The 491,542-nt window shown below is 46.7% G+C and overlaps 1 protein-coding gene, 1 long non-coding RNA gene and 1 other non-coding gene across 5 annotated transcripts in view; all 3 read left to right on the plus strand.

Annotated features, from left to right (window-relative positions):
• LOC142872253 (small nucleolar RNA U13) overlaps nucleotides 1-42 on the plus strand; it is a 104-nt gene extending 62 nt beyond the window's left edge. The window contains exon 1 of the small nucleolar RNA XR_012920466.1: nucleotides 1-42. This exon is cut by the window's left edge and continues 62 nt beyond it. This is a non-coding gene — a small nucleolar RNA (small nucleolar RNA U13).
• A 15,580-nt stretch (nucleotides 43-15,622) lies between these two features.
• On the plus strand, nucleotides 15,623-299,274 carry SLCO3A1 (solute carrier organic anion transporter family member 3A1). 3 transcript variants are annotated; one of them, XM_076004789.1, is made up of 11 exons: nucleotides 15,623-16,002; nucleotides 73,920-74,385; nucleotides 231,327-231,425; nucleotides 239,974-240,237; nucleotides 257,096-257,260; nucleotides 262,349-262,547; nucleotides 264,522-264,660; nucleotides 276,835-277,010; nucleotides 281,502-281,566; nucleotides 289,728-289,970; nucleotides 290,263-299,274. In XM_076004789.1, the coding sequence occupies exons 1-11, from the start codon at nucleotides 15,823-15,825 to the stop codon at nucleotides 290,307-290,309; spliced, it is 2,043 nt and encodes a 680-aa protein (XP_075860904.1). In that variant the 5' UTR covers nucleotides 15,623-15,822; the 3' UTR covers nucleotides 290,310-299,274. The 3 variants fall into 3 exon arrangements, with proteins under 3 accessions (XP_075860904.1, XP_012612505.1, XP_012612504.1); XM_012757051.2 differs by having other exon boundaries at nucleotides 298,612-299,274; XM_012757050.2 differs by having other exon boundaries at nucleotides 289,728-299,274.
• Nucleotides 299,275-445,137: 145,863 nt separating this feature from the next.
• LOC142871844 (uncharacterized) lies at nucleotides 445,138-451,356 on the plus strand. Its single transcript, XR_012920006.1, has 4 exons — nucleotides 445,138-445,225; nucleotides 447,398-447,490; nucleotides 449,425-449,556; nucleotides 450,886-451,356. It is a non-coding gene; the product is annotated as an uncharacterized LOC142871844 (long non-coding RNA).
• Nucleotides 451,357-491,542: the final 40,186 nt, after the last annotated feature.

The raw sequence follows: 491,542 nt of genomic DNA on the forward strand, positions 1-491,542 counted from the left end.
CCTCAAACCTTGTTCCAGCGTCAGCGTGTTACCTGTCTGATGCGAAAATAAAATTATTGATTTCGATTATTTCAGTTTTGGCACCCCCCACTCCCGCCTTGCACTTTGCCCCAAAGCAATTGCCTCACTCGCCTCCCCCTAGCCCTGGCCTCAACTTACGACCATTTGGCTTCTGATCCCAAAACAGCATTGGAAACCAACCTTAAAAGACTTGTTAAAAAACCCTCTGTCATTTGTTTGAAAGGACAATTTTTCAGTCTCTGTTTGCCATGACGTTCCTTTCAACACTTCAAACAACAAACAAAACATATACAAATATGACAATGACAAACCATGTTGTTATGCTTACACCTATACCTACAGCTAAAATGTCAACATCTTGGTTTCTTCCCCATTTCTTTATTATTTTAATACTATTCCTATACATCCTAAGTTTATAGTAGTACCTCATTAAAAAGCTTCTCAAGGTTATAGTATTCTTACTCAGACCAAAAAGAGAAGGAATTGCAACTCAGACAGCCAAGGTTATAGAATCTGGGTGACCCAGGGATTCTTAGTTAGGACAAGAGCCCAGAATTACTTCTCCGAAGATTTTCCAAATCCAAACCAGGGACATCAATCTGAAACTTTCTCTTTAAGATAATGCTGACTTTTTTTTACATCAATTAAAATTAAGTCCATGCTTTCCCCCTGGGTTTTAGTTTTCAGTAGCCTGGGATTTCCCCATCGAATGTTGAAGTCTTTCTCGGCCAGCGCACTGTCCACTGTCCTGACGATTGCGATAACTTGGCCCGGTTGGTCGGCGTTATTTAAAATGTATGATTTATTAGCGTCTCATTATAATTAGCGGGGCCATTTAGAGGTTTCATCTCCAAGGACAGGTAGAACCGAGGTGGCGCAATGGGCGCTTCTCTTTAGACATTTGTTGAATCCATCACTTTGGAACCCAGTTCGGAACCTCCTTCCTAGTTGCTGTGTGACCACTGCTGCTCATACTGCCCTCCTGTTCTCGGTGGAGTTTCTGTGTATTTTCCCAGGGCCATTTGCTTAACTCTCTCTTCCTTGTGTTCCTTCTCTAGTTATGCAGATAGACATTAGCTTCATGTCTGTATTTTAAAATCAAACAGAGCTAATAGAAGAAATAAAATACCAATTTACATTAAACTTTCTCTCATTAAAACTTATAAAAAATTAAACATATCGCTTTATAGCCAAATTTCCATGTTCGTCCTAATTACCTTCAGCAGACTTTATATTATCTTTTTTCTATTATTATGAAATTATGGTCTTTCACAAACTCATCATATTTCAGTTAACTGCAATTATAACTTTTTTTTTTTTGATGCTCAAATTATAACTTGGCCAGCTGGCTCCTTTGTCCTTTTAGCACTGTCCCTGGCATTTTTGACCGTATCTCTGCCTTCTGGCAATAATAGGGTATTCCAGGGCTGTTCTGTGGTGTGTGTGAGTGAGAACCAGGAGTGCTAGTTTCTTCTGGCAAAGGTGAGTGACAGAGCTCCACATCTGGGCATTCAGGAATTCATGTGAGTACAGGCAATGAACAAGATGCTACTGTTTTTCCCAACCCTTTGCTGGAAAAAAATACTGCCTTTTAACCGTGTTGCTTCACGGTGGGTTTTTTTTCTAATACTAATGTAATTAAATTGCTGTACCTGACTCTTCTCACACCATGAGGTTTTAGCAAACTCTAGGATTCCTCATATATTGATACAATGAATGACTTCAGCTGGAACCTTATCTATTTCATAGTTCTAGCCCTGATGTTAATTTGCTTTTGTTCCTCTCTGCACATCACACATTCGCAGACTCTCCACACTTGGTCTTTGTTCTACCATCTCATTGTGGCTCTTAGCACACCAATTTCCAAGTTCAACTGTCATCCCAGATGTCTTCTTGGCCCTGGGAAAGGTAAGTAAGGAATTGTTTCTTGCCCCTGAGGAGTAAGTGTTCGGATATAGTGGTATGTAGATCATCTTCTAGTCCAGGAAGGGCTTGGCTACTCTCATTGCAAAGACTCTTCTCTGAGACTCAGCTTTGGAGATTCCTGGTATTTCCCTTTGTCTGTATTTCTTCTACCTCTAGTTCTATACCTGTCTCTACAATTTTCAGTCATTGACTTTCAACACATTTAAAGATAAGAATACAAAGGAAGGAAGATGTGGCCTCTGGACGTTCTCTTTGATGAGAACATTGGCAGGACAGGAGCCCCTTTTTCCTCTCTCAACTTTGTTAGTGTATTTCCTTCTGGAAATCCTGGTTTTCTTACATTTGTTAAGAATACTTCTTTGGTAACTCCAGACTTGCTGATCCCTTTGTTCAAAAGATCTGGAACTCCACAGGTTTGTACTGGCTACATCTCGTTTGGCGTCCATCCATAGGTTGGGGGCTGCCTCCACTTTGGAGGTTGTGCCAAAGATACCCTTGACACCTTTGTACTTAGGAAGAGGGCTCTGGACAAGGAAATGGGAGACATCTGCTAAGAGAAATAAGAGTTAGAAAGTGGAGAGCAAAGGGGGATACGTATCTGATCTCTTATTCACAGTAATCTTAGCAGGGTGGATTTTGGTTTTGACAACAGCCTGGGTCAAACATATAGAAATACGACATTTTATACCTTTGTGCTGGGGCAGAGTGCATGAGAAATATCAATTTGTCAGAGGCTAACCATTAGCCTAGACAAGGGAGTTGAGAAATGATAGAGTGTGTATATATTTTTCAGTATTAATAGAATTTTTAAAATAAATTGTAATCCTAATGCATATTCATTTAAAAAAAAACCAGTAACTCAGAAATGCATGTGAATGTAAAATCTACCATTTATGAACCAGGCTCTACTCTAAGCACTTGACGTTGAGTAACTCTTCAGTCCTAGCATGCTGAGGTATTATGCTCATTTTAAAGATTGGCAAACTGAGGCGTAGAGAGCCTCAGTTTAAGCAAATTATTCATGTTCATAAACTAGCAGGTGGTAAGCTGTGATTCAAATGCAGGGACTCTGACTCCAGAACCCATTGTCCTAAATATGCATGTGTGTATGGATAACAAAAATTGGATCATACTGTACATACAATTTGGAATACTTTTTATAACTTATTAAGAGCATTTTCCCCACCTTATAATGTTTTAGAAAAGATTTTTTAAATGGCTGAACACTGTCTTTTCTTGAAAATGTAATTTTTCCAGTCCCCTACTAATAAAAATATACTTTCTAATTTTTCAGTATTATAAATAATAAACATTAATAAACAAAACATACTTATATTTTTATTCACGTCTCTGATTGTTTTCTTAGGTTAGATTCGTTGCAGGGGGATTACTGAGCCAAAGGAAGTGAACATTTGAGTAGTGCCAAATAAATTTCCACAGAATTTGCATAAATTCATACTTGAGATAGTAATATATTTTAGGGAGCCTTTTTAGAAAATTTTCTTTAAAAAGTGTTTTTCCATTTTACTGAGTGAATAAAATGGATCTTGTATCTGTTTTAATCAGTGTTTGATTAGTTGTGAGTGTGAATTTTTTCGCATGTTTATTGGATTTTGTATTTCTTTAAATTTTCTGTATGGATCCTCTGCCCATGAATTTTGGAGTATTAGTTTTACTCACTGATTTTTAAGAGCACTTCATGTGTGCTTTTAATATCATCTTTCTGTCTTATTGCTACAGCTACTTTTTCCAATTTGTAATTTGCTTGTTGTAAACGATGTTTCTTGATGTAGAGGCCTTTCAATTGCATAAAATCTAACTTTTCCTTTATAATTACTTACATTGCTTTTATGCTTAGAATGTCTTTCCCTCTCTAGAGATTTAATTATTATATTTTTGTCTATGTGTAGTTCTTTAATCCATCTCTTTTTATTGTTGGTTTTATTTTGGGCTGCTGCATGGTGGTGCTATAATTTGAGTTAATCAATTTTCCCAACCAACCATTTGATGAATAACCTCTCCTTTTCCCATTTTTTGTTGTGCTTACTTACTTTTTTTTAAATTTTTATTTTTTTTTTCTTTTTTAAATTCAGAATATTATAGGATACAAACATTTTGGTTACATGTAATGCCTTTGCCTCATCCAAGCCAGGGCTACAAGCATGTTCTTCCCCCATACAATGTGTTCTGCTTTCATTAGCTGTGGGTTTACACCCCTATGACCGCCACCTGACCGGCAACCAGTGAATATTACTACCATGTGAAGAGTCTACTTCAGGGCCTTATCACTCTATTCTATCAATCTGCCTGCCAGTTCTTAAGCTAGTACCATACTGCTTTGTTTGCTATTGCTTGTAGTATATTTTAATGCCTAGTAGGATGTATCTACTGACTCTAAATGTTCTGATTCTACTTTTTCAATATACTCTTAATATTCCTTGTTGTTCATTAATACAAAATTAAGAATCATGTTATATAAGAAAGATAATATGTTGGCATAAAATTATTTTTCATGTCATTGCAAAATCATAACAGTATTTTCTTGTGCTATTTTTGGCAGTTTTAGATCAGTGTTATGCTGACTTCATAAAATTTTTATTTTCAGCTTTTGTGTCCATATCTAGAAAAATCATAACATGGTCTTATCTGTCTCAAACTCTGAAAGTTATCACTGGTGAAATTTTCACCTTTATTTGAGTACCTTTAGAGGTAGTTATAAATATCCAGAATTTTTTCTAAGTTTATCATCCCTTTTTCAAGGTTAGATAAAATTTGCCATGATAATGTCCATTTAATTCAGTTTTTCAAAATCATTGATACTGTTTTAAGTAATATTTTCATATTTGTTAAAATTCTCCTCTGTTTATATTTCTTCTCTACTTGCAAATTTTATTTTCTCTTTACCTTTATATATTCTCTACAGTTGTATTAAAAAGTTGTTTTGAATTTATATATCAACTTTACTATTCCTATTTTTAATAATTTGTTCATTTTTCTATGCTTATCTTTGGAAATTTTTTTCTATTTTTCTTGGTTTTGTTTTAAACACATTTTTATTATATATAATAAGTACAAATTCTTTAAAATTTATCTATTTTGTCTACTTCTTTTGTCAAAGGCCAATAATTCCATAAAGGCTCACATGAAACAATTATTTCTGTCCATTTCTTATACATCTTTGTTTTATATATTTCATGCATGAAACTACATGCATTAGTTTCATGAAACTACATGCATTGACATGTAAAAACTACATGTCAATGACTACTACTAACATTGAAGACTACACATTTTTATGTACATTTTGATCCACTTAATATTTTTTGGCTTTGTACCCTGTCTTGAAAAAATTTAATATTAATACATTAATTTTTTGTTTATATTTAGTAACTATTCTTTGATTTTTAATCTGTGTTGGATAAGCTTCTTGTGAGCATAGTTGGATTTTCTTAGCCCAAACGTGAAGTCTTAGTATTTTAATAAAGGATGATAAATCATTCAAATTTATTGTTATAACTGTCCATACTGTCATTCTGGGTAATTATTTGGGGTATCTGGGGTTTTACTCAGACAGGGATCAGGGAAACTGAGTCTGAATACTTACATGGGAATTAACTGCAGGCATGAAAACAAGGAAAAACTCACATTTAATCATGGGTAAAGAAATGAACATTCTAAGAATCAAGTCTGTAGAATTTATTAGAAATCTAGAATAGGATCCAAATCAAAGAATTTTAAAACATAGGATACAATTGAGGAACAGGTTCATGAAACAGAGCCAGGACAGTATGTGTTCTTTAGATAATTCATCCCCACAACTACCCTACAAAGTACATGCTATTCCAGTGTTACAGATAGGAATACTGAGGTTCTAAGCTGATAGGCAAATTTTTCAGACCAAAACTAGTGAGCGACGAAACGACTTTCAAAATCACATTTCTCTGACTCAAAAGTCCATGATGTTGCCCTCAGTGTTAACACTGTTTTTGTCCCAGTATAGGCCGAGCATCCCTAGTCCAGAAATCGGAAATACTCCAAAATGCAAAACTTTCTGAGTACTAACATGACCCTCAAAGGGAATGCTCACTGGAGGATTTCAGATTAAAGATGCTTACCTGGTATGTATTCTGCAAATATTCTCAAGTTGGAAAAAAATCCAAAATCCAAAACACTTCTGGTCCCAAATATTTCAGATAAGGGATATTCAACCCACAGTAACATTTTTCTTGGTTTTTATTTTCCACATTTTACATTTTCCCCATTCTTCTCTGAATTCTTCAAATTAAGTTTTTCAAGATCACACTTGAATGTATAGATTCTCTAGTTATCAACTTCATGAATAATATAACTTTGACTCTTATGAGATGAAGAATTTAGTAGACTTCTTCTTTCTCACACACCTTCCTTTTCCCCCATTCTTTGCAATGTCATTTAGAATTATGGACCTGTTACTTTTATTCTACTTCAAGAAAAATTCCCATATGTACTGACACTTAATTTACAAGTTTTTAAAACCTAATTGGATACGTTTAGCTGGGATTGTTAACAATTCTTTTGAACCAATTTTTGCTATTGAGTTTTTGTCTTTAACATGTTTCACTGGAATGCATCTAAGTTTTTCAAGAAAAGTACAAGGGTGGTATCTTTTTTGAGCTCTTGATTAGAATATCTAAGAATGTTTTGTTGTTTTCTTTGCAAATTAGCAACACTTCAGCCTGAGTCATAGCATTTTCTAGTACTATTTAGGTTTCACTCCTTTATCATCTGGCATCTAATCTTGCGATGTACCCTCAATTCAGCCTATTCTCATTTTTATCACAAGTAACATATTTTGTCTGGATGTTTGTAGAATTTTAAAAAATCCTTCATACTCAAACAAATTTGCTAGATTATGCCTATGTGCATCTTTAATTTTGCCTGGAACATGATGCAGTATTTTAAATTGTACATTCATTTTCCAGCTCAATTTTTTCTTCCAGTATTTTTCATTTGTTCTGCTTATGTCTTTTTTTGGGAGTCTTTCTTATCTATGTAGTAAGTCTTTATTTTTGATCTACCAAATTACCCATCATATCTCTCATCATTTTTATTTTTGTTTCTTTTCTCTGCATTGATAGAAAATTTCTCTAGTTTGTTTCTACATTATTTATTTGGCTTTCTGCCATTTTGATTGCATCAAAATTGAATTTTAATTACACAATTTTATTTTTAGGTTACATGAATTCAGTTCCAGCATGTCAGCTTCCTTCTCAATCTCAGAATCTCAAGCATCACCTTTTTTATCTAATGCTTGCTTTCTTATTTCAGAAAGTACACACTCTTTAGTATTAAGAACACAAAGGAGGATTAAAATTTTTTCTTGTTTTTTGTAGTCAGTTTTTTCTAAAACAGGCATGCCTTTTCTCTGTCTTATTGGTCTAGTCCATTGTTGTGTTATATATTTTTAATATATATATTTATTATAGCGTATTTTTCGTGGACTCGATGTATCCTTATCCCACCTGCTGAACACATATGCATTCACCTCTTCTTAAGGAGATAGCTATCAAAGTTGGTTGGACTCTGGATCTGCCAGAATCCTCCTCTTTTTTTTTTTTGTTTGAGACAGAGTCTCGCTTTGTTGCCCAGGCTAGAGTGAGCGCCATGGCGTCAGCCTAGCTCACAGCAACCTCAAACTCCTGGGCTCAAGCAATCCTACTGCCTCAGTCTCCTGAGTAGCTGGGACTACAGGCATGCGCCACCATGCCCAGCTAATTTTTTCTAGATATATTAGTTGGCCAATTAATTTCTTTCTATTTATAGTAGAGATAGGGTCTCGCTCTTGCTCAGGCTAGTTTCGAACTCCTGACCTCGAGCAATCTGCCCGCCTCGGCCTCCCAGAGTGCTAGGATTACAGGTGTGGGCCACTGTGCCCGGCCCTGCCTCTTAAATATTACGCTGGAGAGCAAGCAATGGTGCCTAGTCTCCTGCCCAATTTCTGGTGCTTAGCTAGTAACGTGTACTGTTAGGCTATGGCATGAATTTCTCCCACTTCTATTACTATTTGTTTGTAAATGGGAGGAAAATTTATGACTAAATAACTTGAAGACATCCATAGTTTTTTGGTGATGAGAAACTCTAATTCCAAGAACATAATACTACCAATGTATCTGACAGATTGTATTTTCCAAGAGTGGCCACAGCTATATATATATATCCCATTCCATATGCTCTTCCAACAGATGACATTGAACCTCCTTCACCAAGAGGTGAGGTCTATGTTCTCTCGCCTTGAGTCCAGATGGAGTTTTGTAACTTCATCCATCAACAGGATGAAGCAGAAATAACAGAGTGACTTCTGAGGCTAGGTCATAAAAGTCATGTGGCTTCCTCTCTGAGGCATGTGCACCAGAAGCCATGAGCACACATGTATCAAGTCCAGATGCCCTGAGGCCACCATGCTGGAGAGATCACAAGGGGAGCCCATAAACAGACTCCCAAGGAGCCCCAGCTATTCTGGCACCCAGATGTTTGTCTTCCTAGCTCCGGGGCCAATATCATCAGATAATAAAAAAAAAATTCTCATCCCTATTCCCACATATATTCTTTTCCACCCCAGGACATACTCTGCAACCACCCACCCCTTTTCACCTAGGCCCATTGTGCTTTCCTGGGAGTTATAATTGCATAGTCAGCAAGGTGAGACTGCTGGGGTGAGCATCCTCAGGCAAGCAAGCAGGAGGTGACTGCCAGGCTTTTTGGTTGGGGAACCAGGCCAGGTTCCCTGTGCAGAGCCTTCTTCTCTTCTCCCTATGGAGGGAGCCTGCACTCTGCCTTGGTCATCCCATGTGCCCTGTGAAACCAACCATCCATACTCAGGATCCTGGGTTTTCAGCCCTTTTATGTCCCGACAGCCTTTTTGGGTTTTCATGGGAGTTGGGAGAGGAAAATCCAGGCAACCATCAGAAATGCAGCATCCCAGCTTTCATTCTGAGACTCAGATGAGCCACCCAAAACAATCAGATGCAAATCAGCGGGTGCCCTCCCCCCAGGTCCCCAGCCTTGTCACCAGTCAGTCGTCACCCCTACCCCTTCCCCGCGGTGCTCCACAGTGCGGTGATTCCAGGAGAATGAAAACAGCCAGCGACTTCCTTGGAGCCAATTGATCATCTTAGTCCTTTCTTCTAAAGCTGCAAATACAATAAACAGGGTAATGAATAGAAATACTAAAGTACTACTTAAAATTGTCTAACTCCAGGCTTCTTTTGATATCATTCTAGACCAATTTTTCTCAAATCTTGATGTATGTATTACTTACCTGGGGAGCTTGTTGAAGTTTAAATTCTGATTCAGCATATCTGGGCTGAAGTCCGAGAGTCTGTATTTCTCACCAGCTCGCAGGTGACGCCAGTGCTGCCGGCCCAGGTGCCACACTCTGAGTAGCGGCCCCTCTTGCTCTCACTTCCTGGAGGCAGTCTGGGAAGACTCTTACTTCCTGCCTGCCTAGGTGTGGTCTTACAGCTGCTGTCACTACCCTGTCCCTTTTCTCCTTTCTGCTTGATGCTTATGGGCTCTTCTAGCCCCACTGAGGAAAGGTCCTCGCTCATTTGATCTCTCCCCCAAAGTTCCTAAGCACTCTGCACCTGGCCCTTCTAGGAGGCAGAAATGCAGAAATGCAAGACACTAACCAGAGGCTGGTCAGGGCGAAGCACAGTGCGTGCACTCAACAATGGGATAAATACAAGGGCAGAGGCTGGCTCAGGTGATGAGGGGAAGCAGGGGGCAGTGCAGTTACACAGTTGTCTTTAAAGGCTTCCTGGAGGAGGTGACACTTTAGCTGGATCTTAAGATACTAGTATATGTGAACCAGTTGAAGAAAGTGCAGGGACAGGCATTCCAAGCAAAGGGAACAGGCTGTGCGGAAGTTCGGAGGAGACAGCATGGCTCAAGGAACTGCAATGAAGCATAGAAGGAGTGTAGGGTGTGTGCGAAGGGCTGGGGAGAGGGTTAAGGTAGCGTATTCGTTTGTTTGGGCTGCCATAACCAAATACCACAGACTGAGTGGCTGTAGTATTCTATGGCAGCAATGTATTTTCTTACAATTCTCAAGACTAGAAGTTCAAGATCAAGGCGTCAGCAGGTTTGGTTTCTTCTGGGGCCTTCTCCTTGGCTTGTAGATAGCTGCCTTCTCACTGTGACCTGACACGGTCACCTCTCTGTGTGTGTCTGTGTTCTGATCCCTCTTCTTGTAAGGACACAGTCCTGGTGGATTAGAGCCCACCCATACGACCTCTTTTTACCTTAGTTACCTCTTTAAAGGTCCTTTCTCCAAATATATATAGTCACATTCCAAGGTGGTGCTGGGGGTTGGGATTTGAACATATGAATTTTCTGGGGGAGGACATAATTCAGCCCATAACAGGCCACCAGGGGTTGGACAGATTTCTTGCTCTGTTTGTCACTCCTAAGCCCCCCTACTTGCTACAGCAAGGGGTAGGAGCATGCCTGGGGGAGCTGGAAAGGAGATGGTGTAAGAAAGCTAGGGGTGGGGGGGGTGGAGGAGGCAGCTACCCCAAGCAGAGGTTTGTCACCCTTCTCTCATTTGTATATGGTTCCTCTATTACCCATGCTCTTGATGTAGGTTTTGATTCCCTTTAGTGGCATTCTATGCCTTGTAGATTTTCTTTCATGGCTTTCTGGAATGCTCTCTGGGAGCCTTTCATTCTCTTGGATCCGCCCAAGGGTTAATGTCCTGATTATCCCAGGCTTGCTATCCCCCAGGAGGGCAGGAGGCTGTGGCCACTTTCTGCTGAGCTTAGAACCCATGAAACTCTTGACATTTTATTATCTCTGTGCCTTATACTTTCTTTGTTGGAAATGCTGTTGGGCCTTGAACACATTTTAGGGCTGGCCACCGTATTTTACCCACCTTTAAAATGCAAAAGTTTTTGTGTGCATTTTTCAGAGACCGTGAGCAGAGCTGGGAAGGCCCTCCTCTGAGAGGACAAAAGGCATTATGTCAGGGAAAGGGCTCATGGGGACAGTTTCTGCTGCAAGAAGGGGGTGTGCATCACACAGAGGTTGGAGGAGAGGGTCCCAGGAGAGAATGCCTGGAGGAAGTTTTCTATAAACCTAGCCACCTTCTGGGTCCCCTGTCTTAATCAGAACTATTTAGCTTCTTGGCAGGAGGCCTGGTAGGCACTGAGAAGAACAAATGATCCTTTATTTTTAAAGTAAAACACTCTCTCTATCCTTAAGAAGCCAACAGTCTATTTTGGATAAATAAATTCTATTTATATGCATATCAATAGAAGCAGCAAATGATGTTCTCTCCAAATGTACTAATATTGGTAAATGTTTATTATCTTTATTCTTTCTCCTTTACCTCAAAACTCATTTTTCGTAAATATAACACATTCCTAAAACCCTAGCTTTCTCATATCAATTCTTCAATTTACATTAATGTTCTTCCTTCTCTCTGTCTTCTGTTTCTCCATTTGGATTCACCATTTTTTAAAATTGCATCTACATTAATGTTTATCCTTTTTACTTCTTTGCTGAGCTTTAGGGCATATTCAAATTACGAAATATAATTTAAAATATGAGACTGTGAATATAGTAAGTAGCAAACAGCGGCTCTATGGTAGAAAGGCATATGGATCAGGCTAATTGGAAAATGGGGGCAGGGAAAGAAAAACTCTGAGAAAAAGAAAATAAGCTTCAACTCAGCCCAAATATTAGTTTCAAGCCAAAGAAGTTGGCCTAGCCCCAATTCTATCCTTGGCTGCACACAATATATGATTGGTGCATTTTCAGAAAAAAGAAAAAAACCATCAGCAGGGTGAGAATCTAAACATCTATTTTCCATCCCAGTGACAATCAGAAGTCATTCTTTGCATTTATTTTTCAACTTTGTATTTGCCTGTGAACAAAATTGAAGCTGGCAAAAAATGGTTCATGTGAATTACTTGGACAACAGTTTCTCATTGTGTTGAATTACATCGAGGCTGCTTACTGTGCAGTCTGGCCACAGCCCAGTAACAGAGGAAGATATTGTCATTTTTCTTTTCCATGACCATGAAGTTAACCCACTTCTCTCCCACAGAAATGAACCGACGGTCCTCTTGAAAGTGGGGGAGAAAAGCTCTCCAAATCCTAATCACTGAGCATTTACCCACTGCTTATTAATATTTTAGGGAGCAAAAGCCAGTGTATCCTCTTGTGTCACTCCATTTCTTTTTGCTTTGCTAGATTCGATTTCAAGATTACATGGCTTCCCAATGTTTGGAGTACCTCTAGTAGCCAACAAAGAAAGGAATCATGGAACCACAGCCTTAGCTAGCAGTATTTTCTTTCTTTTTTTATTTCAGGATAAAACAAACATTTTGGTTACATGATGACTTTGTCTCACCCAAGCCAGGATTTGAGGCGTGCCCTTTCCCCCATACAATCCTCGCCGCATCCATTAGTTGTGAATTTACCCACCCCCCGTCCTCCCAACCCCCAAGTATTTTCATCTAACTCTGAAAAGCCACCTAGCCCAGAAATGTAGTTGAGAGGCCAACATTATCACATGGATTCTAGAGTTATTCATAACACTGACCTGTTCCTAAATTCGCTGTCTACCACTAGGGGGAGAGATGAGTGAAAAAGGCCCCAGCCTGGAAGTGGTGGTTAGAGCAATTCTCCACGACAACATTTAAGGAAACCCATTTGCAAGTGTTGGGGTTTAAGCTGTTGGCCTTTCTGTTCGCCATTGTCCACCATCTATTCCCAACACTGATTAGGGGGCACACTGCAGATCATGGGAGGGCTAAGCCTCATACTCCCCACAATTTGGGGTGGAAAATGCAGGTTCAATTCCTGCCACTTGCTAGCTGTGAGCTCCCAAAACCTACTTGCTGCTGTTTCTTGTGAGTAAAATAGGGCTAATCAGCCTGGTTCTCCCCGTTGGTATTCAACTGAGAAGCAGGATATAAAGTACTTCACAAGCATGAACGTGCTGTACACATACAAGGACGGTTACCGTTTGCTGCTCTGTCTGCATATGGGTCAAGGGCACCTCCAAGCAGAAGCATCAGACACTCATAAACCCACCTCGTCATCCCTGGAGCCTTGATCTACAAGTAAATGAAGGATGAGCAAAGAGGGAAGGGAACTGACCATGTTAAATTCCTTCTTTCTGCCTGTTGTAAAGTTGCAGCCCGATTTCTTTCAGGCCGACTTTGATGGTGCTTAAGGCTTCAGGAGCAGGATTACTTTCCTGGTTACTTATCATTAATTATAGGAAGAATCTACAACCCGAATCCAGAATCCTTACTCTAGCACCAAAAGTGTGTCATTTCTCTAAAGATAGTTCATTTTTTAAATCTAAACTAAATGGTTAAGCTGAAAAAAGCCTGAGTCTCTCTCAACCAGTACACGAGGCAATGAGGTATAGAGCAGAGGGCTGGAACTGGATGCAAGTTCTGTCCCGTTCTAGCTGCGTGACACTGGGCTAGTCACTATACCTCTCTGAGTCTCCATTTATAAAAGAGGAACAATACACATCCAGCCTTCCGCATGAGATGGACCGCTGAGTGATCAATGAGATAATATAGGCAGTTATTAAGAACCTGGGTTGTGAGAGCAGACGTCCTGGTTTCAAAGGCTGGCCCTGTCATTTACTAGGTGAGTGACACTGGTCAGGTCAGCTAAACTTTCCAGTCCTCAGTTTTCTCATCTGTAAAACAGGGCTAATAACAGTGTCTGAGGTTTAGAGGATCGTTGTTAGGATTAAATTGTAAATGTAGGTGAAGCACTTAGAACGATGCACACAACAAACGTTAGCTCTTGTTACTACAAAGAGCATTCTGCACATTTCAGTAGCAATGGGATCACTGGTACTTGTCAGCTGAGACAAGCAAAAAGTCTCAGCTCAGCTTTGCAGCTCACAGTGAGAGGCGAAGAAGAGAACTAACTCATTAAGGGTCTTCTCCGAGGAAGTGGGGAGGTGCCGCCAAGATGAAGAGCGATGGGGAGGGGCAGGGTGGAATTAAAGATTCTGTAGGAGAGCTGGCTATGAGAGATGGCAGGGTGTGGGGGGCCCTGGAAGGGCCTGCGGTAAGGATTCCAGTGATGGGGCTGGTGGGGAATGGGGTAGAAAGTGATGACAGGAAGTGGAAAAACAAGGGCAAGATTTTTGTGCCAGATGCCACTTCAGACAGGAGGTGGCCTGGACAAGGAAGGAGTATTCCAACGTGACACCAAGCCTGGGCGAGATCTAGTCTGGAACCACAGGAGGATGAAGCAGTTTATATTTAAATGGTATGGCAGCACAACACCCCCAGCCTCACACCGCCTATTCTCATTCAAGTTCTACGGGAGAAAGTAAAAATTACCATAGCGTTAATTACCATTCCGTTTCGAATTTGAGCCTGCATTGGGACATAGGAGCCCAGGAGAGTGGATCATTTTCTTTGACACAATTGTCAAAAGGAAAGGCTTTTCAAATGAGTGGCTGGGCCCCCAGTTGCCCAGGTGGAAGTTGCTGAATGCTTCCAGGTACCTGTCTGGTCCTGTCCACTTTCCTCTGAGCTTTCGAAGCTGAGCCGAGAACTAGCAGATCCCATTGGTGGTCTCGGTGGCCCGCACTCCTTGGTAATGCTGGGGATGGGCACTGATCATAAGGAGCGGCTGCCACGGGCCAGGGCACTCAGGCCAAGGCCAAGTGTGGTGGCCCCCGCCAAAGTCAGGGGCGGGCGGGAGCTCGGCAGGCCTGCCGGGCACCGCTCCCTGCCTGCTCCGGCGCGGGCTCCAGGCAGTCGGGGCGGACAAGGCCCTCTCTCTGGCCGCTGTGCCCCTGCACTCGCCTGGACACGGGGCCAGGGCGGCCGATCGCCTGTGCGCCTCCCAACGGGTTACTCGAACTTCCCCTTCTCTCCTTTCGGGTTACAAGGCCTTGTAAACACGCCCAGTAGCCCGGCGGAGCAGGAGCCGAGGCCCGCAGGCGGCAGAAGCCTCAAGCCGCTCTGACCTCTGGCACCTCCCCAAGCCCCAGAGCGCAACATCTGTGCCCAGAACTCCCGAGCGCAGGAAGAGCGCGCGCCAAGCCCTGCCCGCGTCCTCAGTGCTCCCTCTCTTCCCGGGAACAGCGCCTCCTCTCCGGCCTAGCGCCCGGGTGCCGCGCACCAGGTGCCGGAGGGCCCGGGGGGCGCCCCGGCACCCCCATATCCGCGCCCGCACCCGGGTCTCCGCGCCAGCGCCCCCATCGCCGCGCGGGGCGCAGCGCCCGGGTCTCCGCCGCCGGCCCCGGGTCGCGCAGCGCCACCTGGCGGCCGGGCCCCGCCTGGCGCTCCGGGCCGGGTCTCCGACTCCGCGAGGGCTCCCCCGCCCCAGTGCTCCCGGCGGGCGGACCTCCACCGCGGCCGCGCGGCCGCCCCCAGCGCCCGAGCCCGCTCCCCCGCGCCTCCCCGGGGGCGCACGGGCGGGCGGGCGGCGCGGCGGGGGCGCGCGGCGGCGATCAGGCCCCAACCCCCGGCGCCGGGGCCTGGGGCGAGGGCAGGCGCCGCCGGCGGGCGAGGGAAGCGGGCGATGGCAGCGGCGGGCGTCCGCGGGAGGCGAGGCGGCGGCGGCGGCGGGCGGCGCGAGCAGCCCCTGTGATTGGCACAGCCCGAGCCGGAGGCGGCGGCGAGGGGAGGGCGGGGGCGGAGGCGGAGGCGGAGGCAGGGGGCGAGCGCGGCGGCGGCGGCGGCGAGGAGCTGTGCCTTCCACCTCTCCAGCCCCGGCAGGACGGGGGCGACCGCGGCGGGCCCGGGGCGGGGACAGCACGCAGCCTCGCGGCGCTCTCCCCCGCCCGGCAGCGGCCCCGACACCCGGGGCGAGCGGGAAAGCGGCGGCGGCGGCGGCGGGGGAAGGATGCAGGGCAAGAAGCCGGGCGGCTCATCGGGCGGCGGCCGGAGCGGCGAGCTGCAGGGGGACGAGGCGCAGAGGAACAAGAAGAAGAAAAAGAAGGTGTCCTGCTTCTCCAACATCAAGATCTTCCTGGTGTCCGAGTGCGCCCTGATGCTGGCCCAGGGCACGGTGGGCGCCTACCTGGTGAGTGCCCGTGTCAACTCCGCCGCGGGCCCCTTCCCTTCCCCAGCGCGGCCCGGGTCGCGGGCCGGCGCGGGAGGGGGCCGCGGGGCGCCGGGCAGGCGGGCGTGACCTCGGCGGCTGGAGGGTGGCGAGTGGTGCAGAGGCGGCCGCCGGGGGAGCTGCGGCCGGGCTGCCCAGCTCGCGGGGAGCGGCCGGGACGCGGATGCCGGCGGCGGCTCTCGCGCCCGGCGGGGGCGGGGGGCGCCCGGGGAGGAGAGGCGGCGGGCAGGTTGGCGTGAAACGATTCCTTTCCTCCCTTGAAAGTGGAGCCAGATGGTGACTTCGGGAGCCGCCTCGGAGCGGAAGGCACCGGGTTTTCAGGTGACCTGCACATGGGAAGAAAAGCCAGTTAGCACCCCGCGTCCTCTATACTCTGTAGTCCATCCTCCTCGAGAACAAATCCATTATGCATCATTTTCTCCGGGCGCTTTTTCCATCCGCCAATTACGAGGGGATTTAACAGCTTAGAGTAAAACGCGCCCTAGTGCGGCGGCCCTGATCTGAGCCGGGGCTGCAGGAGGAATATTCCCATCCCGTACCCCAATAGCCGTCTTTCAGCGCCTGGGATAAAGTTACAGTACCTGGAGAGCAGCGGCGAGTTTGTGGAGTTCCTTGCTACCCACTCTTAGAGCTAGCTATGTTACTACCGTGGTCTCTCGCCCACAGAAGGTTGCATCATTTTGCACAGTGTGCATGTATTTTATTTGCCTCCAGAAAGTGGATATTAATGCTCAAAGGGCCCATGGGTGCATAACATATCAGAGGAAACAGCTTGTAATGACTCAGCACTGTCAAGCACCTACTTTGTGGCTTTCGCCTGCCCTGCTCAGGTGGTCCCAACTTGACTTCCAGAGAGTGCGCTTCCAGACTACAGGCCTGTCTAAACACAATAGGATTTTTGAGAGTTTATAGTATTAAATCATTACTTGGCTATTGACCTGAAATTGGAATCAAATGTCATAGACTTTGAGTGTTCCCGAGCAAGTTTGATGGAGATAGAATTTGACAAGATTTTGGCTGTTGGATAACCACATCCAGAGATAGATCCGCATGCATCCTGATATACTGATGTTACTATTAATCCCTCATTCCTGGCCTTGGGTTAAAGTTAATGATGGCCGGACGCACGGGATCCTGTACCATTCATAAATAGTCTCTCAAGGCCCGAGGCTTGCTGTTAAAGGCAAGTAGGAGCAGTGCTTAGTCTCTGGTGTTCCGTAAGTTGTATGGCTGGTTAGGTCAGAGGTTTTCAAACTCAGCTCTGTTCTTGGCGAGACAGAATTCCAGGGCTTTTGAAAATAAAATGCATTTCTGTTGCTTTATCTGAGATGAAAGGTGTTTACATTCTTGTCTCTGTTGTATGCACCCATAACTTTTATGTTGCAAATGAGCCCTGTGGCCACATGCACATTTTGTTTTGTTTTGTAAAATGCATTCATTTTGTCTATAGTTATACACAGTTTTGGGGACAGGGGATAACTTGTTTTTGGAGTCAGTTTATATCGGAGCTTCCTTAGGGAGAATTTGACTGTTAAAATATTTAAATAGGTGCACACACCAGATGCAAATACACATTAATAAAATATATGTGGGTTTGTACTCTAGCATATGCAAAGTACATGATACCTAACTGGGTTTATGTTTAAAATGAGGTAATTAGTATATCAACAGCTGCCTCCAGTTTAACAGTTTGTCTCAAACCAATGTTGTTCAGTAGAGAGCATTATTCATGTGTGGCAAATGCTAACAGAAATTTTCACCCCAGGAATGACAAAGGTGTAGGCTTATTACTTTTCACTTGCAATGATCTAAGGATTTGCCAACGTAATAAGCTGGGCCTCAACTAGATGAATGGCCTAGCTGTGTTAGAAAGTTAAGAAGCAGAGTGCTCCAGGAGGCAGGGCTAGCCCAAGGAGATAGAAGGTTGACTTTAATCCCAGGACAGGTGGATGGCAGGCAGGAGAGGAATTAGTCCACCTGCTGGTGGCATCCTGGCATTTCTAGCTTTAGCTGATGGGAAGCCTGGTTCAGTGGGGTAGGGTAACAGGAGTCAACAGGTGACTTCCAGAAAGCAGATGGAGGCCCGAGAGAGGACAGGCCTAGGAAATTGAATTCATTTTGATTACTAGGAACAGAGGCATAAGGTTCTCAGGGCTCTGCTTTGCCTGGCTGCCCCTGACTTTGTGTGGCCATCTGAACCTCTTGAAAATAAATAGCTGGCTTGTCAGGCTTGACTGATTCAGCTTATATGGGCTTTGCTCTTCTGGGCCATTTCAGAGTTTTCTCTTCATCTGTTATTTGGGAAGTAGAAAAAAAAGTTTATTGTTTTTCAGCCACGAGAGACTTATCTGGATAATTGGAGCATGTTGGCTGTTTGCAGGAAAGGCAGTTTCTTCTTTTTAATTCATCATCATGGCTTTCTTAGGAAACCTGAGACCCTGTGTCTATAGGTGATCACACAGGCAGGGTCCACGTGCAAGGTGTGTGTTATCTGTGATCTTTACGTTGGCAATCAGCCTGCCTCTCTAAGGAAGCGTTTTCAGATACCTGATGGAAGAGCTTGCTTTGAGACACTGCCAACATTGCTGCTTGTCATAGGGATGAGGATGTTACCATTCTATGCCAATGACATTGTTTCCTATTGGATTCCAAAAGTCCATGCAGCTGCCTTCTTATTTTGTCTCCCCAGGTGCCTTAAAATATATATCTGCAGGTTTCACTTCATTTCCCTCTTTTCTTTCTGAAAACACAGATTTCCCAGTGTCCTCAATGACACTAGTATCAGGCTTCCCAACTGCAGAACCGAAGCAGGAAGTTGCCTGTGGTTTGAGTAGCAACTTTGAACAGCAGGACTTGTGTGTGTGTGTGTGTGTGTGTGTGTGTGTGTGTGTGTGTGTGTGTGTGTGTGAGAGAGAGAGATAGAGAGAGAGACAGAGAGACCACTTTCCATCAAGAACCTGCCTGGAGAAGAAACTCAAGGGGGAGAACTGCACTGCGTGTGAGAAGGCCCCCAGTTGTTAGGCTAGGCTGGGGACCTGCAACTTTGTCTTGGTGTCCAGGCCTTCCAGGGAAGGACAGAAGGACATGGATCCTGACAGCCAGATTCAGGTAGAGCCTGGGCCAGCTGTGCATTCTGAAATCTCTTACGGTTGCAAATGTTTTAACTGGAAATCATGCTTCCGAGAGGCCAACAGTCACAGGGCTGTCTGTCAAAGTCACTGAAACTTTTTTACTGAAATAATTTTTTCAGCATAAGAGAAGAGACCCGCTCAGTGTGCTAGCCGTTGTGTGCAGAGCAGAGAAGGCGAGTTAATTTTCCTCTACTCGGGTCTTTGCTCTGGGTGGCTCCAGTCTGAACTGACCTATTTGCAAGGATGTAACATCTGCTTCAGTCTTGGGCTGTTTGGAGAAGGCTCAGGCGAATGGGAAATGCGTGGACAGAAAGTCATTTCGTGTGCACCGTCTCTGTGCTTGGTAGAGACCCGCTGAGATGTTTTAAGCCGGTCGGTGAGGGCAGCCCTGCACATAGAGGTTGCTGTATGTTATCACATTACTGAGGACTGGAGTAGATAAGGATGTGTACAGGAAATTAAAACCTCTGGCACCTCTGGGTAGTTACGGCTGAGGCTCACATACAAATGCATTTGAATGTCCTCAGGACGAAAACTGGAAAAAGCCCAGTCTGTCCCCTGCGTGGAGCACACAGGCAGTTCCTGTGAACTGGGGGTAGGTATGTTCCTGTGTAGAGTTATGCTAAAGTCAGTCTGAGGCTGTGGTGACAAAACAGTGACATAGATGACTGCGTATGGTTAAGGAGGCCCTACCTCACTGCTTGAGAGTCACTTTCTGTTTTTTTAGGCCCAAGAACATTCGGGGCTGGCAATTAATGTGTGAGGTGGAACTGCTCTATTTGTTACTTTTTTTCCTAAAGAAGCATCATTTTGAAGATGGGTTTTTGCCTATCCAACCCAGAAACAGACAGCTGAGAGACATTTTTAAAGCCCTTGTCAAATTAGTATGATGACTAAGGTAACTGTATTTTACTTAATCAAATTATTTTATACACTTATGGTTACTCAAAGTGACAAATTCCCTGCCATTTGCATAATTACTGTGTAGCCTCAGGTAGTGGGAAATAAGATTACCCTGTTTTTTTCTTCTCTCTCTTACAGCTTGGTTTAAAATGTTTAGCTAATAATTATTGAGAGGAAAAAAAAATGTCTTTCTGAAAATTCCTTTCAAGTAACTTTGTCAACATACCTTTATTTCTGAGGGGGTTTTCACTTGTCTGTTTGATAAGGGAAGAAACTGAATTGGTTGTAAAGGGAGCAAGAGCTCTTTCCTGAATCTTGTTAACTCTCCCCCACACCTTATTATAGCAAGGGTGACCAGGAGGCCTCTCTGCAGTGGCATCGCCTTGCTAATCAATTGCTCAGCGCGTACAGCTCATCTCAGCGCTGCTGGCACGGCGTTGCTCCGTGTTACGCTGGATGGCTTTCCCCTTGTGCAGAGTCCCGGTGAACAGCTGGGTAAAGGCAGCGGGAGCAAGAGGATCTCTGTGAATGTATCTTGCCTATCTAAAAGCAAGCTTTGAGGTGCCGCCTTGATGGCCTAGCAGACTGGCCTGGGAATCAGTAAGTGCGGCCTTGCAAAGACCATGAGGATACAGCCGCGTTTCATGTAGAAGTGGTGGAGAATAAAAACGCCCTATTGGCAGCGTTTCTCTGGCCTTCCAACTTGCCCAGATTTCACTACGGATGTCATTGAATAAGCTTGTTTCTACAGAGTAGAGTCAAAGGAAAGCTCTCCACTTCTGTTTTGCATATGTACTCTGCTGTGTTCTGTACACTCCTGTGTGCATTATGTATTTACGCAGTGGTCATTTTGATTGTGTGGCTCACCCGTGGGTTTGGAGCCCAAGTCTCCCCTAAAGGCAAGTCAGCTATGTTTTCTTGCCTCCCAGAAATGCCTTTGGTAATCTGTAGATCAGAAAGATTGCATCCTTGCTTTTCAAATTTATTTTTGTTTTCAGTTTCTATTTCTGTATCTACAAAATAGATAATAAACAGGAACAAAAGTGGAGTCATTGACCTTGATTCATAGGATAAGTGAGTGGATGTGGTTTGAAGACGCTTGTGTTTTATGTAATCTGAGTGTTGATGTGTTAGTGTGAGGAGCTAACTAAACTGTTAAACTTACTGCTTTACCCCTATAATATGCTGAGATATATATATATATATATATATATATATATATATATATATATATATATAAACTTACTGTTTAACAAAACTCCAAGTTAAGTGGTTAAACCTCCAAGGTGGAGGATGGCAAGTGTCTGGGGCAACTGTGGCTCATAGGATGAGTGTTCTGGGATTCATTCCTACGTCCCCTCCTTACCAGCTCTGTGACTTTGGGCTGGTTACTTAAGCTCTCTGTGCCTCAGTTTTTCATTGTAAAACTGGGGCCATAATAGTACCTACCCTCAGCTTTGCTGTGAAGATTAACTGAGTCAGTACTCGTAAAGCACTGTGAACACTATCTGGCACATAGTGAGTGCCCAATACGAACTAGCTATTATTATCAATAATATGGTTATGTGTATTTACCGCCCCATGTTAACTCCGTAGCTCCAACCGATGAGAAATATTAATAAAATGATTGTAATCAAGCTTTGGTTTTGCTTTAGTGAATTGCACACTCAAGTAGTTTTTTTTATTTAGCACGGACATTTTTGTCTGGGAGGTTAATAGTTTTTAAAAGCAAGAAATAGGTTGAGTACCTGTTGCTAATTCTGTTTAATGTAAAGACAGCAAATGAAAATCCATTTCATCTTAAAGATGCTGTAACACTTAGTCCTGTGGGAGAGGAACCCACTACCGGAGTGGGATTTATGTCCATCATTTACAGCTGTGGGTGATACTGGTCGAGTTGAACGGGGCAGGCAGGGGTGACCGGGTGGGGTGGGTACCCCGATGCCTCACTCCGTGGGGTCCTCAGTGTCTGTTGCTCTGGTCTGTGGCCACGGAGCATAGAGTCTTGAGGGTGGGTGGTGGACAGCTGAGAGTCAGTGGAGAGAGCCTTGGACGCGGAGTCAGAAGGCCTGGATTTGAACTTTGACCTGCTGTTTAGCAACTCCCGGTGACCTGATTTATCTGAGGCTCAATAGCCTCATCTGGAAAATGGGGATAATGGTAGAGCCTCTCTTGTGGATGGAAAGAGGGTTTAATGAATAGCCACGTGACAGAGTACTTCTCCTAGTGTGCAGCGTTCAATAGTTACTTGAGCAGTCATGACATCACCCTGCTCATTGACGTTGGCAACGGCAGAAGTCCCTCCCAGGGACGTGAGGATGCGGGCTATTGCGTGAGGCTGGGCTTCTGTTTCCTGAACTGGCGGTCTGGGCCCTGTAGCTGGCTTTGCTTCACTGGACGAAGGGCTGAGCGGCCACGTCAAGGGAGCCTGAGGTGTCAGGAGCGGGAGGACCAAGGGACATATGTTGTGGACATATGCTGCCCTCCAGGCGGCCTTGTTTAAGAGCCCTGGTTGCCTGGAAGGGCTCAGGTCTCGCGCCTTCACCTTGAGTCCTCTTGCAGTGTTTATTGGGGGCCCCAGCACAAGGACATTTCCCCAATTTCGGTCTTTTTGTGGGTTCTCAGAAGCAAAACAAAGGCGAGGTTGATATAGTCTTGTTTCCCATCCTGTGGATGGATCTGTTCATCTTGGCTTATGGCTTATGGCAACTGTTTAGGAGGATGCCTTCTGCACAACGCTGCTCTTGCCCCATCGGTAGTTTTAGAAGCAGCTTTCCTGCCCCCAGTTTGGTCAGTCTTGTCCTTAGGATAGAGAATGAACTGGGCTCTTAGTGAATCCAGTGGCAGGGGGTATTTTAGGTGACTTTCTAGATTTACATTCAGATGCCATGGGCTTCACAAGAGAGAGTGTACTGAGAGACCACTGAGCCCCCAAACCCTGGTGACTCTGGGGTGACTTCACTAAGGAGGGAACCGTGTCTAAAACACAGAATCACACAGCTACAGTTGTGGAGCGAGCATGCCTAGGCAGCCTTCATCTGAGCAGTCCAGCGACAACCCAGCCTGGGGACATTGGTCCAGCGACAACCCGGCCTGGGGACGTTGCCTTGGATGTGCACAGGATCCGGCAGTGGACAACTCCCCACTTCTCCATTTCAGTTCTTCTTTGTGGCTTCGAGTCAAGCCCCTGGGAAAAGGGAAGCCCGCCCTCACTGACCGAGAACTGAGCAGCTCTGTTCCTTTATAGAAACGATGATAACCAACCCAGCTACTGCTTCTAAAGTAACTGGGTATTCCTCTTCAAACGCAAAATAGTTATTTCACTAAGATATGATAGTCAGTCATTAGTATTTTCCTGGACTTAAACAGGAATCACATTTTATCTTTTCCCGTCAAGACTCATTGAAAATATTTAGAAGCAAAAGGCAACATGAGCTGCTAGAAGTCCTACATTTTAATGGGGGGAGAAAGAGGTGTGAGCCCGTCTCCCCCATTGCTTTGATGATTTCCTTCATAAATACCCCAGCATACATCTTGAGTACTCTCCTTTTCAGGGTGTATATCCCAGGAGGCATATTAAGTTACCTGGTCATGGATTCAAAGAGAGCTCTGACTGTAATGAGGAAATCTTACTTCCTGAGCATTGGTTTTTGTTAAAATCTTGGCCGTGAACCCTCTGAAAATTCTGGGAGCTGGCCCAGCAGGCAGTGGCGTGACTGCCTCATTGCTAGGGTGTGGCAGGAGGCCCAAGTCCCAGGACCTTGTTACCACGCAGTCTCGAGAGTCCATTCAAAGCCTTGGGCTCTGCCATTTGTTTTCCCATCTGTCCATCTGTCCATCCATCCACATTCCCTTACTTCTATACTGTGTGGTGGCAGATTCTAATTTGTCTGATAAGTCGTCCTGCAGGGCACCTTTTGGGCCTCTGGATGATGAGTCTGTCCAGGTAGCCCTTGACACTTTTTCTGGGTAGCTCTAAAGCCTGTCGTGGCTCTCCCTTCATAGATACCCAAGTTCCCCATTGTGCAGAGTTAGAAGAAATCGGCAGCGGCTGAGCAGGCTTTCAACAAATAGTGCTGGAGAAAATAACAGAATAGAATAGTGGGCAGACTCCTCCCTAAATCAGTGCCCAAATAACTGCTGGAACTTGAAGAAGGTAGTAGAGATTATTATTTTTACCTCCATTTCTGCACTTGCAAGGTTGGTGTAGGGAGAGCTGGGCCACAGTGGTGCTTTTCAGTTGAAGACTACTGTAAAATATTAATGGGAATGGCTGTGTCTCTCCCCACCCTTTGCAAAGGCTTATGTAAAATAGGCACACTCCTCTAATTGTTGGGTGTGCTCTCCCATTCTCACGCTGCTCTCCCATCCCCAGCTGATTAGAATGAGAAATTGCCACCTTGAACAGAAGCAAGTTGAGATTGGATTGCTGCCCTCGACTGATTACATAAGCTTTAAAATACTGTACCTGAAATCTTGTGTTTACTCTGCTAAGAATTCCCTTAATGAAGATGAAAATGTCTAAAGCAGCATGGACTCGTATGTTTTTATTATGTAAGATTCAATCATTGTGCTCCAACCTGTAAAATAAAGAATAGTGTTGATTAGTTAATCTCTCTGTTGGCTTTTTGGGTCTGGGAATTGTTGGAAGTAGATCCACAGAGCCACCTAGACCTGTCCCCCTTGAACTCGGCTGGCTGTGGCGTCAACACCTACTTTGTTTCTCTCCAGGGGTGCACATGGCTCTTCCTGGGCCTGCTGTCACTGCAGCTCTCTAGGCTGTGGAGGGCAGGCCTCGCTTAAGGTCACCTTTAGGGATTGCTCATGCAGTTCCATGGGATGTCCGTGACTGTAACTGCTGTGGATTGTGACGGACACCGTCCTATGGCCATTTCATTTCCCAAAGTGCTGCTGTGATGCCACTTGGAATTTGCTGTGTCTTGTGGGATAATTTGCATAACCCGCATGTATTCCAATGTGGCACATCACACCATCCTCTTCTTGAAGCTATACATGCGTGGGGTGCACACTACACTCCACGACTGAGTTCAGATTTCCAGTCTCTTCTGAAATCTAGGCAAGCAGCTTATTTTTTGGCCAAAGTGAGGACTGAGGAGAAGAGACTTAAAGGGAGCGAGACCCATTGAAATAGATATAAGGGAGCTTCAGACAGGCCTCTCTTGTCCTTATGCAAGAAAATGGAGGGCAAGAATCCTGATTTATGTGGCATGTTGTGCTGCTTCCCCGGTGCTGGTAAATACTTATGTGGGTTGGGAAGCTTGACATGCCAACAACAGTTTCTCAGACAGCCAAAGGGAGGATATCTTTTAGAAACAAAAAACATACATTAGCACCTTCCCTTTACCAGGCCACGTAATGCATCAAAGAGATGCATATAAATAGGTGAAAAAGTCAGTGAGCAGTTTTGCAGCGTTGCAGCTTGCAACTGATGGATCGATGGGAGCAGACGAGGGGGGTCCTCCCTGAACCAGGCTCCGAGTGGCACGTGGAGTCAGCAGCGCTTGGGCTAAATCCAGAAGTAGCCCTGTTCACTTGCTGGAGCTGCACAGGTAGAACTGATTGTCCAGTGGGCTTATATTCTCTATGTCCCAAGGTCAGTCTTGGCCATTTATTGGAAGACCTGTTCTTGGGTCTTCTTAAATATAACATTTTGAAATCTCTGCATGTGTTGGTTTCATCTTAGGCAAAATTAGGGCACAGCATTAAGTGACTTACCCAAATGTGCAGCCCTATCCTCCAGAGCCAGCCCACATTAGCTGGCAGGTGTGAGCAGGTGAGCAGTCAGGAAGCAGAGACATTAGATAGTTTTATTTTAGAAAATAATGATTATAAACATATATAAATAAAAATATTGTTTTGGTGAATGCTGGGGGAGAAAGAATTATCGCTCTCATTCCCTTTTAAAATGTTCCTCTTTTTAAATAAGCTCAGTGTTTTCCAAGAGGCACAATACCCATCCTTAATCTAGTGAACAGATAGAAATATGTACATTTATATCTATTTGCCTTCTGATACTTTGGATTTCATTGGGGAATATTTTGGGTTTAAAAATTATAGTAACAGAGCAGCAATTAAAAATAACTCAAGGGCATGTGGCACCCAAGGCTATCAGAGAGACTATTTAGCGTGACAAGTGAAATATTTTAGATCCCACAAGAGGAAGCTGCATGCTCTCCTGTTCAGGTTCGTTGCCTTGGTGGCTGCTTTTCCCTTTGTGCCCAATGAGCCGAGCTGTGGTGGTCACAGGTGGTCAGTTCAGCTCTGTCACTTCTTGGTTGTTCATTTTCTTCTCACCTCCCTCTGCTGGCCCCTGACCCCATCAGTGTCACGCGTCACCAACCCTGACGGGATGTCACAGTCAGATGGGCAAGACTTCTGGGACTCAACGTCCAGGTCCCACCTGAGTGACACTGTCATGCCAGGCTTTTGCCACGGGCAGTGTTAATATCCATCCTTCCAGCCCCTTCCTTGGTGGGCTTCCCGCCACTGCACCCAGTAGACCGTGCAGCTGAGCGTGGCCTCTCACAGGCCTTGAAGATCCAATTCCACCTTCCACCACGGGCCGTGCGTTAATGCTTGCCTTCCTGCGCCAGTTCTGTGCTTTATTTGGGAGCGGGGGGTGGGGGTGGAAAGGCCTTCCTATTTTATGTAACCGTTTCCTGTCGTAGACTTCATAGGGTGATAGGGTTATTCTCCAACATTCTCAGTATCTCAGATGTTAGACCGAAGTTGAGTTACATTATAAACGAGAAAGTGACTTTCACGGTTTATCCTCTGATGGCGAGGTGGCCCTGGCCCCAGAGGTGAGAGGGTGGATGAGGTGAGTGTTTCTCTCTGGGCATTTCTGAAGGAAGAAGCCAGCTATGTGAGTTTCCTAGGGCTGCCGTAACGAACCACTACAAACGGGGTGGCTTAAAACAAAAGCGCTATGGGCTGGCAGTCCTGGAGGCTGGAAGTCCGAAATCAAGGTGTCAGCCGGGCCATGCCTCCTCAGAGACGCCGGGCTTCCTCTGCGTCCTGCCTTGCCTCTTCTGGCTTCTACGGGGTGGCCGCTGGCCCTTGGCACCCCTTGGCTTGTAGCTGCATCACTCTGGTCTCCGCCTCTGTCGTCATATGGTAGCCCCCCCCCCCAGTCTCTCTCTTCTCTTCTTAGAAGGACACCAGCCATGTTGGATTAAGGTTCATCCTAATGACCTCATTTTACTTGCTTACGTCTGCTAAATCCTTTGTTCCAAATAAGGTGACATTCACAGCTACAGGGAGTTGGGACTTGACACTATTCAACTCATAACACCAGGGAAGAAAAAGAGCAAAGGACCCTGAAACAGTCTGCGGGTACAAAGAAAACAAAGGCAAACTCTGTCCTCTTAAGGGTTAGGGGTGGGTGGGAGGACTCTGGGATATTGGTGGGACAGTCATTTATACTGGGAAGCCCCCTGTTTTTGAAGAAGTGCTGACAATCCTTGTTCCCTTCCGGGAGAAGGTAACTGTGTTTCTCTCTGGGGTGGTGGTGGTTGGATTTGTGGGAGTGAACCTGATTGGATGATTGAGTAGCTTTGAACAAGTCCTTTCCTCTTTCTGGGCCTAGCTTTGAATGCAGGGATTGGACTGGATGATCACGTCATCTGATTAAGGGGAATGCATGTAGAAAACCCTAGACAGACATGTGGGTGAGAACTGTGCCTATATGCACACGTGTACTCATACGTGTCTCCCACTCCTCATGCCCAGGGCTCCTTACCAGGAACTAGGCCTGGTAAAGTTTCCAGCTGGCTCTGTCTGCTCCTCGAAACCCTATCAGATTCGGTGATACCAAAAGAGACTTTATCACTGTGCACTGTGCCAGCCGGCCTCAGATTTGGCCAGGTATGTGTTAAGTTAGGACTAGACATCTGCATTCTAATCTCATCTCTCTCCGTGGTTTTTTTGGTGGGGGTGGGAGTGGTATGATTCTCAGAATTTCTCATCACAGGCTCCCTTTTAAAAAAAATGTGAGCTCGGTCTCTGCCAAACTAATTAACTTCGACAACTTCCTTAAGTGCTGCAAGCAGTATAGAGTTGAATAAGGCACGTTCTTGGCCCTCGTGGAGCTGGTTTATCCTGGTGGGGGAGATGGCGTGTTTATAATTTTTTTCATTAATGACTCATTCATTAGAATGTTTTAGGTCCTGGGCCAGGCGGCGGGTGAGCCCTCTTCGAGGTTTGCGTGTAGTCTGGTTGTGTCACACAGGACAGCGTGGTGTCTGGAAAAAGCAGCAGAGTGTTGGGCCAGGGTGGGAGGTGGTGTTGGAGATGGGCCCGTGTGGATAGGGAGACTGCTTATGGTTAGGGATGTGACTTAATTTTCTCAGCCTTGGTCAGGGGAAGTTCTAAGGGTAGCAAGATGCCAGGGGTGGCGTTGGTGAGAGGTTGGCTGAGGGAAAAGTCCTTGGGAAGACTAGGATGGGGCAGGGCCGGGCTGGGAACCCAGGGCTGCAGCCACGCAGGGGCATGCCAGGGCTGGCACGGTGGCTCTCCACTCCAGTTTGCAGTGCGGGGGCTGTCGGCACCTCTCTTGGCAAAGCTTCTATCCCTCCACCCCTCCTCCGTCACTTTGAAGTGGCGTGGTGAAACGCTGATAGAAGTCAGCCTGCCAGCCTGGAGGGAACTGCGTGCAGGGCATGCTCGGACTTGGCTGGAAGCAAGCACGGCTTCATGGCATGGTGTGGCCAAGGGCTGAAGGACGCCGGTTGTCCTGGCTGGGATGGGGGCAGCTCAGGAGGAGAGGGAGCTATAGGGTCCTGGCCCTGAGGACACAGTGACACCTCTGTCTTGAACCTCTCTTTTGCATTATCTGCAAATTGGATTTCTACAAGATGAGCCAACAGCATTAGGAAAGGTCCTATTATATTTGACTTTTTTTTTTGTTAACACATTTGCTTGGCCTCGGATATATCAGTTCTGGATAACTTTAAAGCTGGTAACAGAACAAACTGTGTTCACACACAGGAAATGTCTCCAAACAAAAAGTGGGCGTGCAGTTTACAGTTTAAAAATTGGATGGAGGCCCTTCAAACTTCCCCTCCTGTTCTCCTTGGGAAGAACTTGGCAAGCTGCGGAGAGCGGCCACTCCTCCTCGGAAGAGATAGTCATTAGGGCCTGAGAGGGAAGCCAGCCCGCGTGCAGACCGTACCGGCTATCCGGATGAGGACCCCCGGGGACCTGGGGGCTGGGAGGCTGGTGGGGCAAGTACTGAAGTGGGTTCCCTCCAGCTTCGAGGCCAGTGTGGAAGGGCGTGTGGAGTCAGGCCAGACTGTCGCCCCCGCCCGGGGCCACTGATCTATGCACGGCTGAGCCGGCTGGAGAGCCCGGTGAGCACCACGTGTATATTATCTTTATATGCTCATTCCCTCGCTCTACCACTAACTCCAAGTTCAAGTTCATGCTGTGGCTTTTTTTTTTTTTTTTTTTTTTGTATTATAAAGACATTACTGTTTTACTTATCACAAAAGGAATGTTATATGTCCTTGACAACTCGGAACATAGAGATAAACATAGATACATTTAAAAACAAGAACAACAATCATTCAAAATCCCTAGAACCTGGAGATAAACTGTTGACATTTTGGTGTGTGTCCTTTAAGTGTCTGTCTACCCGCACTGATGCATGGTTTCAGGACCACAAGGCGGTAAAGGGTGTGGCCTTTGGGGCCTTGGAAGACCTCGTCTGCTACTGGCTAGTAGTCTTGTCTGGCTTTGGGCAAATTGCTTTCCCTCTCTAATTCCCAATTTCCTCATCTCTAAGATTGGGATGATATTTATACCTACTTCAGATGAGCTTGTGAATTCTGAATGAGATAATTCATCCAAGGGGCTTAGCCCAGGCCTCTCCGCAGTGTGTGTTACTATTGTGATCTTTTAAAAATAATAATTAAATTGGATCTCACCCTACTTTCTATTTAGGAACCTGCTCTTTCTCCTAAACCATTATGATTTGCTTTTCTGTAACATCAGATGTTCTTCTCTAGTGTTTTGGTATTAAAGAAAAATAACTTTATTGTTCTTATAAAGACAATATATATTCATTAAGAAAAGTTGAGATAATAAATTTGAAAGCCTCCATTCAGAAATAATCATGATCTTGGGGTTTAAGAAGAGATAATGAAATCACACTTTCTTCTCTGCCTTCACTCTAATCCCTTCCTGATTAAGGATCAATGGAGACGTGGACATACCAGCCAGCCACAGGGGTGTTAAAATATCATCTTGAGGTTGGTATGGAAAATTTGGGGGTGTGGATTGGAACATTTAGCTTGTGGCCGGATTCAGGCTTCTCACTACTCTGTCCCCAGAATGAAATCCACCCAGTCAGAACTGCAGGCTTTGTCCCTGCAGGTGCTCACCTGTCCAGGTGAGTTTACTTCCTGGAGGAGCAGAGAGTGTGTGCCTCCTGAGGGCTGTTCACAGAAGAAGGGGAAAGGAAGAGGTCGGGGTCAAGCTTTCTAGATTCCTACTCGAAGTTTCCCCATTGGATAAGTTGCCAATCCTCCCTTTGAGGAGGATGTCAGGAGAGCAGATGCTTTTTTCTGTTACTTCTGGAAGGTGGAAGTTCCTCTAGTATGTATCAAGGTATGAATTTTAAGAGGGGGGAAGAATAATTCCCCCTTATAATAATTATTATCTGGAATGTATCAGTTCAGAGTTCTTTCTATTTTTTTTTTTTTTTTGAGACAGAGTCTCTCTTTGTTGTCCAGGCTAGAGTGAGTGCCGTGGCGTCAGCCTAGCTCACAGCAACCTCAAACTCCTGGGCTCGAGTGATCCTCCTGCCTCAGCCTCCCGAGTAGCTGGGACTACAGGCATGCGCCACCGTGCCCAGCTAATTTTTTCTATATATATCAGTTGGCCAATTAATTTCTTTCTATTTATAGTAGAGATGGGGTTTCGCTCTTGCTCAGGCTAGTTTTGAACTCCTGACCTCGAGCAATCCGCCCGCCTCAGCCTCCCAAGAGCTAGGATTACAGGCGTGAGCCACAGCGCCCGGCCTCTTTCTATTCTTATAGTTGGAAAAATGGCTGGCTGACTAGATATACTTTACAAAATACTTGTTAAAATACAAAGTAGTAAATTTAATTTCACTGAAATTTAATGGAAGGTTTACTTCAATAAAACTTGAAAGAAGTCACTGTCTTCTGCCATTGAATGTTGTTGGAGAAGCCTCCAACGCCAGCCTTATTTTTCCTACCTTGTAGATTATTTACCTATAGGTTAGAGGGATGAGGAATTACTTCTTAATATTTGACATGTAACTTAATCCTAATATATGTTACTGCTGCATTGTGTGTGTCATACTTTTTGGAACTTGCTGTGTCTTTTCAATCAACAGATTTAATTTTTTATTTGTTTCAGGAGAATTTTCTTAATATTATCTCTTCAAATGTTGGTTCTGAGTGGTGAGTGCCCTGCTGTGAGGGCGCCAGTTGTCCGTGTGTTGGATGGTTGCACTCCGTAGTGTTTGCTTTGCTTGGACTGCTTGAGTCCCTTGTTTTTCTTTATGTTCCTTGTATTTATTTTTAGCTTTCCTCTTAGTCAATACATTTATTTTAAGCCATCTTTTCTTTCATTCTGTATAGATTCTATTGCATGTATTTATTTTCTACTGTTGATTTTATTCCCCCATTTATTACTTTAGGTTTATAATCTTATTTTTTCTTAAAAATTTGTTAATATGTTTTCTTTGAGTTCTTGATGCATTAGACTCATATGCTTATTAAATTCTGTGGCTCAGCGGTCTTTTGGGGAGAATCCTCCTCTTGGTTGGTTATGGTTATGTTTTCTTTTTAGGCTGAGTTCTTTGTCTCCGATGCATTGTTGCTTTCTTGTCTTTTCCCCCAGGAGTCTGTGTTTATAGATGCGATGCCGCCTCATTTGCTTGCTTTTTCATTTTATTTTTGCCTGGCTCAGCCCAGATCTTTGATTCCTTCACTTGAAGCTTCTCATTTTTTTCTCCTTTGCCACCAAGCTGAAGTTTGAAGCAGATCTTCGGTCTCTGTTCATGCTTTCTATAACCTGAAGACAAGCGAGGCAGCCGGAGCCAGCTAAGCTACAGCAAGTGGTGTGCTGGGTGCTGAGTAGTCTTGGCCAGATGTGAGCTTGGCAGCTTTTGCTCCTGGGATCTCTTGCAGGTCCTGTTAAGTGGGTTCAGTCTGGCTGTGTAGAGGGTACCCGCTGCATGCCCTGCGGCAGTATTCTCTGGCCTCAGATCAGCCGTGGATCTCACTGTGGAGTCTGCCAGAGCCTTCCCTGCCTTGTAGCAGAGATAATCAGCACCATGGTTCAGGGCATCATTTCATCCTTTTCTCCCCAGTGGATGTTTTTACTCTTCCTTCGTCAGAGGAGGGGAATATATGGATAACTATGCAGGTTGTTTTTCTCCAGATTTTGTGATGTTAACGAAAACTCTGAGGACTTTAATTTATTCACTGTGTCATCTCCCTGAGGGTGCTGCATGCCAGGGCTATGAGCCTGGCCACCCTGGGCCATTATTCCTTTGCCTTCCTTGGCAGCCACTTTTTGAGTTTATGACGCTGGCGTGTGCTCACTCTCTTGTGTATGCGTGTGTGTCTGTGTTTTGGTTGATGAATATTTTATTTCTGCTTTAAACTTGTTTGGGTTAAGATTTGGGAAGAGGGAGCTTTTTGTATGGAAGTTGAATTCTGCATTTTAACTGGGAAGTGTCTAGCACCATTTGAGAAGCTCGAATAATATTCTATTATATTCCATCCCCAATTTGTGTATGGCAGGTTGCTTATAGCTTTGTTTTGCTGATATAAATTCTAATTTCTCATTGCTTTTCAGAATTAGAAAATGGGATGATGAAATTTAAGGGGGGGCGGTCACAAAAGAAGGGGGAATCAGACCCTCTTTGGAAAGGGAATGGACATTTTTGAGGGTGTGGTGTGTGCCAGAAGTATGTAAATGGTCTGATTTAACTCTCACACAAGTCCCATGAGGTAAATTCCATTATTTCTGTTTTACAGATAAGGAAACTAGGGCTCAGAGAAGTTAAAGAACTTTCTCAAGCTGACAGTGTTTGATCCTCCGGGTCCTAGCTTGCTCTAACATCCCTTCTCTTACCTCAGACCACACCTCCTCCAAAAAAATCCCCCCTGAATTGAATGCTTAAGCAAGTTGAGTGTTTTGATGTTGTTTTAATAAGTTACCACTTGTGAGAGAACACTGTGCTCTCTCTCTTTTAACACATTGACTGCCGCACTAGAAAAATACATTTTTCCTTGGGGCCATGGTGTTCTATTACAAAAATAAAATTAAAACTTCAAAAGCAAAATGATCCTTTCTAATTTAATTAAATTTTTTTTTATTGATTTCTGTACGTGAGTTATATGCAATTTGAAAAATAGTTCATGCAGCTCCCAAGGTAAAGAGACTTGTGAGTTACATGTGCTTCATGAGGCCCCAGGCTCAAAACTAGCGTGAGTTAAATACAACTCACGTGGCCGTTAATGTGTTAAACTGTGGTAAAAGGTAATGAACGTTGAACATGACTTTACTGAGGCTAGAGAATCTGTAATCTGTTCCCGTCCTTCCCTTTAGCCCTGGTGGCATCTGCAAGTGATGGGAGTGCTCTGAAAAAGACCTTTCGTACATTCCAGAACTGGTCACAGGGCCCCTGCTCCCTGCATGTTGTTACCTGTGTTCTCCATCTGAACAGCCAGCCACTCAAAAACACGGGCCATTATGTAATATTTCTGCCACAACAACTCCCACAAAATTACAGAGTTCCCTGTGCCAGTATGAGCAGACACTCTAATTAGTATTTACTTCTTCAACAAATGGTCATTTTTCAAAATCTTAGCACAGAATTACATTTACCATATTGAAAAAGCATTCTGCAGGGCCGAGTAACATTTTGACATTTGTTAAACGACCGCTGGTGGGGGAGTCATCTATTTACTGCGGGTCTCAGTTTTCTCCTCAAAAACAAAACGATGGGTACAATGCCATTTTACACGTGTGGAATGTTTGATGGGTTTCAACATTTCCACATGGGTTGTCCTGGATTATGTAATTTCAGATTTATAGCAACCCTGGGATATATGTGGGGCAGTTTTGCTCACTTTTGTTTTTAATTCTGTATTGTAACTTCTCAAAACAAAAGAGTGGAAATGATAGTACAGTGAATGCTCATGTACTCAACACCTAGGATTCAATAATTGTTAAGATTTGTCACATTTTTGTCATGTATGTATACCTACATCCATCCATACATAAATATACACATATACTTTTTTCCCAGAACCATTCTAAAGTATATTATGGAAATAATGACACTTTATACCTCAATACTGTGGTAATTTCCCTCTAAAACCATACCCTATTATCACTCCTAACAAAATTAACTACTCCCTGATTTCAATTAATACCCCCTACATATTCAGATTTCTCCAAACATTCTCAGTATATTGCTATTGCTGTTGCCATTTCTAGCTCTATACCTAGCTCTTTGTCTAGAACTATTTATCTGCTTTTAAACAGCCACAAACCAATAAAAGATCATACATTTCACTTGTTATATGACTTTCAGTCTCTTTTTATTTAATTTTTTTATATGGCAAAATACAAATAAATAAAATTTACCATCTTAATCATTTTTAGGTGTACACTGACCTCAGTGGTACAATAGTACTCTACCTAGAGGGAATATGTTCAAGGTCCCCAAGGGATGTCTGAAACCTCGGATAGTACCAAACCCTATATATGCTGTGTTTTTCCTATATGTACATACCTGTGATAAAATTTAATTTATAAATTAGAGACAGTAAGAGATTAACAACAAAAACTAATAATAAAGTAGAGCAATTATAACAATATATAAGAAAAGTAAGAAAGTAAGAAAAGTTATGTGGGCTGGGTGTGGTGGCTCACACCTGTAATCCAAGCGATTTAGGAGGCTGAGGTTGGAGGATCTCTTGAGGCCGGGAGTTCGAGACCAGCTTAAGCAACATAGGGAGACCCCATCTCTATAAAAAAATGAGAAAAATTAGCTGGGCATGGTAGAGATGTCGGATAAGGGGGATGACAGTATTAAGTATAATGTATTTGCAGTGTTGTACAACAGCCACCATGCCACCTTCCATCTCCAGAACTCTTTGTCATCCCAAACTGAAACTGCATACCCATTAATCAGTAACTCCCCATTTCCCCTTCCCCACCCTGGCAACCCCCATTCTACTTTCTTTCTGTCTCTATGGTGTTGACTACTGTAGGTACTTCCTGTAAGTGGAATCATGCACTATTTGTCCTTTTGTGGCAGGCTCAGTTCACTTGGCATACTGTCCTCGAAGGGTCATCCAGTGTCAGAATTTCCTTTCTTTTTAAAGGCTGAATAATATTCCATTGTATATGTACACCACACTTTGCTTATGCATCAGTCTTCTGTCGATGGACACTTTGGTTGTGTCCACATGTTAGCCGTACTTTCAGCCTCTTTTAATCTAGAATAACTTCCCCACTTTTAGCCACTATGCTAACCTGTGGAAGAGGTGAGGCCAGTTGTCATTCCACGGAACATTTCACAGAGTGTTCCATAGTCTGAATTTATCCGATTGTTTTCCCTGTGGTTTGATCTAACTCGCCCTCTCTTCTCTGTGCTTCGTGTACATCGGAAGTTAGTTTTTCCTTGAGGAGATTTAAGTTTTGCGGGATTACACGAGATAACCGGTAAGCAATTCTTTTAAGTACTTTGGATTGAAATGTCTGGTGGACGCCCCAGCCCATGATGCCGAGGCTGACCACTGGGTTAAGATGGGTGGTCACATCCAGACCGCTCCATGTGAGGGGGACACTCAGTCCCTTGATGTTGGCAGTCGGTGTGGGCACCCTGTAACAGGTGAGGCCGTCGCGGAAGTCCCGAGGAGGCACTGACTGGGTGTCCGGTGGTAATAGTCTCTAGTGTTTACTGAGCATCTGCTCTGTGCCCGGCACCGGGCGAAACACTTGATGCACATGATCGCATGGAGTCCTTCGACAGTGGCCATGGCGTCCCGCTTTGCAGCTCGGTGTTGGGGGCCGAAGCCGCATTTCTATTACAAACCCACTTCTCAGGCAACTCTTCCTGCTTCCCTCTCCCCTGCCCACTGTGGTCTTCTCCCAGGCTCGATGGCATGATGTCAGCATTGACTTTCTAGTTGATTCTACCCATGGCGTAAAAACTTCACTCTGGAGAGAGACTGGCCGGATGCCAATCCCAGCTCTTCCCGTTGCGTGTGACTCTGGGTTGGTTCCTCACCCTTTGGACTCCCATTTCATCATCTGTCACTTGTGGGGGGGGTAAGAGTACCTGCCACAGAGGGTTCTCCTGAGCGTGAAATGAGTTGCCACCTGGGAAGCGCTTAGCACGGTGCCTGGCAGGTGTGGTGAGTACTGGCCTCATTGTCCGTCATCCCTCCCGTGGGTCCCTGGGGATAGATTCTCAGGCCCTGTTTGCTGTGAAGGTTTTTCTGTAACTCACAGTGGGGAAACCCTGGGGATAGCTGAAAATCAGTCACAAACATGGAGCAGTGACAATGATTCTAGAGCAGGGGTTGGCAAATTGCAGCCCACGGGCCAGATCCAGCCTGCTGTCTATTTTTGTAAGTCAAGTTTTATTGGAACATAGCCATGCTGATTCATGTATATATTATTATCATATGACAGAAACCATACGGCCTGCAGTAATATGGCATGCAAAGCCTCAAATACCTACTGTCTGGCCTTTCCCAAAAAAGTTTGCTGACCCCCGCCGTAGATTCTTAAAGAATTCTTAGAGTTGTAGCCCCGGATCCCTGGGTTCTAGCTCCCCAGATGATAAGATGCTACCTCCTGTTAAATTCCTGCCTTCGGCTTTCATTCCCAAGGGTGGCATTTCCCAACCTTCCCAGTCTTTGTCCCCTAGAGCAGAAGGGCGGAAGGCTGATTCCTTCCTCTGGGCAAACCCCTCCTGCAGGTCTTAGGCTGGTGGGGAAACAAAAGGCTGGCATGACTCACAGGGGTTCTTTTCAGCTGGGTAACAGGTGGTTCTTAAGGTCCTCAAACTGAAGCTGTTCCCCATACTTGTGGCCTTTTCTCCCAGCCAGCGTGTTGAATAGGCCTGCTTGTGTTTTGCACAGCACCTTCCAGATGCCCCTGCAGGGAGTGCGTCCCTCTGCTCCCCGCGAGGATGTGGTCCGGGGTGGTGGGGCGTGCCGTGCGATCGCTGGCCTACCCCGCATTCACATCGCCTGCCCACAAACAATAGCTCTCACGGCTAATTATGGACATTTTACTTCTGCCAGTACGTCCGGGGTCCTGCTGTTTGACCCAAATGGATCCGATTCAATCCACTGAATGAGAAACCTCATTTCCATAAGTCCCTTCTGCATTTGGGCGGAAACACACCACTTTCCCAAAGTCATTCTCTGTTACGTGCAGCTGAGGTTACTTGGTTCATTTCCTGATCCTTAAGATAGTCTTTATTGATCCGAGGCGTTAAATTTAATTCTGATGTGGAGGGATCTTTTCCCTTATGTTTTGTGTTGTCTTCCAACCACTTAAATAGCTATTTAATCTTTTAATTAATTGGGTGTGAAGCCTCTAAAAATGACGATGGCAGCTCTCCTTTTATGTATTTTTAAATGTTGATGTCACACCCTACTCTCTTCTCTCCCTTGCCCTTAAAAATTTTAGATGTTTGTATTCTCTGAAGCTACCTTATACATTCAAGACCCATTTATCCAGCGTCTGTGATTTGCCAGGCACTGTTCTAGATACTGGGGACGCAGCATATCAAAACACACAGAGATCTGTGACGTAAAGGAGCTCACGTTGTGGTACTTCTTGCTCACGATGTCAGAGCAATGGCTCATTTTCTTGAAAAAGTGAGTATAGGTGGCTGAATGTAAAAGTCCCTTTCTGGAGATAGGAAAGGCCCTTGAAGTCACAGAGGAGAAGATTGAAGTGGATCTTGCAGAACCAGAGGCTCAGCAGCAGAGGGGAGGGGTGCTGTCTGGAGTTGGGGGGTGGCATCTCAGGAAAGGCCTTTGGGAAGGGGAAAGAGGAGGCCCTCGTAGGATGGAAGTTCCAGTCGGGCAAAGAAGGCCTTGAAGTCAAGGCTTGATCTAGTAGGCAAAAAGGAATCACTATAGGTTTTTGCAAAAAGTGGCGTGATGTGTGGAAAGAGGTATTGCAGGAAGATAGTAGCTCGGTGAGCCTCCCAGCAATTTGAGATTCGTGGTCTCATCTGAGCCTGCAGCCAGGAGTTAGGTAGGGAGGGGTTGGATGGAGGCACCTCTCCCTACTCTTCCGTTCTCCAGGTAGGTAGGTGACGGGGCCACGCAGAGATTGTCCCGCAAGACACTAGAATCTCAGAGTTTTCCAGAAGGTGAGGCCCAGCAGGGACATAGAGGACTGTGCTGACAAAATAAGGCAATGCCTGGCATCCCGGAAATGAAGCCGCCATCATCTGACATCTTCAGTGGGGAGTGGATCGAGACACTTTCATTGGGCTCCAGGTGTTCACTGTCCTTGGTGGCAGCCAAACGCCATCAGAAGAAATGAGCTGATTGTTTGCAGGACATGGTGTCATCTCAGGGTCTTCTAAATATCAGCCCCTATAGCACAGGGACCAGATGAGGGGACACTTGGAGCTGCTTCTGCTCAGTGTGCAGACATTGCGAAGAATAGCACCGTGACGGGGACAGACCAACATTCCCACCACACTCTGTCATGTTTTAGAGCCAGATTCTAGTTTTGTGTCAAACCATCCAGAGCTGTCACTTCCTAGCTGCCTTCCTCACAACTCAGAGCGTGGATTTTCGTGCCCAGAGAAATCTTCCTTCACAGGCATCTAAATGATGAAACGCTTCCAGTAACTGAAAGAGTACCCGCGTTTCATCAGAGGGGCCTCGTGCTTCATGAGAGCAATGTTGCATTTCACAGAGATTTTATAATGTTTTTCTTACATCTAGGAAACAGGATTGGGGCTTTTTTCCTCTCCCAGTTCCATCCATTTTGCTCTTGTGAGCAGTTGCAGTGGTTCTTCCTGGCACGCGAGTATTTCTGAAATAGCTATTCTCAATTAGGCATAATTACAACATATCTATAAAGTACGTGACTCTACTTTGAAAATCAGCCCGTGATCTGCACACACGCTTTCGCTCGCATGTAAACTCGGAGGGGTTAGCACACTGAATTGGGCAGCTGCTTTCCCAAAGGCAGTTGTGGAATTTGATAGGCCGCTGCTATATAGAATATCTGTTAGCATAAGGGTTCTGCTAAAATATTTATTGCTTGTCCCTGAGTTGGCACCCCTAACGCAGGTACATTTGGCATGCCACTAACACTGTGATATCCTTGGTTTCTACCACTTATTTTGTCTGCCTTTTTTTTTTTTTTTTAAAGCCACCATCTGCATTTTCTACTTTGAAGTACATTAGTTACTATGGAAACAGTGATGTCATTGGTGGGGGTGAGGGTTAGTAACATCCACAAGGACATTATAACATCATTTTTATTTAATGTTTGAAATTTATACGACACTTGGGGGGAATTATGAGTGTATTTGAGAGAATGGTGTGCTTACACGGTTGTCGCTAGCATGATGCGTGTGCATGTACCGAAAGTCAGCATTTGTGTGTTTTTTAGGTTGCAAACAAAAATGTAGCTGAAAAATTAAGAAAGAAATACAAAGGAGAGGAATAAAGGAGGTCAGGGGATTCATATACTTGTTCCAACTGCACAGCACATCATGTTTTGGAGGTGGGCTTCCGACGACTACAGCTGTCTGGATGTCCCCATACAGGTGTAGCCCGTATCAGCTAACAGTCCACTTCCTCCTGCAGAGATACGGTGACAGGGTAGGTCTGTGGTTTTCTGCATGAAACTTTTGTTTTAGACAGTGGTGGTTCAGTTCTGATGTGCCACAAAAGTTTTAGTAAGATCCCTGAAGAGGTGCTGATGGTCTCAGAGGCTCCGGACGAGATTTTGTGTAACTACAGCTGCGTGTGGCAGCAAGGGTGGCACGGTGAGTCCCAGGGAGGGGCCTGGATCTCTATAATAAGACACCTGGGGCTCATGCAGAGTGTCTGAGTGAAGCTGGCCTGCATTCCCCTTCTGTTGAGTCTCTTTGGGGGGGAAAAGTGCTCTTTATAGATGGATATGTTCCTCAACCTGTATGTGTTTATGTGTGTGTGTGTGTGTATGGGTGTATGTGTGTATTTGACAAGGAGATATTGACCAACATCATAGAGTGGACTGGGAAGGAAAGTGAACAGCCGGGCTATGAGCTATTCCCTCCTACTTGGTGATTCTAGAGGCAGTAATTGAACTAGATCAGACCTCTTTATAAATAAGCTAATAGCATTTGCTATTGGAAATATATATATATGTGTGCATATGTATATGCCTGTATATGTACACATACACATATACTCATGCACACATTTCTTTAACTGTTCATTTTGAGATAATTGTAGATCCCCATGCAATAAGAAATAATACAGAATAAGAAATAATACAAAATGATGCTATATACTCTTTTACCTTCCACTTCCCACCCCCCACCATGCATGACCTCTCAGTCCCACTCTGATTTTACTGAATATGTGCAGTAGCTATAACCTCATCAAGTTTTCTTTACAATTAGGCATCACCTGGTATCCCAAGGAGATGTAATCTGAGCTTGCTCTTTGAGAAGCTGGTTGGGCTGCTCTATCAGTGCCGGGAGAGCGAGGGAATAGCAGATGGGACACCAGCCACGCTGCAGGCCAGGCAGGCGCCGTCCTCTGTAAACAGAGAGATAAATGGCGAGGGCTTGGGATGGAGCCACGCGCTCCAGCCACTCAGCTCCCAGTCCTGTCTGTTCGCTCCTCTTAGCCCTCTGGTTGCCCAGGTGCTTTGAGCCTGCTTGATAATAAAACACCCCTCTCCCGCTGCCCACACCACTCCCCCCAGCTTTATTTGTAACAGCTGGCAGCGGATGGCCTGGGTTTCACTTCCACCAGGTGCCCAGCGTTCTTCCTTTCTGAAACCCTCTTGCTTTGCGAGTGAAGAGAGAGACTTGGCACCGAGACCCTAGGGTCCTCTCTTTCTGGGTTGCCTTTTCACTGCATCAGCCGAGGCACCGGAGGGAATGCCAGCGATGCAAGGCTTCTTGGTGGAACCAGCGCCAGTGCGGGACGAGAACACCCGATGCCTGCCCGGTTCTCCTGCTGCGGTGCTGGCACTCCCCCATGGGACCCGCCTCTCTGTGGCTCAGTGGGACGTTTACAAACCTCCTTGTCTTCAACACCCTGTCCCCTTGCATTTCCTCACATGTAGCAGCTGTTCCCGTAGGGACTTCCCTCTCTCGGTTGTTTGTAATTATCTTATGCCATTATATACCCTTTAAGTGGCTGCGGGTTGTGAGTTCCAAGTTGTGATTTATAACCCTTAATAACTACCAAGGCGATGCACTTACACATTATTCACCCTCTCATGATTATTTCATGTGTTTTACTGGGTCGTGCATGGACAGTTTGGCTATAACTATTTTTTGGAGCAGAGCCGTGTTTGTAATGTCCTGATTGCAAATAGCAGCGCAGCGTCCTAATGGTGTAGCACAGTTGCTGCCGTCGCTTCTCCCTCTGTGATTCCACACCCTGTGCCAGGCACCGTGTTAGGCGCCGTTGGTCTGTTGTGAGTTTGATCCTCACGCTGAAATGCTCACAGAAACGTGTCGTAGAGCAGGCAGCTGAGGGGCCCGCTTCACACAAAGGTCTGGCCCGACTGCAAAGCTTTCCCAGGATAGCATCCGCTGTATGTATGGTCTCATAATTAATGATCACAGTAGCGATAATAAAGAGTGGCAAGGATAGGGGTGCCATCTAACACTGTTGTGAGGTTTTTCTAGGATTAACCTGTTGAATCCTTCCAAAACCCTGCGAAATAGGTATGGCTATTATCTTCATTTTATAAAAGAGGATTCTGGGGTCCTCAGGGGGCAAGAGACTTTGTCCTTGTCACACAGCTTGAAAGTGGCAGCACTGGAATTAAAAGTGGGCATTCTGACTCCAGAACTCTTTTTAAAAAAAAATAATAAAAAAATTGTTTTTAAAAGGAAGAAACCATCATTGATTTATTCAACAGAGATTATCTGAATCCCCCAAAACAGAAATTATTATGAAATGTCTATTTTCTAGTATTAAATGAGGTTTCAGTGATAGTCACAATTTGCATCTCCCTAGAAAAAACTTTGATAATTAGATTTTGGTTTTAATGTTGACAATTTTTTTTTTATCTCACCGAAATTATTTGTTCGAATTAAGCATTTTTTTGCATTCTTACTTTATGCCAGGCTGCATGCTGAGAATTTTTCACAAACCTTATTTAACTCTTTTTTTAAAAAGCCTGTTCTCTTTGACCTGAGCTCACAGAGGTTAACCAGCGTCCGTCCCAAACCCCGGGGCTGCGGCCGGAGCCCTTCTGGCGAGCGCCCGTGTCCCCGGGCGTGGGGCTCGTGCTCGTCTCTGGTGCTCCAGGAAAGCTGCTGGGAAAAGGGCGAGTTGTGTGGGTTCTCCGGTTCTTGCTCCTTCCGTAAGAAAACACCTGTCCATCCCATGTGGGGGCACAGAAAGGAGGTTGGGTGGGGGTGCTGCGCCTGCCTCTCTGCTCTGGGTCCCCTGGCAGGAAGGTCCAGAAGGCTCAGGGCTTTGTCCTCCTCTCTGCTCCCGGCTCATCACTCTCCAGCCCCAGGAACTGAGCCCCACACCCGACGGGGCCTTCGCTCACCCTCTCCCTTCTCCAGGCCCGTCTCCCGAGGGCTCGCTCCTAACGCAGGAGGCCTGCGGTGGCGTGAGCTCAGCGGTCAGCGGCTTCCCAGTCACCTGCTCCAAGAGACACAGGACATCCGGGACCAGAGTGCCGCCCTGGCTCCTACATCTCAGGCAGAAGCCAGGCAGATGCCTTTTTCCAGCGGCCCAAACTGCAGTGTTGGCAATCGTACATTACAGAACAGGAGCCCCTTGCTGCTGGGCAGCTGCCCCAGGGTCCCCACCGTCCTCCAGTGAGGCTTAGCCTGGGCCCTTGGCTGGTTCTAGCGTTTGTGAGATACCAACCCTTAAACTGCTTTGATGGCCCCTGAACGAGGGCATCCTCTGTCCTTGATTCCATTCACGACAGGCAGTTTTGGGCAGATCCCTGCTGTGAGCAGCCATATATATGCTCTCTGCACCGATTCCTGCACGCCTCCCCTCACCCCATTTTTTGGCTGCTCACAAATGGGATGGACCTTTCTCTAAAGGCCTCTTTAGGCAGGTGACATTCAAATGGATTTGAAGGAGGGGTGGGATCAAATTTTGCAGCTGTCTGGAGCAAGAGCATTTCAGGCACAGGGAACAGGCAGTGCAGAGGCCCTGGGGTTGAAGCATGCTTGCTGTGGTTGGGACAGGAAGGCCACATGTCTCTAGCAGAGGGAGCGAGGGGGAAGTGATAGGAGACGAGAGCTGAGAGGTGGCTGGGAGACCAGATCCTGCAGGGCCCTGTGAGCCGCAGGAAGGCTAAACTGATCTCTTTTCAGCATTGGGCAAGCATGTCTGATCAGTCTATTGCCCCGGTATCCCTCCTGGCCTCTGCGTCTTTGCCTTTGATCGTGCCCTTCCTTCCCTGTACCATGCACGTCCCCTTGGTCTCCCTTAATTGTGCAATGGAACATTTTTCCCTTCAGCAGTAGGAGAACACATTGGAAGCTTAGGAGTGTATCTTTATCCCATGCGCTAATTCTTCTTATTAACTGGAAAATGATGTCCGGGCTCTCTCCCGTGCTCCCCTTTTAATTGACATTCCCCACCCCCTGCCCGCTGAGTCCTTCTGTTAGGCAAGATCTGCCTCCTATAGCCCTGGCCCTCCGCACCTGCCTTGGGTCGGGGCAGCTCCCGACTGGTCCCCCCACCGGCGTGAGGTTCTCAGCAGTGCCCGCGCCCCGGGTCCCTGCGTGAGCCTTCACTCGCACTTGGTGATTTCTGTCTTCATGCTCTGCCCTTCCAAAGAGAGATGTGACATCTGGTCTCAGCCTCGGTGCTGTTTCTACAGTGTGACCGTATTTATGTGCTTAATACTAAACCACTCACCGGCACAGGGATGCATTAACCGTCCTTAGCTTTGTGGCTTTGCTGTTAGGACCTGGCACTATGTTGTGGCAGTGCGTACAGCTAAGCGTTACAGCTCTTATTCATTTGACCGGGGAAAGAACCCAGCGGCACACGAAGAGTCGGAGAACAGCCTTTATCCAGGCTCAGCACACATAGTGTTACAGCTCTCTTTACGTCTTCCAATGTTCTCCCTTTCCTACTCTTCTGCCCCTGCTTTTATACCCTTGGTAGGGCTCAAGAAGCATCCAATCAGCAACAGGATTTAACATCCAATCAGCAACAGGCTTTAACATCCAATCAACAACAAGCCTTATCATCCAATCAAAAACAGTGGGATTCAAAAATTACCCAATCAGGATCATGCAAGCATCGTGACCTGAAACAGGCCGGGCACGTGGCCCTGGGGTCCCAGCAGCACTCAGGGTCCTGGCTGACACGTGTCCCAGCGGCAGGCGGGTGTACAGGGCAGCCGTGAGCCGCAGGCGTCTGGGGTGGCTGTGTGCCGTGGGGCCCGGCCCCAGCAGCGTCCCTCTAACCGGCCACGCACAGCACTGGCCCCTGGAGATGCGGAACTATGGGGAGGCGGCAATCGGCCTCATCCCTGGCGTCGACATTTTCCGCATCAACTACACCAATCTGGACGGTGGAGCTTAACTCCAGACGAGAATCAAGGCGTGCGATGTGATGGCACTCTGCTGATTCTCTTTAAAAGTTGTGAATATGGGTAATCACGGGTATCTCATGAGCCCAGTCGATGGCAGGCTGATGATGGCAAGTGCCTCACACATTGCGGTTTCTATCTAAGTCTTGCAATTTACATTATCGTCCAGAACCCTGGGCTCAGGAGGTTGAAGAATCCGCCCGCAGCCAAAGTTGCAGGTGGCTGGGAGAGGGAGCGGGACTTCATTGCCCCCCCTTTCTGCGTGTGTCTGTGTAGTGGCCACGCCTTGGGTGCCAGCGGAGTCCTTGGCGGCTCTCATGGCCTTTCGCGGGAAGGCACAGGTGACTGGTGTGCATGAAGGCCGGGTGCCACTATCACTGTCAAGTGCCCGCTTCACTGCTGGGTCAGGGACAGGTTTAGAAAAACCCCTTGGAATTCACTTAGCATGGAATGGGCACGTAGGTTGTTGGCATTTCACTTTATTCTTTAATAATTTCCTTTCGTTATTTAAATGCGGTCATCTCTTTCTGCCCTTTCCCCCTCCCTCTACTGTTTTCCCAGGAATGCAGGGTGGCTTGAGCTGTTTGCTGCCTGGGTTTTGCTGTCCACTACCCCTCCCTGCCCAACTCTGGTCACGGTAACCCTAAGGCACGAATGCTAGGCTCCCGCGTGGCCTGCCTGCCTGAGACCCTGCAGCCACTAACCCCGCACCCCTCTGGGCACCCTCCCGCCCAGGGACATGGTACCGCCTACGTGCACGGGAGCCTGGCAGCAGTTGGTGCCACACAGTGCCCGTTCTCATCGTGGCATCTTGGCATGGCCTGGCAGCTTTGGCTTTTGAGAACCCAGCGTGATGCCAGGGTTGCTGGGCCGCCCTGCAGAGGGGATGTGCCACTTCATACTAATAAACAGATGTCAATCCTACAGACTTCCAAGGCCTGCTGCTTTCGCCCCGTTTTCTGTCTCTGTGATGAAAGATGTTCAAGATAGGCACATGGTTTAATAAAACCAGGCTAAATGCAACTGACTACGTTTAAAATATCATTCTGCTGGGCTAGCTGTGTGCCCTTGGACAAGTTGCTTAACCCCTCTGAATCTCTCCTGTTGCATCTTGACATTGAAGTTAGTGATACCTAGGCCACACAGGTTGTGCCAGGATTTAATAAGATAATGCTTGTGGAAAGCACCTTGCCCAGGTCTTGGCACATTGTATGTGCTCAGTAGATAATTCGCTTTCTCACATAGAGTCCCAAGCAGGAGAAAAAAAAAAAAAACGAATAAACTCTATGATGTGCTGCCTTGCTCTGTGTAGTGATCTGTGCTTGGCAGATTTCAGATGCTTTTAAACTGAAGTAAAAGAGCTTTAATTATGTCCTCGTTTGTGGTCTGGTCTGGTTGCGCTATTAACCAATTGGAGAATGCTGCCTGCCCTCTTGCCGCTGCCGAGTGAAGGGCTGGCCGGGAGTCAGGAGCTGGAAGTCAATACTTTCCTTGCCAGGCTCCCAGCTGCCCTGTCCCGGAGATGGGGTTGTCAGTGTCATCTGCTGGGTTCAGAGACTGGCCCGGTGCATCAGTGTGGGCAGCTCCCCGCTCTTGTCACGTCCTGAGCACGTGTGTCTGTGGCTCTTGTAGGTAGACTTGCTGTTGCTCTTCACTCTTCGTTCACTTAATTCAAGTCGTGCAGTTCCAGTTACACAAATGACAGATGCATAGCTGTTTGATTTGTCACAGGCAGGTAGCTAGATTGTTCAGTGTGACTCTGGACTCCGACTGCTCGGATTGCAATCCCTGTTCTAATAACCGGGTGGCCTTAGGGGTACGAAGCCTCAGTTTCTTTCTCTGCAAAATGGAGTAGTGATTGATGGCACTTATAGGGTTGTATGATGGTTAGGAGGATTAATCTGTAAAAGTGCCTAGCATAGTACCTGCTATGTAATAAGTGCTCAATAAAAATTACTTGTATTACTATTAGTGATAGCTAACAGTTGAGTACTTGTTATTACAGAATATATTTTAGCTAAATGGGCATTGTTGGTTCTCTGCACAGAGAACCCTGTCCTTCCTTGACTGAGGTTATAACACTGGAGATGCATGCTCCTTAGATGAACGTAAGTTCTGACTTGTCACCAGAAGACTGTGGGTGGCCTGTGTACCTCTGCTGTCTTCCTTCAGGCTGTTACCCAGCTCGCTCCTTATCCCAGCCCCTGAATTCCCCTGGGTCTCTGATCCTGAACTCACACTGCCTCTCCTTACATCCCAGGGTCATCTTGGTCATTGGTGCTGGGTGGCAAGACGTGTGGTTGGCTCCTTTCAAATGTGATCGCTATTCACTTAATGTCATAGATAGAGTAATTATCACACCTGGAATCTGCCCTTTCCTATCTGTGTAACAAAAGGGTAGGTCCCTTGCTCTCACATAAGAAAAGGGGCAGGCCTTGCTTTCTATGCGTTCATTTAGGTTGTTTGTGCAGGAAAATCAGCCAGGCCCTTATGTGGAAGCACAACAGTTGAATCTTGTTGTTTTTCCATGTGTTGTTTGAATGATTTCATTTTGCATCATTCAGAATTGTCATTCTATGACATCTAGTTCATAAATGCCATTTGCCCTGAGCAATTTTCTGTTACATTTAAGAATAACATACATTAAAGTAAAGATAGTCTGCAGTTTTCTGAATTATGCAGTCTGGGAAGCATTGTGGCATTAATTTCCTGCTAGAATTGAAGTAAAAATTCACATAGAGTGTCTCTCCCTTTGTTTACATGCCCAACACTCTACCTATATTTGTGTGTTTTATTCATTTATGACTGTAATTTTTATATATAGGCATAGCAATATATATATATATATTGTAAGGCTTACACATTTAACATGTGGAATGTGGAAGGACTGAAGTTATGTTTTGCCCTGTTTGCACTATCAGTAGTCATTTTTTCCCAATATTTTATGATGGAAAAATTTAAACATAAGAAGGTGGAATTATACAGTTAATGCCCATATACCCACTGTCATGATTGTCCAATTAACATTTTGCTATATTTGCTTTATGATGTAATTATATCCCTCTCTCCATCACCATACCCATCCATTTCCATCTTCTTGTTGTTGTATTTTTTAGCAAGTTGCCTGCTTTCCCTTACCATAGCCATGTGCTCAGTTTGCAGGAAGTATATATTGCACCTTGAGTCTTCGCTGAACCTTCCCTACACCTCTCTCTTGCAGAGACCTTGAAACAGATTCATGACTTCCAGACCCCTCCCAGTGGCCTCACCTAGACCTCTGTCTCTATGCCCGGCCCTGACGATTCTGATTCTCACCGTGCATTTGAAAGAAGGTGTTCAAAACGCTATATCTATCATTTTACTTCCTCAAAGAGACTTAAGTAGAATCCAGAGAAAATGCTCTCTGGTCCCCATGCTTTTGCACAAACCAAATAAAGGATCTGTGTCTTTGGCTCTGACAAGCACAACGCCATGGGCAGATTGATGTAGGCTCTGGTTTCCCCTGTGGTTATTTTTCCCAGAATTCTCTGGTATGAGCAGCCTCCCTCACCCTCCAGCTAGCCAGCCATGCTGACCTTTGAGGCGAAGTAACTCTCTGCTGGCCTCAGTCCCTGGCCTCAGGACTGTCCTGGCTGGACTGCAAGGCTCAGAAGACGTGAGGGCCTGGCCGGGTGGGGACTGCCCATTTGCTCTCTCCCCTGTGACAATATTGCAGTAATTGCCGTGTCACATGCGCATTCTGTCAAAAAATAATTGTGAAAAAGTTAAAAACATGTCCTTCCTATAATGAGAGTGAACCCAAGTCAAATACTATTTTATTTAACTCATTAATGAGGGAACCAGTACGTTGGTAAAGCCAGATCAAAGTAGCCTTTGAGGAACTGGGTATTTGCAGGCATTTTGAAATAAAAAAAGAAGGATAGAAGAGAACCATTAGGTAACTGTGGGAGAAATTGTGATGTACCATTCAGGTCAGCCTCAGGTAGCCTGGCTTCTGGGAGTACTGCCAGCAGAAAGCTCTCAGCTGTCAGCTCCCTTCAGGATCGCCTGGGCTGAAGAGAGGCTCCGTGCCTGAAGCCAGGCGCCCTGCACCCACTGCTGGCCCCGGAGCTGGTCCACAGGCCAGTCCTCTCACCCCTGCTTGGATCTTGGGAGCCATCCACCTGTCTTCAGCACTGCCCATAGGGCCAGCTAAGCTTTCTGTTGAAACTGCATCCCAGCCCAAACCCCCAGGCTACCCAGACCTGCGTCCTTCCCTCCATCTTCTGTAGGAGTTGACTTCTGGAACATTCCTTCATAAGCTTGCAGCCCGCTAATATCCATCACAGGGTCAGCTTCCTTGGAAACCCAAATCTCTGATGGATATGCAATTAGCGAATGTCCTACAGGGAAATATTTTTATAACTTTGGAGGTTATCTTTTCTACTGCCTAGAAATCTACACGTTTAACATGTAGCTTCACGGTGTCCAAGCCCTTCCTGTATAGTAAATATTAAAATCAAACCCAGGTATATCCCCTGCACATCAGGGTTTGGCAAACTTGCTGTGCAGTGAGCCAGACAGGAAATACGGTAGGTTCCGCAGGCCACACGGTCTTTGTCACTCTCCCACAACTCCTGCACTCTGCAGTTGGACAGGATGTGGCCTGGGGACTGCACAAATGGGTGTGGCTCTGTTCCAAGGACGCTGTACTTCCCAAAAGACGTGGCAGGTGGGATTTGGCTGAGAGCCATAGTATGGGGACCCCTGTCCTAGATAAATAAATAATAAATAGTGTCCCAGTGTGACATTGGAAGGACAAGCTGCCCTCCCCACCTTTGCGATATCTAACCTCATAACCACCTACGAGGTGCTAAAATTACTGTTTCGTAAATGAAGAAGCGGGCTCAATGAGGTCTTCGTGGTATTACTCCCTATGCAGGTGAGGGTACTTGACTTGAACTTGGTAGATCTAACTAACCCTGAGGCTCTCTCTGACCTTGCTCTTACCAGCCTACTTCCCTGAGTCATAGGATGCACTGGGACAGTCTGTAGTCACTATTTGGAGAAAAGCACTCAAAGAACAGAGCTGACTGCAGATTCTTAGAACATAGAGGTATCTCAGGAGTCCCCCTGGCGCCACACTCTCCCTGCCATGTCCTCTGGAACTGTCCCAGAATAGGCAGGTTTACCTGTGAGCAGGGCAGTTGGAACGTAGGAGGCTTATCCTCTATGGCTTGAGACGAATTCCCCAGCCCGGAGGGTGGTCCCTGTTCTGTGTTCCTGATGTGAGCAGGAGGCGAGAGCAGCTTATTCCACAGGGGCCTCGTGGCAAGGGGTGGAGCCCTTACCTTGGCAGTGCCACTCATGGCTGTGCCACATACTCGCTGTGCCACCGAGCAAGCCCTTTGGTCAGCCAGAGACTCTGTAATCGCAGCGGAGAAACGCGGAGGTCTCTGCAGTCCTTTCCAGCTCTCCCTACATATAGATGTGCATTTGACACACGGCCTGGGTTCCAGCTCTGACACCTCTCACCAGCTGTGCGGCTACCCCCAAACAAGTTTTTTTAAATCTCTCTGTGCTAAATTTCCTCATATGTAAAATGGGGTGATGATAGTATCTCTTTGACATAGCTGATACAAAAATGAAATGAGTTAATATACGTTAAGCTCAGAATGATAACCTGGTATATGGTGCTATGAAAGTATGTTGTTATTTTTGTTACTGTTATTTTTAGCAATTAGTATGGTGCTTGGCTAGGAATAGGTGGTAAGTATTCTTTAATGCATAAGTGGGCCACACAATAAATTAGACTCAGAATAAGTTCTAGAACAGTGCTCTCTGATCTTTCTGCAGTGATGGAAATGCACCTTATCTGCCATTTGACAGTGTAGGCAAATGACCACAAGTGGCCCGTGAGCACTGACATGGGTGGTGTGACTGAGGAAGTGCATTTTCCATTTCATTTGAATTTAATTGCTCTAATCTTGTATAGCCACATGTGGCTAGTGGCTACCCTGTTGGACAGTGCAGTTCTAGAGTGTTCAGAGGTTACGATTCACTCGGTCTGTGTCGTAGTTGGTTCGGGCTGCTGTAATAAAATGCCATGAACTGGGTGTCTTATAAAGAACAAGCATTTATTTGTCATAGTTCTGAAGGCTGGGGGCTCTGAGATCAAGGTACTGGCAGGTCTGGTGAGGGCCAGCTTTCTAGTTTATAGATGGTACCTTCTCACCATGTGCTCAGATGGCAGAAGGGGGGGCAGCTTGATGGGGCCTCTGTTATGGGGGCACTAATCCCACCTAATCACCTCCCAAAGGCCCCACCACTCCCAATACCATCACACTGGTCATTAGGTTTCAGCATATGAACATTTTATAGGGACCCAGACATTCAGACCTGCAGCAGTCTAGCATCAGCAGTGTTCAAACATCTGTAGGTGATTAACATGCAGCCATAATTGAAAACCACAAGGCTAGAACTTCTAGGTCAATATTTTTTCATCCATCCATCCATTCAATACATATTTATTAAGTTCTTGCTGTACACTAGTTACTTTTCTGGGCATTAGTAATCAGCCAATGTAAGTTTAGGCTTTCAAAGAACTTGCAGGCTAGTGGGGATTAGTTGATATAAAAGCACACAGCAGACAGACACTTCTGTACTTGAATGCGAGGACAGAAGAGGGTGTTGCCATAGAGACTGGCTCGGAAGGCGAGGCGGTGCTGGTTGCAGGCAAGCCTCTCTTGGGAGGGGAAGTTTCACCTAAGACCTGTTTGGTGAGAAGAAACCTTGTCATGACCTGGAATCAGAGCGTCATCATCTGGGATAAGAGTGTTCCAGGCAGATGCAACAACACACTATCTCAAGGTGGGGATGGGTTTGGCCTGTGTGCAGAACAGGAAGGCGGCCGGTGTGGCTTGAATGGTGAGCACAGAGGATGGTGGTAGGAGATGAGAATGGGCAGGACAACAGGGCTGGGACTTCATAGCCACTTGCAGGCCAGGGTCTGGAGTTAGGATTTTATTCCAGGTGCTATGAGGAACCATTGGAAACTATGAAGCAAAGTGCTATGATGTGACTTTTGCACCCCAAATCTCCCTAATTGTCAGGCAGTGCATGGATGACAGGGAGAGGCGGGGCAAGTGTGATAGCTCAGGTGAGGGGGTGATAGTGACCGGTTCACAGGTGGTGGTAGTGGGGACACAGGCATGGACAGGTGGGGCTCTACCAAGGTAGATGGACAGAACCAGGAACATAGAGGCGTTGGGGGAAGGTCCCTAGCACTGACTGCCTTGGAGTGGAGGGTGGGGCTTGAGAGCCCTGTAGCTGGAGGCAGCATTTCCGATTTTGAGATTCCTCCTACCACCTGGGGGATCTGGTTAACATGTAAGTTCTGATTCTTTGGGTCTGGGGCAGGGTTTGGGATTTTGCATTTCTAAAAGGGTGACATCAGAGCTGCCCCTGCTTGAGCCCCCCTTGAACCTAGCAAGGGCTCACTCACCCTGCATGTGCTTCTGCCGCACAGAGGCGCAAAGCAGTGGCCCCTCCAGAAGGTCAGGGAGGTCTTCAGAGCAGGTTGCAGCTAGCCTGGAGGAACTCTCTAGACTCGAGTTTGAGTGCTGTTGTTCCAGATCCACAGGGGCGTCTTGGATCGGTGGCTCTGAGCCTCCAGAGACTGAAGGAATTTGCTTTGTGAAGACACAGAAGTCCCTGCTCCTTTGTGTGTCCTTTGGGAACAGAGTTCCTGGGCAATTATTTCACAGCCTGTAGCAGTGTAGGCGCAGCTCTTCAAGTCCCATCTTTAGAACTACATTGGAGGGGATGTATTTTACATGAAAAAGATGCCTTTAAAGCAAAACGACCCGTGGGCATGAAGGCAGTGTGGCTCCCAGTATGTAACTAACTCTGTGTTATTACAACAACGCATTTACTTGGTGTCTGGCTGGGAGGAATGAGACTTGATCACTTGACACATTAACAATAGGATGATCAGTTTCAGCAGAAAGGAAGTTCGACTCCAAAGTGATTCCTCTAGCTGAGGATCCATTTCTTAAGGAAACAAAGAAACGGGAAAGGAAGTGTCAAGAAGTTTAATATGATGTGTTTTGCTGCAGGGGATTACGATAAGTGAAACCTATTACCAGATCCTAGAAATTAGGGCTGTTTTGAACCTGCATGTATTCCCTTGTAGAGAAGGGGCTAGCTCAACCGTATTGATCGCCCAGGGCTAGCACAGAGTGTTTTATTGAGGCAGGATTCCATAAGGAAGCTTTTTGTAAATGAAACTAACATTTGATTACTGGGAGAAAATTACTGCGACTTGCCATCTGGTTTCCCAGCCAATACCTTTGATTCATGGTGCTTCTAGTAGTTCTTAATAATCTGTCTCATTTCATATGATATGAGATATTGAAGCTATTTTCTTGACTTCCTCCAGCCCAAACACTTAGGGTTATTGCAGCAAGCACACACTCTAGCTTTCTTCTCTCTAATCTTTTTGAGTTCTCAAGTGCTGTGGCATCTATCATTACAGGCTATTAAATTATCATGTGGTGTTTTCCATTTTTATTATATTCTTCACTTCTAATGAATGCACATCTTCTTTTCGGTGCCCACACAGATTTTTTTTAACTAGGCAACGTAGGGGACAATGAACTGTTTAGACCCAGCCGTAGTCAAAATGACCAATGTCCTCTCTTGTTTTTGAGTAGGAAGTGATTCAGTAAAACCACTCAACCTGTTTGTGGTTTTACTCCTGTAAAGAAGCCTGAATCCTCCAATTCCCAATGTTTGTTTCTCTTATTTGTTTCCCTTCCATTTCTGGAATTATAGCTAACTCCAGAGATAGCTGATTAAAAGAAAAAAAAATAAGGCATGATGTAAGAAAGCCCTTAATATCTTTGGTTAATAATATGGTCATAGAATTAAGGCTGGGACTTTTCCTGTGTCTATAGAAATGCTTCCAACATAAGCACACACACACGCACCTCTCTGCCCTGTACTCTAGAAATCAGCTCACTAGTTCTTGGATGGGAACTCAGAGTGATGACTCCTGTCACAAAGCTTTAAAAACTTTTATTTATCTGTGACAAAATAAACGTCAGATCCATGGTGCAGTCACAGTTGCTTCTCGGGTGGGACTCCAGGCAGAAGTGACACTTGGAGGTGCTCTCTCAGGAGAGAGACTGTACCCAGTGTGAATAGAGGTGAGCCTTACACAAGGTGTTCATCATCGGCATGTGCTACATCTTGTAAGAACTCAGTTGGAATTGTACTTAGAAAATCTCTCTATGATACTAGGCATGGTTCTGCTGAGAGGTGTCATAGGCTTTTAGGGGCCGGACAGTCCTAAGTTGAAATCCTGTCTTTGCCACTTTCTAGCTGTGTGATCTTAGGAAAGATAGGTAACTCTTCCGATCTTCAGTTTCCTCTGGAAAATGGAGGTAATAGAGCCTTCTTGGCAGCTAGAAAGTTGTGAGAATCCACAATAATGTAACATAAGTTCCTACCATGCTATTTGCCATTGTCTCTACAAATTGTTGCTTTTAAAACAAAAACATGAAGAAGCTGGATGTTCCAGTTAATGTCTTATGCTGGTTTTTAACATTCTTTGGATCAAAATTAAAAAAAAAAATCAACAGCCTTCCCCTGGTTTCTGATTTCTTCACCCTGGCTCTTCGGACTACATGAGAACACTGCTGTAGGTTTTTTCCCAGCTGATGCAAATGCGGGGACTGTCATCTTGCTCAGGTCAGTCTTCCTGGATGCTGGTGGCTGAGTGGTTTGTTCTCATGTGCTAGGCTGGATCTATCCTGCAAGCGCAGCTCTAGCAGCAGTGTGGACGGGGCGTTTGCTCTATTTTCCGACCTGTCCAGGGAGGCATCCTGCAGTGGTGACATGGCAGCGTGAGGTCGGGTATGGGAGAGGAAAGGGACCTATGGTTGAAGGGCAGAGGCTGGTGCAGGTGAGCGTGAGAAGGAATCTTGGCTCTAGACACACAGCATTTTTTAATTAGCAGTTTCATGAGATGCGGAAAGCACGTGCTCATGTTTTGTTTCTGGTGTTCTTGGCTTGCATGAGGTGTCTCTTTTGACACATCTTATTTCTAAGTGTGAAGTCAGAGGGAAGCGAGTGTGACCCAGTTAACATCGTTAGGACTCCAGCATTCCCCGGGGATACATCTGGTGACCATCCATCACACACCAGGCTCCCTGCTCAAGAACAGAGCCACGATCCCACGTCAGCAGCGCACACAGCAGCCTGCTCTCAGCCCATTGGCCCCAACTTGGGCAGTAGCCACTGTCTTACTGAGGTTAAGAATGCCTTGTCCTGTTTATCCAACTGCAGGGACAGTGCCTCCGTTGTAGCACCTGGAGATCACAGTCTTTCTAGAGAGCGCTTTTTCTCTTACATTTGCTAATGTTTCTAATACCATCTTAGACTTGCTTGTCTATGTGATTTCCCCAAACCATGTCTTTCTCTTGGCTTTCAGCTTTTATTAGACACAAACATCTCATTTCTATAATCGTTCTCCGTGTTGGGCCTGGCTCCCTTACTCTCTGGCCTCCAGAACCATTTGAGTCTCTTCTGGAGGGCCGAGAAGGCTGCATTCACTTCCTCATTTCCAGTGGATCTGGAGAAACTCAGTTAAAGGAATTTAACATTTAGATCCGTAGGATACTAATAACATCGTGCTCAGTGGGTTGAGGACTTCTTCCCTGAACTCTGAGATCCCAGAGCATCTATTCTCAATGCAGGGGATGTGGGATATCATCTCTAGTGGAGGGGAGGGAGGCAAAAAAAAAAATGCTCTTTTTTGCATACAGCATAAATATATATACAGATGTACATTTTATCTGTGGTGTTAAAATGTCATGGGGGCAATTAGAAAGAAATGTCTAAAAATGTTCTTATGGGGTAATAATGAAAAAAGGTTAAAAAACATGGCTCTAGAATTTTATTCTCCATGGCTCATATCACCCATTCACACACACAAAAAAAAATAATGCCTAAAAGGAAACTCTTAGTTTTTTCCTGGGTAGGTGGCCAGGTGCTGTCTGGGAGGAGGGAAGGCCTGACGTGTTCCCACCTGAAGAGCCACTGAGAACTCTTTGGGGAAAGTCCTCCATGAGGTTAAACAGCATTGGAATCTCCCAGAGAAGTATCAAAATGCCAACTCCTGGGCCCTACAAGTGTATTCCAGAATCTTCTGGAACTCTGTGCATTGCATGGGTGATTCCTAAATAGCCAAACCAACACCAAGTCCATCACCTTGATCTAGAACAAGGAGAGAGAGAGTGGCTTACATGGGAAGTTGGCCCCATGCCAGAGCAGGACCATGTTGCAGGTTGTTACCTACCTGTCCCCCCTCACTTCTCTGCTTTGGTTAAGTGGACCTTGCATGGTTAGCTCACCAGCTGTACTCCTGCCTGCCTTTCCCACCTCATTGCATTTGCTTATTGGGTGTTCTCTGCTTGGAGTCCCCTGTCTTTATCTTAACTTATCAACATTCTTCAAGATCTAGTTCCTACCATTCCTCTTGCAGGAAGCTTTTCATGAACCTCTCCTCATATTCTCTTATTTTCTCAATGCATTTACCACATTCCACCTTACATTTTGGTCCTTTCTGTATGTGGTCTTTTTTTTTTTTTCTTTTGCACTGAGGTATAATTTATATGCCATAAAATCCATTCATGCTAAGTATACAAGTCAATCATTTTTTTGTTTGTTTTGAGACAGAGTCTTGCTCTGTTGCCCTGCCTAGAGTGCAGTGGTGTAATCATAGCTCACTGCGACCTCCAACTCCTGGGCTCAAGCCATCCTCCTGCCTCAGCCTCCAGAGTAGCTGGGACTACAGGCGCATACCAAACCCAGCTAATTTTTTCTACTTTTAGTCGAGACAGGGTCTCACTCTTACTCAGGCTGGTCTCAAATTCCTCACCTCAAGTGATCCTCCTGCCCTGGCCTCCCAGAGTGCTAAGATTACAGGTGTGAGCTACTGTACCCTGCTGATATTTAACAAATTCATAAAGTTATACAACCATCACCACACTCAGTTTTAAATAATTTCTATTGCTCCAAAAAGTTTGCTCATTCATGCCCATTTATGGTCAGTCCCTTCCTCAGGCAACTTGCTTTTTTTAATAGATTTCCTTTTGCTGGATGTTTTATATAAATGGAACCATACAAGATACAGTCTTTCACATCTGGCTTCTTTCAATTAACATAATCTTTTTGACGTGTACTGACAGTTTGATCCATTGCATTGCTATTATTCCTTAGTGTTGGAATATAGTGGATACTGGGTTTGTTGGATTTTGTTACTATTAGATTTGTGGGTGTATTACATTTTGTTTCTCCATTGACCGTTGATGGACATTTGGGTTGTTTCCAGTTTGAGGTCATTATGAATATTGCTGCTATTTGCAGTCTTGATGTAGACAGATGCTTTCATTTCTCTTGGGCAGATACCTGTATAGGAATTGTGGGGTCATGTGGTAATTTTACATTTAGCTTTTTAAGAAACTGTTCAACTATTTTCCAAAGTGGCTGTAACCGTTTTACCTTTTACACTCCCGCCCACAATATCTGAGTGTTCCAGTTTCTCCATATTCACCTGAATACTTGGTATTGTCTATATTTTTTTTTATTATACACATTCTACTGGGTGGGAAGTGGTATCTCATTGTGATTTTTATTTGCATTTCCCTAAAGAGTAATGATGCTAACTAAGCATCTTTTCAAATGCTAATTAGACATTTGTCATCTTTGGTGAAATGTCTGTTCACATTACTTGTCTATTTTAAATTGTTATTTTATTGTTGAGTTCTAAGATTGGTAGAAAGTGTTGTTCAAATCATCTTTATCTTTACTGATTTTCTGTCTAGTGTTTTAGTCAATTATTGAGAGGGATATTAACTTCTCCAGCTATTACAGTTGAATTATTTATTTTTCTTTTCATTCTGTCAATTTTTACTTTGTGTATTTTGGGATTCTGTTATTGGGTTGATATAATTAGATTTACACCTGCCATTTTGTGATCTGTTTTATGCCTCAACTCTTTTATGTTCCTTTATTCCTTCTTTATTGCCATCTTTTGTGTTAATATGTTCTCATGTTTCATTTAAATTCCTTTTTCCCATGTTTGCATTGTTTTCTTAGTATATCTACAATATGCATCTTAAGTTATCACAGTCTACTTCAGGTCAGTACAAACTTAATTCCTGTAGAATGTGGAAACTTTGCTCTAATATAGCTTCATTTCCTCCCCCTCCTTTGTGCTATTATTCTCATATATTAAATCTATATCTTATGGATGCCATGTTACTGTTTTATGCAGTCTTATTCCTGTTAAAGAAGTTAAGATAAGAGGAAAATACATTTAGACAGCCTTTTATATTTAACTTTTCTGGAGCTCTTTATTTCTTAATATATATTTGAGCATATATTTGAGTTACTGTGTGTATGGTGTCATTTCCTTTCCACCTGAAGGAATTCCTTTAGTATTCTTTGCAGGGAAGATTTCCTAGCAGTGAGTTCTCTCAGTCTTTGTTTATGTAGGAATACATTTTTTTTCTGCCTTCATTTAAAATGATAGTTTTGCTGGATATAGAATTCTTGGTTGACAGTCCCCTCCCCACCCTCCCTCCCTCCACCCCCTGCCCCTTTCAGTACTTTAAATATATCATTCCACTGTTTCCTGGCCTGGCCTACATTGTTTCTGATGAAAAGTCAGCTGTTAATCTTATTGAGGATCCCTAGTACATGATAGGTCATTTCTTTTTTCTTACTGCTTTCAAGATTTTCTATTTGTCATTACCTTTTAACAGACTGTAATGTGTCTAGGTGTGACTCTTGGTGTTTGTCCTATGTTGGGGTTTGTTGAGATTCTTGGACCTTTAGATATATGTTTTTCTACATTTTGGATGTTTGGGCCATTATTTCTTCAAATATTTTTTATACCCCTTTTTCTCTCTTCTTTTCTTATAGGACTCCTTTTGCTATGCTTGATGGTGTCCCAAATGTCTCTGAGGTTCTGTTCATTTTTAAATTAAATTAATTTTTTTTTCAGCAGTGGGGTCTCACTCTGTCACTCAGGCTAGAGTGCAGTGGTATGATCACAGCTCGCTGCATCTTTGAGTTCCTGGGCTCAAGCAAATTGATACTTCTCCCTCAGCCTCTTGTGTGGCTAGGACTATAGGCACATACCACCCTGCTTGGCTAATTTTTACATTTTTTGTGTAGAAGGGGTCTTGCTATGTGGCCCAGGCTGGTTTCAAACTCCTGGCCTCAAGCAGTCCTCCTGCCTCAGCCTCACTGGGATTACAGGCATGAGCCACCATTCCTGGCCCAGTTTTATTCTCTATCCTTTGGATTGGATAATCCTGATTTATCTTCAAGTTCACTGATGTTTTCTTCTGACATATCTTATATTGAGTTCCTCTAGTGGAGTTGTCATTTCATTTATTATACTATTCAACTCTAGAATTTCCATTTGGTTCTTTTTTTTTGATAATATCTATGTCTTTATCGAGAATCTCTGTGTGTTGAGTTATTCTCATTATACTGTTCTTTAATTCTTTAAACATAGACTTCTTTAGTGGTCTGAACATATTTATTGTCAGTGCTTTTAGTCTTTTACTCCTTTGCCCAACATCAAGACCTACTCTGAGACAACTTCCGTTGACTGCCTTTTTCCCCCTGAGTAACAAAGGGATGTGTTTTCCTTTTTGTTTGTTTTTTGCATGTATGTTAATTTTCAGAAAACTGGACTTTTAAGAGAATATACTCTAGCAACTGTGGATTCAGTTTTCTGTGCCCCCTTCCCCGAAGGTTTGTTTTTGTTTCTCTTTATTTAATTACTTGCCTTCACTATGGAATGTGTCTCCCTTGTGGTATGTGGCCACTCATGTCTTGGCTCAGTTTTTGTTTTTGTCTATGTTTCTAATTCTTGTTTTTATTTATGTGTTAAATTTTTGTTTTTATTTTGAAGCATGACTTCTTAGGGGTTTCCTCTGTGTCTGTGTAGTCAATGATTGCTTGGAGCAGGCATCCTCAAACTACCACTTAGCACATTTATCCTGCCCTCTGGGTGTTTTTGCCGCTGCTGCCTGTCCTGCTTAGCAACTGACTCATCCCAGGCCCACAGTGCGCATTCTCCAACAGTGTGAGGGACGGTGAACTGGCCCCCTGTTTCAAAAGTTTGAGGACCCCTGGCTTAGAGTTTGCATTCAAGTACCTCAAGCACTATGATTGCATTCAAAGGTTGGGCAGGTTTTAGGTCTTCTAGCTTTTACTTTCTCTGGGCCTTTTTGCATCTCCTCTGCCTGGACACATAGGCTCACAGTCAGTCAGGAATGCATAGAGAGAGTGGACCCTCCCTGCTCTACCTGGTATGTGCACGTGGCCTCTGGTCACCCAGGCCTATGTGGAGAGCTTATTAAAGATCCTTATGGCTGTTCTTTCTGTTAAATTTCTATCTAGCCTGTCAGTCTGTTGCTTTCCCTCACCAGGACTACACGCCAGGTAGCTGAGTTGGATTTCCTGGTTCATTTGCATTCAAGATTGTTATCCTTACTGACAACGTCACTGAGTGTGGACATTTTCACTTTCCACACTAAACAAAGTGAGCTCCCTCCACCAGCGGGGCTGCTGGCTTTCTTGGCCAGCCCTGCTGGGAGCTCCACTGTGCCCACCTGCATGCGGGTGGGAGGGAGGGCAGGAACCACATTCCCGCTGTACTTAACTCCAAATGGAGACGTTTTTAATGAATAAATGCTCCTCAATTTGTGGTATGCTCTTAGTCTACGTGCAGAATCTCGAAATGGTTGTTATTGACGGTTTTGTGCAGTTTTATCATTGTTCTTTGAGGAGAAGATTTGCCAAAGCTTCTCACATTGCCATGCCAGCCCCATCAGCTTTTTCCTCCTTATGGAGAGGGAAACGCGTGGGGCGGTTACCAGTGTGGACTCTGGCACCAGACTGCCTAAGGCTCGGATCCTGACTCTGCCATCCACTTGGACAAATGACTTCCCCTTTGTGCCTCTATTTCAGGGGTCCTCAAACTTTTTAAACAGGGGGCCAGTTCGCTGTCCCTCAGACCGTTGGAGGGCCGTTGGAGAGTGCGGTGCACATTCCACACATGCGCACTGTGGGCCCGGGATGAGTCGGCTACTAAGCAGGACAGGCAGCGGCGGCTAAATGTCCTCGGTGGGCTGCATGTGGCCTGCGGGCCATAGTTTGAGGACGCCTGCTCTATTTGTTCAACTTTAAATGGGAAATAATGATAGTACTTAGCTACTAGGGTTGTTTTAAGAAGGAAATTGATTGATCTGCCTAGTGGGGTGGGAGCAGTGCTTGCCACTGTAAAAGCTGTTATTGTCAGGTCTTTTTATTGGCTCAGCAGGGGCAGGGACTGCACTTTAAGCCTTGCCTTCCTATCCTTGGCCTGGTGCCTTGCACATAGTCAGCTCATTGGACCCTCCGATCATCATTGCTAAGTGATGCTTGACATTCAGAGGAAATGAGGGCAGCTCTCAGAGTAGCTGCAGGTGCGAGGAGGAAACGCTGCAGGAGGCCCGAGGAACAGATGGCTGGTGCCTTGTTGAGGCCAAAGGTTGGTCAGTGTGTTTTCCTTCCCAGTTCTAGGAACTGCCCCAAATGCCCAGTGCTGCTCGCATGCCATATTGAGTTTGAGACCAGGTCTGCACACTTGAGTGTCCAATCCAAGCAGTTCATTAGCGCAATTGCCACCATTTCAGAAGCCCTCTTGCATCAAGCACCTCCAGGGGTGGACAGAACAGTTTGGCCAGGATGCTGATTTTTAGGTGCTTTTGCAAAGAGAAGGGCCACTGTGCAGCTGTGGGAGGGCAGGGAGACTTGTGGTGTGTCTTCACCAACCCAGGCTGCTTCTGACCTGTACAGGGCCATCATGCAACTGAGATATTGGTGTCTCGTCCGCCAGTGGACACACCTGGGATGAGGGGCATATAGACCGGGTTCAGTCCCCACTCACCACTCGGCGGGATGCTTTTGTGCAGGGAGGGCGAAGTCCTGCACAGCTGTATGCAGCGACTCTGGCTTAGCCACGTGTGCCCAGCTCTGCAACTCAGGAGCAGGGCTGCAGACAGACAAGACAACCCTTTTCCTCAAGGAGCTCTCAGCCTTCATGAGGGACGAGAGATGTGTCACAATAAGGACCGCAGCACAGAGATCTGATCAGGTACTCTGGTTGCACAGGAGAAGATGAAGGCAGGGAAGGATTCCTGGAGGACGGGGAGGAGGAGTTTGAGCTGCCTGCTGCTGGATAACTAGGGATTTGCAACTTGCGAGGGAGTGGGCTGGGCAGTATTTCGGCCCATTTGGAGGCTGGGGGCTGAGAAAGATCCAGGCCAGTGTAGGAAAGTGCAAAGAGAGATTGGCGCAGGAGGGAGGCCGGAGGTGCAGAATGCAGCCAGATCACAGCAGCAGATCTCTGTCCACGCGAGACAGAGAGCTTGGAAGGGATGGAGTGATGAGCAACAGATCTGACAGTCAGGGTCAGGATGGGGGAGCAAAGCAGAGAGTGCTAGAGGAGGAGGCGAAGCGTCAGAGCCAGGGGACCAGATGCATGTGGGAGCCTCTAGTGACTGTGAGGGCTTGGGGGCCTGGGACCGTGCAGGTGTTGGTGAACTGTTGGTGTTCATGGGGAAAGATCGGAAGAGCAGGGTGTGTGGCGCAGGTGTGGGAGAGATCTCTGTGCAGGGACCCAGGAAGTGTGGGTGCTCTAGCCATCGTGGGCTGCAGGGGTCCGGAGCACAGAGGTGCGTGTGGCCAGAGGGAGATTGGGTGTTTGCAGCGTGTAGGAGACAGGAGGATGCGAGGTTTCCCACCGGGGAGAATAGGACCGTGACTTAAGAACAGTCAGATGTGACCATGGAGAATTTTGGCCATAGAGAACAAGAGAGGAGCAGGCAGAGAGGGTGCAGATGGGGAGATAGGAGAACTGAGGATAGCCGGGTTGTGCCTGTCACAAGAGAAAGCGATCAGCTGTGTCACAGATCACAGAGAAGCCTGGTATGATGAGGGCAGGAACATAACAGTCACGTCAGAGAAGCTGGACGTCACTGGGAACCTTTATCAAGAGCACCTTCTGTGGCCACGTCATAGTGGCAACAGGAGTGAAGCTTGCTTGCACGGGGTTGACAGAGCCTTGACAACAGGGAGGCGTGCCCAGCTAGTGGGGACTTTCTTTATGACGCTTAACAGAAGGAAAGGAGGATGGCAGTGACGGGAAAGGTGATTGTCGATTTTTAAGTTGTCATTTGATTTTAAGTTGTCATTTTTATATGGATGAGAATTGGGCACGTGACTGTAGACAGGTGGGGATAGAGCCAACGGAGAGGGTGGGAGGGAAGAGGAAGAAACAGGGCACAGTGATGGAGACAGGTCTTCAGGAGACAGGAGGGGGTGGGTGGGGTAGAGGGACCCGTGCTGAGTGGGAAGGAGGGAGGGCAGCGCTTTCCCTGGGGAGAGGCAAGGTGCCCCCCGCAGATGCCCTCCCTGACCCCTTTCCCTGAAGAGGGTCCCACCTCTGGGTCCGGCAGGAAGAGGCACCGTTGTCACGTCATGCACCAATGTTAACTTCTTCACTTCCATGTGCGATTACAGGTACACCTTCTGGTACTTGTTTTGCTAATTAAATAGTACAGCATTTTTAGCACCTTGAACAGTTACCATGCATCCAGTAAGTAGTAAAACTGTTTTACTTATAAGGGAAGGAGACCAAGCAGGGATATGTCTACTTTTATTCGAGCATGGGGGAATAGGACTGGATCGGATGTCAGGAGTGTCATTTACAGGTGTGTGATCTGGTGCAAGCCACGTCACTCCTCTGGGCTACAGGTTCCTCCCAGTGGACTTTGGGGAATGGGCTAAATCATCTCAGCATCCACCTTAGCCGTAACGGCTGTTGGTCCCGGTATGGATCATTGTGCATCTCAGATGCACCTGAGGGTGTTTTGTGCCCAAGATTTGCTGAAATAAGAGTGGAAGGTCAGACAGTCAGATTTGAGCACGGAGCTGGATGGGCAGGTTGAGGCAGATGAGCTTTTCACGTACGTGGCTGTTTTCTTCGCTGCTCTATGCTAAAATTAGACTTTCTTACTATTCTGGAAGCTTTTTAATGCTGCTCATAGGTGGGCGCTGTTTTGTTCTGACTTGCGTTTAACTTACACCTGGATGTGTTAAATATAAGCTTTGGTAACTGTATTATTTTCTTATCAGCTTGTTTGTGAGGTTCATTTTCAAGACAGGATATAATTAGGTGGAAATTGATTATCTTGATATTTAGGATTTAGCCCTAGTTGTCTGGCAGTTTGCTCTTGAGGAATTTATAAGTAATGATTTTGTACCCTGGCCTGGTAGAAGAGGTTTGTAAGCAGTATACTCCTGTGGAATTACAGGTAGAATTTGAAGGCTAAGAAGAAAAAGAAAGGAGACCCTTATGCTAAGCTCTGACATTCCACAACATCACTCTAGCATGGCTGCAGATGTGGCTCTGAGATTCCTAGGAAGCAAAGCAAAAAGGGAAATGCAGCTATAATCACATTGTTTCATAGACTTTGGTTGGGGGTACCTAGGATGAGAGAAATAATAGAATTAGTTTCTAGGAGAAGCAGAGGTTTTTCTAGCACTTAATTATAAAAATTTCTCACATCACCTTAAACCAATGTCTCTGACAGTATATATAGTTGTCCCTTGGTATACATGGGGTATTGGTTCTGGGAGTTTTCAAAATTACATATGACCTCAGAGTTATTTTTCTCTCTACATAGCTTTTAACAACAGCTACACTTGTAGCAAATTTGGTTATCAGTTGCTCCGGGCTGCCTCTGCCTAACTGGTAGGTCCTGTTAGCCTTCACCCCTGGGTCAAGGCCCCTCACTGAGTCACAGGGCACAGTGCTTGGTCACTTGGTTACTGTGGGATCAGTGGCCCGAGGCTTCAGTTCTGGCTGTCCTGCTCACCGGCTGCGTGGCCATCAGCGGGACAGTTGTCTTCTCTGGACTCAGGTTTCTCATCTGTTAAACTGGGATACTAATAACACCTACCTCGTGGAATCATAGTGTAGAATAAGTGTCAGGGCTGGGCGCTGTGGCTCACGCCTGCAGTCCCAGCACTTTGGGAGGTCAAGGCGGGAGGATCATTTGAGGCCAGGAGTTTTGAGACCAAACTGAGCAACATAGGGGAGACCCCATCTCTACAAACAATAAAATAATTAGCTAGCATGGTGGGGCACTTGTGTAGTCCCAGCTACTCGGGAGGCAGAGGCAGGAGGATCGCCTGAGCCCAGGAGTTTGAGGCTGCAGTGAGCTATGATCGCACCACTGCACTCCAGCCTGGGTGGCACAGCGAAACTCTGTCTTAAAAAAAAAAAAAAGTATGTCAGTATATGTAAAGCAATCAGTACTGTACTTAGCATATAAGTAATTAACAAATGTTCAGTATGATTATAATTAATGCTACCCCCATTCTGGAGCTTGCCTTGATGACACTTTCTTCCTCAGTTGCTGGGTACTAACTAATTAGGCTATTTCTCTGGTAACTGTGTGCTTTTCTCTATTCTGGTGAAGAGAATCTTTACCCGTCTTTCATGACAATTGTCTGTTTTCATAGTCATCTCCGTTACACCCTGAGCCGGTTCAGGGCAGAGATCAAGTCTGTCACATTTTGCGTATCCAGCCCCTGGCCTGGCAGCGGGACTCGATAAAGGATTTGCAGTGCACGTGGCAGGAAGCCGGGGCTCTAGGCACGTAAAGGACCCGTGAAGGCGCCTCTGCCCAGGGCGTGTGCATGCACAGACATTGTCACCCCGGGGGGACTGAGACCTCTGCCTTAAGACTGTGTGTGTTCCTCTGTACGGCTTTGTCGAACGCCGAGAAAATCATTTAACTCCTATTGTTCCTGAAGTTTATCTAATAACAGAGACCTGGCACCACAGAAATTGAGAGTTCAAAGAATGTCTCCAGTTGTTTTGGGAAAGGTGCTAAGCACGGACTATTAATAATGGCCACCCTGATCCAGAAATGTCTGGTCATGCCTTAGAGCCGTGATGCCGAGCGGGAGAAAATTCTATTAGGTGACTGTACTCAGCGGAGAAGGAGAGTCTTTATTTTTCTATGATGGACCAAAGAGCTACAGAGAAAAATCAATGATGAGATTTATAAGTAGGAAGCAATTAAGTTTAAGTTGTTTTTTTTTTTTCTTAAAAGAAGAGAATCATAAAATGTCACACGTTCTCTTAGGATGAACTGATGCACATAAAAATCCACTAAATATGGGGAATAATAAAAATTTGCCTCTGTTGTACTTGAGAGCCATTTAGGGAAGGCAGCGGCAGGAGAAGGGCGAGTTCAGGGAAACTGAGACATGAAGTGCAGAGGGGAAAACAGCTCGAGGAAGATGCACGTCATGAAGTAGAGAAAAATGCAGGAGAAACAGAGACTGTCTCAGAGAGAGACCAAGGAGGCCTCTCTGGGCAAAGCCCGGCTGAGATTGTCCCGTGCAGACAGGGTGATCAGAGAAGACAGCAGTGCTCCTATTAAAGACCAGGTACCCAGAGAGAAACACAGCGGCCCAGAGAGAGCTGTAGTTTTTAGGATCCTTTTGCAGGGAAGGCTGCAGCCCGGTTGTCTGTTGACAACCCCAGGCATAGCTGCGGTAGGCAAAGGTTCCCCCCTCTTCGAGCCGCGTGACAAGCTGCGAGGTGGAGTGGTCACCTCCGCGGCACAGACGGGAAGGGGAGTCGCAGGCGTGCCCAGTGCCTTGCCCAGGCTTTCCCAGTTGGCGTGAGGCTCTGACAGCCTCATGCGTTTGCCGCTGTGCTGTTCCCCCTCGCGCACGGATGTGACGGTGCTTTCGGCGTGGGCTGGAGGCCAGAGTCGGTGCCTAAGAGGTTCTCCACGTAATTCTGCTTTTTAAAGAAAAATGGTTTTAAAATGACACCCATTTGTCATATGAGCATGCTACAGCTGGGCAACTCATTCCAGCAGAAATGAAGCAGCATGGACCAAATGTCTGTTTCACCTGGCGGCACGTGGGGTGGGCGAGTGCCCTGTTTGCCACCACAGCAGTGACAGGACGCTTGCTCCCGTGTCGTCTTCCGTTACCTGGTTCTGCAGACCTCGGATCCTGGAATTCACAAGTGTGCCGTTTTGTGTGCCGTTTCCCCAGTGCCCTAAATGACTCACTCCAAGGAGCCGCTGTTTAGAAGAAAAACAAAACCGCGCAACGTTGCTGCTGCTTCATTGTGGGGAAATGATTTCTGGGCTTGGGTGGTTAAGCGCCTCCTCCCCATCCCCCCCCACCCGCTTTGCTACAAGAAGACATGTCCTTGGCACATTAGACAAGAAATTGAAGTTATCTTAAAAATTACATCATGGGAGTAATTTTAAAAAAAAAAAAAAACCTTCATTAAAGTTGTGCCTAGAATGACTCTGTGTCAGCAACAGAAGTGCTTCATACACTTGTTAGCAATGGCTAGTGTTGTTATTGAGTCCCCAAACTGGATTGACAGAGAGCTGGTGGAGCAGGGGTTTGGCATTCTATGTATGGCCTGTGGGCCAAATTCGGCCCACTGCTTGGTTTTGTAAATAAAGTTTTATTGGGACACAGCCATATCTATTTGTTTATATATTGTCTTTGTATGTATGTATACTGCTATTGCTACGGTGGGGACCATGTGGCCTGGTCACCAGTCTAGAATTTTTACTCTCTGGCCCTTTATAGAAAAAGTGTTCAGGAACCCGTGTGGGAACCACAGGTCTTTGCAGGACTGCAGTGAGGTTGGTGTGTCCTGGGCTGCGGTTAGCATCTGCTCCCTGACCTGGGTGCTGCTGCTGGGCATGCAGTTTGGGGATGTGGCTTCCCCCAAGTTCCCTGGGGACAGCCTGCTTGGCTCTGTCGGCCTGACGCCCCTAGCAGAAGGGCTTCGAGATGCAGGCTCCCCATGGGGTGTCTCTCAGCCTTCACAGGGCTCCAGATTGAGCCAGCTAAGACTCCCCTAAGGTCCTTGTGGCTCCACCTTCTTTGTCACCTGCTTCCAGTCAGCTGCGGGCTCTGCTGAGTTTGACTCCTGGGGCATCTTTCCCACAGGAGCCCTTTCTGGATGTCATGCCAGCACTGGCCTGCAGAGGGTCCTTTCTCACCAGGACTCTGGAAATAGCTGCCTTGGCAGTCCCTGCACGACCCCATACTACTGTGTTTCCCCAGAAATAAGACCTACCCACAAAATCAGCCCTAGCAGGATTTCTAAGCATTTGCGCAATAGAAGCCCTACCCCAAAAATAAGACCTAGCGATGGGCGTGGCCACGCAGCGCATCTGCACAACCCGTGCATTTCGTCGCGGAGCGGTGAAGAAGATGAGCAGCCCTTCTCATCTGCCCCATGAGAGCTCTGTTGCTCAACATGAGAGATTGGGGCCAATGGTTCTAAAGGAAATAGAGTCGCAAGAAATTCAGGATGGAATTCAGGGTTTGGAGAGTTATGATGATGTTCCAGAAGACGACGACTTAACTATATTTGAATAAATGTAAATTGTTGTACCATACTTAAAAAAAATAACACATGCCCTGAAAATAAGCCCTAGGGTGTCTTTTTGAGGAAAATAAACATAAGACCCTGTCTTATTTTCGGGGAAACACGGTACTTATGCAGCGCTGCCAGGTTAATGGTACTGCAGGGCGGCTCCGGCCCGAGAACCTCCCTTGGTTCCCCCTTGACGTCACAATCAAGGGTGGACCCTCAGTCTGGCCCTCAAGGCTGCTTTTATGTCAGACAACTGCTCACAGTGCTCTAAAGCCACATGGTGTTCCTCCGTTTCCACAGGGCTCGTCTGAACACTCTCTTTGCCAGCCTCCCCACGCCACTGATATTTGCTCTTGAAATGCACATCTCTTAAAATCTAGTTCCTCCATGCGACATGCAGGCATATTTTCCTGCACAAACGTATGTTCTCATTCCCTGGAGCTGTTGGCCACTGTGTTCTGTCTCCCTGTTGCAGCTGTGCTGTTGTAGGTGGTTTCTTTCTGCCCTCCCCAGACTGTAAACTGCTGCAGGGCAGGGATTGTCTCTTCATCATGGTCACATTTCCTGCACCTTCCACAGAGCAGGCACTTGGGTGTGTGGAACTGAATTTGAAGTGGAAGTCACGCAGCATGCACACCAGTGATGTGGCTCGCTTTTTAATGTGCACCTGCTGCGGGCCAGCCGCCCTGCGGCGTGACCTTGTTAGTGCCCACAGAAGGAAGTGTCATTGTCCCCACTGCACAGGTGTACAAATGGGCTCAGGCAGATCCTCCTGACCAAGTGCTGTCAAAGCCAGATTGGAACTCGAGGTGCCCCTGCTCCCGAACCGCGCCGATGTGACCAGGCTGCGCTGGTGGAAACACGCATGCATACACAGCGCCTCTGCCACGTGACATGCGTGTGCCTGTGCTTGCACACAGCTCTACCTGCCTGCATGTTAGAATCACTAGGGAGCTCTGAAAATATAGATGCCCAGGCCCACCTCTCACAAATTACATCCGAGTCCAGGGTTGGTAAGGGGACAGGCACTGGCGTTTTTCAAAGCTCCCCAGCTCATTCCAGGCTCCGCCACTCAGGGCAGCGTGAGAAGGTGGGTGCACCTCTGGGAGGGCTCCTGAGGGCAGCCCTGAGCTTCCGCTGCTGCCCTAAGGAATTGCCCTCTTGTTCCGTGAGTGCCTGGTAACCTTGCCCCTGGCTGGCACCTTTTGAAAGTGAGGAAGGGCTCGTATGTCCTTGGCCACGGCCTCTGAGTGCTTCCTGTCTTACTGCGTTTATGACAGCATGGGCTCAAGTTCTTTCTTTTGGGCTGGGTGTGACTCGGGGACCCTGAGAGGTGAGCCTCCCCAAAATGCAGCTCACATTCCCCAGGTGAGGAGAGGGTGTTTCTGTGAACTGGAAATGAGGAGTTACTTTGAATTTGAATATAACCTAAGAAACAAACTCTCCAATCTTTTGAATGGGGTTAGGCTTGTTGAGGACAGGAAGTCCAGTAGAGCTGAGGTTCTCAAAGTGGGGCTCCCCGATAAGCAGCGCCAGCTTCACTTGGGAAATGCTTATTAGACATGCAGATCCTCAGACCTGCTGAATCAGAACTCTGGGCTTGGAGCCCTGGAGTCTGATACCCTCCAGGGCTGACTTTGCTGCCAGTACAGGTCGAGAACCTGGGTTCTAGATTGACGGTGAGTGTGAGCCTGGACGCCTGGGGGGTCGGTGGTACTTCTCCCCAGCTGGGCGTCAGAGGCAGTGGGGGCTTCATAAGACCTCGGACTCCAGGTCTTGTCCCAGGCTTTGGGAATCTCTCTGTTTAACAAGTGTTCCAGGAGATTCTGAAATGCACATCATTTTTTTTTTTTTTTGAATTGTGGAAGTAGAAACCTAATAAATACTGCATTCTTGTCATGATAAACTTCGTATCCACTGGCCCGGGATAAGGGCACTTCCTCCTTCCTTTTCCTGCGGGAGCCGCTACTCCTTTCTCTCTAATCATCAAGACATTTTTCACCAGCCCTGCTACCCATTAAGTAAAGACGGCCATTCCCTTTAACATGCATCTTCCTCATTGCCGGGTCGTTCCCTGCCACATAAGAGCCACAAGTGGGCTTTATGGCCTCATGCATACTTAATTAGTCCATCTTCTCAAAATTGTGTTTTAAGTGAGTAAAAACATTAGCCTCTGATCTAATTGATCCACTAAGCATCATTTCAGAATCTTTATGTGACTTAACTGTTGACCCGGACTAGCGTCGCTGGGGCCTGGGAGAGGGCACAGGTCAGCGATGGAGAGACCCTGCTACTTCCTGTCCCCGCTGTTAGTTGCTCCGCGGAGAGCAGATGTGAGCCAGGACAAGCGCTGCAGGCGTGGGTGTTAACTGTCTCTGGGAGAACTAATTATTTTTTGTTTTGCCCACAGCTGTCTGTGTCCCCACCACCCTTATCTGTCATAACTGTGCACACCTGCATGATATTTTATGACAGGGCACACCTGCTGAAACGGAGCAGTTGTCATGTTTCAGATTGTCGTCTGGTGTGTATGTCATTAAGCCTCATGGCAGAAATGAGACATGGCTGGCTTCTGTTCCAAACCTTCCTCTTATTTTGTGACCCTCCCCCGCCATGGTGGAGGTTGCAAAGATGCAGACCCCCCATGCTGCTCGAGGTGACTCTCCAGGGGACTCTGCTAAGACGTGTCCTTCTCCACTTCTGCATCCAGCCTCTTTTGGGCCTCACACAGAGGCCTCCGTGCAGCTCCCCAAAGTCCCCCAGCTCCCAGGCCGCCTTCCTTTGTGTTCCCACACTATATCGCTATTGTAAACCCCTGTTCGAGCAATTATTCCATGAGTTTGTTTGTATTACCAGGGGAAAAGGTGAATATGTTTTTACTTGCCCAGACCTTTCAGAGAGAACTTCTTTGGGAGTATTTGAAAGCCATTTGAATGAAGTCAGGACTAGCTAAACTTCTTTTCTTGACAATTGCAAATACTCAGCAGTTGAAAAATAATAATCTAATCACATAACTAGGGCAGAGTGAGTCCTGAGCTGGCTTTGACTTGGTTACAAAGCACAATGGAAGCAGGAGTCAGGGTTGGGATGCTGGCAATAGAGGGCGTACTCGGATGTTATAGCGCTGCTTTGGGGAGAGAGACCCCAGCAATGCGCGTCATTTTGTTAGCCGTGTGCTGCTCACCCCCGTTAGAATCGCCTGGGGAGCTCTAAAGACATCCCGGGGCCCTGGCTGTTCCCTAGGACAATTGAGTCAGAAACTCCAGGTTGGGACCAGGTGCCTCTAATCTGCAGGTAAGGTCAAGAACCACTTGGCTAACGGAGTCTGTTTAAATGTGTGGGTTTGAAAATGAGGCTAAGAGGAATCACCCGGCTACACTGTTATTTTTACAGTAAAAGGAAATAGAGGCATGGTAACAGCACGAGTGTACACTTGTGTGCACAGAGACGTGCATGGGCACTGCAGAGAGGCTGTGGATGCACAGGCGTTTACAACAGTGTCCACATTTACACATTTAGAGGAAGGCTAGGTCCACATGACTCTCCTTACTGCCCTTTCCCTTTTGGACACTCCCAGTCGGTCAGCAGACCCAGCCCAGCCTCCCAGAGATAGAATTCTGCCCTAAAATGCTTCCCACATCTTTTCTTGTTCATGTCCATTGCCATCGTATTGACTCGACCCTTTCTTGTTCTCTCAATAATAGCCTAGCTGTTTTCTCTGCCGGCCCATTCATTTATTTACATTTCCCCATCCATTCACCACACCTGGTGTGACTCATGCTTTTAAAACCTTTGATGTTCGTGGTGCCCACAGAAATAAGATGATGATAATAACAGAGCTAACCTTTATTAGCTTGCGTTCACACATGTGTTGTTTACTCCTGCTGCCAGCTCTGCAAGGCAGCACTAGCCCTGTTTTACACATGGGGAAGCCGAGGCACAGAGTAACTGGGCCCTGGTCACCCAGTGTCAGGGTGGACCCAGGTGGCCTGGCCCTAGAGCCTCTGCTTCCCTGCCCCTCCCCAAGTGCTCCTGCCATGTAGGGGAAGGCTGCCCTGTGCTAGCAGACTTTTCATACATCATTTCCAATCTTCACATCCATTTTGCCAGCTAGATATGATGATACCTATTTTGCAGAATCAAGGTTGGGAGAGGTTAAATAACTTGACTGAGACCCCAGACCTGATTAAGGAAATAATAGCAGAGATTCAAACCAGGTTTTCAGCACTCCACGATCTGTATTCCTTCTGCCTCACTGCTTGGGATTGTCTAAATTCACCACAGTGACATTTGTGGCTCTTTATAATCTGTACTAACCGCAACTTTCCAACTGTGTTCTATTCCATAGCTAAATCATGCCACCCGACTTTTGCTCATGCTGTTCCCTTTGCCTGAAATGCTCTTCCCTGCCCAGCAAGGGCCTCATTCAGCTGTCAGATCTCCCACGACAGGGACTCTTGTCCTGCTTACAATACCCTGTATGGAACTTGCATACAGTAGGAGAGAAACCAGCTCAGCTTCTTGCCACCCCAAGAAGCCCTATATATAAGAATGCACCTCTTCCTGGTGCCCTCCTAGTGTGATCTTTGCATCACAGACATAACCTCCTGTCCCTTTGTGTTATACCTGGGCACATGTCTACTTTCCTGTTAGGTGGCATCTTCAGACCAGGTGTCCTCCCTTCCTCATTTTTCTATCTTTTGTGTCTAAAGCACTGCCAGGCCCATAGCAGATGTTCAGTAAATATTTGTTAAACAAATGTGGGGCAGATAAGAATACAAAAAGCGGGGAAAATCATAAAAATATTCACTGGGAGGGCCTTTGGCAGGGCTATAGTGCCTAAAGCAGTCAGGGCTGTATTTACCCGGGGGCCTCTAGGGACATCTACGTTGTTTGGAAATTTCCAGAAGGAAGCAAAGAGCTAATGATTATCCTACTGGGCTTAATCTAGCTTGTCCATTTTGCCACCTAGGTTTTTCAGTTTGTTTTCGTTTGTTTTATTTAGGTTGGCTTTGCTAACCTGGTAATAAAAAGCACCTGCCTCCTATGTCCTCCCAGCATGGACTTTGTACGTGGCATATTTTGGGGAGCGTGTGCAAACTGTGGGCTTCAGGGCTTTCATAGGACTTCTAGGGCCCTCTATAGTGGTGGCGTGTGGGGAATAATGCTTGGATAGAACCTTTCAGGCTGGAAACAGGTGGCAAGAAAAAACGTCTTTGTGCTTGGGAAAGTGAATTCTTTTAACCGTTGATTTAGGGTTATGATACCGAGTAAACGTTTTTTCTTTTTCTTTTTTTTTCCTGATTCTTAGGATTTAATTCAGTTTGCACAGCTGCCTTTACACCTGTGTCACTAACGCCAGGTGGTGAGGTCTGGGAAGTGCCCAGGGTGCTGGGGCTGGGGGGTGGGGGGGGGAGACTCCCAGGGGTGCTCTTTGATCGGCCTTGACCTGTCCTCCTGTCCTCCCCCCCCCCCAGGTGAGCGTCCTGACCACGCTGGAGCGCAGGTTCAACCTGCAGAGCGCCGACGTGGGCGTGATCGCCAGCAGCTTCGAGATCGGGAACCTGGCGCTCATCCTCTTCGTGAGCTACTTCGGGGCGCGCGGGCACCGGCCGCGCCTCATCGGCTGCGGCGGCATCGTGATGGCGCTGGGCGCGCTGCTGTCGGCGCTGCCCGAGTTCCTGACGCACCAGTACAAGTACGAGGCGGGCGAGATCCGCTGGGGCGCCGAGGGCCGCGACGTCTGCGCCGCCAACGGCTCGGGCGGCGGCGAGGGGCCCGACCCCGACCTCATCTGCCGCAACCGGACGGCCACCAACATGATGTACTTGCTGCTCATTGGGGCCCAGGTGCTGCTGGGCATCGGTGCTACCCCCGTGCAGCCCCTGGGGGTCTCCTACATCGACGACCACGTGCGGAGGAAGGACTCCTCGCTCTACATAGGTAGGCGCTGCCCGGGCTCGGGTGTGTGTGTGTGTTGGCAACCGTGTGTGGTGACCGTGGACAGAAAGGTGGCCCTGGACTCTGATTGTGCCAGGGCACTGGTCCTGGTTCTCAGACTGGACGGCACACCTTGGGGTTTGTGGAAAACGCTGATTCCTGGGTCGCACCCCCAGAAATTCTGGTTGTAGTTGGTCTGGGCAGCAGCAGCCTGGGGGTAGAGCATTTTTGTCTTAAAGCTCCCCAGGTGATGCTAATGGGCAGGTGGATTTGAACTTCGCTGTCCTGGAGCACGTACAAACTTTGGGAAGATGCGGTCAGGAGGAATGCTGTGTTTATCTGCTCTGTGTGTGTGGATTTGGGGCTATCTGGTATTAGCCAAGGTATATGTGGGGTGTACACATTTGAAACCTCAGCTTTTAAGAATCAGAGTGATCTCCTGGTCATTGTCCTATTGCAGCTCAAAAGGAGAGGCGATTTCATTGCCAGCGTTTGGTATAATTCCAAGTTGGTGACTTCTGATAATTTTTTCAATAATGGGGTTATATACATGGGCACAGGATATTTAGAAAGAAATAAGGTATTTCTGTTTTTTGTTTTTAAATTTATTGTGCATGGTTGCTGATATTTTATACCAGATTGGGAGAAGCCACGTGCAGGTCTAGGGTTAAAAGACTCCTAAGTGGCAGGTTGTTCATGTGGCAAACGGCATTCTCAGGAACTTCTTGTGGGCACTGTTGGAGGGCCATTTGTAGGGTGAGGGCTGGCCTGCCCAGCATCTCTGTTACACAAGGTATATTCTGTCTCCCACAAGCTATTGGATTATTCTGACACATCCCAGTTACTGAGTGCTGAGCTTTGAGAAAATTACCTCCACCTGGGAAAGCTGTGTGCCTCCCAAAAGCAGTGTGCCTTGAGGTATAAAGTTAATTATATCATGGAGGTTTAAGTTAAAATAGAATTTGAACTGGATTTGACATAAAGCTTCCTGCCTGTCAAACTGCCGTGTTACGCTGCCCAAGCTTTCTAAGATAGGATGGTTTGGAACTAGTACACGCTGGAATAAAGGCTTTTATTGAACAATTGCGTTGCAGATGTTTCAGCTTTCTGTGATCGGGCTCAGGGCAGAACAGATGGAGAGTATGTGCGGCCCCGACGCCAGTGAGCCTGGGCAGGGCCTGCCTACGGAACGCAAGACAGCTCAGGCCACGGAGGGTTAGGGTTTCCATTGTTGTGTCTAAGTGGGTATGGGCTGGGAAGGGGACTAGGGGACTCATTTACCTTTCGTTGCCTTTAAAGCTTGAGTGACAGCCACTCCATGTGAGTGTTTTCTAGACCAGGATGTGGGCTACAGCATGTAGCCAAAAAGGTCTCGCGAGATCCAACCAGCTAATTGGTCTCTGACTTGACTGATGCCACTCTAGGGGCCGGGGAGAGTTGTTTTCTGGTAGCAATAGCAGGAAGTAGATAAATCAGAGCACAGGGAATGAAATGGGCAGTGAAACGCTGAGTTCTTGTCTCTGATGATAGAATCAAGCAGAAAAATTTCTCTCCAGAATCTCCCCGAAGTCATACCAGTGCTAAATCACCCCTCAATCGTGGTTTCCTGCAGGAGTCTCTGAACACACTTCTGAAAGTATTCCCTGATGAGTTATGCTGTGTTATTCCCCACCTCTGACGGACTTGTTTTGTTTGTGCCAAGCTTTAGGATGAGGAGGCAGTTTGGTTTGGGGCTGTGGGAGTTGGAGGCATGGACAGTAGGGCTGGCCATTCCCAGCAAGGGGCCTTCTCGGATTCTGTGGGCTTGTCTGTAGGATTTGTGTTGAGCCTTTGGTAGGAACAGCTGTTCAGTCAAATTTCTATTTGGACACCCTAATTCCTTCCTCTGATGGTTAAGTTGTCAGAAAGTTGGGAGAGTGTCTATTTGCATGGTGCATGGACATCTTGGTGGCTCTGGTACATGTGACCAAATTCCACAACATGGTAGCACATGGCTGTGAAGATGGCCTCTCTGAGTCTCTCTGAACTGATTTCATGGGTCTGTGTGTATAGGGAGCAGCAGAGAATAAATAAGCCTTCTGCACAGATTGGCCTCAGTAGGTGGCCTTTTTCTTCTGTGCACGGTTTGAATTCTCCAGGAACAATTTAAGAAGACCGTGGCATATGCAGAACATAACCAGTTCATTCATTTATTATACAAGCCATGAAAAAGTGTTTGTGATCACAAGAATATTGCAGCACTTACCTCCTGTAATAGGGAGCTAGCTCCTGAAGCCATTTAACTTTGCTTCAGGAACTATTTGGGGGAGCCCGCTGAACAGAATTGATATGAATTTATGGCCTCTTAACTCCCTGCAGAGAGGAGGAAAGTCTCAGATGCTGGGACTGTAAGTGTAAATGTGCACCCATTGGGGCGGAATAGCACTTGCACCCCTGGTTCCAGCTCCTGCAAAGCTGGTCTAGACCAGCCGCCTGGTCATATGCCTGAAATGTGACACTGGATTGGAGATTGAAAGGCTTGTGAGTATTGCACGCGTAAAACACAGGCTTGTTTATGAGCTGATCCTTTTCTGTGGATGTCAGGAGGGAAGGGAATGACCAAAATGCACTGCTCAGGCTGCAGGTCATTGGTGATGAGACTTGTGGCCATGGCATCCCTGGCCATGTCATGCATCCCACCACAGCCAGGGGAAATGTGAAACATTCCATCTTGAATCAAGCTGATATTCTCAACTGAAATGACTTATTTCCTCTGGTGGCTGAGCTGCTGCCAAACTCCTGTATCCCTGGATGGGCCTTTCACAAGGGGCTCCTCGGGCTGCACCATTCTGCAGCCAGTCCTTTCCAGGGTGTGTGTGCAGGCTGGGGTGGGCGGGTGCAGAGCTGAGGGAGCTCATTACTAGGGGACAAACTGGATGAATGGGAACTTTGCTGGCAGGCTTCTCACTATGGCAGCACATGGCACCCAGCCTCACAGTGCAGCCAGACGATGACCCGTGGGTGGCATGTGGCAGGGTTTGTTCCTAGAGGGACTACACGTGCAGGGTGGCAGTGAAAACCCTAAGGCCCCTACTGGGATCCAGGAATCGAGTCTTTGGGAGTCTACGCAGGCTTCTAGCTCCAGGCTGTGACCTTCTATTAGACCAGTTTTCTTAGCTGTCCTTCTGTTTCTCCAAGTTCAAAACACAAGTTTTATGTGCTTTTTTCTGACAGTATGAGTAAGTAGGGTGATGTAATAGACTCTCGTTGTGTCCTTTTATTAGGTTGCTGCATTAGTTGGTTGTTACCTCCTTTTTTTCTTCCCAAGGAGGAAAAAAGGTAAAATGAGAGTGGTAAAGATTTTTTAAATACTTTTTAAACTAGGAATAAAGTTATTACATGTTGACTATTTACAATTTTAGAAATATTAAAAAAGCATAATTAGAGAATAGTTACTCTTAGCTTTATGATGTATATAATTCTAATCTTTTCTCTGCATTGGTATGCTTTTCTGCAAAAAATGTTTGTATGATAAGCCATGTTTTATAATTTCATTTCTCTTAATATTTCATGAGCATTTCTGTTACTAAATATTCTATGACAATACTATATACATAATATTCCCTTGTGAATATATAGCATAATATTTAATGCTCTCTGGTATTGGACATGGGTTTTTAAAATTTTTGCTGTCATAAACAAAGCTGAGAGGTAAACTGATTTGGAGAGGTTAAGTAACTTACAATCATTCAGCTGGATGGAGTAGGGCTCTGGATCTGAGAGTGATACTTATTCCAGGTACATGTGGGATCTGCTCACAAGGCTGGGATGGGAGGTCGAGGGTGGTGGATGGTCCGGGGGGTCAAGTGCAAGGCAAGGCATTCCGCAAGACAGCTTGAAGCCTTTAGGGAATAAAGCTTGCAGGAGCCAGGAAGGCGGGAAGACAGCCACATGCGTCAAATCTAGGGAGAGAGGAGCTACTGGAATGGAGAATGGGTGTCAGAGCCAGAATAGAGAGTTAGGGGTGGAGTGTAGAGAGAGAGGAGGTGGTGCTAGCTAGCAGTTCAGGTCTGGGTTCTGGAAAGAGGTTGTACCACTGTCTCATAGTGCTTTGAGTAGAGATGGGTACATGTCAGAGCTTAGACTCCTGGGGCAGCCGATTTGTTCCATCCCCTGCTCACCTGCCCCCAGCGATGTGGACGCCATACCTTCACGTGGCCGTTCCTTCCATTCTTGCCCTGCAGTAGCCATTAGGACGTTTTCCTTATGTTGTGTTAGAACTAGGCCTCCTTACAACTTCACATACACTGGTTCTGGTTCTGCCCTCTGGGCCCACCATAAAAACTTCTGGTTCCTCTTCTGTATTCTTATGACTCTGCAAACAGTTGAGCACTAAGCTTTCATGGGTAGGGAGGGGGCACCTAGAGCTTAGCTCTTCTGTGTTAAGACCTTCATTCCTTTCTTGATGGGGTTTCCTGCCACCCTTCTGCTGTTGTTTTCCTCCTAAAGAGGGATGCCAAGAGCTGGGAGCTCATTACTGAGGGGACAAATCCAGACAAATGGGGGATATGGGCGCCATATTGGTTTGCTGGTGCTGCTGTGGTTTAAACAACAGAAATGTATTTTCTCATAGTTCGAGAGGCTGAAAGTATAAGATTAAGGTGCCAGTGGGGTTGGTTTCCTTTGAGGCCTCCTTCTTTGGCTTGCAGAGGGCCCCCCTCTCGCTGCCTTGTCATGTGGTTGTCTCTGTGTGTGAATGCCCCTGGTGTCCTTGAGTGTCCAAATGTCCTCCTCTTACAAGGACACTAGCCAGATTGGGTTATGGCCCATCTGTATGAACTCATTTAACCTTAATTGCCTCTTTGAAGGCTCTATCTGCTAATATTGTCACATGCCTTGGTAGTGGCTTCAGTATAGGAATTTGAGGGAGGGTTGCAATTGGGCCCATAACATCCACCAAAGAGACCAGTACCAATCCAGCCCTAGACTCCTGCCTCTTTTGCCTTAACTTTTTTTTTTTTTTAATGAGGAGCTGCATTGTCGTTTTTTCCCCCAAAGTACCTAAGGAATTATTTGAGGATATAGGTTTCTTTCTTTTTTTTTTTTTAACTTTTTAATGTGAAATAATGGTAGAATGACAAGAATGACATTTGAAATAATGGTAGAATGACAAGATACAGGGATGTCCCCTGTACCCTTCATCCAGTTTCCCCCAGTGGTAAAGTCATGCATAACTATAGAGTAATATCAAAACCAGGAAATTAACATTAGTACAATGCATAGAGTTTATTCAGATTTCACCAGTGTTACATGCACTCGTTTGCATGTCTTTGTGTGTATAGTTCTGTGCAGTTTTATCAAATGTGCATGATGTTTTAAAAATGCCTATTGGGATCAAGATGAAACCAGATAATTTTTGAGTTATATATGTTAGGCAGACACACAGGCAACATCAAAACACACACAGAAGGCTGGCAGATTATCCTGAGAGTGGCTGCTTTGGAGAGACTGGGAGCTAGCTGGTGGAAAGGGGTTCTTGGAGAAGGGTTTCCTGAGGGTCCTTCTGCATCCCTGCGAGAATGGAGCCCTTGCCGGATGCCTGAATACACAGAACAACTGCTCCAAGCTGGGCGGCAAGTGTATTAGGCACAAATGTGTCGTGTTTTCTTTGTTTATCACTTATATTGAAACCCAGTGCAGCCCTCTGTGTTCTAGTTAATGATGCAAAGAAAATTATTCTCAGATCTCATCTGCCAAGTGTTTGTTTAATACAAAGGTCACACGGATACCAGCAGCCAGCAACCAAAGAGAACCGAATTTCTTTTCGGAGCTCTGGGATCCAAGAGTTATTTTGCCTCTGATGAGTTTTTATTTTAACTTGACATTGGGTAAAATGTATTTTAACTCTCCAAAGAGTATGGGTCGGATATGGATCAAATACACTGTGACTGCAGTTCTTTCTGAAAAAATAATTAAAAAGGCATCCCTTATGGGAGCAAGCATACCTCATTATGTTCTTGCAACTTCATTGATATTGAAGTTTCCTTCGTTCGATTTTATTTTTCTAAAATAAATGACACTGTAAAAGTGGACAGTTTGTTTTGGCCATATTCGATTTCCTCGCCCCAGCTGCTGGTCACATGCCATTTTCGGAGTGTTTTTAGCAACGTGCTAGGAAACGTGCCTGTGGCTGTTATCTGGATGTTCCATATTGCCTGGGCTCGTAGGTGTTTCTCATTCATTTGCAGCCACTCGTAATTCATGTGCTGTGGTTCACAGAATCGCTGCCGCCTGGGTGACCTTGGACAAGACTCGGAGTGTGGGCTCTGGGGTGCAGCGGTCCTGATATTCAAATCCTGGCCCCGCAGTGGACCTGCCTCTCCCGGGTTTCAGATGAGTTTCCAGCTGCCGTTATTCCTGTTGCCTTATCCGTAAAAGGAGGCTCAAGTCTCCCTCACCAGGTTTTCCCTAAACATTGGGAAACCTGTACACGGTGAGGATCAGTAAATGCTGCCCTGTCCATCTTTATGGACATGGCATCTCCATTTCCAGATGTAGAAATTGAGGCATGGCGAAGTGATTAACTTGTCTACTAAACATGGGGACAGATCTTTTTTTTTTTTTTTTTTTTTTTTTTCTTTTCTACCTGTAATGCTTTCTTGAGGGGACAGATCTTTTGACCAGAGTCCTTGGAACCTGATTTTTGGCCTGGGATGTAATCCATCTTGCAGAGCTGAGAATAGCAACCTCTTCGGTCCCAAATTAAACCAGCAGGGCCCTTCTTTTCCTGCAGACCCCTCCTGTGGCTCATCTCAAAGTATGAGAAGGGCCAGCACTGCCCCAGGCAGCGAGAAAGCCACTTTGTGTTAATTTGGAGGTGCCCCGGAGTATGGCCATTGTCCCTGCATGACGTATTGATTGGCTTTCCGGGTAACATGTTGCTTCTTAACTTGGAAGCATATTTGTTCAATTTTTCAAAAAAGAATATATTCTTATTTGGGAAAAGCAAAAAATACAATAAGAAAACATAAATAATTTGTAATCCAGGTACCTGTAGAAAATTATTATCAATATTTCGGTATATTTCATTCCATTTTTTTTTATTTTGGTACATATTTTTACTTAGTTAAGACCATACAATAAGTAAACCTGTTTTTAAAAATCAATTGGCATATTATAAACATTTTTCTATGTCATAAAAAGTATACATCATTTTAGATAATTGCATGCTATTTTGTCAACCTAGAAATGCTGGAATTTGCTCGTTGGCCATTTAGGCGATGAACATCTTTGTGACTTTAGCCTCATCCACATTTGCTGAACACTTTAAAAGCTCAGGTTAGTTCAGATAGATTCGGTGTGACCTGAAAGCCAGCCTTTTGGCCTTGCTGTGACTTTTTTTCCAGAAGATAAATGAGTTAAGACCCTGGAGTGTCAATGCAGACAAGCTTTGGGCCGGCCATCAGTGCTGGCCCCTTGGTTTGCACCCCCCGTCCACATGTACTCGAGGGCTCAGTCTTACGTGCTGCAGGGACTCAGCTAACAAATGAGAAAGGCAGTATGGCTCCTGAGGGACTGGTCCTTGCCTTGTCCTCCTCGGTTTGTTGCCCTGTGGGAATGCAAAGCAAGTGTTCGCAGATCTTCTGGTGGTTAAGAGAGACTGGAGATGCCCACTGTCCAAGTGGGCTGGTTGGCCATCGCGTGCAGATCCTCCCCACACCCTTGCTGGGTCAGCGTCGGGCAGGCCAGCTCCAGCACATCCGTGCGTGCCACTGGGGCCTCTCTGCTCGGGACCGTCAATGTCAGATAGCACTTGCCTTTTGAATAGCAAATGAAGCAAATACGAAAGGAGGAAAGGGAAGCTCTTGCACGCTGTGCGTGCTGCAGCCAGAATGAAGAGTGTTCTCCTCTGTGGTTCTGAAGGAGGGGGCGTTGGGTTTAGGGAAGGGGACGGGGGTCTTGCACAAACACGGGACGCTGTTTGTGGCAGCAGTGAGGGAACACCTACGCCTGAGTGGGCCCCTCAGCTCTGCTCTGGCTGGCGCTTTCCCTCCTGCTCATAAGAATGGGAATCTCAGAGTGGAAAAGAAACAAAGCTCTTTTTTTTTCCAAGCTAAACGTGGCCAGAGGAAGAAAAATTCTGCTCGTAGGTCCCTGGAGGGAGCATTTGGCTGCAGAGACCGATACCATTTGGGGCTGGTCGGGCCTGCAGATATCTACTGTGTGTTTGAGAGCATCTTTGCAAAGAAACTTCAGATCGCGTAGCACCTGGAGACGACCTAGAGAAAGGTGAAGATGCACGTGAGGGAATTTTCCTTCCAGAAGAATGTTACAGACCCTAGCTCATTACTGCTTTCTTACTGCACCTGACTAGTGAATGTAGATCCCTTTTATTTGCTTTTCAACTGCGGCATAGGTATTGTTCTTAAATAAAAAAGACTGTGGTATTTTTCTAATAATATGCATATTTTTTTTTGTCTTTAGTTTCTAGACTGTTTACTTTTCTCATACAGAATAATCTTGGCTTTGTTTTCTTTTTGTCCTTTTCACCTACAAGAAGCATTCTGTGAGAGGAGATGGGTTTGGTTTCTATAGAGCATCGTGATTTGCTGCTGTTGACAGGAATTTGAGGTTAACATCCTTCCTCTTCCGTGAGAAGTGAGCGCTTCATTGCTAGAGAAATTTTTACTGTTAAAATGCCCCATGTAAGAGTCTTTGTCATGGAGATTTGCTTTTGTCTGTCCAGCACCTTGTTTTCTCACTGGGGAACAGCCGTGGGGTCCAGGCGTGGCCAGTCACGACACAGAAAAGGGCTCTGGTCTACCGTGCCAGTCCACCATGAGGTTAGAAAAATGGACTCAGAGAGACAGGCTACCTTTTCTTCTAGGTCTGCCAGTTGACGGAACTCTGAATCCCCAGAGGTTTCAGTGTCTAGCGTTGCTGCCATGTGAGGAGAACTTGCGTAGGAATGAAGACAACACGAAGGGGAGTAGACCAGGGGAAAGGGAGGGCAGGAGGGCTCCCTGGATCCAGCTATGCCTGAAGCTAGAACCTAGCCCTTAGAATCCTAGTTACTTGAACACATAAATTATTCTTTCCAACATTTGCAGCTGAATGCCTTATCAGGGTTGAATGCCCTATCATGTCAGAGTTAGATTGAGTTGCTTTCCTCTTGAGGTCTGGTCAAGCAACTTTGAATAGGGATAGAATCCAGGGAAACCCGTGTGAGTTGTCTTCTGGTAAAAGTGCTAGCTCTTTCACAGTGCCAAGATATCCACTCACAGTACTCTGAAGAACACTGACCTTGTGGACAAAATAAAAACGGTCAGCTTGAAAGTTCTGGCTGATTTCATTATTTCAGAGGTGTTGAGGTTGCAGGACAGGGACTCAGAGGCCAAAAGTAATGCCCCTCCCCATCTTTCTTCCTACCTACCATAAACAAACAAAATATTTAAAAATAACCTGTTGGCAAGCTTTGAGCAGGAACAGTAAGTATTTAATAGCAAATTGTTTATGTGGGCAGGAGGGTTTTGAGCATGCTCAGCTTATTCAATGGCTCTGTTTATTGAATGGACGAATTGTAACCAACCCTGGCTCCTTTACATGACTGCCATTGCCAAAGCTACCTTCACTCCCTTTAGCGACTTCGGGAATGAATAAACTAAATGACTATGTTCCATTCTCAACTCGGTGCTGCCATTGCATTCCTGCCAAGCCTAACGTGTGTACCTGCGTGCTTATTTTAGCCCACGTACAGACGAAATCTGAATATACCAAAGCCTTAGGCAGCCTAATGGACACTTATAAAAATTTAGATGTATTTCTTTAGAGCTAGAATTCAGAAATTTGGCCTGAGTCATTGATGGCTACTTACCTGGACTACTTGAAGCTAAGGGTCCTTGGATGTGCTTTGGCAGAGGTGGGGGCAGTTCAGAACCTTGTTAAATTGTGTGAAGATTTGTGTGTGTGGGTGTGTGTGCTCTTGCGGAGAAAGCTTTCATTAGATTCTCATTGAGGTTCATGACCCCCCAAAAGGTTAAAATGACATAGAGTCCTAATGTTAGACCTTGATGACAGGCAACTTGGGGTGAGATGAGCCAAGATAGTTGAGGTAAAGTAGGCTGCAGAGAGTGACAGATGGCATTTGGGGACTGGAATGCTGTTCACTGTTCAGCTCTTAACTTGATTTGCTCCCTGGAGAACTGCTGTACTTACAACAAGAAGCATTTAAACAACACTTAGGCGATGGTGGGTGCAAAGTCAGACTGCATCCTCAGCCGCACTGGAGATACCCCTCAGCCCTCCTCTTCCTCTGCTGCCTCCTCTACTCCCTCCCCCCCCCCCGAAAATTCCTTTGGGACTGAAATTTTCCATCCCTTCTTTCAGCCTAGCTGTGGGCGTTTTGGGTAATATTCAGCAAATTTTCTGTGCTGGTTTAGACTGATGCACAGATAGGAAAATCAAAACTATTTTTTTTTTTCGGTTCTAAAAGCAAAAACATCTTAAAAATGCACTTGGATCATTAATAGAATTTGAACTCTCAAAGTCAAAACTTTCCATGTGTTCTAACTAAGAAAAAGTCTCTTGGGGTCATTAAAAACAAGCAAAAAAGTATAAAGTTGTGAGGGACCCAAATAATAATCTGAGGACACCGATGAACTGGGCAAACTTTCCATCAGCAAAATATTTTTGGAGACAGTTGCTGCTGCCTTTGCTCTTGTTTATACTATTGCCTGCTATTTCGGGCATGGGGGGATCGAGGAGGTTTGGGGTTGGGTTCGTCCTGATCTCTCTCTCCTTCCTTTCTCTCTGCATTGTTCTAGGCCTGCGGTGCCAATGGGTGTGATTTGTCACTGGTTCTCTTTCTGGGCAAGACATTATTACCATAAGGACATGTGGGTTGTTAATGGAGTTTACAAAAGGAGTTTGGAGTCCCAGCAAGCGGTCTCATTAACACAGCAAGGATCTAATAGATTCTAAAATTGGGTATGGACACTGGGAACCTTTTGAAACCCAGCGGTGCCTATTATCAGATCTAAATCATTGCACCGACCCTGGCCTTCATCTGTATGTTCGTATCGTGGGACAAAAAGCCTTGTCTTCATCCAGGGAGATCGAGTGTATGGATTTAAGGCCACGTTAATACCTGTGATTTTGATGCTAAAGACGAGATTCAAAGGCCATCAGGCAGTACAGACAACAAATGTCCTCCATGTAGGTACTTCTATTTTTTAATATTGGCCTTGTTACTTGTTATGAGCAAGTGTTTAATTTTAGAATTCGTTATCATCACAAAGAAAAGTTAACAGCTGTCCACTTAGCCAAGTGTATGAAGCGCATGTGAGTTTGAATAATGACCATAATAGCACAGAATACACCAGCTCCCCTGTACGGGGTCCCAGCTCTGTGACAGGTACAGAGGATGGGTGGTTTGCATGTACTCTTGCGCACCCCCCCCCCAACTCCCAGGGAGAGAGGGGTTAGCTGGGCAGGTTAAGCAACTTGTTCAGAGTCGTATGGTTAGTGCCTAGCACGGCCTGGGTTATAGTCCTGGTCTCCATTGTCCCAAGAGCAGTATCCTTCCCACCATAGGTGACCCCTCCCCCAGCCCCAGACAATATTATGTCCCCACCAAGGTAATACAGGACTCCAGGCATGTTACACTAAGTATGAAAAGTGACTTAACCCGGACTACCCAGTTATTGATACAGCCCTTTTTGGGTACCTGCACCCCTGGGGCTCTTTGTTATTCTAGCAGTAAAGTATGGAAATGGGGAGGCATTGCCAGGCTGGGAGGAGTCTGGTCTGGGGGGTTCAGGGCCTGGCTCTGTGGGAATTTTTTAAACTCTCATCAGATAAAGCTTTGCTCCTACAAAGTTTCACACGAGTTGTTTTCAAAATCTCCCTGTAGTAAAGGGAGAGAAACTCAACTCACCAGACGGTTTTGTTTACATTGCAGGCCTGGCGGCATTTAATCGGTATCCATTCATTGCAGTTGTGCAACTTGGACTTGAGCTTTTCACTCCCAGGCTTGCCTGAGCTGACTTGCTTTTTCCGTTTTGAGTCAGAAGTGACTTTGTAACCTGCTGCACCACAGCTGGGGCAAACATGGTCAGAAGGCAGGGTAAGAAAAATTCATGGATCACGGCCAGGCTCTCAGCACCTCTCGCTGTGACTGTCTACTGCTGACAGGTCTCACTGTGTTCAGTCTGGCCCGTTTCCAAGTTGTCCTCTGCATTGCCCCTGCTCCGAAGCAGGTTGTGGACGCTTAGGAAGCTGGAGCAATGTGCACTGTTCTGGGATCTTTGTTACAAAAATTCCAAGGGATCTGCATTGGATTTATTTTATTGCATGCCCAGTGAATATGGTTAACAGTATGGTTATTTGTGTTTAGTATAATGCACATGTTGAGATTATACTATTGTATTTTTGAGACACTTAAAATAAGTCAACCTTTTTAATGCAGACACATTCAGTCGACATTTCATTCATTCATCTGTTCATTCAGACATTAAATGAGAAACTCACTGTATGTCTCAGTGTCTGTGCAAGGTGCTAGGGATATATAGATGAATCAGAACTAGCATCTGCCTGTAGGAGTAATAACAACATCAGCCAGTGTTTATTAAAGACTTACGTGCCAGAGACTAGGCTGAGTTCTTTATATATGTTTTCTGGTCTATTCCTCAAAACAACCCTTGAATTAGGTTTTATTGGCTGCATTTGACAGAAGGAAATCGGGGTGCAGAGAGATTGAATAAAGGGACAGCATGGAGATTTGAGCCCAGGGCTTGCTTTCTCCAAGGGGTGTATTCCTGTGTAGGGCTTCCTAGCAAACTCTATCAGCAACTGTCATCAACAAGAGTTTGAAACATAGGGAGGGCAAAACGAAACACCAGGCCAATACATACATATGCATCTGTAGATGTGGAGTTGGAAAATGTTGACCAGATGTGCTCAGGAATATTTCATAACTGTGAATAATGACTCAGTCCCCTGCAAAGACACTCACTGTCTTCTGAACCATAGCTGTTGTTAGAGAAAAGGAACAGCGTTCTGCATGCTGCTAGAGCGAAAGCTCCCGTAAATGCTGTTTTCTTAGGTGTCCAATGCTGCTCCCCGTTGTGGCGCATTATGCAGGCAAAGAAATAACGTGGCACAGCCTCTCGCACAGCTTTGGAAAGGAAGGTGAAGTCTCGGAGCTGGCTGTCCACATATAGCTGGAAGAAGCGTTTTCAGAAGTTGCCAGTGTTCACAGCTGGGGAACGGGTGTGCCGGCTCCCCGAGAGCCACACGGGGCCAGCCTGAGAGGGGCCTGGAGCATCTTCTGCTGTCAGGTGACCTCCTCGTTGTCCTTTGTGATCGGGCGAGCACTGCTTGTCCCACTGGCTTGTGTCTTCAGTGGGGACACAGTGCAGAGAGGAAGGGGGAAAACAGAGATCGCTTTTCATCACACACAAGCCAAACATGTTCTTTTCAGAATGCGGTTCACTGCTGTTGGAGACTGTCAGGCAAGTAATCTGCTCGCATTAAACAGCCCTTTCCTTTGAGATCTAGGAGGAAGGTTGGGTCCCGTAGCTTGCCGCCTGCAGCGGTGATTGTTTTGAAAAGCCTGGGCTGATGCGAAGCCCTCCGCTGGGCGAGTGCAGGCTGTGTGCCAGGCTCTGCATTCAGTGCTGCCCTCAGGTTTTTCCACTTCGCCTCGACAGTGACCATTTTACAGAACAGGAAACTGAGGCTCAGCAGAATTAAGTAACCTGTGCAAAGTCACATCTCTTTGTAAGTCACTGGTAAGATTTGAACACAGTGTTTGCTGAGCATGTCTGGCCCAAAATTGAGATTTCATATAGTAATCGATTTTTTTCCATTATGGAACATTTAAAACATATTTAAAATTAAAAAGGATAGTCAAGTGAATCCCAGTGTGCCCACTGCCAAGTAATTATAAACATACCGCCTGCCTTGTTCCTTCTCCTTCATTATTATGAAGCAAATTTCTGACATATTTTATTTGTAATTATTATTTTAGGATATTAAAATAATGATTCTTAAAACATAATCACAATACCATTCTCATCCCTTGAGAATTAATAATAATTTCTTAATACCAACAAATATCTGGTCAGTGTTCAAATCAGTTGTCTCAGAGAAAAAAAGTTTGTTTAAATCGGATCCAAACACCCTACACTTGACAGTTGCTAGACTTGTCTCTTAAGTCTATTTTACTCTCTGGATTTCTTCCTTTCTCTCTTCCTACCAGATTAAAGAAATGGGACTGTTTGTCCTGTCAAGTTTTGTACAGTCTGGCGGTGCTTTTTGCCATGTTCTTCTGTTCCCTGCCTGCGTGCATTTCCTGACAGTTGTGGTTGTTAGATTTAGAGACTTGATCAGATCCAGGTTTGATTTTTGTTGTTGTTTTGTGACAAGAGATACTTCATAGATGATGATATGTACTTCCAATGTGGGACATATAATATGTGGCTTTCTCTTCCTGTGATGTCAGCGGCCACTGGTCAAGGCCTTGACAGTGGTGATATTTAAAGTCTACCATTCCTTTTTTTTTTTTTTTTTTTTTTTTTTTTTGCGATGAGGTCTCGCTGGACCAGTTTGGAGTACAGTGGCTCAGTCATAGCTCTCTGCAGCCTCTAACCCCTGGGCTTTAAGGGATCCTCCCACTGTTTTTTGTGTACTTTTGTGTAGAGAGCCAGGTAGGGGGCTGGAGGAGTGGTCTCCCTGTGTTGCCTGGCTGGTCTTGAACTCCTGGCCTCAAGCAATCCACCTGGCTAAAGTGCCGAGATTACAGATGTGAGGCCCCCCTCCTTCCTACCTGTCATTCCTTCCTTAATTGTTTCTATTAAGAGAAAAACTTCCCCATTTCAACTATTTTGTTATCCTGAGGTAGAATGAGAAAAGTAGGAAAAATGCTACATGACTAGCAAAAACAACTTAAGATTTACAGTTTTTTTCCCTCCAGTTCTTTCTGTCCGTAAGGTGTATCCTATTCACGATATACAGTGAAATTGCTGTGTTTTTAAATAACTGAAAGTGGCTTCTCTCTGTGTGGTTATGGCTCTAATTCAATGAACAATTAAGTTTGCTTCATTTTGCCTTGATTTTTATAGATTGCTTTTCAAAATATATAATTACATAAACTATTTACAGGGTTTCAAAGTCAAATCTACAACATAGGGACATTCTGAGAATACTAGCTTCTAAACCTGTCACTTTTTTCTCTTCCTTCCCTTACCTTAGAGGTTATTCATTTTTCTTTAAGTTTTTGGTTTTTATCTTTCTGTTATTAAAATATAACCAAATATACTTATGGATTAGTAGCTCCCTTTTCTTTAATAAAATGCAGATTATTACGTACAATTTCTCTACTGGACGTTCTCACCCAACAATGTATCCTAAAACTCAGGGAATATTGCAGCATATAGACCATGAGGATAATTGGCAGTATGTGGAGACATAGAACATTGAATTTTTCAAGCTGGTAATAATAATAGCAGACAGTTGGTGGCACTTGCTCTGTGCCTCACTCTGTTCTAAGCACTTTGTATCAATTAGCACATTTAATCCTTGTAACAGCGGTAATCTCCTGGGATGTGTACTATTGTTATCCCTATTCTATAGGTGAGGGAAACTGAGGCACAGAGAGGTTAGGCAACTAGCCAGAGATCTCAGAGCTAGAGAGTAGCAGAACTGGGATCTGAATACAGGTGTCTGCTCTTATGTACCACTTCGTACTGCTTTAAAATTGCCAGAGTTTGATTTTGTCATTTTTGTGAGTTGGATAATTACAACCCTGGGTTTGTGCTAAAGGTCTGAGCACTCACGTGCCCTGTCCCTAGGCTTATTACTTTTCCTAATGGTCACTGGCTCATCTTATAGCTACTTGTGAAGTCTGGGCTTTGATATTCCCTCACTACGAACTAAAATCTCAGCCTGTTGCTGTTTTGTGGATGCTCCGAGGAGGTGAGACTCCTGGGTCAGAGACAGAGGGTTTTGTTACTCAAGAGACAACGATCGGCATGTTTATTCTCTTTCCCTGTAAGTACCGTGGGGTGATGCTGAGGACCAGGGGGATGTCTGTACCCACAGTGAGACACAGGAAAGGAACAGTGAGTTTGGGGGGATCTACTGCTTTTATAGCAAGCAGTGAGCAAGCCTGCTCTTCGTTCCAGAGTCATGCCTTACCTCATTCCGCAAGGCTGCCCACTGAGAGATGGCGGGGGTCGTCCTGCATTCTTGGCTCACCCAGCACGATGTGTAGGAGCGTAGAGACCCATGGGGGACTGTCTGCCCCAACGCTTCTTTGCTCCTATCTTATTGGCTTGAGAATAAAGAGTCAAGTGGGTGACCCATACCATTGCTTTGCCAAACAGCAGCTTTTAAATACATTTGCCAATATTCCCTGACATATTTACTCCAGGTTACGCCGTTCTCTGATTCTAGCTATAGCAAAAAGAGTCAGCTCTTTTTTGAAAGCCACCCTTAACAAATTCTAAACACTCACCACTACACTGCGGACCTGTGTTTTTTCTCTTTTATTTGTTGTGGGGAAACGTTTTGGAACCACCCGGATAGATGAGGTTGACAAGCATCGATCAGTTTTGTTTCTACATAATGGAGGTTTCTTTTTATTCCCTCTTCTGTTCCCCTGGTTGAACTTCTTTTCAACGTTAAGGCCAGTTTTTCTTGCCAATGATTTTTATAATTCTGTAAATTACTGCCCCTTCTGAAGGCCCTGACTATGACTTTGCCTTTTCATGATAACATATTGAGCTTTGAATGGTGACACTTTGGAGGCATCCTCAATGAATTTCCTGATCAGGTTTCCTATGCAAAATAACAAATATTAAGGGGCCCAGCCCCCTGCTTATGATGGTGAGAAGTGGCCTTTTAAGTTATGAGAGGAAAAAGCAACACACAAGGGGTGTTTGTAAACGTGTAATTCTGGTCCATTGAGGAACCCAGGGTCAGAGGACAGGCATGAAGAGAGAACATATAAAACAGGTCCTGGATTAGGGGAGGAAGGTCAGGGCAAGGAGTGCCAAGGCCATTCTTGCCACCTACTACCCCTTGCCGTATAATCTAGCCTGCTCTTATTAGCTACTAGGATGGGAACAATTTAATTCAACCAGCCGGGTAATGGAAAGTGTAATATACTCGATATGGGGGTTAGCCTCTGCTTTTTTTTTCGTTTGGATTTTAATGCCAGGTGGTGGACTCTGGAGTGGCTAGTGGATGGGGAAGGAAAGGCTTGTCACTTCCTTCCTGGGGGATACTCAGGGTATGTTGCTGAACAGATATCTGTGCATATACATGACTGCTTTTAGGAGCTTTTATTACTTATAATTGGGCCTCTTCTTGGAGGGTCTTTTGTGGTTGTTGTTTAACTAGGCTCAAGGAGGTATTTCAGGACCTTAAAGCTGTTTCAGGAGGCACCGCAATTATCTTTGGAAACATAAGAGGCCTAGTTATTAAAGTTTCAGAGCTCCTGATGGAGAGAGTGCAGTTTAAGCCCTGTTATGCGTGCAAACCACTGAACAAGGAGTCCCAGGCGGATTGGTGATGGGGGTCGGAGGTGGGTGTGGGGATCCAGAGCTAGCTAGGGTTTGCCCCTTGCTCCCTGGCCGCCAACTGGCTGTCTGGCTCAGTTTCTTCCTAGGTACAATGGGAATGATAATAGAATTTCTATTATTAGAGATATCGTGACTATTAGAGGAAGTGTCATGAAAATGTGCCACAATTGGCACATAGTGCTCAATGCATTACTGTTGAGGACAGAATGTCAGCACAAGCCCAACCTACTAGCTTACGTGGTTTCTAGATTTAAGCTATAGTAATTGGTTTTTTCTAAATATGGTCTGGAGCTGCACTGTCTGCTCCCACTAGCCACAGGTGGCTGTTTAAGTTAATTAAAACCAAATAAAAATTAAATCTCAGTTCCTCACTTGCACTAGCTAGATTTCAAGACTCAGTAGCTACAGGTGGTGGTTGGTTAGCGTTTTGGACAACGTAGATTATAGAACAGTTCTTTCGCTGCAGAAATTTCTCTTGGACAGCTCTGATCTGGAGGATTTAAACCCTGAGGGATTTGGTGGCTTTATGACTGCGTGTTGAATTTTGGAACTATTTCTAATACCAGTTTCTTTTCTACAAATAGAAAAGAATGCGCGTAGTGCTGCTTATAGGTGAGAATAGACATACGTGACTATAGGATTAACAGAGACGACGCCCCTGCAGATAAAGTTGAGGAGTAGGGAGTTTCTCCAAGGTGAAGGCCAAGACTGTCCTGAGAGGTGGTCATGGGTCCCCAAGTGCCTTACAGTGGCATAGTGCCTGTGTAGCCCTCTGAGTGATGGGTTGCGTTTCCTGAATTGCTGTAGTGCCCCAGACATGCCTGTTTCCCTCGTAAGCACCATATGTTTCAATTGGGTTCCAAAAATAGGGTCACTGTGATTTTGGGTCATATAAAGCCTTTCATGCAGTTGCTGAGTGTGGGTCATTCATGCTATCTAGACTCTGCTCCCTGAATCCGCAAAGAAGAAAAAAATAATTGTAAAAGGGGCTGGAGAGCCAGGGCGCCCTGGCCTCCCTTTGCTTTGGGTTTTGCTTCTGGGAGAAGCGGGTGAAGGGCATCAGCTGTGCGTTTGTGGCTAAATAACCGGCTGTCTCCCCAGCTGCCCATGGAAAAGGAAACCGCCCACTTGCATTAAAGCGTGTTTCCGCTTAGCAGCTCCTGAGGGCTCATTAGAGATGGCGTTAATAGGGACTCGTGTGCTCAGCTGTCAGCTCTGGCCTTACCTGCTGGGCAGGTAGCAGGAACAAAGCACTGTCTAGGTGCCAGGCCCTGTGGAGAGCAAGTGCGGGGAGTTAGAAGCTGCGACTGTCCCTGCCCCCAGAGCACGCGGGGCCCCTGGGAGGCAGCCTGCTGGTGGGGTTTCTGGGTGAGGCTGCGAAGTGTGTGCAGAGGGAGGAATGGACGGGGGCATTCCAGGAAGAGCAGGTGGTGCAGAGTTTTAATTTGACACAACGAGAACAGCGTATCAGAACAGCTTTACTGCTTCCGACTTACTCAGTCTTGGAAAATTTACATAACCTTGGTTTTCTCATCTGTGAAATGTGGGAGTATTCCCTGCCTCATAGGGCTGTTCTGAGGATTAATCAGTTCATTCCATAGGAAGCGTGTAATTCAGAATATCACCTGGCTCAGGATGCACGCAGTGAAAATAAGCCGTCTTCATTATTGTCTTTCTTCTTCCTCTTAATGTTATTATTAGTGAAAGAGGACCAGGCTTTGGGGTTGAATTCAAATGCCAGCTCTGTCGGTGACCCTGTGCAAGGCGCTCGGAGCTTTCTGAACCTCAGTGTGCTCATCATTAACAAGAGGATAATACGATCCGTGTTACGAGGCTTCTTGTGAAATTTAAATGAGGTGTTGTCTATAAAATCCTAGTACGGGGCCGGATATAAAGAAGGTGCTCAGTCAGTGTTTCCTCCTCTCCTCTTTTTTCTAACCAGGTATTTCCTGGTAGTAACCTGTTTAGTCAAAAACTGATGGGATGAAGTGGCATTTGAGGAAGATTAGCCCAGCTGCTGTGTGTAGGATGGATTAGCTCATGTGCAACATCGCAACTTAGAAAACTCAAAACATTATTTTTTTGGGTATCTAGGTACTTGTGTCTTAGTTACCAGCTGATTTCTTGTACCATTACAACAGCTGTTCCCACGTGTCAAGCTCCTCTTACACGTACTTGCTGATTAAACCCTCGAGACAACTCTAGGAGGTAGGATTGTTGCGCCCATTTTACAGATGATGAAATTGAGGCCCAGAGAGATTAACTTGCCCATGATCACTCAGCTAGTGTGTGGTGGTGTCGGGATTTGAACCCAGGCACGCAGGCCCCCAAATCGATGCTCTTCACGAACCAGTGGTTGACAGAACGTGGTACAGCTGGGAGCCACAGAGGTGCAGACCAGAGGCTCAATCAGGGAAGAAAGCACAGTTAGGCCTCCAGTGCATTTAGGGCCTAACCCACCTTCTCTGGATTAGGCTAGAGGCAGGCCCTGAGGCCTCTAAATTTAGGCCGTGATGTGATGTTGTGCGCTCCTCTGGCTAACCCTGGCCTGCTTTGCTCCCGGAAGCTGCGCTAGGCATTGTGGGGGGCCAGCGGGGCTCTGCAGCAGGGCCCCCACCTCCCAGCTTTGCAGGGCTGGCGTTTCCCCGGCTCTGCAGAGCGAAAGATGTCCCCCCACGGTTCACGGCTACCTTCAGGCAAAGGCAGGTGGGTGCTTGGCCACGGGCGGGTGCCCCTGCTGGCGGCTCTGGCACCTGTTGCTGACTCTCTTTGTGGGGCCTGTGTGCGGTGAGTGCCAGAGGGGGTGCGGGGCCAGTGTTCCTTCATTCCCCGCAGCAGTTCTGGCCTCGAGCTCGCACTCCTTTCCCCCTTCCTGCCTGCTTCCTCCACACCCTTGTCTAGAACCTGTCTCTTGCTATAAAACCATCAGCAGCCCCCAGTGAGTGCCAGGGTGCAGCCCTGAGCCACACCAGCTTGCTACTGGTGTGACATAGCGAATACTGAGCCCACCCATGGGCCAGGCACTGGTCTAAGCACTGAGCACAGAGAGGCCAAGTCAGTTGCCCAGGGTCACACAGCTAGATGGTAGCAGCTCAGGCCTTGAGCCCCGGCAGTCTGGCTCTGGGCCTGTGTAACTAGTCCCTGCCCCACTCCCCACTTTGCAGCAGGGGCTCTCGCCACATGTCCCCATCGTGTCCTTGCTTAAGCCTTTTTGTGGCCTGTGTTCCCCTTCCCTGTTCCCTGCCCCAGCCCTTCTAAGTTGTTTCCCCTCCTCCCCTGGCCGTCCTCAGTGACAGCTGGCGGCAGAGCCTTTCAGGTCTCTGCACTTCTCTGGGCCCAGGCTTGGGCAGCTTCGTCTCTGTGTCTAGTGCCTTCCGCTGGCCGACACCTGCCTGCTCCCAGTGAAAACACAGTGGCAGGAGATGATGCTATTTACCAAGCCACACCTGAGCTGGCACCACGCTGAGCTCTCCAGTCCCTGAGCCTCCCCCAGGAGGCTGCTTTGCAGAATATGGGAGTGAGGCTCGGGGAGATTGGCGCAGTGGGGCTGGAGCCCCGGTCTCCAGACCCAGGTGCTTATGCAGTGCCAGGGGCCTCTCCATGTTGACAGTAGTGAGTCGGCTGGCATAGTGAGTTTCACATCAGCGTTTCTACTGACGCCCCTTTTCATGGTTCAGGGAATTTGTAGCAGAGTGACCCGAGAGCATTGCTCACCTGGCCACTCCCGTTGCCCTCCAAAAACAGCCCAGTGCACACTCGAGTGCTCATGTGTGCCGACTGTCCTCTGCCGGCTGTGTTTGCACCAGCGCCTGTGCCTGTCGGTCAGGCTCCCTGGACAACCCCCGGCGGCCTCCCGGCCCACGGGTCCCGGGCCGTCTGCCCCATGTGTGTCTTTCCTGCGGGAAATGCCAGCAAACATTCCACATCCCTGAGCCAGGTGTGATCGCCACCTTCTGACCACCCTGGCTTCTCTGGAAGCCTCTGGGAAGGTCCTGGGCAGGAGCAGCTAAATGTTATAGAGTAGGATCCAGCCCGGGAGCCCCGTGGCCTTTGGCCTTGGCTTTGCCACCTCTCCACTTCAGGAGAGTGATTTATTGGAGAGGAGGGGAGAGGCTGGAAAGGAAATCAGCCTTGGAAATTTATGGCCATTTTCTCCAGCATTAATGTGCAAGGCTCTGGCCTTGCGATTAGAGGTCGTTAGGCAGCTACCAGGGGAAATTAATTCTGCGGGCTCCTGGCCTGACTGCAGGTGAGACTGCCCCGGGGCAGGAGAAAGCAGGCTTGCTCCACCGGCCTGGGGAGAGGGTCGTGCAGTTCCCCTGGGAAGGGACTGAGCACTTGCTCAGGTGTGCGTGGGGGGGGGGGGCATTGAATCAGTGAGTAAGTGACTGGCTAGGACCGAGCCCAAAGACCTGGGAGTCCCTGGGGGGCTGCGGGGGCTGCGGGCCAGTGGATGCGTGCCAGAGGAGTGGCACTGTCGCCCAGCGAAGGATGCCTGGTTCTTCTGGCCCTAGAGAAGGTCAGGTCTTAACTCTGAGACTTAAGGCCGAGTGAACTTGGCCCAGTGACTTAGCTTCTCTGAGCCTCCCTTTCTCCCACTGTTAAAGGAGTTGATAGAATTGAGATGAGCTAGAGCTTTAACTCAGTGAGTAATCTTTTCTCTTTCTTCATCCTACAGCGTTTGGTGCTTCTAATCTCCCGTGGGTTTTGTACCTTTTCCAGCTTGGGATGTTTGGTTTTTTGCCTCTTTCTCTTAAAAAAAAATTGTTCCCCCTTTTAATTTTTAAGTTTAAAATATCTTCTGTTCATTAACCTTTATTAGTCCCTATGCGTGTGACCCCATCTCAGGGTGCTCGGGCTTCCCTCCTTCCTCTCTGCCTGGTGCAGTGCCTTGTACCCTGTAGGCGCTCCATAAATGCCGCTGGTTTCCAGGCAGCTGCAGTTCTAAGGGAGAGGGTTGGGCTGGTCTTGGAGAGGCGGCTCTGGGGCTGCAGCCAGGGGGTCTGTGCCCACGTACACAAATGCTTATTGGCCAGGCACTGCCTACCTTTGATCTAGGTCTTACCCATCCATGACAAAAATGGGAAAAGAGTTCAAGGTGGGGAAATGTGTCATAAGCTTAATTTATTCAGTTTAGAGTCTTGTTTATTCTGAAATCAGGCCCCCACCTATTGTTTTGCTGTTTGAATGAACCTAATTTTAGGAAATGATAATTTTGGATTACGGTAGCTTTCCTTTTTAAAATTATACTTGTAGAAAGAAAAAGGTGGTACCTCTGTCATTTACCCCTTAATATTTTATATTTGACTCTTCTGTATATCCAAAAATATAGCAACTGCTGAACCCCACAGTACCTTGTCCATAGCGGGTACTCGTGAGCCTCCAGGACTGGGTTATTAATAGGTATGATCCCACAGCTCTGATGTGGAGACGCACCTGCCCATTGTCGAGACTTTGTTTTGTGTTTCTTCCTATAGCTGTGCAGGTAAACATGCTTCTGAGCAGTGCTGCCACTGCACAACTGCAGGGGGCGCCATACACAGACTGCAGTTTGGGTGATGTGGCCTGGAGTTGTGTGTCGATGGCCCTCCCTCTTATATTTAAAAGGTCCAGGCTCACTGGTTTTCAGACTTTGTTTTTGCAACAGAACTCTTTGCCTCCTGGAAATCTTAAGGGAAACTCCCCCATATGAGAGAGAGGGTGGCGCACCTCTGCCTCCCTCTTCTCTCCCCCGAAAGCATCTCTGTGGACCTTCTGTCCTTGCAATTCAAGGACTCTACAGAACACTGTGAAAACCTTGGATCTACTCTAACCACCTGTGTGTGTGTTCTTTATTCATTGTAGTAAAATGCACATAACATAACATTCATCATCTTATCCATTTGTAAGTGTACAGTTTAGTAGTATTAAATACATTCACAGTGTTGTACAGTCTCCAGAAATTTTCATCTTGCAAAACTGAAACTCCGCATCCACTAAACAACAACTCCCCATTCCCGTCCGCCCCTGGGAGCGACCTCGCTACATTCTACCTCTGTGAATTTGACTACTCTAGTCATGGTATTTGTCCTTTTGTGATGGGCTTATTTCACTTAGCATAAAGTCCTCAAGGTTCACCCATGTTGTGCCATGTGTCAGCATTTCCTTCCTTTCTCAGGCAGAATGATATGCCTTTGCATGTGTACGGCACATTTTGTTCATCCCTGGATGGACAGTTGGGTTGCTCCCACCTCGTGGCTGCTGTGAGTGGCGCTGCTGTGAACAGCGCCAGTGGGTGCACAAACGTCTCTGAGTCCCTGCCTTCAGTTCTCCTGGGTGTATATCCAGAAGTGGAGACGCTGCACCGTATGGTAATTCTGTTTACGTTCTTGAGGAACTGCCATCCTGGTTTTCATACCATTGCATAATTTCCCTGAGTTATTGATGATAAAATAGAGGCAACTAGGGGCTCCGGGAAGAAATCTGAGCCCTAGATGAGAAAGAGAGCGAGCTGGGAATGTATTCCCTCCTGTGCTGGCCACGATTTTGGCCTAGCTGCTTTCCTGTTCCCAGACCAGCTCTTACAGGGCTCCGGTGACATGGCTCGCTCTTCGTGCCTCTTCAGAGCTGCGGTTTGGTGACTCCCTCCCACTGTTGCTAGTCCTGGGCCCTTCAGCTCTGCCCTCCCCTCTGTAAAAGGTCCTCCGCTAGGTGCTCGTCACTGGAAACCTTTGTGCCCTGTGCTACCTGCACGTCTCCACTGATGTAACTGCTGACTAGCAGGGTGACCGTGGGCATGTCGCACGACTCCACTGTACCTCAGTTTCCCCATCTGCAAGTTGTCTCCTTAGGGTTGTTGATGTATGTTGATACATGTAAAGGGCTTAAAAGTGCCACTGGCACACAGAAGCTCTTGCATAAGTGTTGCTACCGTGTTTCCCCCAAAATAAGACAGGGTCTTATATTTATTTTTCCTCAAGAAGACACCCTAGGGCTTGTTTTCAGGGCATGTGTTATTTTCCCCTCAAAGCCTCAGCTTGCAGCACGCACAGGATGGCCGGGACCTGACAGGGGGAGCTGACCTTGTTGGTGGGGCTGCCCACACATTTCCGGTGACCTCTGGGCCAGTAGCTGTCACGATGAGGCAGATGAGAAGGGCTGCTCATCGTCTTTACCACTCCACGACAAAATGCACGGGTTGTGCAGACATGCTGCGCAGCCACGCCCATCGCTAGGTCTTATTTTCGGGGTAGGGCTTTATATTGCGCAAATGCTTAGAAATCCTGCTAGGGCTTATTTTATGGGTAGGTCTTATTTTTGGGGAAACACGGTATTACTCGTCTGATTACTGTGCCCCCCTGCAAGGTCTGCCTTATAACTGTAAACTGGTTTAGGCCCCCAGGATTCTCCTGTTAACCGTGAGCTCCTCGGACATTCAGCGGTCCCCAGTTCCCGGGCTGCGAGGCAAGGGAGACTGGGCCGAGGCGAGGGAGCCGTGTTGTAAGGATGCTCTCAGGCCTGCCCCCCATGGCGGGGGGAGCGAGCACCCAGTGCTGGCCGCCCAGCCTGTGGCCGTGACCTCTCAGTACCAGCCGAGCAGAGTGGCAGGCGGCAGTGAGGCCGGGCTCAGCGTGGCTGCGGCGCCTGCGCTCGCTGGCATGGCAGATGGTGAGTCACAGGTCCTGCCGGTCACCTCTGCAGCTCTGTTACCCTGCCCGGCCCTTGGCTCGCAGACGGCAGGGGTGTTAGGGCACAGTGAGCCCCAGAGGGTTTGCATCTCTGATACGGAGGAGTGGGAGTGATCCTTCCCCTTTTCCCTGCAAGGCGCCTTTCTGGGAGGGAGCCTGCCTTGAGGTCTGAGCACCTGTGTCACTGTGAGGGCGTGCGGTCCGGGTAGAGCAGGCTGTCCCACCGTGCAGAACCGGCGGTGGCCATCCTGGGGAGGAGAGGGAGCAGGCACACACGCGGGCGCACACACACTCTCACTCTCTTTGGGTGCAGCAGAAACATCACACCTCCCCCAACCTCTCTGTAGTACACATTCCCTCTGCCACACCCAGACGTCAGTTTCTCTCCAGTAACAACCTTGACTTACAGTGAGCCCTCTGGCCCTAAGTGAATTGACAGTTTTTGTTTAGAGCTGTGAACTGTGTTATACTCCCTTTATTCACTCAGCAAGTATTTATCAAATATTTTCTATGTGGCCGGCACTGGGAGTGTCATGCTGAACAAAGGAGACGGGCCCCTGGGACCCCTGGCTTACATCGTAGTAGGGAAGGCAGCCAAAAGTGAATGACTAAGTAAAGAAATAAACACAGCAGTTGCAAGTTGTAATGAGTGCTGCGAAGGGGGAGCATTGAAGGCAGTTAGGGACAGCATGTGCAAAGGCCCTGTGGCAGAGAGAGAAGGCGAGAAGTTGCTGTATAGGAAGGACCAAAAGATAGCAGGAGGGAGCTGGAGCTGAGGTTGAGAGGTGGCCGGGGCAGCCGCAGGGCAGCAGAGCGCTTTTCTGAGCATAGTGAGGATCCATTTTTCAGAGGTTACGTAGGAACGATGTGATCTGATGATGTTTTGCTGCTGCGTGAAAGTGGCTGCCAGTGGCCCATTAGGAGGCGATGGCAGCATTTGGCGGGAAAGGTCATATCGCCCGGGCTACAGAGGGGGAGTGAAGGTAGACTGGACTCGGGTGGAGTTGGGAGAGGTTCCTCGTGCACTGCGGGGGTGGGGAGGAGGACTTCGAGGAAGGGAAGGATCCTGGATAACTCCTAGAGTTTCTGCCTCTCTCAAATGCCCATCTCTTTTCCCCTCTTATTTTGGTTAAAAATTATATAACATATTCTTTGAATGTCTGCCTATCACTAGGTGATAGCAAAGTAAAAGCCTCCCGCAGGACCGAGTGTGAGCTGGTGAGCACGGGTTCAGTGCGGACTTAGCGCAGGGGCGAGTCCCCAGCTCACCTTGGGTCCTTGGCTCGTGAGAGGGAGTCTTGCAGTGCAAGAGCCGAGAAGCCGTACTTGTTCAGCTCGGTCTCTACAGAGAGGTTGAGCGATTGACTCAGCTGGAGTCACCCGGGTGGTCAGTGGCAGGGAGCCAGGCTACACGCCTTTGAGCTTAACCACCACGCTTACCTGATGGGATCAGCCCTGGGCAACCTGTTGGGCCCTGGCTGCGTCACTGCCCGTCGATCCCAGGTACCCTGGGTTCCAGGCGGTACCACAGGAGCACGGAGGAATGCTCGAGGCCGTGGGCAACAGAAACACCTGTTAGAGTCTGTGGCAAGATGCGAGAGATTTGAAAGTGGCTGGTACCTTTCAAGCCACTCCTCTCTACCAAGGTCGGAGGGAAAGGAGTCTGCGAATGTGTTCACACGTGGGAACTTAAGGGCACGATTTGCCATCTCGGGAGGCAGAAACAAGGCTTTATATCAGAGTCTGTACTTTCCCCTCTGCCATGTCCCTCTAAGGAGAATGCTTCTCTCAAAAGCATTAGAATAATAACATGGGAAGTAAATGTGTCTTGGAGACCTGTAAGCCTATGAAAGACAGAAATCATATAAGGTCCCTTAAAGAAAAGAATGAGAAGGCAGCCCGTGGCCAGCATTCACATGGGCAGAGAAAGGGGCACATCGTGGGGTGCCCAAGCCCCTTTGCTACCGAGGACCCTTTCAGACGGGCCTGAGATGAAATCGCAGAGGTGTGTGTTCACCGGTAGAATCAAGAACGGCACTGTAATCAGAAGACCCCCACGTAGGGAAGTGGTTCGGTCAGTTATGGTTTATGAAAATTATGGAATATTTTGCAAATACTAGATAATGGTCAGAAGAATGTTCTGTAACTTTGGAGTGCCTATGGCAGGGGACCAAGTGAAAAAGCAGATTCTGAAACTGTAGCATGAAACTGTAGTGTGCAGTCCACTAAGGAGAAGGATTCGAATGAATGAAACTGTGTTTTTCCTAAACGTGCCTCTGGTACAGTCCTTACATTAAAAAGGAAGCAGGCGATCGGGACCTGTTCTCCCAGTCGAGTTACAATGCTGGAAGGCCGAGGAGCGAGAGCAAGTGACCTGAGTTACCAAAAGTCCCTTCCAAGGAAGGGCAGGTGCGCATCCTTCATGCAACACTCAGCCTGTGGAACCTGCCTCGGTAGAATGGCAGAGGGGGGTGACTGAAGTGTATCCTGCTGGACAAAGTTTATAATCAAATGTGTCCGTGAGTCAGAGGCAGGATCAGCCAGCAGGTGTTCGTGGGGTGCTCTTCCAACCCAGCCACGCCTCTTCAAGCAGCACAAAGCAAGCTCGCTGTCACGGGCCCCCAGAGTGACCACAGGATGCGATGTTGGCCTTTGGTGCCATGCATGTCTTTCCCTGGCCTTGGGAGGGCCGTGGGGGACAGAAGGACAATGCACAGGGTACGTGGCTCTTTGAAATAGCCATGCTGGTCCCTTCTGGGCCCTCCTGGGCACGTCCTTGCCAAGGGTGGTCTTTTCAGAGGCCCTGTGGCATACAGTGATAATGACATAAGAAGAGCAGCTGATCTATTACCCAGAAATTCAACTTGTCAAGTCCAGTCCTGTGAAATTTTGGGAATTCTCGAGTCTTTCCCAAGGAAGCTCACATGCCGCTGGTCTAGTTGTCGCTGGCGTCGTTCTGCTTCTCGCTCAGGTGGTGCCTGTTGCCTGGATACTCTGTGCTGCTTGTCCCCTTTCTTCTCCAGGGCTTGCCTTTTTTTTTTTTTTTTTCTTTTCAGCTCTCAAACCCTTCTGGGTCTTGAGACAGTGACACTAGGAGCCTGGTCACTGTGGGCAGGAAAAGCATTGCAGATAGCACCCCTTTTCCTTTGCACCACAGGCTGTAGCCTTCAGCAGTCTTGCCGTTTGTTTGACCCACTTTGGTGCATATTAAAACTGTGAGCAAGTCCCAGTGTCAGCTCTGGACTTGGGCTTCTGGCACAAAAATGGCTAGGGGTGACTGCAGCGGCTGGACAGGGCAGGCTTTCTCTGCCCAGACTGCTTTCGTCGTTTGTACCCCTTGCTTGGCCCTGGTAGGCAGGTGGCTTTGGGACCCTTGGTTGGTCTGCACGCTGCAGAGCCCTGTGCTGGCGCCGGGTCTCTGCTCCACACACAGCCGCTGGCAACTCCCCTTTGCTCCCCGTGTGGGTGGCAGAAAGCGACCGCAGCCCGGTTGGCAGGGCTCTCTCCAGTTCCACATGAGAGTTCTTTGTCCTCGCAACTAGGTGTTCCAGTTAGGGCCGTGGGAGACGCCGAATTCGGGTAGCAGAGATACAGCCGAGTGGAGGTGAAATAGAGATTGCCTTCTGCATTCCTTGCTCAACTTGCCTAATAAGAGCCCGAGCCAGCAGGCGGGCGGAGGCCCTGGCCTCCCACCATCACCTGCCCTTAGTTTCTGTGCTGCCTGCTAATCAGCGCCATCCTCTGGGAAGCCTGTTTTGCTTCCGTGTGGTGTGAGAGTCGTAACTGGCTGGTCCCCCTGCAGTGAGCCCAATCGTGAACCCTGTGCAGTGCTCCCAGGAGGAGTTTCCGACGTGCCCGGCTTTGAGAGCTTGAGCTATAGCCAGGGTTGGAAGTGGCCACAAGCGTGGTGCCCACCGTAGCGTTCCGTCCCTGCAGATAAGCGTGCAGGCTCGGTAGGAGTGCCGGCGCGCACACCGCTCAGCCTGGGTGCAAAGCAGCTGTCGTTGGTTAGGGACAGGGGACGGGGGACGGGGGGATGGGGTTTCCTAGTTCGACCTGCAGTGCTCTCCCCAGAAAGTACACGTCGCGAAAGGGCCGAACGTGCACGGGACTCCGCAGGAAACACGTGCATCCTTGTGCTTTGGCTCCTTGCTGATACACAGGCAGTTTGTCCCCAAGATTGGAAAGCTTTCAGAACAGTGCGGGGATTATGTCAGGGATGCCCGTATGGGCCGTTCGCTGGTGCCCTGTGTGTACGGCCACGAGGGCTGGGTTTCCCTTTCCTGACAAGAGAAGGGACTTTAAGGAGGAGGAGCAGGGAGGCACAGGAAATGGAAAGCCAGCCCAGGATGTGGGGTTGAAGGTCAGGGTTGCACTCATGAGTCCATATCCTGACTGATGACCCCAGAGATACTCCGGGGGCATGTGCCAGCCTCCTTGCCAAGGGTCTCAGTACTTGGGAAATGTTATTTTTTTGCTTCCTGCTACATCATCCTTTGTGGGAATAATTCCCTCCATTTTCATCCCTGGTGTAAACTTCTCTGCCGCCTGGCAGATGTCATTATCACCCCTAAATCTTTACACAGTTCTCCTCTTGGCTTGCTGAGTGCCTCCCCTCTGCTCACACGTGTGTAGACGTGGGTGCGGTGGGCCCCGAGAAGGGGCTGTTGCCAATATCAAAATGCTGGGGAGGCAGGTGCTTCTGTGCACAGATGACTAATACCCCAGACACACAGAGGGAGGACGGTGGCGTGGGGAAGGACGTGGCCACCGGTCCACACTGCCTGCCTGGGTTCAAATCCTGGCTCTACCCTTCCCTGGCTGCGTGATTGGGTTCCTCGTCTGCAAGCAGGATCACAGTAGTGCCCACTGCAGAGGGTTGTGAGGAATGAATGAGGAACTGCAGGGGAGGTGCCGAAGCGGCTGGGAAGCCCCGTGGAAGTGTCAACAGTTTTCCTTACTGTAGAAGGCAGACCGTGTAAGAGGGAGGGGGGAGAGAAGCAGCTGGAACAAGGCCCGGAGGCCCGGTGGTGAGGGGAACGCAGGCGCTGGGGAGCAGAGGTCGGTCTGAGCTGGCGGAGGGCGGAGAGCCAGCTTTGTTGCACGTGGTGCGGGAGACCCAGCCCTGCCACAAGGCCTTGAGCACCAGGGCCGTCTAGTCCCGACTGCCTGGCGGGAGGTAGGGAACGTTGTGCAGAGAGGATGTGTGTGGTCCCTGCTTTTTCCCTGTGGGCTCCATAACCTAACCCAGACTTTCTAGCCACCTGAGCTTCCTGGTGTTTAACCAGTTTCTCTGCAACTTCCCATGCACTGTGTCTTCTCGCTGTTTCTCCCTTTGGGACAAATGTACATTTCGCCCCATTTCACAGCTGGTCAGATCACTCGCCCCTGCCTCTGTGTTCTGGGGCGCAGGCTGGCGAACGTGTTGTCGAACGCCCTTGGCAGTGCTGAGTTTTATGGCGTGTGCAGCAGGATTCTGCCTCTAGTAACTTGATGACAGAGGCTGCTCGGGAAATACACCCAGGGAGCCACCCTCTGGGACTCCACCAACAGGTAGCAAATCGCCAATCTGAGAAAGAAAAGAAAAATATTTCTCTGGTTTTCACTTCATTTGACAGGGGAGCTCAAGCTGTTGTGTGTATTCTCGTGCTAAAGTCAGTTCCCACAGTTTTATGGGGGTGCTGTGGCTTTGAGGTTTGCATGCGGTCACATCCTTAAGTGTACATTATTTTATTGAGATATAATTCAAATTCCATAAAACTCACCCGTTTAAAGTGTAGAACCCTGTGATTTTTAGTATTAAGTACATTTACAGGTTGGTGCAACCATCGGTTACCTAATTCCAGAACATTTTTACCACTCCCCAGAGAAACCCCACTAGCCATCACCTTCCATCCCCTGTTGCCCTAGCCCCTGGCAGCCACTCCTCTACTTTCTGTCTGTCTCCTTTTCTAGGACGTTTCATAAAACCTGAATCAGTGCAATCTGTGCTCTTTTGAGTCTGGCTTTTTTCACTTAGCATAACTGTTTTCAAGGTTCATTCTGATATGTATCAGTACTTCATTTTATGGCTGAATAATATTTCACTGTATCAGGTATGAGAGATTTTGTTTATTCATTCTCCAGTCAGTGAACATTTGGATTATTTCCTCTTTGGGGGTCTTCTCTTGGGTGAATACCCAGAAGTTGAACCTCTGGATCATGCAGTAACTCTCTGTTTAACATTTTAAGGGACTGCCAAGCTGTCTTCCAAAACAATTGCTCCATTTTACATTTCCACCTGTAATATATGAGGATTCTAATTTCTTCACAACCTCACCAACACTTGTTGTTGTCTGTCTGTTTGATTGTGGACATGCTAATGAGTGTGGAGTGGTTTTGATTTGCATTTTTCTAGTGACTAATGATGTTCAGCATCATTTCATGTGCTCATTGGCAATTTGTACCTCTTCTCTGGATAAATGTCTATTCAAATCTTTTGCCTCTTTTTAAATTGAATTATTAATCTTTTAATTGAGTTGTAAGGGCTCTTCATATTTTCTGGATACTAGACCCATATCAGATATAATTTGCAAGTATTTTCTCCTATTCATTGGGTTTGCCTTAAGTACATGTTTGAGTCTACAGCCATGTAACCCCAAAAGCACCCAATCTCATCTCATCTTGGAAGCTAAGCAGGGTCGGGTCTGGTTACTACTTGGGTTGGGGTATCCATTTGAACTAGTCCAGTGCCTTTTACCAGAATATCGAGTTCTTGGTAGGCCACACAGGGTAATGCCCAGAAACTCCACTGAAGAACAGTTGCATCTCTGCATGACCAGCACTTAGGCGCATGCCTGGCATAAAGTAGGCACCTGTGATCTGAGTAAATAAATGAGTGGTTCCTTTTTGCCGTCTTCTGAGAGTAAAAATGGATCTGGGTAAGGTAGGCAGAAGTGGATAATGAATTGCTGAGCAAAACCACAGAGGCAGAGATGCAAGATTGCACGCCGAAGCATCTTGTATCTGCACATTACTTTCAAGATCAATGAAGGGAAAGACGAGCGCAGCTCAGGACTTGCACCTGCGTTTCTGATGCAGTAAATACACTTTTCCGAAATCAATAGGGTGACTGCAGAGCCCTGTAAACGTGGTGTAATTACCCTGCTGAGAATTACAGTTGTCACATATCGATTCCGTCTTCTCAGCAGGTGTTTGTATGTTTCCTCCTGTCCCAAAGCCACTCTGCCCCATGTAATTCACACTGACCTTGCCACACTTCGGGGTCCAGGAGGGAAGAGGGGGTGGAATTCTTCAGTAAGGGGACTCCAGCTGTCCCCTTGGTCAGGGAAGAGGCAGCTGGCTGAGTCTCAGGTTTAGGGACAAGGTGGGACAAATGTCACTCTGAAAATCAGATCAAAGAATCCCAAGAAAGGGTTAGGAAATAACCTTCGTGGAGAAGGATTTCTCACTGAGCAGATGAGACTAGGAAGGAGGCTTCCTTAGTCCTAGAAAGAGGTCCCGGGTCATCTTCGTAGGGGGAAGACATCTATGTAGAAAGTGGCTAATGAGATACCTGTTCTCTTAGAGTCATTCGCTGACTGTCTTGCTCTCATTCCTTTACTTGCTGGTCATTTGTCCTTCCTTCACTGAGCGTGTACCTGCTGAGCCCCTGCACGTTGAGGGAGGGGTGGAGCCAGGGCTGCAGAGGGCAGTAAGTGCAATTTCCGCCCTGGAGGGGTGAGACCCAGGCAGGGAGGCAGAGCACAGAGAACCAGAGGAGGGGAAGGTAGTGGGCAGTGGGCTGGGGTCAGGCCTTGGGGGGAAGGGAGGGCTTAGTTGGGCCTCCAGCGGGGGAGGAGGCTGCCGGGAGCAGTAGGTGTTTATCGGGTAGACTGGGGCGCGGCAGGCGGGGACTGCTCATGTTGGGGCCTGTACCCCAGAACCGCAGGGCGTGGACGGCAACCGCAGGGAGTCTGGTATGATGGTGGCAGACAGACGTTGTCGCCCAGGAATGAGGAAAGTGCAGTTGGCAGTGGGAATTTCCCGCCCAGTGATTGCCTCTGCTCCGGGGTGGGGCCGGCAGCAGGTTTGGTTGGGAACATCCCGAGCTCTGCAGGCCGGTCTCGGGGTGGGTGGCGTCAACACGCCCACGCTGCGCCGAGTCTGTCTGCGCTACTGTCCTGTCCTCCTCAACCCTCTCTGCTACTGTTCGTCTTTGGGACTGCGTCTTCCTTGGGGGGGCGGAAGTCTAGACTCTCGATTACTGTGCTGGACTGCTGCCCCTCGCATGTCACTTCCTTTCCAGCCCTGGACCATGTGTTTGTATCCAAGGGGCCAAGCACACAACAGGAGCTCTTTTGAAGTTGGACGTATGAATTGATCATCATATTTCCTCTCCCTGGGCATCGTGCCTTGTGCATATGCCCTTAATGAAGAAACGAGTAATTGCACTGATGGGCAAACGGCAGAGCGGATGACTGCCACGTGTTGATGTTTGGAGCTGTAATTACCAGCATTTTTTAGGGCAGAGGTTTGAGTTCATAATTACTAAGACAGGTTCTAAAGCCATCCTAGCCACTGGTGAATACACTCCTGAAATGACTCTATACACTGTGAAGTCCCTTGTCAACAGGAGGTATTGTTTTTACTATTATTATAAGCAAAAGCCTCCTGGGATGTGCACTTTCCAAGCCCCGGGCTGGGGCTGTTCACGCCCAGAAAGGACACACTGAGGAGGGAGTGACTGTCAAGGCAGTGGTCAGTGGGCCCGTGCAGGGGGCGTGCACTGGGGCCCCAGATAAGCTTTTGGGGGAGGAACGTGGGCTAAGCCTGGCTGTTGTCATTCCCGCATCTCTGGCTTCCTGCCGGGGCCTGGGCAATGTCTGAGCTCTGGGTCCCGGGTGGCGCCCCAGGCACAGGCCTGCGACCCAGAGCCTGCGTTCATGTTTGTGAGCAGATGATTGAGGAGGACTTGATGCCACGTGGTCTCTGAGCATCGGGGGTGAACATCAAACATCAGTTTTGACACTTTTTGCCCCTCCTGGGCATCCCTCGTCGCCCGCTCTGTGGGTTCCCACCTCAGCTTCATAGATCTGCTGGCGTATTTATTTGGAAGGAGAGTGAGCAGTATTTTTCTAAGGGAAGCAGTCTGCATAAGATGAAAAGAAAACAACAGGGGATACACGGTGCATCTGGCAGCGGGGGGTGCCTCTGGCGCCGAGAGACCCTTAACCTTGTCTGAACAAGCAGGGGCCAGTTTGGCTTCTGTGTCCTCGTAGGGAAAGAACCTCTCTGACGCCCGCTGAGGCTGGAACCTGGGGAGAAAGAGCCCGAAACCCAGCCTAGCACCGTTTGAGAAGTGGACAGGTAGATGTTTGTTTTCCCTGTCCGGGCCCCTCCTTGTCCAGGCTCCCCCAATTTCTGTCCCCTGGCCTATTGCCGTAGCCTCCTTGGCTTTTGTCCCAACACCCTCTCTGCTCCTCTGTAGACTGCAGCCGCCCGCGTGGTCTCCTGAAAATACAGGGCGACTCCAATCAGGGGATACCTGTGAGAAGGATGCTGGCACCCTCTGCCTCACCCCACTGAAGGCTCTCACTATCGTCTGCAGGGCCCTGTGTCTTCAGGTCACTCTGCTTTGCTGACCCCCGTCCTTGCTGGTTCCTTCCTTGCTGTCCCAGCTGTAGCCACACTGGCCTCTGCTGTTCCTCACACTCATCCCGAGCTTATTCCCACCCCAGGGCCTTTGCATTTGCTGTTCCCTCCCCCTGGGTCACTCTTTCCCCAGATATTCTCATGGCATGCCCTTGCTTGGTTCACGGCTCTGCTCAGATATTCCCTTATCAGAAAGGCCCTCCCTGTCTGCCTTATATAGAGTAGCCTCCCTGCTCCTACCGTCTCCGGTACTCTGCTTCATTTTTCTCCATAGAACTTAGCCCCGCCGGACATCGTAGTACATGCTTAGTTAATGATGATGTGTGTGGTTCTGCCCCACTGCACCAAAGTGTCGGCACCACAAAGACAAGGACTTTGGACATAGTTCACTGCTGTGTTTCCAGCGTGTGAAGCATGGCCTGGCACGGGCCGGGTGCTCACCTGGTCTTTGTCACATAAATGAAAGGGAACATACACAGCTGACCTGTGGCCGACTCACTTTTGGACTGCGTGGGTCCACTTATATGCAGATTGTTCTCAATACATATTTTGGAAAACTTTTTTGGAGATTTGCGATGGTTAGAAAAAACTCGAAGATGGACAGCGTAGCCTAGGAATATCAAAATTAAGAAAATGGGTATGTATAAAATAGATGTAAATACCAGTCTTTTTAATATGTGTTAATCGACTGTTTATGTTGTTGTCAAGGCTTACAGTCAAAGTAGGCTGGCTATTAGTAAAGTTTTGGGGGAGTCAAAATTTACATAGATTTGTGACTTCATGGGGGCACTGGGGTTCCGAACCCCACCCTCACCATGTTGCCCAGGGTCCGCTGTGCTCCATTTCGCAGTCATCCACCTGCGTCCGGATGACATCCCGAACTCACTCATCATTCCCCTTTTTAATGTTGTGGAGCAAAGACGACCTTTGGATTTAAGTCTCCCTGGGTCTCCATTTCCTAGTTGGGCATTGCTGGGTAGGTTAACGTCCTGTCTGATCCTTCCTTTCTTCACTTGCGAGGTGGAGAGCACCTGGCTTGCCTTGCGGGCTGCTGGAGGAATGGAGTTTTGGGTGCCCAGTATTTGTTAGCTCTTACCTGCATTCATTCAGTGTCAGATAAACAGAGGAAAGGAAGCCTTTTTTTTTTTTTTTAAAAAAAAACAGCTTTATTGAGATATAATTCATATACTGTAAAATTCACCCATTTAAAGTATACAATCAGTGGTTTAGTACATTCATGGAGTTGTGCAGCCATTAGCACAATCCAATTTAAGACATTCCCATCACCCCCAAAAAGGAACCCCATACTTGATAGCTGTCATTCCTCATTATTCACTACCCCTCCTCAGGCCCTGGTAAAAACGAATTATTCTGTCTCTATTAGATTTACCTGTTTTTGACCTTTCCTATAAATGGAATCACGCAAGATGTGGCTTTTTGTGATTTCCTTCTTTCGCTTTGGTGTTTTTAAGGTTCATCCATGTTGTAACAATGTAACACCGGAATTCGTTTTTATGGAATGATATGGTACGTATGGTAAATATGGTACGGGTTATACCACGTTTTCTTTACCCTTTCATCCATTGATAGGCATTTGAGTTGTTTATATCTTTCCATTATTAAGACTAATGCTGCCCTGAAGATTTGTGTACAGATTTAGTGTGAGCAAGGACACCTTTTATCCAAGCTAGCTCAGGATGCCTTCTCTGAGTGATAGTCACACGTGGGCCAGGTCCCAAATTCTCCTTGAGTTCTTGAACTTGTTCCTTTCAAATTAAGAACATATTTTACTCATCCCAGCAGACATTCTTTTCATATAGGATTGATTTGTCATTATTTTTCACTTTTTCATGTGAATAACTGATTAGTTATTCACTTGATTTTTGCCACTGTAACATCCCTTCTTGGCTCGTACTGCAGGTTGAGTGGCCCTTATCCAAAATGCTTGGGACCAGAAGTCAGATTTCTTTGGATTTTGGAATACTAGCATTGTTTAGATTTACCCATTGAGATGAAATGCTCCAGTGAGCGTTTCCTTTGAATGTCGTGTCAGTGTTCCAAGAGTTTTGTATTTTGGAGCATTTTGGATTTTGGATTTTTGGATTAGGGGCGCTCAGCGGTAGTCTCATCTTCTTGATGTCTCTCTTAGACCCCACTCTGCTGAGCCACGTGGCTTTATTTTGCTCCACTCTCAGGACTGCGGGCATTACCCCTCCCCTGGGCATCATCTGAATGAAATTTGCCACTCTGCTCCGAGAAACCTTGACTTTAAGCAGACTTGTCTGTAGTGTGATCTTTCAAGTTTTTAGTTCCTCTCATTTCAGTCAATTTCTTTATCTCCCAGTTGGCATCATCTAGGACCCCAGGAGAATTACACAAAGCATTTCTAGAAGATTCATCGAGCCTTGGCTGCCTGCTGGCCAGGACGTGTTAACAAAGGCAGTATTGCCCTGTTTTGCCAAATTACTTGTGTTCGAACTTCTCAGACTTGCTCTTCTCATTTTCCTGGTTCTGCCTGAAGGGCACATGCCACAGGGGCACACCTTCCGGAAGTGGAGGGAGCGTGGTGGCGCTCGAGACCAGCTCTCTGGTTCCACTCTGAGGAAAGGAAAATGGGGCCAGTTTGCATCAGGCATGGAGGTCAACTGAAAACACCTTAGCGCAAGGTGTGTGGGATCCCCAAGGTTTGAATCATGTCTCTACCAGCACTTCTCAGTGCATTTCCCTATACATTGATCACAGATCCTACCTCAGGGCCTTTGCACCTGCCCTCACCCTTCACTCAGGCATCATCCCGTCAGGGAGGACTTACTCTCGGTCCCCATACTTGGCTTTGTTTTTCTTCACAGCACCTGTCTCCACTGTGCGTACGAGATTTGGTTACTGTCATTGCTCCTCGCTGGTATCTCTTTAAAGCTTAACATGTTCCAGGTTCTCAGAACGTGGAAGGGACTCAGTAAATGTGTGTCGGATGAATGGATGCATTTAGTTTTATGAAAACCCTGGGGCAGAAGAGTTATTATTCCTGTCATGTGGGGAAGAAGCCCGGACTCAGATGACTCAAGATAATGACTCGAGGTCAGGAGTTGAGCTCTCTCGGGTCCCAGTGTGGTCGGGTCCCCGACCGACAGGGCCCAGGAGCGCACTCTGGAGGTCATTTGGAAATTCTCAGAAAATGCCACGGGCTACGGCCGAGGTAGCACATGAGGCGGTGACCCGGAGTGGAAATTTTAAAGAGTTATGGGGCAAGGATTTCCTGTGGCCTGAGAGGGAAAACAGGAAGCAACGGGAAGCTGGGAAAACAGCCGTGGAAGAGGCTTGGTGCTGAGGGCAGGGCGAGCGGGAAGGGGATGGGGAGTGACAGGTGGAGGTGGCCGTGGAGGTCGAGAGTCCAGGGGAGGGACTGGCAGTGACGTATGAGGAGCCTCGTGGCTCGTCTGAGGCTGTCCGGGGCACCCCGCCCCCGACGGCAGACCCAGACGTCCCTCTAGTGAGGGTTTAACCCTGAGGGACGGCAGCCCAGCCGCTGTGCTGATGAGACCGGGGCGGGGACAGTGAGAACCGACACCCCAAGCCACGCCGCGTCCGGCCGTGGGACGCACCGTGAGATTTTACTGCAGTGGATGTTGACAGTGCAGACGGGGAACCTACTTGTTTGCAGTTTGTGACAGTCAGTTTGCAGGAAAAGGGAACCTGTGGTGGCACCAAAAACCTCACTGGAGATTATAAATTCACCTGGATTGTTCCATTAATTACGTAACTTCTGTGTGAGTGATCATGTCTGAGCTCTGAAGGTACATACAAAGGCCCTGTCGTTTGTAATGGTGATTTCTTTTCTTTTCTTTTTTTTTTTTTTTTTTGGTCATTTTTAGGTGAAACGTTTAATAGTGCCTTATACTCTCTACCCTTTTTAGGGCATGGTAAATGTACTTGTTGCGGTGGCTGCGGTAACGAGCAAAACCCTCTTAGTTGCTTAAATTGATGATAATTGTATTTATTTTGTGCTCAGGGGAAGTCCAGAGTAGGTGTTACTGATAGGTGGGCAGCTCTCTTCTATGTGGTGGCTCTTGCCAGTTTGGAGTTTTCCATACATCCTTTCCAAGGCTGCTGTGCTTGTCCACGTGGGGCTGGTGGGGGAAAGCCCGTAGCGGAAGGGGCGTGGGAACGCCCGTGGGCTGGGCCAGAAGTGGCACGTGTCACTTGTGCTCACGTGCTGTGGCCAGAGCTCGGTCCTGTGGCCGCATCCACATGTCTGGGGAAGGGAGCTGAGCAGTGTGCCCAGGAAGGGGCAGATCATTTGGCAATCATTTTTTTTTTTTTTTTGAGACAGGGTCTCACTCTGTTGCCCAGGCTAGAGTGAGTGCCGTGGCGTCAGCCTAGCTCACAGCAACCTCAATCTCCTGGGCTCAAGCGATCCTCCTGCCTCAGCCTCCCGAGTAACTGGAACTACAGGCATGCGCCACCATGCCCGGCTGATTTTTTCTATATATATCAGTTGGCCAATTAATTTATTTCTATTTATGGTAGAGACGGGGGTCTCACTCTTGCTCAGGGTGGTTTCGAACTCCTGATCTTGAGCAATCTGCCCGCCTCGGCATCCCAGAGTGCTAGGATCACAGGCGTGAGCCACCACGCCCGGCCCAGACAACCATTTCTTTTGATCCCCGTTTTGCAGATACAGTCTCAGAGCAAGACTTCAATGCCATGCTCATGGGCACAGAGCACGGAGTGCCGTGTCAGGACCGGCATCCAGGCACGCTCAGGCCTTAGCCCGCACCTCCTCCCCCTGTACTTTCTTTCCATGAGTTTCTCAGTGTGGCCGCAAGTCCTACCTGTAGACCCTTCTGCGTGCGCCGTGCCAGCTCTCAGAGGGTCACAGTCACGACTGCTGTGTGAAGAGGCGCTAATTGTCCTGATTCCTCAGTGGCAGCAAATGGACCAGGGAAGAGGGGGTCGGTGGGGTGCTGAGTGGGTGGTGAGGGTTTTCAGACTCCTTCGGGAAGTGGAAGAGGTGTACGTTCAACTCCAGGGCCCCCAGAGAGCAGGAGAATCGGGAGATTAAATGGGAACGAGTACAGGGAATAGCGCCCGAGCTCCCAGCCCCAGCCCTGAGCCTGGGAACCCCAGAGCCACGCCTCGCCCCCTGAGGGCCCCTGAACGGTGATGATTTATCCTCCTGGGGGCCCGGATGTCCCATAATGAGCTAGAAGCCTGAGCTCCTGCTCAAATCCCTGGGTTCTGCGTGGTACTGAAGAAGGACTTTTAAAACCAGACCTGACAGGTCAAAATAAATATGCTCCATTGTGAGGAACAATCTCATTTGGGCCTCTGAGGCGCTCTCAGCTCCAGGCTCTCTAAAAATATCCTTCATTGACTGCTCACTTTATAACCCATGATCCAGGCTCCCTCCTGGACTTCGCTTTACTTGTCCCTTGCTGGGCTGCCAGCCTCCCCTTCCTCCTCTCCCCAGCCCGGCCTCGCCTCTGGGAGGACCTCGTTGGGAGGCCCGGATGGGTGGGGAAGGGATGCTTCGCCTGCAGGTGCGCTGGGCCTGCGGGGCGTCGGCAGGGTGTGCGTGCAGGTGTGTCAGTGCACGCGTCCACGGCGATTCTTAGGAGTGAGCATGGGCACGGCTGCTGTAATTGCTTCTACTCCCAGCATTTACTCCTGGAGGTATCAGGAAGGAGTGTGCCATAGTCATTTGAGCCAGTCCAGCCCTGAGGACATTGATTACAGCTCCTCGCTTTTATTGAAGGGGGGAAGGAAGCTCAGCTACGGGCCCTGAAGGGGATCGTGTGAAGCTTGCTGCATTCAGTGTCCTTTTCACGCAGTTCTGCTAGGAATCTGTGCATTCCACCCCGCCTGGTTCATTCAGTGAGTTACCCAGAAGGCATCAGAGCCTTGGCATTTTGGCAGCCGTAGGGCATTTGTGCCCAGCTAATTATGGGCAGCTCTGATCCGCAGTAGCAAGGTTGAGTCAAGATAGGTTGAGAAATGACCCAGACAGCCCGAGCTGCACTGTGACTGTACCCGTGGCTCAGATGAGGTCAGGGCATTTTTGCTTTGTGACAGATTTGGGGCACAGAGAAAAGAGGAGTTCAGGCTTGGTACTGACCGAGGCCAACACAAATGCCAGTGCAGTCGAAGAGGTTCGTGGCCAGGGTTCGTGGAGAGCCTGCCAGCCCAGAGTTCCAGCTGAGGACAACTCTCATGGCCTGCACACAAGCGCCCACTGGTGTAGCCTGAGCATCAGCATCTTGGGGAGATGTTTTCCCCACTGCACACGGTGCAGCATCACTGTGTCCCCTGGGTATGTGAGACAGAGAAACCTCTGTTAGAACTGAGCACAGAATTGCAGTTCCAGGAAGCTGGGATATGACCCTTTCAGGGCACTGTGTCCAGCACCCAAATTTTGTGGGCTCAGGTTTGCATTATAGTGCTAGGCTATGATGTGCTTTTCAAATGCAAATTGCAGAAACATTTAATTGAATGGGCCCCTTAGGAGCAGTAACCATTCTCAGATCCCAATTAACCTGGTGTATTGGAATGTCTCAGCAGTGGAAGGAATCCATGCCTGGGCTCTGGTGACACTTGTCAAACTCAGCATCTGGCACTGTTCATGTAAAGAGTTGATTTCAACCCCAGGCATATTGATAAGGTGGAACTTTGCAGAACAAAAAAGTCAAATCTTTGCTTTTGCAAAGAGCTTGGCTGCTGCACCGCAAATCAGGTTTCCTATGGCGTTTTACTTCCAAAGGGCAGCTTTGGTCATGGAGAAGACAAAAGCTTTGTGCAGTTTTTCGGGTTATTTATTTATTTATTTATTTTTTATGGCAAGAGAAGTGAGACATAATTAGTATTTTATCAACTCTGCTTTCAAATAACTTTATCAAGGGCTTTAAAACTGTGTTTGTAAAGGATCCAGGAGAGTTAGGCTCTAAAGGAGTTTTGAAATACCTTAATCTAGTTGTGTTGCTTTATGTTTTCCTTTCTAAAAAAAAAAAAGTGATTGGATGGTAGGAACTTATGTCCAAATAAACCCAATGAGCTCTTGCATTTATATTTATTTTAAATATAAAATAAAGATGCCAGGCAATGCGAGGTTTTTAATCATCAGAGCATGTTGCAGAGGTATAGAGAAGCAGAGGGCACAGTTTTCTAGTTTAATTGCTCTACTCAGAAGTGCACTGTGGCATGGATTAATCAGAAGGGTACAAATATCTCTCCACTGGAAGGCTTATGTGATGACTTGAAGTGGAATATCCACCCTCTAGTCAGGCTTTTCTTTGGATAACTGTGTCACTTTTATCCCCACCTCCCTCCCCAGTCCAGAGCGGATGTGGGGACAGGCCCGGAGGCATTGCCACGTGACGAAGGCAGACAGCACCTGGCACATGGTGATAATTGGTATGGAATATAGACACCTGCATGATGAAATAAACCCATTTTACAGATGGACTAACTCTGTGGTCCTGATTCTGTTGACTTCCAGATCTCGTTCTCTCTCCTATTTTTCTGAATCCTGTTATCTGTCTGATATCAAGGACTTAGTTTTTGGCTGTGTTGCCTTCAACCCACCTATTGTTTGGGGGCCACCAGGACATAGTGGCAGGAATAAAGGTCAAGGTCACACCTTCAGCAGTCCCCCGAATGCTACTGGCAGGAAGCCCTCTTCCTGTCTGCGTTGTCTGCAGGGTCCGGCACCAGGAGCTCTCAGGAGCAGATCCGCAGGCAGTTAAATAAATCAAGAGGAAGGCTCTGCTTCCTCCTCTTCTCTCTGCTCTTGCTGCAGAGATGCACGGTGGCTTTGAAATGCTCGTATCTTCTTTTCCTTCCAACTGCCTTATTTGTGCAGATGTTTTCATCCTGAGCATTTTCTCAAGTCCTCTGGCCCTCATCGTGCCCAGGCGAGCACCGGGCAGGCAGCTCGCGGCCCACGCGTCAGAGTACCACGCACATCTCCGTTCCCAGGCACAGGAAATAGTCACGAGACCGTGTGGCCTGAGTTTCAGTGTAGGGTCAGAAATGGGAAAGGTCCATGTGCCCCCTCCCACCTTGTAGTCTTTCGCTTCTCCACCTGGGGAAGACAGCGGACAGAGGAGAGGAGTTTAGCTGGCATCATTAAAACGATGCTTTCTAGCCCCCTGTTAGCTTTGCTCAAGTAAACTCTGCTGAGTTCTATGGGGTTATTAGACACAGCAGGAGGCATAGGCTGGCCCTCTAGAATTCTCTGGTCTGTGTTTATTATGCAGCACTAGGGTGTCCTGGCTAGAATGGCGCCTCTAATTTACCATGTCTGCTCCATAGGTGAGATGAATAGGGCTCCAGACCACCGTGGGCACCGACTGCACCAAATTCGGGTGCTAACACAGGAGGTTTAGTCACAAGCACGGAGTGGGAAGACGCTGGGGTAGAGAGGAGTGACTCCCACTCATGTGAGAAGTTTCCCGGCCCACGCCCCACACGGACAGATCGTGCACGTGCGGACACACGAGCACGGCCTTGGCACATGTGCGCACACAGGCACAGTGTTTACGGCAGGCACTCAAGACGTGCGCTGCATCTCTGTGCCCTGACGGCCGTCATCGCACTGCCTGTGGTGACCCGTAGGGTGGCCCCGTTGTGCCTTTGTGCTTGGCCCATTCTGGTTCCTCACATGGAACCTCCTTCCTCTGCCTTCCACGCGGCAGATCTGGCAGGCTCCTGCTGTTCCATGCAGAGTCGGTTCGAGGGTCCTTTCCTCTGCCCCCACCCCCCACACACTCGGGAGCTCGCTTCCAGAGCCACACTGTGTGTAGCACCGTCACCTCATTGTTTGGTGACATTGCACCTGTTGCCCATGCACCTGTCTCGCCACTGCACCTTGAGCGGGGGTAGACCTCATCTTTTAGTTGTATGTAGCAGACATTACATATAGAAATGTGTCCGGCACATACAGGCAGTTAGTAGGTATTTATTGAATGCATGAATCATTTTGGGGCGTGGAAGTGTATGTGGATACTAAGAACTGATTGCTCTTGCAGAGTAAAATTTCTTGTGTTTGTCACTTTTTGTTATTATATTATTGTCTTTCTATCAAGAACAGGACCAAAATCTACTTTTACTTGCTACCACTCAACCTGTGTAATTCCTTTTCTGGTAGAGGTGTTGCAATGGGGCCTGGCATCTTACACATGCACTCTGCTTCTCCCAAGAGAAGTCTCCATTCTCCCATGGAAGGGATTTAGCCCTTCTGCGGATCTCCTGGAGGTGGAGGCTGGTCACAGATCTAGATTGCGTTGGGGGTGTTGGGCAGGGTGAACCATTTGAATTGCTGACTATAAGAAAATTTGACCTGGTTGCAATGGTCAGTTTGTACTATAATTTCATAGCTAGTTCTTTGTCAGAATTCTCTGGCAAGACATTTGCCATGGTGACCAAGGAAGGGTAGCATTTTTTTTTTCCCCTTAGCTAAATGTCAAAAGGCAAAAAGTCTTTTCTTATCCAGAAAAACATTTAGCTCCAACAGGAAAAAAAAAAAAGTCTTATGGCCATTAAAAAAAAAAAAGGCATTGAAGTATAGCACCTTTTCCCCAAGCTGTCCAGAACACTTTGTGAGCAAGGCGCTTGTCACACATGTAGGAGCAAGGTAGAGCATGTTCTGAACTAACATTTTAGTGCATTATCCAAAATCTGGCCACAGCGCAGCATATTTGCATGCCTGTCTTTGGTCTCTGTTTCTAAAACAAGGAGAGTTGTGATGAAATCCGCAGCTGGTGAGCTGGCCCCCCGCCTGGGCAGTTTGGGCTCTGTCACACCCTGGAGCAGCCAGCAAAGCTGCGGGAGCCGCTGATGTGAGGTGCCTTCGGGTTGGCAGAGGCCAGGGGTCCTCTGCCTTCTCTGCAGCCAGCACACCAGGGTCGACATGGAATTTGGGGTCTGTGAGCATTTGCTGAGCCTGGGACCAGGAGGTACTCCTGGGGGATAAAAGCAGGTAGGTAGGAGACAGGTGGCATCTCGCTTCCAGGGACGCACGGGAGCCCCAGTGAAACAAAAAGGTTCCTTTGCTGAAAGTGGACCCGTTTCTCTCATTAAGCCTTCAAATCTCCGGGCTCCACCTGACCGAGAACAGGCATCAGAGGTGCATCCTGCTGCTGTACAGCGGCCTGCTTTGGCTGGACGGTGCCCATGTGGACATGACCTTCCCTTCTCACAGCCAGTAGCCTGCCCAGGCCAGAAGAGTGGACAGAGCTGTCGCCCATATGCCTGACCCAGGATGCTGAGCTGGAGGGCGGGAGAGTCTGTCCCAAGGGGCTTATGCCCAGCCAGGAGAAGGGGTGTGTGTGTGTGTGTGTGTGTGTGTGTGTGTGTGTGTGTGTGTGTGTGTGTAAGAATCCTTAAATAGGCATAGGCGTGGATAGTCAATCTTCATTATTTGTGATTTCCGTATTTGTGAATTTGCCTCCTTGCTGAAATGTATGTGTAATCCCTAAATCAATACTCAGACGTGTGCAGAGTGGCAAAAAATTTGAGTCGCCTATTGCTACCGTTCCCAGCTTAGGTTAAATACAGTGATAAGCTGCCTTCTTGTTCAGCTCTCATGTTGTAAACAAGTATTCTTTCTGTGGTCTATTTAATGCCACGTTTCGCCACATTTTCGTGCTTTTTATTGGTGGCAATGCTGTTTAAGATGGCCCCAAGCGCAGTGCTGAAGTGCTATCTAGTGCTCATAAGTGCAGGATGGCTGTAGGTACTTCACGGAGAAAACACGTGTTCAATAAGCTTCACTAAGGCGCGATTTACAGGCTGTTGATGAATCAACACTATACATTAAATAAGATGTTTTTAAATAGAAACAAACAAAAATGAGGTTATGTATTGATCAGTTGAGGAAACTCTTATAGAGGCTTGAAGGAACCTAAATCTGTATTTCCCTTAGGAGCAATGGTTCTGTAATGACCAATTCATTGTTCATGGAGACTTCATAGAACATAACTATAGTTTGAGTACCCCTTATCCAAAATACTTGGGACTAGAAGTGTTTTGGATTTCAGATTTTTTTTTTTTTTTTTTTTTTTTTTTGGATTTTGGACTATTTGCATTTGATACTTACTGGTTGAGCATCCTTAGTCCGAAAATCCAAGATTCAAAATGCTCGAATGAGCATTTCTTTGAGTGTCTTGTTGATACTCAGAAAGTTTCAGATTTGGGAGCATTTGGGATTTTGGCTTTTTGGATTAGGGTTGCTCAACTCGTATCTTGAATAATGAGAATTGACTATACAAAGTGCTAAGGAAGAGAGTTTTATGTAGATTTATGTATCTGTGATACCGTATCTGCAAACATTTGGCTGAGTCCTATGGAAAATCTCTAGTGCACAGAATGTGCCTTCACACAGGTTGCCGTGCTGGGCTGGGAGGTGGGTATGGGAGATGAGGTTGCTGCCATGAACCAAAGTGCTGTGGTCTGAATGTTTGTGTCCCCTCAAAATTCATTTGCTGGAAGCCTAATCCCCAAGGTGATGGTATCAGGAGCTGATTAGATCCTGGGGGTGGAGCCCCCATGAGGGGCTTAGTGCCCTTGTAAAAGGAACCCCAGAGAGCTGCCTTCTGCCTTCCACCCTCTGAGGACACAGCTGAGACGTGCCATTTATCAACGAGAAAGTGGCCTTAACCAGATACAAAATCTGGCAGCGGGACCTTGGTCTTGGATTTCCAGCCTCCAGAACTGTGAGAAATGAACTTCTGTTTATTGCTGTCCTAAGCCACCCAGTCTATAGAATTGTTACAGCAGCACAAACAGACGAAGACACAAGGCACCAGGGGAATGCCGCTGGTGGATGTTGCGGTACAGTGCTCTCGTGAAAAGGGGGTGCACTTGTGATCCTGTGTGTCTGGATCTGAACAGAGGCCGAGGGAATGTCCTTTTATGGCCACCTGGTTCTGGTTCCGGGTGCTGCCTGGGTTCCCCGGGTTTGGCTGTGGCTGAACCATGCCTCCATCCATGTATATACAGGAAATGACAGTGGGCCATGCGCTGGGGCAAGGAAACTGAGGCAGAAGGGTGGGGATTTCATTCCCTCCACTTTCTCATTCCCAGCAAGGAAATGGTAACAGATATGCGAGGAATGAACAAATTCCGCAATGCCAGCGCTGCACATTTGATCTCATTTGAACTTGACAACAGCCCTGTGAGTTACTTTCGTCTCTGTTCTGATGACGAGCAGGCACAGAGAGGTTACTGAGTTGTCAGAGGACACAGAAGAAGGGATAGAATTTAGATTCAAGCCTATGGCAACGAAAGATACAATTATGTTTAGGTGGTGGCTGGCTGGAAAAGCTGATGCAACTGCATAAAGAATAGGGGCTGAAACTGGGGTTTTGTCTGGGTGTCTAAAACAAGGGTGCTTTTAGGGAAATGAAGAAGTTGGGTGAGTGAGTGCAAGGGTGGAATTAAGAATGCACTTCTCAACCCGGGGTGATTTTGCACCTCCGGACATTTGGCAATGTCTGGGTTCATGTTTGGTTGTTGGTTGTCATGACAACGGGGTTGCGGGGGTACCGCTGCTGGCATCTGGTGGGGGGAGGCCAGGGTGCTGCTTAGCATCCGTCAGCGTGCACACAGCACAGGTACCCACGACAAGGTCCCATCCAACTCATGTCCATAATGCCAAGGCTGGAATACTCGATGAAGATGAAAGGAAGTCGTAGAAGGCGTGGTGTGTGTTGGCTGTCCTGGGTGAGAGCCCCGAGACCACAGAGTGCCCGTGGACAGCCCAGAGGGACCATGCGGCGTTGTGACTGCAATGACTAATGTTTTCCCTTCGGGTTTGCAGTTACATTTCCTCTGCTAAAAAATTACGAACTATATCCAGAAACTTCAGTACAGGTATTTCCTTCCCACTTGTCATCTTGCTATGAGGAAGCCAATTAATTGTCCCCATTTTGCATCAAAATGGGGACTAGAATTCCTTCTTCACAACCTTGCTGTCGCTAGACATCCTTTACCGAGGGCCCTGGGAGCCTGGCTGCCTGGGTTTCCGTCCCAGCCTCTCTCGGCTTCCTGGCTGTGCCTTCTTGGGCCATTAAGTTAATTTTCTGTAGCGCAGTTCTGCAGTTCCCTGTCTGTAAGATGAGTGGCATAACTGTTCCTGCATCGTAGGTGTTTTATGAGATTACATGATGGAGTGCAAATAAAGTGCCTGGAAGGGTGCCTGGGATATAGTAAATTCTCAGCCTTAGCTAGTGTTATTCTCTCCCTAGCATTTAGGGGAGGCAGTGGAAAAGAACGATAAGAGAGTGCTGTGTTCTGGGGCTGAGCGTGCGAACTGGCAGCCGGCTATGCTGCGATTGGCTGGCAGGTGTGTATTTTTCAGAAACTGAATTTGAATGCCTTTGCATGGGGCTGGCATGATCCATAGTCCATCCTCCACCATATCCCCTTGTCCCAAGCCTGTCCTACTTCACACATCCAGTGTCCCCTGCTCTTGGCTGGACGCAAGGGTAGGGAACACTGGAAGTTATGTTAAGCAGAGAGGAGAAGATACGGGAGAAACTGTTTGCAGGTTTAGCCACCAACTGAGCTAGCTGTCATCCCACATACTTGGGTTGCAAGCTCCGTTTGTAGAGCAGTTGTGTATTTCAAATCTGGATTAAGCATGGGAACTCACTGATGATCAGTTCGTGTGGCAGCAGGTTCTAGGGCTAGGAGAGCCCCCTGCAGGCTTCTGTGTCCAGGTGGTGGCTGCCGGCTTGCTCCTGCATCCTGCCCTGCTCTCGGCCTTGCAGACCAGCCATTGCGGTGCCAGCACAGCCGCCACCTCCCTTCCCCTCCCGCTGACCGGGTCCCTCACAGCCATCTAGCGGTGGGTGCTCCAAGCAGAAGAAGCAGCCTGTCTTCCCCGGCACGTGCCGGCCTGAGGAGCCAGACTCCTAGTGCAACAAGGAAAGACCCGGGCCCTAGAGGCTGGAGACCTGGCTGAGTTGGGACCTTGAGCCTTGCAGCCCTCTCTCTTCCTCGTCTGTAACCCCTGGGGTCCTGTGTGGCTTGCAGCTCCTCACGTGATTATGGGTTGCAGAGAGAGGCAATGTGTGTAGAGGTGCCTTATAATTTTTTACTGTTAAATACTCTGCAAATGATGGGCATTCAAAATAATTAAATTAGCGATGCTGCATCGTTTTTTGAAGTGTAGCCCAGCGCCCGCAGCCTGGGCCAGAAGGCAGGACTGGGGCTGTCGATTGTGGTGAGTGTCCCAGACTGCACTGGGAAGAGGGCAGATGGAAATGAAAGAAGGATCTCCATCCACAGAGTATTATTTAGGGGCATTGGTGCCAAAAAAAAGACTGAAAAATAACTTTTTTATTGACTACGTGTTGAAATGACATTTCAGATATTTTGGATTAAGTAAACTATATTATTAAAATTAATTTCACTTGTTTCTATTTTGATGTGGCTACTTTTTTTATAATGTAGTAGAAAATTTACAGCACATTTTAATGTGGACCGGCTGCATGTCAAGTCCTCGGTGGTCACGTATGGCTAAGGGCTACCATAGTGGACAGCCCAGCTGTAGCCATGTATACCAGTTGCTTCTAGAATGTGCCATGGGCCCTCGAGACTTTTTGCTCATTCTGTTCTTCCTTCTCCTTGAGTAGACTTAGCTTCAACTTCTTTGTCTAGATAATTCCTGTTCATCCAGAATTTCTGATGAAAGAAACAAATTCCACATGAATTTTGTTTTGCCTTTTATTGTGTAGTGGAAAAATGAAAATGAGATGGGAGACATAAGAAATACTATTTTTTTCCATGTCATAGTATAGTGGCAGACTTACAAGACTGGAATTGGCCATTGTCACCTTTACAACCCCCAACAGGGGTTTGAGTTCCATTGGCTGTAAGGCCTTCACCAAATTGCTCAAGTTTTGTGTCTCAGTTTCCTTATCTGCCTACTGGGCATAATGACCATCTGATAGGGTTATGGTAAACAGGTAAAAAGAGATGACACATCTAGTAGTTAGAATCTGTTAATATCCAATTGATCAAGTTTGTGGTATTGTTTACTTTTTAGTTATTTATAGTTTTGCTAAGTAGTGATTCTGCTTTTTTTTTTTTAATCTAGTTTTAATCAGCCAAGGACTGATAAGGAGTGTTAAACTCACCCATATGATGTCCTCGTCAATGTCTCTTTGTTCTAAATTTTAGATGGTGCTTGTTTTATAAAACATTCATTATTTACAGTGTATCTTAAATATATAAATGACCTTGTTTACTCCCATTACCTTTTTTCTTTTTAAAAGTTCGATTTATTGAGGTATTACATGCAATAAAATTTACCTTTTTAAAAGTGTATGATTTGACGAGCTTCAACAAACATGTATAGTTGTATAAACACCAAAATGGGGAGTTGTTGATTAACTGCTAATAAAGTTAAGGTTTTGCAAGATGAATGAATTCCACTACATCATAGTGTCTATGGTCAGCAATACCATATTATGCACTTAAAAATTTAAGAGGGTAGATTTCATGTTGCGTTTTTACCACAATAAAACAAACAAAATAACAAAAAATGTAGGAATACGAGGAAAGTTTTGGAGACAATGAGTACACCTGTTACCTCGATCATGGTGATGGTTTCATAGGTGTATGCATGTTCCTAAATTCATCAAATTGGCTGTATTAAATATGTGCAGGGTTTCCCTTAAAGTTCCCTTGCACCTCTTCTCAGTCAGTCCTGTACTGTCCCCTCCCAGGCCCTGGCAGTCACTGCTCTGATTTCCGTGCCTACAGACCTGCCTTTTCCAGAATGTGACGGAAATGAAATCACACAGGATGTGGCGTTTTGTGTCTGGCTGCTCCATGTCTCCTAGGGCTGTTGAGATTCAGTCGTGTGGGAATGTTCATCAGTAGTTTGTTCCTTTACTGAACTGCATTTATATTGTATGACGTACCACAGTTTCTTTATCCATTTACCAGTTGACGGAGGTTGGGTTATTTCCAGTTTTTGACTGTTGTGAGCAGTGCTATTAGGAACCTTTGGGCACCACTCTGTGTTTTCATTTCTTCTTGGGTAAATACCTAGGAGTGGGATTGCTGGCTCGAATTGTGTCAGTTAAGTGCTTTTTAATTTGATTATAATTTGATTTGATTTTAATTTGATTTTTAATTTGCTTCATTTTAATATTGTTTTCATTTCTTTTATTTCTGTTGCCTGATATTTCTCTGTCCATTCTTTTGTTTTTATACTTCCTATACTGTATAGCTTTTTTTAAAAATGTGTTTTGTCAAGCAGCATGTAATTGGTCTGTGGTTTACTTGTTTTTGATCCATTCTGGATTTTTAGTAAAATTTCCAATGGTTTGGTCTTCATTTTTCTTTATATTTGAAATTTAATATTTCATGTTTCCTTGCTGTTTATGTATTTTACTCCTGATATTAATTATCTTATGATTTGGAAGACAACTTTTAATTCTAGTATTGCTTTTCATGCAATTGCAAACCTGTATTTCTCTAATCATTAAAGACAAGAATAAAAAAAGATAGGAGTAAACTCTTACTCTCCTTTGACAAAATAAGTTCATTATACTTTTCTTCCTTTTTTTCTATTCTGCCTCCTGCCAATTTCTAAATTGTTTAAGATTATAGAGTCTATAACTCTGTATAGACTAAGGCTATTAGTGCATAATTATTTCTTCCATAAATATTTTTTTAAGCATAGGTTTTTGCTTTTAAGTTCAACTTTTAAACTATATTTTTAACAGCTAATTGTGTTTAATTCTTTAGATTTAGATGGCGTCATTATTACTCTCTTGCCCCCCCTTGTTTATCGGGACTTGCCCATTCTCGAATTCTTGACTTTAGTTATCAGGTAGCTGGCGTATGTCTTTCAGAGTTTGCTCAGTAAAGGCATGTGGGTGGTATATTAATATTTTCTGGGTTCTAAAGTATTTGAGAATGTTTTTGTGTTTTTTCACACCTCGAAGGTAAATTGCCCAGTAGAAAACAATCATCCCCCCCATGACTGTGCATGGCCTCCTGGTGGGGTGGGCCAGCCCCCTCGGATCAGCCTGACCTCTGCTCAGATGTCCTGCTTTCCTCGCTGGCTCGCTCAGGACGATGGTCGCTTTGGCTCTGAGTATATCTAGGTGAAAGTGCTCATTCATTCGTTTTCCTAGGAAACTGATGATTCACTCGCACGAGATCTCCTGTGCTCAGGGAGGAGACGCGCAAGGTGAATCTCCCAACCTCCTTTCTCCTGTCTTCCCAGGCACAGGTCAGCCCAGGACTCCCCTCTGCCCGTCTGCAATCTGCTCTTTGCCTTTACAGCGCAGCCCTTGAACAGCACCTGCTTGCTCTGTCTCTGCCCCTCTGCCCATTGACACCTGAGTCGCCTGCAGTGTGAAAATGCTTCACTGTGTCACTGGTGTCCTGGACCCCAAATCAGCGGGCCCTTTGCTGTCCTCCTGTGGCTTGGCCACAGCAGATGGGGTTTCTGATGCTCGCTTTTTGAAATTCTCCCCCCCACCTCCTTTGGCATTTCTGATAGAATTTCTCCTCTTTTTCTCTCTAGCTCTCCTTAAGCTGTTTCTTCTAAGTCTTCCTCCAGGGCTCTTCCTCCTGGCACGATCCCTCAGATTACTTCTGCTCTCGCCCACCCCTGGGTTTCATCTTTAGCCACCTGCCCCCCTCACTGCCCACTCTCCCTCTTGGGTGATCTCCTCTGCTCCCTTAGCCTCAGCCATCACCCCTTCACCTCTCTGCTTCAGCATGCTCTCTTCGAGGGACCTTCCGTGGCCACCCCAACACTTGTCAGGGTCCTCTTCCATGTGCTTCCTAGCACTCTGCTCACGGGCTGCCTGTCACTTCTTCCTCCTAAGATTAGGATATTAATAGTACCTGCCTCATAGTGGTGTTGTGCGGATTAAATGAGGGACTACACACAAAGTGTTTAAAACAGTGCCTGGCGCATAGTCAGCAGTCAGTGAAACCTGGTTGTTAGTAATTTTATTGTTACTTGTGTTATTACTAATATGTTTCTGCTTTTCTAGACTTTAATTATTGGGGGTATAAACCACATCTTATTACTTTTTAAAAGTGCCCTCCTACTACCTGATCACAGTGAGTCTGAAGTATAGCAGAAGCTCAAAAATGCTTGTTAAAAATTAATGAATGGGTATATTTCCCAAAGTATTGAAGACAGGCATTCAAGCAAAAACTGTACAAGAATGTTCATAGTGGTGCTCTTCGTAATTGTCCAAAGGGCGAAAGAACCATAATACCTGTCAACGGATGAATGGATCAACAAAATGGTTTATCTGTGCAGTGATGTATCAGTCAGCTACAAAAAGGAATGAAGTACTGATACATACAACAACATGGCTGAACCTTGAAAACATTAGATTCCATGAAAGAAGGCAGTTACAAAAGGGCACACGCCATGTGACGCCATTTATGTGAAATGTCCAGAATAGGCAAATGCATAGTCAGGAAGCAGATTAGCGGTTTCCGGTCTGGGGAGAGAGGGTGGGGAGTGACTGCTTAATGGATATGGGGCTTTCTTACAGTGATGAAAATGTTCTGTAATTAGGTAGTGGTGATGGTTGTGCCACATTGCGAATGTACTGAAATGTCACTGATGGTAAATTTTTGTGACATGTACTTTACCACAATTTTGAAAATGAATGAATACTTGAATGGTTGGGTGGATAAATGGATTCATGCAAAGAGGGGGTACTGCCTCAGTTTTTTGTCAGTGAAATGGGACCAGCGATTGATTTCCTGGTTGCCACCCTGGGTGGGTGGCCACTGCCTCCCTGAATTATGATGACCCAAGCATTTCAGCCACAAGTTGCTGCCCGTCTTAGTGTATGCCCAAGTTTTACTGAGAGAAATGAAGGCGTTTCCAAGGATGTTGTGACATGTTCCACGTTGTCAGCAACACCTATGGAGGCGACATCTCTGGGCAGCCTCAGAAAAAGCCAGTTAGCATGGCTAAGTTTTGAGTCATTAAGGAAGAAGGAAAAAAATGCTGAATGTATCCCGGGAAAATGGAGTCCTGAGCCATCTCAAGAAAGAAGGACCCGAGGAAGATCTTTTGCAAGCAAACCTTATTCAAAATACTTTGTAATGGTTGAGGCTAAAAACGTATCTTCTGAGTGATCCTCCCCTGTAAACTCTGAAGTCCTTGGGGACAAAGGCTTTGGCTGTCTCGTTCATTGTTGCCTCCCTGAACCTTGCACGGGGCCAGCGCAGAGTGGGCGCTCAGTAAACATTGAGTATTAATGCTTCGTATCAACGTATTGATTATTGAAGCAGATACGGAGACAGATAATTTCCCAAACAATCGAATGTCACCTTGCGCTGCTTGCTTATTTTCTCCTGTCACCCACTGCTGGGGAGTTTTTCAGATTTTTGAGGTGCACCAGGACTAGAAACCATGCCTGGTGGGTGGAGGTCATTGGTCAGCAATAAAACATAAAGCACTTACTTTTGAGGGATTTTCTCGTCTGCAAGTTTAGGAAGCGGGATTATTTCAGATTCAGATAGTCCCAGTCTTTTCATTCTTTCTTTCCTCAGTGAACTAAGCTCTCTTATTCTTCAGTGAAAACGGCACTGTGCATAAGTGTCTGGCATCCACACAAGGAGAAAGCTTTCTGCAAGCATGTGGCCTTTTAGAATGAAGGCAGTGATCTTTAGAGTTCTTAATTACCCAAACCACCAGCTCGTCTAAGCCCTGGCCCGTCCTCCAAAGAGGAGCGGAGGATTTGCATGTCAGCGTGAGCCTTAGCATCTGTTCCACAGTCAGGGCTCAGAGTTACGGGAGTGCGTTACTTCTCTCCCCCTCAGTGGAAAGGGATTTCTTTTTTCTGTTCCCACTATAAAAGTTGCATGTGCTTTAGAGTTTTTCCGCTGGAGCCTATTTAATAATTACTCAGGTTTGCCTTTTGATGGTTAATATAGTCTAATGATGCTAGCTTCATAGACCAAAATAAACTCTCAAATTATGAATTTGATTCATAATTTGAAAGCTATTCTTAGGAGCAGGAGTCTCACAAAGATTCAAACACCCCGCAGAGCAGCATCATCTAGTTCAGGGGTCGGCAAGCTGTGGCCCATAGGCCAAAGCCCACTGACTCTCAACCTCTGGGCTAGTTCAACACTTAGAATAAGCCACTGCCCCCAGCGACCCCATCTTGGCCTGTGCTCTGTGATTGGTTAACAAAATTGGTTTGCCGTTCTCAAGTCTCTTCACCTGGACTCATTATCATTTGTGACTTTGGACCTGCTGGTTAACCTCTGTGACCTGTAGGTTCCTCATCTGCAAAAGGTGGACACTCTACAGTTTCCAGCATTAAGGGTTTCACAAATGAATTTACATGTACAGGTTGAGTATCCCTCGTCTGAAATGTTTGGGACCAGAAATGTTTTCTGATTTCGTATTTTTTCTGATTTTGGAATATTTGCACATATGCATAATGAGATATCTTAATGTTTTATATGCACCTTGTACGTATGGCCTGGAGGCAATCATATGCATTTTTTAAATCATTTTGTGCGTGAAACAAAGTTTTGACGGCAATTTGACTGAAACCTGTTCCATGAGGGCAGGCTTAGAGTTTTCCATTTGTGATGTCATCTGAGCCCTCAAAGTTTTAGATTTCGGAGCATTTTGGATTAGAGATGCTAAACCTGTGTATGTCAGGTAGGATAATGTCTATCAGCTAGTTGGCCTGCAATCTGTATTTCCCTCTCTTCCACCACGCCTCCAAAGATACGACCATTTGTCCATGAAAAAATATTAAATGGCACTACCGTGCAGTGGTAAATTTTCTCTCAGTCATCCTGGATTTTAAATCACTGTTCTGCCACTTACTAGCTGTGTGACCTTAAGCAAGATGCTGAATCCCATCAAACCACCTCTAAAACAGGGATAATAGTATCTACGTCCTAGTACTCTTCTGACTCTTCAGTGAGTGATGCGTGTCAAACACTTAACATATAGCCTTGCACCCAGTTATATACTCATTAAATGGTAGCATCTATTACTTTCATCATTAGTGTTACTAGCATCTCAGGGTACAAACTACTGGTAAGGATCATGACATTCGTCAGCCCTAGCCACATTTGCCAACATCAGCCCTCCCAGTTAGCCAAACCTCTCCCACTGAGCTCCACTTAAGCAAGCAGAGGAAACGTGTCTTTGTGGGGAAAACACATTCAGAGTTTCACTTTCTACATGTGGTGTCCTAAAAACATTCCAAAGGGAAAAGCATCCGGGAGCATGGATTTGCACATTTCTTTTAGACCTGCTGCAGGATTTTCCTCAGACCCCCTGGCTGCACCTGCGTGGCTGCAGCTCCATTCCCAGTTGTTAGGGGCTGGTGTGAGGAAGGGAACACAGTGCTCAGGTGGAACTGCCCAAAAGACATTCATTGGTTTGTTTGTTCCTTCGTTCACTGAACATTCATTTTACCGTGTTTCCTCGAAAATAAGACAGGGTCTTATATTTATTTTTTCCTCAAGAAGACACCCTAGGGCTTATTTTCAGGGCATGTGTTATTTTTTTTAAGTATGGTACAACAATCTACATTTATTCAAATATAGTTAAGTCGTCTTCTTCTGGAACATCATCGTAACTCTTCAAACCCCGAATTCCATCCTGAATTTCTTGTGTCTCTATTTCTTTTAGAACCATTGGCCCCAATCTCTCATGTCGAGCAACAGAGCTCTCGTAGGGCAGATGAGAAGGGCTGCTCATCTTCTTTATCGCTCCATGATGAAATGCACGGGTTGTGCAGATGCGCTGTGTAGCCACGCCCGCCAGTAGGTCTTATTTTTGGGGTAGGGCTTCTATTGTGCAAATGCTTAGAAATCCTGCTAGGGCTTATTTTATGGGTAGGTCTTATTTTCAGGGAAACACGGTACTAGGCACAGAGATGGCATGGAAGATCTAGCCCTGCCGTGAAGGGGCTTTTACCAAAGTCTTGGGTCCCAATTTTGAGGACATACTGGAGAAGCAAGAGGTTGGGAACTGGAAACCCTGAGAGTTTTAAAGTAATCTGAGCAAAAGGCGGTGAGTGGACTCCTAGGGTGATGCAGGGGAGGAGGGAGTGCTAGGCCAGGCAGGGGTGAAGCCTTAGTCGGTATGAAGTTTCTAAGCTCATTCCTGTTCTGAATGGGGCCTTTCAAAACATAACTCCTTGACTATAAATCCCTGTTACTCGAGGGATCATTCCACAAGAGGTCCAGCCCTGGCTGGCTTTGCAGTTTTTCTCCTCACACGCTGCAGCTCCTGCCAGGCACGGAGCATGCCGGGGGCGCCGGATTGAGTGTGTGCCCCAGTGCTCCGTGGACAAACACCGCTCCGGGATCAGCTGCTTTTCTGTTTGCACACGGGCTGAGCAAAGGCAGCTGGCTCACTTTTCCCAGGCCTGCGAAAGATGACGGCGCAGGGCGATTCTAAACAAGGAGGCACCTCCCTTGGCCTCGGGTCCAGGTGACTGCTCCTTGCGCAGAAATTGACATGACCCTTCACGGAACAGTGGGTCCCCACTGGGGTGGGAGTGCCGGGCAGCTGTGCCTTCCCTGTCAAACACTGGCTTGGGAGGGCCAAAAATAGATCCGAATGGGTGCAGGAAGTGGTGTGAGCCGTTGCCTCCCCCTTAGGGAGAGTGAGCCACATTCCCTAGAGTGACAGGCGGCCTGGGAGGATAGAGACCAGGGCAGGGGCTATGGATGATTCAGATGCTTGACCTCCCTCTCCCACCAGCCAGCCCTCCTTCCCCTCCCAGCTGGGCCTCCCTTTCCTCCCCACTCCTCTGTGCACACAACGCTTCCGGCTCAGAAAGCTCCATGGGACGCCATCGCCAGGCAAGGGACAGCATGGACTCAGGCTGGGACGTGCCTTGGAGTCCTCCTGGGTCTTTTCTCTCCTTGGACTCCACCTCATGCCCTTTATGCTCCTGCCAAGCCGGACTCCAACTTGACCTTCCCCCAAACTGCCCATGCTTTCCTGCCTCCCGTCTCTTTCCTCTGGCTCCCCCATCTCGTGGGGCGCTTCCTACCCATGGCCGTTTTGGAGGTCCTTCGGGGGCCAGCTCACCATGTAAGACAGTTGTCATGGAATCTATTACCCAACCTAGGACTCTCTTGGAACAGATTTCACAGACCAGAGCTGCCTTTGGGCCATGAGGTCATGGGGGGGGGGGGCTTGTGCACAAAGCCTTTTACAGAGCGGCTTAGATCCCTTTTCTGCTCCCTCAGTTCTTTCTTGGTGGAACCGCTGTAAGGGGTCCCCCTCTGCCACGGAGTGTGGACATCAGTGTAGACATTTAGTTCCTGCCTCCGATTCTAAGCTCCCGGAAGACAGATACAGCGCCCGATGACCCTTGTCCCCTCTCCAGCAGCCTGCGGAACCCCCTGCCTAAAGAGGGTGCCAGTGACATTGGAAGCAGCTGCGTTTTGGCGAGCGTGCTTCCATGCTGCGCGCCGAGCCCTGCGCTGCACGCCGTGCCGCCTCCCTCTGCCGCCAGCACCACTCGTTGAAGTCGCGCGCGCCGGCACAACGGAGGGGCGTGCACGCAGCCGCAAAGCCTTGGCACCAAAGTGGGGGCTGTGCTTCGGCCAGCGTGCCCCACTCTCTGGTCCTTAGGCAGCAATAGGTGACGGTTGCACACTGGGACCACCTGTGGGTCATGCAGACCACATTTGCCTTTAGGCAGGACACCTGGAGTGTGGCTTCTTGTTTTGCATCAAGTTGGGTCACTCGGCAGTCACAGCGGGGCCCTAGCTCTAAGATCGATTAGCCCACACAGGAGTGCTTGAGTGACTAACTGCTTGTGCATGGTCTGGCCGTGGCTTTGAGGAGGGCTCCTAGAAGAAACAGTGGTAGGAAAGACAGTTCTGCATTTTCTTTAAGAGCCTGTTGAACATTTTTTTAAGGCTATGTAAGATTGCCACCCACCCCCTCCCCAGCAGTAATTTTCAAACTCTTTTTTTTTCCCCCTTCTTTAGCTAAAGAATCTTTCTTCTAACAAAATCTTAGAGGTCCAAAATGTGAAACAACCGAGGAGAGCTGTTCTGCGTGAAGGCAGCTGCAGAGCTTACAGTTCTGTCCCCTTGCCACTGGCTCCCTCTGCAGAGTTTCTGAGAAAACAGCTTAAAAACTGCTGCACTGGCATTTAGTAAGGAAGACAGGTGTCCTGGGATCACAAGTGACTTGTGTTGCTGGTGTGTGAGGCGCAGGGTAAGACTGGCAGAATGACAGGTGCTGCCCACTGACTCTGCAGGGGGTGTCTCATGGATGCTGGTGGGCAGGGGGCTGCCTGGAACTGCCCAAGGCCACACAGCTAGACCACGGGGCCCTGCAAAGCCCAGGCCCTCCACACTAACCTGGCAAGGGGACCCGGACTCCCTCCAGGGGTGGCTTACCTGCATCAGCCCCACTCGAGACTCCCGGGAATTAAGGGGTCTGCCCCCTCCCAGAATGGCAGTCCCCACTTGGGACTGTGGGAGCAGCGGCAGGAGACTGGCCTCATCCCACGTGCATTGTCCTCCCTGTGTATCCCTGGTCCTGTTTCCATTTAGCTGGTGGGGGTAGTCAGAAGTAGCAGGCACGTTTTAACAAGCTGTTTTACAAGATGCACTTGACTTTTTGCTGTAGTGATCAATAGCTGAGCATGTACCGTAGCCTGCCAGGCGTGGTCCCATGCGCTATGCACGCACGCATTATTTTATTTTACAACGTTCCCACTTTGTAAAGACTGTCCTGGATAAGAATTTTAATAACACAAGGGCTGGTGCATTTCTTCCACATTTTTCTTAATGTATAGCTCTGAGAGTTACAGGGGTGGGAGGCTATTTATTTGTAGAGACGTTCTCTGTGGCTTCCCCTGAGAGGTGAGCCGGGCCTGTACCAGTCATGTCCCCATTCTTTGTTGGGCCTAATGGGAGAGTGGCCCCACCTGACCCAGCCTGGAAGCTTTCCCTCCAATTCCAACTTAATCTTTAATTGACTCTCCTGGACGCACCGAGAGCTCAAACCCATCAGAAGGAAGCATGAGGCTGAATTTCCCCCGAGTGCTCAGCTCACTTTTAAAAGTAAATTACTTATTTCCTTCTCGAGGCAAGAGAAAGCACATTTGTTTGGTTATGGCATAGGGAGGCCACGGGGACTGCAACTTTGCAAAAACTGGGTTTAAAATGTATGACAAAAAGCAATAAAATTGTGTCGATGGACATAAAAGTGAGATCAACATGGAATTTGCCCTGGTAGCAGATGGGGGGGGGGTGTCGGAATTCACAGATGTGTACGGGTCTCTGATTCTCTTAGTACAGTTAGAAGAATACTCAACCCTTGTGCATTACTGGACCACAGCATCGCTCTAATTGTGGTCTAGAAGTTGCCGTCTGTTGCACAGAAGAATCTGTCTGTAGCAACCAGGCTAATTCATCACGGAGGAAAACCCAGACGGGCTGCTTGTGGGAGTGGGGGGTGCTGTCAGTCTCTAGGCTCCCAGACCAGCAACCACACCCCTGGCCCTCTCCAGCCAAATAAGGGTTCTGTTTGTCCAGACAGGGGCCACCAGGTCAGATTTGCACTCAGTTATTGCCACTGAACACGGGGGTTTGCACTTTCCTTTTCAATGGCTTGTTTGGCTGAGCCGTGAGCCGTAGGGTCCACTTTTGTTGGCCTTTTTCAAGAGGCAGTGGTGGGAACGCAGTGCTGCGACTCAAATCCTCCTTCCAGACTGTTTCCAAAGCTTCAAAGGGAGATAAATTTAACCTCGCTCTTCAGCTGTGTTTTCACAAGTAAAGGAAAATGAAAGTTTAAAGCAGATTTCCCAGATGATTCAACCATCTTCCTTATCGGAGATTTGCAAATAATCCTAAAGGTTGAGAATTTCCACAAAGTCTGGGTATGTTTGAGCCTTTTTCCTGAGAACATGGTGTATTTATGCACATGCGTCTAGAAAAGGATTTCCAAATGTTTTTGCTTAGAACTCCATCAGTGGAAGTGTTGATAAGTACCAATAATACTTTATTTACAAATGTTATGCTTGTATTCTTTGTTAATGTAGAAGGCATATGATAAAACAAGCAAACGTGTACATAAAAAGAGGAGATAAAGATGAAATAAACCAGTACTGTAAACTGTCTAGCTAGCCCTGATGGTTTTATGCTACCATCAGCTGATATCTCAAGAACATAAAAGTATACACTTAAAGTGACATTTATTGTTGATGGTTTTGAGTATAAATCCATATTTCGAGCTATTTTCTCCATAATTTCACATTTGTTTGCTGAATTGTCATCATTTTTTAACTTTATAGTATGGCTGATGAAAGCTTTTGCTAGTGGAATGAAGAGTCTTGCCATTTTTTGGTATTGTGTTTATATTATCTTCAACTCACGCTTTTTTGCGAGAATCTTTTTTTTTTTTTAAGTGAACTTTTTTTTCCTTAATGGAAGTATATCCTACATAAAGAAAAGCACACCTTGATGAATTTGCACAAAATGTGCACACCCACGTGACTACGACCCAGATCAGGAAATAGAACATTCCTGAAGCCCCCACCACAGTTCCCCATCACCTCCCACCCTCTTTTTCCCTCACAGTAACCACCACCTGACGTCTGTTACCTTATATTACTTTTACCTGTTTTTGAACTTCATGTAAATGAAATATTCTGTCCTGTCTGGCTTCTTTTGCTGTACATATTTTGCTTGTTGGATTTATCCATGTTGTCACGTGTGGTTGTAGTTTGTTCATTCTGTTAGTAGCACGCTCCACTGTATGACTGTAGCACCACTTCACTAGCTACTATTGGTGGAAGTTGTGTAGTGAACAGTTTGGAGCGTCATGAATAGAGTGTCTGTGAGCCTCACTGTCCCTGGGTTTTGGTGAACATATGTGCATGTTCTGTGGGATGTGTACCTAGGAGTGGAATAGCTAAGTCATGAGGTATGTTCATCTTCAGCAGATGCTGCTCGAAGGTTTTGCAAATGGTTGTACCAGTGTATGTTTCCAGATGAGCAGGGATTGAAGATAGTTCCACCCTCACCAACACTTGGAGTTAGTATCTCTCTTTTAAACTTCGGCTTGTGTTCTAGTGGGTGCCATTTGCAAAGTTTTTAGGTCAGACCAGAAAGTCCCCCAGGCCCTTCGAGGGCTCTGCTCTAGTGTTAGAACTCTAGTCCCTGGAGTTCTATTTACTAGGACTCTAGAGTTCCCTTGAAAAGGGCCACAGGACCACTTCCAGGGCTGGCTTGTCCTGCAGAGGGTGGCTTGAAGGGTGGCCTAGAGTTGGTTCCCAGCACAGATGGGATGGAAGGAGGCGTGAGTGCGTGGAGCTTGTACCTGTGGGTTCCTGGGTCCACACACAAGCGCGGGAAGCCTCTGAGGAGCAGGATGGAGCCCAGGGTGGGAGGAGGAGGGGCGCTGGGACAGGGGCCAGCTCTGCCTCTCACGACCATCTTCCAGTGCCCAGGAGGCTGGGAATTCCACATTTGGACTTGGCCTTCTGCGTTCAGGCTCCTTTGAAAGGGCAAAGCCAGTGGAGGTGGGCTCTGGAGCTCCTGGTGGACAGAGGCAGCGTGGTGGCGTGGCTTTTGGGGAGGTGAGGGGAGACCTTGGGACCGCCATGCTCGACCATCACTAGGTGTCTCGTGGGGGTCTGGGAGTGGGGTGGTGGTGGGCGAGCAGCTGAACCTTGCTGGGTCAGGGGATGAAGAGCCTCCTGGCATCCCATGCGAGGAGGACAAGAAGCTGGGTGTCCCCTGTGGGTGTCTGGAGCGACTGGAACAGGAAGCTGAGGGAGCAGCCATGGCACGGGCAGCCAGACCCTTCCACTCCTCCCACCCGCCAGGGCCACCTGGAGCACAGAGAATGTGAGCCACGGGTGTCGTTTTAATTCTCTGTTGTAGCCATGTTTGTTTTCTTTTTTGAAGTATACATGGAAGGCAACTGAAGGTGTTTTGGGGGGGGTGAGTATACAGGAAGAGGTAAAATTAATTTTTACCTTATTAGGTATTTTACCTTATTAGGTATTTTGGCTCTATTGAGCCAAAATGTTATAATTTTAATAAGTGATCAGTATGAACATTATGAGTGAAATGTTTACATTATTTTTTGTGCTAAGTTTCAAAATCAGGTGTTTATGCTTCAGTCACATCTCGGTTCAGACCAGCCGCGTTGGTTACTCTCCGGGACGGGCCAGCCCAGGAGGGGACCGTGGCCTTCAGTGCGGAATAAAATTAATTTTGAACTTAAACTCTCCGTACTTACTTGGTAGGAGCTGTTTGTTGTTTTCATGTCGTTTTGGTTTTGTGGCTGTGAAAGCATGTTTGTAAAAGTAGCAAGATCACATTTTATTTACGTTCGTTAGGCTGATTTTGACCTTTGAACATGTAGGCATGTGGGAAGGTGTCTCGCTTGTACTTCGGCCCACAGATGCCGGCAGCTGTCGTCAGTTAATGTGAAGAGTGAGCTGGTCGGAGGTGGCTGTGGTCAGCCGGAAGCTCAGGCACTGTCCATCTCGGTGTGTCCCTGCCAGGACACGGGCAAGGACAATTTCGGATTCATCTTTGGGGCCCCCAGCATCCAGTTCCTTGCTTTTTGCATGTAGGTAGGAAGGGACTAGATCTGCCTTGTTTGCCCCATATTCCTAGAGCCAAGTGCATGGGAGGTGCTCGTGTATTGATTTATTCATGCCACATGTATTTATTGAGCACTTATGATGTGTCAAGTGCTGTTGTAGGCTCTGGGGATGCAATGAATGAGACAGAGTTCTTGCTCTTTTGGAATTTGTTATTGATGGGAAGCCTGTTTTGTTAATAATAATAATAAATCACTTGTGGATACAACTCTGATAACAACCTGACATTGGATTCTCAAATTGCTCAGAGAAAAAAAAAAGTATTTATCCTGAGTCTTAGAAAATATGACTAGCAGGCACAATGGATACTCTAAAACCTAGCAAGAGGGGTCCCCTCTGGCTATGCTTGGATGATATGGAACTTGGTGGTAAGGGATTAAGAGAATCCAATCAAGAATCCTTGTCTCACATTTATTTTGACTCACGAACCCATTTCTGTACTGCTCTCTGTTACCTGACTACTAACTGCTTTTTTAAAATCACTATTCCAGATTTCTGGAAGCTGATGGGAAGGACGATGGACATTAAAAAGATAGCATAGATCTTAGCACAGGTCTGGCATCATTAGTCAAATAACAAGTGAACAAGAGATTAACGTTTAAAATAAAGTTAAAATTTTAAAAATTAAAAATTGAGTTAAAGAAAGACTTTGTTACATTGAGTAGCTCAGTGTCAGAGAATGAAAAGGAAACTTGCAGATCAGTTAGAAAAATAATCAAAAAGCCTTTGGGAATATTTCCGTGGTTTTCCAACTTGAGGGAAACAAGAACCACCTGGTGGGCTTGTCACACTGCAGATGACTTGTCCCCTTGCCCTGAGTTTGTCATGACAGGTCTGGGGTAGAGCCTGAAAATCTGTGTTTTTAACAAGTTCCCAGGTGATGCTGCTGGCTGCTGGTCCAAGAACCACTCTCTAAGAATCACTGGTTTATTGCCTTGCATTGCCCTTGTTATACATGCACAATAGCTTTATGCTTCCATTTTATACAGTTAATACAGGGATGGACTATGCATCCTATAAATGCAGAAAGAGGTAGGATCTAGTCTTATCACGGGGAAACCTTATCAAGAATGAGGGGAAAAAAACACATCAACTATGTCTATGGTTTTCATCTCTCCCTCAGGCTTACCTTTGTGTCTTTACTGGTTCAGCCAACCTCTTGTGTCTCCCTGTGAGGATGTCAAAACCAGGCTGTCCCAACCTGCCTCTTCTCAGTTGGTTCATCTCCTGGCACTGCCTTTCTCCTGCAGAAGCTGCAGGGACCATCACTCCCAGTTTCCCAGACAGTCCCTTTGCTGGTCATTCCACTGTGCCCTTGCATTAAATGCTTCCTCTTTTGCCTTTGCAATGGGTTACACTGTAAGTTGAAGGAGCTCAGGAAATTTAACCCCAAATATGACTTGTTGGTATAAAGAGTATTTTAAATTAAAGTCCCTTCTGAGAGCCACAGGCATTGGTAGGGATGTTCCCTCTATCTACATAAAACAGACTGACCCATCAAAAAGAACAATCTACCCCCCTCCCCCTGCCCTCCCCTCTCCTCCCCCTCCCCCATCCCTCCTACTCCCTCTCCCCCTCTCCTCCCTATTACCTCACTATATTGTAGGAAAGAAAAATCAAGAATGCAACCAGACCTGGCCCAAATCATTTTAAATATGATACCTGTCTCTCAAGGTCAATTTAATTTGCAGAGAGAGTCATTTACAAGTCAATCAGTTTCCCCATCCACTCATCCTCCCCAGGAAGCATTTATTGCCCCTAAACAGAATTGCCTATATTCCTCATCTCCCTGTCGTCTCTAAAAGTCAGGTGTAAAAACAGCTGCATCTCATTGGGATATCCGGTCATGACTCCGTGACTCTCCCTGTGCACACAGTATGTAAACAAACCTCTTCTTCTTTTTAATCTGCCTTAATTGTGAGTGATCTCTCAGTGAACTTTCCAGGAAAGGGGAAGTTTCCCCCAGGAAGTTCTCCTTCTTCCTGGGGATCCCGCTCGGCTGCTTGCCTCCCCCATAGGCTCTTCGTGGCTTCTCCGCCTTCCTCCCTCTCTGCTCTTGCTGTGCTTATGTGGACTCACTGCAGCACTCATCAAACTGTATTATAATTTGTTACATGTACAGTCCCTTCGCCGTTGTGTGAGCCATTCTGAGGTGTCACTGTCACCTTTTCCAGTTCTGTGACCCCCGTGCCCAGCCCACGCGGGCAGAGGCACGGTAAGCGTTTATGAACAGCATGATTGATGGATTTAGTGAAAACATCCCAGATTCCTCAGTCTGTAAAACTGAATAGGATGAAATCACAAACAATAAAAGAATTGCAGAGAGCTCAAATAACTGATATTTGGAAAAGAGCTGCAGAGTCCTGGTACAAATAAGACGGTAATGAGAAGTCCTGAGATTCCCATTACGCCGTTTCCCTGCATCACAGCGAAGTCTGAATCTAGCTCCACTTACATTAATGGTATCATGGAAGCACTGAAGTAGTATTTATGTACTAATGAAAAGCAGTTTGCTGGTACCAACCCAGGGGCGTGAATGAATATCGCAAAATAGTTATCCATAAGCATCTGTAATCTCATTGTATTGTAGTCACAGCGCTGGGTTATCAAATGAATCAGAGGACCAGAATGAGTCTGAATCCTCAACTGTAACATAGTCACTTGGGAAAATGTTTGCCAAGAGAATAGAAAAAGATGATGAGAATGATAATTTCTCTCATTTACCTAGAAAGGAGTAGCTGCAGAATCCTAATCATTTAGAATATTTCACAATCTACTGTCAGATGGCCATGATCTCAGTCCTTATGTGGAGTTGCAATTGCTATGCTCACTACACTCACACCAACACATCATAAAGCTCAAAAATGATGGGGGTGGGGGGTGGGGCAGGGGGTGCTTTAAGATGAAGGAAATGGGCAGTGTCTTTCTTTGGAGACAATCATCGGGTAGTGGGACGTGGGAAGGCATAGTTTGTTTTGGAGAAATTGCAGAGTACTAGAGTTTAGTGAAATTTCTTTAGTAAGTTTTTGCCCTTTTCCCAATCCAACTCTGCAGGAAATAAAGCAATAGCTCTTAAGATAAGAGAAAGGGAAAAAAAAAAAGATAAGAGAAGGAGACCTGGAGCTACTGTGGGGTCTGTCAAAGGACCGGTGTGACTTAGTGGCCGCTGTTGGCTGCCTACCCAGGATGCTTGGATTCGTGCATTCCTCTCTCAGTGCACCTCCCTCTAGACTGTCAGACCATCCTTCCCAGGCTGTGGAGCTGGTTTCATTTCATCTTTCTTCCTCTTGCCTCAGGGTGTCCCTAAGGCACTGTTCTTAACCTCTGGTGCTTTCCTATATATATTCAGCCATGTATTACTGCATGCTCCTGAAACATCTCCTACCTCCATGTTCAGCCTCAAAAAATGTCCCCATGCTGAACACATCTACCTGAAACCCCATCTCTCTGTCCAGATGATTTCTCTAATTTGCATATGGCATGACCACACCTGCTCCCTTGCTGCTTTTGGTCATGCCTAGAATACCTCTCCCCATTCCCTGATGAGAAATAGGGCTCTTGAATGCAAATGCCTACAGCAGCAAAGAGGAGGGGAATTTGAATGTGCAGCCCTGGCTGGGGATGGAGTACACAACAGCAGCTCACGTTGGCGTGAGTGTGGGGAGCAGTAGGGCCTGGTGGGGACAGGGGAGAACTGGAGAGCCATTGCCCTGTCAAAGTGGGCAGTTCCTACATGGTGCCGGGCCACCCTTGCCATGTGGGGTGTGCAGGCCCGGTGTTACCAGATATCTTTACCTTTAAAGAGAAGGGGGAATCTGTTTCTTTTTAATCGCCTGACTTTATAAATGTTAGCAATTGTTTGAAATTGAAATAACCTTTTGGGCTAATCCTGTGTGGACCTCAGCTGCCTGTGTGCCATCTCTGATTCCGAGTATATCCAGCCCAGTGATGTCCAGTAGACACATGGGAGCCATACGTGGGGTCCACAATTTTCTAGTAGCCACCTTTTCAAAAGCAAAAGACAGCAGGTGACATTGACTTTAATCTTTGAAATTGAACTCAGTATTTCCAAAGTGTTATCATTTCAACCTGTAATCAATAGAAAAAAAATTACTGATGAGACATTTTACATTCTGTTTTCCACATGAGTCTTTGAAATTTCACGTGTGCGTTGCACTCAAGGCATGTCTCAGTTTGGACTGGCCCCATGTGAGTGGCGGCTGCTGGACCCATGTGACTTGGCCGTACTGGACTGCCCTACCCCACGTGGCGAAGAACAAGGATTGATTACATGCAAAAAATAATAAGATGGGATTTTATTCATTGTGCTTGTATATAACTAGATAATTTGAATTGAGGATAATCCAAACTACAAGATAACAAATCTGAGAATGAGTGCCAAAATGACAGGAAGGAACTGTATAGAAAAATTTCTTGGGATGGTTCGAGAGCAATAGTCCCCAGACTTTCATGAGCCCTCCTGCCTGGCTTCCAGGAATTTTTAAAAGAACTTTTCCCTCTGGAGCCTCTACCCTGCCACACAGGAGTTTGCAGTTTAAGTTCTAATCCACTCTTCAAAATCGGGTTACGTTTTGGATTTACCATGCTCTTGCCCTTCTAAAAGGCAAATGTTAAAGTGAGCATTTTGTCCTTAAGCATTTAAAACAAAATGAGCCTGAACAGAAGCCAGTGCAACACGGGGAAGAATGTTCTGAGTTCAGCGATGGCTACGGCTTCGTGATTCGATCAAGATCGAGCAAATACACTCAGTGCTACTGAGGAGCGTTTCCATCCCGTATGTACCCGCTCTTCCGCTGCACGTTCGTGCATGGGAGCAGGGCCCTGGAGATATCGTCAGCTTCGTCCTTGTGAAGGGTATGACCTGCTGTGTCCTTGGCATGCTCGGGGACCTGTCGAGGGTGAAAATGCAAAGCCAACGAAATACCATGGAAACCATGTGAGTGTCTTCCCAGTCTCAGCTGTCTGGCCTGCAGCGGTGCACACGTGGGTACGCAGTGCCCTCGTGAGGCTCGCTGTGTCCAGTGAAGGGCAAGGTGTGGGCACTTACGCTGCTTTGCTAGCAGAGGGGACCAGGGAAAGTGTCCCAGCTTCTCAGCACTGCCAGTCACATATCTGTCCTCAGTGACAACTTTAGCATTGTGGCAGATGCCATCGGTGCTATCCGGGGGCTAATGGTTGTGCCTCTGCTGAGTTAAGGCAGTGGTGCGGTTAAAAGCGTCCTGGGCTGAACTGCCAGCACTGTGGGAAAGCTCATTCTAGTGCTGAGTGGGGCCACTACTGCTGGGACACATCCCCGTGTCTGAACTCTCTGGCATGGATCTGATGGGGGAAACCACCACGTGTGCTATTCTTGAGAAGTAGGAGTCTAAGGCACCTTGAAGGGGGATGCCCAGGCCCCTCGGGGAGGTGGCTGTTTCCCAAGTCAGTAGGCAGTCCCTTCCTGGCCTGCGGCTGTCCTCTCTGGCCTCAGCAAGCAGCCTCCACTAGCTTTCAGCCAGTCTTCACCGCTGAGTGCAGCTTCGATTGGAAGAGGAGGAACTTTCCCACGGTTGTCCTGGGACACCCGCTAGTCCTAGTACACGAATTGCATTGGTGCGAACATTTCCACCAAGGCATATAAGATTTCAGCCTTCGCTGTTTTCAGCCTTCTCTGAAACACTTGCAGAGGAAGTATTTCATACCGATATATTTGGATGAAAGAGAAAGTTACATAAGCACTTTGGCTTGAGGTCACCACTCCAAACACTTGTATGTGAAGATGAAATTTGAGGACTAATTTATACAGATACAATGGCTTAGAGCAGAAATTGAGATCAAATACTTTCTTCTTGGAAATGGCTGAGAAAGTACAAAGTAAAACTAGAGAGAGCTAAAGAAAACTTGGCGGGATGATATGACATTTCATCTTTTCCTACACTCATCCATTCTCTGATAAATGTTTATTGATTATCTCGTGGTACTGAGAAATGCAAACATAGTTAAGATCGATTTCCTTTCTTTAATGAACAAACTTGGTCTGTGGTTGCCTGCAGTGTTAGTCTCCAGTGATCCTCAATTCCTGATGTGTGTACCCCTGTCCAGTCTCCTCCCACAGGGCATAGGGCTGGCCTGCAGAACCAATAAGATAATGCAGACTTGATGACATGTGACTTCAGGGTTAGGTCCAGGCTTAAAAGACATTGCTGCTTCCACCTTGCTTTCTTGGGTCACTTGCTCAGGAGGGAAGCTGGTAGCCATGTTGTGAGGATACTCAAGCAAGCTGTGGAGGGGCCCACATGGGGAACTGAGGCTTCCTGCCAAGAGGGAGCCCCAACTTGCCAGCCATGTTGAAGGAACCCTAGCTTCCAGCCGCAGTCAAGCCTTCAAAGGACTGCAGCCCTGGGCGATATCTTCATTGCAATCTTACCAGAGACCACAAGCCAGAAACACTCAAATTCCTGACCTGTAAAACTTGTGTGGTGTCATAAATGTTTATTGTTATACACCTCTAGGTTTTAAGATAATTTGTTTTGCGGCAATGGGTAACTGATACGTAGACCTTACTATGTGCCAGGGTTTGTTTTACAGCCTTTGCAAATATTGACTCAAATAATCCTCATAACAACTCTTTAAAGTAGGTGTTATTTGTTCTCATTTTATACATGTGTAGCTGTTTAAATGACTAGCCCAAAGTCACAGAATTTGTAAAAATATGACCCGGGATCTGAATTAAGCAGTCTGGCTGGAGTCCCACGTTCGCAACCACTACATTGTGTTGTCCTTAAGGAGGAGCGTGTTTCAGGAAACCAGTTATAAAATCAGGAAACTGGTGAAGTTCAGGGTTAAGGATCTGAGAGAGGAATGGACTGAATTCTGAATCCAGCTCTGCTACCATTCAGGATTGGAGGAGCGGAGGTGGTCTTGGAGCTTCTGTCCGCTCATCTATAAAACTGGGATAATATCATCTCCCATTTGGGGAGGTTGCAAGGATTAAATGAGATCATACACGACAGCTGTCTAGCGTGACAGTCAGGACACCTGAGCTCCCTCCCCTCGCTTGGCACAGTCTGTTCCCCACAGCTAAATGGGAGGTCTGCCCGGTGTGAGGCTCTCTGCGGAGGCCGCTCCAGCCCAGGGCCGAGCCCAGGAGGGCAGTGCCTGGCAGCCCAGCCCAGGTGGTCCCTGCTCTCAGGAGACTTCCGTCCTGATTCCTCCATGGGAAAACTCCACTTCCTGAGCATCCCCCGACCTTCATTATTGTTAGATTGTAGACTAACAACAATGAACTGTTTCCTGTGCTTAATTACATTATTCAGAGCGCTCTGCAGAGTGGGCAGTTTGGAACCCCAACCAGTAATTTGCAGAGTAGTTGGAACAATAAAAATCAAACCAGAGAGAGGAGAGTGGCTCTGCTGGCTCTGGGAAGCCAGAGGTGACTCTGTCACGTAGGGGTGGCAGCACCATAAGCAGAGGAAAGCACAGCATGGAAGTCACACGGACTTGGGTTCAGATCCCAGTGCCAGCTCTTTCTGGTGTCAGTCTTTGGACGAGCTATTAACCTCCCCGAGGCTTAGGTTCCTTGAGTGGAGCTAAGGAGAATGACACTGCCCTCCTGTGTCCCTTGCGAGGAGCCCGGTGATAATGTGGGTACCCGCATCAGTGGCGCTTCCTTTAACCTCCATATGAGCCTGTTGGATAGCTAGCGTCACAGGCAGCTAATGGTTAGGAGTTTAGACTCGTACAGGAATAGATTTTTTTTTCCTAAGGAAATTTGGGGCTTTGAACCCAGACAGTGCAGAGGCATTCTGACAGTCATAGAGGAGTTAGGTTTTTATGAAGTCCACCCCTTGTGGGAGGGCAGATGCAAGCCTGGGATGATTACACCTTGCTTGGCTGTGAACCTGGAGATTGGGTCTTTTCAAGAGTACCATGTTTCCCTGAAAATAAGACGTAGTCTTATATCTATTTTTCCTCAAGAAGACACCCTAGGGCTTATTTTCAGGGATGTGTTATTTTTTTTTAAATACGGTACAACAGTCTACATTTATTCAAATATAGTTAAGCCGTCTTCTTCTGGAGCATCATCATAACTCTCCAAATCCCAAATTCCATCCTGAATTTCTTGCGACTCTATTTCCTTTATAACCATTGGCCCCAATCTCTCATGTCAAACAGTAGAGCTCTCATGGGGCAGATGAGAGGGCTGCTTGTCTTCTTTACCGCTCTGCAACAGAATGCACGGGTTGTGCAGATGCGCTGCGTAGCCACGCCCATCACTAGGTCTTATTTTCGGGGGTAGGGCTGATATTGTGCAAATGCTTAGAAATCCTGCTAGGGCTTATTTTATGGGTAGGTCTTATTTTCAGGGAAACACAGTATGTTTCTGACCCTGAAAGAAAAAAGTTAATATACACCCTGAAAATTTTCTTGAAAAAGTTTGTATATCTCAACATACGTAAGAAAAGAGAAAAAGCTGTCCATAGAGTAAGTATATAATATGTGTCATGACTAAACATACAAAGCAAGTAAAAGCAAAGCAAATAATTATAACAATTTAGAAATAGAAGGTGCTAAGGGAAAGAAAACTCCCAAACTCTGAGAAAAAACTTAAGCTTATTCAGAGCCAAATATGAGGGAACAATAGCCCGAGAAGCCATCATGAAGAAGCCTTGAGCTCGTGGTCCCAGGGCAGTCAGGTTGCAATTTGGTTTTATGCATTTTAGGGAATAGGAATTGCAGGTCGACTCACAAATCCCTGCATGGAAGGTATACATTGGTTTGGTTGGGACGTCTCCAAGCAGGAGCTTACAGGTTATAGGTAGGTTCAAAGATTCTTTAATTTATAATCAGTTAAAGAAATAAGGCCTTGTCTAAAGAGTTGAAATCAGGAGAAAGGAATATTTTAAGATAAGGAAATCTATTAATCATAGAGCAAACCGCAATAAACTGACTCAAAGTATTCTTTTAAGCAAATTGATGGCCTCCAGGAGCAATTTAACCTTTGTCTTACATAGCCTTAAGTGCTGTTAATATTTACTAATTTAGTGTCGTATTGCCACAAAAAGTCTGTTTGCCAGTCTTACAGTCTGTGTTTTAATGTGAATGCTGGTCAGTTGTACCTGAACTCCAAAAGGAGGGCTGTGACAACCTCCCTTCCCTTCATAGCCAGGAACTCAGTTTTAAGGTTTTCCTGGAGTCCCTTTGGCCAAGAGAGGTTGCATTCAGCGTGTGAGGGGTTTAGGATTTCATTTTAGTTTATGAAGATAACTGCCTTTTTCTGATAATGTGTACAAAAAACAAAAACAAAATCAAACCCATGGTTAACATCATACTTAACTGTGAATCTGTATCATAAGAATGATTTAAGGATTTTCTCCTTTCCTTCTGTCATTCACTGTCACACTCGATGTTCTAGCTACTGAAGACCAGGGAAAAAGAGAGGACTAAGATCAGAAAAGACCAATCAAAAATTGCCCATATTTGCAGATGATAAGATTGTCAACGTAAAAGAAAAAGTCTAAACATTATTGGTAAGAATTCAAGTGTAATAACTATAAGATCAATATACAAAAATAAACAGTATTTCTATAGAGAAGCAAAAACAAGTAGCAAATGAATATATTTTTTAAAAAATGAACATTAACACTAGCAACAAAAATGTAAGGTACCTAAGGAAGAAAGTCTGACAAAGATAAACAAGATCTTTGAGAATATTATACAACTCGATTGAAGAGCATTAACATAACACTATTAAACAAAGGGTAAAATATAGCATCTTCATAAATGAGCTGACTCAGTATCATATTATTGTCCAAATTTAATCTGTAATTTCAATTCCACCACAATAAAAACAAACCGGGCTTTTTTGCAGGTGTGGGTGGGAGGCTCTATAACATAATCCTAAAATTTATAGGGCAAAGTTTAAGTGACCAAGAAAAATTAGCGTAGTTTTGTGTGAGGGGATTGATTATATAGGAGGGAAATTGTCCTAATAGTTATCATTATTAAAACTTACAGTAATTAATGCCTGTGGTATTGGCATAGAGATATGTAATAGAAATAGACACCATTTAAACTTCCTATTATGCCCAGAAACCAGTCTGTACATGTATGGGCAGATAAGTGAAAGCAATCAGTAAGAGAAAATGATTTTTTCAGTGAACGGTGCTTAGCTATCAGCACACCAATAGGAACAAAAAGAAAATCAGATCCTTACTTAATACCATACTAAAAAATTCTAGATGACTAAAGTCCTGAATATGAAAAGCCAAATTAGGGGAAAAAGCACAAACTCTCAATGAAAACTATTACCTAATTTGATTATGTTAAAATTAATACCTTAATAATAGAATACTATAAACTAATGTATATATTGGCAGAAGATTTCTGCCATGCATAACCAGTCAAGGATTAGCATTAATAAAAAAGCATTCCTAAAAGTCAGGATAAAGAGTATTCCATAGAAATGTTGGTATAAGAAGGGCACAGGGAGAAATTGGAGGTGAGGAAACTGGGCAGCAGGTATAAAAAAGATGCCCAACCTCACTAGTATTCAGGGAAACACAAATTAAAATAATACAGCAAGATATTATCCCACGCTTCTCGGATGGGAAAGAATTATAATCTGACAACACCAAGGCTTGGCAAAAGTATGGGGAGGTGGGGATTTTCATACAGTGCTGCTGGGAATGAAAATTTGTAAGATCACCTTGGAAAATAAGCGGTGTTTTCTGAAAGTGAGCAAATCTACATCTGCAGATATACTTTGGAGAAAACTCTTGTATGTGTGCATGAGGAGAGAACATGTCCATGGAAGGATGTTCATTGTGGCACTGTTGATACGAGTTAAAAACTGAAACCGGGCCGGGCGCGGTGGCTCACGCCTGTAATCCTAGCTCTCTGGGAGGCCGAGGCGGGTGGATTGCTCAAGGTCAGGAGTTCAAAACCAGCCTGAGCAAGAGCGAGACCCCGTCTCTACTATAAATAGAAATAAATTAATTGGCCAACTGATATGTATATAAAAAATTAGCCGGGCATGGTGGCACATGCCTGTAGTCCCATCTACTCGGGAGGCTGAGGCAGCAGGATTGCTCGAGCCCAGGAGTCTGAGGTTGCTGTGAGCTAGGCTGATGCCACGGCACTCACTCTAGCCTGGACAACGAAGCGAGACTCTGTCTCAAAAAAAAAAAAAAAAAAAAAAAAAAACTGAAACCAGTCTAAATGTTCATCAGGAAGGGAATGGATAAAGTATTTGATGTGTATAAGATATGTATATGTACTATATAGCAATTGAATGAATGGATTAAATTAATGTTGAGTCATAGAAGAAGTTGCAGTTAAGTAGTATTCCATTCATGTAACGTTTTAAAGACACAGAATGGCACTTTACATGGTTTATGGTAATTTGTATGTACCACAGTTATGAAATCATGCCTGGGCAAGACATTTAGAAGTTCCAGAAGAACAGTGTCGTCTGGGCACGGAAGGAGGGAAAGTTGGGTTGAACTGGAGCCAAAAGGAAAGCTTTAACTCTGTAATGTTTTATTTCTTTAATTAAAAAGAAGAATCGAGGAGTGGCTGCTTAATGGGCATAGGTTTTCTTTTGGGGTGATGTGAATATTTTAGACCTAGATATACGTACATGGTGGTTGCATAACGGTGAATGTATTAAATGACATTGAATGTAAAAAGAAAATCAAAATAATAAGGAGAGACCTCAAGTCAATGTCAGAAAATGTTAGCGTTTGTTAAAGTTGAGGGCTGATTATGGTGATTAAATTATTTTCTGTATTTGTGTGTTTAAAAGCCTTCATTGAAGCAACGGCCACCAGTGCCATTCAGATGTGCCCAAAGAGGCTGTTGGAAGTCTGTCCCTTAGTGGGGAACGTTCTCTTAGGTATGTCCCTGTGTACAGGGAGGTGTTGGGGCACAGGCGACAGTACCCAGGCCCCTGTGTGCACACGCTTGTATTCATCTCGTGATCAGCCGTGTTACCGTGGCAACTTCGGATGCTCTGTCGCCTGCTGAATCTGGGCAGCTGGAGGGCTTTGCACATTGGCTGTTCCTTTCCCTTTTTCCCTTTGAGAACTGTCACAGAGAGCAAGGCTGATCAGTCTGTCTGTCTTTGTCTCTGCCTCCTAAATGTGCAGTTTACCTTGTCACAGCATCTTCTAGCTACTCTCCTTAGCTCACGTACCTCATTTTCAGTGATTCATTCCTAAGACATAACTGAATGCCTAATCAAAAAAAAAAAAAAAAAACACATAAAAAAGGAAAATGTATAATCTTAAACCATTAAACCATTTTCTGTAAATAAGCAGTTAAGGACCAGGAAAAAAAAAATGGTACTGTGTTTGCATTGTCTATATAGACCCTCTTTTCCAACCCCTGGGAGCACCACAGCGGGAAGGCCATCTAGCTACAGGGACTTGGCACTATTGCATGTTATGGGATGCTGTTTACTTAGTGCTTGTGAAATAAATGCCGGCCTTCTGGTCACTGTGGTCCATTAGGAACCGTCTGGCTTGAATTGCTCCTGGACTGCGGGGTCGGGCACGCCAGAGCCTCCCGCTGCAGCCTCTCGGGCCCACTGGCCTGCCGTGCCCATCTTCCAGGCTGCCACTTGGAACGACTGAGCCCCGTGTCAGAGGCTGAGGGACAGAAACTGATGTGATAAGGACACTTAAATGCCGGTTAGTCTCTGGGTCTCAGATACATACCCAGGGACATTTTTTAGTGAGATGAAGCCTGCATAAAATGACACAAAACAAACATGCCTTTTATCAAAACAGAAGGATTTCCATTCTTAGAACGTTAAAGCTGGTCATATGTTAAGTATCTCCGACACAACCAGCCAGCTCGCCAGTGCTTCGTGAGTTCTTACACCTTGCCAGGCATTTAGAAAATGCGAAGACCAAGGAGGTTGCAGGCTTTGGTTTTGTTATCTACTCAATGCAGGTCCCTCCATCCTGTTTTGAAAGGTCATTGGAGCCGCCTCTTTTCTTAACACACTCCTAAGACCAATAGTGGGGCTCTTGGGTAAGGAATTGTCGAATCAGTATTGAGCCCTTAGCCGCTGGAACTCGAGATCTTAGTCTAGCGAGGATGTGAAAATTCTTAACCCGTGGGGTGGATGCATGATTGTCCTTTCAATCTCAGTCCAGATGTACCTTCCACCGCCTGCTACTGCTGCAGGTGTAATGTTCCCTGGTAAGTGGTCAGGGCCCTGTTCCAAGGCTGGCAACGTCTAGACATAGTCCTGGGCCCAAGATAAGAGGAGGGACCATCCAGTGGGACTCACTCTTGAAATGCTTTTGAATGACATACTTGTTCAGTCCCTGTCTGGACAAAGTGATGGGTTTTTATTGGTCTAGCAACAATTCTAACATTTGCATAAAGCCCAGGTGATGAAAACAGAGTAGTAGTGTGAACATATTTAGTGCTTTTTCTCTTTTCCCATTAAGAAAAATGTTACTAGCATGTAATGCAAGTCTGTCAGTTCCTACTCGTCTTTGAGAATTTTTCTTCTTACTGATTCCAGCTTTTCCAGACAATTACTTTTATTTGCCTGATGTACACATAGTAGATTAAGAGTTTTGTGGTATAGCTATTCTCAGAGATTGGTAATAGCAATCATGTCTCTGGAAGGGGCTGGGGTGGGTAGGAGACTCAATTTTTGTTGAATATCCTATAATACTTGAATTAAATTTTCCCCAATGCATATCTTTTTCAATTAAACTTAGTTAATTAAAAAAAAATTCTTTTCTTAGAACACAAGGGATATCTATGCTGATAATATTGCATGCACTGTGTTAACTCTACACAGAATCATTCGAATTACCACGTCCCCAGTTCTTACAGCTACTAGCTCTATAATGCCACCAATTACTTAAATGTCCCAAGCCTCAATTCTCAAGTCTGTACAATGGAAGTGGGGACACGTGCTTATCTCACACTGTCAAAGAGGTGGAATAAGGCAGATACATCACTCATCCCTGCATCACAGTCTTATGCCTCACTCCCTCCTAGACTGCGTGCACCTCGGTAGTAGGAAATTCATCTTACTGTCTTTATATGTCCCAGTGCCCCAGCTCTGCTCCGTCACATCCTGGTGGGAAGGGACATTCTGTCATGCTATATTTACTGTTATGTCCCCAGCGCCTGGAACAGTGCGTAGGGGAGTAAAAGTGATGTGCAAATGCTTGTTGAATTGCATGCATGTGCCATAGGGGTTCAAATAAGGCTACTTGATGGTGGACACTGACCTGCTGAAATGACTTACGTCCTGTCTCTTCCCTAGTGGTTAGTGGTCATAGGTGTGTTGGCTTCTGAGAGGTTACGCTATGAAGGATGCAGCCTTTCTGCTTTCTAGTACCTGCCCTCAGCGTCTACCAACAGACCTTGTCTTTCTGCCTCCCTTCACCGCACCTTTCTGTCGCTCCCCATGCTTCAAGGCAAGCATGAGAGAGGAAAACGTGGAGGAAAACGTGTTAGACTCAAGCAGCTCTCTTGTGCTCCGATGCTACTTATTTAAAGGAGTGCTTGGCAATGCCAGCCGGCCAGCATCTGGGGAGGAGAGGAGGGGGGCTGCTGACGGTGGGAAGCTGGGTTTGAGTGCAGCCCTGCCCACTGAGGGACGTGGAGCTCATCCGTGCTGGCTTATTCCAGGCAACCAGAGAGAGGTCCCAGTCTCGTTCCCTGGGTAGGTCTCTTGTGGCCCAGTCGCTTCGTCTCCTAAGGGTGGCCTGCCTGTGTGGTGGAAAGAACTCAAGCCGTGGAATAGGGTGGATCGGAATTCTACTCCTGAACCTCCTACACACTGACCTTGGGACTCGGTGACAGCCTTTCTTAGCCCCAGTTCTTTTAAGTGTCACATGAGGAATAAAATAGCTAATTGCATCTAATGAAGATTAAAGAAGATTTCTTATATGTGAGAGTAGGTAATGCCACACCCGGTGTGCTTAGTCTATGTTGGTTGGCCACTGAGTTGCTCTGTTATCTCATGTTTGGGCAATGCTGTTGGGTAATTTGCTAATATGCTTTTTATATATCCTAGAAAGCAATAATCAGAAAATATGAAATTCAGAAGTTAATTAGGTCCCTCACTTATTCCAGGTTGTGCTGGATTTGCCTAAGAATTTTGCCATTCTTGGCCGGGCGCAGTGGCTCACTCCTGTAATCCTAGCACTCTGGGAGGCCGAGGCGGGCGGATTGCTCAAGGTCAGGAGTTCGAAACCAGCCTGAGCGAGACCCCGTCTCTACTATAAATAGAAGCAAATTAATTGGCCAACTAATATATATAGAAAAAAAATTAGCCGGGCATGGTGGTGCATGCCTGTAGTCCCAGCTACTTGGAAGGCTGAGGCAGGAGGATTGCTTGAGCCCAGGAGTGTGAGGTTGCTGTGAGCTAGGCTGATGCCACGGCACTCACTCTAGTCTGGGAAACAAGCAAGACTCTGTCTCAAAAAGAATAATAATAATAATAGTAATCTTAGTTCTATGAGCACATCTTCCTGCCTTACCAAGCCCTGTATTAGATCCATGACATGAGTTAAAATTTCCACATGTACAAAATACCCCTTTGCTAGATAGGAATGGGTCATACTGGACTTTAATGTAGCTGCTGGGTTAGTTCCTGAGCAAAGATGCTTTTTGGTTATAGGTTATTAGATCATGAACCTGCTAGAAGTTAATTTTTTTCCACACACACAAAAAATGGTCGGTGACTCTTGTGCTTAGATCTGGCATGCCTCTGTCCAATCCTGCCTTTTCTGTGCCCAACACTCCGTGTCAGACACTTTAAGGTGTGCTGAGTAAAAAAAAAACTCAAGCAGAAAAAGGAAAACCCAAACAATTTTCCTGTTCATTTAAATAACCGTCATTATTGCTGAAGACTCAACTCTGTTGCAGAGCTAGATTCCCAGTGCCCCAAAGACAAGACATAGTGAGCTTAATAAACAGGGTAGATGTGTCCAGCGCAGTCATCAGAGCTACTGACTAACTCTACTTCATTAAGCTACTAATCCAGAAAGGAGTGCCCCTCCAGGAAAAGTGCTAGTCAAGGCACCAGTTTCTTAGCAACATCTCCTTTTACCTTGACAAAGTAATTTCCAAAGGCAGTAGTAGAAAAGCTCATTAATTGATAGTTTGGGAATCGTGCTGCATTGAGTTATATAACTTAACATCATATATGATTAAGCACTCACATGCATCATGCAAGAGTTTACATATGAACTAAGTATCATTCCAGCGGACACAGGGGAGAACTAGACTACGTCCATGGCGAAATGTTTAGGGCCATGTCTTTACACATACGTTATCATTTAGGTAAAGTCCCAGTTGGTGTTAAATGCGGCTAAGTAAGAGAGAGAGAATGTTTGTTCTCCTAAAACCTGCCCAGTTAATGCTAAAATTGGTTGGAGAACCTATGAACACAAATTAGGCAGGCATTGTTCTGCAGTGAAAAGAGATAGCATTGTATTAATGTCATGGCAGACTCCAACATGGACATTGGATGGATGCATGGCTGGACTGTTGAGGCAGGGGAGGCCCCTCTTATACTGAATCAGTGAAGACCTCAAGGAAAAAGTGTGTGAGAGAAGAGGGTAAGGTGTCAGCTGTAGTTTGGGGCTAGAAAAGAAGAAGGAGGGTCTTTGTGAATAGGGAGAATACGGGGCAGGCTTGCCTCATGCTCTGTGATCGTGTGCACAGAAGGGCCTTGGGTAGGAAGGGGGGAGCAAGGAAAGGGGATTATTTCAGTGGATGCTTAAGAACCTCGCACAGGGTTTCTGAGGCCTTAGAATTAGTAGGCTCTTCTGAAAATTAAAAGAACTGGGTCAGGCATGGAGCAGGGAGAATGCTACATTTCTTTTACCTATTCTGTAATTATTGTGGCATCACACATTAATTTATTAAGATAATCCCCAAAGCATAAAGCAAGAGTATCCTGAGGTGAACACGAGTATTTACCCAAGAAACAGAGAGCCAAGCTCTCCTAGTTTGTGAGGTAGTATCTCAAGGAATGCAAGTTTATTTTCTAAATCTTTGAAAGAATCTCTTTAAGAATCAAGTTGGTGTCTTCAGAAGGAGCCGAATGGACAGCCTTGGGGACTTGCAAGTTTTGGACCAGTGGCTCCATGTCCAGTCTCTGACGATGGGGCCAGAGAGGTTCCCTTTTCCGAAGAAGTCAGCTCCGCACACCGGAGCAGGAATCCCGTCACAGGCGCTGCTGCTTGAGTGAGCTGAGAGCAGCCCCTTAGTTGGTCCCCAAAGGGCCCACGAGCAAAAAATCTCCCTCCTCCCCTCTCTGTCTCTGTCTCTCTCTCTCTCTTTGTCTCTCTGTCTCTGTCTGTCTCTCTGTCTGTCTCTCTCTGTGTGTGTGCGCACATGCAAATCAGAGAGCTGTATGCCTTTTTCACCTTAGATTTCTTGGCCCTTGCCCTTCTTTCTAAGGTAGCGTTTTAAGACAATCTAGATTTGTTTTCACAGGTTTTAGAGAATCAACATTGACACCAAAATATTAATAATAAATGAGGTTTAAAATACTGTGTGCAAATTGGTAGAAGATACAGGTTCTCACACACACACACACTCAGATACAGGTATAGTTGGTTTTCTCAATGACCTTTACTAGTGACGTTGGCAATTATTATTATGCATAGAAAATAATAATTAGGACCATAACCATTTATATGATATGTTCGAATATAAAACTGAAACTAAAAGCAGATTTTTTCATAAAGCTTATCTGCTTTGGGTAGATTCTGTTGTGGTCAGGAAGGCAGATGAATTCCCTGTCTACCAGGAAGAGCAACATTTTAGCTATGGAGACTCTATTTGAAGAGATTTTATGGGTTTCTGATGTGTAAAATGATTTCGTGCCATATCATAGATGGAGTCACTTGTAGGGACGGTGAAAAATATATTACTTCTGACATTTCTTTTTTTTTTTTTTAATTGAAATGGCATTTGTACACTCTGACATTTCTCTGCAGCAACCTGCAGAGAAATTTCCTTCTCAGTTACCCCAGCAATCATCCGAGTCAAGGTCAAGGGCTGCGTGTTGCCCCAAATTTTGTGCTCTGCTGCACCATCCCTGAGTGACAGTTGGGAAGTCTGCAAGCCTCTGTCTGGCTATCAGAATGCCTTCTAGAAGATCAGCTCTGGAATTGAAATAAGCACGAGCCAGTTCACCTGGGGCCATAGTCCAGGGCAGGCAGCCCAGCCATGGGGAACAAACACAGAGTATCCAGGGAGGCACCGAGAGTCCACCTTCTTACCACTCAGTGGCTGGTTAGGGCTCTTGGGCTCTGAATTAAGTTAATACAGTACCCTGGCTTAACTTCTTCCAGCCTACTCAATCTGTGCTAGCCAATTTGAGAAGATCTCTGGTGTGGTGCACTGCAGGTAGTACAGCCTGTGCAGTAAGTAAACCAGGGATTGGTGTGTTAGGAAGAGAGCAGGCTTAGACGCCAGACTGACGCTGGATTTGGCTCCACCACTATGATCTGTGTCATCTTTTGCAGGTCACCAAATTTCTACAAGTCTCCCATTCCTTTGTTCTGAATAACAATGCCTAGTTCCTTCACAGGGCCTATGAAATGGTGCACAGGGCTTATCACCTACAGTCAGCCACTATTGGTGTGTAGTTGTAATGAGGGGCAAAGGGAAGTGATACAACATGATATAAAGCTTGTCCTACAAGTGTGACTTTCTTGCAGTCCTTTCTGATGAGTTCAGGTGGGCAGGTGATGTGAAATGAGGATGGGCTTTCACAGGGTGTGCATTCCTAGAGGCCTTTTCCAGGTCCCTGTGCTCCTGGAGGGGGACTCTGGGACAGAGGAATCCTAGGAGGAAAAGGAAGGACCATGAGAGCTGGACTCCACCTGCACTCAGCATAGGACCCTGGAGAATTTTTTTGAGTTTTAGGCTGCTAGCCTGCAGAGCGGATGCTCCAGTGTTTCAAATAGCATTACTCTTGGAAAGGGCTCCATTAAAAAAACAACAAAATATGTAGCCTTGATAAAGACCCCTTTTGGAGAATGGGGATGCACATTAACATAGTAAAGATTCTAAGGAGTCCCTACAAAGAAACCAGTTTAACTGCATTCAACTCAGCGTTTCTCCGCCTCATTTGGTGTGAGAAGCCTTTTTTACTTCTTCCCAGGATACTCATTAATAGCCCTTGCACACTGGGAGCCATTAATCAGTGGCATATTTATTGGCATTAGTCTGTAATCATATGTCCTTGTGCATTTCCCTATAATTATCAGACGTCTATGTTGGCATGTACTTCCTGTTAACGTGCCATTGTCCTTACCTGGCTGCAGACTAACTTCACTTTTTTCCCCCATTACTCTGTTATTGTCAGCGGAGATCAGATATTCAGCTAGACTTACCTTCTACTTTACAAGCCCTGTTGATCTCTGCACGATGGCACCTCTGCCGCGGTAAGCCCCAAGTCCAGTTGTAAAGGACGGGGTGAGCCTCCCTAGGCAGTCCCATGGGGCTTTGACTGTTTTAGCAGATGTCCCTATAATCGATTCAACTTTGCTCTGAAAGCATATTTGGGACCTCACTCCTCACCACTTCCATCTCCAGCTGGTCACTCCAGGCCAAAACTTCATTCTGTGAGTTTTGTTCCTGTGGCCCGACATGGCCCAGGAGCCAGCAGCAGGGCTAAAGGGAGCCCTTCAGCAGTGAGGTGTGCCCTCCCCACCACCTGAGTTGGACTAAACTTGTCAGCTGAGGACAAACTATTAAGAATATTCAAAAGGTCGTTTTTCAGCGATATAGAAAATGCCACTCATAATCAGGCTGCCTTTCTTGGTTTTAAATCCAGCTGAGATACAGACCTGTCATAAACTCTCGGCATCCAAAAGGACCTTCAGAGGTCTCGCTGGCAGGAGGGTGTTGGGGAAGGGCTTAGCCTCGCACTCAGGCACACTGGGTTTCCTTCCCGGGCCTGGGCCATACAGCTGTGTGACTGTGGGCAAGACGCTGAACCTCTCTGAGCCTCAGTTTCTCGCCTTTCCAAATGGCTTAGAGTAAGGTTCACCTAATGGGTGACCGAGGCCTTGCAGGAATTGAGCAAGGTTCTGTCTGTAAAAGGCTAAGCATGCCATAGGCGTTTTCCCAAAGCAGGTAACCCTCCCTCACTTGTTCACCCCCAAACCCCATCTTTTCTGCACCCAGAGGGTACCACCCTGCCTCCAGATGATGGAGATTAAGGACCTCATCATCTCCCCTAACCCAGGCTGAAGCTTAAACACAAGCTCATTTCCCTTTGTCTGGACCTTGGCAGTGAGAAATGCGTGGAGGAAGATCAGTACCTTTGTTGTCCCCCAAAAGGAGAAAGGAAAACCAGAAGCCTGGTGGGCATCTCGCCTAGGTCCCCACAGTTCCCTGGGCTATGTGGGCAACAGCCACCTGCCGGCTCTTTTAAATGGAACTCTAGTTTGAGCCAAATACCTGGGCACGCATGTGGAGCATGGGTGGCAGAGAGGCAAAGAAAGAGCTGGAAGGAAAACTGGTGCTCTTTGGAGGTTTGCAGGGGCGAGAATGCCCTCTGATTAGGGTTTCCTTCCAGGCCCGTATTTCAAATTACAGTCATAATTCATTGCTATTATGAGCACTGAACTATACTTGCCCTAAGCTCTGCAAACACAGGAAACCAGCCGGTGTTTAAACAGCACTAAGAAGAATGGGCCTCATGGTTAAAGAACAGTGGGGGAAGGAGAACTGCCCTCTCCTCCCTCCTGGCCACAAAAACCCACCTCTTCCTCCTCCACTTTGCCCCCTAAGACATTTCCCTTCAAAGATTAAATTAACAATAATTATTGAGTGCCTAGACTACCAGGCTGTGTGGTGGAGGCGGTGACGGAAATGGGCAATTTGGGGACGTTATTCTTCTCCGTGGAGGGAGAGCAGGTGGGGTTTCCCGATCCCAGGCATTCTGGGAATTCAGCAACATGGCTTGGTGAGGAGGAGGAGGGCAGGAAGGATCAGGCCTGGACCTGACATGGAGGAAGCCGAGCTGGCTGGGAAGGGTAGGTCCTTCCAAAGGAGAAAACCCCCACTGTCTGGTTTGCAGTCCCCGAAGGGGCTGTTGCATTCTCATGTGGCTCCACAGCCAAGCAGGTGTGGTAGACAGAAGCCTCGGGCAGTGGGGGGACTCGAGCAGGCTGGTGAGCAGCAGTTTCTAGTTCCAGGTGGGGTGGGGGGCGCGGCAGGCAAGAGCTAGGCCGGGGGGCGGGGGGCATCTTGGCATAGTAGTGCCAGGGACTTTGCATACGTCATCTCAGCAGGCCCGAGCGCAGGACAGCTGCCATTCCCAAGGGGGAGGTGGAGCCCCGTGTGAGCGGGAAGTTGGGGCAGGAGCCGGTTACACTTGGCAGTGAGGGCTGAGTGTAAACTGTGCCGTGTGCTGAGGATTCCTGTGGGGGCTGCCCAAGTCACTGACCGTAGGGTCGAGTCCAGTCCCTGATCCCTGGCAGGGCCTGAGCCCCTGACTGCATCTGCTCGATGAGGAAGACCTGAGCTTATAGGGAAATGTCTTCAGAAACTGTGTCCAAGAAGACCTGGTGAAGACAGGAGCTGACGGTGCAGTTGGAGAAATACAACATAAGAAAAAGCAATGAAATGGAAATTTAAAATGAGGTGCAAATGGCTACTAGAAGAGCTATCATAAGCTGGCACACGAGTGATCTCCAAATGAATTGCAGAGACACTACGTGTTAGAGGAGGAAAGAGTGGGCAGAAAGGATTTCAGAATGGGGCACTCCAAGGAGGTGACATTTCTGGTAGGCTTTTATAGGAGTTTGTCAGACGCCAAGGAGAGGGTTGGACATTCTGGGCTGGGGGAGAGGGTGTGGCAGAGGCCCGAGGCTGTAAGGCTGGGGGGCGGCGGGGCAGGTCCTGATGCGGCAGGTTGTCGGGTGGGACGGGGAAGGGCCCCGAAGGCCACAGGCAGGAATCTGGTCCTGATCCCACGGATCGAGGCAGTGGGGCTCTCTGTGGCCCTCGTAAGCTGACGTGGCCGTCGTGTGTGACACAGGACAGAGAGGTGGGAAGCAGACCGGTGTGCAGGACTGTTGACGGCACGGCGTACAGGCGTGAGGCAGAACGGTGACTGTGGCCATGGGGGGGAGAGAACGGACTGCTGAGATTTACCAAAGCAAGAGTGGACGGGACGTGAGGAAAAGGACCACAACGTTTGAGAGAGGGAGTGAGTGACAAGTAATCACAGTCTTTTTTTTTTTTTTTTTTTTTTTTTGAGACAGAGTCTCACTTTGTTGCCCAGGCTAGAGTGAGTGCCATGGCATCAGCCTAGCTCACAGCAACCTCAAACTCCTGGGCTCGAGTGATCCTTCTGCCTCAGCCTCCCGGGTAGCTGGGACTACAGGCATGCGCCACCATGCCCGGCTAATTTTTTTATATATATATCAGTTGGCCAATTAATTCCTTTCTATTTATAGTAGAGACGGGGTCTCGCTCTTGCTCAGGCTGGCTTCGAACTCCTGACCTTAAGCAATCCGCCCGCCTCGGCCTCCCAAGAGCTAGGATTACAGGCGTGAGCCACAGCGCCCGGCCAATCACAGTCTTTTAAGGAGGAGGAGGATAGAGGAAAGGAGTGGGGTGGAATGGAAGATAAGCTTTGGGCAGGTGGCAATTGGCATCGGACTGTTCATATTTCAAAGCGAATTATGTGGGCTTAAGATAAAGGAACGGCGAGGGCCGGAGCGCACGTGCGAGGGTTTGCTCTGCAGCGCGGATCTCTGCCGTCGTGGGGAGGCCGCTCCCTTCAAAGAGGGGATAAGGGCAGAAGGCAGAGGACCCGCCACTCAGCACCCCGACTGATGGGCAGAAGAGGGAAAGCGAGCAGATAAAGGAGGACCCAAGGTTAAGAGGAGCCATGAAAAGCAATTAGGTGTCATTTGCAAAGGGGGGAGAAGACAGCCCGAAGAGGAAGACATCAAACACGGGCGGCTGCAGCTGCTGCAGGGGGATTAGGGAGCATGAGGGGTGAGATCTGGTTATTGGAACTGATGCCTCAAAGGTCCGGAGGATTTTCGAGAATGTGGTCTTGATAGAGTTGGAGGAGCTGGGATTAGGGGTAGGGAAGGGCGGGTGGTATTGGACATTTCTGCTGGGCTTTATGGAGTCTAAGTGGAGGAAGGAAGCAGGGACATCGTGGAAACTTAAAGAGCCGTGAGACCACGTTGTGTTCCCTGTCGGGGAAGGAGCTAGCGTTGAACAGGCGGAAGGAAGGGTTGTGCGTGAAGCATGCTCTGCAGGAGGCGGGAAAGGCTGGTCACAAACGGAGGGTTTATCCCTAGGAGGGCGGTGGCACTACCCTCCTCAAATCCAGGGGTGGCAGAGGAAAACAGGTGCAGGGGCTGGGAGAAGGGTGGCTTGTGGCAAGTAGCCACTGCTTCTTAGGGACGCACAGTGAGAGGGCGATGGCCGTGGGTGGCAGGGGAGGGTGGGAGAAGGGACGAGTGGGCACTTGGGGAGGAGGAATCTGGGTGACCCCAGGGGAAAGGGAGGAGAGGCTCAGGAGGTCACCGGGGTGAGCGAAAGGGGAAGATGAGGCAGCAGGGGTGCCTGGCTCTCCGTGATGCTCAGACACTCGGCCGAGGGACAGCAGGATGTGCGGGATCTCCTGGGGGCTTGGGGACGGGATGGTCGTAGCAGACCAGGCTGGAGGCACAGAGGCCGCGGCAGAAGCGAGTGAGACGGGAGCACATGCGCACTTGCTCTAGCTGAAATCCGGGGCGTGCCTATAGGAGGTTTGGGGGTTTAGAGGTGTCAGGAGGGACCTTCTTGGTGGAAGGAGGAAGCAGCTAAGCGGGTGATGAGTGGAGGAGGGACAGTGGGAGGTGCAGGGGCCGGAGGCTCTGAACTGAGACCACGGGGTTGGAGTACAGGGGTGTGACACAGGTCAGAGCTGGACCGTGGCGCTGGGAGGGACAGGCCAAAGAACACAGGTGTGAGGTCAGGGCGCAGGGCAGGTGTCACTGAGAGGGAAGTGGACGGGAGTCTCGGCCTTGGGTTTTGACAGCTTTGCTGCCGAGTGTCTTCGTGGCCTTGGCCAAGTCACTTGCGTCGTCTCCCTGATGAGGGATTCCCTTCAGCACCATCTCTGCGTTCTTGTGCAAAGTGGTCTCTGTGGGACATCAGGGGCCCTGTGCTGAGTCAGGGCAGTGGCCTTGGGGACTTCAGCCTCAGGTCATCACAGCAGGCCTGGGAATGCAATACCTCCTTCCTGCCAGCCTACTGTGTGCACGTGCCCCACCGCCCGGCTTACAGCCTCCGGAGTAGCAACAGAGAGCCTTCGCCTTGTGACGTCACCTCTCCCCTCCTGCAGGCATTAGAAGCTCGGAATTTCACAGCCGGGTTTAATCAGACCCCTCACCAGCCTCCTGGCTGCCTGACCTCAGGCTCAGCAGATAGGTTGGGGCTGCCATGGTGAGCCTGGAAAAGTGGGGCAGGAGGGAGGACCTGCATGGGTCAGCCACAGGGGAGGGGCAGCCCTGGTGCCACCTGTGGGCTGCACCTGAACAGGTAAGCACGAGAGTTTCCTCGGGTGGGTGGGAGCTCAGGGATGCCCCTCCCCCAGTGTCTTCTCCGACCCCTCCAGGTCTACAAACCTAAATGCCTGGACACTGGGGCTGCCAGGTGCAAGCTGGGCGCCCCTCCGTTACAGGAATGTGACTCATGCACCTGGTGCCATTGCCATCACTCCCTGGTGCTGGGCCTGGGACAAGGCACACTGCGTGGGGACATTTGTCCCCCCAGGAGACTATTTTTAGAGTGCCCCAGCTGAACCCCTGCTGTGAACTCTGTCTTAACTAGGAGTGTGTGCGTCATTAACGAAGCAGGTGTGTGCCTCCCGGGAGGGGCTGACGCTGTTCCCAAGGGCGGTGTGGGGGGGCTGGCCAGGCGGCTTTGAACTCTGCTGGCGTGGCTTTGCTCACTGCGTCTCGTCTCGCTCCTGCGGGCTGAAGCCTCTGTGAGTGTGAGCTGTAGGTAGGGTGCTCTGGAGTCAGGCTGCCTGCCTCACTCTTGGCTCTGCCACTTCCCAGCGCTCTGTCCTTGGGCAAAGGATGTACCTGGCCTCTTTCTCCAAGCCTCAGTTTGCTCATCTGTAACTTGGGGTAATGAGAGCACTGCTTTCATGTATTTCGTGGGCAAGTCAAATCGAGTAAAGACAAGGCATGTAGCTCTGGTAGTTAAGTGTTCAGTAAATGCGACTCACGTCTCCCCCTCCCCCAGAGGCTTCATTATATTTATAAGCTGCATCGATCACGGCTGTGGCCAAGCCCTGCCCTGGGCCGAGCTGAGCAGGCGTGTTTAGGTCTGATTCACATGCTTGAAGCATTCATGGTGCAGCAGGAACCTTGTTGGGTTGTTTTTGTTTTTTTTTTGTTTTGTTTTTTTTTTTTTTTTTGAGACAGAGTCTCATTCTGTTGCCTGGGCTAGAGTGCCATGTCATCAGCCTAGCTCACAGCAACCTCAAACTCCTGGGCTCAAGCGATCCTTCTGCCTCAGCTTCCCGAGTAGCTGGGACTATAGGCATGCGCCACCATGCCCGGCTGATTTTTTCTATATATTTTAGTTGGCCAATTAATTTATTTCTATTTTTAGTAGAGACAGGGTCTCGCTCTTGCTCAGGCTGGTTTCGAACTCCTGACCTTGAGCAATCCACCCGCCTTGGCCTCCCAGAGTGCTAGGATTACAGGCGCGAGCCACTGCGCCTGGCCAGGAACCTTGAGCTGAGCCTTGAAGCGTGATCAAGACTTTGCTGGGCCCGGGGTTGGAGATGGGGGTGACTGTCCTATGATAGAGACTGCTCTTGAGGCCTGTGTGACGATTTCTAGATTTTACGTGACAGTGGAGTTTCCTGGGCAGGCAGGAAAGGGAGGCCCTTGTCCCTTTTCGTGAGGATGAACTACACACAGAGCCCACCAGCGGAGGACCTGCCCGGGACTTACGGGAGGACCTAGCTAGCCCTGCTGCTTGTAGGGTGGCCCCATTCTGCCTGGTTGCCTTATTGTCTACAGGGTTCCCCATAGGACAGACCTACGGGTTTTGGTGGCGACCTGCTCAGATGTGGAAGAGGAGAATGGGGTCATAGTGGCCTTCATGTCAGGGCAGGGGCAGTGGGCACTGTGTCAAAGCCCAGATCACATGGAACCATGTGGGGGAAGAGACATGGACATAGGGCCTCCGCCTCGAGGGGGTGTGCTTGCAAAGAGCTGCGGCCTGGTGACCATTGCTCACAAGGTGGGGACAGATTTTCCCAGTTGTGAAATGTTCGGCATACGAGCTTCTGTCTGGGTACATCAAGTATTTCACCAGCCAGGTAGATTTATATGAAGACAGTGCGTGCGTGTACATATGTGTGTCTGTCTCTATATGTGTGCATATATATATATATATTTTTTTTTCTCCATAGCACCCATCTTTGTTATGTCCCAGAGCCTGTGGTTTGAAGCAACGTTGAAAGCTGTCAGCCCAATGAATTAATAGTCCGATCTCAGCAGATTTATTTGGCAGAAACGCCAAATTCCTGAAACCATGTGGGCTGGCCTGCATAACCCCTGTTCTGGGAAAGTAAAAAAAAAAAACACTCACTGGTTTTTGGACTACCTACATTGAAAAGCAGTCAATTTTATTTTATTTTCACTTCCTTGTGTTTTCCCAGTGACCGCTATCGACTGCCATTTGTATTCTGTGTGGGAGGCATTGATGGAAGAAGGGAGGGGCTGGGACGGATAGTGGGAGCAGGGACGGCCCAGCACAGGCACCGAGAGGAAGCCGGGCCACCGGGGAGGCCATGGCGTGGGCCTGGCCAGCTGCTCTCTGACATAGTGCTCAGAAGAGACCCGGATCCACGTCTCGTCAACGTGGGCAACGGTGGAGAATTTAGCCCATCCAGAAGGCAGGATAGTTCAAAGTGCAGCATTTTCCAAAAATGTATATTCTTCCAAGTTGCCTTACAAATATTTTTAATCATTTCATTATTTCTGTGGCATGGATAAATAAGTGGATTTAACGATAGTTTAAAAAAAGCCCTGGCTGTATCGTGTGATCTAGTGTAAATTGCATCTTCTCTCCAAACCACAGTTCTTGCCTGTTAAAGAGATGTTAATAACAGTACCCATCTCAGAGGACTGTATGAGGATTAAATTGAGATAACACATGGATTCTCCCAGACATAGAGCAACTGCCCAGTGAATGGCAGCCACTGTCCCTGTCGTAGGCAGTATGGTTGTCACCCAAGCTTAGTGTGTCCTGGGTAATGCAGCAGGAGGCCCGCAATACAGACTCAGTCTTCATTCATCCATCCATCCATTCACAAGAGATTCGTTTAGCTCTTATGTGCTCAGCGTTAAGGTTGCAAAAACGAATGAGACACAGCCCTGCCTTCAGGAAGCTTCCACTGTGGAGGAGACAGGTTCACCTACGTGGTCACAGTTAATGATGACTCCACCGGAAGTAGGCTCCAGGAGTACTGAGAACTTGGGGCGAGGCTGGTGGGGGAGGGTCAGAGAACCCTTCCATGCCAATCCACCCAGCCCAGTACAGTGTTGACCATGTGTTTCAGAAAGCAAAGGCCAGAGCTGACAATTGTGATCAGAACCTCACACCTGCCAGAGTGGCAGGAAGGCAGAAGTCAGTGCATGTCACTACTCTGGCACCAGATTCAGCCAAAACGTGTAGAGATGAGGCAGGAAATCCTTTCTGAAGCCGAAGTTCCCACCTGTTGGCATAAAATCCTGATGAGCCCTTTGGGAGGGGAAAAACAATGGTAATATTCAAGGGGTAGTGAGAGATTCCTGGCTTTAAAAGGACAAGATGTTAGCAAAGGAAGTTTGATATTTAGAGTTGCCTTTTTATCCTTCTAAAATTATTTTTAGCCTCCAGCTATATATCTTTTCTTGCTGACTTAGGTGCAGCATGTGGAGTAGATTGATTGTATTTGGGAACAAAAACAAGCCATGTCCTCCTGTTGGGATCCAGATGTTTTGAGGCCTATGCGTGGGGTTAGTCTCTGTTCTCGGTAGGACCTGCTGGGCAACACTTTGAGGGAACCAAGGTAATAGTAAGGTAACAGGCATCCCAAGTAGTCACTAATAAATCCACTAAGGAACTCTGCAGCTTATTAGCCCACTCACTGTAAGTGTAGGAAGTTTAAGAATGGAGGGAAAAGCTCTTGCCCCGTAGGAGTGGTAGTTTTCTCAAAATGCATCGTTTCTGTTTTACTGCTAAGTGCCTGTGAGAGCAGACATAAAGCTAAATAAATCTGTTCTTTTGTTTTTGAATTCATCCATCAAATATTTACGCATCTTACCTCTCTCTGAACCAATTCTCTTGCCTTCGTGGGGCGCAGCAGGCCTGCAAACATACAGTTAAAAGATACTTTGATTAATGGTATAAGAGATAAACATGGAAAGTGTTTACAGGACGGGATAACTAGGCTAACTCTGCATAGTCAGTTAATGCTTTTTCAAAGCAGTAGGTGATATCTGCACAAGGGCTTCAAGAATTGACACGAGGCTCCCCAGGAAGAAGGAAGGAAGGAAAGACACGAGTAGTGGGAAGCAGGAAGTGCCTGCGGTCGGGGAGGGCGCGGGGTTCTGGATACGGGGGGAGAGGGTCTGCCTCTGTAGCTGATAGTCATGGAATCAGTGGAGTGGATGGTTATTCCAGCAAACCCCATGTTCCAGGAGAGGAAACTCAGAGAAATTGAGTGGCTTGTCCAAGGTCCCACGGCTCCAGGGGAGAGTTACAACCAGAACTTGGGTCTTGGCTGTTTCGAGTGTGGCAGACGGTGCCGGGCGCTGAGTGTGCTCAAGCACCTCGAAGACTCCTTGACGCTTCTCTGCAGCCTTTCAAGGGTAAAACTCAGCTAAAACCGAATCTCCCTTTCTTTACAGAGCATCCAGGAAAAAGTCTAATTGCTGTTTGTATCCTAAGTGCCTACATGTGTGCCAAACAGCTGGTAGCCTGGTCATATTTTCAGGACTATGGGATTGAAATTCATTTCATTTGGAAAAAAAATCCTTTTTCTTTTCTATTATTTGGTATTCTAGATGAAAAGAAAGCTGACGCTTTCAGAAGTATTGCTGTGGAGTGAGATTGATTTTTCACAGGCAAGCTTAGGCCCTAAAAGTTGATATAGATCTTGCCCTCCTCCTGGGGAAGGTCATTCTGGAGAGCTGGAGGGATCCTTACCCCATGGATCCCTGCCCTAGATGGCTTTTGAGCTCTGTCTTAAGGGACTGGAACCCTCCTGTCTTTTTTTTTTTTTTTTAGCTCAGAGTGGCAGCAGGTGGCAGGGAGGGCTCCTGTATAGCTGGGTACCGTATCCGGAGCCAGCCCAGCAAATCGACGGGACAATCTTGTCCTCGATTCCTCTGCCTTCTAGGCTCCCAGAGCATCTACCATGCCTGGCTAGCTCTTAGTGTTTCAATTGTCCCCTCCCTGTTGAGGGTCCATGAGGCTGCAAGACCCTGGACAGAGCACAGGCCTATTCCCCGAAGTGGAATAAATGAATAAAAAAATACAAATGAACTGATATGACCCCACTGCCGTACATATCATGGGCAGAGGTAATCGCTATAATTTTTTTTTTTTTTTATTAGCAGAATCTCTCTTTTCTATTCCTATCTAGATTACAGTTTGGTAACTAGAAATGACTGGGGAATAACAAGGGATAGGGCTGCCCCCTCCCCCAGTGCCAGGCCTTACTTAGTCTTTGGAGGAAATCGAGCCTCAGGTCCAGTGGGAAGTTTATGGAAATATTATGTTATCCAAGTTACTCTTACAGTGAGTTCAGACTTGTTTTGGAATCCATGATAATCTGTATCTAAGTGGAATTTATGCTACCATATATTGACACATGTTTGTGTGTAGTGATGTTTATGCGTGTGCATTCCTTTACCTGCCCGTCTGTCTAACAAATGCTTATTGTGCCTACTGTGTGCCAGGTACCTCCCTCCATCCTGGGGATGCAGCCATGAAAACACACAGTCAGTATCCTCTTGGTGTTTACACCCTGCTATAAGAGAGACAAAAAAAAAATTAGCACATATAATATGATAACAGGTGATTATAACTGGTCTATTTAAAGCAAAACATGGTTGAGGCTAAGGAATAGAGTAGAATGAAGTCCTGATTTACGAAAGTAGGCCAGGGAAAAGTCCTCTCTAAGAAGGTGACGTTTGAACAGAGTGAAAGAATGGCCCCAGAAACTATTGGGAAACCCACAAGTACAAAAGCTACCCATCCGTCCACCCGCCATTCGTCCTCTTAACGGTGTGTCTCCACGGAGCCCGGTGTGCTCGGTGCCCTACCGCTGTCGAGAGAGAATGATCAATATCCCTTAATAGCATGTTGGTAGGAGTTAGTTATGTTTTGAGGTTTTTTTTTTTCAATTCTGCTTATAAGAAATTTTTCTTTTGTGTTGTTGTTTGGTGTTATAAGAGTAACTTTTCACTTGCAAGAGATTTTTAAATTCAGGAAGCACTTAGGGATACGGGCTCAAAGGTGAGCCGAGCCAGTCCCTCCTAAATCTTAAGTTCTTATTCTAAGGCCGTGGGTGAGACTTCGATGGGGTCCTGTAAGAAATATGAAGGGGATGCTGTAGGCGCTCAAGGAATGCTGATCACAAACAACAACAACAACAACAACACTGCTGCTGCCAGCAGGCTCATCCGTGGTAGCCAGCAGTGGTTTTGGAGCAGCGGTGGGCACTGAGCCAGGCAGTGCCTTTGTGTAACTGATAGTCATGGAAGCAATGGAGCGGATGGTTATTCCAGCAGACCCCATGTTCCAGGAGAGGAAACTCAAGAGAAATTGAGTGGCTTGTCCAAGGTCCCAGAGCTCCAGGGGAGAGTCACAACCGGAACTTGGGTCTTGGCTATTTCGAGTGTGGCAGATGGGGCCAGGCGCTTTACATGCTTGCTTTCTGAGTTGTGACAATTCTGCAAGGCAGGTTTGTCCCATTCCGTGTGTGAGAAGACCAGAGCTGGAGATGAGGCTACCACCAGTTCTCTTCCTTCTGTAAGATACTGGGCTGTAAGGACAGTGGACACCTTCCAGCTTCTGTTTACTGCTTGTTTGCTAACCGCAAGGCATTATGAGTGCATTTGGGATGCAGAGGAAAAAGACAAAGAACGGGGAAAGCGGAGTCTCTCAGCTAGGACCCGGAACAGGTTGGAGCCTATCAGGGGCAGGATGAAGTAAGAATCACTGCGGGGGCGGATGCATGACCAGTGTGTAAACAACTTTGCTATAAAAGGGTCACTAGCACACAAAGGGGGGGTCCCTGCCAGAGGAAGAGGCCACTGCGCTGGCACTCTGGGGGCTCGGACCCTAGCTCGGGCTAGACAGTAAAACTCCCTTAGATAATTACAGCCTCGGTGACTCTGTCTCTCTATCCTGCGGCCTTGTGAATCTCGAATATAACACTTCCCTGGCCAACCCTGTCGCTGGCTCCTACCGTAGTCGAATGTTAAACTGGGATAACTTGAGACTCTTTTCTTAATCAGCAGAGGCAGAAGGAAGTTGTTTCAATTCCTCGTCTGTGAGTGGTTGCCGTCTACCTTGCTGATGATTCATCACAGCGAGAGCTAATATTTCCCAAGGGTCCTTTAGCGGTGGAGAACATTCAAGGAGTGCTACAGAGGCTTCCAAGTTACTTACTAGATTTTATGAACTGCTAATTGCCTCATAAAGGCACTTTATTGCACTAGAGTGATCTGTTACTGGCACTGACTGTTTACATATCTCAGTCCTTTTGCCTGTTTCTTCTGCCGCGGGTCAGTGCACCCCTGAAAGCTCTGCGTTCTGTGCAGCAAGGAAGCTCTGGAGCAGTTCTCTACTGTGCACGTGTCCAACCCAGTGGCCACCGCTGGTCACCAGGTGTGGGGACAGGACTCTGCGTCTACACCCAGTAACTCCTCGAGTTTCTGCCACTCCAAGAGTTAAGTAGGAGAACTACAGCCTGGACTGTGACCTCTTAGTTTGATTAGGTTAATGGGTTTGGCAACGGACAAGAGCCATGGGTTTTCTACCTGCAAAATGGGGGGATAGAAGAGAGAAGGCAGGGGTGTGTGTTGAATGGGCTGTTCCACTTCTGAGTCTGTATGACAGAAATGGCCGGAGCAGCTGGTGGGAATGTCAACAGATGACCAAGAGAAAGTAGAACTAATTAGCGCCTATTTCATTTTTATTTTACCCACTAACTAGCAGGCCTTAAAATGAAAAGGCTGGGGCAAACAGGTTTCCAAAGTAACTGGAGTCCATAGTAATTTAAAAAATACAAAACATAGTGCAGGGCCTAAAGGGCTTTCTGAGTTTTGCTTTCCATTTTCTTAAGAGAATATGGAGATGTGAATTCATAGGCCTGCTACCTGGTTCTTCGTAAAAAACGTTGTGACTGATAGGGAAGCAGAGATATACAAAGGAGGTGGGCCACGCTGTCATAGTTTTTATTAAGCAGGAGAAGATGGATTTTGAAAACAATAGACAGTTCATGAAGGAGAGTGACAACATTCCCCACCAAATGCATAGAGTGGATTATTAAACAGCTACTGAGTTTTGATAAAAAGCTGGGAGTTGTCACGAGCCCTCTAAACACAAGCACAGCCAAATAGATGCATTACGTTTTTGATAAGGTTGCTATTATGTCGAGTAAGTGCCGAGGATGCGATTTCCCGGAGATGTATTTTCTTCTAATATGCTTGTGAACTTGTCAAACAACAGCACATTGCTTCTATTTGTTAAGAGATAACTTTGTGTTAGACACAGACCAAGTCCTAAACACACCTTGTCCCCCATAATCCCCAGATCAACCATGTGAAAGAAGATGCTGTCATTATCTTTCCTATATCTTGGATGAGCAGATTGAGGATCAGAGAGATTAAGCAACTTGCCCAAGGCCACACAGCAGGGTGGGGGCCTCACCCTGGTTTCTGTGTCTCCACCACCCATGCTCTTGACCACAGTACCCACTGCCTCCTAAGGGCTGCTGTAGCTGCACAGTTTGCCCCTGATGCGTTCATTAAAGAATTGACTTTTATCGGGAGAGACCTCTGGCATGGAGTGCCACGAGAGTCTTCCCTTTGCTTTTGTGAAGGTCAGCATTTTTATCCGTGGCCTGAATGAAAACACAAAGACACACTTGCCACATAAGCTAAACCAAGGGTGGGGAGCCTGTGGTTTTAAGGCCACATGGGGCCTTCTAGATGCTTCAGTGTGACTTTTCGACTGGCTTTTCGACTTTTCCAAAGTTTACAGAACACAACCTTTTATTAATGCATTTTTGTTCATCTTTTATATTTTTATTTTTAAAATGAAAGTATTTAAAATACCAAAGAATAAAATAAGTTTCAACAAAATAATCCTTCCAGATTGGCACAATTAGAACATTAGTAAGCCGTAAGGGCTAAATTGACGGCTGCTAAGCTCATGAATTAGTTCTAACTCCCCCGCCTGGCTGGCGCCACTACTGCATGAGCCTGGCTGGCGAGAGTTTATGGGGGTCGAGTACGCCCGTCCGTCGGCACCTTTTGACAAGGTGCACTGTGTTTCTATTTGAAGTGGAATTTGTGAGTAGTTGCACAGCTCAACAGTATTTTTTTTTGTTTGTTTTGAATTGTTTTTTTTTGGCATATTATGGGGGTACAGATTTTAAGGTTTCAATAAATGCCCATTCCCCCCCTCCCCCCAAAAGTCTGAGTCTCCATCATGACCATCCCCCAGATGGTGCACATCTCACTCACTATGTATGTATATACCCGCCCCCCTCCCCCCTCCCACCTGCCCAATACCCTATTACTGTAGCACCTATGTGTCTACTTAGGTGCTACTCAGTTAATACCAGTTTGCTGGAGAATATATCTGGTGCTTGTTTTTCCATTCTTGGGATACTTCACTTAGTAGTATGGGTTCCAGCTCTAACCAGGAAAATATAAGGTGTGCTATATCACCATTGTTTCTTAGAGCTGAATAGTACTCCATGGTGTACATATACCACATTTTATTAATCCATTCTTTGATTGATGGGCACTTGGGCTGTTTCCACAGCCTTGCAATTATGAATTGTGCTGCTATAAACATTCGAGTGCAGATGTCTTTTTTGTAGAGTGTCACTGGATCATTTGGGTAGATGCCCAGCAATGGGATTGCTGGATCAAATGGTAGATTCACTTGGATCGCTTTAAGGTATCTCCATATTGCTTTCCACAGAGGGCAAAGGACTTGAACAGAAATTTTTCTAAAGAAGACAGAAGAATGGCCAACAAACATATGAAGAAATGCTCAACATCTCTAATCATCAGGGAAATGCAAATCAAAACCACAATGAGATATCACTTAACCCCAGTGAGAATGGCCTTTATCAAAAAATCTCCAAACAATAAATGCTGGCGTGGTTGCGGAGAGAGAGGAACACTCCTACACTGCTGGTGGGACTGCAAACTAGTTCAACAGTATTTTTTAATTCTGTCTGCTTCACAGCCCATCTTGTCAAAGGAGAGCAGGAGAGCACTGAAGGAAGAAAACAGATTTTTAAATGAGGATTGGGAATTGCAGTGTTATCTTGTTTCTGCCTAAGATATAAGATGATTTGCTTGCTTTGTGATACCGCAGTATCAACATTAAAGAAATTCAGTGATCATCTGCATTATAACAAAAGGACCATAAATATTTTATTAGAGGGAGAGGCAGGAAAGGTTGTATTGCAAAAATTAAAATATGAAAAGTAAAAGCAGAGACAATTCTTTCAAGCAGCAATAAGACCTGGAAATAATGCCAGTGAAGCAACTTATAAAGTAGCTTATCTACTCAGGAAAAAAAAAGGAAAGCCATTCAGTGATGTAGAAATTGTGAAAGAATGCATTGTTGAAGTTGTAGGATGCTTAGACCCTGATAACGTTTCAAAGTAACAACTGCCTCTTTCAAGAAGAACCATAACTGATCAGCAGCATGAATTAGGCTTCAACTTAACAGAACAACTTCCTGCAATACTTCAAAAGGAAACTGTGTATTACTCAATTGCTTTGGATGAATCAACTGAAAATACTGACTTGAGGCAGTTTTTATACTTCACTCGGGTCATAACAGAAGATTTTCTTTATATGAAGAGTTATTCACTTTGGGCACTCTTGGGAACATAGCATGGGGAGTAGATATCTTCAACAACCTTCAAGATGAATTTAGTGAAGTTGGACTGAATTTGGTAAATTTAGTGAGTGAATATATAGCTGGTGTACCTTCCATGACAGGAAAACATGAATAGTTTATTGCACAGATAAAAAAAAAAGTATTAACAGATCCAGATGCTCTCATTTCTTTTTATTGTATTAGTATCTTACAGCAGCAAAATCTCTGCTAAAGCTACTATTTTAAGTGACAGTGCAACAAGTTACAAGCATTAACTATATTCTTGCAAATGCAACACAGCAGGGTCAGTTTCTTAACATGCTGAAGTTGAGGTATTCAGTGTGGATTTGCCTTATCATTCCAGTATGTGTTGGCTATCGCAGGGATAGGTGTTAGCCAAAATTTTATCTCTGTGAGAAGAGATCGTTAAATTTTATGCATAGCAGAACGAGCAATGTGAATTATTAAAACACTTCTATAGAAATGCAGCATTTCTGGGTGATATCTTGTCGAATCAAAATGACTTGAATCTTTCTTTGCAAGGTAGAGCTAAGTGTGCACATAATATGTGGCAAAAAATCCAAGCATTTCAAAAACTATCTTTTTTGAAAACACTTCTTCTTCCATAGGAAATTCCAGATGAACATTCCTCTGGTTAACAAAGGTCATTGATGAGCAGGATGATATGTGTGAATCATATGAAGAATATGCAGCTGTTCTCTATTAATTGGAGAAGACAGTGAACGGTTCACTGACTTTGAGAGTCATGACATCACTCAAATTAGCATTTCAGCCTCACTTAGTTGATATCACCAGGGCACCTAAAGAAACTACAGGTGGAATTGATTGAGCTCTCAGTAGATGACATTTTAAAGTCATTGTTTGATGCTAAGAAAGATCCAGTTGAAATAAGGAAAAATGCAATAGAATACCCACACCTTCAGCAACATGCCCAAAAAATGCTTTCTTGTTTTTCAACCACTTAAAAATTTGCATTCTCCTGCCTAACCCAAAGCAAGATGCCCGTAAGGTCACAAATGACTTGACACCCATCTAGAGGATCAGCTGGAACCGCAGACCTCCATGCTGCAACCAAATATTATAATGCTTTCCAACAAAAAGCAGACAAAGCAAAGTCGTTAAAAAGTTAGTTAACTTTAAAATTAAGTAGTCTTCATTTTTTAAAATTATTAAGTACACAGTTGTTAGATTTTTACAAAATAATGTACATTTTCAAGTATATCTACTTGAAGTGTCTTGAAGAGGGCCTTACTTGATTAGAGCTAAATGAATGCAGCTTTCCAACGAGAAAAGTTTCCCCACTTCTGCGTTAAACAGCTGGCACATGCTGGAGGCACGGATCATACACAGGATGGCACACAAAATAACCTAATTTGTTGCCTCGATGGACAGAAAGCACAGGTACCATTGCAAAGTGGACATTTCTGCAGCTTGGTTTTAGTCTATTATGGTTTTCTAGCAAGGCAGACGCGTGCAAGAGGCAGGCTCGGGAGCAGAGTTCGTGCCGTTGTGAGCCCGCGCGGACTCCCCTGATGGCCGCGTTCTTCTCGGCACTCACAAACCACCTGTTTGAGAATCTTCCCTAGAAAGTCTGCTGGGGATTAGCATTGCTGTTGTTACAGGTGCCTCCGAGCCCCAAGAGGAGGAAGACCAGAGTCCCTGGGTCATATGCCAGGTGGTGACGGTGCCAGAGTGGCTGGAGGCCCCCTGGGAATTTCGGTGATCGCCTTCAAGTCCCCAGCCAGCGGGTGGTCGAGTGCAGGCTAGAGCCCAGGTCTGTTAGCACCCTCAGGATGTCCCAGGCCTGCAGTCTGTCCCTCCAACCTGGCCTCAGTCTTCTGGCCCCAGAGAGAGGACAAGGCACTTGCTCCTTGGCGTTCACAGGACCCGGACCCTCCACTCCATTTGGCAAATGAGTTTATTCTGTAAATATTTATTGAAGGCTGACAGCACTAGACAGTATTCTAGTGGGGACCATTTTTTAATAAAGTAAGCAAGAGAAACAAGAAGAGGGAATAAAGAAAGACACAAATACCAGCTCTCAAAGCTGGGAAACATTCAAGCCCAGAAAGAAGACTGTGAGGGTACAGGACCTCATGCAATATTATAACAGCTCAAATACACAATATTTGTGTTGTAGGCTAGAATGATCAGAACTTGGGTTTTTGTTTTTTGGGTTTTTTTTTTTAATTCCACAGTGAAATTACTGCTTCTGATTTTTGTGGAGAAGAAACTACAGTTAGGGGTTTTTCCACCCCATCCAGAGCCAAGTGGAGAATGCCAGAAGCTTGGCATTCCCCAGAATTTTTGTAGGATCTGGAAATGAGAGCATTTTGCTTTTTTGCTGGCTTATAAATTAGGAGAGCTTGACGTCCTTATTTCAGAAGTGTGTGTGTTGGGGGGGGGGGTGCGCACACGTGTAAGCATCAAAAAGCCTAAACCGTCAAATAACCTCCCAAACTGCCAGTAGATTAGAAAAATATCCCGTTTCCTTCAGGCCCAGAGGTCATACATTTAAGTAAATACTTTAATTAAATTACATCCTGTTGCCAAGTAATTTCTTAAAGAAGAGGGGGGTAAACGGAATCTCTTCTGGGAAAGTTCTGCTATAATCACTGGTTGGCTTTCTTCGGAGGGAGGAAAATGTTTATTTGAAAACCCACAGCCTATTGTGTCTACGTGCCAGATCTCTGATTTCTCAGGGGGAAAGGAAACTTGTTCGCTTCCAGAGGATGCCAAATTTAGGATTTGTCCCCAGTGATGTGGGAACAGCTATCTGGAATTGTTTTGCCTTCCCAGCCGGGCCCTGCCCTGGGGTGTGGGCGGGCAGCGGGGTCATTTTGCTCTGGTGATTAAAGCTGTTTGCCTTGGACCAAAGCAGAGAGCATTGCCAGAATCCATATATAAACGCTCCATTTTGCATCTTCTACCTACTTAAACATAGTCAGTGCCTGGGCAAAGACCCATGTGAACATTTGTTTGTGAAAAATGTTTATATTTTCTCATAAAGGAATACATACTCCCTGTAGAAAATTTGGAAACACAATAAAGACTAGGAAGGACAATAAGAATAATCCATTTTCCCATAATCCAGAGATAAAGTACATTTTTGTCTGGTTTTTCCCCCCCTTCCTCTGTTTTTTCCCCCTCAAAATACATTCAAGTAGTTGGGCTGACACTGAATGCATGAATTATTTCATAGGATTTTGTTAAAAGGAAGTGTGAACGGCCTCTGGTCTGAGGGCCCGAGTTCCTATTGCCGCTGAAGCCTCCTCACTTGCCTTCATGCATTTTTAATAGAGCTCTTCCGTCTCGTGTTATGAAAGGTAAAAGATCTATGATTCAATCGGGCACCTTCTTGGCTCAGGTAAAGAGTCCGTGAGCCGAAAGGCCACAGGTCACTTGCCTCGGAGCAGCTGGGAATTGCAGCCTGCCTGCCCACTCTTGCTTCCTGAGTTGCATTATTGCTCTAATAAAATGTCCTCTGCTACAGCTTTGTAACAGTTGGTCGTAGGAGCCCCAGGGGAATTGGGCGTTTATCTTGAACACAGGCTCTGCCCAGGCCCCCACCAGCGCAGCGAAGTTTGCTTTAATGACGTTCCTTTGAATAACTGAATGCCATCTTCCTGTTGATTCTTTGTGTATTTTATTCCACAAGATGCCCCAAAGGGTTAGTTGATTTTCAAAAGCTGCATGTTAGACACCGTTGGATCTTTTTCTTTTTTTCTTCTAAGGCGTTGAGATTTATGCATTGATGCTTTCCTTAGACAAGTACCAGGGGGAAAGACCTTTGCAAAATACAAAATCAAAATTTCATCCCAAGAATCCACAGCGGACAGTCCCTCGCCTTTGGGAGAGCTGTTGCCAGAAGCTCGGCAGGGCAGAGGGAGGGCGGTAGGGCTGGCACAGGCCTGTCTGGTGACACTTCATGCCAGAGCCACAGTCGGGACACCGTCACTGCCGTCCCACTCAGGACTTAAAAACCTGGTATCGTTACTGCTGGCTGAACCAAGGAAACTGGATGCGAACTTTGAAGAACTCTGCCCTAAGTCCAGCTCACCAAAGGGATGAAACACTTGGGGAACTTTAGATTTAAAAAAAGTCTTTGAGGTCATCGTTTGTCAGACCTTGGATTTATAGAGGGGGAAACTGAGGCACAGCATGCACTAGGTCCCATTCACCAGGGTAGAGGGGCAGTGGGAACCCGCATCTCCCGAAGCCCAAACCGTGCTTGTCCTGTGCTCGATTGCAAGGACACTAGCCATGTGTCCAAATGGGTACAGTAGAAATGAGACGCCCGCCATTGGCTCAGCGGTTGGGTTGCTTGTGAAGCAGGTACGGACCTGCGTAGCTCCCACTGTGGTGGTAACTGCAACCAGTGTGTTGTAGAATCATGTGACTGCACCTGTGGCTGCCACAGCTTACCATCCGGCATCTCATCTGAGCCCAGGGCACACCCTGTGAGGCGGGGGGACAGGAGAGTTTTGTCAGGGTTGTGAATGTCTGCCACGCTTTTGAAGAAATGTCCTGAGCGCCTTCCTGGTGTCCGCTTGGGCTTTATTTGGTGGCGCCAGGGCCCCCAAGGGAAAGCCAGGGGCAAGGAAGTAAAAAGACAAAGGACATCAATGGAGCCCTGAATGAGAAAAAAAAAAAATTAAAGGAGCTAAACGCTAGGCGTTCTTTGAAAGAGATGACTCAGTGGAGAAATAATAACAGTATAAAAAGAATTTGAAAAGTGTAAGCAGAAAGAGAGAATGTTAATTATTTTAACCTTTTAGAACTTGTTGGCGCACAGCAGAAATGGGAGCCTGTTTTGTTTGGCTGAAACCTTCCATCTGACAATAAGTACTTCCTAAAACCCCAATTAAGGGGGCTGAGTCTGCCGCTCAGTTGTTCTGCTCGAAAACCCTCCTCTTTGAGGCTGCAGAGGGTTTTGCTTTCATCATTTCCTGGATCCATGATCATGCTTCTCTTCCTGTCTCGGGACTGTCACTGTGCAATCTGTGGGAGCGTGGTACGTCTGAGGTCAGTACCTAGGTCTGCCTTAGCCGCCTTGGCTCCTGAGGGTGGCGTAGGGCTGGGGCGAGAGTGCACAGTCTTCGGAGCAAGACCGAGCTGGCTCGTGGTGGGCTCTGCCACTCTCTAGCTGGCCAAATGCTTAGGAGTGTTCCGAACCCCAATAGGTCATCTGTAAATGGACGTCAGCTCTGCCCACTCAGCGGGTTGGCGTGAGGACTGATGCCAAGTTAGTCAGTCAGTGGTCATCAGGCTTGGCGGTGGTGATATTCAGTCTACCCTTGCTTTGGGGCTGTTGCACATATTGCACATACGGTTTTCATTTCATATTGGGCACTACTGTCTTTGGCCAAGACAGGGGGAAGGGAGGACAAGAACAAAGAATTCTGTAAGAGAAGGCTGCCCTTCAATGAGACCAGGGTGGTCTCAAGCCAAGGGCCACACACCATATGCAGGCATGTGGGAGGAGAGATGGGAGGAAGAGTAGGGGCCAAGTGTGATGAGGGGGACCGAGCTGTCCCTGGGAGCATCTGGGAAGGCCCCCTAGAGGAAGCAGAACCCCAGAGGCCCTAAAGGAGAAGGAGGGCTTCAGCAAGTTGTTCTAGATGGAAGGAGCAGATGGAGGAAAGGCTGAGAGTCTGAGTGTGCGGAGTAATTTCCAGCCTAGGGCTGTGTTGTGTTTTACCTACCCCAGAACAAGTGCAGGGGTGGTAAGGGCAGGTATAGTCGGAGATGAAGCTGGAAGGGAGGGATTTGGGATAAGGCTGTGTGTGGATTTGCAGATTTTACTCTGCATGTAACAGGCGAACCATTGGAAGCGTTTGGGTAGCGGAGGTGCTCTGGGCTTTGGCAGAAGCTCTGGCTGCCGTGAGCAGGTGGGTTGGCGTGGGAAGCAGCTGCAGGGGGGAAGGCCCCTTGGAAGGCAGTCGCAATACTCCTAGCAAGCTGTCGGGAGGGAGTGGACCAACTCAGAGATGCGGTAAGGAGACAGCTTTGGGGAACATCACAGAAACAGTATTAAAAAGATTTAGAGTCTGGTTGGATTGAGCTTAGGAGGGACAGGGAAGAGATGACAATTACTCTGGAATTTCAAGTCTGTGCATCTGGCAGCTGTGATAGGAAGTCAGCACAGACCAGGAGGGAGAAATGAGAGAAAATAAGTCGTGTTTGGGCATCTTGATTTTGAGGCATCAGGGGAAGTCCATGTCCGTGTATTCAGCTGGTCCTGTGGGTTTGGAACATAGAAAACAGATCAGAAAAAGATACGTACAAGAAATTTCATAATGCTACCTTATGTTTGTATAACATTCTACAACTTACCAAAGAATCTCATATGTAAATAAACAAAAAACCTCCGTGGATGGGGCATTATTACCATTCCATTTTGTGGATGAGGAAACTGAGGCCATGCGTGCATAGATGCGAGGATTAGAGCGGGGAGTCAGGTTGGAGGAGATGAGCCAAGCACGTGGTCCCGGCTCCTGGAACACTGAGGTTTACACTGGTCTCCCCGTCCCCAGCAGCACCGGACCTTCCTCCTCCCGCCTTCTCCCTCCTCCTCCTGTCCCACGAGTGGAGAGGCCACCTGGTTCATGCTTGGGCAGCTCCCTAGACATTCCACTCACTTTATCTCTCGAAGGGAGGTAAACGGGGAGACAGTGATCAGAGCAGAACAGGGGAGGAACAGAGGGTGACTTCCAGCTGGGGCAAGGGTGTCCCAGCCTGAGTCTCTACCACGTACCACCTGCTATTCTGAGAGCCGCGGATGCAGCAGTGAACAAAATAGACAAAAATCCCTTCCCACTCAGCTCTCTCACTCTGTTGAGGGGAGAGACAGTAGCAGCGTGAGCAGAGTAGGTGGTTGTAGCTGGTGATGGGGCAGGTGGAGGCTGCTCGGGAGGGGGACAGTTTTAGTGTAGATGGGGTGGGTCTCGCTGAGCCGGTGGCCTGTCAGTGGAGGCACCAAGGGAGTGAGCCGCAGGTTAGCCGAGGGAAGAGCATTCCAGCGAGGCCAGCAGGGCTGGGGCTTGCTGGAGCAGGCCTGCCAGGGCAGGGAAGCAGGCTGGCTGGCCTGGCTGGGGCACAGTGGGGGAGGGCCGCAGCAAATCACGTAGAGTCTCAGTGACCTTTGGGTTAATCCTGGCTTTTAGCAGAAGGACTTGGAGAGCCATTGCAGGGTGCAGAACAGAGAAGGGGCGTGATCTGACGACTCCTGGGTGCTCTGTCAAGAGTGGATCATGATGGGTGGGGAGGAAAGTGGGACTCCATGCAGGGATCCTGGGGAGGGCTCCTGGGGATTTGGGGCAGGGGACAGCATGGATACATCCTAAAGCGAACACTGACTGAATGTTCTGACAGATTCCATGTGGAGAATGGGAAGAGTCCAGGATGGCCTGAGTAATTGGACGGATAGGGCGGGCTGCAGAGAGAACAGTGTGGGGGCAGTGGGCAGAGACAAGCTTGCGCTTGGACGTGCGAAGTTGGAGGTACCTCTGGGACACCCGAGTGGAAGCGCTGGGTGGGCACCTGGGCGTGGAGGTCGGGGGAAATGTCATCAGTGTAGAGAGGGAACTTAATACTGCAGGGTCGGGTGCGATGGTCCAGGGAGCAGGTGTAGATAAAACAGGGAGCCTGCCGCACTCCTGGCTGAGTGGTCACAAGAGGAGGACCTGGCCCAGAGGAAGCAGCCAGGGAGACGGGGGCATGTGGAAGCCCTGCAAGGCACGGGAAGAAAGTATCTCCAGGAGGAAGAGGGGTCAACTGGGTTCAAAGTAGAGGGCAGGTCAAGGCAGATGACAGCGACCATTGGATTCATCCACTCTCACGCCCGAGGAGGCCTTTCATTGCCATGTCCCCTCCCGGTGGTGACACAAGAAGAGGGCCAGTGAGTCCATGCATCAATTCTGTCCCTGCTTTAATGCCATCAGCTCCATCCCTTCCTGATTTCCTGTGTATCCCGCCCCCACCCCCACCAACAGCGCTATAAAGTTACTACGTTTTGCAGCTGTGGGAACTGGGGTTTGGAGAGGTTTCGTGGCTTGTCCAAGGTCAGAGTTAAAGGGGCTGAGCAGGATGGGGAATCCAGGACGCAAGGCTCCTGGGCATGTGGTTCTTCGAGCTGCTGTGGGCAGATCCTCCAGTGGCCCAGAACAGCAACAGGGAGACCATTCACTGGGCTCCACACCCTGAGCCGGCCACGCAGGGGGACTGCCTGCCATTTCTCCAGGTGGCCTCTCGAGTCACTTGGACACCCTTAGATGAAGTTGTATAAAGATATGGGATCAGACTGGCAGTGACTCCAAATCATAATCGCTGTGCCGTATGTGTTATGTTGATAGCGGCAAGCAGAAACATCACAGCTTGCTTTTGCTATTTCCTTTGTCCAAAGTATATTTGCTAAAAAATCCCTGTTGTAGGGCCCAAAGGGATATAGAAACCCAGATCTGTTTAAATATAGAATATACAAACTCAAGCAGATATGCACACTGTTAATTCTAAGAGGACTCTCAGGCTGGCAGAGTGTTCTGAGAGAGGACCAGGGACCAGGCTGCAGACTGCCTGGTTTCACTTCCCCTTGCTGAGGACTCGGGGTGGGTCCTGCCAGCCCGAGGAAGCTCACTCCAGGACGCTTCGGAGAGGGAGGACAAAGCTAACCTAATGACATCGGTGGAGTGGGTTCTAACACCCGTAGTGCTCCAGACCCCTGGGACCTACCTGTCACTCGCAGGGCCGTTCATGAAAAGTTGAAGAGAGTGTGAACACCACCTCCCCCAATCCAGTGCTCTTCCCTGACCCAGAAAAGGCACCAGGCTGTTTCCTTTCTCCCTGGGGGTGGCGGTGCAGCTCAGTGCTGTTGGCAGAGCCTGTGGCGTATAGGGGCTGGTGGCAGGGAGAGGACAGAAGTTTTGGGTGGCACCACGCTTTGGAGCCCTGGGGGCTGGTCCCCATCCTGAACTTGGCAGCAAGGCAGGGTCCTCTTGCAGTGCTTGGTGTAGACTACGGCACTGGCCAGGTGCACCCACCGCCTTTCTGTCTGCCAAAACACTGTCTCATCCAGTGTAACTGGGACATGGCCACCGCCCCGGGCTTGGACCGGCACCATCGAGCCACGGCTCCAACTGCAGAATGTCTGCCCCCAGGCCATGCTGCAATGAGAGGAAGATACCCCATCTGTTTCCTGCATTTCTCCTGCTTGTCTGACAGTCCTTCCAGCCAACTGGGCTTCATGGAACCCCAAATGCATCTTGCCTGGAGCACATTCTCCTCTAATTTTTAAAGCCGGTCTGAGAGTTTGCGCTGGGAAATCTAATCTGTGTGCTTTCTTTGCCAGCCTATTGTTGAAGAGCTGTTTATTATCTGAAACACTCTGGGACTTTTTTTTTTTTTTATGACTCTCTTCAAGTTTTTCATCTCTCACTGAAAATTCCACTTTGCCAAGAATTAAGGGGCTTCGGCTCCCGGGGATTTGGAAACTGGCAGCCCTGGCCCTCCCCACCTGGGCAGAGGCCTCGGTGAGCCCAGCCTCTTCCCTCATCGTGCTAACGAGCCATGGCCTCCTTCAAAGTCAAAGTCTATATTTTTTTTTATTAAAGAAAGCAACAATTCTTCAGTTACCACCCCCTGGGTCTAAGTTCTAGCTTTGTTGCTAACCAGTTACCAGTTACTAGGAGCTCATCTCCCTGGGCCTCAGCTTCATCCTCTTCAAAAGGGCCAAGTCACAGCTGGCCTCTGAGACTTACTGCCTCCAGCCCTGAAGTCGTGTGGCTCTGTAGGTTCTTAACTTCCCACTCGGTGCCATGCTGGGCAGCACCCAAATCTCATGGTGATCACAGTGTTCCCTCGACGGCTCCGTAGGATGTGACCTCTAAGGGGACACCAGGGATGGGGGAGGCAGGTCCTGGTGGTCTTCTGAGGGGTTTTGCTCAACTTTGATAGGAAGTCCTGGTACCAGATTCCCCTGTTTCCTGGGACCACCTGATATTCATTATATCAACAAACAACAACTGAATGTCCTAGGGGCCAGGCACTGTTTTATTTGATCCAGAGCTAATAAAACAGAATAACCCATACTCTCGGAGCTTACGTGGTAGCAGCATGCCCTGGGATGCTCAGGTGGAGTCCAGAGCCCTCACGAGCCTGGGTCCTCCTCCATGGTCTGCTACCATTGCTTACACTGTCACTTGTAAGGGCCACAGCCACTTTCACCCAGATACTATTTTGGTAATCATGTTAATGCCAAATGGTGTGTTTTATTGCCAGACAAGACTGTCTTTTCTTCCCAGCCTGTCATGGAGGATTCATGCGTTCTTCATTAAACCTTCCAGACAACTCTCTTGTGGGTAGTTGGGAGCCTGAGGCTCAGGGGCTGATGCATGGTGACATTTCTAAGAAATGGTCAGGCTAGCTGTTGCAACTCAGATTTCTCATTCTAAATCTAGGCTTCTTTCAATGAAAACTTCAATGCAAAAATGAAGTCATGTGCCCATATATAGGGGTTTAGCTTCTGCAAAGCTAAACCTTGTTTCATGGATCCCATTTATCAGCCTCAATCCTGCCCCCGGCATGAGTCAGAGTCCTAACAGATTTCTAAAGTGGTCTTTACATTGCAATAGCGCCAGTTTTGAGTTAACGAAAAGGATGCTGTCACTTCGTTCTCATTCATTCTTATTCTCAATGTCCAACCAACTGTGCAGTGACATAGCCTAAGACTCGAAGTTCTCTGCAGCTCGCGCTGCCTTACATCAGCGGTTTGTTTGGAGGCTAGAACGTTAGCAGGCTTCCCAGACATACAATGCACAAGACTTCCTTCCCTTCAGCTGGTTTCTAACTTTCCCCCCAGCTGACCATAGCAGCCTAGTGGTGAGCATTCTAACAGGGTCCTGGCTTTAACACCATTACCTGGGTCTCTGTTTAATGACAAGGTGGCCCCTTCTAAACCATGGCCATTGGACCTAGTGTCCCTGGTAATGAGAATAGCAGTTAACCTCACAGTGTCGGGACCTGAAGACCTCCTGTGCTCCACCCCTACCAAGTTATTTGAAGGTGAGCAAGAACTCCCACAGGGGTCTCAGAAGAGCCGAGTGCGCTGGAGCTGGAGGACATGTGTTCATGTCCTAACGTCTCTAAGGTGCCATGAAGCTGGGTGTATGGATGTGCTACCTGGTCTCTTTAATCCTGTGTCTTCATCACTAAAGTGGAGATAATGATCCCAATCTGACCAGCCTCACTCATTGGCTGGGAGAAAATATATGAGCTAATATGTGCAAAAGTACTGGGTACATCGTAAAGTTCTGTGCCAGGAGGAGATCATTATTTGTCTCCTGTAAACCAGAGAAGTGACCTTTGGAAAAGGAAAATGCACGGGAATATAGAAAGTGGGCTGTTTTCAAGGACACATGCAATTTTGACACCAAACTTCGTTAACATTAATGTTGCATCTCTGTTCACCCTAATCTTTTCAAGAAAGCCAAATAGTATAAAAAAATTTGTAATGTCTCCTCAAAAGCAGACATTTTCTCATGCTGGCAGTCAAATCTGTTCTTTGAATATTTCAGATTCTGTCCAGTTGATTACCATGCCAGGGCAGCAAATTTTGGAGATCCTGATTTCTAATGGGCATTTGAGTGTCTAGTAGTAATACCTGGGGATAGTCCCGGGTGAGATGGGAATAACCTCTCACATCTCTGAGTTGCAGGCCCAGGAAACAGGGAGTGGCTAAAGGCAGGAGCAGAAGGCTTCTCCCATCTGGGTGATACTTCCCAGTTAGAGCTTCCTCCCTGTGGTCCTGACATAGACTGGGTAGTCAAGGTGGAATAATGAACTGTAAACCCATCTGCATTCCAAGAGCAGTGCCCCACAGTGACACTAGTATACTCCTCTCCTAAGAACCTGCTTGGTCCTCTGCCTGTACATCGCAGTCCAAGGAACAAGTAGCATGTGCTTGGACAACACTAACAGCCTCTCCCACTGCCCAGAACATAACAGGGCATCTCAGGAATCAGAGTAGTTAAGGCTGCTAATAATGTCAGGCGGGATGGCTCTTAAGGAGACCAGAATGGGCCTCAGCCTTCTTTAATTGCCACTCTTTGTTGGTCTCATACATCAGAAATATCTGGGGAGCTACTTAAAATGACCATTTGCAGACCCCACATTTAGAAATTCAGATTGACTTACTTAGTCTGAGATCTGGACCTGGGAACAGGCATTTTTGACAGGTGCTGGTATTGATTCAGGTGTGGCTTGAGCAATCCTAGACCTCTGGGTGCATGTCCTCACTCTTCCCAACATGCTTTAGGGCCTGGGCCCAGGGCTCAGCTGTCCTCAGGCTTTCTGCCTCCTCCTTGGCAATGCCCGTCTCTTGGGGTCACTGCAGACATTAAATCGAACGTGATGCCTTTTTTCTGCATAAACCATCTAGTCTACTGGAAGCCTCAGTAAATGTTATTGCCTGGCCCTTCCCTTATAGCAGCTCCGGACAAGAAGTAGAACTGGGTTTATTTCAGATTTCCTAAGATGAATGACAGTGGTCGTTCCCATTAACCCTTTGTGCATGTACAACACAGGTGTGTTCCCATGAGTCGGCAGGTGTTTATCCGGGGCAAGCACCTTGCTGAACAGGCACTGCTGGGGCAGGGGGAGACACATGATTCATGAGAAATATTTCCCAGCACAGTAAACCCAGAAGCCCTTTTTTGGGAGGCGAGACATCAGCACAGGAATCAAATGAACAGAGCTTTTAAAAAAATCAACTAATGTATAGCAGAAGACTAAACTATACACTAGGAATTCGGAGGAGGGATTCAGAGAAGGGAAAACAGGGGTCAACTATGCCTGCTGTGGCTTCCAGAATGAACTATATGGTCTCTTTGACATACACGTTTGAAATGCAGATGGAGACAGTCAGGTTTCACTGAATACGTGTGTTCATGTGTGCAATTAGAATCATATTTACAGAATCTGAGGGATCTTACACTTATTTAGAGCTCCCACCACCACCTCCTGCCCTCCCCACATGTTACCCGATGTTAGAAATTAGAACTGCAAAGGCACAAGGAGCTGGACTGTCTCAGGTATGGAAAGGGATTCAGAATTTGAAGCACATAAACACATAGAGTAAGTGAAATGACATTTAAATATTTAATGTTAATGTTTTACACAATCTATATGCTGTGGATTCCTAGCTAAGTGATGCTGAGCCCGTTCTAATCATTTAATTGGAGGGTTGGCAGGGAGGAGTAGGGGGTTTATTTAACTAAATGGCCACGAGGCTCAGCTTCAAACTGAATGGTGAGCAGAATGCACCGTCTGAAGAGAGCAGGTGGAAGCAGGTGAGACATCTGAGCTCTCAGGTGACCCCCACGTGGCTCTGGGTTTCTTTAAGGCTCTCTCTGAGGGCTCTCCCTGTCCTCCCCCAGCCAGGTGGTGTCAGTGGTACATGCTGTTTCCCATCTAAACTACGCTGTTGGCATCGCTCCTTAAGCAAACCCTCTTACTCTTCTTTTTACTGCTACCATTTAACATTCACAGTGTCAAAAATGTGCCAGGCAGAGACTGTGTAAAACCTACTCAGATCATCTTGCCTAGTGAACCTAAAATTGATTTTAAAAGGGAAAAGATGTTGACTGTTGCAGACAAAAGTAGAAGATGACTTAAGGGGTTAGCTATGGCTGCTTCGTTACGGCAACTAGAAAATGATTTCCGAAGCACCCAGACGATTGGGGCCAGTTGGGGTAGGGAAGAAGCTTTAAGGCTCCTTAGCTTGTTCGTTCACCTGCTGAGCACTCAAGAGCTTCGTGACTGGCCCTGCACCGGGAGGTTCCAGAATCACCTTCTGCTTCGGATGAGCTCACAGAGGAACCCCGTGTTGCCCCTGCGCAGTGAAGCACAGAGAAGCGGGTCATTAACTGGCAGGGGAGTTGGGGTTGGAAGGCACCATGGGGAAGGTTTGGCTTCAGCTGAGCCTCGGAGGCTGAACAGGAAGTCACCAGTTAGCCGAGGGGGGTGGACAGGCATTCCATGCGGCGGGGACAGCGTGTGCCAGAACGTGAAGATAGGAAAGTGTGAAAGGGCAAGGCTCCGTCAGAAACCAGCAGGCATACGACAGGCCAAGGAGAAGTAAGACGTGGATGTCATGTTGTGGGAACAGTATCCACACCTAGGGTGTCAGGCGATCTTTTAGGGCATAGGAAGTCATCAGCAGGTTTTAAGATGTGTATTTTAGGAGGATGACTCAGGTGGCCACAGAGTGCTTAGAAGATAAGGGAAGAGATTCTAGAAACAGGATGACTAGGAGGAGCTGTTCTGAGCGAATGGTATAATTTTTTTGTGTTACTGCCCTTGTGGGGTTGTCATAGCCTTGGCTATTTGATCGGCCGAGAGAGTCATTTGGCCCAGTTGTTTGGGCCGTGATGTTAGTAGTTGGATAAAGCGTGTGTTTGCTTTCCACGGATGCCAGTTGACTTGACCTTGTCCCTTGGCCAGAGCCAGCCTGCTAGACCTGGCTATGCCTTAGCACCAAGCGTAGGTGGGTGGGAGGAAGTGCTTGGACCTATGGCAGCCACCAAACTAAGGCACAGTGCAGACACAAGGACAGTGTCACCCATGGGATTATGGATACTCTTTGTCTTCTTAGTGCAGGCTTAAAAACAAACAGGGAGCAGATAGCTGGCCTCCGTGTCCTTGCTGCACTCATTATGTGTCAGCATCATTCGGTTTTGCATCTGAACTCAGGAAGAGGCTTTGGATACATTTGGGGGTGGGTAGAAGGCAATTTCTTGAAGATCAGAAGGACCTTCTGCTTCAGGAGAACCCAGTGACGAACTCACACAGCTGCAGGGGCTCTTGCTCTGCCTACACAACCAGAAAAGCGGGTCCCAAACGTCAGGACTGCGGACCCCTCACTGACCCAGACGGGCTGTGAAGGTCACGTCCACTGCGTGAGTCCCATCCTTGGTCCATCCCGTCTAACCCCAAGTGGAGAACTCAGCGTTGCGTTAACGTGCTTCGAAACCATTTTGTTCACAGCTGCCCACATTTGAACACCAGCCTGTGAGTGGGCTCTGTGCCATCTACAGCAGAGGAATTTGGTCTCATTTACATTCTTATCTCAGGTGAAGTTCCCACCTGGTTCCTGGTTCACATTTTTCATTCCACTGCATCTCATCCCTTTTAAAAAATTTCCATGTGATGGCAGCCACTCCCGTATACTGAGTGCCCACTGGGTCAGGTGTCGTACGCCAGTAACTCATTTAGTTCTTACTCAGGACCCCGAGAGGTTGAAATTATAACCCTCCTTGTGTAGACACCAGCTCACGGGAGCTCAGAGAAGCTTAAGCACCTCTTTGTGCCTCCCTGTTCCTGTCTGTCCCCTCCGGGCACCTGCTTCCTTTGTGCCATCACACGGGCTTCTCCATCTTCCATCGCTCCTGTCTCCCCTCTCTTAAAAGGAACTTTTCTCTTGACCCAGCTCTTCCTTCCGGCATCAGCCTGGTTCTCCCCTCCTCTTCCTATAGCCGGCTTCACGGGCCAGGATTCGGACTCTTGGGATCTAGACTCAGTCCCACCGGTGACCTCTGTTCATCCCCACCGTGACCCTCCAGAAAACACATTCCCGCCTTGGCTTCCAGGAGCGCTTCACTGACAGCTGCTTCATCCCTTTCTGGGCGTGCTCCTCCTCCTCTCGTCCTCTAAGGGCGAGCACCTCCCAGGACCAGTTCCCTGGACCCTTGCTCCTCTCTCTCTGGGCACTCATCTCTTATCCTGCTCCGAGAAGCCCCAGCTCCAGGCATGTTCTGTCTGCCAGACCACGGGTTTTGTGACAGCCCTGCCACGTGCTCAGTCTCTCGGGCCCCCTCGCAGCCTTTCCCTTCACGGCGGAGCCGACAGTAAGTCCTGCCGGATCTTCATCCCTGGAGGCATCCCCACCTTCCTCCCATGCCATCGCCGCCAGTGGCTCCTCATCTTCCTCCTCCTAGGTCCCTGCGTCTTCAGGCCGCCTTGCCCTCAGGGGCTGATGCAGCCCCCAGAACTGCTCTTCATGAAGTCGCCCCCTGCTCAGGGACCTGCGGTGGTTCCTCTGCAGCAAGTCCAGCCTGCCCGAGGCGCCGGCTTCTTCCCAGAGCGCCACCGGTCTGTCCCCTGATTCCTCTTTCCCTAACTGCGGGCGTGCTCTGTGGCTTCAGACCGGCAGGTCCCTGAAGCTGCCCCTCCAAGCCCTCCCTGTGGTTCCATCGGTTTCTCCCTGGCCTGCACAGCCAGCCCTCTGCTTTCTTTCCATCTCTCATCTCCAGCCATCCCCCAACCCTTGGCTCAAGTCCTGCTCCCTCTTATTTCTAAAATTAATAAATAAAATATGTTGTCTCTTAGAGTAACACATACTCGTTGTAATACATGTTTTAAAGCAGTGGTCCCCAACCTTTTTGGCACCAGGGAGTGGTTTCATGGAAGATAATTTTTCCATAGACCGGGGTGGGGGACAGTTTTGGGGTGATTCACGTGCATTACATTTATCGCGCAGTCAGACCTCTCTGCTAATGATAATCTGTATTTGCAGCGGTTCCCCAGCTCTGGCATCACCGCCTCAGCTCCACCTCAGATCACCAGCCATTAGATTCTCATGAGGCGCGTGCAGCCTAGCTTCCTCGCATGCGCAGTGTACAGCAGGGTTGGTGCTCCCATGAGAATGTAATGCCCTGCTGACCTGGCAGGAGGCGGGGCTTATGCTGTCATAAGAGCCTTGGGGAGCAGCTGTAAATACAGATGAAGCTTTGCTAGCTTGCCTGCCTCTCACCTCCTGCTGCGTGGCCCGGTTGCTAACAAGCCACGGACCGGTACTGGTCCACGGCCTCGGGGTTGGGGACTGCAGTCTTAAAGAACAGAAAAATAGGCCGGGCGCTGTGGCTCACGCCTGTAATCCTAGCTCTTGGGAGGCCGAGGCGGGCGGATTGCTCAAGGTCAGGAGTTCAAAACCAGCCTGAGCAAGAGCGAGACCCCGTCTCTACTATAAATAGAAAGAAATTAATTGGCCAACTGATATATATATAAAAAATTAGCCGGGCATGGTGGCGCATGCCTGTAGTCCCAGCTACCCGGGAGGCTGAGGCAGAAGGATCACTCGAGCCCAGGAGATTGAGGTTGCTGTGAGCTAGGCTGATGCCACGGCACTCACTCTAGCCTGGGCAACAAAGTGAGACTCTGTCTCAAAAAAAAAAAAAAAAAAAAAAAAAAGAACAGAAAAATATACACGAGACAAAAATCACTTATAAGTCTACCACCCAGAAATTACTATTATAATATCCTTCAAAGATTAAATGTGCATGCATAGATAGGGTATATATTATATTATTTTTACATAATTGATATTATACTATTTATATATATATATTATCTTCCTAACCACTATATTATGAAAAATTTCCCATCCCACTAATTTGTCTTTAAACAGCATGTTTAATAGCTGTAATTTAGCCCATCAGATGGATGTTGAAATTGACTTTAGTTTGTCTTCTGCGAATCATTTTGTGGCTTCCAGCTTTTAAGCATTATAAATAACAAATGTCTTTGTTCTTTTACTGTAGTCATTTGTGTTGTTTTGAGGGGGGACTCTGGGGGGTTCTTTTTTTTTGAAAGAGGGGGGTCTCACTGTGTCACCCAGGCTGGAGTGCAGTGGTGAGATCACAACTCACTGCAGCCTCAAACTCCTGCGTTCAAGCAGTCCTCTTGCCTCAGCCTCCCGAGTAGCTAGGACTACAGGCACACGCCCAACTATTTTGTGTTTTGTTTTTTTGTTTTGTAGAGACAGTGTCTCACTGTGTTACCCAGGCTCGAACTCCCAGCCTGAAGTGATCCTCCTGCCTTGGCCTCCCAAAGTGCTGGGATTGCAAGCATGAGCCACCTTGTCCAGGCCCGGCCATCATTTGTCTTCAATATCATCTGGTTTAGCATGTTTGATAATGCAGAGGCAAGGTGCCCTTACTGAGCTGCTACTGGGTGCCAGCCTCCATCCTTAATTCTTTCCTTTCTCACTTAGGCCTCAGAGCCTCCGTGCAAAGTAGATACTATCAATATCTCAAGTAATTTGACTGCAGTCACCCAGTCAGTAGGGGATGAGGCCCAGGTTTGGATTCAGCCTTTGATCCCAAATCCAGCCCACATTTTCCGTCCTCTGTGCTGGTGTTAGCAGCACACGGTGGGGTGCATCTGTGGCGAGCACTAAGGAAACATTGTCATTTATTCTACTGTCATTTCCCTAGTGGATTATAAGATCCTCTTAGGGATCTCATGGATGTACAGTTTAGGGTTAGACTTAGACCTAATTAGGGCTGGAGGGGACTTCCGCATTTTATAAACGAAGAAGCTGAGAGGTTCAAGAGGCACCGACAGTGTCGGGGTGTAAGCTGTATTAGCTCATGGTAGATAGAGAAAAGTGGCCTTTAAAAATTATTCTCTTTATCCTGTAGACTTATCTTTTCCATGTGACCGTGTCAGCATCTGTGGCTGTATTGGAAGGCAGTACTGGAAGGCAGTACGGGCTGTCATGCCCAAGGGTGCCTGTGGCTGTATTGGAAGACAGCGCACGTTGTCTTGCCCAAGGCAGCGGTTTTGGCAGCTGCTGTCCCATGTCAGTACGGGAGTGTCAGCGACAGGACCCTGCATCGCACCTGCGAATGCCGAGATTTACTTCCGGTGGAACAGCCATGAGCAGGGGATGCCCCAGCCTGGGATTTCACTCCCCAGAGTTTTAAACCTCAGTTTTCCATTGCCCAACACCTCAGTCCTTTTCTTCAAGCAGGTGGTTCTCGCACTGTGGAATCGCTGGAGGGCTGGTTCCAACACTTGCTGGGCCCTACCCAGAGTTTCGGATTCCATGGGGCTGGCGAACGGCCTGGGAATTTGCATTTCCAACAAGCCTCCAGGTTCCACTGATGCTGCTGGTTGGGCATCAGTATAACCTGATTGAAATCCATTGTGTTAGGCCATTAAAAGATATTAGTGGAAGGTCATGCAATTAACTTTTGTGTCTTTGTCCCTTCTATTTAAAATGACAAAACCTGTGCAATTCAAATCGTTCATCCTTTGCATCATTTGAGGTGCAGAATGCTTCCGGCATTTTGTGATTAGCCTAGATGTGGGCCTGAGCCTCCTCCCTTCCTCCTGCGGTTGGGTCCCCAGGACAGTGACATGCTTGCTGAACCGTGGGCCGCGGTGGCCTCTCTGCCTCTAAATGGAGGACGGTCATTTGCCGGGATGTGGCTGCCCCCTGCCAGCCCTTGGCAGTCACTTCTCCACGGGAACCGCTTCTCTGCTCTGTCCCTTGGTGGTGTCTGGAGGTGGTGACCGGCGTCTGTCTGTGTAACCAATTCGGTGCGGCGCTCACCGGCTGCGAGACCTCGCCCACAGCCGGCACCCACAGTCCGCACGACAGTCTGTGCTGTGCATTGACGACGAATCCGTCTTGCTCTTGTGTGATGAGGAAAGCTTGAAAGCACTGAAAGCTTGTTTTACTTCATAGGCAGCTTTACTCGTAATGTAAATCAGAATAGGTTTCATATATGTTTTTATTACGTTATTTTTAAATGTTCACAATTTTATTTTGATAAATGAAAAATTAGAAAAGTCATATCACGGCTGTCGGCTAAAGTCGCTGTGCGCGTTCATCTGTGGCTGTCGATTATAGGCGACACTCTACCGAGATGGTTAAACTGCCACAGACCTCCCCAGAACCTCCGGCTCCAACCCCAGCACCCACATTTTACAGTGGCCGGGCTCTCTGCTGCCTCCCCTGCCCCACCCATCAGGCGGGGACCCAGCAGCCGACTCCGGCGGAGTTTGCAGCACCACATTGGACGCTGGAATTGGACGGCTGCTCCTCTCTCTCCTCTCTGGGGACGTTCCAGAAGCCCCCTAGTCCTGCCGACGTGGAACGTGGCCATGCTGTCGGTGGGAAGGAGCGTCTCTGGCCCAGGTGACGGGAATAATTCAGACTTCATAGTAGAGTTTCTCAACCTCGGCAACGGTGACATTTTGGAGCAGATAATTCTTTGTTGTCGGGAGCTGCCTGTGCATTGGAGGATGAGTAGCAGCAGCATCTCTGGCCTCTGCCCACTGGAGGCCAGCAGCACCTGCCCCCGTGTGACAACCACATATGTCTCCAAACATGGCCAATGTGCCCTGGGCAAGTGTAACTCCTCCTCTCCCTGCATTAAGAACCACCAAGGCCTTTAGTGCACTGTGTCTACTCAGCACATTGTCACTGTGCAGCAAGTTCTTTGCCTACAGTGACTCATTTAATCCTCACAAAAAGATCGGCACTAGCCCCATTCTACAGATGAGGCAACTCAGGCCTGGAGAGGTAGCGTGTGAGTAGATAACATTGTAAGCATCAGGGCCAAGATTTGATTCCAGGTTGGTCTGACGTCAAAGCCCATTATCTTTGGGATTCATGGAGGCAAGGAAAAGAAACCCAGCGGCAAGGTTTATTTTAAGAGTACAGCATAGCAGTTTACAGGTAGCACAGAGCTGAAAAAGAGGGTTGGCCAGGCCACACAGAAATAAAATCAGAAGGTCGAGAGTCAGCTTTTCGCTCTTATCTCTGAGCGCACCACAGCCATGCTTGCCCCTGCATCTTTCTACAGGGTGGCTTCTCATCCAGGTCTCCGTTCCCCCTTCCTCTACCTGCTTCTGCGCTGACCCTGGCCCCTAACCTTGTTAAAGTCCCTCTATTCCCAGGAGAAAGGGTGCGATTGGCTCAGCTTGAGTGAGTCCCTTGCTCCCCGGCCAATCAGCAGTGTGTGTTCAGGGTGGGGTAGGCAAAGAGAGGAAGCGATTGGCTTCCCCAATACCCCTGAGCTCTTGCCACTGCCCCTGAGCTACCCTTGCTCTGCTGTCACCATGGCAACAGAGGCCACTTTTGCCCAGCACCTTGGGGCAACGATTCTACCGACCAGTGCCTGGGCCACAGAATCCTACGAAGTGAAACTGCTGGAGATGCGAGCAGACACATCTGTTTCTTCCACTCAGCAAACAAGTGGAGCCCGATCTGCCCCCCTCAAAATTAGTCTTTACCAACACTTAATGAAGAGTTAGCTAGTTAATAGCCCATGACAAATCCAAAGGCTGTTAGGGGTCTGACAACCCAGACATTAACAGCAGCAGTGGCCAATTTCCAAGAGATTACTGACATCCAGGGCCATTCGGGAAGACATCCGGGAGGAAATATTCACAGACTTATTTCAGGCACAGCAAGGGAGGGAGGAGGGAAAAGAAGATGTGGCAGCTCAGTAATGTATAGTGACTCGCATCTTTGAGCAAGAGCACAAGTTGCTCGTGGAGCCTTTTAATCATAGAAGAGTTCAGAACAGAAGGAGCAGTGAATGTTGGCGGAATTTCCTCCAGTTTTCAATGAATCCAGCAGGGCCCCCTGGATACCCAGAACCCCTGGTGTTGTCTAGGGTGTTTCCAGGGATTGTTGCCCCTTGACTGGGGGACCAAAAGTCAGCGGGACTGATCTCTAACCAACACACTTAGCTGACTGTCCCACGCAAATGAGCATGGCGTTTTGCATCTGGTCTTGTGGACTTTTCCTGGTGATGTTGCCTTTGTTCTCAGTATTGAAGTCATTGACCCCTGCAGCACCCTCAGTGCCCTTGGTAGGCATTCAGCAGGTGTAGAGAGTTCACCCCTGTGTACTCTGCCCGGCCCATGCTCTTGAGGAGTCGTGGGCCCCATCAGAATGGCTCCTTTGAGAGCATGCAGTTGACAATGCAGTGTAGTGTGAGCTCTGCAAACACACCTGGGACAGACACACCTGGGGAGCCCATTGTATGGCTTATCCATGCAGGTGAGGTGTTGTCACATGGTGACACACACATACACACATATGGAGGCATGGTGCCTGCACCCAGAGACTCAGAAACGGCTTCTGCTCTGCAGGAACTCACACTGGTATGGTGGGGAAGTGGTCAAAGTCCTTGCTCTCATTCCCCGCATCTTATCCAGCATCTTATCTAAATACTCTCAGCTCTGTCTCCGAGTTATGTCCTGACCCATCACGTGTCTTCGTCTCCTGCCCACCGAGCTGCTCTTTGGCGTCATCACCGCCACTGTCTCCTGCATCCGCTCTGTGATCTGTTCCTCGTCAGCAACCAGAATCATCTTAAAGGTCATATTCCTGCTTAAAATGTTTCAGGGTTTCTTCATTCCACTTAGGATAGAACCGAGGCTGCTCATCAAAACCACGGGAGACAGCCTGCCTTCCTCTTTGACCTGTGCCCTTCTGCTCTGTTCCTGCTCGTGGTGACACGGCCTCCCGGCCCCACTTGCTGTTCCTGAAATCCATCAAGCTCACGGCCATCTAAGACCTTCCCACTTGCTCTCTCCTCTGTGCAGGATGCTCAGCCCTAGATGCTGACTGTTGGGCCCCAGCTCAAATCCACCTGCGCAGAGCAGACCTCTCCGACTACCCTTCCAAGGTTGCCTCCTGCCCCGTGTCAGTCATTCACACACCCCTGTTGCGGTTTCTTCATAGGGTTTATTATCACCTGCAGTTACCTCGTGCATTTCTTTTGCTGTGATAGAGGTGCGAATAATGAGAACTAGGAATACATTATGCTCAGGGACCTCAGTGCGGCAAAGGCTTCATGGGAGTGGCAACATTTGGGCTGGAACTAGAAATACAGGTGTGATTTGCCAGGACAAGAGGTGGATGGAAGGGATTTCAGGAGAGGGGACAGCATATGCAAAGGCCCAGAGGCTAGTGCGTGTGTCACGCTCAGCAAACAGCTTTTGGGCAGCGTGTCCATAACCTGGGCTGCACAAGAAGGCAGAGTAGGAGTTGCTAGGGGCATGCTGACTTCATGCTGTGGACGTTAGGAGTCAGCAGTGCATATAGGGATTTGCTCAGTGGAACCAGTCGGGTTTGAAAGTGGAATTGAGTTTTTTTGAATAAGCAGATGTAGCTGGGAGCCAAGCTTGGGGCGGAAGGGAGAGTGTGCTAAGACCAGGAGCTTCAGCTTGGAGTAGGAATCAAAGGGGAGCCTTGGAGTAATGAGATCTTGTTTTCCAACCCCATCTTGAAATGCACAGACAAGTGGCATTCCAGTGTGTGCTGGGTTTGTGCTTGTCTCAGAGAGCCCAGAAAGGGCAGGAGGAACGGCCACGAAACCAGCAGATCAGCTGTGCTGGGGAGACACGTACATTTCCCTCTGATGGTTTCCTTCCTCCCCTGTTGGTTTAAGCTGGATAGAAACAAAAGTGCTATATGATGAGGGTCAGATGTTCTTTGTAATTTCACAGTGATGAGTCCTTTCTTTTTTCTTTTTAACATCCAGATGTCAGTGCTATTTTGGGCGGATGTTCTGGGGAGCAGTTGGTGATGACCTCACAAGGGTGTGAGTTTAAAGCAAACTCTGGTTTCCCAGCTCCTGTGCCCCAAGATCCTCGCGTTCAGAGCAAAGCAGATAATGCACACGGCCCCTGCCCCGGCTCACTGCCACACCCTCAGCCCTCCTCGGCCCGCGCTGCCCGCTGTGCATAGAACCTGTGTGGTTGGTCTGGAGCTTTTGGGAGAATTTTCCTTGGACAGACCGCCTGCACCTAGCTGGGTGCCTGCATTTCTGTCCTCCACCTCGGCATAGACAGAGAGCTCTCTCTCCACTCTGGGCCTCTGTGTCCTCATCTCAAGACTGACAGTCTAGTGATTCCTGCCTGGAATAGAGACTGTGTGTGCTGTAGCCTTTCGAATTCTGCAAGGCATCATGCAAATGCCCATCAGCATGGCATCAGACTTCCGGAGCATAAATCCTGGACTCAGAACCACGTAAGAATTGGATGGAACCTCAGCGTTCATCCAGTGTCAGTGCCAAGCCAATGAAAGAGTTATTTCTCAGCGGCGTCCGGCAGGTGGTCACCCAGCCTCGGCATGGATGCCTGCAGCCACACACACAGGGTTCGGTGCTGAAATGAGTTCCTAGGTGGGCCCGGTCCCCTGTCCTTTCCAAGTTCTCGTTTTGCCACTAGAGCTGTGCTGTCCCGTACAGGAGCCACCGCACCTGTAGCTGTTGAGCACTTGAAATGTGGCCAGTCCTACAAGTGTAAAAGGCACACTGGATTTCAAAGACCTAATATGAAAAAAAACAGAATATCTTATCCATAAATTTATACATATACATAAATGTGTTTTATATTTATATTGATACATTTTATATTTTTTCTTGATGAAAGGATAATATTTTCTATACATCGAGTTAAACAAAATATATTATTAGAACAAATTTTACCTGTTTCTTTAAATCTTACAATGTAGCTACTAGAACAATTTAAATTACGTATCGACTCAACATTATACTTCTGTTAGACAACACCATTCTAGAACCATCCAGAATAAACCGGATTCAGCTCTCTTATCCAACAGCAGCCCTGCAGATGTTTTACAAGGTATCTTCTGGCCCCTACTTTTTCCTTGTCATCTATTTACGAATGTTCATTAAATACCTACTGTGTGCCAGGAGGTAGGATGTGAGCCCATTTTCCTTTTTACAATCTGCGTTTTACTTGACAACAGATTTAGGTTTGTAGAAAAGTTGTGAAGGTAGTGCAGAGAGTCACCGTAGACCCCATCCCAGTCTCTTCCACTATTAACGTTTTATGCTAATATGGTGCATTTGTCACAATTGATGAACCAATATTGATACATTATTATCTAAAGTCCACCCTCTATGCAGATCCCCTTAGTTTTTAGCTAATAATAATAAAACAACAATCATTTTTTCTGTCCCAGGATCCCATCAGTGACATCACGTTACATTTAGTCATCGTGTCTGCTTAGGCCTCTTCGGCTGTGACAGTTCCCCAGGCTTCCCTTGTGGTGGTGGCCCTGACAGTTGTGAGGAGCACTGGTCAGGTGTTTTGTGGATGTTCCCTCCCTGGTGGTTTTCTGATATTTTTTCTCATGTTTAGAGGAGGTGTTATGGATTTGGGGGAGGAAGGACAGAGTGCCATCTTCATCCCATCGCATCCCGGGCACGTACAGTGGACGTGACCTGTCGCTGTGGACGCTGGCCTTGGTCACCTGGCCGAGGTGGTGGTTGCCAGGTTTCTTCTCTGTGCAGTCTTGTTCTCCTCCGCCTTCCCGTGCTGTTCTGAAGGGAGGCACACCCTGTGAGTCCCCTCCTCAAGAGTGGAGCATTTACATAAATTATTTGAAGCTCTTCTGCACGGGAGGCTTGTCTGCCCCCCCCTAAATCTGTTCCTTCGTTCAATTATTGATTGTCGTCGGTATGGACTCATGGGTATTTATTTTATATTCTGGTTTATAATCCAGTAGTACTATATTTTGTTGCTCAAAGTATTCTAGCTTTGGCCACCGAGGGCTCTTTCAGTTTGCTCCTGCATCCTTTTGACATATACCTCATCAGTTTTCTTTTTTGAGCAATTTTTTTTTTACCTTCTGGAACTATGAGATGCTCCAGACTCATCTCATATTAAAATGGGGATATTTTTGTGCCTACCTTGCAGAGCTGTTCTGAAGATTAAACGAGTCACTGCAAGTAAGGCTGTTTTCCCTGTGTACGTCTATAAATAACCTTCGCGTGCGTGTGTGTTTGTGTGTTTGAGCAGCTGGGGCGCCACACTCAACTTCTAGTCAGGCAAGAAAGACCCCAGGTCTTCTTTAACTGAGTGTCCTTTTACGTCAAAGCACCTATTCTGTAGTTGCGTAGTTTCCTTTGTCCTCTAAATGCAGAACTTTCTTTCCTTGTTCATTTTCAAATTATGTATTCCACTTCATTGTCACAGCCTGTTGGTGACCTCTGCAGTCTTGAGTCTGCACGCCACCTTACACTGTCCCCTTGTTTGACAAACAGATCTTCTGCCATGGCAGACGAGGCAAGGACTGAGCCACAGGTGGCCGCTCCTGCTTGCTCTACCTGCCACTGCATGAGTGTCTGCATGCGGCCCCTTCCTTGGTCAGCATCTGGCCGTCTCGAATCAAGGTTATCAGGACAGACGTTGTCAGACCAGACTCACTGTCAGCTGTCCCCTAGTTTATTCAACCTAATGACCTTATGAAAATAGGAAGAGAGCTTGGTCAGATTCAGTTTGTTTTCAGGACATCCATTTGCACTCATGTTCATTGCCATTTCTTTCTCTTTGGGATCCACAAACCGTTGGTTAACTTCACTCTGTAATTTTGCTGATGTCATTTCCAGAGTCTGCCTGTCAATCCTTAAAAACTGGACAGTTGCCTAGTGCCAGTCTTGGGATATTTCTTTGTTTTTCCATATTTCTCCCATGCGGTCTCTGTGTGCCTCTGCAATTTTGTCTGCATCCAATACCCAGGCATGCACGGGGACTTGAAGGCATTTGAAGATGTCTTGTTTCCCCCCTTATTTCTGGGTTCTGGTTCCACATTTGTTCAGCCTTTTGGGGTTGAAGAGTATTTTCCTTGAAGGAACAAGAGAACACACAAAATTATAGATAAGTGAATACAGTTTCTTGCTGAACCATCTGCTCTAAATTGAAGACCCATCCTTTGCTGCTGCTGCTTCCTGCTCCAAAAACATCTTTCTGAGATCTTTATCATCTGTAACCTTAGCCCCTTCTGGCTACAGGGCTTAGCAGAGCCAGCTCTTTGCTTAGTGGTCCCCACCACTCTTCCAAATCCATCCTTAAAAACAAGTCACTTCTTCCATCATTTTTCACTAGAAATTTTAAGTTGACCTAAGACTTCCCTTTTAGGCTATGGACTCATCTTACTTTTTTCCTCCTGTGTGGCATTAGTGACAGTGTTTATTTCTCTGGGCTTCCTGCTCTCCAAAGTCGCGTTCCCTGTAATTTCCCTTTCAAGCTGTTTGCAGTCGCTCTCCTAATATCTCGAGAGGGTCTGTGTGAACCTTCACCACTCTGGCCCTTTGGTGAGAGAAGGCACCTGTCTTGTCGTTGTCCTGTGCTGCAGCAGCCTGGCTTGGCCATGTAGGAGCACCTGGACTTCACAGCCCTCACGGTAAACTCCAGCATCCAGAGTTAATGTGGTGAAAATGAGCTCAACCCTTCCCATTTTGGGACCTGGAAGTATTTGGCTTTCAGTTTTCTTTACTGTGTCACCCGGCTGATTCTTTTGTAATAGATGGACAAAACCTCATGCCACTTTCTCCCTCCAGTCGAAGTCCAGCGCCCTCCCTACTGTTCAGGGGGAGGAGGTCTGTGAGCTCTGACCCTGTACGTAGAGCTGAAGAATAAATGGAGTTCATTTATTAAGTGTTTCCCCTGTTGTTCTTTGAGTTAAAATCAACCAAAAGGCTGAGCTCACCCGTCCCCCCACCCCCAAGCCTGTTCCCTCTAAGGCGCGTGGCCTCCAGCCTGTGAGCAGCGCCTGGCAGCGCGCCCTCCGCGAGGTCTGTGACCCTGCCCAGATGGCGCACGAGCAGCCCGGCGCGCCCCGTTCCGCAGAAGGCCGAGTAGCCAGCTTCCCTCGATCTAGAAACCGCAGCCGAGATTGGTGGGGCCAGGGACGTACAGACATGGGGGGCTCTCCACCGAGGCCACCATCAGCACAGCTGGCCCGTGGCCACATCAAACCGGCACCGTTGGCCCCCAGCCCTCGCACAGCACGGAGCCTGCCCGTGCACACCGCTGGACGGTCGCGTGTCGCTTGACAACGGGATGCATTTTAAGGGATGCGTGGTCGGGCGGTTTCGCCATTGTGCGGGCATCATGGAGTGAGTCCACACAGACCTAGGCGGCACCTGGGTGTGGCCTGTAGCTCCGGGCTACGCACTGGCGCAGCCTGTCGCTGTGTGTCACAGCTGTAACACGGCAGTGAGCATTTGTGTATCTGAGCATAGGAAAGGTGCGGTAAAAATACAGTATATAGGATAAAAAATGCCACATCTGTGTAGGGCGCTCACCGTGAACGGAGCTTGCAGGAGTGGAAGTTGCTCTGCGTGAGTCAGCCAGCGAGTCGTGAGTGGATGCGAGGACCTAGGACACCACTGTGCACTGTGCACGGTGCTCTTAGGCTCCACTCAATTTATTTACAATTTTTTTCTTCGATAATAAAGTAACCTTAGTTCGCTAGAACTTTTTCACTTTATAAACTTTAATTTTTAGTGACGCTTAGCTTAAAACACAGACATATGGCACAGCTGTACAAGATATTTTCTTTATATCCTTATTCTGTAAGCTTTTTTCTATTTTTAAAATTTTTCATTTTATTTTTACTTTTTAAACATTTCTGGTAAAAACTAAGACACAAACGCACACACTAACCTAGACCTACACAGGGTCAGGACCATCAGAAGTCTTCATCAGTAGGCAGTAGAGACTTCCTGGCTCCATCATAATCTGACAGGAACGCCGTCACACATGTGGTCCCTCATTGAATAAGGGGTCATTACGCAGCACAAGGCTGCATTTGCATCGAAGCTTCCGCAGGCGTTGGCCTCATACGTTGGTATCCGTAGTACTTAACAACGCACTGTACACATGTTGAGTGAGTTAGTGTCTGTAAATTAATAAACATCTCCTCTCTATCTTTACACTGGGTCTCGTATGCGTTGGTGCCTAATAAGTGATCCTTGTTCTTCTGGGTTCCCTGGTCCTTACTTGGGTCTGGGAGTATTTGGAGCTTGGCAAGCTCATGCCCCCTACCCGGCCCTCAGTGTTGCAGGACCGCAGACATCAGGCTGAGAGTGGACAGAAGGTGACGCAGACATGGATGGAAGGGAGGGCTGGGCCGGCGGCGTCCCCTCCACTGTCATTTGAATCAAACTCCTCCTGGTTTATTCACTAGTTCATTCGTTAGCAGCTGCTCCTCTGAGAGTCCTGCAAGACTGAGACTTCCCAGGAGTTTATTCATTGAATCACTTCAGGGTGTCTTCATACAGGGACGAGCTGTGAAATCTCTCGAACCTGAAGGGCTGGTGGAGCTGTGGGCTGTTGGGAGGATCCTGAGAGACAGGTGGAGGGTGTGTGCCCCCCTCTGCTGGCCATGTTGATGAGGACAAAGCTGCAGGAGGTTCCTGGCCCCTGGGAAAGCTGGGAGTTGAGTGTGAGCTGGCCTGAAATGTTCATGAGAAGGAGGGGCCTGCAGGGTGGGTTGCCAGGCAACAGCATCGCCCCATCAGACACGCCCACGGGTTTGTTCCTGTGTCTACACGTGCACCTTGCACGAGGGGTTCTAACCCTTTGGGGGCCACAGTAGGCTTTGGCTACATGGTCACATCAGAGCTCTGGGTGAGGCAGCACAGAGTCCAGGGTCTGTTTTGGCAAGCCCATGGTGGCCACGCACCTGGCACTGTCCAGAGGGCCATGGATAGATGGCCCCAAATGCTGGCTTTCCATGGGGTTCCCCCATGGAAAGTTCCCCCATGGAAAGTCCATTAGTGCACCCATTAATGCCTGTGCACGCTGCCCAGGCCCCTCCCGGTGGCCTTGTCAAAATAAGAGGAAGAGCAAACCCTTAATGTTGGGGAAATTCAACTGGGAAGAAGACTGGAGCTGTTACCCAACCCCAAGCCTTTCAAATGCCTGCACTGACTAGGAAGGCAAACACACGCATGGTTTGAATCCCATTCCATTCCAGGAAGATTTAAGATGATATAATTTCTTGCAAAAAGAATGAACGAGACTAGCACTCTGGGAGGCCGAGGTGGGTGTATGGTTTGAGCTCAGGAGTTCGAGACCAGCTTGAGCAAAAGCAAGACCCCCGTCTCTACTAAAAATAGAAAGAAATTAGCTGGACAACTAAAAATATATAGAATAAATTAGCCGGGCATGGTGGTGCATGCTTGTAGTCCCAGCAACTCGGGAGGCTGAGGCAGTAGTATCGCTTGAGCCCAGGAGTTTGAGGTTGCTGTGAGCTAGGCTGATGCCACGGCACTCTAGCCCAGGCAACAGAGTGAGACTCTGTCTCAAAAAAAAAAAAAAAAAAAAGAATGAATGAGTGAGTGAGTGACCCCCTAGTGGCTGGACACCAGGCACCAGAGAGCAAGAGAGACCCTGCCTTTGAGCGTGAGGGGTTCTCTGTGTGTTGGGGTCTCTCTGAGATCACCCCGCTTTGCAGTATGATTTGGGAGTACGAAAGGCAAACTTCCCTTTGGGGACTGTGGAGACACCCTGTTGGTGCCCTAAGTGAAAAAGGTCACTGAAGGGCAGTCTCTGATACTGGTTCTCACCAGAATCTTGAGGGCCTCCAAGGGTTTTGCATATTTTAATAATACAATTCCTCTTTATCACCGGTCATTGCAATAGGGAGGTGTGTTTCCATACTGGAAAACCATGCAGCGGGTCTCGGAAGTCAAGGTCAGGGGGAAGATGGCAGAGTGGGGCCGGAATCCAGGTTCTCCACCCTCCGCTGCAGCCAGAACTAAGTCGTGGGCCCTGGGAATGTGGGCCATGTAGACTGCTTACGTTTCCTGCCCCCACCTGGGAAGAAAGGCTAGCGTGTCAGGTCCTGGGCTAGGTTGTCGTGTCCTGGGCTGGGTGGGGTGGGTGTAGCTGCAGCTCATCTCCCCCGCCAACAGAGGAGGAAGCAAGGCCAAGACCGGAGTCCCAAGACGGTCCTCTCTGATATTCAGCCTCTTCCCTGGTTACGATGTGGGTGAAAATAACCTTGTTAACTTTTTGCTTATTATCTTAAATAGAGTAAAAGCCCTTAGCACTGAGTAAGCACTCGATAAAGGTTAGCTCTTAATAGACTATTGGAAGGGGACTGTGGGCTTGAGTCCTTCTGATGTTCCCAGGAACTGCCCTGTTCAGCTGCTTCTGAGGCCTCTGCATGGCCAGAGGGCTGCACACGTGCTGTCCATTCGTCAGGAAGTGACAGCCTGCTCGGACGCAGCAAAGAGGAGATGGCACCAGCTTACGTCAGCCTGGGGCTATGTCCGGTCTGAGGCCTGGAAGTCAGAGGGATTCCTGAGTCAGTCCTTTTCCTTTCCATATGGGATTTTTTATTATTATTATTATTGGATTCAGTTATCCTGAATGTCACTTGTGTCAGCCCTGCGACCAAGGTTGAATTTCTCTAACATCCAGCCCTCCCAAGAAGGCGGTAGGAGCCCAGTTCCCCTGTACCCGGTGCCACTGGGCACATGCCAGTGCATTATGGAAAGCCTGACCCAGTGCAGCCACACAGGCCTCTATGCCATGCGGTCAGACTTACGGCAGAGCGGTGCTGCACCCGGCATCAGGAGACCTAGGTTCTGGTCCCATTTTCCCCACTTCCAAGTTGTAGCATCTCGGGCAAATCGCATAGCGTCAAGATCTCAGGTTCTTCATCTGTAAATGAGACGTAGGGACGCTACCTTGACCGCATCAGACAGGTGCAGTAAGTTAGACACTCTCAGCGCCCACTGTACCAGGGCACAGTCTGTTCCGGAAGGATCAGTTCCCATGCCATTCCCTCGCATCAAACTGTGAGCACCTTGCTTCCAACTTCAACAGAAACACAGCAAACACCAAATATCAGGAAACAAACTGCTGTCCTCCAGCCAGGCAGAGAGAAGCTCTGTGCCCTTCCCAGCGACCTCCAGAGACCGCTGTGCCCTTCTGCCTGCATCCAGCCCCAGGTCCCCCCTCCACAGTCAGGTTCTGCACTCAGGGAAGCGCCCATGGAGCTCTTTGGCCCAGAAGTTCCAGTGACCTAGGAGTGTTTCCCTTTCCAGGCAAATTTGCACGTTTTAACGGAAGGCAGGTGCCTTAAGTTAGTTGAATGCAGCAAACTGGGGTTGAGCATTTAGTATGCTGAAAGGAAGAACATCCTGAGAGATCACGGGGCGGGTAGGGGCAGCTTTATGGAAGAGGTGACATTTGCGTTCCATCTGAAGTTTGCGGGGGCAGCTCAGGGAGCAGGCAGACCTGGGTCTGAGTCGGGTCAGTCTTTCTGAGACAAGCAAGGACACAGTGGTCTGGAGTGTGACATGCAGGGGACTCCACACACAGGCAGGAGTGCCATGTGGACCGTGAGGAAGCGTGCGTTGCGTCCAGAAGGCAGTGAAGAGTCACTAACGAGTTTTGAGGGAGGGGGTTGGTGTGGTCAAACTTGCGTCCTGGAGGAAGCAGCTCTGTTGGCAGCACCGTAGGAGACTTGGAAAGTGAAGCACTTGGCAGCAGGCGACCAGTTGGCCCGAGGAATGAATTTCTAATTGTGGACTTTTAGACACCGGCAAGCTGTCAGGGAGTGACTTTGAGGGTGGTGAGATCCAGAGCAGGAGCCCAGAGGCAGGATCTGACGTGCTGGGCGTGCGCCCAGATTTCTGCTCCGTGGCCTGCCCGCCGCCTGGAGCATGGCCGCTGGGGTTATCACTGTGGGCCCTCTGCCGGGTGCTCATTAAGGCTTTCCCTGGAAGTCAGCGTGCCTGGAAGCGGTTGGCCCCCACCCAACCTCTCTCCCACCACGGGGCAGGCCTGGGACGGCTCCCGGATCACAGCCTGCCTGCCTCCATCGGGTCCCTTTTGGGAAGTCAGAAGTTGCAGTTCTATATCGGGCCAGTCTTTGGAACCTCGGCGTTTCTCAAGATGGGAGTTGGTGAGAAGAAAAACCTTGGGACAGAAAATAGCTCAGCCTCTGCTATCAGATCACCCAAAAAGAACAACCAAAATGGGTAGCTAAAAATAGCCCCTTCAGGCCAGCTCAGGTTCTGCTTGTATAAGTTCTAGGCTCCGGACTAGAGGGAATTTAACCATTTTGGAACCAGATGTGCTGTGATGCTTTTACTGGGGCACATTTTGAGGATGTGACCATGGCAGCTGAGAGTGCGGACCTCAACAGAGACGGGTGTTTTGTTAATGTGACAGATGCTGATTGGGACCCCTGTGCATAGATATCCAGTTAAACCCGTTTCAGTCCAAACCCTGGAAATGTGAGAGTCCCTGGTGTCATGGCATGGTGGCATGACAACTTCAAAGTCAGACAGGCCTGGCTGCAAATGCCAGCTCCACTACTGTTAACTGACTGAACTGGAAAAGTGTCTTAACCTTTGGGAGCCTCTCTTTCCACGCCCATAAAATGGGAACAGTGAGAACCCTTGCAAAGGATTACTGTGCAGATTGAATGAAATCAGTTAAACTCACTGCCCCATGCAAGGTGAGCATGCTCCACCTACGGCTGGTTCCTTTTAGTATCATGATGAAAAATTTAAAAAAAAATTATCAAGCCATTGATATTAGAGAATTATTGTTCTTTTGCTTTTTCCATTGATCATCTCATGTGATCCTTAGAGCAGCCCTAGGAAGTAGATACTGAAGTTATTCCCATTTCACAGATGGGATGAATGAGATTTAGGGATGTGTTACTGAGCTTACGAGGGACAAAAGACAAGTTAACATCTCCAGCAGGCTGACTCTGCAGCCGTTTGTGCCGCGAGCCCAGCATTAGAGACAGACAGTCTCCTAAAGACCCTGCTGAGGCTTTAGTGAATGACCCTGTGGGTGACCCCTGCAACGGAGGCACCTGATGCTACACTCTGCTTCCGGGTCACTCGCATCCTCCCCTCCTTTCCCTGCCGAAACCTCACCAGAGCTCAAGAGTTAGTTGGGAAATCTTTATTCAGACCTTTTGTCCATTTTTTAATCAGATTTTTTTGCTATTGAGTTGTTTCGGTTCCGTACGTATTCTTGTCACTAAGGCCTCGTTGGATGGATAGTTTGCAAGTATTTTCTCCCATTCTGTGGGTTCGCTCTTCACCCTGTTGGTGGCTCCTCTGCTTTGCAGGAGCTCTTTAGCTTGGTGAAACCTCATTAACTTTTGCTTTGGCTGCTTGTGCCTTTGAGAAATCTTTGCCTAGACCAATGTGCTGAAGTGTTTTCGCAATGTTTTCTTCTAGTAGTTTCATAGTTTCAGGTCTCACACTTAAGCACTATTTACAGTAGCCAAGAAAGATATAGAATCTACCTAACTGTCCATCAGCTGATGAATGGGTAAAGAAAACGTGTGCGTGTGTGTGTGCACATGTGTGTATATACACGCATACATACACACAATGGAATATTATCCATCTATAAACAAGAATGCAATCTTGTCATTTGCAGGAACATAGATGGGAACTGAAGGACATTATATTAAGTGAAATAAGCCAGGCACAGAAAGACAACTATAACATGTTCTTACTCATATGTGGGAGCTAAAAAAGTTGATATCCCCTTTACTCAGATTTGATCATTACACATTGTATGCTTGTATAAAAGTGTCACATATATCCCGTAAGTATGTACAATTATGTATCTATAAAAATTAAAATTAAAAAGAGTTAGTTGGGGGCAAATGGAGACAAATTGGAGTCTCCATTCCAGTTTTTCTGCAATGAGAAAAAGAGACGGGGCCAAATAATTCAGCTGCGTTGTCATGAGTACATGGCCAGCCTTTCCCAGGTGGGCCCTGTTGCCTGCAGTCCTTAAGGAAGATCCATGTGCTCAAACCCCATTTATAGCTCTTTGCAAAAAGCCTTATTTCTTTTTTCTTAAACAATGGTAGCGAGGCGTAATTTATATACAGTGAAATCCACTTGCTTTACGTGCGCAAGTTACAGAGTTGTATGGCCATCACCGCGATCTAATATTAAAACATTTACAATTCCCCTATTGTTTCTGCAGTAAAGTGGATAAAAAGTTATGTGCCAGTTCCGTCGAGCCCATGACTGGAAAACTTAAAACAAGGACGCTTTCCACAAGAAGGAGAGGATTTCCCCAGCCTGTTAGGAAAGTCGTAAAGGAAGCAGCTTAAAAGCCAGGAAGCCTTCGGGGGAAACTTTCCTTAGTTGCAAGTGTGAGCTTTCTCTCAGGCGACAGCCAGAGGTGAAATTGCCGAAGGAAGAGCAAGGGCCGTCATCCTTGACCTTCCTGCGGGAGTGCCTGGTGTGCACCCGTGCTCGGCGGAGCCCAGACTTTCTGGGAGATGAGATCCTGAGCAGCCCCTTGAAAGAAGAGGGAGGGAAAAGTCCAGCCCAAGTCCACATTCCAGAGGGAGTTGGTAGAGAGGCCAGCGCTCATGTGGCGCCCACCAGCTCCTCAGGGAAGAGTGATTCGGTGGAAAGAACCCGCGAGCGCAGGTTTGAATCCTGGCCTCACCAGTTAGTCTCTGGGCCTCAGAACCCTCACCTCAAAATTGGAACAAAATAATTGTCCTATCTCTGGCATTTTCATGACGTGAGATGACAATGTGCATCCAGAGGTCTTGGAATATCATAGGTGCTCAATAAATAGCAGCGATTGCAGTTGTTATTAAAGGAAAAGACAGCCTCTGAGAGACACAGAACTTGAATGCACAGTGTAGACAGATCTGGCGCCCTGGGAGAAATAGAGATGTGTCTTCCTGGCGGGTTCAAATCCATATTCTTCTGTGTATTCTATTTTTGTGGTTCTGGACAGGTTGCCCGACTTCTCCGAGCCTGTTTCCATATCCCTGCGTAGTGCCCGCCTTGTCGAGCAGGGACGGGGATCAGACGAGACGATGCATGCATTGTGCTTGGCCAGGACCACGCACCTGCCAAGTGTCCTGTCTTTGTCGTCACCGGTGTCATCATCACTGCTACCTTCTCTGTGGCTGGCACTGGCGAGGCCTTGTTGTGGCTGTGTTTTCAGAGGGACCTCTCTCTGTCCCCGTTCCTCTGGATACCATCTGTCTTAGTCTGTTTCTGGGGTGCTGTGAAGGAACACCCGAGGCTGGGACTATAAAGAGAAAGAGGTTCATAAATTTATTTTTTTAAAAAAGAGGTGTATTTAGCTCACGGTTCTGCGGCCTGTTCGAGAAGCATAGCACCAGCACCTGCGCCTGGTGAGGGCCTCAGGACGCCTCCACTCTCGGCGGGAGGCCGAGGAGAGCAGCGTCCCATGGCGGGAGGAAGGAAATGAGGGCGGGGAGGAGGTGCCGGGCCCTTTTTAACAACCAGCTCGCCCACGAACTAACAGAGCAAGGACGCCCTCATTACCCAGGCGGTGGCACCGGGACATTCGTGGGGACCAAATTTCAACATGAGATTTGAAGGGGACAAATATCCAGATTGTATCACCATCACTCAATAATAGTACCACTTACCTGTGGATTAGGAAGCTCCCTATTCCTCAGGTGACATCAAAAGCTTGAAAAGACAGACCTACAGAGGAGCCAGGTGGGAATTTGGGTGCAGTCGCAGCGTGTGTCTGGGAGTTTGCTAATTCACACCTTGTATGTAAGTACTGGGAGAGGAGTGGAGCAGCAGGCCGGAGCAGCACTAGGAAAATGTTGAGGAACAGTTGTGCTTGATGGCACCCAGGGGGTATGTTGCTGCATGCCATCATGCCCAGTGCTGTGTCCCACTTGGTCAGGCCACCACGTTCTCTCCCACATTCTGTAGGCCACGTGGGCCCAGAGCCCTGTATACCATGCAGGGGCCTGAGGCTGCCTGCTCCAGCTTTGCGTTAAGAAGGGAGATGGATGACCCAGTGGGGCCAGATCAGCTTCCCTCCGCCCTCTGCCTCCCAGATGGTTTTCCCAGCCTGGGATGTCGTCCCCTCCTCAGGTCCCAGGCCACGTGTCCTGCCTCCCTGAGGGAGAAGTGAGAGCACTCTTTGAGCATGGGAAAGCCAACTGGGGGAATAACATTGAGATTCTGCACTGGATCCATTTCTTTTTGGCTTCTTTCTCTCCTAACATACTTCTCACACACTCCCCCTCGGGAGAAGTGCAGGCATGATGTGGTCAAATCATTAACCTGGTGTCAGGTGTCATCAGCCAGATCACTGAGTAAGGCTCAGTAAGCATCACCTGAGTGCAGGTAGGCCTGCTTTGGGGACTGGATTTCTAGAGCCAGGAGCATCAGTACACGCTACTACTTTTGGTTTCCCTTGTAGTCACCTGGAAGGAATGACACCTGTCTTAGTCCGTTTGGGCTCCTATAACAAAACACCATAAACTGGGTGAGATATAAACAACAGCAATTTATTTCTCACAGTTCTGGAGGCAGGGAAGTCCAAGATCAAGGCATCAAGGCTTCGGCATCTGATGAAGGCCCTCTTTCCGGTTCGTAGATGGCCATCTTCTTGCTGTGTCCTCACATGGGAGAAGGAGTGAGGGAGCTCTCTGGGGCCTCTTTTATAAGGGCACAGATCCCATTGATGAGAGCTCCACCCTCATGACCTAATCACCCCCCAATGGCCCCACTTCTTAATACCATCACCCCGGGGGGCACAAGGTTTAGGATTTCAGCGTGTATAAATTGGGCTGGGGGGAACACACAAACATTCAGACCATAGCAAGACTTGGCCCAGGCTACCTCCGAACAACACTGCCAAGCGAAATCAGATGGCGTGGGCATGATTGAGCTGCATGAAGCTATTTGTGGTCTTCATAATTAGCATGCTTTTGAAGGAAAGCTTAGCAGTGATAGAGTTAGAAATTAGACTTTTCTGCTCAGCGAATTGGGTCTCAGATTGCAAACCACGTGAGTCCCTCCCCCTACCCCCACCTTACTCCCACTTGCAAATATGAATCAGATGGTTTACTCTGTTCTACTTTCCTCTTCGAAAAAGGAAAGCAGAATCCAAACCTAATTAAGACAGCATTTCGACTCTAACTAAATTCATTCATAGCCCAACTGCACTGGGGCGCTGAGCTTCCCTCTGGCCGCCTCATCCTGCGAACCTGGTTGAAACCATTAGCGTTCATCGTTTATTCTCTATTTAAGTTACCAGACAAATTTTTAAAAAATTAACCCTGCTCTTCTGACACCTGGTAGGGCTGCAAGGCTGCAGCCGCTTGGAGACTGCACATAGGCCTGCACTAAAGCAAGCCTCTGAGCAGCCTCGTTAATTAACGGCTGCAGGCACTTGGCACGCTCTGTCCTAAGGGTGTTAACGGCCTCATTCCTTTGGTGGCCAGAGCTAGAAAGCAGAGGGATCCCAAGTGAAACTCCGCTTTGGAGCTGCCTACGAGCTCCCACCCCTCACACGGTGCTTAGAAACAGTGCAGGCTGTGGAGTCCTCGCTCTGTCACTCACAGCTGTGTGACCCGGGACATGCAGAACCTCTCTGAGCCTCAGTTGCTCCATCTGTCACACACTGGGTCACAGACCTGTTTCACAGGGTGATTCATAGTGATGCACAGATAGTTAGGGACTCCTACTCTGTGCCAGCCACTGTGCTGGGCACTGGAGAAATAAAAGATAGGCTCTTGCCCCCAGGAAGTCATGCTGCAATTCAGGGGTTCTCAGTGAGAAGCATTGTTACCCCCAGGCAATAGCTGGAGACGTTTTTTTGGTTGTCACAGCTACGGATAGAGGGTGCTACCAGTACCTAATAAGCAGACACCTAGGATGCTGCTAAACTTCCTACAATGCACAGGACAGCCCCTCATGCCAAAAATTACCTTGTCACGTCAGTAGTGACAAGGTTGAGGAACCTGGGTCTAAATAGACCGATCCAGCTGCATAAGCAAATGGTTTCAGAGCAGAGTGATAGGAGTTATGAGAATTAAATAAAATACTCTGTGCACAGGGGCTGAGACTTGGTGGTTCTCAGGAAAAGGCCTTGCCCTGCCGTCCTTAACGTAGCGCTACACTTCTGCAAAGACCCGTGTTGTAGCAAGTAGTCGGAGAAGGAAGTCAGTCTTTGCATTCATTGTACAAGAGAGGTGTCATTCCAGGTGACATAAATCTGGCTCTTGGGATCCAGTCCTGTTCTGACTCTTGGTTCCAGCTCTGTCAGCATCCACCCACGTCAACAGGTCACCAGGGCCACAGGGACAGAGGGACCTCAGAAACAGGGCCAGGCCTGCTAGGGGAGGAGGCAGCCTTCAGCAGTGAGTGTGCCTTTGCACTCGCCTCTCTTTCTTTCTCATCTGAAGGCTCCCGTCCCTGACATGAGCTCTGCCCGGGGAAAATTATGAATGAGTCACCCAGTGAATCACTGGGGAAAACCCTCCCCGAGAGCTGCGGCTGAGATCCCACCCAGGAAACAAAAATCTGCTTTCCCGGTTCTTTTCTTGCCTCTCCCCGCAAAAGACTAAAAATAAAATGGAAAATAGTTAACATGACTTACTGCAATAACTTTTATAGTTTTATATATAAGAAAATAAGGTAAACATTTTTAAAGAAGCCAAACCGGGAGGCTGTCTGAATTAGAATTCGGGAAGGTCGCGCACAGTGACGATTCTCTGCTGTCGTGTTGGCATCAGCCTCATTCAGAACCGGCTGCTGCAGGCAAGTCATCCATCCCCCAAAAGAGGCGAAGGCGGAGTAGAAAGAAAATAGGAGCCTCTGATTCAGAAAGCCTAAGTCTCAACATCAGTGGCCCTAAGAAATCACTCACCCTCTCTGAGCAGCCCTCAGTTTCCCGTTCTGCAAAATGGGTTTGGATGGCACCTCGCCCTGTTGATTACAGGATAAAGGAGTTAAACAGACTTCTACAATTACTGTTAACTGTTGGGGATATGACAATAGCACTGTGGTTTTGTTTTAATCTTTTAAAGACAGGTCCTGAAATAGGTATGGATGAAATGATGTCTGGGATTGGCTTTAAAATAACAGGGGTAGGAGGAGTGGGTGGGGTATAGACAGAACGGGGGCCGGCCGTAAGTTGGTGATGGCTTTGGCTGCCGTCTTGTATCTGGGCCTCATTATTCTTGGCCATTTGCTCTACTTTTATGTTTGAAATTTCCATCATTTAAAACATCTGCCTTTTAGATGTTTTTTTAGATATACCAAACTGTATACTGAACAATGGTTAAGACGGTAAATTTTATGCTATGTGAATTTCACCACGATTTTATAAGTCAGTAATTTAAACCAGTGGTATGTGTGGGGCACAAGGAACATAGAACATGGCAAACAGTGACATCAGAGGGAAAAAACGAAGCCAGAGGGAAGGGCACAGCTCTGTGCACCTTCTTCTGTGAGTTTGATAAGAACGGCCCAGTGAAGGGCACAGAGGCATCGCGGGGGTGGGAGGTGAACTTCAGCGGGGACGTTGGCAACGCTGTCCTGGGGCAGGGGGAAGTCGAGGAGCAGGGAGTTTACGGGCGGAGATGGAAGAGAGAGGAACAGCTGAGCCCTGGCGCTCCTTCCCGGGAGCCGGTACTGCCCCGTGCCAGGCCTGTGCCTGCCTGGGAGCGTGAGGACAAGCAGGGTGGCTGAGCACGGAGAGGCCACAGTCTGCAGGGGAAACATCCGCAGAACACAGCACCCTCCCCTCTGGCTGCGCCCAAGGCAGGTGGGAGGGAGGCACTCGGGGGCTCTGTGTGCCGGGCTGAGTGCTGTGGACTCAGGAACAGAGCAACTGGGAGCTGTAGTCACTCCCATTTTAGCCCTTTAAAGATTATATGTCAGAGGAGGAAAAAATACATGTCAGAAGAAACAGTCATTTGAGGCTAAGTGTCACCCATATCAGAATAACTATCTTGTGGCGCTGGGTTTTACGAAGTGACCGGTGGTGGCATTGAGCGCTCTTCCCGATGCATGGACGCCCCGGCGACTGGGGGAGTTTGTGATCACAGGCCGCTGTGGCAGCCTTTGCTGTTCCGCTGTTCCTGGCAGGCAGGTCACCCTGCACCTGTCTTAGTTGTGATCGGGGCCCCGGGCGTGACCCGCTCCTCCTCCTTCTGCCAAATAACCTGCGTAACAACCGGGGGGTGGGGTGTCTCTCAACCAGGGCCTGTCTTTTTTCATCTGTCACCAAGGGTACAATTAGTGGTGCCAGTTGGTCTTACCTGTGACGCGATTTGTGTGACACACCTGGACAGCAAAGGCAATGCTCGTACCTCCGGTTTTTCCTCACAATTTCCAGTAGTTTTCCAGTTAGTTAATAGGCCTCTAGGGTTTGGGTTTGGATGGTGCAAAACGGAGGCCTTTGGAAAGAAAAGAGAAATTCCAAGCCTCATAAGCATAACCACTATTCTTTTTTCTTACTGGATTTTAAATCATGTATTTAGAAGGAGATTTGGCCCAGCCCAACCTCAAACAATTATTTACTCAACCTTCATTTGATAATGGTTTTCTGTGTCTCTGCTCTGGACTTAAGTAAAGTGACGTTCTCAGGGAGATGACCCAGTAGGGGTAGTGGCTTTCAAATTTTTCTATAGGTTTATTTCATTTTATTTTATTTTATATGACAGAATCTCACTGCGTCACCCAGGCTGGTGCAGTGGCATGACGTAGCTCACTGTAACCTCAAATTCTGGGCTCAAATAATCCTCCTGCTTCAGCCTCCCAAGTAGCTGGGACTACAGTTGTGCACAACCACCCCAGGCTAATTTTTATTTTTTGTAGAGACAGGGTCTCACTATGTTGTCCAGGCTGGTCTTGAACTCCTGGGATAAAGTGGTCCTCCTGCCTTGGCCTCCCATAGTGCTGGGATTACAGGTGTGAGCCACTGTGCCCAGCCAGGTCTCTTTTTTTTTTTTTTTTTTTTTAAAGAAAACTCCATTGGTTTCCTACGACTGCTGTTATGTATCAAAACAGACTTAGTGACTCAGAACAAGAGGAATTTATTCTCTCGTGTCTGTGGAGACCAGAAATCTGAAGTCAAGCTGTCAGAAGAGCTGTGCTCCCTCTGAAACTTCCAGGGGAGAGTCTTTCCTTGCTTTTCCAGTTTCTGGCAGAGCCAGGTGTACTTTGGTTTGTGTCCACATGACCCCAGTCTCTGGCTTTGTGAGCCTCCTCTTCTCCCTCCCTCTCTTCTCTGTGTGTCTGTTATAAGGGCACTTAGATTTATGGGCCCATTGGGGTAATCTAGGGTGATCTCATCTCAAGATCCTTAATTACATCTGCAAAGGCCCTTTTTCTAAGTAAGGTCACATTCACGGGTTCCAGGACATGGACATACCTTTCTGAGGACCATCATTCAACCCACTGTAAAAACCTTAGACGTCCACAGGATAGACTGGAGAAGGGGGAACCCCGGTTATGTCAGAATCAGGACCTCGACCTCGACCGCAGTCGGCTCCCACCCCACCCTCTGCCTGGTAATCCCTGCACCAAGGAGCCCGGTTCGAAAACTGGAGCTTTAGTGGAGGAGCTTGGGAGACCAATTTGGAGTCAAAGTCCTCGGCTAGGAGATGAGCCAGGGGCTTGTTCAAGACGCGTGACCTCTGGGTTCCATCATCTCTGAAAAGCGAGATTTCCAGGTCTACGTTACGGTATCATCAGCTCTCGGCTCGTAATCGGGGCTCGGTAGCACTGGTCTCCTCTCTCCTCCTCCCAGGACACTCTGCCCCACGGACAGTGTGACGGGGTGTTAGGAGAACGCTTCCGACTTCACAGAAGGGTTGGCTCAGGGGCCAGAGAAAGAGAACGTTTATTCCAGCTTTCAAAGAAAATCGAGAGCTCTAAAATGATGGGGCTCGAGTTTTGATCTTGTGTTCCTCAAGCTTACTCCATTCTCTGTGCCAGATGACAGCCCATGTGACACAGAGCCTGGTGACATCCTCACCTTTCCCTCCCCACCCCCCACCCTGCCTGCTTGTGCCATGAGGTTGGGAGCTGAGCAAGGCTTTGAGATCAGCCGCAGCTCCGTGGCTCCTGAGCAGGGTTTCTGAACCTCGGCCCTGGTGACACTTCAGGCTGGAAAATTCTTTTGTTGTGGAGACTGTCCTGTGCGTCACAGCTCGTTCAGCAGCCTTTCTGGTCTCTGCTGTCTGGGTGCCAGCTGCAGCCCCTTCCCTGCTGTGACAAGCAAACTGCAGGCATAGCCACTTGTCCCCTGGAGGGCAAGATTGCTGCTGATTGAGAACCAGTGCTTTAGAGAACCTTCCCCCTTCAACCTGTCCCCCTTCAAGCCAGCCTGTCACGTATCAGAACTAGACAGTTATTTTCCTTGTAAAACTTAAAAAAAAAAAGGCTGTTTGCAACTGCCCCAGTTCTTCTGATGAGAGGAGTATGATCTGTTCGCTTCAGTTAACCCCAAACTGAACAGTGCAGTCAGAACCGGACCCTGCTTTCTTGCTGTGCACGACTGTCCCCTCCCTCCCCCTCCTCTCCAGGCAGAACCAGAAGTAATTTTCCAGAAAAATGAGGCTCACAGTGTTTGTTCCCGTTATCGGGATAGTTTCTCCAATTCTGGTCTCAGGGGCGCCTTGAAGGCCTGCCATCCATCTGTCTGTCTGTCCTGTTGCCTTTTTAAAAGGAGACGTTCCTTCCCAACACCTCTGTTCCATTCTCCAGTCTGGGGGTTAGAACCCTGCCACTCCAATTTCTCTAGAGAGAATCACTATCTGGAGAGGGAAGTTTTCCAGAAAAGCCATCTTCCGGGCCAGAGACAGAAAGTCAGGCAGCTGGTGTGGATCCAGCCCGAGGCTCTGGAGAGAGCAGACGAGCATGCAGAAGTGACCAGCAGCAGGCCCGGCTCTCTGGTGGGCACCCCCACACCCTGCGCCCTCCCCGTGCTGCGCATCGTCACTTCTGTCCCCTCAGGAAGGTACTTCCCACCTGTGGTTATGGAGCAGTGAGTGAGAAGGATTTAAATCCCTTGCCTGGGGTGGCGAGTTTGCCCAGATACAAATCCTAGAAACTTAAACTTGGGGATCATTTTGTCTGCCTTCCCGTCATCCGGCAGGAATGCCGTCCTCTTCAACCCCGACACCTGGGCACTCGGCCTCTACTTGGACACCTTTGGTGCTGAGCAGCTCACTACCTCCCGAGACAGCCAGTCCTGGGCTCGGTGCTCCTTGTCATCCGAGAGGTCGTAACTGCATCCTGAATCCGGTTCTGGCTTCTGGAGGGAAACACGGTGGTCGAGCCCTTGTTCCCCATGACAGTGCTTCTGTCACGGCTCTGTCATGAGGCTAAATGTCTCCAGTCCCTTTGTTCTCGCATGGCCTGGCTTCTAGATCCGTCCGTCTCCCAGGAGGTGACGCGGCCATATTCTAGACTGACGTGCTGGGCGCTGACTGTACGAGAGTGAGGGCCACCCCTTTGTGTTGATGACCCTATCAATGCCACCGAGGTTGTGTTGATGACAACTGCCTCACTGCTGGGGACTTGTGCTGAGACTCCGGTCTACTGAAACTCTTCCTGCCTTGAGGCGCTCGTGCACCATACCCCCCTCACCCTACCCTGAAGCTCTTCTACGTGAATCCTGGCTGAATTTCATCCCGATCGTTGGTGCCTGTGGATTCTCTATGTTATTCATCTTGAACCCTCCATCCACCCCTTGTACATTAAGTAACCTCGTCTCTCAAATGGGTATGACGTGCCAGTGTATCCATCATGTATGTAGAGAACAGGATGGGAGAGAGCCTTCTGGCTTCCTCCCGAGATCTCCCTCCTGCTCGACAAGACTCCAGGCCCCTGGCCTGTCGCTGTGAGGTGGCGCGGCCAGGCCAGCTCTGCATCCCGGCACTGCGCGGTGTCGCTCTCGCGTGTAGCGTGCGATCATGTCTGTCCAGTCTGTACTTGCCACGCAGCCTAATGTGTTTATGACTTCCCCCGATCTAATCAGCCTCCTGACCCCATCAGAAAACCACGGAGGAAATGAAGTTGGTCTGGCGTGACTCGTTCCTGCTGAACTCTGTCAACTTCTGACAGTGACAGCTCCCTTCTCGCGGAATACATAAACCTGGGGTTTGATAACCGTCCTTGCGTTTCTCCAGGCTCCGGAATCAGCATGTAAGCAAGCAGCCGTGTCCCCCTTAGTGGTAAATCAGGGTGAAATTTGCATTTCCCTCACACCTTGACTGTTTTCCACAGTTTTTCAGGCAAAACCCGTGGCATAGGGGCACTGCTGGAGGAGGGTGGGGGGAGGTGAGAATGCAGCTGTTGCCTGCAGCTGGTCCCACCTGGTTGGCACCTCTGCAGTCTGCTTGTCCCAGTCAGAATCTCAGGACACCAGCCCGGCCCGTGGACAGGAAGGATTTCTGTAGCTACAGCCCATGTTTTATGGTTTGCTCCGGACATTGCTGCTGTCAGTTCTTCTGGGTGCAGGATATAGTTTTGATGGGGGGATTTCTGCTTTATCCCAGAATCGCAGCTCCCATCTGCATGCTGCACCCTGTGCGTGCGTGATCACTGAGTCTCTGCTCGTTTGTTCCTGCGGAGGGAGGGCCTCCTGTTCAGGAATCTGGGCCTGGATCCGCTGATTGACGGTGCCCCGGGGACCCTCCCTCCCTTCCCCCAGTGCCCGATTCTGACTCTGCTCAGGCTGGCCCTGGTGCTCACTGGCGGCCGCCTTGGACGCTGTACGTGAGCATCAGAGCCGGGTCAGCCCCTGCCCTCCAGGACGCACGCCGAGCCTGTGGACCTGGTCCCCCCCGCCTGTGTGGGTGTCCCCAGCCTGCTGTCAGAGGCCCGTCCCCCAGCGCGGCGTATGGTCCTGCAGCCTCGTATCAAGACCCTGTTCCTAGCCATGACAGTGCCAGTCCAAAGTCTAGACTTTATATTGTAAAGTAGGGAGCCCCTGACAGCTTACAACAGGGGAGAGGCTGATTCAGCTAGTTCTAGGAAGGTGAACTGCATCAGGTACAGACTGCGTGAGGTCAGGGAACTGGAGGCCCCACGGTTGGGGTCGCAGGGGGCTCCCTTCCCTTCTCGGGCTTGTTGGGGACGGTCGTCTTCTTGACAGACACAGCATGGGGGCATTCGCTGATAACCACAGATCTGCCAGACTCACTGGCCCCTGCTGCGTCCTCCTAAGGTGGGCTGGGGGGACACCCCCAGAGGAGCCGGCGACCCTCCGATCTTGACCTGCACAGCCCCTGCCACGCTGGTGAGGCAGCCAGTCCCTCGGATGAGAAGGCGTCTGGCTCCCTCTGGTGACAAGAGGACACGTCTGAGCATTTACTGCCGTTTCCACTGATGGTGGAGCACACACTTGTTGAGTCCAGGATGGGTAAACTAAGGCCAGAAGTCCCCCCACGCTGCGAGTGAGGATCGGAGTCCCAGGTAGAGGCCCCCCCAGGCCACTTGAGTCCAGTTCCGCCTCCCTCGAGACCCGCTGGGTTGCGGCTCAGAGCAGGGTCTCCAGCGCCCTGCAGACGCTGGTTCCTTTGGAATTAATTAGATTTCCTTAAAATGAATTTAGAGTTAGGAGGGTTTCATGGCACTCGGCCCTCCGGCTGCTATTTGCTCTTGCTGAGAGGTCAGTGGGAAGAAGCGCAGGATCCCACAGGACCGGGGCCCCCGTGCAGTGGCGTGGCCGTGGGCTGGTGCTCTAGCGTCTCCGTGCCTCAGTTTCTTCATCTGTAAAGTGGAAATGGAGACACCTACATCTCAGAGCTGTTGTGAGGATTAAATTATACGTTACGTCTGAAGCCCCTGGCACAGGGCAGGTACTTAATGGAAAGTCATTTTGTTGTTGCCCTTAGCGATGGCATCGGTGGGGCCGCATCCAGGTGGCTGAGGGTTCCCACGCTCCAGCGGCGAAGACAGACGTGGGTCACCATATCCCTGTTGGGTGAACACCTGAGCACGCCGCTGAATGGGGTGAGACGTACTCACCAAGAACGGCGAGTTGACTTTGGGGGGCCCTGTCCACGGGGGCTGGCCTGTCCCCAGAGCTGGCCGTCATACTGCCTCACCTCTGACACGAGGCCTGCTGGGTCCCTGACGTGTGGGTCCCGCCTGAGGTTTCTGAGCCTCGGGGACTCCAGGCAGCGCTCTGTGGCGAACGTGTCCCCGAGGCCCCTAGAAAATCCACCGTGGCACCTAAGACATCCTTCGGAGATGCAGGCTGTGCCCGGGAGGTGGCAAGACAGACGTCTTCCTTCCACAAGGACACCAGTCAGACTGAACCAGATTGAGCCCACCCTCAGGCCTCAGTTTAACAAAATCACCAACTTAAAGGCCAATCTCCAAATACAGTCACATACTGAGTACTGGGGACCAGGGCTTCAGCATGGATTTGGGGGGACAGAGTTTACTACCAGCAGGTGAGCAGGGAAGGTCACTGCCCCATTTTGCAGATGGAGTCACCAAGGCAGCAGCCTCCTGCAGCTGAGTGGCCTTCCAGAAACTCCAAGCCCAGACTCGTGACACCAGGCCCTGCCATCTCTTCACTGACACTGCTGGGAGCTGGGGCGGGGCCAGCAGGGAGCCCAGAAAGACCTGCGTCTGATAGGATGTCCCTAGAGAGTGTCTGGGAGGGCCCCACTTGGCTCGCAAACAGGATGTGGGCCATTCATGAAGGCGCACTCTGTTGTTTTAGGGTGCATTTCCTGCCCGTTGCCAGCCAGCCAGAGAGGCGGATGCCTTTGCCCCAGTAAGGCCCTGCAGGGGCTGGAGAGAAAGAAAAGAAGCTTCTGTTAGCTGAGTTGAGAAACCAAGACTGGTTTCTCAGTCTGGTTTCTCAGACTGGTTTCAGCTGCAGCTTTGACCGTGAGCATCCTGAAATAGTCTAGCCTTGTAGGATGACATCTACTAGAAACAACCTTCTCCATGATTCTAGGGCTTCTTGTCTCGCCCCCATATGCCTAGGTGGTAATCAATTTACTGTTCAACACACAAACCTGGTCCCTCCTCCAAGCAAAGGGCTGTACTGCCCCCATGGAAAAGGGTTTTTTTGTTGTTTGTTTTTAAACGTGGTCTCTGTCTTCCCTGAGCCTACAATTATTATGACATGCCCAATACGTGGAACTTTTGGTTTTGCGTCCAGATAGACTATAGGTAGAACTACAAAATAAGCCTCAGCCCAGCTGCTATAGCAGAAGAGGGAAGGCAAAGGAAAAAAAGAGAGACAATCTAGGAAGTCCTCTTGGAGGAGGTGGTATTTAAAGCAGGCTTTGCATGGGGGGTTAGGGGTTTGATGAACTGCTAGGGGCCTGTAGGAGAGGGAGAAATGGGGTTGAGGACCAGCACCAGCAAGGCCCAGAGACTGGACAGGGCTAGGGTCCACACCTGGTGTCCCCAGGCCCATGCTGGGTGCACCAGGCAGAGTCCTGTGGCTGAGCGTGCACAATTGTGGCAGCACATAGAGCTGCTCTGGCTGATGGCACAAGAGATTCAGGTTCGGCTACCATGCTTGGTGACCTCGGAGTGGCCACACGTAGTGACTGGCTGCCCCTCCACCTTGCAGGGCAGATATCAGATAGCATCCACGTCCTTCCCATAACCTGTGGGCCCAGATGCATTTGGATGCCAGCTGGTTCTTCTATCAGTGCCGGTGACACTCCGGGTGCTGCTTCACAGCGAAGCAAGCTCTGTCAAGGTGAACAGGGAGCAGAGACTCTCTAGCCCAGGTAGAGTCACCTGGGGACCTTGGCAAAAGCCCAGTGTGCACGCTGCAGCCCAGACCAGCTTCATCTGAATCTCCAGGGCGGGACCCAGGACTTAATATTTTTAAAGTTTCCCAGGTTGATTCTAATATGCAGCCAAGTTTGAGACCCAGGGCTGTGTCTGACCTAAGGGGCAGTAGGTGTGACGATGTGGGGAGACGTGCATGAGCTGGTGGGCGTAGCAGCCTTAGCGTCCTGTTTTTCTGATAAACTTTGCAGGAGATGATTCTGCCACGCAAATTATGTGCAGTGTCTGGCACATAATGTGCACTCAGTGAACGGTCACCTCTTTGCCCTCTCCATCCCCCTCACCCGTCGCCTCCTCAGACATAGCAAGGTCAGTTATGTAATGCTAGCAGGCGGCTGGCACTGGGCCCCCGGTAAATATGCATCGCATGTTTTGCAGGTTTCCTGCTGTTTATGGGTCATGTTTTATTCATGCACGTACGATGCAGAATGCTCCTTCTGAGAATGTTCAGCCTGCAGATTTCAAGACACGGGAATACATTTGTATAAATTGAGGGCACGGAAGGCAAGTGGGAGATGAGCAGAGCAAAGCTCTCTGATGGAGGGTTTCAGGGGCAGTTAGGAAGGGCTGGACAAGGCTGTTCAACCAGCCTGGAATCGCTCTGTTTTCTAGGCTGGTGCTGCCCTCTAGTGGGGACGAGCCACAGCCAACCTGAGTTTCCATCTCACTCTTCCCACCCGAGGGGACCACCTACTGCTAAAACTACCCTGAGCCCAGCTAAAGAGACACACGCCTAGGGGAGACCAGCCGTGCAGGCGTCCGTTCTCAGATTCGTCATTCCTGAGACCCGAGATAATTCTAGAAAGCATCTATTACGTTGCAGACCGCATAAGCTTTGCATGCATTGCGTAGCCTCACTGTCCTGCAAGGTAGCTACGCTCGTTCCCAGACTCGGACTTGGGAAGTGAATCGTGCAGAAATTGAGAAGTGCAGCCAGGCGCCCAACCCGGTTGGAGTCGGGTCTGGCTGATTTCAAAGCCTTCACAGCTGTGCCACCATAGCTGCTCTTTTCCTAAAAACTAGGTCCCTGGAGGCCTGAGTTCCCCTCCACTTCCACCATGTGCAAGCTGTGTGACCTCGGGGCAGCTGACCGGCCTCTCTGATCTTCTGTTTTCTCATCTGCAAAAAGGAGGTCATAATACTCGTCAAGGAGTCACAAGAATTACTGTTTGGCCTCGAATGCGTCAGCAGAGATGAAGGCCTGAAGAGAACGACAGCTTCAGGGTTGTAGGATGATGGCGTTTCCCCCTCTTCTGGATGCATCGCCTTTGTGATCAGACAACACCCAAAGATTAATCCGACCGCTTCCCTTCTAAGGAGGTGGATGCCGCCACCCGCGCGTGCCCGCTCAGCGCGACACTACAGGAGAGACCGTTTTCTTGTTTGCAGGTCCCACCAGGCAGATCTTAGCATCCCTCCAAAGGAGGCCTCAGACTCCTCCTGGGGGGTGAAGGTCTCTCACCTTGTCACGCACAGAACCCTCAGCTCTGCCCTTCTGCTGCCCTGCGCGGTGTTGTCGAGGTCACCTTTAAGGAGTCGGGACTGTCACATGAGACCTCAGTGTCCTCCGGTGTCCTCCCCGGTCAGGCGGATCCCAGCAGGGGCTCGGGCGCCGGGCAGCGTGACTCCCAAGAACACCGGGTCCCCCCGCCACCACCCTCCCAGGGGCGGCTGAGAAACGCCTGGTCCTTGCAGTTCCGTTCCCTCAGCACCTGCAGTTCTGCTGCAACAGATAATTCCCTCCTTCCGGAATACATTCCTTAGAGAGCCTTGTCATTTGTCTCCAGGCTTTCTGTCATTAGGAGAGCTCTGTTGGCTGTTTATTTTTTTAAAAAAATTACTCTAAAAAAATAAACCTTGTGCATAGACACAGACTAGAAGGGAACGTCTAAACGGCTATCAGTGTTTCTTTCTGGGTGGGGGGAGGTGGCGATTTGTGTCATCATCTTTTCGGTGACGATAGCCAAAACGTGCTGTAGGCCAGTAAAGCCCCTGTCATGCGTTAATCACTTAAGCATCAAAACTAGCAGCAACCCCACTCTCAGGTGAGACTGCGGAGGCTCAGAGAAGGCAAGGAACTTTCCGAAGGTCACACAGCTAGTGACTACAAGCCGTAGCCATCCAGCTCCAGGGCCTGTGTCCTCGGCCACTGTGTCCTGCTGCCTCTCTGTGCTCGGTTTATTCCCAGATCATTTTTAATGAGCATGTGTTTCTTTTAAAATGCATAAAAGGGGTTTTGTTTTTAAATTAATGTGTACTGTCTATGAATGGAAAACACGTCGGGAAGAAATAACAATACAAATACAAAAATAGCTAAAGATAAATATGAAATTGATGTTATTTCTTGATATGATTCTATATTTTCCACATTCTCTGAAATAAGCATCACTTACCTAAGTGATCAAAAAAGTAAAACTCAGAAGGCAGAAAAGGAAAATCCTGCTGCTGGAGGCACCAGGGAGAAGAATGAATAATAGCTGCGGTTTTTCGAGAATGTCTATGTTCCAGGAACCAATCTGACGCTCTTTTTGTGCATTTACGCATTGGATCCTCAAAGGCTCCGTAGGAGGTGTAGGGGTTTTGTCAGCCCATTTTACAGAAGAGGGAACTGAGGCACAGGGAGCCCTCGTACCATACTCACCGACACACCTGACATTGCCCTTCCCTGCAGTCAGATGGTCTCTGTGTTTTCGTCCACATAGGGAGACTGAGGCAGAACTACCAATGGATTTGCTTAATTTGGGAAGTGAGTTGAGGTGCAGGCAGAAGTCCCTGGTTCTCTCCAGGGCCTGTCCGCCTTTGCTTTCAGCGGCAAACGGAGTTCCTGCCACCAGGTGCAGGTGCCTGCTGTGCACGCAGGAGCCCAGCCCGTGCCTCGCTTTGGCAAAGAGAAAAACAGAAAAGGTTCAGGAGGGAGGGGGCGCATTTTCTGCACACAGTGCTGTGTGTGCCACTGTAGCCTGCCAGTGCTGGTGTGTCTGCCAAGAGCAAGCCTTCAAGCCAGCCTGGCTGCAGAAGACTCAGGGCCGGATGGCATTGTGGGGAACGGGCACCCGCAGCATCTTTCACTGTAGTTATCAGTGGAAACTGACGTCTGTGAACTGCTTCACCTATGTCAGGGGTCACCCTAGACCCTACATTTGCTTTCACGCATTGCTCACTACAGCCGTGTAAAACACGTCTTGTTAGCATCCTTCAGACTCGGGAACCAGCAGAGAGGGACTGAGGGCCCTCCCAGGCATCCTGGCAGTGCAGTGGTGACACCTGGCTCCACATCCAGCCCAGCGCCAGAACCCACTCTTTGCTGCACCTCGCCTGCCTCGCCAAGGCCAGTCGCAGGGCCTCCCCAGCTTCGCTTTCTGGGGGGCGTGTCCGTGCGTGCAAATGGCTCCGTCCTTTCAAGCAGCTGCTTTTGAATAGCAGAGTTTTGAGTTCGATTTGGCTTCTGTTCTTTAACCTTGTTTTCTTGTGCTCCAGCTAACTGGGGACACAGTTCTGCAGAAGTGTACAGTGGTTAAGCCGCCACCTGGAAGCCACGTGCCATGGGGCAAGCTGCTTAAGTGAGCCTCGGTTCCTTCTTGGACAAAACATTGCAATGAGATGACGGCACCGAACTGATTGTGTTGCTAGAAGGAATCGTCAGATAACATGTATGAATCACATAGTGCAGTCTCTGCGTCATACAGTAAGCGCTCAATCAGTAGCCACTTGGGTATATGCATCTATTATCACATGTACCACAGGTGCACACGTGTGTCCGTATGAAAAATATAACAGCCATTTTTTGCATGAAGTGTAGATCTACAGCTTACAATTTGTTGTGAAACAAACATCCATGTAGCCTGCAAACAAATCAAGCACAAAGCAGCTTTGGAGGACCCCCTCTTCCGACCCTGCCAGGCTCCTTCTTAGTCATAACTCCCTGCCTGCCCCGGCAGTAAACACAATCCTGACTTCTATCACGTCCACCTCCCTGGTTTTCTTTATAGTCTGAATGCCTAGGTGTATGTCACCAAAGAGTTTAATTTTGCGGTTTTAAATCCTATGTGAGTGAAATCCCACCAGTATATGTTCTTTTCCTTGGCATCGTATCTTTAAGATTCATCCGTATTGTTGATGATTATTTTGTTTTCTTTGCTGTATCCTAGAGTATGGAGAGATCACAATTTTACTATACAGGCATTTGAGGTGTTTCCAGTTTGAAAATCTTATGCACAGTAGTGGTCCAGGCATTCTTGGATGCATCTCCCAGTACATCAGCATGTTTCCTATGGGGATTCACCTAGGAGTAAGAATTGTGAGGCACTGAATTGATTTATCTTCAGTTTTTCATACACCGCTGAAGCAGTCATCCAGTTTCCACTCCTACTAGGGGGGTGCAAGGGCCCCAGATCCTTGCCAACACTTAGTATCATCAAACTCGTTAACCGGCTGAGAATGTAATGGTAGTTCATTGTGGTTTGAATTTACATGTTCCTAAATTCTAGTGCCTTTGAGCATTTTTTTCATATTTTCATGTTTTTCACATTTTTCATATCTTCATACTCATTTGGAGTTCCTCTTTTATGAAATGTCCATTAACATTTCTGTGCATTTTTCCACTAGTTTGTCTATCATTAATTTACAGTCATTTTATATAATCTTAGGTAGGAGCCCTCTGATTCTTATGCATATTGTAAAATGATGGATGTGACACATATATTTTCCCACATTTTTGCTTTCTTAGTGGGCTGTTCTGTTGAATCTGATGAGTGAAGTTGTTGATTGTAATGCAGACTGATTTATCAATCTTTTCTTTCAATAGCTAGTGCTTTCTGTTGGTTTAAGAAAGTTTTCCCTACACCCAGCATCATAAAAGTACTTTATTATCTTCTAGAAGCTTCATTGCTTTGTTTTCACACTTGAGGCCTCTAATCCACTTAGAATTGATTTTTACATGTGCTGTGAGGTGGGGTTAGTTTTTTCCTGCTATAATTTCACGTTGTCCCAGCAGCATTTATGACAAAAGACCATCCTTTGTGTCATTGCTTTATGATGTCCACTTAGCCGTAAGTCAGGTGTCCGTGTAGGTGTGGGGCTGTTTGTGGGCTGTCCCTTTTGCTTCGTTGGTATATTCATTGTTCCTTGTGCCTAAAACACATTGTCTTCATCACTGGCTTTAAGAGAAATCCTGACATCTCCTAGGCCAAATCTTGACAACTGCTCTGCTTCTTCGAAAGTGTCTAGACTGGTCTTGGCCCTTAGCATGTCTATGAACAACTCAGAATTGACAATTTGTCACATTCTGCAAACATGATGTTCCTTGGTACTTTAGTTAATTATCACATATCAGTAATAGTAATAAAGTTGAATATTTCTTCCTGGACCGGTAAATTCCAAATAGAAGTTTCTGGTTGCATTTCTGAATTCTTCTCCTGGTCATATGCACCTGGCCTGACCCCTGGTGAAGGCTCAGTGGTGAGTCCCATGGTCACATTGCATCGTATAAGGAGGCGTGTTGAATGGAGGGTCCCCAGCGCTGAGAGCAGCACGTGCAGGGGGTACCAGGTCACAGCCTGAGTCCCAGCTCTGCCCTCCCTGGCCAGGTGAGCTTGTGCAGGCCACTGCCAAGGTGAGTCACTCCCTCCGTCTCTGCGCAGCCACGTGCGACCGCTCTCCTTCACACGTCCTTTCAGACGTGAGCTCACGGTGCATCGACCCTGGGCCCGACTGGGAACATAAAGAATAACGAGGCACCGTCTCTGCCACGGGGGACTTAGTGTCTACTCCAGTGTCTCTCGGACTGTGCAACACCAGGTCTGAGAAATGACCCACAAAAAAGGGTTCCGTGGTCAGATAATTCACACAAATGCTTCGTGCAACATCCTGTTTGTGCATAACAGCAGTTAACAGATCTGAGAAGCCTTGGAATTTCACCCAGGCCTTCCTCAAATTTGCTCAGCAGTTGTAGTGGTTGACTATCCCTGCTATAATAAATTACTGCGTGTTTGGTGACATCCAACAAGACAATTTGGTTATCCTATCTTCTTGTGCTTCTGGAGGTCAGACGTCCATAATGGGTCTCCCTGGGCTCAAGGCAGGGTTGCAGTCCCTTTCAGAGGAGAAAATTCATTCTCTTGCCTTTTCCAGCTTCTAGAGGCTCTGCCCATCGTCTTCACAGCCAGCGCGGCTAGTCCCGTCTTTCTCACGATGTCCTCTCTCTGGTTCTGTCATCACAGCCCCTTCTCTGACTCCCCTGCTTCCCTCTTCCACATTTAAAGGACCCTGTGATGACCTTGGGCCCATGGGGACAATCCAGTATAATCTTTTTATGTTAAGGTCAGCTGATTAGAGTCAACCCTAACTCCATCTACAGCCTTAATCCCCCTGTGTGCCTGGGCACACAGTTTGGGAACTGAAGATTTACGCTAATGCAATTTACGGAAGGCCTGTGCGCAGGCCGGCATGCCAGGGCTAGATCATCACAGGGGTCATCCCATTCCCGCACAAGGCCCCTGCTCTTGTCCAGGCATCTTGTCCCTGGGAAGCCAGGTTCACGTCCCGTGTGCAACGTGCTGGGCCTGGCGAGCGGCCGTCTGGCCCCTGCTGAGGCTCCGGATTGCAGCGACTTCCCAGCAAGAGCCCTCCCCTGGGCGCGGCCTGCCCCAGCCCCACCCCCACTGAGGGTGGCTCTAGGACACTAGGTACGGAGGGTGACGTGAGCTTTGAAAAGAGAGAGACCAGGAACCCAGGTGCCCGTTGGCTTTCATCGTAGTAGGAGAGATCGGGCATCATCTATTTCACAAACGCTCCCCTGATTCTTTCTGTGGGCCAGGCGCTGTTCTAAGAGGTTTTTCAAACCTGAGGTCATTAAATCCTCGCCACAGCCCTGTGAAGTCAGTCTGTCAGTACCTCCATTTTGCAAATGAGGAAACTGAGGCATGAGGGGGCAAAAAGACACCTTGTCCAGGTTCACAGAGCTGGGGAGTGGTAGGGCTGAGATTTGAACCCAGGCGTCCATGCGCTCACCTGGACTTTCCCCACAGGGGGTCGGAGAAACCTGGCTTCGGATCCCTGCCACCGTGCTGCTGTCCTGCAACTAGTTTGCTTGCCAGGCTGTCTTTAGAGCGTTCTGGGCCTGGCCCTAAGCCTCTGCGATTCCATTTCTTCCGCTACAAAATGGGCCCAGCGGGTTTCCCGCCGGGTCATTGAAAGGATTCCGGGAGGTTAAGCATGTGAGACGCCTCCTGTCACACAGGGTGGTGCCACAGGAGCTGTCTTGGCTCCCTGTCCCAGGCTGTCCTGTGCCGCAGAGCCCCCTCCCCTCTGTGCACAGGGATCCCCAGACAGCAGGGCGCAGCACCGGGCCACCGAACGTCCCCTCCTGCACCGGAGGTGCCAGCCCTCCGTGCCACACACCCTGGACTTTAGTGCCGGGCGATCTGCTTCCCTCCCGCTGAGGCAGAACATGCAAGGCGGCTTCGCTAAACAAGTAAGAACAAAATCGCAGCCTGGGGGACCGGCTTTCCCTGAAGACCCTGGGCTGCGCCCTCTGAAGCCGCTTCATTTGAGTCATCGCGCTGCGGTGTTTCTGAGGCGAAGGGGGCGCTTCTGGAGGCGCGAGGGTCCCTCCCACGTCCCCACTGCTAGAGGGTCCTTTGTGGGATGCTTGGGGACGCGCTGCAGCTGGGGGTTACCTGGACATCTCTCTGTGGGGCAGCGACTTAGGAAAGGCCCCTCTGGAGATTGCATCTGGCTGGGGAGGTGCCCTTCGCACAGAGGCACGCGCGCCTGGCATCGTTCCCTGGTTGTTGGAGCTGGGTCCTGCCGGGTTTCTCTGGTGTTGGAGGAGAACTCGACCTGCTGTAACAGAAAGCCACAGCCCAGACGGAGTGCAGGCCCGCACCCTGTGTTAGCAGACCTGGAGCGGGAGGTGCCCTGGGCTGGGCGGAGGCCCTGGGCCTGGGGAGCCCCCACTGTTCTGGGCATCTGGGCCCAAGTATAGGGGGTGACCGCACCATCCCCGCACCAGCTCTTCAGCTCTTTGGTGGTTTCTTTTTTTCTTTCTTTCTTCCAGTGATTAAGTATTAATGGTATTTTTCATCACTCAGTCTTTAGGGCACGGCTCCGTGATGACTATGTTGTTTGGAGGATTTATTTCATTTCGACGAAAGGAAGGCGTGTTGTGATGGGCGGTGGGGGTGGGGCTGCCAAGGGCCAGAGCTGGGGGTATCGACGCTGAGTGAGAAGAGCATGTGCCGCACCCTCGGCGGGACAGCTGCATTCCCGTGCCCCGTGTCCCTTTTGGGAGGCCTGCGCAGCTAGTTTGCTTGCCGGGCTGTCTTTAGAGCGCCTGTAACTCTGACCCGTGGCTCACCACGGCCTGCAGCCCAGACGGGAAGACGTGGCTGGCTTCGTCCTGAGGCAGGAACCTCTTGGGTCTGGTGTGGGTGCTGCTCCTGCCTAGGCTGGCTGCTGTCCACGCACCCCCACACCCGCTGCTGTCTCAGCGGCTCTCCAGCTGCCCTTCCCTCCCCCGAAGAATGGGCCACGACCAGTGCTGAACTTGCAGGTTTCCAATCACAGAGTTAAGATTATGCCGAGGCTGGATTCAGCCTTGCTCCTGTGATATAAAACATCTTTTCTCATTCTTTTCATCATCAAACATTTCTATAAGCCTACTTCAAGGGCTTGCTCTGGGGTTCTAGGTTCCGGTCTACAAGTGGGGAAGACAGGGCTTCCTTTGTCCAGTATTTGAAAACCATTCGAGTTCCTATCTACCATTTCTCAGGTGGTTTTTCCCCTGTCCAAGTCCACAAGCTTTATGGAGGCCAAAATTTTTGACGGTTTGGTTCAATGCTGGATCCCCAACCCTAAGGATAGTGCTTGGCACGGGGAAGGAGCCCAGTAAATGTCGACCGAGTGGGTGAATATTTGGTTGGTTCCATGATACCATCACTAAGAGAATTCAGGCTGAGCTGACTGACCCCTGCAAACAGACCTGGCTAGCGAGGTCCCCTCCGCTGAGCTCACCCTGTTCTTCAGGTGCCCATTGGGACCTGCTAACACCTACCCCTCGAGCGGTCTACTTGGGTTGGCATTCCCATGTATTGATTTTCCCCATCGGATGGCCAGCTTCAAAAAGAAAAGGCTACTTCCCGGGGCTTAGGGAACTGTCAATGCTCAGGAAATGTCTACCAAAATGAAATTTAATTAAACAGATAACAACCCGTGGGTCTTGGTTTGGGCTCAGTACTTTTCCCAGAAGGATCTAAAAAAGTCTCTGCAAAATTCCGGGTATTGTATCCACCAGATACTGAAAGCACCACCCAGGGCCTGTCTTCTTCTCAAGTCCTACAGAAAAGCTGACGTCCTGAGCAGTTGTTACGGCAACAACAACACGACAACATAATGACTTCAAAATATGGTGGGGGGTGGGGGTGGGGATTGCAAAATTGGAATTAGTATGTATCTAATTAAATGTTCTCAAAGCATACCATTGTGTGAACTTTGTTATTTGCTAAATTTAGGGACTTGTAAGCATTTCATTACATTTGGGAAAAAAACTGTGGCTTAGATTCTTATAACTTCATAAGAATTCCTGAGTTGCACAGTGAGTGCCGGCAAATGTTAGCCAACCTAGATTAAATGAGTTACCTAAAGCTAAAGTTACCAAATAAATGTAAAATTCAAATTACAAAAATCCTTTCAAAATTGTTGATGGCAGAAAAAATATTTAATGATACATGTGGATGTATTTTCATATGTTTGATTGACATGGAGGAAAGTCCTCTAAAAGTAAACGCATGAGGGCCCACAAATATTTCAAAACAATCGTACCAAAATACTGAAGAGGTCTACCATAATATGCACTGCTTCAATATACAGTTTCCTAAAATTAGGAATACTAGCTTTCACCTTTAGGATTTTTAGACTAATTCCTGTAATGTGATTTGTATAATCAGATATGTCATCTGATGAATGTAAAATAATCTCCTTGACCTTTGCTGGTTTTGCTCATTGAATGGTCTCTGTTTTGTAATCAAATCTTTCATCTCCTTCTTCCAGGAATCCTGTTCACGATGCTGGTATTTGGACCAGCCTGCGGGTTTATCCTGGGCTCTTTCTGTACCAAAATCTACGTGGATGCCGTCTTCATTGACACAAGTAAGGCACATCTCTCGATTTCTGACTGTTGTCTGTAAGCATGTCCTCCCTCATAAAGGAGGCTTCAGCCTGCAGGTTCTGGAACCTTCTTACCAGGAGCTGCCTTAACGCATCCGCCTCTGTAGCTGGGGCCTCAATGAGATCAGATGGGAAGAGCCAGGGGTCCTGGTTTAGACTCAAGTGTGACTTCTACCAACTTCTACCTAGAGGCTGGATGATCCCCAATAGTTGATTTTACTCCTGAAATCTTTATTTTGCTCATCTGTAAATCAAGGGCAGTAATAATAATTTGGTTGGTTCCATGATACCATCACTAAGAGAATTCAGGCTGAGCTGACTGACCCCTGCAAACAGACCTGGCTAGCAAGGTCCCCTCCGCTGAGTTCACCCTGTTCTTCAGGTGCCCATTGGGACCTGCTAACACCTTACCCCTCGAGCGGTCTACTTGGGTTGGCATTCCCATGTATTGATTTTCCCCATCAGATGGCCAGCTTCAAAAAGAAAAGGCTACTTCCCAGGGCTTAGGGAACTGTCAATGCTCAGGAAATGTCTACCAAAATGAAACTTATATATATCTGCCTTGAAGGGCTATTGTAGGAATTTCATGAGAGTATTTGTGTAGAACTGCCCCTGGTGCATGCTCACTGAGGGTGTTGACCCATTCGCCTGTCCGAGGGCCCTGCCTTCTACATAAACTGAGAGTTGGAGCTCATGTTCTGGAAGTGCAAGTGTGGAAATGGAATCAATGAGACAGAGTATTTGAAAATCCTTTTTATAAGACACTGCTTTTGTGAGGTAATATTCCACATTCAAAACCATTTTATATAAAACTTGTGTTTTGAGCAGGAGAAGCAAATGTTTTTCTCAGAATGCTCTGCCCCCCACCCCCCACCCCCAGTCCATGATTCCGGGATTGAGCAGTGTGCTGGGTAGGATGGGCTAGGTTATGCCATGGGTCTGGAATACAGGAGAGCTTAACTGCACGGATCTGGCTGAGGGTCTCATGGGAGATTACAGTCCAGGTGTTGCAAGGTAGCCTGGTCTGAGGTCATCTCAAGGCTGGATGGGGAGAGGATGCACTTCCCAGCCCGCTGCCGTGGCCCTCTCTACAGGGCTAGCTCAGCATGGCCGCCCTGGAGCACACAACCCAGAGAAGGTGAGATGTAGCACCTGAGACAGGAGCCGCAGGCTTTTTATAACCTAATCTCAGAAGTGCCATCTCGTTCCTTCTGCTGCATTCTGTGTTAGAAGCCAGCCCCTTGTGCAAGTCTACTCCAAAGGAGAAGAGATTATTACACAGGGGTGTGAATACCAGGGGGCGGTGAGCTTTGGGGACCCTCTGAGATGGTGCCTACCATCTGGGTTGGGACCTACCTACCGTATGAGGTCCCAACTCTACCCCCTGCCTGAAAGGGAACACTGTATTTCCGTGCAGTTTAACGAGTGCCAAAACCACGTTTCCTTTCTCTCGGAAAACGGGGTGAGAAGCCGTTTCAGCTTCTCCTCCTCGTGCCGATCTATTCTCAGGATCAATAAGAACTTTCAGTCCCCGGGTTCTCAATCCATCATCCCTCGACAGTGCTAAATTAACTAATTCACCCCAAAGAAATAACGTGGTTTTAAATCCAATCAAGTCGCTTTGTGATTCACTCCATTAATCCCACTGATATATTTACTTGTAGCTAATGATGTTACAATTTCCAAGTGGGGAGAAAGAGATCAGATGCAGCCATGTTTATTTATTCTCTTAAAGTGCTGGGTCTGTCTGGAGGTAATCGAGTGGCCGCTGTGTTCCAGCAGTGTTCCAGCAGTGGGCTGTCCCTTTGAACCCTGTTCCTAGCAAGCGGGGTGAGGGGTGGGCCGGGAAGAGAAACAACCCTGCATCTCGCTGTGTAGACAGAAAAGCAAGCTTCCACCGAGGCACCGAAGGCAGTGTAAGAGAGCTGGAAGAGGGGGTGCAAAGTGGGTACTCCCGGCGCAGCATATTTTGTCCTCAGTATGTCAGTGGTGGCCTTGAACCAAGACCTGTGAAGGACCAGACTCTCTAAGCGGAAAAGAACCTCAGATATCATTATCTCGTGACTCTGTCATTTTACAAAGGGGGAAACAGAGTGTCAGAGGGGGCAGGGGACGTACGTACCCAGGCCAAGGGCTGTGTCCGTACGAAACCTGGAGCTCAAAGGAAACAGCATCTTTTCCCAGTCCCTGGAATGACCAGGGGGTCGACGGGTGGCTGGAGGGGGCTTAGTCTGTCCACTCCCCGTGTCCTCAGTTTGCCGAGGCTGTTCCTTCAGTCTGGAATGCTGTTCCCATCCCACTCTGGTCAACATCTCTGTTCACCCTTCAAGGCCCAGCGTGAGGCAGCACCACGCATGGTCCCGGGTCCGTTGGCAGCCTGGTGGCCCCACGCGTGTGAGACAGACGGGCGCGTCTCCCTGCAGCCTGGGCGTGGTGCCGATGGCAGCCTTCTCCGCTGACAGGTGGCTAGCAGGTGTCCCCAGCTGTTCGAGGAAGGGCAGGATGCGGTGAGAGTCGGGGTCTTTGTTTGCGTCCTTCCTGGAGGCGCCGTGAGGGCTGGCACGGCTCTTCGCCAGTAGAGGGCAGAAGAATATCATTTATTCTGCTCGGGGGTCGGCCACCGAATTCTGTAGTTTCCGGCAATTTTTATTGTTCCTGATCCGTGACTGAAACTTGTCACCTGTGAGTGGATCGGGGCTGTATTTGAGGGAGGGGAGGTCTCAATTCTTTAAGCCCCTCCTGTCTTTTCCCCACTTAGCTAAAACAGAGACTTCCTCAGGGCCCCGGTGTGGGACCGCTTCCTCAGGCGTGGACGTGCGGGGCCCACGCCACGGCCCCCGCTTCTGAAATCCCAGCTGAGACTGGGGGTTCCGGGAAAAGCAGTGGCCTCGAATTTGTGGCCACAATGCAGGTCCCTGGAGGGCCCTGGTCGCAGGGCATGCGGGGGAGAGACTGACGGCCCCCAGGTAGCCTGGCAGGGCTGAGGAGGCAGCGCTGGATGGAGGCAGAGTCCGCGGGGAGGCCTGGCTGAGGCCAGTGGGCAGACGCAGCCGGGGTGCGGGGAGGGTTGGTTGTAACAGTGGGCCAGCTACGGGGGGACACCCTGGGGAGTAGGGGAGCTTGGCCAGCTGTGCTTAGACACGGGGATTCTGCAGCTACTGCCTTTTGTTTGCATCTGCCCCTGTGAGGCCCCTCTGCCCGCATCTTAAGGAGGATGGGCTCCTTTGCCTGGAGCCGGAGGAAGATACGATGGGGCCTCCAGAATTTCTTTTTCAGACTATCTTTGGGAAATTGAAATCCAGACGAGAACAAGACCTTGAGGAAAGGGCGACTTGCTGGCAGAGCAGGCCCCTAGCCATTGAATGGCCGGGCTTAGCGGGGTGGGTTTGTTAGAAGGAGATCGGTGAGACAGCAGGCACGAGTGGGCCGCTTATTACAGCTGTGCTTAGCTTGCCTCACGGGAAGCTCAGAACGTCCCTGTGGACGTGCGGATCCTGTTAGACGAGCCATCACCACTTGGTGGTTTAGCGTGTGAGCATGGAAAGGGACCGCCACGCAGATCCTAACCACACCCTCATGGGTCCTGTGACCCTGAGGACACGGCACCTCGGGCGTGCGTGTGGCTGGCACGAGCCGGTCTCGTGGAGCACGACGCAGCACGGGGCGTGGCACACAGGCAGCACGCAGTGGACGTTGGGCGTGCTAAACCCAAGGGGTTAGCGGTCCCCACAGCGAGTAAGGGACAGAGCAAGGGCTTGTCCCCTGCCCTGTCTGACCTCAAAGTGGCCCTCTTGACAGAGCAGCCTGCTTCCCTGAAACCTCCACGGGGATTTAGCCAGAAGGCTCCCCCTTCCCTGGACACAGGCCTTGCTGCGTGCGATGGCCTGGCGTCACCAGCACATCCACGCGGACTCGTCCTGTGCCCCGCGCCAGCCGGTCTTGCAGACGGCTGCGTGGTGTCTGCAGCTGGAACGGGGTGCGGCCATCTGCTCGCTTCGCAGAAAAGGTCGCCAGGCCGGGCCTCTGCTCCGCCGTTCTGAGGGCTGGCTGCCACTGCCGGACGCCTTCGTTGGGGGCTCACTGCGCGGCGCTGGGATGCGGCGAGTTCTGATGCCGCCCTGCGCCCCTCCCAGCCGCCAGTTTCCAGTCAGGTGTGCGACTTCATGATTCCCTTGGAATCCTCGAGTCCCACAGCAAAAAGTCCGACAAAATAGGTTAAATAGGTAAATGAACTTGAGAAAAAAAGTCCAAAGAGTAGCTCATACACATCAGCGTGGCCCAGGGGTGAGAAATAAATGTCCCCAGTTGGCTTTGAGAAAAGGGCTCTTCTCACGGTCTCGGTGTCTTCCCTGGTGGGGTCGGGCGGGTGCTTCAAACTGGTTTAACCGTCTTCCCAGTGAGTTTTCTTCTGACTTTGCAAATGGGCGGAAACCTCAACAAGCCCCGTATGTCCCCTGACTGCGGGCACAGAGCACACAGCTGCCGGCTGCTCGCTGGGCTCACCCACACAAACAGGAGCCACCCAGAGTCACATGCCAGGAGGGGAAGGTTAGAAAAACGGCTCTAGCAGAGGAGAAAACCCTCCGTGCCCGTAGACGCCTGCGCAAAGGCAGGCTCAGGGTGCGCCCGCCCAGCCAGCCCCAGACAGGCAGGCGTCTCCTTCACGCTGCTCCCAGCATGTGGCTCCTCCTGCCCTCGTGGTCCTGCACCCCCCACACCTCGAAAACTCCCCCGAGAATGGAACAGCATCTTTTCTCGGTGCCTGGAATGACCGCAGGGAGACACGTGACCAGAGGGGACTTAGCCTGTGTACCTAGAGTCCCGTGAGTGTGCCCCACCTTTGCTCAGGCTGCCCGTCCCCTCGGCCTGGGACACTGTCTCCACTCCGTTCCGTTCTGCATCTTTCTTCATCTATGTCCCCAGTTTCATTGGCAACTTGATGCATCTGAGTAAACGAGTCTGATTGGTGCTTTTCGGTTTTGTTCTGGGCGTCTTGGTGAAAGCAGCCGTCACCAAAAGGCCAAAATGGCAGTGATTTTTTTTTTTTTAAGTCAAGACACTGATGAGAAGACAGAGAAGTAAAGAGGTTTTCAAGCCTTTCTTTCTACCTGTACCTAACACAATACTTCCGCTATGCTGAGCCTGCCTGGGACTGCTGTTCTTACGGATTTGTGTTTCCTAAGGCTGCTGTACTAGTCAGGGGAGGCCGGGTTATGCTGCAGTAACAAACAGCCCCCACATCTCAGTGGCTCAGAATACTGAAGGTTTCTTTATTGTTTCATGCTTTAGACCTAGTACAGGTCAATGGGGGACATTGTGTTCATTGTAGCCTATCAGGGGCCATCTTAGGAAAGAGCAAGGGGTGTCATACACCAGCACGTACATACTTCCATCCAGAAGTGACACGTGTCCCCTCTGTTCACATTTTACGGGCAAAACTCTGTGGCGTGTGGCCACACCTAACTTCACGGAGCGTGGGAGGCATGATCTCCCTTGTGCTCAGAAGAGGAGGTTCGAGTGCAGATATTGGGACTGTCCCCCAAACCACTCTCTGCCAGCCTGTAGACAACTGTCCCTCAACGGCAGTCCTGAAGGAATGTCTACTGAGCATTGACGATTGCCAGACAAGGGGAGGGAGACTTTTTCGCCCTCCCTAGCCAAACTGCCTCACAAAAATATTGTTTGTCACAGAGATGAACAGAGAAAAGAAGTACCTCAGAAAAGGCGTTTCTCACAGACTAAGATCAAGAAACGCTAGTCAGCCATCTTCCCCGGAGCATTCTAGAATTCCCCTCTGCTCCCCCTCTGTCCCGAGGCAGTGCACCCCACAGCTGTGCGCTTTCTCCTCAGCATGTTATTCCCTCCCTGCTTCGGTGCTCTGGATCACTGAAATGGAGGGGAAAAAAAAAAAAAAAACAATACTTCCCAGAATAGTCCGTGATGATTTTCCAGGATCTACCAAATCCTGCCCTGCGCCCGCCTTCTCGCAGCCCCTCTCCTCCTCTCCCGGGCGGCGGGCGAGCTGTGGCTCTGACCCAGCGACGTGCTCTTCCCCGCCCTTCCAGCCGCCAGCTTTCCACACGCGCTCCCATACCCACAGGAGCGAGGTGACACGTTCACGAGAACAGCCACCTCCCCCCTTCCCCGGCCCTGGGATGTTTTCCCACACATCAAACAGTCACTAACTTCCTCACTAAAATATGACTCTCTGCACGGTACTAATTTTGTTCCCCCAAACAACTGCTAGGATTTCTCTGTCTTAACTGGCTCACATCTGCCAGCTTTTCAATTCCCTCTTTATGGAGCCACAGACAATGGAGGGAAACTCTTCAGCTCCGTGTGCCGTCTTTTGTTTGCATGCATTGCTTGGCAGCAGGTGAGGAAACACAGCAAGTGACGAGTGAAAACATTCCTGTTCAGCTACCCGGGCAATTTCACTTGCTTTTCTCTTCCTTCGTTTGCATAAAGATACTTTCAAGATCGCCTTTGTGTTTTTCCCATGCCATAATCCTTTTTTAAAAATCCATGTATTAAAACTCCCTTTCATATACAAATATACATAAAAATGAAAATAGTAAGCGCTACCTTAGGTGAAGAGCCTACTGTGTGCTGGGTGGTTCTTGCTTATTTCCACTCATACTTCCAACTACCGTAGGTGGATGTCATCTTCATTTTGCAAATGATGCAGCTGAGGCCCAGGGAGGGTAAGTAACCTGCCCAGTGTCACCTGCTAGTAAGTGGCAGAGCTGGGACCCAAGCCCTCAAAGGTTACACTCTCTCCTCCCCAGCACGCACTGCACAGAAGCATCTGGTCCAGCTGCGGTTATTGCTGCTGGGTGTATGTCAAGCTCCCCAAGATGGAGACCACCAGTGTTCCAAAGGCCACTTGCCACCTACCGGAAGAGCCCGTGCTCTTAGACCTGTTGCATTTACCCAGTGCCCTACAAGGAGCCCCAAACAAAGTCCAATCCAGAGGGGAAGCAGAACAGAGGGGTATAGAGCATGGACTTTGGCGTGTGAATACTCATGTCCCAATCTTTACCTCTGTGAACCTGGGCAAGGAACCTAACCTTTCTAAGCCTCAGTTTCCCAATCTATATAAAATAGGGATAATAAAAGTCCTACCTTGTAGGGTGGTGGGGACGGTTGGCTGGAACAGTTAAGAGTGTGCCCTGCGTAATGCCTGGTGCAGAGGAAGCCCTCAATAAATGCTGCCTGGCATTATCATTAATGTTAGCTGAAGAGACTTGGGGGAGAGCATTTTATAAATGGTGAAGTGCTCATTTGGTGTCTGCGGTCATTACTCTTCCCAGAGCTGTGCATCCATCTGGTCCAGGCCTGCAGGCCTGCTGGTCTTAGCTCATACACCATCGCCCAGATCTCCAAGAATCTCCTTCCGTGCTCCAGGGGCACGGTTTATCATCAAAGAGACGTCTCTAAGCCCCTCATCTGGGAGTGCTGCTATGCAAGGCGGTTGTAAAGAGACAGTAAAAACTCTACCACGGGGTCAGCTGTAGTTTATGTTCTCATGACTTTGGCTGCAAAATCAAAGAAACAACAGTACAAGGCAGCCAGACCACGTGGATAGCACCTTTAAGCGGGTGAGTTGGTTGCAAAGCTTTCAAATTGGGGGCTGGCGCCAAACCACAGTTAACCTCGCCACTAGCAGCGTGCAACCAGAGGACCCGTAAATAGCCATAAGTAACAAGCCCCCACCGGTCGAGTGCTCGAGTACACGCCAGGCATTATGCTGAGCTCTTTCTCTGTGCCGCGGTTCGTTTGATCTTCCCAACGAGTCTGTAAGGTAAGTGCTGCAGCCATCATCGGTACTGTACACATGAGTAAACCGAGGCATGGAGAGTTCAAATCTCTCCTATAAATGGACTTTTACAAATGGTGAGGTGCTCATTTGGTGTCTGCAGTTGTTACTCTTCCCGGAGCTGTCCATCCACGTGGTCCAGGCCTGTTGGTTTGGCTCATACGCCACTGGCCTGAGGTTGCGCGGAGAGAAGGGAGCAGGATTTCAGTCCAGACAGCCTGGCTCCAGGGGCCGTGCTCTTATCCCCCATTCTGTGCCTCCACTGCAAACCTAATTTAAGACAGGGAGTAGGGTGTCGAATGGACTCTCAGATGAGCTGTTTCTTTGCAGACCAAGAGGAAGTGTACCTGGTGAAAATCCACCCTTGAACGACAAACACTTCCTTGTGTTTCGTGAGCGCACCGTGGTGGCTCTGCCAATCAGTCAGTTCCAGCCTAAAGGCAGAGAATGGCTTCTCACTGTTTTTGTTTATGCTGATGTGAACACAGGGCAGACAAGAAAATTAAGGAGGGAATGTGATCGGTCTTCCGCTTTGAGGGAGACGGAAGCGCTGTGGCAGAACAATAGGCTTCGTGGCGCGGCAGCCGGTCCTGCCCACCCCGGGCCGCTTCTAGAGCGCTTGGCCTCTCTGTGCACCTGCCTCAGACCCTCAGCAGCACCCCCTGCGCGGCTGCGGCCCCTCCCACTGAGCTGTGCCCTTTCCGTTTGCAGGTAACCTGGACATCACGCCGGACGACCCCCGCTGGATCGGAGCCTGGTGGGGTGGCTTTCTGCTCTGCGGTGCCTTACTCTTCTTCTCTTCCCTCTTGATGTTCGGGTTTCCACAGTCCCTGCCCCCGCACTCAGACCCCGCCATGGAGAGCGAGCAGGCCATGCTCCCCGAGAGAGAGTACGAGAGGCCCAAGCCCAGCAACGGGGTCCTGCGGCACCCCCTGGAGCCGGACAGCAGTGCCTCCTGCTTCCAGCAGCTGCGAGGTAAGGCACCCGTCCACTGTGGGCAGAATGGGATGGGGACGATGAGGGCAGGGGTGGCCCTCAGGGCTGGGAGCTCGGGGACTCGAGTTGAGGCAGGATAATATTTATTTTGCATGATTTGCCACCGCCAGCTGAGTACTTAACTTATTCTTGAAATGTAAATGACTTGACTTGCTTAATACAAAACAAAGCAAAAAGTAGCTTCCATTTGTTGAAGGGACCCCAGTGGCTAATATAATAGGACCTGAGATATAATAAATATAAATGTTTGTAGAAGGAAGACCGTGAAAGGAGTGAGGAAGCGGAACGTTCCATGAACTCTTTTGAACTCTTGCAGGCCATTCGCGAGCTCCTTAAAGCAGTAAAGGACTTTTGAAGTTGGCTTCCTTTGCCTGATGCAGGCATTCTTCAAAAAGCCACCTCCAAAATGCATTTCCTTAGATTCACTCTGTCCTTCCATTGCCTCCACTAAAGATGAGAGGTGTGCTCCTCCGGAAAGAAATATTAACTCACGCTTAATAACACAGTCCCACTTTAGAATGCAGCAGAGCTCTTGCTATCATTTTTAAAAGAAAAAAAAATGCGGTTTTTCTGACAAAATGATGAGCACCACGATGATGCAGAATGAGAATGAGAAGCCCACCCCACCCCATCCCCGAGATGTTTCCATGTTATCCTTAAAGGCAAGAAAATGACAGGACATCTGAACTTGGCTGGCAGCCTCAGTTGCTTCTCAGCATTTACCAGGCGAACCACACGTGGTGCTCTTTCATGCATGCGACTCCTTGCTCTGGTCCCCTGAATACCTGCGGGTCTTGGAACTGAGCGGGCTGGTGTAGGCAGGCAGGAGCACAGCAGAGCTCTACTTCCCAGGGAAGCCGGGATGGGAAAGGTAGACGGCCGGTCACCTCGTTGCAGGACCCGGGCACTCAGCCGGGCCCGATGAGCGGCAGCGACACAGTCAGTCTTCTGAGCCCGACTTCGACATCTCCTAACAGTGACAGTCTCTTTGCTGAGCTTCCGTATAATGAGATGCACCTTCTATGGAGACGCTCCAGATTCGCAGGGGAGACCTCGGGCTGCCTCGCACTCGGGTCTCTGTCCGCTCCCGCCAGCTCCGCGATCGTTAGCTTCTCCCCGCCGCGTCTCCGCGAGTGTGAAATAGTAATAACGCTGTTCCTCACTGACAGTGCTGTCGTGAGAATGAAAGTACTGCCACGGGAGACTGTTAGTCGTACCTGTTAGTCATGAGGAATTGACAGAACTCGTGCTGTTTCTGAAAAGAGACTAATTTAATACCCTAATTTCGTGTCTGACCCATGTTCCGGGATGGAGTCTACCAACGCTGTGATCTGGAATTGTCCATGGAAGATGTTAAACTTCATCGCTATGAGTTTCCAGAAGGTGTTGGTAGATGGGAAGGCTACCCCATTTATGTCCTCTGAGGTTGCCTTGGTGTGGACACCCCGATATGTGTGTGATTAATAATAGAGGCCCCCAAAACAGCCTCCCTTGCAGGACCCCCCAGCAGGCAGGAGGGGGCTGCCTGCTGTTGCTCTAACAGCACAGCCAACCAAGAAAGTGTCCCAGTGACCCACCCCATAGGAAGAGATTGGGCTGGCACGAGAGTGGGCCTTTCAGAGGATACCCTGGGCCTGGATGACAACAGCCCTCCCAGGTCTCTCCCCATTTCAGGATTGTGGTCCTGTCTTCCTAGGGCTCCAGTTGCAATAGCTGTGCCAATAATCTCTCACCTTTTATCTCTGAGGATAGAAAGATGATGAAAAAGATGCAATTGTGCTGTCAGAGAACTCACCACCCAGTGTAGGACCAGCCCAGCAGGTCAGCAGAGACAGCCAGCGTGGTCAGAACTTCAGCGACAAGCAGTGCGGGTGATTACAGAAATGTAACGGACAGGCAGGGAAGAGCCCACCGCTCCCCGCTGTGAGTCAGGGTCAGAGGCAGAGCTGAGCTCAGTCTTGTCATGAGCTCTGTCGTGGCTTCAGAATTCTTGGGTTTAGGATTCAGTCGCTCATTAACTCATTTGTTCCATTCCGTCAGTAGTCACCGAGACCCTGCTAGGCGCTGGGGCACAGCCGCGACTAAGGCAACTTATGTTCTGGAGCTTGTATTCTGCTGGCGGAGACATACAGTAGGCAAGGTCAAATCAATGACAAGGTGAGCAGGTGCCAGCTCAGCTGCACTGAGCTGACAGGTGCACAGTGGGGAGGCTGGGTCTGGGACCTGCTAGGCCATATTGATCACAAGTTGTGATCTGTATACACATGTGCTTCCCTTCTAATAGTTAATGATTTTTAATTTAGAATTAGCAATTCCCAGAGGCCAGTGGTCCACCGATGGACCCAAAGGATGCCCCAGCAGGAAAGGAAGGCAGCGTTACTAGAAGCTCCCTGGGAGCCAGAATACAGTGAGGGGAGCTATTATGCCAGTAAATTTCACACGTGCCAGTGCATGAGGTGGGGCCACAGTGGTTTGCATGCTTTATTGCTTCACCTGGGACAAATGTTTTTGCCATGTGGACATTCCCACCAAAAACACCACGCGGTACTACCTGACGTTCCCAAACTCTTCATCCAGTCTCCAGCTTGGAAAGCCCAGGCTGCATATGCAGTGGGCTACACACGCAGTGTGCTGTGCATTTGTGGGTGCAAATAAGCGGAACAGTGTCGCACATGTAAGAGGAATTAACATTGCTCCCAACGCCTATATGTTGTAGTTTCTGATTCGTTTTGCTTGAGCCTACAAATGGGTTTCTTCTTGGGCCATCAATCTGTGTCCCCTGCCATGCTCTGCAGAGAGCAAAGGCCCCTGAGAAGAGCTGGCATTGCATAAGAGCAGCCTCTCCAGCCCCATCCCTGTTGGGACCTAGACAGTCTTCACACACACCTGGGACAGCATGGGGCTGCCCACCTTGAGGCAGGTCCACCTGGGTTAAAATCCAGCTCGGAGACTTCTTAATCATGCAGGCTTGGCCACATCATGTAACTAACATATGGTTGTCTGGTTTAATCTTTAAAAAAAAAAAAAAAAAGACAAGGTTTTGCTCTGTCGCCCAGGCTGGAGTGCAGTGGCACAATTAATTAAATGCAACCTTGAATGCCTGGACATAAGCTTTCCGAATAGCTAGGACTACAGGCGCATATCACCGTTCCCGGCTAATATTTTGTAGAGACGGGGTCTTGCTGTGTTGCCCAGGCTGGTCTCTAACTCCTGGGCTCAGGTGATCCTCCTGCCCCAGCCTCCCACAGTGCTGGGATCACAGATGTGAGCAGCTGCACCCGGCCTGGTTTCATCTTTACAGCAGCTACATAAAGTTGGTGTCGCTGATTATTCCCGTTTATACTAATATATGAGGAAACCGAGCTTTGGTGATAGGAACTTGGGCCTGTGGTTTGCTTTTCAGGGCACTCCCCCAAAACAGTAGGCTTCAGAGGTCTATTTCTGACAGTCGGCCATCAGTTGGGTTTGCAACCCTTATCAGCGGCGGGATGGAAAGCCCAGAATCTTGTTCCAGAACAGCCTGCAAGTCCTCATCTTGTAGTGACTGTCACATAACCGTTTTGCAAAGCAAAAGAATAAATGTGGGAGTTTCCTAAACTCCACCATCTCCCCGCAGGTGGGAGCCTGCCCAGCCAAGGTACATGTTTGCATCTCAGCTGTCCCACCAATAACTTTCCCTTAAGCCCTGGCTCTGATGCCCTCCTCCCTGGTCTTGCTCTGTGGACGACCCATTTCTCAGGACACACCCCCTGTCCATCCTCTCGTGTCTAGCGCTGTCCTCTCCTCCCCTTTCCTGCATAGTAAGCCGTGTGTGGGTGGGCACTGCACCTGTCGTGGCCTCCTGAATCTAGCAGATGCTCAGAGTTTGCAGAATGGCTTGTGAAAGCCTGAGCCTGGAGGGAGGAAGGAGTTCAGGGGACTGTAGTAAACGCACAGTGTTATCTTCAGCTGGTGTGTTAAATCTACTCACACCCATGGTTTTGTGTTCCACTGCAAGTTACCTCCAGTGTCACTGGTCCTGAGAGGCCTTGAGGGCCAGGTCCCAGGTCCCCTCTGCAGCCACGTGTCCATCTGCCTTCTCTCTCAAGCTCTGTGTGGTCTCAAGCACTCTCCTCTTTGCTGCCGTTTCTCCCTGGAACGCCCTTCCTCCCTCGGTTCACTCTGGGCAGGACACTGTCCTCACCCTCCCCAGGAAGCATCTCCAACACAGCCCCTCTGTGCATGCCCCCACGTGCCCAGTGCTAGATTAGCTGCAGTCCTCTGTCCCCCACAGAACCCCTGCACAGCGCTGGCTGCTGCATTGCCCTGGTGGTCTGTCTGCTTGTCTGCGTCTGCCCAAAGACTGTGGGTTCTCCAGGGCCGGAGTTCCTGTTTGTGTGTTCATTTCCCGTGCACAGCACAGTGCCTGGCACATAGGTGACGCTGGTTGAATGAATGAAGTAACAAATGAACACTTTCTAGCCAACATGCATGCATGTGTACGCATGTGTGCTCACACACACACGTGCACTGGGCCCACATACACGTACGAGTAGTTAACGTTTGTTTTCAGTGCATTATCATATTTAATCCCCAGCCTTGTGAAGCATTGCTGTCATTTTACAGATAGGGAAACTGAAGCTTAGAGGTGGAGAGGAAAGACATTTGAACCTCAGTGAAGGCTCCAATGTCTGTCTGTCTGACCATGACGTTATACTGCCATTTCTGACAATAAACAGATGCACTCTTAAAGAGTAAGTGGAACCTGGGCCGGGCACAGTGGCTCACGCCTATAATCCTAACACTCTGGGAGGCCGAAGGGGGAAGATCACTTGAGATCAGGAGTTCGAGACCAGCCTGAGCAAGAGCAAGACTCTGTCTCTACTAAAAATAGAAAAATTAGCCAGGCATGGTTGTGTGTGCCTGTGATCCCAACTACTCAGGAGACTGAGGCAGGAGCATTGCTTGGGCCCAGGAGTTTAAGGTTGTAGAGAGCCATGATGATGCCACTGCACTCTACCCAGAGTGACAGAGCGAGACTCTGTCTCAAAAAAATGAATAAGTGACATCAGCAGGTGCTAAGGGCAGAATGTACCCTCAAAAGATGGGTCTTCCAGATAAGGCTACAGCCTAAGAGGGAGGGAAGAACTGACTCTCTGCAGGCACTGGCCCTTCCTGACCCTCTGCCAGGTGTTCTAGCCGGGACAAATGTAAGCACACCAGAGGTTTAAAGCCCGAAGGGAGAGCCCTGCCTTTGATCACTGAAAGAGCAGGGCAATCAAAAGCTGAGCGCTCTTGTCTCTGAGCGCTTTGCACTGACTGCCAAGTGGTCTCTTCCTATCCCAGAAAAGACAGCAGAGCCTAGTGACAGCAGGTGACAGCTGAGCGGGTGGGGCTGGGGCCTCAGGCTCAGAGTCTTTTAAACCAAGTCTTAAAAACCTTAAAAATCTAGGGGGTGATTTGTGATTCTCAGAGCTCTTGCATGGACCTCCCATTTGGCCCCCACAGTTGACCAATGGGATGGATGATGTTACTAATCTCTGTGCCACCAATCGGGGATCAGGATCTCGGAGCTGGCGGGGAGGCGGGGGGAGAGGTGGGAGGAGGGTTGGTCAAACAGGTGCCCGTACCTGGTGGTGCTCCCAGTCTCCAGACTCTAAATCTCATGCTCTTTCCAGTGTTTCCCACTCTGGGAAGCAGTGGTGAAGGAGTCCCTAAATTGTTAAGGAACCAACTAAGGGAAAACGGAATCGGCATGGGGTCCATGTGACAGCAGAAGCCCTTCCTGTGTCTGAGAAGCTCATGTCCTTTCCGCTCAGCATGTGTCCCCTCCAGAAGAGGCCCGAGAGCCTGGAGGGGCTTCGCCTTGGGAGGAGCTGAATTGTGCCTGGGCCCTGGGTGCATCCCACTCTGCACAACACAGTCCATCACTGCGTTCAGCCCATTTACCACCTAAATCCCTGCCCAGCCTGCTCTGTTCTCTCTCACACTCCAGCGTGCCCTGGCCCCTGCGCTCTGCTGTCCACACTGTGATCTTTTCGGGACACATCTGATCGTGTCGCCCCCTCCTGCTTTAAGGGATGGAGGCAAAGTCCTTTTGTGGTATCCAGGTTCCTCCAGCCCATTCTCACCCCACTCCTGCCTTTTTCCTTCTACACCCACCTCATCCACCTTCTTTTACTCCCCTCTGTTCTCCAGGCACGATGGGGACTTTGCCCTTAGAGTTCCCTCCACTGGAAATCCCGGTCCCATCTTCCAACATTGGCTCATATGTCATTCCTTACATTGGTTTTCCTGACCTCCTGATGTTACCCCTTCCACGTCCTAATTTTACTGTATATGTGTGATTGTCACTTACCCTGTAAGCTCCAGGAGGGTGGGGACAGCTTCCGTTTCTGTGCATGTCCTGGTACACAGCAGGTGTTTAGTACCTGCTGTTCAATAAGTGGAGGAATAAACGGATCACAGGACATGCATTGCCAAGCCCGGTGCAGTTTGCTGCTTTCCCTAAAGCTCCCCTTCTCCTGCTTCCCACCCAGCGTTCAGGCCTATGTTTGATCCATCCATAGATACAGGCTGGATGAGAGTGTCACAGCCAGTGTCACTGGCTTCCACTGCTGGCCCACCAGTGACCCACCTCTGGGCAGAGGGTCTGTTCCTGGCACCCTGAAGCTAGCAGGGTCTGCCAGCCCCACTGCTGAGGCCAACATGCCCGGGTGACTTTGGGCTTGGTGTTGCTACTTACCCATCTTCTGGCAGGTGTTTGGGGTCTTGGGCAGGGGACACATTCACCGCTGTGTACCGCTGTGCTTCCCACTGTCGGACAGGAGCCGCAGGTTTGCCTGGCCGCAGGACCCAGCTCACGCCTGTGGCTTCTGCATCTCTGGGCCGCCTCCGTCCCTCACCATTTATCAGTCAGTTTGGGCTGCGTTATTGTTTATCAAGGCCCTGTGCCTGCCAGCATGATGCCATTGCAAGGAGCCTGGAGGTCTGACCGTCCTTGTTGTACAGGCTAAAGGGCTGTTTTTATCATATCTTCAATACTGCTCCTCTCCTTGCGTGGATTTCCCATTAAAACCTTCCTTCTTGATTCCGTGGTGAAGGAAACCTCCTGCCCTCCCCAGCACTTGGAATCCTGTGCCCGTCTGGGGTCACATTCTTCATGCCACAGTTGTTTTTGTACGTCCCCAAGGACTAGGCTGGTCAGTGGCTTGATTATGTTCTTATCAGCGTTGGTGGGGGGAGCTGTGGGAACAGGCACTCAGATAAGCTATGGCTGCACTTGTCAAGTTATTTCAGCAAAGCAACCGAGATAAACACATGTGAGGGCCCCTAGCACGAAGCCTGGCATGTTGGCACTCGCGAAGACCGTGTTGAATGAAAGAATGAAGGGAATTATTAGAAGGCAGCTTTTCCCAATGGGTGTTCCTTGGAACTGGAGTCCTGTAAGATGCTCGTGGAAAAACAAATCAACAATAATAACAAAGTGTGGGGTGTGGTTACATGTCCACAGAAGTTTGGGAAACTCTATACTATGTGACCCTCTCGGAGACACCTGCTTTATGTTGGCATATTACAGGCTCTGAGAAAGTCGGCTCCCAGGAACGTTGGCTGACTGTGTTGTGCTCCACATTTCTCAGACTTATGTGACTACAGAACTCTTTTATTCATGTTAACTCTTTGGCCACTTGGCGAATGCTGCCAGAATACAGGGTAGAAGGTGGAGGACCTTCTGAGGACCACAGAGGGAGGAATTGAAGACGCAAGTCTGGAGGTTGTAGCATTTCAGCCCGATCTGGAAGGATAAGCAGAAGCCCCACGGATGGAGAGCAGAGGGCTTTGGGATGGGAGGCAGGTGTGAGCAGAGGCACGTGGACAGGAACACCCAAGGTGTGGCTAGAGACAGACGGCTGGCGTTGAAGCACAGGATTTAGGAAAGGTCACAGTAGAGGGCAAATGGGGCAGCTCCTGCACCAGCAGAGTTCCTGCTACCTGAAGCTGCCCATTAAGACCTTAGCAAAACTATGAATGAACTATTGAAAGCCTTGGCATTGCCCTTCCAAAGTGTCTGGACTTTATTGTATGAGCCATTGTTTCCTAGCCAGGGAGGGTTGAATCAACATCACCTGCAGAGCTTCTTGAAACACCCTTATGTGTGGGCCACACCCCAGGAATTGTGATTTTGGAGGCTCCAAGCATCTGGATGTCTTCATAGCCACCCAGATGATTCCAAGCAAACTCCCAGTTACAAATGAATTCTAGAGGCAATGGAGGTTCTTTGAGTGGTCTCCATCTGGGGCTATACCAGGTCCTCCTGCAGTTGTACCTAAGTTGCCATGGCAGGGGCCTCACTCACCAAATAAGCTTGGGACACTCTGTGCCTCCCTTGGAGATTCAGCAGTGGCATTAGACCAGGGGTCCTCAAACTTCTTAAACAGGGGTCCAGTTCACTGTCCTTCAGACCGTTGGAGGGTGTGCACTGTGGGCCCGGGACGAGTCAGCTGCTAAGCAGGACAGGCAGTGGTGGCAAAAACACCCAGAGGGCCAGGTAAATGTGCTAGGCAGCCCGCATGCGGCCCGCGGGCCGTAGTTTGAGGACGCCTGCAGGCATTGAAGGCCTGCTGTAAACCCAGGGCTTCAGGAAACAATGTTAGGAACCCTAGGCTTCAAGATGGGCATTTACATCAATTTGGATGTTGGGCTCCACTGTTTCTTCTCTGCACATTACTGTTTCTCTTCCAGATTTCCCAGGAGTGGATTCTCACAGAGTTTTCATGAATGCTAAGTGCAGCCAGCCCTGCGCCACTGAGGTGGGGCACCAATCTCCCAGAGAAGGTTCTCAGGGGCTGCCGGGGAGTAGTGAACATGGCTGTTTGCTTACAAAAGACCCTTTTTTTCCCGTGGTCTTTTTCTTTGTGCTGCCTCTGACATGGGAAGACACAATATTGGGTCTGAATAAGAGGTTGCTGCCTCCTGGCTCCCTTTTCATCTCTGCGGTCCTGTGACCAGCCTGTGCTGCTCCGGCTTCTCACTCCAGAGGGAGGGAAGTGACTGGGGTGACACCAATTTGGATCTGCAGCTTGCGGGAAGCTCACCAACCGTGCCTCTGCAAAAGCTTGGTTCTTGCTTTATTTTAGTGCCTTTAATGGCACTTTCCCCCCCTGATTTTTAATTTTATTTTTAACTGTTGTGGAAATGTAAATCAGTGCAACCATTATGGAGAACAGTATGGAGGTTTCTCAAAAAAACTGAAAATAAAACTACCATATGACCCAGCAGTCCCGCTGCTGGGTATATATCCAAAGGAGGGGAAATTAGTATATCGAAAAGATACCTGTACTCCCACATTTATGGCAGCACTGTTCACAACAGCCAAGATTTGGAATCCATTTAAGTGTCCATCAATGGATGAGTGGATAAAGAAATTGTGGTTCTTGCTTCAAACTGGCTAATGGGCAGCTGGATGAGCTACGCTGAGATGAGCAGCTAGATGACTTTTTTCTCTTGAGGCTTCTTGGTGGGGCTGTAAAGAGTTGGTGATCTTGAAAGAATCGATAGAATTGTAGTTATCCAGTTTCCCAACACCATTTATTGAAAATAATTCTTTTCCCCACTGTATGTTTTTGTCTGCTTTGTCAAAGATTAGATGACAATATGTGGATGATTTCATCTCTGGGTTCTCTGTCCTGTTCCAAAGATCTATGTCTCTGTTCTTGTGCTAATACCATGCTGTTTTGGTTACTGTAGCCTTGTAGGAAAGCTTGAAGTCTGGTAGACAGATACCTCCTAGTTCTTTTTGCTTAAGATTGCTTTGGCTATACAGGGTCTTCTCTGGTTCCATACAAAGCATATAATTATTTTTTTCTAGATCTGTAAAGAATGATGATGGCACTTGATAGGGATTGCATGAGAATTGATGGCTCTGCATTGTCCTAGCCAATCCACACGACACTGACATTTGGGTTTCATTCTGAACACTTGTTTCTGGCACTAATGGTTTTCTATTTGTTAGCTGAAGCCACAGCCTTCTCTGTACAAAGGAAGCATCACCCTCTGCCTCTTATCTATAGAAGACAAGCAAAAGGAACCAGTAGCTATTTTTTTCAAACCTGCCGTGAGAAGGGGCCAGGAAGCTCCCCTGGGTTCCTGAACGGCCCAGGGCAGAGGTCAGGAGGCAGACTCACCCACAGCAATGAGGCCCAGGCTGAGGCCGCTACGTGCATGGTAGGGGCTCGCTTCCAGATGACTTCCAGACACTGTGGGCTGCCTCTCCTGCCTGGATGTTCCCCACCCCTACCTAAGAGAGTGGTCTAGACATCTCCAGAATGGACAGTGGGAATGAAGAAGAAACTGTTATTCTGGATTCCTGGCCCCACAGGCAAGGAATCGTTGGCCCTGACTACAAAAGCTTACTGTCCATGCTTCCACTATGGACCTTGGACCTGTGGAATGGCACTGATGGTTGCATCATAAGTTTGTCCTCTTTCCTTTCAGTTCATGTTTCTTAAGAGGCTATGACAATTACCCTTCAAGACTTTGTGATCCATCCATTCGTTTATGTGTTGAAGTCTTTAATCCACCTTGCATTTGTTAAGCATCTGCTCTTCCCGGGCATGGTGCCCACCTCTAATGAAGGAGCTGCCCCATCCCTGCTCTCGGGTGGCTCCTCGCATGGGAGGCAGAGCAGGACCCAGGCCAGGACGTCCAGTGGGGGCTTCGTCATGGTGGTGGCAGCCTGCACTGCTCACGTCGGGAACCAGCTCGGTGGCTGCTAACCATGCATGCTATGCTGTGACACTTTATTTTTCCTAGGGTTCCTTCTATCGTGGGTTCACACTGCTACCTCTGTTACAAGGTTTTTCCACGTCTTCATTATTTCTTCCTTCCTCATTCCTTTTTTTTTTTTTTCAGTTATGATTTGAAAACTGTTATTTATCTCATTCCAGTTCCCTCTGCCTCTCTTCTGTTCAGGGGTCTTATGTGTTGGGAAGCCCGTCATGGCCCCTCAACTTTGAGAGGAGCAACTGTATCCATTAGCAATAATCAAACCTTGGGTTAAACCTCATTGGCTACAACACAGCCACTGCCCAAAGCTAGATAAACAGCTTTTTGTTGGTTCAAATTCCCACGGAAAACCTGGAGATTAAGAGTGTGGACTTTGGAATGCACGCCGGCTGAGTTGGAATCCGTCCCCTTCACCTGTCAGCTTTGTGTTCTTGGGCAAAGTGGGATTTTCAACCTCTCAGAGAATCAATCCTGGGTTTTCTTGTGCCTGAAATGGTGACAGGACGACCTGCTGCTGTAATGGTTGTGAGAGTTAAAGGGAAAACCCGTAGCACTGTGGCTGCCGCTGTGATAATGGCTGCGCGTTTGCATGCAATGGCTTCATCTCCCCGTCTTGGGACCCTTGACCCTGGTGTATTGGCAGCAATGTTATTAAAGGAAAAGAAAGGCAAGGCCAGTTTCAGTGGAGAGATTAAAGGCAGAAATACACTGAGAGGCGAATGAAGTACGTGCTGTGAGCCCCACAAGGACCAATTCCTGGGGCACCTCCCGTTCCTAAGAAGGGCCACGGACAGGTGCAGTTGCCGCCTGGCCTGGCCTGTCGTTTGGAGGAGGGAGATCTCCTTGGGGAGCCTTGACTCCAGCGGAGGCTCCAGGAGCTCTGCTCCCCACCTGCACAGGTGCGTCCACCCTGCCCCAGGCCGTTCCCCGCTCCGCCTGCTCACCAGTGCACAGACACGTCCGGCAGCAAGCCTGGTGCTCTCGCGGCCCCAGGGAACACCATAAATGGCGAGTAGCCTGGGGTCCCTCCGTGCTTTGGCCGTGGATGACTTCTATTTCTATCAGTTGTGATCCTGTTGAGCTGGTGCCTGTGTGCCAGAGACACCCGGCCACCTGCTTTACATCCACGGGTCCTGTTGCATCTTTACGGCCGTCCATCGAATGGAGTCACGTGCTCCAGTCACACTTCTGCTAAGTCTTCAAGGCAGAATCCAAATCCCCGTTACCGCTCCCAGACCCGGTTCTTAGCATTGCGTTCTACGGCCTCGTTCAGCAAAAGCTTTTGGCCAGGTGCAGTGGCTCATGCCTGTAATCCTAGCACTCTGGGAGGCCGAGGCGGGCGGATTGCTCAAGGTCAGGAGTTCAAAACCAGCCAGAGCGAGAGCGAGACCCCGTCTCTACTATACATAGAAATTGGCCAACTATTAATTGGCCAACTAATATATATAGAAAAAATTAGCCGGGCATGGTGGCGCATGCCTGTAGTCCCAGCTACTTGGGAGGCTGAGGCAGCAGGATTGCTTGAGCCCAGGAGTTTGAGGTTGCTGTGAGCTAGGCTGACGCCACGGCACTCACTCTAGCCTGGGCAACAGAGTGAGACTCTGTCTCAAAAAAAAAAACAACATGGACTGAGCCCCAGATCCATGCCAGATCTGGTCATTTCCCCCAACCCGAGTGGGAATTCGTTGTTGTTAATATTATCTCTAAAAATTAAGCTGCACCTTTGACTACCTGGAGTAGCCTGCTTGCTTCATCTTCAAACCCGGAGCGGCACCTCTCAGAACCCAGACCAGAATAGCGCGCTGGTTCCAAGCACATGCTGTGGCGGCAGGTGCCAGGGCTTGAGTTTCTCCTGGTCTGCTCTGACCGCGGGATCATTCTCTGCCTTGGTTTTCTCATGAATCGGGGATCTCACTAGTCCCAAGATCCCAGGCTGCTTGTGAGGGTCGTGTGAGTTGGCGCGAATGCCGTTAGCACGGTGTTTGGCACATAGGAAATGCTCTGTCGACATCGGTCCTCATGACTTCTCCAAACCTGCCTTTCTCCCTCCTGAAGGAGTCTCAGTTCCCAAGAAGTCCCAGTCCTATAGGAATGTCTTTTGAAGACTAGTGGAGGGAAACCTGTGTCCCCCTAGAGACCACCTGCCGCTGCTGCTGTTTCCAGTCTTGCTGGTGCCAGCCCCGGGCTCCTGATGGGAGTAGAAAGCTTCCCCCGGCTGGTGAGACTGTGTAACTCCCAGCGTGGGAGGCTAAATCAGTAGGTGGGAGGTAACTGGCTGAGGGTGTTCAGTGGCCTGGTGTGGCCCTGGTTCACCAGTTTCTGTTTGCCTGGGCCACCTCATTAGCTGCTGCCTCCTTAAGAGTGTCACAATTTTATGGGCGTAAGAATCCATTGGAAGGGAAAAGCTTAAAACACTGGGGGTAGCCCCAGGATCGAGCTGATTAATAGCCCTTCTCAAACTACGCCTTTGGAAGGTAGGCTGAACCTTTGAGAAGGGATCATTTCAGGGTGATACAGGTCTTCGCAATAAAACTGGGGATGGGAGGAAGAACCTGGGAGGAAAATAGCTGAACACCAGGGGAAGCTGTCGTTTCTCGAGGCAGAGCAGCTTCGTAGAGGGAGAAAAGATGTTCTTCATGCAAATGAGGCCCACTGAGGCTGCCCGGGCCTCCGGTCAGATGCTTCTCAAACTTAGTGATTTTTCACATCTAATTCAAGGAGAAATTAGTCATTAGATATTAAGACAAAAAGAGGCAGACGCCTATCTCAATAAGGAATCCTTCCCATTGAAGCGGAATTATCTCTGGAGTAATTAAATTGCTTGCTGAAGTATAAAAAACGTTCCATTAGCCGGAGTTGCCTTTGTCGAGCGGTGCCTTCCTCATCCCCAAGCAAATCGTGATGACTCTGAACAAGGACGAGGAGATGCCGGGACCTAGACAGATAACGTGATCAAATTCAAATCATCATCGATGTCGTTTCTGAGCCAGAGAGCAAGGTTCCTACCTGTCAGATGCCGGAGGCGTCAGGTGTCAACCCAGCGGCAGTGTTATTTGTGACCGAGCCTGGCCGCAGTGCTTTGTCTGTCTGGAGTCCCAGAAGCTGAAATTCTGCACCCACACAAAGGAAGGGAAGCCTGCGACCAAAACGCTGCAGAGGATCGTTTGCCTGGAATGTCCCCAGCCTGCCTGTTCAGTGTTGGCAGTGGTTTCAGATTTTAGATACCTTAATTACAAAAGAGTACTGATTGAGTAGCATTGTCGGTACCTGCCAAAACACATAAACAAGACTTTCGAATTCATTCATTACAAGAAGGTGCTGTGATTGCCTGATGTGATCCATACTGCTTTCTCTGCGGTGTGGAGCTTGGCGACATGAACAGCCAGCTTCTTGCCACGGGTGCATTGCACGATCACAGTGTGCCACACGCTATAGCGAATCCTCCTCCTGTCCGTGAAGATAAATGCTTATACCTCATCGTCCTCTGTTTATCCTCATCGTATTCATCTTCTGTATTTGCTAGACCCACATTTTTAAATATTTCAGCCAGCATTCCTCTAAATATTTGTATGATACTTAAAAAAAATAATGTGGATTTAACAAAGGAAAGTTTGAAATTTTTCTAAAAATTCAGATGATTGTAAATGTTTGACACTGTTAAAAAAAAAAATAGACAAAGCACGTGCAAAAAGGCCATCCATTCAAAATACAGCAAGGTATGAACATAACAATACCATGGATTTAAAGTTGTTTCTTCACCATCTTTAATCTCATTCATAGCCTTTTAAAAGTTTTTCTTTGCTTTTTATGGGTGCATGTATTTAATCAGGCAGTTGCCTTCCTAAGGTTTCGGTAATGTTACAGGGAACCACCACAGAACGGCCGGGGCCACCAGCTCTGGTTATCATCTGGTTGTGACATAGGATCTGATCTGGTTGCCCGGGACACGGTAATTCTGAGCCTCCCGTCACCTGCCTCAGTCTGTGTCCATAACTAAGTTCCTTTCGTTATGTCAAAGAGCCCTTAAATCCCCATCTCTTACATAGGTTTTCATTTTTGAAACGTGGTACTTTCCTGGAAATGATACATTTTTAAGTTTTGTATGCCTGCCAGTTCTTGACCCATTGTTTTGTCATTTTGATTTATTGAGCTTGTCTGTTAACATTATTAAAAACTTATGTATTCTCTATTATTATTTTATTCTAATTAGTTGGGCCGTTTAGAGGTTTCATCTCCTAAGAGATGAGATTGAGCCTGTGTAATTAGCTCTCTTCTTCAGGACAGCTGGCTAATTCATCACCTTGGAAGGCACTGTTAGACTCCCCGCCCACCTGTGCGTTTGGCGTGACCACGGGCACTGATTGGTTTTTCCCAGACTCGATATAGTCCTTGCTTCCTCTGGGACCCAGTGTTTTACCTTTTCTGTTTGTACAGGTGGCAACACCTACACCACATGTCAAATATTCCACATTATTACGGTTACAGCTGAACAGAGTTCCCTTAACGTCAGTGTCTGGCACCACCTTTACAATGCTTGCCTTATTTGTGTGCCACCTACACCATTATGTATAGAAGACTTCTCTTTAAATAAATTTACATCGACTTGTTTTAACCTAGCAGTGTCTTAAACCATAGTAGCCATGAAACCTCACATTGGATGCATGAGCCATATTTCAGTTAATGTTTTTGTCAGTGCATTTCAAAATAATAGCATAAATATTCACGCGAGAGCGTTGTCCTCGGACCCCCAGACTGCCCTCTGGCAAACTGCCAGGCAGGATGCACAGTGGTACCATAGTGAGGAGACTGAGCTGAAGACCACGTGCCAACGATGCTGAGTGCTGGAAATATCCAGATAATGTACTGCTTTTCGGAGGATTTTAAAAAATGAATCTCCTGTTTTTAAAAGCACCAGTGTAAGGGGAAATCTTGGTGGCTTATAAAACCGTAGGCTTTAAGAAAAATGGAGTACAAGAAAATAATATCGAGATGCATGGCTTCAACGGCTTTCCAGATCTGTCAGTATTTAAAGTGGTACCCGAGCCCCAGAGTGCTTCAGCCCACCACCAACTGTCACCGGAGCCCTGAGCACCTGGGGCTGGGTGGCGTTTCTTCTAGGGTGGGTTGGGTGATGAGAAAAACCCGCTTGAGGAGGAGGAAAGACATGCAGCACAGACCTGGGGTCAGATCATTGCCGTAGCAGGAACTGGCCCGAGCACGGAGGAGGGAGGACCTGGGTGCAGGTGAGAAGCAGCAGGAGCTGCTGGGGCTAGACTGCAGGGGGGCAGGGGGTGGGGCAGGGAGCGTGATGGGAGCGCTGAGGGTCAGACCGCAGGCCATGGCACAGAGTAGGGATTTTGGCCGTCGTGGCGTTTTGAGCGGGAAACGGATGTCAGCTGATCCCGCTGGCTACCATGTAGGGAGTGATTATATTGGATCAGGATTGGAACCCAAGACCCTAGCTGGGTGGCTCTAGCAGTCCCCAGGGGGAAGTTGATCGGACTTTTGCCACGGAGGTGACTGTGGAGGTGGTGAGAAGAGATTGGGTTAGGCACATACATAATTTGGAGAGCACTAGAATTTCATTTCTTTCTTGAAACTGTTATGATTATATTTTCTTATCGTGCACCCACACACGTATATATAGTTATATGTATTTATCAATAGGTATATTGGCATATACTTAGATACATTGATATTTATCATGTATAACATATATATTTTTCTTTTGAGAAACAAACCCCAAACTTCTCTTTTTTGGGGGTGGGGGAAGGTATGGAAATATCTTCTGATTATTCAAAATGTATTTTAATGTTTGCAGTGGATTGTAAGAAAAGGAATGGTATAAGCTCTTCTGTTGTAGTAGACGATAGTTTGGCAAACTATTGGTGTATGTTTTGAAGCCAGGGTTTTCAGTTACAGGGTACAGGGTTTGGCCTGAGCAACAAGGTACCTCCTGATGCTGTTTGCTGAGATGAGCAGGAATGAGTCAAGGCACGGCCCCTAGAGCAGGAGGCTCTAAGACAGGAGCAAGGAGTGTGACCGAAACCTTCTGCTTTCTCTCTGCCCACAGTGATCCCGAAGGTCACCAAGCACCTGCTCTCAAACCCCGTGTTCACCTGCATCATCCTGGCCGCCTGCATGGAGATTGCGGTGGTGGCTGGCTTCGCCGCCTTCCTGGGGAAGTACCTGGAGCAGCAGTTTAACCTCACCACCTCTTCTGCCAACCAGCTGCTCGGTGAGTCCGTCCCGCAGTCCTCCCGAGAGCGCAGGGGGGGCTGTCGTGCATGTGACACGCTGAGAGTTTACCGAACTCCCCTGAAAAGCCCAGTGCTGTGCTGGGCCTGCAGCAACAGCGTACATGTGGTCTCTGTACACAAGGAATTTCAGAGTACATTCTCAGCGTGAGATTTGCCTGCCTGAGGCAGTCTCTAAAAGGACATGACAATAAAGAGCAAAAATATGAAATGTATATAAAAAGCATTGGAAGTCGATAGACTGATGAGAACTGGAAAATTTGGGGAAGATAGGATGAAGGAAGAGGATAGTAAGGATGAATCTTGAAAGGTTAGCAAGTTTTTGTCAGGCCCATAAGAAAATAGGGATGTTCTTGGCAGCCTGGCACTCACAGTTGGCATTACACTCCCCACCCATCCCATGCCCATGGCAGACATAGCTAATGGAGCATGACACTCCCACGCCCGTGGCAGACATAGCTAATGGAGCATGGCACTCCTCCTCCCAAGCTCAGGCATGGATCCACTGTTCTTCTCACTAGAGGACTACAAGTGTCTACTCAGTTGTTTGGAGTTGACACACTAAAGAAAGCCAATTTGCCCTCATGAGAGGCAGCATGGCTCAGGCAGGGTGAGGAATGGAGTCTCGCAGCATGTCTTAGTTTGCTTTACGTTTTGTGATAATATATTCTCCCCTTCCTCACATGACTGGGAAGCTACATTTGTTGAGTTAATCAGCTTAGATGTTGATTTATAGTGAGCAGAACAGAGACATGGCAGTTAAAGGCGAGGGAAGAGTTGAGGACGGCTCTCCAATGGTTGTCTTGGACAGCTGGTGATACCATTTGTGAAAACTGGAAATAGGGAAGAGGAGTCGGATCTGGGGCAAAGGTTCTGAGTCCAGACATAGAAGATGCTGAGTGTGAGATGCCTCTGGAATATCTAAGTGATGTCCTGGGTTCAGTTAAGGGCTCAAGAAGGGATAGTAATACATATTCATACATAGTAATAGAGGTTCAGTGGCATCAGCATGTGGTAGTGGACTACATGGTAGTGGAATTTGCATAGGGAAAATCTGTAGAATTAGAAAAGGACAGGTGAACCCCCAACCTGAGGACATAGAGGAGTCTGCAGAGTTTAAAACACATCATCTAAAAGAAATCCAGGGAGCATGGATCACGGGAGTCACGGGCAAGATGGTGCTAAGAAGAAAAGAGTAGCCAGTGACATGAGCTGTCCAGCAAAATGAGGGCCCCCGCGTCTCAGCTGGCTTTAGCAGTGAGGGTGCCCGACAGCCTGTGCCAGGGTGAGTCCCTGGGGTGGCACTGATGAGCCTGTTCTGTGGTGTGGAGAACATCCATGACAGGGGAGGAGTAGACAGCACAGGGATCAGCAGGCGGAGAAGGGAGAGAGGACCCCTGGCTTGTGTTGGCGTCAGGGGAGGGGAGCGGCGATTGTGTGGTTGCTAGGACAGGAAAGACTTGAGCAGGTTTCTCAGCAGAGGGCAAGGAGCCAGCAGATGGTGATTTGCAGAAGAGAGGGAATGTGGGTGGACAGCCCTTGATGGAAGAGCTCACCTGTTCTCCTGAAAGGGCAGAGGAGGGCCACGTGATGGGGGCTCCTGGTACAGCCAGGTGTGTGGGGGGGCTCCAGCCCTGCAGACTTCACCTTCTCTGTGAAGTAGGAGTCAGATCACCTGCAGAGAGGGGTGGGCATGTGATGTTTTCTGATCTTCTCCTTTAAAATCGCCCTTCGCAAAATGGCCAAGAAACAAATGCAAAGGTGCTAGCCATCGTGAGTCATCAGGGCGAGACACATTAAAACTGCTGTGAGATCCTGCTACACATCCACCAGACTGACAGTAGCGAGTGTTGCTGAGGATGTGGAGCAACTGGAACTCTCGTGTGGTGCTGGTGGGAACGTGACTTGGTACGGTCACTTTGGAAAACTCTTCGGCAGTACCGGTTAAAGCTAACCATATGTCTACACTGAGATCCTTCAGTTCTTTTCCTGGGCCTCTATCCAACAGAAGTCAGTGTTTGGGTTTGCTCATTAATACAGCATATATAACAATGTTCAGAGCCATTTTAGGCATACTAGCCCCAAACTGGAAACAGCCCAACTGTCTGTCAACGGTAGAATGAGGAAGAACATTATAGAATGTTCATACAGTAGACTGTTGCACCGCATGAAAAAGAAAGAACTTTGATACATGCCTCAAAGGGGTTGCATCTCAATGACGTTGAAAGACATCAGACTCAAAAGAGAACGTATATTTATATGAATTAAAAAGAGGAAGAGTTAATTAAGGTGATAGAGCCCAGAATAGTGGTTACCCTTGGTGGGAGCTAAGTGAATGGAAGCACCAGGGAGACTCCTGGGCTGCTAGGAATGTTCCAGACTTTATCTGAGCAGTGGTTGCACTGTTCCCTTAAGCTTTGTGTACTTCATAGGACATAACCCATCTCAATTTTAAAAAGAAGTTAAAGTCCTATCACAGTGACGTGGCCAGATTGCCTCCCCTCTCCCTGGGAGCTGCTAGGGTAGCACAAGCCTTATTTCTGTTTTTCTTTTATATACCAATAATTCTTTACTACCCACTATTTGGTAAGTTTTATTTCCAAGAAGTATTAGCAAAATGCAGTCAGCCCTTTAATACCTGCCTGTCAGAGATACGGTAAAATATGCTGCCTTATAATTAAAGTGATAACTTCCCTGTTATCTCCAGTATCTCTCAGGCTTCGTTCTCTAGCACCTGAGTTTCTCTCTCACCTCCTGATTCCTTTGCTGCTACTCCTTCCATTTTGATTATATTCGTGCAATTGCTTCGACCCAGGGGCTGTGCTCCGTTTCAGAGCAGATGCTGCCTAAGTCTTCTATCGACAAACAAATCAATAGTCTTCAGGGCAGAAGTTCAGAAAAACCAATTTTGCCTTCTGGTGCCTGTTTGTCTCCCAGTGATTTCTGTCCATGAGAGCAGTTGGCAGAGGGCACCTTCTGCGCCGGGCAGTCCAGTGCCCTCCCCCTGCGCCTCGTCCTTGGTGTCACTCCTATCACTGTGGACTGTGCAGGCAGGCCTCAGGAGGGCGGGGGGTGGGCAGTTGGGGGAGGCCCATTTTTAGGTAGCTCCTGCAGGCCTGGGAGGTGGGGCCCAGGCGGTCATCCCAGGGCATCGATGCTGGGCTCTGCCTGGCCCCCGAAGTCATCAGCAAATGGGGCGGAGCTTAGAGAAGAGCATCACAGGTCACTGAGGGTGGATGGCCTGCTGTGTGATGACGATCAAAAGGGCTCAGTCTGCCCAGGTTAAAGTAACGAGGATGGAGTTTCAGCGAAGTTCTGATCGCTGCCCGGAGTGTTAAGGACATATACACGTATCACGTATGAGGGAGGGAGAAGCGAGGCTGACAACGGCTTGGAGAAAAGGTGGGAAAGCCTGCTATTGCCATGGTTACCATCCCTGCCGGGTCACACCCCCACTGTCTCTGCTGGGAAGTAAAACAAAACACAGGCCTGTTCTCTGGGCGTGGGCATGTTGTCGCCGATGCTCATTCACACAGACCCAGTCTGCTCGGCGATCCATTCATTCTGAAAACAACAGTCGGATGCCCACTCGGTGCTGGGCGCCATGCTGGGCAACAGGGGATCCGGGCCGGGCTGAGCAAGACAAAAAAGGTTCTTGTTCTCAGGGAAGCTGCATCCTAGCAGAGGGCGAGAGAGCAAGAAGCAAGGAAGCCAAAAATAAATGAGACGGTCTCAGAGGTCCAGTTTCAGAGAGCAGGGAGAGCGGCGAAAATAATAAACCCGGGCGAGAAACGATAGGGAATCCTGCCGGGGTGGGGCGCAGGTACCCGTCTAGACAGGGCGGTCTGGGAAAGCCTCTCTGAAGAGGGCAGGGACCAGCCAGGGAAAGACACAGGCAGGCGTCCCGAGAGAGGGGACTACTGCAGGTGCACACACAGCCTGGGGGCCTCCGCTGTTTGGCCAGTTCCCAGAAGAGAAAGGAGGGGAGTGGCATGGCTGGGGTGGGCAGTCTGGCACGGGATGAAGACAGAGGCACGTAGGAGCCAGCTTGTGCGATCACTTCCATACCAAGGGAAGGATACCAAGCACGGATATTGCAAGACCAGCAGATGATACAGAGATATAATGTTTGTTTTAAGTGTGACTTGTGCTGTTTCCTCGCAGAGCTAGACCTCCCTGAGTATATTTTCTCACCCTAATATTAAAATTAATTTGCATTCCCTTAGCACACGCCAGCTGGCTGATGCAGCCTATTGACCTGGAGGGCTGTTGATTGGCAGGGAGGAGGCAGCCTAGACTGCAGAATTGGCCGTGCGTAATCTACACGGTAGATAAATGGCACAGAGTAGTTTAAAGCCGAGTTTTAGATGAAATGAATCAGAACGGAGCAAAACCAACCCGGAGATGGGAACCCTGGGATCTTTTGGTCCTCCTGAAATTCCATGGGCCTCTGAGAATCAGAAATAACAGGTTTACGGTCCTGCTGCCTTGCAGATAGCTCGTTTATAGGAGAGAGAAGGCAAATGTGCCAGTTACTCGCCAAGAGCTACAGAGCACATTGATTTGGCGGATGCCACTCCCTGAGGGGGGTGGCAGAGCTCATTCAAACACTGTCGCCGTGACCTTTGGGCTGAGCGGCCTCCAGACCCCTGATAAAGCCTTCCCACCTTGGCTCCGCAGAAGAGGGGAAGGAAATCCCCAAATGATCTTGCGTCCCTTCTGTGATCTCCTCAACACTGGACAGAGGTCACAGCACTGCTCCATGGCGATTACTGTCCCAGCACGCACGCCTGGGTTCCAGTCTGTCTGGCTTTGTCGCTCCCTTGTCCCCACTTACCGGGACAGGTGCCTGCACTGACGCTCATAATAACTGAGTTTTTTCCAGTCTGTCTCCCCCAGTGTCCCGTGAGCTCCTTGAGGGCAGAAATCGGGCCCTTCGTAAAGCCCCTGGGGTCCCATGGAGGCAGGGGCGCCACGGCGGGGCCACAGGGAATTCACGGCGCTCGGCCCGGCTGTGTGGCTCAGGCCCTCGTCCCCCGCTCACGGGCCTGCGTCTGCTTCCCTCCCAGGGATGACCGCGATCCCGTGTGCCTGTCTGGGCATCTTCCTGGGCGGGCTCCTGGTGAAGAAGCTCAGCCTGTCCGCCCTGGGGGCCATCCGGATGGCCATGCTCGTCAACCTGGTGTCCACGGCCTGCTACGTCTCCTTCCTCTTCCTGGGCTGTGACACGGGCCCCGTGGCCGGGGTGACCGTTCCCTACGGAAACAAGTAAGTACCCGGAGTGCCTGCCACCGCCCATGCCGGCCCCTCTGTCCGCGGGGTTAACGGAGCCAGCTCTGTCCCTGGTGACCCTGAGCAGAGGAGGTGAGGACACCTCTGCACCTTCCTCCCTGAGTGGGAGGATCAGTACGAGCTCCGGACCGGGAGGACAGGCCGTCCCGGGCAGCCCCAGGGGAGAAGAGCAGTCCTTCACTCCCCGGAGTACTGGCGTCACTATTTTTGGCATTTGGCTTTAAGGAAGATGTGAACAGGGAAATCAGAATAATTCGTATTTTAAAATTTAGCTTACGATGAAAGACAGAATCAATTTCAACAATTCCTTTAACTATTAGACGCTGTCATTAGGCTCACATAATAATTACAGGGTCTGGCCCGTGGTAGGTATTTTTAAGTGTGGGCGTGATAGAGGGAAGGAAAAAAAAAGGAGAAGGTAAGAGAGAGAAGAAGGGAAGGAATTTAGCTCTTATGAGACCACTTTTCTTATTTCTTAGTGATTACCCCAGAGTCTAATCAGAATTGCCCTTAGAGGGAATTATGGAGAACCTCATGCATCCAGTGTCAGTAGCTGTCCCCTTTTCTACATGGGACTCCGAGGCTGCCTTGGGAATCCTGGAGCACTGAGGCTGCAGCATGGCTGGCCTGCAGGTTACCTGTTCCTCTTTCTCCACAACCAGACTCTTCCTCCAGGCAGCCCACCAGGCCTGCTTCTGTAGTTATGCCGGAAGATGCACTAGAGCCAGGGCTTATCTGCCCCCCGGCAAGGGCGAGCAGGCAGAACGGGTGGACGGAGCAGAGGCAGCTTTCCCTGCGTGCATGCCCAGTCCAGGAACCGCACGTCCCTCCTGCCCCTTTCCTGCCACTACGAGGTCGCCTGTTCCCAGCCGCACCTCGCCTCGGCCCCCCCCCCCCCCCCCCGGTCCCTCCGGGTCTGCACGTGCCGGCGTGACAGCTGCTCCAGCAGTGGATCTGATCGCCCTCCATCAGAAAGCCACAGTGGTCAGGGTCTCACTGTATTGACATTATTCTTCATAAAAAAAAAAAAGAAGAAACAGGAACCGCTTAACCTGGCTGAGCCTCAGTTCTCTTCTCCCAAAGCCCATGGGGTTATACTGAGAATAGACGAGATAGTGCATGCAATGCTTTACATGACACGCAAATTGTCAGGTGTCACCGTCGTCATCTTTATTATCATGAAGCGCTCTGAGCCTTAGGAGACGTAGCTGAAGATAATCAGGCTAAAGAAACGACGCTTCCCCTCTCTCTCTCTCTCACGGCCCAGAGACACCCACTCCACCCTTTTGTCTTTTTTCAATTTGCCTGCTCGCAGTTAACTGCGCCTTTAGTGGCGCACAGGAAAATTTAAGGCGTCTCAGCGTTATTTTTCTCAGGACACTGAATCAATCAGACAGACAGACAATAATTGTTGAGGCTGATCTAGTTGAAGCGGCGTAGAAAGTATCAGGAGGCTTCCTGTCTGCCGGGGAGGAATAAAACACAGCGACAAGGAGCAGCCCAGACCGGGAGGAAGTGGGATGTTCAGCTGTGCGGGTTTAGCGCTCGGTCCTGGGAGGGGGAATGGACCAAGGCCGCAGCAATCAGGGGAGGCATCTTGGAGGAGGCAGCCCCGAGATGGACCCCAGCTGGTGCCAGTGGTGAAGGGGGCATCTTCCTCCTCACTCCACTAGGGGAGCTGGAGCGGACTTGTCTCCCATCTCGCCAGCCCCGGAGCTGGCACCGCTGTGCAAGGCACAGCCACGTGGCTCTCAGCAGTGGCCCTGGGCGGGTCCTTGTGGGACGGGGAGGGCCAGGGTTGGGACTGGAAAAGGAAGGGAGTAGCAGGTAAGAATTCCGTGAGCAGGGTGCCGCCTGACTCGTCACAGACGAGGGCAGGGGGCTGGCACTGGGGCGTCTGAGCACAGACTGACCGGTTTGTAAGGCTTCCCCTTTTCCTGTCTTTTCCAGCTCGGCACCCGGCTCGGCCCTGGACCCCTACTCGCCCTGCAATAATAACTGTGAATGCCAGACGGATTCCTTCACGCCAGTGTGCGGGGCGGACGGCATCACCTACCTGTCTGGCTGCTTTGCCGGCTGCAACAGCACGGTAACGGGATTTGCTGATGAGACGGGCTGGGGGGGGCAGGGGACTCCGGCAGCCAAAGGAGCTTCAAACCCCAGGTCGGGGCAGGAGTGGGCAACCACGGGTGTTCCACGCGTTGTTCTCCTGCCGTTACTGTACTTCTGCTCAGCCTCTGCCCTGCTCTAGTGCAGGATCTTCCAGCGGCAGCAGGATGAGAGGACTGACCGGCCAGTCAGGCCTTCTCGCTAAATCAAGTGGGTTTCCAAGAAACTTCACTGAGCCACCGAGAGTAAAAATTCAAAGGAAGCTGTACATACGGAGCCAGAGAAAAAGATTGTGGTTCAGTGTGCTCACAAAGAGGGTCAGTGGAGTAGGATGTCTGCATAGGTAGTGAGCTCCCTGTCACTAGAAGTATGTAAAGAGAAAGAGAAAACATTTATCAGGGAAGACTTCTTCCAGACCCGAGACTCTAACACTAATTCAGCCTCTTTCCTACTCAATTCCCTCTGCCCTTTTCTTCCTAACCGGATGTCTCCCACCTTTTCCCATCCTCCAACCATGCTGGGGTTTTTTTGTTTGTTTGTTTGTTTGTTTTTTGGCATTTTCTTTCTCCGTGTGGATTTTACAATTGGTTGTCAGCCTGCGGCTTTCTGTGTTCTTTGCCTGAAAACCTGAGGCTAAGTGACCACCTGGTAAGTCATGCTGCTCCCGCCTTCCAGGTGTCTCTGGCACCTTCCCCGGGCGCTGCCCTGGTGCGGGCCCTCTCCACGTCTTGCCCGGACCAGGGCAGTAGCTGCCCCAGGATGGCCCCGAGTGTCCTGTCTTCCGTGCCGCAACCAAAGGGACCTCTGTAACACCGCAGGTGACCCTTTCTCACGCTTACATGATCAGTAGGAAGGAAGATACGATCTGGGCCTGGTTCTAAGTTGTTCACCATGTGTCTCCAGCTCTGCCTCCCTGAAGTTTGGGGTTTTCAGCTTTCCCTGCACAACCCGTCTTTCCATACGTCTCCTTCCTGTCGGATAACTCCTACCCACCTGCGACGCCCTCCTCAAATGGCCTGTCCTCTGACACCATCCCCTCCCTCTTTTATCTTTGGGATTCTTCCCTCTGAAGCCCTTTGCCACCTGTCTCTCCTGAAGGCACCTTTCCCATTGCACTACAGCGATCTTCCAGAAGTGTCTATGGTCTTTAGATTTCCCGCACAGTGGCTGGTACCCGAAGTGCTCTGGAAGTGCCCTTGCAAAGTATGGATGGGAAGGAAAATACGAAGGCCAAGTGGCTGCTTTCAAGGAACTTAAAGTTGAAATCATTACTTTCCTCCCCTTCCCACATCCCATATCTTTTGGGAGCAGCAATTTCTGTGAAAGAAGAAAAATAGATCATTTATTTTCATTTTCAAGATTGCATTTTTCCTTGCTTTTAACATTTAGATTCCCGGCCAGTTATTATCATTTTCTATAGAGAAAATAAATCACCATGTGGGAGTGGTGGAGGGGGGGTAGGAGGAACTGATTTTTTAAATTAGATGATAAAGCAATTTCTTTATGTGAGTTGGAAATAAATTTTTTAAAAAACGGATGAGGCCTTGAGAATGGTTAAAGTAAAAACACAAGCTGTTATTTTTCATGACAACAGTTTCATTAACGTTTTAATATCTAGAAAGTTATATTATAAATCAGTCTCAGCTATTGTCCTGTTAAAAGAATTAAATTGTTGCAATATAGGCTAGTGTCCTGAGACCAAACAAGTCTCTAATCCAAGGGAATGCACTGGCCAAAAAAAAAAAAAAAAATTGTCTTAAAAATTGCATTTCCCCTGATCTTGCATGTACAAGAGTCTTATTGAATAAGAGCTTAACCAGGCCCATAGTTGCTTCCAGCTGCTGAAACAGCAAAGCTGGGGAATGCAATTATCGGGTTGCAAGCGCCTCTGCTTACCTCTGGACATACCGTTTATTCCCCAGACGCCTGCCTTTTATTCCCATTACCCGAGGTCTCACGTTGTCTGCTGGGGTGCAGGCAAGGAGGGACGTTATCCAATGCAATTACAAGGCAGAGAGTAACAAACCACCGGGCCCCAGAACTGGAGTCCCCAGGTAACATGTTCTCTATAGAGCCAGATCTCTGGACGCCCTGGCTTCCAACAAGTGGATGAGGGATTTGGGGACACGGAGCCATGCTTATCCTGGAAAGAGGCCCCTGCGACAGTCTAGCCTTAAAAACAACCACAGCCGTGAGATTTGAGACAGCAGCAAGCTATGTCGAGAGTGTATTACAGCCCGGGTAATAGGCCCTTCCCTGTGTCGCTCTTGGCCCATGGCAGCTTGGCCCTGAGTTTCAGGGAAACTCAGGCCAACATCCAAAAATGAGCAAAAAGCAATTTAAATCTTTTAAATCTCTGCTACAGTATTTTGAGAAAATGCCAAATGGTGGCTGTATTCCTGCTACATGTATTCCCTCCCTCTCTCCCTCTTCTTCACTTTTTTCCTTTTTTTTTTTTTTCGGCATATTATGGGGGTACAGATTTTAAGGTTTCAATAAATGCCCATTTCCCCCCCTCCCCCCACAAGTCTGAGTCTCCATCATGACCATCCCCCAGATGGTGCACAGCTCACTCATTATGTATGTATATACCCGCCCCCTCCCCCCTCCCACCTGCCCAATACCCTATTACTGTAGCACCTATGTGACCACTTAGGTGCTGTTCCACTTTTTTCTTATCTCCAAACTCTTAACAAAAACATCTCCTCTACCAGCTTAAGGCTTCCTTGTCCCTATGACCTGTTTCCTTTTTTCATGCTGATTCTTCCACTGTTCCCTGGAGTTCTGCCCCTTCCCCAGAGTGAATTCAGCCATTCTCCCTGGTTTCATCACTTCTCCCGCCCATACCCTCAGCCCCGTCTGTGTCATTGTGGGTGTTCTTTTATTCCCCGAACACAGGTGAGGTTGGTCACTTGCCCAAGGTCAGGCAGTGGAGAGTGAGGGAGCTGGCGTGTGAACGTAGGGTCTGACGCCAAACCCGGCGTCTCCCTCTGCGCTCTGCGACTCTCCTTTTTAGGACCCCACCTTATTTCTACCTGCAAGAACCTCTTCAGACATGCTGTCCTCAGTGGGGACCTTTATTTAGCCTTTACTGTCTGACCCTCTCCAGTCCCAACCTCCCTCCTCGTATCACCCCTTAAAGAGCCAGTTGCTAAGGGGAACTTCTTGCAGTTCCCCCAACATACCAAGCTCTCCCTGCCCCCGGGGCCTTTGCACATGCTGTTTCTTTTATCTGGCGTTTTTCCCCATCTAAGCACCATCTTACCTGTCAGGGCTCAGCCTCTCCTTAACTACTACTGGGAAGCTGTCTGCCGCCTGGGCACTTCCTCCAGGACTGCCTTAATGCCTGTCCTGCAAGCTCCTATTGTACCTGCTCTCACCTATAAGGCTCCTACCTGGCCTTTTCTAATGGCTCATTTACTCTGATGTCTCCTTCACAAAGCTCCAGGGATGGGGGCTCTGTTGTGAACCCTCACATCCCCAGTGCCAGCCGTGGCTCTGGGCAAAGGCCCCAGGCTTCCTAAACACCTGGCTAAAGGCCCTGTGCTGACCTCAGAGAGCGAGAGCCCCAGGGAGCCACGGGTGATATACCCCCCCCCTTACGTAGCAGTTGGCAGGTGGATGGATATTGGATGGTGCCGATTTCAATACTAAAGACCTTATCCTTGTTCGTCTCTCCCCGCTTTATAGCTTCCGCCAAGACTTGTGAAAATTTTCCATAACCCGATTAGATGTGAAGAACTCACCTATCAAATAACTCTGATTATAGGGAAGTCTGGTTAGTGTTAGCAGTTTCCTAATATCAGACTTTTCTTCCTGCCCTGGTTTGGGTTTTTTTTTTTTTTCCCTACTTTCTTGTTTCCTATCTCCTTAAGTGATAGCAATGGAAGCTTCTAGGACTGCATTTGGTATATGATTTCTAATTCTTCTCATTGCATATGACCAGGAGGAGTGACAAAAAGATTGCGAGTTAATTTTGTAAGCCTCCTTTGGCATGAATATATTGTCCAGATTGTTTCTGTACCTCTCACTTTCAGAAGTAATTATTCCCACAGAAAGCATATTAGTATGCTAGTGCCTGGCTCCTGGAAGTTGTACCCTTTTGATGTGCTGAATAATTGACTTGGAAAAAAAGCTTCTATCAGCCACCAATAGAATATTGAAAGTCAATACCAGTCTAAACAGCAGTTTATGGGGTACTAATGATAGATGACTAATCCTTCCTCTCATCCAGGCAACAAATGTTTATTGAGCACCTGTTTGAGTGAAGCACCAAGTGGGTTGTGTGCAAGGGAGGAGGATAGCTCTGTTACGGACACGAGCAGGGAACTCATCTTTCAGCGGTACAGGTCTCAATCCAGGCTGCATGTTAGATTTGCTTGGGAGCTGTTAAAGTATGAGACCTGAGCTCCCCACTCTCGGGCATTTTGATTTATTTCTTTTGGAATAAAACCCGGGCATCAGTGTTTTCTAAAGCCCCCCAAGCATTTGTGATAAGTAACCAAGGCTAAAGACCATTGTTCTAACACAGGGATTCCCAATCCCAGCTGACATTTGGGGTCAGCTGAATCTGTGTCGTGAGGGGCTGTCCTGTGCATTATAGGATGTTTAGCGGCATCCCTGGGCTCTACCCACCAGATGCCCCCCCCTGCAGGTTCTGGTACCCACACGTGTCTCCAGACATTGCCAGATGTCCCTGTGGGGGGGGCATAATCACCCCCATTTAAGAATCACTGCTCTCATAGAAGGGATAACATGTATTCTCTCCTTCTAGACACTGGTTAGCATCTGAGCTGACACTGAGTATTCATCCTTCAGTTTCTTTTTCCTTGCCACGATTGTATGTGCACACGATAGAAACCAAGCGCCAGGGGTAACTATCAACATACTGCAGCACGAGGAATGAACTGGCAGCTATGTACCATCTCTTCCCTGAAAATGTATTTGCTATGGCCCAAACCAAGGTTTAACTGGGCATTTGTTTTGAGTGTTTTGTATGTAAATCTGGATTTCTGGCCTCTGGAAAAGTTGGAAGATAGGTAACATGGGACCCGCACCCCAGCCGGGCGGTGGTTGGCTGGAGCTAGGAAGCTGGCTCTTTGGACAAGATATTTGCTCTCTGCTTAGCCACAGTCCTTGCCACTGGCCACTTTTACACCTAAACCATTTTTTCTTATTTCTGTTTCCTGGCTGGACCCCAAAGGCTCAGAGTTTGCAAACCCTCTCATATAGGCTGGCCCTGTCTGATTCAAAAGCCTGTACTCATCCTGGTAATGGCTTGTCAGAAGGGACTTGGAAATATTCTGAAATCAAACCCTGCTGGGGTATTGCCACCTGGGCCCTCTCAAATAGCTCAGGCCCTGTGCTAGGCATTATAAACATAGAGATGAATAGGTAAGGAGATCGTGTTTACTATAAGGTGAGTTGTAAATCTATCTTACTAATAGAGTTAGGTACCAGAGAGCGAGCGCCCAAAAGCGACACCTAACCCAGCCTTACAGTATAGTTAAGTGGAAAGAACCCATTATAAAATAATATATAGACTGTGGTCCCTTTTAGCAAAGAAAAAGAAAAACCCTAATATATGTATATCTTTGCATAAAAAAGAGATCAGAAGGATATATAGCCAACTGTTCATAGATGGTTGCCTCTGGTTAGGGACTGAAAAATTAATTTTTATATGTTTCGTTCACATTTTCTATATATTTCAACATTGTCTAAAATGATCACACATCACTTTTCCGATGAGGAAAAGCTTTTCTTATTTAAACAAAGAAATTCGGCATTAAAGGTTAGGTGGTTACGCTCTGAAAGAAGGCAGGGGCTACGCAGACAGATGAGTGAACTCGTCGTGTCGTGCCCGCTGGGGTCAAAATTGGTTCCAGGTGGGGTGGGGCTGGAAGGAGGCAGCGAGGGGACATTTTTCCCTGGAGGGGGAAGTCACGGCATGGCAGGAAGTTCCAGCGGGCAGTGTGCGTACACTGGGTGTGAAGGTTTGGCCCGCGTGTGGTGCAGGCGGGGACTTGGTTTGGAGTCGGGAGAGAGAACGCTGGAGGGAGAGATAGATGTGGGGGCCTGGCGTTCCTTCTGAGCTGCGGTCACACCCTTCGCCTCTCTGTGCCCTGCCCACCGTTTCCTACCCGAGGTGGCTAGAGCGAAGAACGGCCTGTCTGCTCCCTCAAAGCACAGCCCCTTCCCTCCTCTCCGCGGGACATAATTAAGCGCCGGCAGGGTGTGCCCCGGTGGTCACCGGAGTGAGAGGTGGCCGGGGGTCTTGCTTTCATCTCAGCATTTTTCTCCCTGGCCATTATCCATCAGCCAGTGACCCTGCAAGGGAAGGGAGAGAATTTCTTCTTGCGATGTTTCAATATCCCCTTTGCCTTGAGCTTGTAGGTTGCTGTCGGTGCCCTTTGTGATGAGATCTAAGGGTTTTGCCTGGAAATACCAACCTGGGCTGAGCCAACGAGGAGAAGAGAATCGAAACTACAAAAAGACAATAATAAATGACCCGGAGAATGTCTGAGGGACTTCAGTGAATCACAAAAGAATCTATAAACATCTGGGACACACAGGAGTATGTTGTCATTCGAGGGAAGACACCCCCTTCTATTATGGGTGGTGTCTCCGGTCCTTCCCCTCCTCAGTTATTGGGATGTCAGGCGCGAAATATGGAAGATCACACAGGCAGAAGCAGGGCGGAGCACTGTCTCTGGCAAACTCCCTTTCTGAGCGCTTAACAGAAATTGCCGTGTCTTCCTGATAGCTGCTTTCCAGGAAGAAAAGCAAAGACTGTGTTCTAGACAGCTGGGGTGACCTTGATAGGGAGTGTCCTTTCAGCCCTTCTCAGCAGGTTCATAATGCAAATGTCGTCGCCATCCTGTGCTGTTCCCTTAGAAAAGGGATCTTTCAGCCGAGACCTCCGCTTCGTTCATGCAATTAATAGGAACCAATCCATCGGTATTGAATGTAGGGAAAAGAGAACAACAGCAGCAACAAAAGAAAACCAAATTTATTTGCCAGTATTTCTGAAACGCTGCTGACAAGTATCTTGTTCTTGTAATATGAGCTGTCAAAATAACATGCTGACCGTTCCCTCCATCAGCAGAGAACGGATCCAAGATTCCAGAGAGTAATTTTCCTATTTTTATGGTCCCCGGCTTTATTGTAATTATTTATTCCCATCATTGTACGTGAATAGAAACGTTTCTCAATTTAAGTTAATGACTGAGTGAAGCAGGAGTGTGATTTTCAGGGACTTGCTATTCCTTCATTGATTTTCTTCTTTTTTTTTAATGTTTTGTAGTTTTTAACTCTCTTAATGGATAATACATTTATATGATTCAAAAACCAAAAACTACAAAAAGGAGGGAGTGAGAACTTTCACCTCTGTCTCCTGTTCACCTACTTCTCAACCTTCCAAAAAAGATTACTATAGTTGATTTCACATATATGTGAAATCTGGATTTTTCCTTCTGGATTTTTTACTCTACACATAAGGCCGTACTCTGTGCCTTGCTGTTTTGTTTGAGGTTTTTAGTTAATATTTTATCTAGGAGTTCTTTCCATATTAGTACATAAAGAGTACTCCCCTGCCTTTTTAATGGCTATATAATCTTCCACCACATGGGCCTGCTAGAATCTCCTTAACTGGTCCTGTTGATGGGCATTCAGATTGCTGGAAAACTTCAGCTCTTACAAACCACACTGTGACTCGTGTTGTACATATGTCATTTGTCCCTGGGCAAGTCCCTCTGTCGGATAAGTTCTCGTAGCATTGACGAGCCCATCCCCCTCTGTCCTCCAGGTCAACAAGCTTGTCAGGTCTGTTCTGTGAGCACAGTGACCATCTGATTAGTAACGTGAAGGATCGTGGTACTTTTTACTGACAGTGAAGCTACATCCTGCCACCCCATGTTGTGACACCAGGCAGAGAGGTCACCTCTCCTGGAGGCAGCAGGGACTGCATTCCTTCCCAGAGAATGGCAAGCTGGGAAGATACTCCTTTGAAGTGGGGGTGGAAGACAGGACAGTTGCCAGGTCAGAGCCCATAAACTAATCTGGAATCTGGCACACTTTCTCAGCATTCGGCCCACTGGGGGGCTGTCAGAGCACTGGGAGTGTTCCACTTCCTGCAGGCCGTGGTAGTCTACAGGCAGCGTCCAAGATCCACCTACTTTTGGCCTGGCCAAGCAGGACTGCGGCACACAGAGGGGATGAGGATTAGGATCCCAACCTGTATCATCTCCTTAATTAAAGTGGATGGTCCTCTCACATCTAGCTTTTCTCTCTTTTCAAGCTGCCTACTGCTCGGTGCATTTGCAGGTCTGGGGTTTTCTGCTTAGGTTCCCAGTTCATACCAGCTGAAGGTATGCACCCTACTGCCTTTTTCTATGGGGATCGTAGTATAAAACCCCCCAGGAGAGATCGTCTCTTCTAACTGTGCACTCTGGGAAAGGTGAAGCTACACGGTCCTCATCTGCAGTACTTCTCCTCGTACTCAGACATCTCGGTGGAACATTCTTCCTTAACAGTCTCACCACTTTCTGCACCCAGAGTCCTCCGAGCTCCCTCAACGCAGCGTTCGAGCAGGTCTGTGCTCGGGCATCACCTGAGCCTCTTTAATAGGAGCTTTCCGTTTCTTGCCATCTGACTCCAGCCTCAGCATTTTCCCTTGGATTCACTGCTGGAGAGGTTGCAGGATTTTCCCAACCTGCCCCCAGGCCGTGGGACCACCCACCCGTCCCTGCCAATCCTATGGGAGGGACTCCTCCCATGGAAAAGGAAACCCATCCAAGTCCTTGCCAGATCACCTGGCGTGCCTCCTCCCCAGCCTCTTTCACAGCTCTTTTTTGAATAAATTAAATCGGAATACATAAATACAGATTTGCATAGAATTACTTTCTGGTTTCCAGTGAGTCGATAGGGTGTTACTACTAAGGTCAGAGATGCGCAGGGAAAGGAGTTCGGGGCTGGGGGTGGGGTGTGGCCCTCAGGGTCCGTCTGGTCAGGAAAACAGTCCCCGCACGTGTTCGGAAGCAGCAGAGCGGCAGTTCCTCGCCCCGCCCCGAGGTGTCGGCACAGGTGGGCAGGCTGGAGCTTGGAGGGATGTCCCGCGAAGCTGTGCCGCCATGGCTGCTCCTGGAGACCTGACGGTGCCCTGGGGTGTGGGGACCACGGCAGTGGCTGCAGCGGGTCACGGGAGGAGGCGTGGCGGCTCTGTTGGTCAGCAGAGGGGGCAGAAAAGAGGGCAGGTGTCAAGTGGGAGTGCTGGGACAGACAGGTGCCTGCCGGGCACCTCCCTGGATGTCCCACCCACGCCTGGCTGCGTGACCTCCTGAGAGTGAGGGTCTCTGCTGCTCCTTGTAGAAGAGGAAAACAACTTTCGCACTATCCTTCATGGTTCTCAGTCGGGACAGACCCCGATGACATAAGGCAGATGAACAAGAGCAGGGGTCTGTGACTGTGCACACCTCATGTGTACATGGGAAGTGAGCTCCCGAAAGGTGGCTTGGAATTCAGGCTTAAATACCACGGTCCACTGGAGCCCAGAAAGAAGGGTGTGGGAAGGCCAGTCATGGGGTTATGCAGGAAGAGCACCTTGTGCAAGAGCAGTGCTCGTTATGCAGATGTAAGTCAGTGCTTTCTAGAGAGGTCAGAGTCTAGGGGTTTAATCCTCCCCCTCCTGTGCAGAGAGGAGACCCCCTTACAAGTGGGGATTTCCTTTATAGATGTACATTTAATTTTGCTTACAAAAAGGTAAGGTCTCTGTTGTCAGAGGTTCTCCTGTGACTGCAGTATCTCAAAATAATCAGCTCAAAATATTCTCTATGCTAAAGAGGCCTATTTGGGGGTGGGGCTTAGTCTGGTCTCTTGCAGTCCTATTTGGTGGGGGGGGGTGCATATTCTGGTCTCCTACAACTGCTACCTTGCAAGCCTCACCCACGTTCCCCTCCTGTCCAGCGCTCATTCGTGCAGGAAAGAGAACTCCAGGGACAGTTTCCAGACCCAGGAAGGAGAGCAGCGCCAAGTCGGCAGCACAGGACCGGGCGTGGGCCATTCGGTTTGTGCACCGCAGCTCGAGTCGAGTCTTGGGAAGGGACGTGTTGAGTAGATTTGGGAGGGATCTGACCTAGAGGTTAAATTTGGGAGTCTTGAACAGGTACGGAGATGAGGACATGAACGAGGAAGAGCTAGGGGAGTCCAGACCAGCTGGGCAAGGGGAGAGGGTGCCAGCAACGAAGAGGGGCACTGAGCAACCAGGGGGGAAATGAGAAACCAGGAGAGTGGAGCCCTGGGAGCAGAGGAAGGGGGTGGCCGCAAGAGGCACAGCTCCTGGGGGCCCTGGGGAGGAGAGATGGGGGAGATGGGGGTGGTCTGGGATTCAGAGGTCACTGGAGAGCTCCGCAGCTCTGGTTCATGCAGGTGGGGATGGAAGCTAGTCCAGTCGGGATGAGCCAAGAGCCTGGGAGAGGAGGCCATGCAGGCGGTGGGAGTGACAGCTGGGAAAGCCGGCTGTGCAGCTGGGATACAGGAGGCGGTTTCCTCTCCTGGGGACGGGAGCAGTGGCAGTTTCAGTTACAGTTGGGGAGAAGAAGTTCTGCCTCTTAATAAAAGCAAGAGCAGATTTGTTCACATAGGCGTAATAAAACTATCTGTTTAGTTCCATCCACTACATCTCTGTGCTAGGAGAGATGTTCATACCAGGAGGTTCTTGTCCCCTCCAGGAGGTGGGGATAGGTCTCTGCAGTGGAGGGTGGAGTGACCCTGGAGGAAGGCCACGCAGGGATCAGGGGCGAAGGGGGAGGGGCACAGAAGGGGACAGGGAGCCCCTGGGGCAGGGGAGCTTGAGACGGGAGGTAATAATTTCCCCGCTGGGTTTGGAAGAGCTGGAAAGTCTCCAGGCAGAGGTATGGGGCAAGGGGCAGAGGGGCAGGACCTCAGCACCTTCTGAGAATTACAATAAGTGCCACGTCCCCTACCCCACACCGGAATCGATCCACTTTGACTTTTGCAAAGACTACTGGTCTGGGCAGACCACTTAGGAGGAACGGTATAGCCCCAGCACATAATGTCTCCCCCATTCCTGCCCCAGGGATAGAAGCCCCCGTCGGGGGGTGGGGACCCAGAGAGGCTTTTAGACACCTGTGAAATCATCCCATGTAGCCTAACGAGATAAGAAAACCCCATCTGTGTTCCGTGGGGAAAGAAAAGAGGTGGGGCAGGCGGGGAGGGCCCAGGGGGTTTGTCCGACCCGCAGGAGGACTAGCCTGGCCGTGTGCTCTGCGTGCCGAGCAGGCCAGGAAAGAAGGGCCATGAATCATTTATGATTGTTTCCACTCTGTATTCATTAAAGCCTCTGCACTATTCTTACGGAACCCTAATTGGCTTGGCGCTGGGCACTGCCCCTGCCCCTCCCTGTGCCATCAGACATTCCTCGAGCGAGGACCTGTGCCCAGGCCGCCATCCGCGCAGAAGATCAAACGGAATACCGTCGCCCTTCCTCCTCCTCTCTGATCATATATTGATAGCCGTGTCTGGCGGGGCTGCAGCCCTGCCCCCCACGAGCTGCCCCCAGCTCCCTGGCATCTCCTAGCCGTCTTCGCGTCCTCGGCCCCCGGAGAACTTTCCATCAGCTCCCCGCCTCTCGGCCTCACGGCGCGGGGACTGCACGTGTGACAGTGCGTGTCCTTTGTTCCAAGTGCCACGTCGGCACTGAACCAGCAACAATAGGCGGGTTACCTGATTTACTTCTTTTAATACACTTCAGTGTAATTATAACTGCATAAAAGAGAGGACAAATTGGCAAGTAATTACAGTGTTAATTTGGCAATGTTTTATCATATTGTGGAAGCGCAATTTCCTCTCTAATTGTATTGGGGGAGACACGTTCGCCCGTGGTACGGCTTGTTGAGGGATTCTTGAGAATGGAAATGAAACACACAGGAGACAGAGAACTCAGCTCTCCTCCCCGTAAATATTCCTCTATTTGCATGTGTTTTGCAGCCGCCTTAAAAAGCTAACTCGTTTATTCAGGCCTAATTAATGGAACGCCACAGAATGCATAATCAGGCCAGGACAGCTTCGGCTGGCGGATGGCTGTGCGCTGGGAAACTGGAGATGCCCCCAGATAAAGGGCTGCACGCTTCCCTTTCAGAATCTCACGGGCTGTGCGTGCCTCTCCACCGTCCCCCCCGAGAATGCGACTGTGGTTCCCGGAAAGTGCCCCAGTCCCGGGTGCCAGGAGGCCTTCCTCACCTTCCTCTGCGTGATGTGCATCTGCAGCATGATCGGCGCCATGGCCCAGACACCCTCCGTCATCATCCTCATCAGGTAAGCCGTCGCACGGCCCCCGGGCCTGAGAGTCTTCCTCCCTGCCCTCCTCTCCACGTGGCACTCGGGATCACACCTGCAGCCGCGGCACGGGTCTCCCGGGCCAGGTGGGGCAGGGCCACAGCAGGGAACGCAGCTTCCCTAGGCTGATAGGACACGTTTACGAGGATAGGGACCTCGCGCCAAGAGAGCAGCAGGGCAGGCGGAGACAGCGCTTTCGTGTCCTCCCTGGAATAGACCCTGCGGGTGATTTTACAAAGGATCCTGCATTGATCTTTCCGGGAAGCAGTGTTGTTGGAGTAAAATGAAGATGGCATTGGACCAGCCATGCCCCACTGCCCGGCCACTGCGGTGCCGTATGACAGTGGGCACGTTTCCCCCAAAACCCGTTTCTGGATCTGTAATGGGAAGGGATGTTACTAGACCCACCTGCCTCCTTTAGTGGCCCGGGCCCTGCCGAGACCACGTGTGTTGCAGACAGAGTGGAAATGTCTGGCGTTACCGTGCGGAGGGGCTCGTGGCAGGCGAGCGGTGACTGCTTTTGCACAAACAGGTCATTGGAGAGATCCACCCGTAATTCCATCATTACTTACCTCTGGGGACCTGTCCTGGGGCAGGTGAGGTGCCTCAAAAGTGAAGCGTTAGTAACATTCTGAGTCACGTTTATCATTTACACAGTTATCTAGGTTTGTGTAGGGAACCTAAAAGCGAATGGATCCACACCCCAGCACCCGTCTGGATCAGAGGAAGGCACGCCACACAAAGCAAGGCTTACCGGGAGGCATCACATTAATTTGATACCAAGGGCTAGAAATAATGGTGGGAGTGAGATGCTTGGAGGTGCCCTGTGCCAGCGTATGTCACCAGCTACTTCATCCAGCCTCTCCCTTCCTCTCGGCCTGCCTGCATTTCCTGGGCTCTGTCATGAATTCTCACGGGAGAGGATTTATACAAAGTATGCGTGTCCCCTAAAAGGTCATTAGCAAGGCTTTGTGAATACACGGAAGCATTAAGTGTACGATAGCAAATTGCCATTTCATACTTAAGTTTGAAAAAATTCTTTAAATTTCACACCCAGTGCTTACCAGACTACAGCAAAACTGGTAAAATCACATATTGCTGATGGCATTTAAAAACCTATCTATCGCTCCTTTCAAAAAAGCAATATATGGGTTAAGAGCCATAAAAATATTCCGACCCTTTTATGCAGTAATGCTACCCCTTGCCATTTATCTTAAGAAAATACTTCTCTGCAAGAAAAAAAAAAAGCTCAATGCAGACCAATTTTTATTACAACGTTAACTATAATAGAGAAACCTGAATTGGAATAGTGAGTTAAATTATGATATTACAAGTCGGTGGAATAATGAAAATTCTTAAGTGTGTGAAAGTGTTTATGAAAAGAACTATTGAATTTAAAACCATTTAGAGAAGGTGATTATATATAATATGCATTTGGACAAAACCCATCAGATCTCACGTATGGGTTTGGGGTGGCCGCCTCATGAGTAGTTTATTTTTCATTATTAGAAATTCTCATGGAGTTATATTGTGATATTCACACACAAGAGGCACTAGGAAGCATGAGAAATGAACCTCACAACCATTAGCTGTGACTAGTCCCCTTTTTTCTCACCCTGTGGCTCCCCTACAAAAACCCAGCCTCGAGACTCTACCCACTAGTGGTCACTGCCAACCAAATGCACAGAGTCTGTTGGAATCTTAATCACTTCCAGATCTCAGCTTGATGAACAGCTTTTGGAGCTTTTCAGGAAATATTTGATTCCCTTTAAACGGGGGTCGGCATCAGGTGGCCTCAGTGCCCGGGGCTTCTAACGCCATGCTGTGCAGGAGGCACACGCCGACCTGTCGTGCGTACCGAGAGGGCCAAGGCAGGGCTCTATGCCGTCACCTTCCTGGTCGGATTTGCCATCACAGATGCCCCAGGCAGGCACAGGGGCACAAACAGTCTGGGCCGCAGTCCACATGTGCAGCAGCCCCTGCCCCGTCCCAGAACAGTGGACCCACTCTCGCCCTGGACAGGAGCATACTTGCCAGCAGTTGAGCCCAGAACGCCTAGAAGCCAGGATAAACGCTGACACCGAGTACCTGTTGGGCCGTGTGCTGGGCTCAGAGAGTGATGTGACAGTGTTCTCAAAGTCACACAGCTAGTGCATTCTGCAGCTGACTCTATCCCTGACGTAGCCTGGAACCTTCAATATCATTCAGACGGGGTGGTCCTCTTCTTCATAACTGGAGCTGAGAAGGACGATTCTTGTAGGAACCAGTTTCCCAACAGGATATGAAGGGAGATCTTAGCACCTTGCTCGCTTTGTTCCTAGTGACATGATAGCCTAGAAGAAATCAAATTTCAAGTGATAAATATTCCAGCTCATTATACCGGCGTGTTTTCTTGATAAGGAGAATTTGCCTTTATTTATGCGTCTTTCAAGTCAGTACCTTCAAACGAATGTGTAAAAACTGGGGCTGATTGCAACTTTGAAGGGCTTGGGTTTTGTAGCACGCACATTCTAAAGAGCCCTGACCATGCCTCTGTCCAGAGACGCCCATCTCGTTGTGGACACTGTGCTGGTGTCTGGATTAATCAGCCTTGAGTTGTGTCCCATCACTCAAAGTTGTGAACTCCTGCACTGGGATTTCTACCTAAAATGTGTATTTCTCTAAGAATAACACATTTTTAGTTTTCCCTGAAAATCTTAGAAACGGGGGCAAAGATGATAAAAAATTATGCTGTCGTAGTCCAGGCTGCTATAACAAAATACCTAGAGACTGAGTGGTACAAACATTCATTTCTCACCATTCTGGAAGCTGAGGAGTCCAAGATGAAGGTAATGGCAGATTCAGTGTCTGGTGAGGGCTTCCTGGTTCACAGATGGTGCTGTCTACCTGTGTCCTCACATAGAAGAGGTGAGGGAGCCTCTGGGGTATCCCTTATAAGGACACCCATCCTCTTCACAAAGGGAAAGCCCTCATTTCCCATCACCTCCAAAAAGCCCCACCAACACCTTGAGGGTTTGGTTTTGATGTGTGAATTTGGGGAGGACACGTTCAATCTATAGCATACGTCCACCTCCTTTTGGATTGATGGTTTCTTTTGGCCTGTTGTGCCAAAGACATGCCCACCCAAGGCTCAAACCAAGTGGTAGCTCATCGGGTAAATGCCGTTGGATGAATGACCTCTGGGGTCATTTAAAAATGTTATTCTAGCCACCAAGTCCATAGATAGGTTAAATATCCTGTGCATTGGATATCCAGTTAGACTTAGATGTCCTGTTGGTAACTTTTTTCTAATGTGTATTTCCTGTAGAATTGATTGCTGGACACTCTATGCATCTCATGAGTCTTCCTGGTCTTTCAGCTACACTGGCCTGGTTCTAAGCCTTGCCAAGCCTTCCAGGGGTAGTGTGCTTACTTGTTCTTCTCTACCAGGGACTACTGACAGGGACAGAGGCAGGCTGACAGTGGTGCTCAGGATGACCTGAAGCACACATACGTGTGGTCAGTCAAATCTCTCTCCCTTTACGTTCCTTTGCCACCAAGCCAGGGGTAGGGCTGCTGCCAGTTGTGAGAGACATCTGCCCACCTACACACATTCACTCGGCACATGCTGGGTGCCAGACACGGTGCTAGGGTTAAGGTCATGGTGATGAACAAGACTCAGATTGTCCTTGGCCTTGAGAAGAGAAGGCAAGCATTGAATAAATATAATTACAAGAACGAGGCATTACAGGGGAGACGTTGTTATCCACTGTGTGGACCCACCTATCTGGAATCCATCATCATTTCCTAAACCCTCTCTGCTGTCACTCTCATCCCAGAATATGTTACACTCCAGAAATGTTCTAGACAGTGTGTGAGAAGATTATCACTCTAAGGGACTTTCTGGGTAAACCAAAGCCAGTGTATTGAATCAGTTCAAAACAAAGAACCATGACCATATGCCTTTCCAATTTAAAACGTCCTGAAATGTGATACAGATGAATGGATTATTTTCCAAATGGTCCAGCTGGGTTGTCAGGCCATGCTCGTTTCACAAAATGACCTGAGAACGGCAAAGATGTTCATGGTTTCAGCCTGTTTGTGAAGGATAAATGGGAATGATTTTCTCAGTTGATGTTTTCCGTGATGCTTAAGATGCCCCACCAACGAAAGCTTTCCCATCATCCCAGCAAATGCAAAACGTCTTTAAATGTAGACTTTATGACCACATTTGCATTCTATCTTTCAATTGGCAAGGTTAGCTCTAGTTATCAAAAAAACACTGTTCAATTCCTAAACTTATCTTGGCACTGCAGTTGCAGTTATTTTTCAGTCTTTAGGCAGGGAAACCAAAAAAAAAAAAAAAAAACCAGTATTAGTAATTTTCCAAAGAAGAGCTCTGATTGACAACAATGGATGACTCTGGGGTCTGTTAATTAAAGTGAAGTGTTAAGAATCTGTTTTTGCCCTTCTTTATCTCTTTGCATGTAGGACAGTCAGCCCTGAACTCAAGTCCTACGCCCTGGGAGTTCTTTTTCTCCTCCTCCGTTTGTTGGGTACGTATTATTTTTTTATTCCCTCAATAATGAATTGGATGCCTATTACCAGGTGAGTAAATATCAGTGGGATTATCCCATTTCCTGGGTTTGCCTTTTTTTTCCCCCCTTTGGAATTTAATTATTAGTAAACAAGAAAAACTTTTAAGTCTGAAAATTTTGCTTAGAGTTTAGACATTAAATCGGGCTCTCCCTGGATATCACGAAGTTCTCAATTACACCAACACTTACCTTCATGCCACCCTGAATTCTCATCGGCCTAAGGAAGAAAAGTGATGGCACCAAAGTGGGGGAAAAAACCTGGTGGTGTAATTTGGCACCCTCGTTAAGCCAGCCCTGAGCAGCTTGCGAACTGCTTCATTTAGGGGGCCGCCAGCTGGGAGAGTGAGGCGCTCTCACAAATGGAAACTTTGCATCTTCTAAATTTTTCCAAACTGACTTAGTTTATTTACCCCGGGTTTCCAGGATGGAGCAGATGTGACCTTCGTGCTGTAGGGCCCACCTTCCAAGGTTTGGTGCGGATAGAAGGAATAAAGTCTAACCCCCTTGATTTTAAGACGGGCAAACAGAAGATGCCAGTAGTCCATGGTTCACCCAGGGTCCTTCCTGTGCACTGGCCGGGGTGAAGCTGGAAACGGCTGAGCAGGTGGCCCAGGTCCCCGCCATGTCCGCCCTTCTCTCGCTAGACCACACTGTTGCTTGTGTGTGAACATTCTCTTGTCAAGGCCAAGATAACTTCTTTTCTTGAATAACAGGGCAGTAGTCTTCTGTAATGGCATCTGAATGTAGAAAGGGAAATAACCAAGGCCTATATCTCCAGAGTAAAAATGAAATTCCCCATTCCAAGTATAGAATCATGGGTGAGCACAAAGACTTAGCTATAGAAATGTCTATAAAAAATATTTGTAAAAATGGAAAATTGGCCACAACCCAAATGTTCAGCAACAGGGAATTAGTAAATCAATGATGATGGTCTATATAATTCCAGTAGGTTTATGTTGTCTTTTAACATTCTGGAAAGAAAAATATTTATGGACTTAGGACATGTGATATATGAAAAGGGCCAAAAGAGATCTGTAATATATACTCACATAATTTAAAAGTATATGTAACCATGAAAAATATTATAAAGAAACATCAAAATGGTATCAGTTATTATCTTTGAGTAATGAGGTTATAAATGGTATTTTCTAAATTTGTTTTAAATTTTAAGTATATATGTGTATTACCTTAATAGATTAATTTCTGTATAAATGTTACATGAAAGAAGAAAATGTTAACCCTTAGATCCATTAGTAAGTTAAGGTCCTCCCTGGGGAATGGCAAATACATAGCATATGTCCCTCCCCTTCTGTAGCAAATAATTTCCAATTGATCACTGTGATCATTCCGGCTGTGCCTGAGACAAGGCCTCAGCATCCTCACCGCTACTGTCACTCCATATGTCTTGATACACATATGGAAACTTAATGCTGTAGGCATAAAGATGCCCCAGTTAAAACAAGTTCAGCACTAATTCAAACTATAACACTTGAGCCTTCCTGGGAAGCTCTGGTAGCTTGCAGAACCATCACTGTACAGTTATAATTATGTTGATTTTTTCCCCATCACTTTAGAGGGTAAAATATGCATGTATCCTCATGCCCCCACTCTCACTCCTATGGTTGGGTGGGTAGCTAGATGAACATGAACATGTAATATCAACTAGCACGTTGGGGACCCTTATTTCTAAAAATGGTGAAACCATTTCGTATAAACATTCGTTCAACAAGCACGTAATGTATTCTAAGATCCATGGACCATCTCCAGGTAAGTGACCTCAGCCTTGCCCTTAAGAGTCCTCTTGGGATGACTAGAGAGGGTCAGAGTCCACCCCACCCCCCAGTATTTGGAGTTGCTGCGGAGGTCTCTGCACCTCCAAACACATGCTAAGGACTCAACATGGCTGGTGAAAAAAATTGTAGCCAAGATATTTTTGAAAAGTTAATGAAAATTATAGGGTAGTTGAAGGCAAAACTGCAAACTATCAGGCATGTGTGCAATATGGTACTGTTAAGATCACGCTATGCTGCTCCAAAGAAGTTGCCCTGTTTGTATGTCTGCCCAGGAATCATCCACCAGCCATTATCTAGAAGTGTTTTTCAACTTCTGCAACTGTAATCCAGAGAAAGAAAGAAGTTTTGCACTATGGTCCAGTGCGCATACATGCATATGCACAGATAGAGCTGACACATTCTGATATTTTCTACTCTTGTCTTCTCCATTCCATGCTTTTTAAAAAAAATCGGTCAGGACCCACCGTATTGATTTTATTGCCCATTATGGGTCACAAATCAGAGATTGGAAAACCCTGCTCTGGAAGATGTGGTACAGTTTCATCTTTTAATTAAAAGCATCTCATCAAAGAAGTCTTGGCATTTGGCCTGATTCCATTGCTTGCAGCACCCAGTAAGATTAACCACCATTATGGTTAATCAAAGGACAGTGGAGCCATCGAATTCCATGACACTGCCAACCTTTATGCTGGCCCCATACAGGTAATGGGCGCATCACAGCTTAGCATGACAAGATCCACGATGGAGTCAGCACAGGTGCAGTGGGAACACGTGGATGGACCCCCAGACCTTGGGATGGGAGCAGTGGGGTTGGAAAGGGTGTAATGTGTATCTATGCTGAGCCCTGCGGAAGGAGGAAGAGTTATACAGATGAGCAGAAAGAGGAGAGTATTTTAGGCAGAGGGACTTGAGGAGTAAAAGCCTAGGAGGTACAGCAGAGGAAGATGAGGGTGGTGGATCGGGAACTTGGTCAGGAAGAGCTTCTGCCCTGTTGATGAGTTTGATCCTTATCACTAAGGCAGATGGATGGGCTTTAACCAAGGAATGACAAGATCCATTGTGTATTTTTAAAAAGGCCCCATCTCCCCTGGCTGTGGGAAATGAGAACATGGGGGCTGAATAGTAAGCTGATGGGAGCTTGTGCTGAGATGGAGAGAGATTAGCAAGGAGGAACCTTCAAGGTTTATTCTCCTGAGCTGAAGGATCTCCCCGCGGCAGGACTCCCGGTGCGCCTGGTCCATCCTCCTTCACCCTTTTGCAAATGGCCTGGTCACTGCTTTGCTCTCTGGGTTGTGGGCAAACCATCTGCTAGTAGGTCTGATCTAGAATCTTGCTTCCGGGGTCTACTGCATGCTGTGGAAATTACACTAAATTAGATTAATGGAAAGAAATATACATTGAGACCCTTCCATGTGCAAGGTACTGTCTGGGTACCCCAGAGGGTATTCAAATGAGCAGGAGCTGTATCCTGCCTTCTGGGGCTCCCACAGGAGAATGAAGCAAGTGTCGGGAAGGCGCAGGCTTAGAAGAGTCATAGAGGACCTTGAATTTCAAGGAAAGCTGAGTAGTCGCTAGTGTGGAGCAAGTGAGCGTTTCAGAGGAGGGAGTGGACATACGTTCAGAATTCCACTTTAGGGAGGGGAGCCAGGCAGGACGCAGGTTGACTCGCCAGAAGCGTGGAGGTGAGAAGCAGCTGGCCAGGAGAGGGACAGGGGGGTGAAAGGCAAAGACAGATGGGAGCATTGAGTGGAGACAGCGTCTGTTGCCCCACACCTGACTAGAAGAGCAGCAGAAGCTTGGGTGAGGCGTCGAGCCTCTGGAACTGGGCCTATGGAGAAGCCTTTAATAGAATGAGAGATCAGGCACAATGAATCCGGTGTCTCCACCACAGACTTGTCACCCACCGGCACCTGCTAGGCAAAAGCACTGGGAAGGCCACCCTCAGGGTGCATCTCCGTGTGCAGGTGTCATTGCTGAGTGGACTGTCCCCGGATCTTGTGTGATTCCTGAATTACTCTAGGAACGTACATCTGAGAAACTCCCGCTGTGTTCAAACACGTGTTGAGCTGCTGTGAGCGTAGTCCTAACGTGAAGTGCGCAGGCAAGTGGAGAAATGGACGTGTTAAGTGATACTTTGGATGAAGTCAGCACAGCATGCCCAGGGACCCCAGGTGAGAGAGGGAGTGGGAGACAAAGGTGGGATGCATGGAAGACCCCTTCTACTCACCTGTGCACTTGTGGGTTTATTCAGAAAGCATCTGTTAGGCACCAGCTGCGTGCCAGGCTCTCTCAGCAATGTGCCTCACCTCCTGATGTACCTGCATCAGCCAAGATCTGCTTCCCTTACCTATGCTAAGGTGACGTGGAATGCTTACCATGGATCCCTCTGCAGTCAGTCACACCAGGTCTTGAGTCCTGCTCTGCCTTTACTGACCATTTTGGCAGGTCATTTAAGCCCTTTGACCCTTTGTAACTTTAACAGGGGGTCCAGGAATGAAATGAGAACATAGTAGTAGCTCCTCCAGACTCTCAGATTCAAAGCAGTGAATGTCAGGTGTCCCTGGAAGATGCTTGCCAATGTCAACAGTCCAGTCTCTCTGTTGGCATTGCTGGAGCAGAGAAACTCATTCATCCTTTCGGAACAATACACTTGGCGACATCCCCCTCTCTAGTGGGAGCTGGACCGTGATGCCACCAGGTTGAATAGAGGTTCCCTGGTGAATTCAAGTCTTGCCAGGTAAGCTGGAGAAGAACAGATACCTTTTTAAATGTAAATGACAGCTTCCATTTTGCCCCAGAAAGGAAAGTGAATCTATTTTCCTTACAAAAGACTTTTAGTTCACCTTTTAAGTTTAGACCAAACAATATAAATGGGCCCAGCCTTTTAACTAGGGGAGTGAATTAAATAGCGGAGATACAAGGCCCTGAGGTTTAATCTCTGTTAATAGATTTCAGGAAAACAGAGACAATTTTCTTAAGCAGCGCTGCAGTTTTTTCATTGAAATATATATAGCTGCAATTTGGGCCAGAGTGTAATAGGAAGTAAGATACATCCTTTTAATATTCTCTGCAATAACATGGAACAGCACGGAGCCTGCACCCGTCCTCCCCAACTTACCGTGATGGTACCTTATTACCACCTCCTTCATCCACGAGGTCTTGCCCAGGAGACAGGGAGAAAAGCATTCTTCCAAAATACACGATTTCGACAGAAATACCACACTGTCATCACCCTCCCTTATCACTAAGGACTTACAGAGTGAAGACACTCAAAACAGGAGTAGACACTAAGATGCATCTTACCCACTTGGCTGGAAGCACCCAGTTATCCTATAAAGCAGATTTCTTCTTATGAGGCGGAGAATTCTTACATGGTGGGGTTATTCACTGATCGTGGCTTGAAAGGTTTTCTTCAACTCTTTCTGTAGCAGCGATGATTTAAAAGAGGGCAGATTTTCATTTATCCAAAGGGATTTGAGACAAAAGCCCCACAATAGGAAGGGAGTCAGGTTTGTAGAGAGCCCACCTTGTGAAGGTTTTCGCCGATGGTATTTCATTTAATTCTTACGAAAGCTCCTGAAGAAGGAGGTATGATTGTGGCCATTTTATCAACAGTGAGACTGAGATTCAAGAAAGTTGCACAACTTGCCCGAGGTCCCAGGTCCCAAGAGGCAGGGTTAGAATCCAAAATCACCTGTCTCTGCTTCTAAAAGTTATGTTTCATCCCCACCACCAAGCAACCTCCAGCTGTGAGCTCCCCATTGGAAAAAAGCCAGCCACGACAACTGACAACTGTGCCTCTTCCTGCTGACAAGTGCGGTACTGCCAAATACTGGGAGTTTGTTTACAAAATAAGTCTCCCGGCCTTCTCTATGCATTAATAAGCAGGGAGGGCTCTCGCTTTGCAAAGATCAGAACCCCTGTGTGTTTCACCCTCTGCACGCTTCAAAACCAGGCTTCTGAAAACCGGTTATTCCCAGGAGCCGAGCAAAAGATAAATAAAATGTTCTCTGTAGCCTTGGAAATCCCCGCTAAGAGCTCTAAAATCTTCTCAAATCAACAAACTTTGAATTAGAAACAAAAGAACTATTGGGTTTGGGTTTTGAAATAACCAAACCTGGCCCAAATAACATCTCTCATTCTCAGGTGGTTTTTTTTTTTTTATGTGAACTAGGGTGGGCAGTGGAGGGGATACATGATGGATGTCGAGCACCTATGCAACCCCAGGTGGGGGCCGGTAGGGGTAGTAGTTACCATGACAGCTGTCATACTGTACAAGCCTCCTGTTGGTCAGTGGAGAACCAGCTTCTTTAGGGGCTACCTGGGTTTTTATGTGGTCCAGCTGCATGATGAACATAGGAGGATGAGTGACTAGGTGTGAGAATTAGTCATTAGAGTGTGACTCCCTTCTGTGACCAGTCAGGTCAGTTCCAGAATGGCAGAGGCCTCTAACTAAAAAGATCCAGTCAGTTCTCTGTTTCTAGCATTCTCTGTGAACCTGGAAGCTAGGGCTCCCCTTTGGGGAAGAACTGTAAGTCAATAAAAAAGAAAAGATGGAGTTGGTGGAAAAGAAAGCCAGTATTTTTTTCTATTCAGAAATATAAAAAGGAATCTTGTAAAGGTTGCACTTAAGAGACTCAACCTAGGGTTTTTGCTCAGCTATCACCCTAAATTCCCTCTCGAACACGAACAAGGTAGCAAAAGTTTTGGCCACATACAGGGGCCAGGCCTGTGCAAAATTGTCACACACCTCGTTGGTGAAAAGTTTTACCCTGATCTTGATCAAGCAGGTGGTGTGAGCTCCATTTTAAAGATAGAAGGCTAAGTGCTTCAGTTTCTCCAACTGTTTAAAGGCTTTTTCTTACTCCGTCATGGTAGTGGAACTTGACAACAGCAGGATAAAATTGGTATCTGTAGCACATAGAGGTGTGGCCCCACTTGGAACACAACCAAATATTATAAAAATCCTCACTCAGGTGCAGGTAAATGGAGGAGTTGCATACACATTGGCATTTAGCGGGATATTTTGCTTTAAACAAGTATTAACAGTTCCTTTATATTGTAAAACTTCCTTCTATGTGCTTAAAATATGACCTGACTCTCACAGAACTTGAGTTTGCACCCAGGGACCCGTGCATTTTGGAGCAAGGGGCCCCTGTGCCCTCAGCTCCTTCCCATGGCAAAGCATTTGACCAGAGGTGTCCTCTGGGGTCTTAGCTGCCCATTGCTAGGTGCCTAGGACGAAGCTAAGTGGTCTCAAGAAAGGTCACAAGGGGCGGAGGAGGGGGGAGCATTTGGGAGCACTCATGACGCTATCATAGAAGCCTAGAAATAGAAAGGTGAATGGATTTGCACTGTCCCACTGTGACACAGGAACAGGCCAAATTAGTCCCATTTATTCTCAGATCCATCCATAATTTAAATTGGCTCCAGCTCACCATTTTTTTTTTACCTTAATAATGTGGAGTGTGGCTGAGTTTCTATTATGCGGTTGCCATGGCAGTTCTTCCAGTTGGCTCCTTCTCAGTGAAAAGAAGAAAGGCATTTGTTGGGGGCAGGGAGAAAACAGGCAGGGACAGGGTGGGGAAGGTCGCAAACACCTTGATGGCCTTTTGGGCCACAGAGGATGCCAGGAATACGACTTCCCATTTGGCAGGACCACAGCCTGACCTGGCAGCTGGAAAGAAGGGAGCAGGTTTTGTGGCATTTTTGAGCTTTGGAGCTTATTAAATCAAGCTGCTTGGGAAGTTGAATGAGGTTTCAACTAGCATTCTTCTCGCGGGTTTTGCTTTGGGGTAACAAGCTGCGCAGTTCTGAGGGGACTCAGCCAACCTCGGTTGCAGGGGTAGGCTAATGCAGTCCCTGCTCACCCTGCCCATGCCTGTCTGTCATTACAGACTTCCTTCGTTAATCCTTCCCTCTCTCGGGCCGCGCTCTGAGGCCGCCCGGAGTGGAGGCACTGCCAGGGCAGGTGTTCTCATCCTGGTGATCATGGGTGGACTTCGGGGATCTGCAGACCCCCCGAAGCGTGTGACTCTGTGGGTAGGTGTGTTTTTCTGGGCGAAGGGTCTACACATTCTCAGAGGGACCTTGCTTTGATAAAAAATATGAGGGGAACACTCTGGTACACTGGCCCCATCTTCGAAGACGGGGAAACCGAGGCAGGCTGGCTTAAATAACATGTACGGGTTTGCACGTGAGTTAGGGGCAGAGCTGGGGTTTGGACTCACGCAGTTCGCCTCCCTAGCCTGTCTTTGGCCGCTGTGCCGCACAGCCACAGAGCCCCATGCCGAGCCAGCACCTCACCGCTGTTTTCCCTCCGACAGGTTTCATCCCCCCACCCCTCATCTTCGGGGCCGGCATCGACTCCACCTGCCTGTTCTGGAGCACGTTCTGCGGGGAGCAAGGCGCCTGCGTCCTCTACGACAACGTGGTCTACCGGCACCTGTACGTCAGCATCGCCATCGCGCTCAAGTCCTTCGCCTTCGCCCTCTACACCACCACGTGGCAGTGCCTGAGGAAAAACTATAAACGCTACATCAAAAACCACGAGGGCGGGCTGAGCACCAGTGAGTTCTTTGCCTCTACTCTGACCCTAGACAACCTGGGGAGGGACCCTGTGCCCGCACACCAGACACATAGGACAAAGTTTATCTATAACCTGGAAGACCATGAATGGTGTGAGAACATGGAGTCCGTTTTATAGCGACTAAAGAGGGCTGAGCTCCGTGTGAGTGAGCAAAGGGTCGTTTTTCTTAAAAAAGAAAAAAAAAGTTTCCAAAAAAAAACCAAAACTCAACACACACACACACACGCACACACGCACACAGACACCTCCTTTGTCCTGTTCCTCAAAATCAGAGCCAGACAGGATTCAGAATCAGGAGAGGCTGGGATCGTGTGTCTGACCCGCAGCAGGTCCCGGAGGACCCTCGCTCAGCTGGCCGCAGAGTCTACTTTGAAGGCACCTCATGGTTTTCAGGATGCCAACAGCTGCAAGCAACCGGCACTGCCAAATTCAGGGAACAGTGGTGGCCAGCTTGGAGGATGGACATTTCTGGATATACATACACATACAAAACAAAAACAACAAAAAAAATTTTTTTTAAGTCTACTAAAAAAAAAAAAAAAAAAATCACAAGTTGAGAACATTACCAGATTAAGCACTAGTGACACACCTTGTGCCACCCTCCCCCTCCCTGTGGGGGTAGGGAGGCACAAAAGGCGGAGGGGTGGAAGCTATACTCCTCTGACTCTTGCAATATGGGTCACTGTGTAGACGACTCACCCAGTCTGCATGTGGTTCAAGGCCCCAGAGTTCTCTCAGCGATGCTAACGGGTGATCCGTGCTGGAGTCTAGACTTGGCACCTCTCACCAGCTCCATGTCCATGTCCAAGACTGAGGGCCCGAGGGGGAGCCGGGCGGGGGGCCAGCACCTCCCCTTCCCCTGGCAGCAGCACCTCCCAGGGGCGGGCACCCACCTTCCCCTAGCCCCGCAGAGTGACCTCAGGAAGCAGAGGGCCTCACCTGGCCATGACTGACCCGGCTCAGAGCCGGTGAGACCCAACACGGTCTAAGTCATTTGCTTACATTTGCCAAACACTTTGCCATTTTTAAAAAGAAAAATACAACGCATATGAATTTCAAACTTGTGTGTATAATCCTCTGATACTATTTTTAACTACTTCTAAAATCTGCGTTAACCCTTCAGTCACTAACACAGTTCTCTAGGCCGGATTTACGATGCTGGTTGCTTTTACTTTTCTCCTTTTTTACTGCACCAAAAATATAATGTGATTCAAAGGGATGCAATTAATCTATTGTAATTTTTATCGTTTTATCCTCATTTGGATATTCTGCAAAAAAAAATAACAAGAATATACAATGCATTACAAGAAGAAAAAAATGACTTCACAAAGAGTGTCTGTGCAGGCTGCCTTTAAAAGAACCGAATTTGAGACAACAGGGGATAATGTGATGAATTGCAAATTTGCCTTCTAGCTTTATTCCCCGTGATTCAGTGATCACTGTCATGGGAAGCCCTTTTATATTCACGCTTGACATTCCAAGAGGCGTTCTTTTCAGCCTGTGGAGGAGACACGCTCAGATGTGGGTTTGTGCGTATGGGTGCGATACTGCTGGGGATGGGAAAGAGAAGAACCGTTCCCTAACACAAGCTGTTGCGCAGTCTGTGGTGTCTGTGATCATGTTTGGACCCACGAGCTCCTAGAAGGTATCACGTGCCCAATGCATGAAAATGTCAACGACGTTTTCAGAGTTAATCTCGAACTAAGAGGCCCTTGTGTGTGCTTTGAAAGTGGTTGAACCTCAAACAGTTAGAGAACAAGCCTGTCATTGTTTAGGGTAAGAATCACGTGGGAAAACCTCTTGCAACCAGTAGACTAAGCCTCCTATGGCCATTTCCACATGGGGACAGAGCTCAGGTGAGTTAACATAGGCACACACACACATAGCAGAGGGGCCCTTCCTGCTTCTCCAGTGACCTTTGTTCATGCCACACTCATGGCCCTGGAAAAGACCTCAATGGTAGATTGGTTGGTTTGCTTTTTCACCCCAGACACACACATTTGCAGTTTACCCACAAGGCAACAAAAGAATCAGGAAATAAAAGGGGGTGGGAGGTGCTATGCCAAAATTTTAACACAAATGCCCAAATCTAGAGAAAGCACCAAGCAAGGACGACCAAAAGAGAAGCTGTGTCACAGCACAGGGCCACTGTGGCCAGCTACCTGGGACAGGATGCTTCCAAAACAGCCCTTTCATCTGCTTAGTGTCAGTCTGTCCTTGTCCATGAAAATGGTGATGCTCATCAGTATGTTAACTAGTAAAAGGGGGATGGTTCTCCAACCAATTCATAAAATATGCGTGCTCTGTTGTTCCCGAGGCTTTGATAACCTTCTGTACAGGTTTTGGTTTGGTTTTGTTTTACAAATGTATTGCTAATAGGTCACTGCCCTCTTAGAGGTCGTTGTCAGGCCCTCCTATCTGGGTACTCACACACTGAGGCCCTAAGACCTACTGTTTCGTGGGACTGTTTACTTTTGGGGGGAGGGAAAGGTTTTTTCATTCTTTGCATTTTGGATTTTTTTTCCCTTAAGATTTCAGGGTGAATGATAAAAGATGTTAGAATGACAAAGGAAAACAACTCCAAGGCTGAGTTTTATCAGCAATTGGGTATAAATGTAAAGGCCCCTATTGCGAGATGGTTCTGAAGCGTGTTGTGTCATCTTTTAAAAACTTAATTTCTCTCATATGCTGCAGAACAGAAAACTCGGTCTAGTTTTAATTTTCCTTTTGTGTTATAAAGAATCATTGTACATACAACACTAGATCCAGCCTCTTGGTTATCTGTTTGGTTCCGAGTGGTATCTTGACTGAATAGATTTCCTGGTAAGATCTATCATGGGATTTACAGAAAACAGAAATGGAAGGGATGGAATAAACCCAGAAAGTGAACGCTAGAGTTCTTCCTCTTTTCTGCAAACTCTTCCACCGTCTTAGCTGAACATGCCCAGGGATGGATGAAAGCTCTCTCCTGGCTGAAACATTTGAAAGATCTTTGTCACTCCTACATATAGACCATGGAGGTTTGGGGATTTTTTTTTTTAACCAATATTATTCCCTCATATGAAGTAAACACATTTTGCAAAGGTGTCTCTCTGGGGGGCAGGGTGTGCCGGCTGTCTGCAGCTGAGGCTGAGTGCTGTCAGGGAAGGCCAGCTGTGAGGCTCTGAGGCACCCTGGGGACACTGGCACTCCAGCAGGCCACAGCAAGCCTTACCACCTGCCTCACGGCTAATGCAGGGGCAGGAGAAGCTCCCTGCACAGTCCCCCACCTCACCCCACCCCCCGCCAGGAGCTTGCTCATGGCGCTTAACAGGCAAAACTAAGGGGAAACCAAGAGCTTCTGAGGAATTTGACAGGGTTGCTAATGTCTTCCGAGCTTCTCCATAAAAATCGCCTTTTCACCACCTCACAAGGGTTCCCCTCCCTCGCCCATGCAAGGTCTCCCAGCCCTGCTGGTGGGAAAGCCCTCGGCCCTGAGGTAACCCACAGACACGTTCCACACGAGGGCCACCAGCTGGTCCCTGGCATGACAGCCGCACCATTCCCAAGGGAGATTTCTCAGGAAAGAGAATCTGCTGTGGCTCTAATGGAAATTCTTCCGCACCTTCCAGAGGAGGCCATTCCTTGTGAGGAACACGTAAAGAGGAAATATGTATTTACATACATGCACGCACACTCTGACAGAAAACCCCTCTGAGGAAAAGTAGTTGCTGCTCGCTCCCTGTGTTCCCGCCAGGCTGGTTTTCTTGCTGCTTCAGGTCCTGGGAAACATGGCCGCTTCCCCACCCAGCCATGCCAGCCAGCCCCAAGTGGGCTGATCTAAGCACCGCTTAGGAGCCCTGGAAGCCCCACTCAGCAGTGTTAAGCAATAAAGTTCAATGTGTAGAAACCAATGCGTCTGATCGTACAGTTAAGACCAGAAGGAGGACAGGAGCTTCTGTGGCAGTTTGGTAGGGCTACGCTGTATTTTATTATGGTTTGTATATGTGACCTGGTTTGCTTTGGATGAGGGAAGAAGCCCAGGCAAGCAGTTTCTCAGTCCAACGGGTGGAGATTACTTGCTGCCTGGTGCTGTTCTTACGTGACTATTCCGATGGCACTGCAGAAGCAGACATCTCTGGCTGAAAGCCAGTGCAAAGTTCCAGACACACAGTAGGGGCTTGATTGCTCTGCAAGGCTAATGCTACTGCCCTCATACTGGCCTCTCAGCCAAGATCCATGTTTCCCCTTAGGTTAGAATCCAGGTCAGATACCTGAGAGGCACCAAGTTTCCCAAGAGAGAGGGTGCTAGTGAAATTAGGTTTGGCCTGGAAAATTAGTTCAAGACCCAAATCTAGTGTTTTCCCTTTTTCTACCCCCCTTCCCTCCTCTTTCACTATAGCCCACCTCTCCCAATTCACTCCACGTCCTGCTCTCTGGACAGCTGCAAGGACCTAATCTCTTAGAGCAATTGGCCCTAAATGACAGGCTTTGGACCCCTAGGGTATTAGTGTTGCTCAAGAGTAACCTGAACAATCTCTCACTGGTGCAATATGCAAGGGAAGGTATTTTTGTTCAGATGCCTCTTCTCTAGAATAACATGTGGAATCCAACCTCAGCAAGCCAGGGAGCCTGGTCGTGACGGCAGGGACCACATGGGTTATAAAGCCTAAAATGGGAAATTTAGAAAAACAAAGATGGTCCTGTCCTTCAGAAAACTCTGCTGCCATGGAGACAGGGCCAAGAGCTCATACTTTTCAGGGACCGCCCGTGTGGTAACATGGTTTTCATCTGCAGGATTAGTTTCATTGGGGGGTGCCTTGTATGAGCTGGACATATTCTAAACATGTATTTATTCGTTCCTTTACTTAAAATTTTGGCTCCGGGCCAGGCCCTGGACCAGCTACAAAGGTGAAAGAGGCATGGCCCCTGCCCTCTGAGAGCTCACAGTTCAGTGAGCTGGACAGACCCGACCACACACAGTCGATGGAATAGCAGAGTCGAGAGCTAGGGTCTGTCCGGGGTAAGGAGAGCCGGTTCACGGCGGAGGATCGGGAAGGCTCTGGAGAGAGAATGGTCGAGAAACTAAAGAGCAGTATCTGTAAAAGAGAGAGGGTGAGAGGACAGAGGGGAAGAAGAGGCCCCCAAGAGAAGGCCGCCAAAGCACGTTCACAAGCTCTTTCTGGAAAGGGCCAAGTAGCAGCGTCTGAGGCTTTATGGGCCATAGTCTGTCACGACTACTCAACTCCGTTGCACTGACAGCATGAGATCAGCCGTAGACAGTGGGTGAACAAACAAATGGGCTATAGTCCAGTTAATGCTTTATCTACTGAGGCGGTTGGTGGCTGGATTTGGCCAAGGGAGGCCCACAGTGTGCTGATCTCTGTTCTAGGACACAGGCAAGGCCCCCCAAAACTCCGCATGCGTGGGGGGAGGGGAGCATCAATGGCTGAGTGCAGGTGGGGCGGAGCCCAGCACCTAAGGCTGCTGGAGCCTGTGTTATAAAGGACTGGAGCCAACCACTCCTGTCCGTGAGACCCCAATTCGGATATCTCGTTTCCTTCCAACAATGAGTTAAGTGCCCTTTTGCTGTCAGGGTTTAGAATTGAAGGCTACATTATTTTTCTCTTGTGTAATGTGGAGAATTTGAACTACACTGGACAGTCCCTTCCAGCTCTGAGGCTCGCAATTCAACTACAGTAACCATCCTTTTTTCTTAAATGATGGAAATGGGCACAGGAGGGAGGCATGTAGGAACTAGGAAAAGAAAAGTGAATCCAGATACCAAATAGTATTTCAAATCCCTTTCCTCCTCCCTACCAACACACAACATTGGCGCTGTAAGGCTAACAGACATTCCGGGTGGAGTAATTGGTAAGCACTAATAATGGCTAATAATAATAGTAGCTAACATTTAGCAAGCACTTGCCATGAACCAACTGCTAGGCTGAGCTCACGACAATATTATTTAATGTCAACAATAACCCTGTGAGGTAGGAGCTGTTGTTAGCTTCATTTTACAGGGAAGGAAAACAAGGCTTGGAAGGCTTCCAACTTTGGCTCACGGTCACAAAGCAGAGCTGGGATTCAAACCTAGGTCTATGAATCCAAAGCCATTATGGTTACTACCTCCCTAATGGGCAAGACATGTGGGACCCGTCCCCACCTTTAGAGAGCACTTCAGAAAGACTCCAGCCCAAATGGACTATGGGGCCCCGCACTCTCACATGCCCCCGATATAACCACTAAGGACGCTGCGACAGCTGTTTCTAGGGATGTCCATCCTTCCTATGTCATTCCTGGTCTTAACCATACTAGTTATCCACTGATAACGAGGTGTTCTACCAGAAATGGATGGGTAAGAGGAAACGGGAGATCCCTCCACTCTGATCATTCCGAAACGCACTGTCAGAGCACCAAGATGCCAGCGAGGCACTCGGTGCCCAGCATCAGCTCCAGTGGGGAGACCCCAGACACCGCACGCCTGGCACCACTGTGCTCCACAGCGTCAACCTTGGGAGCTCAGCTCTGGCCCGGGGCTTCAGACACACTGAAGCTGGGCACGGTTGGGTATGTCTTACTCTAGTCTCAGATCCCAGGCTTTTAGGAACAGAGTCTCTGGACATTTCTATTCTCATAATGACGGCTCAGGTCAAAAATCAGGAGTTGATGATCGTCATAAATTTTGAATACTTTTCCATAAGGTAGAAGTGATTATGTTCTTTTTTGCTATGAGCAAATGGAACAACAGTACATTTTCTGGAGGTTTAACTTTCTGCAGACCGAGATTTTTGCCAGCCCATTAATGTTTTTGTTAGATTCCTGCTAACCTAATAGAAAATGACTCTCGTGGAGACATGCTTAGCATGACTATCTGATTTTGTAACTGGAGCCCATAAAATGAATCGGAAGTATGCGATGTAGGGAGTTTCATTACAAGGGGAACCCACCGAACACAGAGTCTGTTCTGCTCCAGCGCCTTAGGGAGGGAAGGGGCTGGGGCTCACGTCTGCTAGGAGCCTCCTCCCCCCACCCCGTGTACCAGGTGCTGTGCACGCGTGACCCCAGGTGTCACTCACACCAGCCCTATGAGGTGAGTATAATCTGTTTTCCACTTTACAGGTCCGAAAGCTAAAGCTCAGCAAATCCAACCGTCCCAAGGTCACGTAGCTAGTTAAAAAATCACTGGGAGCCAACAGCAGATCTAACTCCCAAACCAGTGCTCGTTCCACTGTACTGCACGCCCCCCAAGTGAGAACATGGACCTGGCTTCTTAGGAAGGCTGTACGGAGCCAAGGAACCAGCTACCACTGGGAAACCTCAGGCAGGGTCTGTAGTCACGGAGAAGGGAGCCAAGAGCCAGGGGTGAGAACCTTTGCAAAATTTTGCTCATGGGCAAAGGAATCTAAAGTGAGACAAACTATGTTTCACTTCAATCATTAGACATTGGAGACTTTCAAAGCACTCCTCCTTCCTTCTTCGATCTTAGCCACATCTTCAGATGTTTCCTGGCCACTCGTCAGCCTCTGTCTTACTCTGCTGAGCGGGAACCAACCCCAGTTCTCACGGCTGCCCCACTCTCTCCAATTCCCCACCCCCAGGACCAAGACCATGAGAACTTGAGCCTTGCACAAGTTGAGAAAGGATATTCCCGATTGCTCGGAACCCAGGTCTCAGCTTCAAAATCCTAAGGCGTGACATTTCTACACACTTTGTTTTTTGGGTTTTTTTTGTTTGTTTGTTTGGTTTTTTTTTTTTTTTTTTTTTTTTTTTTTTGAGAGACAGGGTCTCGCTTTCCTTTAGGCTGGTCTTGAACTCCTGGCCTCAAGCAATCCTCCCACCTTGGCCTCCCAAAGTGCTGAGATTACAGGCACAAGCCACCGCGCCTGGCCTAGGAGTGGCATTTCTGAACTGTCTTCCTATGTGCCACCAGGTCAAAGGCTAAAGAGGACAAATAAATGAATGGGGACTTCTGTGGCCCCGCTGCGCCTGTCATTGGACAGGAAAGCCGCATATTGCGGTCAGTGAGACGTGCACAGCTTATGAATCCTCACAGGGACTAGTTGGGTTTCCAGTACCTTTTAAATGAAGCCACAACATCTATTTTGGAAGTGTGGCATAGACTGAAAACCTTGTTCCTATGAGGAGAGATTGTTTTACTCCTTGTGCAGTGAATGACTGTGGCTGAATGAGAAACACACTGTCCTAAATGCGGAGGGACAAAGCCTGACACTGTGATGCCAGGTGGCTTTCTGACACTCAGCCTCCTCTTTGGCAGAGACGCACAGTGACCGCGTCCGCGAACGCAGGTCTGTCCCTGGAGATCTGCATAAGAGGAGGGTGAACCATTGACAGGGAGACGTCTACTTTATAACCAAGTCCACTTGGGTGTCGGGATGGACGCGTAGATAAATGTGCTGCTCAGAAAGCTGTGGCCTCCCCCAAAAGGCCTCTGGGCTTTGGAACCTGGTCTCTTGGGGTGACATGGAGTGAAAACCGGCTCAGTGTTGCTTCTGCTGCCTACTCTTGTCCGTTCCCCTGGAAAGCCACGATTTTGTTATATAAGCCTAACAAAAAGCAGGAAAAGCAGAAAAGACCGATCTCTTTTTCCTCTTGGCTCTTCTTCCCTCCTCCCCCTTTAGGCACAGAGTACCAAGACATTGAGACTGAGAAAACCTGCCCTGAGTCACACTCACCTTCAGAAGACTCCTTTGTGAGAAGCTGAGGGCCTGGCCCTCTTCCTCCTCCTCCTCCTCCTCCTGCAGAGAACAGCCCGCCACCACCCACAGACCGCGAGGGCCTGCCCTAGCGTGCTCCTCCCTGCCCAAGGGCCCCAGTGTGGATCATCCAGCCAGTGTGTGGTCCTCTGAGGCCCCCAGCGCAGGCCTGTGACGAGGACTAAGGAGGTGACTTACGGTCAGGAGTCCTTGAAACAGCCCTCAGCGTAGGCGTTTTTCCTGGGTCGCTAGAGAGTACCGTCGACCTGGTGTACAATTCCCCTTCTGTCCACCCCTCCTCTGGCTCCCGTGGGGCTGGCTTGCTGACACGCTTTAGACACCCCCTCTTGGGAATGCCTCTCTGACCGAGGGCCCCAGCAAGCTCTAACGAAATCAGCCGAGGGGGTCCAAACCACTCTGTTTCCCAGGATGGAGGGGGAAAAGCACATACTCAATAGATTTTTGAGTGTGGTATTCTGTATTTTTTGCAGCTTATATTTTCCAGATGAGCAGTTTAGAAATATGTAATGTTAAAGTACATACTGTACGTTTGCTGAAAATTATATTAAAAGCACTATTTTAATTCTTCCTCTGTCTCATGCTGTAATCTCTGTTATTTTTCTCTCTTGTGCCTTTGGGTAGAACGATCCTAAAAGATTTTTCTGGAGCATGTTTCTGGCTGCACGTGTTTCTGTATTTGTGGGCTTTGAGATTTACAGCCAAAAAGGACCTGCGTTCAAATCCCCACCCCAGCACTTGCTCCTGGTGTGGTATTGATCAAGTGATTCTGACTTCTCAGAGCCACAGTTTCGTCATCTGGAAAATGGGAATATTAATGCCTGCTTTTTGCATTCGTAATAAGACTTAGATCAAGTGGGAAGGCACCGAGCGCGGTATGCGGCACAGAAAAATGGTCATTGTTTGTGACCGTCCTGCCCTCTGGCTGGAATTAGGTACACTACAGCACTGATTCGGTTCCTACTGATCACGTAGTGGTCCTGTGCTGTCACTGTCTGCTTTTCCTTTCCCATCCCCCCACTAACCCTTGGGAGAGCAGGCGATAGCTTCATCTCAGGAACTGCCCACTGCCTGGTACAGTGCGTGACAGTCAGTGGATGCACAATATGCAAATGAACGATGAACAAGCAGCCTCAGACCCATCAGCCTGTAGGGCTTTGGCTTCATTCCCATTCCTTAGCAGCAACCGCAGCATCCGCTTCCCTTTCCCTAGGTCTGCAGACCCACCCACAAGCCTCACTCTGCAGATGAAGCTCCAGTGGCCTTCCCCTACCTTACCAGGCCCCTTCGCCTGCAGTCGTCCACCTGCTTATGAGTACACTGGCCTCATCTGGACAGGCTGGTCAGGCTGGTGCTAGCCACTGACATGCATCTTAGAGTCCCCACTGCATCACGCCACTGGCCAGGTGAGCGCCAAGGGCAGATGCTTGCCAGAATACGGTCTGTGCTCTGTCCTTTCCGGCAAAACACCTGGGATTGCTCCACTCCTCTTGTGGGGCTAGCCCTCTAACTGACCCACTTTCTTCACGCCCCCCTCCAGCCTGGATCTTGCCCTCCACAGCCCCATCATCCGTTGCCATTGAGCCCACCCGAAATCAAAGCTTGTCAAATCAATTACGACCTGAAGACCATACCCACCCTCAGCTCCGAGTTGTCTTTTCACTCTAGGGTGGGCTGGGGAGCAGGAGGGGCGGTCAGGAAAGAGTGCACTTGACCTTCTTCAAGGCCTGATTACTGAGCCGTTAGTGCCTTGGGGGATCTTTTTTAGCCTGGCCCTGTTATTTATGTGATTGTTTATTTTTTGCAAAGCAACATGATTTATTCTCTCCGGCATAAAAATCCCAAGAAAATGCAATTTCAACACTCTCTGTCCTGATGTGAAAAGATGCTGAAGCTGCTGAAAAAGTGGTTAGTGGCTCCTCTCAGGAGCTGGGCTTCTTCTGCACTGAGAATTCTGATGGAGGCAGGAAGAGGAAGTGGGGAAGGGCTATTGCTTGTGGCATCAGTGTATTCAGTCCCAAATCACATTTGTTTTTATCTACAGTCCAGTTTCTTTTCCTCCTCTATTTTTTCCCCTATAAAGGTAGTCAACTTAAGGAAAACACACTCTCCCTCCATTTTATCTCAATCTTACAATGGTGGATAAGGTATAATTATTTCTTATTTGGAGTCAAGAGATTCATCTTTTAATAGTTACGTGGGTCCACGAGAGATATGTTCACACAGGTTGTTCAACTAACTCAGGGAGAACCGATGGCTCAGATGAGATCACAAATGCTATCTCTTCCCAGTGTCCTGTCAGCTACCAGGGGCCACCAGGGCCTTGAGCTATATACATAAGTGGCTGATCTTGATCCAGATCCAGAAATCTGACTTATTGGTCAATGCACTCAATCATTTGGCTCAACCAAAATAAAAGCAGGCTCTTTTTGTGGCCCCTAATGTGGATTCAGAACCACTCACACAACCACTTTGCAAAAAAAATGCTCCTACTCTGCCTTTCTTCCTCCCCCCCCAATCCTGAGTTATAGTATTTCCAGCTGTGAAACATATAAATATGCATTTATGGGATCCCAAGAAGGGCATTTCATATCTTCCAGAGTCCTGCTTTTCTCTATTCCTCATAAGAAAATTAAGGGTTGGAGACCAGACAAGGAAGAGGAAACCAGACTGGAAGAGGAAGCTAGACCAGATGAGGAAGAGGCGATGGGACTAGATGATGAAGAGGAGACCAGACCAGACAAGAAAGAGGAGAACAGAGTGGATGAGACCAGATGAGAAGAGAGACAAGATGAGATATGGAAGAGGAGAACAGACCTGAAGAGGAGACGAGACTGGACAAGGAAGGGAGGGGAGCCTGGACGAGGAAGAGGAGATGAGAGCAGACGAGGAAGAGGAGACAAGATCGGACAAGGAAGAGGATAACACAGACTGGAAGAGGAGATGAGACCAGACAAGGAAGAGGACATGAGACCAGACCAGATAAGGAAGAGAAGAACAGACTGGAAGAGGAGACTAGACCATATGAGGAGGAGGAGACCAGGCTGGAAGTGGAGATGAGACCAGATGAGGAAAAGGAGATAAGACCAGACCAGACGAGGAAGTGGCGATCAGACTGGAAGAGGAGATCAGACCAGAAGAGGAGATGAGACCGGAGGAGGAAGAGGATACCAGACCAGGCCAGAAGAGGAAGAGGAGACGAGACCAGATGTGGAGATGAGACCGGAAGAGGAACAGGAGACCAGACCAGAAGAGGACACGAGACTGGATAAGGAAGAGGAGAACAAATTGGAGGAGGAAGAGAGTACTAAGTTCTTAATATGCAATACCTCATTCAGATCTCATGAACCATCCTATAAGATAGGAATTGTTATTTACCTTTTACAGATGAGGAAACTACGGCTCAGAGAAGTTATATAATCTGCCCAAGGTAACACCTTAATTCATGAAACTGAGAATCAAAACAAGGCCTGACTCTAGAGTCTCTGCTCTTAGCCATTATGCAAGTCAGATACCTACTTTCTGCTTATATGACTGTTCACAGAGCTTCCTCCAAAGGTATCCTCAGGCTGGCCCTGGGGCTGAGCCTCAGCTGCTGTCCTGGTGATTTCCAACCCCAGATTTTATTTTTACTATGTATGGGGGGAAGGGCGCAGTCCTGGGCTGAAGGGCAGAAATCGGGCTTCTTGTGCTGTTCCATCTCTGGACACAAGAGGGCGAAATCTCAGCGGGCATCTCTCACACTAGGCCTCACTTGCCCCATGAGTAACATGGGAAGAATATTCCTACTCCTGGTGTCTGCTAAAATTACTCTTTTTTGAGATCAAATATAGAAGAAATCTGCATAAAGGATTAGCACTTATTAGACTATGTATAGATCTAGCCCCCAACCAAAGTTCCAGACTTAATTCCCAAAAGTTTCCAGCAAACTTAGAAAACCTCTAAAGGATCCTCACCTCTCTGCCTTTGTTCATGCCTTTCCACGTATCTGAAAGGCCTCCTCATCTTCATCTACCATAATCCTACCTATCCAAAAGGCCTAATTCATAGGCTTCCTCCTAGAAGGTGTTTGTGGACAGCTGTCCTTAAAGTGATCCATTTCTCCTACCTAATCTTTGGCTGTAAGCATGTAAGACAGGCATCACTCCCAGCCTTACTGTATAATTACTGATGTATAGGACATCTCTTCTATGGAGGACATGGGTTGGTTTTTGCTTGCCTAATATCTTCTCTGCCTTTTAGTAACAGCAATTTGATTTTCCTCTGGTGAACAACCTTCCCTCACTTTTAATCCATATGATTTGGGTGGGTCAACCCCACTTCCAAATCCAGAGGTAGGCATGTGACATAGGCCTATTCAGAGTTACTATAATGGTTTCAGTGAAGGGCAGGCCATTCATTTAAAAGCATTGAAAATTACTCTTAGAACTTTTGCTATGACCATTGGCATACCCTCATCATTTTACACAGATATAGAAAAAATAATTTTATGCTTCATATGGAACCAGAGAAGACCCAGTATAACAAAAGCAATTCTAGGCAATAAAAACAAAATGGGAGGTATCAATTTACCAGACTTCAAACTATACTGCAAGGCTATTGTAATTAAAACATCTTGGGACTGGCACAAGAACAGGGACATTGACCAGTGAAACAGAACAGACAACCCAGATATAAAACCATCCTCATATAGCCAGCTAATTTTTGACAAAGCAGACAAAAACATACATTGGGGAAAAGAATCCTTATTTAATAAATGGTGCTGGGAAAACTAGATAGCCACATGTAGAAACAGGACCCACACCTTTCACCTCTCACAAAAATAAACTCACGCTGGGTAACAGACTTAAACTTTAGGTGTGAAACTATTAGAATTCTAGAGGAAAATCTTGGAAATACTCTTCTAGACATTGGCCTCAGCAAAGAATTTATGAAGATGACCCCAAAGGCAATCATAGCAACAACAAAAATAAATAAATGGGACCTGATCAAACTAAAAAGCTTCTGCACAGCCAAAAAAAACTGTCACGAGAGCAAACAGACAACCTACAGAATGGGAGAAAATTTTTGCAAGCTACACATCAGATAAAGGGCTGACACAACTAGCATCTATTTAGAACTCAGGAAAATCAGCAAGAAAAAAATCAAATAACCTTATCAAAAAGTGGGCAAAGGACATGAACAGAAACTTTTCAAAAGAAGACAGAATAATGGCCAACAAACATATGAAAAATGCTCAACATCTCTAATCATCAGGGAAATGCAAATCAAAACCACACAGAGATATCACTTATCTCCAGTGAGAATGGCCTTTATCAAAAAGTCCCAAAACAATAAATGTTGGTGTGGATGCAGAGAGATAGGAACACTCCTACACTGCTGGTGGGACTGCAAACTAGTTCAACCTCTGTGGAAAGCAATACGGAGATACCTTAAAGTGATATAAGTAGATCTACCATTTGATCCAGCAATCCCATTACTGGGCATCTATCCGAAAGAACAAAAGTCTATAAAAAAGACATCTGCACTAGAATGTTTATAGTAGCACAATTGACAATTGCAAAGATGTGGAAACAACCCAAGTGCCCATCAATACATGAGTGAATTAATAAAATGTGGCATATGTATACCATGGAGTACTATTTAGCTTTTTAAGAAACAATGGTGATATAGCACCTCTTGTATTTTCCTAGATAGAGCTGGAACCCATTCTACTAAGTGAAGTATCTCAAGAATGGAAAAACAAGCACTACCTGTACTCACCAGCAAATTGGTTTCACTGATCAACGCCTAAGTGGACATATAGGAATAACATTTATTGGGCGTCAGGCAGATGGGAGGGGGAAGGAGGGGAAGGGTATGTATATACATAATAAGTGTGAGGTGCACCATCTGGGGGATGGACACGCTTCTCTGATTCTGGGGAAGGGGTGGAAGGGGGTGAAGGGGGGAGGGCAACACATGTAACCTAAACATTTGTACCCCCATAATATGCTGAAATAAAAACAGCACTAGAACCACAAGGAATAATTAGACATAGTCCTGGTCCTCGAGAAGTTCTGAATTTAGTACAAGGTGGGGGGTATGAAAATGAGCACTTTATATCTTGGGCTACAATAGAAATCTCAGCAAATTTTGTGGGATTCCAGAAGGTTGGAGGTTTGGGGAAATGGGATGTGGGAAGTGTCCTCAGAGGAGGTGACATCTGAGTCGAGTTCTTAAAGAACAAGTAGAAGTTCCTAGGCAGAGAAGTGGGCCTGGGGAAAAGGTGTCCCAGGGGTGAGGCATTCCAGGTGGAGAGAACAAGATTACATATTAATAATTATCAAATTAATAATAATATCAGCATCTCCTGTTCTTCTTGTGGCCTCTTCACAAGCTTCTTCCTCTTTCTTTTCCTCTGCCTCACCTATCAGTGGAATCATCATAGTGGCTAAGAGCACAGGCTCTGAGCCCTGAAAGATTTTGGTTCTGCCAGATGAGATGCCTCATGCCTATAATCCCAGTGACTTGGGAGGCTAAGGCAGGAGGATCACTTATGCCCAGGTGTTTAAGACCAGCCTGAGCAACATGATGAGACCCCATCTCTACAAAAATAGAAAACTTAGCTGAACGTGGTGGTGCACGCCTGTAAGTCCTAGCTACTCGGGAGGCTGAGGCAAAAGAATGTGCCTGGCACAGGGTAATCCTCAAGAAATGTTGCCTGCTATGATTTTGATAATCAAAAACCTTTCAACACTAAGGAATGAAAAAACCAAACTTAAACTGGCATAAACAGCAAGAAGATTCTTCATTTCACATAATGGGGAGTCTTGAAGTCCAGCAGGCTCCAGGCATGGAATAATCTGGGCTCTGACTCCTTTTTTCTGCAGTGCTCCCAGCTCTGCCTTCTTCTCTGTACTGGCTCTGTCTCCAGGCTTCCCTCATTGTCCAGAGATGGCTGTGTCACCAAGTCCCATGCAATTGTGACGTTCTTCCTTGTTCACATCCATCATGGACAGAGGTAAAAACCTCCTCCCCCAAACAGAAATACAAATCTGCTTAGGCCAGCTTAGCTTATGTGCCCACTCCTGGACCAGTGACAGTGACCAGGGCAATTCCCTGTGTTGATTGGCTTAAACCTGGCTCCCTGAACTGGTCACGGGTACGTGAGGTTGGGCGGCCACTATTGGCTTAGACTAATTGGGATCCGCCCCTACGGTTAGAGAGGGGTTCCAGCTTCTTCCTGATCACATGGCTGCATGATGGCAAGGGAAAAGGGGTTCTGTTAGAGAGAAGGAAGGAATAACTGGATGTTGGATGGACAACCAACAGTGTAGCGTCTTCTGCAATGATTGCTGTTTCGTTTTTTGCATGCTAGTTCACAACGCATCTCTTGAGGCCTTGGCTCAAATGGTTCCTTATCAGTGAGGTTTTCCTTGACTATACAAGTCAGTGAGTCAGTCTGTCTCTCTCCACTCGTGGAGACAGAACTGCTTTGTTTTGTAATAAAAAGCTGCTCATGTGGAAAAAAAAAAAGAAAAGAAAATTAAGGGGCGAAATAAAGATGACAATTAAGCTGGGACACAAAGAAAGGTAGGGTGACCAGTGCATGAGTTTGTTTGGCCAGCCATATAGAAAACAGCCCCAGGGACTCGTACTCAATATGACAGGTGTCCCCAGCCTCCTTTAGAGAAGAAACATTTTCCCAGGAGGCTTCTCTGCATTGCACGTCACTGAGAACCTCACAATACACAGCTGTGACCAAAACATCTTCCCAACGAAAAGGAAGGGGAGAGCCCCTGTCCCCAGACTTCACACCCTCAGCTTGGCAGCTGACTCCTTTCTCACCTCAGTTTTTTTGGGGAATTACTCTGTATTGAGGCAACTCTATTTTCATAGTAAAATCAGTGCTTGATACAGGATAAAAAAAAAAATGAAGAAAATGGCATTTTCTTCCACTGTGTCTAAAACCATCATTTTCTAGCTCTTCATGTTTTATGCAAATGATTAGACACGACAACGCGAGACCGCGGAAGGAGACGTTCCTCTTAAGCAGGATGTTGGGGGTAAGATTTCATTATCATCGCGACTGTGCCTGGGAATGTGACTCTGGAAGGCGCCTATCACTGTCAGTCATTTTCCCAGGTGATAGCAACAGGTCAGTGCTGACAGAGTCACTGAGGCAGCCCCAGGGGAGGAGTAGACCAGAACCAAGACCCGAGCCGCGGCGAGGGGGTCTTAGTGGACATTCAAAGGCCCTCGCTCTGACTTGGTCCCACACTCCACTTCCTGGGTCCCACGCTCCCTGGGAACACAGAGTCTAAGGAAGATGGTTAATCTCCTTTCGTATTTCAAACAGATGTATGTCAGATTTCAAGCACGGCTGTGAGGTATAGTAAGCTGGTATGGACAGGACTCTGCGAGGCCGTGTGCCCATGGTGGGCACTGCATAACTGGGGGCAAAAGGAGAGCAGGATGCTTAGTGGGGACAGCAGGTAACAGGTTTGCTTCTGGGCTCAGCTGCTTACTAGCCTGGCCAGGTTGGCAAGGTTGCACTCCAACCTTGGTCTCCATGTGGCTATGAAACGGGAAGGTTACAGCCTGCTTGGCGGAGGCATCGTGAGAATTTAACATCCATGTACAGCCCAGGATCCATCCCCGGTGGGGCTCAGGAAGCATGGGTTTCATTGAGAAGTCTCGTTATTGGCCACAGAAATACAAAACAGCTTCTGTTTGCCAATGTTCACTACCACTGTGCTCTTTGGAAACCTTCTCTCCTGCTGGGTAGCTACTCCCTTAATGACTTCTCAGTCAATTCCCTAATTTTTGAGACATTACTACTTATTAAAACAGCTTGCTTCACCTACAAGGACCCAGTCCTGACCGTTTGCAAACATCAGCCTCCTATTCCATTCGACCCCCACAAGGGCAGGCTGGGGGAGTGTGATCTGCTCCCTCTTCCATCCCTCTCCTCCTCCCTGCCCCACCTGGGCCCCAGAGGGAGGTGTGGAAGCTGAAGAGGGAACTGTCTGTGGCTAAGCTTGCTGCCTCCCTGGCCATGCCTACTCTGATGACAACGCTGCTGTTCTGATGACAGGAGGAGTCACCAAGCCCACGCACTGGGGGGACATGCAGCCCGTGCGTATAACCAAATCCTTGCTTTGGGGACCCCCTTCCCTCAATTTTGAGAAGGGAAATCTGACAGTGCTTCTCTTCATGAATATCACTCCTCTGCCCCAAAATGGTGACCTCTCACCTCCTTCTGCAGCCCTTTGTGTGTGCTTAGGGTGGGGGGAATATGGGATGGGAAGAAGGACTTGGTAGTGCCAGTTTTCCTGAAAGAGGAGAAATACAAAATTGCCCCACCCCAGCATGCCACCCCACCCCCGTCTTACTATAGTAACATCGTCAGAAGAGGAAGGCCAGGCCAACAGGTGGTCATGATGAGAGATGACACTATGTCAAGGGACATCTCCCAACTTTTTGTCCTGAGCAGCCAGCCACCTTCTAACCTTCATGTAGTTAAGTCTTCTTAGGTTTTACACTTAATCAAAGAATATTGATTCAGGGCCTGGTAGGAGCAGGAAGACCCGCTGCAGGCCTGTGGAGATATCCAAGGAAACCCTGCGCTCAATAAACTTGCAATCTAGATTGAGGAAAAGCACACCTCCATAGAATGCAAAGACCCCTATTAGCGCCCTGAATATTCAAGTGCTCCCACTGAGTGACAGGGGCGTGAGAGTGATGGGAATTCACAGAGGAGAGAATCCTTAATACTGCAGAGTAGCCGGATGAAGCACTCTCAAGAAAGTGCAGTGTGCACAAGCCTCAAAGGAAAACTCCTTTAGGCTCCAGGTATGATGTTTTGCCCTGCCCGGAGGAACGGGTTTCTGAATGGAGGCAAAGCAGAGCAGTAAAACGTCCACGAGCAGACTCTAGGATAACAACAACGGACCAAGCACTGGACTAAATTCTTTACAAAAGCTGTCTTCTGGCAAGCACCCTGTGAAATAGGACTGGATACCAGCCTGTTAGCCTGGGTTTGAATCTTGGGTCTTCTACTTGCCACCCATATGACCATGGTTTCTTCCTCAGTAGCATGAAGGAAGTCTTCCCTTCCTTCCCCCTCTGCAGGAAGTCTGTGAGGATTCAGTAAGATAATGTATCTAAATCACTTAGCAGTATGCTCAGCACCTAGAAAACGTCCAAGAAATATGAGGGCTCTTCTTCCTCTTGATAGCACGTAGAAAAACACATCCTCTCGTGTTCCCAGGTCATCTGGTAGTTAAGTTTTTAACAGCGCTAACTTGCACGGGTAAATAATTATAACAGCAATTATCTCCCTGAGGACAATTATTTCCCATCACCATTTGCACCCACTGAAATTACATGCACAAGAAGCAGAGTCACCCATTGGCAGAGAAACGTAATTAAATTGGAAGAATGACATCCAATGGCTGATTGGATTAATAAAAGAAATTTATTCCCCAGAGATATTTCACAAACGCTTCTCCAAGCTGGATCATATTTTTTTTTTAAAGCTTGTACTCTGAATTCAAATTATGTATTAATTCTTTTCCAAAAATCAGCGTGCCTCCAGCCCTTATAAATACCATGTACTTCTGAGAAGATCAGACTAACAATGGTCTTATAAACCACACACACAGACAAAAATCCACTTGATCTTTGTATAAAAATAGATAAAGACATGGTACTTTGTGGTAAAGGCAATTCAGCAAATATTTTAACTGGAAAATGTGTTTCCTGGTTTGAGAATTTTGTTTTAAACAGTGATCAAAGACCATGATGTATGGGGTCACTTCACAAATTTAAACAATTTTTTTGCCCTTAAATTCTCCAATTGTATAATAGTCAAATGCAGATTTGGCTCAAAAAAGTCTTTAAAAAATGAGTTTATAAATTATCTATTTTCCATAAATTCTGCAATAATGTAGTAATAATTAGTGGGCTCCAAATTTATGAACACCGAGTGATAAAGGATTTTTCCTTTTCCTTTTGGGGATGTCCAACACTCTCATTGTTCTTACACGTATGAACACAGGTCTAAGTTTCCATTTCTAAATCTGTCTACCGTTTGTCACTCTGGAAGCCTCAAGATAATTGATATCTGTTAGTTACGTGAATTTTTATGCCGCTCTCCATTTATGAGTCTTGGTGGCAGCCTACATTGGCATACTTCTTAGGTGCTTGAAATACTTCTGTGAGGTAGAGATAAGAAAGCCATAAAACTTTATTTTACCACCGGAAAAATTCCAAAGAGGAAAGGTATCTTTCCCTGTAGCTCTTACTTCGCTTCTCTCACAAAAGAACATAAAACCATCCGGCCCAAGATGGCTGCCAGAGAGGGGCCCATGCTGTTGGCGGCCTGGAAGAGCACTTCAATCACTTCCACGTCTTCACACATGAAAAGGAAATTTCCATACACGGCTATTGCAGAGGTAAAAATGGCTGCATTCAATATTCACTGCGCGCTGGAAATGCCCTCAGAGTTTAGACCATGATTAGCTTGGAGAATTTCAAACTATACTGAAATGTGCCCTCAAAGAAAACCACGTTCATTAATTATCTGACTCAATTAGACTAAAAGCTAGAGTGCAACCAATTGCTACCATCTTCGACCATTTGGAAGACTCTTTAATAATCTTCCTAAATATGTACTGAAACTGAACTTTTTGGTATTAGAATGACTCTTGTATTGTCTGTCTTCTTTTTTAAATATAAGGTCTTTTCTAGAGACTAGTGTAAATGAATCTTGGTCATTAGACTGTCAGTAGTTGTGCGCATGAATTAGTAATGTGATGAATCAACGTTCATCACTTCTCTGGCTGTAGAGGCTTAGGTGCACGGGCATCCCTTTATTTGCACAAATCCACACATCCTCATATCTGGGGCATACTGGGTATCGACAGGGTTCTGTTGCCTGAGCACTGATGAATATAAATTTTCTACCTACTTAGCTTCTGAATTTCCAAAACAGCAAAATGCAAAGCCGTAGTGGCTACAGAAAAGACCATGCTCATCCCAGTTCATTTGCAAAGGTTTTATCATTTCATACTTAGTTACAATCACAGCAATAATGATAATGTTATCTCATTCATGATAGGACACATTAAAATAAACCTAACAGAAATATGTGATATTTATTTATTTATTAAATTATAAAACTATCCTCAAAGATAAAAGTAATAGCTTCACAAAATAGAGACTATTACCATATTATGTATAAAATGGCTAAATACTAGAAAAATGTGATCTCTCCCAAATGAATCTATTATTTCAATGTGATCTATAGAAATCCAAAATTGCAAAATTCAAACATAAGTAAGTGTTCAAGCAAAACCATGGCAATTTTGAAAATAAAAATAAAAACGAACAATGAATGAGGGTTCATTTATATGGATTTTTTTCCAACCAAACTCAGATCAAAAATACAGTATTCTTGGGATGTAAAACCTGCGTACATGGAGGGCCGACTTTCTAGATGCAGGTTCCACAGCCAGACTACAGGACTTGAGTATGCACGGATTTTAGTATACACAGGGGTCCTGTAACCAGTCTGCCATATATACGTGGGGACAATTTGTATTTTAAAAGGCATAGCATTCACACAGGACCAGACAATAGATCAAAGGCTCAGAATAGCATCCACAGACAGACATTTCTAAATATGGGACTTAGACTGTGTTAATCAATTAATTTCAGATTATTGGGAAAACACTGGACTCTTCAACTAGTGGTTTGGGTACACAATTTGGAAACAAGTCTGATTCATTACCACTCACCAGTGAAAAATACAAATCTTACATGATTTACATGTAGGTGTTTAGAAACCACAAAGATTTTTAAAAAATAGAAGAATTAATGATTTCAGAGTTTCTAAAAAGACCCAAAGTATGAACATCCACAAATAGGTAGATATGTTTGACTATTTCCAAGTTAAAATATCTGTGTAATCTAAAATAGCATCTACAAAATCAAAAGGGAAGAGAATATTTTAAATATCTATAAATGACAAAGAATTACTGCCAGAATATATAAAGAATCTCTACATAGCAACAAGAAAAAGAAAAACAATTAGAGGCTGGGCGCGGTGGCTCACACCTGTAATCCTAGCACTCTGGGAGGCCGAGGCGGGCTGATCACTCAAGGTCAGGAGTTCAAAACCAGCCTGAGCAAGAGCAAGACCCCGTCTCTACTATAAATGGAAAGAAATTAATTGGCCAACTAAAAATATATAGAAAAATTAGCCGGGCACAGTGGTGCATGCCTGTAATCCCAGCTACTCAGGAGGCTGAGGCAGGAGGATTGCTTGAGCAGGAGTTTGAGGTTGCTGTGAGCTAGGCTGACGCCACAGCACTCACTCTAGCCTGGACAACAGAGTGAGACTCTGTCTCAAAAAAAAAAAAGAAAGAAAAAAAGAAAAGAAAGAAAAGAAAAACAATTAGAGCTACTATATTACATAACCCCAGGGGCTGCCAAACCCATCATCACCTCTGTAAATCCAACAGAAAAATGAGCAAATCATATGAATGAACGCATCACGAAAGAGGAGCCACACATACCCTATAAATACTCAAACTCACTAATAAGAAAATGCACTGTAAAAAAGACCATATTTTACCTAAAATTTTGGCAAAAATTTTAAATTGATAATATCTCCTGTCCAGGCAGGAGGCAAATGCTGGAATATAAACCAGCACAGTCATTCCAGAAGACAATTTGACAATGTCTATTAAAATTTTAAATGCATATGCAGTGTGATCCAGAAATTACATTTCTTAACATCCACCCTAAATCGAGCGATGGGTGGGGACACAGGAAATAATGTGCTGTGGCAAGACAGGATGTGGGTCCTCAGGGAGCCTTGCTGACCAGGGATTGAGTTTCTGGCCACCTCCCAACTCCCTGCCCCAATCTCTACTTTATGACCTGTAGAGAGCATGGCTGGTCACACAGCATCACTTCCTTCTTCCTGACATCCCTGTTATGACCCCACTGGCTCCCTTAGTTTAAATCTTACCTCTCCTTGAAATAGTCTAGAGAACCACAGTGCTCTCTAGGATTAGCTCATTAAGCTTGACTTTTTGCCAATGGCTCAATATCTCATTCACACATAATTCCCAGGTGATGTCCTACCCATCCCAGTTATCCCCAAGATGATCACATTAAAGCATTTTTTAATGCTTTAATTGGAAAGCTCCACTGGGGCTCCACAGGCAGAAGCTGGGGTGGGGAAGTCTTAATGCACCAGCAAACTCGGGGGTGAGATGGGAGAGTCCCCCACCCCACTGCCCATTCCCCCACTCTCACAGCAGCATTTATACTCTGTGTACATGTATAAGGTCTAGGTCCATATGTTATATTTCCTCTGTTGAGATATATTCCACATGGATAATATCTGTATCTTGTTTAATACTCTTAACCCCGACAATGCCAGAGATAACATCTTACACAAAAGTACATTAAATATTCTTAATTGCATTAAGTGGATTGCTGTCCAGTAGCCTAAAAAGGTAGATAACATGGCCAAGGCAAGGGTCTGATAGCCAGAGCCATTCTAATCATACACATCTTCCATGATTGACCAAATCTCTCTGCTACGATTATGTGAGGAAGACCAGAACTGAGAGTATCTTGTTAGTCTTCATGTCCCCTTAAGCCTAATTCAAATCAGCCACTCTGGTCTGATAAAACTCATGTCTACTTATGACCTTAGAGTTCCCAAGATTGTTCTGCAACCAATTGTGTTCTTTCTTGATTCCCTAACAATTCAGAGAGATAACTGTAGCTTCAGGGGCTAAGTGGTTTACCCAAGGTCAGTTGGCTAGTAAGTGACAGAGCTGGGATGAAAAGTTAGGTGCACCTTCCTCCAGGATTTGAGTGATTTTCCCTCTACCATACTACTACTATATACTACTATGTCTTTGCAGTGAAACCAGGAGTCAGTTCCTTGCCTGAGGTCTAGGTGGATATGCAACTGTACCAGAATCCAACACCTGTTTGGGGCTACCAAGATTTTATCCTCAAGTAGGTTGGATCACATGAGTCCATAAGATTTTTCAGCCCCTGGAAAACTTGTGAACACTGTATCACTTCTCAGATCACCCTTCCAGGAGGTAACTGATTTGTCCGTTGGGCTAGAGTAGAGCCCTTGTGTCAGGGATGACTGTGGCAGGCAGGGTCTTGGGGACCTCTGGCGTTATCGGTCTCCTCTGAGTTCTGGAAAGCGGAATCCATGTTCCTCAGCAGACTGAAACATTCAACGTAGGTAGCTTCCGGCTGACAGACAAACATCATGTCATCTGGCAACAATCCAAGGCCCTCCTCCAAACTCCCTGTAGTTCAAGGACATCCAGAGCTCCAGATGGGGAGCCATTTCTGGCTGCAACGTGGGTCCTTCTGCCTCTTGGTCTAGTTCCTGGCTACCCCTTTCCAAGGTCTGTGTTCTCCCAGGTACTCTGAGGATAGCCTCAATTATTTACGTACACTCTCTGAATCTGTCCAGTGCAAACTTTGAAGAATGGGCCACTCTTCTTCTCAAAGAGCCAGGTCAAGAGTCTTTTTTTTTTTCCTGTGACTCTGCTGAGTCCCATTTACAAACATTAAGGTTGTCTCACCTTAAACAGAAGCTGGGAAACCACACTGTCCTCCAAAGGTCCCTCTGGACGTTGGCCAGCACCTTATATTAGGCGGACCTGGGCTGCTGTACCCTAACCCTGCTGCGTTTTCAACTCTTCTGGGAAGAGCTTTGCGCTTCCGTCTCCAAAAGGTCCTCAGAGCAGACCCCAAAGATTGTTCCCGAATGCACCTTCCCTTCGAGGCACAGGAAACCACAGCGGCACCTGAAAAAAGCCTGAACACTCACGAGTAAACCAGGTGCATGCTGAAGTATGAGGCAGTTTCCACAAATTAAGCAGGACAATTTCTCATTATGCCAGATGGCAAGATCGAGTGACCTGCAGTGCAGGGAGCCTCTGCTGTTTTCCTCTCTCTCACTGTTCTACGCTAAAAAATGCACATTATCCCAGGGGGCAGCTGAGAAGTAAAAATAGCAGCTGTTATTTATTGAGGCCCAATTAGGTGTCAGCTACTGACCTAAGTGTTTTACATTTATCCCCACAATTTTGTAAGGTAGGTATAATTATCTCATTTTTCAGAAAGGGAAAGAGATGCTCAAAGTCCCTCAAAGAGATGCTCAAAGAATGGGTGGCGCTGGGGTCCAGCCCCAGCCTCCGTGACTTCTGTACCCACTGGAGGGTGCTGACCACTCCTTTCCTAAAGTCTTGGAAGAATGACAATTAGTGGTGGTGACGGGAAAGGTGAGTTTGGGGGATTGACAAAGCTCATTTGGTTCTTCGTGGCAAAGTTTCCCTTGTAGTATGCAGTGGACAGCCAGCCCCTGGGAGGGCTGTTCACATCATCCACGCACCCTCTGTGGGCTCGGTTGGGCACAGGATGCCCTGTCAGTCCCGGGATGCCCATGTCATGAAGCGATCCAGGTTTCACAGAGGAGGTGACATCCGGGCAGCTGCTAGAGAAGGAAGAGCCACATCGCCTGCTTGGCAGCCTGCCCTGCGGCTCCAGGACACCGGCTTACCTATACCCAGTGTGAAAGGGTCAGAAATGGTGGTGGTCATGAGGGCAGCATGGTGACCGGGAAGCATCAGCAACACACCACTAATCGAACATGGCCACATCCGGGGACATGCCAGCTCAGAGAACAGTGACAGACTTCTCTGGACTCAGCCTGCCCGTGTACACATTGCATGTGTATGTGTCAGGAAGGGGGGAAGTGGTCAGCGGTCACTGTCTCAGCAAGACTAGCAGCAAAGGCCACAGTGCTGACCAGTAGAACCTGTGGTTCTGCACGCTCTGTTTAATAAGCAACCACAGCCATACATGGTTTTGGAGCCCTCAAAATGTGACTAGTGCAATTTTTATATATATATATATATATAAAATAATACATTTATATAGCATATAATTATCTTATATATTATGTATTAATTCATTTAAATTCAGTATGTTATTATATACTAAATTCAGTATGTTATATATTAATTCAGTATGTTAATTATATTAATTATATATTATATAATTCAGTGTATTAATTCAGTATGTTATATATTAATTCATTATATTAATTCAGTATGTTATATATTAATTCAGTATGTTATATATTAATTCATTTAAATTTAAATTTGGATGCTCACTTGCAGCTACTATACTGGACGGTGCAGGCCTAAAATGTCACTTGAAGACAAAGGGGCTGGAGTGTGTGACCTCCTCCTCCTCCTGCAGAGTTTTCTCACCAAAGGACAGGAAAGTGTCCCTGGGCAAGTATCATTTTGGATTCCTCAAGAAATTGCAGCCATAACTCCTTTTTAACTCTACTAGGAAAAAGAAACATGTGCTGTAAGATTGAGAGACCAGAGTAAGGTCACTGCTGCATCCCTGTGGCCCTGTCGCTGGGGCTCTCCAGGGCCAGCTCTAGCTCAGCCACTGTCAAGCTCTCTTCTGGGACTCTGAGGAGTTCCAGCTGCTGTTTACCATGGCTGGGGGCTCTAGGAAATGTACGAGACTGTTTTGAATCTCTCTGGCGAGAAAGAAAAATGCCAGGCAGCCATTTTTCATCTGTTCCACCCATGCTAGGTGGTGTCTACAAAGTTTACCAATTCCTCAGGCTCCATCTGAGCAGTAAGACACAGGAAACAGCTACTCTTGGATTGCCTGACCGTCCGGGGGTTTCATCACTAGGTTGGCCTACTCTAGGAGGACAGGCATGGCTCAGGGCACCTCCTCCAGACTCATGCTAGCATTCACCTCTGCATCCCGCCCCTGGTTCTCTTTTCCCCTCTCTCACTTCAGAGGATTTTTATCTAATGGTGGCCAAGGAGAGCAAACTGCTCTGACCACTTTCTGGCCAATTGCCATCCTTGAAGGCCTTGCATTTTGATACAAACATCCAAGCTCTTGAACTCTTCTCTGCTTTTCTGGTCTACCAACATTTCAGTGAGGCCATAGATGCCTCACAAGCCAGTTTAAGTGGGAAAGGACTAACAGGTAAAAAGAGGAATAACTAGAAATGGAAATGTGTTGGTTAATGCTACAGAATATTCACATGCCACCAAGGCCACAGAGAGTAGGACCCAAAGCTCTGAGAGAATCTAAGCAAGATTTAGAGAGTTTCCTTGTCTATGTCACAGCTGAAAAGATACCCACTCACCTTTTCTTGAAAGAAAAAAAAAAATAGTATTAAAAGTTCCTTTAATGATTTTCGCATGCCAAGGGTCTGGCCTTACAGTTGATCTGATTTGCAGGCTAGAGCCCGGCCGTGGTATATTCCTCAAAGACCTCCCCAGGGTTGCAGTCAGCTGGTCCCCAATGCCATCCAAAGTCAGCGCTGAAGTGGCAGAGTTCATTGCCAGCCAGTGACCTCCAACGCCCTCTGCTCAGGTTTACTTTTTACTGCCATCTCTCCCAAGATCAAAAGGAGCCGCACCGAGGATGGGCTTTAGGGGATTCCACAAACAGTGACATCTTCCTCTGCTGCCCCAGGGGAAGGTCAACCCCCTCTGGCTCCCAAAGGCCACTTCTGTCTCTAGAGAGCCACACCCTAAGATAAGTTGAAAGGCACCTCCATGCCTGAAGACTCTGAGCACGCCTCCGATGGAGTGTCACACTCTATACTGTCTCCCAGAGAAGGAGCAATGAGCCGTCCCTGTACAGAAGGTCATTTGGACTAAAATCGGCAAAAATGATAGATCCAGATATGCCTAGGAGCCAAAAGCCAAGCAGTGCAATGTTGAAGAAATACACACTGTCCATCCCCCTTTCTTGGATCTGTAGCTTCTTACAGAAGGAAAAACAAATGAAACCAGGAAGTCAAGAAAATAATCCAGCAGCCACTTTCCGACTCCCCATGTGGTTCTGTCCTCGAGGGATGTGCATCTAACCGGGAGCCGAGGTCAAAGACACACTTGACTAGAACACAGTGCAAGATGGTGGCAAGCCCCTTACAACAGGCAGGTGATGTGGAATCATCTTTAATATACGTCTCACCCTGAGGATTCCATGAAAGCTAACACAGGGTCTCCTGCACCTTAAACATGTCTAACCCCCCCCCCCATGGCATTGTCATTTGCTCCTTAACTTCTATAGCAAAAATCTGCCCAAGTACAAGATCTGTAAACTCTTCATACAGTGGGTGCTCCTTTCTTGTCTTCTTAACGGGAAGGTCTAAGGAATGTCCATTTTGACGTATTCTCAAGGCGAGGGAGGGGAAGGAGACAGGGCATCAGTGCCCACGGGAGCCATGCTTGACTGAACACAGTGCAAACCAGTGGAAATCGCTGAGAAAGAGAGCAGCCCGTGGAGGAGGGGAGAGAACTATGGTGTGATGGTGCCCCTTCTCCATGTCATACTCTGCCTCGAGCTCTTCCCTTATCTTTTCTCACTTTTTCCTCCCATCATTCTGTGAAGTGTTGCTGTATCTGTGTGATAGAACAATGCTCTGGAAATATTAATGAGTTTTTCTTTTTATATTTACTTTTTCTCCCTTGACCCTTTCCTCTCTTCATTCAGGCAGTCCATTTTGTGTTGCTTGCTTTAGGGGTGGGTGTCCCAGCAGCCATTGCAAAGCCAAGGCTCTTTGACAACTGGAATCGCTCAAGATTGAGAACTGGACTGAGGAATAGAATTCATCGCTCCCAACTCAAAGCCCTCTGCCTTCTAGAAGAATGTCCCTCAAATCTGGGAGAAGAAGGAATCAGAAAAGAAGCAATTAGAGACAGCATAGCCGTTGGTCCTACAAAAGTAGCCCTATGCCCTGCTTTCTGGGCTGAGATGGAGCAGGTGGAAATTCTCAGATTTATTTCTGGGATGCGAGAGCAAGAAGACCTTTGTTTTATTTGCTGAGTAGAGTGTCAGGAAGGCAGTTCATCTCCAGGGAACTTGTTATAAGATGTATCAGGCAGTGGTGTGCTGGAGGCAGAAAGCGAGAGTTGATGGGTACATTTCTAGTTTTGTGAGCTGATTGCTAAATCATGATAGCTTGAAGCTGGCCATCTTGGAAGTGTTTACACCCTGGAAACCGGTAAATGCCATGAATCAGGACTTCCCTCTCTCCACGCTCCTGACTCTGACCTCCCAGAACCTCTTGTTCATCAGTACACTGTTGGAGGCAGAAGCAGCCTTAGTTGGGTCAGAGAATGACACCTGTGTTCTCAAGAAATGGCTGAGCAGGAGAGTAGAGAGCTCCAGACAGAGGGACCCTCCGGACAAGAGACCGTCTGTCTCTGGCGAGTGCATGGACAGACAACAGAGACCCAATTGGGGAGTGGGGGGAGGACAGCTCACAGATGCTCGCATGACAACGAGGACCAGCGGGGCTTTGGAAATGATGTTGCTTTTAGACAAGGCCCCCAGAACACAAATGTCAACCTGGGGGAGAAAGGGCAAGACATTTCAAATTATTTGAGAGTACATTTCTGCCACCATGCAGAACAGGGACTCAAAATACAAATCAAATTCGTATAGAAAAGTAAAGTTACATATCTTGCCAACCTGAGTTTGTGAAGTGGAATTTATATCTCCCAAGTCGATGTGAGAGATGAGAAACAGGAATGGCAACGGGTTTGCCTCTCCCCGGGGTGTCACTACGTCTGTCTGGCTCCCTGATCTGTGCGGGTCTCGCCACACGAGGGGAAGCAGCCGCTGGCGCAGCGGCACTGCAGGGGGGGGAGCACCCCCTGGAGCTGAGGTTTGGAGCAGGAGCTAAGTCAGGGGCAGCCTCAAAGAAGTCACAACTCCTTCCCAAGTCCCCACCCAAATGAAGCAGCAGCTCCCAAAGCCCTTGCCTAGCGAGGGAATAGATAAATGTTAAACAGAGGGTGAAAAGGCTTCCTTTGAGAGCTAGTCAGATTTGCTACATTATTCAGGAGCTGAGTGTGGTGGGAGGTAGGAAGGAAAGAGAGATCGCTAATGTGACTGATGGCTCATGTGGGAGGAAGGGCACATGCTGGGATCCAAGCCGTGGCTACAGGACGGTCTGATGAGGTCCGAGCATGGCTGGGGGCAGAGCTTGACGAGCGAGCCTTGGAAGATGCTGGATGAACAGCATGAAAGGGCAGCGGTGTCCTGGCTGATGGAGATCACTAGGAGAGCCTGAACTTAATTCAGGACACAGCGTTTACTGACTCCCCTGCCCCCCCCCCCGCCCCCTGCTGAGCATCCTTCCAAATGCACTGAGAATAGCAATGCTCCCACCAATGCCGGGACAAGGCAGTCGAACAGAACTCAGGCACCAGCTTGTGGGATCTTCCCAAAGTAAATGAATGGAAGTTCTCTGCCAGGGAAGCCTCTTCTTAGCAACTGCATCCTTCCACCGGCAGAGGGAGGGCACCCCCGGCCAAGGCTCAACAGGATGTTAACCCCATGCTATGTAAGGGGAGACATATCCTGTCCTTTTTCTTCCTGTTTCCAGGGCCTGACTGATCCCCCCATGAAAGCCCAGCCTCCCTGAACTTAGGAAGGAGACTTCGGCATGCAGTTCCTCTAATTAGATTACAATTCCCCCGAACCACGCTGCTCATTAAAGTTATTAATATTTTTTTTCTAGACAGAGTCTTGCTCTATTGCCCAGGCTGGAATGCAGTGGTGGCTTGATCATAACTCACTGTAACCTCGAACTCCTGGGCTCAAGTGATCCTCCCATCTCAGCCTCCTGAGTGGCTGGGACTACAGCTGTGCTCCACCACGCTCAGCTAATTTTTCTATTTTTGGTTTTTGTAGAGACGGGGTCTTGCTATGTGGCCCAGGCTTGAACTCCTGGCCTCAAGTGATCCTCCCACCTCAGCCTCCCCAAATACTGGGATTACAGGTGTGAGCCACTGTGCCTGGCCTGGTCATTAAAGTTATTTTTAGAAGGCAAGACAGCAGCTCTCTCCTCAGGGCCCAGCTGGCCTCCAGGTGAGAAGGATGGGGACACTGTGGGGCCCTCTGCTCTGCCTGCAGCAGGGTATAAAATCAACTCCAGACCAGGCGAGCTAGTGACCCAAGCCCCGGCCCCTGCACCTGTCCCACCACCCCGGGACGGAAGTGCTCCGGCACCTGGACCCGCCTCTGAGCCTCAGCACGGGGAGCACATGCCGTTCTCTCCACTCGGCTGACATCGCTCATCTCACCCACCTTCATTCTAACTGTAGGGCCACAATTTCGGCCACAGGACTGTTCCGCATCTGTTCCAAGCTAAGGTGGAGAGAGAGGGACCTGGCAAGGTGACTTCTGACAAGGCATGTGACTCTAGTGTTGGGGACATAGCACTTCTTTTCTCATTCTTCTTAAACATGTCCCACCACGATACCTTGCAGAAAAGATGCTCTTTTCATTTTGTTTTGTTTTCCAGTGTAGCAGAACTTCAGGAAAGTGATAGAAATGAGAGAAAGCGGACACATCGTATTCTGGAACTAGCCTTACCCCAGTCATCCTCACAACAGCTCTATGAAGTGGTTATTCGTACAGTGGTCCCCCTTTATTCTTGGGGGATACATTCCAAGACCTTCCATGGATGCTGCAACCATGCACAGTACTGAACCTGATATATACAGTGTTTCTTCAATGGGATAGCTGAGCCAGCTACTTAGTGACTCACAGGTGGGTAGCACGCATATCAGGGCTGATTTTGTACAGGTGTTGCCCAGGTTCTTCGGGTCCTGGCTTGGAGGAATCACAAGCCAGGCTGGCATGAGGGAGTGATGACAGATACTTAACAATTCCACACAAGCAGCTTTTATCGCAGGCTACTTTTGCACAGAAATAGAAAGTGAAAGAATGTTTCCAGAGGGGAAACGGGTCTTTCTCCACAAGTGGAGAAGACCCTGAGGTCTTACTACACTTCGGCTTTTATGTCTATGCCTTATGATATGCTAATTAGTGGGGTGGAATATTCATTACTTTCTTGGAGAAAGGGTGGAATGTTCTTAGAACTAATGGTCCTCCCCAATTTTATCCTTATAGGGTAACTTCCAGGGATTGCCATGGCATTTGTAAACTGTCATGCACTAGAGAGTGTGATTCTTACTGTGCGAATGTATGTTAATGAGGAAAGGGTCACCTTCGGACATGAGCTCCCAGTTTCTGCACGTGGTTAGGGGCAGGAAAAAGCCCCTAACCATAAGTTTCTGCTGTTGTGGGTTAGGTTCTAAATGCTCACTGGCTGCCTCATTTTGCCCCCTCCTCTGTTCCTGTGGTTAACGCTGCCCACCTGCCCCTGCCCCTAACATGTATAGTATGGATATGTTGGTCGAAGGGACAATACATGTTCTCCAGGTGGGACAGAGTGGGATGGCATGAGATTTCATCACACTACTCAGAACTGTGCACAATTTAAAACTTATGAATTGTGTATTTCTGGAATTTTCCAGTTCATATTTTCAGACCCCTGTTTACTGTAATTGAAGCTGCAGAAATTCAAACCTCAAATAAAGAGGGACTAGTGTTCATCCATTTTACAGATGGAGTCACTGAAGTTCAGGGAGGTTAATCAACTAGCCCAAAGCCACACAGCCAACAATTGGTGGATCTGGGTCTTGATCTCAGGTCTGAGTCAGAAAGCCCAAGCTTTCTTCAACTGGTAAGTTAGAAAACAGGGTACTTGAGAGGTTCAAATAATTACTTAACTACTTAACTCAGAGTTTGACACAGAATAAATGCTTAATAGAACTTAATTAGCCTAATCCTCTCTTCATATAGGAAAGAATTTTTTTTTAAAGGAAGAATTAGCCTTGGAATGACCATAATCACTTAAAATGCAGAAGGGTTAAGCATCATCCAGTTGTTGGGATATTATCTGGAATTAGGACACCCAGGTCCTCACATGGAACTCTCTGACCTCATGATGGGACCACAGCAGGTCAGGCAACCTCTCTGGGCTTCCAGATTATGCAGATGACCATGATTAGAGCATAGCTTCCCAACTCCTTTGGACTGGCCATTCCCAGCCCAGAGACTTTGTCTATACAGGGGAAAACATAACATCTCACACATGCACATGCTTATTTTCTAGTTGCATGTAGAATTTATGGTTAAGAAATGACAAATTTCCTTGTAGTATAATTTGAAGTCTGATAATGTGATGCCTCCAGGTTTGTTCTTTTTGCTTAAAATTGCTTTGGCTATTCAGGCTCTTTTTGGTTCCAGATGAAGCATAGAATTGTTTTTTCTAGATCTGTGAAACACAATGCTGTTATTTTGATGGGGATTGCATTGACTTTGTAAATCACTTTGGGCAGTATGGACATTTTAACAATGTTGATTCGACCAATCCATGAGCATGAGGTGTTTTTCCATTTGTTTGTGTCATCTGCAATTTCTTTTATCGGTGTTTCATCATTCTCCTTGTGAGATCTTTCACCTCCTTGGTTAAGTATATTCCTAAGTACTTTATTATCTTTGTAGCTATTATGAATGGTATTGAGTCTTTGATTTGACTCTCAGCTTCACTGTTATTGGTGTGTAGGAATGCTACTGATTTGTGTACATTAATTTTATAACCTGAGACTTTGCTGAGTTTATTTATTAATTCTAGGAATCTTTCAGTGGAGTCTTTGGGATTCTCTAGATATAAGATCATATTATCAGCAAAAAGCAATAGTTGACCTCCTCTATCCTGATTTGAATGCCCTTTTATTTCTTTCTGTTGCCTGATTGCTCTGGCTAAGATTTTCAGCGCTATCTTAAATAGAAGTGTCAACTATGGGCATCCTTGTCTTATTCCAGTTCTTACTGGGAATTTTTTAACTGGGAATTTTTTAACTTTTTACCATTCAGTATGATGTTACCTGTGGGTTTGTTATATATGGCTTTATAGTTTTGAGATATGTTCCTTCTATGCCTAGTTTGTTGAGGGTTTTTATAATGAAAGGGTGTTAGATTTTATCGAATGCTTTTTATGCATCTATTGAAATGATCGTATGGTATTTCTTTTTGCTTCTTTTTATGTGGTGAGTAATATTTATTGATGTAGAACCATCCTTGCATCCCAGGGATGAAGTCCATTTGATCATGGTGAATTGTTTTTTTGTTTTGTTTTGTTCGATGTGCTGTTGAATTCAGTTTGCTGATATTTTGTTGAGGATTTTTGCATTTATATTTATAAGGGATATTGATCTGTAGTTTTCTTTTTTGTTGTGTCCTTTCCTGGCTTTGGCTATCGTAACCAAAATGGCATGGTACTGGCATTATATAAAAGTAGAGACATAGACAAATTGAACAGAACAGAGAACTCAGAAATAAAACCATCTATTTATAATCAACTGATCTTTGACAAAGAAGATAAGAACATACACTGGGAAAGAGAAGCCTTATTCAATAAATGGTGCTGGTAAAATTGGACAGCCACATGCAGAAGAATGAAACAGGACCCATCTCTCACCATTAACAAAAATTAATTCAAGGTGAATAGAAAACTTCAATGTAAGGCATGGAACCATAAAAATTCTAGAAGATGATGTAGGAAAAGATCTTCTAGATACCAGCCTGGAAAAGAATTTATGACTGAGACCCAAAAGGGAATTAAAGCAACAACAAAAATAAATAAATGGGACTTGATTAAATTAAAAAGCTTCTATATAGCAAAAGAAATAAACAGAATAAATAGACAACGTACAGAATGGGAAAAAATATTTGCAAACTATACATCTGATAAAGGGCTAAGATCCAGACTTTACCCAAAACTCAAATCAACAAGAAAAAAAAAAAGCCAAAGCACCCCATTAAAAAGTGGGCAAAAGACATGAAGAGAAATTTTTAAAAGAAGATAGACAAATAGCCAAACATATGAAAAAATGCTCAATATCACTAATCAATCACTAATCGTCAGAGAAATGCAAATTAAAATCACAAGATATCACCTTACCCCTATCAGAATGGCCACTATTAAAAAGTCAAAAAACAACAGATGCTGGCCCACAAAATAACATAATCTCTATGGAAAATGGTGTGGAGATTTCTCAAAGAATAAATATAAACTTACCATTTGACCCAGCAATCCCATTATTGGGTACCCAAAGGTAAAGAAGACATGTTTTCAAAAAGACACCTGCACTCAAATGCTTACTGTAGCACAATTCACAATCAATCGCAAAGATGTAGAGTCAACCTAAGTGCCCATCAATTCATGAATGGATTAACGAAATGTGGTATATATTAACATATATCAGGGAGTACTACTCAGCCATAAAATGGAATGGAATAATGTTGTTTGCAGCAACTTGGATGTAACCAAAGACCATTATCCTAACTGAAGTATCTCAGGAATGGCAAAACAAACACCATATGCACTGTCTAATAGTTTGGAACTGATTGATGGGCACACACGGCACAGAGAGATGTATTACATATATTATAATGTTTGTTTGTTTTTTAACTTGGAGACACAGGTGCAAGCAGAGCTCTAGAAAGTCAGGCAGGCAGAGGTAGACAAAGGAGAACCGGGGGAGGATGTGAGATGCTAAGCTTATTGAATAAATGGAGCTAGGAAAACTGGACAGCCACATGTAGAAGACTGAAGTAGGATCCGTACCGCTCACCTCTCACAAAAATCAACTCACGCTGGGTAACAGACTTAAACCTTAGGTGTGAAACCATTAGAATTCTAGAGGAAAATCTTAGAAATACTCTTCTAGACGTTGGCCTTGGCAAAGAATTTATGAAGAAGACCCCAAAGGCAATCATAGCAACAACAAAAATAAATAAATGGGACCTGATCCAACTAAAAAGCTTCTGCACAGCCAAAGAAACTGTCAAGGGAGCAAACAGACAACCTACAGAATGGGAGAAAATTTTCGCAAGCTACACATCCGATAAGGGACTGATAACTAGAATCTATTTAGAACTCAGGAAAATCAGCAAGAAAAAAAATCAAACAACCCTATCGAAAAGTGGGCAAAGGACATGAACAGAAACTTTTCAAAAGAAGACAGAATAACGACCAACAAACATATGAAAAGGTGCTCAACATCTCTAATCATCAGGGAAATGCAAATCAAAACCACAATGAGATATTACTTATCTCCAGTGAGAATGGCCTTTATCAAAATGTCCCCAAACAATAAATGCTGGCGTGGATGCAGAGAGATAGGAACACTCCTACACTGCTGGTGGGACTGCAAACTAGTGCAACCTCTGTGGAAAGTAATATGGAGATACAGTAAAGTGATACAAGTAGATCTACCATTTGATCCAGCAATCCCATTACTGGGCATCTATCCAAAAGAACAAAAGACAATCTATAAAAAAGACATTTGCACTCGAATGTTTATAGCAGCACAATTCACAATTGCAAAGCTGTGGAAACAGCCCAAGTGCCCATCAATACATGAGTAGACTAATAAAATGTGGTATACATATACCATGGAGTACCATTCAGCTTTAAGAAACAATGATGGTATAGCACCTCTTGTATTTTCCTGGATACAGCTGGAACCCATTCTACTAAGTGAAGTATCCCAAGAATGGAAAAATAAGCACCACATGTACTCACCAGCAAATTGGTTTCACTGATCAACACCTAAGTGGACATATAGGAATAACATTTATCGGGTGTCGGGAGGGTGGGAAGGGGGAATAGAGGATGGGTATATACATACATAATGAGTGTGATGTGCACCGTCTGGGGGATGGACACGCATGAAGCTCTGACTCGAGGGGGGAGTGGGTGGGGGCATGGGCAATATATGTAACCTAAATGTTTGCACCCCCATAATATGCTGAAACAAAACAAACAAACAAAAACACCAATAGGGTGAGAGCCCAATTCCTGAACCACATCTTCGGCAGGGCACCCCGGGCCCATCCTCACCCAGGCTGATCTGCTCTCTGCCACCTTGTCCTGCTTCTCCCCTTCCTGCCTCTTCACCTTCGCTGGAGCAGCTCTTGGGTTGCGCTCTCTCTACCTTCTCACCAACTACACTGTGTAAACACACAAGGCTGAGTTCACTGCCACCTTTCCCAGTGACCCTTCCCTAACTACTAATCTGTTGTACTTCTGAATTCTTACAGTCAATAACAAAAACACCTATGGAAGAATAACCTGTTTATGTGAAACAGGTATATATATCATAAGTATAGAATTCTATATCTATACTATATCATCTATAGTAAGACTATACTATACTATACATTACACTATACTAATTCTATACTATATCATAAGTATAGACTCAGCACCTGGGTCATTTTTAATTTAGCATTGAAACTATTGCATTTTTATTGCTATATAACCTTTCCTCTGTATGTCTTCTTTTTTTCACGTAACATGGCTAGGTCTAGCATTTCCTAATAATGGAATGATAAAATAAAATTGCTTATTGAACTTGGTTATTGGTTAAACCCATTGGTTATTGAGAATATGTCATTAAATAACATGGAATCACACAGTGAGAAAGCTGTTCTACTTACAAATTTCTTTCAATTCATCTGCTTAAGGAGACAGTTTCTGTTTGGTATTTCTGTGTCATTAATACTTTAAGACACTGTTAACTGCCTCTTTTAAACTAAGATGCTGTCTTAGAATCAGTATCTTTTCAGGCAACAATATCTAGATCAAATCTTGTTTATATTTATTTTTATGGTAATCTCATCATTTGGAAGAGGTACAGGTTTTCTAATTCCAGTGGCGATAAGCTTTCATTTTTAAACAAAGTCATGAAAAAGAGGTGAACTTATTTTTAAAAAATGGAGAGTAAGGAATCCCACAGAAAGTGTGCTGACATTGCAAAAAAAAAGAACGTGAAGGTGTTACTTGAGCGGCAGATATTTGATAGTGCGACATAAATGGTAGTAGAAAGGAGACGGAATTGGGATTCAGAGATGCCCTCGTCCTCAGGCAGTAGCTGAGAGAGCCAGCGACTCCAGTCTCGTTCCTTACCCAGGCAGGTGCTGTGCAGCGAGTTTGTCCCCGTGGAATGGAAGAGTAGTGGCTACAGCAGTTAACTCCCAAGCTTCCACCCCCCACTGTTGTGGTCTGAAAGCAAAGAGTCAGTTGGCTCATGGCATTTCCCTGGCAATTGACTAAGAGTAGGGCACATGTTACTTAACTTGACCCACTTGGGTGAAAGGGAAGTCTTTTATGCCATGATTGGGAAAGTGGGCTTTCGCTCCCTCCTATCGATGAGAAAGCCTGTCATCCCAGTTGCTCCTGGCTGCCACCTTATTACCACCAAGGAAACAGTCATAGGACAGAGACAAGGCTGGGACACCAGCAACAGTGAGATGAGGAGGCCAGGGCCTTGGTGGCTTAGCTGAGCAGTTCCTCGTGCCACGCCTAGGTCCTGACCTACTTGCTTCTCCACTTCCAGTTACGGGAGAGATATGCTTCCTTTTTGGTGAGGCCAGCTTGAGCTGGGATTTTCTGCTACTGCTATGGTGCAAAGGTTTGTGTCCCTGGAAAATGTTCATATGCTTAAACCTAATCATCGATGTGATGTTATTAGCAGGTGGGGCCCTTTGGGAGGTGATTAGGTCATGAGGGCGGAGCTGTCTTAAATGGAAGTAGTATCCTTATAAAAGATACCCCAGAGAGCTGCCTTGCTGTTTCTACTACATGAGAACACAGCAAGAAGGTGCCAGCTACAAACCAGAAAGTGAGCCTTCGTGAGAGTCTGAATCTCTTGCTGCCTTTCAAAAAATACTAATCATTATTATTTTTATTAGTATTTTTAGAGACAGGGTCTTACTCTGTTAACTAGGCTGGAATATAGTGGCATGATGATAGCTCACTATAACCTTGAACTCCTGGGCTCAAGCAATCCTCCTGCCTCAGCCTCCCCAGGAGCTGGGACTACAGGCATGCACCACTGTGCCCAGCTAATTTATTTTTATTTTTATATTTTTGTGGATATGGGCTCTTGCTATGTTGCCCAGGCTGGTCTCGAACTCCTGGCCTCAAGCAATCTTCCTGCCTCAGCCTCCCAAACTGCTGGGATTACAGGTGTGAGCCACTGCGCCTGGCCTTGCTGCTGCCTTGATATCTTGGACTTTCCAGCTTCCAGGACAGTGAGAAATAAATTTCTATTGTTCATAAATCTCCCAGTTTAAGATATTTTTGTTGTTATACCCTGAGTGGACGAAGACAGTTGACCAAAGCAAAAAAGCCCCTCCTGACCCTGAACCCTTTGAAGAGTCCCAGAGGAGCTGGATACCCTACCTGATTCCAGTTAATGACACAGAGGTGGGGCCAGTAAAGCAAATGACTCTGTACTCCTGACTCAGGCAATCTGGGGCTTCCTTCACCCCAGAATGAAGAATGGCTGCTATTTGGCTTCCAATTCCTGATTCTGCACTCAAGCCAGCACTGCCCAACAGGTTGGTGCATGCAAATAACCCCAAGGGATGCGATGACAAACCTTCCTGGCATTACAGGTCCCCATCTACCAACACCGCTATCAGGCCTTCATGAAACATCTCTGCAGTGGTCACACTTTCCCTCACGTCCCTCCTGGGCCCTGCTGAGTTCTCTTATTCCACCACAGTGGGCAACGCACAGCTGCCCGCTCTTCCCTTTGTAGTAAATCTTTGCCATCCGAGACCTCCAAAAATGTCCTCAATCTGGCCCCCCTTCCTCTTTCTTTTTTCAGACTAAATCCTCTTAGCCCAACCTCATAAGTATCATTTTCTACCTTTAGCTGCAATCCAGATCCTCCAGTGGCCAAGATCCTCTGTGATTAAAACTCTTTCTACCGGATATGGCTGTCACGAGGCCTGAAAGAGCCTGGGTTTGGTGGCAGGTGGAGTGCAGGGGGCTCGGTCACGCCCACCGTTTGCTCTGTTGGACTGAACGGTCATTGCAGCCGCTCTTGTTAAACCGGTGGCTCTTGCAGGGCCGGTCTATTGGAAGAAGCCACAGCCTCTAACTAGGAACCTCTGCACTCAGTTCGGCTCTGCCACTAGCGAGCTTGCTACGCATGATGTTGAACAAGTAGCTTTCCTGACCCGGGCCTCTGTTTCCTTCTGAATTCTCTGATTTGATGGCAAAAATGAGACTTGATCAACAGGCCATAGCCTGAATCAGGGAATATTCTAGTGTTACACAGGCCAAGAAAAGTAGTGAATTGAAAGGGTAAGTTCTTGTTGTAACATATTTCCTTCCCGTCTCCCAGGGGCTCCACGTCCAGGCTTCTCAGTCAACTCCAGCCAGGTTTGTCTTCCTCCTGCTCTTCTAGGGAGGGGAACATGTAAGCGATTTTTCCTCTGATACCTCAGTGGGGTGTGCTGGCACATGCTACAGACCTCATGACTCGCTTTAGATGCATAATAAAACAGACTTCTGGGGAAGCGAGTCCCTCGGCTGCAGGAGCAAACCTAGATGGAAGGGAATGGGAAGCAGTGACTTTAGGTTGACAGCTGTGCTTGCTGTACGTGGCAAGGTTCCACATGTCTCTGAGCAGCACCCACCAAGCCCTTCTTGTGCTTGGCCTCACTTAACCCTCACGGCAAATCTGCCAGGGAGAGGGCATGAGCAGAGCATTCGGTGTGTGTGCGCACATATGGCCATACCAGTTGTTAAAATATTGAAATACTTCCACCATGGCTGGTTGATAGCCTCAGCTCTGAGCCCCCAAGTGCCTTGCCCACCACACTTCCTTGGCCCAGCCAATAAAGGATATATCTGGGCACTAAGTGGGGCTTCCAGAACCCAACTCCAGCGCTCACATCATCTGTTGTTGTGAGTGCCTTGCTGTTGAATATTTTAAATACCATCTTTGACGCATAGTACATATAACATATAATTATATAGGTCAGAGGTCTACAACAAAGGTCGATTATTTACCCACAGGAGTAATGACAGATGGATAAATGCAATGTGGTGGCAGGGAAGCCACAATGTACTATTATTCAGCCATAAACAGGAATGAAGTACTGATGCCTGCCACTACCACATGGATAAAACTTAAAAACATGCTATTAGTAAGTGAAAGAAGCCAAATGTGCAGGGGCAAGATATGTAACCCTAACAATATCCACATAATATGAGATAATAAAAAAAAAATTTTTTTTAAAAGCCAAATGTAAGAGGCCACATTTGTATGATTCCATTTATAGGAAATATCCAGAATAGACAAATCTATAGAGATGAAAACTCCATGAGTATGTGCCAGGAACTGGGATAGAGGAAGTGACAGCTACGAGATGTGGATTTCTTCTGGGGGTAATGAAAATGTTCTACAGCTGATTTTGATGATGGATGCACAGCTCTGTGAACATTCTAAAAGTAACTGAACTGTATACTTTAAATGGATGAATTTTATGGTACTTGAATTAAAGCTGCTTAAAAGATTACAGCATGGAATCTCCTAAATGTTTACTGAGTTTAAAATTATACATACACACACACACGTACATCATACATACCATTGCATTAACATATCATGTACCCTATAATACAAATATGGAAACTAGACTTTTACAGGATGAGATGAGAAACAAATAGAAGTTTTCATATTTTCTTCCTTCAAATCCAGAGGATTGTTTTTGGAGACCTCTGTTCTAGAAGAAGCAGTAGAGGCTCAGAAAGTTTGCAAAACTTGTGTGCTTCTAGAGCCTTTGCTCTTTCTAACACAGCATGCAGATTTCAGGGCCTCCCAGAGGTTAAAGGAGGCCAGAGAGCAATGCCATTTTTTGAGGCTCACAATGTATTGAAAAAGAAAGAAATGCCAACATGGGATTAAAATATCAAGAAATAATGTAATTATTTACATTTTAAAAATTAAGGCTTTATAGAAAAAAAAAATAGAGTGTAATGTAATCATGCTATTCACAAGATAATTAGAGTTTTCCTAGAAAAAATTAATTCAAGGCGCATGGAGGCAGTGGGGCAGGGTTATGGAGAACAATCAGAAGGTTGTGTGTTAATGTCTTCGTTGTCTCCAGTCTCCCAGGGAGTCTGTGCACAGCCTCATCTGGCGAAGGCATCTGAGGTCCTTGTAAGTGTGTGAGCCACACTGAATAGACCCTGGGCTCCTGCTGTGTTGGGACTTGAGCCTGTGCTGCAGGGCAGAAACAGAGAGCTAGAGATGAGGGGAGGGGAAGTGGCCCGAGGAACCCCCTTTGTGCCATCCTTCACCTACAGTAATTGGGAAGGAAAGTGGAGGAAGGTTGTGGGAGGAGCCACTAGTTAGTTGCAATGGGAAGAGGATTATCCAGTCTCCTGAAGGCAAGGCAACTCATTAATTCACAGTTGGCAGGATGTTTCCTGTCAAAGGTTAGTATTAAAAAAAAAATTTGTGCCTTTCTCTTTTATCAACAGTACAACAGCAATGAGAAAAGGAAGCTGTGATAGTCCCTCCTTATTTCCTCCTTTGGCCCCCAACATTTCCAAAGCCGGGCAGCTCTAAAGAAAGGCAGGGTCAAAGTCTCCCTCAGGTCTCAGTCCTTGGAAATTGAGTCCCTTCTTCCTTTGGAGCCGCCCACCGGTTGCCATGGTAACACCACATCTGCTACCCTACTCTGCTCCAGTGGTCACTGGATTTGGCATCCTCCAAGCTATTGCCGATCCTGCGTTTTGCCTGATGCGCTGCTCTGCTCCCCCGGGGAATGCATCACACTTTTTCAGCAAAGGAACACTGATTCCAAAGGCGGGGTTATAGAGAGAGGAGAGGTTAAATCCGTGCAAACTGCAATCCTGAGAAAGCAAGCTCTCTTGCTTGTGGGGCCATTAACTACCAATCTCTGGATTAATGCTCTGTATCTGTTGATCTCAGATCTTACTGCAAACATCCTCCTAGATTTATTTATTAGCATTTGTTTTCTGAAGAACATACATTATTTATTAAAACTTCTATAAGACATTTAAAATATACATAAATTTCTTTCTCATCTCCCTTATTTTCTCATTTTAATATATTTCAAGTTTAATTGCTTGTCTGCAGTTCTTTCTATTCATTAATTATTTTTGAAACCGAACAAGATAGAATATAAATGTAGGTTTCCTTGCCTACCACTTTCTCCTGTTCCTCCAGGTAGCATTTTTATTCCCACTTCCCCTTGAAAAAACACAATGTCTCACTTTCTTTAATAGTTAAAATTCTCATGGGGCCTCTAAGAACTGAGAGGTGGTGTGTTACAGCTGAGAGAACACAGATTACTCTGAAGTCATAAAAATTTAGGATTGGCCTCCCATCTACTGTGATCAACTCATCCTATTTTGCGTAAGACTCTCCCGGTTTGAGGTTTGAGCACTGAAAGTCCCACACCCCCGGAAACCCTTCAAGTCTTGGGCAAACTAAGATGATTTGGTCTCATCTTCCCAGTTTCCTTACCCTCCAGCAGCTGTGTGTTCTTGAGAAACTTGCTTTGCCTTTCTGACACTGCATTTTCTAATTTGCAAAATAACAGTGATAAACGGATGCTTTTCTAAAGGTTGTAGTGAGGATTTAATGAATTAAAAGCTAACAAGTCTAATGCTAAAAGAGAAGCCCATGCACAGTAGCTATCATTACTAATCTTAGAATTAGAACTCTAGAGATAATCTTGAGTCACTCCTTCAATTTACAGCTGAGAAACGGGTTTGTTCAAGTTATCTAGCTTGTTAAGGCTGGGAGCAGAGACAGGACTGGGCTGGTGTGAGAGGGGTGCCTATGGCTCAGTATTAGATGAAGAACTCACTGGCAGGGTTATGCAAACACAGACTCTCCTGTGAGTGCAAGGCAGGGTGCCAGACTGCTCGAGGCCATTTAGGTCATGCTGCCAGGCTAGAACTCACTGTCCTCGGCCTCAGATAAGGACATCACAGCCTCTAAGAGACAGATTCACCATATTATCTTTGGTGGCAATTAGTTTCTAACAGCAACGATGTTCCTAAACCATCCAGAGCTGTGACTGCTGCAAAATATTTTTATTCTGAGCATTATTAAAACAAATCAAAACAAAAACCCTTGGTTCTCAAGAGACCATGAGAAGTGAACCATTATAGCCAGCCATTTCCCAAATAGCATTAAATTGCCTTTTACTGTTGACAATATTTTATGGAAATCTTTCTAAAAGACACTGCACGCTTCCATTAGTACTTTTCTTGAAATTATACTTCCTATTTTGAAATAATTATAGGTTCATATGCAGTTGTAAGAAATACAGAGAGATTTCACGTACCTTTTATCCAATATCCTCAATGGTAACATCTTTCAAAACTATGATGCCATGTCACAACCAGGATAGTACAGTCAAGACACTAGTACAGTCAAGATACAGAACATTTCCACCACCAAGAATCTCATTTGTTTATACCTTTTGCAGCCACACCCCATTCCTTCCCACTTTCATCCTCTTGTTAATTCCTGACAACCACTAACCCACAACCACTAACCTGTTTTTCATACCTACACTTTTATCATTTTTGAGAAAGTGATATAAATGGAATCACACAGTATGTAACATTTTGGGATTGACTTTTCTCAGCATGATTCTCTAGACAATCTTATGGGCCTTTGAGTATATCTATAGTCCATTCCTTTTTATTGCTGAGTAATATTCCATGGTATTATATACTACCATACCACAGTTTAACCATTAATCCATTGAAGGACATCTATGTTGTTTCTAGATTTTTACTATTATGAATAAAGCTGCTCTAAAAACTCATGTACATTGCTGAGAGAAACTAAAAAGACACAGATAAGTGGAAAGACATTCCATGTTCATGAATTTAAAGACTTAATATTATTAAGATGTCAAATACTATCCAAAGTGATCTACAGATTCAATGCAATCCATATCAAAATCCCAATGGCATTTTTGCTAAAAGAGAAAAATCCATTCTAAAATTCATATGGAATCTCAAGGGACCGTGAATAGCCAAAACAATCCAGAAAAAGTAGAAGTTAGAGATCCCACACTTCCTGATTTCGAAACTACAAAAGTAATCAAGACAATGTGGTACTGGCATAAAGACAGACATTTAGATCAGTGGGAGAGAGAGCCCAGGAATAAATCCACACATATGGTCAAATGATGTTGATCAGGAGCCAAAATCATTCAAAGGGGTGGGGGAACAGTCTTTTTAGAAAAAAAAAAAGTGTTGTGAAATTATATATCCATATGCAAAAGAAGTTAGACTCTCATACTGTATAAAAAAATTAACTCAAAATGGACCAAAGACCTAAATGTAAAAGCTGAAATTACAAAACTCTTAGAAGAAAATAGGGAAATGCTTCATATTAAATTTCACAAGAGGGGGAAGGGAAGATGGCTGGCTAGAGACACTGGTTGCCAGATCATCCCAGAAGGAAGGAAAAGTTTCAGATTAAAAAAATAAAAACACACACACCTCAGGTGTAATTCTGAGGGAAAGGTGCCAGAACCTACTGGAGATTCCATGGGAAGGAGCTGTGGAGCAGAATGAGAAGAAACAAGATATTGGCAGATACCAACCCCAGAGAGACTTGGAGCCAGACAGAGAGGATAGATGGGGCTTTCATTTCTCCTTCCCTCACACCTCTGGTAGTCAGCGAGTGCCTCAGCTGCTGGAGAGCCTTTCTACCCACAGGAGCCCAAAAGCTGCTGCTGCCACTGAACTGGGAGCTTCTTGAAAACAAAGCACTAGGCTGCCAGCCCCCTCAGGGTCACTCCCCGTCACCACGGACCAGAGCCAAGATGGTGGGCGCATTACTGCTTCTCTACCCATAGTGTGCCTTTGTCTTTCCTAAGGAGCTCAGCCCTTGGGGAGGGCTGAGGCTGAAGCTTTCAGATCACCTATACCTGCACAAACACTTCCCAACTCGTGCTCAGACTGCGGTGAACAGAACAGCATCCCACATATTAATTCTATCACTCAACATTAACTCAAAAGACATAGTCTGGCTGAATGGATGAACACAGCCTAGTGTTACAGGGATAACACAGCCTAGTATCTGCTGTCTTTAGGAAACACATCTAACCCACAAGGATTCACATAAATTCAAGGTGAAGGGATGGAAAAAAATATTCCATGCAAGCAGGAACCAAAAGAGAGCAGGTGTAACCATTCTCACATCATGTAAAATTGACTTTAAATTAACAATGCTAAAGAAAGACAAAGATGGTAATTATGTAATGGTAAAGGGAGAAATTCAACAAGAAGACATAACAATCCTAAATATGCACCTAACACAAGAGCTCCTAGACTCATACGGCAAATTCTAGTAGATCTAAGCAGAGAGATCGACAGTAGCATCATAATTGTTCAGGACTTCAACAGCCCCCCTGTCAGAGCTGGAGAGATCATTGAAGGAGAAAATAAATAAAGAAACACTGGACTTAAATTGGACTCTAGAACAAATGGAACAGATACTTACAGAATATTCTACCCTAAAACCATTGAATATACATTCTTCTCAACAGCACATGGGACATTGTCCAAGATTGACTGTGTCTTAGGCCACAAAACATGTCTCAACAATTTCAAAAAAAATCAAAATCATACTATGTATCTTCTCAGATACGGTGGAAGAAAACTAGAGAACAATACCAAGAGACAGACTCAAAACTACACAAAGTCATGGAAATGAAACAACTGCTGATGCTGAAGGATTATTGGGTCAATAATGAAATGAAGATGGAAATCAAAAAAATTCCTTTAAATGAATGACAAAGGGGGTACAAGCTATCAAAATTGATGGGATTCAGCAAAAGCAGTCATAAGGGGAAAATTCTTAGCCATTAGGGCCCATATCAAAAAGATCACAAATTGACAACCTAATGTCACATCTCAAGGAACTAGAAAATGAGGAACAAATCAAACCCAAAGCCAGCAGAAGAAATAAAGCTTTGAGCAGAACTAAATGAAATGGAAAACAAAGAAACAAAAAATACAAAGGAGCAACAAAACAAAATGAGAATGTCCTGTATCGAGAAATCCCAAAACAACAAATGGTGGTGAGGATGTGAAGAGACAGGAACACTCTTACACTGCTGGTGGGACTGCAAATTAGTGCAACCTTTGTGGAAAAGAATTTGGAGACACCTCAAACAGCTAAAAATGGAAATACCATTCAACCCAGCAATAGCATTGTTGGGCATCTGCCCAAAAGAGCATAAGACCTTCTATTATAAAGACATCTGCACCCGAATGTTTATGGCAGCACAGTTCACTAGTGCAAGGACATGGAAACAACCCAAGTGCCCATCAATTCATGAGTGGATAATTAAGTTTTGGTATATGTTCACAATGAAACATTACTCAATTCTAAGAAACAACAGTGAGCTAGCACCCCTTACACTATCCTGGATTAAGCTTAAGCTAATTATCCAAAGTGAGGCTACACAAGCAAGATCAGGAAAATGGGCTCCACATGTCCTCTCCATCAAATTGGTACTGACTGATTAAATCTATGGTGCTCAGATGGTGGTAGTGCTCACCAGGGATGGGGGGTAGACCCACATCTTAGGGGTGTGGTGAGCATTGTGAAGGGGAAGAGCATATGTCTAACCCTTCCTAGGGAGAGGCAAAGATATAAAATGTAACCAAAATGTAAAAAAAAAAAAAAAAAAAAAAAAAGAAAAGAAAAGAAACATTTATTGGGTGTCCGGCGGGTGGGAGGGGGAGGAGGGGATGGGTGTATACTTACATAATGAGTGAGAAGCACACCACCTGGAGGATGGATGTGCTAGAAACTCTGGGAGGGGGAGGCAAGGACAATATATGTAACCTTAACTATATTTGTACCCCCATAATATGATGAAATTAAATAATAATAAATTTTTAAAATATCAAAGCAAAGACAAATTTAGGACTCTAATACAAATAAAATGATAAAACAATGAAATTCAGATAAACAAACAAAACGAAATAACCGATGTCTTGAAAGACACAAACTACCAAACGCTCAAGAAAAATGTATCATTTAAATAGCATTATACCTATTGTAGAAAATGAATTTGTAATTTCAAACTTTCCAACAAAGCAAACTTCAGGTAGTGATGACTTTATTGGCAAGTTCTACCAAATAGGGAAGAAAATTTTAAAACCAATACTACACAGTCTGTTTCAGAAAACAGAAGAGCAGAGATTATGTCCCAATGCATTTTATATAGTCAGAATTACCCTGACATGAAAATCAAGCAGAGAGAGTATTAGGAAACTTCAAACCATTATGTTCCAATAACACAAACACAAGAATGTTCAATAACATTAGCAAATCAAATTTAACAATATATAAAAAGTATAATGCCTCACAACCAAATGTAACTTATTCTGGGAAAGCAAGATCAACTTAACATTCAAAAATCAACCAATGTAATTCACTGTTTCATAGATTAAAGAAGAAAAACATATAGCCCTATCAATAGATGCCATAAAGGAATTTGACAAAACTCAAAATCCATTTTTGATTAAAAAAAAACCTTTCTGAAAACTGGGAATAAAAGAATAAAATTGCTTTAACCTGGTAAAGTGCATCTATAAACTGTCTACAGCAAACATCCTACTTAACAGAAGACTTAATCCTTCCTCTAAGATCAGGAACAAAGAAAAGATGTTCACTCTCAGCACTCCTATTCAACATTGTTCTGGAATTTCTAATCAGTGCAATAAAGAAAAAAAATTGAAGGAATAAAGATTAGAAAAGAAATATACCTATTTCTATTTACAGATAATAGTCTACGTAGAAAACTTTAAAGAATCTACAATATAAGCCCCTAGAACAAGTAACTTTAGCAAGGTCCCAAGATAACAAGATCAATGCACAAAAACAATCATATTTTTATGTACTTGCAATGAACAACTTGAAATCAAAATTTTAAACAAAATACAGTTTGCAAGAGCACAAAAATGCATGAAATACTGAGGCATAAATCTAACAATATGTGTAGGATCTGTATTTGGAAAGCTACACAGAACTGAGGAAAGAAATCAACAAAGAACCAAATAAACAGATATACTATCTTCATGGATTAAAGATACAATATTGTTTAAGATGTCAATTTTCTCCAAATTGATTATAGATTCAATGCAATAAAAATCCCAGCAGAATCTTCTGTAGATATTTCAAATTGATTCTATTACTTACATGGAAAGGCAAAGGAAGTAGAGTAACCAACACAATGTTGAAAATGAAGTCAGAAGACTCGACTACCTGGGTCTAAGACTACTTTAAACCCACAATAATCAAGAGTATGATATAGGTGAAAGTTTAGATGAATAGATTAAGAAAACAGAATAGAGTTTAGAAATAGACCCATACAAATATGATCAATTTATATTTTGTTGAAGACAGAAATGCAATTCAATGGAGAAAGAATAATGTTTTCAAATGTTTCAGGAACAAGTGGATATCCACATGCAAAAAGGACTCTCAAATACACTTCATATCATATACAAATTTTCTCAAATGGATTATAGACTTAACTGTACAACCTAAGACGATAAAACTTATTGTATCAGAGTTCTTAGATACAATTTCAAAGGCACAGTTTATTAAGTAAAAACACAATAAGTCATACTTCAACAGCAAAAACTTCTGTTCTGCAAAACATACTGTTTAGAGAATGAAAAGACAAGCCACAGTTTGAGAAAACATTTGCAAGTCACATATCTAAGAAAGGACTTATACACAGGATAACAAACCCTCAAAATTCAGCAATAAGCAAATAACCAACCCAATAGAAATGGACAAAAGATTTCATCAGATTTCATCTATTTTTTTTTCCTTCAACAAGGAAAACATAGATGGAAAATAAACACCTAAAAAATACTCAGCATCTTAGCCATTATGGAAATGTAAAGCAAAACCACAATGAGATACTACTATATACATTTTAGAATGTCTAAAATAAAATTTTTTAAAACTCTGAAAATATCAATCACCAGCAGGGATATAAAACAATATGAACTCTCATATATTGTTGTTGTTGGGAATTCAAATGGTACAGTCACATTGGAAAACCAAAAATTATGAAAAAGTGGAAATAAGAAAATATATTGTCAAAGATTTATTCATTATGAAGTCTCAAATCAGTGAGAGTATTAATGATGTAAATGAAAAATAGACAAATGACATCAATAAGCACTTCACAAAAAATGAAATGTGAATGGCATGTAAACAGGTGGGAAAAACTGCAGACCCAGTCTTAAGCAAAGAAATGAAAAGTAAAATATCACAGAGATACTATTTTTCATGATTCACCACTGACAAGGACTTTTAAAATAACAATATCCAATATTTGTGGGGGCTCAGTAAGACATATATTCTCACAAACTACTGGTGGCAACATTGTTTGTTAAAGCCCTCTGGAACATGATTTGTAAATATCTGTCATGAGCTATAAAAAATTTCATCCTTTTTGAATCAGTAATTTTACTTCTATGAATGGATCCTAAGGAAGTAATCAAAAGTGAAGACAGAGATTTATACATAAAGAAGTTCACCATGGCATTTTTTTCAATACTGGAAACAACCTTAATACACAAAAGGCTTATATCCAATTATGGCACAACTATAAAACAGAACATTATTCATCCATTAAAAAATATTTATGAAGGGTTTTTGATGACATGGGAAATACTTCTGATGCAATATCTGCAAAAAGCAGGATCGAAAACTGTATATATTATGATACTGATAATACATAATCATGTATATGTGTATGATTTTAAGAAGGTTATGATTGTTTATATATGGATATGTGTGTGACTACCAAAAAACCCATTAAGACTGCTAGACTAGGTTTTGTTATTCCATTCTTAAAATACTATTTAAAACTTTTCTTTCTTAGCTCTTACGGATGTTTTACATTTAAAAAAATAAATCACACTACCTTTATAACCAGAAAAATAATCTCAATATTTTAAAATAATGTTTTCCTTTATAGTGCATCATATGAGCTTGTTTTTATGTCTGCTTCAGCTGGAGACCCACTGTGTCATGATGTACTTTTGTGTAAAGAGGAAAAGCCAGGGATGTGGCTTTCCTCGGATGATACAAGAACCCTCACCACTGCCTAGGCAGCCATCATCTCTTAGTGGCAAAGATGCTTTCAGTTCACAGAGGCTTAGAGTTTTGGTGACACATTCTATCCATCAATATCACAATGATAAATTTTGTTTTACCCAAATCTGGCTCAGTAAGTTTTGTAAATCATTGTAGGTCACAATATTTAAATATCTTTTCAATATCTCGCAATATTTCCATCACTGTATAACTCACATTCCATAATGAACTTGGGAAAATGGACAGAAATGGAATGTAATTTTATTTGCTACAATGAGGTAGTTAAGTCGAAGTTGCCAATCATTCTAGACTTCTTCATGCCTCAAATAGTATCCTTTTGTAAATGTCAACTTACCTAAATTTGACCAGTCAGATTCCTATATAGGAATGTTATAAAATTTGGTAGATTAGGAAAATGTAAGATTTAGGAGTGTTGTTTATAGGAATTAGCTGGGACAACATGAAGAATAAATGGAATACATGATTTTTTTTTTTTTTTTTTTTTTTTTTTTTGAGACAGAGTGTTGCTCTGTTGCCTGGGCTAGAGTACTGTGGCATCAGCCTAGTTCACAGCAAGCTGAAACTCCTGGGCTCAAGCGATCCTCCTGCCTCAGCTTCCTGAGTAGCTGGGACTACAGGCTTGCACCCTCACACCTGGCTAATTTTTTCTATTTTCAGTAGAGATGGGGTCTCACTCTTGCTCAGGCTGGTCTTGAACTCCTGACCTCAAGCAATCCTCCCACCTTGGCCTCCCAGAGTGCTATGATTACACGCCTGAGCCACCATGCTGGCCTGGAATACACAATTAACTAGACAAGAAAAATATAAGCTAAAAATAACATTAACATTGGGTACTTCCAGGAGAAAATTCACCTTGAGGAAATAATGGCTGATAACTGGCTGAACCACCTACTAAGGGTCAGGAAATATACCTTAAATACTTTTTTTTATCTGAAGCATTATGTCTTTATGTATTAGAATTAATAATATGCAGCTTGATATGCCATTAAAGACTTAATTCATAAAGTGACTCTCGAGGTTTGATTTTTGCTGGGGAAGATATCCACAGCTTGTGTTGGTTCATTTAAAAGAAGTAGGAGGGACTTCTGGCTTCTTCTGAGGACATAGAAAGATGGAGAGAACGTCGCTCTAATCCTTACAGCAACAAGGACAACAAAAATGCCAGACTATTGTGACACTGACAGTGCATCTTGAACCTGTGGGAAAGATGAAGTTTCGGGAAAACAAAAATCTAAGGAAATGCAATCGCCTTTAAGGAGACCTAGGCCACGAGAGCTTCTTAACTGGGGTAGATACTGGCAGGCACCAGGAAGAAGAGTTCAACTAGTATTTTTAACCAATTACTGAAGATCAAATGTGGGCTAGGGAGAGAGCCCCCGAGACATAAAGGAATTCACAAATACCCACAGGTACTGCCCCACGTCTCACTGGGTGCTCACAAAGACAGACAGTGGAGGCAAAGCAAGAGTTTTAATAAGGCATTTCTTATGGGAACGGTAGCCCCTGGGGGGAAGGATGTGAAACACCCCTCCCTGGATTTTCTCTTCTATTTCCCTATCAAACAGGGAGCTTCAGCCACCCAAGGAAGAGCAGCCAACTGTGCCCTTAGGGAACTGGTCAAAACCCATCGCAGCTGAGGACAAAAAAACATAACGAAACCCCTAGTCATAGGGATGACAGACAAACGGTGCTTGTTTGACCCACAGGTAGGGGCAGGTTAGCTTAACTCATGCCTGGGTTGGCTCCACGCACATCTGGTAAATGCCCGGCAGAAGGAGACGTATTCTCCTTCCCAGACATATTTGCCATCGTCTCTGCTTCCTTATTCAGGGTATCTGACTTTCAACAAAAAATTATGCAGCATACAAAAAAAAAAAAAATCAAGTGAAACACCACACAATCAATAGTAGATTCAGCTATGACACAGATGTTGTTGGAACTATTAGGGGATTTAAAATAACCCTGATTAATGTCAAATGATCTAGTGGGAAAGGTAGATGCCATGGAAAACCAGATGGTTAATTTCAGTAGAGAGACGGAAACTGTAAGAAAAGATCAAATGGAAATACTAGAGATGACAAACACGATGAGATTTAAAATGCCCTTTCACGCCCCACGACAGACTCAACACAGCTGAGACAAGAACGAAGACAGCTCAACACAGACGTCACCGAAACTGACACACAAAGTGTTGAGGACACTGAGGCCCCATCTGGGTCCGTGGAGAGGGAAAGAAGGGCCCTTAGGAGGCACTTGAGAGATCTCGGGAGATGTCCTGGGTGGCTTGACAGGGACACCCACCCCATGCAAACAGTGCCCGCACCTGGCCTGTGCCTTGAGCAGTCTCTTGCCCCTGTTCATTGAGTCCCGACATTGGCAGTACCAGTGCTTCGAGAATTTCAGTTCCTGTGAGGAGAGACTGGCCTTTGATCCCTGAGGTCCATGTGGACGTCTGTCCATTTTTCCCCAGCAAGGTCTCCAGCAGATGTCAGTAGCATTAGTAGAGGGGTCGGGAACCCGCGGACTAAGGATCTCAAGATTGTTCTTTTTCAAGCACCAAAGGAGAGAAGCACCCCATTTAATGAAAGGATGTGTTCTGTAAAATTTGGATTCAGTCAAAAGGCTGCACTTAGGAACCTAGAGGGTCACATATGGCCTTAAGACTGCAGGTTCACTCCATAGCTGAGCTCTGGGCTCCTACTGGTAAATCCTTTTGCTACAGAGAAAACTGGGTCTCCCTCATTCCTCTTGGCCTAACCAACATATGGATAAACTAGTACGGGGAAAGTTCTCTGTACTGGGTGCTCATCTCACTCCACTGCTACTGGCTCAAACACACCTTACTCTTGTGCACTCTACTTCTATGCTCATAAAGTTGTTCTCAATAAATATCATTGTTTAAATCGCGTAAGCATTGTGGCCTAGGTCACCATGTACCGTACATAATGTTTAGCAGCCCCAGTGGGGCCCTTGCCAGGGCCAGCTGACCTGGGACTGTGGGTGTTTGCAACAGGGGAAGAGTGTAGGTGGGAGATACTCCTCCTCCAGGAGCAGGGGCAGCTCATTTGGCCAAGGGGACAGGACAGTGCCCGAGGGTCAAGGAAGTGCTATGAGAGGAAGTGAAGGGAGATAACATTGCTGATGAATTTCCTACCTCCTTCCTCAGCATTTAGATGTGTTTTTGCAGGAAAAGGAGAAGGGAAAACAGGAAGGGCCCTCTCATTGCAACCAGGGCAGCTACTAAAGTCAATCATTTGCCCAGGAGATGGGATGGGAATGTTTTCCCACCCACCACCATCTGCATCGACAACAGGACAGTCACTTGGCCACCTAAGAAACGGGGGGAGTTCTTCTTCAATGAGGGGGAAAAAGAATGGCTGTTTTGCGTAGATGCCTAATAATTCACTATTGCAAGGATATGGAAACAACCCAAGTGCCCGTCAATTCATGAGTGGATTATTAAAATTTGTTATATGTATACAATGGAATATTACTCAATTATAAGAAACAACAGAGATCTAGCACCTCTTATATTTTCCTGGATAGACCTTGAGCCGATTATCCCAAGTGAGGTATCACAAAAGATAGGAAGAACTGGCTCTACATGTACTTGCCATCAAATTGGCACTGACTGATCAACACTAACGAGCTCACATGGTAGTAATATTCTCCAGGGATTAGAGGGGTGGGGGTGGGGGTAAACTCGCAACTAACGGACACAGGGAGCATTGTACAGGGGAAGGGCATGCCTCTAATCCTTGCTTGGGTGAGGCAAAGTCAAAAAATGTAACCAAAATGTTTGTACCCTCATAATGCCCTGAAATAAAAGTTAAAAAAAAAAAAAAAAAAAAGAACAGCTGTTACTGCAGCCAGGGATGCAGTTTGAAACCAGCAACGGTGTACAGGGAACCGAGGAGGCATCGCTAGAAGGAGGTACCAGGTTCCATATAATAAGAGCTGGGTCCCTCCAGGAGTGCTATCGTCACCTTCAGGAATGCTAAGGGGACTTTGAAGGCCTGGATGTTTTTTTGCATGAAGAAGGGATGACATTAGTTTTATTGACTGAAACTGCATAATAAGCAACAGGGAAAATAGCATAGGACCCTTGTCTAGACAGTAGAGAATTATTTGTCTGAATTGATTAATAATGCTGGGGAAGGCTACTTCTGTCCAGTTCTTGATCAAGAACTTGGTGGATTTGGGAATACAGTCATGTACCCCATAACAGTGCTTCAGTCAATAATAAACTACAAATATGATGGTGGTCTCGCAATATAATGGAGTTGAGACGTCCCTATTGCCTAGTGGCATTGTAGCCATCATAGCATCTTAGCACGATGCATTACTTGTTTCCGTGGCACTGGAGTAAACAAACCTACTGCGCTGCCAGTCGTACGTAAATATAGGACAAAGTATGCAATTGCATACAGTACGTAATATTTAATAATGATAATAAATGACTATGTTACTGGTTTATATACTTACTATGCTTTGTCATTATTTTAGAGCACTTCTACTTATTTTTTAAAAAAGTTAACTGTAAAATAGCCTCAGGCAGGTCCTTCAGGAGGTATCCAGAAGGCATTATTATATAAGAGATGACAGCTCCATGCATGTTATTGTCCCCAAAGACCTTCTAGTGGGATAAGATGTGGAGGTGGAAGACAGTGGTATTGATAATCCTGACCCTATATGGGCTTAGGCTAATGTATGTATGTCTTAGTTTTTAACAAAAAAAAGTTTAAAAAGAAAAAAATTTAAATACAGAAAAAGCTTATAGAATAAGGTTATAAAGAAAGAAAATATTTTGGTACAGTGGTACAAAGTGTTTGTGTTTTAAGTATTATTATAAAAGAGCCAAAAAGTTAAAGTTTAAAAGTAAAAAAAAAAAAAACTTACAGTAAGCTAAGGTTAATTGTTGAAGAATTTTTTAATAAATTTAGTATAGCCTAAGTGTACAGTGTTTTTATAAAGTCTGCAGTCATGTTCAATAATGTCCTAGGCCTTCACATTCACTCATCACTCACTCACTCGGAGCAACTTCTAGATATGAAAGCTCCAATGATGTTTAAATGCCCCATACAGGTGTACATTTTTTATCTTTTACACCATATTTTTACTGTAACTTTTCCATTACTAGATACACAAATACTTATCGTTGTGTTACAACTGCCTATAGTATTCAGCTCCATGCTGTGCAGGTTTGTAACTTTGGAGCAATAAGCAACACCATATGGCCTAGGTGTGCAAGAGGCTACGCCATGTAGGTTTATGTAAGTACACTCTGCGATGTTCACACAATGCCCAAATCACCTAAGGATGCATTTCTCAGAATGTCTTGTCGTGAAGTGATGTATATCTATACCATACCCCCCCCATTGGGAGATATCCATTAGATTATAAATATAAATTTGATTACCTCACTGCGGTAGTCGCCACTTTGAGATGGTTGCTATGTTAACATGGTTATATAAAAACCAGGGCATCAAAAGAATACCTGACAATCCACCCCTGATGCAGACAATGCAAGATGATTTACCGTGAGCATGCCCTTCCCAAATGGACAATGGCTTTGCATCTGCTCTTTTCACTGAGGGAAAACGACATTACCCTCCCTCAAAGGAAAAATGACAAGGGGCCCCAGAATGTGTCTCAGATTTCAATGCAGGGGAAAAAAAAAAAAAAGGAAGGGGACTCAGAAAGGAAGGACAGAGGATCCTGTTCCAGTTACTTTGGCTGTGTAACAAATGACTCCTATGCTGAGTGTTTTATAACAATGACTACATTAATTTTGCTTATAAATCTACAACTAGAGCAGGACATGGGTGGGATAGTTCAGTCTCTGCTCCACATGGCATCAATTATGAGAGCTAACAGCTGGAGGCTAGAATCATCTGGAAGCTTCCTCATTCATGTGTCTGGAAGCTGTTGTTGGCTGTTGACTGGAACCTCAGCGAGGGCTATTAACCAGAAAACCTACATGTGCCTTCTCCATGTGATCTGGGCTCCCCACAAGCTGGTGGCTGAGTTCCAAGGGCAAAAGTACAGAGTGAGAGCCAGCCAAGAACTCTGTTAGTCTTTTCTCACCTAGCTTTGTAAGTCACACACCCTCACTTTTACTGCCTTCTAGAAATTAGAAGCAAGTACCTAAAGCTAACATATATTTATAATATTTAAAAGGGTGGGAGAATTAAACTCTACTTTTCATGTGAATTCAAAGAATTGGTAGATATATTTTCAAATCACCACCGTCTATCCACTGGCTACAAATTATCTACATTCCTCCACATGCAAAATACACTCAAACACGCCTGAGATCCCCTACAAGTTTTATTCATTCCAGCCCCAGGCTCGTCATCCATTGTAATCATCTATAGGTGTGGACAGGCTTCCCAGCTGCGGTTCCTTGAGTACGTTCCTCAAGTACAGCTTCTCTCAAGCTCAACGCTTGTGAGCCAGACAGACAAGTTTCCTGCCCCAACTCACTGAATAGATACTGGGACAACCACTTTTCCACTAAAGGGGAAAATGAGAGGTGCACGGGAGTCACTGGTCCATAGCGATTCTGAAATCTAGTCAAGCCCATGTTCCCAGTTCCCCGGGTAGGTCTCAGTGCTGTGAGTTCCTTGGAGTGATTGACTTTGGCTTTGTCCCTTACCTCTGTGCTCATGTCATCGTTCCTATCAGTTAACTACTGCTGCATAATAAATCATTCCGAAACGTACAGGCTTAAAACAAGTTATTTCCTCTCACTGTTTCTGGGGGTGATTCAGGAGCAGCTTGGCTGGATGGTTCTGGCTCAAGGTCTCTCGTAAGGTTGCAGTCATATCTTGAGCAGGGATGCAATCATCTGAAGGCTTAAATAGGCTGGAGAATCTACCTGTAAGGTGGCTTACTCACAGGGCCAGCAAGCTGGTGCTGGGCAATGGTCAACAACGGCCAGAAGCCTCAATACTTTATTTGGGCCTTTCCACAGGAATGGCTGAGCTTCCTGGCTTTCCCCGGGGCAAGCAGTGTAAGAGGGAGCACGGTGGGAGCCACAATGACTTCATGACCTAGCCCTGAAGTCACATGTCACTTTCACTGAATTCTGTTTTAAAAGAGGCCTAGATTCAGTGTAGGAGGGAACTACATACGCCAGGGTGTAAATACCAGGAGGTGTTAGGGGCCATCAACAAAGATATGGGATTATGGCTCGTGAATAGAGGAGCTGAAAAGAATAAAACCCAGACATTGAATGGGTGCCAGATTGCAAATAATGGAAGATACAAGGAAACTGACAGATGCGTGTGAAAGTCAAAGGTGCACAAAGAAACAACAGGGAGAAGACAAATGGTGTATTGCCTAGTTAAACAGAGATCCCTGAATAGTCTTATAAACTGTCCCAGGCAGTAGCTCACAGTGAAAACTTACTTGGATAATGAATTTGTCATCCTTAATCTGATGGAGCTTTGGTGACCTTACTGACACCCTATTCCCAGTGACTCTGAGATCACTAATAGCTGGCAAAATTCAGTATTCCCATTTCCTCTGTCCTCTTCAGTGCTTTCCTAGTTAGTCATGCTCATCACATTCAACTTTCTTCACCCTCTTGGGTGTGGCATGATGCTCCCATTCTGCCATCTCGCCTCCCACGAGTCTCGGAAACTATCCCCAAGGGACCTGGTGGTGGCGCTCTCCACTCCATCACTGCCCTGCAAGCACAGATGTCATCCTCCCCGATGGAGAATTGTCATTGCCAAATGGACATGGAATTTTACCTCAAATCTGTGTGGTACCCTTTGTGCATCCCATCTCAAGACTTGTCTTTTATATGGACAACTAGCGTATGCTGCCTTCTAGAAATAACACCTCTCTCACTCTGGGAATAGCTCTACAGTATTCATAGTGAGACAGAATCCTCCAGAATACCTGTCATTAAGATCTTTGGGACCAGCACTGGGACTTTCCCTGTAGTACCAAGGAAACAGACTTTCACCATTGTATGTGACCACTTTGGACTTGGATTGACACTTATGAGGCCAAGACATGACCTGCAACCTTCTGGCTGCCCTAAAGCACGTTATTCAGAACCACAGAGCCAACCAGCACCTCAGTCCTGAGCAGGACAGATTTAACTCTTCTGCCAGGCCATGTGGACAGCCACGTAGTCCTGGATGGAACATGTGTCGTGGAAAACATCTGCTCTCAACCTGAGACCATCTCAGGAGCAGGCTGGGCGGCTCCAGGCTCTTTCTCAGTCTGTACCTTGGGGTTTTCTCTTCTTAGGTTAACCTGGGCTCCATGGTAGGCTGGCTCAGAAGATTTCTTTAAATCCCTGTGATGGGCTCTATGTTTTCAGACTTATCTCGTTATACAGTGACTCCTCTGATGCAGGCAGCAAGCTTCGAAGGCTCCATTTAAAATCTTATTTTTCCAGTAAGGAAGCTTATATTTAATGAGTCCTGAAGGCTAGGAAGCAGGTTGAGGAAGGACAATCCCTTGTTCTCTGATGGCCACAGGGTGGGAAGGCCCTTTCTCACAGACAGGGAGTGAGTTGGTTCAGCTGGTCTGAACCAGCTCATGAAAAGAAATGTTCTATCAGCAACATTGATATTCCAACTTCCTCACTAAGCACCTGAGTAACAGGTTATTTTCTGGGCCAGGAATCCCCTTTGTTTCATAGAAAAGTAAGCATTCCCTCCTCCATCTTAATCTAGCCTATAAATATGTAGGTTGGTGGCAGGGAGGTGTCTTTTTAATTGGGGTGCACATCCAGCTCTGCTGCCCAAGCACACCTCTCTGGGGAATAATATTGGGACTTGGGGGATGCCCTGTGCTCTGTACTGTCCTGCTCTTAAGTTGTGCTCAATCTCGCTTATCCTCACATACATCATAGGTCACTAATGTGTGTGTGTCACCGTGCAATTTGATAATAGTTTGGTCATTATGTGTGTTCTAAAGGTGCTCTGTGTCTCTAAAAGGGTAAAAGATTGGTTAAAGGATATTAATTTGGAAATGGAGGGGGGTCTGTTAGAACACCCTGAATGTGGACAGAGGAGGTGGGGTGCCCTTGTTCCACATAGGGGCTCCTTCAGGATACTTGCAGCTGGTACATCCTACACAACATGCAAGGCGAAGTAACCCAGAGGGGCCCCAATACAGAAGAGAGTCAACCTGGAGCTATGATTTGCATGATGATGTTCCCCCCAAAATTCATGTTGAAACTTAAGCCCCAAAGTAACAGTATTAAGAGAGGTGAGGCCTTTAGGAGCTGATCAAGTCGTGAGGGTGGAGCTCTCATGGATGGCATTATAAAAGGGCTTCACCAGAATGTTTACCCCTTTTGTCCCTTCTGCCACGTGAGGACACGGTGTTCCTCCCTCCAAGGGATGCAGCACCAAGGCACCATCATGGAAACAGAGGGCAACCTGCGCCAGACACCAGTCCTGCCAGCACCTTGACCTTGGACTTCCCAGACTTCATAACTCTGAGAAATAGATTTCTGTTCTTTATAAAGTATCCAGTCTAAGGTATTTTGTTAAAACATCACAAATGAACTGAGTCATCTGGTCATATTGCTATTACCCCTTTGTATTATGCCAGATGGGCACTGTGTAGGTATATCTTGCTCCAGGCGGGGGGAGAACTTCAACGTAGTCAGTCAGTGATGCCGCCAAGATGCAGCTAACTCACTTCAGTGAGCACGAGGCTTCAATTAGACATTCCCTTGTGTCCAGTTCTTCCAATGGTTCTGCTTAAACTTAATGAACAGGAGAGATATAGAACCTTGGTTTTTAAAACTTCAGAAGGAAGATTATCTTTATAAGAACAAGAAAAACACTTATAGTTGATCTTAGGATCCTGCAATCTTAGGGCTGCAGGTACTTTGGGTCATTCACCTAACCACGCACACAGCCACATTACCCAATGTTCCTCTGCTTTTCTGTGTAATCAAAAGCCAGCAGGACCAGGCACAGACATTGAGAGTTTACTGTAGGGTGCCTTTTTTTTTTTTTAAAGATATGATTCAGAGCTGTGAAAGATTTTTTCAAAAAAAAAAAAAAAAAAAGCGGCCATTTTAAGCTAATGACTGTTCCAGCTCTTGTGCATCAAATGCCATTTACAGGGTCAGTGAGTGGAATAAAAAGGAAAATGACAGGCTTTGAAGAGAGACATGGCTGGCATTTAACTACCAAAAAGCACAAAAATGGAGATCTTTTTTTAAAGAGGCCCAGAGTACAGACTGCAATGAGAAGGAAGGAGAGAAAACACGCCGTGACTTGGGAGGAAAGGACGAGGGGCTGGGGGAGGTGTGCCGGCACGAGGGAGCTCATAGGCAGAGGGAAAGGATGACTTCTTCACTGCTCTGGAAACCAGTGGACTCTAGGTTCAAGGTGGAGATTTGAGCTCACGTGTTTATCTCACCTGCCTCCAAGAAACTCATCAGAATGGCCGAGGAGATACAAAATAAGAACATCTATAGAAACATTAAAATATAAGAAGGTGAAAACAGAACAAGAAACTTTGAGGAGCTTCTGGACAACCTGAAGCATGGCTTAGTCAAGTCTCTTCAGAGAAACAGAAGCAGTTGTATGGAGATTTTATATATATCTATATATACATACACACACACAAATACACACACATACATATGATGTTGTGATTATTACAAGGAATTGGCTCGTGCATTTATAGAAATTGACAAGTCCCAAGGTCTGCAGGGTGAGTCAGTAATCTGGAGTCTCTAGAGAGCCAATAGTGTAATTCCAGCCCAAGGGCCAGTAGGTTCAAGACCCAGGAAGAGCTGATGTTTCAGTTCCAGTCCAAAGGCTGGAATGCCCAAGTCTGAAGGCAGTCAGGAAAAAGGAATTCTCTCTTGCTCTTGGGAGGGTCAGCCTTTTTGTTCTATTCAGGACTTCAACTGATTGGATGTGGTCCACCCACATTAGGGAGGGCAACTTACTGTACTCAGTATACTGATTTAGATGTTAATTTCATCCAAAAAAAAACCCTCACAAATACACTCAGAATAATGATTGACCAAATATCTGGGCAACCCATAGTCTAGTCAAGCAAACACAAAACTAACCATCACAAAGCAGATGAGCATTTCTTTACAAAAAAGAAATGCGGACCTATGATGCCCAGCACATAATGCCATAGCTAAACTTGGGTTGGAGAGGCAGGGTCTATCTGCAAGGAAGCATTTCCACCAGTGACACTGGGGGGAAAAAAGAAGAAGGAAAAGGAAACCTGCAGCTTTGATGCTGAGGGCAGTAGCAGGCCAGGCCATGGGCAGTTGGTAGGACCCAGATAAAGGGTTTCAGGGGCTGTGACAGAGAGAAGCGGCTCTGGCCACATGCCCCCTTCCAAGGTTTGCTTGGTGGAGACAGTCTCGAAAGAAAATGTGTGAGCACCAACTAAGTGGGCACTCTCCCACCACGTCCCTTGTTTGTGTTACTTCCTGCTAAAGCTCTTGCCAGACACTGATGCAGGCTCACATCCTACCAGCTGGTACTGGACAAAAGGGGCACACTGGACAGAGTTGGGAGAACTTTGGGAACTTCACCAGAGCCCTGCATATAAAGTGCTACCCGCCTCAGCTCCCACCCTTCCACCATACTGCCCTGGCTCGGGGACCCAAACGAGGGAGGGCTGAGGATGGCACGGTGCCCAAGCTGACTTGACAAGGTGGGAGGAGCACGTGGACTCTTTTCCTCCTGTGTCTTTTCTTTCCTTCTAGGCCCTATATTTTAGCATAATAATGTATCCAAAGACAAGCAATGTGTGGACCAGCAGTATTAGCAGAATAAACTCTGCTTGGCTCGTGAGTTCTCTATTACGATGACTCTGAAAGACCTGAGCCTCTTGTCAGAGGGTGTTGAGGGTCTGCAAACTGTCACGGGAAGAAGCAAAACAAACACAGGTGGGGGGAGGGAGCTACATCCACCAGCCTCAGCAATCATTTCTTCAGGATTCGTTCACAATTCCCTTTGAAGATACGGCTCTGGCCAGACACGGGTACCCTGACAGTCCCAAGGCCGTGGTCCAAGGACCCGGGGAGTTGATAATCAGACAGCAAGAGAGGAAGCCCAACCTCGTAGAGAACTTCCGGGTCTTCTCGGGCAACAGCCGCCAGGGCACAAGGTGAGGAGGAGGAAAGTGCCCAGCAAAGCTGCAGACACACGGCGCAGTTTCATCTTTCCTCTCACAGGCCCTGGTAAAACAAGACCAAAGCAAAACAAAAACTAGAGAAAATGAGTTTTCCCTGTTTCTCTTTGCCAGGGATTAAATAGTTTGAACAGCAGCCCCCACAATCTTGGGGAAAAGCCATCACAAACTGTAATACAAAATTTAAAAATAATCTACCTGTTAAAGAATGAGCAAAGAAAAACAAAAATCACCAGATCCCAGTAGACTCACTAATCCAGGGATCTCCTGAGGAATCAAATATCACACTACAAAAAGGCTCCTCCAGGAACCACAGGACAATTTTTACAAGTCTGCAGATCCTTCTCTCAAAATCACTCAAAAGGACATTATAAAGCTAGGGAAGGAGAGAACTGTGAAATCAAAACATTAGGTTGAACTGTATAAAAAATGCTGATGTTTGATCATTTTGACCTATAAAGCTAATAGTTTTGAGTGGGTCAACCAAATTTCTTGCCAATGAAATGCTAAAGAGGCAAGGGGCCTGGGGTATGGATAGAAATAGATCTAATGCGTATAAGAATTAAATAGCTAGATATGCAAAACATCACGTTATTTAGCAGTTCCCTTTGGGAATAGTAGGGTTTAGAGGTAAAGGATAAAGAGATTAAGACGATTAGTAAACAGAAGGGTTTACAGGACAAAAAGAACAGGGCAAATGGAAGCAAACTGACAATAAAAGGCCTATTTTAAAAATTCCCTTGTCTCTTCATACCCACTAGGACGGCTATGACCCAAAAGGCAGGCGACGACGAGAGTCGGTGAGCTGGTGGAGAACCTGGAGCCCACGTGTACTGCTAGTGGGAATATGACATGATGACACTGGTTTGGGAAACAGCCTGGCAGCTCCTCAAATGTTAAATGAACAGAGTGGGGACTTAGTAAGCCCACTTCTAGGTATGTACCCAAGAGGAATAAAAACATGTCTACACCAAAGAGTTGTGTAAGAATGTTCATAGCAACTTTACTCAAAGCTGCCAAAAAGTGGAAATGAGTCCGCCGCCCGTCAGCTGATGAATGAACAAACCAAGTGCGGAATGGCCACACGATGGAGTATTATTTGGCCGTAAAAAAAATGAACGAAGTACTGATACACGCTACAGTATGGATGAATCTTGAAAATATGCCAAGTGAAAGAAACGAGCCCCCAAAGACGTCTTATGATGATATTTGTATGAAATATCTAGGAATAGACAAATCTATAGAGGAAAAAAGCACAATAGTCCCCTTTATCCAGTTTCACTTTCTGTAGTTTCAGTTACCCACAGTACCCACAGTTACCCACAGCCGTGGCCCAAAAATATTAAATGGAAAGTTTCAGAAATAAACAATTATAGCTTTTAAGTTGCATGCTGTCCTGAGCAGCATGATAAAAACCTCTTGCAGTTTGGCTCCACCCTGCCTGGGATGAGACGTCTCCCTTTGGGCGGCACATCCCCACTGTCAGCTCAACCCACCTGCCAGTCCGTCAGCAGCCAAGTTATCAGATCGACTGTTGAGATATCACAGGGCTTGTGTTCAAGCAACCCTTATGTTTCTTAATAACGTCCCCCAAGCATAAGAGTAGTGATGCTGGCACACTGTTGTACTGTTCTATTGTTAGTTTTACTGTTGTTATCTCCTACTATGCCTAAATTATAAATTTCATATACGTATCGGAAAAAACGTAGTATATATAGGATCAGCATTATCCACTATTTCAGGCATCCATTGGGGGTCCTGTAGCTTATCCCCTGAAGATAAAGGGGAGACTACATTAGTTCATTAGTGGGTGTCGGGCGAGGAGGGAGGAGTGACTGCTAATGGTTATGGGGTTTTGAGGGGGTATGAAATTATACTAAAATTGATTGTGATGATGGTTGCGCTACTCTGAATATATTAAAAACCGTTGACTACTTTAATATGTGAAATGTCGGTGTGTGATTTATATCTCAACAAAGCTATTTTTTTTAGAAAGTTGCCTTGAATGACAGGATCCATTCTTTTTTATGGCTAAATAGTATTCCACTGTGTATATGTGCCACATTTTCTTTATCCACTCCTCTAGCACTGTAGGATGAGTAGAGTTAACAGTAATATATCACATTCATTCACATAGCTATTAATAGAAGACATTGAGTGTTTCCAATATAAATGAGATGTCTGAGATGATATGCTAATGACTCTGATCTGATCACTATGTTTTAAATATCGAAATATCACTACATAACCCAATAAATATGCTCAATTATTATGTCAATTAAGATATATAAAAAAGTTACTGTGCCCAAATACCATCTTAAACTTTATGGTCCCATCAGGTTCCCAAGCCCTTAATGAAAAAGAAAAGCAGGCAAACATACCCTGGTGAATTATTATTTTTATTTAAAGCAAAAGGTAAATATTCTACAAGTCTAGGTAGAAAATCCAGATTACCTAGAAAGGAAAAGAATAAGATTGGCCTCAGAGTTCTCTTAATTATGAATGCTAGAAGAAAGTGCCATAAAAGCCTTGTTTCCAGAGAATTAAGGCTACTGTTCACGTGTAAGTACAGGAGAAAAACACCCACATACAAGCAGATACTTCACATCCATCCCAACACTCCTGCCTGAAACCATAACTTGATAAATTTTCCTGCCTACCAAGTAAGGGACTTAAAAAAAAAAAAATCAAGATCCTAAAGCAGGAGATGTCATATACAGATGATCCTTGACTTATGGTTCGACTTGACGATTTTTCAACTGTACGATGGTGTGAAAGTGATACTCATTCAGTAGGAACTGGACTTCGAGTACCCCTACCGCCATTTTGTTTTTCCCTTTCAATAGAGTATTCAATCAATTGCATGAAATCTTCAACACTTCGTTATAAAATAGGCTTCATGGTAGATGATTTTGCCCAACTATAGGCTAACATAAGTGTTCTGAGCACTTTTAAGTTAGGCTAGGTGAAGCTATAATGTTCATTAGCCTAGGTGTATTATTGATAAATGCATTTTCAACTTATGATGGATTTATTGGAACATAGCCCCATCATAAGTAAAGGAGCAAGTGTATAAGAAAAGCCATTGCACAGCAGATGTGCACCTGAAAAGAAACACTCCGCTGCATGAACCCAAGCAACGGTCAAAGGGACTTTACATGACAGTGGGCAATCTGTTGGTACCCCACTATATTTCCTAGTAGGTGTCTAGCACTAAGCACCCTAACTAAGAACATATCTTATATTACCACATTTACTCCTCACAATACCCCTACTAAGGAAGCACTGTTACTTCCATATTGCTAAGGAAGAAACCAAGGCTTAGAGCAGGGTTTTTCCACCTCAGCACTATTGACATTTGAGGCCACGTAATTCTTTGTGATGGGGGGGGCTGTCCTGTGCCCTGTAGGATATTTGGCAGTGTCCCTGGTACTCGGTGCCAGTATTGTCTCCAGACATTGCCAGTGTTTCCTGGGGAGCAAAACTGACCCCAGTCGTGAACCAGCTGCCTTAAAGTGATGAAACAGTTTACCTAGTTCAAAGCCAGGCCTGCTTTTGGCAATTATTGCCATGGGGTAAAGAACTGGCAGCAAATTTATGAATCCTGGGTTCTCATCTCTGCACCATCACTGACAGCTTTTTAACCTTGTCTAGCGATGCCACGTCCTGCCTCTGAGCCCTCTTCTGCAGTGGCCGACGGGGCAGTGGGTTTGGGGAACTGGAAACTGTTCAGGTTGATGCTCAGGGGTGTCCGGAGAGAGCCATGCTGAGGAGAACAAAGCTGCTTTGAACCCACACTCCTTCAGCCACATCAAACAGGATTCCTCTGAACTCTCGAAGGGCTCTTACATATGATTTTAGTCTCTCATAAGATCCAGTTCTCTTTCCTTAATTAGGCAGGTTGGCCAGTTAAAGTGATCGATTTTCCTAGGAGTAATATTGTGACTTGGCATTGCTCTTAGTACCCACACAGACCCCAAGCACAATTAAGAAACACGAATGGCACAATCATCAATGAAGAGGCCATCAGGGTCCCTTGCCCAGGTCACCTATAATACCCCAGGAAGGTCAAATAATTTTAATATTTAGCCTACGCTAAAGAAAATTCAGGGATGATAAATCTGCTGCCTCTGAAAATCCTATCATGCTTTCTAAGACGAAATAAACCCTTATTAATTCAGAGTAATTATAAGGAAATTTCAGCAGAATTATAGATATTTCAAGAAACGTAGCTTTGTGCTTTCTGGAGTGTAACAATAACTTCTATCAACAACTCCAAAGGGGTTCCCCAGAGAGAGTCAGCTAGAAAATCTTTAACAAACTCATAAGATTATTTGAAATAGTATATTTAAAATTTTCACATAAAATTTTATATCTACTCTACTTGATCATAAATTCCAAATTGTTGAAATCTGACTTCAGTTTTTATTTCCAATATTTTTTTTCTTTATGCCAAATCATTATATGAACATCCCCTCCCTAGTTAGCATAGGTAACTAGAAGTTAAATGTATGCATTTATAGATACCATGATGAACATGTTCGTTAGATTCTAGCTTGTCTTACAATTCTTGTTCTTCAGCCATGAACCTTCTACCTATAAAAAAGTGATTTCTCCACAGGAAATGGAGAAGTACAATTAAGCCATGTTACAAAACACCTGATTTAACTTCTCAGACACCAAGATGACACAAAGGTACTAAAAACTAAGGTTAAATTTGTGAAACCTGTAATAAAAGTAGACTTTCAACCATATCTTTCTAATAGGTTATTTAAAGACAAAAATACAAGATCAGGCACAGTTGGGCCTTGTTAGATGATGCAGGTTTTCTAAGCTTCCTGGTTTGGGGACCTCTTCTTCAGTAGAGAAAGATTATGTGATCCATTTATTAAAATGCCTGATTGGTACCACAAAATCATTCATTCCTCCATGCAATAAATATTTTTTGAACATTTCTTTTATGCCAGACACAGCGCTTGGCTCTGAAACACGGGGTGCCCAGATGCTTGACCAGTAATATCAGTGATTTCTTTAAAATACCACATGGCTTGGAAATCAGAGCTGGGTTTTTTCCCTTCTTGTAACTTTACCTTCTTCAGAAGAAATACCTAAAATTTAAATATTAAGTGGCTCTGGGGAATGCCTTCAGGGTGTGATGCCTTCACAGTCCACATGGGGGCGCATCACATTCATTGTTCTCCAGCCTTGGTCCAGATACAGACCCCATGTTCTCAGAGGGTGGTAGGAGCCCACCACCTTCCACCAACTCCCTGGTCCTGAGCAAAGACTAGATTCTATAACCTAATGGAGCAGAATTGGCAGGAAAAATGATATTGCTTTCATGAGATGCTCCAGAAGACATTTTCCTAGTTCAACATCTTTAGTAAAATTGAAATTTATATGTCACATGTATGCTCAGGTCAAGAGACCTGCTCACGGGACTCCCAGATGGTCCTTATAAGCCACCACTAATCTCAAACTCTGCTTAAGTAATCCCTGTTATGGATTCATCTTCTGATGGCCATGCAAAAAAAAGTCTGTTCATCTTTCATAGTTTCTATAAACTTTGCATGTAAACTATGGAACTGGAAGCTAAAAGCAGTCCACTCTGATGGGCTGTGCCTACCTCCCCACCGTGTTCCCGGCAGCTCCCATCCCTGGGCTGGCAACCATTGCTGGAGTCATCGAGACAAATGATTCCATCCCAACCCATGCTTTAATCAGTTTATTCATTCAACCAAAATTTACCAAGTACTCTGATGTGTTCTTCCTCTGCTAGGTGTGGAAGATGCAAAGACAGAGGACTCAAACAGCTTCCCATGCACACTGCTACGAGTTTGCAATTCATCTGGGAGAGAAGCAAGTGTAAGATAAACAGAGTAGAATGTGCTAAATGCATGAATGGGGTAAAGAAATAAACACCTAAGCCACCTCCGAGTGGTCACAGAAGGCTTCAGACAAAGTCTAAATTGGATCTAAAGACAAATCAGAAGTAAACAGCTAAAGGGGTGTGGGGAGGGTGGGAAGGAAATGACTGTGGGAAGTCCTGGGAGCTTGGGGCGGGGGAAGGAGCCTGGGTCCGTGGGTAGAGCAGAGAGGGCGAGGTGGGGGATGTCAAGAGATAAAGCAGATAAGGAAGACCATGCAGAGCCTTGTGTGCAAAGTTAGAGAAGCATAAGGAGCAATCCTGGGATGACCGTGACCGATTTGCGTCTCAGTAAGGGTTGCAGTCCAAAGCAAAGATTGGCGCAGTGACAAGCACCGCTGGTTGCCTCCTTGATATCCCTTTTCCTCTTCCCCTTTATTAACAGAACCTCTATTCATCAGGAATAGCAATATTTATAATTTAAAAACTACCTTTCTTGCCTCCCTTACAAATAGGGGTGCTCATGAGCTGCAAGTAGAGTTTGTTAGGTTGTGCCTCTGAAAAAGCTCTTCAAAGGGGGACTGATTGGATGGCATATTGTTTTGCCCTTGTCATCCTCCTCCTTGCCGCTCCATGGAATGTGGATGAGATGGCCGTAGCAATTGTGTCCATCTTGCCACCATGAGGCAACCTTGAGGATGGAAGCCTCCTGCTTAGAATGACAAGGCAGGAACAGAGTCAGTCCTATTGTCCCTGGAGGTGCCATACCAACCCTAGAAGTCTTAGTTCCAGATTGCCTTTGAGGAAAAAAAAAAAAACATATCTTCATTTTGTTTAAGTTGCTATGACTTGTACTTTCTATTTTAGTCAGCAGAGATGAATCGTAAGTGTTGAGAGAGAGCAAAGCTACAAGTAAAGACATGCACCCATAGGTTTCCGCATGAAGACAGGTGGTGCCTTGACTCCCTGGTAACGTGGATAAAGGGGAGTGGATAGACATCAGAAATATTAATAGTAATGCAGGTATGATAAAGAAGATTGGTGATTGACCGAAGGCAGGTGATGAGTGGGAATTTGAGTTTCAATTTTCTGGTTTTAGATAACGGATGTGATAAATCATCATCTGTTTACGACAGACACTCAAACAACCTGGAAAACCCAGAATCCTTCAAATTTTCATTCAACTTTCAACCATGCTCTCTCAACAAAACATGTAATAAACCCCATCAGGTTCTAAGCAAACTTTTGAATCAGTCTTATCAAATCACATCCCCAAACCCTTTGAAGTATAAAGGCTTTAACTTCAAGGGAAAATTATTTTAGCTATTTTTCTTAAAAATTGAGTGTGCTATAAAAATTTCATGGTGGAATTTCTTTCCAGAATTCTTGGTCTCTTTCAAAGTAAAACTTAAATTAACTGGAATAAGAGAAGCAGAGACTCCAACAGTTTAATTCTTACCCCCTTTGTCAAGGGGAAGCTATCTATCCTTCAACAGCTAAGACATCTCCACGTGCATAGATCTACATACTGTTACAGCATTTATAGTTCTGCAGGAAAGCACGTAAATTTAGGGGGTATAGAGAGGTGGTATGGTTTTTAGAGCTTTTCTCTAGTCCCGAAACTGTTTCCAACTTGACATGGCTCAATCTTGCACATCCGTCGAGGCCCAACTCAAGTTTCTCACTCTCGTGACACCTGCAGTGACCACTAAAGCTGGAAGTAGCTCAGCCTTCTCTAAACTTACGTGCTTTTAAGATGTTGTCGGATACTGTTTATTCAATAGTCAATTTAATAGTCAATCCAATAGTCTGTTATCCAATAGTCAATTTAATAGTCAATCCAATACTCTGTTATCCAATAGTCAATTTAACTGGGCCAATTCAATCAATCGGGAATACCGTGCATATTAAAACCCATAAAACCAATGATATCTTACTCCCGGGAACAACTCTGGGGTTTTTCTTTTCTTCCACTGTCACAAACAGGAAATTTGCTTTTTGCATTGCAGCGACTCTTCTTCCTTGTTGTGTTACCTGGGGAGGCACCTAACACTTCCTTGTGGCAAACTTCTCCTCCAACGCCATGTTGAAGCTGTCACACCCATTCTAATAATTTTGCAGTCTCACAGGAAATTGAAAAGTGTCAAAGAACAAAGCATTTAGTCATGTCACTGCCTGAACTGGAAAGATGACAGGAGGACAGGAGATGGAAGCAATTCTACTTGAGTGGCCACTTCGAAAGATCTAAAAAATAGGAGGAATTTATGACTGTCCTTAGCACTGCACACGGTACTGAAAAGGCATTTTGTACTTTAATTCAACAAGCATTTGTTGAACATCCTTCTCAGTCACAGGCCATGGTAGGAGCAGTAGGTGCTGCACCAGTTGCATCAGCTGGCAAGAGCCCAGTTTTGAAACTCCAGGAATTTTTTTGAGCCGAGTTTTAGACTGTTGGTAGCTTGAAATTACATGGCAGAAGCCGGCAAACACTACAGATTCAGGGCTTTTCACTTTCAGGGTGCCAACACACCACTGGCAATACAGTTATGAGTAAGATGCATTTTGAGTCCTCAGAGGCTTGCTTCCTAGTTGGGGAATAAGACAAGGGTAGCAATGGTCCGAACACTGGCAGCATGCACTGAACTCTGATCCATGTGCTAAGTTGGGATACATGAGGCTCGATCCAGAGCGGTATTGCATTAAAAGAAATACAGTCAGAAAAGAATTCTGTGTGCCCTATATAAATACAATACAAATCCCAGGGCAAAGCATAAAACAACTCTTGGAACACTATTATCTCAAACAATATTATAGATTAGAGATGTTGACATTCTGATTGCAAGTTAGGTAACAATTCTGCATCACACGTTCATACACATTTAAATGAATGGACAATGAATTAAGAGAGAGCAATCCCCTGAGGCAGTGTTTGAAAAGATTGTTGAAAGGGAGTAGAAGCTAAGGAGGGGAGTGAGTGTGATCACTGCCCCTGAGGCCTCTGGGTGGTTACTTGCTAAGTCTAGGTTCTAGGTACACAGTTTAAATAAAAATAAAGCCTCTTCTGAGCCCCTGAGCCATAAAGCAGCCCACATACAGAAGCCGTGCAATCCATTTGTGTCCCGAAATCTCAAGGAAAATTCTACTTCACATGGTCTATAATGACTCTGAGTCCCTGGGAGAAACAAAGATTAAATAAATCCTCCCTAGAGAAATGCAACCTTATCTCAGATTCAAAGAAATTACAGAAAGACTCCCCAAAAGTATAACCTTCCAAAGAAACAAAAATTACAAAACATAAGATAATATTATCCTAAGTAACAGAAAGCAGAAAGAAAAACTACAATGATAGATCATATCTATGAAGACTCCAGATACCCAAATTATCAGATATAGTAAAAAAAAAAAATAGGTATGTTAAATGTGTTTAATGAAGTAAAAGAATCAAGAGATGAGCAAAAGAGTGTATTAAAAATTAAGAAGCAGATTTGAATAAAGTATAATTTCTGATAAAAAATATAGATTGTAAAATCCCATGGAAAGGTTAAATAGCATAATGAAGATAATAAAGATGAAGAGATTATTTGTGAACTGAAAGGTAGGTCTGTACTTTTGAGTACTTTTCTGTAGACATTAATATGATTTGTAAGATACCCCTTTACTGAGGAATCATAACCCTTTTTCTTTAAGAATATTCTTATTTCATTCTCATTCTTTAGATTTCCAACTTATTATGAAAAGATTTAAAATACAGAAAGTTTGAAAAAATAGCACAAAGTAAAAAAAGTATACATATGTATAAATAATATATACAAATATATTTTTCTAAGCCCTCTGAAAGTCAACTGCAAATATCATGGTATTTCACCCTTAAATGTTTCAGTGTGCATCTAGGTTAAGAGTTGGAAAATATGAGATTACAGGCATGAAAGATTGGGTTAGAAGGTTGAACAAACATCCAACTAGAATTCAGAGGAAGCTAAGAAAAAGAATGGCGGAGAGGCAGTACTTGAAGGGATAATGGTTTAGATTTTCCAGAGTGGAGAAAAGATAAATTGTGAGATTCAGGAAACCCAATGAATAGCAAGCAAAATTAAGAAAAAGAACTCCGCAACTAGGTATAACATAGTTAAGTAGCAGAACACAAAAGAAAAAGAGAAGATTTTAAAATCTACTAGAGGTCCTTAAAACAGAATCATTAAGAGGAAGGAGATCTGGGAGTATGCAAAATACACAGTCTGTTTGATTAAGGTTCATTTATTATTTTAAGTGTTAATCTATTGATCCTCTCATGAAATTTGAGAAAATTATATATCATATATTACACATGTTATATATACAAACACTATTTCCTCTTATTAACAATTCCCTAATTTTAGTTGCAAGTTTCTACTATTTTGCCTCTACTTCTGTTAAAGTATAATATTTTTATGTTATAATTTCTCCTTAACAATTATGACTAGAATTTTAGAACCAAAATGACAACAGTTATTAAGATTACATTTTACAGTAAATGTTCAGTGCTAGTTGTTTGACACTTCCATTCATGACTTGATTCTTTCTTTGTTTGGTGAGGTTACAATTTCAAGTTAGTGTCTCAGGAAGGCCACACGGGGAATATGTTTCATGAGTCCTCACATGACTGGTTCCTTGTCATCAGTTTGCAAACTTTCCTGAATTACACTCTGTTTTATATCTTTCAAATAATTGTTACAATCTGAAATTCATTTTATTTGGTTGTTTATTTGTTTCTGATTGATGCAGGATTGCAAAGTTCCATTAAGACAGAGACCCTTTCCTCTTGTTAAACCCTTAATCCCAGTGTTCAGAAATGGTACTTGACACAAAGCAGGTGCTTAATAAATATTGCAGAATGAAAAAAATATAATTGTAGAGGAAAAAATAAAAGGAAAGAGAGATAGAAAGAGAAAAAGAGAGAGAGACATTGACTTATCAGACATCTCAACAGCTAAAAAGGAAGTGAGAAAGCATCAAAATAATGTTTTCAAAGTACTGGGGGGAAATGATACATACCTAGAATTTTGTAATTGCAAAAATTATCTTGCAAGAATGATGCTGAACCATAACCAAGCACTTAACATCTCTAATATGAGAAAGTAAGACAAATCCAGAATGGGAGATATTTTATAAGACAAACTACATTCAAAAACATCAACATAAAAATAATGAGAAAACAGTTAAGTTAAGCAATTTAATAACCAAATCTGATGTATACCTGATTATAAGGCAATAAAATTAGGAAAAGACCAATCTATTAAGGAATTTTGGAAATAATTGAGAAGTTTAGAATAAAGACAAGAGATCAGATGATATCATGGAATTGTTAAGATTTCTTCAGTGTGATGGGGGTATTGCGGTTATTATAGAAGAATGTCCTTATTTTTAAGAGATGAGTGCTAAAATATTTAAGGGTAAAATGTCATGATATTTGCAGCTTACTTTCTGATGGTTCAACAAACAAATTAATATTTAAAATCTATGTATACTGTTTTTTCTTTGTGCTGTTCTTTTAATCAGTCTATATTTTAATCATTTTCATAATAAAAAGTTGGATAAATAAAGAATGTGGTTGAAATAAGAGTGTTTTCAGTTTCAGATAAAAAAAGAAGAGTGTTGTGGGTTATGCTTCCTCATTAAAGGAACATCTAAAGAATTATATTCAAGAAGATACAAGAAAGAATGGAGACAAAAGAAAATAGTTAACATGTGGATATCTAAACAAACACTGATTGGGTAAAAAGAATAATAATGATTTGTAGTTCATAGAGTAAAAATGCTAACAAGATGAAGCTAAATACATGAACAATAAATAGCATTTAGGCTGGGATAGGAAGATTGATGTTAATATATTTGAAGTTTCCTGTATTGGTCAGGAGGAGAATAAATATACTTAATTAGGGATATTAGAGTCTTGAGAAATTCTAAAAGAATTGTAAATATATCTCCTAAACTAGTACAAAGTAAAAAATGGAATGAGCAATGAATCTAATTAAAAATAAGGCAAAGAAGACACAAAAGGAAATTTTAAAAAGCGTGGCAAATAGAAAACACAAAACAAAATGATATAAATAATGCCAAACATTTCATCACAAATAAATGGGAATAAAGTGAAACCTCCTGTTTAAAATCAATGATTTTCTGACTCAATTTAAAGAGAAATTGAACTGCATATTCATGTAAAAAGATTCCTAACCTTGAAAAGGTGATTGAAAAATTAAATGATTGAAAAATATTTAATGTATGTACTAAACAAAGAAAGCTGATATAACTGTATTAATAAATTTTAAGGTGAAATTTATTTCAGACAAAATAAATTTTAAGGTGAAAATCATTAGTAAAGGTTAAAAAGTATAAAAATTTTGTTCCCCAGGAAGATGCATTGAATCTAAATTTGTAAGTACCTACTAAGACAGCTTAAGCAAGAAAACAAAATAAAGATTAATGATGTTGAGCATCTTTTCATGTACTTGTTGCAATCCGTCTCATCTTCTCTTGTGAAATGTCTATTCAAATCATGTGCCCATTTATTTAGATGGGTTGTTATCTCACTATTGGGTTTTTCGAATTCTTCACATATACTGAAGTCCTTTATCAGATATGTGATTTACAAATATTTTCTCACAGTCCATGGTTTGTCCTTTCATTTTCTTAATAGAATCTTTTGAAAGCAAAAGTTTTTAATATTGACGAAGTCTGATTTTTTTCCTTTATAGATTGTGCTTTTACTGTTGTATCTAAGAAATATTTGCCCACTCCAAGTTTCATAATTTTCTTCTAAAATTTTTATACTTTCTTTCTTTACATTTAAGCATACGATTTACATTTAAGCATACAATCCATTGAGTTGATTTTTGCATATTGTGTGAATTATGGTTGGAAGTGTATTCTTTGCATGTGAGTACCTTGTTCAATAAGACTTGAATAATAATTTCGATTGACAATTATAGAACACTACCTAATAACAGCACAATACACAATATTTTCAAGTTCACACAAAACACTGACCAACATTGACCGTTTTTTGTGTGTCATAAAAATTTTTCAATAAATTTAAAAGCACTGAAGGAATACACAGTATATTTTTGACCACAAAGAGATTAAGTTAGAAACAGAAAGATACCCCCCAAAAATCCCCAAATACTTGGAATTTGAACATCACTCCCAAATAACCCATGAGTCAAATAGAAAATCACCACAAAAATCAGAAAATTTCCCAATGCATTGGAAAGCCAAGGCAGGAGGATTGCTTGAGGCTAGGAGTTCGAGTTTGGGCAACATAGTGAGACTCTGTTCTCTAAAAAAAAATTTTTTTTTAAATTAGCTAGGTGTGGTAGTGTATGCCTGTAGATTTAGCTACTCCGGAGGCTGAGGTGGGATAATCATTTGAGTCCAAGAGTTAGAGGTTGCCATGAACTATGATTGTGCCACTGCACTCCATCCTGGGTGACAGAGTAAGACCCTGTTTCTAAAAAAAACTTAGGTTAAAAATTAGAAAACATTTTGAACAGAATAAAAATGAAAACACAAAGTATTTAATATTAAAATTGGTGGGGTTCACCAAAAACAAAATGAAAGAAATGTATAGCATTAAAAGCTTATAATAATAAAAAAGAAAGGCCTTGAATCAGTAATCTAAATTCTACTTTAAGAAACAAGCAAAAGAATAGCAATTAAACTTGCCTAAGAAGAAAGAACATTTTAAAGAGCAGAGTATGCTCATGCTTGCACCAGAATTATTTACAACAGCCAAAAGGTAGAAGCAACCTAAGCGTCCCACTGACAGGTGAATAAACAAAATGTGGTACATACATGGAATGAAATACTATTCAGCCTTAATAAGAAAGGAAATTCTGACACATGCTACAACATGGATGAACATTGATTATACTATGTGAAATAAGCAGCTACAAAAAGACAACCACTATATGATTCCACTTATATGAGGTTCCTAGAGTTATCAAATTCATAGAGACAGAAAGTAGAATGGTGGGTGCCAGGGATGGAGGTCAGGGGGAACATGAGAAACAGAGAATTGTTATTTAATGGGTATAAAGTTTCAATTGTAATGACTTTTGTCTCCTTTAACATTTAGTTCAAAGAATCTTTTGATTTCCATCTTAATTTCCTCCTTGACCCAATAATCATTAGGCAGAAGGTTGTTTAGTTTCCATGACTTTATGTAGAGATGAGTGTTTCTGTTGGAGTTGATTTCTAATTTTATTCTACTATGGTCTGAAAAGATGCGTGGTATAATTTCTATTTTTTTAAACTCATTGAGACATATTTTGTGGCCTCAGATATGGTCAATCTTAGAGAATGTCCCATCAGCTGATGAGAAAAACATATTCAGTAGGTTTTGGGTAGAATGTTCTGCAAATGTCTGTCAGGCCCATTTGTTCTAGAATTTTGTTGAGGTCCATTGTTTGTTTATTTTCTGTTTGGAGGCTCTGTCCTGTTCTGTCAAAGGGATGTTGAAGTCACTGGCTATTACTAAGCTGCTATTAATCATTTTATTGAGGATTTGCTTTAGGAACCTGAATTAGGTACATATTCAGAATTGTTATATCTTCTTGTTGAATTGTACCCTTCACCATTATATAATGACCATCTTTGTCTTTCACTACTTTTGTTGATTTAAAGACTAAGATATCTGATATTAGAACTGCTACACCAGCTTTCTTTTGTTTTCCATTTGCATGGAATATTGTTTTCTATTCCTTCACCTTGAGTCTGAATGCATCCTTGTGGCTTATATGTTATGTCTATACTACTCAAAGTGATCTACAAATTCAATGAAATCCTTATTAAAATACCAGCATCATTTTTCACAGATCTAGAAAAAATAATTCTGTGCTTCATATGGAACAAGAGAAGACCCCATATAACAAAAGCAATCTTAAGCAAAAAACAAATTGGGAGCCATCAATTTACCAGTCTTCGAGCTCTACTACAAAGCTATAGTAACTAAAACAGCATCGTAATGGCACAAGAATAGAGAAATAGACCAATGGAACAGAGAACCCAGATATAAAATCATCCTCATATAGCCATCTAATCTTTGACAAACTAGACAAAAATATACACTGGGGAAAATAATGCTTATTCAATAAATGGTGCCGGGAAAATTGGATAGCCACATGCAGAAGACTGAAATAGGATCTGTACCTCTCACCTCTCACAAAAATCAACTCATGATGAACAACAAACTTACACCTAAGGTATGCAACTGTAAGAATTCTAGAAGAACATGTTGGAAAACCCTTATAGACATGGGCCTAGGCAAAGAATTTATGAAGAAGATCTCAAAGGCAATCATGGCAACGACAAAAATAAATCAATGGGACCTGATCAAATTAAAAAGCTTCTGCAAAGCCAAGGAAATTATCACAAGAACAAACAGACAACCTATAGAATGGGAGAAAATATTTGCATGCTACACATCCAATAAAGGGCTAATGACTAGAATCTATATAGGACTCAAGAAAATCAGCAAGAAAAAAAAATCAAACAACCCCATTAAAAAGTGGGCAAAGGACATGGACAGATACTTTTCAAAAGAAGATAGACTAGTAGCCAACAAACATATGAAAACATGCTCAACATCTCTAATCAACAGGGAAATGCAAATCAAAACTACAATGAGATATCACTTAACTCCAGTGAGAATAGCTTTTATCAAAAATTTCCTAAACAACAAATGTTGGCATGGATGTGGAGAGACAGGAAAACTCATACACTGCTGGTGGGACTGCAAACTAGTACAACCTCTGTGGAAAGTAGTATGGAGATACCTCAAAGAGCTAAATGTAGAACTAACATTTGATCCAGCAATCCCATTACTGGGCATCTATCCAAAGGAAAGAAAGACATTCTATAAAAAAGACATCCACACCGAATGTTTATAGCAGTACAATTCATAATTGCAAGGATGGAAACAACCTAAGTGTCCATCAATACATGAATGGATTAATAAAATGTGGTGTATGTATACCATGGAGTACTACTCAGGCACAAAAAAACAATGGCAATGTAGCACCTCTTGTCATCCTGGGTAGAGCTGGAACCCATTCTACTAAGTGAAGTATCCCAAGAATGGAAAAACCAGCACCACATGTACTCACCAGCAAACTGGTATTAATTGACCTCTGTGTACACATAATAGTAATATTCATCAGGTGTTGGGCAGGTGGGAGGGGGAGAAGGGGGAAAGGTATATACACATCTAATGGGTGCGGTGCACACTGGGGGATGGACATGCTTGTAGCTCTGACTTGGCCAGGGCAAAGGCAATATATGTAACCTAAACATTTGTACCCCCGTAATATTCTGAAATTTAAAAAAAAAGATAGTAAATTTTATTTTATGCCACAATTTAAAATAATGATAAAAAAGGAAACAAACTCTAAACCCATTAAACAACAACTCTTCATTCCCCTCCCAGCCTTTACTTCGTGTGCTTAGATCATTTACATTTAATGTGAGTATTAGTATTGCTTGGTTTAAATCTACCATCTTCATAGTTTTTTTTCTATTTGCCTTCTCTATTCTTTCTTCCCCTCCCCTGGCTTTTGCATGAAGGGAGTGTTTTTATATTCCCTTTTATTTCCATAACAGACTTAGCTGTATTTTTTTTTAGTGGTCACTCAGGGTTTATAATATACATTCTTTTTTTTGAGACAGAGTCTCACTTTGTTGTCCAGGCTAGAGTGAGTGCCGTGGCGTCAGCCTGGCTCACAGCAACCTCAATCTCCGCGGCTCAGCGATCCTACTGCCTCAGCCTCCTGAGTAGCTGGGACTACAGGCATGCACCACCATGCCCGGCTATTTTTTTTGTATATATATATTTTAGTTTGTCAATTAATTTCTATTTTTGGTAGAGACGGGGTCTCGCTCAGGCTGGTTTCGAACTCCTGACCTTGAGCAATCCGCCCGCCTCGGCCTCCCAAAGTGCTAGGATTACAGGCGTGAGCCACCACGCCCGGCTATAATATACATTCTTTAACTTACAAGAGTTTTCTTGCAAATAATATCATATCGCTTTATACATAGTATGAAACATTACCAAAATATTCTTCCATTTCCCCTTGACCTTTGTGCTATTGCATTTTATATTTTAATTTTACAAATTTTATAGACACTATAATATATTCCTATTATTCTTGCTTCAAAGAGTCAATTGTTTTTTTACATTTAAAAATTAGAAAATGTTATATATTCACAAATTTATCATTTCTAGTGCTCTTTATTTGTGTAGATCTAAATATCCATCTGTTATCATTTTCCTTTGACCTGCAGAATTTTTTTTAACATTTTGTAGTGCCGTTCTGTTGGTGATGGATTCTTTTAGCTGTATTTTCTATTTTGCCTTCATTTTTGAAAGTTTTTTGCTTCCTGGCTATAGAATTCTAGGTTACATTTAAAATTTTTCTTTCAATACTTTAAAAGGTCCTCCCACTGCATTCTAACTTTCATTGTTTCTGACAATAAGTCTGTTATTTGTGTTTTGTCTGTATATATCTTTTCTCCAAATGCTTTTAAGATTTTCTGATTATTTTGGGCCACTTGATTATTACATGCTCTGGTGTTTTCATTAATTTGGAAAATTTTATGAAATTGTTTTAAATATTTCTCTCCCCACCCCTTTTTTGGTACTCAAATTACATGCCTTTTGGCCACTTGACATCGTTTCACAGCTCACTAACATGTCATTTTTAGTCATTTTTCTTTCATTTTGGATAGTCTTCATTGCTATGAATCCATAGCATCTTCTGCATCTGATCTTATGTTAATCCCATCCAGGATTTTTATTTCAGTTATTGTATTTTTTATCTTTTGAAGTTCAATTTGGGTCTTTTTTTATATCTTCTATCTCCCCTTAGCGTGTGAGTTCTTTCTTCTATCTTAAGCATATGAGACATATTTCTAATAACTGTTTCAATATATTTGTTTACTAATTTTATCATTTGTGTCATTTCTAGATCTGTTTCTATTGAGACTGAGTTTCCTCCTGGTTACAAGTCATATTTTACTGTTTCTTTTCACGCCTGGTAATTTTTGATTGGATGCTAGACATTATAAATGTTTTTTTTACTTTATTAGGGACTACATTTTGTTGCTTTCTTTTAAATAATGTTGGGCCTTGTTGGGCATGCAGTTATTTGCAATCAATTTTGTCTACTCACATTTTGTTTTTAAGCTTTGTTATGGCAAACCCAGGACAGCCTTTCAGCTGTGGCTAATTTGATTTCCCCATAGAGCCACTATTCTTTTCATGATGCTACCCCAATGCTATGTCTATCAACAAGTCTTTTCACTCTAGCTTATGGGAATGAAAACTATTCTTGGCCTCACCTGAGCTATGAACATTTTTCTTCCTTACCTCTTTCTGATGGTTCTTCCCCAACCTCAGTAATTTCTTCATATGTGGTAGATCAGTGCTCAGCTGAAGACTCAAGGGGACCCATCAGAAAGTGGTTGCAGCATTCTCTCTCTTTTCACTTGCCTCCTTTGTAGTATTTTGCTCTGTGTGCTCCAGGCGCCTTGACTTTTCTGAGCCATGAACTGAGCCAGACTACTGAAGTCTGGCTCAGATTTGGATTACCCCTCCTTGTGCTTTGGCCTGGAAACTTCCTTTAAGCTGAACTGTGGCACTTACAGGCCTACCTAGTGTTTTGTTTCTTGCTTTCAAGAAATCACCATGCCATATTCTCTATTCTCCAAATACCCAAAACCTATCATTACATTTTTATGACGACTCATTTTCAAGTGTTAAGGTAGGAGAGTTAATCTAGTTCCTATTTCCCATTATTCCTCAAACATGCCAAGTTTTAAGTGGATATAAAAAAGCAAAAGGCCCAGAGTAACCAAGATACTCTTGAAGAGCCAAGTGAGTAGATTTTTTTTACTAGATATCAAGACTTACAACAAATAAATATTAATTAAGATAGTCAGGTTTTTAATAGGCAAATTGAAAACCAAAAAACAGACCCAAACATGGAAATTTGACATGTATTTGGGGGAAGGTTGAATTATTTAGTAAATAGTGATAGGATTTATTTTCAATCTTGAAAAAGATTGAGTTTATCCCTGTCTTATACCACATACAAAAATCAAATCCAGGTGTGGTATTGACTATTGCACTTATACCCAGGTAGATATGTCAAAGAATATTTAAGTAGGAGAATTGTCCGTAATAGTAAGGTGGAAATAATCCAAGTACCCGTCAGTAAGAGAATGGAAGTACTATACAGAGATACCAATAAATGAATTGTAGCTATAGACATGAACATGGATGAATCAAGTATAACCTGAGGAAGAAGAATAAAAACCATATTATGCCATTTCATACAAAGTATGTAACAAGAACAAATGAAATAAAGATACTATTTAAACATACACACTTTGTGATAAAACTACAATGAAAGCAATGGAATGATAATGATTTTCAGAATAGTGGTTACTCTAGTTGGTGAGGCAGGATGGGGAACAGAGGTAGTGGGGGCAGATAGGGAGATAGAACTGGAAAATAATATGTAGAAATTGTGAAGAGTGTGTGTAATGCTCTTTTTTTTTAGTTGGACAGTGGGGTTGTGTCTATTATTTTGTTTCATGATTTGTAACATAACATACACATTTTTTCATAGTAAATGCTTCACAAAAGCTGAGAAGCAGACACTCTGTACTCCTGGGTGCTCTGCAACTTCTAGGAGCCCTCCACACAGCCCGCCCTGAAGGAGTCCTCTGGCATCAGATGAGACCCATCTTCCCACCAACCCCTGATTTCTTCCTACTGCCCCTGTTTTCATAATGGGTTCCAGAACACATCAGATCCCCCACCCCAATACTGCCACTGCTGAAAGTATTAATATAATAGCTCCCCTTCGGTTAGCTTGCTTTTCTTTCACACACTTGCCCTTTCTATCCTCAAATGGGTAGCAAGGCTCCCTAACAGCTTTAGAACAGCTGAGACAGCAGAGCCTGAACGCTGCGTTGGGCTGCGGGAACCGGAACAGCGGTGAGCATCTATGGGCTTTGAGAAGTGGGTAGAATTTTCATAGATGGCAGAGAGAACAGTCCCTGCAGAGGGAAATGTCACCACAAGAGACCATTACAGGGCTTTTGGAACACTGAGTCTTTTGGTTTGACTCATTCAAAGGGGAAAGGACTAGGTGACAAAAATGGGATTGAAGTCACATCATGGAGTTAGCATGCCATATAGAGGAGCCAGATGGAGCCTTATATTTTAGAACATGAGAAGCCATTCAAGGCTGTTGAACAAACATCGACATGACCAGAAATCTCTATGAAGATTTAGAGAAGTACTCTTGGGTATTTAATAAGAGCAAGGCACCATATAAACATACAGTGAGTGGGATGGGGGTGCAAAAACCAGAGCAAAAGACCCTACTGCCTTCCCTGGTGGCTCCTAACCCAGCTGGGTTTGGGGGCGCATGACCAATGGCACACGGTGACACAACAGGACTGTTTCCCAACTTCCCTGAAGCAGGTCTTTCGAGTGTGGTTTCCCTATCTGGTTGGAATTAGTATGAATTACCAGAAGCACAAATTAAAGCCCAAAAGCAAATACTGCATTTCTGCCGTGCTCAGCACACTATAAATTGAATTGGGTGGTAATTAGGTGGTATAATGCTAGAAGAGTGCTCATTATAGATTCCCAGCTAATGCACATTCCCTTTTATGGGAGTAACAGCCAGATCTGTGTCCACGAGGCCCATGGACTTTATTTTCGACGTATAGACCGCAGGGACTTGCACGAACACGTGGTGCGTGAATCAGAGTGTGATGCCCATCACAGGAGGGCTTTGCCTTCCCTGGGCAGCAAGCTCCGAGGAAGGAATCTGCCAGCCGCTTTCCCAGACAAGCAACAAGCTATAGAACCCTCTGTCCATCCTTTTCAGCTTGCTCTTCAAACTGCCTGTACTGCGAACCCTCTCTTTAATCAGTCTGGATAAATGCACCGACCCACCTCGGGGGTGGCGAGGTGATCTATTTGTGTTTATCGCCGGATACTGACTGAGATGTCGATGACACGGAGCGAGCTGGGCCTCCCTCCTCTCCACTTATCCGTCATCCCCCACCTGCCAACACGCCCCGTGGAAAAGGAAGAGGCTGCCGAGACATATGCTAAAATTATGTTGTGTTCTATCTTACTTTGGAAGTAATGAGATCGTTGAACATGAAATGTAATTTAAAAGTGCAATGGGGCTTTTTTTTCTTTTCCCCTCCCCTGGTAATAGCTTCAGACACCGCGTGCAGCTTGGCACGTCAGTAACAGGTACAGAATGAAACCTATTCCTTTTCAGAAAATGAGTGTCCGCCGAGAGAGCTGGACAGAAAGCAGTGACGGCGCATGTCTTTGAGGACTTGTGGCTGTGCCTTAAGCTCATCTCCCAACAGGTCAGGATACATTGCCCTAGGCTCTGCACAAAGCCACTTTCACCGTGGAGAGAGATGCCTTCAAACACATGCATATTAAGCTAACTCCAAAACGAGACGCACAGAAGCAGCTCAGACTGCCTTCATTTTTTTCCTCTCCCCACCTCCTTCAGAGAGCGATCTGCTTTGCTTCCATGGCACAGAAATACAGCAGCCGATTCTGGTCAAGAGATGCCTACGCCATTAACGGTTTCAGGTGTATTTCTTACCCCGCAAGGGGTGTAATAGGAGGAATTGGTAGCACTGGGCAAAGCTGGAAATTTAATCTTCTGGAAATATTCTACGTTCAAAATAAAGTCACACCTCATAAAACAGCTAATAGCTTCAGATTCACATATTTAAAAAGAAAGTGGTAATTGTATGATAAAATATTAGCAAACCTCAAAAAATAGAGATACGAATGCTAAGCGTGTTAAGAGAGTAGAAGATCATGACACCACGAGATTAAATTTTGATTTGCTTTTTAGTTACTTGAAGGTTATGACTTTTGAGCACATTTTAGATTTCTTCAACACTTAAAACCACACATGGGGGGGGGGCGGAGGTAAAAGGTCACATACCTGCACACCGGGCTCCAGCAGGAACTAGCTGTGCACCCTAAGACCAAGTCACTTCATCTCTCTCTGCCTCGTTTCTTGAATCTATTTGATATAAAAGGGAGCTATGATTAGGTCATAAATTATAAGATGCTTACATACAGCACCTGGTATATTTTTAAAGCTCATTATGCACTTTTTAAAGTTATCAAAAATGTCCAATATAACCTTGTTATCTCAAGGGTAATCTGTAAACGAACAGCATCCTGCATCGCCTAAGAGCTCACTAGAAATGAGCAAAATCTCAGGCCCCACGCCAAACCTACCTATTTATAATCTGCATTTTTACATGATTCAGGTGATTCATATTGCTCTTACTATGTGGATTCTGATCCAGTAGGTCTGGGGCATGTCTGAGGCGCTACAGTGCTAACAAGTTTCCAGGTGATGCTGATGCAGCTGGTCCAAGCACCACGCTTTGGGTAGCAAGGGCCAAAAGAATGTCTGGCACATGGCAGGGGTGTCACACAATAGCCTACAGCCGTGATTCTCAAACTCATGTCATCACATCACCTGGAGGGCTTGTTAAACACAGATGGATAGGCCCTGCCCCCAGAGCTTCTGGTTCTATAGATCTGGAGGGGGACCCACAAATTGAATGCCTAACAAGTCCCCAGGTGATACTGATGCTGCTAAGTCCAGGGACCACATTTACAGAATCACTGGTCTATGGTCTGGAGTTGGAAACAGTAAAAGGAGAACTATAACAGGATAAGGAAAAGCAGGGTAATAAACTAGCGCAGCACAATTTTTAGGTATAAATAATTGACATGCTAAAAAATCTAGAAGAAAATGTGCAATGGAGATTGTCTTATGGAATTGGAACTATGGGTAAATTTGGGGGTATTGTATTTGCCAAATTTAATTGAAAGTAAAAGGTCATTTCCTATCAAACCACTGCTCCCTTCCTCGGCTGCAGTTCCAGAAACAGCAGCTCTAAGCTCTGACCTTCCCCACTTACACAAAGACGCTACTGGGTTTTAGAGACAAACAAGTTGATTTGGATTAAAGATGAGAAGAGATTAAGAGCACAGGAGAGGCAGTGACTTTAAATGGTAGACAAGTGAGCAAACAGGTGAGCATGTGGAAGACCGGGTATCCTCCGAGATTCAGCAAGGGGGATGTGTCCATGGTAGTCACTGGTTGGTTTGTTTTGGTATATCCTACTTTGTTTCTAGAAAGCTTTAAAATGTTTTAAAAATGCATCTCAGCTTTATCAACCTCAATGTGGTGAGTTTTTGAATAGCAAGTTTCCATGGTGCAGGATATGCAGTACGAAGAGTCACCATACCATCATTGCCCCTTGTCGACAGTGGAGCTGTGAGCCAGGCTGCTGTCCTTCGCCAAAAGGTGGCTGTCTCCACTGGGCATGGATTATACAAGGCCTGGCTCAGGTCCAGCCCCAAGGGTCCTAACACTTCAATGAAAACTTCCCTTCTGATTTAAAAAGGCCCTAACACCCAGTAACTTCAACCCAGTGCATGCCCAATAAGGGTTTATTGTACTTAAAAGTGCAGTTATCCCATGGCCTGCAGGAAGAGCTGATGCCTCAGAATTGGGGACCCAAACAAAAGCAAATGATAATCATCATCATCATCATTAAAAAAAAAAAAAAACCTATACAATGTGTTGGAATCCATCCGAAGAAAATGAGGAAGTAAGGGAGATATTCATTGTAGTTATACTTGGAAAAGTGACAGATTGTCAACAACTTAATGCCTAGCATGAAGTCAATGGAGTATTATAGAGCCATTAGAAATTATGTCAGTGAAGACCAAGTGATAATTATGATATTAAGACAAAAAACATATTTTCTAGGTTAAATTTTAAAAAAAGATACAAAATTGTATCTAGAGCTTGATTATGACTGTTTTTTAAAAACTCCTTTCCCAAGAACACCTGAAAGAAAACATTGCAAACTGTAGGTATTAGTTGTGTTTGTGGTATAGTTCTCTTTCAAATTTTGCTCATTTACCCCAAATTTTTGTTTAATAAGTTATGCCTTAAATTTATAATCAAAAAGAAACTTTTTTAAATTAATGTTTTAAAAATTGTGTTATTTTAATGCTGATAACATTCAGAGGAAATAGAAAGATAAGAAATCATTACTCTATAATTACAGTTATGCTAAAACATTTAAATGTTAAAAAATAGAAGTAAATGCATTAATACTGATTGTTTTTATTGGGAGTTAGGACAACTGGGAAGGGGCCGTTTCCTTTAGTTGCCAAATGTATTCCCTGTGGTTTGAGAATGAAACAAGCAAACTATAATGAAGATATGAATGTCTGCATGAGAAGACTTGCAGTTCATATGCATAGGAGATTTCTCAAAGAAGTACCTGAAATTTGGGAGATTCATCTTTATTTAAAATAAAAGGTAAACAACAGCTTGCACTTGGGCTTGCTGTTCCTACTGAGGCACTCTCGGGCCATACCCCACCCTCTGGACCATGCCCAGGCCTGAGCCTGTGCCCCACGTGAGGGCAGCATGGGCAGGGGCTCCTTGCTTTTCTCACTTGGAAGTGAGCCCAGCCCAGGCGCATGACTCAGTTCCCAGAGCTTCAGGAGTGCTCACAATGCCTGTGCCCCCAAATCCTGTCCCCTGGCAGTTTCACTCCTAGAGCTGTTGGCTAACGTGGCTTTGTGCCCATCAGCTCTGTAACATACCAACTTCACAGGACCATGAGTGACCACATATTTGGGGGTTCAGGATAGGTGCATGCAGAGAGCAGAAATCATCAGTTCTGAACAATCATGCCAAAGTAGGGTCACATGCTTTATCAGCCTAGTTTGGTGATGATGATTCTTTGTAGGGCCTCACTCAAACACAAAAGGTTCTTTCACCCTGAGCCCTGGGGTCCTAGGAATTTTGCTAGTAGACTTGGGAAGATTGAACTCTTTCTCATATTGTGAGCCCCATTGAGATGTTAAAACCTGTTCATGCCAGTCCCTAAATAACTTTCTCTAATGGTACCTATACATCGCCACACACAGCAAGCCATTCGCTGAACATACGCATGAGGACCCAGGAATTCATTCATTCATTCATCCATCCATTCATTCATTCAACAAATATTCCTTGGGCACCTTGTGTGTGCAAGCAGTATACCAGGTACTACAAAAAGCGGTGCATAAGAAACAGTAGCTGCCCTAAAGGAGCTCAAGGTCTAGATTCAGGGACAGAAGTAAGTTCCAGTGGAGAGTCATGGCACACGGCGCTCCGTGAGGACCACACAGGGAGTCAGGAAAGGACAGAGGGCTTGCTGGAGGAAACGATGCCTGAGTGAGAGGGGAAGCACAGGTAGAAGTTAACCTGATGAAAGGGAGAGACAGTGGAGGAGTGGGAAGGGGAAGAACTTTCTAGAAGGAAGAGCAGCAGAGTCAAAGTCTTAGAAGGAAGAGAAGTGGTATATCTATAGGGCTTTTAAGTAGTATGGCATTGCAGCAAAGCAGAGTGCAAGGGCAAAGTGCCGAGATGACTCATAAAAAGCTTTATAAGCCATGTCATCTGGTAGCATGCTTCAAAGCTTCCTGACCACTCTCCCACCCCCTCAACCTACTAATACTAAGGATAAGAAGGGGAGCTGATGTTGGCCAAGGCTCAGGAAGCCAGAATAATTGGTGTGGAGTCTTCCATGTAAATGCAATGAGCCCACAAAGTCCAGTCTGTTGGTGCATTCTCCTTGCTTGCCTATTTGTGTTCCCTTCATTGGCCTCTTCTTTGGAATCTGCTCTCTTTCTCTTAGATCCCTTTCTTCTCGGAGCATCTGGTGTCTAAGGGGTGCCTGGAGTTGTCTTATTCCAGAAGGGCCCTGCTCTATGAAGGCCCTGCTCTATGGAGTTGGAGCTCAAGGGAAAGCAGGCAACCTCCAGACCCTTAGACCTGCTGGTGTCTACTCAGGGACCTTTGGCTGGTGGCAATGACCTCACATGATAGCTACAGATGTTTGTTCATTAGATAACAGATAAACTGGACACGTAAAAGGCAGCTAAGGGTGTCAACATACTAAATGTTGTATGGAATTTGAATGTGCAATAGTTGAAAGATTGTTCAACTTTTCGTCATTGTCATTGTTGAATGGCAATGATATCATATTAAGATCTGGCACAAATAGGTGCTGAATAAATGCATTCTTTCTCTCCTCCCCTTCATGGCTACCTGAGCTCTAAAGTTCATGAAAACTTGGCCAAATTAACAAATCAGCTGTGAAAATTAGTTACAAGCCACAAGAGGGGCCCTGAAGAGAATAACAGGCCTGAAATATTTTAAGGGAAAAAATAGACCATTGTACTCTGAGTACACATTTAGGGCCTATACTTTGTTAGGCATCATGCACCGGACTGTGAACCAGATGGGCACTTTGCCTTCGGGAAGCCATCAGTCTCATGGTGAGAGAAGTCCACACGAGGGACATGATCCCTTGAAACACATGCACATAAGGAGCCAAGAGACGTAATGACATTAAGAGGCCCCTCCCTGTCCCCCAGTTGGGAGAGCTACAGAAGGCTCCGGGGAGGAGGTGGATTGGAGGGAGAGGTAGGATTGGATTCTAGGGCACAGGGTCACTGGGACGGCTTCCAGGGCAAAAGGAATAGAATGATGCAAGGCAGGGAAGATGGAAACACAGGAAGAGCATGCACTTGACTTGGACTGGCCGTGAGATGTGTCAGGTATCAGAACCAGGGGAAGGCAGGTGGAAGGGTCCCATTGGGATCAGATGGTGACAGGTCTAGAGGGCCAGCCCTTCATGACCACGTCAGCAATCCATCCTCCTCTGGCTGGAGTGCCCCAAGGACACTGTGGAAGGACTGGATGTCGAGGGTGGATGAACATGGCTGAAAATAAACGCTTGTGACCACTGGCTTTGCATGTATTTGTGCCCCGTGATGATGGAATGCCAGGTCAGGCTTCCTACCGGCTGCATTTAAGGAGCAGTTGCACTATTCCCACCTCTCAGAGCTGCATGCCTGGCCCATTTTCCCCTTACTGCATTCCAGAAAACTGCTGTCACACTCCCCAGGGTCAATTCATCCCAGGCAACGAGATCAAAAGACACAATGAAAATCCAGGACACAGAGCTGCAAGCAGACCTGCAGCAGAGCGGGCCTGGATGATTAATTACAAGAGGCGGCCACACCCCTGACCTCTGCTTGGCAGAGTCAGGGTAACAGCTGTGCGAAAGTAGCACCTGCTTCCCTTTGGAACCTTCTCCATGCCGCCCAAGCAGCATGAACAGCGTCTCTCTCTTTTGTGAGAAGAGAGCAGAGTATCTAAATGCGTGCCTCCAGTGAACAAGCCATGTTCTGTGTATTGCTCTTCCCAAAGGACTTTGCATTTCAGCATGCTTCCACGACTCAGTTTTTACTGCTCCTCCATCCTAACTAGCCTGTGACCAAAAGCTGTCCCAGTCATCATTTCCATAATGCTCAGGTGTTCCCCCTCCTTCCCCAGTCTGGAACATTCCTGATTGATGGTGGTTACATCTGCCCTCTGCCAATCCTCTTCACATCCATAATCCATATGCTAAGAGGAAAGCCGTCCTACCAGGGGTGGTGGTCGACAATTAAGATTATGAGACACATTTCCAACTGAATGCCTTGTTAAACACAGGCACGAAACCTCCACTGTACTGAAATGACGCGTTGCTGTTAGGAAGCCATTGGCCGGCAGGAACGGTCCCAGGGAGAAGCACAGGTTCTGCCACTGTCCCCAACTTCAGCAAGCAAGAGGCGCCCGCCTTTGAAATTAACCAATGGGGTCCAACAGCAAGTGGGCGTTGAAGACACTCAGCATTATTCCTGGCAGATTTAAACTGTGCTCACAAAAGACTCACAGATGAAATATTAATAAAAGGCCCTGATTTCTGAAGAGGTTTGCACTTGAAAGTGCACTGTCTAAAGAAAAGTAGAGCATTTTCCTTTTCACAGAAGCAAGGAGGGCGAAGGTCCCAGGCTGCTCTGTGAAGTCCTGTTAATCCGTAATTGTACTGAAGAGCAACATCGCCAAACCCCAACCACTCGCTGCTCTCTAACGCTGTTCCCCAGCGCTGGCTCCTCTGGGCGCCCTTTGCTTATGTCCAACATCGAATCCTACCGAATTATCGAGACACAGAACAGGTACCTCCCCCTCCCCCTCCCCCTCCTCCCCCTCCCCCTTACCCTCCCCCTCCTCCCCCCTCCTCCTTCTCCCCCTCCCCCTCCTCCCCCTTACCCTCCCCCCTCCTCGTCCCCCTCCTCCTTCTCCCCCTCCCCCTCCTCCCCCTTACCCTCTCCCTCCTCCTCCCCCTCCCCCTCCTCCCCCTTACCCTCCCCCCTCCTCCTCCCCCTCCTCCTTCTCCTCCTCCCCCCTCCTCCCCCTACCCTCCCCCCTCCTCCTCCCCCTCCTCCTTCTCCCCCTCCTCCCCCTTACCCTCCCCCCTCCTCCTCCCCCTCCTCCTTCTCCCCCTCCCCCCTCCTCCCCCTACCCTCCCCCCTCCTCCTCCCCCCTCCTCCTTCTCCCCCTCCTCCCCCTTACCCTCCCCCCTCCTCCTCCCCCTCCTCCTTCTCCCCCTCCTCCTCCTCCTCCCCCCCTCCTCACCCCCCTCCTCCTCCTCCTCCGGGAAGCCTCCCTCACAACCTGGGACGAAAGCAAGCCCTGCTCCGTTCATGCTTCCGGAGTCCTTCCCTTTACCGTCTCCTACAGCAGCCGCCCACGCAGTGGGTTATAATACAGGTGCCTTGTTTGCTCTGTTCAGCTGGGAGCTCTGCGGTGGGGAGAGACTTTATAATATCTTCATAATCTTGAATATCCTTGAGCAACAATGATAATGTCTTCTGAAGGCTAGGTCTTTCCTAGAAGTTTTTAAATTGAAAAATAAATGCCTGGTGTGAAGCCAAACAAAATAGAAGAAGAAGTGGAACCTTGAGAAAGTGACTGATAGTGCCTGACCTATAGTTGGGTGCACAGGAGAGGCTAAGAAAATTTAAACCTGAAAAGCAACAAAAGAAGAAATTTTGTTTCGAGCACAGTGTTTCCTTGCATGGCTATGCCACGCTTTATTTAATCAACGTCTAATTATTGGGTAATCCCAGTGGTTGTTTTTCACTTCTTGAAGAACTCTATGATGAGCATAAATGTACTATCAATTTTGTGGATATGATTAGCACTTTAGAATAAATTATTGGAAGACATAAATGGGCATATGCACTTTTAAGAGTTTATACAAATACTTTTAAGTGGGAATTCTTTTAATGTCTCCCCAATAGGTTAAGCTTTCGCTATTGTTTTTCTGGTAGATTACTTGTCTCCAGTTAGAGAATTTTCTTTTATTCATAGTTAGTTAAAAGTTTTGCTCTTGAATGGGTGCTGAATTGAATCTGGGGCTTTATCTGCACCTGTGCCAGATGTTCTTCTTGGTTTGATCCTCTGATCCACTCTCTACCTTCTCCAACCTGCTCTGCGTGGGAGGGTGACCCCCTTGCCTTCTGCCTGCTGGTTGGGTTCACCCAATGGGAAGGACCTTCAGTAAATCTAAAGGTGTGTTGGGAGGAAGGGGAGGGAGACGCTCAGCACATACGCTGTCCTGGCACCCTCCCTAGCACGTGTCGGTAAGCTGCATTCCTCTACCAGAGACCACAGATCCTACTAAATGCTCTCAACCCCACAGTTTCTGGAAATCACTCCTCCCTTTGCCTTTCAGGACTTGGGGGGCAAGGGATGCACAAGTGACAGCTCAACACTCTTTCTAGTCCTAACTTCACCAGGCCTTGCCGGATTCTCTTAACCCAACTCACACCTCTGCAAAACGTTCCTTCCTTAAACTCTCCCCACTTGCCCTTCTGAATGTTCCATCTCTTTCTTGACAAGGTTAGACTGACGTTGTCATTAGTACCAGGAGTAGCTCCAGGTGGCAACACTTAACCATTAGAGACAACATGGACACAATTTCTAAAATTAGCAGTGGTGTCCTTTGTAGCAATGAAAGTATTTTGATGCACAAAATCTGTGACAATGGCTAATTATATGGCTCCTAAAAAATGAAATAGATGGATAGACTTACTCAGGTGTACCTAATTCATGTAGAAGAAAACTTTCTGGTTCTGGTTGGCAGATTCCTAATATAAGTCACTGTTATGTTATTCCATGGGATTCTTATCCCTTTCTAAGACATAACCCAGTACACAGCCTCAGCATAGGCTGGTTCCTTTGAGGAAGGACTCTATAGTGTGATCACAAGTGTTAATATATAGTGTGGATGTACCTCCAGGCCTTTCCCAGAGGAATCTGCATCTATTTACACCAGGCGTCCTCAAACTACGGCCCACGGGACACATGCGGGTGTTTTTGCCCATTTGTTTTTTTACTTCAAAATAAGATATGTGCAGTGTGCACAGGAATTTGTTCATTGTTTTTTTAAAACTATAGTCCAGCCCTCCAACAGTCTGAGGGACAGTGAACTGGGCCCCTGTTTAAAAAATTTGAGGACCCCTGATTTACACAGTGACTGTGCACTAGGGAAAAGGAAACATCCAGACCTTCCAATTCAAGACGGCTATAAAAGCCGTCTTGAATTGACGTCAAGCCTTAGGAACTGAACTGGCACCATGTTCTGCCACTCAGAGTGGAGGTCAATGGTGCTCACAGTTTGGGGCTGAATCCATCTCTCAGTGTGTCTAGTGTGATCCATCATGATTTATTTCCCCAGCCCCAGCATGCAGCGGGCCACCATCAAGGACTTGAGAACGACAGAGGTGGCGGTTCTTACCTTATCCCCCAGTTAACTAGCTTACCTGCCCCATTCAAAATCCAGATAGGTCTGGAGAATAATTGTGCATTATTGTAAGCTTAATCAGATGGTGATGACAATTGTAACTTTGGTTCTAAATCTGTTCATCTACTGAGAAAATCAGTACACCCACTGGCTGCAGGTATGCAGGTATTGATCTAGAAAATGCCATTTCTCCAATTTCTATTAATGAAGATAATCAGAAGAGGTTTGCCTTCACTTGTCTCCCCTCAAAACCATGTTAACTCTCCTTCTTCTCTGTCATAATATAATCCATAGAGACCTTGATCATTTTGACGTCCCACAGAGCAGAGCATCTGTTTGGGGCATCACTTCAGTGCTACGTGCTAATTATGCATGGTGAGGACAACCACCCATCATGAACTGGGTAGTATCTGATTCACCAAATCATGAGTTGGACACAGCACCCATCACCGAATGGAAGTGATCTAGATAAGACTAGGCTCAGGCAGGTCCAGAAAGGACAAGTAAATGGCCTGAGCATGTAGCTCACTTCCCCAGGGCACCTGTTCCTAATCCTTCACTGCTTCTCCCTCTAGCCACACTCATGGCCTCGTGGGGAATTCCGGAGAAGGAAAGATGTGAGTGCAGCTTATGGACGGGTCTGTAGGGTGCATAGCTCCCCTGGGGGTAGCCTTGAGCGTGGTGGAGGGAAATCCATAGTTGGGCAGGCTTTGGGGAGGACAGTCAGATGACTGCCTGCTTCATGTGGAAGAAGGCTCAACTTCAAGTCATTGGCAATGGTTAATAAGTAAGTGACTGGTTAGGGACTTGGAGAGATCAGTATTGGAAAGTTGGTGATAGGGGAGCCTGGGCTAGAGATGTGTGGCCAGGTTTCTCAGAATGAGCACAGAGAAGATAATCCTTTCTTACAAAAATGCCCACAGAGGGCAACTGCTCCAGGGCAGGCTCTCAGTAATAACTGTGGGTGTCAGGCAACCTCTTTCCCCAGCCGCCCCAGTGCTTGTTCGGCAGGCTCTTGTCCAAAGTGGACCTGGAGCCAAGATTGGAGTCAAGAAACATGGACTTTCCACAGCAAGGCTCATCTGGTTCCTGCCACCACTGAGTGCCCTATCTGCCAATGACACATGGGGCTCAATGTGCTCTAAGCCCTGGGTGTACCGAGCAGCCACCTGAGGCAAGTTGATTCCATTCTCCTTCCATCATAAGAGGGCAACAATTTGACCTCACCAGGGTAAATGTATATTCTGCTAATAGATTTGCTTTTCTTGCCTATAATGCTTTTACCAGCACCATAATTGGTGCTTATCTGCTGCTACAGTGTCCCAAACAACATCATCTCCATAAAGCAAACTTTTAATGGCAAAAGAAATATAGCAATGGGCTCCTCATGAAACTACAGGGATGGCACCAAAAATATCCATCCATCCACTCACTTCCATGCAGCCACCTCCTCCCTTGCATTGACTTACAAGTTAGTTGTCTGCTGAGCATGTCTGTCAATCAGAATCTGCTTACTCTCTTCCAAAAATTCTGTGAAATCCTGGCCTATGGAGAATATCCTTTTCTCTTTATTTCAATGATACTAAGATATTTTTCTTTGTATCTATATAAGTTTTGTAACTTCAAAGAACTTTTGATTAAGCTTAAATATTTTATCTCGAATACTGATTTTAGATATAAATTTCTGCATCTAATTCAGAAGTCGTAGGCTTGTAGATTATAGGTCAGATGTGGCCACAGACATATTTTTTTGTCCAGTGTAATATTTTTAGTGTATATGTCTCAATGAAAGCCTGGAATTATACTGCAGAATATTTGGTGTCTACCAATATTAGGTTATTTTCCTCTTCTGGTCATGAGGATAACTATGCTTAGCCCCTTGAAGTCAGAAAGGACCATTTGACAAGTTTAGACCAAGGAAACAGGAGCAGAAATGAACTGCATTACTTCCTGGCCCCTCTCCAGGTGTTCTTCCCATAGAGCAGCCACGAATCCTAGATGCTGGAATCACACCATCAGTCGGGATGCCCGAGTAACTGTAGACCCATATGACTCATAAACTTCCTGTGTTAAGACACCAAGACTTTGAAATGGTTTTTCTTAAAACACAAAAATAACTTAATGTATTTTAATTATTTTGTATCTTGGGATTTTTTTCCATATAGTACATCAACACTTACCCATATCCTTAAAGACTATACAAGAACAAGCTTTTCAATGGCTCCCTGATATTTCATCTTAGATTTATGAACTCTAAATTTATTGAATTAATCCTTTATTGTTGAATATTTATTTGGAAACTACAAATAATGCTGTAATAAAGCTTTATTGTAAAAAAAGTTTTATTGTGTTTTGCATTGGTTTGTTGTTGAATTTCATTTGTGCTACTTGTATTATTAGAAAGAATTAAATACTGCTGCAAGGAAAAGAAAACATTGATCTAACAGAGGTTTGAAAAATATAAAGTTTTTGTTTGAAGATGACATGATTGTTTACATAGAAAATCCTAGGGAATTTATAAAACAAGTGAAACTAATGTTTATTTAACAAGATGAGACCATGTAAAATAAATATACAAAATTAATTGCATTTTATGTACTAGTGACAAACAGTTGAAAATAGAATTAAACAAAAACAATTACATTTACAATAATATAAAAATATATAAAATGTTTAGGATTTAATTTATAAATAAAATAAAAATATAATTATATTAAAAATTATAAAATACTTCTGAGAGAAATTGCAACATATCTAAATAAATAAATATACCTTTTTATGGATTGAATACTGAATATTTTTAATATGGCAATTCTCTCCAAACTAATCTATAGATTCAACATAATTCCAATCAAAGTCTTATCAGGGTTTTTATAGAAATCGACAAGCTGATCCTAAAATATATATAGTGATACAAAGGATTTATATAGCTAAATAAATCTTGAAAAAGAAGAAAAATGTTAGAAGACTGAAACTGTCTAAATCAAGACTTGCTATAACACTATAGTAATCACAAAGTGTAGTGCTGGTATAAGGATCAACAAATAGATCAACGGGACAGAATAGAAAGTTTAGAAATAGGCCTACAGTTATAGTCACTTGACTTTGACAAAACTGCCGGAGTAATCCAATGGGGAAAGAAAAATCTTCCAACTAATGGGGCTGGAACAACTAAATATCCATATGGAAAACAATAAACTTTGACCCCTTACCTCATACCATACATAAAAACTAATTCCAGATAGATCATAGATCTAATTGTAAAAGGTGAAATTATAAAGCTTCTTGGAGAAATCATAGAAAACTATCTTTGCACTTTGGAGGTAGGCAAAGTTTCTTTCAGACAGTTTACAGAAATAGTGACCACAAATGAGAAAAATTTTATAAATAGACTTCATCTAAGTGAAAAACTTTTGATCATCAAAAGACATCATTAAGAAAATTTGTAATAAGCCATAGACAAGAAAACAATATTTGCTAAATAAGTGTCTGACAAACTCAACAACTCAATACAAAAATCAAACAACTAAATAAATAAATAAAGGAGAAGGAGGAAGACACATGTATGGCCAGTACACATGTAAAAAGATTAGCTATCAAGGAAATGCAAGTTAAAACCACAATGGGATACCACTTCACACTCACTAGCATGGCTAAAATTAAAAAACGTAACATCGAATGTTGGTAAAGATGTAGAATCAGCATACATTGTTGGCAGGAATGCAAAACGGTGTGACTACTCTGACAGATATCTGATAGTTTCTTACAAAACTTAGCATTATACCCATTTGTGATGGTTGATTTTATGTGTCAACCTGCCCAGGCCATGGTAGCCAGTTGTTTGGTCAAACACTAATTGAGATATTGCTGTGCAGGTGTTTTTTTTTTAGATGAGATTACCATTTACATCAGTGGACTTTGAGTAAAGCAGATCACCTTCCATAATGTGGGTGGGCCTCATTCGGTCAGTTGAAGGCCTTAAGAGAGAAGACGGATGTGCCCATGGAAGGAAGAAGGAATTATGCCTGTGGATTGCCTTCAGACTTGAGCTGCACCATCGACTTTCCCCGTGACCTACTCTACAGATACGGGACTTGCCAGCCCCGGCGATCACATGAGGCAATTCCATAACATAAATTTTCCTTCCTCTCTCTCTCCCTGCCCCCACTGGCGTGCTACAACACAGTCACACACACTCCCTGTTGGTTCTATTTCTCTAGAAAACCCAATACACTATTCTACAACCCAGCAATTCTATGTAAAATGAAATCAAATGTCCATAAGACTTGTCGTTCTAGACTGTTCATATTATGCAGAAATTGGAAACAGACCAGGTGACCATCCATAGGAGAATGGGTAAACAAACCCTGCCATATTCATACCATGGAATACTACTCACCAATGGAAAAGCATGAACTCTTGATAAACACAACAACGTGGTTTAATCGCAAGCACGGTTTTCTGAGAGAAAAAAGCCTTACACGAGAGTATTTAAGACACGATTCCATTTATCTAAACCTTTAGAATAGGGAAAACTAATCTATGGAGAAAAAAAATCAGAACGAAGGAGAAAAAGACATTCTATAATAAAGACATCTGCACTAGAATGTTTATAGCACCACAATTCATAATTGCAAAGATGTGGAAACAACCCAAGTGCTCATCGATACCTGAGTTGATTAATAAAATGTGGCATATGTATACACCATGGAGTTCTACTCAGCCACAAAAAAACAATGGTGAACTAGCACCTGCTGTATTATCCAGGATGGAGCTGGAGCCCATGCTACTAAGAGAAGTATCACAAGAATGGAAAACCAGCACCACATGTACTCACCATCAAATTGGTATTAATCAACAAACACTTACGTGCACATATGGAAGTAACATTCACTGGGTGCCGGGCAGGTGGGGGGGAGGGGGAGGGGGAACAGGGGAGGGAGGAGGGAAGAAGGAGGAGGGGATGGATATATTCACACCTAATGGGTGCGGTGCACACTGTCTGGGGGATGGACACGCTTGCAGCTTTGACTTGGGTGGGGCAAAGGTAACATATGTAACCTAAACACTTGTATCCCCATGCCATTCTGAAATTGAAAAGATTAAAAGGAATCAGAACAGTTGTTGCCTCCAGGGAGGGTGGAAGAGGCCAGGGTTTACTGAAAAGGGGGTGACGGGACACCCAGGGGGAATGGTACTGTTCCGTGTGTTCATGGGGATTGAGTTATGCAAGGGCATGTATCTTTCAAATCCCATCAACTACTACAGTAAAATTAGATCATTTCATTTTATGTAAATTTTGCCTCAAAAGAAAGACAAAGAACTATAAATAGATATTAAACTCTAGGTAGTGGTTTGCACTCTGAGTGTTTAGGGGTAAAATGTGCTGATATCTGAAACTCACTTTGAAATGCACTAAAAATAAGATAAACCACTGGATAAATAGAGGGGTGGGTAGATGGATAGATGTGCCATAGAACAAGTATAGAGAGAAGTTAATTTTAGAAACTAGGTGGTGGGTGTTTGCTGTACAATTATTTCAAGTTCTCTATATGTTTGAAATTTATCTTAAAAACATGTTGGGGGAAAAGAGAGAGGTTTATTTTTCTCCATAAAAGGCCCAGACAGAGGCAATGCAGATGGCAGCTCCATGGTGATGAGGAACCCAGGCTCCTTCCACATTGTTGTTCTGCCTGCCTTAGCATGCCGCCTCATGGCCCAAGATGGCTGCGAGATCTCCAAGCAACTATTCCACATTGCAGCCAGCGGGACACTCAGAGCATCCCAGCAATTCTTTCCTGTCTCTCTTGATCATTTTTTTTTTTCTCTTTCTACTGGATTATTGTCGTCAGCATACACATCTGTAGTTATTTCTCTCATCTTAAAAATATCCTTCCCTTGACCCAGCTTCCTCCTCTGCTAGCCACTGTCCTGTTTCTTTGCTCTCCTCCATGCAAATATCTTCAAAACAAGAAAGGTGTCTCTCATTCTACATTTGGTGGACAGCCCTCAGTCCTCATCTTGCTTGTTGCGTCTGCAACACTCAGTCCAGTTGATCACTCCTTCCTGGACACCAAACTCGGCTCTCCTCCTACTTCCCCATTTCCCTAGCAGCACTTTCTCAGCCTCCCTTATCACTTACCCCTCCTCCCAGACATCCTCATGTTGGAGCGCCCCAAGGCTCAGTCCTACGTCCTTGTCCCTTCTCCATCCCATCCAGTTTCAAGGATTTAATGCCATCCATTTGCTCTCAAAATTTTATCTCCTGCTCGGCCTCTCCCCCAGGCTCCAGACTCCAGTGTCCACCTCCTCCTATGAGACATTCACTTGCACATCTAACAAATATCTCACACACAACATGTGACATACAATGTGTCCCAAACCACATTCCTGGTCCTCCTCCGCAAAGCCTATTTTTTTTTTTTTTTTTTTGAGACAGAGTCTCACTTTGTTGCCCAGGCTAGAGTGAGTGCCGTGGCGTCAGCCTGGCTCACAGTAACCTCAATCTCCGGGGCTCAGGCGATCCTACTGCCTCAGCCTCCCGAGTAGCTGGGACTACAGACATGCGCCACCATGCCCGGCTAATTTTTTTGTATATATATATTTTTAGTTGGTCAATTAATTTATTTCTATTTTTGGTAGAGAGGGGTCTTGCTCAGGCTGGTTTCGAACTCCTGACCTTGAGCAATCCGCCCACCTCGGCCTCCCAAAGTGCTAGGATTACAGGCGTGAGCCACTACGCCCGGCCCGCAAAGCCTATTTTAACCTCAGCTTCTCCTGCCCTCATGATGGCAGCTCCATCTTCTCAGGCCAAAAAATGTGGAGCCACCTTCGTCTCCTTTTGTGCTCACACCCAGTAGTCAATCCGTCAGGAGACCAAGCTGATTCTACCTCCAAGACACACCCAGAACCTGATCAATTCCCACTGCCTCATGCTCCTCCCCACCCCAGCCCCCCAACCCCCAGCTCAGGTCACTGCAGTCCCTCCCTGACTGGTTCCCTTTTCTGCCTTTGCCTCTCAAAAGTCTATTTGTAACAGAGCAACTGAATTAATCCCTTTAAAATGTTGCCAGACAACATCCTCCTCTGCCTAGAACCCTGCATGGCTCCCCATTTCCCCCAGAATGAAAACTGAAGATGTTCAGTGGCCTGCAAGGCTCTGTGTGGTCTGGCCCCCTTATTGCCTCTGGACCTCAGTCACCCCCTGTGCCCTGAACTCCAGCCACACTGCCTCCTGCCAGACCCCGGAATACGCCAGGCATGCTCCAGCCCTAGGCCCTTCCACGAGCCGTTCCTTCCGCCCAGGACACGCTTTTTCCAGATTTCTCCCTGGCCAGTGCTCTTCCTCCTTCAAGTCCTTGCTCAGGCCTCCCTTCTCAATGATCTTCAGCCTGACCACCCTGGGAATCCTGCAGCTCGTCCCACCCTGGGACTCCCACTTCTTCCCACCATGCTCTGTATGTCCCTTGAAACACACAATGAATGTATTTTTAAGTCGTGTTCACATCTAGTGTCTCTCCTCCACCAGAAGTTAGATTCCAGAAGGAGAAGGTCTCGGTCTTTTGTTCACATGGACCTCAAGCACCTGGAACAGTGCTGGGACAGAGACCAATATACACTCATCAAGAAGTAAATGAAGAACACAGAACTGCATGGTCAAAAATCCTCAAACCCTCCAACCAGGCACATCTTATACTTTTTAAATTTAACCTTCCTCCATGAATAACAGATGTTTCTTCTTCTGATCAACACTACACTACTCAACAAAGAGCTTTTTATTATTATTATTATTTCAGGATACAAAGGGCTTTTTAATTCATTCTTCCAACCAGCCTTAAAGTGTAACGAGGACCCAGTAGCTGGGGAGAGGTAGATTTGGTTGAAAAAGCAGCACAGTGTAGCAGTTCATTCCTAAACCAGAGGCTTGTGATCACATAGGCTCTCTACCCAGGAACACAAACTCTGAAAATGAAAAAGCTGTTGCTCAAATACCTGTTAATGATCCCTGGAGCCATCTCTATTTAGAGCAAAAACAAAACTGAAACTAAACAAAAACCGACAGCAATTTAAAAAATATAGGTCATATCTCCTAATTCCTGCTCAGCTTCTAAGGAATTAAGTTCAGCTCTTAATATTCAACTTTTTCTTTCCCCTCCAGACCCTGTGGGCTTATTTTCTCTCTTACGGATTTGCTTAAAGCGAAGGTAACAATCACAACCATCTGTTGTATAAAAAGGAGAATTTTACTTTCAACCCAAGACAACTTGCAATCGCTGAGACTCACCATTTGTTGCATTAGCTGAGATTCCAAGTGCAGCTAACTCGGTAGCACCTCCAGGTCTCCTTGAGCACCCCTGTCTTTGTGCTACCCCTGCACTGGCATCAACCTCAGGCATCCAGCCCCAGACCACATCCACGACTGCAAACTCAGAGGTGGTACTCCAGTGGTGTGTTCCCTATAGTCCAAGCAGTTCATTGCATGTGGCTAATTCATAACTTCCGCATAACTCGGAGGAGGTGAAAGGCTCTCAAAAATGGCCCGGACACCTATTCATTGATGGCTAGTGTTTGCATGTGGCACAATTACTTTTCCACTTGCAATCACTTGCAGTCAAAGAAGGGGTAATTAAACCAGCCAGTGTTGAGATTTGAGCAATAGCAATAGCCTAACATTAGCCACTGCCTACAATATTCATGGTGTCACCGTGGGCAGTGGAAAACAAAGGAATTGAGATTGCAAATATAACACAAAGGTCAGAAAGGTCTGGAAAAGCCATATATCTCTTTACTATTATTGCTGTTATTGTTAGTTTATTAATTGACTGATTTTTACTGAGTCATTTTCCCAGTATCTCTTTCAGCTGAGTATCAGGTCATTTTCCTGGTTACCAGGGCAAGGTGAGGTCAAGTGTGTGTGTGTGTGTGTGTGTGTGTGTGTGTGTGTGTGTGTGTGTGTGTGCAAGTGTGTGTGGATAATTTGTATCACATCATGTAGACTACTCAAAACAGGGGCAACACTTTTCTAATTCTTCCAGCTCAAACAAGAGTGACTCCATCCCAGCATATTATTTCCTGCTGTCAATGTCAGTCTCTTAAAACATTAAAATGACGGGCAACTAAAGGATTTTATGAAAAGCTCTTTGAGCTACTTCGCACCCCATGGAATCTTGGTCCGGGTAGAGCATTGCTTCGCACTGCAGGTATTATAGCAGTTTAGCAAAATCCAGCAAGTCAAACTCATTCCAAAAGGTAAAATATTCCTGATTCATGTTAGCCTGTTCCCACCTAAACTGACACATTTGCCCATGAAAATCACTTGACATGTCTTTATATGGAGAGGTTATGTTTCTTTATAACCAGAAAGGGTTTCTTACAAACCCAACAAGAACCATGACATTCTTTTCTTGTTCTACCTTCAACCTATGGCTGGCTTGCACTGGGTCACTCCTAGGGCTCAAGAGCCCATGTGACAGTGGACAGCAAACCCTCGATCTGCTACGGTGCCAGGTATGTGTAAGTTTGGTTATGGGGAATGCCACGGAGCATGTGGCTTCTGTACAATGGCATAAGATGTTGTATGGAGAACAATGTTGTTCTCTGGTCCCAATGGCAAGTCTCCCAAATTAGTCCCACCGTCACAATTGGTTCAAGAGACACAGAATGGGGCACAAGGGCAGGCGACCCACTCATGACACCCAGCTGCCATTGCTGGGTTAATCAGCAGCTGTACCAGAATGGGCTAAAGGAGCAGTTGGAAACCATCTCAGAACTTCAGTTGGTAAGAGTGCCTATTTAAGGTGTGGATACTGAGCAGGCTTGGAGAGGGACAGAATTCTCTCCGGCTGGCAGTGGCCAGTCCAGAACAGCTGGTGCGAGTATGATATTTATGTGGGTTGGTGGGTGGTGTAAGACCCAGAAGACCAAAGGGGATCAAAATTGGCAAAGAAATATTTCCTCTTCAGTCTTTTTTTTAATATGCTTTCTTCTGGGAAGTGTGCCTCTCATCCTACCAAGGCCTTCTATGAGCCCAGCTTCAGCTCCTAGCATAAATTCTGCTCTGTAACTGCGAGTTGCTCTCTGCCCCACAGGGACACCGTGCTAAGACCACTTGCGCCCCACTTCTCAAACTCCCTCTTGCCTGGTCACGTCTTCCCTTTCCTCCAAGGCCCAGCTGAGGATCCTTGTACCCCATGAAGCTCTACAGACGACTCCAGCCCACAGCAATCGAACTCCGAGTTCACTTCATGTGGCACTCACAGTCTGTGCCACATAATTTCCCACTTGGTTACACATTCATTGATACTATCCTGCCATTCCACCTGTGGTTTGTCCTCCAACAAAACCATACTCTTCTCAAAGTCAGAGACTGAAACCTTTACTGTATTGTACCCCTGCCATTGCTGGTAGAGCCATGGACACGTGGTGGGTAATCAACAAAAGAGTAATTGGATTGTCCCCACGTTGAAAATTAGAACATAGATTAAAAAGCCTAAGCCAAATAAACTCCCCTCATCAAGGTCTCTAAATTACACAGAGATCTAAAATTACAAAAAGCAAGGCAAATCACAGAGGCAAGTCACTGGTGGATACAAATTATTTCAGCAACGGCCTCGAGTTGTAGAGACAATGTAGTTACAGGAACAACAGAAGAGGGAGGCTGGGAGGGCAAGGTCTGATTCTAAATTTACCTTTGTGAGGCATTCAGAGGATGTTGAGGGAAAGCCAAGGATGACAGCAGACAGGGAGCTGGGTGCCTCCCTCTCAAGTGGAAGGATGACAAGAAAATCAAGCACTAAGTGTGAGGGAAGGGACACAGGAAAGGGCAGTGTATGAAGGACAAGGAGATCTCTCCACGCTCAAGGCTGCGAGCGCAACACGCCAGGCTGACAGCGCGCTTAGCCAAGAGCTGTAGATACGTTAGAAGATGCAAGTGGAGGTGAACAGACAATTGAGTTGATTGGGAAATTCACAGATGACAGGATGAGTTATAAAAAAAACTCCAGTTATAAAATCTCTCGTGATCCACACTGATCACTCTCGGAATCAAGCCATGCTCCTTCCTTTTCTAGAACCACATACGGTAAATAAACATCCTCAGCACCTAGATGTGCCTGGAACTGTACACACACCACCTCCAAGCTGCACACCTTAACAACGCCATCAGTGCCACTCTTGTTTTACTAGATGAGGGTATAAAGGTTCAGAGAATTGGAGTTATTTCTCATTCGTCCATTCGACAAACACTTGCTATCTTACCTTGTGCCAGGCACAGGGTGTTAAACGGGGATCAAGACAGCAAAATCCCCCCTCTCCTTAGCTTGCGTCCCAAGGTCACAGGTCACAGAGGGTTGTGACTAAGGTTTGGACCCTGTCTGATTATAAACGACACACATAGTGCCTCTTTTTCTCTTCTGCCTTACAAGGAGAGCCTGCAAATCGTTTTCTCTTTAGACCTGTCAAAAACAATATAATAATATGATTATAAAAATGTTTTGTCTCAACAACACTTAACTTGAAAATACTATTTTAAAGTGCCACAGGAAATACGAAGTTTGTAGAAGCAACGGAAGAAAGATTTTTCCTACTTCTTCTTTAAATTACAAAAGCAAGGCATGGAAGGCCTCTAGGAGCAGGGTAGACTGAAAAGACACAAGGGCCACCCCTTATCCATGAAAAATGGAAATTTTGGGAAAAGGATAGCAAAAAATTATACAATAGAGCTTCGGGGAAAAAAGATCAACCAAGGGGAAACATGAGATTTCAGAAATAGAAAGGGAACTCAAAACCAAGAGACTTCAGTGCGTAAGAGTTCATTGACGATGGCTTCTGCAGGTATTAAGCCCAAACATGAATTCTAGGGATTAGGGTTCTGACACCCACGTGAGGCATCAAACCTAGGAGTTGAGAAGCTAGCTATGGGCCCCTGCATGCAGCCTGGACCCAGGAAGAGCTACTCCAACCTCCAACTGGAGGACAACAAAATTCTGCCCCTGGGCTTAGGAAAAGAGCAAGGAAACTTGTCCTTCAAGGGCCAGGGAGAAAAAAAGAAATAAGCAAACCCTAAGAAATAGAAACTCAGAAACCGTGGTTGGATAGTCCAAAATTATGCTGCCCACTTAATAAAGAAACACTGAGAAAGGAATACATAACTAGTCCTGAACCAGGAAAACTCTTAGAACTCTTGCACATGTAGAAACAAAATCCCACTACAGGGACATTTCTACCCCCCACTGTGGATGAAACAATCCCCACTGGAGGTGAATTCCAATAAAAATTATCACTCATATGAGAAAATGAAATCAACGATGGCGAGTCTGCAAATGTATCAAATGGCGATCTGGAGCCAATGGGACAATTTGAAGAGGACGATAAAATAAGAGATTGAAGGAGGTGGAGGAAGTAATAGGAACTATAATAAAAGAAAAAGTCAAACTTTTTTAAAAAGGCGTATTTTAAAGAGTATTAAGTGGAGGTTTTGGAAATGAAAAACTTAGACATTGAAATTAAAAACCCACTGTACATTCAGTAAGCAGATTACACAGACACAGCTGATGAGAAAATAAGTAAACTAGAAGAAAGCACTAAGGAAGTACTCTAAATACTGTAGTGAGAAATAAAGAAGTAGAAGTTACAAAAGAGCTGTTAAAAGACATAGAGAATAGAATGAGAAGATCAAGCATGTATCTGGTATCGGGTCTGGAAGTAGACATTGAAAAAACAGGAGAATTATTATTCAACAAAAATGATTAAAACTGTTCCTAAATATAAAAAGACATGGGTCTTTGAAGAGCACACTGAATCAGCAGCAGAAAAATATAACTTAATTCCAGCAACATTGTAGTAAAAGTGCGAAATATTGAAGACAAAAAAAAATTGTTAAAAGCAATGAAAGGAAAAAAATTACCTACAAAGGAATGACAATCAGACTGACATCATATTTCATATTATCAACAGCAGATGCCAGATTGTGTCTCCAAAGGATTGAGAGAAATCTATCAACCCAGAATATGAAACCTAAACAATGTATCCCTATGTAGGTCAACATGGAATATTGTAGCCAGTAGTCAAGCGTGGCTATTGAAACCCTCCAAACATAACTAGTCCGAATTGAGACGTGCTGTAAGTATAAAATACACTCTGGATTTCAAAGGCTTATTATGAAAAGCAAGAATGTGAAGCATCTTGTTAATAATATTTTATATTGATTTTATGTTGAAACAATGACATTTTGGACATATTGGGTTAAATAAAATATATTCTTAATATAATATTAAGTTCAGCCATTTCTTTTTACTTTTCAAATCAGCCCTACAGATCTCCACTCATTCAGTAACTAAAATTCACCACATTCCTCCAACCTCAGGCTATTTGTACTTGAAAATAATCTCTTCATTAACTCCTTGACTACCCTGTACTTACACTGTACTCTCTTGGTTTCAAAGTACTCATTTATTTGTAGAATCATTTCATCCGTGTTTGTCTCCCACTAGAATGGATGTAAACTCTGTAGGGACAGACTCAGTACCTGTCATAGTCACTCCTGCATGCTCAGCCCCCAGCAGTGAGGACCCAGGACCCTCTATCTCAGTTGTGGTCAGGGTATGTGCTTCAGCCTCGGGTGGCCTGGTTTCAAATCTGCCTCCACCGGCACTGTCTATCTGACCTTAGGACAAGTCACCCAACTTTTCTGATCTTTGGTTTCTTTGGCTGGCTCCTTCTTTCCAATGATTTTTATCATGTGCCTGAGTCTTAGTTTATAAAGGTGGCTGAGTTACAACACAGAGAGGTCAATGTCATTGAGACAATAGTTTGATGTCACTCACAGTTTCCCTAGGAACAAGAGGCATGGCACACCACGCAGTGCACATGGGGAAACATCAGAGTCGGTTGGGGGGAGAAGGGGACTGGGGTAGGCAGGGGCCACAGCTGTCACTGGGGTTTCTGTGGGCAAGGCAAGGCAAGGCAGTGTAAGCAGCTTCAGAGTGGCTAGTTTGAGTAATTCCAGCAGGCTTTGGTGCATAGGGCTGTCCCTAGTTTTCTGGTCCCTGGCCCTGGGTTGGTTGGGGCAGGGGGAGTACTGGCTTGGTACGTGAGAGTTGGAAGATGGAGGCGGTTGGGGTATGACCCGCATGGGAAGGGCACGTTCCCAGGCAAGTGTTTACTAGTTCTAGGAATTAGCTAGCCCTAGGAGGGGCAGGTTCTCCCCAGTCAGCAAGGCCCCCCCAAGATGTCAAAGCATCATAAAATAAAAAGCAGGATTTGTACACTTTTGAGTGCCCGTTGTCCTTCAAAAGAGTGACAAATTGCATGTCAACATGGCCACTCCCTTGTTCCTAACACAATTCTGCTTATTTAGGCTTCTTCTTTAGCCCGGATAGGTGACTTGCACCCAAACCGCCCTACCTACTTTCTCACAAAGCCCGAGCTAAATGCTACGGTTCTGCCCTGATGCTGGTCTTACTGCTCGAGCCCTCCCAGCTTAGCCTGCCCTCGGCTCCCACGGTACTCGAGAAGGAATTACTGTTAACTATTCTGCAGGTTCAAGGAAATGCTATTAATCATGCCTTACCAAAAAAAGAAAGAAAATTAGATTTTTCCCATTGTAAGTGGCAGAAGCCACTCACAGTGCCTTGGGCAGAAAAGGAGAACTTATTATAAGGGTACAGAAGTACCCCAGGAAGCCACAGGCAGCCAGCATGAAGCAGGCACTGGGTGGGGGATGCCACGCAGACACTCTCTCACTTTTGCTCCTCTTTGCTCACCCCTTTCTTCTTCTCGCTTCCTCTCCAGACTGGCGTTCCCTACTGCTTCAGTGCACACGGTGGGTGGAGAGCCCACCACGACAGCTGACTGTCCCCATTTGGGTGAGGTGCTGTCTCTCGTCTCACTGACTGTTGCTAAGCAGGGAGCACATCACCCAAGGCGGCTGCCAGATGCCCTCTGCCAAGGGAGAGGGGACGGTGTGAGGCGCCAGGACAGGGTGAGCCACCAGACACAGGCAGTCACCACGGGTGGACAGCGTGCAAGGGTAAAACGCTGGCCAAACAAAGTGACACAGAACTTTTGAGAGTACAAAGCTACTGTGCATTGGACATTTTTAAGAGGGTGATATAGTGAGCAGTGTTCACTAAACTTACTTGACTTCAAACATCTTTTTTTCTAAAGATGTAGTAAATATTACAGAATCAGTATCCTACAGAATGCAGATTGTGGCATAATTTTGATTTTTCCAAAGTCCTTTACCATGCGACAGAGGATCAAAACATGTGAGCTCCTGACATTCTATCTGTATATCCTATATAATAGTTGGATCCACGGGGCCATCGAAGGTTCAGGTTATGTCAGGAGAACTGACACAAGAAGAAAGCGGGAACTCTGGAGTCCCTGCCTACAGTGGAATCATCCAGGTTTGAGCAGCACCAGCCCTCCAATCCAGCTGTCTCGTCTGAGAGCGTCCAGAAAAGCTGAGGGACCGGCCCAAAGTCACACAGCGAGTGAGTAGCAAAGCTGACACCGGCACCATAGCAGGGCAAGTAGAGTTATTAACACCAGCCCCAACCTTGGATGCATTCAAGGTAGAGATTTGATTTTTCAAATATTTGCCAAGCCTGCTTTGAGATAATCGGCCCTGTGGAAGTGCCTGGATTTTATGATAAGAGGAGCACGGGCTGTGCATACAAGTGTAGAGACCGAATCCGTGTTTGCCAGCCCGAGCCGGGCCTCCCGAGAGGCCAAGATCACATCCTTCACCGCCACGCTGACAGCCACGGAAGCCGCGGGTATTCGGAGTGCGCTCACGCTGGGAGCCTTGTGGAGTGGTTAATCCTTAATTTAAATCCTGATGATTATTCAGTCTATTTGAGAGTTTAACTCAGTCATCAAAGGTTAAGCTGCCTCCGGGTTTTGCATTCAACAAGGCAGGAAATTAGTTCCTCACTAGCCCTGAGTCCAAGTGGAAATAAGAACGGGCAAGGGAGAAACTGACGCTACCTTTGTTCGAAGGAGCCCACCGGACGCACGGCGGAGAGTGACACACACACACCGCCAGCAGCCCCAAAGCGACAACTGCCGCCGCTGGGCTCCCAGAGAGAGCGATTCCCTTCGGGAGAGCAGTGTAGAGGACGGTGGCAGAGACCTCCTGCCACCTGCCCTCCCCTCCCCTGCTGCTTGTTTTTACATCCAATGCCGAAAACAGAGTGACACGAGGCTCCCATCTTTGGCCAGAGCACAGCAAACAACTCCCAGCGTGATCATTTTGCTTGGCCGAAAGCTTGTGCCAGGGACTGTTTTTAAAAGTAGTCACTCACTCCTCGATGCCTTCTATCACCTGTGGGAGTGGATCATTTAATGGAACACGCTCGTACAAATGGCGAAACTGAGAATGCTTTTTACCAAGCACCAGCCTCCCAGCTCAGTAGTTTATAGACCCTTGCACTTGTGCACTCGGGGCGGGAAGTGTTGCAGGAAATGAAGGAGGCTGAGGGCATAAAAGCCACAGCGGGAAGACCTCCCTAGGGTACTACCTTCATGCTCCCTCTTAAAAATCCAATCTCTTGAATCAGCACATTAGGCCCCAACCACCGAGGCCACCTCTTGCCCCACACAGCCCGGCCTGCACCACGCCCAGAACGGCCACAGAGGCATTTTGCTAGTTGTTGGATTACAGCAAGTTGTGCAGGAAACAATGTCAACACTCAATGGCTTTTTGCTGGTTGATTGGCTCACACAAAAATAGGAGATCAGGAGGAAGTGAGAAGTCTGTCATCACCTGTCTCAGCAGATACCCCACTGCATACGCACGCAGCACTTCTGATGGTGGAAGGCAAGCCCACAGAGTTCTCCTCCTTTAATCCATCCCTCGACTAGGTTCCAGATTATTCCTTCCTTGGCCCTGCTTGATAGTTTTAAGTCTGTCCGCACGGGTTTCCTCTAGATTTGACTTTCTTAAGCATCGCCTTGCAACCGTCACTGCCATCGACCATCACTGCCATCGTCTTGTGAGAGCTGGTGACACCGCCCAGCCCAGTGGCTGGGTCAGCTGTGGGGTGCAAGAGCACCACAGATCCTCGGTACCACCGCCCCTCACTCTGTCCATTTAATGGGGAATGCAAGCACAGAATTTTATTTTTGTTTATTTGCTTTTTTCCCCCTCCATGCTTAATATTTGTTCACTATAAAGTATTTGGAATATACAAGAAAATTAGAAAGAAAATCCTCATGCCAATCAATCCTAACTCCACCAAAATAAAAGAATTATGGAGTAACCGTTCCTTTAGTCTTCTTGCTATACACATTCACACGTGAGGAAAACTAAGGGCTAACATTTACTGAACGCTGATGCTGCAATGCATCTAGTGCTTTGCTAAGTTTCAAGTATGTTATTTAATTCTCACAGCAACTCTAGGTAGTAAATACTACTTATAATCTTCATGTGTAGTTATACTTTATAAACAATTTTGTTTGCTGGATTTTTTTTTTCCTTTTAACATTGAAACATAAACATTTTCCATTTTACTAAAAATTTTCTGGCTATGAATTTTAATGACTCCATATTTTTACTTTTATCTCACTTCATATTTTAGTTGAATGCATTGCATGCTTTAAAATGTCTTTATCAAGGATTTAATTTGTTTTCAATTTTTTATTTTGTAAATAATGCTGTGATGAACATCTTCATGCATAACTGTTTTCTATATTTAATATTTCTTTAAGATAGTTTCTTAGAAATGGAACTACTGGACCAAACGGGTATAAATATTTTAAATGGTTTATTCAAGTTATTTGCAGAACTGATCTCTTTGATTCAAAGCAATTTTATGCAATTTAAAGAACATAATATCCATCGTTGTCAGAAGTTACTAACTACCCTGCTAAGAGTTAAATAGCATTTAAAGCAATTTTAAAGCTCTAATAGCATTTCACACCAAACTTCCACACAAAACTAAAAGTGCTCCTTATTATAAACTATCAAAAAACTTTTAAAAATTGTGTTAATGTAGTAAAAGCGGTTTGTGGGTTGTTCAGTAAATACAGAAAAGAAGCATAAAGAGTCTAAAATTCCCGCACAATCTCACTAGCACTCATGGGTTGTCAATTTTAATATTTCAGTGGATTTCCTCCCATTTCTTAATAGAGAGATGAGATGGATAATACAGTGTGTACTTTTCCACTGTGTATTATACTCTATAAACCTCCTAAGGATCCTGACGCTCCTACGCACACGCTTCCCAGGGCAGTTGCGCGCATGGGTAAGTCCCGCAGCCTTCGGGGAGCTGCCTTCAGGCTGCCCCCACAGCTGGAAAACAGAATGTTCTCCACAAACGTGACAGGAGCCTCAATGTGGGGGTCATCCTTCTCTCCTACGGCCCAGATCACAGAGGAAGCCTCTCTAGTGGGTATCACTGTTGTTTCAGACTGGACAGCTGAGTATTTGCTCTTATATTAAATAAAATAAATAAAATACCCATCATCTGTCCACTGAGCTGGAGAAGGTGGCAGATCTCAAAAAAAAAAAAAAAAAGACACTTTGACCAGGGAGGGCTCCTCCCTGCTGAGCAGCAGGAAACCGGGTTTGAAGACTGTAACTTGTCAAGCCAGTCAGATGGAGTGTGCTGCTGCTGGAGGTATTTTTAGAAGCCTCATGCAGCTGGGGGAGAGTGGAGGGGAGTCTGGTTTTGTACCCAGGTCCAGTGACAGACAGTTTAACCTATTGGAGTCATCTTCTGACCCCACATCTATCGCTGGGCGCTCCCTCACTCCCAGGAGCATGGTCTGGGTCTCAGCACACTGGTCAGGCTCACCCAGAGCCTTTGCTCACAATGCTGGGGCTGACGCCCCAGTTCAGAGCTGGGAGGCGCGGAGACTCAGAGGAGGTCAGCATGCGCCCTACGCCCTAGGCTGCCCCTGGTGTCCGCAGTTCCCGGGTGCCGAAGAGCAAGGCTCCTGCAGCAGGTGGGGCTGGCGGGGACCAAGACCAAAAGAAGCGTTCCAGCTGTAAAAGAGCAGTAACTCACCAAACGGGCTGCCTGGGGTTTGTCACGGCTGCCGCAACTCTCAAATAACCCGAACCCAATGGAGGATCCCAGGAAGTGAGATCCGGAAGCGATCTGAGAAATAAGGTGGGTTAGAAATCACAAGCTGCCACCCTTCGCAGAGCTAAATGCCACCAACTGACGCTGTCCCTGGAAGTGGATTTAAAACATTTGGATGTGTTGCCAAAATTTAAAACTCAGGAGATGTTACATAAAAGTCTGGATTTCTGGCTTAACTGAAAATATTAGGACGTCTTCCAGTCCTGGGCTCCTATTCTTGCAGGACAACAAAGAGCTGCCCACTTTAGGAGGAGCAGAAAGTCCCCATTTTGCCACCAGCTCTCCCATTCCCTATTATATGACATGCTTCTTATCTGGCAACATCCATGCGTCTTGAGACCCATTTTGAAGATGAGCAAATTGACCTCTGGAGATTTCTGCAACGTGTCCAATGTCAACTCGTCGATCTCCGTGCTCCACCCCTGTTGGCCACAGGCATGCTTCTGCTCATAACTACCTACTGTTTACGAGGTCTCTGCAAAAGCCTTCAGGGTGGCTCTGATAAACCACTAGGATTTCTGCCCTTCCCGAGAAAGCCCAGCTTGCTCTCTCTCTTCATTTCCAAATTGAATCCCTTCCCCTACTAGCGAGGCAAATTGAATGGGGCGAGGGCTCGGGAGAACAGACCTTTCTGCAACAGAAGATCCCGGTTCCGTGACTCTCACGACTGGAAAGCATTTGTGATCTCTCTAACCTCAGCTCACATTAGAATCAGATGCCCCAGCCCCAACCCAGACCAACCACATCACAATCTCTGGATCCAGGTGTCAGTATTTTCAAAGCTCCTCAAATGCCTGCAAGGTGCAGTCATGGCAGAGAACCACTTCTCTGATCACCCTCTGGGGCAGTTTACCAACTTCCCTCTTTAATATTCATAATCCCTCCTTTAGTTTGAGGAGCTACCTTTCCTTATCTGGAATGTGAGGAGGATAGATTAGATCCATGATTTCCAATTTGGGATGCTTTGTCCCTTGGCATCCATAAAAAAAAGAATTATGAGATCATCAAGCTACTTTCAATATTGCAGAATACCTAGTAGAAATCACACACTTACCTGCGTTAAGGATGCACATGTTAATGCAGGTGTGAAGTGTTTTTGTTCCTACCCACAATTTCATTTCCTTGATGTGGACTTTCTAGTTTCAAAATATGGGGTTTGTGAAGAGAGAAGGAAATGCCCTTGGTGATTAAAAATGGAGAGGAGGAAGGAAGGGAGAGAGAAGAGGAGAGGAGAGGAGAGGAGAGGAGAGGAGAGGAGAGGAGAGGAGAGGAGAGGAGAGGAGAGGAGAGGAGAGGAGAGGAGAAGAGAAGAGAAGAGAAGAGAAGAGAAGAGAAGAGAAGAGAAGAGAAGAGAAGAGAAGAGAAGAGAAGAGAAGAGAAGAGAAGAGAAGAGAAGAGAAGAGAAGAGGAGGGGAGGGAAGAAAAGGAGGGGAGGGGAGGGGAGGGGAAAAGAGAGAAAAGTTGGGCCTCATCACAATGATTTCAAAGGTTCCTTCCAGTTCCAGCATTCTGTGGTTTGATGGTAACACCTGGGAAGAGAAAAATGACTCCTGAGGAAGCATATTTACTCTCTAAACACCCACCTTATGAAAGAATTATGTTTAACAGAATACATTTGGTCCCCTTTCTTTGCAGAGTGTTCTAATTAATACCTGGAGGCCGGTGTCCCTGAGAAGAATAGGTCCTGAATTCAAGGAGCCCAGTGCAGGAGGCCTGGTTCGCTTTAATGAGCCCAACAGTGTGACAGCCACAATCGGCAGGAGGACGGGAACAAGGACAGTGTTGTCAGGAGACTATCGGTGGACAGTGACAGAAAGTAAAACATTTTGCTACATGATAGATAAGTGCTTCCTGACAATCTGTCTGCTTTTATCTCTGTAAAGCTTCTCTCTACTCTCACTCAGCTGTTAAATTATTCTAGCCAACGCGACCATTTCCCCAGTAAACATTTTCTTTGCCTGAAACTAGGAGGAATTTCATCAAGGAAGCAGAGGCTGTGCTCGTTTAGCTGATTTTTCTCTTTGCTGTGTCTCCAAGGGAAATGCCCCCTTGAGTTTCCCTCCTGCATGCGCAGGCAGGTCTGGTGGCCATTGCTAGGCAACGTGTCATCATAAATATTTCATCAGCGAAAGAAAGTCTATCTCAGAGAAACCATCCTTCATCTATTCTAGTACTTCAGCTCTCCTTTATCAAAGGAATTTAAAAGCAGAATAGAAATCCACACCCTATGTTCCCTGACACCCATGAAAAGGGATCAATGACAAAAGAATCAAGTGGAAGACTTCAAACTAGGCAACAGCAATAAATAAATTAGAAAATATAATAGGGGGGAAATTCCCATTCATACTGCCTTACGAAGTTTGGGTTGCTGCAATAAAACCCAACAGACTAGGTGGCTTCAACAACAGACATTTATTTCTCACCATTCTAGAGGCTAGGAAGTCCAAGATCAAAGTGCCAACAGATTCTGTTCTTGGGGAGGGCTCTCTGCCTGGTTTTCAGACAACGACCTTCTTGCCCTATCTTCACGTGATAGAGAGAAGAAACTCTGGGGTCTCTTCCTCTTCTTATAAAGACACTAATCCCATCAAGGGGGCTCCACCCTTGTGACCTCATCTAATCACCTCCCAAAGGCCCCACCTCCTAATACCATCACACGGGGAGTTGGGGTTCCAACATATGAATTTTGGGGGGATACAATTAGTCCATAAGAAATACGAACCAAAATTTTCAAATGATGTTCATCAAAAGTTTCCATTGATACACTGGCACATGATCGTGGGGAGAATAAAGGATTCAGTGGTGCTGGACACTATCAATATAACTGGTTTTTTTTAAAGAAATACCTAAACATAGGGGTGACAAAAATCTGGAACATAACTAAAATATTTCCAGTGGTTTTCTCAGGGTAGTAGAATTATGGATGTGGCAGACAGAATTCTAAGATGGTCCCCGAGACTCCCTCTCCCTGGGGTACACGCCCTATAAAATCTCCTTCCTTGAGTGTGGGCAGGACTTGTAAATATGATGGGATTATCACTCTTATATAACAAATGGGATTTTTTTCTGATGTAATTATGACCCCTAATCAGTTGAGTTAATCAAAAGGAAGATTATCCTGGCTGGATTGGACCTAATCAGATGAGCTCTTAGAAGGGATCTAAGGATGGGAGATGAAACAGCCAGTTCCTGCTCATCTAGAAGAAAGCACTGGGTGGAGGATCCAGGCAAGCTGTGCCCAGACTCCTGCCCCACAGACACTGTGAGTTCCAGGTAATTTGTTATGTAGCAAGAAAACTAATAGGAGTGACTGTCATCTTTCCTGTTTTTCATGTTTAAAACGTCTCATGTATTACTTGCATTAACAAACCTGCTGAGGACAAAGTGGAAGACTCCATTTGAAATACAGGATTTTTAAAGAAAAAAAACGCACCACCATTGGCAACCTGAGGCAAAGGGGGCTTTCCCCAGTTTCCTCACACTCGGACCACTTCCACAAACTTCCTTTCTGACCTAAGTAAGGGAGTTTCATCATGACGCTAACTCAGCACCTATTTTAAAATAAGTATGTTTTTATAAATGGACCTTATTCTGGGAAGAGACAGAGAGATCAGACTTCAGTGTCCTAAAGAATAATTAGAACAGCCCCTGGGCCTGTATATAAATAGATGTCTGTCACTGCCTTGCTTATAAAGATAAAATTCAGAACATGCATAGCATCAATAGCAGATTGATTAACTAAATTATGATTCATTCATTCAGTGGAATACTATGCACCTCTTTTAAAGATTATATAACTCTATGTTTATCAGATGTTTATGATATAACGTTACATACTTAAAAAAACAGGTCACAGAAACTTATAACAGTATGATCTCAATTCTTTTTTTAAAAAGATAGGTAGAGATGTGTATATAGATAAATGTCTATAGAAGGCGAGATAAAAGGCTATGTGTAAGGACAGACACTTAGGTGATAAGAATAAGTATCTCTAGTGGTCGTTTTATGGTACTTTACTTTTATGCCCATTTGGATTTTCTTATTTTTCTTCAATAAAAATATATAGAACTCAGGAAATCAGCAAGAAAAAGTCAAACAGCCCCATTAAAAAGTGGGCAAAGGACATGAACAGAAACTTTTCAAAAGAAGACAGACTAATGGTCAATACACATATGAAAAAATAGATGAATTTTTCAATTTTTCAAATGCAAAGAAAAAAATTGACTAATAGATTACAGACACAGAACATGCATAAGGCCACTCATTAAAAAAGAGATTTCAGTTTCTACTTCATAGTCAACAGCCTTTTTTATGTTCCTTGAGTTTTGTTAACTGCTGGCATATTCCTGTCTGCCTTCACATTTATAACAAGGCTTATTTATACTGATCCATTTTAAGAGAGGACTGGTCTCCAGAATACTCAGATAAATCTGTTTTTCTTGGCACTAATGGCATATTTTCCAGATGCATATTACAGGGACCAGCACTCAATAATTGTCTGTTGTTGTTCCAAAACTCGTAGAAGCGCTGAGAATACCATCTCCATCGTACTTATGCATACCTCCTTCAACAAGTGCCCAGCAGAAGACATTCCTACTGAGAAAATGAACCCTTTCGCTCATCTTCCCTTCACCTTGCACCGATGTATAAGTGATGATCTCACTCTTCAGGTTCAGAATCTTCCCTCTGTATCCAAAGGCATCAGAACAAAAGGCATTTAAAGTCATCATAAAATCACTGGCTATGTTGATGGATGAGACATCTTCCCAGTGAGGCAAACCCTCGGTTGGAAGAGTGCATCTTTGTACGTGATTCCAGAAAACAGAAAGGCCACTACTACATGGAAGGGGCAAGGTGAGGACTTTGCCACCCACTGGATAGCCTAGGCCAGTAGTTCTTAATCGGAGATGATTTTGGTGCCCAGGCAACATTTGGCAATGTCTGGGGACATTTTGATTGTCACGTCATGCGTGGGGGTTGTGCTATTGGCATCTAATGGGTAGAGGCCGTGGATGTTGCTAAATGGTCTACAGTTCACAGGACAACTGCTCACAACAAGGAATTTTCCAGCCCAAAATTTCAGTAGTGTCAAGCTTGAGAAACCCTAGCCTAGAGGGTCAAGGAGATGCAAACCGGTGCTCCCAAGGGCCTGACAAGGTGGGAGCACAACTCTCTTACAAGCTCAAAATGCCCACACATGGAGCAACAGCAAACGTTACAGCCAATTCCAGCTAATATGGAATAACCAGGAGTAGGTTTATCCTCCTTACACAACTAGAAAACTGGACAAATATACAAAAACCAACATGCATGGGACATCTGACAACAGGAGCTAAGGACTGTCATCACTGAGTGAAAGAAACAACTGAGGTGAGCCTTACTGTTGCCCCAGCTCACTGCTCTAGGCTGCAGCATGGGGTGTGGGGGGATCCGAGTAGAGCCAGGTGGTCTCCCTGAGTTGAGACAGAGTAGAGGATACAATGAGGCCAGGGCTATTAGAATTCATGGGGAAGTAGGGTGACACTATACAGAAAGGGTCCCGAGTCTGGCTGAGTCCTGATCCACACACACTTGAGGGGAAACTGCCTGAGACTGGAGAAGTACCAGACAGGAGTACACAGAACAACTTCCAGGGCTCGTGCAGGGCTGGGTATAGTTTGTGTTCCCACTAGCTAGAGTGGAAAGAGCCCTTAATACATGGGACAATGGATAAAATCCTCAGAAGCACATTGACTTAATAGTGGGGGCAAATTAGCCCTAGACTAAAGGCTGCTCTGGAACAGCCCTAACAAAATTTAAAAGCAAGACTCAAAAGGATCAACTGGATTATCAAGGATTTAACACTTGCCAAAACAAAATCCGATAATACTTGAAGGAAAGCCACAAAATCCAGCAACCAACAACATAAAAATACGATATCCAACATTCAATCAAAACTTACCAGACATGGAAATAAGCAGGAAAGTATGATCTATAACCATAAGAAAAATCAATCTATAAAAGAAAAAAAAAACCTGGAAATCATAGAGGTGATAGAAATAAGAGAAAAGGACATTTAAACATATTTTATAGGTATGTTCTATATGTTCAGAAGGTAGGAAAAAACATGGTCAAGATGAGGAAACAAAAGGAAGACATACAATGCTGAGAGCGTTGATTTATTTCTTCATTCTAGCATTTAAGAACAAGGTGGCACGCTAGGCTTTGGGATGGCAGAGTTGAGTAGGTCACAACCCCTGCTCTCCATCAGTTTGCCATTTAGGAGAAAAGGTGGATGCTGAAACCATTAAATATGATAGAATGTGATAGAACACTAGTGGGTGGTTATACCCCAGAAAAGTGGGGTATAACCACCTACGGTAGGGCCAGGGTCATCTATCCTTGGGAAAGATAATAATAATAGCCAACTTCATGCAGCAACAAAAAAAATTGCCAAATATTTATTGCATACCAAGAATTGTTAGGAGCTTACAAACAAAATGGAGACATAAAAACAAAAACGAACCCATCTCTCCCGAAGGTGACATTTATTGACCGTTAGAAACTTTATATTATGTTGTCTTCATCATAACCTCTGCGGGTACCATTATCACCCACTGTGGGAGGTCACGTGAATGGTCCCTAATTCTTTACTTCTCTCTGTATCCATTCCCTTTGACTCGTGACTTTGAAATTCTCTCCACTGAAGAGTCAGAATTGATTTCCCCGTGGCATCACTTTGTGTTTTGCCATATGACTTGCTTCGGCCGGTGAAATGTTAGCTGATGTGATGTGACCAGAGATTTGAAAAATACGTGTTCATTTGGACTTGTTGTTGTCTTGTGCATGTGCCATTACTATGTGAAGAACATGCCTGAAGGCAGGAAGAGGGTAAGAGACAAATGGCACAGAAGCATCCCAACTAACCCATGGACCCACAGTGAGAAGTAAGGCCACTGAATGGAGCCAGTCTGGATCAGCTGGACCCCAGCCAGCCCACAGATGTATAACCCAGCACAGGCTTATGGCTGCGTGCCATGGATATTTTGTGCTTTTTTGGTAAGCAGCAAAATCTGGCCACTTTGACCATCGGATGAAGGGAGGGATGGTGGTTAAGTAACACAGCTAGAATGATACTCCTGGAGCCAGGATTTGAATTTACATCTGTCTCATTCCATAGCCAGTGTTTTTACACATTACTGCTTTCCAGAAACCCCCCTCCTGGGAATTTTCCCTAAGGCAATAGTTCCTAAAAAGATTATATGCACATATATATTTACTGAAGTTTTGCTTATAACTTTAAAAAAAATGAAAATTTCCTGAAAGTCCCCAAAGTAAGAAAAGCACTTAAGCAAAGTATAATATACCATCTTATAGGAATAGCTTGTGCTTATTAAAATGACAATTATGAAAAACATGTAACATTAGATAGAAGTTTATGGTCTAATAATAATCTTCAAAACCAAAATATGTTTTGTAGGCCAACTAAAGAGTAAAATTGTGTGCATAGATATGCAGATGTATGTATATGTCTGCATACATATATGCAAATAGATAAGAGCAGCAGAAAAGAGGTTTATGAAATGAAATCAATTTCATAGGGTCGTAGGATTAGAAATGATGTATTTTGGTCTTTAAATTTTCCATTAGCGTCGTTATAATAAAAACAGTGATTAAACGGACATACACACAGGTCTGGTGTCATTCCTAATCCACTCAAAGGGCTTACACAGCCACCCACTGCCTCGTCCACACCGGCTTCAGGCAGCCTGGATGTCTCCGAGATCCTTCTCCCTGATCCCGTTAGCAATGGATGTCAGAGCGTCTTTACCATCACGAGCCTCAAGTAAGAGCTGCCACGGCTTGCGCTTGGCCCTAGTGAAGGAAGAGAAAAGGCCTCAATCCCCAAAGGCCTGCATCTGTCAGCCAGGACACATTTCTCCGTTAATAAGTTCTTTCAAATCAAAGCTGGAGCCAATTCTTCTCTCTCATGGTAAACCTAGGTCAGGACGGAGGAGGGGATCTGGATGTGGGGCATTGGCCTCCTCCCCTCAGCCTTTCCAGAATTCATGCATAACCTATATCAGAGCACCCACACATGTCCCTGCTCTATGCTGGGCATGTTGCATGCATTATCCCATTTAATCTCTGAGTAATGTTATTATCCCATTTCCTAGGTGACAGAGCCAAGTCTTAGAGAAGTTAGTTATTTGCACTAAGTGGCCTTGGGTAGTATTGGATTAATCAAGTAAACAAGTTAATACTGTTGTATCCCTCCTGGACAATCAAATACCAATTCCCCAGTGACTCCAGCTGGAAATTTTTATGTGCCTTGAAGTAGGTTAGAGCTGCAGTCCCCAAACCTTGGACCATAGCCCAGTACCGGGGTCTGTGGCCTGTTAGGAAATGGGCCACATATTATATCACCACCTGAGCTCCTCACTACCTCCCTCCCACCCATAACACCCCACCTGCCCACCCGAGGTCCATGGAAAAATTATCTTCTATGAAATCAGTCCCTAGTGCCAAAAAGTTTGGGGACCACTGGGTTAGAGAAAATATGGTATTGGTGCAAAGATGTGGAAACACCCAAGTGCCCATCAATACATGAGTGGATTAATAAAATGTGGTATATGTATACCATGGAGTTCGACTCAGCCACAAAAAACAATGGTAATATAGCACTTCTTGTATTATCCTGGATAGAGCTAGAGCCCATTCTACTAAGTAAAGTATCCCAAGACTGGAAAAACCAGCACCACATGTACTCACCATCAAATTGGTATTAACTGATCAACACTTAGGTGCACATATGGTAATAACATTTATCAGGTGTCAGGCAGATGGGAGGGGGAGGAGGGGATGGGCATATACATACCTAATGGGTGCGGTACGCACTATCTGGGGGATGGATATGCTTGAAGCTCTGACTTGGGTTGGGCAAGGGCAATATATATATAACCTAAATATTTGTACCCCTATAATGTGCTGAAATTTTGAAAAAATGAAAAAAAAGAAAATATGGTATTGGGGGCCTACAGGAAGGACCTTCTTCCATGGTCCTGGCCATTCCTAGCTCTTTACTGAGCCATGCCCACAGAGGCTTCCTTAATCCAGTCTTGAATCCATCCTCCTCTCAGCAGCCAGAGTGGTTTCCTTAAAAGCATGTCCCATTGCAGAGTTCTTGCCTGCAAGTCTTTGTGACTCCCTAGTACCTTTCAGTTGAACTTTAGAAAGCCTTAGCATGATGCACAGGGTCTATATATGTTGGCTCTGCTATCTCTTTAGCATCACATCCACTGCTCTGCAGCTTAAAGTTTACCCTTCAGTCATCCAGGGATACTTACAGATCCACCAATACGCCAACTCAGATTTCAGTCCTTTGCCTGAACATCCTCCCTGGTCCACCTGGGAGGTTTCTTTTCATCTTTCAAATGGCACCTATTGGTTATTCACCCCTATAGAGAGGGTGATAGGTATCCCTCTCTAGGGAGCTGCTTTGTGCTGTAATACTATACTATGAACTTTATCACATAAAACAACTAGCACTGCTTTTCTCTGGCTACTGTAATTACCTTCACATTTCTACTTCCCCTCCTAGATTGTAACCTTCTTGAGGACAAGGATATTTTCCCCTGGATTCATCTTTGTATTCCCAGGAGCTGCTCATGCACAGCACTATGTAGTAGATTAATGCTTGCCAAATGGAACTTAATTTAATTATACCCCTCCATTTAAAGTGGAGAAATGGACTGTTCATTGAGCGCCCACTAAATACCAGGCACTGGGTTAGGCACTTTGCCATGTCACTACCTCTGTTGTCTCATTTAATCCTCACAATAACTGCGCGAGGTGTGTGATCTTCCCCATTTGCAGATGGTAACAGTGAGGTTCAGGGGGGTTCAATGACTTGCCCGTGGTCATGGGGTCAGTAAGCAATGGAGCCAAAGTTCATTCCCATGTTGGTCTGGCTCCAAAGCCAGCACTCAGGTCCTGTCCCAGAACCACGCTGCGCCCCACTCTGCAGAGGGGTGCCCATCCCTGCACATGTCTTTCCGCATAAGCTTCACCTGAAGAGTGGGGCACCACCAGGGCTGTGCTTATTTCCATTCTGCCTCTGCAGTGGCTTCTGTGACAGCACAGCCCTGCACTCTGCTTCCCGGCAGCTCCGGCTCAGGTCCAGGGCTCTCCTATGCAACAGACACCTCTGAGGGCCTCAGTGAACACCAGGCACAAGGCCACAGGCCGGCCTTCCACGAGAAGAGCGAGCTTGGTGCGGTGGGAAACGTCTCACCCACCGAGGGCACTGGTGGGGACTCGCTGAGTAGCTCCCAAATGCAAACCCAGTGGAAAGGGGATTCGTGCAGCTCTAGAACCTTTCCACCTTGCTTCTCAGGCAAGGTTCTTTCAGCTTCTGCCCATTATCCAGTTTCAAAACTACTTCCACGCTTTTAGGTATTGGTGACAGCACCACCCCTTTCCTGGTGCAAAAATCCATTATTTCTTTCCTAGGGCTGCTGTAGTGAATTACCACAAATATGGTGGATTAAAACAACAGAAATTTATTCTTCCACAGCTCTGGAGAGCAAAAGTCTGAAACCGAGGTGTTGGCAGAACCATGCTCCCTCTGGAGGCTCCAGGGCAGAATCCTTCCTGCCTCTTCCAGCTCCCGGTGGCTCCTGGTGTCACTTGGCTTCTGGCAGCATCACTCCAATCTCTGACTCTGTCTTCACATGGCCTTTCCCTTGTGTCCCCGTGTGTCTCAGATCTCTGTCTCCTTTCTCTTATAAGGACACCAGCCGTTGGACTTAGGGCACACTCTAAATCCGGGATGATCTCATCCCAAGATCCTGAAATATATCTGCAAAGACCATATTTCTGAATAAGGTCACATACTTGGACACTGGGAGTTAAGGCTTGGATATATCTTTTTGGTGGATACTACTTAATCCATTATAATGCCCTTTGTTTTCTTTAATTTTTCAGGAATCAAAAGATATAAAACTCAGCATTAAGAACTTTCTCCCTGCATCTCAAGATAATGTTTTGGTCTTGTTAATGGTCTATATTGCATTGTTGGAATCACATTAACCCACTACAAGAGGAAGAAAAAGTGCCGAGGTAGATTCCGACATGGTTACAAACGTCTGTTGGCCAAAGGATCGTGCATATTTAAAAATGGGACAGTCATTGGGGTGAAGATTTGTATTTCTCTTTTCTATCTCCTAACCACCATGAGGTAGTAGATGGAGCTGGAGTCTGAGAGATTCAAGTCCAGATCTTGACTTTGCACCTCTTTGCTATGTGTCTTTCAGCAAGTTGCTTAATATCATCAAGCATGTTCCTTCATTCATAAAATGGAGATGAAAATAATAATGAAACATGCCTTTCCCACCTTCCAGAGTTGTTGTGGGGGTAAAATTGTTTACATGTAGGCACGGTGCAAATATCTGTGGGTATTTTGAGAGATTCTTGCAGAGTCTTGGTTTACCAGATTAAGTCTCTCAGGGTGTGATAACCATTCACACAATGGAAGGTCAAATCTGGGAAGAGCTTAAATTCCCCTGGTGTCCTTTCCCCAGGGCCTGGTTAAATAAACTGTCATGTTAGGCATCGATGATGGGAGAACAATCTGAAAGGCTCAGCTAGCTGCCTGCCATCTTGTCTCTGCTAATCCCGCTTCAAGGCACTGCAGGTGTCAGGGCAAATACTTAGCAGTACATGCAAAGTATGCTCAAAAAATGCATGATAACACACAATAAACTTATATGTACCTCTAGTAAGATTATTTCCCTATTTTATCATATAAATGATGTGTTTCTTCTCTACAGAGCCTCCTTTCTTCCTTTCCACTAGTTTTATTATTCACTCAACAAACACATGCTGATCACCCACACTGGGCCAAGCCTTGGGCTAGCACTGGTGCTACAGGTCGTGGGAAACAAGGACTCTGTCCTTTTGAATATGATGATCTAGTATAAGAAAAAGAGACTTAAATAATCAAGCATACCAGGATATGTGCCATCGCAGAAGCCAGTGAAGCTTCTGTGGGTTGGGGGAGGGTAGTCCAGGCAGCGAGAACAGCTGGAGCGCAGTTTCATGGGAATGGGGAAAATGAGGGCTTTTTAAAAAAGATAACAGAATTTTTTTTAATGAAGTAATTTGATTTGAAAAAGAATTTTGAGGTTTTAAGTGGTCCATAAATTAAACAGTAGCAATTTGCAAGTTTTTGCTTTTTAGTTTTTCAAATTGAGTGCATTGCCTTTTTATCCACTTAGGCATGCTCTCAGGTTTGGGTTGCTGGGACCTGAATCTCGCATTATCTCAGGAGTGGGACCTCGGTGTGTGGCGTCTGCCGTCCTCATTAGCTAAAGTGAGAAGGGACCACGTGCTGGGTGTAGGGTGGGAGGGGCGAGGAAGCGTGGGGCAGGGCTTAGCGTAGCCCCGGTGGGCCCGAGCCAGAGGGCCAAAGGGAAGGGTTTCGATTTGAACCCTCGGCCCACAGGGATCCGGAGGATTGTAACAGGACAGTGACCGGGCCAGACAGGCCCCAGCCCTCTGAGACACGATGTTAAGGAACGCAAGCCACAGGAAACACAGCAAGGCCATTGTCTGAGTCGTGAGTTGAGAGAACAGGATCCCAAGCAAATGGCTTGGCACCTACGGGACCCCTGCCGCAAGGTCCCTGACACCTGCTGGCATGAAAGCCTCTGCCTGGCTTGGTGCTGCTTCAAATATCCTGGGGGAAAGAGCTCCTTGGCGAGTGAATGCAGGCAGGTAGCTGGAGAAGCCGAGCATGGCCTAAGGCAAAGAGAAGGTGCAGTGAGCAGCAGGGAGGAAGATGAGAAAGAGCGACCGAAAACAAGTGGAGAGATGTGGCAGGGGCTGGTGGGCTCTCCACGGTGCCCCGAGAGCAAGGAGGCGGAAGGAAAACCTCCACTGGCTCATTTCCTAACAAAGCAAGGTGTAACTCATAAAAGTATCTGAAAATCAAGATAAGAAACAAGCATATTGGAGACCCCTATAGAAACATCTGCCAGCAAACATGCTGTTTTAAAGATGGCTTTAGCAACCAACCGCCAGCTAAATGAAGCTTCTGCTGGTCCCTGTTTTCCAATGGGGACACCAACGGTGGAGATTATAAGAGAATAGATGGGTAGATTTGACAAACTAAAATGTAATACTCCCACATATCAAAAAAAAAAAATCTACACAAAATTAAAAGGCAAATCCAGAGAAGAGGAATTTTTATGCACAAAGCTGTCTTTAATCATTTTATTTATTCTCAGGAAAAATTGGAGACAACCTAATAATCCAACAATCAATTTTTAAAAGGTAGTTATCAAGACTGGTGAATGTGGGAAGTGCTCACAGATGCATAACTAAGGAATAAAAGGAGACCATGACATGTTGAACATATATATAATTTCATCTATGTAGTAATAAAAATGCCATACATAAAAAAAAAACAATCTAGAAAAAAATTTTGAACATGTTTGTTCCTCTTTATTCCCTTGGGGAAATGTTATCAACCAGAAGCCAGTGGAAATATTTTCAGACAAAATCCATCTGTTTGAGTTTCATCTTGCTTTCGGAGTCATCCCTCAGCTCGGTTGGGGAAAAACCATTTACAGAAATGAGTATGTTTTTAGACAGAGTGACATGGATCTCTTTTCTTTTCTTTTGGTGGCCAATAATATTAATAGCTGCAGCTGCTAGAGCTCCCAGCTGGGAATCCCGGAATGACACAGGCCCTGGTGGCTGCTTCTCTGTCCTCTCTCTAGTACCTGCTGCGGCCCCACATTCTGCCCTGTGAAGGGAGGGGCAGGTTGGAGAGGGTGGCATTGCATTCATGCAAAAGGTGTCCCCTGTAGTTTCCCAGAGGGACTCGACCAGGACTTGCTGAGATCTTTGTCCCCATGAGAATGTAGCACGAAGCAGACCCTCCATAAATGCCAATAGAGTGTGTGTTTAGCCAGGCTCCTGGGGTAAGCCAAATAAATGCCACATGGAAGTCAGAGTTTATTCTAAGGGCCAAGGAAGACAAAACACTCCATGAAGCTCTTTTGTGTCTTTCTGGGAGGAAAAAGTCACTTTTGCAAATGCTTGGAGCCCTTGCCTACCTCTTGCTCTGTCTGGCATGGGGAATCTAAGAAGATCCTTTTCCTTTCTGGGTCAGTGGCCTTGTCACATGAGTGAGGTGGAAGATGGGAGGGTGAGGAATGTGCCGCAGCCCTTGGGGGCTGTCTGCCAACACAAGTGGCAGGCACGTCCTGACGGCCTGTGTGCCCATGGGGAGCAGGGTGGTGGGAGCAAGCTGCTTTGTACCAGGGCAAGAGGCTGAAGAATAGCAGAATCAAAGTTCCTGATGGAGTGAGTTGGAAATCCGAATGAACACAAACCTCTGTGATTTTCTGCTGAGGCCCCTACTGTAAGAGGCTCCTTGTCACCTGCTTCTGGAAAAAGAGCCCTCTGGTCCCTGTTACAATGCTATTTACAACTGCACTGATGCTATTTACAACTAGGCTGCCCCGCCTGTGCTGATGCAGGGAGGGGGTGTGCGGGGAGCTGTCAGAGGAGGAATGTAGAACAGACTTGCTCTCAGGAAGCTTCCAGTCTACAAAGCCATCTTGGGCCTCCTGGGCATGCAGAGACCTGAATTCAAATCTCAGGCCAACCACATGACCTGACCTCCTACCCTGACCTCTTGGCATTATCTATAGCAGTGATGCATTTGGGAATTCTACCCCTCTGAGCTGCCATTGGCATCAATTAGCAGAGTGCTTTCACAGCCTGAAAACTTCCTCTGGCATCTCTAAGACCCACGAGGGTGACCACTCAGCTTCCCACCGAGCATGTCAGCGTCTCCACGGCGGCACTCAACGGAAGGAAAATACTGGGGCCAGAGGGCTTCGGGAACCGCAGACTGACAGTGGCCCCGTGGCCTACGATCATTTCACCAGGGGCTAAGGGTCTTCCAAGCCTGGAAGGTCAGGGCTGTGATTGGCTGCCCGCCCAATATCCTCCCAATATGACCAACTCTACCTGCGTATGCAGCAAGTCTAAACCCAGTTCATAAAACCCACGTTTGCAAGAAACGTAACTTCATTTTACTACAACTCAAATTCTATTTGAGGCTCCATTCTGCTTGCAGGCAGAAAATGTAATCTTAGTAAATTCTGGGTTATCTTAGCATTTCAGCTTTAAACTCGAACAGCTCGGGATTTCTCCCATCCCCTCCTCTTTCCCAGACGTGACAGTGTAGGTCAGGGAGCCTCGTACAGGATCATCAGTCCCGGGTAGGGGAAAGGAAAGAGCTCATGTTCTCCAGTCCCATTTCTAGTGGAGGAACATCTGCACAGCAGTACTACCTCGCACCTCCATGACTTTTCTAAGGAGCTAGGCCTGCCTCTCTCGGCCAGAAAGCCCCGTTCCCCCCGCCCCTCCCAAGCAAGGGCCGCCGTTGGCCTGTGCACGCATTAGTCATGGGGCCCTGGCACGCAGGGCGCATCGGCAGGCCACTGTTTCCAACGAACTCAGTGATGTGGCATCCTCTCATCTTGCCTTCCTCAATTATTAATCTAAAGATGATACTTGGATTTATGGCTGCTGGACTTCTGCCTCTCTCTCTCAATTTTTTCTGAACTTAGGTGATGAATAGGGTGTTATCTGTGAGCCCCCGAATCCTTCTGCATGGTGTCTGCCCATGCAGGCGTCTGCTGCTATGTCTGCATGCCTCTCTGCTCCCCAGCCCGGGGTCCCAGCCAGTGTCAGCTGATGCAAGCCCCATCACGACTGCGAGCCTGCCAGTGCCTGTTCTCTTGGCTGACTCTCTTCTCGAGGACAGGGGGAAATGCATATTCCTGTCCTCGCCCCCCTGAAAACATGCAGGCCCTCCCTGGCCCTGACAGCCCACCCTTCCTTACCACTCCCAAGCCATGATGGTGCAAGGATACTGTCCCTAGGCTTCCCTGGGCACCTGCATCCCTAAATTCCTCTGGGAATTGTGTTGCTTCGTAGAACCACGCTGTAGTAGTTTCCTAGGGCTGCTGTAACCAACTGCCACAAACAGGGTGGCTCATAGCAACAGAAATGTATGCAATTCTGGAAGCTGGAAGTCTGAAATCAAAGTGTCAACAGGGCCATGCTCTCTGAACGTGCTGGGGGAGGATGCTTGCATGCCTCTCCCAGCGTCTGCTGGTTGTGACCATTCTTGGGGTTCCTTGACTTATAGATGTATCCTTTCATTGTCTACCTTTGTCTTCCTGTGGCTTTTTCCCTGTGTTTCTGTCTGTATCTTTGTGTCCAAATCCACTCTTCTCCTAGGAACCCTAATCATTGGATTAGGGTACGACCTCATCTTAACTTGATTACATCTACAATGACCCTATTCTAAATAAGGTTACATTCACAGGTAGTAAGAGTTAGGACTTTGCCATATCTTTTGGGGAGACACAATTCAACTCGTAGCACAGTCCCTTCCTTAAAGTATATATTTTAGGATTACATCATCTCTCTCTCTCTCTCTTCACATCCCACACCCCTCCACCACACCCCTCCACCCCTGCACCACCCCAAACTCCTCTTTCTCCTGCAAACCAAAAATATTTTAACCTCTTCTCAGGTGGAGAAAACACTATCTTTGGTCAGTATTGTACCAAATCTTCTTCCATTAGGTGTGGATGGCGGTTTTGCATTTCTTTGTTTTATGTAAAAGCCAGGAATCTGTTGTCTTCTGGCTTCTGGGCTGCCCCCTCCTGGAGGCAGCAGATGCCTCCTGGCTGGCTGCAGGAGTGAGATGGGCCCTGGGGAAATGGGCAGGGAGGCAAACACATATTTCTCACCATAGTCCTGGCACACATGTCTCCTTTGGAATATTTTTTGAGTCTTTCTTGATTTTCACTAGTTTTTCAGCCTTCTGCCACCATTGGGATCTTCTGGCTCTGAAAATTCCCATAAAGAGAGGGAGTAAAAGATGCAAGGACGTGCCCCGTTTGCAGAACTGTCCCTCCTGCCCCTTGTAAGGGCTTTACAGGCTGCTGGAGAGAGAGGGAGCTGTCACAGCACTCCTCCACCCAAAGACCTCAGTGTCCGCCCCGTGGTGTCCCTGGAGAGGAGAGAAGAGCCAGTCTGACGAGAGAGTGTCCCCAGTGGAGCCCTAGATCCCATTTTAGAGGCTTGTTTTGCAGGATTTGGTCCACGTCCCCGAGACTTCTTTAAAATATAGACACCAGCGGGAGCCACATGAACCTTAACAGTGGTTACATCAGCATTTTTCAGCACTTCCAAACGCAAATGACAAACATAAAAAGCTCATGGCCTTCTTCAGAGTTATTTGGAATTTCAAAGTAAATCGGAAATCATGCTGAAAAATGGCAAAGCAATTTTGTTTTCATCACTTCTTCAATCCACACGTCTTCCCCACGCCCTGGGGATTCTAACCCTCCCCACTAGGGGGCGCAGCGCCCCTCTCCCGGCCCAGTGATGAGCACTGCTTTGGGGGCTTTAAAATCCTGATTGTCCTATTCAGATTTGGAGAGCAAGGTCTTGAGAGAACAGGTCCTGGACAGATAAATTTGGGGGGGGGGTCAGAGATGAGGGGTGTGGGGAACTGGATGGGAGAAGTTCTTACAGGGAAGAGCAGATGGTGCAAAAACATCACAACAGAGATGTCCTGGCAGTATGGAAACCCACTGGTCTCGACGGGGCCTTGGGGCACAGAGTGGTTCGAGCCCTGGGTCTGCTGCTCACAAGTCATGTGACTGTGCCCAAATCCCCTAACAAAACTGTTATCATAAAGTAGACTGCTCAGAAGTCCCATGGGGATTAGAGAAGATAACTCTATATCAAATTGCTCACCCAGCACTAATTTCCTACTCACCCCCTCCCTCATTCAGATGAGCCCGTTAATATTATATAATAACAATCCGCTCACTGTCTGGAAGTGGGAGCCAGGCTGAACCCGGTTTAGACATAGTCTGGTTCTCATGCCATTTCATCACTAACCTCCTCTAACTCTGAGGCATGCTTGTCTAACTCTGAGGCATGCTTGTCCCAAAGCCATTCCCTCCGTCAGACTCTGGTGGCTTCAGGAGTCTCTGTTCATGAACACATTTGCTCCCCAGGAGTCACCCGATCCTGATGACAAGGGCCATTTCAGGCTGAAGTGGTGGCAACGTAGCCGTTGAACACCAGACCAAACGCAGGTTCACTTCGGAGGCTCACGCTGCTGAGATGTCCCCAGCTCTCCACCGAGACAGACAACACCAGACTGCCGCCTGCAAATATTGCCCCCTGCTCTCGCCAAAGTAGATGAAGTAGGTTCATTCAGAGAGAGAGAGAGAGAGAGAGAGATATTCTCTTGGGATGCTCATTACAAATACAGTTTTGAGGTGACAGAAGGAGTTAAGCCTGTTGTTAACCTTTAGAAGCAGGAAAAAAAAATAGATGGGAAATAAGGTTGAGCTCTCTAGTTAGTGGTTAAAAAAAAAAAAACCTGTCAGACTTAATTAAATCATCGCAAGTGCCTTTTAAAGGCTCTGTGTGGTCGGCCTGCGCGGTTGGAGGGCCTCGATCCAAGAGGCAGGCAGGGCTTTGGTTGTGCGCCAACGTCCGTCCTGTCTCCCAGGCAAAGAACGCGAGTCAGTACCTGGACCCAGAAGGCCATAAATGCAGAGCTGGCCACGGGGCCTGAGGCTCAGCACAGTGTGGGCATTTCGCCAGAAAGTCCGATGCTCACATCGGATTCCCACACCCCTGAACCGGTCTAGACTTCATCTGTGGTGCTCTCTGCTCACGTATTCACTGAGTTCCTGAGCTACAGCTTCCTGCTCCTCTCTATTCCCCACAGCACCAGGGAAACCATAAACAGGACTTCATTTTCGTCCCCTCTTTTCAAGAGGCATCTATTTAATGAGAAGTCTCTATAGGTAAAAATAAATATAATATATAATACACATTATTATTATATGTGAAATAACATAGGTAGAAATGATGATAAGAGCAAACATTTATGAGCCAGGCACTGTGCTAAACACTTCACGTATTTCCAAAATACAAAACAAACTAAAAAGTAAATGCAAAAGTGTGCATGCCATCAATTGTGCTATTTATCAGGAAATCCAGGGCTCCTCCCTGCTGAGCACATGGTTGGATTGGACTTCCTGGTCCCACTGTGGTTGGAAGGGGTCATGTGACTCATTCTGGCCAGTGAGTTCTGAGCAGAAGTGATGCTTGTCATTTGCAGGCTAGCATATTTAATTGCTGCTGTGGGACCCCCCCAGTTCTCCCTCTTTCCCCCTGGCACAGTGACTGGCAATTTTGGGGATCAGAGTGCCCTACCAACCCATACGAGTCATGTGGTATGAGTGGGAAATAAACCATGTTTGTTTTTAATTTTGAGTCATTATTATTTGAGTTATTAGTTAGTGCAGCCTATTCTAAACTCTCTGATTAAACTTATACATTCATAGGTTATTTCTGAAAAGGTATACAAAAATTTGGCAACAGAAAGAGAACCAGAATCAGGAGTGAGAAGGATTTTATACTTTCTTTTTTTTGGAGGGGGGGGGACTGTGTGTTTTGTTTACCACGTCCGTGTATGAATCCATTTCTCCCCTCTCTACCCCTGAACTGAAGCAAACGAGTGGATGAACGTATCCAGAAGGCTCTATGTGCTAGGCATCGTGCCAGGTAATTAGGAAACAAGTTTGAAGCTATTTCATTTCCCCAGCTAAGGGCCTGTTTGGCTGGTCCTCCCAATTTTTCTCTGGTTATCTGTATCTTGCTTAAAAGGGTCCTCCCCCCACCCTACAATGTTCCTCTTACATTCAGAGCCAGAGAAACCAAGAGAATAGAGCCAGAATCTTCCAGGCCAGGTCAGAGAGGTCTAATTGAGCCTCCCTGTTACCGTCACTGACGCCTAATTTGGAGCAAGCTCGAGCAAGGATGTGAGGGTTCTCAAGGCCTCTGAGCTCACTGCACAGACAAGCACCACTGCAGCCAGGTCACTCGGGCCATTGGACTTAAGCCTGAAGCCGGCTGTGTCTTGAAAAATCTTCTGAGTGAGCCCAGGTGACATCCTCCTTTTGGGGGTCTGGGGCCAGAGTATTAGTCGGGGTTCATCAATCAGCTGCAGAAATCCAACCACAGTGGTTTAACCTAATAGGGGTTATTGCCCCCCATAACGAAGAGCCCAGAGGAGGCCACCCAGAGGACATACGGTAGTGAGTGATGTCATCGAGCCTGTCACCTCATGGCCATAAGATCACATTGGCGTTACCTCATGTCTCCCATCAGCATTCCTGGCCAGAAAAAGAAGCAAAAAGGAAGCAAGAAAGGGTCAATACCCATGTCAGGAGAGCACAGGCTTTCTCAGAAATCCAATCTCTCTTGGCGGGGAAACCACCTGGCATAATAGTTAAGAGCCCTGACGCTACGAACTGGGTTCAAATCCTGGCTCCACCCTATAATAGTTGTGTATTCTCAGACTAGTTACCTAACCTCTCTACATCTCAGTTTTCTCATGTATAAAATAGGAATAAATAGTGCTATTTCATAGAAGTATTATGGGAGCTAAATTGCAAAGTGCTTAGAACCATGCACGCCTTGACGTAGCATGAGCAAGCCAAGTGTTTGCTAGGTAAGTGCCTGAGCCAACCTTCTGCAAGGGGGTCTGGGAAGGTGAGCACTTCAGCTGGGGAAACGGCCCTGGGCAGAGCGGAGTTCTGTTGGTAAGTGGAAAAGGAAGAGCAATACTGGGTGGGCGTTCAGCAACGAGCCACAGGACTCCGGCCAGAGTTTGAGTCTGATGGGTGAGGTGACCAAAAGAGGAGAGATGCAGAGGGCTATCTGAACCAAAATCCTTACAACTGAGATGTAGTTGGGAAACAAAGACCAATGTACCAGTCCAGAGGTTTGGTCTGCATGAGGCCTGGGAAACAGAGACCTGGCAGCTGCAAGAAGAGAAAAGTAATGTAATAAGTAATAAGAGCTCTCATGTATTGAACAGCTCTACTTACCAAGCACTTTATGTATTATCTTATTTCGTGCTCATCTCAACTTTGGCAGGATAGCACAACTCCCCCCACTTTACAGATGAGGAAACTGAGGTTCAGAGAAGTTCAGTAAATAGCTCGAGGTCACCTAGCCCACAAGTGGTAGCATGAGTACCAAGGCCTTGGCCTCAAGCCTTCTGCCTCTCGGGTTTCCACCAGCTGCCTTGAGTGAAGCGCTCTCCCCACCATGGAGAGGCCCTGCAGATACCCAAGACTGTCCTGGGTGACACTGTGTCTGTCCTCGCTCAGAGGTACATGGCTGCTGGGATGTGCTGGGGTTCCGGAGCCACCTGCTGAGGGTGTCGGAGCAGGGACCAGGACTGGGCAGTGTCTGGAGGGGGAGAGTCACAGGTGGGAGGTAGACCAGGGGACCACAGTGGAGTGTCGTGGAGCTTGGTGAAGGAGGGTGTGCTCCGAGGCAGTGCAAGCCGTGCTTCAGATCTGGGACAGCCCCACAGCAGTCGTGCCCGGCGTTGGTGCTCGGAGAATGGAGGGCCAGTAAATTCAAAGCAAGACCCCAGTGAGCAGTGGGGGGTGAGGGATGGGAGGGGTGGGTGGGACAGAGCATTGGCCCCAGGAAAGGGCCCAGGGGAGGACTGGGCAAAAGTCAGGGCCTGACTCCAGAGACTGGGAACTGGAGGGCAAGAAGGAAGGTCTCAGGAGGGACATCTGGGCCCCCACTCATAGGATGATGTTCAATCCTGGCGCAACCAGTAAGGCAAGTGGAGGCACCTGAGCAGGTAATCATGCCGGGCCAGGAGCCTGGAGCCCCTTACTATGCCAGGAACACTGACCCTTTAGTTGCTGGATCATCAGGAGGCCTGGGGTGTTCCCGGAGGTCCCAGAGGAGAGGGTGCAAGGACATTTAGGCTGCAACTGCGATTTTCTAAGACCTAAGAAAGCATTTCAGTGTTTTAACCACCAGTAGATCTGGGTAAATGTCAGCTCTGCACTCACCAGCTAAATTCCAGACACCCTCCCCAGCACTGTGGGTGTTTATTGCCCAAGGGCCCCTGTCTTGCTCCACGCAGGCTCAAGACAGAGCAGGGGCTCGCCTGCAGGTGCAGGGCCTCAGCACCCACAGGCCTGGAGGCGGGGCTGACCCATCTCTCCTTCCTCATCTCTTTCTGTTTTCCAGTCTGGAAAGGGGAGCATGGGAGTGGTCTGATTTTTGTTTTCCATTTTGAGATATTTGTGGGGATCAGGCAGCTGTTTGGGGGTGTCTCCTTGGAGCCCGATCCTGCCTGGGGCTGAGGGGCAGACACAGGTGACTTGCAGAGCACCAACCCCACCCCACCCCCACGCCTTCCCGGAACCCAGCGCAGAAGTTACAGCGCTCATCCTCTGCTAACCGCTCCCTTTCCTTAGGCAGCCGGATTTTTCATAAGAAACCCATTTCGTTTCTATCCTGTCGCCCCCATCTCCACCCCCACACGCTGCTTTCTACCAACAACAATTTCAAAATTGATCTTTGAAATGACTCTTCACTTAAATCAGCTTCTGAGTTTTAAAGGGTAAGAAAATGTCTCTTACTCATTTAGACTAAAATAATGTGCCCATTAACCGTGTTAGAGACATGCAAAGTCTACTGCCTAGAAATTATCCATTAGCCTCATTTCAGGCTCTCCCACCTGCCAGCCTACCTCCGCTGCAGGAGTGGAGCTCTGAACCTTCAACATCGTTTTGATGTTCCCCTCCTCCAAAGACTAACTTTTAATGGGCCCCCGTTGCTTTAAGGGTAAAGTCCAAATTCCCCAGCCTGTGATCCAACTGCCCTCTTCCCTGTTGCTCACTCACTCTAGACCTGGGAACTCCAGGCTCCAGCTGCACCAGACATACCATGACTTGAGCCCACCTATTCTGTCGCCTACTGGAGAGACTTGATCCAATCTCCACCTGTCAAATCCTAGCTGTCCTTCAAGGGAGGGACTTCAACCCAACCTTCTCTAAGCAGTCCTTCCAGATCCTCCTGGCTCAGAGGATTAACCTCCCTGGGCTGTCCCATTGCGCCTTGTTCTCATGCACGGCAGCAGACCGGCTTGTCTCCCTGTGCCCAGCTAACGCTTTATTCTCCAACTATCTCCGCTCTTCGTTATTCCTTGAATACAGCGTGCTGTCTTGTAACGTTTGCCCCTGCGTGTGTTTATTCCTGGACTGTCCTCTCTCCTCTTATGTGTCCAGCCGACTCAAACTCATCCTCCAAGAGCAGTGCCTCTCAGCCTTGGCTGCACGTTAGAGCGTTCAGCCAACCAATGGGGGGGTGTTCAAATAACCCGACGGCCAGGCTTCCCCCCACGGCAACTAAATCAGAACCTCTAGACATGGGATCCAGGCAGGAGTGTGTTCAAAAGTCCTCAAGTCATTCCAATGTGCTGTGAACACCTACTCTGGAATCACCTCAAACTTTTCCCTAATTCGTTAAGGTTAATTTATTATTTCTACTCCTGGAGTTTAGCATCGTGCCTGTAACTATTTGTTGAATGAATGAATGAATGAATGAATAAATGGATGGATAAGAGGATGAACAAATGGATGGAAGGAAGGACGGATGGACAGAAGGATGGGTGTTGCTCAGGAATAACCATAGGCTGCTTCCACTTCTAGACTTACTCCTGGAAGGAGGTGTCAACCCCACCTCTCTAGCAATGCTACTCCCTTACACAACGCAGGTGCTGGGTAAAATTTGTAGACTGCATCTTTGCCTACAAAACACTCAGTTTTGACCTTGACCTAAATGGAACACTGGTAAAAATGAAGGGATAACAGTGGTTCTTCTCCTAATGTGTAGGGGAGCTTGGAATTTTCTCTCTTTTAAGTTTTCCTTCCAAAATTATTCTTAAAATTTTGCCTTCTTACTACTGATTGTTTTACTAGCAAGTATTGATAAATCAATATGATTAAGTATAGAAGCAAACCAATAAAGGAAATCTCTAAAATATGATCAGAAAATAACTTCTGGAGAATGGTTCTTCTGGTTAAATTGATTTTCCTCCCTGTCTCCCTCCCTCCCTTCCTCCCTCCCTCCCTTCCTCCCTCCCTCCCTTGCTCCCTCCCTCCCTTCCTTCCTATATTTCTTTAGCACCTACTAGGTTCCAGGCACTGTGCTATGATTAATGGCATAATACAGACATGGTCTTTTTTTCTCATATGAAATTCGCTGTGAATATTTGAATGTTCCATAATTTCTACCAGGTATGCTATGACTTCTAGAAACTCCACCTCCCCAACAATGTTAAGAGCCACTGGCACGTTACAATTTCACAGCCAGGGCTCATTGAAGATAATTGGGACACTCACCTATCAGTTTAAGTGGCTCGCGGTTGGTGAGAAAGACCAGCTAGGCCTTCTCAGGACCCCGCTTTGCCTTTGGGAACCAGCCGTGGTACCCTATAAAGATCCCGCCACCCTCCACGGTCAGGCCCCCAGATTTCCAGATCTTCCTGAGCTGTGCGCCGTTGGCCTTCCGTCATTGCGCCACCAGGACTCTGAGAGTTTCCATCTCCCCCTCTACACCCATCTGGTGGTGGAAGGACAGACAGACTTTAAGGGTTACAATGTGTTATAGTCCGAATGTGTGTGTTGCCCCCAAATCCCCGTGTTGAAATCCTGATCACCAAAGGGATGGTATTGGTGGGTGGGGCCTTTGGCAGGTGGTTATGTCATGAGGGTGGAGCCCTTATGAATGGGATCCGTCCCCGTATACCAGGGTCCTCTTCAGAGGCCCCAGAGAGCTGCCTCGCCCCCTCACCACAGAGGACACAGAGAGAAGACGCCGGCGGGGAACAAGGACACAGGCCTTCACCGGACATCAGATCTGCCAGCAGCACTTCGATGTTAGATTTCCCAACCTCCAGAACTGTGAGCAACAAGTTTCTTTTGTTTCTAAGCCACCCAGTTTATGGCATTTTGTTATAGCAGCCTGAACATGCTAAGACACAATGATAATTTTTCAATGAAGGTAGGAAGAAAAGAAAGTAGAAAACAAACTCTGAGCAGCCACGGGGCAATCAAGTGAGCTGGATAGGGGTGCCGGCAGGCACAGTTTCTCTAAGCCCAGATTTCCCAGCTGCCCCACCCTTCCCAGCTGCAGAAGTGGTGACAGTCATTCCAAGGTGGTGTGGGGCAGGTCTCTTCCACGCCTGCTTTTCCTTCCTAATTTGCACTCCGGCTCGCTCTTCTGGCCTCAAAGTTCCTAGAATGCCTTTGCAGCAGCTCTTCTGTCCCCAGTGTCTCTGTCCCTAAAGTCCACTCAGATTATATTTGCTTCCAAGGAGCCCTCCTGTCCAGGGCTCCTGGTGTCCCTTTGCAAGGCCCTTTGCACCTCCTGAGATCTGCATGGTGTGTTTTCCAGACCTCAGGGCAGTCTTTTCCTCCTTGTGGAACATTTAGCCAGCGTGTCTGGTTTGCCTGGACTATTTTCTGGTCTGTTGCCAAACTCAAGCCTTGAACAAAGCCTGACTGTTTAACCTGTGGATCTTACTGGGCACTGGGCCCTCCCTCCGGTGTCAAGACACTGCCCCTAAAGGAAGCTGCCTTACCGTGGGGCTCCTCGCCGTTGTCTAAGGCCTCATGGAGAGTCACTCCCAATTTCAAAGCCTAGAGTTCATTGTGGTTCACCTAGCAAATGTCTGTGTTGCACACAAATAACACTTTTAACATCCAACTGTGATACAAAGCAGGGGGAAAAAAAGGCCTATCCTCTGATCACAGTGTGGTCAAGCAATTTTTGCAAGATTCATCATTCAAGTGGAGAAAGGAGTGGAATTTTCCAAAGGCCACTTAATTGCACTCTTATAGACTATGGTGTTTTAAACATTAATACTCTGTAATAAAAGAAACTGGAAGAAATTTGGATTAATCAGAGGCTGGAGCTGGAAGAGAAGACACATTATAGAGATTGATGGCTTGGGTTAGATAATCACAGAGAAATATGCATTCGTTCAAGAAAGTAATTTTTAAACTCTGGCCCTAAAACACTAGGGTTCCTGCTGCAGGTCTACAAGGATTCTATAAAAAATTTGGCTCAGAAATTCTATACATTTAACTGTTTCTCAAAAAACTAATAAAAACTTGCATATGCAAAGGTTTTGTTTCCAAAAGTCTACTATCACTAGAGACCAGCAGTACTTTAATTTGCATGCCAACTGACCGACTTTATAGTTAGTGCCATAACTATGAACGTATGAAACAAATTTACCTGTGTTAAATACACACAGTGCAGAATATCAATAATGTGATGGAAAAAAATTTTTTCATTTCCTTTACAAGTGGCCCCAGGTCCCTCTTAGGGAGGGACCTGCCCTTATTTGCCCTCCCCCTGTGTTTATATTTATTTGCTTGTTTTATTAGCCAGATCCCATTCTCCTCGTGGCCCATTAGTCACGCAGCTGCCATTTGTCCCTCTAGACCCACTCCCCTGACAAGGAAGAGGCAGGCTGGCAAGGATGCACCAGTGGGCTCCCTTGCCAGTGGCCTTCTGTGGGGTGGACCAATGGGGAGCTCTAGCTGGAGAAGGGAGGGAGGAGACAGAGGTCAGGGTCCCTAGCTGGGTCCCTTGGTTTCTCCAGACAACTCTCTCTTCCCTTCAAACCCACCGCTCCCTGCTGCAGTCCCTTCAGGCTACGCTGAAGTAACAGCTTGACTTCCACTAAGTCTGGGCTCCTCTACTACCTCTTACAGTTTCCCTACACCCGCCCACACCTTCGTACATACACCTATCCCGAATTCTCTTCATTTGGGTGTGCCATCTGCTTCCTGCTGCAATCTTGACTGATTCACCCCACTGCTGGGCCCCTTCCAAGGATGAAAACCATCCCTAGGCACTCCTGCACGTCTCCTGGTATGTGTGCTTGCAAAATGGTGTTGTTTTGTATGCATGCATTTCAACTTTTCCATAAATGTTACTGAGTTATACATTTCATTTGGCTTCTTACCTTTCTCACTAATTACCATTTCTTAAAAGGTTCATCCATGTTGCTATGGCTACAGCTACTCTGTGGTTTCGAAACTGCTGCTCCATCCTCTGCCACGTGCACCCGGCACAGTTACCTACCCCATCTCCGGGTGACGGACACCCAGCTGGTCTCCAGCTTTTGGGCATCACAGCCAGGGCTGCAATGAAGAGTCTCGCATATTCCCCTTAGGGAGCTGTGTGAGGATTTTTTTGGACAACACAGCAAGGGATGGAACTGCTGAATCATGCAGCGGGCATCTACTTAACTGGATTCAATTAAGAGAACCAGCTGTCCCTACACGATGCCCGCACCCATCTGCCCTCCTGGCAGCAGTGCCCAAGCATCCCCTTCCCCAAGTCCCTACCAACACTTGGCATTATCTAGCTTTCTAATTTTGCTAGCCTACTCAGATATAAAGTGATACCTTATTTTGAAATTTGCCTTTCTTGGATTATTAATAATTTTGAGCGTCTCCTCAATAGCTTTTGATTTCTCCTTCTTCCATAAATTAGATGTTCACATTCTATGACTATTTTTCTACTGCGGTTGCTGTGTTTCTTATTCATCCACATGGGGTTCCCTGTATATTTTTGAATACCCTACTGGTCTTTGTTAGCTAATATTTTATGTAAAATTTTTACATCTACATTAATAAATAAAATGAGGCTTTAAATTTGTTTGCTCTTATTGTCCTTACCTGGAGTAGCTTTAATAATATAGGAATGACCTGTGCCTTACAGGAATCAGATAGCTCCCCTGTCCAAGTCACCACTGCCTCTCCCCTCGACCCCAGCGAAGGATGATTGGGTACAGGGGACAGAAGAAATCAGGTTTGAGGATGGAGCAGGCCCCCTCCTGGGCTTCCTCATGGTGTGATAATTATCTGCTTTTATATCTGTCTGCCCCATTGGACTGTATTTCCAGTACCTGGCACATGTGGGCCAAACGTAAATGTTGAACTCATTGGTGATTAGGAGACCCATTCTTCTGTTTTCTAGCTATATGATTTGCCAAAAGTCAGGTAACCTCAGTTTTCTCATCTCGATCATCTGGGTAATAATGATAAAACCATGGCCCGTATTGGTTATAAGGGTTAAATAGAACCATGGCCCCCACCCGCCACATGGTGGTGGGCGTATGCAGGTGGAGGCCAGCTCAGGAACAATCCCCAGCCTCTTTAAAAGTAGGGCTCGGGACACCAACTGGCCAGACAGAGGCAGGGCTGCTGTTTCAGCCTGGAGGAAATCCACGTGGCCAAGTGCGCCTGCCTCCAGGAGCCGGGATCCAGCAGGGCCGTGCTCTCCCGAACTTCCAGGACCCCATGCAGACGAGCGTGTGAACAGGGCCCTGATTAGAGAGGAGCCTGGAGGGAGGGGAAGAGGGAGACTGCCTGGGTCCCTGGGCCTGTTCTCTCACTCCCATTGGTCTCCACTGATTGCTGCATGAATGGGGCATTGATTACCAGGCCACGCCACTGCGCAGCCTCTCAACCGAGTGGCTCCATGCGGGGGTTTATTAGTAATCACGTCTTGAATAAATGTTTTGCAAATGGGGTCTCTCCTGATGAATAGGAAGGGCTCTGGGAGTTGAGAAACCCTCAGTGCCAGACCTTCAAGGCCTGCAATGTGTGCTTTCACTTCCACATAATTGTGTGTTTGTCCACTTCAAGGCTGCCGGGGGCCTCAGTTGGCGGATAACAACCAGCTACCAATGCAGGCCTGCCCTCTGGGTGGTGTCCTTTCCTGGAAGAAGCGAGGAAGTTCTGGATTGTTGCCATTGCCTGGTGCCAGCCCAGGGGCCCCCTCAGCTCACACCAGTCTCACTGGAGGTTTGCAGGCTGCAGTCCACAGGCAGGGGCTGGGGGGAGTTCACCAACCTTGGGGAGAGCACTGCTTCTCCTGGACGCTGTGGGGTTATGTTCACGTGTCACACAGGGTTTGCTCTGGACAGCAGTTCCTGGCCCCTAGCAGTGTTCTCAACCTCAGCACGATGACAGTCTTTCTTCTGGGAGCCAGCCTATGTATTGTAGGATGCTCGGTAGCACCCGCGGCCATAGACGCCAACAGCGTGCTCCTCACTCCCAGGCGTAACAACCAAAAATGTCTGCAGACATTGTCGAATATCCCCAGAAGACACAGCTGTCTCCAGTTGAGAACCACTGCCCCTACCAGAAAGGGTTTCCAGGTGATTTCAACAAAAAGACTGGGTCTGCTTGGGGGGGAAATGCAGATCAACAAGTTTTAAAATCATAAAGGGAAAGGTTGTTCAGAAAAAAATCCATTTAATCATGCCTTCATGCATTAATCAACTCCTGGGCAGGCTCCTCCCAGGCACCAGGTATCGGTACAGGATCTGAGGGTTTAGCGTGGAATCAGACGCGTAAGACCCCTGCCCTCGCAGGCCTTGCCTTCTGCTTGGGAGGGACAGACTAACAGTGAGCAAACAAATGAGATAATTTCAGGTTCGGGTAAGTACTGCAGGGCTGGTATGATCAAGAGTAACCTGCACTGGGGAAGGGACGGGTCGCTAGTTCAGATGGGGTCAGGGAAGGCTTGCACTGCACTGTTCCAGGAAAGAGTTTCCGGGTAGATACAACAGAGAGGGCAAGGGAGAGTGGGGTGGGGAGTTCGAGCATGTTCAAGGAGGAGGAATGAGGCCAGCGTGGCCGAGCTAAGGGTGAATGTGGAGTGTGGGATGAGGTGGAGAGGAAGCTGGGAGATGCATGATGGTCTGGCTTGTGTTCTGAGTGCAGTTACCCCTGCCCCACCCCTCCCATTATTCTCTGTAGTACCCCGACTCCAACCAGCCCCTGGCCCCACAGAGACCTCCAGCCCATGGAGCCTAACCCTCTCTCCCTGCCCTTTGTCCCTCAAGTTCTCACTCTCCTTCTTCCCAGCTTAAATCCCTCTCCCATCACTACAAACATGTCCTTTTGTGTATCCTCAGCTTCCTTCCCCTCTTTGTGCCATTGCACTTGTCTAACACAATTCCAGCCCTGCTTAAATTCTCCACATTTGCCTTGAGAGAGCCAGATGTGGCTGGAAAGAAACACCCAGGCCAACTTGCAGGACATTAATGCTCATAAGCTCAAGGGAACCTTCGGCACCGCTGCTGACCCCACTCTAGTTCCCTGCTCAACTTGTTACTCCCTTCTCCAAAGCCCTTCCGTGCCTTCTCTCACCCTAAACTCCCTCTACCTTTTCCCTTGGCCTCACTTTCCGCTGACAGTCTTGCTTTTATTTCCCTACAGAAGGTCCTCATCTTCCCACCATTAAATCTACCACCTGCCCGCATCTGTGCCCTTCCTGTTTCTCTGTTCTGTAGACCAGTTGTTCGGGAGCCTATGTGCACCCACGAGGAAGGGGACTCCTTTATTTGTTGCTGCGTTCCCGGTGCATGGGAAGAGTGCCTGTGCTTAGTAAGTTCTCAGTCAAAAGGTGGTAGGGAATTAGCGAATGAGATTTCAGCGGGAGGGTGACAAGATGGACCTCCTGGTTTTAAAGGCTCACTCCGGCTGCCGTGCACAGGACGGGTGTAGAGAGACAGGCATGAAAGCAACGGTGAGTCAAGGAGGCAACTGCTTTGGCCCCCTGTTGAGTTAGGGTAGCACGGGGGATGGGGAGAAGTGGACGTAGAAATGATCTGCTGATGAATGGACGTGGGGAATATGGGGAAGAGTCAAGAAACACCCCAGGGTGTCAGCTAATCAATGGGGAGCATGATGCCGCCACACACCGAAGTGGGCGAGACGGTGGGGGAGCGGTCCCGAGGAGGGAGGGAAGCAAGAATGTGGTTCTGGACGTGCGGCCGTGTTACAGTTGAGATGTCCTTTGGAGGGGTCCAGTTGGAGGGGTCATTTGTGCTGTTAAATGTCAGGCTGGTGCTCAGGGGAGCGTTGTGAACTCCCTCGTGCTCCCTGTCTATGTGCCCATCTCAGGCCGGCAGGGAGCTCTGCTTGTCTGTCGCTGCCACTCCGGGGACCAGGCTAACAGAGGCTTCACTTGGCCCTGGAGACTGGAGGAAAAGAGCATCGTGATACTGCACACACGCCTGTTGTCTGCTCCAAGCCAGGACCGTGCGATGGTACCGAGGATTCGCCCCTTGATTTTGTCTGTTGGCTGATCAAAAGACAGAAAGTACCGCCCAAGATGGGTTTGCGGCCGCCCTCCTGGCATTCGTGGAGATGATTATCGCGGCACTTCCATGGGTGCAGAGGCAATAACAACACCCAGGTATTGAATTAAATGATCGGTATGTGCCAGGCCACATGCTAACCCATTTACATATTCGATCGGCAAAATACCTTATGTAGATGGCTTTATCATCCCTATTTTACAGATGAAATATCGCCTACAAACGCTATTTAACTAGCCCCAGGTCAAAAGCTGGAGAGTTGTGTCTAAGGTTTGAACTCAGGTATCTCTACCCCAAAGTCCATCCTTTTAACCATTTTACCAAATCCAAGTTACATAGACTAAAACTGACATCCTCAAAGGTTTTATGGTGAATGGTTTAGAAGGGTCCAACATGAGAAGGTTATTTTCTATAGAACATATTTCTCTTTTCTAACACTTTCTCTGGAAGTGGAAGCCGCCCTTGGCCATTAAAGCCACCAAGCTCAGGTTGGTTTTCTCAAGTAACTAAAAGGCAGAATGTCTGCACAAACCGGCACCGTGCAATGACTCCCCCTCCCCAATCCTTACACTTTTGTTAAATCTAGCATGTTCTACACCAAGTCACAAATGCCAAATGAACCCTCCTCACTGGTGTGTCCTTCATTGGTAGCAAGTTAGACACACAATAAATTACCCATTATAAGATCAGTCGTAAATGCAGGGTTGACTTCTGTATTCGTTTCCTGTTGCTCTTGAGACAAACTATCACTGGTTGAGTGGCTTAAAATAACACAAGTTAATTCTCATACTTCTAAGGATCAGGAGTCTGAAACTGGACTCAAACCAAGGTATCCACAGGGCTGGCTGCTTACGGAGGCTGTGAGAGGAGAATCTGGTCCTTGTCCCTTTCGGCATCTAGTGGCCTCCTGCATTGCTTGGCTCCAGGCCCCTCTCCCATCTTCAAAGCACATGGCTCCCATGTCTGCTTCCATGCCTACGTCTCCTCCTCTGACTCCTCCTGCCCCCCTCTCGTAAGGACCAGTGTGATCACATCAGCCCCCGGGTAATCCAGGATGATCTCCCCGTCTCAGGAGCCTTAACTTAATGGCACATCGAAGCTCCCCTTGCTCTGTAAGGTAACATTCAGAGGTCCCAGGGTTTAGGGAATGGACATATTCGAAGGACCATTTATACAGCCTACAGCAACATTTGTTCAGAGGCCGTCTAACCTCAGGAATAATATCTCTGCAATGTTTTCCTCGGCTCCTTCGTCTGATCCTGTCGCATTCAGAACACCGTGTGGCCATACCGCAGCCACCCGTCAGCAGTCCATCACACGGGCAGTCGTGACGTGCGTGAGTTCCATTGCTCACTGGGGAGACACAGCATTTGCGATTTGATTTTTTTTTTCTCTTTCATTTTTAAAACCAAAAATGATACATGCCATTTAGTTAACAGGGTCTCACTCTAAATTAGAGAGCACTGGGTCTAAGCACAAAGCTTAAATTAGGCCTTGACTTTCTGCACACTCAGGTTTTCATCGCCTCTCTTCCTAATCAGCTCTGGCCACTCGAGCAGTGACGAGAACTGGAGCGAAGACGGGCGCCGCAGGCAGCTGCACACTCAGGCAGGCCAGCTCAGCCTGCAGTGCTCGCCTCTGCACCAGGGCCTGAAATGGCATCTATGAAATCTAGGAAAACCTATGCAACAAGCATCAATCTCTCTGAGGCTGAGACAGTCTCAAGCCATGGCGGACAGCAGCTATTTCTTTACTTTCTGGGTAGGCTACACATAGAGAAGAAATAAACCCTAAGGGAAGAGTTAATTAGGTTACATCTACTGGGGCCAGGGATAGTGAATTCATTCATTCATTATTAATTATAAGCCTCATAGCACTCATCATTGTGCTGGTGCTCAAGATCTAAGAGGCAACAAAGTAGACACAGCGTTATGGTCTCATGACACTTGCTACCCTTTGTTTAGAACCTGCTATGGGCCGGTCAACAGAGAAATGATTTGGAATGCAGATCCTAAACTCATAGCGCTCCAACCAGGACCCCAGGGGTTTACGCCAATTTTTGATTCAATAGGAAGCAGTGGGTAGGGTGAGTAGGGAGAGGATTTGAGCTAAGAACAAGTCAAGTGGAACCTGGCCCCTGCACGGTGGGTTCTGCAAGCCCCTGGACCTGTTTGGGGACTCCTGGGTATGTGGATTACATCACACCCTCCTGGTTTAGGCATGCGCTGGTTCCAATCGCTCACTAAAAGGATGAAGACACTGGAGTGGGTGCATTTGTAGAGTGGCCTCATTTTCAGTGTGTTTTTTGTCATTGTTTCAATGGGGCCCTGGAGCCCAGCTGTCCAGAAACAGGCCATCATTTGAGGATGGCCGTTATCACAGGTCAAAATTCAGGTTTCAGGAAATGCAGTGCTATCTCTCAGAGGCAGGAGGTGACATATATTTTGTTTTCATCAGGAGACAGGAAAATTCCTGTGGAGAGAAGGTGCTGCCAGGAGCCAGCACATAAGGAGCGCGGGGCTGGCCCTTGTGGATCGCAGAGAAAGAGGTGCAGACAACCTTGGCTATTTTGGGCAGTAAAGTGTAGTTATTTCTGTGGATGGCCACTGATAATGGTAAATTAGACGAAAGCAAAATGCTTCGTGATGACTGGCTGAATTATACCTCCGATGTGATCGAATTGTAATGTCGAGATGTAAAAGTCAGAACACCCGCTGCAACTCATGCCCCACACTTGGTTACAGTCAACATTGAGGGTGAGATGTGATGCTTTTCGTCATGGCCACCAAGGCTTGGGACTGTGTGTCCAGCTTTGATGGGTGTCACTCCAGCTGGGGGAGGAAACAAAGCCCATCCCACCTGCAGCCCTGACCTGGGGTTGGAGTCTTAGGGACTCCACCTGGAGCAACTTGAGAGGTCACCTGAAATGGACAAAAGCATAAAGATTGAGACCATGGACAAGATGCAAATGACAAAAGCTGTGAGTGACAGAGATAAAAGGAAGACTTCTTCATTCATCCACTCAGTATTTCACAAATACATATTGAGCACCCATTTGAGGCTCTGTGATGATGATGGGAACTCAACGGTGAACAAAACTTGGACCCTGTCTGCCAGCTCCTCTGGGCCACTGTGGGGATAGTGGGTGGCTGCCCCTCAGCACCCCTTCCCATCGTGTCTCTTCCTAGCCATACTCCACTTGATGCAGGTTTGGGATTCCAGACCTGGAAACGGGCCCCATGCACTGAGGCGAATTGCTCTATCCAAAACTGTGAGTGGGCAGCAGGGCCCCTGCCTGGGGCCCCTCTTTAAGGAGCCCTGCACTGATGCTACTATAACCATGCATTTTCCTCCAAGGGGAGAGTCTGAGGGATTGAGGGGACAGGCTCGTAAGGAGCCTGCGCCTCCCCTTGTAGACCATGGCCTGGGTATCGGGCTCCGCTTCCAGGGCAGGCACTGGCCTCTTCCCCAGTTCTGTCCTCCCAAAGACAGACCGTGCTCCCAGTGGGGCACCCCTAGGCCAGATGTGGAGTTTGGACTTGTGGGTGGTGGTGTCCTCATATACATGTATTAACATGGGGCCCCACACGGTATGGCTTGGAGTGGGGGTGGAAGAGGAAAGGGGCGGGCAATTGCCTGGAAGCCTCTATTTGCACACTTGCCTGGAAGCCACAGAGGTGCATCCCATCTTAATCACAGGAACCTAAGTTGGTTCGGTAAGAGTGAGCTCCAGGAATTTTATTGATTGTGGAAGAAGGAAACTTCTAGGCCTGCCCTTGCCTAAAGCCAGCCCTGCCTCTGCAGGTTTGGGGTTGTGTAAGTCAATCAATTCCTTTTATCATTCAGGCCAGTATAAATTGGTCTTTGTGTTTTTTACAACCAAAAGCATCCCAACAGAGGATTAACCGCACTTCCAGCGCTACCGGCTGTGCTGCTGGAAGCACAGCCGGTCATTTCCATCTCGCCAAAGCCGTTTCCTCAAACGCACAGTGAAGGTGATACCCCAGACGTTGCCAGGTGGCTGCGAGGAAGGAATGAGACTGTGAGTGGAGAAAAACGCTGGCCGTGGTACCTGGTGTGTACAGGTGCTTGGTAAATGCCACTTCCCTTTGGAACAGTGTGGACTGGAGAACTTAGACAAGGCAGCTAGGGGAGTCCCCAGGCCCCGCCCCCTTAGAGACAGTCAATTTTTTGTGCCACAGACATTTACTAGGCTCCTCTCAGGCCCCAGGTTCTATCTCAGGGGCTGAAGGTACAGAGATGAATGAGTCGGGCCCTCCCCTCGCAGAGCACACACAGCCCCGCGGACCGGCGGGGGAGAGCCGAGTTCACAGCCCTGCTGGCTTGTGGTGACGCTGTGTTAAATGATTTGTAAAGTAAATAAGACGTGAAAATAAACCAGGCTTGGAACAACAGGTTGGATACATACAAATGAGGAGAAATTTGGAAGCCATTTGAAGTTAAGAATTGCTTTTGGTTGCTGTTAGCAGAGATCTGACTTTTGTGGCTGGTACGCACGGGGATTTTTCTCTTTCCTGTAAAGTCCAGAGGTCACACATCCAGGGCTGCTCTGGTGGCTTTGGGATTATCAGGGACTCGGGCTTTTTCATCTTTCTGCTTGGTTGGGCGTCGATTCCCCGTCGAGGCTACCCCAAGCTTCTACAAGGCTGTTAGGGCTCCAGCCATGCTGTAGGCAGCAGTCAGGAGGAAGAAGGAGAAACGAAAAGACAAAAAAGGGCTTGCTCCAGCTGTCTGTCCTGCCTTCTCAGATGTCCTTCCCAATAACTGCCACTGAAATCATTAGCGAGAATGTAATTCCGTGGCCATACCTAGTTGCAAAGGAAATGCAGGGGTTGACCGGGCACAGTGGTGCCTCCATCATACAGCTCTATTAGTAATAGAGAAGGAGCGATGGAAGTTGGGGAGACAGCCAGCTGCTTCTGTCTCTTGGGGACACCACAGCTGCAGAAGTGCAGAGGACAAATAAACAGCCCAAGACCAGCAGAGCCAGGAGATTGGAGTGGAAGGCAACAAATAGGTGATAGTCAGGACTTAGCCTGCCTGGGAGCCCCTGATTGGGAGTCTAAAATCCCAGTGACTTCCCTCCCTTTTCATTAATTTTCTAAGCTCTAATGCTGCCAAGATAATGCACTTAGGACAGGACAAACTCCAGCAAGAATCAGAAATACTTAGAAGGCTTGTTCAAATGCAGATTCCGGGACCCCACCCCAGGGTTTCTAATTCAGTAGGTCTGGGGTTGAGCCCTAAAATTTTGCATTTCTGACAAGTTCCCAGGTGATGCTGCTGCTGCTGGTCTGAGGACCACACTTTGAGAACCACTTTGGATAAAGGTAAGACTTTAACCTCTAATGAACCCCCTGAAGAGTTCTGAGTTGAGAAGCAAAATGATGAGCCGATTTACGAAGGCTTCTCTGCCAGAGGTCTGCTGCGTGGGCGGGAGAGGGTAAAGGGTGGAGGCAGTGAGAAGGCAGCGACAAAGCCATCATTGGGTATGTCTGGCTGGGCTTAACTGTGTCATTTACAGCCATTTCACAAAAGTTCTGACCTCCAAGCCCAAACTTTCTCAGCTGTGAGCAAAACAATCAAGCTATCTGCCTTACCGTCAGAAGAACTCTGGTTTTGAGAGGGTGTTGGTATTGATTTAAAAAAAGAAAAAATGATATGTCCCCATCTCCATACTCTACCCAATTACAGCCCAAAGTGTTTATTAAAAAATGAGATGCAGCTGGGTGGGCCCCATAAACAAACAAGCAGGCCCCAAATAGAAGATATAAGATGCTGGGGGAAGGCCAGGTCTGTGGACCCCATTCCTCCCATCAGTGAGTCTCCCCGACTTTCTGTTCTATTTGTTCTCACCTCAGTTTAGACTTCCTTTGTGTTTGCAGTCAAGGCCTATATACACAGGGAAGCATGATGGGGGATTTGGGCCAACCCAAGCGTATTTATTATTTTTAAATAATTTTTATTTCAAAATATTAGAAGGTACAAATGTTTATGTTACATGGATGAATTGTATAATGCTGAAGTCAGGGCTTTTAATGTGCCTGTCACCATAATAGTGTTCATTGTAAGTAAACTGTAAGGAGGTCAGTTTTTATCCTTCACCCCATCCCTGACTCCCCCTTGTTAGTTTCCAATGTCCTTTGCACTACGTTATGACCATGTGTGCCCATGATTTGACTCCCACTAATCAGTGAGAACATGTGGTTTGGCTTTCCATTCCTGAGAAACTTCACTTAGGATGATGTTCTCCAGTTCCATCCAAGTTGCTGCAAATGACATTATTTCCTTTCTTTTTATGGCTGAGTGGTACTTCATGGGTGTATGTGTGTGTGTGTGTGTGTGTGTGTGTGTGTGTGATATTTTCTTTATCCACCCAGTTGATGGGCACTTAGGTTGATTCCATATCTTCACAATTGTGAATTGTGCTGTGATAAACATTCAGGTACAGGTGTCTTTTTGATATAATGATTTCTTTTCCTTTGAGTAGATACCCAGTACTGGGATTGCTGGATCAAATGGTAGGTCTACTTCTATGAAATAGTTCTTTGAGGAATCTCCATACTGTTTGCTGTAGAGGTTGTACTAATTTATATTCCCATCAACAGTGTGTAAGTGTTCCTTTTTCACCACACCCATGCCAACATCTATTTTTTTTTTATTTTTTAGTAATGGCCATTCTGATAGGGGTAAGGTGGTATCTCATTGTGGGTTTAATTTGCATTTCCCTGATGATTAGTGATGTTGAGCCTTTTTTTATATGTCTGTTGGCCATTTGTATATCTTCTTTTAGAAAAATCTCTGTTTATGTCTTTTGTCCACTTTTTAATGGAGTTATTTGTTTTTTTATTGCTGATTTGTTTGAGTTCTTTGTAGATTCTGGATATTAGCCCTTTGTCAGATGTATAGTTTGCAAATATTTTCTCCCATTCTATAGGTTGTCTATTTACTCTGTTGATTATTTCCCTTGCTGTGCAGAAACTTTTTAATTCAATTAAGTCCCCTTTATTTATTTTTGTTGTTGCTCTATTTGCCTTTGGGGTTTTAATCATAAATTCTTTGCCTAGGCCAATGACTAGAAAAGTTTTCCTGTGTTTTGTTCCAGAATTTTTATCAACCTGAATTTAACCCTGGTTCCAGCTGTGAGGCAGGGCAGTGGCTAGCCTCTCGGAGAACTTTATAAATTAGAGAATGCACCTCTTTGGTGTAGCTTGGTGACCCAAGAGTGTGGGCTAGTTGCAGCCCCCATTTGCCGGCTTGGCCAAGAGCCCTCGTGCAGGCACGGACTGCAGGACACTAAGAAGTGGCCCTGCTGTGAACAGGGACTTAACCTCAGGAGCCCTGGGTTTTTCCTCTGTGGGATGGGATGACAGGCAGAGACCCCAGAGTTGCTGGGCTGACTAAATGAGGTTTAGACTGGGTGGATGCAGGTTTAGTCTGGCATGTGGTTGGTGCTCAAGGAACACCAGTTACCTTCCAAATTTCCTTTTGAATCAGTGAAGGTAGCCGGATGGGTTAAGCCTTGTAGGCTGCCAGAGAATCATCTGCTCCTCCAAATCTTGGCACGGCTGCCCCTGCCTGGCATTTGCAGCGGCGAGCCTGCTGCCTCTCTGCCAGCATCTCATTGTCTGGTGCGAGGAAAAAGTGCCCAGCTCCTGCTGCGAAGCGGAGAGCAGCAAACGGAGACCAGCTGAGCTCCTGTGGTCAGCAGATTAGCTCCCTTAATACTGCCAGCTTCGGGGGGCACAGAGCCCCTGATTGGGAGTCTAAAATCCCAGTGACTTCCCTCCCTTTTCATTAATTTTCTAAGCTCTAATGCTGCCAAGATAGTGCCGTGCCAGGTGCAGGGACTCCTCTAAACCACTTTGCTCACCAATCCCACTCATTGCAGGGTCCCTGGCCAGTTTGCTTAGATACTGAAGGGCGAGGAGAGGCAGAGGCATCATTTCAGGAAGCCCTGTAGGAGTGAGGTGACCTGGAGAGCTTTCCTTGCTGAAGACTCTTCTTTTAAGGGGCCAGCCAAGAGGCTGAAGTGCCAAATCCCCATTAAATCACAAAAGAAGTGGGAGCAGTGGAAGGACAAGTGGGGAGGGAGGGAGAGAAGCTGCTGCAGCTGATTCTCCCAGGGCCACTTACCCCACTTGCCTGAGGCTGTTCCTGGCTTGCTGGATGGGATCTTTTCTCTTTTGGGTCCATGCTTTATTGTAACAAGTAAATGTTCACCACCAACTATCTGCTGGGCTTTAGGCTGGCCATAAGCAATCTGGAGATGAATGAGACCCAGAGAGCAAGTTCACACTTTAATTGGAGAGACAGACTTGCAAACAGACCCTGGCCATGCAATATGGCAAATGCTCCAATGGAGCTTATTATGGGGTGTTGTTAGAGCACAAAGGAGGGGATGCCTATCTCTGCAATGGGGAAGCTTCAGAGAGGAGAGGCCCACTGGGCTGGCCCTTGAAGGATGGGCAGGAGTTCATAAGGCAGAGAAGATGAAGAATGGCATTCCAGGGAGAGGAACAGCACGTGGCAAGCACAGAGTCCTGAAATGTACTGGAGAAACATGTAGGAGATGAGGCCAGCAAAGTAGAGGAGTGAGACTCAAAAGGGTCTTATAAGCCAGGAGTCTTGGTCAGGGGGCAGGGGAAAGAGAAGACTTGCAGACCAACAGGCAAAGAAGGAAAATCATTATGCTGCTCTGACTTGTGCACAGGCACGCCCCACACATGCATATGCTTTGCCTGTGGGGCTAGGGGTAGGCAGGTTGGCAAGATGATGACGTTCTAGGAGTTGGGTCGCTTGATACCATATCCTGCCAGCAAGAGGCAGACAGTAAGCACCACACTCTGAGATCAGTGCTGAAAGCAAGGAGCTAGGGGCAGGAGATGAAGTGAAAAGGAGCTCAGCTGGGCAAGGGGTGAGAGTCTGGAGATTTTGCCATCCCTGGAGCTCTTGGTCGGCATTCTTGTTCTGTGCTACCTCAGTGAGGTGGCATGCACCCCCTCACTTACCCCAAACTGGGATTCATTTGTTATGAAATACCATCTGCCTGTGCCCAGATCCCTGCCTGTATGCAGGAGTTCTCGCTGGGAAAGGCAGCAGGTAGGGAGTTCCCAGGGGCATAAGGACCGAGTCCTGTAAGTACAATATCATCCAAGTTCATGGTTACAGGTTCTGTAGAGTCTGACCCTGCTTAAGGTCTGGGAATGGTGAGTGTGGGAGCTAGGGCCAGGGCTTAGGGCTTAGAGTAGATCCAGGGTCATTCTCCAGCCAAGCAAAAAAAAAAAAAAAATCAACATCATGTCGACTTGCCTTCTCACAAAGCCAAAAATGGAGAGAGAGAATACACAGGTGAGCCCCACCTGTGATATGAAGACACGTGTACCTGAGGCCTCTGTGAAAAGGAACTGACTTTTTCTTGATTACTAGTGATATCTAAATAGTCCAAATGGTGTCCCTGGGCCCTGAAGGGCAATGGGTGAGGGAGGAACGATGGCAATTCAACCTGATAAATGTTGCCCAGTGCTTATTCTGAGTAGGCACTGTGCTTGATGCTGAGAACAACGCTGTGATATTGTGATACAATAAGGAATATATACACTGGTCTCCATGTCCAGTTCCTGACACAGAGCTCCTAGAACCCTTATAGATAGGGGAGCCAGGAGAATCTTCTGGTCTGATTTTTGGTCTTTGACCCTGGTTCCTGACACAGAGCTCTTAAATCCCTTGGAATTTCCTGAGTGACAAGAGCATCTTTTTCCTAATGAGGTGAATCTTGGTGGACTCCTGGACAGCCTCAGGATGGGGCTGGTTGCCAAGGAGACCAACGTTGTGATTAGGTTGGCTCTTTCAGACCCATCCCCCAACCTCCCAGGAGGGGAGAGGCACTGAAGGTTGAGTTGATCACCGATGGCCAATGATGTATCCAGTGTTCCTACGTAATGAAGCCTCCATAAAAACCTAAAAGGACTAGAATTGGAGAGGACCGGAGAGCTGGACACATGGAGGTCCCCAGAGAGGACATGGGAGCTCCACGCACCTTCCCACATACCTTGCCCTACACAGCTCTTCATCTGGCTGTTCCCCTGTACCCTTCGTATTTCCTTTATAATAAGTGAGTAAGCGTAAGTATTTTTTCTAAGTCCTGTGAACCATCCTAGTAAATTAATCAAACCCAAGGAGAGGGAGATAGGAGCCCTGGTTTATAGCCAGTTGGTCTGAAGTATAGGTGACAACCTGCTACTTGGGATTGGTGTCTGAAGTGGGGGCAGTCTTGAGGGACTGGCTCCTGAATTTGTGGGATCTGACTCTAACTCCAGGTAAATAGTATCAGAATTGAGTCAAATTGTGGGACACTCAGTTGTTGTCCCCTGGAGAATCAATTGGTCATTCGTGGGGAGAAATAAATCCTCACACACGTTTTGGCGATCAGAGGTGAAGCTCTCTGCATTGTGCGTGTGACAGCCAAAGCTTATGGTGTAGTTGGGAAACAGGAAATTAAACCTCAGTTACAATTGACCTGTGCCCGGGGCTGTGATGGAGGAGGCACAGGTAGCCATGGAAACCTGTCCCTGGGACCCTGTGCGGGCTGTGAGGGTGTGGAGGCTGCTCCAGGCGAGGGGAGAGTGTGCGGCCCGGGCAGGGAAGTCAGGAGCCGGCACGTCTGAGCAGGGAGGGACCAGGACAGCGGGAGGCGGTTGGGCACGGGCGGTGGGCGTGGGCACATGCGGAGGCCACAAAGCCGGAGCAGGAGAGCGGGCGTTTGGTGGAAGTCAGGGCGGCCGCTGCAGGAGGTAAAGCAGGGGAACAGCTTCACTGCTCTGGGTTTGTCCGCCTTGCGGAGAAAGGTTGGAGGAAGGAGGAGAGGGCACAAGGACGTCAGTTAAAGATGACGGTGGCTTCAGGCAAGAGGTGGTGGACCAGGGATCGAGTGCAGCAGTGGAAACAGAGGGGCGTGCAGAGACTCAAGGGACACTTAGGAAGCAGAATGGGAAAGATTTGGGTATTAGTTGAGGAAGGGGATAAGGGAGTAAGGGAGCCTAGTGGACTAATAGTCCTCAAAGATAAAAGGTTCGAATCCCTAGAACCTGTAAAAACTACCTGTCTTCTGAAAAAGCGATTCAGTGGAAATAGCAGCAATGTGTATGCAGATCCAGGAAAACAAATGAATTGGATCCAAGGGGGCAGCAGGTTTTTATCGTGGGCAGAATCTTGCCAAAAGGTCAAACAAGACAAGATCTGACAGGCACTCGACGGACTTAGTGGCCAGGTATGAGTCTAAAGGGAACAGGAGGGCAGAGTCCAAAGCACAGGCGGTGGGCTGGCCGTGGGTGCCAGGCACAGGTGCCAGGCACAGGTGCCAGGCAGTCCACTTGCAGGGTGAGGAAGCTGAGGGAGTCTGAGGACGTTCGCTTCTGGTGGTGTCACTTTGGTGGTAGGGAGTGATACCGCCTGCTGAGACTGGGTGGGTGCAGGCGCGATCGGATTAAAGCCATCGTTAGGAACGGGACAAAGAGCTGACTGGGGACAGAAGTGTTCCTAGGCAGTGGCACAGCTCCATTTGGGGTGGAACGGTGTCATTTCTATCAGTCCCCAAGCGTGTGGTTGTGTGCTCACTTCCTCCCGCACTGCTCAACAGAGAGGCCTGGGAGTCGGCGCTTCGCCGGGAGGGTAAGATGAAGGGGCTTGGGACACCGGTAAGAGAGTGGCTGAGACGTGCATGGGTCCGGGGCTCTGAGCTGGAAAGGGAAGACAGGGAGGGCAGGAGAATGCCGGTGGACAGGAAGACAATCGACAGGGCCAGGAACGGCTTCCAGGGCAGGGACGAATGTGACCAGTGACAAACGTGCAAGGAGACAGGGCTGTGATCAGAGAATGGGATGTCTGAAAGATCATGATTTCAGAGGTGAATTCAAACAGAAGCCGACTGCAGGAGCACTCAAAGGGTGTAGAGAGTCAGGGCCAAGGAGAACGATGTGTATTCAGGCCGCTAATCCAAACAGGTCCAGGCAAAGGGAGGGACAGAAGACAGGAAGCTGGAAGACAAGAGGAGCTGGGGCAGTGGCCATGGAGCTGGGGTGGCTCCCTGCTGGAGCAGCTCCCCGGCCACCAGGGCTCCTCTCCGAGGGGCAGGGTGGGGTGCTCCTGGGTGGGAAGTACCGGGAGCTCCCTGGTGCTGTTCTTTCCTCGCACGTGGCCATTGCCAGACGCATTATCGGAGGCCAATGAAGTCACCTTCGCTTCATTGTCATTGCTAATAATAATAGCTGATGTGACTGATCCAAACGCACGTGCTACAAAGTCAATGTTTGATGTCTGTAATGGGCTTCACCGGAGCCCCCCGTTTTAGAGGATGACGGTTGGCGCTGAGAAGGAAGAAACTGTATCACTGCCTATTAAATGTAGTGATTTCTCAGTTCCTTCTCAACTCAAATCCCACACTCCCTATCTGGCTCTTTTTTCCCCTTTTAAAGGGTCTCTTCTCTCCCTTCCTCTTCCCAAACTGGTGTCCAAGGGCAGAGGGAAGCAGAGCCTCGGGTCCACCCACTATCGCAGGTCCTCAGGCCCTCTGCCCTGTGGTCCCTCCTCTCTCCTCGTTGCTGGGTTTCCTGTGCTCATGTTCACTGGGGGGTAGCTGTTATTGTCTGTTTCTTGGGTAGCTTTTTGAAGTCCAAGGTGAAGTCCGGAGTCCCTGCCATAAGCCTCCACTTTGGAGGTCCCCATATGACGGAGCTATTTCCCAGCTGCTTTCTGGACACCAGCATCTCTCAGTACTTTGTGCCCCCCACTGGGACATGCAGGAACTTCTGGGGCCCCAGATGCCAAGGGTAGGTGTGGGGGAACAAGGCACTATCTCAGGACCTGACATCCTCAGCCTCCTAACTCTGCCTCCTAGGCTGCACCATTCTGGACCATTCTGTCCCGGTGCCATGCTGAGGGTTCCTGTGCTATGCTCCGGGAAACAAAGAGAAAGCCGTCTTATTCTACAATTCACCCAAATTACCTGGAGGTTTCTAAAAATCCTCCTCAGCCTCCCAGAGGAGTTGGAGTGGGAAGAGAGCGAGAACACTGTGTCTGACTCCTTGCCTTCTCCCTCTCTTTCCCTTTCTCTTCCTTCCCCACAACAGAAGGACTGTCTACTGCTTCCTCTTCCCATCCGATAGGAACTGTCCCTCCGACATATCCTCTTCCTTTCTTGGTACATTTGTCCTTTCCTTCCCCTGGGAAATGAAGACTGAAAATTCAAAGGGAAAAAAAAAAAAAAAAACTGGATCATGGAGAAGAAAGAAAATTTGGAAAGATATTTAAAAAATATTATTCCAATTATACTACCAGCCAATAACAGTCCTACATACACTGTTTCATAATATTGCATTAAAGCCTGAGAGAGAGGTAGCACTGTGACCACCATTTTATATGTGGGAATCCTTGGAGGCTCAGCAAGCCCAATAACTACACAAGTGGTAAGAGCTAGAAGGAGGCCTCAAACCCAGGGCCTTCTGACCCACAGCCTGAGCTCCCAACCCCTCTGCTACACTGCCTCCTGCCCTGTCTCTATCTCTCAAATCCCAGCGGCCATGGATCTGGCTTTCATTTTCTATCTCTGGCAGTCTAAAGACAGCATTTTTCCCAACAGCAACTGATGTACGTAAGGGAATATTTCACCATCATTCGAGTGTCTGAACCACTGAGAAAGAGGGCTGGATTGATATTCAACCCGGTTGCCCAGGTCAGCCTTTCAGTTGTTAAAACATTAAAAATTAAACTGTTAATACATTTCCATTCCAGTTGATAAATAGCTGCTGTCCCGATGCCTCATCCTGATTGGTGAGTATCCAAGCCCTACTCACTGATAAATATTTTGAACATCACCCTATATGAGGGAAAGAGCAGTTTCACCCTGCTGGATTGGACATGTATGTATTATTGCTCCTTTGAGCTATGGACGGTACCGTAAAGTGATAGCCATTTTCTATAGCATTAGTGAGACAAGTTGTGCGAAAGCACAGGGCACACTGTCTAGCACAAAGCAGGTGTTCGCTAAACATCAGCTGTACCATAATCTAAGCCGTGTTGGTGAAAGTCCTCCTTGAGGGACAGTTTGGAGGCCAGCAAATCCTAGAGTTGATGGAACTGACATATATTCTTTTAGGAGGCAACAACAGAGCCATTTTCATTTAAATCCCCAAGGCGGAGATATGCATGAGCTACAGCCAGAATGGGAGCATCTGGGTGAGACAGCAAAGGCAGCCGCCTGGCCGTCAGCGTGCTGGACACGAATGGGTGCAGCTGACGAGCAAGAGCAAAGAGAAATGGGAAAGAGGGCTGGGCCAACGGCAGCAGCCAGCTGTACTTACCGCGTCCTCCCTGTGGGCATACGTGGAGCATCAGCATTTACTGAGCGCTTTATCCTCTCTGACTTCTCATATCCAATATAGATAGAGTGGCAGCATTCCCAAATTTGGGGATGTTTGGAAACTGGACTTCAGGGAGGGTTGGGAGCTCATCCAAGGCCACACAGGCAGCCGGACATGGGGTCTGGAGTCCCATCCATCCTCCCAGGTTCTAGGGTCGTTAGGCTCCCTGCCCCACCCCCTACCATGTGCTTCTGCCCTGGGGTACAAGCGGGGCACAGTCCACCCGATGTGCCCTCTATACACTGCCTTGGTTTGTTGTAACAGACATTTTATAAGGAAATCACAAAAGCCATGGTCAAAACACTCACATGTCCCAAAGTAGACATGTTTTTAATAGAACCCACCCACAATCCCCAAGAAGCCTGTGATGATAGAAAGGAAAAAACAGCGAGACGCAAAGAACAAACACACACGCAGCTCCACCTGCCAAGGGAAGCAGGAAACGGAGGTGTCAGCTGCTGAGACAGTGGCAGCCGACGGCGCTCCCTGTCCCGAGTGCTTGCCCTGCAGTGGAGCCGTGGGAAATGCAGAGAATGCCCTTTGCCCTGCGACAGCGGCCTCCCTGGGAGGGGGGACTCGGCCTTGGCCTGGACTGGAGCTCTGAGCCATGGGGCCGATGGATGCTGTGTCCGCGGAGTGGGAGCCACATCCCCGAACTGTGCGTGCCCGCGGCTGACGTCCACACAGAGGCGGAGGGCTGGGTGTGCCGGCGCAGGAGGAACGGCAGCCGGAGCCCGCCTGTGTCCCCACACGGTGCCCCTGAGGTCTGGCCGCTGTGACTCGTCACTGGCGTGTGGCTCTCCGTGGCTTTGGGGTGTGCTCTGTCACAGCGGTGAGGGCCTCACTGGAGCCTCCAACCGACCCGTGAGGGAGAAGATTTGTGTCCAAACCCCCACCCGCTCCCAGCCCACCTCTCTCATCCTGCTGTTTGAATCAGCGAAGAAACTGCCTCAGAGAGACGAGAAAATGACAGATGGCGGACGGGTGGCCGGGGACCTTGACCCCGGGAACAGTGTGGACTAAGAGAGAGGGAGAACCTCGGAGTCTGGTTCATGTAGAGTCACACCCGGCCTCTCACTAGCCGGGCCCCCTCGGCAAGTTGTTTAGCCTTCCCAAGCCCCCACCCCTTCCTCTGTGGGACGCGGATACCCGCGTCCGATCCAGCGTGTGGCAGTCAGAGTTAAATGGGTTCCTGGATGTGAAATGCCTGCTTGTCCACAAACGCTATTTTTCTTTCCCCGTCCAGACTGGCGCTCTTTCCACCGGACTGGATTAGCTTCAGAGACTTGCCATATGGGGGTGAAGACGGAAATTGTTTCTAATGCGCTCAGCCCGAGTCCTCCGCGTGGCCTCCGTGGTCATGGAAACCTAAGCAAGGGTGAGTGGGAGTGTCCGGGTGGCCTGGTGACCTTCTGCCAGGCTAGGCAGCTTCCCTGCTTCTAACCCCTGTTAATTCAGTGAGAAAACGTCTGTACCTTTGATTAATAAATCCTCTAGGAGTGTGTAACATCAGTACAAAGTCTTCTCAGATGGTTTTCACAGAATCTTCATGAAAATGTGGACCCTCCATTGATGAGTGTGATTTCGAGCCAGCTCCGGCTCTGCCCACTGAGCAGCCTGTTCCTGATTTCACAGAACGACAGCTGCTTCTGCACTTGGCCACCCTCAGTCCGCACCTTTGGAAGAGCCGGAGCGCCAGGCTTGGGGGAAGTTATGAGAATTTGAAAGACGTTTCTGTGCCAATTTTCTCATACCAAGAGACCTTGCCTTCCCTCAGAGAGACGGTGGGTCTCTTGTTCTCAAACTCATATATAAAACATCTTTTCCTAATTGGGTTTTCTAGGCACCAGAGTGCTGGTAAATATTTAACTAGTGGGTGTCTGGAAAAAAAAAAAAAAAAAGAAAGAAAAAAACAATCTGATTTGAGCATTTGCCGATTTCGTCATTAAGTGCTCCTGTCATGGCTGATGCCAAGCTGCTATCGTGAGGCTTGGGGAGTTAGGGAAAGGCCCACAATTAGTTCTCATGCACTGGCTATGTTCTGCTGAACTTAACTTACAATACATCATTTAATCTTATCAAAAGTCCCATGAATTAGGCATTATTGCTCCCATCTTATAGAAGAGAAAATTAAGGCACAGAGAAGGAAAGTAACTTGACAAGGCCACAGAGCTCTTAAGTGGAGTTGGGATTTGAACCCAGGTCTACTTGATCCCAGTGGTAACTGTGTTCAGTGCTACACTATACTCAGTCTCCTAGTTTACCCCGCCTGCTTTCCACCCCTCAGGAAACCAGAAAGGATTCAACACAGCATTTACATTTATTAATATCTGCCGTCTTGGCTCCCTCTCTTTCTCCCTGCACTGCCCTCCGCCCCAACCCAGACACCCAAACCTTAACCTGCCCCTTTTCTCTAGCCTCAGAATCTCACGTGCGTGTTTTGCGTTTCTTAACATGAACCAGGCTCCTTGTGGGGTTCTAGATTCCCCATTTCCTCATGAGACCAGCACACAACCCCAAGCACTGTGCCTTGTGCTAAGAGACAGCTCAATAATTGTTTTAATTGGATGACGATCTTGAAGGCACTCTGGTGAGCTGGGGCACTGGAGCCCAGGATTGTCATTAGCAGATGGATGAGTGGGGTTACCTCCTCTCCCTCCCTCCCTAGTAGCATTTGCTACTTTCTAACTGGTCTCCCTGTCTTCAGGCTTGGCACCACTGCATCTGTCCCCAGATCCACTGTCGAAGCTGCCTTCATAAACACACACCTGACCACGTGTGCCGCCCACTGCTCAGAACCTGTCTGAGGGTCTCCACTGCCTGCTGCAGTGATCCGGGGATGACCTTCTGAGCATGGAAGTGTGGACAAACAAGTTGGGGAAATGCTGCCAACCAGATCCCCTCTTTGCGGTCCGCAAGGCACATTTGCCTATTGAGGGAGAACACAGACCTGTTTTCCTGTGCTTCTTGAGTCTTCTCGATGAATTGGACTACAGAAATGCACCGCCTCTGGCCCTCTGAAATATCTGCTAACATCTATAGATTAGATCTTATAGAACAAGCTTTGGAAAAGGCCTGTCTGAAAGGGGATGCCCAAACTCTTTAACTTGACCTTCAAAACCTTCTAGAATATTACTGGAAACAGTGTTCAGAAAAAAAAAAAAAAAAAAAAAAAAAAAAAAACCTTCTAGAATCTTAAGCTAATATTCTTCTCCAATAGGAATCTAAAAGCCCGGGCTCAAGAATCGGACAGATCCAGGTTCAAACCCCAACACTGGCATTTAATAGCACATCTCCTTGGCCTGGTTACTTCCCCACTCAGTGGCCTGGGTTCCTTCTCTATCTGGCTATCACTGCACCTACCTGGAAGGAGTATTGCTATCGGACGGCATGAGGTAATGGATGTAAAGCTCATGGGGGAACATCTAGCCTACAGAAAAGGACTCAACGAATGCAATTTCTGTGATTATCACTTAAAGTCCCTTTGCAAACCCTTTGCATGACTCACTCCAACCAACCTGCTTGCCTTTCCCCCCAAATTGCCCTACAGGTCCAAATTTCTAAGCACGTTCCACACAACTACCCTCTCTTCCCTGCCTCCATGCATCCAGACTCCTTCCATTATTCAACACGCAGGCAAAGCCACCGCAGTCAGCTCTCTGGGGACCTCCTCACTCTTCCTGCTGTGGGAACCAGCACCCGCCCTTTTCATCCATCCCTTCTATACCTGGCTTCTGTACCTACTGGAGCCAGAGTCCTCCTCCTCCCAGTGTGCCTCTTGCATCCACACCTTTGTCCCCTGCTGGATGGAAAGCTGGTGGTGCGGCGTGATGGCCCCAGCTCTGCCTGCACAGGGGACTGAACGCCTGCCCGAGAGGCTGGCCCTGTGACATTGGAGAAGTTGGAAGGAAGGCTCTGCTAGAACTGCCAGGGAGGAGGATTTAAGGAGCTAGCCTGGGACGTGTTCAGCACTAGGGCTCACTTGTGTTCTCCTCCCTCGGCAACCCCCTTACTCCTGTCACACGGGGAATGCTGAGCTGACTGGTCAAGTGGACTCGATCAACTGATGGGATCTTTTAAATCAACATTTGTGGACAATTTACCAAGTCTCTCATTTGCCTTGCCTTGATCCACAAAAGGGTGAATTTTGGAGTACACAGCACCTGGCTTTCCTCTGAAACATCTACGGTGACAGAATCAAAGCCCCCTGATCACGACAAAAGCAGGGAGAAACTGACCAGGATGCTAAATACACATGAAGGCTTTTAGGGGTTCTAGCACCAAAACGACTGAGCTACAAGACAGAACTCACTGTAAACATCACTGATTATGAACCTGGAAGGCAGAAGACTTGGATTTTCTGGCCCTGGCTCTACCCTATAGCTTGATGGGAGACTCTGGGATCATAGGGACTCAGTTTCCCCTTCAGCGAGTGAGGACATTAGACAGGAAGATGGCTAAGCTCCCTCCCAACTCTAAATTAGGGAAAACCATGATGCTGTCTCTCTATTGCCTCCAGTCCCGGACACGTGTTGCCGAGCTCCCAGTCTGGCGTGCGCCGTGTTATGCTGGGAGCCCCCGCAAAGAGCATCAGACCAGCGGCGCTGCCTTCCGTCCGCCAAGGAATACGCTGGGCCGTCTGCTCAGCCGCAGCAGCAGGAAGCTTCCTCTGCACAAGAGGGTCAGTGGAGAGGAAAGACAAAAAGGGAGGTTGTTTCTTCTTAGCCAAATTGGTATCTTTGTTTTTGTCTCTGGTTTACATGGAGCCAATGGGCGAACCCCCCAAAGTGGCAGTAATGATGAGGAATTTGGTTTTATGGTCTCACCATTTGGTCATCTCTGTAGAGGTTTGACAGAGACCCCAGTGTGTGAGAGACGACAGATTATCTGGTTTGTCAGTCTTTTCTGTTCGTTGGTCTAGTTGTCTATTTTGAGCTTAAGTCAATTAAGAATTTCATGCCCACAAGGAAGGAGATTGACTCTTTGAAATCTGGACCAGTGGATTTTCATGTTTCTGTGTTTACTTTTGACTTCTGGCTAAAGTTGTAGAACTGAAGCTACAAACCCTCTATGTGACTGTTTGTCTATAACCGAGAAAGCCCTTGACTTCTCCTTGTGGAAGTATTAAATGTTTTCCTGCCATTAGAGGATATTAATCAATTAGAAAATGTTTCTCAATTAGAGCTCTGTTCTGATTAGCTTATAAATTAATATAAAGATAAACACTCATATAAATTGAATATTTCTAAAATTTCCTGAAAATAAAACATTAAACATATATTTTAATATGCTAGATTCAAAAGAAATCCTTTTTGCATAAATTGTTTACTCAGAAACACTTTACAAATCCAAGTTCACATAATTAAGGTAAATTTTGGCAAATCACACTAGTTTGAGAAAAACTATGTCTTTTCTCTGATTTATGAGTTTTAAGTATGACACAACACTACATATAATTTTACTTGGGTTTGTTTTCTCAAGAACAAAATAATCGGAATCTTCTAAATGTGTATACGTTTACTAATCAAATAAGCTAAAATTACTCCTACATGATGTTTAAGATTATGAACATGCTATGCAAAATAGCTCACTGATAATTTTTATATTGATTACATGCCAAAATAACATTTGGGCTATACTGGGTTAAATAAAATATATTTTAAAAAAAGATTATGAACATTATAAATTTGTGTTCAACTAGGTTGTCATTATTTGACAAACTTTTTATGACAATAATTATATTTTATATTGAACCAGCTTTGACATAATTTCCAACATCTTCAGTTGAATTAAAGCTTGGACAAATAATACAGTGAGTTAATTAACGGATTTTAGATACCTAGATAGTTTCTAAATAAGATAGAATACTGAAACATCGATTACTAAGCATGATTTAAAGTTTATGTACTTTTGCTTCCTAGTTTTATATGCCATACAGCTATATCTTTGGGCTGTGTTAATGAGCATGTTCATTTTGAAGTGTAAACATGATGTCTGAGGCTGACGAAAATCGTGTTATGTGTATCACAAGCTTTGTTACTCTGCTAAAACGCTTGTATATGACAGACAGCTCTCGATTATCTACCTCTCAGTTTTCTCCGTGAAATAGAAGTTAGTTACGTTAGCTAAAAGTCATAATTAATATGTATCCTTGAGACTGCCTTAGGAGCCCAGAGAAATATAAGAGTCTATATGCTCTTGTTTTTTTCAAGCAAGCCTGTTCCTGAATATGAAAGAGGGTAAGCAAAGGACAAAACGTGGAAAGCGAATTTTATCTTCTTTGGTTTATAATTCCTGAATCCAAAAAAGAAAACGCGGATCATGTTAACATTTTGGCAAAGTTCTGTCCATTTCGAAGGACTAGCTTCCTTGCTCACTGACCAATGTCTTTACCCACAATGTGAAAGAATATCTGTTACTTTCCGTGTAATCTTTCTAGATAGCAAAGATTCAGAGTAAGTTTCTTATCAGAAAAAAATTCTCAGTAGAAAAAATTATCAGAATAATTTCCTGTGTTTTAAGTTCATTTTATTATGTCCTTGATCATTAAAAAACAAAACGAAACAAAACACACAGTTTCATCCCTTGTGAAAGAGCTGAGTTTCTTTGTAAGTTTGTTATTTTAAAATGTTTTACATTCACTTTGATAAATATGTAACCAACTGTTATTTTTCACACACCTATGGACCTGTCTTAATCAAGGGTCCAAATAAACTCTAACAAGTCTTTAGATTTTGCCCACCCTAGATTGGATCCTAATTTTCAGAAAACAATAAATAAAATGTTCAGGATCTTTTCTCTACCTGTATTTGAAAATTCCTAGTAGGCCACTGAAAAAGGCCATTGCAATAATTTGTTCTTTTACCTTATAAGAAGATAGATGCTACAAATAATTAGGTTTGTTTGGTGTGATTCTTACTCTTCGACTAGATTCACGATTGTAAGAGATGCATTGGAAGAGCTGTCAGATCAGAAGGGCTCTCAGCCTCCCCTGGCTGAGATAGGCAGGAGCCCTGACACTCCCTGCCACCTGGACTGGGCACAATGAACACGGCTTTGTTTCCCTCTTCTATCTTAGAACGTCCATAGGGCGAGGGTTTAGAAGTCCAAAAGATTTTGGGGGAGGAAAGAGTTCAGTGACTGAAGGAAGCACAAAGAAGAAACTTCTCTTGAATGCTTTCTCTTCTTGCCATGCTCACAGGCCCACCAATTTCTAGATGTTTCCCTCTGCAAGTAACCAGAGTGACTTTTCTAAGCCACAGAGAAGTGGACCGCTAGGATGGGTCAATGGATGGATGGCTAGGTAGACAGATTAGATAAATAAATAGGCAGGCAGGCGGACAGACAGATAGGTTTGTGACAGGGATTGGATCTTACACAACCGTAAGCCATCACTGTGGTGCTGTTGTCTTCACGCCTGCCGTTGGACTGGAAGTCTCCAAGGCAGGAAGTCAGGAAGGGAAGATGGGTGTAATATGAGGAAGGGCAAGGACAAGCTGAAACCCAGGGGATGGGCTGGAACCCATGTCAGCCCTGATGTCCTACAGCAGCTGACCTTGGACCATGGGGAAAATGCAGCTGTGAACTGTTGTGGGGTTCTCGGGTTTTCTTCATCACGTTTCGGGCCACCACTTATATCCCATTGTAGCTTACCTCCAAATGTATTCGGAGTTTTATCTCATGGGCATCCCCCAACTCAGCCTAACGGATAGTTCACAAAAGCCCAAACTTCTTAATGCCTCTCTAACTTTTCTCTTTCTTTTCTCTTTTCCCTTCTCTTCTCTTCTCTCTCGCCCATGGGATTTTTATCTAATCTATGTTTGCAGAAGAAAAACATCTGTTTGGCAAACAGTCTTCCAAAATTTTTCAGCCACTCCCAGGCAGCGGCTCTTCAGTCTCTAAAACCAAGCATGTGAGGTCTCTTGTCCCCTGGCCCCGCCGCGGTCCTTGCGGTGGGGGGAAGCAGGCTCACACCAGGCTGCCGGGCCAGGGCTGAATGGCGGACATGGGAGGCTGGAGGGGTTGCAAACAGGCATTGGGGAGCAAATGGAGAAATGTAGGGGGCACACGGGCGCTCATCAGTTAACGTTCCAGAGCTTTCCCCCACCGCACAATTATTCCAAAATAGGGACTTATAGGGCAGTAATTTCAACAAATATCTTACTCCTTTCTAGTTAAGAAACAAACCTCGTCCCAACATACCTGCTGGAAACACTGCATTTGAATCGGCTGAGACACTGCCTTTGGTTTTGACAGTGGCGTGTAGCCACGGTCGGTTGTTGGGAGAGGAAGCTGCCATGCCCCAGGTCATCCCTGCCCATCCTTGCTGGCTGTGCCCGGGTGCAAGGCCCTGACTGCTCTTCGCCTGCACGGCTTCTCAGTGGCATCTGTCTCCCCAGACAAAGAGCAGGCTTTCCTCCCGCCCTAGAAAAGCAGTAAGTGCTCCAAGCTCAGTGCTCTGCCTGTGCAGGCACCCATGAAGGCTCAGCTATGCCACCTCCCCCTCCCCCCACGGGACTGCGGGTGACCGGGAAACAGCACCAACATGACGCTCTTGCTGCAGATTTTCCTGTGAGCAATAAAGTCTGTTGTCTCTGATCCAGGGTGGGTAGCAGGGTAAACTCAGACCACTAACAGTTCTTTTCAGTGGTGGTCTCTCAGTGCCTTCTGCAAAAGGGTACATGGATTACCTCAACCACCCTGTGTGGTTAAGCCCTGTGTCATCTCCACGAAGCACCTGCTAAGTGACATTAGGAAAAGGAGCTGTTGGTGATTAAAAAAGCAAAGCCAACGTAGAAATGCACTGTCCACCTACGGCTGGCCGGGCGTGCCTGGCACCCGTGCCAGGATGGCGGCAACCTGGCCCCTCGGAGGTGCCTGGCTGATGGGGGTGGGAGTGGTAGGCTGTGCTCTCCGTTTTGGGGAGAAAGCCCCTGCCAATCCAATCCAGCTTCTCAGCCTGCTGCTAGCGAATGCCCGCCACACCCAGACTCCTCGCAGCCTTTCCAGACAAGTTTTCAAACCTAATTAAGCTTAGCATTATCATTGTTTTTATCACATTAAGTTCCCACTTGGCCCTCAGCAGCAGAGACCACAAAGTCAGCACTGCATCTTTAAACAGAAACAACAGATTTTGGTTCAATTAAAAATTCATTAAAATGCAAATTAGTTTGTAAATTTTTTTTCTCTTCTTCTGATGATTCCTCAACGTGGCTTTTTAATCATAGCTGGCGCCGAAGGAGAGGTGAACCCGTGGGCAGAAAGGAACAGAGGGGGACAGGCAGACTCCCGAGCCCCCCCCCCGCCCCCCACGGCAGGGCACGTGCTCTCTGAGAGACCAGCCCCTTCCTCACCCTTCCAGAGCTCCGTTTTCTCCCCAGAGGAGGCCTCTTGCAGTCTCATTCTTCCTTGGTGCTTGGCTGATATGCTCAATCATTTTTCTGATCTCCATCTCACTGAACAATGTGATCTTAAGGGAAACATCAGGATAAAATGAATAATTAACCTTATCCACCTACATTCCCTGGCCTGCCTGTCATACTCTGATAATGCCTTCATGAAGATTTCTCCACTAACAAGGCAGTGAAATTTGGCTAGTGAGCTACTGCGATGACTTTAAATGACAAGTCAGCACCCCCCCCCCAAGGGCTTATTCAGGTAACCTCTTTGCCAAATCCTTCAAAACGACAGAGGCCACAGGAAAACATCTACAAGCTAGTGACAATGCCTACTGTACACAGAAACCGTAGGACTTTACCCTCCACTCTCTCACCCGTCTACATAGCAACCTTCCTGAGGTCTGTATTGCTCTGCCTAGCACAGAAGTGGGGAAACTGAGGCTTGGGGATTCTGAGATTCCTGCCCAAAGTCACATAACTAGAAAGCAGTGGTCAGGACTTGAACCCACGCCCACTGGATTTCAAAGCCAGTGATCTTTTCATCACACGAATCTGACGACGCTTTGTTCCCATGTCACAGACCTGGCTCAGCTTATTGTGTCATTGAATTGATCTGCTGTTGCATTCAATTGCTCCTAAGACAGGTCGGATGTATACCGTGGTGCTGGGTTTCAAGAAAACGATGCCATGCCGCCTCAGACTCAAGGAGAGGTGTTCTCATCTTCCTGTTTACCTTGGGAAGCCAAGCAGCTACTGCAAGTTCATTAGATGCCCCTAATTGCTGAGAACACATTCAGGAAGTATGGTAAATGCAACTTAATTGAGAACGAATTAACTTGTTACAGTTATCTCGTTACGTGCCAATTAGATGTCTAAATATTCCTTTCTTCTCAGATAAAGGAATTAAAAAAAAAATCGTGATACAAACTGGATCTCCCAATGAGAGAGAATTCAGGGGGCCAGGCCCCGTGTAGACGCCAGCCCTGCAGTGGCCTCAGCGGACTGAGCGGTCCTGAAGAGGAAGTCAAGACCATTAACACCCTTTTAAAGGGAGATGTTCAAAGGCAGTGTGCAGATTTTGACTTTCAGAAGAATTCTCCATTAAATCTGGTGTGAAATGGGATTTGGCTCAAGGACCCCAAGAGACAGGCCCTGGCAGGGGCTGTTGGTACCACCCGGCTTCTCTCTCGCTATTGAAGGTTGGGTGTTTTATCCCTTTGTTTGCTTTTAATCTGCCCTTTTCTGTGAAAAATCCAAGGAGACCTTCCACGTAGCTGCACACTGTTATCGGGAGAGCGTTGCCAGGGCAGGGCTCAGTTTCAGCTCAGCTCCAGAGTAATCGCTTGCTTTTAATCTATTTTCAATGGCGACCGAGTTTAACCCCCTCCTCTGCTGAGTTCCCGCAAGCAAGCTCTTCCAGAGGGAGTCAGCAGGGCTGCAGGAACTGCCAGGTGCTTCCCTTGCAGGCCAGGAGAGAAAAGGAAGGAAGGGAAGGCTCAAAGAGTGAGTCTGTTCACAGTGCTTTACTTCCAGCCCTGATGGTGCTTTCCAAAGTACGTCTGCTTAAACCCCTGAGAAAAGCTAATTCTATTTATTCCCGTCAGAAACTCAGATCACCGTGCAGTCCTGGGAGAAGAAGTGAATCCGATCCCACTCTCGCCCACTGGAACCGATGGTCAGTGCGTCCGGGCTGCCTCGTTGAGACCAGCTGGCATTGCAATCGGAAGGACGTGTCTGGTTCCTCATCCTAATGACAGGCAGGCATGGCTGCCTCGAAACGCTCCACTTGACTCCCCAACCTTCCAGTTTGACAAATAGTGCTAATTCCAGGTCTTTCTGGCCGCCTGTCGCTTTGAAGAATGTCCCAACCCCATGGTTCCCAGGGCTTTTCCATTCTCCCTTGCTCACAGGCAATGCTTGCTCTCTATGTCAGGGGCTGACAGTGCCACCGTGGTTTGTAGCATTTCCAAAGAGAAATTAGGACGCCGAGGCCCCCATCCCTCCAGGGGAGCCCCTTGCCTGCTCTGCCCCCAAACTGAACACCTAACCTCTCTCTCCAGATATGTCCCTACAAAAGAACCTGCTGGGGATTCCTTCACTCCGGCCTCTGTGGAGACAACCAGAGAATTAATTCAAAATGATGAGCCCACCCTCTGTAATGAAAATGATAAACTACTTATTTATACAGTCACTTTAAGCTACGGTGCACTCGGCAAACTATAAATAACACGTAGGGAGATGATGATATGAATTTCCAATTTTTTCTCTCTACAAAACAAGTGTGACCCCTCCCTCGTGAGTAGCACCGGGAGCTTGCCTGCCATCTGATTCATCTGGATTTGGGAGAATTTGTTTTCCTGCCTACGTTCTGCCAGCCAACTTCCACTGAGTCTCCACCAGCAGCCTTGTTTCTCTTCCGTCTGTGCCGGGACGCAGCTTCTCCCTGTATCAAGCCCTTGCTTGCTTTTCTTTGCAGAAAACGCTCCATCTCTGCTTATGCATTTGTTCAAAGTTCACTTTAAGTACAGCGTATTTATCAACTGCATTGCTCTGCAAAGCGCCTGCCGCCGGTTACTCATTACCGGCGAATGGCTTCCCTCCCTGTTCTGCATGGCCCCGAAGCTTTCTGTCTGTGCCTCTCTCGCGTGAGCGCTCCGTTTTCTTTGGCCAGCTGCCTCTGTTCTCAGCCTGCATCCTGATGATCGGTGGCATATTTCAAGCTCTAGTCCTTGAGGGCGGGGACGTTGCTGCTAGTTTGGAATTAACCTTAAAAGAGCTCTTCTATTGCATGGAAACATGGTTACTGTGTGACAGTCTTGGTGGAAACAGCACCTTGGCAACAGCAGTCTCACCCAGGCTGAGGGGATGAGGATGACAAGGGCTGCAGGGAAGTGTGGTTTCTGCCAGTGAATGGGTCTCAGCCCTGGCTGTCCACTGGAATGCCCTGGCAAGCATTTGAAACTTCCGACAGCTCTGTCCTACCCCAGAGATTCCGACTGAATTGTCTAGGAGGCAGCCCGAGTCCGGGTTGTTGGCTGAGGCCCGCCGGGCTAAAGGTGTTTCGCCAGATCAGAGTCTACAAGGGAAAGCTGAGATTTCACACTCAGGGAGAGCAAGGATCACCCTCGAGTCCAGAGGATCAGCAACAGGATTAAAGTCTGGACTCAGAGCCAAGAGTCCAAAGTGGGGCAGAAATGGAGCACAGGGAAAGAGAAGAGCGAATTAGACAAGAGCCACAGAAATCCAGAGTGGCCTGGGGGGCCCACGGCTCAGGCTTACGGGCCAGAAGTGCCTGGCGCCCTGCTGGCCAGCTCGGCCTGATGCCCGCCCATGGCAGGATCCACGGGGCTCCGTGACCTCCTGCGTTAGGCTGTCACTTGCCCTGTACCTGCCGTAGCCGAGGGTCGAGTCACACTACACCAGTGCTACGCAGATCATAAGGACAAATATAACGCTGCGAGATCACACAGCGTTGGAGCTGGAAGGAATAATGGAGTCCGAGACCTCCATTGTGACATTAGACTCAGAGCAGGGTGTGTTTCTCCTCCCCAGACCTTCACTTTAAAGACAAAAAGACTCAAGTGAGATGTTCATAAAGGCAAACAGAAGTGGCTTGACATTTTAATAAGAAAGTTGCAATTACCATCAACTCTTCCGTGGCAGGGTGGTGGGAAGCATGTGATAACCCCTAAATCAGCCTTTGCCAAACTTCAGTATACTCGGGAAGTGCCCCAGGGGGAGCATGTTAAATTACAAATTGCTTGGCCCACTGCAGAGAATCTGATTCAGCAGGTCTGGGGCGGGGCCCAGGAATCTGCATTTTTAACAAATAGATGCTCTTTAACCCCAGGCACTCTGCTGTAGGTGGTTCCAGAGCCAGGTTTTAAGAAATGCTGGCGCAAGCAGTGACATCATCATCACCTGCTTATAAACCTGGCTTGTCTCCTGGGCAGAAAAGCAATATTTCAAATTGGCAGTAATCAACCCTGGCTGTACTGTAGAATCATCCGGAGAGTCTTTCTAAGAAACACTGATGCCTGGGTACTTCAGTCCCTTCAGGCTGCCATAACAAAGCACCGTAGACTGGGTGGCTCACAAACAACAGAAGTTTCCTTCTCACGGTTCTGGAGGCTGGCAAGTCCAAATTCAAGGTGCCGCAGACTCAGCGTCTGGTGAGGAACGTTTCCGTGGTCCATAGATGGCATCTTCTCACTGTCTCCTCACAGGTCTCCGAGGCGTCTTTTGTAAGGACACTAATCCCAATCATGAGGGCTCTAACCGCATGGCCTAATCCCTCCCCAAGGGCCCCATCTCCTAATACCATCCCGTTGGTGATTAGGTTTCAACATATGAATTTTAGGGGGAGAGGATGTAAACATTCAGACCATAGCATTGGACCTTAACCCAAACCAATTAAATCAGAATCTCTTAGGGTTAAGGCCCTGTATTAGTTAGACATTGCCATAACAATGCTGCATAACAAATATCTCAAAACTCAGTGGCTTAAATCAGCAAGCGTGCATTTCCTACTCACAGATCTGTGGGTGGCTGGAGCTTGGCTACTCTAAGCTGGGTCAACTGGGTGATTCTTGCCTAGACTATAGGTTGGATTCAAGTCAGCTTCACGTCTGTTTCATTCTCCTTGGGCCAGTGGCTACCAAGGGTGTGTACTTCCCACGGTGGATCCCTGAACTGTGGTGCAGATTGAGCACATTTAAGACTTACCTACCAGAGGCAATTATTTGGCTAAGCCCAGTAGCAACAGGATGGGGAAAAAATACTCTGCCTGATGGTCCAAACTATCACAGGCTCCACCCCAGACTGATTCAATCAACATTTCTGGGGTGGGGTGTGAGCAGTGACAAAGCCCCCTGAAATGTGCACCCAGGGTTGGCACTGAGTCTCCTAAAGGGTGATTCAGTCATTCAGGCCCCAGACCCATAAATACGCAGCTGGTCCCACGTGGAGGAGTTGCAGTGTTATGTATCTGGAATGCAACATGAGAAGTAGCACTGTGGCAAAGTATGCCTAATTGAATGACGGAGAAAATAATAAAAATCAAGCAAAGACCATCATATGCATGTCAGCCCTTCAAATGTTTGGCCTCCATCTTCACGTTCTGCACCAGAGACCTCAGCTCCTTCCCGACCTTTACACTGTTAGCTTCTCCAATCGAGGTCCAGACAGCTTGCAGTTCTCCTCGCCATCGGGCTCACGCTTCTCCAAGTGCACTCTGATATACACCCCTTAAATCTGGGGTCCCCTGAATGTCCCCCAGGGCTCCTGCTATGGTCTTGACTTGAGAGAAACAAAATCTCATACTGCCCTCCCTCCCCCTTGTCCCAGGCCACCTTTCTGCTCATGCAGCCCAGGCGAAACCGCCAGGGGGAGGAGAGCACCTGCTCACCTGGCTCGTCAGGTGCAGCCACCCAGGCTCCATGTCAAGACCAGTCTCTTGGCCAGTTGCCCTCCCAGCTCTGCCTCAGACTCCCTGAGTTTCCCTGGACCGAGTCACCTCCTCCTCTCTGGGGCCTAGTTTCTTCATCTGAGTTGGCCACCCGCTTGCAGCCCCTATGTTTATGAGTACGGGGCCACCCGGGTGTGAGGCTGGCGCTCAGAGAAGCACTGCCACAGTCCGGGGGCCCGAGGGAAGCCCAGCCACTTGCCAGGGTGCTTGCCGGCAGCATCCTGATTAAACACTCAGGACTATGCAGCCCCGGAAGATTGTTTCATTGCTCCTAACAGAACGATCTACTAACCGCCTTCTCCCTGTTGTGGAGGTGGGTAAGGAAGAGCGTCAACACAGGGGGCCTCCAGGGCCGTCTAGGACGCAGTTGCCCATCTGCTGCAGCGTCAGGAGAACTCACAGGCCTCACTCCCTTCGGCAGGAGAGCCAGCTTTTGTAGGAAGCTTTCATCATTGCCCCCTGCACCACAGTGCCTGGACACGCCCATGGAGATCAGTCATCCGTCCACCCCTAGTCTGCCCAGCAGGCCCTGTGGCCTGGCTCTGCCTCTCCCTCTGCTCTTGTCTTTCCTTCTCTCTCTCCTGCTTTACCATGCACTCCTGGGCACCCCAAAACACACCACAGTCTTTCCCTCTCACCTACCTTTGCACTTGCTGTTTCCTCCACCTGGAACACTCTTGACTGGGGTGCCTAGCTATCCCGGTATGTCTGAAACCGTCCTGGTTTTGGCCCTGAGAACCCTGTTTCCCAGGAAACCTCCAGTCTTGGGCAAATAGGAGGGTCAGTCACCCTATAGCCCTAAAGGTCCACGTTTCCTCCAGTCTCTGCTGCATGGCACGTCCTTAGAGAGGATACCTCAGCCACCTCCATAACACACCCACCCCAATTTCTTTTCACTTTTCATCACTTCCTGAATGCTGAACTTGTGTGAAATGCATTTATTGTCTGTCTCCTCTCTCTGTCTCAAGAGCAGGGATCTAGTCTTTTTTTCCCACTTGGAGCAAAGTCGGGCCCACGGAAGGTATTCTGCAAGTATTAATATTTTCTGTTGGACTGATTTGGGGCAAACTAAATTGGTATCTTTTGCTCTCTAGTTATAGGTTGGAGCCCAGAGGCATTGGTTTCAACATCACCCTCTCCTGGAACATTTTAGGAGGCCAACTCGTCCTGAGTCCCAAGAGCTTGGACCTTTGCTGTCATCGTGACCTGTTTTAACAACAGCACAAGTTACCCAGACACGCAATGACCAAGGCCCCAAAGAGAATTCCATTAGCTCTTTCAACCAGTGGCAAAGTTTCCTGAAAAAATAAGAAAACTGCTCAACACAAATTTAAAGAGAAAAATAGTATATGCCCAAGGACTGGAGAATAGCTCAGTATCACATTCCACTCTTTAGTTGTAATAAAAATGGCAACTGGGTATAGACTGCCAAGTTAATTTAATTCTCAGATCTATAAAAGGTAGATGATATTACTTCTCTTTAGAAACAAGGAAACTGAGGCACAGAGAGAGCAAGTAAATCACATCAACTGCCAAGTGACTGCAGGTATTTGAAGACAAGTCTGGCTCTTAAGCCTTTAGTCTTCCGGTGATACCAAATTTACCAAGTTGCCTCATTTCACTAGCTGTGCAGTAATTTTAAAATACAGCGTGACATTTCCACAATAACTTGGAAAACACCATGTTTGCAATGTTTCATAAAAACGTAGGATTCCAACATGTCTATATACTTTATCAATATTTACATCTTTAAAATTTTACATAAGAAAAAGCATTCCTCTAAACCACAGTGTCATAATGGTTACATTGAGGGATGGATTTTTAAGTAACTTAAAAAACAATTTCTAAATGTTTGGTACATTTGGACTTTAAAAAAAAAAATCAATATGTTTGTTCAAAGGGAAAGTGGCTGCCAACCCCTGGTTTACTGTGATGAAGCGAGAAATCCGTCTTCCAAGCAAGACGTCGGCGAGCAGAGAAAGGCTGGCGGAGTCGGAGTGTCCTGGTCAGCTCCAACACTACGGCGAGGATTTGCTGTCACTGGACAAAGACCGCTGTGGACAGACTGCCCCGAGTTAGTGCCCCAGGATGGGGCCACCAAGCAGGCAAGGGCCTCAAACCAAGATCATTCCAGAAGGAAGGCAGAGAACCAACTCAGTCCCCTTTCACTTACAAGGGGGAAAGTCAGGACCAATTTTCTTTTTTTCACAGGTGTTTTGCATCCAGCATGTTCCCTGAGATGCTCTTCATACGGCCCAGCCTTGAGATGTTTTGACAAGTGTATGATCAACGCAGAACAAGCCTTGTGTGCACTTTCAACCTAGTCTATTATTCACAGGCAAAATTTGGTGAATAGTGAGAGAACGACTCCTCTGTAAGAGCACATTCCTTCGGTGTAGGACTTTTTAATCATTTCTCTGCAATAGCATTTTATAGAACCCAGGACCATGGATGGCGTAAGAGTGGATTTCCGGGGATGATGGATTCATTGAGTATGGGCTCCGGCCATTCGAAGGATGAGAATCAAATGTCTCCTTTTGAACAGCATTCTTACGACAAATTTAAATACCAAAAACAACCCCAAAGGGCAATGCGGATTTCTCAGGGAAACTTGCATGTGCTTCGTCATGAGCTACTTTACCATCATCATGTGATATTTTTTATTTATTTATTTTTATTATTTTTATTTTTATTTTTATTTTTTTATTTTATTTTTTTTTTTTGAGACAGAGTCTCGCTTTGTTGCCCAGGCTAGAGCGAGTGCCATGGCATCAGCCTAGCTCACAGCAACCTCAAACTCTTAGGCTCAAGCGATCCTCCTGCCTCAGCCTCCCAAGTAGCTGGGACTATAGGCATGTGCCACCATGCCCGGCTAATTTTTTCTATATATATTAGTTGGCCAATTAATTTCTTTCTATTTATAGTAGAGACGGGGTCTCGCTCTTGCTCAGGCTGGTTTCAAACTCCTGACCTCGAGCAATCCTCCCGCCTCAGCCTCCCAGAGAGCTAGGATTACAGGCGTGAGCCACCGCGCCCGGCCTATTTTTATTTTTTGAGACAGAGTCTCACTCCTGTTGCCCAGGCTAGAGTGCCATGGCATCAGCTTAGCTCACAGCAACCTCAACCTCCTGGGCTCAAGTGATCCTCCTGCCTCAGCCTCCCAAGTAGCTGGGACTATAGGCATGCGCCACCATGCCCAACTAATTTTTACATATATATTTTTTTAGTTAGCCAATTAATTTCTTTCTATTTATAGTAGAGATGGGGTCTCACTCTTGCTCAGACTGGTATCGAATTCCTGACCTTGAGCAATCCACCCGCCTCAGCCTCCTAGAGTGCTAGGATTACAGGCGTGAGCCACCGCACCTGTCCCATCGTGTGATATTTTAACAGAACAGCATAAAGGCATCAGAGATCACCCCCGGAGAGGGGGCAGGGTACACTGACTGCAGGGAGCACGGGTGCTGGGTTCAGATAGACGTGGCTGAAACCCAGTGCCCTAGTCAGCTCGGGCTGCCGCACAATGCCCTGTGCTGTTCACAGACCAGGTGGCTCAAACAGCAGGGATTGATTTTGTCAGATTCTAGTGAGGGGTCTCTTCTTGGTTTGCAGGTGGCCACCTTCCTGATTGTTCTCGCATAGTGGAGAGAAAGAAATGAAGCAAGCTCTCTGGCGTCTCTTCTGGTAAAAGCGTTAATCCAGCATGCGGGCTCCGCTCTCCTGACCTCATCTAACCCCCATTGCCTCCCAAAGGCCCCGTCTCCCCAAACCACCACATGGAGAGTTGAGGCTTCAACACAGGAACTGGGTGGGTTGGGAGCACAAATATTCGGTCCACAGCACCCGGCCTTGCCACTCACTAGCTGGGGCCTTGGGGAGGCCACGTAACTTTTCTGAGTCTCAATTTTGTCACCTGAAAAACTGGGAGACTTACTGGGTAGCTGTCAAGTTAAGTGAACTACAGTATATGAAAATCTCAACATAATGCACTGATGAGCTGCCTTAGAACTGTCCCAAATATGCTTTTGGCAGCCGCTCACTTTTCCTCGTAGACAGAAGCACAACCTAAACAGGGAACAAGTGCAGAACTGCTCTGTTCAGGTGACCCTTCCCTTGGCTCTCACGGACCTGTGGAGTCACACCCCAGGAGCCAGGACTGCAGCGAGCACCATTCACCTGGTACAACGCCACTGCACCTGCTCCCACCCTCACTCCCGGGAATCCTGAATAGAAAAGGCACACCCAGCCGCCAGCCTCAGTGAAGACACGCCCCTTCTAAGGTAAGCCTGGACCCCTCGGGCCACATCCACACCCTCAGAAGAATCCCCTTTGCGTCTGCACCAGCGTCTCGTCCCAGTGCCCGTGTCCTCTCTCCCATGTCAGCACCACGCCCACCTGTGCAAGCAGGGGCTTAGCATCCCCTGTAACAGAACTTACAGGAGAGCGTGGCCGTGGGCGAGAATGCGAGCCTGTGTGAGCGGGCAGCATGTGGGGATGGGGGTGGGGTGTGTGCCACAGTGTGTGTGTGTGTATGAGGGCATGTCTGAGTGTGAGTGTGAGTAGAATTGCGTGATTTGAAGGTGTGCAAGAGTGTGAGAAAGACAGTGTGGATATGACACAGAGAGTGCATGCAGGTCTGCGTGTAATCGTATCTATGATATACACATGCATGTATGCTATTGTCTAAGCATGCAGATGATGTATATGTACATATGTGGGATTCATGTGTACAAACATGCATGTTGTCTAAATGTGTACACTTGTGCTGTGTATAAACATGTATATGGCATATGTGGATAGATGTGTTTGTTGTATATATGTAGCATGTGTATAAATATGTACATGACATATGTGTAGCATGTGTATAAATATGTACATGGTATATATGTAGTATATATATAAATATGTATGTGGTATATATAGCATGTGTACAAATATGTAGATGGTATATATATGTAGCATGTGTATAAATATGTACATGGCATATATATGTAGCATGTGTATAAATATGTACATGGTATATATGTATTATGTGTATAAATATGTACATGGTATATATATGTAGCATGGGTACAAATACGTACATGGTATATATAGTATGTGTATAAATGTGTACATGGTATATATAGCATGTGTACAAATATGTACATGGTATATATATGTAGCATGTGTATAAATGTGTACATGGTATATATAGCATGTGTATAAATGTGTACATGGTATATATATGTGCTGTGTATAAACATGTATGATACATATGTTTCTCTGTGTATATACATGTAGCATGTGTGTTGGGGGCCTTCTAATCAGGGTGTATTAATAGTTAAAGCGTCAGCTCGCCTCCTCCACTTGCGTGAAAACAGGGCAGTCACAGGAGAACCTCGCGTGGGGGGACGCCGTTCTAATGAATCCAGAGCAGCGTTTATCCTGCGGCTGTATGAGAGTCGGGGTGGGTTTCACGAGGGACACACACACATATATTTACATATTGTACACACATAGTATATTTACGTACACATACACATATGTAAATGGGACTTTCACCCATACTGGTGATACTCGGGCTTTTACAAGTCCCCTTTTAACAGAACTTGTCTACAAACTCCCCCTCTCATGAAATCAAAATAATTTATTTTCTTCATTTTTGAGGTTAAAATTTTGGAACAATTCTGTGTGTATGTGTGCGTGAGAGAGAGAGTGTGTGTATGTGTACATGTGCACACCACGGATCTCAGTTTAGACAAATTTACTGGATTTAGGAGTCTTGTTTTCTCTTGAGGAGTTGTACAGTGGGTTAAAACGTGTATTATTCATAAGTTTTGCATTCATTCGTGTCATTTCTATGCTGCCAAATGCATAATTCTGACACACAGTTCCCACTAAACCTATAAGCAAAAGGATTTATTTTATCATTTCATCTTTATGCATTGCTTTTCCTTCCCTTTCAGTGTTTCCTTAGGACTGTGTCATGGGCGAAATTTCACCTGTGATTAGATGCGGGATTGCAGCGGCAGGAACGGGGAATGTGGGTGCAGGTCTCTGGTCAGCTGGTACCTACCGCCTGGGTGGGACGGGATGTTTCTGGGGAGAGTGACGGTCCCAGCCAAAATGTTTCCAGCCAGCTAAGAGGAAGCCTTACCTTCCTTTTCAGAAAGTCCCGGCTCTGACTAAATTCTAACCCCAGGGTTTTAGGACCTTCTTTTAAATATTTTGTATTTCCCCTTAATAGTTTGAACAAAATGGATTCTCCCTTTAATCTGACTACCCCAAAATTCATAAGTAGCCCCCCATTGTGAATAGGCAGCTCCCAGAAGCACAGCAAAAGATGCTCATTCTCACACATAATGAAATAATTTGCATTTAGAGCAAAAAAATAGCATTTTTTTGCCACCTAGCAGACAGCCAAGATCAACAAATTTGTTACTACCCTGTATTAGGAAGTGGGCACACACATTTTGACGGGAGAGTATGTTGGCATACCGTGTTTCCCTGGAAATAAGACCTACCCATAAAATAATCCCTAGCAGGATTTCTAAGCATTTGCGCAATAGAAGTCCCACCCCCAAAATAAGCCCTAGTGATGGGTGTGGCTACGCAGCGCATCTGCACAACCCGTGCATTTCATTGAGGAGCAGTGAAGAAGATGAGCAGCCCTTCTCATCTGCCCCACGAGAGCGCTATTGCTCGACATGAGAGATTGGGGCCAATGGTTCTAAAGGAAATAGAGTTGTAGGAAATTTAGGATGGAATTCGGGGTTTGGAGAGTTATGATGATGTTCCAGAAGAAAACGACTTAACTATATTTGAATAAATGTAGATTATTGTACCATACTTAAAAAAAAAATAACACATCCCCAAAAATAAGCCCTAGGGTGTCTTCTTGAGGAAAAATATATATAAGACCCTGTTTTATTTTGAGGGAAACACGGTAGCATGGTAGCTCTTTGGCAATGTCTACCAAAACATAAAACGTACATCATCCCTGATTAAGCAATTCCACTCCAGCCACTTTATCCCAGAACTACTACAGCCTGTGTAAATATTCTTGGAGAAAAATCCCACACCTGTCCAGGCTGGACTCACTTTAAATGGTCACCTCAACTCTAAAATAGGCACCCCAACCTGCTCAGCAATTCTCTCTTCTTTGGTCCAATGGCATCTGCTCTCCTGGATGACCTTGTCATACCAGCCCCCCACTTCTTAAACCCCAAACTGGAAACCCCTCCCCAGCCTTCATTGAGAAAGATACAGAGACATACTGATTTTCCCAATTAAAAAGTTGTGACGGAGGGAGGATCAAGATGGCAGACGAGAAACACCACCAGACAGAGTGTCGCTGCAGAAAAGACAGATTCTAGCAGAAATTAGAACAAAGAAGCAAGAAGACGATAATACAGCGGACGAGGGTCGGAAGGAGGGGTACCTGAGAACCCGGGAGACTCCATGGGAGGAGGCTGCGGAGGAGAACTGGAGGCTGAGACCACCAGAGCAGCCTGGAGACCAGCGGGAAGGGTAGGTGTGTCTGCCTTTTCCCCTCCCCTGCATTTGGGACTGCTGGTGGGCTCCCCAGCAGGTGGAGAGACCTCCGGACACCAGCCCAGAGATGGCCGCCGCCAGCTAGTGGTGAGCCTGTAGCAGACGTGGCACCAGGCTCCCAACTCCCTCCCGGCACCTCCGTGTGCACAGACCCGAGCCACGCGGCAGGCGCCATATTGCCTCCTCCTCCCCTCCGCCGACCCTACCTGCGGCTGCCCAGAGAGACAATACAGCCACCAGACGGAGGCACCTCCAGGGAATAGGATCCTCCCTTTTGGGACCCTACAGCTGACTAAGGGGAACTCAGTCTGTGAGCTCCCTACCCGCCAGCCCTCCCAGGTGCTGCTGGCACGGTGTTTCCAGGAGAACGGTGCCGACTCAGAGGCTGAGAGACATAGACCCAGCTTGGGCTCCCTGTGGGTGAATTGGGACCAGAACTCCTCTCCCTGGTGGGGATACAGTTTGAACTCTAGGACCCAGAGGTCGGACCTGCAGACCAGATCCTGTGCACCGAGGTCTAGCATTGCCCGGGGCACAGAAGGGATATATGTGAACAGCCTGCTGAGGTGTGTGTCCTCAGGGGCAGATCAGCGTCCTAGAGGGCAACCCTCCTCCCAAAAGGAGGCCGTATGCCCAGCCCAGGTGGCGTTCCTGTTCAGGGAACCTCCCCGCTGGCATCACTGTCCGGGGAGGCCTGGTGACGTGTGGTCTGGACTGCTGGCAGAGGCCCAGGAGTAGCTGCGGAGTTGGGGAGGGTGGAAAGAAGCGAGGCCCGCTCCAGACTGCGGGTCTCAGACAGCCCGAACCCCACACTCAGACTTTCTGGCTGAGCAGGACCATTCCAGCCCCTCCCTGACAGCTTTTCCTGGAAGCAGAGAACAGAACTTTGACCCCTGCTAACGGCATTGGTGTTGCCTGAGGGCAGGCTTACCCAACCCAGATCTGCCCAGAACAAGAGCTGAAAACAGGACACACAATCAACAGCATAGCCTGTTCCTCCAAGCAAGCGCCACCTACTGACAGGCACGGCATCCTGCATAGCCTTTTCACAGCACCCACTGACTCATTATACAGGGAGTGGTCGAATCTCACCCACAGTTACCACCTAACGGCTCAGAAACTAAACAAGGCATGTGAATACCCAAAAATAACCTAAAGGAAAGAAACAACAACTGATCAACATGGGAAGAAATCAGCGAAGGAACTCAGGAAATATGAAGAACCAAACGGAAAACACACCCCCAAAGAGGAGCATCAGCCCCCTAGAAATGGACACCAACCCAAATCAGGCAACCAAAATGACAGAAGAGGAATTTCGTATGTGGATCATAAGAACACTCACTGACCTGCAACAACAACTCAATAACCAACACAAAGAAACCACAAAAAGCCTCCAGGACCTAGAACAAAAGTTCACTAAAGAAATAGACACAATGAAGAAAAGTTTAACCAAACTCCTGGAAATGAAGAATCAATTCAGTGAATTACAAAATACAGTGGAAAGTCTCAAGAACAGTGTAGATCAAACAGAAGAAAGAATCTCAGAGATTGAAGATAACATCCTCCAATTAAATAAAACTGTCACAGAGATAGAGCAGAGAAACAAGAGAAAACAGCAAAGCCTACAAGAGCTGTGGGATTATGTGAAGAAACCTAATGTGAGGGTCATAGGGTTACTAGAAGGGGAAGAGGACAACACCCAAGGGTTGGACAAGCTATTTGAAGATATAATAGAGGAAAATTTCCCAGACTTTGCTCAAAATCTTGATATACAAGTTCAAGAAGCTCAGAGGACCCCTGGGAGATTCAATGCAAACAGGAAGATGTCACGACATGCAGTCATCAGACTGACCAAAATATCAACTAAAGAGGCCCTTCTAAGAGCTGTAAGATGAAAGAAGCAAGTGACATACAAGGGAAAGCCAATTCGAATAACATCAGACTTCTCTAATGAGACTTTACAAGCAAGGAGAGACTGGGGCCCCATTCTCACTCTTCTGAAACAAAACAATGCCCACCCTAGAATCTTTTTCCCTGCAAAACTAAGCTTCATATATGAAGGAGAAATAAAGACATTCTCAGACAAGCAAAGTCTCAGAGAATTCACCAAGACAAGACCAGCCCTACAAGAACTACTCAAAACAATGTTATGCACAGAACACCATAATAAAAACTCACGAATATAAAAACAACCAAAACCCAAAGATTAAAGGCCAGATAATACAAGGGCTCAAGAGAGAAATCAAAGCAACAACATCCAACCCAACAGAATGAACAGTAATCTACCTTACCTATCAGTTCTCTCAATAAATGTGAATGGCTTAAAGTCTCCACTCAAGAGACATAGGCTGGCTGAATGGATAAGAAAATACAGGCCAAGTATATGCTGTCTTCAGGAAACACATCTAACCTGCAAGGATGCATATAGACTAAAAGTAAAAGTGTAGAGATCAGTATTCTAGGCAAGTGGAAGCCAAAAGAAGGCTGGTGTGGCAGTTCTAATTTCAGACGAGTTAGTTTTTAAACCAACAAAAGTAGTGAAAGACAAAGAGGGTCATTATATAATGGTGAAGGGCACACTTCAACAAGAAGAGATGACAATTTTAAATATATATGCACCCAACTTAGGTGTACCCAGTTTCATAAAGCAAACCTTACTGGATCTAAGCAAATGGATTAATAGCAACTCCATAATCACCGGAGATTTCAACACCCCACTGACGGCACAAGATAGATCCTCCAAACAGAAAATTAATAAAGAAATAATGGACTTAAACAAAACCTTGGAACAACTGGGTCTGACTGACATCTACAGGACATTCTACCCAAAATCCACTGAATATACGTTCTTCTCATCAGCTCACGGGACATTCTCTAAGATTGACCATATTCTAGGACACAAAGTAAATCTCAAGAAATTTAAAAAAATAGAAATCATACCATATACCTTCTCAGATCACAGTGGAATAAAAGTAGAAATCAACCCTAACAGAAACTCACATTTCTACACAAAAACATGGAAATTAAACAACCTCCTACTAAATGATTACTTCATAAATGAAGAAATCAAGATGGAAATAAAAAAATTCTATACTCCTACACTGCTGGTGGGACTGCAAATTAGTTCAACCTCTGTGGAAAGCAATATGGAGATATCTTAAAGCGATACAAGTGAATCTACCATTTGATCCAGCAATCCCATTGCTGGGCATCTACCCAAAAGATCCAATGACACTCTACAAAAAAGACACCTGCACTCGAATGTTTATAGTAGCACAATTCATAATTGCAAGGCTGTGGAAACAGCCCAAGTGCCCATCAATCCAAGAATGGACTAATAAAATGTGGTATATGTATACCATGGAGTACTATTCAGCTCTAAGAAACAATGGAGATATAGCACATCTTATATTTTCCTGGTTAGAGCTGGAACCCATACTATTGAGTGAAGTTTCCCAAGAATGGAAAAACAAGCACCACATATACTCACCAGCAAATTGGTATTAACTGAACAGCACCTAAGTGGTCACATAGGTACTACAGTAATAGGGTATTGGGCAGGTGGGAGGGGGGAGGGGGGTGGGTATATACATATATAATGAGTGAGATGTGCACCATCTGGGGGATGGTCATGCTGGAGACTCAGACTTGTGGGGGGAGGGGGGGAAATGGGCATTTATTGAAACCTTAATATCTGTACCCCCATAATATGCCGAAAATGGTTTCCCTCCCTCGCCGGAGGGAAAAGAGCACAGGCTTCGGCACCCCGGGGCTAATGAGTTTAAATGCCACCTACGGGTATGACACTGTGGTCGAGTCATGTTGCAGACTCTCCGAAATTCAGTTTCTTCATCTAAATAACAAAGATCCTGGCCATGGCTATGAAAGAAAGAGAAGAATCAAGAAAGACTCTTAGGGTTTTTTACCTGAGAAACTGCACGAAGGGTGGTGCCAGTAGCTGAGATGGCAAAGGTTTAGATCAGTGGTTCTCAAAGTGTGGCGCCCATCAGCAGCATGAGCATCTCTCAGCCCTGCCCCAGAACTACTGAGTCAGTAACTCACTCGGGTGGACCCAGCAACCTTTAACAAACCTCCCATTCCTGATGCATGGTAACATTTGAGGACCAATGATTTGGAGGATGTATCTATCAGAAGTGAAACAATTTTAGGTATTTTAGGCAGGAAAGGATTTAAAGTAGTGCTTATAAAACCCGTGGAAGGGGAAGGGACACAGGTCGGGGGAGGTGTCTCTGCCAGCTTGGTTCACCTCCAGCTTTCAGAGAGGGAGGGAGTTGCAGGAAGTTCAGGAAACCTCTTGCAATAATTTCAGCTTCAGAGGTGGATGATTCATAGAAAAATGCTGGAGGCCACTGCAAAATCTCTCATTTGCTGCAAGTCCAAGAGGAACAATTATTTGGTTTCTGTTTCTCTTCTTCCCTCCAAAACTCATACAGATGCTTCTTATTGGTGGGATCTAAGCAGGAAACCTGTAGGCAGGAGTTCCAGGAAATGTAAATGTCAGATCCCCTGCCCATGACAGGGGTGGAGGGTAAAAGGGAAGAACGAGGTAGAGTCACCAAGGGACCACCTAGCACAGTCAGGGAAAAAGCAAGAATTTCGTCTGAAGTGCAGATGACGCATTCCGGTGGTGAAGTAAGGTAAGCAGCCAAATATCTAAGACAGACACTCAGGGGCAAGGTTGGGGCTGAAGATCTAAATGCAAAAGTCTTCAGCATATAGATGGTATTTAAGGCCTCGGAGCCCCAAGATAACATTGTCAGAGTGTGTATAGCTAGAGATGATGTTTACATTGAGAGACTCAGAACCGGCCTTGGTTGACCAGAGCAGGAGCAAACTGTCAAGGACCCAGAGAAGAAAGGATCACCCAAGAGATGCACCTTGATGGGGGTATCTGAAGGGGAGGAGGGCCTGTCCTGGGCGGAGCTGCTGCGTAGGTTGGTGAGGTGGAGACAGAAAACGGACCCTTTGGTTGGCAAGATGGCGCCTACTGGCGGGGTCAACAGGAACCACTTTCAGAGGCAAGGATGGGTACAAAACTGGAATTGGTGGAGGGAGAATGAGAGTAAAGGAAGAGAAAGTGGAGACAGAGAACTGACAGCCCATTCAAGGACATGTCTTATGAAAAGGGACAGAGGAATGGGCCACTGTCAAGGGCTTGGTTACTTAGAGGAAGACAGTCCATGTAACTTGATTAAGATCTTGTGCTAGCAGGCAACACGCAAACCATTCACCCCTGAGGCTGACTGTTGCCAGATCCTGTGCTTGTTTCCCTCCCCCAGACCCTCCACTATTTTTCCAGTTGTTCTTTTCTCTGGGTTTGTTTTCTCATAGTTATTGGAAAGAAACCAAATTCCCTAGCTACTCCTCAAAGCTTCTTTTCAGAAGGTGACTTTTCTTGCTGGGAAAGAGATATTATTAGACAGAAGCAGGGGTGAGGCCCCAGGCCGGTCTTTGTATCTTCAAAAGCAAAAGCCTTCTGCTAGTTCCATCCCATAAGCCCTTGCACGGAAGGAGAACTTTCAAAGAGATAACAGGGAGAAGAAATACTGACACCCCTTCCCTTTCATTGTTCCAGGTTAATAAACTGGTATTTGTGTAAAGAGATCGACTCCAATAGCTATACAAATCTGAGCTAGCTAAGAAAGAGAACTCCAAAGATGATCACAACAAGTCAACACCACCCTGGGACGGGGGTCGTGAGCTGCCTGTCACTTGCTACCTTCCATATGATGACACTTGCTACCAGCACCCAGACCATGGCTTGGCCATTAGATCTGAATTCATCCTGTGTGAATGTGAGATGCGGTGGATTTAGTCAGGCCAAGACAGGCTGGAAGGTAGCAATGGGTCACAGGGAGGTGTTAAAATGATCTACTCGGCAACTAGGTTTGACTGAGTTTACCCCTTTGTAACCTGATGCTTGGAATCCCGATCACACGTGCTACCTTACACACCAAGAATTATAACCCAATCAGTATTTTCATGAAGCAAATGAACTTAGGAAGGGTGATCTGATTTATTTCACTCTGAAATTTAAAAAAAATTGTCTTATTTTCTTTATTATTTTAATTAGAAAAGTAACAAACACTGCAGAACAAAAGTGAGGAATTACATTTCAGCCGTGTGGTAGACATGGCGAGACACCTCCCAGATTCCTGTTCAAGGACAGACTTGTTGCCCCAGCTGCAGGGGGTGTAGTGAACAGATGGCTCCAGCCGTCAGCTCCTTCAGCATTGGCCCTGGCTCCTGAGAGCCGCTCGATCAAGGGCATGCCCTTCCCCGGGGACCTCACATCCAGCCACTCATCACGGACGCCTGGCTATGTCTACCCACTAGGGGACAACTCAGATGGGCCCTGCACGTGCCAGAGCTCCCCGGGGGCTTGGCAAAGCCTTTGTCAAGCCTGCATGCTAGTTTTCCTCCTTCCCTCTCACAAGCGCCAGGTCCCATAAGAACTCCCATTTCCGTATCTACCTTCAGAGACCCCAACCCGGGACGCTTGACACTGGGAGCTGTCCAAGAAAGCAGGCACTGGGATGGAGTTTGGGAGGAGGCTCCTGGGCTGCTGGCAGTGAAGAACATGTCACTGTGGTGGTTGGACCACAGCCAGCGTCTGGCCCAAGGTAGCAGTTCAGTTGTCCAAACTCTCGCCTTTGATGAGCTGGGGTGGCAGACCAGTGGAAGGAACATATTAGCTGGTGCAATTTACCAGAAGCGTGTATTGGGGTGGGGAACAGTACCCCAGTAAGGACAATGGATGGAACAGCACCAAGGGTACTCTAGAAAACGTTCATGAAGGGCTGACAACTGAAAGGCAAGTGTGAAAGCCAGGGGACTTCCCTGGTGTCTAACAAAGAGGCCTTCCTCTGCCACAGCGTGAGGACAGGGGAAGCTGAGGCCCAGGCTCAGGACTTCATGGTAGGAGCCAACAAGCTCCGGAGAAGTTCAACCCCCAAACCAACGCAGCTCTTCTATGTCAAGGTCAGGGTCCCGTATGAGGAAAAATGGGCCCACGTTTTGGGGATGAGGCTATCTAGGCAGATGCCTCCGGAATTTTGAATTCCCAGACCCCTCTGAACCATGTGAGCATGCAGAAACGTCCTCACCCTCCCCGTTAAGGTTGAAGGTTCAATGCAGAAGCTGCTTCCCCATAGGACAACACAACCACCCTCTTAGGGACCCTCCTCCCCTCACTTCTGGTCATTAGGCTTATAATTAGGGTTAAGTCACAACATAATCCACCTGTGCACGTGCTGGGCCTGCTAAAGGAGGAAGGAAGCAATGTCCCAGAGGGGCTGCAAGTGCTCACCAGCACGAGCTAGCAGCAGCCAGGGTGCTTGATCAACCATCATGGGTGCTCCATCACTGGCGTCAGAACATAAGGCTGGATCAGGCAGAGTCTATTGACTGGGGACTCTCTCCCAGGACACGCCCTGCCAAGGACCCCAGGGAATGATGCACATTTGCTGCTGGGATGGAACCTGGATACATGGAACAAGGGATGGTTGACACAAAGTGAGGTTGAAATGCCAGAACTGCCATGGCAGGTGTCGGAGAAGGGGATTAAAAAAAGGCTCTGCAAAGTAGGCGTGCCGGTATAAATATGTCACGTACAGCCAGGAGGTACAACAGATGTTCCCCTGTTCAACAGATGTTCTAAGAAAGACTCAAAGACACAGCCTTCTAAGGGCAGGGGTGAGGGGCCCCAGTGTCACTCAGGTGTTCAGTGGTGGCTCTCCTCTGTAAGCTCGGGCCGGTGTAGGAAGGGCTGTTCCAGAAGTTGGCTCGCTGGGGGCACTTGGGTGACAGGAGCAGGACTAATAAAGCCCAGGTCATGGTGGACCACCAGAAGCCAGGTGGACACAAGTATCCCAGTGAGCATCAGGGTAGCAATGGCATCCAAGGAGGCTCGACCCACAGAAAATCCAAAGTATGGAGACAGTTAATAGAACATGGACCGTAGTTCCTCTTACTAAACTTCCTCTTCTAAGTTTCCCACGGGGAGGGTGGAGGCTCACTGGAATCCCAGCTGAATATATGCGAAGAAATGGATCCGCATGCTGTGAATATTGAACTGTGGACACAGAGATGTCCACCAGCTCCCCGTGGAAGGAAGGGCTTGTTGCTGCAGCTGTGGGGAGGATGGTCAGTAGACAACTTCCAGCTGTCGGCTCCTTCGGGTTTGCGCCAGCTGCAGACAGTGACTCACCCAAGGGCTTGCCCTTCCTGGGGCAACCCACATCCGGTGAGCCATCGTTGGGGGTATAAAGATCTGGCCTTCTCCATCCCATGGGGGCAAACTCTGATGGGCCAAATAGTTCAAGAGTTCCCTGAATGATTGGCCAAGATTCTGTTAGGTCCTCCTTCCGCCCAGCCCTGTTTTCCACCCCTCCCTGCCGCTGTGGCTGATGGAGAGATGAGCTGCCCACAGCCCTGTTCAAGGAAGAACAGGCTGCCCGGGGCAGGGGGGAGAGGTACAGTCAGCAGACACTCTTCTGCTGTCAGCTCCTTCCAGGTCTAGCTAGGGTCAGTGAGCCACCTAACCAGAGGTCACTCCCTCCCTGAGGGCAGCCTGTATCCAGTGGCAGAGCGAGGTGGGGCTGTGGAGGCCATTGCAGCCCGTATACAACCCTGGGTTGGGTGAGGCTCTACTGGGCCTGCACTGCAGTTCAGCTTCTCCTTCTGCCCATTTCTTCTTCCTCCCCCACCCTCATCTGCAGATTTTGACCCTCACAAACATCTTATAACCCAAGCACCTCTCAGTGTCTGCCTCCAGAGAACCCAACCAGCAACAAAGAGAAACAAGAAAATAAATGTGAATTAAGTCACCCCAAATCACAACCCCCCAGTATAAATACAGAGTGTGTCTCAAAGGCAAGACAGCTCTGTCATAGTATACAAAATCAGCCAAATTAAATTGTAAACTGTTAAGTCACCCTTCTGTTTATTCAATGACAGTGTCGAAATCTCAAGTTTTTCATCAGCATAAAATATAAGAGCCTGCCAATACTGCATCTAAGTGATCTGTAGCCCACAGACACTTTCAGAATGCTACATTTATGTCATCCAGACATAATTACATCCAATATTTTGTAGTATGTACCACCAGACCTCTTGCCCTGGGGATGGGTTATCTCTTACTACCTAACAAATTACCACAAACTCGGTGGCTTCCAACAACACACACTTATTATCACATGGTTTCTGTGGGTCAGAAATCTGGGCATGGTTAAGGTGGAGTCCCTTCTTTAGGCTCTCTTACAACACTACAGTCAAGGTGTTGGCCTGGGCTGGGGTCTCATCTGAACATTCAACTGGGGAAGGATCCATCTTTAAGCTCACTCAGCGGTTGTTGGCAGGATTCAGTTCCCTGTGGGTGGTTGAAATGGAACCTCAGTTTCCCAATGGCTGTTGGCTGGAGGCCAGCCTCTGTTCCTTGCCATGAGGGCCTTTCCCACATGGTAGCTGTTCATCAAAGCAAGCAAGCCAAGAAGGCAAGACAGAAGTCACAAAATTTGTAACCTAATCATGGAGTTGACATCCCCTCAATGTGGCTATATTCTGTTGGTTAGAAACAAATTACTCAAGGGAAGAGGATTACACAGGCTGTGAATACCAGGAGGGACACATCTTAGAGCCTGCCCACCATGCCAAATATACACATATTTATATATGCAAAAATGGGATCATGCTGTCTTATAATCTTCTTCAACTTACTAAAATGTAAATAGACTTTTATATCCATAAAAGCCATCTATATATCATTGCTAATGACAGCATACTATTCCACTGAATAGCTGTCATATGATTTATTCATGAAGCCCTATTGCCAGACGTTAGATTTTTTCAATTTTCATTTCTATAAATGAACCTGCTATGAATGTCCTTGTATCTAAATATCTCCACATATCTATATATTTCCTTTAGAAAAAAAATTCCTAGAATTGTTGGGTTGAAGGACATGTTCTTTTTAAAGACTTCTGTTACTTTATGAAATATTTTTAATTGATCTCCAAGCAAAGGACTTATCAGATTAGCAAGAGCCCTCCATTCCTCTCAGTAGCAAATTATACTTCTGCTTCCAGGGTTAGCAGATGTACAGAAAGACAAGGCCTTCTTCTGGTGGGTCTGCATGATTCCGTTCTCACTGACTATTGGTTCACCCTATGTAACAGGTCCGCCATATAACAAAGACTTCTATTATATTGCCCAATTTCCTCCAGAGGAATTATTCCAAGTGTGTGGGATTTATCCCCATTTATTTTAGATCTGTTAAATGACAAGCTGCTCACCTATCCTCAAGGAAGTACACAGATGTGGGTTTCATGCCAATCTACTTCCTACGTGTCTCTGGAGCCAGGTAGAGGTCACTAAGGGACTTCAAAAAGTTCGTGAGAAAATGGAATTAAAGGATAAAAACAAAAACTGTAAACCATATTTCACGATATAAACTCCATCAAAGTTAAGACACTTTTGTAAGCGATGATACCAGCCATTTAATCCAACCCTGGGCATTTAACCATGTCAATGCAGTCTTTATATATATATACATATATTGTTAACTGAAGAAAAATGGGTGCCCTTTACAGATATTTTAAAGATTGGGAAACAAAAAGAAGTGAGAAGGAGCCAAATCAGGACTGCAAACTGCAGGCCTAATGATCTACCATCAAAACTCACACAAAATTGAGAGAAATGAGCAGGAGCATTGTCATGGTGGATGGAAAAGGACTCTCTTTCTGGTGAAGCTTTTCTTGAGATTTTCTGCTAAAGCTTTGGCTAATTTTCTCAAAACCTTCTCATAATAAGCAGGTGCTATCATTCTTTGGCCCTCCAAAAAGTCAAGGAACAAAACGCCTCGAGCATCCCAAAACACCGTTGCCATGACTTTGGCTCTCCATGCGTCTGCTTTCGCTTTGACTGGGGAACTTCCACCTCTTGGCAGCCACTGCTTTGATTGTGCTTCGTCTTCCGGATCATACCGGCAAAGCCACGTTTCATCTCCTGTGACAGTTCTTTGAAGAGATGCTTCAGGATCTCAATCTCATGTCTTTAAAATGTCTATTGAAAGCCCCACTTTTGTCTGCAGCTGATATGTGTGTAACAGTTTTGGCACCCACCGAGTGGAAAGTTTGCTCAACTTTAATTTTGCAGTCACAGTTGTGCAAACTGAACCAATCGAGATGTCTATAGCGTTGGCTATTGTTTCTGCTGTCAATCATAGATCATCTTCAATTAGGGCACAAACACGATTAATTTTTTCCTCAAAACCTGATGTGGATGGTCTTACGCTGTGGGCTTCATCTTCAATATCATCTTGTCCCTTGTTAAAATGAGTTATCCACTTGTAAACTGCTGATTTCTTTGGGGCATTTTCCCCACAGACTCTTTGTAAGGCATCACTGATTTCACCATTCTTCCACCCAAGCTTCACCATCAACCTTATGTTTATTCTTGCTTCAATTTTAGCAGAATTCATGTTGCTTTGATAGAGGCTCAAACTGGTGTCTTATCCTTCAAACTAGATCCTGTTCAGATATATAATTGTTATATAATAACAAGTCAGTATAAGTTAATTTGGGTGCAAGAGATTTTGAAATCCATGCATGGTTTGTTCATAATAGGCATTTCCCATGAACTCTTTAAAGATCTCTCATATGTGAATCAGGTTAGATGTAAGAAACTAGGGAGTGGGGGACCCCGTTAAGAACTGGAATGTCTGCAGCCCACTAAAGTCCTTCAGATTCAGGAACATTTTTAACTACTTTGCTGGCCCAAGAAAATATTTTTGTGGCTCAGATTAATCTTGGACTATGAGTTTATGATTCATAGTTGAGAGACAATTGGTATAAAATAGAGTTGTTACTTCTGATCATGGGGAAAAAAAAAAAGAATTTCCTAAGCAAAGTCAACTGTGTCATAGAGAGGAGCTGAAAGTAGTGAGTCTTTACTACACAAAAAGTCCTACAGAACAGGCCACCAGGAACTCCGGGATGGACAAAGAACACAAAAATGAATAAGCTTTCTCTTCTTGGGAAGCAAAACCAGGTGTCATAAAAAGCATAAATGAACGAACGAATGATGACAGCTTCTTGGTACAGCGTTCGCTTTCTCCTTACCTGCTACTGGCGCAGAGCTCTCTCCCTTTCAGAACCTGGGAGTAATGGGAGATGCATTTATAAATACACCCACACTTCCCCTGAATCTCAGTAGCTTCAACTTCACATCCCTGGAGGACTAACTATAGGAATCCATTAAGTTAATGAGGGGTTGGGTGCAGCTATATCTGTGCAACATGTGACAAGTGTCACCCCATAATTGAATCAGGGATCTTCTGCAGAGACTCTGGGGGAAAGCTATGGCTGCTGTTTCTTAATTACCAGAGTTCTGGGCACCATGATAGGCACCTAAGGAGAAGATATTTAATAACTACCCAATAGTTGGTACGAGACCGTTGAGAATACAAATGCTGTATTAATATCACCCTCTTTCTCTTCCCATAAGGAAACATATTTGTTGTTTCATATGCCTTCCTCTTTGGAGGTGCGAAAGGGGCGTGAAGAAAAAGACTCTTGGTCCAATTACATGCTGCAGGATAGCTGGGCAGAGTGGAGCCAATTGATATTTTTTTAACTTTTAAATTTAAGAAGCTAGAAATGTACATCTACTCTGGCTGTGCTCAAATCAGAGACAGTGCAAGGCATCAACCTATTATTAATTTTCATTGATTCTGCAAGGCGTCAATCTGTTACTGATACTCATTATTGATTATTGGATGAACTGCTCAAATTTAATTTCTTCAACAGGGCTAGAAGCAATAATGAAATGAACCCTTTGCAGAAATTACCTAGATTTCCCAATCAATTTTTTGATGATCCATGTGCATCCCTCATTGATTTGTTTGCCTTTAATACTGATTTCCACAGACAATGTGTCCACTTTTCATCTCGATTCCAGTTACATGGTGATTGAAACTGGCTTCCATGAATCGGGTTAGTCCATAAGAAAAATGCAACATTCTTGCTTTCCATGCCACCCTGGCCTCTCCCGATTCCTATTCTCATTCTCTCAATTTCTCCTTTCACCCTTTCCTCTCCCAGGATTTACCTGGCTCTGGTCTAGCCCAGAACATTGGTTGCATCAGGGTCCCTGGTCTAGCACAGTGCCACCTGGTGGCTCACATCAGCTATTACAGCAGGACAACAAAAGCAGAGAAAAGCCTATGAAATTAGTGAAAATGAAGACAGCCAAGATTAACTGTTGAAAAGAAATCAAATGACTGACACAGAGAGAGAGAGAGAAAAAAATGATTTCTTTTGTGGAACTGCCCATAGATTTACCAGAAAACAGAGTAAGCATTGATTCTGCTGAGTCTATTTACAAACATGAAAACTATACTCCTGTCTACGTCTTCTCTCAAAATATCTGTCATATTTTATTCTGTAAGGGGACCAGGGTGGCTTTTGAGTGGTTAACCACTCTCAAAGGAAGATCTCTCTTTACTGGCTTCTGAAAGCAAAACTGCAAAATGTTTTTCTATTATCTAGCAAATTATGATGAATCATCAATATTATTGATACTTAAGAGTTTATCTTTTCAAATGGCTACAGAGATCTGGAAACAACAATTCCTACTTCCTACAAAGCATCTCACTGTCACCATGGGCCAGCTGCTACCGTATCCTGGGTCCTGGCTGGTATTTGGCCACGTGAAGACAAAAAGAACAAAGCAGCAGTTATCTTTTTTAGCTATGCTTTGGAAATGACCCTAAAATATGTGTGTTGGATGTGATCTTTTTTTTTTTTAATTTCTCTATTTTCAAAATGGGTGCTGCTTAGTGATTTATACCCTGTCATTATTTGTGGTCAATTCCATTATAAAAACTGAGAAAAAGAAGTTCTTTTCCTGCCAGCTTCATCTTTCCCATTGATTTCCTCACCCATTGCATGCCCCTAATGGAGCTTGAAATGAATGCAGCTTTGCTTTTGTTTTCTTCCTTTGTTGGCACACCTCTGCCAGGGGCCAGCTGTGGTTGGAGCCGCAGGCACTGGTCCTGCAGGGAGGAATCTGCTCCTCCCAGAGGCTGGCAGACAGGCGCTATAAAGGGGAACGAAAGGATGTGTTCTCTTTTGCTAAGCCTTGAACCACAAGTGAATATTATCTTTTGAAATGAGCTGCACTACTACAGAAAATAAAAGCTTTTCTAAAATACACAAGAGCCAGGAAGTTAGTGATCCAGTTGGAAAGGTAGAATGACAATGTTGGAAACATGGGAGCTTCTTACACCAGATAAAGTCCCTTAAAAGCGACAGAATAAATGCAATGTTGCCACACGTGTCCTCGCCGGTCCAGGTGGGGATCATTCACACAGAAACTCGGAGAGAGGAGGATGTTGGCTAAGAAAGTCCTCCGAGCCCTCTGGCTGTCTCTGGTCTCTGTCCCTCCTGAGCTCCCCCAGGGCAACCAAGATCCTCAATCCATACCAGGAGCTGAATCTGTGGGCTTGAGCCAGTGGGTCTCCCTGGTACAATTTAGAGTGTGGCCGAAGACCTTATAGGTATTTAGAGGAGTATAATAGCCCCCATAAAACTTTTCTATCTCTGAGACCGGCGCCCCCTCCAGCTTTTCCTTTTGGAAAGCAAACGCAAAGCTCAGGCTGGTGTTCCTATCTCTCAGGCCCACTCGGTCCTGGGACTCGGTATGTAACTTAGACGCTCACGGGAGTTGCTGTCATGTGTCCAATCCACCCCCAGTGATGCCGGATGGCTCAAGGCCACCGCTTCTTCCAGCCACTCCGGGAAATTCAGTGAACTGCTTTTGAACCCCAAGAGCCAGCCACTCATTATCTCAGCGAATTTCCAGAAATCTGCAAAATGGGCTGCGTTTTCCCCATTGGATCAAGGCTCCCAGTGGGGGTTCTGTCACTGCCCAAGGACTTGGAAGTGAACAAATCATAGCTGTTCACAGTAGCATGTCGTCACAGAGGCAGATACACCGCTACAAATCTCCGTCATCACTTAGAATTGTCGAAATTACCTCCCTGTTGGTAAACATGGACTCTGGGCTTCAGTTTTACATGAGATTCCCACGGACCCTAAAGAATATCTGTAGCACGAAAGCACAGCAACACTACGAGGCCATAAAGACAGTCTCTCCAAACAAACATTAACAATAATAAATGCTAAGTAGTAACAATACCCTCTTAGAGTTTGGAAGAGTTGGAGACAATTTGGGTTTTGCAAATCTCTAAGAATGTGTCCAGGGAAGCTTAAATTACTATCTGCTTTTTCAGCTCAATAAATTTTCTCTTAGCCTCCCCCCCCCAAAAAAAAAAAAGTTATTCCAAAATATGTGGTGGTCTCTGCACTGCATTCAAGTTGAGGATAATTCTTCTCAAAGAGAGCTCTGTGGCACGGGATGACTGGAAGGCCTCGCCAAGGACTTGATTTGTGAAGATTTGGGGTGAAGGATCTCTTCTTGGTTATCATGCTGGTGCGTATCTGCCCACCCCTCCGCCCCCCGTTTAACATATCCTCCAGATCGTCGCCTGCAGAAGATCACCCACCGGCAGTGGGGTGTGAGCAATGGGGAGGTGGCCAGGGACACAGCCTGTGCCGGCTGGTAGGACCGTAGCACCACGTGGATGTGAAGCCGCCACCTCCTGTCTCTGGGCCACCCCCGTTTGCTCCGAAGCGGGGCTTTGCTGTGGTCCAGAGCCATCAACAGAGAGGCCCAGGCCAGGTGGTGATGAGGTCGCGTCAGGGGAAGAACATGCAAGAGGGGAGCCCTAAAGCGTCCCCTTGCTCCAGGGCCAGCAGGGGGATGTTTTGTAGACTGTGTTTTCCCTCCATTGGAAATTGCAATAGGACTATTAGGTAGATGCTTAACAAAACATCAAAGAAAGGTTGGAAATTGTTTGCAAAAGCAATTTTACTAAATATGCGTGTTTATATTGGGTTATTGAGAAAGAATATTAAACTCTGGCAAAAAAAAAAGAAACCTCAGTGCAGAGAAAATAGGCATAAGAAATTTTAATTACTTTTTTCCTGATTACAGAGTAATTTATGATCATTGTAGGAAATTTATAAAACAGAGAAAAATATGAAGAAAAACCAAGATCAACCCAAATTTCACCACCCAGAGATAACTACTGTTTCTTATGCATGTATATATATGTATGTGTGTATATGTTTATATCTCGTTTCTATTTTTGCCTTATCCTAAATAAAGATTTGCATGTAATAAGCACTTACTTTATACTAACATTTTACTAAGTACTTTAAATATATTATCTTAGTTTATTCTTACTAAAATTCATAAATATTATTATCATCTCCATTTGATATCAAGGAAACTAAAACTTAGATCAAGATCACACAAATAGCAAGAGATAGATAAGTTCTGAACCTGATATGTGTGATCTTGAAATCAACTTTAAACCAGAACTACTCAAAATGTGGTCCATGGACCAGCGCTGGTCTGTGAACTGTGTATTACTGGTTCATGCTGAAATAAGCAAGGGAATTCAGGACAGGGATCTAGAAGCTTTGGTGGCAATTTCACATTGTTGCACACATAATCAATCACTGATTACTATTGATGAAGAGGGCTTAGGGGTGTCCAACTTGCATGGTTAGTGGTTTATGGTGTGAACAGAATACCAGTCAGGCAGTAGGATGATTGCTTCGCAATTGATTGGAAATTTAAGGAAAAAAAAAAAATCCTCCACTACAGATGACTTGAGAAGCATTGCTTTAAACCATTATATTACTTCCCTCGGGTGAAAACAAAGAAGTAAATGTAGCCAAGTAGGGTGCTAAGAAATAAGGAGATGAAAGGGTATGGAGCTTAGCTCCAGACACAGCGTGGCTGCCCACAAACTCGGTCATTTCCAGTCAGAGACCTTGGGAGAGTCCTTGCTCCACACACGGTAAGGCAGGGCCAGTGAGGAGGGTCGTGCAGAGCTTGACATGGGAGAGAAAAAACCTATATGGTCTTTTCAATTCCCACTGTGGAAGACCCTACCTGTTGTCTCCCTCATTTGTCCTCGCTTCTTCCATAATAGATTCTCAGAGGAGCACATTGGTGCCTGGGATAAGGGTTTGTTCCCTGCTTCCCTTGCAGCTAGGTGTGCCCATGACAGTGTCTGGACAAAGGGGTGTAAGTAGAAGCATCAGGTGGCAGGTTTCAGGGGCTTTCTTCCTCCATTCTATTGTTCAGAACCTGCATGTGATGGGAAACCAGAAAGGGCCCCACCTTAGGGGTGCTAGAAAGGAAAGCTGCAATGACCTGAAGCCCTAGAGACTTTGGGGGACAACCATGACCAAACCAGCACTGGCTGCCTGCTTGGGGACATGCACATGAAAAAGAAAAACTTCTATTTTGAATAAGTCACTGGCACTTTGGGCTTACTGTCAAATCCACTTCAAGCCAATACACCCAACACAGACAAAGGCACTGGTCTCTTGATCACACTGCATTTTCCCCAGTCTGCCTTCTCAAACTTGACCTGGGGACCGGGCAGGGAGGAGGCATGACCACACAGACTCCATCTGAGGCAGGGGAGAGTCGCAAGAGGATTCAAAGGGACATTTTACAAGAAAGTGACTTGGCACCAAGGGGCTCCCTCCCTTGTCTGGTGTTCCGTGCTAACGTCCCAGCAGGGCAACATCCTGGTAAACACTGCTGTGCCTTTGGAGACCATCCCAGCCGGAGTTGACTTTAGAAATAACCTTTCATCACACACGCTCACCAAGGCATTGGGACTGTCGGGACTTTCTGTCGCCGCTGGTCACTGTTGTTGTGCTGGATGTGGCTCGTGCCGATTGTTCTACACAGTCATTATTAAAACTTAAGATATATATAAACTTATAATTCAGTAAGTTTTATCTGTAACAAAGGCAACACATAGTCAGAACTCATCGCTTCCTAATCTTATCTTCCACCCTTTGCTGTGATCTGTGTTCGAGAGACTGTCTCGCTTGTCGTGCGGATGTGGAGCTACTGATCCGGCGTGCCATTCGCGTCTCTTCCCAGCTCTGCGCTCAGCCACATGGCACCCATGGCTTGGAGCTGGCCACGGCGGGAGCAGGTGTTGCTTGGGGTCCTACTGCCCTGGACAGTGTGGAGCCAGAGGAGGGAGAGACGTCCTTACCCCCTGGAGTTCCCAATCTCATCGAGGTATCATGAAAATGAGGTAAAATAGGACGTACACGAAGGAGAGCGAGCACTGAACTCAACGAGAAGGCAGGAGAGCGAGGATCTGTTCTCAGCTCTGGAACCGGCGGTGGGACTGTGGGCAAGTCTTTTGGCTTCAGGGTTTTCCCTCTGGAAAATCCCACCGGATGCCAAGTGCCACTCGGGGAGGAGCTGTGCCCAGCTCATTTGCTGCCACACCCCATCCCTCCGGCATAATTCCAGACGCGTGACAGGCAACGAAGCAACACCTGTGGAGTGAGTGGATGAGCAGGAAGGCGCCATTCCACCAACCCTCCAACCCTTCCAGCTCCAGAACTCGCAGGTCCGTGACCCAAACCAGGGCTAAGAGAGGCGCCATGCCTGAGAGCCAGGGAGGCCAGCAGGGCCCCACTGCCCGGGCACCTACCAGGAAGGGGTCACGCTGGACGCTGGGCAAAGGGGGGCAAGCCGGGACTCAGAGATCTCAGTGGTAATCCGTCAAAGCCCTGGTGAGAATCAGGAAAGAACATTCCTTTTTATCCTTTTCTGCTATCTGGTTCCTGACTTTGTGCTTTGGTTCAAAACTGCCTTTAGCCCTCACTGAAGACTTAGTAAAACAAAATCTCAGCAAAAAAAAAAAATGAACCCCTTCCTCCTTCTATCACCTCCAACTCACTGTGGAGCTCATGCTCTCGTCTCTCCCAAGATATCTTACTGGTGATCCCAGAAACATTTGCGGTCATCGCCCGAGTATCTCTCTTTCCTTTCTTTGGCTAAACTATAATTTTGCTATTTATAAAAGTTACAAACGGAATGCAAATGTGCCTGTTAACTTTTACATATTGTTACCACTCCAATTCTGATTTTGAAGGGAAAAATGTTGCATTTGTGAGAACATTCAAATTTAGTGTAAATTTCACAAGCTCAGGAAGATTCTCTTGGTTATTGGAGGCACAGAAACACAATAGCCTATGAATCCATCCCGACTATAATATTCTCCCTGTTTACATCACCCTCCCATCCTACCTCCCAGCACACACATGCCTTCCCCTTCAGGGATGATCAAAACGCAAGACCATTATACCACGTTGGAGTTATTTAATGTTCTAAATCGCTCTCTCAGAGAGTTCAAAGGTGTTAGGTATTAGGTCAGAATTTTGGATGCGATCGTCATTATTTATTCTTGAGTTAAAAAATAAAGGCTGAATTGATTGAAAGGGCTAGTCTTTTCCATGTGGAAAGATGAAAATGGAGATTTATGATAACAGTCTCACAAAAGTGGGCAGTGACTATAGATAGATTTGTTCCCTGAATCCTGACATACCAGAACTTAAGGGGACACAATAAGAATCAGAGGAGGGACCTGTTTACGAATCCATTTAGAACTGCCCCAAGTGCTGAATGGACGTTGCAATCCCACAATCTCAGAGGTTGCTGGGGGGCCCAGGGAAGCTGACTGGATTAAAATCCCCTCCCTGCCAACCCTGCCACCCTGGGCAACTTAGCCTCTTTGAGACTCAGTTTCCTCAAATGTAAAATGGAGATAATGATATCTGTATGAAAGGATTGCTAGGAACATTAAACAGGAGAACTAGCCCAGATGGATGCTGTGCACCGTATGAGCTGATAAATGCCGGCTTCCCCTCCCCCACACGCCCTCCCACATCTGACCTGCTTTTTCTTGGACAAGTTATCATCAATATAGACCTTACTACTCCCAAAAAGTAGTTCAGGTGAAAATTTTGCATAAGCTGGGGTGGAGGGGGAGTTTAGTTGGATGTGTAAATGGTAGATAAAGTTTTGGGGTTTCCATAAATTCAGGCTCTGGGTGGCTCCCCAATCTCGGGGTTGCAGCTGGAAGGACAAACTGCCGTCAGCCAGTGTCAGAGCCAAGGAAGGGTTGTCCCACTGCTGTGTGACCCTGCTGGGCCCCTTGCGGGCTTCTACAGAACCTCCTGCTCCTTTGTCTCTCATTAATACAAATTTCCCAGGGCCTTACCAGTTGCCCGAATAGCTAATATACTCTATTAATTTGAGTTAAAATGTTAATGGGTAGTAATGACTTTTCATTTGCGGCCACTCCCCTATGACTCCTGCATTTTAACCCAAACATTCGATGACTTCGTCTAAAGAAGTAATTACTGCAAGACCTCCTAGTTTTCTTGGAAAATCCAAGGCAGGAAAAGGGACTTGCTTAAGCAGAGGGGTGGCCAAGCCAAGTGTGAGCGCATGTGGCAGTATACATCAGCAGTCTGACATTTGCTGCCAGTCAGTCTTCCTCCTTCCAGATCCTGGAAACAACCTCATTTTTCAGAGACAGCAAAGGGTGGTGAGTGTGCACAGATCACTTGTTAAAAGTCGCTGGCCAGGAAGATCCACGCCTAAGTGCTTATAGACAGTATTCTACAGTCAACAGTCACAGGGTCCCCCATCACTCTCCAGGAAAAATCCCATCTCAACGACTCCCGTTGCAAGGACAGCCTCTGCCTTACAAAGCTATCTCTATTTCCCAGCAGATGTATATTTGAGGGACATTGCTCTATGGGTCTGGTTACAAGGACTTCTCTATAAGGGACGGAACTGTTCAATAAAATTTTCTACTTTCTCCTGGCCACTCTTAATGACCCTTCTCTGGTAGGTGCAAAGGAGGATGACTGAGCCTCAGATAGGAACGTGGGTCACCTAATAGGAAGCAAAAATAGAGTCAGTTGTGATAGTGCTTAGCGCAGTGAGGTTTATCTGACCTCATGATCACAACAACCTCC

This window comes from Microcebus murinus, chromosome 7 (assembly GCF_040939455.1).
Source record: "Microcebus murinus isolate Inina chromosome 7, M.murinus_Inina_mat1.0, whole genome shotgun sequence".
In the NCBI taxonomy this organism is placed as follows: Eukaryota; Metazoa; Chordata; class Mammalia; order Primates; family Cheirogaleidae; genus Microcebus; species Microcebus murinus.

Excerpts from the sequence above, each read along its gene's own strand:
- SLCO3A1 (XM_012757050.2), top strand. The coding sequence starts at position 15,823 with ATGCAGGGCAAGAAGCCGGGCGGCTCATCGGGCGGCGGCCGGAGCGGC. Across the intron at positions 16,003-73,919 it reads GCACGGTGGGCGCCTACCTG|GTGAGCGTCCTGACCACGCT; the intron begins GTGAGTGCCCGT and ends CCCCCCCCCCAG. Across the intron at positions 74,386-231,326 it reads GGACTCCTCGCTCTACATAG|GAATCCTGTTCACGATGCTG; the intron begins GTAGGCGCTGCC and ends TCCTTCTTCCAG.